At 31.1% G+C, this 457,506-nt stretch overlaps 10 protein-coding genes and 2 long non-coding RNA genes across 25 annotated transcripts; 9 read left to right on the top strand and 3 right to left on the bottom strand.

Moving 5' to 3' along the window:
- The first annotated feature begins 5,184 nt into the window (after window positions 1-5,184).
- Window positions 5,185-95,021, top strand: LOC113515683 (uncharacterized). The gene is made up of 7 exons (XM_026899949.3): window positions 5,185-5,799; window positions 84,251-84,341; window positions 84,994-85,171; window positions 85,534-85,736; window positions 86,989-87,189; window positions 87,680-90,252; window positions 93,107-95,021. Exons 1-7 carry the CDS (start codon window positions 5,511-5,513, stop codon window positions 94,648-94,650), a joined length of 5,079 nt encoding a protein of 1,692 aa, XP_026755750.1. The 5' UTR covers window positions 5,185-5,510; the 3' UTR covers window positions 94,651-95,021.
- A 2,306-nt stretch (window positions 95,022-97,327) lies between these two features.
- LOC113515528 (U1 small nuclear ribonucleoprotein C) lies at window positions 97,328-98,574 on the bottom strand. The gene has a single exon (XM_026899775.3). The coding sequence runs from the start codon at window positions 98,454-98,456 to the stop codon at window positions 97,962-97,964; it is 495 nt and encodes a 164-aa protein (XP_026755576.1). The 5' UTR covers window positions 98,457-98,574; the 3' UTR covers window positions 97,328-97,961.
- Window positions 98,575-99,747: 1,173 nt separating this feature from the next.
- LOC113515598 (CTP synthase) lies at window positions 99,748-115,620 on the top strand. The gene is made up of 10 exons (XM_026899859.3): window positions 99,748-100,094; window positions 100,183-100,353; window positions 101,884-102,101; window positions 102,735-102,899; window positions 103,411-103,532; window positions 105,024-105,278; window positions 105,697-105,989; window positions 107,610-107,838; window positions 108,316-108,404; window positions 109,168-115,620. The coding sequence occupies exons 1-10, from the start codon at window positions 99,920-99,922 to the stop codon at window positions 109,248-109,250; spliced, it is 1,800 nt and encodes a 599-aa protein (XP_026755660.1). The 5' UTR covers window positions 99,748-99,919; the 3' UTR covers window positions 109,251-115,620.
- A 1,882-nt stretch (window positions 115,621-117,502) lies between these two features.
- LOC113515600 (intermembrane lipid transfer protein Vps13) lies at window positions 117,503-172,525 on the top strand. 2 transcript variants are annotated; one of them, XM_052893214.1, is made up of 60 exons: window positions 117,503-117,831; window positions 117,917-118,003; window positions 123,394-123,591; window positions 124,033-124,256; window positions 125,992-126,130; window positions 126,586-126,784; window positions 127,705-127,990; window positions 128,585-128,699; window positions 129,293-129,527; window positions 130,338-130,471; window positions 131,250-131,373; window positions 131,964-132,116; window positions 136,482-136,656; window positions 137,113-137,306; window positions 138,017-138,086; window positions 139,064-139,214; window positions 139,815-140,074; window positions 140,406-140,543; window positions 140,627-140,729; window positions 140,871-141,103; window positions 141,650-141,805; window positions 142,133-142,372; window positions 142,833-143,045; window positions 143,945-144,211; window positions 144,839-145,005; window positions 145,390-145,526; window positions 145,982-146,145; window positions 146,786-146,932; window positions 147,340-147,565; window positions 148,091-148,237; window positions 148,750-148,943; window positions 149,440-149,577; window positions 149,857-150,009; window positions 150,762-150,845; window positions 151,534-151,667; window positions 152,334-152,442; window positions 152,780-152,977; window positions 153,348-153,504; window positions 153,636-153,754; window positions 154,167-154,391; window positions 154,993-155,208; window positions 156,123-156,164; window positions 158,310-158,513; window positions 159,202-159,339; window positions 159,733-159,879; window positions 160,628-160,776; window positions 161,483-161,614; window positions 162,006-162,221; window positions 162,976-163,141; window positions 163,689-163,911; window positions 164,257-164,432; window positions 164,630-164,749; window positions 165,116-165,225; window positions 165,689-165,884; window positions 166,740-166,889; window positions 167,356-167,445; window positions 167,814-167,983; window positions 169,444-169,570; window positions 170,281-170,406; window positions 170,977-172,525. In XM_052893214.1, the coding sequence occupies exons 1-60, from the start codon at window positions 117,732-117,734 to the stop codon at window positions 171,175-171,177; spliced, it is 9,792 nt and encodes a 3,263-aa protein (XP_052749174.1). In that variant the 5' UTR covers window positions 117,503-117,731; the 3' UTR covers window positions 171,178-172,525. The 2 variants fall into 2 exon arrangements, with proteins under 2 accessions (XP_052749174.1, XP_052749175.1); XM_052893215.1 differs by lacking the exon at window positions 156,123-156,164.
- Window positions 172,526-188,958: 16,433 nt separating this feature from the next.
- Window positions 188,959-305,468, top strand: LOC113515664 (short neuropeptide F). The gene is made up of 7 exons (XM_026899923.3): window positions 188,959-189,029; window positions 236,672-236,695; window positions 270,978-271,079; window positions 287,074-287,252; window positions 291,851-291,961; window positions 303,970-304,056; window positions 304,691-305,468. Exons 3-7 carry the CDS (start codon window positions 270,980-270,982, stop codon window positions 304,751-304,753), a joined length of 540 nt encoding a protein of 179 aa, XP_026755724.1. The 5' UTR covers window positions 188,959-189,029; window positions 236,672-236,695; window positions 270,978-270,979; the 3' UTR covers window positions 304,754-305,468.
- LOC128200315 (uncharacterized) lies at window positions 202,240-207,270 on the top strand. The gene is made up of 3 exons (XM_052893380.1): window positions 202,240-202,399; window positions 202,517-203,096; window positions 203,619-207,270. Exons 1-3 carry the CDS (start codon window positions 202,240-202,242, stop codon window positions 207,268-207,270), a joined length of 4,392 nt encoding a protein of 1,463 aa, XP_052749340.1.
- An 11,628-nt stretch (window positions 305,469-317,096) lies between the features above and the next one.
- On the top strand, window positions 317,097-369,114 carry LOC113515380 (uncharacterized). Of its 9 annotated transcripts, none has more exons than XM_031910419.2 (10): window positions 317,097-317,211; window positions 318,429-318,538; window positions 324,849-324,991; window positions 341,324-341,427; window positions 341,863-342,033; window positions 362,338-362,399; window positions 362,625-363,008; window positions 363,786-364,092; window positions 365,366-365,484; window positions 368,186-369,114. In XM_031910419.2, the coding sequence occupies exons 3-10, from the start codon at window positions 324,870-324,872 to the stop codon at window positions 368,303-368,305; spliced, it is 1,389 nt and encodes a 462-aa protein (XP_031766279.1). In that variant the 5' UTR covers window positions 317,097-317,211; window positions 318,429-318,538; window positions 324,849-324,869; the 3' UTR covers window positions 368,306-369,114. The 9 variants fall into 9 exon arrangements, 8 of the variants coding, with proteins under 8 accessions (XP_031766279.1, XP_031766281.1, XP_031766284.1 ...); XM_031910421.2 differs by having other exon boundaries at window positions 317,194-317,211; window positions 318,436-318,538; XR_008252677.1 differs by lacking the exon at window positions 317,097-317,211 and adding an exon at window positions 366,327-366,427.
- On the bottom strand, window positions 368,697-390,902 carry LOC113515702 (probable E3 ubiquitin-protein ligase HERC4). 5 transcript variants are annotated; one of them, XM_052893405.1, is made up of 21 exons: window positions 390,611-390,902; window positions 390,064-390,235; window positions 389,431-389,670; window positions 388,490-388,646; window positions 387,241-387,349; window positions 386,562-386,693; window positions 385,817-385,996; window positions 384,966-384,989; window positions 384,551-384,622; window positions 383,179-383,367; window positions 380,838-381,017; window positions 380,027-380,161; window positions 379,437-379,598; window positions 378,548-378,724; window positions 377,654-377,929; window positions 376,932-377,109; window positions 375,823-376,001; window positions 374,923-375,114; window positions 374,163-374,305; window positions 373,478-373,586; window positions 368,697-372,799 (listed from the first exon to the last, which is right to left on the bottom strand). In XM_052893405.1, exons 1-21 carry the CDS (start codon window positions 390,674-390,676, stop codon window positions 372,647-372,649), a joined length of 3,225 nt encoding a protein of 1,074 aa, XP_052749365.1. In that variant the 5' UTR covers window positions 390,677-390,902; the 3' UTR covers window positions 368,697-372,646. The 5 variants fall into 5 exon arrangements, with proteins under 5 accessions (XP_052749365.1, XP_052749367.1, XP_052749368.1 ...); XM_052893407.1 differs by having other exon boundaries at window positions 377,654-377,881; XM_052893408.1 differs by lacking the exon at window positions 384,551-384,622.
- Window positions 390,903-399,681: 8,779 nt separating this feature from the next.
- LOC128200299 (uncharacterized) lies at window positions 399,682-402,234 on the top strand. Its single transcript, XR_008252663.1, has 2 exons — window positions 399,682-400,231; window positions 400,509-402,234. It is a non-coding gene; the product is annotated as an uncharacterized LOC128200299 (long non-coding RNA).
- Window positions 402,235-407,241: 5,007 nt separating this feature from the next.
- LOC113515601 (zinc finger SWIM domain-containing protein 8 homolog) lies at window positions 407,242-436,157 on the top strand. Its single transcript, XM_052893397.1, has 28 exons — window positions 407,242-407,775; window positions 409,785-410,033; window positions 410,268-410,431; window positions 412,387-412,697; window positions 413,112-413,307; window positions 413,757-413,885; window positions 414,291-414,398; window positions 415,235-415,495; window positions 416,297-416,446; window positions 416,576-416,660; window positions 416,916-417,127; window positions 417,736-417,889; window positions 418,468-418,655; window positions 420,623-420,840; window positions 421,325-421,418; window positions 421,503-421,694; window positions 422,122-422,331; window positions 422,753-422,937; window positions 423,046-423,213; window positions 423,342-423,454; window positions 423,889-423,986; window positions 424,209-424,386; window positions 424,747-424,943; window positions 425,332-425,583; window positions 426,142-426,455; window positions 426,970-427,203; window positions 428,374-428,523; window positions 428,977-436,157. The coding sequence occupies exons 1-28, from the start codon at window positions 407,736-407,738 to the stop codon at window positions 429,041-429,043; spliced, it is 4,917 nt and encodes a 1,638-aa protein (XP_052749357.1). The 5' UTR covers window positions 407,242-407,735; the 3' UTR covers window positions 429,044-436,157.
- On the bottom strand, window positions 422,325-425,466 carry LOC128200319 (uncharacterized). Its single transcript, XR_008252671.1, has 3 exons — window positions 425,330-425,466; window positions 423,068-423,231; window positions 422,325-422,524 (listed from the first exon to the last, which is right to left on the bottom strand). It is a non-coding gene; the product is annotated as an uncharacterized LOC128200319 (long non-coding RNA).
- An 8,657-nt stretch (window positions 436,158-444,814) lies between the features above and the next one.
- Window positions 444,815-457,099, top strand: LOC113515404 (alanine--glyoxylate aminotransferase 2-like). The gene is made up of 10 exons (XM_026899597.3): window positions 444,815-444,964; window positions 445,060-445,137; window positions 445,481-445,599; window positions 446,950-447,184; window positions 448,311-448,404; window positions 448,834-449,048; window positions 451,754-451,973; window positions 454,251-454,495; window positions 455,205-455,379; window positions 456,402-457,099. The coding sequence occupies exons 2-10, from the start codon at window positions 445,076-445,078 to the stop codon at window positions 456,483-456,485; spliced, it is 1,449 nt and encodes a 482-aa protein (XP_026755398.1). The 5' UTR covers window positions 444,815-444,964; window positions 445,060-445,075; the 3' UTR covers window positions 456,486-457,099.
- Window positions 457,100-457,506: the final 407 nt, after the last annotated feature.

Here is a 457,506-nt window from a genome sequence, read left to right as displayed (position 1 = left end):
ATAAGACGTATATTCTTTTGTAAGAAATACAAAATATTTGTTAATAAACTTTTTTAGTTACTTTACTTATATATTGATTCGTCTATAAATAAATATAAATTATTTATTTTATAATTTATAATTGAAAAATTTCTTAGATAGACTTTATTAAAATATGTGTTGAAATGTGTAATCACAAGCCAAATCTTGTATATAGATATAAACTAGATATATTTAATGTTAATGTCTAAATTAAATTAACATAATATTGTAACGCTTTGTGCAAGAATTGTATTTATAGTAAAATATGAAAGCAAATAGTGAGGCCAATTTGTTAGAATAGATAAAGTACAATAATCTTATAATATTGTTTGTAGTGTTGAATTTCTTTATTTGAAGAATCACAAAAGGGGCTTGTTACACTATTAAATATCAGAATTATATATATATAACATAAATTTAGCACACCTTTCTCCCCTAAATACGTAATAGACGTAGGCTACGGATTTTATTTAACGATAATGTAATGGTAAACCCGCCTGCCTATCGGTATAGATGACGCGGCACCAGATAGGGGTTATAGGTAAGGATGAAGTTAGATCATTTAGCCCATCGTGATGAATTTGCCACAAATTTAATGTAATTGTTTCCAGGAGAGACCAAGCAAAATTTGACTTAATTCCATTGCAAAAATTCCCTCTCCCCCCTTCAAGCTATACTATTGACATACATGACACCCTGCTGCATTAGATTCAAATATAGTTGTTCACATTAGTGTACGCATATTGTTTTAATCACCACAACCACAAAGATAATTGCATTTTGTTCTATAAATAAATGCCTGTGACAATCCTTTTACTTACTTTACTAGTAAGCAAATTTGTTATTTTTTATTGATATTGAATTTAATTTGCGTCAGGTTCAATAATATTATTAATCCAATAATTAATTTATTAATAGTATAAGAAGCCCCTAACATTTGGTTCTAAATAAGATAAATATCATTCTAATTACCTGTTTAGGATTCCGTAGCCAAATAAAAAAACGGAACCCTATTACAATTATTTAATTAGATATGCTTATTTGTTTGCAGTGTATAGTCGTCTGCACTGATAAGTATTATTTCTATTATCATGTCGTATATTAATCGTATATATTTATTAATTTATCTAAACAGTATTGTATTAGTTGATAATTTTACTGTGACAAATTACTCGGAGGAGTATTATTTTCATATATCACAGTGTGTGTACACCATTTTTTTTTTAAATCCAAGCTGAATAAGAAAATATAAAAATACTACTGACATATTTATATAAAGACAGATATATATTCTGAACGATCTAATAACAGTGAAAAGTTCACGGCTAGAATATTACATTTATTTAATCTTTCATGCTTCAATATACATCGTGACATTAAAAGCTTAATGCAAAAGAAATAGGATGTGTTAATGCATCTGACATACAAGTGATTACTTCCTGATTTAAACTGAGAACATTATACTATTATCTATTATTATTATTATTACTAATTCCTGATTAAACGGTCCATTCATACATGGGTATATCCAATAACGATATTTAAAAAAATTACGATTTAAATGTGCTTGTAAACAAGTCTATTTAAATAAATATGATTTGAATTCGAAATTTGAATTTGATATCACAGATCAATTTGTTGTAGTTGTCCATAGGTAAAAACATCTAGACAAAGCATTTATTTACTAAGCCGTAGACAAAAACAGCAAAAGTTTATATGAAAATAAATTATTTTTTTAATTAATAACTTTTATCATATAAACTGGTATTATATTTGTAAATTTTGCTATATACATTTACGTGCGTGCCGACATACGTGCGTGTAAGTGTACATACACACGCAAAATTTTAAATTAGAAGGTTTTTAAAAATTATCTGATCTGAGAATCAGTATAATGAAGACGATACTAAGTAGGTATAGTATCATTAAATGTTAAACTTTTAAACTGTGTCAGTGGTATTTAAAATATTTTTATTATATTACCCATAGTTATAATAGTTTTACGATTATCATATAATACAGAATACTGCCATTGGAGTAATATGGTTAGTAAATAAGTGGTAAATTAATATTTGTAGCGTCTCAAGAATAAATATTACTGTTCTTATGGTAGGGTATAAAAAGAAGTGGCTTGTTCTAATCGTTGTATTTATCTATTTTAATGCTCAATCAATATAAATCAATCAATTTCAGTATCAAAATCTACCTTACTTGATATATTAATAAAGTTAAACTTCAAACTTTTCCATAGTTGAATTAATAGAACTATATTATATTAATAGACAATTATGAATTAAACACAGAAAAATAGACAAACGGTTTCTCATGCGTTTATAATATCTCAGGTGTAATAGATCGTTGTTTATTTTAAACGACCATTTATAGATTGATATAATAATTTATGATTTTATAAATTTCAAATGTAAATAGTTAAGATTCTGATGTTTTTGTTCATATCCTTAAACATTGATGATAATTTCTAGATTGTTTGTTACTATTGATAACTATAATAAGTACTATAACAAAATGTAACTTTATTAAAATATCATAAAAACTATAATATCTATGATGCATGCTAATCCACTTCTAATGTCCATTATAAGGAAATTGTTTCAATGTCTGCTTTTATTACTACTAGGTATTATATCAAATAATACGTGATATTTTTAAGGTTATCTGTCCATATTGTAATAATTATCTATAATATTTTTATCATAGAAAAATCTGATATCGTTAGTATACCAACTTGCAATTTAATAATGTTGCTTACAGTAGATATACATATATGTGGTTATTGTATCAGTGTATAAGTACATTAGGAATTCTACAAATATTATTTATTTTGTCAACAAAATCATGTGAAGAAAATGGCTCTTGAGACGACTGCATTTTTTTCTTTAATTCTATTAAAATACATATATGTAATAATAAGAATATAAGAATACCAATACGAACCAAAAATAATTTGATACAAAAGTCATTTGTATGGCTACCCCCGTTACTCGTGTTACAATCGTGAAGCAGCTGTACTTGCATGGCTGTCCTCCAGTTTGAAGGAAGAGATAAGGCAGTGAAATCACAAAGGACGGAGGTTTACCATAGTTCTTAGGAATAATAATGAATGAGAGATACCATGAGTATCACAGTGTATCCTGTGATGCCGTCAACATGTTTACTATTACAAATATTATAAAAAAAGAATAACAATCAATGTTTGATAACCGTCACTTAGGTGCCTATATAAAGTGATAATCGTACTGCGCCTAATGTGTTGCATTCCCAGAGAATAAGGTGATATGTCTCCAAAACAAATTTCGAACATTCACTGCCATATTCCTCCTTTCATACTGAAACATAACAAACGATACAAACACAAGCTGGTTTTTATTAATAGATTTTAATGGAATGATACCCCTGCCTGCGCTAACGGTATACGCTGTCGACGCACCATTGAGGGATGATAGGTGAGAATGAAAAAGCAGTTCAGAATAAAATACACAAATCTAATATAGGACACCACCCGCTAGATGGAACGACGACTTTAAATGTCCCAGAACCGATCTTTCTAGTCATATACATATGATGTTTAGCAGTAAACAATAAACGATAGAAATAACAGGAAAATAAATAAATATGTAACATATCAGTGTACATTATTAAAATTTATAATATTTTTTTCTATTTTATTTCTTCGAGTTTTGTTTTTTTTTTTTTTTGTACGATTAATTAATTCGCATCACATGGCCAAATAAGCATCCAACTAGAAACTAATGCAGTCATCGAAAGAACCAAAATATCTAATTCACGTATGTTTCTTTACATTCATAACAGAATATAAATCTACATCTCATATTAACATATGTAACGTTATATAAATAATTAATAAAATAAACATTTTTAGAAATGTATGTTGCCAATAAATATTATATACTTATGAATGCAAGGCATTGTATTAGATGTGTAATGTAATAGGTATTATTGAAGCGATCTCGCGGATGTTTAAACGCTTTGTTACATGAAATGTAATACATTATTTTTTGGGCTATAAAATTGTTTCATTTTTACCTTCACTAGACGGAATAGCAACAGGATATGTATATATATATATATATATATATATATATATATATATATATATGGTATCGTTACTTATGAACCGATTTTAACGATTATTTTGAGTCGCAAGGGCGTAGAACATACGTACTATTTAGAATGGGGGATAACGTATACTCAGCTTCTATTCTAATTTGAGTGAAATTGAAATACATTTTATATGTAAAAAATAAATATTCTTACTAATATTATAAATCTGAAAATGAGTTTATTTCTTTATCACCTTTGAGTGCCTTTCAGCTTAAGCAATGGTTATAAAATTTAGTACAATGTTATATGAAATAAAAAAAAACATTGCCTACTTATTGTCTCGATCAGTGAACATAGCCCGGTCATACGAACGAAGTCCCGGGAAAAATTAATTAAAATACAAAAAAAAATAGACCAAATCTTGTTAGTCTCCATCTATTATCACACATACTCAATACATCTACTTAATTCAGCAGTGACCACGTTGCTACAGACATCATTTCGGAATCGTACTTCTACAAAAAGCACTAGTAAATTTAATTTATGAAATACAGTACTAGATGGCGCAGTTCCCTAAAATTGCGTCGTTAAATTTAATATTTCCAGCTGCTAACAATATTACAATAAATACAGTAAAATATAAAATTTATGTTTAAACATCTACAACTGCAATAACTTTATTAAATACCTTTCTGATTCATTACCATATTTTAAAACAGTATGAAATAAGATATAAAATAATAAATAAAATATTTAATCATTGTTCACTTTACAAAAAAAAATTGTTTTAACAAAATAATACTGAAAGGATGAAAAAAATACTTTTACGTATTTTTTTTTTACTAATCAAATACATATATTCATTAATCTCTATTACAAATTTAAAACATAGTGAATAAATAATGCCTGATTATATCCACATAGTGTCATAATTACAGTCCTAATTTTTAAGTCGAAACTAATAGTCCTTTTTAATTAAATTTTATAATTCTTCTATCTTAAATTTGGGGTGGTAATGATTTTAAAATACGGCAACACTAACGCTCGTAAGCGGCGTAAGTAAACTCATTCATTCGGCCGGTGACTGTGGCTAGTATTCTTCGTATGTAGGGCTGTGGTCGTAATGGCGGGATTTCGTCAGTACCAAAAGTTTCTTTCAAACTTTTTAACTTGAATACAATTAGCTAAAACTTCTTCAATACCACAAATTTGTATGAAAAACTGCATAATTATCCAAACAAACCGCTTTCATGTGAAAGTTCACCGGTCAGGATGTCGGTTAATTCAAAGCGGCGGTTACCTGACGTTTTTTGTGTTGGTGTGTTGAATGAATGTCGAAATTACGTTTAATTCGCGTCTCGGGGATGAGTGAATAAGTGATACGAAGTGCTTCGGGACGTATCGAAATGCCTTTCGTTCAACGTGTGGTGGAACCGAAGTATTTGTCGCGAACGAGCCTTAGAGGTGAAGACGGGAAGCCGAGGGTCAACGATGAAGAGCTACAAGCTGTGACGAACTGCACACTCAGCAATGCGTTACGCCAACTCGCCTCGCTCGTGCTCTTGGCCGAGGATATATTCAGCGAGTTGACATCGCAGCTGCAGGGAATCACAGAAAGATCGAAAGTAGCGCAAACGAAAATCGAAAAAATTCATGAAATAGTGCAAAATTATGATCCGAAGAAAGTTCCAGTCCGTAAGTAACACTAGATGATATTATAATTACCTACCACAGAGAGAAATTGACTACAGACATTCAAAATTAGGTTCCTACCTCATGATGAAAGAATGGTTAGTAAAATGGGGCCCTATTACTACCAATATGTCTCATCACATCAATACCTGCACATGGCTCCCACCAGAAACCGTCGTAATAAATCCCTGTTAAATTTGTTACCATGAGCCAGCTGACTTATTTGTCATCCCTCACTGGTGTCCTGCCAGCGTAGTCCAAAAGGGCAGACGGGGTTATCACTCCATTTTAATACATTTAAAAAAGACTAGATACTTACCTACCTACGTGGTTAACGTATGTATGTTATTTATGGGCATCTATTTCAAATAAGATTCCTCGAATTCTTTCCTATATGTACCCAGATATCTAAGTACCTTCGGTACAATCAACTAGCAAATTATCCTTAATGATCTTGATGCGCAATAAAATTAATAAAAAATCTTGTCTGCAAATCTACACATCATTAACTTCAAGAAAATTACTTGCCAGGTATGTGCTTAATACCTATGGACTTCCTATAAGTAGGTGGGTGCATAGGTACGCACCTGGATATAGACATAGGTCCATATCCAAAATGTCTAGACAGATACTTCAATTTTTAAATAACAGACTTGTTATCAACTGAAAGTACACAATCTCAAATTTTACTTCAATCAAACCTAAGTTTGTACATTACACATTAGCTTATCTTTGCGATAATAATAAAAGTAATAATATTTTTAGAAACATTCACACATTTTGGCGCCAGTTTTAATATTATTATAATCACGCGTCCCCTAGCTCTATTGACCCCAATATATCCCAAACTTCTCCAGACAATGCAATTATAAAGGCGTGCATGAACAAACAGTACACAGTATGACCGAAGGTCACAGTTTTTACATAGGTAAAATTCGCGGCAAACACTTGAACAAGACTACTGGCAATGTAGTTTATGTAATAGACACTTCTTTATATTTATATTTTTTTTATTTATATGTATAGTATATAATACACAGACAAAAAAGGCGACGCCGCACCATGACTTATATCATCAGAACAATGATTGAGGATACTTGCAAGATTAGATCTATCAGATATTCCGTGTGTGCTCGTAGACAACACATACCAAGGCAGCTCCGCTTCAAGTAAATTAATGCTCATTGAATAAAACGGCCGTTTCGAAACCTCATTACCTCGTCCTCCTTGAATATGCCGCCTATACAAAAACGTTTCAACTTGATGCATTACTGAGCGCTATCTAAAAACCTGTTTGGGCGTTCGAACGGGCCCGCGATGGGAAAAAACTCCCAGATTCCAATGCGGACCATAAAAACGTCCCGAGATAATTTCAAACTCATCTAAAGCCGTATGCTTATGCTCGTTGCTCGCCGATTCCGACCACTCGATACGTGAGATTCATTGAAAACGAAAAAGTGAATTGTATACTATACTATTTACCAGTTTCTATTTGAGATAAAATAAATTCATTCGGTATTCAACAATAGTGATAAACGAATTTAGAATATCTGATCTGCTCTTGAGATTAAACCTACCTACGCAACAAATTGTATATCGACGTAACTACCTACTTTTGATTGAATCTCATTATCAGTGCTCTGCTTGTAAATAGACGCACACAATTGACATTGACACGAAATCTAAGTGCACTGTTAACGATGAGAATACAAAGAGATCGTAACTGCTCACGGAACATTTAAACAAACACACCGCAAGACCAAGTAACTGAGAACGTCGTTGGTTTGTAAACACTGCGATTCATTTGACAACCTTTCACCTGGACGATAAGCGTTAAGTGTTGTCGCAGTGTCATCCCGACCTTTTAAGAAAACATACTTTCCTCATAACAAATGTTCACCATTTATAACCTCTTTAGTATTTACTATAGGAACAAAAGGAGAAATGAAATATTGTTTTGTCTAAAAGCTTATTTTTTGTTAAATGTGAGTGAGCATTTAAAACAAATGTGTTGTCATATCATTAGTCATACAAGCTAGACAGGTGGTAAATGCTGTATGGAGGGCTGAAACTTTAAAAGTATTTTTTTTTTAATATTACCACTGGAATTGACCAGTCATTGCGCAAACCCGGTGGGTCTCTTGTAATTCATCTGAATATCAGTTGCCTATGAAAAATTGGAAAATTATTGAGGAAAAGTCTTTTTTACTATCGTGTTGTGATAGGTTTTCCCCTTTAAATATATTAAAGAGACGTGTATGTTCTTTAAACGGTAAAGCATGGATAGTCTCTTTTCAATGAAATGTACATATATAGTTTACATTACTATAATTTTATGCTTAAACCGTTAAAGAGTAAAACATTAAACAAAGCGTATTGAAGAACACGCCAAGTTTGCACAAATGTTACAGAGTTCGTTAACCGATAATGCTATCAGTTTTCTTTGTAAGTAGGCAACGAGTTCATGTTGCAAGAATTAATTAGGCGCTTGCGAAATCAATCTAGTGGAAATAGGAGTTATCTCAATCACTGTCTGAATAACTGTATACTAATAAATTCCTACAATGCAGTACCTTAACTAATACAAATTAAAAACACTTGAGACAAAGAATTTGGAAGAGATGACATCATCATCTGACTTAATAATAATTGAAAATTATTTCTAAAGAAAAATAAGTGTTGACAAAATTTTTATGGGAAAAAACACAGGCGTAAAATTTATCAATTGTGAAAAGAATTATTGAAATCTATTTTAAATTAGCACAAAAAATCCATTGAATTGAGTGTTTGCTTCTGAAGGTCACTCAAGAACCTCCACAAACATATTAAATTGATCGGCCGCTTTATCAATAACGGCCTCTCAAAAAATCTCGAATTACGACAATAAAGTAATATGGTATTGGACAAGTGCACTTCAGTATTCATATACATGTAAAGTTAACTTTACAAATACGACTTACGTTTCTCTTGGCGGGCGTTTAATTATAGATAGGTAAGTCGACGGCTCATAAATTGCCACTAGATTACTTGTAAAGTCGACATTTTATTACAATACTTTCACATTACATCCTCATAAAAGTTTATCCCTCAATATTTAATGTGTCCTACTCCATAAAACCAAATTAATGTTATGATATTGCTCCAGCGGAGACCTTTAGTAGAATATTGATAGTGTAGGATCTAACCCTGCTGACAATAAATCTCTGTTCTTCCATATTATCCGAATTAAATATCATACCTAGTTCCCGTTGCCCGCATCTCAAATGAGATGACATCTGACTAGTTAACCAATGTACAAGGCTACTACAAATTGTATTTAATGTTGATTTTATTGAATAATGCGTTATACTCGTACATTTACAGAACACCTTTTATAAAGTGTCATTAAAAATTATATCGCATATACCTAAGAATTTAAATTAGTAATATTAAGTTATACACTGATCGCACAAACCTATATAGTAAGTAAAATTGTTTACAATCATTTGAATAATCTACAATTTGTTATCTGTATAGTTTATAACCTTGTAATTATCAAGTATTGACTCACAGAAATACCAATTTGCAACAATTTCATATTCTCATATGAGTTATCCTTATTAATATTTTTATGTACAACAATAACGGGAATCAGGCATAGCTACTGTCAATTTGATGGGAAGTGATTACCTTAGACTATGGACGCTTGCAACGCCATGGGTTTCATGTGTTGCCTCCCCGAAAGAAAATAATAAGCACACAAATTGAGTGATTGACAGATTTTTTCATTGTTAAATTAATCAAAGCCGCCTGAATAAAAATTGATTGAGAACATACCAGGATAGGCATATTCAGCTCATCCATCTTTAATTACATACTCGCATCTACGCAGTCGCAGATTAAAAATAATAATAAAATAAATACTAGGAAACATTTTATGTCCCAGATTAAAAAATGCATATAAACTTAGTTGTGATAATCAGTGTTGTCAAATTATTCATTTAAATCAAAGGTCATTTCGACTACTAGACGTGTTTTATGTGTCCATCTTAATAAGAATCTCAGACGTTGCATATTCAATGAGCCGGACATATCAAATTAGGAACATAAAACGACTGTAATTTTTTTTATTTATAGTAAGTAATTTGTCTTTATTACATTATAGGATAAAATGCAAATGTAAAGATTTGAATTGTATATTGTCTAACTATTCTAGTCAATTGAAATAAGTATTATAGTATATACCTACCTTAGAAGAAAGCTTCTATTTATTCTAATATAATAGTAATAAGCTAAGTATTTGTAAATCTAGGATTTATTAAGATTGTCTACAAAAAAATGAGCGATTGTTATAGATACAAATCTGTAAATATTGATTATATAATAAATTATCAAAATTCGTCCAAAACTGACATCCATATGGAATAATATACACATAAGAAAATACGGGCGCGGCGAGTTTTTTAAAAAACCTCTTTTTAATTTTCTTTAAATTCATCATTTTTAAATCACAATCTACGCTGGAATATATTACTAATACTTATATCCGTACTCTGTCGCAAAAAAACCTATAACATAATACACAATATGAATACAGATAGTAACTGGTCAGCTCCAGTAATTCTAATCCACGGGCACCGGTGTCGCATTTCATCCCCGATAACCTTTCCTCGCAACGGTGTTATTTTGCAGGCTATTGGATGACTGCAGTCGGTTCGCATTAAGCAAGTCTTCGTCGGTAATCTGAACCCCAGCTTAAATCTAACGGCTTTGTACCTAATACTTTATGCCTGAATAAGTTATGAAAAATAATACGAACTGTGATAGTGGTTCTCAGCCAGACTAACATTCATGAACGTGTCGTATTGCTTTGTTGTAGTATTTACTTTTTAATTTTGTTATGTAAATTAGAGAAGTGGTATATACTGGTATTATATTTGCAACCCGTCTTAGCTTCGCACGGTTTTTTTAATTTACATCTACTTAGATAAAAGAATTTTTAAAATAGGTTCAATATTTTTTTTTATTAATTCATTACAGACAAAAACAATAAAATCTTTCCTTTTTTTATATTATTACTTTAGATAAATAATATACTATGGTTAAAATAGATAAGTAATAGTAATTCAAGCAATGGAAAAGTTATCCGATATCGGTAGTAGGTACTTATATATTTTTTAAGTCACTTGAAAACGCTAGTTGCGTTAGGAATTTACTATCGCACTTCACAAAAATAGAAGAGAAGACAAAAACAACACTTAAGTTTATTTTACCCCTCTCGTCCGCCTCATTGTGGGAATATTTAAACCAACAGGGAAGCATTTTTTGTCGAATGCTTCTGAGAAACCTTCCAGGTAGCCGGTATTCTTGTGTCGTTTATGCTTTTGTATTCAATAAATGCATTATTTGCAAATTTTCAACTGACAAGACAGTCGTAAATTAATAATTAGTGATTAAAACATTGTTTATTTGAGTAACTCTTGTAGATATTGTAATCATGCAGGCTACTGACATAAAATAAAAACTTAGTTACATTCCAACTCGTTTCTGCTATCCCCAATATTTTTATATTTACTAGTTTATTAGTTTCTTATATTTATTAGTTTCTTTGTAGAATACAGTAGGTATACTAGACATTTCCTCTATCTTTGCCCACCTAAATCAGTATATAATGTATTTATTTATTTTATAAAGCATCCGATATATTAAGTACCTATTCGTATACCAATTTTCATTCGAATTTATTCAGCCGTTTAAACGTGATTAAATAACAAACATACAGACATATAAACATCCAAGTATCGTTAGAAACTTCCACATCTATAATATTACTAGGATTTGACCTATCGATATAAATCATACAATTTATTTTGGCTTTAGCTTGTATCTTGGATGATCGATAATAACAAGGAGGGAGGGGCAGCTGCATTCGTGACGCCTTAAACCAAACTATTACTTAGAAAGAATACACACAGAAAATATTTTTAAATACTGATTATATCTAATGTCGATACTTTATATCTACCTAAAACATACGACTAACTAATAACTTACCAGAGTAGACACCGAATTTCCATAAATTTGATCTATTCATGGCGTTTGTTAGTCAATTACGCTTAAAAAACTGGAGATATTTGAATTAAATTTAATATTTAAACCATAATAATATCTTAAATTGACAGTATGGAGAATTTTTATTATAATTCACACGGGTGGCAGCTAATTGTATTATAAATGAAGTATGACAATTATCAGAAAGTGATATTGAATATCGAATTGTAATATTTCGCAATTGGTTCCGATTCGTGGAGAAATTATATGGAAAAAGATGTTCAAGAATTTCTCAAATTTTTATATTTACCTATTGCACCAATACCTGTTGGTGCAATAAACGAGTATACCTATATATTGCACATTACAAAAACAATTATGTGAAATAAGTCCTGAGAATTATGTTACAGATGGTTGAAACTAAAACTCTAGATTGTAAAACTCCGCTGTGAGACACGAATCTCGGCTAGGCGGTTAATTTATAGTTCAGGAGTGTAGAACAATAGATCTATTTTAATACTGATTCCTGTCGACTATGCAGTACAGCTGTGACAATGACCTTTAAAAGCCCACGCTAATTATATACACACAACTACTAGCAGGACCGATGCGTATTCCGTCACATAATCTTACTTTGTAATCCTTGTTGATTTTCTTCATTTACACTATTACCCTTTTGTAGTAATTTAATACTATTTTTAGAATAAGATTAATCTTCAACACCTAACACAAATTATTTGAATTATTAACATACGTATTTTCTTCACAGACATTCTGTTTTTTTTAACATAACATTTTTCGGTAAACAATTTATAGCTTTACATTAGTAAAAAGCTACAATTTGTCCACCGAAGTGTATTGCTATTTACAAAAAAGGCTGGATTGAATAGCGAACGATCACATTACCGTGAAGCGGCGCTTATGATGCAATAAGTCAACCGATTCGCCGGCAATAAATTTCTCCAACCCCTCCTGTTGCTGGCATATGCTGCAATCGGTAATCTACTTATCGCTATATTCTTAACAATCGTTATGATGTAAACTCCGCTAGCTACTGCTGCGATTAACTAGGTAGTCGATTAAACATTTCCTGTTTGAACTCACTTCTTTCAACAATCTCTTGCATTGAGGTTACGTGTATGTGAAACCATAAATACCGTTACAGCAAACTTTCGACCAACGAATTTCATGTTTACAATGTAAATTATAAAATGAAGTAAGGCCGCTTTATGTGAGCGTTTGTTATTTTGATTCCCTTTGCCTGTAACCACAGCAACAAATTTGTGTGAATCCCCTCACTCTTCCCCTTCGATGTGAACTATTGACGAGGGTCCGATGTATTCACAAGATTTAGTTCATTCCAACTTAATGTGATATCAATTTAATATGTTTCAGTAATTCCTTTCCTTATAAAAGCGTCACATAATAAGCCACTATAACTCGATTATTGTAGACTCTTTGTACACTAATCGGACTTTGTACGGTGTTTAATTTCATAATCAACATTTCTAACAACTAGCAGTTAATATAAATTGCAGATATTTGCATAATTACTTACGAAAGTGTCTTGCGTCTTCACGGTATATTTCAAAATGAAAGGTTGATTCAGTTACAATAATTCTGTGTAATACAAAGGTATCTTAATTGCAAATATTGAACACATTGTAATCTCATCAATGTCCGTTTGTTTTCAATCAGAATTCACGTGATCACACTCGATGGAATAGCCAGTTTAAAATAAATTTGAGGTTTTACTCTAAATGGGGAAAAAATATTAAATGATAACAAAATATTATAACATAAAAAAACTTAAAGTTTTATATAATAATAAATTATTTTTATAATATGTTTGTCATACTATTATTGTATGTGACTGTAACACTCAAGTCAATATTAGAAGAAGCCCCGTAAAACATGGGGCGTCTCGGCAGCTGATCGGAAGTCCTGCCCTTTGTTGCACCTCTCAACCACACGTTTAGGAAGGAAGGAAGTAGGGGAATTCTAATACCATAGTCTTCTATTCTTTTTATTTGTTAATATACTTTTTGATAATAATCTAATAAAGCATTCCATTGGTGATGCGCAGTGGTTGACAATATTTCGAATCATCATGTTTTATTTGTCCGTTTGGTCACAAATATTGTGTTCCGCTCCATTGTCTCCTTACGAAATATTCGTATTTTTTATCCTGACAATGCGAGGAAAGTACTATTATTCTGAATATTTTGGGCACAATGGTCCGCGCAACGAATAAGCGCGAGCGCAGCGTGTGATCCATTTTACCGTCGCGATCGATTGTTCGAGGCTCACATTGAGGTGGTTATTCAGAAATTCAGCTTTTGTCGGCAACAATACTAATAAAGTATGTACACACCTAGACGATTTTTACCTTTCAAAATTTATTAGCAACTTCCTGTCCCTATGCTCTCCATATGTCTGTTAGATAATTTTTTGCCCGGAAATTTTATGATATTGCAATTAATCATTAGGTATGGATACTTTTTTGTAGATATCGTATTTTTTATTTATAATGAAACATGTTGCAGTCAAAACTCTTAACCAGTCAAAAGTACTATTGTACTTTTGACTGAACTGAAGATTGGTGAAAAGTGGTTTTGACTAAAAATTATTGGTTATTAGTATTTTTTACTGCAAATTTGCGGTTAGGTTAGGTTAGGTTAGATATTCAGAAATATTCATAAATATTCAGAATAATAGTACTTTCCCCGCATTGTCAGGATAAAAAAAACATTACTTTTAACTGTTATTTTAGTCAAAAGTATTATTGACTGATTTTGCTAGCAATAGTACTTTTGACTGGTTAAGAGTTTTGACTGCAACATACATATATAATGGGAAATTAACAAATTCACTATGTTTTGCTTTTTCCAACAATAATGAATATCTTTTAATTAGTATCTATTAATTATTTTAATAACAATAACGTGATTATAGTATAATAAATATTAAGTAGATCAGAAGCAACAATTATGAGTATGAATATACGTATAGTGCGAGATCACGTGGATGGAATTGTTACTTTAATTGCTGTATATAATTTTGCCATCGCATAGAGCACGTGGCAAGATTGCTTTGAGCAAACCGTTATTAGCGCTTTAGTTTTGTGGCTTCTGCAAATAGAGTTTATTACTCACTGCAACTTGCTTGTACGGAAGTAATGGAACATAGTTCGTTTGAACCGACAAAGCTGAATTAATTACCGGAATACGTAATACTCAAGCTCTGGAAATAATTTTATCTGATGGATCACACACTTTCATTTCGTTTATCTAGATAGGTACTGCGTATCGACACTTGTTTGTCGCTTGTTAACTATAATGTATTGCTTCGCACCGTTTTATTAAAAGTAACAGTAGTTATATTGAATGTAATAATAAAGTTAAGTAATTTATTAAAAGATTGAATAAAGGACAGTAGAGGAAGAGAAACATAACAGGTCATAGAAATAGGAAGCCACTGTGGAACATTTAAAACAAAGGTCACGTGTTGTTATGTTATATAAGTTCAAGCTAAAATGAAATTTGTTTAAAATGTAATTAGTAATTTTCTTGTATCTAAGCTTATCTAACAAACAGGGGAGGGGGGGGAAGGTATTGTTAGTACTGGGGTCTAACAGCTCCCAGCTAGCAATATACCCTATCAAGTCGATCTCCACGCAGTTCCCTCTGAAAACCGTCGTGGTTAATTCTTGTGGATTCGTCACGATGGGCTATCTGACATGCTTTCATCCTCACCTATCATCTATCACTGGTGCTCCGCTAGTGTATAATGATAGCGCAAACGGAATCACTATTTTATTTTTACCAAAAATAAAACCTAACAAACAGGCAAATAATATTTTTAAAAAAAGCTGATTTGAAAATATTTTAAATATTTTGATTTTAAAATAGATAAATTAAAATTAAAAAGCTGCGTTAGGGTACTCCTTTTGAGCACATCATAAGTAATTTTCTAAGCATTTCCATGAGATCCACATTAACCTCATTTGGGCTTTTAATCAAGGCGTACTTCACAGTGTTCAAAATTAAATTTTTAATAACAGAAAATAGCGAAAAGCATTTCAGCGTATCTTATTAACATAATTTTTATTGAGAATATAATTACGTTATTTTTTATTGTTTAAAATACAATTAATCACTTAAAAGTTAGTAGGCCACACAGTATTAGTTTATTAGTAAAATTTATTAACTTCATCATCATCATATGTACTATTAACTTTCCATTGTTATATGTAATATAGGCATCCCACTTGGTAGTTGCCACACTTGGTGGGCGAGTGGACAAACAATTAGGCAATTAGGCTTTTGGTGATGTTTTAGAAGAGACTCTGCTGCCCATACCTCGACCTTTAAGTTCCCTTAGTCGCCTGAGTATCGAATTCATAGGAAAGGAAACGGTAACCCATTCTATGTCGGGACCACAAGGCAATTTATTAACTTATATTTAATTCAAATAATAAATAATATATATTTCAAATTACAACTACAATAACAACTGATGAAATTAATAAATAAAAACAATGCAGTAATAACAACACACAATTACAAACAATCTCTCAACGCGCCACATCGAGACAGCGTACCCAAGTACTGGCAACATTACCACTTTGGATCGCTAAACTTATGTTTTGAGCAAAGTAACTACCAGCTCTTGGGTCACCAGTAACCTCGGTTAATTAAATTATAATAGGTATTCATCTGTCTGTTATATACTCAAAAATTACAAGATCGACAATACCGTTCGTTTAAATTCCTGATTACAATCTTCATACCATAGACGAATTCTACCAAAATCGTAATTTGCAATTTAGCGTTTTTGTCATGGAATCACATATACATTCTAATTTTGTAATTACAATACTATCTGTGCATCATTATTATATTCTGTTATATACTATATTATATATACTGTTGTATACTATATTCTAGTAACGATATAACTTACATTTGTAACAAATTTCATTTAAATCAGTTTAGACGTTTAAGCACGATCGAGTAACAAAAGTACATTCACACATCTTTGTAAACTTTCACATTTGTAATATTAAATGCTAGGATAAGATTAGAAAAATTTCGAACTCTTAAAGAATCACAGTTAACTACACAGATCTGATTCATCAAACTGTCTTCAAACTATTTTATTCCTTTTCTACATTTTGTTGCGGAACTACAAAAACACAAATCAAAGTCTCAGAATATCTGAAAGGATTCCCGTGGCTCGAAAGAAAAACAATAACACATTTACACAGTCGCTCATGTCATACCAACAAATGGAACATGTGCATTAAATCTGATGCAATTGAAACTGTTTGTCTTAATGTTCCATTACGAAGTGTACAGATGACATTATTATTCGTGGGAATCGATATAATCGTACAAGGAAACAGGCAGCAGAATATTTTATCGTTGATCTTTATATCATTTGAATCTAGCCAGCCATTACCTGTTTATTCTGTGAAGTTTAGAGACATTTAACGGTCACGTTTGAATATATTTTAGTACGTTTATGTTTTAGTTCCCATTATACGATATTGCTTATTTATTTATATATGTATTATGTATTTCTAAACAGTATTTCTATTAATGTTTTTCGTAAACAAAAATGTTTGTCCCGTTTTCCTAAAACTATATATATATATATAAACAAGAACTAGACTACAGATTGTAACAAAAATAAATATATTTATTTACGTTTTTTAATTTTTTTATTGGTCATATTTAAATTATCTAGAAGATCTCATAGAAACCTAGTAGCAACAAAATCAGGATAAATACAAATGTTTACTTTTCGTTAAACATTTCGTTCGGAGATAAATTTTACCTCTTTTAACTAAGTCAAGAACATAATTGATTATCTTGATAAATATTGTATGAATAAATTCTGTTTCATTGTTAATAAAACCTAACTTATTTGGGTCAAAAGTGTCCCATATGTTAATCCAGGATATGATGTGTATTCTAACTTTTATCTAATTCCATGCAGCACTAAACAAACACTCACTTTCGCATATATAATATTGTTAAAGATTATAGATTCCACAGCTCTTAAGCTTTAACGTAATAATGTTATGTTTGATACAGCCAATTACGGGTTTACAATATTTGTTATTAGGTATCTTGTTCACCTGTTACTTATTACAAGTTCCGTTCCACTCACATTTCCGTTTCCTTATGATCAACATTTCGCAAACCCCTGCTATGTTAACTTTGTGCTCTGTATTTATTTATTTAAACTTTAATGCATAGAGTGGTTATATGTATATTTGTCAGATTTAAACAAATAAATAATGTAATTGTTTGTATTTTAAATAAGTTTCCATTTTCTAAAGTTAACAATTTCTTTTTAACAAAACGAGGCAGTTAACCTCTTCAGTATTCCCTCTTCTGATCTGCATAACCATTATCCATTTTTATTATTTTTAAATAGAGAAATGGGTAGACAGTGCATTCATGAATTAAGGAAACATAAACAAATACTGAAAAATATTTATAATTTTTTTTTTTTACATTCAGCTATAGATATTAGATTATAATAAAAATGTACACTGGCGGACTTATCACTTAAAGGGATTTCTTCCAGTATATATTCATACATTGTAAACTGTTGTTAATACGAAATATTTTTAAACAGCTAAGAAATTTTATATAGTATACTTTTTACCGTATTTCATCTGTACAAATCCGAAAGATGTAGCATGTCTACAATAAACTTAATATAATTAAAAACTATTTATTCATAAAATATGTCGCATTTCTATAGATGTTATTATTATGTGCATGATGTTATAAAAAAGTTATTACGGTACAGTAAGAACTTGGGCAAGGTAAGAATGTTATTGTGGTATAAATTAATATTACAATTTATTTGAGTTGATGTTTGTTTAAAAATAAGTTGTCGAGAATCCAAATATAAGAACTATTTATTATTCATAAACGTAGCTAATAATATTATATTACTACGGATATTGAACCACGTTCACTGATTTCAATTCAATTTAAAATGTATCATTTTATGCAGCGATACAAAATATTCCGTTCGCTTTGCTATACCTACATTTTGACAATACATACTATACAACACGACGTTGCAACCGGAATTCCGCTTCGAATATTCTGCTTGCTAACCGACAAAATTTCACTACACACGTTCTCATCTGTAATATTACCTACACACACACATACCCTCCTCAGTATTAAAATGAACCGAAGAATTCATTTCATTGAAAATGCAATCCGTTGTATTGATAGAATCGGAATCGAGTTATACTAGTTGAACTATAAAACACCAAGCCTCCTTTGTTATTCGATCATTCAATCTTGTATCGTATGAATTTAATCTCAATAGATAAGTCGGGTAAACCACAAATATCCATCAGGGTAGACTGGTCGACACCGTTGGAAGCTCATTAGCTATGCGATAGAATTATATGTCCGCAACTCACGCACCACATATCGCTAAGGTAGACTTGTGGATAAAGCTAATATGGGCAAAACAAGCCTCTCATCCATATTGCAGGCTCTCGTTCGATCAGTTCATTTATATTTCAAACGGACGTTCTTCACGACTATCTATGGGGCTTGGTTTTACTTGTAATTTATGATGTTATACATTACTGATACCTGTCAATTATTCTAAATTATCTGTTACAAATACCGTAACCAAATCACAAGAGTAAAATTTTATATGTATTATCATAATTTTATCAAAGTATTAGTAGAATGCAAAGAATCCTTAGACTATTAAAGACACATTTTCAATTAAACATAATTATTAAATCGTGCATTGTGTTCAATTTAATCCCTCATACAATAATGACATATTATTACTTCGCTGGCAAAATTAGCCATTTTAAAACTAGCTGTTGGATGGATCTTTTAACTATAACATTCATTCAAACTCTTGCTTTATCTATTTACCAGCTTTTTGAGTGCCATATAAAAGGCTGGAAAACTTTTGGATTGTCATCGCCACTATAAAAAAAAATTAGAATGTTTACAAGTCCTCAAACCATTTCTATATGAATACAATAAAGTACAACGAGACTTAACAAGAGCCGATCATCAAATTGAAATTTCCGATCGAACTGTCTACATCGTCTACGTTTTATTATGCGGCGTGACTTGACTGTTTCCTCATGAGGCGAAACAGATAGTCACAGATAGTGTATTTTCGATTATACGTAGTGAATCTATGTCTTTTATTTTCTAATGTAACATCATCCCAAACAATGTAAACTCTGATTATCGATCTCAGAAAATACATTCAACCTATAACCTGTAAAATTATACAATGCGCCTCTTGAAGGTTTATTATTTCTAACAAATGTGAATGATTACCAAAAATTAGTTTAACAATCATGCATGATTTTGATAATAATAAACTAGTATAGACTATTGCTAGAAAATCATGATATAAATAATGAATTAGCTATTGATTTTCTACTAAAATTTAAATAAATAGACAAGTATTCGGAATATCTATTGTCAATTACGACAATTACCGTCAGGTTATGAACTAATTGCATATGCAGTTGCATGGAATAAAAAACCCATGCGATAACCACAGACATGGACGCTATTACAATAAAATCAAAAGCCATAGCATGACTTTGAGTGATTATAGTTTAAAATATTAACTTGGCATTGTCATCACTACATGCAAAGACAAATGCACGATAGATAAAAACGTCCGTTGTAATAGTTGTAACGTCTAGCAAAAAAAGTAAAAATACCGAATCGTAAAGTTATATCCCATGTACAATAATGGCCGCCATTACTGAACCATGATGACATGACACGTGAACATAAAGTTTGTTTTCATAATAATGAAGATTTGTTTCGGAGCTCGCCTGGAAATGTCGCTCGGGACCTGTTAATATCGTTATTTCGTGATATTATTCTACATTTTAGAGTTTCGTACAATTCTTTTATTCTATCAAAGAAGCTTGTTTATCTGTGACATGTCTGTGTTGTCTAAATAAAATATGAGGTTTAAATTATATCCTATAATTTTTTTCAGTACACTAAACATAATTTTCTATTATTATATTATTTCTTGTAATTGTTGATAATAAGTAAGTATAAATAAGTTGATATAATAAGTTTACTATTGTAATCTTTTGGAGAAAACAATAAAGAGTATCTATCTATCTATAGGTATTTGTAGATTCAAATGAACATTGCCTTTAGTATTTTAAAGAGGAAAAAAGGGAATATACATTATATTTTTTTGTACCATACATACGTTTGAATAAACTTTACATTATCGGACATACAATTGGTATGACCGCTGCAAGCCGACTATTATTGCCAGTTACAAAATATGAATATAATAATAAATAATAATAAAGTCTAGAACGACACCAACGGTTGGGATTCCGAGGTAGTGAGCCGGACAAGAATGCAGAAAGCGGTGCTTTTGGATACTGCCCGCATAGTACGCCGGTTTTTCTCTCTGGAGTTCTGAACTGTACCTGTTCAGTGTTTTTGCCGCGGGTTAGTTTGCCATCTCCACTCCTTATGAAAGATTTAAAATTCGTTGAAAAATAATAATAATGTACATAAATAATATGTTAAAAAATATTTTAATACAGTAAACTGCTAAGCAAGGAGCAACCATACAACTAAAGTCAACATAAAAATTTGCATACATAAAGTGGTTACATAGTGTCGACTCAGTGTAGGTACGTCGATATTTACTTAGGTTCGCTTCATTAATTTGTTATGTCAGCATTTTGCAGCAGGCTCATGTAACAGATGATTTATTTGGTGGCGTCGACGTCGTGCAAGCCAGCTCGACTACCGCGGTGAACGAACCCTGTCACTGCGCAACGCTGTACCTATACAGGTTTCGGCTCTGGCAGACGATTGTATACGACGCGAATATTGACCGTTTATGGATGTGAAACTCTCAGCCAGTCCATTCACGAAAACTATGCTGTGTTTGCCCATAACGGGGGCATTCGGTTTTTGTAAGCGTACATTGTTAATGTCAAATTAAATAAGTAAACTAAAGGCAAATTGAAAGGATATGTATTAAAGGACGTAATAATTCTATCATGCGAAGTCATTAAAAACTAAAATCGTCTGACGGTGACAGAGCAAATTGAAAAGGAAAATGCAAGAAAACTAACCTCACTAGTGTATCTCTGTTGAATACATCGCTAGAAAAAGGGAAACAATGCTAATATCATAACAATAATTTCGTTTCCATTTAAAAACTTTATTTAATTATACGTAATAGGTAGTAGATGTAAGCATGAATGAACAAAAAATATAGCACAAGTATAATTTGTTTTGACTATTATTATATAGTCACTTATAAAAACTCGAATTGTACGACCGTGAACTCTAACAGATCGTGTATCCAAAAATAGATATAAAAAAATCGTATGGTTACCATGACGAATAATTTATATCATGGCCATGTGACATTACATATAACTGGAGACGACCAGTCTTATCTTACACTATATAAGTCAATAGGTAAACATTTGAAATACACTGATTTATACCGTTAATCCCTTAACTGCTAGCAGCTGTCGGGTAACAATCGGTGCAGCTTACCGACCAAATTATTAAAAGCCATAAAACGGGTCTGATAGAAGGGTGAGCACCCTATTGTCGACTTACGTGCCTAAAACTTGCAGTGACGCTTTATACAGACAGGCGACGTGATCGATTTTTTGACCGCGTCATACAGGTAACACGAGAAATATAATGCATATGCATATAAATATATCAATACCGTTACATTAATCGGTCACTTTTAAAAATATTTAATAATTAGTCTGCATCTTAATGTCCATCTATACAAATTAGTAATGCAAAGTATTACCTAATAGTAAAATATTTCGCAACACCATTTGTCTTGCTTTTACAATAAATTCAAAACTTCGATCAAATTGCAGGTTACACATGAATTGTATTTAAAAAATTTTTATCCCAAAACTTAACAGTATATTTAAGTATTTTTGTATGATGTTCAGACACGAACCCACATATTAAAATATTCTTTGTTGAAATTTTACACACGTCAAGAACAACTCAGTATTTGTATAACGTGATACAAAATTTGATCATGATTCTCATATTCGAAATTACACTGTAAGACATACATCCCGTAATAATCTAAGTCTTTAGTTTATCTAGGCCAAATCAATAAAATACGTATAATATTCCATTAGAAAATAGTGTGACTTTGAGCTACGGCTGACATAAGAAATGCTGTGTCTGGCGTCCAGTTGCAATTACCGCCACTGGCTTCGAGCAGTTGCATTGTGCTACGACCGTTACTCGCCCACCTGCGACAACTGCAACTCATAACCCAATGCCTACTGAACCGAGAGCGACGCGCGACCGACACGCGCATAAAGGGTTAGATACGTTTGCATAACAATAGCAATGCTTAAACAGTTGTTGACGAATTTAAATTAATTCAAAATCTTATTAATGTTACCGTTATAAGTATGCCAAGATTTCAATAAGTTTAGATAATACTTAATGTTCAATTATATATGCTGAAGAAGTTTTGACAACTGAATATATCATAAAAGCTAGATATGTTACATATGACCAGATGTTCAATTAATTTGAATATTATATTTATCAGTAATTATAAAGAGGCCTGTTAAATGTACTCTTAAATTCTCATCTGTAAGTACTAGAGTAACATTGTAGTAATGGTAACGGTGATCCTGTATCCATAATTACGATACTACCGGCTCCAGCTATAGCCGGTACTGTTCGTGCGGTAACTATGCCGATAAATAACGTAATGCGTCCCCGGAGAGATGTCTACTGCTTGCCATTACAGGGCAAAAGCCTTTCCACCCTCGTTCTACTTTGTCGCGGTTTATAAGGTATTAGTTCCAATCTTTAAAATGTGTACAAAATCGGACAAAATAAACCAAATAGCTTATCATTGCTCAAAGTTCATGAGTCAATTATTATGGAATATTATGGATATGTCAGTTTGATTTTTGTTTTGATAGAACTTGATATGTTCTAGACACGGCTTAACAGTAACCAATAATCCAACTCGTTTAACCATCTTTTTTCATTTATACTACTCTCTATTTTTCTGATATGTAGGTAGGCTACAATCAATTTAGGAAATATCTTTCCTAAATTTTGGGCTATCTCAAAAGTCTTATTTCAGATTTCTGGTTAATATTAATGATTACTATTTTGAAGCTAAATGTAGTGTTTCTTAAATTACATTCTATTAAGAAAGTTCAGTTATTAGTCAGAGAGTGATCAAGTCTGCATCCCTTAGGTGACAACGGGTACTAATGCGTGCGTTCATTAATTTACATTTTAACAAGTTTGAAAGGTTGCACTTAATTAACTTCTTCAAGGACCAATACAACCGTCCTCCGTGTGTTGTGCAACCAACCTGTTTTTCTTGTTCTTGTCTGCAATTCAATACTATCAATACTTCTCTGGAACGAAAGTACACTATTGGTATATGAAAAAAAGTTTGCTGGAAGTCTTAGAGATCTTCAAAATTTGATAAAGTAGTAGTTCTTTAATAGTATTTTCTTGATAAAGATGCACAGGAAATAATTGCTCAACACTCAAAGTATGTTATGAAAAACTAGTAACTATGAAAAACAAACAACTGGGAACACAGCCAACAATAATTATTGATTATTTCATGCTATACGTAAATATTGTCGATAATGCATTGCGTAACATTCATAATTAAATATTTAGAGCGCGCCAATGCATCGATGCGTCGATCATTTATCGAAGTCAAACAACGAGCTAGATAAGGCATATCGATATACCGATTTGTTACCAATGATCGAATTACGACACCGATATTAGATACACTGACACCTAGCCACCGGCCGCGTGGCTGCGTTTGTTTACATTTCAACCTTTGAACATTATCATTATGTAGTCTCGGCTTGCATTTGTCCACATTCCAAGGAGGTGACAAAATTGAACTGCGAGAGATATTGAAACACCATTTTCAATATGAGACTTAATATTTAGATAGCAGTTGATTACATATTTAATTAATCTAGGAATAAAGGCCTGGGTAATAAAATTACGCAATATTATTTGTCTTATGGTAACGCAGTTATTGTATCAGTAAGTATTAGCTTATTTCATACTTGACTAATTAAACGAACGGTAGATGTTTATTGTAATCGAGAAGCATTAAAATCAAGAATCATCTGGAATGGTAATGATGACCTTGAATATAATAACATATTTTGCGATATCCATGACGCTGTTTATATCTATATGTCTTCCAACATGAGTGGTTAACTTAATTGACATTCAAAGTTGTACAGTACAAACATAAAAAAGTTGTATATTACTTAGCTGAACATGTTTCAAATCGGATCCTGTGTTAGGTTATTTTTTTAGTGGCAAAGTATCTTTTACTATGATCATAAATTTTATAACGGAAAAAAGAAAAACTACAAAGTAAACAATAGTTTAGTCACGGTACCTTAGAATAAAAAAACGAAGTTTTTCTCCCGGAATTGCTGTAGTGTTATGACTTATGTGGAAATGATATTTGCTTTCCTTCCTTCCGGATCAAGAAATATTATATTATACCGTACGCCATTTCATATTCTTACCATGACGACGATTTAAGCGACAAAAATTTTATGGTGGATTTTCGTAACCTCATAAGCACGCCGTCGACCTACATATATTTATTTACTTTGCCATTTTATTAACGTCATACTTTACTTAATTTCTTGGAGGAGAGTTACTGGTATGAGCTTGAAATTATGTAACATCTATTTGTAGATCTCTAAGTCATCTGTCTCTAGATTATAGGCTATCTCAACTTATTTGTAAATGCAACAACTAATAACTAGGTATATCTTAGTTTTCGTCGCAACAGTAATAAGGTCGTATTTATAAAACAACCTTATCAAATACAACCTAACTTTTTTTTTCTTTAAATATTTAAGGTACTAATGAATTGATGCATGTAAAAAAATCAAAAGAAATCTTTAATCAGCATGTTGACATTCTATTGTTTCTGCATACCCCCAGTCGTAACGTATAAGTATGTATGTAAATTAAAATATCCGTCATTTTCAATAAAACATGCAAAATGTAAAACATAATTTAAAACAATCGTGAGTCTATTATGAAGAATATTATCATAGCAGTCCGTCATAAACTAATTAAAACAATCCAATCCGATTTATTTGAGTGGACTCGATTCTGAATTTATATTTGACGCTCTGTTGCACCCTATTAGACCTCGTTACGGCACAATTTTGAATGACGTCTTAATTGCTTATAAATGCTTCATCTCAGTGTTCTCTCTCTCTTATTATGATTGAGTGCTAAGAATTATAACAAACAAAAGTAATTATTCGCAAATGATGGATCGTCAAGTGTATTTTTTTTTCTCGTATCAAAATCTAATTATATGTATAAAAGATCGAATCTAAATCTACACACTTTTCTGGTAGATTTTTGAAGGGATATCCCTTAAATAGATAGCATTTTTAGTGAGTTATTAATGTCGTAAATTTACGTTTTGCCCAAAGAAACACGAACCAGGAAACGACAAAAAAATTTGACCCACTCATTTTAACATGATAGCCAGACGCCATACGTACTCAATTTTTTTGTTATTTCAACCTGTTTCTTTAAAGAATATTTAGAGTTTTGCTAATAGAACACAAATTTTTGAGATTGGATGGTAAAGATTTTTATTTCACTCAGTATATTCAAACTTAACAAAATACTGGTTTAAATTGAATATTACAGTATTTATTAAATTTAAGTAATGCTAACAAAAGTTATGTTTGAAAACTGTCGGCTGTATAGGCAAACTTTAGAAACGTTCCGGGAATATTATCGGGGATGACATGGCGCTAAGCCAAAGCCGACTCATTGTGATGTAAATAAGGTTTGATCACATACAATGGAACGTGGGAGTTGGGGAGTGGGCAGGACAGGCCCTCAACTCGTATATAAACAACCACTCCGTATCTTGGTGCGCCACGCGTGGATACTTTTTGTCCAAATACTTTATAAAAGGTGGCAATATTTTGGCAATTTATGGCACAGAGTTGTAAGCTCGTGAGGATAAAACTTTCAGTTTATCCGAAATATTCTTTTCTTTTGCACGTTTCATGTATACTTTATATTTTATATAAGTAAGTACAAACTGTAGCTTGCGACTTTGTCCACATAACTTAAGATGAAAGTATCCTACATGTTGGTTTAAGGTAATACGGTCTATATATATACAATTACATTAAAATGCGTTCAGTTATTTGAACCTGACTATGTAACAAACAATACTTACAAACATAACATTGGTAGATTAAAACAGGATTTATTATCTTGCTTTTTATAATTCGAGTACAAATATACGTATGCTTATTGTGCGGCAAAATTTACTGGTCGACACAGACGTTTTTCATTTAAATGTTCTAAATCTAATGTGTCTATGAAGTCTCTCACTATAAATTGATACTTGTAATTCATTGTATAAAAAATAAAGTACTTTTTTACTTTTCGTCAAATAATTAATCTATTATAATTTATTATTTATTAACTATTAAAAGTTTCATAAGAACACCATATTTCGGGACCAATCGAGACCCTTAGTTAATCATAGACTAAAAAGACCCCGGAACAAATAATCCTACATTAAAATCTATTACAACGACTAACACAATATTTAATTCCAGCGCCATGTATGATCAATCTAATCCTTGTACACTCATCTCTAGCAAGTCACACGTGGGTGTAAGGTTTCGAGCATTCACATAGGCAGCCAGTGAAAGCAAACATTCAACGTTCCACATAATGCTTGTGTAGGGAGCGACACTTGACACCTTGGCCTTCCAGCTGCACTCCAAACGTCCATCTCGTAATCATTGCCTGTTACAAAAACACGTTGACCCGCTGAAATGGCATGGTGTGAGAATAAATTTGTAAAGCTTATAATATTATGTTACACGTATACTAGCTTTTACTAGCGACTTCGTTCTTTCTTGACCTGAATAAAAAATAGCCTAAGATGGAGTAGGCTCCATCCCAATTTAATGCGTGTATACCAAACATAGTGATTGGTTAAGCTGATGAGGTGCTATAAGTTAACTAACAAACAAACACACTTACATATTTATATGTGTTATATTATAATGTAAACGTAAAATGCAAAAAACCCTAGTGTATAAACATTGTCGATTACAAATATAATTATCAAACTCTGCTTATAATAACATAACAAAAGTTATATAAAAGAAAAAACAGGAGAATTGATAACTTTCTTCTTTAACAGTTTATTTAAAATATCTATGAATTAAAAAAAAATTAAGAATTAATTTACGATTACTCAGATAAATTAACATTAATTACATTAAGTCTAAGCGATCCTTATTCTATAAACCATACAATGCGTAATCTTATAAATCATACAATGTGTAAGTCTAAAAATTAATATAAAAAAAAAAATACTATGATCACATTGATTTGTTTAAGACAACAAAAGTTTACTCTTTAACAACACAACACAAGAATATCAATGGCTTGAAAACTCAACAATGCGTAACACATCATGGGCAAGTTCAATAACCGGCAGACCGTTGTCATGATTGACAAATTGACCCCGCACGGACACTATAAAATGGTATTTTACAATGTAAGACATTCATTTACTTAATACTATCAATTTTACATTTTATAAGTAGGTTGAATCTTATCAGAACGCTCCACTGAAACACGTAGCTTGATAAGATTATAGGAATAAGTTGTTTGTTATAAACGTTAACACTAATTCGATTTACAATGTTTGTTGTGTTTTCATGATTCAACAATTTTAAAATATGGGAATTATAATAGTACCAATTACTACAAATAATTGATGGAATAAGTATAATTTGCTCCCCAAAGGAAAACAGCTGCTGAAATCTTTATTAATCGATAAAAGGATTATTTTACTAAATATAATAAAATATATAGAAGCAAGAATATAATAGGAGACTTTTTGGCAAATATAGGTATTTGCGTTAGGATTTTTTATTAATGGTACTCATATCTTGTAATATGGAACTTGTTGCTTCACACGACCTATATTAATATATGTACGGTCAGCATCAAAAGTCGATTGACATATTAAGATTTCTGAAACCCCACTCTGTGGCATACATATGCCATTGTACTTATATGAATTAAAATTAGTTGAACATAATACGAGTATTTGTATTACGATATGCACAAATGGCGCTAACCTTGTTGAACTACTTACACTATACATCGGTATTTATGGCTTTTTGTAATCTATTGCTGTTCATTTACTTGTGCTTCTAACTGTACAGTAAATTGAAGTATGCTCTTAATCACGTAACACGTTTCCAAAAATGTTTTGACGAACGATATCAAACGGATACGCTACTTTATGCATGCCGCGTTATTTTGTAAGATGAAAAATATTAATTAACTATAGCTAGTATCCTATGTTTTTACACCACTATAGTGTATTACAGCACTTAATCACTACGCCATCTCGCTGCAATAATGAACAAGTTTCAGTCTCTCATTTTATGCTTTATAGTTACGCAGCGATAAAGTTATGGCCTCTTAAGTATTTTGGTCCTAAAGCTATATATATATATATATATATATATATATATATATATATATATATATATATATATATATATATATATATATATATATATATATATATATATATCTTTTAAAGACCTCAGTGTATTTATTTAAAAAAAAAAGTTTTGAGTACTAGATACTTTTTTTCAATGGGGTAAATAAATTTATAACTCTTACTAACTAGTACTTTCTGAACTTAGAACTTCTTTTTTAACATGTGCTTTTAAATCGCTTAAAAATTGTGTAGTTCTTTTTTTTATTAAGACCATATTTTTTCTAAACTGAATTGTGCTTAGTTTTGATGTGCAAACGTAAAAGATATATTATAAATAACCATTTATTTTATAGATTAAATAATTAATAACATATTTAAGTATTAATTGGGTATACAAATTTCCGATAATTTATTTTAACGTCGAATGTGAATGTATACTATACGTGTGAGATACGAATTTACAGTTAAGTGCGTAGGCGATCTATGAGGTCGAGCTTTTATGCATTGACGATAGCCGTCTTGAAGACTCCTACGCAGTCGGCGTTATGGTGTTTTACATATAGACTCCATAATGACTGTTACATAAGACTGATCTGATTTTATATTACTTATAAAACTGGAATTCGAATCTACATATAATATCTACATAATAATAACAAAAACATTTTCATCCGCTAAATTAGCGATTTAAATCGTATCAAAACATCCTACCAACTAGATGTTTCGTAAACACATTAGATTGAAAATATTTGGATGTAGAACATACATATAGATTTATTTTTTTCGGCAACAACCGTTTTTTTTTTCTGTTAAAAAAAACAACAGCTTCAAACGTTATAAAATTAATGTGTGACGAACATAGGAATATGTCAAGGTTGCTAAAAGATTTATCAAAATCGATTCAGAATTGTCGATGTTATCGCGTAACATAGCCATAAAAAATTAAGGCGAATTGAGAAGCTATTTCTTTTGAAGGGCGCTTAAAAATAGGCAAGCTTACTTGCAATTATTTTATGCAAAAAGTTATCAGTCTTATTTTATCTACCTACAGTCAGAACTGAATTCTTCGTACACTATCTAAATGAGTGGCAAATAAGTAACTATCATAATTTTATAAAGTGATTTTCGTTCATAATCATGACTGATCTTTATCTCAATTCATATTGTCTCTGAGATGGCAACAATATTTTTTTCCTCCCCAAAAATCTCTGATACCGAATTAAATTTCATATAAATTGTCATAGAGTTGATTACAAAAACAACATTAATAATAATTGTTTAACAATGAAACATATTCTATACAATTATTGTAATTTGAAAGACTGCTTTGAATCACATACCAAGTTGAAAACAATTTTTTATTTTATAATCTAGGGGAAAAAGGGGAAAGAAATTTGAGGAGGAATCTACGTAAAATTCTCAATAAGGCCACGGGTTCCTTAAATAACATAAAGTTCATTATGTAAGAGCGAGTTTTCGCAGATTCCCATGGGAACTGAAATCACCGGGTCTGTATGTACAAAGCTCCGGGAAACGGCTAATTCAGACTTATCATTCCACAACATCCACGCTTAATTCTATAAATAGAATATTAGAAATTTTCATTGTAACTTTATGTAAAAACAATTTGTTGCCCGCGCGTGGCACCCCAGGGTAACAAAAATAGTTTACACGTTAAAGTAATCAAACTTCATGACATTACACGTGCAAGGTGTGAACTGAGGTAACACAAGGTCTCCCTCTCCGCTTTCGTTGTCTTATTTTTAGTCTAAAAACTATAAACTTTAATAATAAATACGTCTTTACTTTCTAATGACTTGTTCTAAACAAAAATAACGTAGGGATGATCGTTATCTTCATGTTTTGTGTTACTCAACAGACCTACCCGAATTCAAAAGGTGAGGGCTTTGTAAATAAAGCGATGTAAACAGTCGTGTATTGTGTAAACACTCGATTGTCATTGATGGAAATTACAGTCAATCTACCATGAAACGTTATTTCTAAGATTGGATATGAAATTTCGTTCGTACGATGAAGCATGGAATTTATACCAAAATGAGGCCTGTAGAAAAAATACGACGTCATAAACAATTCACTGAACGGTTTTAGTATTTAGTGATAAACGATCATTTATCACGCTGTTTTCTGATGATGTGTCGTGAATAACTGATATGTTAGATTCTTTTCAAATATCAAAATAATTTACAATCAACATGTGCATATTTTTCTTAATTCTAATTTTCTTAATTAATTCTTAATTAACAGAAAACACAAAATTTGATTATCTGCGAAACAATTTTAGAAATTAGCATTATATACATAATAACCGAAAGCATGGAAGACACGGTTGGTTTATCTTTATAAAACTTCCAAAGGCCACAATGCGTTACATGTATACGAGATTTCGTTCACTCAGCATTTTCTCTATCTCGAATATTGTTCCTTCGTGACTGCCTAATATTATAACTAATAATTAATACCTTGTACTTTTGATAATTAGAATGTACCAACCCTTCTTTTCCAATAGGTGTCGTAAGAGGCGTTCCTCTTAAAACATTACCAAAAGCCTAACTGCGGTTGCCAACCTGCCTGCCAAGCGTAGCAGCTACTGACAAAACCCCTTACGAAAGTGGCCTTGTTCAGCAGTGGACAGTTAACGGCTGATATGTAGATGATGACTTTCGATAATACTCTTTTCTCTAATCATATTTCCTGCGCATACCTACACGTCTAGGATGATAGAAATTGAATTCACGTTCCTAATAACACCAAAACATTTCAATTTCGAACGTTAGTATTACCAAAGTATTATTTACGGCTTTTGATTTATTGGAAACAATCTGTGTACGCCCACACAATTCCAGATACAAGTATAACCGGTACGAGGTATAAGCAGGCATGATGGTCGCTTGGCTGTCGAATTTTTATTCCGTAGTCTCTCAAGTCCGTTTCGGATATAGAAACCAGATACGGCGGCGCACTATTGAGGATTTCGATCGTTGAGTTAGAGTGACTGGAAATGTTACGCAACACATCTTGACTGTTATTATTCAAGGGCAAGCTGTTGAGACCCTGAACTAGACCTGCTTTTAATGAAAACAGCATTTGCTTATACTATTTTAAAAGTTATGTTATTTCATAACATGATGATAATATTCGTAATTTTCGTTTATGATTCATTGAAAATTGTTTGTAGCACTTAATTATTTATACAAATTCTACCGATTTGATATGTATTTTTTAAACAGTTAATTTTTCCTTCTATTCTGGACTTCAATCGTGGACTTCAATTATAAGTTAGACTCAAACAAATATTAATATCATAATGTTAACAAAAAATGTCTATTATTTGTGCTCTTATATTTAAGTCTTTATAGTATGGAATAAAAAACGTTTAAAATTTCAAAACTGTTAGATGTGCTCAAAATTGAATACTATGAAATTACTATACGGTATACCAATTTTAGTAACTGTATATCTATGAATCAGAATGCTAGAGAAACAGACGCGGCCGGCGCCTGCGGCTCTCACAACAAAACAAACAACGTCCGATTCTATCACTCAGGCGAACTTGAACCTATGGTATGCCATATAAGATTAAGCACTATTGTTATTGCTTAATGTCTTGTCCTGACACGCAATTCTACCAAATAAGAACACTTTCATTTTTAAGTTACTTCAAGTATGGAGCTTCGTTCTTATTGTCCACATTGGGCGGTAGAGTACTATTTAACTCGTTTCTAATTTAAAATTCTGAGGATATGGTTTCACTTAATATGTATTACAAATATTAATCAACTTTTTTATAATCTTGAGCATAGAGTTTCTAGTAGCGTGTAAACTCTAAAGATAATATTCTCAGTAATTTTATGTTAAGTATATTATTTATTCAGCAACATACGTATGATAAATGAACTTATTAAAGGCGGCTTCTTGTAAACGCATGTTTTCACATATAATTATACAGTTGACGTGAAAAGTGATACGCCTTCAAAAGGTTTCAGATCATTCTTAAGCATATACGTGTATATCTGTCTAAGAGAACCACACCGTTTGTACTTTTATGACATCTTGAGTAGCTACTGACTTGTTTGAAAAAACATTAGTAAAATTTTTAATTAGACCAATGTCTCATAGATTGTTAGATGATCGTGTCGTTTTCAAATATGGCTTTTACAAATATAATAGATCGAGATATAAAATGTTTCATTCGCAATATTATCAATCAATTTTAGATGCAAATTGTAAAACTACAAATTATTAATATCATTTTAGTGTTCCTAAGAAGCATTTAAAATTCAAAATTTACAAGAGAATATGAAATCATTATTTGTATTTTCCTTATCATCATTAATTCTTGTTCGGTTCTAGTCTTAAATTCTCCCATTTGTCACACCACTAACATTCTTCATTTATGTGTTCCAACTTTTGTAACTATGAGTTCCTCTTCACCTGAAACTTACAATTTTTTAAGTCACAATGATCTTCTTCTTTTCCCATAACATGACTATCAATACCAAGTCATATCTCTTCTTTTCTTCTTCATTCCTTGTCTTCTCATTACTGGTCTACGTTTAAATTTCCTTATACATATTATTAATGACTGACATGACAAGATATTAAACATAAGAATCGAAAAAAATAATAACAGCATTTAAATACGTTTTATAGTCCGTGCCTTCTGAATCACGCCCTGTGGCATTTAATACATTAAATAACAGGATGTGTTTGTTTTCGGAGCGCCTAATCCCTACAGTATAAGTTGCAAGCTTATACTGCCAGCTAACACATTAGTTAGTATGTATATTGTATGAAGTCAAAATGACAAGTGACTTGCACCCTAATACAAACAGATAGCCGACAGGATAAAATAAAGCCATCCCTTCTTGACGTCTCGAGGTTAATAATAGAAAACAATACAGTCGTCCGACGTTATATAACTTTTCCGCGCCTCTTTTGTTTGCGAACAAAGTCATAATAATGAATTATTAGTATAAAGAAGTTGAGATAAATCGTTCTCTTAGCGGTTGTTTAAGTTAATTTATTAGTTATTCCATAACGAAATGACGCGTTTTATGTGTTGTTAGCGTGAATTGATCACTTCAATGGGATGTTTATACCATAGAGACCCTTTATAGGATACTATTATATAATTAGACTATCGTTTATTATCTTATTATTATACAAATATCGTTTTATTAACCTCTAGTTGAATTGGTGTAACCAAAGATACATTTATGATAGTGAAATTTCTCTCTATATTAAGCATAATTTTTACATTAACTTATAAACTGTACAGGTAAACTAAATCGATTAAAAGACATTCACATTAAAAGTGTGTTGACTACACAAATGTTCTAAATAAAATATAAGGTATTCTATTACAATTAAAAGACTTTTTATCGAACTAAAACTGGCGGTCCTTTTTTTATTAAAACAAAAGTTGCAAACAAGCATACAGCCTGTCTGATGCTAGACGGTCACTGTAGTTTTTGGACGCCTGTAACACTAGGTGTGGCACGTGCTCGTTGCTGATCCTGAAGAAACCTTTATACACCCTATTTGAAAAACCTCGGTTATTTTTGTTTATTTTAAAAATTTTAACTACATAATTAAATCAACATTTAAGTGTGTTAAAAGAAAAAAAAAAAAGGGAAATAATTATTTTATTATGGAATATAAATGTCAGTTAATGGTTATGGTTGGAACCAACAGAGCATGACCCTAAATATAAAATAACTGGCGGGAGTAACTACCCGGAAAATAAACATGCCTCCCTTAAGATTCGGGGGCGTACAGGGATAGCAGATTCGATGCCAGAGGCGAAGTTCCACCGGGATCTGCTATATTGAATTCAAGTTATGATTAGGAAAGTTCATATTCCATTTCACGGGAAAATTTCGTTCATCCTGCACTTAAATGACCCGTAGTTTATGCGTTGCGGCTGTGATTTATATATTGTACTAGCTTTTTCCCGCGACTTCGTCTACGTGACCGGGATAAAAAGCAACCTGTGTTTTTCCATTCCATATAGTACGCATATACCAAATTTTATAGTGATTGGTTACGCCTATAAATTGCTAAGACATAACCAACAAACTCACTTTCATATTTATAATATTTATAAAAATTGCTACCACCAATATTTATTTATGTACCTATTTAATTTTCATGTACCTGATAAAAGTAGTTACTAATGGCAGACCTAAAATATAAAAACAGTACCAACAACTCTACCAATTGAGGCAAATATAGAAGTTTGTTCGCGGTACTTAAAAAGAGAAAATAATTTAAAGATATAAATCAATTTTTAGTAACGCAGATGTACAGAAATAATAAAAATGTGTTTATTAAAAAAGCCACTCAATTGCATGCCAATTTAAACAGTAATTTACTTACACATATGCTACATAATTCTCATGCTCAATAAACGAAAGACCCCTATTTTATGGCTGCTATAAAATACAGCGCAACTGTTAAAAGCACTTTGCCAAAAGCTGAGCAGGCGCTAAGTCTATTGTTCTTTTCTTTCTTATTTCAAACTCTGTTTAAGTCGTAATTAGCAATTTTGCAACTTTGTAAATTTATGTAATTTTCCTAAACTTGATTTTTAATCGTTACAGGGTTAAATATCTTTTACTTAACTTGATAATAAATTATTTTTCTTATTTCTCTATTGTATTGATAAATGGTTTACCTGCTTAAATGACCTTTAGGTATTTTAGGCGAACACCTATAAAACGTATGCGAAAAAAGACAAAAAATAATATGGACAGCAATAGGTGCATCTCAATGAGATAAATGACCATGTGGCTGGCAAGATACGCGGGGTGCATTTTTATTGTTCGCATTATACAAACGAAGCAGATGATAGGTGATCGGGTGTTATTGTATAACGAACATAATATACGTAACAAACGCCTCGCTATCTTTTGTCATATGTTGCATTTTACACAGCTGTTAAAAATATGTATGTTCACTCACGTGCCATGATTTCAAGCGACTGTAATCGAAACTTCAAATTAATGGAACTAAACTAGATAGTGAAATTAATTATGTCAAAACATTTAACTCATTACGAAGCATCAGATAGACATTAATTAAAATACACATAATTTCTCGGACTAAGTAAATTATTAGATGTTAAATAAATTAAAGGGGCTAAAATTGTGGTGTGTTTTTAAATAATGCATTTGTAATGTGCGACGAGGGTCCATAGCAGCGGTTACGGTCAGTTGGTGTCCGGACCCAAAAAATTATCATTCAATGACTTCACTTAGCGTCCATGCTTACCTCACAGTTTCCGTTATGACGGGTCTATAACGAGATCGTGTCGTAAATTATTTTATTATAATTTTTTTTTATTATATGATGATTATAATTTTTTTTCCTCTTTCGTTTTCGTTATTGCCCATAAAAGGCGTACACTTAGTGTCATCACGATAATTTTGCAGAAGCAAAATGAAACTGCGGTCGCAATTAAGCTTGTCTTTTATTTTGGTGACAATTGCTTTGAACACGTGCCGCTCGCTGGCTGTGGTTTAAATAAAAGAAAAATTGTTACGAACGAGTACAGTGCCTAATGATAATGTGCGTTGAGATTAATCCCCCCATTTTAAAATGTAACGACGCGATCGCATCATTGTAATCGCAATATAATGAGTTTAATGTAATTTAAAACATGGGGCGGTGCATTAATGGCTATGGATGTTATCGTGCTTATCAATTTTAATATTGCATTTACCACGTGATATACTCCAGATGTTCCAGCACGTTTACACGTAAATATATGTGAGCTTACATTTTTTTTTATGAAAACAAGCTGTTTCTCGCGGTTTTGCTCGCATAAATCAGTATATAAAGTATGTACTTTTAATAAGTTAAGATATAACCTGCTCATGTACCGAATTTCATTCAAATCTGCTCAGGCGTTTAAACGTGATTGTGTAACAAACACACAAACATTCAAACAACTTTACTTTTCACTTTATACTTAATATTAGTAGGAAGTAACAAAGTAACAGTTACGAAAACAATTTAAAAAGTTTTATTGGTAACAATCGTTTGCTCCGCTTCTTTTATCAGTAAGACGAATTTATTGACTTGTGTTTACTTATTCTTGTCATTTCTACTTCTTATATTTTTATTTAATTCTTTTTAACACTTCATCTTTTACACCTACATTTTGTTCAAGAATTATTTCAATTATATCTAACTATATTATCCTTGTAACCTTTATTAATTATTATATAAATGTATTAATGTTATTATTATTATTGTATTAATGATAGTATTATAAACATAAAACAAGTGTCTATAGCCTTACATTTCAATAAAAATCAATGTCAAGATCAATTTAGTTAGCTTTACAAATTCGCAATCATCTGTCCCCAATATGTAACGGAACATCTGGTACACAATGTGGAGCCCTTAGCTTCGTGACTTAATAGTGTGTGGGCTATTATTATCTATGAACTGCCCTCACATTTAATTAGGCCCTATTCACTTATCGTTGCATTCCAATTTCTATCGGTTTACATTTACACGCTCGGCTGCGCGGGCGCCGACAACATCACAATACTAAATTGATGGATCGTTAGAATCAACTTTATTAATACTGCCTTCTTATCTTAATCTTTCGAGATGAATTCAACTAAAAGTTTCGAGTTTATAAAACTTATTTAAGCTAGGTACTTACACAGAGATGTGTATCGTAAAATTCAAATCTGTTCTTTCGTGACATTTAACATACAACAGAAACGAATAATTTATTTTGAATACAAGTTTACCGTCCATGGGTTTTTAAACTCCAACAATCGTAAATCATATGGAGTATGCTCGCATGGCTTCACAATCGAATTTGTGAGCATTTTTCAATTATCCGTTATTGACCACAATGGCCGATCTTATTGGTCTTTTCGCTGTCGTAAAGAATTTGTACCACGTTCAAACGTCAGTGTTGTATGCCATAATATGCCGAATTCTAAAGGTATAGGACACAATATTGTTATACAATACGTTCTTGAAATCATACCCGCAGCCCTTTCTCTGAAGTGGGTTCACCCTACTAGAGTATTTCGATTGTTGCCGCCTGCACACGGTGGTTGTTACTTTATGCAACAAGAAAAACAATAAAAAAGCTATAAATTAATAAGGAGCCTTTCAGTAAACTTTAAAGATTTTTTTATTTTTATTTAAAGATTTCATATTTCAACTATTTTTATTAATGTCGAATAAAATTATTCAAAATTAAAATTTGTCATTAAAATTAATAAGCCAGTTCAACATAAGGTCAGAACTCTTATAGTGAGATTAAAGTCTGTCTATAGGTCACGGCACAGCATTCACAGACACTCATTTATCTTCGTAATTATTATTATTTTGTCTACCAAACTTGTCCTCCGCCCTCTTATCTAACAAAGCATAATACTCCTACTCCCTTACAAATATCATCCAATAGTATAAATTCTATAAATAAATCTTTTTGCTGTTTTATAGTTCTAAACCGATTTAATTATATTACAACTTGTAACCTTAAAATGAAAAACCTTCCTTAATTTTTTTTTTTATTGAAATAACTTTTACAAATAAGCAGATTAATAAAATTATATTTTCTTTTTTTTTTCAGGTAAGTATCTGCCTGTCATCATCTCATTTCTGTTCTGCATCATCCTGAGGAATTCGAAGTACATATATCTTCCTGGTATTTATTACTCTGGTTACTCTGAAGTCTCAGTAGGACCTTAATCGTCATTTCTGTTTAGATCAGATAAGTGAGAATTATTTAGCCACTTTTATATTTATAACACTACAAATAACAAGCCCAGAATTAAAAAGACTACATAAAGTTTTCCCACTTTGCTCCATATCTATGAAGTTAGATTACGAAAGTGGACCTGACTTTACTAGTCTTTTTTAGAACTTATTACATGATCCACGAAGAAAAGTTTTTAATACTTTCTATCCATTAGTAAAGTCGACAAGATTACGAATTCGTTGGGTTTAATTAAAGTCTATCCGCTGGTCCTTCATTTGTACAGATGGGACTCGACGACCGTATTACGAAACAAATTGCTCTCAGCCGCTTCTCACTGGCCATTTAGTAACGATGTTCTTCCGAAATTACTATTTATGTAGCTATGATGCTTTTTATTAGCAACGCTTTATACTTAGGTACCACTTCTTAGACTATTGTATGCATTTTTCATTGCCTCGATTAATTAATTACATACATTATTTGCGATTCGTTATTCGAGGATATTCTAATCCGTATTATTAACTGAAACATAATCGTATAATTAACTGATGAATTTACGAGTATTACGTAGATAGTTATTGCTACGGCCTTCGTTTACCAATACTTTAGCAATTATCTGAAGTATTTTCTCAATAAAACGTAGTGCACTATCTTGTGAAAAGATTCGGCTAACTTCACCTTTCCTCTGTTTTATCGTAAACTTGGCCGGTCAGAACAATCCGTATAAACAGTGTTACGGTCTTATCTTAAAACCACATCTGTGTTGGTCACGAATGGCGGCCTGACTAAAAGACTCGAAAGTGACGCGTGTTTATCTTATTGTTGAATTAAGTTTCCGAGTAAACACGGCTAGTACACATCCTTCTATTATTATTGTATCGAAAAATATTAGTTTTCGAAAAAAAGAACATCCTGCTATGGTCCCATATGCATTTGAGGTCGGTAAAATATGTTTTTCATCAGCATACTTCTATATTTTCAATCATTTTAGTATTCACTCCTTTTCTGACCATGTCATATTTCACATAGTCTGTTTATCTCTTTTTTAGACCTTTTCTACGTTTATGACCATTCAAATATACTCAATCTATCCTTTTTTTCTCGCCAATATACATCCATCTCAATATTCAAAAAGAAAGAGCAACAATGATCACTATATTTACCTAACATAATTCTATAGACACGACCTTTTATAAAACAGAATCAGGGAAGATCAAATATCAATTTTAATTTAAAACCTTTTTCAGCCATTGTTCGCTATGACCTCGAGATTGCTTTATGCTTTCTTTTAAATTCTTCTATGTCCGGACACGGTAACGGACCTGTAATCAAATTTAATTAAAGAGTTTATATCACAATAGCTAAATGCTACCATTACATCACAATGACTATTGTTATTGACTATCACCTTAGATACTGTGATGTAAGTCTCATTTGTAGTCACAGTGTTTATTAATCAACATGAAAGCCGGTATCAGACGTAATAGCTTGAGGTTATACAGACGAGATCTAAGCGTAAATCCTTGTAAGAGCCCAGCATAACAGTGGCTCAACTCGATAAACAACACATTTCGCTACCGCGATACGTCCGTTCGGACATTTTCTTACGAGCCATAAAGAAGATTTAGCACATTATTTGGTGGGAACTTATCTTACGCCTTCATTAGAATAAATTCTTTATATATCCACGGTAATAGAGGTCATTATGTTGTCTGAGTTGTAGGATATCGGATATAAACACATTCTGCTCTTCAAAAAAAGAGTAAAATCAATTAAATGGTGACAAAATTTATATGAAAGCAGCACGGACGTAAGCTCTATTGATAGTAAAAAGATCTATCAAAATGGGTATATAAATAACTACGTAATGATGTAACAAAAAAAAAATACAGACTTCTGTTTTTTGAAATTTCTTTTTATCGGTATAAAAGTTTTAATTTTAAAAATATGACATACATTTGTTTATTTATTGTTTCCAGTCAGACACGTCCCAATAGCTTTATATGCCTCTAACATTAATGTAATTAATTCATTGTAATAAAAAACACAATTTGTCTAGTCACTATCATTTAATTAACATTTTAATTAATTAATTCGGAAAAGGGTAAAATCATCAATTTGTCCTCTACACCTTGTAATCTTGAATTAAATTGAAAAAAAAAGAAACTCGAATCTTGTAATTTTCATCCGCTATAAAAAATCGCAAGTGGAACCCATAATTATAATTAACAAATTTTTAATCTGTTCTTCGAGATGGATTTTAATAATACTTACTGCACTTTATATGCTATAAAACAAATCCCAAATGGAACTGGTAATGTGATATCCGATATGGCATGACGTAACTGTTTGATTGTCCGTTCCCGGCCCGCTTTTGTCTAACTTAGCAGCTTTTCCGGGTCGCAAAGTGCTCTCAACACGGGATATACCCAGGCGGGATAAACTTGAATCACCAGCACCACTTACAACTTCCTCTTTTAATATTACCACGAATATGTTGCGTAGTTGAACTAAGATTATTCGTTTACAATCATATTTTTCCATAATGCAAATATTTAATCGATTGGCTATTATTCATTATAGTAAAATTTCTGGACAATATTCATTTTATTACAACTGAAGTCGCAATTTTTTAAAGAGCTAATTTTACTTATTGATCGTGTATTCTAAGCTTCTAATCAAATGCAAATTATGTAGAACCCATTTAAATTACAATTGTCGTGGTCCTGTGTCTAATTATACACATTATAGTCAATAGCAGACGTCATAGAAAAGGATTCTCCTTTTAGTCCCTCGCATGGAATTAATGAACGAGTTCCTCCATGATAAAGTACGTAGCTATCCCGCCATTTAATACTCGAAAACCGCCATTTAGATAAATTTTAGCTCTTTGGTGTGAGTAGCCGAGTGATATCTTCTTGTTCGTAGTTAAAATGAATAACATTATGCTTGCATATCTATATGTATGTATAAATAAATTTATAACTAACACTATTAGTGCAAACATGTCCCGCTCTGGTGTCAAGAATTTCTAAATTGCCTTCTTGTAAGGTTTCTGACGTGACGTACTGGATCGAATGTGAATTTGAAAATTTAATGGCTTAAACTGAGATTCGATATTGGATTTCTCAGACCGCAATAAAGATCTGACTGATTGAGCTGTTATTATCCCACTATAAATATATAATTAATTATTATTATCAATGTACAGTAATAATAAAGTATTAATTATTTTTTAATCACGTGAGTAAATTAAGATAATTCATTGAACCACTAGAAAAAAAAGTAATAGAAGATCTGAAATGGTTAAAGGCATTACGAAGCTACACAATCACTGTAATCGATTCAATTTAAAAGCTATGAGACAAATTTACAATAACACTCTTTTACGTTTTGCATAACCCAAAACAAACCTTGGATTCAGCGCTGCAAGTGCTAATAGAAATGCCATTGACCGTAAATAAATATATTCTATGTATTTAAATATGTATTTGTGTCACATTACGTACTTTACTGGCGTCTAGAAAGCTAGGTTAGCATTAATTCCGCATAGTGTACCGTGGTCAACAATGTTTTAAATAAAATAAATGTACCATAATAAGACTATCCTCAAAACCTAGCCATTTCTTTTCAAAGATATTTTCAATTAGGATTCATGATATCGGATTTAAAAAATGCAGAGCAAACGACAGTGTCTAATATATAATAGAAGTCTATTATAACAAACTATGAGATAAAATATTTTGCAGACACGTTTGATTACAAATATTTGAATTTAGAATCCAGAATCGTCTTTAAAGTATATTTTACTTCGCATCAACCTTTTATTGCTTCACAATAAAAATGTTAGTCTTGATCGTCAAACTTTTTTTAATTTAACATTTAATACAGAAATATATTAATAAGTGTTACATATGACAGACTTAGCACCATTGCATTCTCTACCAGACAACCATAGAACAAATACATAATTAAGCAGGCGATGCATTTACGAGTATATTTAAAATTTTGTAATAAATGTCTATAATAGACAGCTCTTTTTAATAGAGCAACATAATGTTGTTCTATTAAAAAAAACATGACCGTATTAAAATGAATATGGAAGTAACATATTTTTTCCTAGAATTAAATCGCTGGAAGCGTAAGTTTTTTATTTATTTAGACTTAATAGTAGACGCTACTAAAACACAAATACATGACTGTGGAAAACAAATGTATAAAAGCGACCTTAACTCTGCAAGAGTTCTCTTCCAACAAATCCAATGTGGAAAGGAGCATCAACGTCATGTTTTCATATAAATTGAGTCATTATCTGTCGCTACCTATACACAAAGACATTAGAATAGTCCTGTGGTAAAGCGAGTTAATAAATCATAAATCCATAAATCTTTGCTTTGTTTTGTCGCAACCGTACAACAAAGAGAAGCTTCTTACATATTTCTCATACATTACATATTTATAGACCGCTACACTAAAATATATATAACCACGAAATCACAAAAGATGTCGATATTTTAACCTATTATGTCGTCTTGCTAAAAAATCAAGCATATTGAGAACATGATACAATAATTCCGCTTAAAAAAATCTAGAAAAAACTAAGCGCTCTCTGACATCGTGTTATTAAACAAAATATAATTATTTTTTATACAAAGAGGTTTTAATTATACGATAGATTTATGAAGAGTGAATAATATGTAAATTTACTATCTCTTTTCACAGGATTATTTTTTAGTAAAACGACGCGATGACGTATGATCAAATATGTAAATATATATATATAACCAAATTATTCAGCAAGAAAAAGAAAGATTTCGTCAAATATATATCGTCGTAATATGTAGTAATAAGTATTTCATGAAAACCCCTGAAATAATATATAATGACATTATCTTATAAAAATATAATTTTTAAATAATATAATTTTATTTAGTACAGAATATTAAATATTAATTTAATGGTAATTAAACGCAAGTCATTACCCGGTGACAGCGACAGTGATACGAGATAAACTGTTGTTAGCCCCGAGGTAAAGACGCCCCATAGAGGCTTGGCAATTCTTGAAGCCGCTCACCGCCGTGACATTTTAAACAATAGAACCATAACTTAGCTAAGTGAAAAGCTAGCGTTGACAAGGGTAACGTCCTGGAGCTATTTACGTACACCATATTATCTACCCTGCACTGAGTCAAACGCAATAACTTTCGTGTGAAACCTACCGGAATACATATAGTTCATTTTATTACAGGTTTTAAGTGTATAAAACGAATGTCGATCAATGAATATCTGTGTCAATATCCTACTAATATGAGATTTAAATATAAATATGTAAAATGTAAATTGGACTCTATTTTCTGCGCTTAGCCTCTCATTTTGAATATTAACATAAATATATACATATATTTTTTTATTTAGGCCCTATTTATTAAAATCTATATCAAAATTTACGGGTCATAAGGACTCCAAACATGTATTAAAAAAAATGTTTTAGATATACGTAATGTTTATATTTAAAAATTAACAACTCAATATTTGCATTTATAAGCTTAGTATTGTATTTTCAAAAAAACCAAAAATAGTGCTTAAAACGTCCACTTGCAAAAATTTCAAAGCAAATAACATATTTTCAAGCAGGAGTCACGTACGGTTTGGTTCTCCACGCAAACCACGAGCATGTTTATTTTGTTAATATAAATAACGCTTTATTAAATTTCATGTTCCATTTAAGGATACAAACGAGGGAAAAGAAAAAAATAACATATTTTCCATTTTCACAGAGGTTACGTACACACGTGTGTTTGACTGCGAATGAAATAGGTATTATAAATATTGAGGTTGCGTCAATGACAGTTGTGCAAATTGCTTAAAATGCTATCATTCATATTTTGTAGTCCAGAGGATTTTATATATGTGTTAGCGGAGTGTTAGCCCGAGACTTTGTATATGAAAAAAATGAGGATTGTTGAAATAATATATTTAATTTTTTTTTTTTTGATGGGTGAAAATGGTATCGTAACCCCGCCTGCGCTAACGGGATACGCTGGCAGAGCACCAGTAAAGGGTGATAGATGAAAATGAAAACAGGCCACTTAGTTCATCATGATGAATTCACCATGGTAGTTTCCAGGAAGAGCCGCGAGGAGGTCGACCTGGTTGGGTATATTGCTGGCAATGGGATTCTCAGTCTCCATTACTAACAATCCCTTTCCCCCCATATATTTAAAATTAAAAAGTAGTGTTTTCTTTTGTTTTCACGTAATTCTAATATATGAGTAGCTTATGTTGAAAAAGGACGAAAGGGTAAAAGTCAACTATAAAATAATTTTGGTTTATACTGTAATTTCATTTCTGCGTTGTATGTAAATAATTAACTGTTCTGTAAAAGAATTAGACTAGAAATTTTCTTTTAATCGTAACTAATTCAAATATGTTTCTGTTTTAATTCAAAAACAAATGTTGTTTCTGTTTAAATGCGAAATTACAAATTTAAACAGAAACAACACAATAGACTATAATCAAAATTACACACACAAATACGCATACTCGCACATGCACGAACGCTCACACGCACTCACATACACCACACGCACGCACACACGCACACGCGTGCACGTACACATTCACTACACGTAAACGTCTTTCATAACGTGACTGTGAGCTAACTTATGATTTAAATTTTTTATTTGTCCATAACTGTTATTTTCTGTTACGAAATGTGACATTCTACGTAGATATCAACAACTCAATTCCACCGTTTCCGGAGAATTGAATTTGCCGTAGTCTTACTCAGAAAAGGGGCACTTCGTAAAAAACAAGATAGCAAGATACAAGAAAAATTTGAACATAATTTACCTAGAAATATTAATTATTATTCAAAGTGAAGTAAGTGTACATATAGATAACAAAGTAATTTTAAATGGATATAGAATAATTTTATCCTACTTTACACTGTTACATCCATATGTAAGTACATACATAAATTACATCAGAATTATATTTTGTATCCCACGTGTGAGCTAAGAGCTCTGGTTTCGCAGTGCTACATACTGAATAAATAATAATAGCACAGAAGTGCATAAACTTAGTGCTACTTTGCTAAATTTAGATATATTGTGCCGCTTAACCGCACGCCTAAGTTTATTACTTCCGTACCTACTTGCTACTTAATTATTATTCATTAGTAAAATTTTATTATAATAATTAAGCGATTCACATTCTCATTACCAAGCGCACAAACAATATATCATGATAATAATACACAATTTGGTAAGCATATTCTATTACTGTTAAACCTTCGCGTTTAGTATCTACATTTCATCTGCAATTTCACGAGATCGAGATACAAAATTGCCTATATCCTTCTCAATTCCAAATACTGTGTAATAAATTTATGATGATTTATATATATATGAATCATCATAAATTTTATATATATATATATATGTATATATATATATATATATATATGTGTATATATATATATATATATATATATATATATATATATATATATATATATATATATATATATATAAATCATCATAAATTTTAATATATGATGACAAATAAAAAAAATCACTCCCATTTATGTGTTAAGTAACGATGATAAATATAAAAGTCCTATATTGTCCTATAAACAATCACAAACATCACGAACACCAACTTTAAAAAATTCTAACTACTATCGCTAATGAAAAAGGCTGTGTCATTACCTAATGTAATTATGGACAATGTTGTAAAAATGAAAATATTATTCGTTATTGTTTGTTTGTAACGTTTTTACAGTCAACTGAACTAATCTGAATTAAATACAGCCGACGAGACGTACGAGCATACCTTTGCTCTTAACAAATAGTTATTATTTACTTGGCTACTGCTAGATTAATACAAGGACAAAGATGTCTGTCTGCAATTAGTTAGGGTTACCAAAAATGTCACCCTGAAAATATCGCAGGTAGGTACAGTACAATAATTATAATAGTTAACATGCCACATATCACATTATGGCAAATTACATAAAATAATAACAGATGAAAAAGAAAACATCAGCGCATATCAATTACATAGTTATTGAAACAGGTACTTTTTAATCTTTCGTAAATAACTTAAAAAAATGCAACTGGTATTAATTTAGAACTTTTGCCAAACAGATCTATACTATTAGATTATTACATGGCAATTACTAATATGTGTAGAAATAGTCTCAATATTACGTTTATTATTATTATTTCCCTAGTATATTCTGGTATGCCTAGCATGCATCCATATCTTTATTACAAATACAGTTCAGAACCAGTTTTATCAGTCGTGCTCTGATGATAATGATTTGATTAGAGAACTCACTTATACGCTCACATTACAGAACTAAACAAGCTTTATCCATATGAATACGACTACGCCATTATTTTTGTTTGATGACAAGGTGGGTGCTTGATATATTGATCATATCTAAATTAGACCAGAAGTTTCATGTAAAGTTGCTAGGCATTCTGATAACATATACAATATTTTAACTACTCAACATATGGCCACTCGATTTTTGTCAAGATTGTAATAAATTTAATATGTGATTATTAATACACAAACAACCCAAACAAAAACGCTGCTTATAATAATTAATTATATAGTAATCGTTATTATTTTAGAACATGCATAAAAATTTATTATCCAAATGTTCGATGAAACTTTTTAGAAATCCGTCTTTCTAATCAATTTACGTAATAATAACAACCCTAGCTTCGCCAAACACATTTAAACAATTTAATAGCATTTAGCGAGTGCGTGACCTCATCTTTCGGTATGCCAACGTATTAAGTATTGATTGTAATAAAGATATGCTGTAACTTAATCTATCATCATCGGAATAATAAATAGGTAGGTACTCCGACGATATCCACCATTTCTCAAGAGACACAGGCACCTCGACGACGACCTTGAAATTATGCTTGTCGGACAACCTTGTCACATAGATGTTACGGTTTTTAGTCACGCTATTCAAAACTTGACAGCTCACCTCTACTGATATAATATATACTTATAAGAAAAACTAATTTGTTTAGAAGTTAATTATAAGGCATTTCTTAGACTAATTGTAAAGCAAACATACCCAAATGTATGTATAATATATTTTGATAGTTTCAAAGTGCTGAAATTTGAAAATTGAGAGATTAAAAAACGCATAGAAAACGGCCAAAAAATCAGAAATAAGTATTATTCCATTAAAATTGAAACTATACTTACAATATAGGTAATAACTTTCTAATAATATCGACAGTCGACAATAGCCCTGGTTATTGTCAAATTCAAGACAAGTTCAAAAATTGTATATTCAGATTAAAACTGAAACAATATTTACAAAAAATATAGGCTCTTTCTTTACTGTCGTTTAGGAATCAACAAAATAATCTTGTTGGCGGTCTCTATTTTTTGTTTGTTTTACACAAGTAAGTTTTTACTGCAGTCAAAATAATTTCATAATCTTGATAAAACACTAAATGAAACTATCAAAAGATGAAAACTGAACAGTTTCAAGATACCGAGATTAAATAAAAACGTTTTTTATTCAAGGTCCAAATAATCTATCTAAATGTTATCACTTATATTATAATTCTAATTTATATAACATTAGGTTCACTTTTTATACCAAATATTATAAATGTGGCCAATAAAAAATAATAAATAACCTTTGTAGCCGAACAACTAAATGTTCTGAAATGTTAATAATACTCGCATAATTTAAAAAAGCAATCAATCTATAAATCAATATAGCTACTTTAAACATGGCACTAGTCTGGAAGCCTTCTCATTTTTACGGTAGATTACCGGCTTAGAAGAGCCCAGTGAGTGCTATAAGCTGCATGATTTCATTACTTTGAGCGAAGAGACTAAGCGTATCCAATTTCTTTGCACGTAATCTTCTCACAACTCATAAAAGTAAATTAGCTAATATTCTAACCGGATTAAAAGTAGGAGCACAATACTCCAACAACGTATTACATACTACAAATAATATTAACAAAATAAGACTTTGTAAATGAAGTCCGCACCTGTAAACGCTATCTGCATTAACCGGCTTGTCATGTTTTATTTCAAGTATGACTAAATTACTTTACGAATTTAAACAGATAAATTAGTATTCGGACGTTAAACTGAAAAATATAGATCCGTATTTATACATTTTATCCAGATAGAAATTAAGAAACATATACCCTGAAATTTTTTTTTAAACATTTTGACATATCTTTAACACCTGAAAATCCAATAGATTGCAATGGAAAGTAAAAAGTATTGTAAACCTGTAGCAAATGTAACAATTATCTATCGCCATTATATTAACTGTCTGTTACTATTATTACATAATCAAGCGTCTGCTTCATGAAACACTAGTTAGAGTTTTATCACTAGTCTCATGATAAACGTTTTACTAATCTATCAATATTAAATACATGGTCTTACAACGCACTCAAAACCTTGAAATTTATTATTTGAATGTGCCTTGCAAAATCAACGCATTTAATTCATACTCGACACTCCCACGCGCTTGACTCACGTTTCTCACAGACAGCTAGCAGACAAACAAATATTATCAAAGATGTTCTAAGTACTTTGAACTAAGAGGGTTCTTACATAATTTATGGGTATAGTCATTACGATCATGGTATTAAAAAAAACTCAAGTCTGTGTATAATTTTTACTTATTCTTTTATTGATCTTGCTTTTACCATCTCATTTTAATATCGTACTCAATAAAGATCAAAGCTATAAAAATTAAGGTACCTTTCCTTTAATTATAGCAAACATTTTACAACCTAAATAAACAAACGTCGTGAATACAACACCAAGATACTGAGGGCGTGGTCTAAATGTAGTCTTCACGAAATATTCAAGAATTTAAATCGTGACTTTAAAAAGGTAAAGTGTAGGATTGTCAGAATATAGTCGGCCCAGATCCCGAGATTGCCATCAATTCGTAGCACTGGGTCGGCCCACTTACTAAATGCCTTTAATTTCCTGCACTAACAATTATCTCCTTGACTTTTGACCGCTTTCTGTATTAACAATGCACTTGCACAACTTCCTGTTTCATTTCTAATAGAAGATACTATATAGCACAATGTTATACTGACTATACTATTACTGATAAAACGACATAATTTTTTTTTTCATATCTCACTCCAAAACCGTATGATAATTTTAAGATGGTCCTTTTTTACTCTTGCTGATGTAACTTGAAGATTCTACTACTATCCTTACTAACATTATAAATGTGAAAGTGTGTTACCTATTAGTGCCTTAGCGGCTTAACCAATCACTATGAAGTTTGGTATACACGTACTATGTGAAAACGAGAAGGTTATACTACTACTATTTGTGAACGTTATTATACTACTAGCTACTTTTTATCCCGGTCAGTAAACATATCCTAGTCACGCGGACGAAGTCACAGATAAAAGCTACTACTAAATAAAGTAGACCAGCGGGTATTTTTCTTCTTACCCGAAAATTTCATAAATGAACTTCGCTGTTGCTTGTTGTGTAGTATTGTTCCAAATCTGCATATTATTGAACTGTTTGAAAATTGTCAGATAAAAGATATTCTATATGTTAATTATATTTATTTTGCAAAGGTCAAGTCCTTTAAAAAATTAACAAACAAATGCACAAACCACCAATGTAGTTTAAATGTCATGTAAATCTACGGTATGATCGCGAGTTATACACCTGAGCCGACAACCATTGTGTCCTAGACCCGTCACCGTCATTGGGCTGACATACACGCAGTGGTCTGGAACTACCGGTTTACATTTGCAGTTGAGAAAACACTGGCTTTATAACGCGCCCATAATATTAGTCTATTACAAGCGAACACATAACTTGGTCAAGTCGAGACATCAGTTTGACATATGCGTAATATTCTCAAACGGACAGATGCAATGTTGAGTACAGCCTCTAGATAAGAACCCTGCTGGGAAATAAATTGTGGAGCATTACTTTACAGATACAGGTTGATGCAAAAGAGCATGTCTCTACAATGAATAACATTCAATAAACCGGATTGAATACTTATTTAGTTCAATTTCGTTTCTACAACTCGGATGTTAATCTTACGGTCTCTGTTTCAAGTGATTGAATTCAATTTGTTACGTTCTCATTATGGAGCCATAGCAATAATGACTAATGAAATAAAATTTATTTTAGCTAAGGAAATCATGCCACGATAAAGTGTATAAAAAATTAGAAATTGCTTGCACAATGTTAGCAATTTTTATCATAAATTTATCAGACAAACGACAATTTTCTGTTTTTAACTTCATATCACTTTAAGTTACTTTATATTTTAAACCTGTAATGTGATCTTTACACTTAATGAGTATACTTAATTTATTGCATCGTTTATTATGTTTAAATGAAGCTAGCTCAAAAAATGCATGCATACTGGTCTTACATCTCTTGTGAAGCTTAAAGATCGCCAAATCCTCTTCTAACGAGCAAATAACATCACAAAATTCATTACTGTGCCCATCAGTTTAAAAGGTAAGACGATAGGATCTAACAGCTTTCGAAATGAGCTCTGCCAAGCTCTCGTTAATTCAATCACGACTACAAATTAACTGCATGGTCGACCGGGTACCATACTGCATAGCTATAACTAAGCAATAAGCACCATACGGAGTTAAAACACGAGATGAGTAACGACCCATGCTCGCATGACCCATTGTCTAAATGGTTGTTATGTTAAATAACGGAACACTATGCAGTGAATCTAAAAACGATGGAAATTGATTTGTTTTTGGTAATTGCTGCATTATCAAATTCCAATCTAAATTTCAGAATGATGTTCACATTCTCTTCTGTTTCTTCAACATAACTATAATCATCATTACTGATCATAGTTTTGTGTAACTCACCTGGAGAGACATCATTCTAGCTTATTTCATCCGTGAAACATTGAATGTTTTAGAACGAATGGTAAAATGTAGCCAATGCAATCTTTGACACAAGAGGTCACACTGTATTTGAATTAAAATTTCCTCATGCACTCCTGAACAGAACTCATAAATAATTTCATTAGCAGAACATATCTAAATACCATGCATGACATTCTTAATATCATAGACATTTCATAAACGAGAAGTCTTTAAATACGTATTTATTGTTTGTTTGTTCGATATCCTGAACTAATTTTGATATTTTAATGGCAGTCTATAGGATTTACTCCCATGTCATTTCAATATTACTCCTGAAGTCATTCATGTCTCTATTTACAAAAATTGTAAATTTTAGTCAGATGAATCGTTAGTTAAATTACCACTTATACTTCTATAAATTATAAAAAAAAAACTTTGTTTGATTTGCAAAATTGTTATACCCACCTGAAAAAAAAAAAACATAATCCGTCCATTTTCATCGCACCGTTGCGCAGCGCACCAGGAACAAAAGGCTTTCATATCGACAATCCTTGACATGGAAAGGCTTTTTTACCGTTCCCGATAAGAAACTGTTAGAGGACGATATAAGCTAAGGATTGACTGCTAGTGCTCTTGAAACTTTGTTCCTTAAAAGCTCTCTTTTGACTCCGTTAGTTTATGGCATGTCGCGAAATTTTACACTAACGCGTAACCTTACTTATCATGTTCGTGTCGCATGCATCTACGGTCTGTGAAAATCATACCTCATAAATTGCAAATATTCCCATGTCTTAAATATTCAAAGAAAGTTTCCTTTTATAAAGTAAGGAATTAAGGTGAATAGTGCTGATTGATGATTCTCCGAATTATAACGGTAAGTTTGAATTGTGAAATGGGATGAAGAAAAAAAATTACCATTGGGGAGATTTAATTTTTGTATTCTAATTTTAATTTTATTAACACAGAGCAATTTCCAATAAAAACTCAATTTAGAAACTTCAGACAAATATTAATCTTTAATTTTTTCAAGAATATTACCTAACGGAAAAATAAGTTGATTTTTTGGGACTTCTTCACAGTTTAAATATAAAGTTCTAATGTTAATATTAGAACTTTATATTTATTTAAATATAAGAAATATATCAATTCAAAAACTTTTATAAAGATGTCACAAATATAAACACAAAATCATTAAAAGAAAATTGCGTTTCCATGAGATTAGAACTAGTTTCCTATAAAATTTACAAACAAACTCAATCAGCGAAGGAAAACAAATATTAATCTAAAATTATAGATCCTAGTAATGACAGGAAATGAGTTGTTTTCCTTGAGGAATGCTTAAAATGTAAATAGCTGGAATTCTAATGCGCAAGCCAGATAATAAAGTCGAGATTTGCATTCATTTTGCAATGCGAACGTGAGAGGAAATTTATCTCGTTTATTCTTTATAAGATTTTCGCGTTAGTTCTGTTTGTGTTCCTTCTTCTTTTTTAAAAATCCATTATTAGTATTATGCTTACTCTCTCTTTACATCTTCCTCTTATTCAGGTCAATTGCAGTCTATGGAATCTATCAACACAATTTAAGGTTGATTCACAAATTAATAATATATTTCGAACATGAGCAACACAGGAGTAAATGAACCATTTTGAAGTAATTTGAAAATCGCGCCCGTTGTCACATAAACGTGGCCACTTCTCGCTTACAATGTAAATGTATCCTTTAATATCAGCATTATAGACAGTGAACCAGTATAATTAAGCGTTAGCCGGCACAAATACAGCGGCGGACCACACAGGCAACGCCCGGTGCCTGAAGCCAGTCGTGAACCATAAGTCTGCTCGGCGACCGCCCGAGCCACAATAAAGACCTCTGCTTGCAATCTCGCTATGAAGCTATAAAGTGATTTTATTCGTTTCTAAACTTTATACCACTCTATTCCCATAGAATGCTTTGTTGTTTCTGAGATTTTGAATGCAATAAAACTGTTATAAACGGGTGACAGCAAAATACGTTATTCTGTGGAAATGTAATAAAACTACAATACTGTAAACACTCAATCTATTAAATTGTCAGTAGAAAAGATGATTCACAATATAAAATCATAAATAGGAAATAATAATAAACTTTTTAGATTGTCATGAATTTCTTTCATGAGTAAGAACCTATAATAACGCATATTAAACAATAATAATTTTGCTTCGTCCCTCAGTTTTATCAGTTGATATAATATGTTTTTATTTCTTCCATTCGTCTCTATATGTATCATTTCATCTTTCACACTTCCCATCTGTTTCTTGCAAGTCTTCCTTTATTTTTATTAATGTAAAATATATATGTATAATGTAAAGTATTTATGAGTAATTTAGGTAATGTGGGTATAATATGTATGTTATTTTTAAAATTACTGTTTTAATTTAATATTGTTCATTACGTTGCACCATCAATTTAATTTTCTGTTATTCCTGTCTATATATAACTGGTAGATAACACCATATGGTGTTAGTACGCCATTTACACTCTCTAGGTGTATCAAAGTTTAATAAATAAATTTACATACGCTTTAAAATATTATCAGATGTACTCATAAATATACCATCCAGTCTGTAAAAAAATATTTTATTATAATATTTCGACCCATATCTTTGAAAAAAAGTTCAATTTTATTAATATTATTACTAGGCCGCTTTGATATACTTGCCCTCGCAGCCTAACCCTGTATAAGAATGACTTTTATTACACCTTATAATCTCATAAGTCACTGTATTATATTGCAGCAATCGTATGAACTACATATAAAATGGTTATTCCTGTTTTATTATTCCACATAAAACTAATATCAGTTTTGTTGGCGACCAATGTTAACGATTAGATTTCAACTGCAGCATTCCTCGTTGCATTGAAAATAAATTATTTAAATTGGCATTGAATATTTCTAAAAGCTATCTAACGAGTTAGTTGTCAAGGTGCACAGTCCGTATCAGTCCTAATCAACCTTCCGTGTTCATGAATAAAAGCACGTCTATACGACATATTTTAGGTATATAACGTGGGTTGCAATCAAGCATAGTGGGAAAGGGATTATTAATAATAAGGCCTAACCTCTCCTATGGTAGTCATATAACTTCTCAAGTCAAACTAAAAACCAACTGCAGGTCACTTCATTCTCACCTATTTATCCCTCATTGGTACTTGTCTAGTGTGTCATCGCAATATAAAAAATACAATCCAGCATTCGAGCCGCCTGCTGTTAAGCATCCATCACAACACATTAACGCTTGCACTAAAAGTAAGTATCACTAGCGGGTCACCATTGTCGCCCCTTATGACGTGAATATCTTGAGTCACAGAACTCAATAATATAAATTCCACTTCTCTCCCTTTAAACTGAAATGACACGCAGCATTACATCTTGACTATATTACTGACATCTTGTATATAATCAATATACACATTACAAAATTGTAACTAGACGATGTCTGCAAATAATCTCCTATTTATAGAACGATTAGTTCATACCAATGTTTTAGCTCTTCCAAAACCACAAATTTTTAGATTTTTTGTCTATTTGTATATTTGTTCCGGCATCATGCAAAAATTATTGCACGGAAAATAAATATTGTCTCCATAGCTGTGTTTTTAAAGGTGGAGCATAAAATCTGCTGTATGGTCCATCTTGATACGCTATGTGGAAATGGTGTATTCACTACTTTCCTACTTTCAATTCATGTGTGCTAAGTCGTTGGAAAAAGCTACTTTAATATAAAGATAAATATTTTACCAATATAGTACTGAAGTTTTAATTCTATCAACCGATTATTTATCAATAACTATGTAATATGTATATAACCGGTCAATACTGAAAGTTCAAGATGGTATTCGAAAGCACTAACTTAAAGCTTATTATGAATTCACAGCAAATTCTTAACACTTCCGTAGGAACTGTTATTTACTTCTCATTTTACTGTTAGAAATATGCAAAGGATCGCGAATTAATTTCTTCAATTACAATATTCAAACTATTTCGCCTCCATTCACTTGAATTCACATCCATCTTGATCTGCGTGGGGATTCACATTCAATCCGTTTTTAGGCATCCCTTTTTAATCGCATTGTGATGAATATGATGTTACTCATAAGAACATTTTTATCATTCTTAATTTTGGGATAAATAGAATTAAATTAAAAATCGTCGTAGACATATGTTTAGTTATTTATATACAAGAGTTTGTAAAAAAATATCTTAATTCTTGCAAATAAATATTCATTCATTCATTCATTCTTAAGAGAACGAAAGAAAGGGAAGAAGAACAACTTAACAAGTTACAGGTAAAAGACAATTATTTATCATGCGGTAGGTATAAGGAATTGACATTGGTCTGAAATAGAACCTATTGGAGCAAATAGACGACTCTGGGTTCAAGGCCTGCCTACTACGATATTTTTTTGTGCAATAATTATTACAACTAATATATATTTCATTTTACATTCTTTACATGTTATTAATGAAAAAGGACAAAACTTTACTTTTTTTTTAAATAAAGTTGATGTATCGTACCATATTTACAAAAAAATAGGGTAATAGCTGATAATATACAAATTTAAATTATATTATATCATTAAACACCAATTCTAATTAAGTAGAGTACTTAATTAGAATTTTTAATACAAGACAAAAAGCTAAGGACTTTTAATGCTCTTAAAATTTGATATCTACCATTATAAATATTTAATACGTTGAAAGAAGATTACTTTGTATAATGATCAATTAGAACTTGGTGGTACACATTTAAGTGTTATAAATCGACGCTTAGAGTAATAAATGTCCAGATATTATTTTGTTGCTGGCTACTTAATTTGTTATTGCGTTCCATAATTATAAATGATGACCGTAACGACCTTAAACAATACAATATAATAATTCTTCCATTATGTGCTTTTAAAATAGTGAGCTTCAAATCAATATTTCCGTATAAATAACAAACAAATGAAAGTCAGGTTTCATTGCACCTCGGCGCAAATAAACGCAAAGCGAATGTTTTATCTTATCATAATGATGTCGTAGTAAAATTTTAATGAGGCGGAGCCCAGGCTTGAACAGTTTAGTCCCGCTAATCGAACCAAAGTATACAGTTACTTTGTGGATACAAAATACAAAGAATAACTTGCGGTAAATATAGAATTTCAGGAAAAATCTTTTTTTTATGATCCCGCAGAAATTTTTAAATAAAAAGAAAACTTTTTTCAAAAGAAGTGATATGAAGTCGGTCTGGTCATCCACTTATTCCAGATGATATGCCTCACAAAAAGATATAGAGATTTTTTTTTAACGGACCTCTTCAGTCATTAAAATTTTACCATTCACCATTGCTGGGAAGTAACAGGCATGTATAGTAGGTGTGCCATTGTGAACATAGTATAGTCAATAATGTCCATAGTTTTGTTTAGATTTATAGCTACTGATTATCACTTTCTATCTAATAGCACATAGTACCTACTATTTAACAAATAAATACAACTGCAAAAACAAACAAATTTGTTTGAATTTCTATAATTTTACAATTGAATAGTAATACAACATAACTAAAGACGTATTTTCTCTTATACAGTCAATGAACTTCTATAATTGTATAATTTTATAACTATTAAAACACATTCAGAATCCTATTAAATGTCTTTCATGTGGATTTGTAAGCTTACTACCATCATAATGTGGTTTCGGTAATACTCTCACTATATCAGTAAAGTATTTATGACCTTTTTATAGTTCTATTTTGGCTGTGTACTTGGCAATTGGTGTAACTCGAGTCAAGTTGAATCGGCTATTGAAGGATTTATAGATCTGAAATTAGTCTCTCCCAAATGTACCGATGTATGTTTTACGCATTTTTTGATGGCGTACATTCTACATTATTTCTTTTCATATCTGTTATATAGAAATGTTACAATACAAAACAAAACTAGGGAAGCACTAAAGATAGAAAAATTAACGAGTTAGAAAAAATAGATTAAAAAACTAGAAAAATGAAAAAGAGACCTTCACGAATTGGAAAGTTTTTTAAAAGTCAAATCCAAATAATAATATTTAATGAATAAGAGACTCATAATCTGCTAAACAATATATACGTCAAAAATCCTGAAGGAAACTAATAACTTTTTTAAGCATCACTTGATTTTCAACACAATTGTATTTTTTTATCATAACGCAATATCTTCTCCAATTGTAAATCGATTGATAATGATAATTATAATTGATATAATTTACTCCGATACTGGTCCCATGTTAATTTCATCTGTATTAATTTCTTAGCAATTTTCTTTTTATGAAACAAAATTTAAAATTGCAAAATATTGAAAAACATCGTGCTGATTGTAGTCTACGAAAAATACTGTGTGAAAAATGCCGTACAGACCAACAACACACCTAGTACTGTTGACTTTAATATTGAGAATCCTGTTACATTCCAGTTATCACTTGGGAGCGCCGTTTTCCAGAGAAATATATCGAGCTTCATTCTCAAGTCCCGATTTGGCGAAACGACTTCTGTTACAGTCTCGTTCCCTGCTGATTTATTTAAACATTATAGATACTTTGAAATACAATCAACATACGTGAAAATACCGTTCGTTTACTAAATAATTCTGTTGTAAACAACAGACATACATATAATACTAATATATAAATGTATTTAAAAATATATGTGCCATAATCATATAGCGTGTAACTGAAAGGCCTTTATACAAGCAAAAATTTAGTGATAGATACATGTAAAAATGAACGATTTTTAGAACACAAGGGATTCTATTTTAGGGATAAAGCAATTAGTATAATCGTAGAAGAAAATTAAAATAACTTTTAAAATTTTCATAAACCGCACGCCCCATGATCGTATCCAAACGTATGTAACCTTTAAGTTTTTCAGAATTAATTTTGTAATTTTTTTTTAGTTTCATCTTTTTACTTTTTTTGGATCATATTTGTAGTATTCTAATAAACTAAAATCGTATTATAAGTAGTATTTAATTAATATTAAGAGGCAAATCTTTGAAAAAATACTAAAATAATTCTTCAATTAATTATGTTTGTTAATTATAAATTCTTAATTAGTATGCCTACATGAGTGTTAATTATACCTTGTCGGTTCAGTCCATGGGGACATTCATGAAATTGGATAAAGTGACATATAGCCAGGATGGTAACACATGGCTACATTTTGTGACATTCCTTCACTGACAAGACACAAATATACAAAATTTACATTGAAAAGGTGAAGGTATATTTTTTTACTTCATATCATTTCTTCACTATTCATAGTCTAATCTCAAAATGACAATTTAATTTATCCCTCATACTGTTTATGAATTAGTCATTCTATTAAATATAGCTTTTGTCCGCAACTGCGTATGCGTGGATTTTGAAAGCAAATAACCACTTCTAGAAGACCGTATCAAGTTAAAACATATACCAGATTTAAAGTTACACTATCAGAAAACGACACAGCTGTGAAAACGACATCCGATTTGGTTAAATTTTTCTACGAACTGCTGGTAGTAACATACAAACCGATTTTTTTTAAATATCATTTTTTCTTAAATATCTTCCATGTACAGACATCGTCTATTATTAATAATTAGAGTATATAATAATAATTAGAGTACAATTTCCTTTTATATTTATAAAAGAGTAGTTAATTTCAGGAGCAATGTTTCTTTTGAATTGCTAATAGAAAACCAAATTTGATCGTGTCTCCAGGAGAAAATTTAAAAATTCATTTGCACAAAGTACCTGAGTATATGCAGTGAACTAGTATGTACCTGACCAAATTAACATGATAACAGCTATATGTAAATGGGTGCCATAAATTTCTATTACATTTCCACTTTAAAGCAGGTTTATAACCGTATATAATAAAACGAAACGGATACGAATGGGAAGCTCAACAGAATCGGTATCAGACCGTAACAGAAATGGGTTAACAACCTTGATTTGTGTATACGCTGAATGACTTCAAATCGATATTGCACAAAATTAGACTACAGAAACCACATAGGTATGAGCAGAACAACTAAACGATAACCAATATTGAAATCCTTGTTTAAAAAAAAGTTAAAATTTTTTTAAAAGGCCGGCAACGTATTGGAGATTACTCTGATGGTGGTGACGCATCCTTTCCCTACCAGTATAGTATAGTATCTGTGCTTTCACATAAAAAAATTGTTTTGATTCGGTCAGAACAAAACAAAAAAACACAATCCTTTTTTGTAGTAATTTTGGTTCACATTTGGCATAACTGTCTTGTATATATATCAAATCCACTTTAAAGTTTAGATTATAATTTCGACCCCATATTGGTGTTATTGTGATATGTACCAACAATTACAGTTATATGCTAGTTTTGTCAAGATTAAAATTTAGTTTTTAAACCTTAAATAACTTATTGCTTTCACAAAATAGACTTATAATATCTTCCTGTGAAATTCCAACGAAAATAAATAAATCTGTTATTTGTTTATGCAATGTGCAGATCTCCCAGTACGATTGTAATTTACCTTGAAAATTAAACATTTTAACTACCTTTTTTTAATTCATACTATACCGTTAACAATCTCCGACATGAATAAATCAATTGCTGTCGATCTCAGCTTTCAGATTGTTTATTTTTATTTTCTTCTTATGAGTTTTTCAGTTGTTTTTCTTTGTATAAATTATATTTACATACTGTTTATCTAATATTATAATGCATTATGTTAATAATACACAATCCGTAAATCTTAAAGGGGCTTTCCTTTTAAGCATTTTTTCTTCTTTCTGGAAATTTGAATTTCATATTGATTTTTATTTTCACATATTAGAACTCATTTGTGTATTAATTACGTTTTATTTGGAATTATTTACAATAAATTTTACAACATTAGTATTCGAGTACTACTTTTGACAGTCGATATAAGATCATAATCGACATTTTATTATTTATATATTAAATAATAAAGTCTGCCAATTTTGTAAGATATTTTACAAGTTAAATGATTATGTTGTTTAATAAATATGCAACTTTATAAATTACCAATTAAAAACATCACATACAAATTTAACATAATTCAAAAGAGTTCATACTTTTCCTTTCAATCAATTATTTCAATAACAATATATCTAAAACTTCTATTTCAAATCTTCTCTTTTTCTAAATGCAGTTTGAGAGGCAAATGTGAGATAAATTTTGTAATGAAAAATAACATAATGTGATATTCTTTCAAATTGTTTTTTTATTATTTATTTATCTTCAGTATGTTAACACAATACGAAAATACTTCAAAAATATATTTATTTATGCGAGTTACATAAATACTTTCTTTTAAAAATTATAAACACACTGACATTGTATCATGAATTATTTTCAAACCTTCGAGTTAACAAAACCGCTAAAGACGATAAAAAATAAGGTATATAAAACATGAAGGTTGTGTTTGAACTTGCGTCAAACAAAGTCCAATGTCGGCACTTCAAAGAGTGTTTAAATCATGTTTAAACAACCTGGTACTGCTAATGGAGGGCGCTGTTCGCGGTTCGTTGTTCCTCCGCCGATTTACTGCCGACTAACGTGCAAAGGAAGATACGGAAATCAAATGAATATAGAACAATGTCTACTGAGCTAAAAATGTGTACAGGAAATTCGGTTTCAAGGGAATCTAAATACCCTGATTGCTCAAGATTTTATAAATAGATACACGTCTTTTTAAGCGACTTCTAACAGAAGAAGGTTCTCGGTCAATTTCAATTTTTTTCTCGCCATTTTATCGCAAATTTTATTTCTGTAATAAATATGATGTGCTGATATCTACCCCAGCGTTACTCCATATTAATTCTGTAACTATTGAATCTAACATTTTTCTTTGTGGAAATAACCTCTTACTATATACCAAATCTGCTTATAAATTTGCGATTTCGCATTCTTAATACAAATACGTTTAACTTAATAAATAAGTTTCATCATCATCACCATATCAGTAGTTCACTGCTGGACATAGACTTCTCCCATAAGGGGAGTTAACCTCAGTTAAGCTTTGTTGATGTTTAAGAAGGACACTGCTGTTCATCCCTCACCATTAAGTTTCTTTTAGTCTTATTGTCATCTCTTAGGAAACCCACGAAAAAGGAAGAGATGTGCAATTTCATACTGGAACAGTACTAGTAAGTTTACTCAAATAAAAATATATGTTTCTTTCTCTCTCTGTTTTTTCCTTTCTAAGATGCCTAAGAAACATGTCATTTATCTGTATCTATAATAGCAGCTGAGACTGCTTCTAGCAAAACATACGAGTGGTCCGATAAAATAAAAAGTGTAAAATTTTTACTTCTATGGGTCAACATTCATTAATAATATTAGTGTTGCGATGCAGACCATCGTTATGCTAAGTATATTTCTTTCAAATGTTTGTTTACATGATTGCCCGAAGTATAATGTTTATAAAGTGCATTCGTATGTTTCACCGTTTCTTTATTTTCTGGTATCGTCTAGATGGTATGATGGATTTTAATAATTGGAGTATGATTAGATTTGCATTGAAAGTATTAATAACAGCTTTTGTCCCTAGACAAAAGGAAATAATGTCTACAAATATTCTACTAACATTATAAAAGTTTGTATATATAACAAATGGGTATTCCTTAAATGAATTTTAGGAAAATTTCGTACATAAATGAACCATGTATCTACTGGAGAAGATAGAATAAAAACACTCTAATTCACACGGCAAAGTTATCCATTTGAAAAAATTGAGAAAAAGCTATCATCTTACATAATGTAAAGGAGCACTAAGAAAGCGTTTTTTGTTATTGTGATCGAAAAATTCCATTTTATTCTGAGCATGTAACGTATCTTTATTTCCAAAATCTTGAACAAAATAATTAAATTTCCTCCTATCTAATCCTTGTTCCATATTTTACATTTTTGGGAAATTGGGACATGATGTATAACAAGATAAGATATAAAGGATAGGACCTTTAAATAATCTGTTGCTCAAATTCCTCAGCAAGTTAGGAAATTATTATTTCGAACCTTCTTAATTAATTTCAGTGAGACTGCTTCTATTCGACATAAAAGCTGGGAAATTCGTGCAGACAAAGTCATAGAAAAAACTTATCGTGGTATAAAATTTTATTCATGTCAGCGACATATCTTTCTTCGTTGGAAACCCATAAAAACCTGTCAACTTGAAATTAACAAATAAAAAGTTATGCTATTTCGTTATTTCGTCTCATAAGATATAACAGTCAAAAGTTTCATGATTATCGCTGTTGTTATGTGTTGTATGCAAAGAAATACTAATTTTTTGGCAGTTTTAAAACATCCGTATTTACTAACTTCAAATATTGTGGATAATTTTTTGAAAAAATATCAAACTTCTCGTTTATTAGATAAATATAGGCTAAGTATAAAATTATACAATTTACTTGTATAACTCGAAAGATCACGAGTCTTGTGAGTATACTATAAATATATTTAGGTGTAGAAATATTCTATAAGCAAGTTTTTTTTCAGTACTTTCTATGAAAAATTCAAGAACTAACCTAACTTTACAACACAAACAATTCATTTGTTAGTATATCGTACCAACATTCCTCTATGTATCTAAATATTCTTACCCTTATGTAGTATAAACCACATAAGAACCAACGAATAATCATAAAAACAGGGAAGAAATAGCTTTACGGTTCGTTTATATCATGGCTGTCTGCACTTTGCTGCCTTCTTTAATTTTGATGAATACTTACAACTTACTTCATTAGTTACCAGAGATATATAATAATTACTGTGTTACTTTCTATACAATGTATGATTCTAAATATGATTATATTAATTATGCAAAAAGTTTTAACAATTTACAGTCAACATTGTAAAATGTCCTTGCAAAAAGAAACAGCTAATTCAATCGTTTGCTTGTTTTATCTTTATTCTTCAACACGCTTTTGTCTTTAATGACATTAAATAAAAATTAATATCGAATACTGACGTTTATAGTCTGTATTAGTTATAGTCCGGTAAAGAAACTCCGTTTCTTATTCTATAAAAAGCTCTGGTACTTCTAACGCATATTATCATAAACTGCTAATTTTTATATAAACCAACAATTTGTTTAAGTGACAACCAGCAATAACTTCTTACATGGTGTTATTATCTTTAATCATGTGATCTATGATTATTATCTTATAAAGATATATATTTAATATTACAAAAAACAGGACGCAATCCCCTTAACTCTTTACATCTACAAAAAATATACCTACAACTTATATATTCGAAGTTATTTAGTATTATCCTCTAAACATCTCCACCCACTTATCTTTATGTTCAATTCCGATTAAACTTATAGCCAATAGGAATGATTTATGTGTGTACTTCCAAACTTTATTGGTCCTTTGAAACTTTGGAGGTTTCTTAAGATACCGTCGTGTTGTGTGATCTAAATGCCATCCTAAAACATTTCATTATATTCATGAAAAGTAAGTGGATAACAAATCTGTCCAGTGTACATTGTACGCGATATAGTTAATTTGTTGTATAATTTGTCGCAAATTTATTCTCTTAACAATGTTTCAGTTTTTATTAAGACTACAAATTTTGTCACATACTTTATTATTTTAGTGATACTACGTACGAGTATTTTCACAATACTTATAATATTATCTTAGTTAATATAAAACCCATTGTTTTGTTCAAATTCCTATTTATTTTTTTAACCTAAAAATCTTAATCAGACCATTTCTTCTATGCTACTTAGAATACTTAACAGATTTATGAAAATTTAAAAGAATAATCACATATTATAGTTCCAACCGTTCTCAGGTGGTAAGATGAGTTTTATTAATATTGCTAACTTTTCAGTGTCCACATAAATAAATGTTTGTGTTTGTAAAAAACAGAACATGGATATTTATAAATTTTATTCATTTAATTCCAAGATAATGAATACAATTACTTGTGTACCTTACTTGATCATGGAGTTACTGATAGCGTTCTGGTCGTAGATGGAGGCAACTATTAATTTGACGTATAGACTTCCTAGAACACGAGAGGTTATTGACTCACCGCACCTCGTGGGATGTTGATGGCTGGCCCGCACCATACAGTTGGATGCAGTGTAGCGTACCATAGTTCCCGGATAGATGTAGAGATACAAAACATATAATTAATGTCATAAATGATCCATTTGAAGTCATACTTTTTAGCAATCCCATACATTGTTATAAATTCTTTTGTAGTTCGTTTCACACAATAAATTACCTAACGTACGCCGTTAAGTACTTGGTCCATTCATACACACAAATATATGTGTTAGTTATTAAATTTTTTTTAACTTCGTTATTACTATAATCACTATTTTGTAGTTTTCTACTAGTACTTCATGGAACTTCGAACCTGAATCAGAAATCATTTAAAAAATCATTTTATGTAGGTATCTGACGACTTCTTTAATGAAAAGTTTGGTTTAACAAATATATGTTTGGATTATTAACAGGTTATTTACTTACTAAAAATATAAACTTTTATTGACTAACTATGCCTGTAGTTATCTACGTGACTGGGATAAAATGTAACCTATGCCCTTTTCAATCCTATAGTATACTGTATATAGGCCAAATTAGAGCTATTAAAATACTAATAAATTATAAAAACAACTCATTGTCACATTTATAATGTTAGTTGGGCCATAATGTTCATATTATTTACTGTAAGTAGATAGAAACATGTACATAGATGTATGTTCTTTCTCAGTTATTTCAACTCGTATTCTTTCTATTGCATTCTATTGACTACAAAGCGATGTTTATTCTCTGATGACGTGAATGCTCCGGAATCAGGACGCGCCATTCAATACCATACCACAAAGCAATGTTGATGGAAACAAAGATATAAAACTTTATCTGTATTTTCATTGAAGTTATAATAGCTATGTAAGGGTATCTGAATTGTTAAAAAATAATAGTCGAATGAAATACGAAATCTGCAATTAATCTGCTGAATTTATGGTGTCGTGTAATATATCTGTTTGATCATTATGTCACTCGTATTTTTGTTATTATTATATAAAAGGGAAGTAATGTGAAACGTACAAATTATCTGCAATATCTTTTGTATTAATTTCGGTTTGAATTATAAAATAATTCTATTAGTCATACCCAAATCAGTAGACAGTATCAATCAATGAGTAACAAACATCCATACCATCTCAATTTATGATTCTCTCTCCTTATAATTTTAGGGAGATAATCAATAGAAGAATTATTTTCTGCAATTAAAATTCGATAAATAGATCCACCATTACACCCAGTTACAATAAACACAACTAATACAGTAGGATAATTTAAAAAGAAATTAGTTCGGTGTGCAAATTACTACCCAATAATAAAACATCAAGTTTAAACTGCGCCCGTTCCATTGTGCCTCAGTGCAGGCTTCTTAAAATTTATAACTTAAGCGTTAACGAGACGCAGATATTATCGCTATTGGCTCCTGGCCAGTAAAACGCCCAATAATAATCCTACAATGCTGATCGTTTCTATTACGATTCCTTATTATATAACTGTTTGACTTTGAACTTCAGTCAAAGCAAATTTCAAGTAAAATATAAAACTATCTAATTAGATAATAAATTTGGGCAAAGTATTACAGATTAAAAATATGCTTAAATTTTACGAGTAATAAATTCTCAATATTAATAATTTACAGTATTATATAACTCTCCAGTTACATAATACTGAAAAGTTAGTAAATAACAAAAATATTATATTGACTAAGAGAAAAGCAAACAATTGAAAATATAATACCTTTTTTTCATTAACTGGGACTTTCATATTTTACTAAATGTTCTTGATAATATTAAAATTTTCAGAATTACAATATTTTTCATATGAAAAATTATATTCAGGAAAGATTTCAATTGTTACTTGGATAGTAACTGACTGAATCAACTGGAGAACTCATAAAGGGAAATACTTTTTAAAATCAAAGCACTGCTGTAATTTTTTATATCAAACTCAATTCAGGAGATATGAAGTAATGTCTATACAAAATTATAGACAAACGATATCCATTTTTAAGTTGTTTAATAAAGAAGATAAAATTATACTCCCAAATTTACGCAAAACTCCACGATCCCTTATAATACCTGTTTTACGTATTTCTTCGTAATTTGTGTTTGGCTAATGTTGTACCATCGTCATTAGAACGTGAAGGCCCAGTCTCGCGCCTCTCAACGCATAATTATAATTCATTGCCTCATTCTTATTATACATTGTTACATCGACATAATAATAATGCAATAAATCTTAATTTGTGTAACTTTGGGAGTGAGTGTGATCGTATGTTTTTTGATAAAATGCCAAGTTTAATGGTTTGTAGGTAATAGAATGTGGAAGTGCATAAGTGAAATCCATTTCACGGGTACTAAGCACCCGCAACGTTGTAAAAAAGCTTTGGTCCATGAAAGGCAGGGAGCCCGTAAACTGAACCCGTGTGTCATTCGAGACTGCTACGGCTTGCCGTATACACAAGCACACATATTGGCATATAAATCAATTTTATCCGTTCTTGTGGATACCGCAACGAATCACATTACATGCGGTCACTGACATCTTCCTGTATTGCATAAATTTGTCAGTGTTACAATATATTTTAGTATGGGGAAAACAGACAGAACTTATTTAGTCAACAACAAATGTTATGAGTACAATAAATTGTCTTCAATCTTATTCAATATTTTTCAGAATCAAAATGTAATGTTTTCGTTTTGTACAAATATACTTTAGCTGTACTAAACCAATCATCAAGCACACTCACACATTAAATTAGCAAACTCACATTTGATAAAAAAAATATGAATAATATTTTGTAATCCTGCTACGGACTTAGGATGAGGTCGCGTTGATGAGGCGATTTGTCGAGCAGCGCTCGTATAAAAACCACAAACTTTCAGAATAAATTGCTCTGGGATCCTCTCTTTTGTTTTGCACAATTTATAGCTGTGACTGTCAAGTTTATGCGGGTTGCAGAATCTATTGAATCCTCTAATGTAATGATAGTAAATCGACATGCTTAGTTCTAACAAAACGTACATATTTTGTATGTTAGAAATGCAACAACTGTAATTATCAGAAGGGGTACTAGCGGTATTTAAGAAAAAACCATGCCATGTAAGTCGATAGGCTCTGTATGACTTGCCTATTCAGGAAGTCCAGTTTACAGAAGTGATTAGTTTTTTTTCGCCACTGCCGAAGGGAGAAGCCGCGATGTACCGGTTACTTCGCTTCCTAGCATGATCCTTAAATGGACTTATACATCATTTAATACACGTAATTTCCTCTGTAAAACTTTTTATCTTACATAGTTGAAATAAGGCAGCGAAATATACTTATTATTGAAACAATTCGCGGTATGAGTGAGTCAATGCTTTTTAATTTTATATTTATATTAGTATCGAGATAATAATATTGTAAATAATTCATGATAATATGTATTTTGTAATTTATTTCTTTTTACAGACATATTGTTGGTTAAAATTTAGTAGTAATCCTTAAATCATGACTCAAGTATTGAAATGTCAATCAATTGGTCTTTCAATGAGTTATCTCATTTATGCCAAAATTTACAGTCCAGTTTTTTTTATACCATGATGGCGGTACAACAAACATATAGCATAGCCTGTATAAACTGTCATTGTAACCTATAGTTGTTACGTGCACATTGCTGACCCTGAAGAAACTTCAATGCACTGTTTTTGAAAAACTTCATAATGTAGTCTCTAGAGAAAACCTCATTCTACAACTTTAACGTTCTCGAAAAGAATCTCCTTTGAAACCACATTGTACACGATCATTTCGATTCTAGAATTATCTTTTGAGGGTGAACAATTAAAAGATAAAAGATGACTGTTGACTACATTTAGAATTTTTACGTATTATAGTATCCGTTATGACTCAATTACAAATGAAGATTTCAAATAAACTATTAATATTAATGAAACTATTAATATTAAAAACTTAACGTATACGATGACTACTTAATGGAAATAATAAATATTGACAATCAGAATGTTAACCAAAACGCATATGTAGCTTACGTATACTTCTATACTTATAATAAATCGGTGGAGAGGTCAATTCTGTACATAAAATATATTTCCAAAATAACTATCAGGAAGTGATTAGTGATCGATACTGATGCCAAAAATACGATCAGTAAAATTTTTATCTGTCTGTCTGTATGTTCGTTATAGAAACATAAACCACTCGACTGATTTTAACAAAACTTGGTACGACTATTCTTCATACTCCTGGGCAGGTTACTTTTCATCAGTGAAGGCTAATGTGTCTGTTACATCAAAACCACTGAACCGTGAGGAAGGACATAGGCTACTTATTTTACGAAAAACGACGGAATCGCGGACGATGTTATGGGCAACAGCTAGTCATACATATATGTATGCATGCACTAGGAAGAATCTGCGAATACAAGTAGATATAGAAATAGAAATTAGAAAGCGTTCTTAACATAATGTGGAATTCAAAGAAAAGAACGGTGTAGAATGAATAAGAAAAAAGGGAACTACGGTAAGTTCAAGCGTATAGAAAGACGTTATTTTAATATTAAAGGAACAAGTGTTATCTACAATTTGAAATTGGAAAGATGCAGGTAAATCCCCTAGTGCATGCTTGACAAGATTCTAAAAGTAATTGAAACAAGGGATGTAACATATAGAGCTCTTTTATGTACAATTCTTGCTACCTAATCCAAAAAGATCCAGACTGAAGAACAATAAATAATAGAATTTCTTAGAATTTGGATTTTTGCTAGTTTTATTAATGCATCTACAATAGCACAAGAGAAGCAATAAGAATTATAGAATTATGGGGAACAATTAAAAAAATCTTTATTGACCATTAACCGCAACCTATCGATCTATTGTAGTTCCGTGCTTATGGTTGGATTAAGTCTTAAAAACCTGTTAAGATGATCATAGCTTTCAGTACATAACTCTTACGATGTTTCTACTGTTCTTAATATTTAAGTAAATATTGTAATATTTCTAATTTTACTAGGTACTAGCTCTTCTTTATTACTCAATTCCATGTTTCTAATTATTACATCAGGGTTGACTGCCAATAACTTATAAAATTGCTTATAAAATTCTTCATAATTTCCGACGTTGCCGTATATTTTATATTTCTCAAATATCGAATGAAATTAAATGGGATGAAGTACTCAGCGTGATATTAAATTTATAATTTTGTAGCAGCAACGATTATATCGTCAGCAACCCTAGTTCAGTTCATCCAAAATTCAGGAGTAAAGCGTCAGCTTGCCCTGTGATTTATTCTTGGAGCGTACTCGAAATTTACACCCCAGGGTGCTTTTCAAAGCAAAAAAAATTACAAACGTTTTACAATGATTACTTCGTGATTGAAAATCTTAGAACCTTGGCTACCTTTATTACATCAAGCAGAATACGGTCGAAAATAAATTTTAAAAAAAGTTTTAATAATCAAAATGAACTAATTTTAATGTTCTAATTTAGCCAAACGAAAGCCAACAATTCTCTTATAATCGTTACAATTAACTATTCAAATTAACTGATTGGATAAAAAATAATTATCTTTGTTAATTTTAAACTGTCATTAATTTTCTTAATTTTTTTTATTAATTTATTTTGCAAGTAATATAAACTTTACATATTCTTATTCTAAAAGAAACACGTATTTCTTCTTTTTAAGATTTGTTCCTTCCGAAAGTAACAATTTCTAATACAATTCTAGTTAGCGTAAAGTAGACATTATCATTGAGGAATCTAAAGCAATTCGCACTGACGGTAATTGGCCTATTTCACGCCTTACTGGTCGTTGCAATTGATTGTGTACGAAACTAGCGGTGTACCTGGACCTATCTTGGCTTTATTGGAAAAGAAATAAATACTTCTGATTTGTAATGCCACCAAGTAATTATTTATCCATCCGTTACTGCTATCCACTCTATCAATGAACCATATAGTTCTTAGCTTCTTGGTTCTAATTCCAAATCAATAATTACACATTAATTATAGATAACTAACATTCATAAAGATTGTGTTTTTTACTACAACAATACTCACGTAAAGTTATCAAAATATTATTACATTGAAATAAATACTCGCCATGAAAGCTAATGATCAAATATAAAACACGATCAGAGGCCGGCAGGGTAATGTGCTGAACGAAGGCCGTTAGCAGTGCCTAGTTGCCTACCGCACAATAAATCCTTTAAACCAGTACAATTGACAAGCAGTAGTACAACCTTACTCTAATACCCTGCGATATATTACATATAGTCACCAAGCTATGTAAGATTTTGGCAATTCCACAGTTATTATTTTATACTCGTAATTTAAGTAACTAAGTACTTCTATTTCAGTATTTGTAAATATTGCTCTTTTGTTTAAATTTATGACAATCTTACGTTGAAAAGCATTTATTATCTCTGCAACTTTGCAATGTATTTTACATTTCAAATGTTATTGTTTTGTAACTACTGTTGTTAGTAGCATTGTACAACAGAAACACACACCAAGAATTTATTGCCCTCACACTTCGTATCCGATAATTAAAACATTTATCAAATATCAGCTATCTGCCTGAGGTGCATTGCACGGGCAACATCAATTTACCCTAGCTACTATTTATAATAGGGAAAGCACCGACGCTAATTAATGCCTTGGGCACAATAATACGTGACTTTTCCGTAATCTCTGCTACATTCAAAGTTATATATTATATCGAACAGAATTTTCCGAAGAACATGGATAGGACTGTGTACCATGGAGCATTAAATCAGTAACTCGTAAAATAAAATATTGTATCAACTATTATCAACAGTTTTATAGAATAACTGTCTTTATATGGAATCCTCGGCGTTTGAATTCAAATCGCATTTTATCTGTTTTTTTGGGGTCTAATATTATCTTAGTGTAAATATTACTATTATAAATTTAAAAAATATTATTATAAGATTGTTTATTGCAACAAAACCAAATTATTATCGAGAAAACATTATTAAGAAATATTTTTACATTCCCTGCCGAAAATTACAAACTTCCAAACCATTACCTTTGCCAAGTTTCACCGGTGGCAGGAAAAATGTTGTTAAGACGTGCCCCATCTGATATTCCACCAACTACGTACTGGGGCGAGCTTGACTAGTGATAGCTACGTGACCTGCTTATGAACATTATGTTTGCAATATTGCTTTTTCAACTTACAACGATTTTGAATCTATATAAGCTAATATTCTTAAAATATGTAGTAAACCTGTTTGCAGCTATTGATAAAAGAAAATGTAACTAACTATAATATTTATAAATCACATTGTCAATAAAAATCAAGAAAAATACATATCACAACCCCTCGAGTCGTTCCCATAAGTTGCACCTTTAAAGCAGCAATAAACTGAAAAGGAATCTTTTATCCGCTAATATTGCGGTTTCTTTTTAGGTATAAAGCTACTGGCTTTATAAATTCCACTTCAGTATCCCATTACATTTTAGTGTTATGGATTCGATACCAGGAGGGCCTGCGACGCAATCGGGAGAAACAGTTGGGTCCGATTTAATGTCTACAGACGTGTCGATACTACTCGCCACTAAATCGTCCCAACAGTAAAAGTGTCACCTTTATAGACGCCTAGTAATTTGTATTGTTAAACAAACATTCATGTGAATTATTTGAACAAATGACTTCTATATTTACATCGTTAATCTATAATAATTCTGTTGTGATTCGAATAATAAATACTTATTCGTATATATTGTTTCAATTTTCAGTTACAAAATACAATAACTTTAAAATTCATAAGTTTTTTTTTTTTTTGATAAAAAACTTATGATATTTACATAACTACTTAAAGTTCATTTAAACCTTTAATTGATATTATATTATTATATAGATTTAGACAACATTATATCTTTGGGAAATAAAACTTATTTTGCTACAAATGATACGAAAAATGAATATTTTTCCCTAAATATTCTGCGACCAATTTTCCAATAACGCTCAGCGTTGTGAGTTTTGATCCTAAACTAAAAGGTCCGCCATTGTGAGCCAAAACATACATTTCAGACTGTGATAACTCTCATATGTCACCCACCATTCTCATATTCATATAGAACCCAACGACCCTTTCCTCTCTCATAATAACGTGTTACAATATGCGGTCAACTTTTTGGTACGTTTAATAATATATTTTTGTCATATTTTTTCCAAGTTAAAATAAAAATAATAGGCAAAATGAAAATTCAACTTAAAAAACTAAGTTGTCTATTTTGATACATGTCAATCTTATATATAAATATCTCCCATGTCACCATATATCTCCCAGGTTATTGGATTAAAATTATTTAGTTCAAATTCGCTACTATTAGTATGTATCTACTATTATGTGACTACCAACAATCGAAGATTGACCATCACTATTATTATTAGAAGTTCCACAACCTTCCATATTAATCATCAATCTCCGACTGCCATTCTGTTCACGCACGTTTTTCGACACGTGCCTTACCTCTAAACGAAAAACATTCGAAGACTCCGAGCGGCGATTTAATAATTTGCTTAAAGATGCCTCATTTAGTTACATAAATGCTTAATCTAATTAAACTTTTTTAATAATTCCAGTGTTTCATATTTTCATTTATTCTCTTAAAATTTGATTTTAATGTATACGACAGCAAATACATCCACATGTTATTAGGCGTATAGTCATTCTATTCACTGATGTTACATATTAACACCAAGGGTTTTAAATTCATTAGTGACGCACCAGTTCTAGTCAATTAAGGCAAGAGAGCATCTTAATTATGTGCTAAAGATGTTTACACGAAACCCTAATCGTACAGGACTTGTGACTAATGTGCCCATATCTAATTTCCAAAAAATCGGGATTATAATATATGTATATTATATTTATAACGATAATATATTTTTTATAGAACCGACATGAGAAGACACACGCTGAAAAAAGGACCAGTTGCTAGAGTGTTACAATTTCCAAAAAAAAAATTTGAACGTGTTCGAGGTTATTATCAAAATATATACAAATATGAGTTCTGATTTTGTGAAAATATCCAACAATTGAACCCTCGCTATCTCTTCTATAAAAAAAAAAAGCTCAATGTAAATCTGTATTAACCTTTTCGCTGTTTTTCTTTCTTCTTTTTGAAAAAAAAAATATGAATTTGTATTATGTTATATCTTTGAGAACATCACCAAAGATGTTTACTGCGAAACGAAATCCAAATATAGGTACTCATTTTGTTAACTATCCCTAAAAACTGTATGTCCTATAAAAATTTAAATCTGAGGCTACACTTATCTTAACAGTCCCATTTTCTTTAGTGTATCTTGCGTAGCAAAACACGTTCATTAATCTACAACCCTGTCTCGCCCTAACGGTCCTACCAGACCTCGAACACTTTCCTTATGGATACTACAGTTTGACCCATAATGTATAAATTTATGCAATGTCCTTATTTGCAAAGGAAGCGTCTCGGAGTAGGTACAGCAGATATCAGCAATTCATGAAGTAGCTCCCCTGTTTATTCCTTTCCTGCTAAAGAAGTGAGTATCTGTTTATTTGGTAGCATTATTTATCGCTGACTCGACGTCGATCAACAACACCTCCGCAGCTTTAAGAAGAAAATGTTCTCAGATTATTGGAATAAATTCGATAGTGTTTTGAATACGATTTGCTGAATAATTGATTTGTTTTAGAAAAGCAGTTCTAATATGACGATTAAAATTTATAATAAATTACTAGCTGACGTTAAAACGCAAAATTTTAAAATAGTTTTTAAAAATAGACTATTCAAATGATCATTAGGAAAATGTTTTATAGCATCAATAAATTCTTGAATTAATGACATTTTATATTATTCAAATTAAAACCAATTATTTAAACAAGAAGAAATGAACTAAATAATATTATAATAATATTATCATTTACTTAAATAGAATTAATTTCAATTGTAAGCTATATTGTATTTTAAATGCCCATCATAGTTTTGGCGGGACATGTAATCACCTGACTATATCTCTGGTTTATTGTTTAAAATTATTTTGTTTAATTTCGGTATAACTATTATACATGCGGTAGCCTACATTTGAAGATTAAAAATAATACCTACTTTAGTGAAACACTTGAAGTAATATATGTAAAATGACTATCAATGTATACCATGAACCCTTGCAAATACATTATTTCATTTCTCTATAGATATCTTTAAGAAAACGAGTAACACGAATAACATCAAATTAATGTTTTAATATCATTAAAAGCATGAGATATATTTGGCTTTGTTTATTAAATGTTTATGAAATATTTTTTTTAATATTAAGTGCTCAATCTAGATGAATATAAAAATGAAAAATATTTTTTAAAACTTGTCATAAGTTTTGAAAATATAATCACTGTATCTGAATAAATTTTAATATTGAGTTACCGATAGATTTATTTCAATATATTGACCGATTAAAATAATTTTATAATTTTTTTTTTATATATTACACGAAATATTTGCCCATTGTAATTTGACTGGTCCTTTTTAACAATAAGATTTAAGTGACGTTTTATTTATTAAAAAGTTAAACTCACTTTACACCATGGAATATTCTTCACAAATACCTTCGAAAACAAATAACTGAACTGTTTGACATACAGCACCGTTTATTAATTGCTGAGGAAGATTTACAATGAGACAAATGAGTTGAAAATACTTTGGACTGTCTGCGTTAGTAGTGATTTCCAGACGAGACTAAAATAATTATACAGCGCCTGAGAATGACTCATGCTTCTTGTTGGACTTGTATTGGTAGATTCGCATATATAGATAGATAGATGCCGCAATTGCTTGCACTTTGCATGCCCATTTTTGGTCCTAAATCAGACTCCATACGTGCCAAATCATCTACAATTTTTAGTGTAGATGTAGTGTGTAGAACAGACCGATGTTTTTATATAATTATGTATTATTGTTAATGATTATTGCATATGACCATTAATACCTACTACTATTTATTCGAGCATAATAATTCACAACTGCTTTTATCAATTATTAATTTTTAACTATGGTAATACATTGTTTATTGTGGGAATGAGTCTCATAAAGAATATAAAAGATATAGTCAAATAGAATGAAATAAAATATTTTAGCTCATATAAAATTCTTCATACTAAATCGCGGACCAAATCTAATACATAAAAGATCATACACGCAGTAAACTCGTACGTGTGGCACAAAAATCTACCGATAACGAATTGCATACGCATGATTTCGCTAAGTCAAGTAATTGGATCTTGTAGGTACACCCGGCAGGCTTCGATGTAATTGAAAAAGTAGAATCCCTTTGGAGCAAAAAAATGTACCGCTTTTCAACAAAGAAGCCTTTCCAGACTATGATGGTATTGGATTTCACAAACTTTTTTTAAGTTGACATTAATTTTATTTTTATACAACTTAGAATGGCAAACAAGCTGATAAGCAAAGTCTTAAAAAGTGCTCAAAGTCTAGGTCTCAAACACTGGTCGTTTACCATCAGATGGGTTGTATGCTTGTTTGACACATTTTTGTGGTATAAAAAAGTGTATAGTGATTGTTACCCGTATCTAGTTAAGAGCGTTCTTTCTTAAGTGAAGCAGGCTTTGTATTTTCAGTTTCAATATTACTGAATCATAATTTAGTAAATAATTTGATAACAAACTAAAATACAAGTCATAGGCATATAGTTCTACTATTATTTTGCTATTACTTTTGCTTTTAATATTTATATCAAAGTCCGAAATTTCAGTGATAGTTTAATGTGAATCTTATTACAATATTAATGTTTTAACTACTAGAACTACTATTAGAACACTATTAAATATTGATTTTTTTTTAAAATGTCAAATAGCACAGACCAATATAATAATAATAATTACCGTACTTTTGTATTAACGTCCTTAAGTATATTTTTAATGACAAGTTCAAATAGAAGATCGTCATGATCTTCTAATTTATCATTTCTTTTGTATAAAAATTAAATTAGAATCGAAGTGTAATAAGAATTATTTCGCTTGTATTGCGAATTATATCATTTTCAACCGACTTAAAAAATAAGGTTGTCAATTCTGTTGTATTTTTTATATTTGTTACCTCTTAACTCCATTAGAAAATTATTTTTCTCCCATAGAAATTTTATCAAAATCGGTTCTGTTATTTAGTTTTTAAATCAAAATAACGGGCTTTGCACAATTGATGTCTGTATTCTAATTATGGAACATAATTTTAATTATTTTATCTCCTATTCTAAATTTTATTAATTATTTTGCAATCAATATATGATACTCTTTTCTACCTATATATGAATAAATAATGAGTCTTACGTCATAGAACATTAACATCACAAATATTTTTGTATATTAATGATTTAGTTCTATCAATTTCTCCTCTTTCATATATAATTCAAAGGAAAAAAAGACACCCAAACCAGTTCGATGTTATTCAGCTCAGGTTCTTCAGTTACGATGCCCTAAAAATGCGTGACCGTTATTAGGCAAGTACCATAAAGACAACTCTCCCCGATAAATCCTTCTTATTTCCGAACTTATAGATGAAGTAACCTCATTTGGCCGGAACTGAAGTCCTTTCAGGATTAGTTCAGTTCTTAGCCGATAAATTGTTACGGCCGATTGCGTGCGAATTACTTACCCCCCTTTGAGTTCATTGGTTCTTAATCTTAAAATAACATATAACAGTCAATGTTCACGTCGAAGTCAGTCTTTCTAGAACTTTTTCCTTTGATAATATAATAAAATTCTGTTTTTGTCAAATACGTTTTACCTAACATACTCGTATCTATATTTTTATGTTTTAAATGTAATAAGTATTTATATTATAAAAATATATTTGTTATTGTACAAGTCAATAACTCTTTAACCGGACATCCTGCGATTTTCGCGTGCAGTATCTACTAGTTCAATTTTACGCATCCCGCGATTTTTGTTTTGATAAATTAATATTGTTTCTCAAAATCTGGCTAGATGGCTAAATACTCGTATTGCTATTTGGTCAAAGCAATATGTTTTATTGTTGTGAAAAAAATACGCGGTCAGAGGGTTAATAAATAAAGTTTCTTGCATGGATTTACTTCTAAAGGAAATTATTACACATATGTATATGTATGTCCGTTTATTTATTTTGCTTAGAAAACTTATTACGTCTAAATGTTTTGAATTTTTTTCTTATTGTAAAAACTAGTTATTCCATATTTATTTATTGACCACTTTTGGACAAAACATCAAATTGCATCACGGTTGTTATTACATTCGAAAATTCAGCCCCGTTTTGTCGTTTTGCTACGGTAACTTAAAAAAAACCGGTCAGGTGCGAATTCAACTCACACGCTTCGACGTGCGAGTCCAATTTATTTACAGAACCCGAGGGCTCTGTACATAAATATATAAATATGACATAAAATTATCTTTATTACATTACTCAAACGAAATGGTCTCGTAACATAACGGAGTTTGTTTTTGAAGGTTATCTGATAATTTCTTAGAAATGAGGGTAATTAAAAACATTGTTTTATTTTTCATGTAATACTCACATTTACGAACTATAATTATTTTAGATCTTTTGTTTTAGAAATCTTAAAGTCGATAGCATTAGTAGTTGCTGAGATGTAACGCTATCACAAACGGACAGACGAACGGACAAAATCGGGTTCTTTTATACCTTTTGTTACGGAACCCTAAAATATGCAATTTAAAAATTACCATTAATAATAATATGTCGAAATTGGCCAGTTATGTCAATATTCGACCTCTTATTTCATTTACTCGTATAAGCCATAAAAACGTTTAAAGAAAAATATTCAATGGTTTCGAGGGCGCAGCATACTTGTCTTTGAAAGCTTCGCCGCCTTATCTCGTGCGTTATTACAGTAATAGCAGAAGAACCAGTTTCACACAAGCACCTTACTTTTACACATTGATAATAGATGGCCCCTGCAACTTTGCAAGACCTTCTCAAAGTCGTGACCTCGTAAGACCTTGCCTTGAGCACACTTCTATGCCAGTATACGTAGTACAATAGACTCACATTTCAAATTTAAAAAGCTGTTTCTTTAACAACGATCGTCATTTTTTTTTTTAATTATTATGTTAAAAAAAACCTTGAAATACCTCTATTTTTTTGAGATATTCTCGTCTGAAATCGCCAAGTACTTACGTTATAGATATTTTCAGTTGCATTATCTGACATAATTACTTACAAAGTTACTCGTATATCAACCACGACTCCAGTTAACGTCTGTGTTATTATAATGCACTTTACGACTGTTTTTTCTCATGCGCGCTTACTTTAGTATTTATGATAAGCTTCATTTATAACTTTACTGTATTATGTTGTCACCGTGTGTGGTAGACATACGCAGAATCATATTTCATATAAATTATTTCACAACATACAAATTGTATATTAAATTTTACCATCTTTAAAATATATATTCTCACGATTAATTAATATTGTTTTGGATGTAAATAGTTGGGCATTTTTACTGTTAATATTACTGTTACTATCATCAATAATACATGCAAACGTAGGTCATTTATATTAGCCTTTTTACGATTGGGTAGGAAGAGTCGGTTGATTGCTAAATACTCAGAACCAACCAGAACTCTTCATCTCTTTTACTATCGGCAGTCTGTTCGTTCTCATCGTAGCTCCCATTAATTTATCGTGTATATAATGTTGTTAGTTCTTCTAATATAATTTAACTAGTTTTTACTTTTAGTAAATAGAGTCTTTCTCAGTGCTGGGACCTATTTTTATGAAAATAAGTCTAGGACTATCCTTTGCGGCATATGCCTCAATGACGTTAGATATATTTTTATTTTTAAGAATACTTCTTTCATCCATACTTTCTAAATGACCCAACCAAAACTACATCATCTTTTCAATCTTTGTCAGTAACTTTTTATTTTATTCTTATCTCGTCTTTTAAATTCTACTTTGCATTTAAAAATAAAATAATCACACCAGCTCAAAGCAATCAAATTAAATTATTAACGATTTTGTTAGCAATAAAAAACAGCGAATGTTTATTCCGTTGACACAAACAATTTCATTCGAATTCGAGTAATCGTAAATACTTGGTGCATAACTATAGGTGCAGGTATATCCCGCCACCCACAGCGCTGCGCGTGCGCAGGTCCCTCAGGGAGCCAAGGCCGGCTCACAATGGGCACCACTTGTGCAATTCTTATTGCGATCCGATACTATTCAATCTCACTATCTGTTTTATATGGAACTAGTTTCCTGAGGACAGTGCCTTCAATACACGTAGGAATTGTGTCCATCCAATGCAGTTCAGCTTCATATTACAAATGTGAAAGTTCGGGAAATTTGATGTTCTTGCTCAATCACACATAAACCACTGACTATATTTAGAGGTAATTGACGCAGAAATAGGTCATGAATTTTATCAAACAGGATAAATTTTTTTTAAACACAGTTTTAGTAAATATGAAGTTAACTATGTTCATTTCTTCTATTCATTACAGAAATGTTATAAATATACCAACTTACATAAACGTTGAGAGATTTCAAGAAATAAAAACATTTCTTTTAAGATTTTTATAGCTGTGTATTCGAAGGCAGCATACTCTGAAATAATTTCGATTAATGAAGACAATAAAATTCTAAATTTGGATATATGTAATTAGTAAAGTAATTAATTTGATTTTACCACGAAGAAATATAATATTATGCAACAAATTCTACAACGAGCGATATTTTACGTGGTGTGTGTATGTGCGTGTGTCACATACGATACTCGATGGATTTACCACAGTTGGCAATTTATGCTTAAGGCGAATCGGGAGTGAAATGGAATGCGCCAAGCTGCCAGCGTCGACCGCATGTAAAACGCATCAAAATAAATGTCCTCTCTACATGCAAACGCAAATACATTTAATATCTTGTACTGTAATCTGCAGACTCTGTTCAGACAATAAAACTAAGCAAATAGACAATTGTAAGTAATATTTTCTAAAAATACATTTATAGACTTTTCAGCTTACATAAAGTTTATATTTTTATTTTTATTGGTCATATTCAAATCAAACTTTATAAATCTTGTTTGCTGTTATAAGTATTATAAAAAAAAAAAAACAGAAAAAAAAAATCTTTTAGTGCTAATTGTTCATAGAAACAGAAGAAAAAGCAGGTCGCACGGCCCTCACATTTTTATGCTTTGACCTAGCTCCTAAAACTAAAAATACCTTATTAATTGTGAAGTCTTCTGTCTAAGAAAAAATGTTGTTAAATAGGTTTATTCAGTTAAACTAATATGTACTCTTAATTAAATTGAGTTCCAAAAAAATCAATAGTAAAAAACCAGTTATTTTGATTTAAAAACTGAACTATAATTTCTATAAAACCAATCTGTAAGTACATCCTTTCAGATAAAATAATTTTCGAAATCGGTTTACAACTAACAGAGTTATGATGTAATAAACATAAAAAAATACAACCGCATTAAGAACCTCCTTTATGCAGTCAATTAAAAATTACTGAATATGACAGAAACGCGACTGTTAAAGTCAGTTAAATTCTGAGGTTAAACATTACCCGTTTTTGACAGTTTATGTCGGCTACATTTATTTTAGTCTAGTTGTGCCTCTCTTCTTCTGTGCTTTCTCTTTTCAAAATACTGTGTACTCGTATAATATGCCTTTTATTGATAAAGCATTTTTAAGGCGCCAAAACGTAATAAAAAAACTCCTTGTCACATTAATAATACTTTATATACAAACCCTATAAATACTTTCTCCTTTCGGGTTCTCAAGGTTGACTTAAAGGAATCCTTTTAAGGGATAAGTTCGTCTGTGTACATTTTTATATAACCTTCTATGAGTGAATGTACAAAAGCGTATAAATAAAAAATAAGTGCTATCCTTGATGTCATTCACATTATCCCTATTTATTAATTCTTGAAGTCTAAGTCGTATTTTACGTTACAGATCATATACGTATATACATTTGAAAACATTATCCTCATTTCATAGTCAGTCAAGCAATAAAATGTAGACAACCTCGTTAATTTGTATTCCCTTTAAGAGATAACATTTTATATACCCCTAACCTTATCACAGGTATGCGCAAGATTTATTGCACGCTCGCTATGTGTCAGAGTTCATGTATCCGAATACCTGTCGAGGCACAGTGTCTTCAGAATGTTAACCCTTTAACCTGTTTAAGTATAAATTCATTGCTTCTGTAATCACTTTTGCTTTATTTACAATTCCAACTATACTAAAGTACCGTCACAATATCTTAAATTTGGCGAAAGGAAACTTTTTTTTATTTTTTATTAAATAGCATCATTATTTAAGATAATGAAAATGAATTTGTTTGTTTGTTGCCTCATAGCGCCGTAACGGCTTAACCAATCACTATGAAATTTGGTGTACATATGGGACGGAGACAGCTATAGGCTATTTTCTATCCTTTTTTCTACTTTAAAAGTTAATACAAAATATAGAACCTGGAGTAGACTTGGCTAATATCAGTAGCGTTTCGATATTTATATATTGGATAAATTAGTTACTCTGATAATTGATGACGAAAAAATTCCATCATCCATTTCGATATTATCCATAGCAGTCAGATATATATTAATTTTACTCAAATTCTTTACTTCCATATTACATACCTAACTGATATTCAATATATCAGATATTGGGTCAATACATAAATATTGTAACTACAATTAACAGGTATTGCTATATATTATTAACAGCTATTTGTCCCGCTGATATGAGAATTCCGAGAGTACTTCGAAAAACAATCTTTGGTATATAAACATTGTAAATGGCGTTTCATCTTAAAATAAAACAAACATGCTCTTTACTAAGTTTACTTATTCAATTTCTATCTCGCATTATAAATCAAAACATATTGTTACTTAGATATTCAAACAGATGAGATGTTGCATTCAGTTTTATGATTAACAGACTTCATTCGTTCCTATTATATTACACTATGGCGCTTTGTAGTCAAACAATACTTCTTGATACTCGTAAATAGCGCCTATTATTTTCCGCATAGAATAATTAGATACTGGAATAGGTTCGGTCACGACACGTTGCGATCGCCGGAATCGAACACCTATTAATCACTGTATTCTGTACTTGTATTGTCTATTATATCATTGGTTCTACAATCGACATCATTTGTTACAAATACTTTAATTGGTCACGTTTTAACGTTGATCTTTACGAACGCAAACTGGCATTAACTATCGCTATTTTTTTTTTACTTACTGCAATAATATTATGCAATAGCTAAAAATACTTAAAGTTTTGTTTAAAAACATTTGTATTAAATATTATATAGTGTATTTTTTGTGGCTTTTACATTATATAATATTTAATAAAAATGTTTTTAAACAAAAGTTTATATTAAAATTATTTTTGTAATGAATTAAATTAATAAATTAATGGATTGTTTGAACTATAAATGAGTTAATGAATGTATAGAAAGCTAAAGTGATCTAAAATCAGAAGATTTGGCATTACATTGTTTTTGTCTATACTAATGGTGCCGTGTGGCACCTTTCCTTTCCCGTGGGTGTTATAAAAGGCGACTAAAGGATCTTAATGGTCAATAAATAGACAGCAGCGTCCCTCTTGAAACATCACCAAAGCCTAACTGCAGTTGCCACGTCACCTGCCAACCATGGCAACTACAAGCAAAATCCCCTTGCGAGAAGGGACTATGCTCAGCAATGGGCAGTTAACAACTGATATGATGCGGGGATACATCTTTATCATTATATCAGCTGTGATGAATTCCAGAAGAATTAACTACGATGGTTTCCAGTGGGAACCGCGTAAAGATCGACCTGATTATATACCCTATCAGGTCGACCAATAGTAGATTTTATATATAATATAGATAGTAGTAGCTAACAATAGGGATGTTATACCCAATTGTTAGTAGTAACTAACAATCCCTTTCTCCCCAGGCACCTATGTTAAATCTGTTAGTTAAGTATTTATTTTTGTTACAGCGGAGGGGAGCCTGTCCGACTTTGCTGTACGCAAAGTCCACTACACGGCGAGCAATCCCCTCAAAAAGGGCCTGTTCACACCCGACACAAGGTAAACATCTACACTAATCTAATTAGCAGAAGAAAGGAATATTTTACGCTTACACACTATAATCTAAAAGCTAGAAAGAACGTATAATTAAACCCATGGTGTAAAATATAAAACTTGCATGTCTACTTTAATAATCTTAAGGTAATTTATAAGATAACTATGTAATATGTAAGAGTTACGGCTAAATATGAGATAGAGCTATCTTCAGTAGTGGATGATAAATAGAATTGTCTACTATATGGATATATGTGATTTCTGTAGTACTCAAAATAATATAGACCTCCTTAGTGTACATTATGGTCATAGAACAACTCTATGATTTATTGATGTACACTTCACAGTTATAATAGCGGCAAACTATATAATACCTTTAACAACTTGATATAAATACAGTATTTTCCAATTTTCAATTGTGTTAAAGTTGCATGGATTACGTTACGATATTATACTATCCATTCGTGAAAACGTAATAAACAGAAGTACTTACCCTGTTTTACTTTTATTATTTTATTAGATACTCGTCGATACTACATTACACTTTATATTATTTACATAGTTATTAAAAGGTTTTCTAACTTTATTTGGTGTTTACGACTTATATGCCTAAAGTAAATTCTTAACTAACTTCATTACTTGATACATTTAATTTCAGGCCCGCAAGTTTGCGCAATCTTTACGAGAAAGCAACCACAGACCGACTCTCCGCCTCCATTCTCGACCAACTCAGAAGAGATTCTCAGTACTCTCCGTATCTGCTATGCACGCCTATTCTCAGTTCCAAACGACGCCGTATTTATCACAAGCTTGACGTTGACATTGAAACACATATCGTAAGTATTTACATATTTTACAGAGATATTGATGTAGAGGATTTTATCTACATTACGTAACTAATGCAATTTTCTAACTTTTCAATTCGTGGAATATTCCGCAAATTCTACGCAATGCTCGGATTTCGACTGTAATCAACCTACGTTTAGTATTTTCTTTCATACACTCAATTTTGTCAGGACTGTTGTACCACAACAATAAATAAGTTCTATCGTAATCCAAATTCCTTCAAATTATGTAACAAACGTCCACAGATTTTTAATTTGTTTTTTTTTTTTTTATTTATATGAGTAGTATTAGACACTATAGAGATTTAATATAATAATATTGTGTATTTAAATATAAAACACAATATTTTCAGCCGACGGTAGTCGAACATCTAAGGAAATGGACATCAAAGGAAGCCATTGGAGACGTGACAGCTTTACCAGATGCTTCCATGAGGATAGCCAACAGCGTGACATTAACTCCAGACGAGTTGTCCGAGTGTGGTTCTGGAGATGAGGAACCTATAGACCACAGGCTGCCCAGCCCCGAGGAACAATTGAGAGTCATCGCCTCCAAGTAAGTAATTTAAATGTGTTCAGACTTATTGAAGCTAGTTCTGCAAAAATCAACAACCTCTTATGGACGTCCCATGTAATATAGCTTTTTCTCCATAACTAGCTCCAATTGTTATAATAGTAGATTTTTTCTCGTAGTCACTATAGTAATCCAGCAAACTTATAAATTCATCACCTCGTATTTGATATCTGACTGAATACTGTAGCCAATTCAATTTCATATACTAAATGCATAATTCTTGGATGGGCTATGTTTGATAAAGAATATTATGATATCACTGCTCATCTCTATATGTACAACAATTATCACTTTTGTCTTTAATGTTTCTAAACAAAATGCTAAAGAAAGAAAGTTTCGTTTAAAAGAATATCATGATTAGACCGATATAAGATTGATGATTAACATGACAGTTTCTCATCATAATTAATAATAATCTAAAAACTCTATTTAGGTACCATTTATGCCTTTCAGAAGATCCTAGCCAAATAAAAGTACGTCTTAGTTATATTTTTTCAAAAAGATCTAAATGTGAATCAAGATGCAGCACTGTTGCTTGAACTGTGTTACAAATATCTTCTATAGATTATTTTCTTTTTTATCCTTGTTTATGGACTTTTATTCTATAAATGTAATAATAAATATAAATATGAACTCATCAAAGTATCAACCTTGTTTGTGGAAAAGGAAACACTACCTAGGTAATATATTTTCAAATAAGTAAGTTAATGATACTACTTATTTGCAATTATTTGGTCATCATATCATATACCGTTATAAAGAAAATCCGGCGACGAGACGTAACGAATCAACTAGACCTATATGTATAAATTATACATTGCTGAACTTTCAAAGAACAGTTGCATGCCATAGGGTAAAAATTGTGACGTTGATTAAATAAATATTTTTACAAGCCACAAGTAAACACCACAGTAAACATTTTAGTAAAACTAAAAAAATATCTATATTTTACATTATACGTATTAAACTATTATACAATTTATCTTTACATATTCCATTATAAATGTAACCAATAGATATAATAGAACTATATTCTAAAATCATTTTTAACCTACCAATATACCAAGATACAAACAATATTCTGATTAAAAAATATCAATTAAAAACAGCTCAATCAAAACTAATTCATATTTGATGTAAAAGAGGCTTTGTTAATAACCTACTCGTATATATGGTGAACGTTATATCAAGTTATACCCTAGAATAAATAAAGCACATATTATTTACCTTACAGATTTCCTCCGGAAGTCGTTGCGATCGACACATCGGGAAAATTTTTCGACAGAATGTGCACTTCACGTAAATCTCTACACATAGAGGTCACCGGAGAAACGGACACTGTGAAGCGAAGGACCCGCACTAGAAAACCTCGGGGTAAAAGACGAAACACGATTTCTGGCACTGATCAGAAAGAGCTTAGAGAGGCTATAGCTGGGTAAGCTTCTAGTCTGCACTGTACACTCACACATTAATTCAGGTTACATTATCTATGAATTTTTCACATTTTTTAACCGAAATAATGTTTTGTTCTTGCATAAAGTAGATAATGTACCTAGTCTCTAAAGCGATTTAATCAATGTAACCGTTCAGCTCAGATCTGTGTGGACAGCTTTAAGAATTCATTAAAATCTGTAGCACATTTATTTTTAACAACTCGTTTATAAAATACTATCTTGTGCTTCTGTGAATACGTTATGTTAACATTGGCTGTCGTTGTTTTCTGGTTTTTATAAAACGTTACAACAACAACCAATTATTTGTGCACTTAAACACTAATAGTGCCATTTGTTCATTAGCTTCATGATTAATTAATTCTTTGAACAACGCCGCTGTTACAAGACTAAACGGCATTGTTTAAAGATTTTTCAAACATAGAAATGCCTTTAGCGTGTGACTAATGCTTTGCTTGGTTTGTTCTATCTTAGCGATACATCAAATGCTGCTGCTACTGAAGAGATCGAGGATATCACAGTCATCAGGTCGAAGTCCAGCGATTTACTCAAGAAAAGTCCTATCGATCCTGTAACTAAAAAAGGACATTTCAATTCCCTAAAACAATGGGGTAAAAATAGGTTAAAAATGATCGGTAGATCACCAAGTGCCAGTAGAGATAGTTTCAAAGATAATTTGAAAGTTGAAAGAAGTAAGGATTCTAAGTCTCCTACAAGACAAGAAGAGAATGAAAAACAAGAAACTGTTACTTTACGTAAAAAACGACCTGGAGATGAAGACCGAAGAACGCATCAAAGGTGTGCTTCATATTCGTCTTCTGAAAAAAGCATAGGTGTTCCAGCCAGTATACCACCTACAGCTACGATTAATAGCACTGTTAAATTGCGAGGGACATCGGTACAAAGGAGGCTAAAGAGATCTGGCATTGGTAAAGAAGAACCTCACTCTTCGAGCGGTAACTGGTCAGCTAGCTCAGAGTCTGGTAGAACAAGCATAGGTTCAGAAATAACAACAACAACGGTGCCTCCAAAAAGCACGACTTCTGCAGCAACTTCTAACAATTCCTTGAACCTCCATCATGGTCCCCCTAGCTCTATCATAAGCCGACGACGATTCATGAATACTTCTGGATCAGGAAGTGTTACTAGTGAAGGTACACTTACACCAGATATTATTCACGATTTGCACGAAGATTTAGAGACAAGTTCCGAATTCTCATGCGACACAGAAGGATATTATACCTCTTTCCATATGGATTCCGGCCTAAAAACTTTAAAGGAAGAAGAAGTATGTCCTAGTACTCCAATGCATACAAGCAATGCTCTTTCTAATTCATCTAATAGTCAGACATTAACAGCAGAAAATGAATATGAATTATTTGGAAAAGGTTCAACGAGTACGACTACTAGTTCTGCAGGTACTGTTTGTACAGCATTAATGGCAGCTGGGAGTGATCGCTCTCTTGTAATAGGTCCAACAGTCCCCGAACGTAAAAGTTCACTAACGAAAATGATCCGGAGTAGAAGTAACAACATTCACAGTGCCAACGCTAGTCTAGATAGGAGTATGAATTCGACATTTTCTAAATCACCTTTCAGTAGTCTGAAATTTAATTCTGTTCAGTCATATCCAGATAAAAAAATATATAATCACTCATCACCCGAAATTAATGAAGTTTCTCATTCAACTATTACTATAACTAGAAATGTCGGAAATCACAGAGAAATAACTGCAGTTGCAGAGGTTCATACTGAAACAGAACTAGAAAGTACTAAAAAAAGCACAGGTACAAGTTCGCCGGACTCTGGTCATAACACTTCTAGTTCACCTATAGAAGATTCCGTTTCAAGCGCACATGGAAAAAATAGTCTTTCAGAACAAGATTATTCAGAATCATCTGATTTAGAAGGAACTGATAGAATAGAAAGAATACGATACAAAACTACAATAAATAGCTCTAGAATTCCATCGCTTTGTGTAATAACTCCTACAAATTCAGATGATGAAAGCGAAGAAAGCAATAAAGATACAGACGCTTCTAGAAAACAAGATAATGAGGAGGTAAACACCACCTTTAAGAAAATTTCTAATAGACCTAAATTGGACTTACCATCTGAAGATAAAATTAAAGAAATAAAGAATTCAAATGAAACAACAAAAACAAATAAAGTTCATACTCAAATTAATCTAAAGTCGTCATTACAACCATTAAATAATTTAATGTGTAAATTAAAAGGTGTTCTTCCCCATAAACTATCAAATAAAAAATCTCCCACTACAAAAGATCCGTGTATTAATGACGATATCTATGACGCTGGTGACTATGTTACCATAGCAGATGTTAGAAATAATAATCAAAAAATGAGCCTTAATAGAAGTGTATATGGTAATAATGACATTGTTAGGAAAAATTTACAAGCGGTTCTATCAGGACGACCGGAGACCGAGTATGTGTCTTTAAACGAACTTCCCAATTGCTTAAGTGGCAGTAAAGATTTCCTAGAGAATACTTTAGAAGAAAAACCTTCACCAGTGATAGAGGAGATACAAAGAAAGGGTGCCAAAGTTACGCTAGACTCTCAAGGGCAAGTTATTTATTCATCAGATACATTAAAAAGACGAAAAGGGGCCCATACAACATTTGAACCAGGCCCGTTCGTTCAAGAAGTTTGCCCAACTACGACCATTGTCCAACGAGAAACAGCTGATGTAGTGAAAGTTACTGATGAGACTGATTTCCCTTATGAACCTCCACTAGCATCTAGCAAACCTACATCACCACAACTAGGAAAAATGATAATTAAAGCACCAATAGAACCAGATGGTCCTGTTACTACAGAATTTGTACCTTTACCACCGCCCAAACCTAGTACAATAATAACAGCAACACCATTTACTGAAATAACAGCATTAACAAGCCAACCATCTGTAAGAAATGATCGTGATTTACCGCGAGTGGTAGAAGCTATTACCAGAACTGGAGCGTATGTAAATATACACGATGCAGAGGGTGTCAGCTTATCACCGACGAAAGACGATTTAGCAGGTAAGAATCATATATCCTCAAAAACTGTCACGAGAAACCTTCTTATTCGATCTGTACAAAATATGGACCAATCTCCCGAAACAAATGAAGATATAACTCCATTTGTACCTAATTTCCAAACACCTATTATGTTACAAAATAGATGTCAACATACTTCATCATTTAACAAGTCAGGCAATAAAGTTGCTGAAGTTTTAAGAATGTTTACAAACAAAATTTATAATGATACAAATACCAGCATCATAAATGAACATGATAATCATAATGACTCTGTTAATAAAACTTTTATCAATAAAGTAAAACGTAGCGATAGTTACAAATTAGCTAATTCACCTTTAATGCCTATAAAAAAGTTACTTAAACTTGAAACATTCAGCAGTCACACTAAAAAAGTTAATTCATTAGAAATGATCCAGGCTGAAATTACAGCTGATTTATTACGAGAACAAATTAATTATCCTCCCACAGTATCTCCTAAATTGACTCACAAAAATGTTATAAAACAAATAGAAAAATGTGAGTGTATGAACAATAACGGTTCTCCTATGAGCGATAAATTTGAAGCAGAATTATCTGCCTTATCATTAAGTCCTTTCGTTACACCATTACCAAACAGGCACTCCGTTGCGTTTATTCCACATATAAAGGACCCGTCTCTTGATACGTTGACAGCTGTTTTGGACTCTGATCCTGAGGATGATGTCATTCTTCGATCGTCACCGTCTTTTCCCCTCACCCCTAGTAAGGTTATTGTACCATTTGACGGTTCTATGCATAAAGCAAGAATTTTGTCCATTACCGAATCTGATTATGGAACAGAAATATGGTAATACACAATCATAGGTAGATAAATATTTTAGTATAAATGTAAGAATGAATTACATTAGAATAAAAATATACCTAATGTGTACCTGTAACAGGTATTAATAATTTATAAATCTAATAAACACTTAACATTGATCTTAACTAGTATTAGAGCGTTCCAAATGTTAAGATATGAAATGGATTTAAATCCGTCCAGTAAGAAATTGTACCTTAACTCGTCTTCCTTTTTATATACACTTCTGTGATAGATTATTGTAGTAATAATTTTAATAACATTAAAAAAATATTAAATTGTGGTTTCATGATTACATTTATTCAATATTTTTATATGAATTATAATATAATTAATGTAATTCTTAATATTGTTTGTAAACTATGAATGCATGGTGGCTTTCTCACCGCAGAAGTGTGCACAGCTTACGAGTGGATCACAATCTTTGTTTGTAAGTGCATGGTGTGTTATTCGTATGTTTACGTGTTTTGTAAATAATATTACCTATTATACATTTATTGTAAATTAACGCACTTTTCATTTAATTTCACTCCTTCAGTTTTCATCCTCACTTCTCATTATGCACAATGCACCTAGCCTTTAGAATAAAATTCTATTCTACGATATAGTTTTGTATCCTTTGTCTATTTCTAATATTTTCTCATTGTCTATATTGTAGAACAGAATTTATATTCTTACAAAAAACCAAAATTTGACCAAATTTCACAGAGAAATGTAAATAAAATTCACATGTCTAATTTCACTTTAGATTCGAAAAAACATAACCATTAAACTAATATAATCTTAATACGACTAATTTTTTATTAACTTGAAGAGAATACTATTTAAATAAAAGCTACTTAATTAGGCATTTAAAATTATGTTGTAAATTCAGTGGTATACAGTTCTTTTATTGCACAAACCTCACATAGCTTTGCACAGTGCAGGAGATCGCTTCGATATGTCGCGACTATGTTAACGTCAACTTCTTCAAAGGTAAAGTTTTGTGTTGCTTTTTATTAAGCATGATATAAGGTTGTGGTTATGTAGATCAATTCATGCTTACTATTGTATATATAATATATCGACTCTTCGAATCAGAGATTTGCTTACATCGGTGCTTCTTAAAAATTATTTGAAATAATTATCTTTCGAATACTGCATGAGATTTAAAAATGGACTGGAATTTTAATCATTATAAATAAACATATTTTTAAATCATATTTTTTAACTCTACATACGTTGTAAAACATACATATTAATTCATAGGATACCAAACTAACAATTTAATTATATAGATATTCACCATAAATACATCGTGGGGGTTTACTATTTTTGAGATGAATAAAATGCCATGCACTTTTGTTATAATGCACTTGTAGTTGCACACAGCTATTAAAATAAATGCGTGTTATATTCAAATACTGTACTTACTAGAGTTTGAAAGCTTATTTAAGTGGAGAAATACGAATATATTGTCGCTTTTGTAATAAATCCTATTATCCGTGCCCATATTTCTCTTGTTGTTATTATAAAGTATGTTAACAATACAAATACCTGCATATATTATAGTTTGATATTTTTCATAATATACTAGATAATTGTGGGATTGGTGCCATATTTGTATGAAATTTAGTTAAGTAAAATTGATACCTTAACAATTTTCGCACGGTGAATATAGTTTTTAAATATATTTTTTAGTATATTATATAATAATATAAACAAGGCAATATTTTTTATTGCTTATATAATCGCAAAAACTATACCCTGCAAATTTTGAAGGTATTTAGCATGTAAAAATGTATTTATAAAGTTACATTGCGTATGTCTGTCAATAAGAAATTTTGTATGCATATTTTTACTGAACAATTCAATCTAAAAGTCTTGTATACGCAGTATATTTGCATAATATTTAAAGTGATATCTCATAGTCATAAACTATAAAATAAAATTAAATGTAAAGAATTGCGAAAGTTGAGTTGTAGAACCTAAATTTATATTTAACAGTAATAATTTTATAAAATATTATAATTTCAGACTATCGACATTCCTGTGCTGACAAACCCTATTTGAATATGCCGCAAAATACACCTCAAGACAAAGTTACTGCAATCAACCTAAACACACTCATCCCGACCCAACACCGATATAATACTGCCCATTTACGTGGAAGACACGGTATAATCAACTATAATAACAATCAATCAAATGTAACAAAGGAACAACTAAAATTCTGGACACTTCCGAAAAGAAGCACCATGGAATTAAATGCTCCGCGTCCAATGACACCAGAACAGAGAAAATCAGTCTTTAATACAACAAAACCAGATACCAGAACTTTAACGCACGGACAACTGGGGATACCACATCCACCAAGTGTGAACGACGAATCTATTAGAATTTCGCCTATTGATCCTCGAACATCAGGCTCTTTCAAATCTTCCACACCATCCAATAAGGAAAATGTCGTTGACCTCGGCGCCAAGTTACTATCACCCGTAAAGTCAACAATGACAAATGAAGAACTTTATGCTGTTATACATAAAAGTAAGAAAAAACTTAATATAAAAGATCATGTAGAAAGATCAGAATCACCAGCTTTGTCTACAGTAAGTTTATCCCCTGTAAATTCAGAAACATCGTTATATACTAAAGGTACTCAACGTCATCCAGAGACAGGTTATTTAGGAGATCCACGAAATAGAATGAGTTGGTCACCAGCTGATAAACAGCAAGTGCTGCTATATCCCAGTTCCGGTTTTTCAAAACCAGAAACAACATCATGCGCTGATAGGTTTGGTCCAGTACCACAAACATCAAGACTTGATTTTAAGAAATTACTTCTACAACACAGTGTTAAACTAAACACTATGCATCCACAAAACAAGGTAAATAAATTGTCTGCAGTTGAACAACTCAAACTTTCAAAAGAAAAAGCTCAAATACCATTAACACCAACTACAAATAGAACTCAAATGAATATACTTGACCTCAGCGGTTCACCGAAGACTTATACTCATAGAAAAGTTATAAAAGCTAATCCCCAGCCCGCATCGCCTGGTAGAACTAGTGCGTTAATAAAGGAACATAAAAATACTCCTAAAATCTTACTTTCACCTAAATCACAGTGGCGATTTTCAAGTCCCCGGTCGGATGTTTTATCTACGCCAATACCAGAAGCGAATAATGAAGACGAAAATTCTAACAGTTCCGGTGAGAAACACGATAGGTCTCCAAACAACCCACCATGTAAAACAGTTCCTATTGTTACAAACCAACACTTCGGAGCGCGAAGAAATCTAATACCAATAAATGAAAATAACTTTGAAACTGAAAACGATTTTTCGGGATCTATTGACCACGGAGTATTTCCTCTTAGCACCGATTTTGCAAAATCTCATAGTCTATCAAGATCGGAAATAATGCAAGCAAAGCGAGCTGAATTCTTCAACACTTCTCCTGATTCGTCACCTCCTAAATTTACATCGTTTAAGATTTCAACGGCTGGTCCGTCTTCACGAAGTAAGGCCTCTCCGGAAAGAGGCAAAATCTCACCGACGACATTGGAAACAGCATTATGATAATTTGTTAAATATGCTGCATTAAAGCGGTGCTCTTTTTTCTTTTTGTGTGTAAATAAGGCGACGGTGTGAATAGAAGCTTTAATCTAGTCTCTTCTAGCTTGAAGTGCCGTTTTTGAGAGCACATACTGCATTTTATAGCTGCCAGTCTTATACTACTTAAATTAATGAGGTTAAGGACATCCAGCTCAAATAAATATTCATTTAAGCTCTGATGGGGCCAATTTTGTTTTATCTAATACTGTACAACTGGTTAAAATAGTAAATAAGTATTTATTGAGTATGTACCTACTATGTAAGTAGTGTTTTAAACTTTTTCAAAGTTTTTAAGTTATTCGGAATACAATTTTAATTAAATGTGTTAAATATTATTGTTTTATTTATTTTAAACGCCTAATCATACTAGAACAGAAGGTATTATTTATGATGAATTGATAACGATTTCTATGTAGGTATGTCTACTTTTTATTTAATGGATGAAAGTGGAATGGTAACCCCCATCGGTGTATACCTATCGGTATAAATCGACAGAACACCAGTGGAAGAGGATAGGTGAGAATGAATGCAGGCCAATTGGCCCCCCACCATGATGAATTCGAAAAGAATTAACCATGATGGTATTCAGAGGGAACCGCGTGGAATTCGACCTGGGAGGGTATATTACTAGTAATGAGGCTATTAGATCTCATTACCAACGATCCCTTTCCCCCAGATATGTCTACTAGATAGTTTTAATTAAAATATCTGTGTAAAATATTGTAAGTATAAAATTATACACTCAGTAATTACGGCACAGGAAAGTATTATTCATATTGAACTACGTAGGTACTTAAAGGACTTAAAACAGATCCTAAAAACTTTTTGCTTTTAAAATGTCATACCTACGTACGTAGTTTACTAGCGTTTCTGTTTACAAAGTGTCACCTGTGAATAAATATATTTACTAATTATATTAAAGCATGTAATATTTACAAAACAATGATTACAAGATTCTACATCACACTGAAGCTGAACCATGAAGTATAGTGGGGACACATCGATGAGCTCCGAAAGTTGTTCAGTAAAGCTCAAAATCTTGACCTTGGTTGTAAATACTGCCGACTTAATTAACGAGAGGACGACACCAACTCTAGGAATATCTCATGTTCTTATATCCCCTATGGCTATATTCACAACCTATCTGTTCCTTGGTATTTTTGTAATTGGTTACATCCGACATCAGCGTGCTTCTTGTTTCCTTCAGTCATACGCACTAATAGTATGTTCTGTACTGCATTCATCACTGTCGATTTCTGTATTCAGAGAACTTAAGGATATAGCAGTGACAAGCAAACATGCTGCTCTTGTTTTGAATGGTGTGCTTCCAATGATTATTTTATTAATAATACTTGCTGACCTCGTAATGACAATGTTTGCAAATCGTGATGATTCATCCGCAGCGCTACCAGGCGCTTCAAGGCAAGCTTCGCATTTAGAACTATCAGCTTCTTGAAACAACGCGTAGAAGGATAAGTTGCATAGGCGTATTTAAGTGGGTCCGGATGACCTGTGCCCATCCCTGAATTGACTGATACCCACCTCGGGATACGAGCGGAGCTTTCAGTTCTTTGAAAAGATATCTAAAAGTACATATTATATGTTTTTAAGAAGCCAGGCAAATAATCTACCCCTGACGAATTATCTTAAATACACCAATGATGAGCAGTAATTTTTTATCAGTATAATAGTTCTCATATTTACAAAAACATTTGTTAGTTTACCATAACGGCAAACGGCTTTAACTATCCCATTAAAAATTAAGGTAGTGAAAAAATATACAATGAATATTATATTAAATGTATATTTTTTTAGTAAATCTAATTTGGACAAAAAAATAATATATATATAATAAATTGCTCTTGACTATTTTTAGAATTTTGTAATGGTGTTAATTGTAATCACTCGTATCAATCACATGTAACTAGCGACCCGCCGCATGGATATGCGAGTACCTAGATCAATTAGGTAACAAATACAGCCCATGATACTCGCTAATAATAGTGGGCTAGAAACATAGGTCAAAGAATTGACAACCGATGAGTAAGAAATTCACTTGATTGACGATCCCATACAAACAAATGCAGTGTAAGACGATTCCCCACTAAATGGAGTGGCAAATACATTTTTGTGAGTTAGTAGATGCAGGTGGCTTTGGTACGTTCCTTGTGACAGTTATAGGGGAGGTCTATGTCTAGCAGATGACATTTAACAACTGATAAAAGAATGATATTGATACAGCTTGTTCTATCAATATACCCTATCTGATCTTCTACTACATTGTCCCTTCTTAAAACCATCATAGTTAATTCCTAATAAATTTGTTATGAGAAATCAACTGATTTAACTTTTCCCATTTGTCACTCAATAATAACCTACCAGTAGCACCAATAGCAAAGGGGATTATTATTTAAATCATTAAAAGAAATAGACATACACTGAGTATTCCAAATTTAGACTAAATAGTGACACATAAGTTTCCATTAGTGCATGCAAGTAACAAAAATGTTCCTAGTAATGTGAACAAAAATTTGTAGATAAGGGAAGCATTTTTTACTTGGTCTTTCGCCACCTCTAATTACTAGGTCTCAGTACAAAAACTCTTTGGAAAAAATAAAGAGGACACAATAAAAGACTGATATAAAATCTGACAAATTATATTCTTAGATTAAATTATTATTATTCTAGATCTTATATAGATGCTACATTACCAAGAACATATACTAAACATAGTAATCTACAGAAATAATTTCAACACAAAAGTATTATGTTCTTTGTAAACTGCTCAAATTTTAAATAATTCTTAAGTTTGAGAAATAATGCTTAAGTTTACTCTGGAATTCAATAATACACCATTGTCTGTATAAAACAAAAATCTGAGGATTTTAACTACATAGATACGAGTATGCATTTGTAAAGTAAAAGAAAGAGAAAACCTTAGCTCAACATCAAGTTTTCTGCACCTTCATTGACAATGACTTATGATAGAATGAAGAGGAATGAACTGAGGTCAAATTGAAATTGTTCTTACAAAAATAAGTTTAGGGTCTGGAACTCTAAACCCTAAACTTCCCTTTTTACACCACCTTTTCACATTTCCACTATTTAACGTAACCACCTTAAAGTGACCTTTTTATTTAATTATACAACAAAACTTAATTCATCTTCATCTTGTTACTATACAATCTTAAATATTCAAGAGTAATGTAGCAAATAATATGAAAAGTCCACTGAATTAACACTATTCAGTCATTTAAAATGTCAAATTACTGTCACTATTTGTTCATGGGGGGTCCATTCATTAACGGAGGTCGCATTTGTCCCATTGGACCCATGGGACCCATTGGTCCCATTAGTGGTCCCATCATGGGAGGTCTCATTCCCATCATAGGCGGCATTGGACCATGTGGACCCATCATCATGGGTGGAGCCATAGGTCCTCCGGGTCCCATCGCTGGCGAAGGTAACATCCCTGGGGGTCCACCCGGCGCCGGTACCGGTGGTCTAGGGCCACCAGGACCCATCACCGATGGATCCCAAGGTGGTGGTATAGTAGCTCCTTTGTTGCCAAATGGATTCTGTGCAATTTTCCCTGCTTTAAAAGCAGCTGTGGTAGCATCAATGAGATGCTGAGCTTGCTCCTCCATCCATTTTTGATAGTAAAACTTCACGTTGTCTTTATGCTTCCTTCCTGTACAATGAGTTTTTCTCACGCTTGGTGAATCGTGAGTTAAATATGTATCACAATAATCACAATAATATTTAGGCATAATGTAAGTTTCACGAATGTTCTAAAGTTATGTTAAAACTCGCCAGATTGAAATTGTCAAAATAATATTAGCGTTAAGATAGTAGTAAGAAGTATAATGTCAATGAATTTCAAACGTCAAATCAAACATAAATGTCAATGTACAGAGTTTTTATAACTTAGTTAGGTAATACCTAAGAACAAGGAATTCCATTAAAAGAATTATAAAATAAAAACTGTAAATTATGTAATAGCCTTCTTTCTTCTTATGCAAATATAATTAGCAAAAAGAGGACGAAAGATACACCATCAGTTTTTTTTTTTGTCAATTCATAGCAGGTTTTCTCCAATAGATTATAATAGAATGGCAATCCCGTCTTCGCTAATGGTACATGCTGGCGGGGCACCAGTTAGAGGTGATAAATAAAGATGAAAGGGCAGGTCAGTTAGCCCATCGTAATAAATACACCTGGAATTTAACAAGTTTCCAGAGGGGACCACGTGGAGGTTTTTTTTAATGGGTGAAAACGGAATGGTAACTCCGCCCGCGCTATCGGTATACACCGACGAGGCACCAGTGGAAGATGATAGATGAAAGTGATACAGGTCAGTTGGCCCACCATGATGAATTCCACAAGATTTAATCATAATGGTTTTCAGGGGGAACTGCGTGGAGGTCAACCTGAGCGGATATATTGCTAGTAATGGGACTGATAGTCCGCATTACTAACAATCCCTTCTCCCCCCAATTCAGAGCAGGTTAGCATATAGAAAATGTTATACGCCGTATAACTCAGAACAAGGAATTACATAGGAGTGATAAAATTTTCAATTCATAGTAGGCTAGTATATAGAAAATGTTATACGACCATATAACTCTACCAAATTTAGATACAACCTGCTCGCATAGTTTCTACATAAACTGTGTCAAATATAGAATCTAATAATGTAAAATTTGTCATTGACAAATAATTGACATATCAAACATTTTCTATACGCTAGCCCACTATGAATAAAAAAAAATAGCAACTGATGGTGTATCTTTTGTCTTCTTTTTACTAATTATATTTACATAAGAAGAAAGGAAGTAATGATTTACAGTTTTTATTTTATCATTCCTTCTATGTAATTCCTTGTTCTTAGTTTTCTATACACTAGCCTGCTATGAATTGGCAAAAATAACAACTGATGTTGTATCTTTCGTCCTCTTTTTATTAATTATATTTACATAAGAAGAAAGGAGACAACCATAATGATTTACAGTCTTTATTTTATTATTTCTTCTATGTAATCTGTCATTTTATCAAAGTCAGCAAATGCTGCGATCGACTTAACACGCGCATCGCGCATTTTTGTAGTTTAGAACGTGTTTTTTGTACTTGGTTATATATTGTGCGTGCTTAGAAAAAAAATAAATTATAACGTCTGTTTTAAATTAATATATTAAATTTATTGTAAGTGGAAAATTCGTTTTCCTTATTTAAAATGCCTGACATGAAATATATATTAGTTACTGGTGGAGTTATAAGCGGTATCGGAAAAGGCGTGATTGCCAGTTCTTTTGGCACGATTTTAAAGAGTTGTGGCATCGATGTGACTTCAATAAAAATTGATCCGTATATAAATATTGACGCTGGTACTTTCTCTCCTTACGAACATGGTAAGATAAATTTATCATTCATTAATATTTTTTAATTGTGTTGGTTATACTACGTGGTGGCGTGATACAGTCTATTTTTATTTTCTAGGTGAAGTTTACGTTTTAGACGACGGAGGCGAAGTCGACCTTGATCTTGGCAATTATGAGCGCTTCCTGGACATCACTCTACATAGAGACAACAATATTACGACGGGCAAAATATATCAGCAAGTTATTGAACGAGAGAGGCGTGGGGACTATCTTGGCAAAACAGTGCAAGGCAAGTACACCATTTATTTGATTTAAAATAGAACTAAATAAATAGATAAATAAGAACATTAATTAATAGAACCCTAAATATTTAGGTTATGAACGCCTTTAAAGGTGTACAAATTTATATTATTTTTCAATGTCGCAATAACTTTATTTTTATGAGTTCATTAGTAAGATGATCAACTTTGGTCATATGTAATTTTTTCGTGCCTTTTAAGTCAAAGCACCCTAAATATTTCTGTGTATTAGAATATTTTTATTCAGGTTACAGTGTCTCGGAAACAAGGCAACATATGAATAAATGTCATATGTTAAAGTTGGTGATTGAAATCTTTTAGTTTTAAACCTGATTAGTTAATAATGTGTCACAATCGATACTTAACTTGCTTTATCCTATCATCCCTCACTGGTGGCTCTCCAGTGCCTACCAATAGCACAGGTGCTCATTATTTCATTTTCACCTTAAAAAAACACATTCACAAGGACAAAATCACTAGCTATGTAGTTGAAACCCATATATTTTACAATTATATTTATATATGTAAAGTAATGATCCACACTAACACACATTATAATTCAGGTACTACATACCTGAATAAATAATGTGGATCAGTAAGAGAAAGTTGATTTGTTACAAGACTTTTTAAGTCTTAAGCTAAATTGAATTAAATCTAGATATGTAATTATTCTATAGTAATACATATTTAATTTATTAATTAGATTTTGATTAGATTTGGAATTCTAGATCATCAAAGTCATGTTGTATGCATTAATACATTATTATTATTTTGTAGTCTATTGACAATGGTTACCAAATTCATCAGGTTCACATAAAAAAGCAACACTTGTACATAAAATGACCTATGGTTTAATATCATAAAGAACATAATGGTATGAAGGTTTATATAATTTAAGAGTTCCAATTCCATTCATACTTTTGCATCCATGTCTTTGTCTAATTTTAAATGGATTTTGTTAATTATTTGATTACATACTTAAGTAATCTTACTTCCATGGTTATGATAAAGATGAATAATTGAAAACTATTAAGAAAATGATTTTAAAAATTTATTCTTTAGAGGAGTTATGGAGAACCAAAATATTAATAGAAGTTATCCAATGATTCAGTACATGTCTCCTTTTTAAAGGGCCAAGTCTTCTCCTTTCCACCCCAGAAATTAATCTTAAATACCTACCTACAGTTGAATTTCAATTATCGAAATATTTGATTATCTACACTTATTCTTCACAGCTTTAATTACAGATTTATAAATGGTATTATGTAATCCATTATTTTTCTAGCTTATAATATTTTTTTTATATCCTCTAAATGAAGTATGTAAAACATAATAGAAAATATTAAAATTTAATTATTGTTTGATTTGTCTTTGAAATTGATTATCCGGATTTTGGATTGTATGGACTTGGATAATGCAGATACTACTGTATATACCTGAGAAATATTTCTCTATGTAACTGACAATAAATTATGTTAATATATCTGTATAGCATTAAATATATTTAAATTCTCTTTCAGTTATTCCTCACATAACAGATTCTATACAGGAGTGGGTGCAGCGAGTTGCTCACATTCCTGTTACACCTGAAAACACCCCCCCTAAGGTGTGCATAGTGGAACTTGGTGGCACTATTGGGGACATAGAGGGCATGTCATTTGTAGAGGCATTCAGACAGTTCCAGTTTAGAGTTAAAAGAGAAAATTTCTGCTGTGCACATGTTTCTTTAGTGCCAATGGTTAGTGATTTTGTTGTGTATCTTATTAATATAATAAAATATTAATTAGACAATGTCTGCACATGGGAGATGTTTGAGAAAAATTTATATAATGGATTTTAATAAAAGCAATAGATACCAAAACAATCTTTTTGGAAATTTTGTCTGTCTCTCTGTAAGTTTGTTTCGATATCATGCAAAAATAACTGCATTCAATTGGATGTATATCTATTTTATCTCGATACACTATTTAGAGGGTTCTACTTCATTGGTTATCTTAATTCTGAAATCAAAGCATAGAAAGTAGTGGGCAAAAAGCTGTTCCTTGAATATTATTATTTATACAACTATTATGATTATGCTAAGTAGGAAAGACTATAGTTGATTATGTCCATGGTTCTGTTATATTTATAGATAATTGCTAACATTTTAACAGCAGGTAGGTCATCAGCTTATTTCCCATTTCAAGTGACATAAAACAAAAGTAGTTATTAGATATCAAAATTATTGTTATTTATAATTAATAATATTCAGCAAACAATACAATCATAATCTTTAATTATTTGGGAAATAATAAAATATACTGCTGATAAATACTTTAGCAGCAATTTGTTTAGGTATTTTTTACTAATGTTATTTATATTATTCTTTTAGCCAAAATCTACAGGTGAACCCAAAACTAAACCGACACAGTCATCGGTCCGCGAGTTACGCGGTTTAGGTTTATCGCCCGATTTAATACTCTGTCGATCTGAGAAACCTATCGATCATACAGTTAAGGAGAAAATATCCAATTTCTGCCATGTGGGCCCTGAACAGGTAGGTTTATTTATAATATATATCTATATATCTTCATGCTATCTTGTTTAGGACTAAGCTAACTGTACTACATATCAAACGCCTCTATTTTTATATCAGAAGCTTATTTCATCACTATACCCTTACTGCGTCAGCATTTATAACTTCTAATTTATACATCTATATAGGAGCCGAATTGTCAGATATTTTATGTATTATTTGTTCTTGAAATTTTACCATTACAAATAATATGATTAAAATATGATCAATGGCTTGCCTTGAATTACATAGTTATAAATACAGTACAATTAGTCAATGAAACATTGTTATGATATTAAATAAGACCAGTATTATGAAAATATATACTGAATTATAATTTAGCTGATAAAAAATAATAATTATACAAATACAACAATATGTTTTATAATTTTTAAATACAACAGACATATTATATATATATAAGTTTAAGTAAGTTTAAGATTGGAAAGGACAGGAGAGTGATGTAATGAGTAACAATATATTTTAATTTCAGGTAATTTGTATACATGATTTGAGTTCGGTGTATCATGTTCCATTGTTAATGGAAAATCAAGGTGTTGTACAATACCTGAATGAAAGGCTTCAGTTGAACATATCTATGCCTCGACCAGGCAGGTGAGTTACTGTTATAACTTTGCTGGTAATAAAGTACAATACTGCCCGTGCGTTTTGCTGGAATAAGGTGATAGTTTGGGTATTACTAGGTGTACTGATTCACGAGAATGAAAAGGCAGGCCAGTTAGCCCATCGTGATGCATTCCACAAGATGTAACCATAATGGTTTCCAGGGGGGACCACGTGGAGGTCGACATGGTTGGGCATATTACTAGTAATGGGGCTGGTAGTCTGCATTATTAACAATCCCTTCCCCCCTCCCCAACACGTGTTATGCTATAAAATACCTAGATTACACAAAGGGAAATTGGATGCGGGTACAAAATTTCCATAGTCTGCGCAGGTCCTATTTCTTGTCCTTGTGATTCTTGTTTCAAGTATTTCTTACACTTACTTATTAAATACATACAGATTAAATATTTAACGTATAAAATCGTTTATCGTGACTGATTTATTAACTATAAATATTTATGCTATAAACTTACAACCAAAAACTACAAAGTCTAGAAAGTTGAAATTTGGAATATAGCTTTCTTGTGTAACGTAAACATCTATTACAAAAAAAATCAACTTAAAGGAGAAATATAATACCACGCGAACGAAGCCGCGGGCAATAGCTAGTCTTAAAGAAATCAGTGTCCGAGAACAGATAATGTGAATTGACAAGTATATTATATTAAAAGGTTTCTTTACAATTTGTAACGCACACAAAGGCCGCTTCTATTGAATTTTATGTACGACAGTCCTTCTATGGCTTGATTTAATAAACATAGCTAATATAATAAAGCTAATATAATAATAAACCACGTTGTAACAGTTCGTACGTGTTATTTTTTATCCACTCATCGCAAATGCTACTAATGCGCTTTATTAAATTATAATTGAAATCCGAAACCAGTAATATGAAACTACACATACATTCTAAGAATGCTAATCAATTTATTCTTTTGTCACTTGCAAATGCCTACTAAATATTCATAATAGGCAAATTTATTGTTATTCAAGTAATGAGTTTAAATTGGACGATAGGTAGGCGTTTTAACAAACATGATTGATGAAGTACTATCTCTCCAATATAGTTGTTTTTGCACTATTATCGATTAGATTTTGACTAGAATTTATATATGTATATATACATATATATTTTTGCTTAGTGACATCATAATTTTATAGTGACATTTTAGTATTTACTTTTTAAGTATATAAAAAATATGGTTGCCATATACATATCATCATTATTTCAGTCATTATCTGTTCACTGCTGGACATAGTTCTATAAGTTGCAATAAGTAATGATCCTGAGCCACCTGCATCCACTGACTCCCTGCAATGCATTTGAGGTCGTCACTTAATCTAGCGGGAGGTCGTCCTACACTGTGTTTGCCCGTACGGAATTGCCACTCAAGAACCTTTTTTCCTTATCGGGAATATACACATACATATGTGTTTTTTCTTCATAATAAAGTTTATTTATTTTTTATTATAAATCAGATTTATGCAAAAATGGAGGAATCTCGCAAAGCGTGTCGATAATTTACGCAAAGAAGTCAACATAGCGTTAGTAGGAAAGTACACAAAACTGGAGGATAGCTACGCCAGTGTAACTAAGGCACTACAACACGCATGTATCGCCTCGGGATGTAAGCTGAATCTCACATATATTGAAGCAGTCAATTTAGAGAAGCAAATGAAAATCGACGACCCAGTTAACTACCATAAGGCATGGCAGGATCTCTGCAAGAGCGAGTAAGAATTGTTATTATTTTCTACCTTTTTACCTTTAATAGGTGACACACCGAAAGAAGGGCAAATTAAAGTACCTTTAATTGACAAGTTTGTATGAATAAATAACAAACAAAGACTTAGAATGACAAACAAACTGACTTTCCACTTAATAACCATATCCTGTAGATATGAACAGCTCTATGAATATATAAATTACTATACTAATCATAATAAAACAGTGATTGGCTTTTTTGTTTTAAAACAATATATATATATATATATATATATATATATATATATATATATATATATATATATATATATATATTGTCCAAGACCACTTTTTTTTTATTTGACTTATTTATTTCTTTATTTTAGTAGTAAAGAAACATGATTTTATTCATTGTAACTTTTGAAACAAATTTTTCGCGCTTTGTAGTGGCGTCATAGTTCCTGGTGGATTTGGTCAAAGAGGAATGGAGGGTAAAATCGAAGCTTGCCAATGGTGCCGTGAAACCCAGAAACCCATGCTTGGAATATGCTTAGGTTTACAAGCTGCTGTAATAGAATTTGCTAGGAATGTACTGGGTCTAAAGGGCGCTAACACAACAGAAGTTAACCCAGAATGTGAAGACAAACTGGTGATAGATATGCCTGAACATCATACCGGCAAACTAGGTGGTACCATGCGGCTGGGTAAAAGGAAAACGTACTTAGAACAAAGTGTTATCAGTAAGTATATGAACATTATGAATTCGTGCGTCTGCTGTAAAGCAATTGTCTTTGCATGGCTATGTTTCACTTTAAAGGGTGGGATACCGTATTGAAATTACAGGATACAGAGTCATAACACCTTGGTTTTTAGAAAGGCGAGACTCTGTTATGTCTATAGGCGACAGTTACTACTTTCCATCACGTGGGCTTTCAGCTTGTTTACTAAGTTGCATAAAAATACAATATCAAATACAAATGTAAAATATTTGAGATATTTTTTTTAGTATAAATAAAACAATCGCAAAACAACCTTCTTGTTAGATTACGTGGAAGTGTATACCATTCACAAGCACAGTATTAATGGTCTTATTCATTATTATAAACAATGTTTGATGATAGGCGACATTTATATTAAGTGGGTTTGTTTAGCTACAGTTCCCAGTAGTTTTTAATGTAATGACGACAAAGCAATGAAAACAATATTATGGATTATAAAATCTCCTTACATTGTTAGAATTTTTCGGTTTATTGTCTATTGTATTGATTATTTTTTACTATTCAACTACTGTTTTTGGTTTTTATTATCGCAATACAAAAGAGCATCGGTTATAATCATGGATAGGGTCATTTAAAAATCGACTTTTCCTTTTTTATTTAGTTCAGTAACAGATTGTACCAAACTTCAGAAAAATTATTACAAAATTTACAAGGCCCAATTTTTGTTCGAGTCAAAGCCTGAACTTTCTTCTTATTGAAAAACCCCAATGACATTAAGATTCCTGGAATTCTAATACTCAATTTGTAGAATTCCAACAAAAAAAAACGATATTTGTATTACTATTTTACAGCAAAAATAGGTAAGATGGTCATACTGTGATATCCACGTTACTTGTAAATTATTGATAAGGTTTTTAATTCCACTATTGAAACTTAGCGCGATGAAAAAATTTGCAAGTAATTGCCGAGGTTTCGATCCGGATTGCATCTTATATTACCTGCAAATATTTTAAGACCCGATAGTGTATTTAAACATATGTGTCAACAACGCTTAAGATTAAAATTGATTACTAAAAAAGTTTCGAGTTAAAAAAAATATACCTGCAATATTTTATTGTAACTTAATCATAACGACTTCGTGTAATTTAGTTGAGGATACTCGACTAGTTTCGTGATCATTTTGGACATTAAATTAACTAATATAATGTGTGTAATAGTAATACACGTAATTGTGTATCTTGAAACAAGTCATGCTCACTATAATGTCCAGATTGGTAGAGGCGTTGTGTGTCGGCCGGGACGTTGGGCTACCTACATATATATGATTGAACACAACGATGGCTGGTTCATCCGTCATATTTGTGAACGGGTATTCCTAGTAAAAACTGGTCTGTTCAAGAATACTATGATTGATAATAATATTTTAACTCGTTCACGTTCTTATTGTAAACTCAACTTCTATTTAAAAAAAAACAACAGCTGAGTTTCTTGTCCGTTCTTCTCAGCCTATATTGAATTCCGAACTAGGTGGCAGATTCATAAAATATGACTATTAAAAAATGCTTATTACAAATATGCGTACTAAAAATATTTTTATTTATTTATGTTACAAAATTAACGATAAATTTTTCTCAAATTTAGCACGATTGTATAACAAAGAAGTAATAGAGGAACGCCACAGACATCGCTACGAAGTGAATCCCGAGTATATAGAGAGGCTCGAAGCGGCTGGACTTCGGTTTGTTGGTAAAGACGAGACCAAGACACGTATGGAGGTCGCAGTGGTTGACTCTCACCCCTACTACGTCGCTGTGCAGTTTCACCCTGAATATTTGTCAAGACCACTCTCACCGAGTCCACCTTTCTTAGGGTTAGTTTGGATTAAATTTGTGTATTTTTAATATTATTGGCATTTATAATAATTATAACCCTTATACATACAAATGTACCTTTTGACGTGCGCACCTTTAGGGTATGTTATCCTAAATAGTGAGCTAAGCCAGTTATAATCTGTGCTTTTTTCCATATGATTTAGGAAAAAAAGGATCTTTAGTCTGTGTCAATAGAACTTCTATTGATACAGACCAAAGATAGAATAAAAATAATTGCCCCAACCATAAGACAATCTGCTGATATACAATAATAAAACAGTAAATTGATTAATTGCTTAAATATTACAATTTGTTATTATTTTCACTTAGTTACCTTTTTATTAAGTTTTATTGAAACGGACTAAATGTCTATATATGTAACTTCTTTACTTACTTTTTTAATATTATTACAGATATGGGTTTAGATTGGATCTCTATTTATTGTAAAAAGTAAATATGTTTATTTATGTTCACAGATTAATATTAGCTTCGCTTGGGAAACTTAAAAGCTACTTATCTAAAGGCTGTCGATTCAGCCCTCGGAACCAGTCCGATGTTAGTTCAGGTCAGTTGCAATTTCTAATCCATTTGAATATACTTTTTTATATGAATTCTAAAAGACCAAAAAAAGTTAAAAGGTACACATAATACAACTCATTTCTCATACCCAGCTGAGTTTGTTAGGTATCTAGGAGTGAGGGCCTGAAAGCAATGCTATTAACGCATTGCTTTCATCTGTTGAGTTATACAATATGAATGATTTTATGAATCGGAGATAATATTGTGTTCCACAAAAAAAAAAAACTTTAATTCTGGAAAAACCATTGATTTGACTTAAAAACTAAATTACTGTACTGATTTTGATAAAATTTCTATGGGACAAATCTGTAAGTACATTTTTTCCGATAAAAATACTAATTTTCCAAATCGGTTTACAACTAACGTTGTTATGAGGTAACAAACATAAAAAAGTAAAAGTAATAGGAGATAAATATAACTTGCCTATAATTGGGCATTTCATTTAGATGCTGATCTAGTCGGCTGGGTCACATCTGAGTGAACTGCTTAAATTAATTTGCTTTTCTTTTTTACTAACATAGTTTGTAAGAAAACTGTTACTAACAAAATGGACCAAATTGTAGTCTGAGTAATAAAGTATATTATAGTATTATTATTATAAAAAATGTAACTGAATTGAGAATCTCCTTTTTCAAATTGGTTAAAAAACATTTGTTGATATGATTCTCTAGGTTCTCCTAATGAAAAGATTAAATTATTTTGATATTTATATGATTTTATTAATGTTAATTATAATGTATCTATTGCAGACGAGGAAGATATACTAACTTTGATAGAAGACAAATCAATTATTGAAAATGGTAAACCAGTGAATGGTGTAAAGAATGATTAGAATAATGAAACTTCTACTTTATATTAAAATTTATATAAATATATTTTTATTGATTATATATATTCGGAGCTGATTATTATTATTATGAATGTGTATGAGATATGTGTAAAAAAAAAACTGATAACGTACATATGTACGTATTTATATAAAAATGCCAAATGTTATGCCTAAAAAAGGATTTTGGTATTGGAATGTTCTTTTGAGCTATATTCTTACGGTTTTTGATGAAATTGGGTAATATATTATTTGGTGAATTTCTAAGGATATGATTTTGCTTAAAATAATATCAGAAATCAGTTTCCGTTTGTAATAGAATGTAAGGATTTGCTGTTTGCTAGATTGTTGAATATTTCTTTGCTATTTGTAAGTTATGTATGGATAGTTCTTGTCTCTCAATAAGTTAAAATAGTCGTGGAATTTTATATTTATTATCTTATCATTTGTATTACATTTCATACAAAGCAAAATCTGTTTTCTTCTCAAGCAATTTACTGCTCCTTTATATTACAATTTTTTTTAATGGTTGAAAATTGAAATAGGAAGGAATTGAAGGGATAACCCTTTTTTGCGCTATCATATATACTGCCTACCGTATAGTCTGCGGTATATACTGGCGGGCCCCAGTAACTGATGATAAGTGAGCATCAAATAGGTCGGATGATCCATCGTGACGAATTCAACAATAATTAACTGTGGTTTCCAGGGGCAACAGTGTGGAAGTCAACTTGATTAGTTATAATCTGTCAGGTCACACTGTTCCTTCTTATTATAACTTCTTGTACCATGTTTCAAATACCATGGGCATCACATAGAATACTGCCGTGTCCATAGCATCCCCCATACGTTGTCATACCCGAGGACAAAGTTATCACGCCTTTGTACCCAGTAATTTCATTGCCCTATCCCACCATTATTTATTAATGTAATGTATTAATGAACAATTCAATTGTAAGACTTACTGCTATATGTAACAAATATCTGTACTTTATAAGTACAGAAAAGTATTTTTAAAATTTTTCTCTTTTATGATGTCTATTGTAGATTGTCTGTAACATTGTGACATTAAAGCATGTATAGATAGGTAGATATAAGTTTTGGCCATCTTGACAATATCGTGTCCCTGTTGTATAGGATATTACGGCGTCACAACTCATAAATTTACGGCTTTAATCTGTTATGCCACGACAACAAATATCAGTCATCTGAGCTAGTTTCAAGTAAAAGTGACGGTTATACCAAATGACTAAAGAATATATTGATGGAGCATCGAGTGTCAAAAACAGATCAAAATTTAGTTAGTCAAATGTCAGTTTGCTTTACTGAATTATTATATTTAATATTTAATAATCTATAAGCGCGCCATTTTTTTCAGTGTTGCAAGTTATTGGATTCAAAAATTCCTAGATTGGTTAATTTTTTAATAGATTTTCCTATATCAGGTTGATATTTCGCGTTGCTGCAAGACCATTTCGATTGCCATTTCGTCCGTGCACGTTTTGTGACACGTGTTTCTCTTCTTCAGGCAAATTATTAGATCGTTACTCGTTAAATAGCCAGTGATATGAACTGATGCAAAATAACACCTAGTTGAGTAGAATATTCACTTGGTCTCTGGATAAATACTTAGTCCCGTCACATGTGTATTAGAACTTTGTAGTAGATACTTCCTAGTCAGTATAATTCAGCATAATACAAATATGTTAATATTTTTATACTTTTATAAGTATAGTCAGCAACAAATGTAAATGACTAAATTGTATAAAGATACTATATGTAGTTCTTATCGTAGAGTTTTCACTTTCATAGACTTTTGTGGCTGACTGTTCAAACAACTCGTAACTCAAAGTTAAGAATGTATTATTATACCTTCGTTTATGGCATATTTTATAGATTTATGGGGTTAATTTTTTTTTTCTGAAAAGCTTCGTAAATTTATATTTTCTTCTAGTGATATTACTTTTGAACATTACGCTGAATGGATTAAACTGGTTTTGTAATAAACATCTTAATTTGATACCTGAAGAGACGATATGTAAGATGAAATCTGCAGATCTTTGGATATCTCTTTCTTATAACTTGAAGATTGCATAGTTGTTAAAATCATTTAAAGCAGGTGTCATAAAATTTTGTTCTGAAACTCCTGTTTTATTGAATCAATTGTAAATACAGTGGATTTCATTTATTACGACCTTGGTTGTAGCGACCATTTATCTATAGCGACGTTAAATCTAAGTCCCTTGAGTTTAAAGCATGTTTTAGTACAAAATTCATGTAACTATAGTGACTTTAGAGCCGCTTTAACGCTAAGTTCGGGTGTGGCGACTATTTTTAATGATTAGATGAATAGATGAATTTCATTTGTAACAAATTCCTAGAACTCCCATGCAGATATTGCGACCGAAGTTGGCCGCCAAAGAGACACCAAGAGGTCTTTCTTTCACAAACATTTCTAACCTTTTGTTTACATCCACAAAGACGGTCAGCAAGTATGGAGACCTTTATTTATTGTTTATAGATATCAGTTCAATTATAAAGTGATATTCTGAGTAGCAACTGAGTTTAGTAAACTTTTGAATAAGTATGACTACCTCGACGCACATTCACTGTTAAAGAAAAGGCGGAAATCATTTCAAAATAAAAAAAACTGTGAAAACTACTGATTTGTGCGAATAAAAAATTATACATCTCTACGTGTCTGTATCTTTTTACCTTTGCCTGTAACGACTTCCGGATATAACGACATGAATAGAGTGGTCTCTTTATCGTCGTTATACCCGAAATCCACTGTATATGTATTATGTTGTTTATATATATATATATATATATATATATATATATATATATATATATATATATATATATATATATATATATATATATATATATGTGTGCAGGTTTATTATTTATGTATTATTATTATATTTTATATATGTAGGTGTACACAATGTTATTGGAATATAGCTATGGAACTTTGTGTTTAATTTTAACTAGGAGTTATTAAGTTTTATCTTTAAGTGCAGAGTTTTTACCCTTGAACATCCTATAGTTTTCTTTCAGTGTCTCAACGGTTGACTGTAAGAGATCCTTCCATGGAATAAGTTCGTTATTGTATATTAAATCTTTTTAATGCGTCCTGTGTAAAATCTGTACAATAAAGATTTTACACACACTAAGGTCGTCTAGCTATTTGTCAATAAAATTTAAATTTTACGTTGTTTATGGTAAAATATATTTTACAATGTCATTGGCAGCGGTAATTTTTCCCACTGTGGGTTCATGGCTTTATCTTCTATTAAATGTATTTTGTTAGTACACAGTTTATTTGCATTGTTGAAATTTAAATCGCAAGTCTTTCATCTTGGATCGATTCTGTTGTATATAATTAGTGATGATTTCTAAAGTTCTCTTAAAAAGTGTACAATTTTTAATTATATATTTTGTGGAATTTATTATTGTACCTATATGCCATTTTTTATTTAATATAATTGCAGAGTTACGCATTAGCTATCAATATTTGATTTTTATATAATAGTTATTTAGAATCTAAGCATATTCTTAAGTATTCAAGGTATTAAGATCCTGGTTAAATATCTAGATCAAATGTCAAGTATTTTTCGCATTTCAAAAGTAGCTTGGTCATTAACATCGTTACGTTATCAACACTTGCCAAGTGCGTAATATTTATGGCAGATGCAAACATTTTGAAACGATTGCAAAGCAAGCAGATATATCTTTTCTCAACTCTATTACATATTCTACGCATACTATGAAAAACTAGTCTAAAAAGTATCATCTATTTAATGTAAGTAATGCTTGTGGAAGTAACTTGAATATGAATTATGACAATTGCCCCATGTAAAATTTATAAATTAAATATGTTCTAACTTTAAAATGTATTAGTCATTAGTGTAAATGTATTCAAAATGATATTTTAAACAATGTTTATTTTCTATACAGAATGAAATTTAATTCATTGGTATTCTTTTAAGTGTTTTTTTAGAGAGTTTTTAAAGAATATCTTTTTTTAAAAAAAAAAATTGGGTTATAAGCATAAAAAACAATTTTTATCTTCCATATTAATTCGACAACTGGGTTCGCCTTGTTAGTATAGGAGGTTCAAAATTATTTACATTCCTTTGATTTTTATTTTATTCTGTATTACTGAGACTGGCAAGCTGACCTTACACCTCTTGCTCAAGTGTTGCCATTTGGCTCTCAATTAAAATAATTTGTAAGTGTATGTAGATAAAAAGTATGCATTTCCATTGACATATAACAAATTGTAATTATAACCTTGAATGTAGTGAAATTGGTAATCCTTATTTAATTAAAAAATATTATTTAAATGTTTACTATATAAACTTTAAATAAAGTTGTTATTGCTTGTTTAGTAAGTAAACCTCAAATTATAATTTACACCATTATTATCTAATAGTAATTGGGTATATGATTATCTAATAAAAACGTATTGTAAAGATTGTTCCAAAAATTTTACTGGCAACATTTGTATATTTTTCAATGTTAATTTAAGAAGTCCTCTTATATTGAAATAAAACGTTATCACAATGGAATTAATATTAAACGTTTAAGGAAATTGTGTATACCTATAGAATCTTTAAGAGAAAACCTTAATAGTTACCAAACTTTTAATGGTATTTTGTCTACCACTTCTTTATTTGTTATTAATGTTTTAGGATAGTAACCAGCCACTTTTTAAATGATAATGATTCAGAAATATTGAAAATTGTATAAATATTTTTTTAAATTTACAAATAATTTATGTGCTGCCAGTAATATAAGGTAATAAACGCTCTTATTTTGCATTTAAACAAATTTAAGTTTAATTTGTCTCCGCAAGGTTTACGGTGCTGGAAGGGTAAGAAAGTAAGGAATTTGAGAATCATAGCAATTTATATTTAAAAGCAGCCCAAAATAGGTTTAAGTATATCTCAGTCTCACATTTATTGTCACTCATGAGGCTTACTTTACTAAATTAAATGTTAGTAATTTTAGTATGATTAGTTATATTAATTTGTTATTATATAAATCTCATTTCAATCTCTTTACAACAACTTTTTTTCGAATAACTTTTTCTATAATTTTGTGTAATGTATACTTGCTGGATATATGTGACTAATATTTAAATCTCAATTTATTTTATTCATCATGATTAGTCAGGATCAAAATTTTAGTTCATCTTCAACATCTATACAATATTTTTATGAAACTCTGTAAACATATTTGAAATAATATTTTCAGTTAATACAAGACTGTTTGCAACTAAAACTCAAATAGTTTGTACAACCATAATTATACAACAGTTTCAATGTGTTTATAATGAGAATTGTTTACAACTATATACAACTATACAAGCACGATACTTATTGGAACTTATTTTTTTTTTTATGCATTCTCGATTATATCTAAATTACACAATGTTGTGATGTTAATATAATAATAATGGTGATTTTATGGCTGTTGTAGTTACAAACAAAGAGTATATATTTTTATTGGCAAAATTTTGTAAAATATAGAGAGTAGTATGTAATCGGTATATGAATTGGAATCATGCAAAAAATTCCGTTTCGAGTACGACTGTATATGACATTCAAAACATTAATTTGTAAATTTAACATCTGATGTGAACACAAATTATAAATCCTGCTTAGAGTTATCGCACACTTATCCACGCGGAACGAATCAAAAACGAGACCAATTCTAATAAGTGTTTTAATTTGATAATTTAGCGAAATACTATTTTAGGGACCATTATAAACTAAATCTATAATAATTTTGACTTAAATGTCTTAGAAAATTAATTCATATTGGTCTTAATAATAAAGATTTCACTGAATAAGATAGAAATTTTATTTTTGTGTTTGAGGTTTCACACGATTTCATACAATTAATTTTAAAATTCTATTCTTTCGGTTCTTCTGGCGTATTCTGCTTGGATAGATGTGCGGCTACTTTTAATATCAAAGATTATGACATTTAAGGTAATGGATGTTTATTATCCTTGCTTAAGTGAGTGAAAATTTTGTACATAGGTAAAATAGATGTCTTAAATCGGCACATAGGAAACTTTATTTACTAAATCACGCGAGCAAAGTCACGAGATACAGCATACATAAATAAATATCTCTATCGCGTCGGTTTATCCTCATTCATCCGGTCAGTAATATTTTAAATAGTGTAGGTATTGTCGATTTATTAAATAATTTACTTGTGTGCATGCTACGTGTCAGAGTTAATTTTCAATATTCGTACAGAAATATTATACCTACTGATTGAGTGTGCATTCCATACACTTTTTTTAAAATGCAGTTGTTATAATTTTTAATAAATGTCTATTCAGTAAAAAAATCTTGATTACTCGTTTTATTTAATGAAACTACGCTAATCTGCTACGTTAATTATTAATACCATCTATTATGTGACTTATATATTTCGTAGGTTTAAGATTATATTCTACAGAAAAGGAACGTCTGAGTATAAAAGTGATAATATAAGATGAGAATTACGAACTCTACCAATTGCAAAAGAATCATCAAAATCAGTTCAAGTTTTGTTAAGATATCGCAGAAAATAGACAAAAAATACAGGTGAATAAAGACCTTTTTTGAAGTCGTTTAGAAAACGAATTATATCTTTGATCTCTGTCATATTAATAAAAAATATCCCCCTTCCCGTATAGTCCTAGCATAGAATATGCCATACCTTCTTTCCCTGTGGGTGTCGTACGAGGCGACTAAGGGATGGGCAACAACGTCCCTCTTAAAACTACTGAAAGCCTAATTGCAGTTACCAACACGCCTGCCAAGCATGACAACAACTGGCAAAATTTCCCTTCTAGGGAAGGCTTATGTTCAGCAGTGAACAGTTAAGAGCTGATATATGATATGATGATAATAGTGATATAAATTATCACCTGAAACGACCTGTGCTATGGAAGTCCATATTAGAATCTGATGATAGAAACGGAGATGAAGTCAGGAAATATTCGAGGTGTTATTTATTACCTTTGACCTTTTCCACAACAAATTTGTCCATGTGGCCGAAATAAAAAGTCAAAGAGTAGTCTATATCTCCTTCTCTTAACTACGTGTATAACAAATTTTATAGTAAATAAATGATTGGTTAAAGTAAAAACTCTTTCATAATTATAATATTAGTAAGGATAGGTAATAATATGGTAAAGTAATAGGAATAATAGGGGGAAAGGGACTGTTAGTAATAAAGATCAATGGCATCATTGCTAGCAAGACCTGTCAGGTCGACCTCCACGCGGTTCCCCCTGAAAACCATTGTGACTAATACTTGTTGCATTCGTCATGATGGGCTAACAGATCTGCTTTCATGCTCATCTATCATCCCTCAATGGTGTCCTGCCAGTGTATACGGATAGTGTAGGCGGGGTTACTATTCCATTGTCATCCAATAAAAAATTCGGTATGATAGGGAAAAATTTTGACACTTCGAGTCGTATCTAACAGGCACAATCTTTATCTATGTTTCGAGTAAAATATATGACATTGACAGTTTTCCGATAATGTTGCCATATCATAAATCTTACCCTTTTTAATTATGTCTATATTATTTCCCAATCATTCAATATAAATAAATAAATATCCCAGTCATGCGAAGACAACGGCGGGTAAAGATTAGTTTTAAATAATCTTATTTGTTTGATATGTCCATTTTTGGATTTATGTAATTAATTGAAGAATACATTATTCATAATATAGTAATAATATATCAGTCGTTACTTATTATAATTAATAATATCTTAATGTTATAAATAACGACTGAAAATCAAAAGTGTTATCCCTAGTATAGTAATTGATGTCGTTGTGTCAGTAGTGATAGTCGGCATTTTGTATTCCTATATTACTAATAATATTGAAAGAATATAAAGACTACGTATGTTTAAAAATAGATTTATGGTACCCAATCCCACTTTATCATTAACTCTAAAACCTTTTGGTTGGACAGATTTCAATGAAATTTGCTACACGAATAGGTTATATCTCATCTTGACAGATAGAATACTTTACATATTGATTTACTCGGCCAAAGCTGCGGTAAACATCTAGTTAATAATATCAATATGTTTTAACTAGATTACTAAACATAAAAATATTAGCTAAGTAAATTGATTTAGTTATCGATTTGTATTTAATAATGTAATGTTTTATTCTTTTTACTTTGTGTTGTTCGGGTAATGGGTAATAAAAGATTTGAGCTGTCAACATTCAGATTTGCGTTGTTGTTCTCCTAGGGAGCTCGTGAAAATAGATTTTGATTTTTAAATGAGTTTAATATAAATTTTATCATTTTTATAAAAATAATTCGCTGTTGTAAAGTGCAGGTCTATAATACCTATATTTAATAAATTACGCAACCATGAGTTACCGCCGCGGACCATGACATGAGTACTTTAATGTAATTTTAATTTATTTGTGAAGAAGTCCTATCGCGATGGTGTTCGAATCGATTGTAGTGGACGTGCTGAACAGGTTCCTGGGGGACTACGTGGAGAACCTGAACAGATCTCAGCTCAAATTAGGAATATGGGGAGGTGAGTCCCCGGCATGATGTCATACCTGCATTATAATTTATGCCTACATTATATACACAAATATTCAATATTGATTGTATTTCAGGTGATGTCGTGTTAGAAAATTTGATATTAAAACAGAATGCTCTAGAAGAACTTAATATACCTGTTCAGACAGTTTATGGCCACTTGGGTGAGTGTTTTATGATAACAATAAATAATAGGTTTACAGCTTAATCAACATAAACAATGATACATTGTGAGGTGACAGGATACTAATAGTTATTTCCAGTTTAAATCTAGATTAAAATGAATTTAAGCACCTTACCATGTTAGGCATTCAAATTTAAATAAAAAAAAAAAAATTCTTTTTATCTGGATTAATGCCAGTAATAATACCAATTTTTTGTTTGCTATTTTTACAGAGCAAACAAGAAAACTAATAATCATTTATTTTATGTATATTAAATTTTGTTTTAGTTAATTTTCCTTAACTAATGCATGTGATATTAGTAAATTATTTTCTATGAGATTTGATTTAGACGTTAAATATTTTTAGGAATAAATAGGTTAATTTTACATTACATTTCACATAACATGATATGAATATTAAAAAAATCTACTTTATTCAACTGTAAAATTAATTGTTTTCCATAAGCTGTAAAAGTGTTCCTAATATTTTTGTGGCATATTTTTGCATTAATAAAGTTTATTTTTATTTATACAACTTATATTTTTACTTCTCAAGGATGAAAAGGAGTGACACAATGTATTTTAGACATGCCCCAACTTTCTTTCACCTGTATTATAAATATACACATAAAACAGCTATACCATTAGGAGAGAACAATAGGTCTTCTATTTAAGGATTTTGGTAGCACATTTGTATGCATAGACAGAAGTCTTGAGGGTGATATAATAAATGTGTTGTTGGAATCAAGATTAGTTGTATGAAACTATACTGTAATTAAAATTATGAATTTAATATTATAACAATAATTAAATATTTACTTATTACTGATAACATAGCTTTCTATGGGTGATCAAATTTTTAAAATCTATTGTGTAGTTTTTGAATTTATCCATTACAAATAAACAATTGATACTTTCTTTTTTATAATATTAACATAAATATGTATGTTTACAGACTTCCTATACACACACCACCTGTAGATTAATGTAAATAATAATGAATAAACTGAAACATAACAGAAAGTTATACATGAAATATTAATTGTATATACTGTTTTCTGTTTTTGATTTTGTGGAGAGGACTTTCTACAAAAATCATCCACATTAGTCACATTAACAGATTTCTTCCTGCTGCCAAACTGGTGTTCTCACTTAGGTGTGTTCTGGTTTAAGGGCTGGGATATAGCATTCAAATTATTGGGCATGGAGATGGATCTTATTTCTACTATACCATACCACTCTTACAAACTAATAATGGTACATAAATCCATCCACAGTACTACATGAGCAGTTGCAGTAACACTTGACAAACAAGCTGAGAACACACTGATTGAAAAGTGAAAACTGTTGCCAATAGATTCATATCTTCATATCTAGCTCTCAGCTTGTTTGTCAAGTTATACAAAAATTCAACAAAGAATTATCAATAGCCTCACAATAGGGGGAGGCCTCTGTTTAGTACTAGACAGAAAATATTTATACACAACCCGGTCATCATAATATTTACAATTTTTTTTTTTAATTTAAATATTAAAGAGTATGTAGTTATTTGGACGTGATTTTCCTGAAACTTGTAGAAACTACTACAATGCCTCTTGAACAATCTCTCTTCTATTCATGTCGCATTTTTACAAAGTAGGCAGTGAGACACAAGTGCCAAATATCTATATCTTGATATATAAGTTGATGAACAACAGGAATGCAAAATGTATGCAATTGTATAGCAATGCTTTTAATTTTTCCGAATATCGTGAAATTCGTGAACGTTCAGGAAAATTATAAAAGCACCTGATATATTTTGCTCTTCTGTTTTGTTTGCCTATATCGTGACGGTCAAAACTTACGATATCGTGTCGTGCTACGGTAAATAATAACAGCTCCCTTTCTTGGCATGGCAACCAGCCGCAGTTACGCAAGGTTACCACTACACCACTTAGCATATATTCAGTATAGACAGCAGAGTAGCATATAATTGTGACACCGTAATAAAGTTCAGAGCGGTGACATCATGCCCTCAAATTAGACTGTTTGATTGTGTTAGTGAGTCAGACGGGATCTGAAGGTCATTAGTTGACCTCCGTTTACACTGCCTATCATGCACCGAATATCTAAAATACCTATATTCTTATCTTACAACTTACCCGTTAAGTATATTTTTGTTTTACTTAATTTTTGAACAGACTTTCAAAAAGATGATGCTAAATTTGGCTGTATTTTTTGTGTTTTTAACGCAATATTTTAATGTATCTTTATTTAATGAAATGGGTTTCAAGACGATCTCATACATATTATATTAAAAAATATTTAATTATTTTGACATTAATTATTAACTAGCTGAGTCAATATTGAGTTCTATTTAATACGGTAATTGACCTATCACGATCATTAATTAAAAAAATTAGATAAATCTCCTTCCGTACTTGTGCGATACGCTTACCAACTTACCAACTGCGCTTGTTTTCGTCTGCCATTAAATTTGGTGCATTGTGACCTAGATTCAGAACTTGTTTCATTTGGGGTAATAGGTATATAATTGTTGCATATCTATTTCAAAATCTAGGTCTTCTTGATATTTTATGTTATTAACCATTAACCCTCTTATTCATAAAAACGTCAACCTCCATAAACCTACTTTAGCCATTGTTTTGCGTTTTCTTTTGTGCTGAATTCTTAGTATAAAAACAGTGAAAAAACACTTCAATAGCTAAAATATGTTTGTATGTTTTATTTTTTATGAAAAAGACTGTTAGTATTTTTCTTATTTATTTATGAGTAATCTAGATTCAATATAGATAGATATCGGTGGTACAATAAATTTTCTAGGTATATTTCCATAGCGTGATGTTTACATAAATATAGACAAAATTATCTAATATATTTAGCGATTGCTCTAAAGTTTAATTCACACGATTGCGCTTAAATATTGTGAAGCAACTAACATGAAGTAAATATTTAAAATAAAAAACAAGTAGCGCTGTGTCGACTCTGAGAGCTCGAAATGTAGGTGACAAATATATATTGTTAATTATAACGTTTGATAATGTTTTTGTTTACGAATGTTAGGTATTTGGTAAATCAACCAACTTCGAAAAGGAGGAGGTTATCAACTTGTTTTGTTTTTGTATGTGTTATATTTGATTCGATAATTAAACCTCTGAATGAACCTATTTTCATGATACACGGAAGTATCTATTTTACGATTGATAAGGCGTATTTCCGCGTTGATATCAATATATATGAAATTATCATATATATCGGTTCTTTTTTTAAATGTTTAAACAATAAAATTAATTTTCGTCCTTATATATTATGACTTTTTAAAATTCCAAAAATGTAATTATTAAAGATATTAAGCGATATAAACACTTGAGTTTCATTTGTAATAAAATTAAAATGACAATTGAAGTAGTACGTAGTATGAGTAGAATAATTAAGTACTAACATAGAATTATTTTCTCCTCATGAGATAAGGTAAATAAAACACCGCATAAAACATGAGTTTATGAGGTCATTACTCTAGATCTGGATGGATTTCAGTCGGTAGTAAAGCAAAGGACGTAATGTCTATATTACGTAAGTACGAGTATCTTTAAGTACCCTGTATACGATTTCCTACATAAATCTGAAGTACTTTACCATGAAAAGTAGTAATAACAGAAATATCTATGTGGAAACTCTATTATGGGGGTCAATTGTAGGTATTGGTTTATTTAAAAATGTTTAATATTTTTTACGAATTTGTTATTAAAAAAGTTTCAATCTGTATCACGGCTTGATTTAATTAGATAAACTGTAAATCTTCACTTTTTAAAGTTGGCTTACTCACGTGCATGTTTTTAAAAATACTATCAATCAATGCCATAGTTCGCATCTCTATATTAAACTGTAACTGTTATGGAAAATATATAGCATATATTTTAAACAACACGTCTAACTTTAAACTATAGGTACATATTTGTTATCGCAAATTTCCTTTTTATTATCATTTACGAATATAAAAGCAGTAAAATGTTCACATACGTGTAAATCCATAAATCGCTAAATAAGGTTAGTAAGTGGGAATGTCACGTATTTTCCTCCTTAGAAAAATTATCCATTGTGTTAATTTAGGACATTATCCATCTGTTTACCAAATTTCATTCAAAATTATGCTAGTAGTAGAAGTAGGATGTGAAGATATTTCGTAAGAAGTAAACATGAAATGGTGACCCCGTTTGCGCTATCGGTATACACTGGCGTGGTACCAGTGAAGAATGATAGGTGAAGATGAAGTAGATGAGTCCGTAGAGAGAGTAGGTTCATCGTGACAAATTTAACGATTATTAACCAAACTTCATTAATACGTCAAAATTAATTCGTTGAGGTCGATCTGATGGGGCATATTGCTAGCAAGGGTGTTCCGACTCCACTACTAACAGTCTTTTTTCCTCCAAGTTATGGAGATTATAATGTATTTTTATCGTACTATATGAAACGTTTGTAAGATTAGTAGTTTTGGTATTCGGTTCTCTCTGTCTACTCCATGGGAATGAAGACATAAGTGATCTCTTGCAATGTATCATTGTTTACTTAACGCTATTCCAATCGTTTATTAATTTTATTCGCTTTATCTATTCGAATTGATTATCACTTAATTTATGACCATACATTACCTTTAAAACACCATTAAGTGACAATGAATCCTCAGTATCAAAGTTCATATTACGAGTACAGTGATTTTTACCATTATGCTGTAAAAATCACTATACTATTTGTAGGTAATGTATTTTTTTGTTATTTCTCAAATTTTTGTTAAGTAATATATACGCATATTTTTTTTATCAAAAATAGACATTAAAAATTAATACCGTCAAATAATAATCTACAATAATACATAATATATTAACACAAAAATATTTTTATTTAAGTAAATTATTTATATTTTATTTGTATGAACTTTGATGGCTTATATTTCTTCAGATTTAGTATCGCTTAATGGTATTTTAATCGGTAATCTATGATTACAAATTAAGCAATAATAAATTCGAATTGATAGAGCGAATAAAATTAATAATGTTTTTTTTGTCTGTGTATTAATGTTAAAAAAAAAAAACTGTTTTAGATAAAAAAATGCCGTTTTTGTTTAATAATTACTAGCGACCCGCCTCGGCTTCGCACGGGTGCACATTACATTAGAAACCTCAAAAATTATTAGTGTTTCTCTACTATATTATGCACGTATTAAATTATAAAAAAACAGCATCAAAATCAGTTGCGTACTTTTAAAGCTAATCTAAGCATACATAGAAACAGACAGACAAGAAGCGACTTTGTTTTATACTATATAGTGACGATAATGCCAAATAAGCAGCTACACGATATAATAAATCTTCACTTTATTTGGTTAAACAGGAAAACTAGTACTGAAAATACCATGGAAAAATCTCTACGGTGCGTCAGTGGAAGCAACTGTGGACCGCCTGTTTCTTATCGTGAATCCCACCGCTGAAGTCAAATATGATCCGGAGAAGGAGGAGAAAATGGCGCTAGCCTCCAAACAGGCTGAACTCGCCAGGGTTGAGGAGGCTAAAAAAAAGGAGGCAGAGAAAGGTTGGTGTTTCCTTATCATGCTACTTACAATTTTTATACTAGTATTGTATTTTTTTTATGGACGACAATGGAATGGTAACTCCGCCTGCGCTTTCAGTATATTCTAGCGGGATCCCGCTATAATATACTGACCGTAACCGTAATTTACTAAAATAAGAATGTTCTACCTGTTAATTGTTTACAAAATCCGTTCAGCCGTTTAAGCATGGTTGTATAACAATATTTTTTTAAAATGTTAGTAGAACTAGTTGACCCTCACGGCTTTGTTCATGTGTATAAGAACAAAAATATCTTTTGTGTTGATCTAGGATTGTGGTCTATCAATGTATTAAAATCAATTAATTTGATTAAACTATATTTGATTTTTAAGCAATTTGACAATGTGTTCCGTACGCGCAAACCGCACTTCTAATTGCTTATAATAATATTAACGTTGCGCAGATCAAAATAAACTCGACGAGACGTTTGTGGAGAAGTTAGTAACACAGATCATCAAGAATGTACAGTTAAAAATAACAGACATACACATACGCTACGAGGATAGCATAACAAACCCAAAGGCGCCGTTCTCCTTCGGTATAACACTGCACAATCTCTCCGTCCATACAACAGATGAAAATTGGAAGCAGGCCGTTATACAAGAAGCTGTGACCAAAATTTTCAAGGTAGGTTTTTTATGACCCACCTAATTGCAAGTGGTAACTGACGCCTAAAGACATAAATAGCACCTAAATCTCACTGAATACAACTGATGCCCATAATACCATTCATACGTTGCCATCTTTGAGGATTAAGGAGTAATGCCTTTCAAATCAAAACACAAATATGCAAGCATAGCTGCTTCATGGCCAATGACTTTAAACTCTCCCTCAATATGATACATACATAATAATAATCACAACAACGTCAATTTAATTACAATCAAGTGGTATATACTTGTGATACAGATTGACACATGAGCTCCCTGCCGAGGTTTTCCCAAGAGACTACAGCAAAAGGGTGGTAAAAAGGCTTCTTCAGGGTTGGCAACGCGCGCTTAATAATACCTCCGGTATTGCAGGCGTTAATAGGCTACGGTAACCGCTTACCATCAGGTGGGCCGTATGCTTGTTTGCCACCTCAGTGGTATAAAAAAAACACAATTACTAGACTTTACAATTTATAATTTTATATTAAAACTTTAAATTCTTTATTTAGTCATTAGTCATTAATAGTACGCGCGGTCATATGAGGGTTTTAACTGCATTATTTTGTTAAATAACAGAGGTTTATCCGTGTTCTAAATATTAACTATATAATATAATTCTTTTTTCTCTTAGCGTTCCAAGCTCTAATAGGTGAAAATCACCTATTAGAGCTTGGAACAGAATATGAATATAATATCCTTTGATTTCTTCTCATAAACATTGCAAGCCTATACTACATAAAATATTATTTATATATTTTATCAACGTTCCACAATTTATTAAGTCAATCTCATTTATCAATTTATTACCTCTCCGTGGATGCTGTCGGTTTAATGTTGTTTATATAATTTTTAGTGTAAAAGTTATCGCAATACTATGTTTAATTAAAATCAATCCCTGATTACCACGCTATATGTGTTCAACTGAACAGAGATTAATGGCATATAAACGTCCTCTACAAACATTATTTCCCAGATAAAGAATTGCAACCACAACGATGGGTATAATTCATATAATGGTTAACCACTATATACCTTTATAATCAGTTACAAAATATAGAAAATTAAAGCACAAGTCTTTGTACGCAACTTAGAATGACAAATAAACTGACGGTCCACTTGATAAGTGGTAACCGTCGCCTATAGACATGGATAGCGCCATGGACATAACATGATTGTTCGATGCATATGCATTACTTAGAAGATTAGTAGATTAATAAAAACTTCACAAACGTTATATAACTATTATTGTTTTCTACTAGTTTTCCATATTAACTTTGCACGGAGTACTAATTAACCTAAATTTTTTACTTATGATTTTTCAAATATTTTCTTTCGTACAAACCTTGTCCTCACAATTATATAATTAAAAAAAATTGCTAAATAGATGCAGTCGTTCGAAAGTGAAGCACTTACATATATTCGGCAGTTGTTTTTTTTTTTCATTTTTTTCATAACATATGTAACGAAATTTTTAATTAGCTCTTGTATTATTGTAATCTATTTCCTTATTATATCGACAGGTTTAGTACTTTTCCTGTTATTTTAATATACCCAAACATATTTTACAAACCTGAAAATTTAGCACTTATACAACAAAATAAAAAACAAACTTACTCTATGCATTACATTAATTAGATTTTTTTTTATATAAGAACCATATGTAAATGAATATTTAATTCATTGATTTGTCATAAATAATTATTTATTTCCAGATCTTGAATTTGGAAGGATTAGCAATATATTGGAATCCTGCAACAGAATTATATTCAAAATGTCCCACACAAGAAATCAAAACCAGATTGGAGAAAGAGATAGCAACAAAAACATCTCAACCTTCATTTTACAAATATGGTAAGATAATTTTTTTTTTAATTTTTTTCTATGACTAATTTATTTTACTGAATAACTAACGGTTTTACGTATCTTTTGAAACGTAACGCAAGTAATTTAAACATATCAACATTCATTCCTGAATATAGGTCTCATAAAATTTCACTAAGTACAGTCTTGAGCCATCTGTATCTATTGACGCTTTGCCATAATTTTTGAGGGTATTAATGTCCATCCATGTTCTTAATGCTTTAATGTTTTTAATTTTATAGACCTTTCCAGGATTACGCCGATAAGTTAGGTCTTAAGAGAGCAGCATCCGTCTAACTCCTTACAATATTTTTGAGAGATTTTTATTGTTAGAATTTAATTTTGGATTTACTGTTTAGTTAAGCTTTGTGCCGACTGAGATACCACTATCCTACTTGTGCACTAATCATTACATATCAATGTACTAATTGCTTGTTTACTTTTAGCGTTGGGTCCAATAAATGCTACAGCAAAACTAAAATTAAATCCGAAACCAGAGGGTGACACTCCTAAATTTAGTATACCAAAGGTGATACTAACATTACATATGGAACAACTCTCAGTCAGTCTCAATAAGGCACAATACAGAGATATGATGTTGCTCGCAGATTCTATGGACAGGATGAGTAAAGGCGCACCCTATAGGTATGTGAAACTACTTGTTAATTGAACAAATTGATTGACTAAAATGACTTAAACTCCGTTATAGTATATTTGCATAGGCCAGCTGAGGTCAAGTAACAATGGATAGATGGAAAATCTTGAATTGCTACCTAAGAATGAACGTTCATTTTGTTAAAGTAGGTCAAATGTATTTGATTTTTGTTTACTGTACTAATGAAATGTTAACTATCGTACGTTTTAACTAAACAAAAGATTTCTGTACCTTGAAACTTTGTCTGTAGACAAAGTTGTTACTTGTTTAAACAGTTGAAGATTGTTCGATTATTTGCAAAGTTAATGCTGTAATAAATATTGAGTACTATATCTATATTGATTTACTTATGGTATTTGTGTTTGTTATATGAATGTAAAAGAAGCATCGATAGTATGTCGGGTTAAGGCCAAATGATTTTTTTAAAGTATCGTCATCTTTCTACCCTTATCCCAATCATTTGGGGTCGGCGTAATATGATTTTATCCATATTACAAAAAGATTTGGTAAAAGAGTATGATTTTTAATAATATTATTCTAAATAAAATTATGTTGGAATATATATTTGATAAAAAAATGAAAGATATTTGCGTAAATCGTATTTATTTAAGATTAGAAATAATTCATATTTAAGTAAACTGTGATCTGTTGCCCCTCAACATTCAGAAATCATAGGAACAGTGAGGTCGCTCCGTCAGGCCTGTAAAGATCTTGGGAAGCTTTGATGCTTCTGGGCGAAGCTTGGTTGGTTGTATTAGCCACGACTGATAACTAGGTTTCAGGGGTACCAAAATGGACCAAATTCAAGTGGGTAAGAGGGAGAGATAATGTGAAGTATTGACCTGTATGATATTGAATTATAAACTACGTTTCTGTATACATACTCCATAAAGTTTAACATCTCTTACAGAAAGTACCGCCCAGACTTAAAACTTTACAAAGGTCACTACAAACAATGGTGGCATTTTGCTTACCAATGTATATTAGAAGAGGAAGTGCGCAGGCGCCGAAGAAATTGGGACTGGACGCACATGTTGAGTCATAGAAATCTATGCAAAAACTACGCATCGGCCTATCAAAGCAAATTGAGCAATAAAGGAAAAGTCAGCACTGATCAGCAAGCCATATTAGATGAAGCTGAGAAGAAACTGGATTTGTTCAACCTCGTCGTCATTAGGCAGAAGATTGAAATGGAGGTAGGTATTTATTAATTTTTAATATTAACCTTTTTATCTATAAAAACTAAAACCTAATAATCCATTTGAACTATAAATGTATTTTATCACTTTCTTTACATACCGTAAGATTTCTTTACATAGTGTATATTAATATATGGGCGATATATATATATTATACATTATTATATTAATATTACCACTACCACTTTTAATGAGGCCTGGATGACCCTCTATATTAAAAGTATTTTGTCTTGTTTACTGTTTTTATTTTTATAATAAAATTAAATAAAAAAAATGTAATTACAATCGCATTGCTTTAAGTCACGGTAGTTTATTTTAAATATTTGAAAAAAGTTATGTAACAATTGTAAGCTTCATTTTTCAGTTCGTATTTTTTTAAATTATTTATATTCAGTATAAAGATCAAGTTCAATCAAACAAGCATAACAAAAACCATAGAGATTTGTCTGGGATGTCCTACATTCTGCTTACTAAAAATGCATGCACTGTTATTATTTGTTTGAATTATTTGTCGCCAAGTTGAGAAAAAAAATTCTACTTTCTCCATTCTCTTCGTTTTTACATGGTATTATGATTTCTTTTTCCCAATAGGTCGAAAGGCTTGGTAAACTTGAAGCAGAAGCTAAGAAATCCCGTGGCTGGTTTGGCGGCTGGTGGTCCAGTGCAAGCTCGAAGGACGATGAGCATGCTGAGGGAACCGCTATAAGTAATTACGATCCTTACGTATTTATTAATGTAATAAAATATGTATTTATGTTGATGGTAGAAAGTATTTATCATTCCTTAGATATAATTTATTATTATTGAGACATGTATTGATATATATTGTATTCAGATGTATTAATAATATTTATTGTAGCTATGATTGGTTAATTTATGATTGGTTTGGAAAATCAGCTGCAATTATGTACATATATGTTATATATGTACATACATAATTATTCTATATGTGATTACTTTCTGCATAGTTGTGTATGAAAATATATAACTGGTTGTTCAATAATTAACTGATTTGCGATTGGTTTATACATAAAGTCGTGTATAAACAATGGAGCTGTATAATAAAGTATATATTTCACGTCCCGTTTCCCGTCTGTTGTATGTGGTATATTGGGCAACACTAGCTCATTGCCAGATAACAAAAAAAAAGTACACGGGTAACGAAATCAACAGTATTTTTTTAAGTACTTATATTGTTTGTATATATATTAATTGGACTATTTCTTTGACTCTAATTAGCCAATTAGAGGTTACACTGGTGAGTGTATAAACTGATTTTTAAATTATTTCTATTAACAGTGAAACAGTTCGAAAAAGCCATGACACCAGACGAGAAAGAGAAGCTGTTCCGTGCCATAGACTACCAGGAGAACACCGCTCCCCTACACTTGCCGGTCGAGTATGTTGCCGTCGTGGGACATTTCCGCCTCGATCGGCTTCAGGTAGCCGTGAACGATGACGTTGAAGTGCTCAAAGCCTGCGTGGACAATGTTGAAGTTGACCTTAACCAAAGACCAAGTGCTAATGCGCTGAGGTATGTTTTTATATGAACATAATCTTTATTTAACTTAAATCCGTGTCACAATGTTTGTTCACGCTAATTGACGAAACCGTTCAACGGGGGGCAGGGGGAGGCGGTAATGGGGACTAGCGGCCACATTGCACCCTATTAGGTCGACCCGTATGGGGTTTCTCCCGTAAACCATCGTGGTTAATGAAATCGTCACTGTGGGCCAACTGACCTGCTTTCATCGTCACCTATTGTCTCTCACTGCTATTATCGCATCGCCGCCGTATACAGATGGCGCATGCGGGGTTACAATTTCGTTCAACCAATTCTAATGAAATATTCTAAATGTATATTGTTTGGTTCAAATTCAGATATATGATAGTTTTCCCGATAAGAAAAAAAAGGATCCAATAGGTAGCAGTAGGGGGTATAACAACAGCTAGTAAAATCATAAATTACAGGAGACAGCTCTCTTGACTGGTCTGGGATCCCAAGATCCAATCTCAGCATACCTCAAAATTGACGTTGGTATTATTGACTGAACAGCAGGAGGACCTGTCCAATAGATGGGATTCTTCGAGGGCAGACCCTTCCCTCCTTGTTCACCTGATGACCATGTTTTAGAGGCGCAATCACAAAATTTTGGCTAAGGCATCAGATTAAGGCCTTGTGTATTAATATTGCTTATTATGCGCGATTGACGCCACCGAATAGGTATTAAGAGCATAGACACAACAGGCCAGTTTGTAGTCACGTGACCTAAACCAGTAATTTTTTAAAACTTTGTAATAAGTCCTCTGATCATTATACATTAATTATTTGTTACAATTACAGGGTGGACGTGCAAATGCAAGCATTTAGCGTGACCGGAGTGAAACAAGATGAATTTATTCCACAACTTGTAACTTCTAAAGAAGTTACGAAGGACGTAAATCTTTTGAATGTCGTCTTTGAGACTAAACCTTTAGGTGAGCATAAGCTTCTTTCTTGATTATTCACAACAAAATATATGTCACGTTTATTTTTAAATTTTATATTATAAAATTTGATTTTTTTATTGGTATCAAAAATGTCTAATAGTACTTCTATTAGACATTTTTATGGGATTAAGTCACATTCTGGTTAACCAGTTCTATTATTTTAAACTTTTACAATTCCTTAGAGTCTATAGCATGGGGTTCTTCAAAAAGGACGTATTAAGGTTTCTTAAGGGTCGGCAACGTGCATATGTCTTGTCTTACAGGCGTCCATAGGCTACGGTAACTCCATTTACCATCAGTCGGGCCGTATCCTTATTTGACACTATAGTAGTATATAAAAATACATTTTATAAACGGTCCATAATATATATGTGACACTTTGTATACCAACTTATGCGGGCAATGTCGCGAGATACAGCCGGTAGTAGATAGATGCCAGAGGGAGATTTTGTGCAAAAGTCGTTTGCTTGGGTACCTCTGTCTCATTCGTGTTTTTACCGAGAAGCAGTTGTTTTTGCGTAGCTGTGTTATGGTTTGAAGGGTGAGATATGGCACTGAATTTACAGGGTACAGAGGAATAACAACTGAGTCCTCAGGAATGGTAACGCATGGGAGGGGGGTGGGGCTATCATGAACGTAACAATATAGTCTGTTATATCCATGGTACTGCTTATATCTATAGGCGACAGTTACCACTTTTCATCAGGCCGTCAGCTTGTTTGCCATTCTAAGTTGCATAAAAAAATCCTTATTTTGTGTTTTTCAGACGGCACTTGCGACCAAAGAGTGAAAGTGTCTGCGCGTCCGCTTCAAATTGTATACGACGCGCAAACGGTGATAGAGATTGTTAACGTATTCAAACCGCCAAGCGAATCTACGGCTTTAACTACGTAAGTAAATCCTACTGTCCCACTAATATGTAGTATGAGCGAGGAACTATGTAAAAATATTGTTTGATTTATTGTGCTTAATCATTCCTAAACAGCTGAATAATTTTATATTAAAAACAATAAATTTTAAATTAGCATACATTAATACTTTCGTCTTTATGGAAGTAATGCCGTGGGTAGTGTTGTATTCAAAGGCATAATTTATGCTAAACCAATACATTGATTGCGTTTAATTGTATATATTTTCGTCTATACATTTCTAATAAATTTTTAATTGTTCTGTATTTATAATATATTTCTTTATTTCTAAAAAGTTTCATATGGATACTAAAGTATGGGGGTTCTTCAAAAAGAATGTATTAATTTTTTTTCTGGGTCGATAACGTGCACGTGACGCCCCTAGTGTTCCAGGTGTCCATACATATAGTGATTGTTTACCACCAGATAGAATATATGCTTGTTTGACACCTTTGTGGTATAATATATATATATATATATATATATATATATATATATATATATATATATATATATATATATATATATATATATATTGTATTATATAAGAATTTTTCTTAATCATTTTCTAGTTTACAAGCTGCTGCCGAGAATAAACTGTCCGATTTGAAAGAGAAATCGGCATTAGGCATGCAGTATGCTGTTCATCATCACACATTTATTGATTTGGATATTGATATTGCTGCATCTTACATCATTGTGCCTCAAACTGGAAAGTACAAAGGGTCAGTATAAAAGTGATAATATTTAATAAGATTATAGATGGAACTTCATAATATTTGTTAATCATGAGATTATATAGTTATTCTCATATATATGTGTACTATGCATAACTACATATTCATTGCCACGGAAATGAGTTAATATGAACAAAACATTTGACGTTTTTCGTGTGATGTAAATTTTTTTTTAATTTTTATGTAACTTAGAATGGCAAATAATCTGACGGCCCACCTGATGGAAAGTGAAAACCGTCGACTATAGACATGAGCAGTACCATGGACATAACAGACTATACTGTTTCGCCCATAATACCCTCCATGCGTTGTCATTCTTGAGGACTCCAGTGTTATTACTCTGTACCCTGTAAATTCAGTGTCATATTCCACGGTAGAAACACAAATGGGACAGAGGTGCCCAAGTAAATGACTTTTGTACAAAGTCATTATCACTTATCTTAAGGGCTTCGGTAGTCGTGAGTTAACGTTGAATGGCCATTTTATGGTCAGTGATCGTAAACCTATTGTTTTATCCGAGAGTTGCTATAAAATTAAAAGTGCCGAATTTCCGATATAATTTTCCGTATATTTTTTACGCCATATTTTACCAGACAATATTTTTTTATTTCTACATTATAGCAAAGACATATTACAGATACTGCCTTAACATACCGCCCGCCATGGACACGCTGACGTGTCCATACCATTGAACTGACTACAAATTCACATAAAAAACCACAAATACATATCTAACTAATACCAACTCCATACATATTCAACCGAATTTAACATAAGACCCAAATTCTTATAACTTAAAAATATGTAATACAAATCTTTTAAAAATATTTTTATTTAGACTTCTACCGATATTTTGGTATCCCACAGTAGATTTCTGTTGTACTTTTTTTTTAAACTACTTTTAGAAATTTTGTACCATTATAGTAGATATAAAATTCTGCGCCATATCTACTTTAATCTACTTTATATTATATCTACTTTAAATTAACCATGTTATTTTTCAGTTTCCGATATCTCTTTATTAATATTTCCGCTATATTACTGTTTTATAATTTTCCTTAGTAAGTTATTTTTATATTATTTTTGTACATGTACATCTACAATTTCTATCACTATACATATGTTTATTAATACATTTTATTTTCCTTTTGTAGCATGTATCGTATTTGAGATTTGTCTCAGAAATATTTTTATGTTCTCTTATACTGTCGTGATAAGGTACGTTTACCCTATATCCTTTATTTTTCTTTTTAGTCCATTTTCCTTTTTCTAAATTCACTTGTTTCGAATATATCTTTTTATCTTTAACTTCATTATACTCTTCTTTATATTTTTCATATTTTTTATTTAATTTTAGTTCGGATCCGTTATATATTTTTTCAGGTTGGTTACCGGTGTTTTTATTATAATATGCTCTAAGTCCTCTAATATGCCTTTCATAGTCGTAAGGTGGATTTATTGCCGAAAACAATTGTTCAAGTGAATCGTCTTCGAACTCCGATTTATTATACGTATTAATACAAGCGTGCATTGCTGTCAAATATGAAGGTTGTGAATTAAATGAATTTGTAACACCCGATATTATCCAACCAAATACAGTTGCTTGAGCTATTAAAGAACCTTGCACACTTTTCCTCAAGCCTTCCTTTATAATCTTACTGTAAACGTTAGCACCTAATAAAATATCCACTTTGTTAGGGATGTAATATTGTGGATCTGCTAAATCTGAGTTGTCTATGTCAACCCACTTCTCAACAGTTGCATGTGTGATTGGAAGAATGGCAGTTATAGATTTCAAAACGTAAGCTGTAACATTTATCTCAAAACTAGAATCGATTATGGACTGTATCTTTAAATGAACCACTGATTTTGATGTAGTATTCCTTTCTCCTCCGACTCCATGTATAATGCTATTTGTCGGAGTACTTTTTAAACTAAGAAGCTGAACCGCAGCTTCAGTTATAAAACAGGCCTCCGAGCCTTGATCTATTAATGCTCTTATGATCCGATGTCTCCCATTTTCCGACTCAGCCTTTACCAGGGCTGTCGTTAATAATGTAGTTTTATCTGATCCTCCTGTCGAAAAGCAAGACAAAATTGGTGTAGAATGACATTCCGTTTGCAATTCCGATTTAGATCCTGTTGATGTCTCTATTTTAGGCGACTTATTATTATAAATCTGTTGATTCGACTCCGACTCATCACCGTTATCGCCAAATTGAGACGTAGGTACCGTGTTTTTCCGTGGATGCAATAAAGAATGATGACGTCCCTTGCAAATACGACATCTAATAGTGTTATTACAATGTTTAGCAATATGATTGGAATATAAACAAATAAAGCATATATTATTTTTCTGAACGAAATCGCGTCGAGCATCAATACCAATAACCGAAAACTTTTTACAGAAACCCATTGTGTGAGAACCGCAACAATATTGACAACTAAATGATATGTTCTTCCGTTCATCAATTATATCAACATTAGCCGTATGACATTTTATTGATTTATTAACCTTAGATTCCAGAAACTCCAATGCCCTAAATCTATTAGTGAGAAATTCCTTAAACTGATCAAATGTTGGTAAACTGTCTGAATGAATACTGTTAGCAATATTAAATTCCCATTGCCTTTTAGTTTCTGGATCTAATTTTAATGAAATAATATGAATAACAATGATGTCCCAATTTGTAACATCAATGCCTAAACTTAACAACGCTTCTAAACATTCAGTAGTTGTGTCGATTATATCTCTAATACCAGCTGCAGATTCGACACTACAATTTCTTTGATTAAGTAACCTTTTAAGAATACTATGTGATAAATATTTTTTATTATTGTACCGTTCCTCTAAAAGTGACCAACATCTATTATAATTAACATCTGCAATTGGTATATGTCGCAATAATTGCTCGGCTTCCCCGGCCAAATATCCCTTCAAATAATGAAGTTTTTGTACATTGTCTAAATTCTCATTAAAATGTACTAATGATAGAAACAAATCTCTAAATGTGGACCATTCTAAGTAATTTCCACTAAAAATTGGAATATTTATACTGGGCAACCGAACCTGAGATGACTTTGTACTACTCTCCGTTACATTTGTTTCTACTTTCTTATCAAATGTATTTAAAATTTGTTTTAATTCACTTTTATATTCTAAATATAGCTCTTCCGTCTTATCATAAACCTCTTCAGTTACATAACCTGAATTATTTAATTTACCTAAGTCACTACAACGCATAAGGTCCCTGTGACCAGAAAAGAATTCAACCCATAATGACTCTACTATCTCGAGTCGTATTTCGATATATTCCTTAGTGAGTCTATCCTTAGGACTCTTTTTAAAATTTGATTTATTTTTATTTATCCTTGAATGTAAATCGTATTGAAATTTAATAATAGAATCCATATTCGTTAATGTTAAAGAAAGTTAGTTCTATTCTAGTAGCAGAACAATAAAAACAAAACATAAAACAATAAAATTTGATAACTACAAACAAAAAGTTCTCATTGTCTAATAATAATTACATTATTATGCAACCTACATAAAATTATGATACGTACAATTTTAAATTTCGAACGCAACGACAACTCTCGGTCAAAGAAAAATCAAACTTTAATTATAATACAACAAAATTCAAATGTTCATGGAATTATTATACCACTAAATTTGAAAGTTCGTAAAATTAATCGATAATTTTAACAAGAAATGTTTATCTTCTTTCCTCAATATGTAAAATCTTCTATGAATTCACTACTTTGATGTTATTCTTCTATGAATTCACTATTATTTAACATTATTTATCCACGTCAAAATATAAAATATTTATAATGTACTCACAAACTGAGCGCACACAACTCACTCCGAAAGCATATTATTAATTTGCCGTAAATTTTATTGATATTCCGTGCACCATCCTGATGACCACTGATGCTCCGTGTCTCCGTGTCGTCAACCTCGAACTGGATACCGCTCGTACGTCAATCCTCCAGGAATTACTACCTGATTTATCTACTGTTACTACGTCGAACCTTGACGCCTTGCAAATGTAGATGATAGACAATGACCGCTGCCAATTATGACGTCGAGAGATAGCTAATATTACCAATAACTATCTGAAAACCTGAAAATTCTTCACTAATCCGATCCGACCCGTAAGGACCAATGTATTTTCCGAGAGTTGCTATAAAATTAAAAATGCCGAATTTCCGATATAATTTTCCGTATATTTTTTACGCCATATTTTACCAGACAATATTTTTTTATTTCTACATTATAGCAAAGACATATTACAGATACTGCCTTAACACCTATTCTCATTTGAAGTTGTATCAAAATATTCTATACAGAGGTGAACCGTGCGTGGCGGTAAAGTTGGGTGCCATCAGCGTGAAGTCAGCCGGCCGCGGGGAGCAGCTCGATGTTCACCGGCTGCATCGCGAGGGGCTCACCGACGACGACATCCTGCGGGAGATCGCGCACCACAGCTACGACAAGATGGCGCTCCGTCTCACCGAGATGCAGGTACATATGATGCAATATATTTTTCGTACGTCTAGTGTGATCCTTTGATTACTCCAAAGACACAAATATCATACATATATGTAATAATCTATATATGGGCAGATTATTTATTTAAACATTTGTAATTTTGTAATTGTAAAATCTTTATTGTACATACATTACATTGGACACATTAAAAATATTTAAATATATTATTAAGATCTTACGACTGTAACCTTTGAGAATCTGATAGAAACCTAGAATGTTCTAGAGTAAAAACTGTACAGTTAAAGATAAAAATATCTAGTTGAAATTAAACATACTGTTCCATAATATATATACACATACATAAATACATTCGCATAAATGCCAATTACTACAACTAGAAACTACTAGTTACTACAAACCAATTACAATTATTGCCTAGTAAAATTATTTTTAAGAATATGCGTGCTAATCTTCTTTTTCATATGTCAGGTTGTAATAGCATCAGCAAATGAGGACTGGCAATCGGCAATAGCTTCAAACGAAGCGACCCCACTGCATTTACTTCAGCCAACCAACTTAGTTATACAAATTCACAAATGTTTAATAACTGACGATCCCCGTTTGCCTAAGATAAAGATTAGAGGAGAACTCGAGAAGATAGCTATTAGTGCATCAGAAGATAGGTAAGCTACTGTTTATATGATTATTATCTTTATGCACGACAAGTTGATTCCCCAGTTTCGCACAGTTTTATTTTAAATACAGTCTATGTAGGTTACTTGCTGATAATTTAGCTTCCTATAGGTGATTCCTTTTAAATCGGTTAAGTATTTATTTGAGTTTATCCATTACAAACAACAAATCAAATATTTGCTCATTATAATATTAATGTAGTTCATTTGATGGCCAGAGTGATACTTTCTATTTTTTTTTTTTATTTATACTTTATTGTACACAATAATAATACATACGTAAATATGACAGTGGGAAGCAAATGTACAAAGACGAGCTCAATCTTGCATAAGATCTCTTTCAGGAAACTCAAAGAGGCAAAAAGCATCAATGTTAGCGGGAAGAGCGGTGTATTTAATTGTTCCAGTAATTTTGTATCATCTGTTACTACGGCCAACTTATTAGTTGGTCTTTTTGAAATATGTAATGAATATTGCAGTGAAGTTACTGGGTATGAATGTATACCATCTTAGCTGTCAGAAATGGCAATATACGAGCACCATCAGATTTTCAATGTATTCTGTAATGTTTATGGTACTATCCACTTGTGTAGGCAATTTCTATCAGCTTCTTTACCATTTCAAATTATAAAAAATCGTTTTAGATATTTTTATTTCCATTATTTTTATTTATAATGATTTTTTTTTTGTATTATTTACAGGTTACTGACGTTATGTGAAATATTAGTAAGCATGCCCCTTCCTAAATCAGAAGAAGCTATGCAACTGAAGGTATGAGAGCTTTTTTTTAATATGCCTGTATTTTAAGTATTTCTTTATAATTTATTTTACGTTTCCTTTTTCCTTTTTTGCGTCAAGATATTTTCCTACAAATGTGCATATATGATGACGGGTCGCATCATACAGACCCATATAGTAATTGAAGAAGGAGGTAGTGGGGTAAAATTTTATAGCTGTTTTAATTTCACTGTACATTTACGTAGCTGTAGTAGCACTAGTATATGGTAATAGATTTATTTTTGTTAAACAAAGGAATTATTAGTTTTAATATTAGATGAAGGTAGATATAAATCAGTACTCAGACTTAAACTCAAACTTCAAATAAAAATCAAAATTAAAGACTAAAGTATGTATCATCAATGCAATAAAGACTAACGCAAGATGGAAAATACGAGTTTAAAATGCTGTATAATATTTAGTTATAATATTTTCGTAAATATTTTTCGTAACGTAATGTAATTTAAATTTATATTTTTTTTTTAAGTATAAATTGTATCATATACTTAAAAAAAAAAAAATTGTAACTGTTGTCATATGTGATCATGCATCTATTTACTACCATCTGTTTTCATGTATGTTTGAGCAATTTAGTGTTTACAGTCTATTATTTAAATAGATCACGCAATTATATGTATTTCACGTAATCTTTTTTTCCTAAGTAAATGGACATTGCCTTCTTAAACTTTGCTCAAGTCGCAACTCAAAATTTGTACTTTTTTTCATCACAAAAAGTAAGCTATTGTCTATGGAATTAATGTTAGTTTACATTGAAGTTGAAATTGCGGTATCTATTTATTCGGTAAGACCAGTATGTATTTTTTGAGAAACTGTCTTAAAATACGTTTTTAGGTGAAACACATGTCGGCACAGATCTGAGTAATGGTTGCATTAAGCAAATGAACACTGCTTTAATAATTATAATATGTGTTGATTTTTTCTAATGCGGACAAAATAATTATGTATTTTAGCCGAGTGAATCAAAAAGTTCCAGTTTGTCGTTGCTAAGGTACTTGGATCCAGTTGAAAAACAGAAAAGAGATACAGCGCGCTCTAACCAGAGGAAGACTGAGGAACATTCTGTTCAGTTGACTGAAGTTGAAGCATTCTTTATTATGAAAGGTACATAAGAATCTTTATGTTATCATACTAACTGTAGCAAATGTCCAAATTTTTTTCTATCATCTGTACTTAATATTTAATGTTAGATTTAGAATCTTAGACTTTTATTTTTAGAAAGTTAAATGTGTGCTAAATCTATTGTAAAACACTTACCAGAGGGAGACGTTGTACAAAAGTCGCTTGGGTACCTCTGTCCCATTCGCGTTTCTACCGTGAAGCAGTTATGTTTGCATGGCTGTGTTTCGGTCTGAAGGGTGGGATATGGCGTGAATTTACAGGGTACAGAGGAATAACATCTGAGTCCTCAGGAATGGCAACGCATGGGGGGTATCATGGGCGAAACAGTATACTCTGTTATGTCCATGGTACTGCTCATGTCTATAGGCGACGGTTACCACTTTCCATCAGGTGGGCCGTCAGTTTGTTTGCCATTCTAAGATGTATAAAAAAATTGTAAAAAATTAATTTGGTGTATTACAAAATATATCTCAGAAATTTAACTAAAATGGTATAAATTCCACCTCAACGATTTTTACTTTTCTATTAATTAGGCATCTAGATTTTCTAATAATGTTTTCATAAATCTCTCCGTTATTACAGAACTAGTACTTAGCGTCAATCGTAAGACAGTAGAAACGTCCAAAGATTACCAAAAGTTCCTAGTATTCTCTCTCTATCTACTGGAAATTAAGGCGACGCAGAAAACGTTCACTTTAGAAGCAGCCGTCCGCCTTGGTGCTGTACATATGCAACATCATAGGCTCGGACAAAAGGTTATAAATATGGTGGAGACTCCTGGAGAAGAAGAATTTGTTGAGAAGAATAAGAATCAGTATTTGTTTGCAGTCACCTATAGTAATGTAAGTACTTTATTAATTTTTTTTTCGCGTGCAAAATTTTGTGCTACAGTATCTAGTAATTTTGCACTTCAAATCGGACCAAAGCATGCATGCTATCTAGCTGTAACAGTGTAAGTTAATAATATTTATCGTTTTAAATTTTTACAAGATTATTAAATGGAATAATTGCTTTGTATAATAATGCAGTACCGCCTTCGTGATTCAGTGCTCATCCTTAAAGTTGATTGGTAGAGAGTGCTACTATAGCATTAAGTTCGCCTTTTGTACCATATTTTTTATTTTGGTTAATAAAGTTGTTTAAATAAAAATAAATAAATATTTTTGATTACAGGTTGACAAAAAGTGTCCAGAATTTAGAAGTCATTACGGATCAGTGGAGCAGATGATCGAATTAGATTTTACTACATTAAGACTACTTCTACATTTGGAAGGTTTGCAGGAAATTCTAGTCATTGTAAATGAGTACCAGGTATTGAAAAATATTTTTCTTAATTAAACTTTATTTGATTATAATAAGGTACATTTTTGTATATCTTTCTTTTTATTTTTCAGACTCGATTACAAGCTATTCAAAGTACTGTAGACAGAACTGCGAATGCGGGCCCATTAGAAACGATTGTCGAAGATGAAGAATTTTCTGCTGCTAAATCGAAAGGTGATTATTTCACCATGACTTAAGTCGATTATTTTAATCGCTTTCAAAAAAGAAGAAGTTCTCAGTTTGAATTAACTTTGTTGTCTTAATGTTTCAATTTCATATTCATATATTTATATCATGCAAAATGTTTATTTATAGCCAATGTTGCAAAACCGTCGCGTCGTAGGCAAGTGGAAAGCATCCAACTGAAAGTGAATGTTAAGATCGGCTCCATCGAGATCGGTTTCTCTACTGACCGACGCCCGCTGTCCACTGTGATGTTAGAGGGCGCCACTGCCGGCCTCGTATTGAAGAGTTCTTATACTCAAGTAGACTGTGCCATCGCGTCCATCAAAGTGGAAGATCTCAACCCTGTAACCATACATAAAGAGGTAAATGAAATTTTATTACTGCAGAATGAGTTTCGAATTATTTTTATTGTTGCACAAATGTTGTGACAACAATTGTGAGTGTCTCAGTGTGATAGCGTATACATTATGCATATGTTCATTCTAAATATCGTAAGATAAAGTAATACTCGTGTAAAAGTATAGTTTTTAAATCGCTTGAACAGGGAGAGCTCTGATTTATTGGATTATTATAGAACGAAATAAATGTAAACTTTTTTATGCAACTTAGAATGTTAACAAGCTGACGGCCTACTTGCTGGAAAAAGGTAACCGTCGCCTATAGACATGAACAGTAACATGGTCTTAACAAAGTATACTGTTTCGCCAGTTATACCCCTTGGCATTGCCATTCCTAAGGATTAACCATCTAGGAATCCCCAAATCGTAGCCGAGTGTTTTTCAACTGAGCTGATAATCTAGTGACGATATATGATCCATATTTAGTGTTAAAACTAGTTCTTTTTATTTGCATTTTTAATATTGACTCCACTATGATGATATCGGATGATTATTCTCAAATATTAACAGATACTGAAAGTGTTGGGCGGCGACGTGATGAACGTTCGTATAGTGATGTACAACTTGGAGCAGCACCCGTCCGTCAGTGACGTCAACATGTCCATCGATGCGCAGATCAACTGTCTGCGTATCATATTCCTCAACTGGTTCGTCACCTCTATGCTGGTATGTATTTATTGTCACTTTATAGGGACGTAAGGGAAATGGAATGACGTAATTTTGCCGCGGGCGCTAGGTTATAGTTTCAGGGGCCAAAATGGGGCTTATAAAGTGGGTGAAGGAGTGGGGAAGGATGCCAGAATAAGATGTTGATGTGATAACTTTTAAATTAAATTCAAAATGTCTCAATTTAGTTTTTGTAAGTAAATAAATAATGGGTGGGTCGCTGAATGATTTTTTCTTTAAATTTAATTTCTTTTCATAAATTATTAAAGAAAATACATATAGATTATAGTTATATAATGAGATACTAATTAATAAATCTATTTGCAGGAATTTTTGAATAATTTCCAAACGGCGCAACAAGCTATCATTGAAGCGTCGTCGCAAGCTGCGGACGCCGCGCGGGCAAATGTAGCCACCGCATACCAAAATTCAACTAAAGTACTGCTCAAAGTACGCCTCGATGCACCTATTATTGTAGTGCCTGAGAACTCGACTAGTTTGAACGCTATGCTAGTTGACTTGGGTCGAATGAATCTCAATAACAAATTTATTGACTTACCTGTTGCTGTAAGTAGTAATAAAATTTTAATATTCTAATTACAATTTGATATATGTTTATTTTATTTTGTTGTGTTGGTAAAACCAATAAAGTTACGGCTCATCAGAACGACTGGTATTTAGTAACTATATTATAAAATTAGGGATAACACAGAAAATACATATAGTGCATTTGATTACGTGCTTATGTACGTATTGAATACGTACAACACAGGGGTTTAATCAATCACTTCTTTACTCATAAAATGCTTAATAATTCTGTGTTAGCTATAAAATTATTTTTCTTTTTAAGTATTCAAAAAAAGAATTTTAATAAAAGTTGTTTTTTTTAATGTAAGGTTTAGTATATTTTCAAAAGATTCACATAGAACGATATATACTGGTGTCAGAGACTCAGATTTTTGTATACCATCTATTTTACATTGATTGCTTATTCTAAGATATATTAATTATTGAATTTAATTACCAGGACGTATCCAACAAAGTTACAGTGGACGAGTTGACTCTCGAACTCGAGGATATGAAGGTGTCTTGCGTGCAACTGAAAGATGATAAGGATATTAGTCAGGAGCGCAAATTGCTTCGACCGACGAGTTTCAAACTTCTGGTCAAACGTAGCCTCTCGTCCTGGTACGAAAGTCTGCCAGATTTAGATGTATCTGGTCGGATGAGGACTATAGCTGTACGTAACAAATCTAAATTAATTAAATACAATAATAATAGTATTTATTGCTAAAGGAATACAATTAATTTTATTACAATTTCATCATTATCTTCCTACCCTTATCCCAATAATTATTTGGGGTCGGCGTAATATGATTTTATTCATATTACAAAAAGATTTGACTTTTAGTTTTACGACCGGCCGCCTGCCTGACGTCAACCCTCTTTGGGAATTATTACAATTATTATTTATTACAATTTTATGTAGAAACTAATTACAATTTTATTATTTTCGATCTTTTTTTTTATACAACTTAGAATGGTAAACAAGTTGACGGCCCACCTGATGGAAAGTGGTAACTGTCGCCTATTCAAAAAAAAAAAACAAAAAAAAAAATAACTGTCGCCTATAGACATGAGCAGTACCATGGACATAACAGAGTATACTGTTTCGCCCATGATACCCCCCATGCGTTGCCATTCCTGAGGACTCAGGTGTTATTCCTCTGTACCCAGTAAATTTACGCCATATCCCACCCTTCAAACCGAAACACAGCCATGCAAACACAACTGCTTCACGGTTAAAACACGAATGGGACAGAGGTACCCAAGCAATCGACTTTTGTACAAAGTCTTCCTCTATTAATAATAATTTATAATTGTAAATTTATTTTATTACACTATATATAGAAAATATACAATATTTACATACATAGTGAGTATATGATTCATATCAACTCTCTGCTTTCTAAACTAGATTAGTTTTTTTTTAGAAACTAAACCATGAACATCCAGAACCAATTTAGAAAAGTTTGTTTTTTAAATTTGCCAGAATGAGAATCGACTCAAGATATCATTTGCAGTTGTGAGTATTTTGTGTTTTACTTATGCCTTATTCATACCTAAATATACTTTTAGATTACCGTAGGACACAGCGATTATAAAAGTATAATGAAAATACTCAACCAAAATCTCCAAGAAGGTCAAAATAAAGTAGAAGAGGCCAAAGCACAGCCTAATGTAACCAAAGCGACGTCGAAGGCAGTTAAAAGTCAGACGAGCAGAACACAGACCAAGTCGACAGTGGCCGTTGTGACGTCTAAGAAGGATAAGCAACCAAGAACTACAATAAAATTCGCTTTTACTATGGACAGTTTTGTTATAGACCTTATGAATACTATTAGCGTAAGTATAATGTATTATGTTTTTATTAATATTTTGTAAAAACTGATTATTTACTTATAATATAAATCTTATTTTTGGTGAAGATTAGAAAAGAGGACGGGTAGATAAACTTAGCGGATATCTCGGTCATATGCTTTACTAATATTATTAATGTGAAATTTGTAAAGATACTTGTGTTGTTTACTTAATTACGATTAAACTATTTAATGGATTTGAACAAACTGTTACATAGTTATAGGGCTATTCAATTAGGATGTAACCTATTATAACCTAACCTAACTTACCTTTACTTACTACTTAGGATACAATAAATACCGATACATGCGGGCAAAGCTACGGGAAACAGTTAATTACATTATAAACGATAAAATATATTTACAAACTTTGTTTTCATCCATAATTTTATACGCGTTACCGGGATTTGTTCTTTGATTGGACTAAAAAATAGCCTATGTCCTTCTCCATTCCATTTCCTTCTGTGTATATACAAATTTCATAGTGATTGGTTGTTGTTAAGACGCTAAGAGGTAACAAACAAACTCGCTTTCACATTTATAATATTAATGTGAAAGAGAGAAAGAAAGATAAAAAAAATTCATACTACTGTGTTTCATGTATTTATTATAGTCGGAAGACACAATGTTTGTAAAAGACGTAGAACTGGCTCGGTTCTGCTTAGCGCTGTTGTCCGTCAAGGGGCGAATGTTCTCTGACAACTCGATGCATACATCGGTGCTGCTCGTAGATTGCACTCTCGACGACACAAGGCCGGGACGAGGTGCTAAGATCACAAGGTAAGGAGGCATGTTTTAATATTGAAATATAGATAAACAAATATATGGAAAATTGCTATCAACAGTACCTATTGCAAACAATAGGTATTGTTAGTTATGTTTATAAAAAATGAAATAGTAATTAGGTTTGCGCTATTAATTTACACTGTCAGGGTACACAGTGTAGTGAAGAATGATAGGAGAGGGTTAAGGCAGTTAGATCATCGTAACAAATTCACCAAAAAATATTGATGATGGTTTCTAGGAGGACCTGCTTAGTAGTTCTTTTTTACTAACAATTCCTTCTCTTCTGATTCATAATGTTCTATCTTCGTGTATGCTCTAAATTCAAATTAAAAAAATAAAATAAAAAAATAATAATATTGTTTGTATAATTTTCTTTAGATATTTAGAACGACGACGTGAACGGGGCGATGCGAAATCAGACCAACAAGCTGATGACAGTGCACTCATGGAAGCCAACGATAAGATTCGAAGCATGATCGACATAACGTACACCATGAAGAATTCTGATATCTTTAGTGAGTTACAATTTATTTTTTAATCTCGTAACAAATTACGTAGATGAGTATAATTATCTAATACATTGAATATATATATATACATATAGACATATTTTTCTAAAAAACAAAATGAAAAAATTGGTGTTTGTTTATGTCATAAAAATTACCATATAGTCTATGATATACTTATGGTAATCTTTGTAACTGGTCAACTGAGTAATAAAATTAAGTAAATTTGTATTGTTTGCTTTAATTTAAGATGTAGGATAATTTATATCCTACTACTCTATATCTCAAGTTATATATGTTAAATAAGAAAAAATGTGTTCGATAGGTGGCGGTAGGGGACAAAATATTTGTTCTATTAGTGTACTCTATTGCATTTAATTATATGTGTGGAAAATGTATGTGTCCTCTCATTTTTTAGTTCAATATGCTTAATTAATTTCTTTTTCTCATTTTGTGACCAACAGTTGACATGAGGATATTCAGCTTCAACTTGATCTTGGCCATGGATTTCCTCAATAAGATAGCAGAGTTCATGACTACCGGGCTCGCGGAGGATGCACCACCCATCAAACCTAAGGAAGACTTGAAACTACTAAAGCCCACCGACAAGTCAGTTGATAGCCTACTCGTAAGTATTGTTATATTTACTGTCTCCATTCGTATAGTAGTGGAATACGGAATTTATCAAAGTTAGATATATTTAAGTGTAAGATTATATTAAGTTGGTTACTGACAGTGAACTCAAGGCGGGCCAGTACTGTATTGGCCTGCTACTGCTGTCTTGTAAACGAGTTTCAATTTAGTGCAGCACCTATTGGATATTATTGGACATAATTCATCCGTTTTTAGATTTATTTATGTAAACTGTATAATAACCTAATCTTTTTTTTACGCGACTGCGCGTAAAAAAGGACGGTATATTATTTTTTACAAAAAACAATCTTTTGTATTAACCCTTTTCACTCCAATGTCGAGTATCACTCGACATTGATTTTGTACCATACCAAAAAGGATTATAAAGATCAGAATTAAGAATTATAATATAGTATCCTGTAATTACTCATAAAATAAAGTTTATAATATAAGAAAAAATCAATTTTATTTACAAAATACGAAAAATCCCTAAAAGTTAAAAAACGCAATTTTACGTGGAGCTGGTGGAATAAAAAGAAAAAAGGCTTGAAGTGGAAAGGGTTAACTTAAAATTGACTTATTGTATCTTATATGTCTTATGATTATTTAATTTATTTTTTTATTAAATTGCATAGAAAAAGAAAACGTCAACAGTAACACCCCCGACGGTGGAACAGCCGCAGAATACATCGATGATGACGGTCAATATCAAGATAGAACAGCCTGACATCATTCTGGTCGAATCACTTGAGCAGAAGACGTGTGATGCACTCGTGCTAAATGTAAGTATGTTTTGATTTTTATTTACACTGATCATTACTAGGAGGGAACGAAGGATTTTCAGTAATGTAGACGCTAGTTATATTGCGATTAAAACCTAGAGTAAAATTTCATATGGGAGTCTCAAAAAGATTAACTTTATCATGTAAACTTCAAATGGATAGCGTGGGAAGAGGATTGTTAGTAGTAGCAGTAGAGTTCTAGCGGCCCTATTGCTAGCAATATACCATTTCAAATCGATCTGTACTATGGCGTAGTCTTTTTAGAAAACACATTGGTGTCCTGTTTGAATTCATCACACTGGGCCAACAAACTTGACTTCATCCTCATTTACCATCACTGTCACTCCGCTAGTATATGCTGATAGTATAGGTGATGTCACTATTTAATTTTTATCTCATAAAAACAGATGGAAGCCCGGTTCAAGCTGCGCAAGACTGCGGAGCGCATGGTGGCGGATGGTGGTATCTCTGGATTGCAGATGGTAGTTCGAACACTAGGCCGCGCGGAGGCTGGGGCTGCACCAAAATATTTATTGTCTCCCGCTACCCTTTCGTTGGCGCTCTCGCAACCTCCGAACAGTGGGATGCACGTGGACTTAGCAGTCTCCGACATAAAGATCACTGTATCGCCCGGTAACTAATACAATTGTGTATATTATAAATATATTATCACTTAATCACATAAATTGCCTGGTTCTCAAGTTATGGCGTTATAAATATTTAATGCCATAAATTTGTAAGTACTAAGCATAATAGGTAGTATTAAAGTAGGGATATACATAGCATTCTTTCCCTTGCAGTTGTGAATTGTTCTTCTAGTTATTTCTTATAACATACAATATAACAACATAAGATTTAACATGTTTGTATAATTATTTAATCTTACTAGAATATGGATAGTCATAGATTCCGAACGGGAATGATACCGCCTCCGAGTAGAAGTATGGCTTCTTTTGGGGCCAGTAGAAGATTCCGATGATTAATAATTTAACATATTATCTAAATTTAACATAATTTAAAATAAAATTAACTATTAATGAGGGGCATTGTTCTTTAAAGAGAGTGATGGTCCAGAAAAGATAGAGACTCTATAATCTAGTATGATGGCATATTTAATTCGGCTCTAAGAATGAACATTCTTCTTTCTCTTTTCATTAGATATGATCGCCCTCTTGAATCGTGTGTTGGCAACTATGACAAGGCGTGAAGAGGACAACACTGAAGAAGATAATAAACCTATATTATACAACAATCTTTGGACCATACAACCGTTTAGACCAAACGCGTATTGGTTCTTAAAAACAGGTTAGTTAAGCGATCTGTTTTTTTTTTATTTAACTTAGAATGCTTAATGTTGTTATAGGACTATTATAATATTCATTTAATTATATACTGAAAGTTAGAAATAAAAAAAAAATATATTTTAACCCTTTGAGTGCCGAAGAGCGCCTTCGTGCTCGTGCGCTTTGTAACTAAAAGTGCCACGAGCGTCATAGCGCTCGTGAAATCAGTCACTGTTTAGCTTGCTGTAAAAAAAATAATATTAAAATTAGATAATTTTTGGAGGAGATACAGTTTTTTCAGAGATAAGGGTAAATGACATCAACACGACAAAGATTTCTTTGGCATTTTTAATCATATATGAGTAAAAATCAATGGCACTAAAAGGGTTAAAATATTTTTCAATTTACGAAGTATTTTCATACTAACTTATGTTATAATATTATGTCTTCTTGGAAAAATTTGTTTATTTTTATTAATATTTCTAATTATTAATGATTTTTCATTATGTTTCGTATTTTTTCCACAATATGTAGAAGAGGCAGAGGAAGCTATTAGTGTAGACTTGACCGAAACCAACGTAACTCCCCCGCCGCCGTCTGGTGAGATTTGCCTACTATCAAGCCCGTCCATTGTCGTCTCCCTCGAGATGGATATTGGCAATGAGACCATACCCGTGCTTGTGATGCAAGCATCATTGAATGGACAGGTCAAGGACTGGAGCTCAGATGTAAGTTAATATTAATCCTTTTATTATTCTATTCAAAATTATAGTGAGCAGTCCGTTTGAACTAAGGTAAACAGAAAAAATATAATTTTAACATTTTTCATTTATCTTCGATTAAAAAAAATGTTCTTATTTATTTATTTTTTCAATTATATCAATTTTTTAGAAGTACTCTATATGTTTTTTTTTTTAATGGATGATAATAGAATGGTATCGGTATACACCGGCGGGGCACCAGTGAAGGATGATAGGTGAGGATGAAGTAGGTTAGTTAGCCCATTGTGACGAATTCAACAAGAATTGTTCACGATGGTTTCCAGGGAGAACCATGTGGAGGTCGACCTAATAAGGTATATTGCTAGCAATGGGGCTGTCAAACTCCATTGCTAACAATGCCTTTCCCCCCTATTCTATAGATTTGATAACATAACAATTAAATGTAAATGTGCTGTTATTGCTTAATTCTAAAAATATTTATTCCCATTTTTCTTATTTACAGTTTTATATGGAGTCAACATGGGCGATGCAGGTTTCTTACTACAATATCGGCCGCGCATTATGGGAGCCGCTTATTGAGCCTGTCGAAGTGCTGAAAGACTATCAATACAAACACGTGCCATGGGAGCTTAAGATGGAGGTCAGCAATACTTAAATTTCTTATAGCTCATTTTCCCAAACTCATTAAGAGCAAACGAAACAGTAAAAGCTCTGTAATGCGTGGTTAGTAAGGTAGGAAAGGGAAAAATATGCTTGCCAATTTCATTGCAGCCTTCTTATATTTCTATAGCATCAAACACGAAGTTGTCCGACTATACTAGTTAAGAGTGATTGTTTTAAAAATAAAAAAATGTCACTCGTCACTCGCACATTTCAATTACACAAGAAGTATAGAGCTTTAAATATTTCATATTTGCAGATTGTAATGCGGCCCCAAGAAAATCAGTTATCAATAGATACTTCAGACGAAGCGGCCAATTTGCAAGCAGTGGCACAAAGACAGGCCAACAAAACTATCACGATATCGAGTAGTGAGCCACTTGAAATTACTATCACCAGAAGTGGTATGGAGGTGAGGACGCATCGTAATGATTTATTCTATTGTCGCTTACACATTACTACAATTAATGTATTATTTTTAATAATGTATTAATTGTAGTAACTACATTCCTAAAGGTTGATTGATAGAGAATGCCTTTAGCATTAAGCGTCCTTTTATATCAGATTTTTATTTTATTAAGCTTAAATCTATGTAAAATAAAATTTCGTTTCGTTACTTGCAATGTTATGGTTTTTTTTTTTATTAATTATAACGGAATGTTGACCCCGCCTCCGCTATCAGTTTACACTGGCGGGGCACTAGTGAGAAATGATAGGTGAAGATGAAGCAGGTCAATAAGCCCACCGTGACAAATTTAACAATAAATCAATCACGATGGATTCCAGGGGGAACCACGAGGAGGTCGACTTCACAGGGTATATTGTTAGCAATGGGGCTATTAATCCCCATTACTAACAATTCCTTCTCCCCCAGCAATGTTATGGTTTGAAAGAGGAAAGGAGTTACTTTATCGTCGTTTAACATAAGATTTTTCCACTCATTCCACAGGACTATCCTTAGTCTTTGACGTGCTCACAGAGTATGTGAATGAATTTTTAGAATAACGAAAAGTTTGTGAACAGTTTTAATCACAATTTAAAATTTTAATAACAACTGTACTGGATAATATCTATAATATATAACAGTTACATACTTTTTGATTGATTATTTTCTTTTTATATTTTGTGTATGTGTATTATAATATTATAAATTTTCATTTACAGATGCTCACACAACTGGGAAATTCATTTGCTGCCGCCGTAGCAGACACTGATACAACAGTACTGTCCAAATCTAAGGTCGATGATGTGAGTTAGATGCTTACATTCTGGAAAAAAGTTGGCTTATTTCATTAATATATGCCCTTAGTGATTAAATATTTTGAATATTTAACCCTTCTTTGCATACTGGTGGAAATTTTCATCATAACATTGAATGTCTAAAACTTATACAAAAGACGAAGTTTACTTTAAGTGGATTGTGTCTGGATAATTTTTTAATGTTCATTGCAGAAAGAAAAAATATAGCCGTCAAATTTATTGTTTTAACCATTTTTCCTTTAATTATGAAACATGAATTATATCACTTTGATTATATAACTTTGATTTCACCAATAAAAAAGTCATGCAAAGAAGGGTTAGTCTTTTTCGAAAATAACACTTGTCACTTCAAAAGAGGAAAATATTAGTTTACTATTATATGTATATAACCCAGTAGTTCATGTGCTAGGCTATTCAGTAATGGTAGCAATGGTTGTTCTCTTAGTTAGCCTCTTACGACGTTCTGGTTATATGGAGTAGGTGAATCGCATTCTTATTCCGTCATTATACAGATACTTATGCATTTAAAAAGAGAACACATAAATAGGAAGATAGTACCTTTCAATTTCTCACTTTATTGTCAGCGGCGAGAAAAAATTATAGTGGGATCTGTTTTGAAAATAAATTTAACATTTAATTTTCTTTCTCAGTCACTAAATATTTATATCGTATTTAGGTTACAACGAAAAAGTACTACGGCGCCCCGTACGTACTCCACAATTGCACCGGACTCACCACAAAGCTAATGCTCCAAGATAACCACGACTTCTCCGTCTTCCATACTGACGAGTATGTCTCCTCAGATTACAGGTACTGTATGAGTCGATTTTGTAATAGTTTATTAAATTAATAGAATAATAAAATACTTTATTACACTGATATAAACATATAAGCGGTCATATCCTAAAATATATTTTATCCGATTTTTGTTTTTAATTGCTATTATAAAGATTTTATGGTCAAATTGGACTGCATCCTTTGGTATTGTTATATGGTTTGTATGAAACGTTTAATGTAATTAATACTGTCCTTGAGGGAAACCAAATTTTTTGCATGTTTTATTAGTAGTATATATAGGCCGTGTGATCCCGGCATAGAATAGGCCACCCCTTCCTTTCCCGTGGGTGTCGTAAGAGACAACTAAGGGACGGCGAGAGATGTGCAGCAGCGTTCCTCTTAAAATATTTCTAAAGCCTAACTGCGGTTGCAAATCTGCCTGCCAAGCATGGCAACTACTGGCGAAACTTCCCAAGGGGGAGGCTTATGTTCGTCAGTGGACGATTAAGGGGTCCTATGATGATATGATATGATGATTAGTAGTATATTAGTATAGTTTGTAAATTTATTTATTCGAAAAGAATGTAATAATCAATTACACAAACTTCATTGTCTATGGTCTTATTCAGATTTATTAGGAAATGTATGTATGTAAGTTTAATAGTGTTCTAACTGTATATGTATGTGTGAGGTACACAGAGAGGTGGTACTAGAGCCGGGCGCTTGCGTCCCGCTACAGTTGCAGCACGGCGGACTCAATATTGTCAAACTAAACGAGCCCCCGCCTCCGCTCAAGCTCAATGTCAAGGTAACCTCACCAAGCAATATGATTACCATTATCACTTCAGCCTATCCATTGTATGTTATTAAACCTATCATATTTCACTTGTATTTGTCGATTCATTGTGGTCTGCAAACCATACCGTTTGGGGTCGGCCTACACTGAGATATTTTTTATTTATTTTTTAAACCAGTTTCCCACTAAAATCACCTTGTCTCTGATTATTGCATCTAACAATATTAATGAGTTTAAATTACTTGAAGTTAATCTGAAATTATTAAGGTTGATTATAAGTGGATACACTGAATAACTATCTGGTTATTAACTTTTTATTTCATTAAGTACCTAATATTTTTTTATACAGATAGTTGAATTGGACGAGGACGTACAAATCCCAGTAGAACGAGCTGACAAGCGTTATTTCCCGCTGGGTCGTAAGCACACTAGCTCCACACTGGAACGGAATGTACCCTCAGTCGCCGCTATCGAACCGCGCGGTCTCATATCGGACGTTGTTATGCAAGATGCAGCGTTGCAGATTTATTTGCGAAGTGTTGTGCAGGTTAGTATTTTTTGATATTGTTGTTGTCATGTTCGAAGTTTCGTGAAGAAAAAGACAAGTAACAGAGTAGTCTAGGTAATTACTTATTTTCCCATTATGTTAGTGTAACGGTTTGCAAGAACAGTTTGTTTGACATTTTTAATAAAAATTATACGAAAACTACCCTATGAAAGATACTCCTGCTGTAACAACTGCTGATAAAATCCCCAAAGGAGGAGGTCTATGTTCAGCACTGGAAATTTAACAGCTGATATGATGATGATGAAGCTTCTCCACGTTAGTCTATAAAAATGCCAACATTTTTTGTGATATAAATTCAATATATGGAATTAAAAAAGTCTATAATCATTTTTTTTTTGTTATTTCCTAGGTGACAAACACGTTATCCGTAAACGTATCAGTGTACTATATGACATTGAGTGGCAATGAAGTCAGATTATTGGGCGACGTGAAACCGGGCGGCATACTGCGGCTGCCATTGCAAGCTGTACATACGCCTACTGGCGAAATATTTTTCTCTGTTGAAGGTATGTTTTAATTAAAATTTTGTACATCCTTAACTAATATTATAAATGTTATTTGTTTATTTAAACAGATTAATTACATTGTAAGTTCAAATTATAATATGGTGTTACATAATGTTTTTTATTAATTGCAGGATTTACAGTATCTGTATCGCCTTTTATATGGCGCGAATTGCAACAAGAAGTTAAGATTGTAAAACTGTTGCAATGTGATTCCAAAGATAAGAATAGCGGTGAAAAATTCTATCTTAAGGTAATCATTCTCATTTAATTGTACATTTAAAAATGTCTGCTATAAGAATTTATACATTTGTATAATATTATAAATGTCAAAGTAGCTTTGTCTTTCTGTTTACTATTTTTAGTAACCAAGTGTCTCAGGATCGACCATTGTCGTACTCATTGTATCTCATTGTCGTACTTGTTTTATATGACTGTATAACTGAATTAATTTTAATGAAATTTATTACGGAAATAACTTAAATAGATTTTACTTAAATAAAAGAAAGACTAATTTTTTCAAATATACCTAAGTACTAAATTCTATGTGGCCAAAGTCACAAATAGAATCAGTTATTAAATATATAACGAAAGCTATCCTGACTTGAGAACTAGATGATTGTATGACTCTTATTATATTGTTTATATTATTATTATTTGTACAGGCACTTGGAACAATGGAGCAAGTATTCTACGAGCACTCCAATAGACACACATTCGCGTCCTCGTGCTACGACATTGTTTTGAAGCCAGCGGTGAAGCTTCAGAATTGCTTGCCAGTCGATATAGTGGTCTCGCAGCTGGGGCTTAAGCGAACGCAAACTTTCAAGCCGGGGGAGATGTTCCACTTGTCCCACCTCGCACCGAATAAAGCGTCCGTTGTTATTATGGTAATGGTTATAGTTATTTAAATCTAATTTAAAACAATTAGAAATAAAAAAAGAATGTTCTAAAAACAAATGTATGTCAACTGCCAGTATTAAAATATTTTTTTAATAAAAACACTAATATCGGAACTTACTACATAGTGAATATGGGAAATGATGTTACAAACTATAAGAATTAAGGTAGTATTTATTGTATTGTAGGTTTGATAACATAGGATAATACTCCTTGTGATTTACCAAAATTTTTAACTATTCACTAAGACAGTTACACTGTTAGACATAATCTATAAACACACTGTCTTGTGAGTTTAGGGTTTTATTTCGAGTTTTTCTTCTATTGGGCTGGTACATTGTACTTTGCCCTTAGTCACATTTTACTATATCCTGGAAATGAAAAGCAATGGTGATACTTATATTCTTACTCTTTCATCACATCCATTAGTATTTAGGAAATTAATTACAGTTTTGCAATGTACACTGTAGCCATGGTATTTGTTTAAAGACGATGGTACAGTTACAATATAAGAAACGCCGTTAACTTGTTTGCCGTTTCAAGACATAAAAAGATAGCTACTGTTACAAATATAAAATAATTGATTTACAGATAGAGAACTATTTAGACAAGTGCTGGGTGTGCACCAAGAACCTACCTGACGCTGAGAGCGAGCTGTCGGTATGGACGTTCGAGTCGCACGACAGCCCCGCCGTCATGACCCTAGAGTTGGGCATGCACAGTGTAGATACAGACGGTACACAGGTGCTGTCGCTCTATTGCCCCTTCTGGATGCTCAACAAGACCGGATTCACGCTCTGCTACAGGGTTAGTATGACTCTCAACTTTACTATTTACTCTCAGAATTCAGAACAAGCCGAGGCTTAATTTTTTTTATTTGCAAATTTAAAACTTTGTCAGTTTTATCATCCTGTTCTCTTTTGTCTAAGCTTTAAGTGTCAATTTATAAAACAACTCTATTTAATCTGTAAATCTGTCAGATTTTAAGGCTTAAAATATATTATAGTCTTTAGGTGTGATAATGTAAAAAAAAATTGTTGGTATACCATAATTTTTTTGCGAGTTCCATAAAATAAAAGGTATTTGATAGGTGTTTCGTTATCTTAAAAGTTTAAAAATGGATTAGAATATGGTTGCCTGGGTGCAGTTAGGCACTTTAGATATTTTTCAAGCATGATTTTACACAATAAACTTTTCGAAACTAGCAACATTATGTGGATATTCATCCAAGGGTAGGATCTTTTCCATTTGTTCTGTATTCTGAGTACTCACTATATAACTATGCTAACTAGTAAATTTATGTGTTAGATTTTTGTTTGTGTGTACTTGTGTGGATGTGTGAGAATCACTTTAGAATTAAAGTCACGTAAATAAAGAGGTTAAGATGAATTTTCTCGAAGTAAGACAATGCCCTGCACTTAGCCAAGCAGTCTACATTCTAATATTAAGTCTATTGAATTGAATGATAGTTGTATTTGAGTTAATCCAAGATTATTCTCACACTCATTGTCTTCACAATAAAATTATAAGAATGCAATTATCTTTCATATATTATATGATAGCTAAAGATTGTAAATTTTGTATTTTTGTTCTATCAATCTAAGTATTTCATGATCAACTTATAATTGTACGTTCAACAGTATCTTGAATTCATTATATTTTGTATTTGTGAACTAAAAACTTTTCAAACACAATTGGCCATAAACATTACATGATTACAGAAATCAAAGAAACCAGAAAAAGACTCCAGCACTCCCAACAAGGTATCTTTGAGATGATTAGCAGATTGTAAATTTCTAGATATATACTTTTTTTTTATTAATTTAAAATCCGCTTCCTTAACAAGCTTCATCTCAAAGCGATAGTTTGATTTTGGTTTCAATTAACTGTATGTATTGAAAGTATTGATATTTTATAGCATGCGCAGTGGGGTCACAACATAATCCTAGTACTGTAGTTTGAGTTTTTAGTTGTGCAGAAAACAGCCACTTTAACTGGCACGTCTATAAGAGACGGCTGTTTTTTTTTTGTATAACTGGCTCCTATGACGGTATGTTATGATATTCGGTAGGTAGAATAATTTTGTCCAATCACTTTTAAAAGATTTAATTTCCAGGTCAGTACAGTCACTTAATGATTTTGTATAAATTAGTTACGAACACGTAATCGGTTTACTTCACATTTTTGTATTAAACTTAGCCCAATAAAGTTCAAATTGAGACGGTATAGTAAAAGTTTATTTGAAATTAGTCGATTGAGATATATCTCCTTCTTGCCTTTCTGATATTACTTAATAGAGTACATCATATATTATGTTATTTTTATACTTCAAAAAAATTGAATAATTTATATATAATATATATTTAAATTTGTTATGTTTTGTCACTTTCTATCAAACTAAGATTTTAGTTAGAAAGAAAGACACAAAATTTTAAATAGACATTTGAGAGTGTTATCATAAGTATATGTAAATTACAGATAAAACTTTCACCTTGCAGTAAATTTATAAGACGCCATACTTCATGTTTGCCGGTGAGTGCAAACGGTATTATGTGGTGGTTGCGCACAAGGGATCTACGGCTTCTAGATTTGTAGCTAATGTCACGTTAGGAGCAACATTCCATTCTGTTTCATGTACAATGATACAATCCGAATATTCTAGAAAATAAGTTTCTTGGACGCTACAATGATGACGATATTTGTACATATTTGTATAATATAATATAAGTATATTTCACAATTCTTGCAATGCTTTCTTTGTGGGTTTATGGGAATAAGATTTTTAAGTGTCACTAAATACTTTTAAAAATCAAAAGTGATGTTTTTATAAGCTAATCTAATTAAGGTAATAGGAATATTTCTCATAATAGTTCTTTAAATTTGATAAGTTAAATATTTGGAAGTAAATTATTTAAAGCTATTGTTCCAATGATAAACAATTATGTAAGAACTGTTTGAATCTTTTCTGCCATAATCTAAATATGATGTTTAGAATGAGACAATAATCTATGTTATAATATTAATATTTTTATATTTATTTCATTCTAGTTCTTAGCACCAAAATTCTGTATATTATACACACTACACTTCTTCAATACGAAATATTTACACTTAAATGGCCGCCGTCGCTGTAGTCTAAACAATAAATAACTGATAAAATGAGATAATATGTATGATAAAAACAAAGGTGGTAACCCTATTGGGCGCCCATTTAGGTGTAAATGAACGTTTAATGTGGGAACGTGGGTTTAATAATGTTTTATTAAACTCATGTTTAATAAAACATTATTAATTAATCGTACTAAATAATTTTGTTAGTGAATTTATTTGTCGGTTCTGTACAAGGGATAAAGTGTGGATTATAATGACCCTACTGTTTATTTCCATTATGTTTGTTTTTATCTTTATATTTGGCATACTAATATAATATCTTAATATGTTGCATGTCATCACATTGCACTTTTTTAAATTATTTGTTTATTATGTAACACAGTAATTCATGATAATCAGAAGAAATTGTCTTTTTTTTTCAATTAAAAATGGGTAGTTATTATCGAAATACATATTTTTTAAGGTTGCTGTCTGAATGCCTTTTTATATTCCTATTTTTGTTTCTTGTGAAATGCTTTTTTATTCTACATAAATATATAAGGAATATTCTATAGTTAGCTATATTTTATTATTGAATAGAGTTATTATCATTACCTGTTCCTTTCATTGATTTCGCAATTCATACAAAAGCACTCTATTTCTGGCACTCGGAAATCTCAATTCTATCATCTAAATCCTAAGGTTTAAACTGCATTAGTTGGCAGGGGTGTCATTATGTTTCTATTTTAAATATCATCTTATACTAAACCAGTACTTCAGAGTGATAAGGATTGTTTAAAATAAAAATTTGATTACAGAACGCAGATGAAACTGGAAACGTAATATTTCATCCAAAAGAATATAAGGAGCCAATATTATTCTCGTTCCGTGCGAAAAACTTCTTTGGCAAAAAGAAGGCTGCAATTCGTGTCGAATTCGGCGAATGGTCCGAGAAGTTTTCCTTGGATGTGCCAGGAAGTTCTGGCGTGGTTATATGTAAACATGAGGGTAGAACTTATCAGGTATGGAGAGCCTTATGATTAAAATATTACATTCTCTATTATGAATGGTAGAATCAGTATATTCGATATAGTTGTGACTTTTTTAAAATGAAAATTGTTTGACTATTGTATGATGTATTTTAAGAAATTGATAACTACAACCAGAGGGAGACTTTGTACAAAAGTCGATTGCTTGGGTACCTCTGTCCCATTCATGTTTCAACCGTGAAGCATCTGTGTTTGCATGGCTGTGTTTCGGTTTGAAGGGGTGAATTTTTAATAAGGCGTGAATTTACTGGGTACAGAGGAATAACACCTCAGTCCTCAGGAATGGCAACGCATGGGAGGTATCATGGGCGAAACAGTATACTCTGTTATGTCCATAGTACTGCTCATGTCTATAGGTGACGGTTACCACTTTCCATGAGGTGGGCAGTCAGCTTGTTTGCCATTCTAAGTAGTATAAAAAAAAAACTATTTAATCCATAATATACATATAAGAAAAACGTAGTGAACAGATATTAATATAAAAATTACGTTGAGTATTAATATAAAAGAAAAAATTTGCTGGTCAAGTTGCCACCAACAAAATTAAAATGTTTTTAATAATTTTTTTATAAAATCAAATTTAGAAATATAGAGTAAGAACATTGTATCATAGTTACTGGATTTTTATCTCCTTGTAATTTAAAAAAAAATATTCACTTAGGTGGCGGTTACAAATCAGTTGACATTCAACAGTTTGACGAAAATGGTGATATTTACACCATACTTCCTTATCATCAATGAAGCACCTTTTGCGATCCAGTACCAAGAGTTACATCGATCTGCCGATCCTTGGCAAGAGGTAAGAGACTGGGGTGTAGGACAGCTTGTTCTTGTTTAGTATTTTTTTCTGTCAGCTATTCTTCGATACTCCGTGTGGAGTGTAAGTTGGATGACAGACACATGAAATTACTTCAAATTTCATCCATTTTGTGTTCAAAGCGCATTCTCCATTTGGTTATAAATTAAATAAGAAATAATAATCTTTCAAAGCTAGAGAGACATTATTTGAGTTTGCTTGATTTATCTTAGCCTACGGCGTCATTTAATATCAGGTAAGACTGTTGTCAAATTTAATAACAATAATCCAAATCTGTACAACTATATGTGATTAGGTAATATAATTTTAAACATATATACCAAGTTTTTTGTGTATTGTTATATCTTTTTTGAGTAATTTTGATTTATTATTTAGGTTGAGCAAAATTCGAGTGCCCCACTGTGGCCAGTAATAGAAAAGGAAGACAAGCTGCTTCGGTTGAGAGTGGCCGGTTCTACAGAACACGCTGCACCGTTCCTGTACACCGAGCAACATAGCGTCTGTCTAAAACTTAATAACGAGGTAATTTTTAATTTCACAAAATGAAGTTTGTGTGGAAAAATATTACGAATGGAAGTGAAAAACATGGATACTAACAAAAACGCTTGACTTGCATTTAATGAGTATTCATACACGCTATCACCTTATATCACAGAAGCTTGTCACAGACAAGGAATTAAACAACCACAAAAATAACTGTTCATTGATGCAGTGTACATAAATCAGTGTACAAATCTGGTAAAAAAAGTATCCAAGAGTTTCTTCAAATGTGCATAGGTAGTGTTTTTGTCACCTTCTATCAGCCGTGATCTTGTACACTCGGGTATGCGTAAAAGCAAATTATAATTATACTATTTTATGTTCATGGCCAAAAGTCACACCAAGGATGATTTGTCGTTTACGTAGGTTGAGTTAGTTGTATTCATACTCTACTGACTGGTTGTGGAGCAGAGTTTTGGCTCGGATATATTTTGTGTGTGATTGGAAATCTCTACCATATGTACCATATATCGATATAATTTTTCGTGTGGTCCCTACATAGAATGGGCCACCTCTTCCTTTCCTGTGGATGTCGTAAGAGGCGAATAAGGGAACTTAATGGTCGAGGGATGAACAGCAGTGTACTTCTATAAAAATCATCACAACCTAGTTGGGGTTGCTAAACCACTTGCCAAACGTGGTAACTATTGGCATGATCCCTCTAATAGAGGTGACCTATGTTCAGTAGTGAACTCTTAAAAGCTGGTATAATGATGATTATTGGTCGTAGTACGGCGGTTTACACGTGGAGGTGCAGCTGAGTGAAGGCGGCACGTACGTGACGGTGCGGCAGTACCGCGACGGCCACGCGCCCGCGCTGCTTGTCAACTTCACCGAGCACCTCATCACCCTCTACGAAAAAGAGAACGTTAACGTCAGGTTAGTGCAGCTTTATTTCGAGTTAGATAGTGACTTCTTGTAATGGATTACTGCTGACTCGCTATTCCCATCATGTAAATTGATTTCGTGTTGATGCATTTATGTCTCTTCAGCAGTATTTTGAAATTTGGCATTGAATATGAACCCTTTATATCTTCTTGATTCCCACATAAACGCAGAAATAAACAGCTGATGCTGCGTTTTTAGGTGACGTAGTAGCCTGGGATAAAGCTGGCTGGAAGAAGATGCATGAATTAGTTGCACCGACAAGAGGAAACTCTTAAATGAAAAGAAAAGAAGTGACGTGTTAAATAATTGAACTAGCAAAAATGTCTTAAAACACTTTTGTCATTTCTGATAACTTTTTTATCAACAGATAGGATTAGAATTTTTGTTCAATAAATAAAACATCAAAGCTAACAAAGCATCAATTCTTATCCTATACTAAAATTATAAAGAGAAATGATTTGATTGTTTGTAATGGATGAATTTAAGAATTACTGAAACGGTTGTATACATTTTTACTATATTATTAGCGAGTAACATAGAAACATATATTATTTTCAAAAATTCTGTCTACTCGTGCGAAGCCGGGCCGGATCACCAGTCCTAAATAAATATAATAAATTATAGTAGAGTATAATAAATTATTGTAGAAAATAAGTAATAAAAATAATTAAAAAAATGACAAAAATTTTTTTTACAGAAAACTACCGTCTATGAACAAGATGTTGTACACGTGGGATAATCCGGCCGGACCTCGAACACTTATATTTGAAGGTCACAAGAAGAAGGAAATAGAAAATGATCTAAGAAAAGACGGAATCGGCGAATTCATGTATGTATTTATCGTATATATTCCTTAATATATAAAAATATATATATATATATATATATATATATATATATATATAAAATGAATTTCCTACAAAAAAAATTGTCTAATGTATCGAACCCCATAACTGTAGGCAGTGAATTTAATTTTCTATACACCCAGGCTCGGCCTTAGTTGACTTGATGTTTAGTACATAATTTTTATCCCCTGAATGAAGTAGTTACTAGCCAGTCCTGTTGTTTAGTCAAAGTACCAACGTCGAGTTTGATGCGTCCTTTTGCTGATACGTGGTTCTTGGCGTATCTTCTAGAGCTCAGAAGATCTAAGTTCGAGACCTAAATACTGATGTGCATTATTTCCAGTTGTAATTATAGTTGTTATTAAATTTGAACAGGATAAACGAGACCACCAAGTTATGGTGGGTGTCGTTCCTGGACGGGCTGCAGCGTGTGGTGCTGTTCACGGACAACGCGCTGCTTGCCAGCGGCGCGCACACCATCGGTGAGGCGGAGTTTGTCGACACGGAGATCGTGCTGTCCATGCAGGGCATGGGCCTCTCGCTCGTCAACGACCCGGAGCTGCTCGAGATATTATACATTAGTATATCCAAGTACGTATCTAACACGCCATTTTGTCGATTTGTCAAGTTTTAAAGGTAGCAATGACGTAGATTGACTATTATAACGTTAAAAATGTGCTAAAAAATGCTTTATATGGATAAATGATTTAGATTTCTTGATCTCTATGCAAACTGTGAAGTATGGATTTTTAAATAATCCTTCAGTGTGTTCATATCGCATCTCGAATTTACTGTCAATTAAATAATTTTCATTTAACGAAGTGAACTAAAACGTTAATGATTGAATAAGTTTCACATAAATGCCCCACTAAAATTTTTATCATCATATCAGCTGTTGCCCATCCTTCTACCATCGATCTCTTACGACTCCTACGGGGGAAAAGGGAATGGCCTATTCTATGCCTGCCATGCCTATAGTTCGTTTTGAAAGTTTTTAAATAATTTTTTACAACTTCATATAAACATCTGGGTATTTTTTTTATTTTGTGTATTGTATTGTGTATATGTAGAAGAGGCAAAATGCTGGGCCACCTTATACGACATGACGATTTTTTTAAGAGCATAATAGAAGGAAAGATAGAGGGCAAAAGAGGAAGAGGAAGACCGAGAATTAACTACATGGGACAGATAAAGGAAACACTAGGCGTCATGTCGTATAGGGAGATAAAGGATATGGCCTGGGATAGAGCTGGCTGGAGGAAGATGCATGAATTAGTTACACCGACAAGAGGAAACTCTTAAATGAAAAAAAAAAAATTGTGTATATTATTGTTTATCATTTTAGTTCTGGTATTATATGGGAGCAGTGCAAAGTAGGTGCTCGTCGATACAAAAAGTTGGAAGGTCCGAAATTGATACAGCTCGAAGAGGCTTATCAACGGTATATAGCGGAAAAAATGGTCAGCGAAGAACCTATAGCGTCACGTGTGCAGTTGGAGGATAAACTTGAGGTAAGTTATATATAAAATTTTATCGATAATAATATATAGCTTAGAATTCTTTACGCGTCTCTCTTAAACCTTTTGGAAGTATTCAATTCAATTTATTTATTGCATTCTACAATATTATTATAAAAGATGTTAGTAGTATAATCCTTGATGTTTTAATTACTTCTATATTCTGGTAGTGAAAAATACAAGGTACAGAGGAATAACATTTGAGTCTTCAGGAATGGCAATGCATGGGCGATATCTTGGGAGAAACAGTATATTTTGTTATGTCCATGGTATTGCTCATGTCTATAGACAACGGTTATCACTTTCCATTAGGTGGGCCGTCAGCATTTTTGCCTTTCTAAGTTAATTAAAAATAAAATATATTAAGGGAGCTTTAATTTAAGAAAAACGACCGATCTGTAGTATAACAATTATAACAAAGTTGTTATTGTACGACGCTTAGGAAATATTCACTTTTAAAGTTGGTCTCTCAGTAAACTTCTTAAAAAATCTCGTAATCAGTTGCACCCTGTCTAAATATTTGAATACCTACCCGGGGTAGGTTGATTTCGAGGAGATGCGTATCCTGAAGCCGTCGCCGCGTCTGCTACGACGCACGCTGCAGCCGGGCCTGTGGGCGTCGTACGGCCTCACGCCGCACTCTCGCCGCCTGCATGCCCGCCTGCACCGGCTGCAGCTCGACCAGCAACTGCCGCTGCCCACGTTCCCCGTCGTGCTTGCGCCTGTACCGCCGCCGCGCTCCATCGCCAACGTCGACCCGAGCGGTTTGTACTATTATCTTGTTAATTTGGAAATAGCTAGCTAATCCTCATACTTCCCTTACAGCTTCAATTTCATTCTTTTGACGTTTAACTGAAAAACAATTCCTCCAATTCAGATTTCGCACTTTGAAAAATATTTTATTTTGCGTTGTTTTTTTTTTCAGTCTAAATATATGGTTCTATGAGATGGCTATACATTATCTGCATATAATATTTTAATACATATTCTCACAGGCCTTCCTTCTTAAAGAAATTTAAAAAAAAAGACAAGTCGTAATTTATAATATAAATCCTATATTTTTATGGACGTTTTTTAATGGGTTATTTTGAATATAAACTCGTTTTCAGGTATGAAACCGTTCATAGAGGTGTCTATAGTGGAACGCATAATGGAACATAGTAAAGTGCGGCAGTACAAGTACTACAAGATGCTTATACAAGAATTCCACGTAAAGGTGGATATGGGGCTCATCAACGCCCTCATGGGAATGTTCCCCCAGCGGCTGCTCACTGAACAGGAAGCTGTAAGTCTCATACATTTTCATTTATTATTATACGAGTACACATTAATTTGTTAATAAAATAAAATTGACAAGAGAATAAAAATTTTAAGTTACATACATATTTTCATACTTTAATTATTTCAAAAAAACATGTATATAATCGTAATAATAAGCAATTACTTTTAAAAAGCGAGTAATATAATACTCTTTTGTTTTAGCTTGATGCCTTCCAATTAGATCTTGAAAAAGCAGGTCAACCATTAGAGGCACTAGCGGCGATGGGCGTTGCTTCTGGTCAAAAGAATTTCTACGACAACTTGCATTTATCACCCCTCAAGGTTTGTTTGTTATTATAGTATAAATAATTGTTTACACTATAAGAAAAGGAATAATAATATAATAATTTTACGTTTATTTTCATAAAATAATTAAGACATTAATTTGAATGTTGAAATTTTACAATGGGAAATACGTTTTTGTTAGTCATTTCTCATCAGTCTACATACTATTTCATCATTATTATATCAGCCGTTGAATGTCCACTGATAAACATAGGCTGCTGTCTATTCTTCGATCATTAAATTCTATTATATTAGACTATTTTATAATAATACTTATTGTATTGTAAAAATCTTTATTGTACATAATTTACATACTTAATTGATATATTAAAAGATTTACAATATTTATATTTAAATTGTTAGGTTCACGTGTCTTTCTCACTCGGCGGCGCGACTCAACTCCCAACGTTCGTGGGTACAGTGTTGCAAAGTATCGGTGTAACGCTGACGGATATGAACGACGTTGTGTTCAAGTAAGTTTATATTTTTTTTATTATAAAATATCTTCTATTGAGTATTTACTTTGTACTATAAGTTACTGATTGGATGATTGTGAAACTAATGTATCTAACAAGAAGAATAAGTAAGTAAGTTTGAGTAGATAATTAGATTATAAAATAACTACTTATAACTTTATTTATACATTGTGATACAGACCCTTAATCTTTGCGAGTGAAATATACATTTATGAGCATAAATTTCCTTTTCAGGATATTTTCTCTATTTTATTGTTATCTGCATCTGTCTTTACTAATTTCCTTGCTAATTATTCTGGTATATAATCTGCAATGAATTAATGAATACTGTATACTAGCGCCTTATATGTAACTATACGTTAAATATTTTAATTCGTATTTTGGATAGATATTATAACTAATAATTATTCATATGTAAGATTTTTATAACTTTCTTTTTTCAATGCAATTTTTTTTTCAGATTGTCTTATTACGAGAGAAATTACGAGTTCTTATCACAAAAAGAGTTGATCGGTCAAGTGCAGAGTCATTACACGGGGCAAGCACTCAAACAGTTGTATGTGCTAGTGTTAGGGCTGGACGTGATCGGTAACCCTTACGGTCTCGTTGTTGGTTTGAAGAAAGGCGTTGAGGACCTGTTCTACGAGCCCTTCCAAGTAAGAATATTTTCAATATCTCTCGTGTTTTGGTTTCATTGTTTACGAGGGATAGAAAGTGTGAAAAACATATTGAAAGGAAAGTGAAAGTGGGAAACATTGTTAACGGTGCACCCCTCTCAATTATGGCAATATATCGATCAAGGCTCATCTTGCCATAATTCAGAGAGTACTGACACCAACACTATGGAAGCGAGCCGTGAGTATGGCAGAAGAAGCATGAAAGTAAGATAATTGTGCTGTAGAGATGAGAACTCTGGGAAGTATTTGTGGTATTATATTAAAAAATAGAGTGAGAAACAGTGTGATTAGAGAGAAGTGTGGACTGAAAGATGATGTAGTGACAAAAATCGAAAAGGGAATGTTGCGTTGGTCTTGCCATTTGAAAACGGTGGATAAAAGAAAAATTACGAAAGAGATTTATTGAGCAAGAATATTATTCTTTGTACTATTTTAATAGTGTATTTAAATCTATTCAATCATTTTATTAAGTGACAAACATCTATACATTATTACGAACTTATTAGTAATATATATATATAATAGGATGTGTGATAGTTTTTTTAAGGGAAAGAAAATAGAATTGTAACCTCGCTTGCGGTATCGGTATACGCTGGCAGGACACGAGTGAGGACAAAGAAGTAAAAGTAGAAGTTCAGTTAGCCCATCGTGATGAATTCAACAATCATTTACCACGATGGCTTGCAAAGGCGACCTGACTATATATATTGCTAGCAATAGAGATTAAAATCCTCATTACTTACAATATTTTTCCCACCAGTTTATAACATTAGTATGATATACATTAGTGTAATGACCGTGTAACTTACCCGGTGCGGTGCTGTGTGTGTATAGGGCGCTATCCAGGGCCCGGGCGAGTTCGCAGAGGGTCTGTTCCTGGGCGTGCGGTCACTGGTCGGGCACACGGTGGGCGGCGCGGCCGGCGCCGTCTCACGCATCACCGGCGCCATGGGACACGGGCTGGCCGCACTCTCGCTCGACAAGGTCACACTCATTATAGTTTTTACCGACTCTATATATCTAGACGTATTTAACTATTAATTATGTGAAAGACAGATACGTTTTTGTCTATTCATAATTTTGTGGAGAGCCTATTTCTGGCGTCACTGGTGGGGCATACGGTAGACGGCAGAGTTGGTACCGTCTCACGCATCACTGGCGCAATGGATCACAAACTTGTAGCGCTCTCGCTTGACAAGATTACGTTGTAAATTTCATATAAATCGACCACATTTTCCCTATGTTTGCTAAAGATGGGGTGGCCCTACGTCGTGCTTAAAGTAAACCGAAACGAAAGGGAGATATCGTTACTGCAAGTAAGCATACGATAATAACTGCCTACCGTTGTAAAAGGATTTTTTGATGTCCCCTATAAATGTTATTTTGTTCTATTGTAATAGAATCTATAAATCTACTATTTTTTTTTTAATAAAATAAACTATTTTTATAGGATTATCAACGTCGTCGACGTGACAATATGAACAAACCACCGGCGAACTTACAAGAAGGCCTCGCACGTAGTGGGAAAGGTCTTGTTATGGTAAGTTTAGAAATTAAAATTAAAAATTAAAAAAATACTAAATTACTAGTTTACTTTAAATTTAATATTATTAGTTTACTTTAAACTTAAAAATCCTTTACAAAATAGTAATTATAAAGTGAATTTAAACGAAAAATACAGAATATAGGTTTAGATTAAAAAAACAATATACAACGTTGTTTGTATATATACAACAAATTAATGCATTTAAAAAGTTTGTGGTACGTTTCTGTAACATCAAATATAACATGAGTGTAAATGTAACAAATTTTCTTGATCTAAATTTACTTTTTAATCTTTGTTCTTGTTTGGAGTTAAATTCAACGAAATCAAATTAATTAAATGTAAATATAAATGAAACCAAACAGGGTGTCGTTGACGGCGTGACGGGGGTATTTACAAAACCGATAGAAGGCGCTCGCGATCAGGGCGTAGAAGGGTTCTTCAAGGGGCTGGGAAAGGGCGCGATGGGGCTAGTTGCCCGTCCTACAGCAGGCGTTGTAGACTTCGCCTCTGGTTCGCTCGATGCTGTTAAGAGGTGACCTTGACACTTTAGGATTTGCATGACTTTTGTATATGGGTGCCGTTGCTTTGCTTTTTATTTGACAAGACTAATTTGCAGCATATAATTTGATTTGATATATAATGTGAATTGCGCTTTATTGTGGAATTGCTTTCTGTTATTGAGTGATTATTTTACAGAGCATAAATGTTTTTTTTTTTTACATTTTTGTTACTAAATTGCATCTCTAATGAATTAAAAAGACAGTTTGTTATATTAAATATATTTACAGGTAGGTGCTTTTGTAAATACAGCGATTATATAAATTAACATATGCATCGTATACATTACTGAAAGTAAATAAACTCACAACCCCTATGAAATTGTACAATTTGATTTGAAAGTGCATTCATAAAAATATGGTAAGTTGGACATACCATTTTAGTAAATTTTGATATTATTAAGTCATGGACCATGAGGAGGGGGGGGGGACAGGATACGGATAACTCCATAATGCTATTCATATCTATAGATGATGGTTACAACTTTCTGTTAGTGGGCTGTTAGTTTGACATTCCAAGTTGTAAAGAAAAGTATAGAATTTCGTAAGAGCAGTAACGCTGGTTGTTCGTAGGGAGTAGTGGATGGTGTGTGTGGTATAGTCGTCCGCCCATTGCAAGGCGCTCATGAGGGCGGCGCGGGGGGATTCGTTAAGGGACTAGGCCAAGGTGCCCTAGGACTACTCGTGAGGCCAGTCGGCGGCGTAGTTGACTTCACTTCTGGATTGCTCACCTCTGTTAGAAGGTTCCAGTAGTGCCATCCTATTATTGGTCAAGTGTAGTGCAGATGTAATTTGAATATAAAATTCTTTTCGATACTAGAATCTATTACAATAGAATAGAAATCATTATTTATATAGATGTATTTATTAAGCTTATTAATTTTTTTTAATAATATAATACTGACATTAGGCTGGGAACGTTGTTACCTATTGTGTAGAATTGCAAGGATATCGAAGAGAAGAAGAAGGCAATTACTCTTTTCAAACCAATTTAACTACAAAATAATACTATATTTGTTTGGGGTTTTGTCCAATACTATTTTTACTACTATTACAACTATAATTAGGAGTATAATTACCTTTATAAATTACTAGTATTTATTTTTAGTCTTTGAAAGTTCTAGTATTTTGCTGCTAGAGAATAGTGTAGCAAATGGCAGCTATGTAAATTAGCTAAACGTTAATACCTAGATAAAAAAAAAAGAAACTTTCTTTAAAAGTAATGTAGTAAATCATTACACTTATTAAACAGTATTTTTATTTTATGTTGTATATGCACTGTAAAATAATGCTTGCTTGTTTTCGTCATGGTTTGATTTATTTTGCTTTATATTAATATTATCAAAGCTTTGTTATATTATATTGTTTAATAAATTATTTCTTATAGATAACTCTTTGATAGTTAGTAACCTTTAACTTGCATTTTACGTAACAGAGCGGCAGATTTCTCTGAGGAAGTGACTAAACGTCGCGCAGCGCGTTACCTACCGGCTGACTCAGGGGTTAGGCCTTATTCGAGGCTTCAGGCTGAAGGATATAAAATACTTTCAGAACTTGAAAAGGTTTGTTTTATATTTCACCCATTAGTGTTGTTTACACGTGATATTAATAAACTATTGGGTAAAAATTACTTAGTAGATTACCAAAACTCAGAGAAAGGTCTACTTGATTAAGTAGATAGATTCACTTATAAAAGGGGCAATTTAATCTTTTAATACATACATAAATACATTCACTATCGTTCTTTTAATAGATGATAATGGAATGGCAGCCTGCCTCATCATATCCTATCATCCCTCATTGATGTTCCGCTTGCGCTAACGGTATACGCTGGCGGGGCACCAGTGAGGGATGATAAGTGAGAATGAAAGGGCAGGTCAGTTAGCCCATCGTGATGAGGAGATGAATGCACCTGGAATTCAGCACGATGGTTATAAATTGAAATATTTTGGCATATAAAATTATAAATAAACTGGGTACAGAAGAATAATACCTGAGTTCTCAGGAATGGCAACGCATGGGGGGTATCGTGGGCGAAACAGTATACTCTGTTATGTCCATGGTACTGCTCATGTTTTTAGGTGACGGTTGCCACTTTCCATCAGGTGGGCCGTCAGCTTGTTTGCCATTCTAAGTTGTATAAAAAAAAATAGTATTGAATTACTTTGACAGGAGTTTGTTAAATACTGCTTAGACAGAGAGTGTTTTAAACTGTATTTGTTGTCTCAGTACAAAAAATATTTGTATTTATTTTGTAATTGTTACTGTACAGGGTAAATTTGTGAGTACGGATAACTACCAGGCGCATGTGTGGGTGATACCAGCTAAAGAGGTGGCCATGTGCACTGATAAACGGCTTCTCTACTTGGAGAAGAATAACGTGTTCGGCGGATGGCAGGTCAGTTTTATTTTTATGCTAACTGTTTATTTAACTTAATAGTGTTTTATACATTTATCTAAAAAAATGGCCAATTCTGTTCGGCCTTAAGAATAATTTAGGAAACCACTACATATATGAGTATCATGCGATTTACGTGAATGTTTGAGAATTGATTCTAATGTATTTTTTGTGCAAGCAACTAATAACTGTTTGTTTGTAACACTTAAGTACAGCAATGTCTTAAATTCAGAGTTTTTAAGAAAAAAAAATTAATATAATGACGTATTTATCCCATAAAAGGGATTACTACCAGTCTATCTTTCATGTTTGATAGAAATTGTAAATTGGTCGGGACAAAAAAAGAGCTAATTAAAAAAAAATCAGAGCTAATTAAAATGATAGGCGTCACGGTTACAACACGAGCATAATATTGATACTGGACAAAATAACATATTTAAATGATACCTAATACAACTAAAAGGACTATATCTCAATGCTTAATACTTCTAATATTTTAAATAATACATTAATCATCACTGTACTGTGCATTTTAAAGTGTATCTAAAAAGTATTACTCCAATTGAACAGATCGTGTGGACATACCTCTGGTCGGAGATTCCCGAAGTGCCAACAGCTGTAAATAAAGGTGTCTACATACCGACTGCCAAAAAGAAGGTGCTAGGAATGTTCCCGAGTTCCGGTTCGGGCAAAATTATATTGCTATACGACGAACAGCAAAAGAAATATTTACTGGCGCAGTGCGAGCGGCTAATGCGTTCGCAGCGTTGACTAGAACAGGTAGAAAGAATTTCCCCCACTGAGTGGTTGGGAGAATTCTTTCTACTTATATTCGATTATCGCACCGCGTTGCTTACTCTCGCCTATCACTTTAACATGCACCATTTGAGCCCGAAAGGTTTCCGCTGAAAACTATTTATGAGAGTGCTGAGAGCAGTGCTTTAATTTGGATAAACTTTTTTTTTTACTCGTGCTTCTTTAAGAGCGTGTGCTTGTTGTGTTCCAGTCTTTCTCGGAAACACCTTTGTTTTTCTATTATACAGTATGAATGTTTAAGTTATTCTCGAAATTAATTAAAGATTGACTCTCTCATAGACACATTTTGAGTCCATATAAATTGCCAACGTATAAGTCAATGAATGTCTAAATCGTTTCATTGTGCTGTATATTTGTGTATCACAGAAACACTATTATGTTAATGTTTATCAGATATTTAGTTTATTTATTGTATTTTGATTGATCTTATAATTTTATACCACCATCTACACAATTGAGATTAAATACGTTAGTTCAAGTTGATTTCAGCTTTTAAATATACCAATATGCATTTATGAGACTCAATGTTCAGTCTTCCGTTACAGTTATGTACTTTATACGATTATGGAATAGTTATTATGAATGTGTGATATCGTTTACTTAATCTACATTTAATTTATATAGAACGATCTTTCTGGCTCCAAATAGATGTGGTATGAATTGTGCTATAAAATAAATAATTATTTATTGGATTACTTTTATATAAACATAAAAAATATACAGTAGAACATATAACTTCTTTTTTTGAAATCGGTTAAAGTTAACTTTTGTAATAACAATTTATTTGAATGTTACTACATAAAGAACTTAATTAAATGTAACGTTGTGTTCTTTTACAGGAACCTAAAAGTACAAAGTTATTAAAATGTTTTTTTTTTTTGTTGTCGTTGCAGTATATGTGACTGTGTGTTTTGTTGTTCATATTGAGAGATTTACTTGTCATAGTTGAGGCGTTCCAATACCAGTGCCTTAAGGTCGATGTATAGAAATATTTGTTTGATAATGTTGCTTGTTCCATATTTGAATATATCGTGAAGTTAATCAGTTTGTATGACAAATATAATCAGTTGAAGTCAGTGCTATTTGCCTATTATGCGACTGCCTTAAGAATCGCATTCAAGTTGTAAAATTTTGTTCATTTTGTACTATTTTTATTTTGTTTCTTATTTTATGTTGATTTACATTTGACGCATACATTTTACTAATTGTCTATAGCACACTTTACTAATTGTTTTTATGGTCTCTTATTATTCAAGCTACTGTACAACAATTTTGTAATAAATATAAGAAAATACTATACAGATTGTTGTCATTTCATTTACATTTTTAACAATAAAAACTAATTTACTGTGATTTATGATTTATTATATGTAACATATAGGTAAGTTCCGTTCACACACGCACTAATCGACTTAAACTACATATGGTACCTTGAATTATGAGATACTAGGACATCATGCGTTATAAAAACTAAACTGGAAAAATATGGTAGACAATTCAAGCACTCAGGTCATAATAAATTGTGAAAAGTTCCTAACCTAAACACATACCCAGAACCTTATTTACGTAAAACTATGTGATTACCATTACCCCTGGAGGTCATGAAAAGATAAGATGTTCAATAAAAGTTAACGTAAATAAATTGTACAATATGTAATAATCATCATATCAGCCTTTAACTGTCCACTGCTGAACATAAACCTTCCCCTTGGGGGGATAGATATAGATTACGTTATATAGAGTACGTTATATTTAGTCTATGGAATACTGTAATATCCAAGGTACCCCTTATGCATTGCTATTCTTGAGGATTAATTGTTGTCTCCTTATCTAATAAATTTTACTATATTCCGACTTTCAAATTGAAACACAGCCTTAAAAGCGTAGCTACTTAGCAGCAAAAATAGGAGTGGGTAAGAGACCCATGCAGATGACTTTGCACAATGACATCTGATAAAATATGGTAGTTAAACGAGTAAGTAGGTATATTATTTGAAGATATTAGGCACACGATTTAATAGCAATGATTAATATGTAAAATTTCACCATAAACCCACTCCTTATGGACGTGTTACAATCAAATGGCGTTATAAAGTGTTTTATATTCGAACAATAAAACAGGCGTTCTGACGACTTACGTCTTTCAATGTAATGACGTCTTCATTATCTATGGACGTTAAAATTTAAGAATCGTTAACTCAATAATCCCTTTAGAACCTATAATGGTGACCTCGACTTTATCCACACATGTTTCTACTGTGTTTACATGGCTGTGTTTTGATTTGAACGGGATATTGCAGTGAAATTACAGAGAACAAAGGCATAACACTTTAGTCCTCAGAAAAGGTAACGAATGAGGGGTACAATGGACGACACAGTCTATTCTATGATGTCTATGTTGTAGTTCATGTCTATCATCAACTTGTTTGCCATTCTGTTGCATAAAAAAAAAGTATTAGGTACAAATAAGATATATTCTGTCATCTGGCCCCGGCATAGAATGGGCCAGCCTTTCCTTTCCCGTGGGTGTCGTAAAAGAAGGCTAAAGGGAGGGACGAGGAAAGAGGGATGGGCAGCAACGTCACCAAAGTGTAACTGCGGTTGTAAACCCGTTTGTTAACTACTGTCTAATTCTTCTAAAAGTGGGAGACCCATGTGCAGCAGTGGACAGTTACTGCTAATATGATTATGATAATGAAGATATAGGCGATGATGAAGACATGTTGCATCGTACGCATCGTAACGAATTCAAAAAGTTGATACAAAATTAAAAATTCAACCACGATGGTTTCTAGAGCTCATTCTAGCGGTAACCAAATAAGCTCTCTACGTTAATATCGACTATCTGATAATATCGGCCTTATAGTTCTACGATTTAATTCTACTTGTAGAATAGAACGGACTGAAAAAAAAAGTTTTACTAGTAGAACAAAACTGACTAAAAACCTAGGTCTATTAATAAGAAAGAAGGGATGAGAAATTAATTTGCATCCGGATTGTTCAAAGATTTAGTTACATTATTTTTTTATTATAAGGTAAGAAACCTCTTTGCATTTTTAAAGTTTACATCTATATAAATTCAGAGAAGAAATAAATACGTTTCATATAAATATTATTCTAGAAAATGGAACTAGATTATGGAATAGTATTTGAAAAAAAAAAACTCGACGGGTAGTTCTTTTACACGAGGAATATAAATATTATAAAAACTGTATTTATAAAGACGGCGCATTGGAAGCACTCCGAGTAAAAACTCGGTTAGTTAGTATAAAGTTATATTTTTCCGTTTCATAATTTTCACATGATATTAGCATAAAATCTTTGAAGCTAACACAAAGTTGTGTATTCGCAAACTAAACATTAGAATCTACGAGCAAACTGTGTAGTTGCGTACACATAACCGTTCTATTGGAAACTAGTTTGCTGGTTCTGAAAGCAGTTTCACATCATCTTAATCCCACGCGAAGCTAACAATCGGACTGTTACTATCCTAAACACATTTAAACAGTGTGCATAATGCTGTTAAGTTTAAGAAGGTTTGTTTAAAAATTACTTAGTTATTGATGTATATATTGAGATGTATCTGCGAAGGTTTCGGACAGGTATTAGGTAGGTAGGTACAGGGAAGTAATAGAATTAAACTCACATCTCTATTACAAAATCAAATTATCTTCAAGCGGATTATTTCTAATATACAAATCTATTGAGTATTTGCTTTGTTGTATTTTGTATTTAATATTTTTATTAAAATTCTGTATAATTAAATTATTTAAAAAAATAAATCTTAAGTGGAATTTCGTATTTATGCAGTTAAGTTGACATGAAACTGTTTTATTACCATGGGTGTAATAGTGTTGCCAATGTTGTGGCCTATACTCATATATGGTTATCACTTTTCATCAGGTTGGTCGTCAGTTTGTTTTTCATTCCACGTGTACATAAAAAGTAACCATGACAAGAACGAGTAGGATACGATTGTTGGAATACTAAGTGATCATTCGAAGAATTATTCAGCAATATACCCAATTAATAACTGAAGAAAACAAAGTTTATTGAAAGTTTGTTTAGGACCACAATTGCAGAGTAGACGTATTGTATATAATGAGAAATTTAAATAATAGCCCCCATCATGTATTTAACAAGTAAACTCAGCGGACAATGTGTTAACGACCAAACTTATTCTACGAGTTACTAAATTACATATGTTATAAATTCATCGTAGAACGTATCGCAGTATATATCGGCCGATCGAGGCCCGACGGAGATTTTTTATTTGACTGTATTTTTTGTGTGTATATTATAATATACTCGTATTTCTTCGCTAGTTCTGAACCTATTTTGTTGGTTTTGTACCCAAAGTCGATTAAAAAGATGTCAATATACAATTAGTATTAAAGGTCAAAATATAATACTTGTAATTTTTTTTAATGCAACTTAGAATGGCAAACAAGCTGACCGCCCACCTAATGGAAAGTGGTAACCGTCGCCTATAGATTGTAATGATTTAAAACAACAACCAAGATTGATAAAATATTAGATGGGTTCTCAATAAATAAATTAACAGATATAGTTATTGTTGAGGTACGTAAATATTAATAAAAGACTCTCCTTTGTTAGTCGTGTTTATTCTTTCTATTATAATCGGAATTACTATATTAATATCATAGGAAAAACTCTCTATCTTCCTTAATTTTATGCAGAATGAAAGAGTATATAACCAAGGGATAAGAGAACGAACTGTCATAGAACAGATTTTTTATTAATTTATTTTTTATTAATATATTTTACGGCTCTGAATGTAACAAATTTTTTATAACACACAGTGTTGCTATCTTGTAAATGTTGTCAGAAATCCGTATTATTGTTATATTAGTTCTCAATTCTCTTAGAGAGAAGTGTGGACTGAAAGACGATGTAGTGACAAAAATTGAAAAAGGAATGTTGCGTTGGTTTGGTCATTTGGAGAGGATGGATGAAAGAAGAATTACGAAAGAGATTTATCGAGCAAGAATGAATGGAGATGTCGGTAGGGGCCGCCCTAGACGGACGTATGTCGACCAAATAGGCGACGTGCTGAAGAAGGGCCAAATTAAAAGTACCCGTAACCGACGAGCGTGTATGACAAGATTGATGAATGTGGAAGAAGCGAAAGAGGTTTGTTTGAATCGAAGCATTTGGCGTTCCATTGTTTCTGCCTACCCTAATGGGAGACAGGCGTGACAGATATGTATGTATGTATGTATGTAGTTCTCAATAATTATTCTTATAAAACCTGTTCTTAATGGTATCCAAAATATTATATTTATCCAAAAAATATATCAAAAACATGAAAATAAGTAATTCCATATCATACAAGTTTAAAATCTTATAGGAGTATTATTGTACAACAGTATAGCATACAGGCTTTTTTCTGGTCAAGCTATTAGCCTTAATTAGCGCAAAAACCATTAACTACACATAAGAACACTGTGAATTACCCAAGGATACACAGTATGACTTCTAAAATTAATTTTGTACTTTGCCTTGTGCACATAGGTAGGCGTTTATTATACTATGCATATTTAATAAACAATTTTGACAATTTATTTAAAAAAAACTGGTAATATACCTAAAACAAAAAAAAAAGTGATATGAAATAATCATACATAAATAAATTGATATAAAAAGTAGTTATTTGTTCAATGAATCATAAAACTCAGCGCAATAAAATAGTTTCTATTCATATGTTTGTTTGTAGTAATCTTAGTTACGTATGTTTATTTACTTACTGTTAATGTTTACCTATCTTTCTATTTACAAAAAATAATTAGTTAATTTTAAACTCGCCTTCTTTACACATATTTTGAAGTCACAATTGGGAGTTAATACAACACAATTACAGGTAACTAACATCTACGTACATAATTTTTATTGAAGACGTTTTAAAGTGATTTGTACCATGTCATTATCAAGGCATTATTTGGTAGCCTGCGTTGTATCTTCGGCCACCCTCACATTTTCCATACTGTTGAAAGCTTATATCTATCTTCTTTATTGAGATTTTTCTGATATTTCCTAAGTTCAATCTCCTTACATAGGTACTAGCTGAGGATAATAAAATAACGACAATAGTGATATTTTGAGGGTAGTCGAAGAAACTGCGCGGCCTGCCAAAAGTGAAAGTGCTAAATCCTACCGTAACCACAACATGGTTTGAACCACGTGTAGTCACAGTAATGTCGGCAATAAAAATCAGGTATGTAAGTACTATTTACGTGTAATCGCGTCGCGTCAAGCCCCGATTATGAATTTAAAAAAGTAAGTATTGTAGTTAGTACCCAACGCACAAGCTTTGTTTAGTTTTGAACTAGATGGCGCTGTGTTGATATTTATATCGCCAGTGGTATTATATTCATTATTATTATCATAATTACCTAGTTGTCACGATGTTCAAATATTATCGTAAACAACAAAACATGTAACTAATGTAATGAATATTGTACTGATGCAATGCATTTGTAATGAGACATGATTGTGATTGCTCTGAGTATTTGTACTATTTCATATTGTAACCACTTTAATTTGAGTGCAATAAATTGATTGTATTAATGAATTTTGGATGTTTTAATAAATTAACATCTATGTCTATAGATATGCGTTACAAAATTTTATTTCTTAACATCTCTACATCAATGGAAATGTTTTTAGGTAAGTATAATGCCTTTCGTGTTACAGGTGTTCGTGGGCGATGGTAGCCGCTTTCCATTAGGTGCTTTCCTAACAATAAAAAAAAAAGTATGGTAAAATAAAAGAAAGAATTCTTATAATGCAAAATTCTCCGTCCATCTGTACGACCGACCGCACACAGATACAGATAGTAGGTACAGAAATTATAATATGGTATTGTAGTTTATAGCTATAGAATTTCTATTACACTACACCTTCGATAAACCATGATAGAATGTTATATTCCTAATGATATACCTCATACTAGGTATTATGCAAAATAAAGAAATAAATTCAATCATTAAGAATTATTATTAAATTTTAATATATCGATAATGACATGTATAATATATGACCACAAAACTTCAGCTTTAAGGAAACTCTACGAAGAATTATTGGCTGTTTGTCAAAAGAAAATTAAAAGAAATATACTTGTGTTAAAAAAAAACAGACAAAATTGAATTAAAACTATAAGAAGAAAAACGGAGGTAAAGACGTGAGAAGACGTGTAAAACAACTAAAATGGCAGTGGGTTGGACATACTTACCGAATGGAAAATACTAGGTGAACACAGACACAAGAATGGTAATGAAAACAAGACAGACCAAAAAGAAGATAAATAGATATTATTTTTACATACAGAGCTGGACTGGATCGGATGAGGAAAGTGTGAGAGAGGGACGTATGGGAAAATTTAGGGGAGGTCTTCACCACAGAGGTATCATCGCTACGGATGTCTAATTTCATTATTTAACTTGTACAAGAATAAGAAAAATAATTTTTAATAAGATATATGTATAATTGCTTATAAAGTGATAGAATAAACGCTTTCTTATTTTTATTTACTTTATTTTTGTCATATATTAGCGTGTTACAGTTAATATAAAACATATTGTAATTACTTGTCTGAGTTTAACTTTATTAAAGGTATTGAGGTATGTACGTAGGTATTTATTATGTAAATCTAAAATACACCACTTAATAACCACCAACAAGTCCGTTTTACTCTTCGCCAATCTCTTGCAAAATAAAAGATAGTTTCAAATATTCGCCCATTCGAAATATAATATTTCCTTAGATATTATTTTCACAGTTAATTTACTTCTCTACCAAAGAGACGTTTCCTTTGGTCGAAGATTGTTTGCACAGAAATTTACTTAATGTAATTAAAATCATTGTTTTAATTAAGAAATTCTGCCCATAGTGAAGGGAAGCTGGAAAAATTAATGTAATTAAACAGAATATTTTATTAGAGGTATGTTTAAGATGATTTAATAACACCTATTTATTTAGTGGAGTCTTCAAGCGTAATCGGATTTCGGTTTTAATGTCAAAAGAGAATAAGTTAGTTCAGGTTAACTTTGTACATTTATTGATTTTACGAGAAACTAACAGTAGCATCACGTGTTCTAAAGTGTCGACCGTGAATCAACAAATGCAATGTTGTAATATTATGTACTTCGTACTGTACAATTGTGGAATAAATTCTTTTCGTATATTCACCATTATCTCTTTAAATTTAATTAACAAGTTGCTATATGGTTGTTTCTTAGAATATTAAATAATTTTCTTTCGAATTTCCTGAACAAATTTATGAAATTGGCACCTACTAAAATGAAAGAGAAGAATATTGCTCGGTATTTATGCGGTATTTGTTTGCCAATATAACGTTTTCCCGTCGTCACGCCTGCTCAATTCGTATTTCGTACCACCGCGTGTTTGTGAGATCTTACTATGAGTTTTTTTACTGGTTCTAATAAAATATTTTCCTGCTTTCATCTTCACCTACCATCTCTCACTAGTGCCCTGCTAGGGTATACTGATTGCGTAGGCAGGGTTACCATTCCATTTTTAGCCATAAAAAAATGTATAGTAAAATAAAAATCGTTAGTGGGGTGTAAAACTGAAAGTTAAACCATGCTGTAGTATATATTAAAACATACAAAGTCGTGAATAAAAAATTCAATAATAACAAAAATTTCGAACATACCAGAGGGAGACTTTGTACATAAGTCGTTTGCTTGGGTACCTCTATACCATTCGTGTTTTTGCAGTAAAGCGGTTGTGTTTGCAATGCTGTATTTCAGTTTAAAGGATGGCATATGGCAATGAAAGTACAAGGTACAGATGCATAACACCTTAGTCCTTAGGAATGGCAACGCATAAGGGTGTTATGAGCGACACTGTATACTTTGTTATGTTCGTAATACTGATCATTCTGTAGGCGACGATTACCACTTTCAATCGTGCGTGCCGTCAGCTTTCTTGCCATTCTAAGTTGAATAAAAAACTTAAAGTAACAAGTTAGTATAAGAGGATTTTTTCAGTTGGAATCCTAAATGTAGCATCATTATTATTTGGATTGCATCCTATTTTTTTACTTTATTACTTAATATCGACTTAACATACTACTTAGTTTTTCAATATTTACAGGTTCAATTCCCGCAGAGTACAAATATTAATCTGTATCCATGTTTTTTATTAGACTGGGTTCTTAAATACCTATTTTTTATATTAATACATTTATAAAAACAAATTAAGTATGTCTCAGTTCTTTAGTTATCTAATATGATATATGTATATGTATGTTTGTAATCTCTGATTAATCCGGTACTAGATGATACTGTGTAATATGTACCTTCACAATAATAGACAGAGAATATGTGTTTGTATAACATTTAAAAATATATCTTATTAGATAATGGAGACTAATATCGTTGTAGCCGTAAAGTAAAATTTAGAGCGCTCAGATAACTCTGTTGGTTTAAATATTCAACGCTTTTGAAGTTCAGCGAAAAACAAAATTCCCTTAAACATCAAAGAATTCGTCAGAGAACTGATTATTCATAGCCATAGCGTCGAACAGACATCGCATTGTACACTAATAAGTACCTATCCGTTTATAATTCGATTTATATTTTATGCATCTTTAGCGTATTAATACTATGAAAGAGTGAAGGAGAGTTTGTAACTTCATAGTGCTTTAACGGTTGCATCATAAAAGACATAGTTATAGATTAAAAAAAAAATCAAAATCGGTTCCAAATAGTGAAGACACTTCGTACACAAAAATATACCCGTAATTAAGAAAATTCATCGTTTTTATTAAAATAATTTGGAAAGGCTCCATGATCATTTTATGAGTTGTAACTATATGTATAATAATATTAGACAGGTATTCTAGGAAACAATGAATTATGTAACTTATTTAAGGTCCTATAACTTCTGTCCCATTCGTGTTTCTACCGTGAAGCAGTTGTGTTTGCATGGCTTTGTTTCGGTTTCAAGGGTGGGATATGGCAATGAATTTACTACTATAGAGGAATAACACCTGAGTCCTCAGGGATGGCAACACAAGGTATTATAGGGGTGGAGGTATTATGGGCGAAACAGTATACTCTGTTATGTGCATGGTATCCCCCCACGTTACCATTCTTGAGGACTTAGATGTTATTCCTCTGTACCCTGTAAATTTACGTCATATCCCACCCTTCAAACCGAAACACAACCATGCAAACACAACTGCTTTACGGTTGAAACACGAATGGGACAGAGGTACCCAAGCAAACGACTTTTGTACAAAGTCTCCTTCTGGTTTCTATTCGAAGCTGCATAAAAAAAAGAAACTTAATTTTAATAAAATTGATAAGATAAAAAATTCGAGATAAAACCAGTCTTTTTGATTTGAGTCTGAGATGCTATTGTTATTACATAATTATGAAAACGATGGTAGTAAGCAGTGGACCTGAAATAAACTTTATTAATTAATAAAAATTAAGTAAGTCGGCCGCAAATATCACAGAAAAACCGGTGTACTTACGAGTACATATGTTATAAAAAAATGGACGTTAAACACATACATGTTTAAAGTCGATTAATGAAATTATCGTGAGTTTTTTATAAGCTTTATATTGTTTTCGAGAATGCCTAGTCATGTACGTAGGATGGTGATGTGCAATGCGAGTAGGGGTATGAATGACCCGGTGACATTTGGCAGCATTTGTAACGCGTCCGTAAACACTCATAATATGGCCACGCCCGGCATTCATGTGCCAATTTACTTTTACCCTGTTATTTCGTCTAGATTTTATATAATATACTAATAATTATCTATTAATAATAATTATTAATCCATTGTAGCAGTCATAAAAATGAAAGAATAAAGATAGAAGTAAAATTTTGACGGGATATTAATAGAAAATTTTAAAAATCACCACTTAATTTTATCTTGGTAACTTAAAATATCAGTCTTTTGGTATAAAACTAAAAGATATTTGTTTCAGCAGAAAATAAAGTTTAAAAATTTTAAAAGTATAAAACACATGCTGCAGAATGAAAAAGTTTAGTTTTTGGTGTTTAAATCGGGGTTGAACGTAGTGTTTCGAACTATTAAAGAGTTTTAAAAAAAATTCACTGTAGTAATTTATAGATGAAAACTGGAGGTCACCTCTGAGTAATAATAAGTGATGAGCATATTTCACTTTTTTACATAGAAAAAGACAAAATGTTTCGGTTATAAAGGTGGGATATTATAGAACAATGCATAAAGTCATGCAAGTTGACGTATGAAGGATATTATGGCCATGATACTGTCCAAGTCTAGGCGATAGTTAAAACTTTCCGTCCGATGGGCAATCAACTTGTTTGGATTAAGTCTCATAAAAATAGTTAGTACATACATTAATAAATTGCAACAACATTATACTCTTATTTAAGGAGCCAAGCTAAGCAGCGGCTCACGTGGCTATCGAATTAAGTTATGTGCTAATAGATACGGTACGGGAGGTGTCGCCGTCGGTACCGGCAGCACGTTGAGGCCAGATCGGGCCGGCCGCGCTTCACTGCGCTTACCCTATTAATAGGAAATACTAGTCATCTTATACAGTCTCATCGATCGGCTCGTGTACCTTGAACGATGACTTACTTATTCATAGGTGATATCTGTTAGCTATATATTAAATTTTAAATTACCTGCTTATAGTAAAACAAATTAATCCGAATAATGACAGTTGACTTGCCTCCTAACATGTTTAATTGTAAAATGCTGAAAGAAATTTTGGTACGTCCAATGTTACGTTCTCCACATCTGCAATAGTTAACAAATGCCTCTGATTACCCCATTACCGACTACAGTCAACAGCATATTTATTAAAAACAAATACAAGGTAAGTTAGGTAAATATTATAATAACGATATAGATATGCAATGATCACGTAGAAGATTAATTTGTTAAATCATCGATTTATCAACTTAATTATTTCTTTTAAATATTTTAATTAGTTAAAATATCTTTAGAACTTATTGTTAAATATATTTAAATCTAACCTTTATTTCAATCACCAACTTGAAACGGATAATAAAATTATATTAATTTCTTAAATTTTATAAATATGTGTAATTAACATTTAGACGATAATAAAGATTAATAAAGATGAATGAAGTGTATACTCGTAATATCAATAATTGAAGAAAATTTGTAAACGTTTTTGATATTACCTTAATCCATAAGTACCTACATCAAAGTAATAAAATGTGTTTATTAATGTTCTTGATTTATTAGGTTGGAACATTACATTAAGATTTTAGGCTACCATGCCGAGATATTTATGGGACATTTATATCACAATGATATATTTCTATAACTCGAAGTACATTTACTTACCTCAAATGTCATACATTCAGCTATATGAGAAAATAAAAAAAATTCATAACATCGACTGGTTGATATGTTTATTTTTTTCTTTAGGTGTATTGAAAGTGTAATGGAATTAATACGACGCATTAAGTATCAGCTCATATTATTTAACAAAGGATTGAATAGATTTTATGGTATGCCATGTGACGTAACAGTATCCATTAAAAGCGGTTTATGAAGGATGTAGGTGGGGTACTGGGTGTTGCCTGTAAATTCTCTCCTGCATAATGCTCTGAGAATATTCATGTTTTAATCTATATATATATATATATTATATTTATTGGTATGACGAGGATGTTAATTGTATAGCCAAATTATTATTATAAGTGATTATTATAGCCTAGGTTTAGACTATATATTTAGAAAATCAGAGTCGTAACTCTCCCGTCGTTAATTCTTGAGACAAACGGACAATTTTTGAGGAAGGATTTATGTATTTGGAATTCTACATGAACAACTCATGGTGAATATGACAATGAGTGGCAATGATAGTCTCATTCTTGAAATTGCAATACTAAAATGTATAGCGTTAGAATTAGGTAGATTCTCATATATAGAGGTTATCTATCTATATATCTCTATAGTCTAACTGTAATGTGATCGGTAACAGTTCTGTAGGTAAAACTCTTGATTGAAGTCTCAGGGTTCCAAGATAGAATCTTAGCTTCAACTCCAAAAGTTTTCAAATACCTGTTTGGGAGATGTGAACACGCACGAAAAGTAATTTGCCAAAATACGTAAGAGGCCGTCGTCGGCTTGATGGGCCAGAAATTGTTGACACCAAATGCCGCCGCACTCAAACGCGTAGTAGTATAAGTGACGTATAATACAAACAATACCTATTTATTTATTTCTTTTTTAGTACATGTATAGTATATATACAAGATGGACTTAAAATTGAGAGCGTAAGTTCTTTATGTTATATTATTTGATTTATGGAACTTGTTTTATATATATTATTTATTATTAAGAAGCTTCTGGAGGCGTAAATATTTTATATTATTTTTTAATTGCATATTAGGTGGAACTCAGTCATCTGTTAAAAGAGATTACACAAGCACAGTCGTGAATTTTTCATAGAAATACCCACATATATTAATTACATTTGTGGGAGATCGAAAATTGATTATTTAAAGAACAACACAGAATTGCTTTTAACATTTTTTTTTTAACACAAACAACAAAAGATTTAATATAAGTATATTAACGTATATTTATAAGATATTGAAAGATTTCAATATTATACAGGGGTTTATTAAGCGTATTATATGTTCAGATATTTCGTGCCAAGACAATTAGAATACCTATTTATCAGCGATATTCTTGTTAAATTTTGTTAATATTAAAAATAAAAATTGGTATTTGGTATTTAATAACATCTACTCCGAAATTAACAATCACTTTACTTGACTTATCTGTAGGCACACACAAGCTAAACATGCACCATGTTAAAAGTAATACTAATCGACTATAAATATAAACAATGTTGAATATTGCTGTAGATATTCAACAAGTTATCATTCATAATGAACATTTTCTTAAAATTGCTATCATTGAGCGTATTAAAAGTCCAAGTATCTCTGATGTCGTATAATGTAATCGGATCTCGGATGAATTTTCACAATTTCTACATAAAGATGCATGGACTATTCAACATGCTTAATATTGTCAATTATTGATAATTTAAAAAAAAATGTTCACAATGTAAATATAAACCAATAAAGTTACAATATAAATCAAAGGATCACCTTTGTGTATTTATATGTATGTATACGTACATGATAATATAGTTTATATGTATATGTATGTAAGATTTTATATAATATATTCATGTTAGTATATTTATATGACTACAATGTGTAGTGTGTCCATTATATAAATTATATAATTTATGTGTGAAAAAATATTTACCCACAGCAATTTTCAATATTTTTCACCGCATAATTAGTTTTCTATTTTTTTTAAGAGTAACTAGGAGAGAATGCTACATAGCATTACATCCGCCTTTTCTACCAAACATTTTTTTTGTAATGTGATCAATAAAGAATTTATTAACAAATGATAATTTGGACTATCAGATATTTTTCCTGTTGGGCTTTGGATATAATAACTTAATTATCATAACTATAAACACATTTCAGTAATGGACAGACATAAATTTTGTATTAAATTAAGCAGTAACTAGTATTGACTGTTAAAATAAACCAAACTGTTCTTAGGTTTAGTGTTAAAAGGTGTAAATTGTCCCATACTCGTTGGGATAAAGATCATTTTCATATTTTGTTATATCTATTTGTAATATAATCTCTATTTTAAAGTATTAAAAATATTATTAACGTAAAATGAAATACTAATTTTAGCTGTACTGTAATCAGATATTGTAATTATTTTGTCGTCACATTAGACGACTGTGATATCGGACACCTACCCACATAAATTGACTTTTAATTACTTTTTATATAAATATTTGCATGACTGTTCAAGTCCTTCTACGAGTGATTGATTAGGGTTCGATGACGCGTGTACGAATGTAAAGGACAACATTGTTTGTTCCCGTTTGTAATATAGGAATAAGTATTGTGCGTCTGTTCTAGATTCTAGGATCCCTATGTCGCTTTAAAAAACATTTTTTTTAAATCACGAATTAAAAATTTCAATCTTCAAATATTCGATATACCTAAAATTTATAAATATACTCGTATATATATGTTCACGTACCGATATGGGACAAGTAAATATACAAATATTTTTTAGAACTAATCATCATTGAAAAATTAATAAATTTAATATTTTCACAAAAGGTTTTAGTAACAGTCAAAATTAAATTTACAGGTTTTATTTCTGAGAATGACTTGTGCCCTAATATTTATAGATTCAATAATTACAAGTAGTAAATATTGATATTGAATTAAAAATAAAAAAACAATCAATCTTACTATTTTAGTAATATAGTAAAATTATAATTAGATGATGATGATGACATTTAAGTTTAAATATAACAAAAGTTCAAATATAACATATTATAAGACCAATAGATGCTAAGGTAAAAATTTTTAGAAATTTTTACTGTCTGTTCATTCCGGCATCACGCAAAAACTTGGATACACCAAATTAAATGCGGTTTTCAAATTGTAAATTTTTTTTATCCGGTGTATGATACGCCATCTAGAAGTAGTCCATTTCATTAGTTTTCCTACTTCTGAAATCCACGCGTACTCTTAAGCGTAAGTTCAAGCGCGTAAGCTTTTGCCCGTTATTTTACGCTTTACTGCGTAAAGTAGCGGGAAAAAGCTAGTAATAGATAAATATGTTCATGACTGTTATCCCTGATAAGATAGAGTCGTAATGATTTTGACTACGCTAGGCTACGACTCTCTTAGTAAGTAGAACAGTACAGTTTGTAGAATATGTATATTACTAAATAAATATAAATCAGTAAAGTGTAATGGAATTTTGTTTATGTACGCGTGTAGGTACATTTTTTGAAATGATATTTTGTCAATGCGCTATTACATTACAATTACAATAAGTAAAGCGCTACCTCCACTGGGAATTAATGTTTTTATTGAAAAGGAACTCCATTATATATTTTTTCCTCTATTTATACGAGATATAACTTATTATTTTATCTGCTTTGTGTGAAATAATAAGATACTGTGAGAAATTTTTGTTTTGTTAAATATAGGATTTCATAAGAAACTGTTTGTTGGGAAATTTTACTTGTGATTCACCATTTTAAACTGAAATATTTTTAACGTAAGATATATGAAAAATGTTATCATATATTGGTATGTGTATTCACAATTGTAATTGGTTTTTTGTTACCCTTTAGTCCTCGATATACTGTATATTATGTAAAAAATGCCGTGTAATGTTTCTCCATATTTCATATTTTTAGGCTATGCATGTAAAATTTTGGCTGTGATTTTTTGGCCTGTTTGATATTTATTTATAATATTATTATTATATCAGCCATTAACTGTCTACTGCTGGACATAAACTACTCTATAAAGAGGGATTTACTAATAATTGCCACGCTTGGCAGATGGGTTGGCAACCGGCATTAGGCTTTGGAGATATTTTAAGAGGGACGCTGCTGCCCATCCCCTGGATCATTTAGTTTCCTTAGTCGCCACTTACGACAGCCACGAGACAGGAAGAGGTAGCCCATTCTAATTATTATTTTTATATTTATTTATTTATTTTTACTATTATAATATTTTTAAATATTTTTGTAAATGTGGTTGACATTATATAATACAAAAATGTTTTAGATTCACTTATTTATAAGCCTTTAAATTGTGCGCAATTTTATAAATCTGAGGGGTCAAGCTTTATTTCATAATTTGGTCAACAGATTTTAATAAAATATATACAACTTTTTAAGTTAGGCATTTTCCCAATAATACCTATTCAAATGTAAAATTTCGTCGAAATCCGTTTAGTCATTTTCTTGCGACGATGTCAAAGAAACAGGCAAAAGTAATTGAGTTCCATTTCTTATTTTTAGTCTTCATATTTAATTTTCGCGAAATAAATAATTTATTTACTTAGAGACCTTTCAATTCTTCTAATTTTATTATAGTGCTAGTTGTATCCTGCGGTTTTGTCCTAGTGTAATTTATTGAAACTTCTTTGTGGCCATAATGTAAATTTAAGTCTGGCCATATATATATATGTCGATATTATTTTTCTACACAGTTTTTGTTTCTATTCAAATGGTTGTCTCGTCTTGTATCTATACGTATTATATATATTGTTGTTCTAAAGAATATTATTTTTTCACTGTGACCCTCTACATAATTCACTAGGACAAAACCGCAGGATTTGAGGACCGACAGGAGAAAGAAACTCAAGATCTTGTGTTCTATCAATAGCCGTACTAAATTTCTTTAAATCGTTTAAGTATATTCAATATCCAGTCGTGAATACGTGAAAAATTTACAAAATTTTTCATATATTACATTAGTTGTTTAGTTGTTTTTGAATCGTAACCTAGTATAAAAACCATAATTATCTACATATAAACTTAACATGGTTATAATTTGTTATGTGTGCCTCATTAAAATTAGTACGAAGTAAGATGACTTTTTCATTAAATACTAATATAACATAACATGTGAGGCATACAATTTCCTGAGAAATTGCTTTTAGGTGTTTTTAGTAACCGTGAGTAAATTTCGTAAAGTTTAAAGTTTACACTGAAAAAACTTGAAGTTCAGTGAAGTTGGCGCAAGTTTCACGGAGGTTGTAGCGCGGGCTGCGTCCCGCCCCGGGGGCGGTGGGCGGAGCGGTCACCTATATAAGCTTTTGCATGCCTGAAACTTTGTTATTGAATGAGATCATATCGGTCAAGTGACACGAAAGCCATTCACTGTTGACGCATTCGCACCGTGCCCGCTGTCAGGTAAGTTGAGATAAAACTTTTGTTGTTCCCACCAAACTGGTGTTTATGTGTTATCTAATATTACTAACGTTTCATATGTATATTAGGGAAAATAAACTTGGAAAAAGTTTTTAATCTATTTATTAAAATATTACTACTTTTATTAAAAAAAAAATCAGTCTGTAATAATGAGCAGTGCTGCAAAAATATAGCTATAATATAGTAATTGAAATTACATACACGTAAATAATTTATCGTTTTTTATTATAACAATTATAATTTATTTTAAACTTATCAAATTTTTACTTATTAACATAAAAAACGACAAAACCACCGTAATTTTTTAGACAAACAACAATTAACAAAGTTATATATAAAATTATTTTTCTTTTGTTGTATCTACTCTTTACCAAAAACTATGAAAAGTTATTCATTAATATTAAAATAATAAATATATTAAACAAATGTCACAAACAAAATCATATCCATAATCTGGACCATAAATGAAGATTTTCTATAAAACAAGAAACTACTCAATTAAGTCATATTTTCGTTTATAATATTCAGAATTAAAATATTCAAAATACACCACACAAATATGATTTTCATTTAATATTATAATGAATTTATTGTTATCATTGCGTACGGTACGGAGCGTACATACTCATAATTTATTAAAAAAAAAATATATATAAATATTTTCATTATTTTAAGGCAGTTAAATGTTTGTGTGGGTTAAAAGGTACCTGCGAGATAAACAACAAAAACAAAGTAAACAGTAAGCCATTTATATTATCCTTCATATGTCTATAAATTATAATATTTTCGTGGTTCATTTTACGTACGATTTCAACGAACATTGCCTTATATTAAATTCCATATTTTTTTTACTAAAAAAATTTCCAATTTTCTAATTTTTTCAAATAATTACTATACCAGTTTAACTGTTTCGGAGTAATGCAGTAGGTAACAAACAGAATTAAATTTTTATTAACATCGGTTTCTATATTAATTATTTTTTTATATGCCATAAAATATAATTATTATAATATCAATGTATTATTTTAAATGAAATAAAACTATATACGTAAAATAAAACTGTACCTAGATGATGTTGTTTAACAAAATAAGGGATTCTTAATAAGAATAATAATGTCCAAATAATGTTTAGAATTTTTATCTATCAGTCGGTTTGTACGTATTGGGATTACGCAAAAAATATTGCACAAAATTTGATGCGGTTTCCACAATTATTCATAAAGATAGAACATAAAATCTGTATCTTTTAATAACTACTTTCAAAAGTAACGAATACGGATTTGCGAACAAAAGGTAGTATTGGATTATGTTTGAATAAGATCCAAATTTATATAATTCAGTAATTTTTTCTAGTCAGCAGTATTTTGTTTAAGTCTATTAAATTATTCCAATAAGGAAGAGATACTCAATTCGTACTGAAAAAATCATGAGAGCGATTAAATAAAATTTGATAATATTATTGTAACTAATTAACAATGAAACAGACTAGTATGTCTTGTAAAAATTCTCTACGCGTACGCTTTTGTTGCGACCGAAAACCTATTTCCGTATTCATGTCACTCCTCTATAATTACAGTACAATTCATCCTATATTAAGTTCATATGAAAATAATTAACATTTTTATAATACGAAATAAGCTAGTATTTTATATTCGTCTCAGTTACTTATTGATTTACTAAAATTTTTATTATAATCTTCTAAATATATTGAATTAAATTAAAAATTTCAAGAAACCCCCGAAACGCCTGAAAAGAACTTCATGAACTGAAGCTAAGAACCATCTTGATTACGTCAGGTCTTACAATACGTTTAGAACTTACAATTTCGCAGACAGACACACTGATACGTCAAACTTATAACATACCTTTTTTACATGTGGGGTTAAAAATTATTTTTTTATATAATAATATCGTATATAATAATAATAATATGTATATATTTGTATATTACCGTTTCACTCCAACATCGTTTTACCGATGAAAATTGGAATGTATATGTATTTTTTCGTGATGAATGTTTTTGCGTATTTTTTTTTTTTTTTGGATTTCTAATAATTTTTAGTAGTTACACTTTGACATATTTAATTCTGAACCGGTACTAATTTCGCCGGCTCAGCTTGTTTATTATAAACATTTGCTCAATAGTAATTGATTATCGGATATGCATAGAATAAAATTATAACTAGGCAATGTGTATGCGTAGGAGATTTTTAAGGAAAATTTATGATGACAAATCTTAATAAGAACATTAGAAGCCAAAACAATAATTTTTAGAATTTATTTCTGTCTATTTGTTCCGGTATCCGTAAAAGTTACTATAATAACTGGATGTAGTTTTTATAATTGTCTTCCTAAAGGTCGAATTTAAAATCTCGTCTGTTTTATTTTGATACGCAATCCAACGTGGTCTATTTAGTAATTTTTTTTTGTTACACGTTTTTTTTTATACCACTGAGGTGGCAAACAAGCTTACGGCCCACCTGATGGTAAGCGGTTACCGTAGCCTATAACCGTCTGCTATACCAGGGGTATTACGCGCACGTTGCCGACCCTGAAGAAATCTCTTTACCCCCCTTTTGTAGAAACCTCTTTACCCCTATGCTGTAGTCTCTTGGGAAAACCTTGGTAGGGAACTCATTCCATAACCTGAGTATTCGTGGGAGAAAACATCTCTGAAATCGTGTTGTACGCATTTTTTTAAAGATGATACGTAATGCGCTCTAAAAAATAAAATAATAAATAAAAAATAATAATAATAAAATAAAAAAAAAATATACCGAATACAGCGACAGGATACAATTTTATACATTTAATTATATTATAAATTAGTTTAAAAGGAATGGACTAATTGAAACAAGAATAAATATGATGCATATGTTTGTTATTGTGCCGAAGTGTAAATGAAAATTATTATCAGAGGCGTCATTTAGCGTTGACGTACAAGTACGTAATAAATAGATAATTAAATGTATCTACATGTCTTTTTTATTGTAATATTATTTATGTAAACTTGTATAATATAATTAAATATTGTTTCATAAAAAAACTGTTCAATTGTGCTAAAACCAGTTATTTTAGTATAAAAATTAAATTAATTAATTAATTAAAAAAAAAATCTTATGGGACTAATCTATAAGTCCTTTCAGATAAAAAAATAATTTTCCAAATCGGTTTACTATTGATGAAGTTATGAGGTAATAAACATAAAAAAATACAACTGGATTGAGACCCTCTTTTTTTATTTCGGTTGAAAATAGACGCTAAATTCATTAGAATTTGTGTCTCATTAAAAAGTTGGAATATGCCTAATTTTCCCGTCTGTACTATCTATAATAATAACATCAATAAACGAACGTGTGTGTAGATACAAAATCTGTAATTAAACTTTTAAATTCTATAATATTGTGTTACTTTGAACTCAAATTTCAATCATTAAACTAAACAACTTTGTTTTAATAACTTTTTGAGAACTTGATATTGTTTCCACAAGTAAAGTTGAGTCTTTTGATGATGCTTAATTTTTTATCACCACCTTATACCTTTTAAAAAGTTAAAAAAAGCGACTCAATAAGATATTAAGTTATTTATTTGTTCAAAGAACTGTAGCCAATAAATATTTATTTTAATAATATTTTATTAATTACATTGTACTATTTTTTTAATGGATGGCACTGAAATGGTAACTCCACTTGAGCTATCGATATACACTGCCAGAGTACCAGTCAGAGATGATAGGTGATAATAAAGTTAGGTCAGTTCGCCCATCGCGACGAATTTGACAATAATTAATCACGATGGTTTCCAGGGGGAACCGCGTGGAGATTGACCTGACAGGCTATATTGTTAGCAATGGAGAGTAAAGTCCCCATTACTAACAATCTTTCTCCCCCATTACATTGCACTATTAGGTATTTATTATAACTTTTAAGAAGTGTTATCACAAATAACATATTATTAAATAAAATTATGATTACTTAAATATCAGTATTATTGGTATTCGGTGATATTCCGCTACCAATTTTTGTCAGGTGGGCTATCAGTTTGTTTGTCGTTCCTAGTATCATTAAAAGAAGTTCTTGTTCCCTTCGACTTCGAGATTTTAAAGAAAAAATTATGGCCAGGAGGCTGATTGTTAAACCTTTTTGTTACACCTCATAGGTATATCGTCACCGAACTGTGAAAAGCTCGTAAGAAACAAAATTTACCCATGTAGTTGAAATTCGCCTGCTTTGTAAAATGTCGTAACAAACAAAATTTATGAAATCCTTTTCTTATTTGTCTGCTGTCCCGTTTCAATCGAAACTCTTTCTTTGTAGGAACTTAATAGAAGATTTATGATTTTTTTAGTGAACATCTTTCTATTTTATCGTTATTTTCTAGGTCAGTTAGCCCATCGTGACAAATTGCACTAGAATTAACCATGATGATTTTCAAGGAGAACCATGTGGAGGTCGACCTGATAGGGTGTATTGCTAGCAATGGGGCAGTTAGCCCTATTACTAACAATCCCTTTTCCCCCGTCAAATAATGATTATTCGCATAAGGAATGGACCGCGTTCGGTTATATGTACATCCGACTTTTAGTTTAAGGTTGTCGCTAATTGAGAGCGGGCCAATTAATGTATTGTATGTTTTTTTCGCACATCATTAATTTAAATCAAGTTTTACTAATAATGAGATTTTCATCTACACAATCTTATTGCATAAAACTTGTTAAAATCCGAACCTGAACTAATAAGTGGAGCTTTGAATTTAAAGATAATCGTCAGCTATCAATATCTGTCCACTGCTGAATATAGGCATTCTCCATAGACTGCCATAACGAACGGTCCTGACCACTTGCATTCACTGACTCCCTGCCATGCATTTGAGGTCGTTACTCCAACTAGTGGAGGGATCCTATACTGTGTTTGCCTATATGGGATCGCTACTCAAGAACCTTTCTTCCTCATCGGTTGTTGGTTCTTCATGCTATGTGACCTATTGCCCTTTAGCTTACTTATTCTTCGGGCTATGTTTGAAAATGTTAAATATATTTATAAAGATAATATATAAAAAATTGATTTTATTACCAAAGCCGCATTACCAGAGAACTACTTAGTAGTCCCAAAGTTAGACCGTGGATCAGATGTTTTCATGAATTGCATACAATAATCATATATTCTATGGAAGGTAAAGGTAAGGAAAACTATGTCACTGCATGAAAAAGAGTCTGTCAAAAGGCATTAAATTAGGGTGACGCTACAGTAGCAGGTGGGTAAATTTGTATACTCAATGTTACTCGCATTTACACTTGAATATACACTTTTGCACATATACATGTGCAAATAAATATGCCACCTATTTATGTGGTATTGACAGTCGTGAATCACGCTGTTTTGTATGAAGTGTCCGGGGTGTGATAATATTTCACTAGATGGTTTTCTTCCCCTCCTGTAAAATTTAATTTCGCATACATGTTTGCGGTTTTCACAATATAGCGATGACATGATTATATACCTAAATAACTATCACCATTATTATGAATATACTTAAACGGTTGTTAATATTCAAATATTTGTTACTCGACTAAACTGATTTATATTAAATTTACCTTATAGATACCCCACTGATATGATTCCTATATAATATCTCTTGCCTTTTTCTTCACTACTACTTTAACAATTCGTCTTCTCATATTACTATTAAAGATTTTTAAAATTAATCTGGATTTTTTCTATAAGACAGTACTTGCAATATTTATTCTACCTTATTTTTACTATATCTAGAATATAAAAGTATCCTATATTACTACATTTATCCTGATTAATCTCAGCTTGCCCCATGGTAGATTTATAGATAACGTACGGTTCCATTAGTAGCAATATATCGCGTCTGGTCGACCTCCATGGCGTCCGCCTGGGTCTTATTATAATTAATTCTTCGGTAGTTAATTCAACATGACAAAATTTGTCATATTGGGTTAGCTAAACTATATCCTCACTGGCACGTCGCCATCGTAAACCGATAGCGTAGACTAGGTTACTATTTTTTTTTTGATGGGTGAAAATGGTATGGTAACCCCGCCTGCGCGATAACATGATAGTTTCCAGGGAGAACCGCGAGGAGGTCGACCTGGTTGGGTATATTGCTAACAATAGGATTCTTAGTCTCCATTACTAACAATCCCTTTCCCCCCACTAGGTTACTATTATCATCTATGAAAAAATGTGTTTACATAGATTAAAATTAAATAAATTATGCCATCCTGAAACCATAGACGTCGTCGGGGGTAGATGTAAACAAAAAGTATTATTATTTATTGTTTGTACAGAGAAAAAATATTACTTACTAACCCAATATTCGCTATAGTTCTAGTTAATTTCCTACGCAAGTCACGATAGATCAGTTGCCTAAATAAATATAAAGCACTTAATAGGTACTAAACGATATTATCGCTGTCGAGTACCCGTCGGTATATCAAGACGAGATTACAGCTCTATGTTCAAGGGCGTGATTTGTTTCTAATAATGTATTGAGCACGTAAAAATATTTACTTATACGGGATCTGTGATATCGCTTTATAGATATACAAAAATCAAATATATTTAGAAACAATTGTTTTATTTTATCCACGGACTATCTATACGTATCTATTATAGTAGTACCCACCGTGTCCGAATGAATAAAGTTTTCACCTCCCTTTTTATAAATTAAAGAAAAATTAAGTATTAAACATACTATTTTATATTATAACTTCGCTAAATAAGTGGTATAATAAAAAATAACGGATGGAAAAATAATTTAACAGCTACTTAATATAACATCTAAATAACATTTTTTTAAACAATTTAGAATGACGAACAAGCTGACTGTCAACCTGATGGCAAGCAGCAACTGCCGCTTATAAACATAAACAGTACCATGGACAAAACAGAGTATACTGTTTCGCCTATGAACCTCCCATGCGTTGCCATTCCTGAGGACTAAGATGTTATGTCTCTGTACCCTGTAAATTCACTGCCATATCCCACCCTTCAAATCGAAACACAGCCTTGCAAACACAGCTGCTTCACAGTAGAAACAAGATTAGGACAGAGGTGCCCAAGCGAATGACTTTTATACAAAGTTTTTCTCTGGTAGTTTATTTATTTAACACATTATTCCACCTATTGGTTACAGGAATTGTTGAAAATTTCAATAAGTGTTGTGTAGTATAAAAGGCAATCTTATTGCATAGTAAGTGCGTATAGACTCATAATTATAATTATCATTTCCATGTCCTCAACCCATATCTATAACTATATTTATAGTAAGTACCTAATTCACTACATACGTTTATATTGCTCACATACCTACCTGAATTACAAATTACATTGTCCCTCACTATACCCGAAGTAAAATGAACGCATTACCTGGAACACAGGCGGTCCTTGGAAAGTAAGCAAAGGTGTGCATCTCCGTACGATGTCGTATCCAGTTACCGACCATTACGCCACTAGCTAAAGAGACGACGGGTCATTATAGCTATTTACAGTAACACAATATCAATATTTAAGTGAAAGGTCATATATCTAATAATTATAATGTGTTTCCAATTATGTCAAAGAAGGAGAACTTACTTAAATGTGAAAGTGGAATTTTTGTTCGTTTGTTACCACTTAGTGTCATTAAGTTTGGTATCAATGAAAATATTTGAAGTGAAGAAGAGCATAGGATATTTTTTACCCTTGTTAAATAACATATTCCGATCACACAGTCAAAGTTACGGTTTAAAACTAGTATTCCATAAATACCTTTTCTTGTATGATAAAAAGAAATTTATAACACCTGTTGTTATGATTGATATATGATTAAAAAATAATGATGCTGATATATTAATAAGCTTAAGTTATTATATTATTACTATATATAATGCATATTATATATAATGTATATCGTAATAATTATTAGTTGTATAAAATGCAAAATACGTATACAGAATTATTATTTTAGAAATCCCCACATTAAAATATAGTACGCACTAGCATATACTTGCGACTTCGTAAAGTGATCGGAAGCGTTAATTAATTGGGATAAAAAATAATGTAGTACTTTTTCATTCGAAACGTTTGTTCCAATTTCATGACAATCGGTTGAGCCGTTAAAACACTAGGAATTAACAAATGAATAAATTTCTTTCACATTAATTTTACTTAATTTTTTTTTTATTTTAATTTAAATTAAGATTAGAGAACCGTAATAGAACAGAAATATATTTAATTTATAGCAATTTAAATTGCTATAAATTAATTTTTATATTGAAAGTAACTAACCGCGCGGATGAACGAATAAACTCCGGAGATTAAATGTAGTTTAAAAGGTACATAATTAAGTACTCCACTAAAGAGCCTCTAATGTAGCTAATTTCTCGTAAACAAATTAAAACGGTATTATTTAAGTGCCAGAGACTTACTTGGACAGTTTTAACTTGTTACACGGCACTTGAAATAAGTTCTATTAATAATTTTATGCAGTATGAACTTAGACATTTTAATAATAAAGGATAATCTATTCGTACTTGGTTATTTATAGGACTCGGATTTTAAGTTGCATATTTTTATTTTACTGAGAGTGCCAAAGAAATTAATAGCTCACTTGGCAATATAATTTTGCTTCGTATAAATAATAGCGTAAAGGTAAATCTTTTAAGTAAATCCGACCTACCTAAGTTAATGTGGGGCCAAGACGGGGGTAAATTTTATCATTTGCAGAAAAAAAAAATATCAGAGCAGTTTGGAAATAAATATAACCGAGACGGTAATATTGTATCACATATTTTATAGATTATTTTATAAATTTTAAAGAATAAGATTTGGAACTATTAAGAAAGTTAAATGTACCTATTCTAAATATTTTTTTATGATACTTAAAATAGCAAATAAGCAGACGGTTCATCTACTTAGGAACTACGTCGTCCATAGATACGAACAGTTCCATAGACATACCATATATGTATACATAGAATATACTATTATGTTCATGGTAGTTTTCATGCGATGCCGCTGCTGAGGACTACAATGTCACGCCTCTATACCTTATTATTTCACAGCCATATTCTACTCTTTAAACCTAAACCCAGCCATGAAAGCACTGCTGCTTACTGGCAGAAACAAAAGTGGATCAGAAGTACTTATGTAAACAACTTTTGCACACATTCTCCCTCTGGTTTATATTTGGAAAAATTATAAGATACTTTCGTGGGAATATCCATCAAATGAAAATAAATTTTATAGCAAAGAGGCAACCTACAAATGCCTCGATATGTAAAACTACCAATTAAAAGTAGTGAAAAATCCATCTTATGTGAATGACGTAATTTCTACTTTCGGCACAAAAGGTTATCGAACGTCTACGAATATGTATCTACATCTTTATACAAAGAAAAGGAAAAATATCTAAGTATCATGAATAGGCAATAATAATGGGATCCGTAACCGTATTGTTACGTTTATCAGTAAAAACTCACATAAGAGCGTATTACCATACTGGATCGACGCGATCACATAAAGAGGTAGTTTTTGTAACTCGCTCTTGGTAGGAGTCGTAGGAGTTATCTTCGAGTTCATTGATCAGAAACGAAATCCCTTTTTCTTTACTCACACATTTTGGGCTTATTTTTACCATATAGTTATATAATACCAGATAAAGATACCAAATAGTTAGTGTTCATACTATGCTTGTATATGAATTCAGACAATGAACAAATTTGTGAATTTTTAAACAGAATAAAAAAAAAACTGAGGAAGTACGAGTCGGACTTACGCGCTGAATAATGTATATTAAAAAAAAAGTTAAAACAAAAATTGTAATGTAACTACATATTAGGATTTTCGGCTTGTTCCCTTTACTGGTGCTGTACAATATTGCTTCTTCAATTTCGTGATTCTAGGTTAACAGAAAGTATCCCTATAGGTTTTGACTCTTTTACAATTGTCAAAATATAATAAGTTTTTTCTATCATAAAATTAAATGGCTAGAGTCCTATATCCCTGTCAATAATGGTCAATTACAGTAAAGGTATTTGTAACTATTCGATTATTATTATTAATTGAATATCTTTTTTTTTGTGATAGATTTTTGAATTACTTAGTTTGTAATAAAACACTATGTAAAGCTATAAAGTTCTAAATGTTAACGTAAACAGTGTCTTAAAATATATAATATTATTTACTAAGTAACTATACTATAGTAATAATATGGTATGATAAGATACGTCAACCTCACTCACCATACTAAGAAAGCATAAACATAAGTATAGTGTAAATTTTCGTTATTACTTTTGTGTATCTCAAACTTTACCTGAACTTTGATATTAATCTTCAAGACAGCACTTAAACTAACTACATTATAGTAATTCATTGTTTGTGTTCACAATAGAAATCGTATAGTAAATAAACAATAATTTTAAATAATATCGAATAGTTGATAGCTACAAACATTTTATTTATTTGAAATTGATACTAAATTGACCTTTAAAACTTTCAAGAAAGATATCGTCACACCCTACTGCTTTACTATCTTGATTTAAAAGGTGTCAGGACTTTGGATCTAGAAGTTTTTCTCTGACCAACATGGTGACGATTGAAATTGTAATGTCGTAAAAAACAAATTACACAATACCAAAGCTATTAACAATCCAAATTAGAGACACTGCAATATTTACATCCTCATTTGTTATATTAAATTTCAGTATATTTATGGATACCTGGGCAAGTTGAATTAAGTTCATCGTAAAGAAAATATACAACAAATTGTATACGAGTGTGCCATCTGCTATTACAATTGTGAGCATATTTATTACTTTCACATTAGAAAATAACAAAAAGTAAGCAGCCGTAAATAAGGCAGCCAATAATTCAATTTCATTTGCTTATATTTAAAATCTTTATATTTATGCCCATGAAAATATATCGTACAGAAGATAACATTAGGCATTAATTGTGACATAACTCACAGGCTGTAGGGATTTTTGGGCTATTACAATACATATTAGCGTATTTGTTGGGTTACGATTGCCATCTATGGCAATAAGTCAAAATGTCAGCCACCTGAGATGGTGTATTGGAAATTATGTATTATTTTATGAACAGATAAGGATTTCTTTTTATTTTTTTGAAACCTAAAATTTATGCAATATTTAATATTGAAGTATCCTCACTACAATATATAAATAACAATAATTAAAGACTGGCTTTTAACCGCGTCTTAGTTTGCGCGACCGGGATTATGCTTACTGACCGGCATAAAAATATTCTTCTCCATCCCATATAGTTACGTGTATACCAAATTTAATAGTAATTGGTTGAACTGTAAAGGCGCTATAAAGTAACAAACAAACACATTTTCACATTTATTATATTAATAAGGATATATAGATAAAAACTTTAATACTAGTTAGTTGATAAGAATTATTTTATTTAATTCCGTTATCATTAGTATATAATTGTATGTATATTCAGTTGTTTCCTTCGTTGATCGATCGTCATAAGAAGAATTAGATTAGATTGTACCTGGCAATAAATTTATGATCAAAAATTGTTGGCAAATGTACGTAATTACATTACACATTTAAGAGGCATTTAATTTTTTGCTCATAAATCTGGACAAAGCAGTAAAAGTACTATACAAGTCCCTATTAAAAACAAAGAGACTCAATTAATACTTTTTCTTTTTAAATATATTTTGAAGGCAGAACATAGGTACTGGGCTTAGTGTCATTTTCAAATTTTACTAGTTGTTCCCTATTGTTGCTAAAATTAAAAGTGAGTTTGTTTGTTTGTTGTTGCTTCTTGGTGCTTTAATAACTCAACTGATCGTATATATTTTATTAAATTAGGTGTTACTTTATGGAAGTTTCTATCACTGGTTAATTGATTAGAAATATTTTTTTATTTAATAGACAGGATTGATTATTATTATCAAATCATACGTTGGTAGTAGCATATAAACTAATGTCAACGAAATTAAACTAAATAATTGTAATCAGATAATCGTCCCGAAATTTGGCGTAAAGGCGTAAAGTAAACTTACAAAGTGTCTATATAATAGCACATTTACAATAAAGGAAGGTACTTTTCATCTCGGTCAAATAATATACATATTTGCGAGCAAATACTATATAATTATATAAAAAAATTCAAAAAATATATATTAGCCAAGTCTTAATCAATGCTTATGTTCACTTTAGATGTAATAATTGCATGGCAACATTCTCGATAATTCATAAAAACATTTATTCTTGTATGTGGCAATTAATAATTTTGATTGGAGGTAGTAAGATAAAAAAAAGTTGTTGGTGTCTGCTCTTAAATACAGAAACAGAACAGTTTTGTCGTTGTCGCTCATAAAGTATTTAATAAGTATAACATTTAATTTCACAATCGTGTGACTAGTTTTTGAATTTAATATTTTTGTTTTATAAAAGAACTACACAACAGATAATTTCTCGTGTCGTTCTTAAATATTTAAAAGGATTTAAGATTGAAACGTCTGTCGGAAGATTCAAGATCGAAACCCTTAGTTCTTATAACATTTACGAGGTAATCTCAGGTAACTTTAGCATGCTTTAGGGAACTGAGTGATCTGAGTATGTTGTAAAAGGAATTTTCGCTAATCAAAGGGTAAGTCATTTGAACTAATTTTGAATCTAGGTAATTTAGTACTGCTTTTAAAACAACTTGTCGTTTTTCGCATTCTCAAATATTTCAAAGAACTTATCGTACATACAGTCCACTTTACATTCTCGTACATTTTGGCCCATCGGCCGGATATCATTGATAGGCGACATAATTGTATTATTAGTAAATTTGATTTGCAAACTATAGTAATATAATATTAAAATAAACTGTTATCTAGTTGAACTAATTAGTATTTTTGCATTCCATTGTGCAGTTTTTATTTTAGTCGAGGGTAGATAACTAATTATTAAAATCATTGATAGTGGAATTAAATTATTAATAAGCACTACATTTTTAGAGAGGCAAAGGTACAATTGCTATACAGCCATACATCGAATATTGATTTCAATATTGATTGAATCTATACTTATCGATTTTGTTGTCGTTGCAAATTATTACGTAAATATATCGTACAATTAGTGAATTAGTGTACGTTTTTTAATAGTTTATTATTTTTAACTTCATTTATTGGCATTAATTTGAATTTTATCGAAATGGCGACCAATGAAAGTCTTAGTTATGATAATGGTGATATAAATCGCATTTCTCGTGATTATGCGGTAATGAGATTGGAAATTATGGAACAATCAGACCTATTGGGATTTTCTGAAGTAGACTTTAAGGATTTGGCAAACGAATTTCATATAGCACAATGTAAGTTGTTATCAACATTGAATCGTCAAGAGCGTTCTAGTGAATTTGAAATTACAGTTAAATTTGATACAAAAATGAAACATATAAAACAAAGATTTTGTGAAATTAATTCCACAGATAAAAAATGTGCTTCTAACTTAAATAATAACAATAGTGAGCCACAGACATCTGTGAAATTACCCAAGATCAGTATTAAACCTTTTGACAGTACCATAGACAATTGGATTTCATTCATACAATTGTTTGACTCTCTAGTTCATAATAGAACGAATATATCGAATGTAGAAAAATTACATTATTTGTTGTCAAGTGTTCAGGGTAAAGCTTATGAATTGATTAAAAATTATCCTGTTACGAATGAAAATTATATGAATGCTTATGAAACTCTTACGAAGTATTATAATAGACAGCGACAAATCGCTACAATTTACTATGAAAAAATGTTATATTGTGAACCCATTAAATTTAAATCAAGTTCCGAACTTGAACGTATTTATCGTACATTTTCAGAAAATTTAGCCATATTAGAAAAATATAAATTGCCAGATAAAAATTTTATGCTATTCTATTTGTTGTGGTCTAAACTTGATAAAGTTACAAAGGAAGCATTCCAACTTGATCAGAATACAGAGGATATTCAGGATTCTATTCCTAAGTTTGAACATTTACAAAAGTTTATTGAGAAGCACTATAAAGCGTTAGAATTAAGTGGTTCATCGTCGATGGTTTCCAAGATAAATCAAAATAATAATAAAGGAAATAATCAATTAAAATTTAAAGCAAAATCATCTCTTTTGGTATCCCATGTAACTTGTATATATTGTACAGGCCAGCACTCTCTTGCTAAATGTGAAAAATTTATAAAACTAAATGTAAAATTTCGTTTTGATTTTGTTAAGGAGAAACGTTTGTGTTTATTGTGTTTTTCGAATAGTCATACAGTAAAACAGTGTCGTGCTACCTATCGTTGTGAATTTTGTAACTATTCTCATCATTCATTGTTGCATTTTGACAAACCCAAGCCTGAAACTTCTGTCACTGAAAATGAAACATTAAGTAGCACTGTCTTGACATCAGTGGCCAAGTTTAGTGATAAAACAGTTTTATTTTCAACAGCTAAGGTTTTAATAAAAGATGGTCACGGTAATTATCAACCAGTTCGTGTACTGCTCGATTGTGCAAGTGCATGTAATTTTATTTCGGAGTCTTGTGTAAACAGGTTACAATTGCCTATAACTAAAACACAGCAGTCTATAAGCGGTATTGGTCATTCTACAGCACAACCACTTGGGTCATCGTTTTGTGAAATTAAACCGATAAACTCTTCATCACCATGTAATTTTAATTTAAAGGCTTTAGTGTTATCGTCGATTTGTGCTCATCAACCAAGCCAGTATATTAATTCTGCAGATTGGTCTCACATAAATAAATTATCACTTGCCGACTCTGACTTCGATCGTCCTGGTCCAATTGATATGCTTTTAAGCGCTGGTGTTTTTGCTTCTGCACTGCTCCCTGGTTTAAGAAAAGGTAAAGTAGGACAACCACGGGCTTTGCGCACTGTATTTGGTTGGATTATTATGGGTGAGTGCAACTCAGCTGATAGTTGTCAAAATCGAAACGCGGATTGTTATTTCGTTACAAATAATTCCCAGTGTAATATTTCGAACTTGTCGTTAGATAATAATATTAAAAGATTTTGGGAGATAGAAAATGTCACATCTTCTTCAAAATTGTCGAAGGAAGATCAGATTTGTGAACAATACTTCGTTAAAAATTCTCATCGTAATCATGAAGGGAGGTTTATTGTACCCTTACCTTTCATTGATCCTAATAATAAACCCATCTTCTCAAATTCGCGGGAGATAGCTATGAGAAGGTTTTTGTCGCTTGAAAATAAATTAAAAAATAATTTTGAATTTCGCCAGCTATATACTTCTTTCATGGAAGACTATGAGACATGTGGTCATCTTAAAGAAGTCAATGTTCCAATCAGTAGTGTCGGCGAATTTTATTATATCCCTCATCATGGTATATTACGGCCTGAATCAGTTACAACTCCACTTCGTGTCGTATTTGATGCCAGTGCAAAAGATGCTAATAATCTGTCCTTAAATGATACTCTTTTGCCTGGTCCTAAGCTTCAATTAAATATCACTGATTTATTATTGCGTTTTCGTTGGCACTCTGTAGTTTTCACAGGTGATATTAAACAAATGTACCGTCAAATAATGGTTTCTGATAAAGATTCGGAATATCAGCGAATTCTGTGGCGATCTTCACCTGATGAACCTATTCGAGACTATAAACTCCTTACAGTCACGTATGGCGTGTCGTCTGCTCCTTATCAAGCGCTGCGTACAATTGCTCAAGTGGCTGAAAACTCGGCAACGGAATTTCCATCGGGATCCGCTGTGTTGAGTCGTGATATTTATGTGGATGATGTGGTATCAGGAGCTGAATCTGTCGAAAAGGCTTTAAGCATAAGATCGGAATTGACTAAAATGTTGTCGTCGAATGGGTTCCATTTACGAAAGTGGACCTCTAATCATAAAGATTTCTTGAATAATATTAAACCATCTGATTTGTACTCAGAGGAATTTAGGAGTTTCGAAGAAGCCTCTGATGTCACACTTAAAATTTTGGGACTTTTGTGGATACCAAGTGTAGACTGCTTTACATTTAAAGTTGCTGAATTCGAAGAGCGGCGACTCACAAAAAGAACAATATTATCGGACATTGCACGAATCTATGATCCTTTAGGTTTTCTTGGTCCTGTTACATTCTACGCTAAGTATCTTATGCAGCTTCTTTGGACTTCGGGCGTTTCTTGGGATAGCGATATACCTGAGGATATTGCCAGGGAATGGTCGAAGTTCAAATCTCAATTATCGTCTTTGTCGTCTATTTCTATCACTCGTCGTATGGTCAACTCTTTTGTGTCTCTACAGTTTCACGGTTTTTGTGATGCTTCAGAGCGTGGATATTGCGCTGTCGTTTATTGTCGGTCTGTCGATGCAAATGGTTGTTGTTCTGTCGAATTTTGCTGTGCAAAAACTAAGGTTGCACCTCTTCGTAAACTGTCGTTACCTCGATTGGAGTTACAAGCTGCTGTTTTACTAGCAGACTTGATAAATTCAGTACTGAGTGCTTTGAAACCACTGCATGATATAAATAACATTTTTGCTTGGTCAGATTCTACTGTTGCTTTGTCGTGGATAAAGTCATGCCCATCTAAATGGCAGACGTTTGTAGCTAATAGAGTAAGTCATATCCAAGACATAGTCTCTCCTGAATGTTGGCATCATGTTAGTACAAATTTTAATCCTGCTGATGGAGGATCACGCGGCATGCATCCAGCTGACTTAGTTAAACATAAATGTTGGTGGAAGGGGCCAGTATGGCTATCTGAACCTGAAGAAAATTGGCCAGAATCATTGTTAATTTTGCCATCTTCTCATGACGTTCAAGCAGAGCAAAAGATTCTTTGTCTTCAAACTTCTTCTAATGTCAACTTTGTCGATCAGTTATTAAATAAATTCTCGTTGCTAATAACTTTGAAACGTGTATTGTCGTTTTGTTTCCGGTTTATTCATAACTCGCGTCGAAGCAGTTCAAATGAAAAAAATGTTGGTCCTTTATTGTCGTCTGAAACGAATAAATCTTTTATGTATTTAATTAAATATGTCCAGCAAACTACCTTTTCGAAGGAAATTGATAATTTGAAAAGAAACCGTTCGAATTTACTTCCTAAAAGCTTACGTAAATTGTCGTTGTTCCTCGATGTTGCGGGACTTTTGAGGGTGGGCGGACGACTGGCTAATGCCAATGTAAATTATAATGTCAAGCACCCCCTTCTCTTACCTCGCGATCATCGCCTAACTCATCTCATAATTGATGATTGTCACAAAAAGTTTATGCATCCTGGTGCACAAACACTTCAGAATATACTGGCGCAAAATTTTTGGATTCTGTCACCTAAGAGAGCGATTCGATCTGTCATAGCAGGTTGTATGAAATGTTTTCGGGCTAAGCCTCAGCCGGCTCCAGCCCCTCTTATGGGCAATCTGCCCGCTTATCGTATCAATCAAATTAAACCTTTTTCAAATGTTGTCGTTGATTACGGCGGTCCTTTTGATATTGCGTTAGGTCGTGGTAGGGGCGTAAAGACCTATAAAGGCTACATTTGCGTTTTTGTGTGCACTGCCACCAAGGCCATTCATCTAGAGCTTGCCTCAGAACTTACAACTGAAGCCTTTTTAGCCGCATTAAAAAGATTTATCGCACGAAGAGGTCGTTGTAGCCATATTATATCGGACCAAGGAAGAAATTTCGTTGGTGCTAGTAACTATCTTGCTTCGATCATGAAAGAGATTTCAGAATCTCAAGAAATAAAATTTTCGTTAAGCCCACCTGGTAGCCCGCATTTTAATGGGTTGGCTGAAGCTGGAATAAAGTCTGTCAAGGCTCATCTGGTTCGGGTTATTGGTCTTCAAAGATTAACCTTTGAAGAATTTTATACAATTTTAACTCAGATAGAATCAATGTTAAATTCTCGTCCTCTGTCGCCACTCAGCTCTGATGCTAACGATTTTTCAGTGTTAACCCCAGGCCATTTCTTGACATTGGAACCTTTGTCGACTATTCCGGAAGAAAATATAACCAATCAAACTATTAGCATCCTTCAGCGATGGAAGCTAGTTAAAAAAATCCATCAGGACTTTTGGCGTAGGTACCAACGTGAATATATACACACGCTTAACCAAAAGGCTAAATGGGATAAAAATTATACTAATATAGCTATCGGTACATTAGTACTAATTGTAAATGAACAATCAATTCATTTACAATTAGTACTAATGATTGAATGATTGATTGAATGACATTGAAGTGTCAACATTGCCTCTCCATTTATTTGTTTATAATAATATTTAAACTTGATAAAACCTAATGGAAAGTAATACATTGGGAATAATATAATGTAAATAATTAGTGACAGTGTTTGTGAGCATATTTGTTGAAGCGAACCCAGAATATTGTGGTAATGTAACAACACTATCAATATTGCCATAGAAAAGATATTGGAGATAATACTTGTTCATACAGCGCACACATAAATAAAAACAACATAAACATATTATATACCCTTTTGATTTTTAAAATAAATATTAAACATAGAAGAAACTAACTCAAAAATTATAATTACAATTACACACAGATAAAAATATAAAATGTGGGTAATTGATACAACATTTTAGATATGAAACGTAGTGGACTACCCTAAATAAAAGTTACATTTAATATTTCTATGAATGATACCGCTAAATTCACGAATTTTGCTAGCTTGAAAGTGGTCCAATGGCTACAGTGTTCACTACTTATTAAATAATCGCTAGTTCGAAACTCAAATACAGTATATTATTTTTGTATATTTAAAGTGATTGCGAAAGTGAGGGCATTGATAAGAAGCTCTAAAAATGTATACCGATGAAGAAATCATTCAAGAAAATTTATTTATAAAATGTTCACTTTGCAAAAGTATGTTAAATTTAATCGATACGAATATTACTACAAAAAAATATTACTTAATGACAAAACAGAATAAAGAAACATGGAAATGTAAAAACTGTTTATCAAATACTCAACATAGTCATGTTAATGCAAAAATAGGACTATCAAAAATGGCTAACATTAGTAAAAATGACAATGTAACTCTACGTAGACCACGATGTAACTCAGAAACTTCTTTATTGGACATATCCCACAGTTTAAATCAAAGCAGCAGTCATTATAATTCTATGTTAATGGATAGTTCCATGAAAAGCTTACCAAGTATGACCTTAGAAAATAATACTGAAATTAATGAACTAAAGGACAAATTGAATACAGTGGAAAGGAACTTAGTCATAGCACACGCTGAAATCGAAAATCTTTTATTGGAAAATAGCGAACTTTCAAAAAAATTACTACAAAATGATATAACGATAAAAGCTTTAAAACATATTAAGTTTAATCCAACAGCGAATATTTGCAGCAACTGCCGTACTTCGAACTCTCTTACTTACTTCAATAATGATAGCAACTTTACTCCGACACGTATAAGTAGGAAAAATATAACAAACAGTACACCAAAAGTAAATAAACTACCTGTAAAACTTAATGAAGCTGCAATTAACATCCACAATGAAAGAGATCAAAGTCAAGACGATAGTGATGCGAAAATAAATAGTAACATATTGAAACAAAGTGAAAGAGATAAAACAGAAGTAAAAACTCAAAATAATTCTTTAACTAAAGACAAACAAAGCTTTTCAAAAAATATACATACTGACAACAACCAAATTCCGCCAATGATTGAAGGTCACAAGGTGCTTATTTTTGCAAATGATGAAGGAAAGGGTGTGTGCAAGATTCTACAGTCATTATTAGGATTAAAATTTAAAGTGACTTCTATTACAATGCCAGGCGCAAAAGTGCATCAACTATTAAATTCATGTTTAAATCATTGCAAATCTTTAACGAAACAAGACTATGTAATTATAATAGGTGGGTCAAATGACAGGAATCCATTTAGTTTAAAATCTAATTTATACTATTATATTAACCAATTGTGTAAAACTAATGTAATTTTAACTGAGACGTTTTGTAACTACTTCTTAGATTTAAAAGAAATTCGTTATATGTATAGATTTATATGTGATCAATTTGACTGGGCAACATTCACTGGATATACATTGGGCACGAGCGGGGAGCAACATTCTGGTAATCGCCTTCTAAATTTGTGTAGAAATATACTAAGAGATATTCTTCATTTAGAATATAAACGCAAATATTTTGAATATTTAAATAGAAAACCAAATGAAATTGTATACAATAAAACGTTAGTCACAATTGGCACTCAGACAGATGACACAGAGTTTTTTCGAGGAAACCAATAATAATAAACTTGTAATTTTTCATCATAATGTTATGGGAATTAAATCAAAAATTAATGACATTGAACTTTATTTAGATACATTGACATCAAATATTGACATATTATGTTTCTCGGAGACTTTTGTTAGTAAAATGAAAAACATATGTAATATTAAAATTGAAAATTATGAACTTGCATCTTACTACACAAGGCGAAATTTGATAAGAGGAGGAGTCTCTATTTATGTAAAAAAATCACTACAATATAATAAAATTGACTGGCTTTCAGATAATTCTATAGAAAAAATATTTGAATGTTGTGGAATAGCCATACCAGAATTAAAAATTTGGGTATTATGTATATATAGGCCTCCAAATAGTAATATAAATAAGTTTATTGACAAATTGGATGAAACATTATATAGAATTTGTCGTAGGGCTAGAAATCTTAATATAAAGCTAATCATTGCTGGAGACTTCAATATTAATATTCTAGAAAATAATAAAAATACGAGGCTTTTCAATGAAACATTAAATAAATATAACATAAAATGTACTATAAAAGAACCTACACGGGTTACATCTCATTCCCAAACTTGTATAGATAATATTATAACCAATACCAAAAATTTTAAATCTAATGTTGTGCATACAGGTTTATCAGACCATGCTGGCCAGATTTTAGAATTGCCCTGCAAACTAAATTATAATAACAAATTTTGGTATGTGTACAAAAGGAAAGTTGATGTTAACCTGAACATATTCTTGAAATATATCTCACAAGTAAACTTTTCTGAGATATACCAAACAAACGACGTTGATCTGGCTTATGGTATTTTTTTAGAACTATTTAAAATGATACATGACTTGTGTATTCCCATAGAAAAAGTGAAAATTTCATTAAAAAAAAAGCCTAATTGGAAAAGTAAAGGATTAATTATATCTAGTAAACGAAAAAGACAACTCTATCTGCAGATACAAAATAATACATCACAACAAACAACAACTCATTACAAGACATATAAAAGATTATTGCGATCATCAATAAGATACTCGAAAAGACTATCTAATCTAAATTATGTAAAGAATAGTACAAACAAAACAAAGGCTATTTGGGGGTTAATAAAACACAATACTGAACAAACTAATGAATTAAGTCAGACGATAAAACAAATAAGGAATGGGAATGAAGTGATAACATGTCCAAATGAAATTGCAAATATATTGAATAATCATTTTATACAACAAAATAATTACTCGATTACATCAAAAAATCGCAAACCCACAAAATATAGTACAGGTAATAGTATTTTCCTAACTCCTACAGATGAACAAGAAATAATGACCATAATAAAAAAGTTAAAAAACAAAAAAAGCTGCGGTGTAGATGGCATATCAATGCAAATAATAAAATCAAGTGCTACCTATATTGTCAAACCTTTAACATATTTAACTAATCTTATGCTTGAAAGTGGATGCTTTCCAAGTAAGTTAAAAGTAAGCCTAATAAAACCACTGTATAAAAAGGGTCCGAAGGACATTGCAGATAACTATAGACCTGTGGCATTACTACCGGGATTTTCGAAAATTTTTGAACGCGTAATATATAATAGAATTATAAAATATTTAGAAAAAAATAAATTACTCAATAATAATCAATTTGGTTTCCGTAAAGATCGCTCTACTGTAATGGCTATTTTAAATATACTTATTAAGACATGTGAGTCTGTTGATCAAAAAAAAAACGTCACTGCTTTATTTTTGGATATGTCTAAAGCTTTTGATTCTGTAGTTCCAGAAATAATTTTAAATCAACTTGATCAACTAGGAATTCGTGGAATAGCTCTTAAACTATTAGAAAGTTATTTGAATGATAGATACCAAGCCACAACATTAATACACTATAATAAAAACTCAAAAACATTGGTAAACGTGGAATCTATCTACAAAAAGACAGAACTGGGAATTCCACAGGGTAGCATATTGGGACCTCTATTGTTCATAATTTACCTCAATGACCTTCCTGAACAGACAGATCATCAATGTGTATTATTTGCAGATGATGTAACGTTATTATTCACAAATAATGGTTCAAGTTTACAAAATTATGAAAATGAGATCAACGCTAATATCGACAATATTACGGACTGGCTATATAATTTAAATTTAAAAATTAATTCTTCGAAAACGAAAATTATGCAAATAAGAAATTATAAAAAAAATAGTTTAAATTTAAATATTAATATTAAAGGCAATAAGGTTTTTGATGTTGAAACAACGGACTTTTTGGGAATATCTGTAGATGCTCACTTAAATTGGAAATCACATATTGATAAAATTAATAGTAAAATTGCCAGTTACTGTTATGCTCTATCGGTCCTGGTTGATGTGTCATCAGTAGATGTGGCTCGTAACGCATACTATGGTAATGTGTACCCGTTACTAACATATGGAATTGTCTTATGGGGTAACTCAGTCAACGTAAACAGTACCTTTCTATTGCAAAAGCGTTGTCTAAGAATCATATACAATAAAAAAAGTGATGAGTCAGTACTACCATTATTTAAAAATAAAGAATATCTTACGTTGACATGCATATATATATTAGAAATCAGCTTATTTGTAGTAAACAACATGCACTTATTTAAAAAGAAATCTGAAGTTCGACTTAGAAATGTACCCATGAGACAATATGATCATTTATATTTGCCGCAAGCTAACTCAATGATATACAATAAAAGTAGTTATATAATGGCTATCAAAATATATAATCATTTGCCAAATAACCTAAAAGAAGTGCCTAATACAAAATTCAAATTATTATTAAAAAAATGGCTACTTGCAAATGCTTTCTATAATATGAATGAATTCTTTGCTCTTTGACATTTTTCTTTTTTTTTACATTGACATTATAAATAATTTAATTAATATATAGGATGATAATTAATATGTTCTAATGGTGACCATGAGTTAGTTTGTGACTGTGGATTGACATGTTTTATTTTATTGACAATTTTATTGACAATTTTAATGTATGACTCTAAAATAATTAATGTTTTGTAATTAATCGTATTGTATGCCCGATGTATGGGTAGGCTGTTTTCCTTTGAGACGTTAATAACATCTTACGAAAAATTGTAACATACAGCTCACAATAAATTTATTCTATTCTATTCTATTCTATTCTATTCAAGCCCCTTAAAATGGACTATGGGTCGTATCATCGCTTTGCATCCCGGACATGATGGTGTCTGTAGGGTTGTAACAGTAAAAACTGTAACCAGTCAATACAAAAGACCAGTTGTTAAAATTTGTCCATTGCCTATATGTTATTAAAATATTTTCGCTAAATTATTTATTCTTAATAGCTGTAATTTCAAATTATATTAGTAAACTTTATTAAGATTCATAATTGTACTTCTTTGTGTATTATTATTATTTATTTTCGTTTAAATACCTTGTATTTAGGTGGGCGGAATGTTCACTTTAGATGTAATAATTGCATGGTAACATTCTCGATAATTCATAAAAACATTTATTCTTGTATGTGGCAATTAATAATTTTGATTGGAGGTAGTAAGATAAAAAAAAGTTGTTGGTGTCTGCTCTTAAATACAGAAACAGAACAGTTTTGTCGTTGTCGCTCATAAAGTATTTAATAAGTATAACATTTAATTTCACAATCGTGTGACTAGTTTTTGAATTTAATATTTTTGTTTTATAAAAGAACTACACAACAGATAATTTCTCGTGTCGTTCTTAAATATTTAAAAGGATTTAAGATTGAAACGTCTGTCGGAAGATTCAAGATCGAAACCCTTAGTTCTTATAACATTTACGAGGTAATCTCAGGTAACTTTAGCATGCTTTAGGGAACTGAGTGATCTGAGTATGTTGTAAAAGGAATTTTCGCTAATCAAAGGGTAAGTCATTTGAACTAATTTTGAATCTAGGTAATTTAGTACTGCTTTTAAAACAACTTGTCGTTTTTCGCATTCTCAAATATTTCAAAGAACTTATCGTACATACAGTCCACTTTACATTCTCGTACAGCTTATATTATAGATTTATAGAATATTTGGTTACCAATTACTCAAATATAATACATTATTTATTAAAATACTTAAATATACATATATATAGTACATTACTTATTCAATAAACATATTTTAAATAAATGCATGAGCTTTTGAGTAAAGAACTCACTTTAAGAATATCAATTCTAGACTTACATAAAATAAAACTGTTTTCTTATTCCATCCTATTTTGTTTTCATATACTAGACAGAGTCTTTATCATAAGTGATTTTATCGACCCGTTTGATACATAATAAGTATATTTTTACATATAACAGGTGACAAACAAAAAGATACTTTAACGTATTTCAGGAAGAGGAGATATAAATATGGAAATCAGTATGTCACACTTCAACGATAAATCGATGACATCCTGTGAAATTGAGTTTTTATATAAAAATATAACTTTTATTCAGTACGTTCATATTATAATATATATGATCTTGGATGGTTAAGTTTTATATTTCCTACTAAGTATCAACCCACATAGGAAATGACTCGCATTAAACAGTGCAAATATATTATCGTGAAACGAATGTTTAATTTCAGTTCTAACGGAGCTTTATGTGTACTTATAAAATTAATGGATATTTTGAACGGGAAAATACGAACATTTTATATCCTTGCGTTTATTTTTATTGGGATTAAAGTCAGGAAAGTTTAAATCCAGATAAGTACGTTAACCTAATTCTGTTTGGATTAAGTACGAGGAATATTTAGATGTTTAAATAATACATTGTCAAATTAATTCATAGGCAATTATCATGTCTAAACATGTTTACATTATATTAATTATCCTATCATTATTAAGTATACAGAGTAATAGAAACAACATGTTTGTCATTCAATTTTGAATAATTATATTATTTGATCAACAATTTTTAAACTCACCTATATATTTTTACTTTTGATTTTTCAAAGATCTATATTTTAAATACGAAGAAAGGCTTTTTATATTTTTAAAGATCTTTGTTATCCTGGTGTTCACATTTCTGTAGCTAAATTTTCTATCAAAATCCTGTCTATGTGTGTCTCTCTCGACTTGACGATCATAATTCTACAATTTATTTTTACCAAATCAAATAATATGACCAGTCTGTTTTGGTATCCTTAAAATTATAATTATTTTAACTATACGAGTTAGTTCTTACTTTTTCACTTGTTAGCAGATCAGTTAATCATTATAAATATCACATATGTAATATTTGAGATGAACGAGATATATGCTTCGTTTTATCTCGATTAGACAAAGTATGCCCCACCGCCAAAGATGTCACAGCGATAGCTAGTTAGCTTTAATAACGTGTTTTCAGCTAATAACTACTATTCGTTAACGGTTGCCCGTTAGTAACTAGAGAAATCGTTGATAATTATGGTATAATGTTGCTGCAACAAACCTAATGACATGTAGCTTGTTATTAATATCAGTCCATGTTGTTGTGTTGTAGCGCTTTCTCTTTAGTTGGTATTTCAACTTTATTAGTCTTCATTCGTTATTATAAATGTTAATGCTAGTTTGTTATGTAACTAAACCAATAATTACGAAACTTGTCATGGACATAATATTTGGGATGAAGAAAAACATAAGCAAATTTTTATTAAACGATAAATCCAATTAATGTACTTAAAACATATGAAATTCATAATGTGACCAGTTTCTCAATTTATGGAACTCTTAACATACTTTTAATATCTTTCTAGTTTTCCAATAATTTACAACCTAAAAATAAGTCAGTGAGATAAATTATCGTTTTTACCCTTTTACCTTTATATTACGTTTTTATATTACCTTATAAATATATACATTTAACAATGTAATACACCCCTAAGATGCTAGCGGCGCTGGCGTAACTTCACTGTAATGGCTAAGCTTATACTTCGAGCGAGGAATGCCACAGCTTTTAAGATTACATATAACTGCTTTTAGATATATCTTATAAAAAAATATACTCACCAGTGGAATTTCAGACGGCTTAGTCAGGGACGTTTACTGGTACAACTCGTCATGTAAAACATTCTTACGTGCAAAATATTTAAAATAATTTGCATTGTGTGTAATATTTTTATTACAGATAATACTAAATCTTTATATGTATTTGAGTACACAATCTGACAATTTTACTTTAAAAATTATGTATCACAAAAAAATTATAAAAAAAATTATTCTAATTAAAAGTTTTTAAAGATGGACTTATCACTTTCATATCTCTCTCACTCTTCTGACTCATATCGAAGCCGACGAATTTAAATAATGTACAATGGCAAATTTTTTATAATATTTTTGTTATAAAAAATTTATACAATTATACAAATCAGATGTGAAAGAAGCTGTCTCAGTTAATATCAACATATCAACTTTGTTTTTGACATAAATATAAAATACAACAATTACATGATAGAAACACACATAGTTAAACATCTATGTTATTTTGTTTGACGTTGGTTGGGGTTTATATAATATAGCCAGTTATTTATCAAAGGTTGTGAAAATGACGTAAGACGATCGTTGGGCAACTGTCAAACACGTGGGCTTTCCTGATTGTATATGTACAGGTACCTTATTTTAATTTAGAAATTCATATTTATTCAATCTCTTAAAATTATTTAGTCGTTTAATTTTTGTTGAAGGTTAGGTAAAACTATATATAATAAACAAATATAAAAAATACGTAGCAAACTTAATTATTATTTATGAATAAAGACAATAAAAATAAAACATAAAAAATAACCGATAAAATTTTTGTGCCAATAAACTACTTAAAAAATAATGTTTATTCCACTTTTTGATAATACTCATATTTTTTCAATTCTTGAAACAATGTAATATAACTTGTAATTACAAATGAAATAATTTTCTTTTATAATTTAATGACGATACTTAGTAATAATATTGAATCTTTTGGTTAAACCCAGAAAGTATAATATTTTATAAATTACCACAATGTTGTAGTTCATTCAAAGACATTGAGTAATTGGATTATTTTTCCAATTTCAACGGATTACGCTGCTTACAGTTGTTTTACACGGAAAATGATTGTTTTTGTTATACACCAGAAAGTATTTCTATTAAAATAAGTATTTCTCGTAAAATAATAGATGGTAGTATTTACTTATTATAAGTAAATATATATTATAATGATTAAAAATATAAATAAAATATAAACAGAAAATGTAGTGAGCGTCGAATATTTTGTCAGTTGTTTTGAATGTCAAATATATTGCAGTCCTTACTAAATTAATTCAAAATTTGTTAAATGATATATAGTGAAATACATATTTAAAACAGAGCATCACAAATTCGTTAAGAAAAATACCCATTTAGGCAATATAATACTTTAAGGAACCTTTTTTAAGCTAGGAGTAAGATTTTGAAGTCAAGATTCAGTTCTTTTATATTTTATAATTTTTTATTAAAAGTATAGTTAAAATTTCATTAGTATCGCCATTTACTTCGTTTTTAGGGAGCAGATAAACATAATAAATATAAAGATTTCCATTTAATTTAGTAATTTAATCATTATATATTTAATAGTATAAAAGAAATAATATTATTTCATAAGTTCTAAATAATTGCTACTCGTACCTACATAATTAGACTTTAATATTCCTTGATTATTAATACATTCGGTATATATTCAGTATATATAATATTTACCATATTCAGGGTTGTGTACTGATTGGACACTAATTGAAAATTCAGTTATGAAATATTCTTTAAATAATTTTAGAAAAAAGTATTCGAAAAAGGTATCACAATTCCTTCTTGGGAATTCAGAATAGTATTGAAACAAACAAAATAGATCTTTGATCTCTTTGAGTCGAAGTTCAAACGGAAGTTGCGCCAAGTTCAAAATGTTTGAATTTTTGAAATGGTCAGTGGACAAAATAGCAAAATAGAATGGCTAAAATATATGATGACTAATTGATTTGAAGATAATATTAACTTAATATATTTTTTCTATATAGGGGGAGGCCCTCGGACGGTTTAGCAAGTAGTTGATACGCTTGGCAGGCGGGTTGGCAACCGGAATTAGACTTTGGTGTGTAATATAATCTCTGTTACTGTAATAATCCGAATTACGGTTAATCGATTTTTTTTTTATATTTACATCAGAGACGTGGTAAATGTAAAAAATAGACAGGATCATTGTAATTCTTAGAGTTAGGATGAATAAATATATAAAAATATATAAAATGAATAATAGTTTTATAATGGAATATATCATTTTGTTACCAACATAATATTATAACATTTTGTAAGCAACGGTTTAAATATCCGACTAAGCCTCTGGTGAGGGGAAAGACTGTTAAAAACCAAATTAAGCCGGTAACAGCGGCGTGCTCGCTCCTTGTCACTCGGCGAAATGTAGAGGCAAGTCGAGTGTTACGTTCGCCACTACGGTAATAGTCCACTAATGCATCTGACTGCCACATCAAGGATTAAAGTCGTAGGCGTATTTATTTTTTACTAACTGGCCGCCCCGGCTTCGCACGGGTGTAACTTTCACTTTTCCGTGCGATTTGTCAAACATTTTCTTTCAAACAAACCCTATCCTGTAAATTATATGTTTTTAGAACATATTACCAATTCTGAGCTGATGTAAATTTATCAGTAAAACTCACAAGGTTAGGTTTATTCCTTTTACATTTTGAAATTTAAACTATTTTCAACCCGTAGCATATTGTACGTGATTGTATCAGTTTAGGCACCAAATCAGTGGAAAAGCAAGCGATATGGAATAATCAAATGTGGTAACCGTCATGATATTGATCAGCGATGGGATTTGTTCCATTGAATTAGCCTCGGTGTGCTATTTCAAAATACTAGATAGGCAGATTTAGGATCAGTAAATATTCATATTCTTAGACTGCTTATTTCAAATGTTATTTCACCTTTAATGAATTTGAATAGTTTTTATGAAAATTTATTGTTATTATTTTTCTTTTTCTTTTTTTAATTATTAGAATATTTTATAATTAATTAAGAATATTTATTTTTAACCTTCCATACTTCCGAAAGGAAAATATTCCCAATTGTTTTATAATTATTTATATATTTTGTGTATATTACACAGTATCTTTGATCATTTTTAACTAATTTTGTTTTATATTTTAGTTTTAAAGATAGAATATCATTGTGTATGCAGTATACGCAGTAGACACAAAGACCAAGGTCTCAGAATTGATGATATATGAGCGGTACTTCAGTGTATTTATTCTATGATATCCGAAAAGTTGCTCATTTCTATAAGCAATGGTTACCACTTTCTATCATGTGGACGAAAATTTGCTATTCTACATTACATACAAAAAGCACTTTTAATTACAAATCCAGAATATACTCCTAAAATGCACCGATATTGCGATATCGGTGCACTGCATACACTCAAATGCGTTTGAGCACATTTAATTACATGAACAATAGATTTGAACGAATTTGGTTTCCAATAAATTAAAACAGACAGGCCACAAACGATTTTCTAATACAACATCACAAAGGTTTAGTTTTAGTTAAACAATAATTATGTTTTTGCAATTGAAGTTCCATTTAAGTGTTTATAATAATTAATTCAATAAACAGGAAACAATAACTATTACGCAGGTACCTTGAATCAAATATCAATATCAATCCAATTTAATGCCAATGACAATTTTATACTGCTCTCATGAAACAACAGTTAGGAATTACGTTATAATTGAAATCGGTTTATAATAGTTTGCATTGGTAAGTTACACTAATATGCATCTATCAGAACAATACGAAATCATTATAGCGCTAGTACTGCAAATCCAGAGTGCGAAACGTCTCAAATTCATTTTCAATTTTTCATTCATTTATCTAATAAAGTAGCAATTTTTAGTCCAACATGTTTTAAAATTTTTGTTTCATGCGCCTTTAAATAATAATAAATGTTTGTACTATATATTTTTAAAGGTTTTTACACCGCATCCTTCCGCACCTTTGACGAAAATATTTGCTAAAATAACAAAAACAACACGTAAAAATGATGAATTGAGAATATTTTGAATTCAGATTATTATTTTTTTTATACAACGAAGGTGGCAAGCAAGTACACAGCCTGATGTTAAACCATAGAATAGTGTAACGTACATAATCTCAGTGTTTAATGGTCATTGTAGTGTATGGACGCTTGCAGACCGGATGTCACGTGCGCGTTGCCAACTCTGGAGAAACAATACACCCTTTATAAAGAATCCTATACTGTAGTCTCCAGGGGAAATCTCCGTGGATAGGTGCTTTAAAAAAGATATATACGACGGAGTCCAACGAAGTACAGACGAACGGGTAACAAAGTAAACAGTTTGCTGCGCTCTCCATCTTCGCGGTTTTCATTTTATGAAATGAAATGGTTGTTTGCTCACCAGTCGGAGTAGCTAGTTACATTTACAATACAGGTAGGATTATGAACCTATAGCAGTTCACGTAAAACGATTTTAACATTTCTCTTTTATCTCAGTCGTATCGTTCAATCACCTAATAGAGTTAGTAACGAAAAATTGTAGCATCATCTGAATAAAGCATAGGTATATATTAGAAATAAAGTACACATTGCTCCACAGAATTGCGACATCAATATTGAAAGAACAAGATGTATGTATATTGAAAACATGTGAATTTAGAACGTGCGTGTTTACCTGTAGATTTTGTTTACAACAAGTAGTTTTATGTTCTGAAAAGAAAAACGGGAGCTTCATTGTCATATAACTAATGTGAGAGTAACATATAACACGAAGTGAATTCTACTGATTGCAGAATTGGCAATGTAATCGTATAACATAGCCATAAAAATTTATAACCATTAAGAACCTGTTTCTTTTTAATTTAAAAATACTACTTACCAGTACCCACCATTTAAAATTCTATTGTGATAAATGTAAAACTTTGGAAAGTATTTGTGAAATTGTAAAAAGTAAAAAGTGAATTTGCAAATAATTTTAGTACTTATATATCATCTTAATACGTACTCAATTGGACTGTATTTTGATTTAGCATTGTTTGCATTGTATTTTTCTATGAACACGTTATCGTCACTTCTGTTAGTTCGAATTTAAAAAAAAAATATTATTTATTAGAAGATATTAAAATAAATTTTGTTCCATTCCATTTTTTCTTACCCGTATAAATAATTTACTTACCTATTGATAAATTACCATGAATTTTCTATGTGGACTTGTAAGAGTACATAATATCTTATTTGCATCAATTTTGAAGAATCTGATATTCATACTTCGGGAGACAGTTACAAGTTAAAATGAAATTTCTTAGAGAGAATTTAATTTGAGACCGAATGTCATTTAGCGAAGCTCGTTACTTGTAAATTAAATGAAACCCATCATGATTTTATTAGGCATTAATAAATCGACATATTTTTTATTTTGCATCTTAGTTATAAATAGATATTGACAGATTGTACCTATTACAGAATATCAATGTATGTATAATCTGTGTCTGTGTGCATTTGACATAGTAAATATTTTTTGTAAGTCTTTTGTCTTTTTATCAAAACTAGCTGACCTGGCTGTGGTTGAAATTCGATCATAACATATATTGTAATAAGTGAATATATTCTAGTTATGTTTGACATTCAGTAAGACTATAGACTAACAATATTAAAGACGAACAATATGACTCTATTCACAATTTCATCACAGACGTTAACAATAAACAAAAGATATATATCCGTGTGTGTATCAAATACATGGTAGTGTGTGTAATTTTTATCTATTGATTTTATGTATTTTTTATACATAACTTTAAAAAAATATTCGCATTCTGCACTCCTTTTTTATATAAACTATAAGTGTGTGCCAAATTTCATACTCCTCCGCGCAACTTCCGTAAAAAGAGTTATAAAGCTTTTGCTTCACATATTAAAACACAGTACTTAAAAAGTAAATAGCTAAAATACTTTTTTAAATAAACACTGTGACATAAAAAAAAAATAAAAAAAGATTTAAAAATAATACGTAACTGAGATACAAAATGAAATACCATAATCACCTTATATTGTGTTTACGAGTATGTTACACAATATTTATTTTTAAAGTCGCTAAAAATAAAGTTTAAATTTCCAAATATAATTTATTACTATAGTTATCGTCGCGTCACTTATGTATACCCCTCCCACCCCCATTGTTTGAAAACAAAGAAGTCCCTTTTATCATTGAGTAATACAATAACATATGTATAAGTATATGTAAGTAATGCTGGCAGGAAATACAAAGGTTACACGTCGTCTGAGATATAAGTCTTGTTAATGAACAAATTCTCTGTTACTCTAGTTGCTCTGTGTTGACACTGGAGGGTAAAGAGTTGTCTTGTCGTCGACCATAAAGGCAGTTTTATGACTGAATTATATCTACTCTATCCTTGTCTGGTCGGTTGTAAAGATATTTTACTATTTCATTGACATGTAACGGTTTATATGCACCAGGATATGCACTTTAAAAGCTTTTACCCACACAATACTATTTTATTTCGCTTTAATAAATACTTTTAACTATATTTTAAATTAAAATAAATGATCTCATAATAATTGCAAAACCGGATAGGAACGTGTAGGACTTGCCTAAATAGGTTCCGTAACCACAATTTACGAGTATTAAAAAAATAAAGTTCTACCAGTTCTCTAGTACCTAGAGTACTTATAAGTTTTGCTTAGTTTGGAACTAGAGGGCGTTGTGTAGGTAACAATTTTATCATCATCATCATTATATCAGCCGTTGACTGGCTACTGCTGAACATAGTCCTCCTCCATTAGGGGGTTTTTGTCAGTAGTCGCCACGCTTGGCAGATTGGCAGATGGGTTGGCAATCACAGAAGATGTTTTAAGAGGGACGCTGCTGTCCATAATTTGACCATTAAGTTCTCTTAGTTGCCTCTTACGACACCCACGGGATAGGAAGGGGTGGCCCATTATATCTTGGAATCAAACGGTATTATTTATTTAGTATTTAACATTTTTTCATATGTATACTTAAAAATAGATGCACCTATTATTTAAGGCATATACTGAAAGTTATGTATGGTAGATATAAAGTTTTTTTCTTGCATTCATTATTCCAGAAACAATCTTGTTTGCGGGCGTTTGTTATATCTCAGTTAAAGAGACGTAGAGCGGGGGCTCGCTAAAATAATTCTCAAAAGTTGGCAAACCAAATTACTACGCTCCACATTTTTCTTGGAGTTTATCTTATTTTTTACTCTTAGTTGTTTGTAACTTGTTTCTTTAATTTATTGGGTTATCCGCCAAAAAGTCGACTGCAAATAAAACAATAAAGTACGTCAAATTATTTAATGGTAAACGGAATGAACTTATCTTTTTCTTCAACACTGGAAATGTATATTTCTATTTATATATAGCTATATAAACAGACTGCTATACTTTCAATTGGTTTGCGCGGCGAGTTTTTAATTTTCTTCTTTCTTTTTTTGTGTAATGCGTGCACAGACACTGTCTAGTTACTACTAGTTTGTTATATTATATGTATAGTGATTACGGTAATTTGTACTAATATATAATATTAGTATAAATTATTATTATTTATACTAATACTATATCTTATACTTTATATATTAGTATAAGAGGAAAAATTTCAATGTTTGTTTTTTATGCAATTTAGAATAGTAAACAAACTGGCGGCGCACCTGATGTTACTGGTGGTAGTTGTTTGTTATTACAAATAAACATACATTTAAAAATAGTTGTACCGATTTTTTTTTACCAATAGTAAACTACACTGTCAGCGAATAACATAGGCTATATGTTATTTTCGAAAATTGTAACTACACGATGCCGGGCCGGATTGCTAGTATACAGTTTAATTATAGTTTCATATTAGTATTTTCATAAATTACGACGCACTTTCTTACTGTTTTTAATGAATAAATCAATCCTTAATAATTATTATCTTAAAATCAACCCTTGATTTTAAGATAATTATTAAAAGTGATTCAGAGTGGGCAAAGTAATCACATAATTTAGATAATTCAAGGAAATTTAGAACTTCCTCCTTTTGAAATGCGCTTAAAATATTGAACTTTTATTAGTAAAGATAGCCTCCACTTGAACTCCAATTTCATTGGCAGACTATAAAGCCTCCGACTGAAGAGGCTTGCGTTCAAATAGTATGAACTGAAAGGATGAGGACGATTGTCCGAGTCAAGTGAACAAGGATTTTGATTCTTTCAGAAGTGACATTTAAAATTTGTTTGCTTTAAAAGCTAAAGTTTTGCGATTAGTAATAATTATATAATACTATTGTAAAGAAAAAGACTATACAGTGTTTAGGTGTTTTAAGGATTGATTATTTTGAATTTTTTTTCTTTTTGGTTTTTTAGTTTGTTTGTTGTTTATACTAACTTTAAGTAGGAGATTTTTTTTATATTTACAATTTGGAATGACAAACGACCCGATGGCATATATACATGTATAGAAAGTGGTATATAAGTACTCACCCATATTTTAATAATACACATATTGATAGCACATATATAAGAAAAAAGTATCTACAGTATGCTGATTGATTTATAATTAATGTACTTTTATCTTTGTTATGGCGATTAAAGGAGGGCGAGGGACGGGCAACAGCGTCCCTTTTAAAACATCTCTAAAAGCTAAACTGCGGTTGCCAACCCGCTTGCCCAGCGTGGCAACTACTGGAAGAATTCCCCTTATGGGGCAGGCTTATGTTCAGCAGTGGACAATTGGCGGCTAAAATAATAATATCTTTGTTATTATTATTTATATTTACATAATTTAAAAATGTTCAATTTGTGATGTGTAATACAAAATGAATATACGTATAATTTTTTTTTATTATTATTTAAAGCATGATTATCATTTCTAGTTAAATGTGTAAATCTGTGTCGTGCGAGTGATCACCAATTGTCATTACGTAGTGAGCCGTCAGTTAGATTTGCGGTGTCTTTCAGCGGTATTGCTGCGGTCGCTGTCATTCCTGTCTATGACATGTCATTCCATTGACAGTGTGTACCGGTCCATAACGTTCTGTTGTTACACTTGGAAATAGGGAACAGCCGCTTCAATTCCTTTTAAGTCTTTGTTATATTTTTGTATTAAAAGTGCACAGAGTTTAAATAAATACACATGAAATTATTAGCCACGGTATATGGTACTAGAGTTGGCAACTGCAGAAATAATATAATTACTGGAATATCAATTAAAAATAATTGTTATTTTTCATTTATTTGACAAGTATGATAAAATAAACGAATAATTAGAATTTGACATAAATGCATGCTTTTTGTCCTGGACACTTGAATAAAGTTGCGTATAGTGTGTAGTAAACAGGATTTTTTACGGTTGAAAACGAAATGGTAATCTCGCTACGCTATCGGTTTACACTGATAAGGGCACTACTGAGAGATGATAGTTGGAAAACTGGTTAGTTGATATTGATAGTCAGGTCATTGATAGTCTTCAAGAAAAAAGCATATATTTCTTTTTATAAGGCCGGCAGCTCATCTGCAATGCCTCTGGTGTTGCGGGTGCTTATGGGCAGCGGTAGTCACTTATTATCAGATGAGCCGCACGCTCGTTAGCACCGTGTTATAAAAAATATATAAAGTATATTATTATTATTATTTCATTATTATTATAAAGTATATACCTGTTATTAATTTATGAATTTTTGCTTATCCATTACAATTATTATTTTGTTAAGATCCATTGACGTGCCTTTGAAGAAATTTTGAGGACTATCGACAGTTAGCAATGTTCAGATCGACATTGATTTTCAAAAGTATTTAAATTTAGTTCTTTGGAATTAATCCTCGGTACCATGACTACGTTTATTAGAAAATCAATGAAGTTATATAATTTATTTGAATATTCAATCGGTGATAGTGCTCTTGTTTATTTTAGATTTCAACGTGATAAATATAGTGATGAATATGGCGAAATAAAAAAAAAAGTTTAGTAGAGTACATTAAAGATTTTATTATAACATTTAAAAGTTGTTGATACATAGTATGTATAAGTTATGAGACTATTGTATAACTCTTGAGATAGTTCTCAAGAGCTATATAATAGTGTCATAGTCAATAAAATTAGCGGGCAACCAAAAGTCTTTTTTTATAAATCTTGTAGGAATAAAAATGGTGCATACAATGTACCTAATGAGCTTTTAAGAACCCGAAACCAGTAACGTATTATAACAAATTGTGGAGTAATACAAGTGTTTAATAAAAATATATAAATTGTCCATACTTATGCTTAATATCTTTACTTCCTTTTTAATATTATAAATGTGAATGTGAGTTTGTTTGTTTGTCACCTATTTATGTTTTAATCAATTACAGTGAAAATTTGATAGACAAGTTTTATATGAGATTGCTATTTTTTTTTTCTTGATCAGTGAACATTTCCCGGTCACACGGATGAAAGCGTGCAAAAGTTAGGTGCTACTAAATATATGTCTATGCTGCACTTCCAGCAGAAGTTAATTGCACGTTTGTTGAAATTGTGAGATAGAAACATAAAAGTAAACAATAACAAAAAGCCCGGAGAACGTTTGTCGACGTCTCATTAGTGACAATGAATATTATATAATCTAGGGCTTCCGAAGCACCAGCGTAACGATTGTCCATAGATGCAACCAAGTAATTAGGGAGAGGGTTATGTTTTAGTGTTAAAATACTAGAATTATTGTTACTGTTATAAGTTAAAAGCGTTTATAACTTTTCTTATAAATGCATAAAGTGTGACAACGTCGCAATTATTTTTCAATTTAAAAATAAATAACATTTTTCATTGTATTTTTTTAACATTTTAATATCTTAGCGAACTAAAACGTTAATTATTATTTTTTCATTTCAAAACCAAAGCAGCAAAACTAATTATGAGCTTAATAATTAGTCTGCAGTATTTATATTTTATTATTCTCGATGGCTTATAATTTTTTCATTCATTCATATCAGCCGTTAACTGACCACTGCTAAAAATAGGTCTCTCTCATAGTTACTGAAAACAAATTTATAGCTACTTTTCAAATCAAATCAAATAATTTATTAAACGAATATTTATACATACATTAGATGAAAATATTTTTTACATGTCTATTATTCCACATTTTACATTATTATAAAATTTATATGAAAATGTTATAATTATTTGTAATAATAAAGATAATTTAATTCTAATGTAGTCAAGTCCAATATTCATCATTATAATAGTCATATAATGTATAATAGCATTTAACTGTCAAATATTTTTTAATTTTTTTCTTAAAGACATATAAATAACTTTATATTCTATTAAGGTACTGCAATGTCTGTTACTGTAACTATATTATTTTAATTGATTAAGTATGGATTTGTGTCCTGATCATAAATAAATCACTAATACTCTGCTTTCAGTGACAGCTTTATAAAATTATTATTACATGATTTATTTTTATAAAGTTGTCTAGATTTAGTTTATTAGCAGAGCGCTTTTAAAACATTCAGTCAGAAATATTGAAAAATATTAAATAATTATTTATTATATTATTATATTATATTAACCAACTAAGTTGGAAGCTTGACAGTTTTCCAATTCACTTCCTTTGCAGCCACAATATATACAAACATTATCACATTTAAATATTGGACAACTCTCTAAATAATTGATTGTCATTCTGCGAAACTTGACAAGTTTACAATTAAATATAATATATCCAAGTCCGGATACTGACTCATGATATTGTTGAGCAAAGTCGGTGCTAGTAGAAGAGGACCCTGTTTTGCTAGCTTTATTTTTCTCAACAGGACATGGAAACAGTTCCTTCAACGTGCTTGAGCATAATTAGAAGGCGCTCAAATGGATATCAATGCCAGGATGCTGTGAATATATTTATAGCCTTTAAATACTTTTAAAATATACCCAATTAAAGTCAATTTTCTCTCACTTCAAGTGAGTTATGTCTTAGCATGCTCAATAAAAATTTACTATGGTATAATAGGTAACATAGTATTTATACTGTTTATGATACAGCCACTTTATAAATTTTCTTTGAATTTTCTCGTTCATAAGTATATATTTTGACTCATGTGGATTCCAGATAATTGCATTACCTTCTAATTTACTGGCCTATATACAATCTATTTGTTGTGATTGTTGCAACACGAATCCTTAATTCCCTACTGAAAGTTAAGCGAAAATTTGGTATCATTGAACACTAAGTTGTTTTTTTCAGTCCAACCTAAAATATTATTAATATCGCTTTATAGGAGCTCACAGTATGAAAACTTAGTAACAGAAAAAAATAATTTTAAGTCATCTGCAAATAATAAACATCACACCCTACCCCCAGCAGGTCAATACTAAATTAAATTATAAATATTAAAAATTCTAACTGCCCTAAATTACTTCTCTGGCTTACACTAGAATACGTATGGTTTGGAATTATGTCCTTTATACTGCATATACTGTCTTCTATCACGAAGGTAGTTGGAAAAAATATTAATAAAGGAGAAAATCCGGCAGCTGAGAACTTGTGGAAAAGCTTATGTCAAAATAAGCTGCATCTACCTGGAATCCAGAGTCCACAGCCTCTGTGACATATGTGACATGCTGAAAGTCGGCTAATATACTTTCGATTTTTTTACTAATACGAATGTGTAAAATTGACTCGAATAATTTAATGAAGGCAAACAGTACAGCCCCTGGTCTAAAATCGTTTGCTTGTGATACACTGTTTCTCTTTGGGATGGGAACCACGCGCGAAATTTTTCACTTTTTCGGGTAAAATTATTTTTTAAGGCACAAATGATATTCTATATACGAATATATAAATACTTTTAATACTTAATTTAACATTTTATAAGACTATTTTATTCATATAATATTTTATAAGAAACTGTAATCTACATATCCCAGTCTCGCCACAGTCGCAGATAAACGCTAGCATTATAATTGTGAAAGCAAATTTGTTTGTTACTTTTTAGCGTCGTAAAAGCTTAATTAATCGCAATTAAATTTTGATATACACATACTATATGAGATAAAGAAGAATATTTTTCCTGGTCACGCGGATGAAGTGAAGTCGAGGGTAAAAGCTGGTACATAATATTTGAATGATAGTAAAGACATTTGGATATTTTTTAATAATTACCTAAAGGAATTTTAGTAAAATTTGATACATAGTACCTACTTATTCTGGTTCCGCATACTGATATTGTTTATTCTGGTTGATGTCACGTAGCACCTAATTAAATAATACGAAGGATGACACAAAAGTAGTACAACCACACTAATGAAAGTTATGAAATCTTAAAAAATATAGCTACCGTAATGTAATTAAAATATTAATTACAAAATTTGTAGGTTATTACACAGTTACACATTTAATACTAGTATACACAGGTGCATTTAATTTCTCATTATTATAGAAAATAAAATGTGCAAAAATAATAAAAAATAAAACAATAATTAATGACGTAAAATACTCTAAACAAAATACCTTCCTAAATAAAATACCCTATTGTCAGCAAGGTTAAATATTTTACAAGAGTGCGTGTGACATGAAGATGTGAGTTGTGACAACGGTCCACTAAAGCGGGAATTTATATTGGCATCATTTTGATACTGGGTGAGTAATTTATTCATTCTTTTGTTGTGATTAACAAGCCTTTACCCCAACGGTAAACGTTACACTTGTTATACCTACATTTCACCTACAAAGCCTTTGTATTGAATTTAACAATATAAAAATTAAACAAAAAACAAAATTGAATCGTCTAAATGTCCATTTTTCATGTTATTTTATTCGTTATTTTTTGTATTTTTGTAATAATGTATTCTATTAATGCTATTAATAATAAATACGAAAATTTGTAACGATGTATGGATGGATGGATGTTTGTTACTCTTTCACGTATGAACTACTGAACAGATTTAAACGAAATTTGGTACACTGGTAGATTATATCCTAACTCAGCATTTAGGATCTTTTTGTACTGATTGGGGCGGACGGAACTGTAGGTTACAGCTAGTGATAAATAAAAATATAAATTTATTTTCTTTATTTGTTTAATTTTATGTACTGTTTATGTACATAAAACGACAGGTCAAGATTACTTATTAATTGTGTTAATAAATTTGTTCTATATAAAAATAAATTATATATTGTCGACTTGTTTGGTTATAATTAAGGGTATTTATAAATTGTCAATCGGCTTTTAATGGTTATAACTCATAAAACCATGTCACACAACACGAATATTTATTTTTTGTTTATCAATCGTTGTGCCTCATGGGATACTTTGATATAGCGTCCCATTGCTCCCATATCTCTGGTATATGGTGTATTAAATAAAAAAATAAAAAATAACAAGGTCTTTTCGAGTATGATGTACACACTTCCCAAATTAAAATCAAAATTTTTGACAGTATGTGTATTAGAATATTCAACATAGTATAAGCGTACATTATTATAAGGATTCATTCCATGTGTGTATGTGTGTGTGTGTGTGTGTGTGTGTGTGTGTGTGTGTGTGTGTTAATTCATATAATATAATAGTTATTTTATTCGTCTTTAAGGTGTCTATGTAATTGTTCAGTAAAAGTTATTTTTTTTAATAGGGCTTCGAATAGACTATAGGGCCACTTCATGGGACATGGTAATCGTTGTAAACAAACGTACGTAAGGTACTCCTACCTTGATTATCGCAAAAAATTATACTATAATGCCAATAGTACTCTTTGTGCGTTACCCGAAAACTAAGTTTTTGAATTCTCAATACTTTCTTTTTTTAGACTGAAAGATGAGCGTCTGGAAAATAGCACCCTTCTGAAGTACAGGCCACATATTTATAGTTTTTATATTATTATTTACCAAATTCTAAATTGACATGCATCTCCATTGTTTCTGTTTAGCTTCCCTTTACGGCCCTAGTCTACTCAGGTCCTTTTGCCAATATACATATTTCCAATTTCCATTTCTGGTTTCCTTTGTCACTCACAATTCTTAATGTTGATTATTTATAATTAGTCAATTATATTATAATACATATATCTGTCTCCCATGGCTTTACTTTACCCACATGAATCAGCGTATAAAATATCCTGTTAGGGTATAACCTACACGTGTACTAAATTTCATTCAAATCTGCTGAATAGTTTTCGTGTGAAAGAGTCGTAAACATCAATCCATTCATCCAATCTCGTTACAAAATATTAATAGGATTAAACTCCAATGGAATTCCATCTACATATAAATATACATGCAGATTTTATTTGATTGTACCTAATAAGTAATTCACGTGATGCGAACAGAATATCTATGCTGTTTTTGTTTCAAAGGGGAAAAATACGGTTAATTTTATCGCTCTCAGCACGTGATCCGAATGAAAATTAGGTTACGTATGCAAATCAATCCTCTCTGTTGCATTATGTGATATACGTACATATGTGATTTTTATTTTATTTTTATAATCTATTGCAAAAGGCCGTGTAATCAGAGGCTCCTTGTTATTTCATTATCCTGAATTGTTCATTATTATGTGACTAAAAAAGTTATGTACGTTTTTGCATTTACAATTGTACTCGTATTGATACTGTTAAAGTATCTATTTGTTAAATACTACTACAAAATTATTTACAATGTTAAAATTATTTGAAAAATTATTAAATATACAATATTTAATATAACTCCGTTTATGTGATTAAATATTGTTCAGTTAGTGTAATAATGTTTATTTATAACTTCATATGCTAAAATTTATGCATTATTATAATAAAATTTATTATTTTAATCATCTTTTGTTTTTAATAACATTGACTTTCTTTTGTTCAGCCATAAACAGATGTCAGACACTCGTTTGTAGTAAGACGTATAAAAATTTATTAACACTTATTTATAGCAAGTTTAACTTTTTTAGTTAAGGCAGATAATGCTTTGTCATTAAGGAATAGGTACTTATTTTAAATTGAGACCATAGAATAAACTTATACCAAAGTGATTGTCCAGCGTGGTAATGGGACGCTATTAAGCCATTGTCCTATAAGTCACGCCAGAAGCCTTCATGTATTACGAAGGCGGCCCAGATATTCTTACATAAGAGGGCAGATACATTAATTGAATGAAAATGTAATACGGCCTGCTTTATCAGTACTATTAAATAAGGTGATACAAGTTTTTTTTTTAATAGGCGATGATAGAATGGTTACACTGCCTGCGCTATCGGTATACTCTAGCGAGTTATTAATGAAAGATGATAGGTGAGAATTAATATAATAACAGGTCAGTTGGTATTATTGTGACCACATTTTAATAAAAAAAAAAATTCTAAATCGGCATACTATTGACGGAATTTAAGGTAACAAACATAAAAAAAAAATTACAATCCAATTGAGGACCTCTTCTTTTGAACGTCGGTTGATAATTATAACAAACATTTCGCCACCAGGATCAAATGAGTGATCAAAAGGCTGTTACTTCCTTGCCCCTTCCGGGAGATCCTCTTGTTACGGCTCATGAATAAAGTCCCTTATTCAAAGGAAATTTCATCTTTTTGTCACTTCAGTACCCACTGCTCTTCTCTGTAAATACGGTTCACCGATTTTATGTAATACAAATAAGCGTATTTGTAATGTATATATATATATATATATATATATATATATATATATATATATATATATATATATATATATATATATATATAACAACTTATTGTCAATTAGAGCAAAGAAAACTCTCGATGTGTCGTATACATTGATAATTTTATATATCCACATATATCTGAATACATACTTATATGTATGTATTATATCTACTTGTAAGTATGTATTACCATCATATGGATCATATGGTCCCGTCATAGAATTCCACTTCTTCCTTTTCCATGAGTGTCGTAAGAGATAACTAAATGAACTTAATGATCGAGATATTGGCAGCAGCTTCCCCCTTAAAACATCACTAAAGCCTAACTGCGATTACTGACTCACCTGCCAATCGTGACAACTACTGACAAAACTCCTCTTATGGTAGGTCGTCAGCTTGTTTGCCATTCTAAGGTTAAAAAAAAACTCAAAGACATTTTATAAATTATTTAATAGACCGAAGGCGCTTACTATTCGTTACCTAAAATTAACGTAAGTGTAGTTCTAGAATAAAGGGTATCCTATATAATTAAGAATTAACATAATTTTAGGACAGAACATGAAGTCCGGTACATCGGGTGTGTGTTTAAATACCCTTAAAAATATTAAATAAAAATACTTGTACTTTATTAGTGATGCGCTTAAATTTAAATTTAGCACATTACATAACATTTCATTTTGTATTTGGATTGTATTAATTGAACGAACAACCAAGAAAGAGTTGTGATAACTTTAAATATAAATACATTATATTAAATTCTATGTTAATATTATAAATACACAAGTAACTGACGTGAATTGATGAAAAGTGAATAACGAAGGGTAAATCAGTACCTCATCTAAAATTCCATATGCTGTTAGACAGCTGTCCGCTAAGTTAAGGATCACGTGTTGGGTTCGTACTCGTATATCAAGATTTAAGCAAGAAATCTGATATTCATCTTAGGTAAGTTATCGAGGAGTTTATAGTAAAATTAAATTGAGTAGATACCGCACGATATTGTTCATTAAAACCCTTTAAATTTAAAGATGTTTCTTATTTTTATTTTTAGTAATCGAGTTGAATTGTCGCGTAATATATTATACGCATTTAACTTTAATATTATAAAAAAAAATGTTCCAACCTAATGTGGCATAACTTGGTATGATAATAGTATTATCTATTGCCGTAATGTGAGTTGGAAATGAATAACGAATATTATTTAGTATAAAAATAAATAAGCAATGGCAATCAAACGATCCGTCACCGTTTTCCAAGAATTCTTGCGACGCCAGGAGTAATAGATGAACGAAATACACAGATTACAATTCATATAATTGTATTTATAGATGCAAAAGCAATTGTATATTTGAATCTTTAATGTTGAAAATGAAAATACCTGGTATTCTTTGAATTGAAAATATACGGTCTTACTGTATTATGGTAATAAATCAGTAATGCAGTTGTATTAAGCCGTTTTTACAGTTCAGTTATTTATACTTGTTGCGTGAGATCTGAAGTAAATAATGTGGCTTTTCTGCCTTAAAATTGTAAATTTTCCATTAATTGTGAAAATTAGCTATAAATCCATTATTTTCTGTTATGCACTGTTGACAGTTTCTCTTTTTAAGTAGGTTTTCTTCTTACAATTAAATATTATTTTTGTTTTATCTTACGGCGACTTAATCGTCATATAATGTGAAATAAACTACTTTTATGCTGGTTTATCAATATTATACTATATTACCAGTAAACGAAATCGCGGGTATCGAAATTAAGCTTAAACCTTAAGCTATTGAGCTAGGTAAAAATTAATGCCGTGTGGTCCCGGCATAAAATGGGCCACTCTTTGCTTTCCCGTGGGTGCCGTAAGAGGCGATCAAGGGAACTTAATGGTACAAGGATGGGCAGCAGCCTTTTGTTTTAAAATATCACTATACTAACTGCTACGGGTAACCCTAACTGCGGTTGCCAACCCGCCTGCCGAGCGTGGTAACTACTGGCAAAACTCCCTTTATAGGGAAGGTCTATGTTTAGTAGTGAACAGGTAACGGCTGATATAATAAATAATAATAATGAAATCTTAACATATCATATAAAAATCTTGTTATAGTAATCAAAGAAAACACAAATTTTACTTAATAAAAACATTTTAAATCAAACGTAGAAATGATAATATTTAGTTTCGCAATAACTTGCGGGATAGAACATATGGTTTAGTCACATCCAAATTCACAAATTTAAAGCAATGTTGTTCTAACAGATTAGGTTAAAATTAAATTAAGATTTGTCACGTTTGATTTACCCAAATTAGTGGACAACCCTTTGGGACTTATATTCGTTTAAAACTTATGAATATTCAGGTAGCGATAGGTTTGAATAAATGTTAGAACAACCGTGACATTGGAGAATTCACTTCAAACATTTAAATACCGGATAAAGTATAGCAAGTCAATTGATTTAGATACGTGACTTCATTGTTTCTTTGCATTTTAAAATACTTTTTAATCGGTGATAGATTAGCTGGTGGATCGTTTGGTTTATGGTCTTAGTTCAAACTAACCATAACAACAATTTTTAACTAACTATATATTTTTTTTTCAAATATAGTCTTATGCTTCGTACTCCGGAATGTGTATAAAGCCATACTTCAGCAAGCTAACGGCAGAGCAGTCATGTACAAATGTAGTAATGTACAAATGATATAACATAAGTAAGTTCTCACACAAAACATATTCACAATTCACAAATCACACATAATTAGTTGTAATGTATATATTCTAAAACATAATATATTTTTTTAATAAAACATACCAAGTAAGTTAGCATACGAATTTACTACTTGTAGTCTTTAAATTAAATGCTATGTAATGGGATGTCCTATATAAACTTAATTAAGTTATATAACTCACACCTCACCTCACAGTCACACCTCACCTCATATTCACAGAATAACTTACACCCTGTAGGAATTAGTATAAACTAGTTTACTTTCTCAATTAACTAAACTAAAATCAAACGAGTGACTCCAATTACGTGCCTTATCATTGCGTTGCATAGATGTTTTAAAACGATTTACAATTAAAACTTTGTTATACCAAAAGACAATCTTAGGTACCCGGGGAAGGTGTTATATCATAAATTACTATATGTAAGTACTAAATAGAAGTTAGACGCTATAAGGAAGATTGGATGGATGTGTGTGGTCGCATAAATTGGTGTTTAACAAGCTCAAGGGACCGGCAAAGTTTATGACTTCTCTTAAGTTTTGTGGTAAAATCTGACTGTAATTAATACTTTTATAATACCTATTTATCTATATAGTATTTTCAAACCCATATACACTACATTCTCACTAAAATTATAAATGTGAAGGTGAATTCGTTATATATACATATAGTGTACATAGAATGGGCTCAATTGCTATATAATTCTCATATTTCCTTTCGCCAGCAATTATAAAACAAGATCTTACATAAAGGGCTATCGTTAATTGCTTTTGAAATATAATATTATAAAATATTAGATACCATGGTAATATGTAATTATACAATTACAACTAGTATTTATTTCTTCTTAGTGGTTCCAATATCTACAGTTTTATTTACTTATTTATTTTTAAAGTATATGTACTAATTTTACCTGCGACTTCGTCTGCACAAACTTTATATATATTGACCAGGATAAAAAAAGCTTATAATCTCCATCCCAGATACTACATATATTTTTATTATTTATGTAAAGAAAGGGCTACATGATAATTTCTTAAGGCACTATAAGGTGACACAAATACTCTCGCACAATTATAATAGTAAATATAATAATTCAGTTAATACAATGAGAATTAAATGAGAAATGAGAAAAAAAAAAAGAAAAAAAAAAAAAAAGTAATTCAATTGAGTTTCTTGCCAGTTCTTCTCAATTGGATCTATATACCAAACTGGACGGTAGGGTAAATATAAAATTATAATGTAAAAATTTGACGTTCATAAGCGGCTAAAATGTCCTACATGAATAAATGATTTTTGAATTTTGAATTGTAAGTAAATTAGTACCTTACTTTGTTCAAATTATTGTAATTTTGCTTTTACTGTTATAATAAAATTATATATATATATATATACGTAGGTATATTAAATTTTCTATTGCCAGCCATAAAGTTTCAAGTCCCCGAACGGTGCTGTGCATCTCTCAGTAAGATTATTATTTCGCCTTCGAACGCTCACGCAATGATAACTTTCGTTTGTTGTTCGTGTACTTCACTGTACTTATTAAAAGTCAGTTTCCTATACAAATTGAGTCAAACAATTGAGGCGTCAATATACATTCAACTCTGTCTGTATTGTTTAAATATGAGAATACTTATTCAATTTCAATTTTGTTTTACAAGAAAAATTATTTCAACCAATTGACGAAATTTTCTTTTTTTATGAATTCCAAAGTTCCTGTGGCACGTGGAGATTGGCGCCCTCCCATATTTCATGGCCGTTTTAATGATATACATGAAGGGTGATAATTTTTATATGGCCCAAACAACGACCAATAGCCAGAATTATCTACAAGTGAGTAAAAACTTTCTGCCTATCTCGTCTTAAAAACATTCCATGAATGTGTTCTTGCAATTAGGCAATTGTTAATTTTCTCTCACTAATTATTTTTTTTTTTGTTACAGATCATCTGCAATAAAAACATAAAGGTATGTGTTTCATGCATATTATTTTCAGTAAGTGTTACGTGTCAGGGGCCCATTATGTAGTAACTGTTGGGCGCGGTGCGATCGCATTATCGTATTCAGACAAAATTAAATCAATGCCCCTTCCCACTCTCGACTGAGCAGAAAAAGGTCAAATTAATGACATAGTTAATTATTCTCCAAGTGGTAGCTAATCGGGTGGTGGAATTACGTGTCCGTTTTAAATTATAATACCAGACTTCATTTAAGAATTATATTCGTACGTTAGAAATTTTTGTGTGGGTTAAAGTTTTATTTGTCATTTTTTTATGCTTTACCAAATGAAATTTATCTAAAATATTTTGGTAATAATTTAAAAGTGTGACAAAAAATTTGTATATACAGAATTTTAACAGTTCAGCTACATTAATAAGATTTTTTCACAATAGGCCAATATATCAATAAGTAAATAATCGATAAAGAAAATGTTTATAGGTAGGATAATAAAATTATATAATAGAAAGGAGTCCTACATACTGGTATGATAATGTTAAATAACAATACACAACAATAACATAAATAGCTAATAGAGACCTTTGTTGATTACTATGACTTTACTTGGTAACATACATATGTCACGCCTATTTCCCATAAGGTAAGCACAAACAATTCGAACAATACAATACCAAATACTACGATTTGTTAAACATTCCTCAATCTATTCATACAAGATAGTCGGTTACGAGTGGGTAGGTAGTTTTAACTAGCCCCTTTTCAGCGCGTCATGTATATATTTTGGTTGACGTACGTACGTCTGCGGAGGCCCTACTGACATTTTCACTCATTCATATCTATTCTTGTACTATGCTTCATTCATGCAACCATTATTGTCACCATTTGTTGTAATTAAAACATTTAGTATATCTATTTATATACTAGCATACAGGTAGAAATTCTAAAATATCTTATTTGGTTTCTATTGCTCTTATTTAAACGGTGTTTTACAGTTGAATTTGAAAGTTGTAATAATAAAATATAAAAAATATTTGATATCGTAATTCATGGATAAACAATAAAACAAATAAAGTACATACTTTTTTTATTAAGACTAATTGAAAATATTTTATTTTTCCAAAATATATTGGGAATTTTTGTCTGTCATTTACAAGATACGAAACCATAGATTAACTAACTATGTTACGTACGAAATCCTAGAAAGAGAATGCCATAGAACTGCTATGAGCGTATGTATTATGTAATAGCAGTGGAATGACGTCATTGAGAAAACGAAAAAAATAAAATATGTATATCACAACAAATGATAGTAAATATAATGCTAAGTACATAAAACCTCACTTTTTTAATCTAGGTTTAAAATTTATAGAGATATCATGGTTTTTAAATAAAATAATTGATCACCTAACTCTATAATTGTAATATTAAATCTTACATACTTTGTGAAATGTTACGTTTTCTTGTAGATTAAAAAAATACAAAAATGTAGTTTGTTTTTAACATATATGTTGAAAGATTAACTATATCTGCAATACTATAATGTAAAATACGAATAATTTTTAAGAATTTTTTTTTCTCTTAAGTAATTTAACAACGCTTTAAACATTTGCAAATTTTAAAATAGTTTTCTGAAAATTGTCAAGACAGAATTGTCATCATAATTAATTAACGGGTATTTAATAAACAATGTTTGTTGTTTTGACTTCATCCGGGACTTCTCATTATTATGTTCATAATATTTTTCAGGCCGAGTACGGTATTTAAACTGTAATCTAAGACCGTAGTGTCGTTTCATATTTCTCTTAGATAACGTTATAAATATAAAAAAAATGTAAATAGAATTATTTGGACGTTATTCTTTTTGACTTAGTTTGAATATATATTGAGATATATTTTAACTGATATTAGCAAAGTCGTGGGTTTATATAAATATGTATTTTTAGTTAAGATCAAATAACAGTATAGATCTGCTTGTAGACTTACTAAAACCTCTCAATTCAAACAGAGATTCTGTAAGACTTTGTTTCCAAATAATCCGATTAAAATCTCCGCGGGACATAATGTAACATAAATAAATACAAATATAAGTAGGGAAAGAATGAATCGTCACGAGTTCTATAAATACAATTCTTGTCCTTACACCATTTAAGTACTTACTTAAGAGACAGATATAAAATTCTGTCTTCTTGCCTCGGTTAAGCTTTAAATGTCCTAAGTAAGAATTCGTTTATTTTCCTTTCGCTACTGAAAGATTTCTTTATTTCTTTTAAAACACTTCATTTAAATATAAGTTGTTGGAACCTAAACACTTTATTACTAACACATAATATAAATGCCAAAGTCTTTTTATTCACTCTGTCCTTTTAGTAATTTATGAAACAATAGCTTTCCTGATGTTGTCGATATCCATGGGTATTTCGCGGATCATTTGTCCCTCTTAACAATAAATTACTGAAGATTTAGTTGAAAAATCTTGAGAAAATTAGTAAGATACCATCCGGGTGCAAACATGCATATACATATCTAAATCTAAACTAATATTATAGAGAGGAAAGATTTGTTTGTTTGTTTGTAAACTAATTCAAAAGCTACTTAATCAATTATAAAATTCTTTTAATTATAGAAAGTAACATTATCAGTGAATAACATACCATAATATCATCATATCGGCCAATTAACTGTCCAATGCTGAACGGTCATGAACAATTTAGTCGACAACCACAGTTAAGCTTTTTATGTTTGTTTTAGTTATACTATACATTGTTTTTAAAAATTTGGATTCGTATATTCGATTAGAAATTATGAAGGATATGTCGTTTAAGAAGTTATAACGTAATATATAGTTATAATGAAGTAAAGTATAATATAATATAAAAATGCCAAAACTAAAGAAGATTTTTGTTATCTTTTATTGCTGCAAATCAAGTACTAGTTTAAAATATCAATTTATTTTTCTATTTACCCATATGAAGTCGGTGCGAGACGCCTGTAAATTATATAAATATATTTTGTTCATAAATCATTATATCTATTAGTGAAAGTTGTATCAAATTCCTAAATTCTTTTCATATTGACAGACGAATGCATAGGGAAACTATATTTTGTATTACGAAGAATAATTTATTTCCAAATCTAAATTATGTTGGTATAATCGTAGTTGTTGTGGGTAGCATGTGCAAGATCTTATCGTCATTGGTCAAGCAAATTGCGTTCCCTAAATAAGGTCCCGTGTTCTCTTCCCTCACAATTGATTAGGAAACTTTTCTAAATTGTCTTCGCTTTGATCTGGCTTATGTCCTCAGAAGTTTATTGTCTATATCAGCCCTTATAGGTAGTTGCAAGAAGTTCCGATTAGCAGACCCTAAAATTTGTACAATAACTAGTACTATCTATTCTGTTAGTTACTTTGCTCTATTGTTAAGTTATTCCTAAGAAAAAAATTGTTTCAATGGTTTATACACAACTAGCTTTTATTCGCGACTTCGTCCACATGATCGGAATATTTCGAGAAATCAGAGAATTTCAGAATAAATAGTAGTTTGTCCTCCTCCATCGCATACAGCGTGTATACCAAATTTCATGATGATTGGTTGAACTAAAAAAGTTAAAACCAACAAACAAATAAACAATTTTTTTTATAATATTAGTGAAAGGAGTAAGGATATAAGGTCATTAAATTTTTTAGTGATGATATAAAATTAGAAAACAAAATAGGTCATTTGTGAATCTGTTGATGCAATGGATTGGTCGCTGTTGGTATAAAGATCTTTCCAACGAAAAGGCTTATAACGTAAATGTCAATAGATTCTCAAATATATATCCTTCCTTTAATGGCGTAAGTGGAGAAAGTATTTATAGGCACATTTCAAACCATTGAAGATGATACATTCTATATATGGTATTTTACATATTTGGGGCTTTGATATGTGCACACCATATATTTATTGCCAAAATGCCAGCTGTGTAACTCGCGGTTTTATTCGAGTGAATGTGAAAATTATATTAAAATATTAAAACAAACGAAGTTTTTTTTTTTAATTAGCGAAGATATCGCGTAACATACACTCAGAAAAAAATTACAGGTCAATTGAAAATTAAGTTCAAATACCCTTTGAGTTTAAAAACTCAGAAAGAATTAGCTAATTGCAATGTACTTGGATAATACTTGTATACCTCTCGGCTTCACAATACACTGTTATAGAAATAACTTTATTAATAAAAAAAAAAAGAAGCAAATAATTATTACTTGTACATACATATCTATCACGCCTGTCTCATATTAGGGTAGGTAGAAACAATGGAACGCCAAATGCTTGGATCAAACAAGCCTTGTATTATTAATAAATCTGAGATTAAACATCAGGAAAATGTTAAGTTAAATAAAAAAGTAAGATATACATAAAGTGCATTTAGTTATTCTTGATAAGTTTTATTAAGAACTGTTGCAATAAACACGATGAATTCGTGCAGCGAACTATATGAGAAAACTTTTGTTTGATCATGAAATAGCTTCGATTTATAACCGAAGCGCGCAGTTAACATTTGTATGGAATGGAATTTGCCCAGTAAACACTACAGAAGTTTTCAACGCATCTCACTTCACAGCTTGGAATAAGAAAATTTGCCAATTTATTTATTTCAAAATAACAACATGCTGAATCCTAATACGATTGGCTGTCTGGAATAAGATTATTTTATTTCGTTTCCACAAACAGCAATTTTAGCGTATCTAAAATTAGTTTTGGAAGATTCGAGAATTCATCGTTTTTTGACCAAATAAGTAGTGTCTGCCAGAGTGAAGCGTTATTTGATCGAAATGTCAAGAACTGTGAAAGATTCGTAAAAATAATTTTAGTTGAAGTTGTAATAAATGTTTTTAATCTTAAAAGAGAATTTTAATTCTGAATCGTGTCTTAACTTGCGTAACAGATTATAATGTCATCTTCGTTGAGTGATTAGTTTTTTATTAGTATTATCATCATCATCCTTACAACTCATCATCGATTCATTGACAGACACATTTTATGATATTGATCCCATATAAGAGGCTTTTGTTCTATGGCGGATAACTACTAGAAGGTTTTTATTCCAAGTATTTGCTCTTTTAGGTATTATGGTGTATCTACTCAATTGCCTCACAACATCAAGATATCTTAATACCAATTGTTATTTTATCAAATGGTCTAGTACTACAAAATCTATCTATAGCTTTTATAAGGTCAAATTGTCTTATAATAGCCATTTTAAAGTGTTTATAGATTAAAATTGTACAGATTGCCAGTTATTAAAATTGTATGTTATAATTATAAATTTACATAGATAGGTATTTATTGCACCAATGAGAGTGAGTTAGTATTTTTTAAATAAACAGGTTCTGCAATGATAGTAGTAAATAGTTCTTTACATAAAGTCTCCTGGTTAAATTATAGTAAGTTTTTTTAAATTAGCTTTATTTGCGACTTCAAGTCATTATTTTTTTATTTCTGCGTGTAAGGCAATTTCCATGTTAATTGAGCTTTTAAGGTAATAAACAAACTTGGATAAGAAGAATATATAATAAAAAATATAAAGTTTTTATTACTATTAAAGTCAGATTTAATTAGTGGTGTATTAGTAGGTATTCAAGACTGTGATTTCATTGATTGGCCGTAGATGTAGCCCCACCAATTTGGTAGAATGGCGCCGTTTTACGAGCAAGTGCGTTTTATTGTCGCAGTCATTATGCTTATTCCAAGCTTTACACCTCCATCCTATTTCCATGATGTTGTATAAAAATACAGAATTTCTTATTCACTTAATTGTAATAGATACCTCCACTTCCCAAATAATCCTAGAATTTTAAATAAAAATGGTCAAGTCAAATTCAAATTTAGGGATCACTCAAATATTTTTTTTGAAAGTTTTTCAACAATCATATGTTATTATTTACTCGACTGCTGATAACAAAAGATTAAAGTTTTTCAAGTGTATATTATTTTGATATATATAATATATCTTGGATATTTGGCAGAATATCTGAACTAAATGGTTTGTTAAATTTTTATTTAATAATTAAATATAAATTGCTCACTTCAATTACAGTTTAAAAAAAACTTATTCATCATCTTTATCATTTCAGCCATTATCCGTCCATTGCTTGACATAAGCCTCCCCAAAGACTGCCATATAGAATAGTCCTGAGTCATCTGCATCCACCGACTCCCTGCAACGCATTTCAGGTCGTCACGTCTAGTGAGGAGTCGTATTTATGACTCCCTACTAGATGTGACGAAATATTTACTTATTCCTACTTATTAAATATAGTGTCCAAATCATTGTTAGTTATTAAGAAGTAAATCCAATCCATTGATACTCATTTGAACAAAATTCATATATTAATAAAAATATACTTATTTTTGTTATATTTTCTTGTTACCTTTACGTAAAAAAATAATATGTAAAACTGTTTTAAAATCTAAATCGACAGCATTGGTAGTTGCTAAGATACAGCGTTGTAACAGACGGATGAACGGACAAAGTTCATCATAAAGGTTCTTTTGTATATTTGTTTATGATACGGAAGCCTAAAAAGGATAAAGTTTTAATATTCAAAGGATGGTTGTTAATAATTATGATAATTAATAATATGAATAAATTTATTTAATACGAAAAGCCACGATTACCCGGAAAAGTTAGGGGGAACTTTTGATAACCTCATTCGTTGCTTAAATATTGTATTTTCTGTATTACCATCTTATCATTAAACCTGCTTATTATAAAAAAATAAAACTTGTAAAAAGATAGGCATCCATACATTTTTAAAGCCTTTGAAACATTAAACTAATTTGTCTACTCTATTAGCTGTATATAATTTCTGAGCGTGATACAATTTATTATAGGCAGTTTTTAAGCGTCACTTCACTAGGTACTTAATTAACTTAGTTAATAAAATTAATGAATGCAAATATCTACTTTGCATAATTACATCATGTCCAGTTGAAGGTTGTTTTTTCTAATTCAGCCAGTGACTTTACGAATATATAATCAATTGGATATTAAAAAAGACAATTTAAAAATAAAACTCGATTATGACATAAAAAGTTTTCTGAACAAGAATATTGTCATGGTATGTACAGTATAGTTAGGTAACATAGTTCCGATAATAATAAAAAAATTCACTTTGTAACACTTTGTAAATAACAACTTTAACAGTTATTTTTTTAAAGTATTTAATAATCAACATAGGATCAACAATGGACTGACTAACATTGAGTGCAATAGAATCGTCGAAATCACAACTTCCACAGGTGACTATGGTAATATTCTAGAACTAAAAAAAATATTAAGTACTAATAGAGAAATAAATACTATATATTTTATCAGACAACCTTTTTATGATTTTTCCCCAAATTAGTAGTTGAATTCCAACAAGTGGACGTGTCAAATAACTACAAAAAACCCAAGTTCTTCTATTTCTAAAGTCAAATATTTTTTTCAAGTTTCGCATGAAATGATTATATCTATTACAGATATTATTTAGATAGTATTTACTTATATGTCTATTTGTAGGTAACTAACTAACTGCGAACGTGTCGTGTGTGATCAACAAAAGTCAACCTTGACTGTCAATGTCGAAACGTTTTCTCTGAACGACATGGAAAATTACATTAAATGAACCCTCATTTCGTACGAACCACTGCCCTAAATCACCGTGAGTAGCGACGGTTGCAAATTTGCAACAACGTTGTTGGTAAGATTATCATTGATAAGACGTTCAGTGCTTTGTATTTAATTATTAATTCATAAAATAGTATTACTCAATTTTATACTTCCGCCTTGTTGACACATAATTTAAATACACTATCATGACTTAATGCGACGCAATTGCAGGTAAATAATACCTACATACCTGATTTTTATTGCCGACGTTTCAACTTAGGTACAAGTTTAAATAATATAGTCTATAAACGTTTAATTAATATATTTTTAAGTAGCTGCCAAGGGAATTAAATTTTAAAGATTATCTGTATATTTCTTACATTTATTACATTTTTAAATATATGACGTCATTGCTAATTTTTATCTAATTTTAGTGTTTACTATCGAGGTTTTACACCCTTATTGGTGTCATATAAAACTCATTGTAATTGAAGTAGTAGATTCTTTTATGAAACATTCTTAAATTATGTAGCATTGTGTTATATACTTACGTGAATTATGGTTATGGTAACCATAATTCACGTATATTATACTACGAAATATACTACGAAAAAAAATCGCACAATAGACCTTTTGGTCTTTCACCAATCTAATCATCACAATGTATTCTGTAAAATCGTGTTCATGAATGTAGGCGATGACCATCATTTTCTATGAAATAAACAATTATATTTCAGATAGTATAAAAAAAGGTAAATTATATGTCTTGCATTGGAAATTTATTTATTATTTATTTATACTGAGGCAACACACCGTAGTCTTCAGGAATGCCAACGAATAAGGGGTATCATGAGCCATACAGTATACTCTGTTATATCAATGGCACTGTTCATATTTTCAGGTAACGGTTACCATTTTCCAGGAGGTGGATGGTAGAATCACCATCAGTTCGTTTACTTTTCTAAGTTGCGTAAAAAAATCCAATATAATTTTTATTATATTTTAGTGACATTTAATCACATTTAATAGCCGGGTAACATAATAAACTAAGTCGGCAAGCGATTAATTTATGTAACAGTCAAGTATATCCTCATTATTCTAAAGGGTATACACATCAACTATGAGTTACAGTAATTTGGTTAGGAAAATTTAATCCAACCCTGGAGCCTGGCCGCAGATTGCGGTCTTTGAAAGCAGCCGAGGTGTAGAAAATCTAGCTTACAAATGTGCCAATGGGATTTTAAGCATCCTATTTCATAATTTAAACCTCATTGTTTAATCCACACTCGCAGTGATTAATTGACTACATAAAACTAATATTTAGTTGGTATTCTTGATTGATAATAGCCTGGTTATTACATTGTAAGAGTATGGCGGTGTAGATGAGTTACTTCCGTCCATTCATTTACATGAGTTTGTTAATTAAATTATGTATACTGTACTACAACACTTATATTGACTATAATACTTTTCGTAAATATTTATTTGTTTAGTTTCGATCAAAATGGTAGTAAATACATATATTTTGTAATAATATTACTACTATTATAAAGGCGAAAGTTTATGAGAACGAATGGATGTTTGTTACTCTTTCATGCAAACACTTGAACGGACACGAATGAAATTTCAGTTGTTTATATCTTAACTGATGGTTTTTAAAACCACCCTTATGGCGGAGGCCTATATTCAGCAGTGGACAGTTAATGGCTGATATGATGGTGATGGTGATTAAAATATTCATCAGCACTCTTTTATGGGAGTTTTCTATCAGTGAAACTAAATATTTTTCCCAAAAAAAAAAACAAGAGGAAACACGGCAAAATTTTTAAAGGCGATCACACCAATCTGACAATTGGACGCACTTTGATTGAGAGCTCAGTTTTTTTGTCGTTTTTCGATCCATGTTTCTTTATAAAAAAATAGACATTTTAAATCATTACATTACATTACACTAGTAGAACAAATATTTGTTTGTTTCATAAACATACTTTTACTGTTGGTTAATAAACCTTGTATAATACATCACATGGACACTATTTATATTATACTACACGATATATTACTCCACCTTATCTGACATATGAAATACAAGTTTTGATTCTCATATAAATTGCACTATATCGGTTGTCAGTTATCAGCAGCGGCATCTCTTTACAGTCTGTTTATATCATATTGTTATATTACGTATGAACATTATGAGTATACTACCTTTTGTATATATATATATATATATATATATATATATATATATAAAACATGTAACATGCGTATGAGAGTGAGATAGATGGGACCAGGGACCTTAATTGGCGAGGGATGGGCAGCAGCAGCTTCTAAAAGCATCACCGCTTGCCAAGCGTAACAACTATTGGCAGAACCCCTCAATAGGGGGAGGTCCATAATCAGCCATGATGGTGATAATATAGTTTATGATAAATGATACCTCTTAGCGATCTGTTGTGATCTGGCGGGAATTGATGATTGAACAAAACAAATACCGACCATTTCTGCATATCCAAGTGTAATTAACGTCTACTTAGATATCGATATCTAAACGTAAAAAAACTTGTTTAGCTCTTTAAATGCGACATTTTAAAACCATTACAAAATTCTTGCAAAAGAATTGTCAAGGAAAATTATAGTATTTACCAAATCTAAATAAAACCCTGAATATCAGTTGAAATAAAATATAATAAATATCTACTATTTTTATAACCTCATTTTCTTTCAACTCCAGAACTGCCCACATGCTCACATTTATATTAGGTACACGTACAGTAGTATAATTGTTTTCCGGTTTCGTCTCTTTCATTGAATTTCCAGCCTACACTGGTACGTTATATTTACTATATCTATTTAGTCATATATCATATCATCATTTATAGTTTGGTTAATGATTATATAACACGAGCTTTGTTTTGTCCATGTGGTAACCATAATTCATTTAGAGTTTTATTTAGATTTGGTAAATACTATAATTTTCCGTGACAATTATTTTATAAGAATTTTGTAATAGTTTTACAATACTGCATTTAAAGAGATAAATAATTTCTAAGTTTTTACATTTAGATATCACACGCCGTGGAGTAACTTATCCTAAGTTGACTTTAATTACGCTTGGAAATGCGGTAATTATTGGTATTTGTTTTGTTCGATCATCAATTCCTGCCTACACTGGTACGTTATATTTACTATATCTGTTTAATCATATATCATATGTATAATAATTTATAGTGTGGTTAATGATTATATAAGCTTTGTTTTGTCCATGTGGTAACCACCATTTATCCCAAGTATACCAGACGACGACTACAGGGGAATAAAGTACAATACACTAGTAAAAGAGTAAGGCAATTCAAAATTAAACGCTTTGATAAATAGTACACGAAGAGTTACAGTAGTGGAATAATAATTAGTTGTTTTGAAATACGTTTCTTTATCACCTTACTAGTGCGATACGACATAAAATTTCTAGTTCAGAAATACGCTGTCGATAGAGATTTTGTTTTTTCACTTTTTACAATTTCCTTTTTGAAAGAGCTTCGTTACACTGTGTTTTCCGCAAAACGTGATTGGAATCGTAGTTAATCCTCGTATTTACGTCCACCTACTTGTTACTAAGAATAACATAAAATAATCTTAAATGATATCAAAATTATCATAAGTAAACTGTTACAAGGAAAGTCTACATGGAACTAAATTTGCAAATTATCATAGTATCTAATTTACATATGAAGTCACATAAATTGGATAGATAAAGCAGTACAAGTATTATAAGTTTACTCAAATCAAATCATCTGTTATAAATTAAGTAGTGTAGCGATCTATTTAGTAAAGAATAATAAAACAGGAGTAAAGGAAGCCTTGAAACACTAATATACTCTAACAGCTAGTCACTAATGTAACTTATATTATTGAACATCTTCATTTTATTAGTACCATATACTATACAAATATTTACTTTTATTATTTACAGCTACAAACAACATTGATGTATTCGAATTTTTATTTTTTAATTTTTTTTCCTTTTGTACTCATAGTTGTCCAACAGGAATCTGAAGTTACGTTTTCTTTTAAAATTTTTTCTCTCTGAATAGCTTTTACTTGAATTTATTAAATCGCTATAATTTGATTTTTTTTCTTCATATAAATTGAAATCACGTGATCGACAAAGATAAAATTAAATTGTAGCTTATACGGACAAAAAAAAAACAATAAATAGATTATAATTCACGATTTTGCCTGTTAAAAATACTTGAACATGTCACACTTAGGGACTCACACTGTCGACGAATATTCATTCAAATGGATATATACTCGTGCAAGTACCTATATAAGCCGTCTAAATATTAAAATCTACGAGATTAGCTTTTGCATTTGTCATATTTGTCTTTTTTTTATTTATTATATTGGTTCATTGATTTCACCAATAAATTTTTAAGTAGATTTTGGTACAAATTGTCCACTAAATACATAAACAATCTACGTAACAAGTAACAAGCCAAGTTCCAATAACCAATTTTTAGCGGGACATGCCGGAATTTGTCAACTAGGAGCCAATTAAAGTTGCAAGTTGAGCTGAGAGAGGCGGTACTGGTGGCCAACAATACATCAGCGATAGCTTTGTTTTAAATATCGCAATAATTTCATGCTTGAGATACTGCACCTCCATTTGAGGGATAGGGGTTAGTAACGGAGACTAGCGTTCCCAGTACTAGCAATGTACCTACTCAGGCCGATTTTCGCGTGTTTCTTCTTAGATAGAAACCATCTTGATTATTTTCTAGTACATTCATCATAACGGACAAAGTAACCTACCTTCGTCTTCACCTGTCTTCACTCGCTGCTACTTCGCCAGCATATATATATATAGGTACCAATAGCATAGGCGGGGTTACCATTCCATCATCATTCATTAAAAATTGCGTTTTCATACTGTTTAAAATTCATGTCAGGAATACGAGCTAAAACAAAAATTTTTAGAATTTACTTCCTCTGTCAGTCAATCTGTATATATGTTCCAGTTTTCATAGTTGTATTCTTGAAAGTCGAATTTAAAATCTAATGTATGTTTTATCTACATCGCCATCCAAAATTGGTCTATTTCATCTGTTTTACTACAATTTGAGAAATTGTTAGGATTGATATCTTCTGGTGAATTTTACAATCATATAACTGGCCACAAACTGAAGTTCTATCACAACAATCTGGTCTTCTATCGTGCTATTCCCAAGGGATTTTTTTCATGTACGACCATGCTTTGGAATCAATTTCCAGCAGCAGTATTTTTGAACTGATACGACATTGTAACCTTAAAGAAAATGGCATATTCCTTTTTAAAAGGCCGGCAGCATATCTGCAATTCCTCAGGTGATGCGGGTGCTTATGGACGGCGGTAGTCACTTACCATCAGGTGAGTAATTTGTTTCCTGTGTTATAAAGAAATTCAAAATCCACGCAATTGGCAAATGCCAGTTAAATATAATTTGCATTCAATGCAAATCATTTGAAATTTACTTCTACCTGTAAATATATATATAACTTAAAAATCCAGATTGTGCAACTTCTATGTTTAGAGTACTTTACAATTTGTTCTAATAGCTATTAGCAAGAGTACGTTATGAATTTAAATGAGTAAAACTAATTTACTTTCATATAATCTACTTTATATGGAATTGGTGTATCACATATAAAATATGTTACCATAATATTATACAATTTTTCCAGAGGTATATATATTTATAAAATGAATAAAATTTTCCGTAGCTGCACGCATGTGAGTTCGCTACCTTCTATACCCTTGAGAATTTCCGAAAATTCCATATTAGTACTCAGTTACATAATATAAAATGCATGTTTTTAGAATTCTATTCAAAATATATAGAATATAATAGAAATAATGTCAATTTAAATATATTTATTTACAAACTCTTTTAAAAATTCAAGAAGAATAATATATTAATAAGATACTTTCTATAGCCGTCTTCATGGGTATTTCTATTCCTTTCGTGTTTTTGTATATAAATGGCTGTAGCCTGGTTTGAAAAATGGGCTATATCAGTGTAATTATAAAATACGTCGACAAAACCTTTAATCTTGAGGAATGGACAATGCATGAAATGCATCACAGTGTATTCTCTGATGTCCATGGTACTGTATATTTCTATAGGATACTATTCCTATTTTCTATACCAACGTATACTGATAGCGTTGTTGGGTTACCATTCCATATCAATCCATTCAAATAAACTATTTTTCAAAATATGGACTATCAACATGTTTTCCAAGCTTGTTTTTTCATTTTTATTGCATAAAAAAATAATATTCAGACAACGAGACTGTACAGCACGTTCTAATTATAGACGAGAGTTCAAGGGGAGAGGTCAGCCACGGTGTTTCGGGTTCATGTATAGAAATTATTTGTCCTTAATTGCCCCTGTGTTACAACGATGCATTAACCGTTTACGCGTTTTTTTAAAAAATATATAAAGCTATCAACAATAATAAATTTCAATAAATGGCATTCAACTTCTATTGCAATAAATGATATTTGGTCATAGTTACAAAAGTCCGACAACTTTTTGTCAATTTTTATTTTGTACTATTTACATATACATTAATTTGTAGCACTTCCACAATAAAAAATAAATAAACTACTAATTAAAAGAAAATTTGTATGCCTAATAAATAGTATGGAAAAAATTATAATTTTTTTTTAAATTTTCCCTTATATTTCACCTGAAATGGTAAAAAAGCTTACCGCCCAGCTAATGAAAAGCGGCAGACACCTAAATACATAAAGCGTCATAGATATCACAGTATATTCCTGAGAAATAAGGTGTTTTATTTTAATGAGTGAAGATAAAATAGTATCCCAGCTAGCGCTATCAGTATACACTGGCGGGACACCAGTGACAGATGATAAGCGAAGATGCAATGACAAATTCATCAATTATTAACTTAGATGGTTTTCAGGGGAAACAACATGTAGGTTGACCTGTTAGGGTATATTGCTGACAATGGGGTTGTTAGACCCCATTATCGGGGATCCCGTTCTCCCCGAAATAAGGTGTTTTTATTTAATGAGTGATAAGGGAATGGTAACTTCGTCTGCGCTAACGGTATACACTGACGAGGCACCAGTGAGGGATATTAGGTGACGATAAAAGCAGGTCAGTTAGTCCATCGTGACTATTAGAATTGACCACGATGGTTTTTGTAAATACAACTGCTTGGCGGTATATGAGTGGGACAGAGATACCCATACAAAGGGTTTTCAAATAAAGCCTCTCTATGGAAAATCATTGAATGTTTAGTATACTGTACCTTTTTTACTTGTATTCACACGAATAAAATCGGGCACAACTAGTAAATAATACCGGAATATTACTTTTCATAAAGTAGTATTTTTTTTAAATACTCTTTCTCATGTCAGAAACCTTTTAAACATTGTAAAATTGTATGACGCAAAGTCTACCATATTTCTTAATGATACAGGAAAATTACGGTAGCTTTTAAGGTTGGGTGAGCCATCTTCATACATGTGAATAACTTAAGAAGTACGTGTACCGGCCTTAATATCCGAAAAATAATGTCTACTGCTCATATTTGTTAATACTTGTTGAAGTAGTTACATCAGACTAAAAAAAATTGGTAATAAGTTACGAAAGTTTACGTAATTTGCATTAAAAATTTGGCTAATGTGACGATTGTTAAACTCCTTAGGTCGTGGTACCTAAACACAGTTAGTTACTTTACATTCTGTAGCTACTTGTAAATAGTTTTCACTATCACAAACTATGTATCTACTAGTTATTGAACGTTAGTAAAAAGTGATCTTACAAAATATTTTTATGTATATATTAATTGATATTTTCATCGGTCTAAAACAATTTTCATTTTTTTGCAATAGAGTGATTCCGTATTGATTCCATAGTAATATTTTTATAATTAAAGTCATATTTTTTCATATTCTTAAACTATATACATTTAAATACATAAGTAATTTTGATTACTGGGGTACTCTTTAATAAATGTATTCGTAAATACGATTGAATCTCTTTTTGCTGAATCAACCATTAATTCACAAACAGATTTTTTTACTACTATTTTAATTTTGTTCATGTCGTTTATATTACTGCATCAGATGCGTATTTTTTTTAATATTTCCGTTATAATTTTAAATATTATTATTAAAAATTAACAAACATGTTAGGGAATAAATATTATAATTAATAAAAAAGTTTTTTTTTATTCTTAAACGACATATTCAACACTGACCAAATTTTGCTCCTTCACGTGACCCGACAAGGTAAATTCATCGACGTGACTGGTATTTATTGATTATCTAGAATAAAAATGTAGCATAATATTTTTCTATCATTATCTACTACGTGTGTATAATAAATAAAATATCCATTTTAACAATTTTTCTAATGCTGACGTACTTAGAATTATCTGCATTGAGAATAAATCGAAATAAAATAAAAAATCAAATGCTTCGTTCTCAGCGCTTTCACAAATAACTGGCAAAATTGATTGGCAACGTTTCGTAGTTAGTTTGGTCGAAAAACTGTTCCGTTGGATTCTTTGTGTTATTTGTTTTTGTCGTGTTTTTTTTTTACTTTAAAGTTTTCAGTATATATTTTGTATCCTTCATCAAATATAAAAACATCGTTTTATTTATGTGTATTTATATATACGTAACGTGAATAAAATCGTAAGAATCCACGTCTAATATCGTTTTAAGATTTCGAATATTTATTAAATTAATCAATATTATTTTTGTGATTTGTTCTATTTTAGAAAAAGGAAGAAAAAGTATTTAGTAAATGTGTTTTCAAATGTAGTAATATAGTGCCTAAATAAATATTCACTTCCAAGGAATTTGATATTACAGCATGTTGTGCTTTCTCACGTGTCTCTAAAAGATACGTTAGGAAAAGATATGGACAGTACAGATAAAAGGAAAAATTATATCAGAGTCATATAATGTCAGTACAATATTTTTATTGTTATATGTGATATAACTGTATACGATACTCAATATAAGTAAGTTCGACTCCTTAACAAAATATAACTGGTGTTTTATGCTTTGTCCTTTTAGTCGCTTCTTATATGATGAAGATTCTTATAAGAAAGAAAAGGTATTTTTGTTTTGGATTTTTTTTCTTTAAAGTATATTATTTTTTATATGCTACTTATTATAGTCCATTAATGAAAATCCCCTTATCTTTAAAATGTATGTTCATTTTAACGATATATATATATATATATATATATATATATATATATATATATATATATATATATAACGTTCTATTCCTGTGAAGAAAACTTTCGAACGATGTCAAAACAATTGTCGGAAACGACAAAGTAAGATCATAAAATTCAATTTTACTAAAAGTTGCTTTTCTATATATAGATAAGATTTTTGAATTTGGAATTTTAGGCATATAATTCGTCTCATTTCGAAGTGGCCGCGAAACAAACAATATGTTGAGCATAGTGCACACCAGTGGCGCGCCGCCTCACGTGGAGTTCCAATTAACCGCACCACAGATCAAAGACGGGCCATGAATTAACCCCTACCAGCCCGCTGTTTACTGTACCTAAATGTTAAAATCATAATCGGTCTCGAAGCTGGATGTGGTACTTTACTTCTATAAATAGATACTAGACACTTCCTGTAATTGTCTGATACTATTGTATATTTTAAACCACAGATGATGTAATAATATTTTGTCCTTTGTGATAGTCAACCTTATAAAATCTATAATAATAATCTTTATACATAATCATGCTATTTTATATTATTATTACAATTAACAGTCGTATCAAGATGGTGCCCTCTGATGTTGAGAGTTAAACAGCCTTTGCTCTGACTTAGAATTGATTTACAACAAAAATACTTTCTACTTCTTGGTATGATTAGACTAATCTAACATCAATGACTTTAAAAAATGGAAAATAGGATTTGCTTGGTTAAATTAAATCAAGTGTCAAGGTCAGGTGACCGTCCTCGAAAATACAAAAAGACAACACCTTTCGACTAATATATGTACCTACTCTTACCTTCGTCATGAAACTGATTAGGTTTGTTGGTACTATCACAAAGGAGTACAAATCTTAGATCAGAACTAGATCATTTAAATCTAGATGTAACGTTCGATAACAAAAATAACGTCTCAATTATACAGTCTGTTAAGTGTTGATTTTTCAGTTAATTAGTCGACCGACATTTTTCAACCGACTTCAAAAAAAGGAGGAAGTACATAAATCCGTAGTGTTTTTTATGTTTGTTACTTCATTGCTTCATCAGTTATAAAGCATATACTTTCATATTAGTCCCATAGCAATTTTATTTAAAATGATTCAATAGTTTAGTTTTTAAATCACAATAACTGGATTTTTAAATCAAAATGATTGATTGTGATTTATAAAACGACGGTTTCTGCGATAAAATTTACGAATTACAAGATTTATACAATTTTAAAGACAATCCATTTGGGAACGTGTTATTTAGCTTTTTCGTCTAAGTATTTGTAAAATCTATTGAATATGTAGACAAGTATGAACATAATTCGCGTGCAGATCGTCAAAATATCCAAATATTTAAAACTGTTGTCTCGATTATTAACCCAATTTAGATACAGACTGTTAATAATATTCGGGCATATTCTAGAAATATCTGATTTTATATTGTTCGCTTTGTAACATTATTTTACATATTATTAGATGGCTAAAGTCAAAGTCTATGTTATAATGACTTTATTGTATAAGTATACGTAAATTTTTGACGAGGTAAATTTCAAATATTCTAATGTCAAAACCGTTATAATATTAAACAATAGTCAGTTAAATCGAAATCATTAGCATCCTTTCATAATTAAGAAACTTTCGAGGAACTTTTAGGTATAAACCTTGAAAGTCGATGTTTAATTCGACTGTCGAATAAATGGGGGTAATTTTTGCAGGACAAGTTGGTATTTATAGATCAGATCATTATTTAAAATAGAAAAAGTTTTATTTTTTCTTAAAATGGTATTACTGTATTCTGTTATTTTAAATGGCATCATTGTATTTATGGCAACTTTCTCTTGCAATAAACCAGTAATGGGAAAGACGTGTCAATTACTTAACCTAAAAAATTTCTTAAGTTCCTTTCACGTGAACGTAAATTGTTTGATGAATGTTTATAAATGAAAATATCTTAATTGAAATGTTAAAGGTTGAATATGACGATAAAAAATAAATATAGTCAGAAAAATTGGAAAATAAATTAAAAATGTTAAAGTAAAGGTATTTGTGACTTGTCTACGTTCACTTATGCTACTACAAATGTAATTTGTACAATTTTATTATTTTAAATAACTAAAAAATACTTCTAAATTAAATACAATTTATTTACAATTTTATGGAGTATATTAATCTAATTTTATAAGTCAAATATAAAATCAACAATGTTACTAACATTCGACACAGAATCTATGTATTAATACGTTAAGCAAAAACTTTGTACCCCTTTTTATCAAAATTGCGCGGACAAAGGAGTATGACATTTTGCACACATATAGTTTATATAGAGAAGGATTCCAGAATGCTAATTTTTTAAAATTATGTACATTAAATCAATAAAAAAAACATCACACACACTACGATGTATTTGACACACACGCATATATACTCTTTTGATTATTGTTAAAGTCTGTGGTCAATTAAGCATAATTATTGTTTATCTTTAATATTATTTGTCTATAGAATGGCAAACAAAACCATAATAAATTCATTTATTACAATATATGGTATGCTCGAATATCGATCACTGGGCGACCACTAGTATCAATTATTGCACAAAATATACTATAACTTGTTACAATTTTAAACACTTTATTATTACTGTGCGCAGATGACATTTTGATCGATCGACAGGAAACAATCCTCGGTGTACATTTAAGTTTCGTCATAGTAAAATAGCTAAATATGCATTTTACACATGTGTTATGCGAGTATTTTTATTTGGCTAACACAAAATTGAAGGAGAGGTGTTAGTAATGGGGACTTTAATATCCATTGCTAGCAATACATTCCGTCAGGTCAGGTTATCATTCCACCATCATCCACAAAGAAGCCGCAGCTTCACAAACTGAAATTAACTTGTAAATATTAAGTTGTTTATCGCTACTGCAGGCCCATAATTCTTTATTTATTATTATATGAATTGGTAGGTATAGGGTATTAATATAAGATTACCTATTTTCCCAAGAATGCTCTGGGGTACGAAGCCCAACGTGATAAAATTACTAGGGGTTCATCAAACTTTCCACATCCAACAAGTGAAGCTTAAAAATAAGATTAAAATCTATTACGCATAACCGATGGTACACCGATTATTAACATTTTTGGGTTTCGCATTGCATAATTTGTGGTTTTTATTAAGAGAAATTTATTCGATAGTGTAGGTGGGTAGGTAAGTAGTTTACCAGAGGGAGACTTTGTACAAAAGTCGTTTGCTTGGGCACCTCTGTCCCATTTGTGTTTCTATCGTGAAGCAGTTGTGTTCGCATGGCTGTGTTTTGGTTTAAAAGGTGAGATATGGCAGTGAATTTATAGGATTTATAGGATATGGGCGAAACAGTATACTCTGTTATGTCCATGGTACTGCTCATATCTATAGGCAACCATTACCACTTTCCATCAACTTGTTTGCCTAAGTTGCATAAAAAAATAGTTAAAATAGAAATAAAAAGATTATAAATTATTTGAATTTTTAGTGTAACTGGATAAAAAAACAATCTAGTGCTATATCATCTCTGAGAAAACGTGATTTCACAAAATAAATACATTTATAAAAATAAACAGAATTAATCAAAACTCGGTAGTATCTTTAAGTATAATATGCTATATTTTTATAGCGTCATATAGTCAGTTTCAAAGGTTTGATCTCTTCGCGGATATAATTGTATAATAATAATGTTTAAGTTACTCGTAGAAACTGCTCACAACGTCATATATATGCGAATAAGATTAGATTCAGATATCTGTTATTACATTTCTGTAGGAATTATTATATTAGCTATTTATTTATTTCTATTTAGAATTTTCACTGCAACTTTTACTTCCTTATTAATATTATAAATGTAAAAAAGAGTTAGTTTTTTTGTTACTTTATAGCACATTAATGTTTAATGTAAAACCAATAACTATAAAATTTGGTATACACGTACCTAGTATATGGGAGAAAGAAGGCTATAAGATTTTTATCCCGGTCAATAAATATATCCCAGTCACGCGAAAGAAGTCGCTGGTAAAAACTAGTAAGTATCTAAAAACATTGCTCTGTAAGTAACCTTTATATACGTACCTATATGTATACATAGATCACTGAGTATAATATATTAAATTTTCTAATATATATTAATATTGTACGTAAATTTATTCAGTTCGAAAAATTAAAAAAAAAAAATGGTAATGTAATAGGTATATATATAAAAGAGAGCTTTTTAATTGGCTTTAATATATTGTTATTTTACTGATAATAGATGTAAAAGTGAGTTTATTTCCAATCGTAAAGAAATTTTGTATATGCTGTTTGGGATAAAGAAATACGTTATCTACTATATACCCCGGGATAAAATAATAATAATTAATTCATTTTTTTACACAAAAGTAGTTACATTACAGGATATGTTGCTTATATATCCCGATTTTGTGTATAATGTTGCAGTTAAAAGTTAATTATAATACAACATATAAAAAGAAAGATTTCTTTTTTGTCTGAATAGATAATATGGCTAAAGTTTGTAAATTAGTTAATAAGATTTATAGCCAGAAAAGGGTCCATGACTTCACGACACAGGGAATCATAGTGTGAAGTCTTGGGAACAAATGTATAATTGTAACATGTGTTTTAGATTTCAATAAATTATTATTATCTTTCTTGTAGTGATTATCGTTTTCATCCATAACAGATTAGGTAGTAAATAGTGTGTAAGGACGTGTATAATTATTGTCGTTTCGGACATGAAGGTCATCCCCGTACAGAGGGGCTCTCAGTTAATAATTTAAATATAGCTCCTAACTAATACCTACCCATCACTTTTGAAATAGATTTTCCTAGTATTTATTTACAACTTTATCTATGAGAATGTTGATTGACCACGATTGACTACCTATGTCCTGCTTTGTTCTAATTACTCTACGTGTATGTCAAATTTTATCACGTTTGGTTAAGCCATCAAAGCATTGAACGTACGAATTTAATTTAACATTTATCTAATAAAAAATTTTGTCCCACAAAGAAAACCGACGTCAATTGTGAAAAACTCGGTTATTTTAATCAATCAGTAAGTAATCCTTTCAGATAAAAAAATCTAAATAGGTTTACAACCAATGGAGTTTTGTGGTAACAAACATAAAAAAATGCAACAGCATTGAGAACCTCCTTTTTTTTGAAGTCCATTGAAAATTGGTAAGGATTTATCAATATTTTGAATTATAGAAAAATATCATAAAAAATATTTATTTTTTTGTGATTTACCAACTCAGTGATTCATTAACAGTATTCATAAAGTTAGATTTTTTCCTGAAAGTGAATAACTTTCAGGAAAAATCTAACTAGAAAGTTTTGTTTCTAAAAAAAACGATTTTAATTATGTTAACATTACTATGGGCTCGCTACGAGAGGAAACTCCGTTGAATATAAAAAGAATTATAAGAATCCGTTTAATTCACCTAAAAGAAATATTATATATAGATATATAGAGGGATCAATTTACAATATACTTCCATGATGTTGCAGCGGGCACGATGCGTTGTATAAATAAGATCCCTCAATTTAAGAAATGTACTTTTCTGAATTAACTCGGTTATGTCTTTTGTTTTGTACTACCAGATGCTTGTTGCCTGGTTTCTGTTATCAGAAACTAGGTAACAAGCATCTGGGCACCTATCAGCACGAGAGAAAACTTTATTGATTAATAAAAACACTTTTAAAATTTCATAAAAAAAGAGCAAAAAAATGAAACCTGAGTTAGGTACCTACGCATTTTATAATCCGTTGGAGGGATTTTTCCACTTACCTAAAGATTCAGAAGAAATTATCTAGCGGAATGAGTTAAAATAAAAATATAATATAAGCATCTAAATATTATAAGTAATAATGTTGTAATATATATATTATCTACATAAATACAATTAACCAACTGTAGTAATATATTTAAAAAATCTACATTCACAATTTGTGCTACAGAATACAAATATACGAGAATATCACAGAGCAACACAATATGTCGCGTCGTACGCAAATGCACAACACAACTGTGCACTAAATGTAACATAAATTTTGTGTTACGAGAGAAACAGTACTAAAATATTAATAATATAATCTTTGTAAAATGAATATTAAATAAAAAGAAAACAATAAATTAATATACATATAGAAACAACATCCTAATATAATTATTATTGACTGTCAATAAAAGGATAAAATTATATATATTTTTATTTCTGATTAAGGCCACTTATATATTTTTTTCTTTAATATCTCCCATGTATAGACATCATCTAGTTACAATTTTATTATATTAATTTTAACATAGAACATTCTCCTAATAATATTCCTAGTAACCTTATTGGAAATTATAATCTGATCTTAGCTAGCAGGGACGACATAAATTTTGATTTATCGTAACAAGGTAGACGACATTCCATATCGAAAAATATAACGATAATCCCGACATAATAAATCGAAAAATAAAAATGTTAAACTTTTACGTGGGTTCTTACCTTATATGCTATCTATATTTGCTCTCTCCTTGCTCTATTTTGAATAACTATTTTAATCCTTACTAATATTATAAACGTGAAAGTGATTTTGTTTGTTACCTTTTAGCACCTTAGCTACCTTAGCTTAATCATTATGAAATTTCGTATATAAATACTGTACGAGATGAAGAAAGGTATAGGCTATTTTTTATTCCGGTCAGTGATCATATCTCGGTCACACAGACGAAGTCACAGGCGAAAGCTAACACATTTATATATATAAAAATTTAAAGTCGTCCATAAATTAACTAAGACAGATTTAGTTTACAATATAAGTTTTAATACATAATTTATATACTTTATTGTACACAAAAATTACATTATTATAATTTACTTTGTATAAAGATGTATCATTTTAGTTTTTCTAACAAATAACCCCAGAAACAACTACAACTATTTCTTGGAAAATTTTAAAAGGAACTTTAATATCTATCGTCTGATATTCTAGGTTAAAAAAGGATGAAACAGCAAAAATTAAACACAAGCTTTAACACTGCTTTGTTGTGTGGATGACAATAGAAATCGCCTTTAAACCCCAAGGACAACTCAAGCTATATAAATAGGGATCCGACAAATTCGGTGTTTTGTTACAGTGAAAATAGTTGTATGAAACTTTCATAATCATTACGTACAATCTCTAAGTATACTTAATATACATAATTAACGAGTTCTACTACGATTATTAATTTACGCTATGTCGTCAAACTGGGTCGAATAGACCCTTAATAAGTTTTATAATCGCTAAATATAGTTTTAACCGACATAAAAAATTCCTAATCCAAAGAGTCGATTCACAATTTGCCTATATATTTTTTATGTGCTATCTACACATACAAAAATATATCTGTCTTTAATATATGAATACTATTTTGTTTTCAGTAGAGTTTAATATTGTATTGGATTATATGGAATTATTATATGGAACTATTTACATCTTTTTTTTTTATAAAAGTCTATAAGATAAAGATATATATAAAATATCTTAAGTGAGTATTACTATCGGTATATAGCAGCAGCAACCCATTTACTCGCATTATAATCAACCAATTTATTTAAGCTTCATGTTGCGTTAAATCTCCGGCCCAAATACTGTTCCATCTGAAAAACATTATAATCTTTTAATTGTAATTGGATAAATGAAAGTTATTTAAAATAATAGTTATTTCAATTATTAGAACAATTTCAATATAAACGAAAAATCTCTTATTTTGTTCACCTATATGTTATAATAAAAACAAAAAAAAGCACGGGTACAAAAATATCACAATGATTCTTAATCAGCACATAACGAAAGCATGACATTAACGAATGAGATCCGCAATAGGATTTTTTTTTCATAATGTCATATAAAAGGAAGTCAGAAGAAGTTATTTTAATAAAGCGTCAGGATCTATTAGGGATACTGTGAAAAGATGTCGGGATAAAGCAGTGATTGATGACGCGACGATTCGATGGTTGGGCTCTACCAGACCGGTTAGCGAATATTGTAAAACTCAGCGGGTGCTCAGGAGTGACCTAGATGCGTATGAACAGTCTGACAAACTTTATTTATATACATATGTTTCGTAAGGCCCCTTTATAAATGCGTCGGTCCTGATGTTTCCATAAATACCACAGACCTTCACAGAGACATACGACAAGTAGGTTCTTTGTATCAAAAAATATATGAAAACTTATCGTGTCACTTTTATATAGTTAGCTACTTTAGTGTTACTAAATGTATTTATTAATAGCAAGACCACTTCATACTTAATTTATTCTAATATCCCTTCTGTTATGCTGATTTTATTAATTCTATAATTTGTATACGACAAGTTTTATGTAAAAACTCAGATTTTGAATTTAACTATTGCAAATTCAGCACGATTTATTGAGTTTGTTTAGGGGGGAAAATAATATTGTAATGCACCTATATGCAGTTGATAGTTATATAGTTATTATGAAATATCGTCTCCCAGATTACGTCTTCAACTGTTAAAATATAAACAAATCCGGTAAGAAAATCGATTGTTCAATATTTCGTTAACCGGACAAGCATACCGAAATAAGCGGACTAGCATGGTAAGCGACAAGCACTTATAATTATTTTAAAAAGTATTGCATAAGGCATCTACGTCGATAGGAAACCGCATTGTCTTTAATTTTAATTACTATAAAAAGGGTAAATTTGTTAATCACTTTCATTTAAGAATTACACATCTTTATAATCTTATCCTTAAAACTTTATAAAATGTATTATGTAAATGGGTAAGTTATTTCAAATTTTCTGATCCCGGTAACTACATGGCCTCTAGACAGTTGATCTCGGAGTTCAATTTCATTATCGTCAATTAAAAGTTGGATAACATTTAGATATTGCAATTGCGAGACGTATAATATTTAAAGTGGTCTCTGTTGGCTCCGGCATATTAATCTATATCTTTGACTAATGATATTTTCTTAGTCGTCAGGAATGGCAACGTATTAGTCTTTATATATGTATAACGGAGTTTTATGAACTTACTATGTTGAATGACAAACATAGTAAGTTCATAAAATTCTCCGTTATACATCTATATAGTGATCGTTGAAAAATGTACATAAGTTTCAAATATCGTACTAGATATTCAGTATTGTTGAAATAATCGCGTATTATGTTGTGGTTCATGACGGTTACTATCTAAGGATCATCTGCTTGTAATTCCAAATAGACTATGATACATAGGACTGAAATTAAAGGAAATATGTTTCATTAAAATATACCCAAAGCCTAACCGCGGTTGTCAACCTTCCTACCAAGCGTAGCAACTATTGACAAAATTCTCCTTATGGGGAAGGCCTGTGTTCAGCCGTGGACAGTTAACGACTGATATAATAAAAAAAAATATTTAAGCATATTTTTTAAAACATTTAACAAAAATATTGAGGTAGTGCAATATAAATCTTTCTAGTATTTCTATAATTAAAACAGGGAGTTAAAATATTAACAATTTCAATAGTAATAATTCGATTTTCAATATTCGATTTAATCAATCATAAAGAGCCTTGGATTCTTTTAGTGGAACAAAATCTTAAATTTTTTGAGAGAATTTTCATTATAGCTTGTTAGCTAGGAACTTGGACATATTCACGTTACATTATAAGTTGAAACGAGATCTATTCGCGATACATAACTAATGAACGTACCTAAGTAAGGTGCTTATACAGGATGACCTGTTCACTTACTCAGAGTAAAGTATCTTCTATCTGTATTGATATTCGTACTAGCAACTTACACTGGTATCTTATATACATTTAATAAGATTTTTACTAAGAGGTTTGTAACAAATAATGATAGTTTTTACTAATATAATAAAATTGTAACTAGACGATGTCATAGATTTGATGGGAAGATGTGTAAGAAAAATAAATATGAAGTAAGATCAATAGATGCCAAAACAATATTTTTTTGAGATCGTGTGTCTGTCTGTTTGTATGTTTATTCTGGAATCACGCTAAAACCACTACATAACATTTTAGGCGGTTTTTAAAATTATATTTTTGAAAGTCCTGAATTACTTAATATCTGGTATATGTCTTATCTTGGTACTCCATCTAGCAATGATCTATTTAATTCATTTTCCTACTTCTGCAATCTACTCGTACGAAATAATGGACAAAAAGCTTATTTTACTTAATATGCTTTATTTGTTTGTGTTACTTTTATCTTTTAACTTGAATATCACATTAGAATTCTAATCTGTTTCGCTTTATCATTTTGAGTGATCATACAATACCTCTGCCCAGTTGACGATAAAATATGTAAAGCTAGCGTGGACCACATATCATCTTTTTATTCTCTAGGGAAATCTTACAGATTGTACCAACCCTTCATTATCTTATAATGTCCATTTAGGTATGGTACAGTTGATAATTAATTTGCCATATAAACTAATATTATAAAGAGAAAGAATTTGATGTTTTTTTCGAAACCTAAAAATTATTTAATTGATTCTAAAAATTCTTGTATCTGTAGAAAGCTTCATTTTTAGTGAGTAATATAGATTGATTTTTACATTAAAAATATTCGTGCGATACCAGGAGAAACTTTCTGTGCCTTATGCGTTTATTTATAAGCAACTGTTTCCCTTGCCCCCTAACTCGTGTAACAATTTCCTTAAAATCCATTCAGTTGGTTAAGCGTATACGAATAACAAATATATATGTATAAATATATAATAGTAGGTAATTTTCATTATTTAAAATAATTTTCAGATTGTCATTATTAACTTCTGACCGCTTTTCAATATTGTAACAATATTCAAGCGGACATATTGAAGAATGAATGGATTGCGAAACCGGTAATTTATGAGTTCATGTATATCTTGTCTTCCTTTACATGCCTTTGTACGTCAATACTCAAATCCATTTGATACAAAGAGTAAAAATATAGAGGTATGAATTCTTTTGACAAATGACAAATGAATCCAGTTCTAAATATATTTACATTATCGAATCATTGATGTATGTGAATCAAACAACCGACTCCAAAAAAAGGAGCAGGTTTTTAATTTGGTTATACTTTTTTATATTTTTTACCTCATAATTAATTAATTTTCCAAATCGATTTACAATTTAAAAGTTATAAACCGTTTTTGGAAATTCCTTTTTATCTAAAAGCATATACTTTCAGATTGGTCTCATAGAAATTTATGATAATCAGTTTGATAGTTTAGTTCTTTAATCAAAATAACTTTTTTTTTTTGCCACAATTGAAGTCGGTTTTCTTTTATGGAACACAATCTTAATAGATTTAACAATATTCTAAAATCTAGAACATTCACCTAGTATATAGAAAATAATTTATCATTATTTTCAAACATAAAGGCTAATAAGGAATAGCGATCAGGATGTTATTCCAGGAATTTTTTTTACCTTAAAAATAGCTTTTCACTTCCTGGATACATTCCGTTCATGTTGTCGATCTTATTTACGATACCTGATCTTTATTTATACAAGCTAATATAGATTCGATATAACTTACAACTTGTCGAGTGTTATTTTTAAACTATCCCATTGGGTTTTTTGTTTATTTTGTTTATGACGTCGATCTGTCGATAGTACTGTTGGTGTATTTCGATCCATTGTTATTACTAGTTCTGTATTCCAGTAAGTATTTAGTAATTTGCCCTTCGTTTCCCGTAGGTGTCGTAAGAGATGACTAAGGGAACTTAATTATCGAAGGATGGGCAGCAGCTTTCGTCTTTAAACGTCACCAAAGCCTAGCTGCGGTTGCCAACCTGCTTGCCAAGCGTTGGAACTACTGACAAAACTCCCAAACAAAAAAAGAGGGGTTTTGTCAGTCTATGTTCACAACCCACACGATTTAGTAATAACTAACATTTGTTAGTTATAGCTTTATATGTTCTGCTTGTATAAAATATTATACGATGGCTGTATTAGGTTTCGCAAAGAAAAAAGATGATTTTTGCTCCATCTGTATAATAAAAAAAAAAGTAATTTATGATTACATCGAATACCTGTCTATATTAATTATAAAGTTCTGTGCGTGTCAACGTACAAAGCGGATAATCTTTTTAAAAAAAATTGCGCGTACTAATGATTATGAAATTTGGTACACTTATAGTTTATACAGAGAAGAATTGTAGAATAATATTTTTTTTAATTATGAATTTAAAATACAATATATAAAATTACACACACTACCATGTATTTGATACACACACGCATATTACACTCTTTTGTTTATTGTTAAAATCTGTGGTCAAATTAAGAATAGATGAATGTTGTTTATAGGTCAAATTTACAATATATACACAGTAGATTAATATTGTTTGCCTTTAATACTATTTTCCTGTAGACTTACTGAATATCAAACAAAACCATAATAAATTCATTTATTACAATATATTTTATGGTCGAATTTCGACTACGGGGCAACCACTAGTAATCATTATTACCCATTTACCTATCTAATATTGGAAATCAGAGAATCGTATTATGCGAAACAAATATATTATATTATTTTCGTAAATTCAATGGCGTGATTATTTTAGATACAATATTGTCATTGATTGGATATTCAATATAGAAAAACGTAACAAAACGTAACAAACGTAAAAAAATTGGATATAGAAAAACATGTTCTTTTCGAATTCTTATTTCGAATGAGGACATATTTTTTGGAGCTACAATAAATAAGATTTATATATATATAAAATTTATGCATTATCGCATCCGTGAGGAGTAGAAACGAATTTGATAAAATATCCGCGATACACGATTTCTGGGGGATGGTAAATTGATCAAGATAACGTGGTCGGAATGAAAAAGCTATCTCCCAAACGAAGCTAGATCTTCTAGGTAGTACGTAATATTAGATATAAATTTTTTTACAGGTACACTAACGATTCGGTATAGTTTCGCTAGGAAAGTTAGTGGAAGAAAGAGTATGTAGGTATTTGAAAAATGTTATTTAATCCGACTTGATTAAGAAATTTATCTATAAGGTAATAAATCATAGAGTGGGTTTAGGTACAACTGAATCTGAGTACATCCTTGCTGGACATACATAGGTATATACATACAGGTTGAAATGGAAATAATTAGTATTCTGGCCGTGAAACTGAGTATTTTCTTAAACAAACATGGGTCGAAGAATTACGAGAAATTTTTGTCTATTATATTTATTTTATTATTAGAATTATACGCCCAGCTATCAAGAACACTGCCTTAAAAGTATGCTAATGGTTTCGACTTCACTCTGTGTAGGCAGGTAAAGAAAATTCGAGAAAACAATTTCTAGAAATAAAAATATATTTTTTTTTTATAATAAGGATAAAAAAAACAATATACAAGTATAAATATTATTACTACAAATATGAAAGTAAGTATGTTTAATTGTTACATCTTAGCCTTAACAGCTTAACCAACCACTATGAAATTTGATATAGTTACTACTCGTATGGCGAAGGACTGAGGCTACTATTTTCCGCTCAGTAAACATATTCTGGCCACGTCGATGATGTTACGGGTAAAAGCTAGAGTAATATTAATAAATCACATAATAAAACTATTAAATTTATAAAACAGAATATACACGTGTTTTTTTTTTTATTTAAAGATAATGGGATATATAAAAGGGTTACTTACTATAGATTATTTTAACATCAGATTATACACGTGTTTTTTTTTTTTTTTATTTAATGATAATGTGATTTCTAAAAGGGTTTCGTGTTCAACAACATCAATCATGGCTCTGTGAGTGTCACAGTTGTCAAAGTATATCTAATATTAAAGATCGATCTTTATAAATAAGAATACCTATGTTGATTTAAAAAGTACCAAAGTCAGATAAGTCAATATTAATTTAATGTTATGATTAATGATCAAATGCGACAGAAACCATATTATGCACTGACAATAACAAGGCTGGCTAATGCACACATCGAGCGGTTTGTTTATATTTATGGAGACGACTTATTTTGTTTTACTTCGAAATCTAATTTAAAGCGACTTCCAAAAAAAGGATATTTATTCTCCTTATATCATTATCAATTCGGAACGGATTTTAATAATAATTTTATTTACTTAGTTAAGATAGATTAAGTTATGATTACATCCACATTGGTCCCATTCTTAATCGACTTTAAAAATTAAGAGTTTCTTAATTCGGTTGTACCTTTTTATGTTTGTTACCTTATAACTCCGTCAGTTATAAACCGATTTGAATTTTTTTTATCTGAAATGATATACTTTTCCATAAAAATGTTATCAAAATCGGTTCAGTTGTTTAGTTTTGAAATCAAAATAACTGGTTTAGCCACAATTTAAATAGTTTTTTGTGTAAGACAATCTTATAATTGTTTGATTGATGCTGCTGTTACATGAAAATCTACATGTTAATGCATAATGACTATTTTTAAATTTAAAAATAAATAAGTATACGTATTTTATATAAATTATATGCAAACATTTCGTCGTTTATCCAGTGTTGTATTCTAGAAATTACTAGTATTATAAATTTCATTTTCCCAAAATTAAAAGTTTATAAATACTTATATCAAAGAGGGTTGACGTCAGGCAGGTGGCCGGTCGTAAAACTAAAAACCAAGTCTTTTTGTAATATGGACAAAATCATATTACGCCGACCCCAAATTATTGGGATAAGGGTAAGAAGATGAAATACTTATATCAAATCAATACTTTAAAAATAGTTATGATACGATTTAATAATAATATTGCTTAAATTAAATATTACTTAAATTTAATATTGCTTAAAATGAAGCATTAAGCTTCATTTTAAGCAATATTAAAATATTATCCAAGAAAAAATATATTTATATTAAGCTTTTCTGTACCATTTACGCAATCTTTATGAAATGCTGAATATATCGTCGAAAGATTGGCGTAAAAGTTACCAAAGAGGCGAGGCTACAAACCCATGTGACATTGTCACTTGTGTGATGATAAGCGTGATTGATGACGTCACAACTGCGGCATATCACGCTGCCTGGCGCGCCGCTACTGCACATTAGCCTACTTGTTGATCGCACGAGCTACGAGGCGCTACGAAATTTGTAGAATCAGCGGCACTGATTATATTATATATGATGTAAGCACTTCCGCGGGTTTCGAGTGATATATCTGTAGGGTTATCTGCGGTCATCAGTAATAAAGCATTAAGTATTAAATATTCTGAAAATTATGCAATTAAAAAGGACATATATTTTGAGAATAAGAAAAATAATGGAATAGTATTTTTACGTGCAATTATTTAAATCTATCTAGTAAACTGTCTAGTTAATATAAATGTAGATAATACCAAGTTTATTTTAAATTACCTGCAACATAATTTTGATTTTTAAATACTACCGAAATCATAAAGAAATTATGATTTTATACCTCAAATTTATATCGTATTATTATTTATGAATATATAGTTACAGTAGAAAATCAGCTGCAGACAGTAATTATAGTTAAACTTTTATATTCCTGATGTAATAAAATTGATAGAGAAATTTAAAATCAAGAGTAAACCAATTTAGTAAAATTTATTAACAAAATACCCCGACTAAGAATAGTAAAACATGTCATGCATAATCTTTATTTTTACACACAATGTTTTGCATAAAACATGACACAACTAAGGCCATTTCATTTTAACAAATATTTGCCTTTGACCTTCACTCAAATACGTATGGAAATTCACATTCACAAAGCCTACACAAATATAAATATTTCAGACCAAGAATCAAATGCTTCACTATCAAAAACAAATTTGTCGCTTCAAATAAAATATTTGGAAAAATATAAGGTCCAATACATAACAATATGGTTGTTTCTTGGAGCTTTATTCTTATATTCGTGCTCACTACTATTATTCGCTTTAATCCGCAGCATTAGCAACGTCTTTTAGCAGAAAAGTATATTAAATCTTAGTTATAGCTTTCTGGTTTGCCCACTCAAATATGGTCAGTCGTTTAACAAAGTTTTATAACTACTTTCTAAACTTTCATTTCTTTTTAAACTTTCACATTTATAATACTAATAGAAAGTTTGTTTATTGCTATACATTTCTATATGAATAAAAATGTTGCTGAGAAAAACCAACTTTACTGTAACACAGGTGCACTTGTTCTAAGGAGGGATTTCTCATATTTACTAACTAAATCAAGTCTAAACAATTTTTATTCATATAGAGTTATTACATTATAAAATAAACGTTTCATAAGTGTCTGTAACAGATGTATATGAATAAAGATGATTAATTGATACAGACTTATGATACGTCATTTTGAAACTAATATATTTACTATAGGTATATTTGATGAATATAGTGAATACGAGTAATATATGTTAAATATAAGTTCTTCGATAATAATATTAATTCGATACACATGTAAAAATATTTGTAATTACTTAAATGTATATATATGTAAAAAAATATAGATTGAAAATGAATTAGCAACCCCCATTTTTTTTATACAACTTAGAATGCCAAACAAGCTGACAGCCCACCTGATGGAAAATGGTAACCGTCGCCTATAGACATGAGTAAAACCATGGACATAACAGAGTATACTGTTTCGCCCATGATACGTTATTCCTCTGTACCCTGTAAATTCACGCCATATCCTACCCTTCAAACCGAAACACAGCCATGCAAACACAACTGCTTCATGGTAGAGACACGAATGGGACAGAGGTACCCAAGCAATTGACTTTTGTACAAAGTCTCCCTCTGGCAAATTAATCCCCATATTTAGCTCTATTGATCTACGCTAGAAATAAACCATCATCATCGTCATGATCAGCCATTAACTATCCACTATTGAACATAGGTCTACCCCTATTGGGGGATTTGCCAGTAGTTACCGCGCTTGGCAGTTTGGCAACCGCAGTTATGGTTTAAGTTTGAAACTAGGTATATTCCTACTTTAATAATACATAATTATTATTATATTGGTGTTATGGTAATTGTAATTGATTTTAGTTGAATTTTAAAAGTATAATTTGAATAGAATAGAATTAGATAGAATTGTTGCAGAAAACATAAAAATGGCTAAATAAAACATTGAAACCTCAATAATATTTTATTTATAGGTTAATTAAAAAATTCGTAGCAATGTTTTTTTTTTTGGTAAACCCATTACGTAACATTTTTAAATATTAAATAATTTTCTAATATAATTTAATATATAAAGTGGAAATACGAGTGGAACCTACTACGTCCATAACTAGGATAAACGTTCCCATGCAAACGATTTGTTACAAAAGCTCTCTCTATTTAAGTTTTTGAACATACAAACTTTATTTTTCCTTGCTATAAAGTCCTCCTTATTTGTTTCAGCCATGTCTCGAAGTTGTGCATTCGTATTGGCCCTCTGCGGATTCGCTGCCATCACAACGTTACCTGTCTCCAAAGCACAAGCTCTGTCTTCTCAATATGATAGTGAGTATAAATGACGTATTTAATTGACATCCTTTACTGACTGTTGTTTGTAATGTATTCATGTATTTTGTTGCCATAAAACCTGATAGTATCAAAACAGAATATCATAATAACACAAGTTTATTCTTCTTTATGTTATGATATATAAACCACCTATATCACCCAATTATGAAAATATTTTTTAACATCACACCTACATTTTGAACTTTTTGTTTGCGACATTAGTAATATCTAAATTCGACGCAAAAATAATATGATACAAAGTGAAAAATTCTGTATAAAACCATTTAACGACTAAGTAAAGAATAAGAGAGAACTAATTTAACAAAGCGATCTGGAACTATTAGCTTATTACATTTAGAATTGTTTGTGAGTACTAAAAGTTTTATTCACCTATATAATTTTCATGTAACTTGAATTCCAATAGTAAGAGTTGAGAGAACTGGCAAATCATTCAAATGTTATAAAATAAATACACTCACGACTTTAATACTGATTGAAATATATTAAACTATAATTTTGACTTGGCTGTATTTTTCTAAGCATTTTCATATACAATTCATATACATGACGTCAAGAAAAGAAGCCAAATAACCTGTTTAGAATTATTTCTCTATAAAACATATAAATGGCTAACGTCTGAATCGATATACTTCAGGATAATTTGTCAGTAGTGATGTATTTACTTCATCGTATTCTCTAATGACTACTATGTATCACTACCGAACAATACATTTATTGAAATACCATCTAAAGATTAATACTATTATTCTTTATATTCTCCTTCAACATGTCAAGCTGTAATTCATGATTCCCTTGACTATATTCTGGTCTAGTTTTTACATTTTGAGGAAGTATTCTTACTTACTCAATTACATAATTATTTAATACAATTCTCTTACAATAAAGTAGATAAGTACTTCTTAAAGTACAGATTAAGACAGACATCCATTCTTAAAATAGCTTTGAGATATGAGAGCTATAAGATCTCCATTTTTCAATACATACATATTATGTACTTATGTAGTGTTAGTAATTTTAAATTGAGAGTTATGAATATAATACATTAGATTTATGAGATTAATATATTTATGACAAGCTAGTTTCTTTATGTATCATAAAACTACTACCAATAAAATAGGAAATATCAAAAAAGGTAATAACATAGTCAGAACAGCCAAACATCATTTCTAAAGTACGGCAGGAATATCCAATATGTATAGATAGATATATAATTTTACTACATTTTTATAGAGAAATAGTAAGTTTATGTGTAGGCTTTAGTTAGATATATCTAGTAGTAAGTATGTTAACATTATTCATTTCTGTAGTATTACGATAATATATATATATATATATATATATATATATATATATATATATATATATATATATATATATATATATATATATATATATATATATATATATATATATATATATATATTATATATATCTTTAGAATAACTTAGAAGTTATTCTAGAGATGAATTTATAAGAATTTATATGTCTATGTCCCTTTTATATATAACCTATAACTCTAAAAGCCTAACTGCGCTCGCCAACTCGCTTGCCAAACAGGGCAACTACTAGCAAAACTCTTAGACTAAATACTTATATCCAGCAGTGGACAATTAATGACTGAAATAATAAAAAATGTCTATAGTACAATATTCAGATACTGTGAGATCTCTTAGTTTGCTCGGAACAGACTTCGTTTTGAGAATAATATAGGCTCTTTTTATCTAACACAGAGGATGTTCCAATCCTAAGCAGGAAAAGTGTCATAAATATTAAAGTTATTTTTTATTATTAGTTTTGTGTCGACAATTAATTTTATGCACTCTTGCAATTTTATGTCTCTTCAAAGATAGCATATCCATCTTCTATGCAAGCCTTAATCATTTTTATTTCTGTTGATTAAGCCTATTAAAGTGTACCTATAATTACACAGTATTACTAGATGACCAGGAAAACATTGTGTTACTCCCTACCACCATCTATCAGATCCTTTTTTTCACATCAGAATTAATACCATCCTATCTCTCAAGTTAGAGCAAAGAATACAGAATTACAAAATTTCATTAAAATCGATTGAACGGTTTAAGAGATCAAAGCAAACACACATCGTGCAATGGGACTTTATTATAGGTACTAAAATTATTCATAAGTGTACACATTATTGCACGTTACTCGACAACCTCCTACTAAATAACTCAGTGACCATAAAAGTCTGCGTTGTTTTTCACTTTTATAGGCATAATATTTTTCACAATTTTTATACTCATACAAAACACGATTATTTCCAGTAATATTTTATCCGGTCTAACAGTTGATACACTCATAAATCCGTTAGTTTCCATTATGTCACGTCAGTTCAAGTGAACTATTGTAAATATAGTAAGTACACACAATTAAATTCGGATATGGGGACTTCCGAGGGACCAGCAATGGAACGTCACCGGATGGCGCATAAACTATGTTTATGTATTCAATGTAATGTGCAGAAGTACATAATAATACTAGTTATATCCCGCGGCGCTGCCGTCGTGAATTAGTTCACAAAGTATTCTAAGTGCTAAGTTAGGCTATAACGTACTTGTGTACCACATTTCATTCAAATCCGTTCAGTAGTTTGTGTGTGCAAAGGTAATAATCGTATTTATTATATTAATAGGATACTCGCATAATTAACAGATATCAATAAAAATACGATGTAACTTTTTACTTTATTTCTTTATAAATAAATTGAAGAAATTAAACGATACTTATTTTCATATCTTTGTTGAAACGGTGGTCGCTGAAAGGCCTCATAGGTCGTATTATATAAATGAACTTTCATAGTTATTAGTAACTAGGATATGGCGTGAATTTACAGGGTACAGAGGAATAATACCTGAGTCCTTAGGAATGGCAACGCATAGAGGGTATCATGGGCGAAACAGTACACTCTGTTATGTCCATGGTACTGCTCATGTCTATAGGCGACGGTTACCACTTTCTATCAGGTGGACCGTCAGCTTGTTTGCCATTCTAAGTTGTATAAAAAAAAAAGCTTAATATAAAAACGATGATGGAGGAAGATGAGATTCCGTCTACGTCATTATACATTTTAAACAACGTCGTTGTAAGAATTTTACTGTATTTTATGAAATCTGTGTATCAAAATAAAAAATAAAATAAAGAAAAAATATGTCTTTATTAAATATCTTAAAAAAGCAGATGATACTCAAATCGCATGTATTTTTGCATGTTATATTATATCTTCATTAATTCTGAACAGATTTATATATTTTTTTGTTTTCACTCTTTTTTAAATAAAGTATACACTCGTGTTGGTCCAATATTTTAAAGGCAAATTCTTAAATTCTTAATTAATATTATTCATTTTTACGTAAAAATAAATAATGTAAATGATTCTGAGAACTTGTAAGTGATTTTAGGATTATTTGTGTTTGTGAAATAGAACACTGTCTTGTAATTAATAGTACTTTACAGTTTTAATGTGCAAAGTATCGTTAATATTCTAAGCCATACCAACAGTAACACGAATCATGTTTATTAATGATGACGAGAATCGTGGCCGAAGGCGTAAAGTAATAAGTTTTGTATTGGCATTCAATACTGTGACAACTTTACTGATGAACGCTAGGTACGTAAAGTTATAAATTTTCTAAAACCAGAGTAAAATATTGGAAATACACTTCGTTTTGCAAACAACATTTTTATCTGATAAAGGTTTTACTGCGTGAAAAATTGTATAAGAAACACTTTTTTCGTCCAATAAATATAATTGTTTGATTTAAGGATTATTCATTCCATTTGTAGATAATAAACTTTATATATCCGCATTTTGTATGTTATATATATATATATATATATATATATATATATATATATATATATATATATATATATATATATATATATATATATATATATATATATAAATAAAAAAATCTACATGTAGTAGGTATCATCATATCAGTCGTTAACTGTCCACTGCTGAACATAAGCCTCCTCATAAGGGGTCGTTTTAGCAACAATTGCCCCACTTGGCAGGTGGATTAGCAACCGCGGTTAAGTTTTGGTTGCTGTTGTTGGACGCTGCTGCCCATCTCTCAACCATTTAATTCTATTAATCACCTGCTACGACAGATATATATAGGCGGTGGTTACCACTTTTCATCCGTCAGCTTGTTTGCCATTCTAAGTTGTATAAAAAAAATAAAAAAAAAAGTCCCACGAGAAAGAAAAGCGTGGCGCATTCTATACCGGTGTACCACACGGCATTATATAGGTATATGTATAAAAATATAGTGGGTATACTAAATAATAATGTATACATATATATCCTTTGGGAATTTACAAATAATAATAAACATCTGACTACATAAGACTTTATCATACAGGTTAAGAACCTAATCGGCAGTGTAAACAATTCACGTAAATCCAAACTATGTGTCGACGTCACGTAGCACATTATTAATGTGTGTTTTATGGAAGGAGGAAAGCCTTGAAATTCAACTTAAATTCCTCAATACAGGATACACTAAAGTAAAGTAAAATTATGAAGAAATATATTAGACACTTGGTTCGTAATTCTTGAATTATCAAAAGCCATAAACACGATACATACTTCTAATACGAGACCATACTTTAAGTACGAGTTAATCTCACGACTTTCTTAGTGAACATTATATGCTGCAATAATTTTATTCTTAATGTTTGTGAATATATAAATAATTTAAGATTTTATTTCACAAAAACATCAACTTCGGTTGTGACATAACCAATTGTTTTTATGTAAAAACTGATTTTGATAAAATTACTGTGACCGGAATATGTTTACTAAGCGGGATAAAAGTACTCTGTATTATGTATACTCATATATATCAAATTTCATAGTGACAGGTTGAGTAATTAAAGGGGCTTTTACATGTAGGTTAGAATGGCATACAAGCTGACGTCCCACCTGATGGTAAGTGGTAACCGTCGCCTATAGACGAGCAGTACCATGGACATAATGGAGAATACTGTTTCATCCATGATACCTACCATGTGTTGCCATTCCTAAGGAATAGAATGTTATATGCCTCTGTACCCTGTAATTTCTCTGCCATATCCCACCCTTTAAACTAAAACATAGTCATGCAAACACAACGACTTCACGGTTGAAATACGAATGGGACGGAGGTACCCATGCAAACAAGTTTTGTACATCTCCTTTTGTTAAAGGCTTATATGTAACAAATAAACTTAATTTCACATTTATTACAAGATTGTGAGGGTGGCTTATGACAATAAAGTGATATTTCAATATTGGAAGATATTTTTGGTGTACTTAATACTAAATGCAAATATTTCGCAGAGCATATTTAAATCTGGTCGATAAGAATACCATCGTATCTCGAATTTAATTCGTTATAATTAAAGTGTTGAAGAAATATTTCAATTAATTAATTAAAGTTGAAATGCTAATAAATAGTGATTCATAAAACAAAACAATTTCGTTCAATTTGATAGATAAAATTGTCTCAGAATAATGGTTTGATTTGCATATTCTATTGTGTGTAAAAGACGATTAAATACCTCAGAAACGAGGCTTTTTCATTTTGTTAATCGTATTGTTAACAGTGGCCGCTAACGAATTACCTAAATTTCCCTTCCTTGCCTTTATTGTGAATAAAAGATAATTTAAGATTTCATTCTAAAATAATAAATTGGCTTCATTCTTGGTAAAATTAGTATGAAATCAAGATACAAGAAAACTTTTCCCGATACAAAAAAAAAAAAGAACGGATGATCGGTCAAATTGAGAAACTTCTCCTTGTCTGTTGAAAATGCTAACGCGAAACGTTACCATGACTACTATTTTTTATTAACTTCAAAATATGTATTTTTACCTAAAACCTAAAAACCCGTATCAATCTTATATTCCTATTTCGAGTTCTTTTTTCTTATATTAGTGTACAGAATTCTCTTAGTGGGATTTTTATATATACTGGGTTTTAAGGTGTTGGCTCTATTCAGTCACTATTTAGATATAGACATATAGATAGATAAATTCACCATTACAAACACATAATTAATGAGTTTATTTATAAAGCGAAACAAAAAATTGTAGGAGTTTTCATGTACCACAATATAAATATATCAATATCTATGTATGACACGGATATATTTTTTAGCGTCTGCTAATTCACACTTTATTTGTCGTGGCTGCAGTTTACTCGGGTACGTTCCTTATAGCTGTCTACGAGGGAGGCCTATGTTCAGCTAGATAAAAAATGAATTATCCATATTTGTTATGAACTGATGAAGTCATGAGGTAAGAAACATAAAAAAATACAACCGAATTAAGAACCTCTTTCTTTTTGAAGTTGATTGAAAATCCCACGTTACGATGTTCGATCGCACTATTCTTCGAAACTATTCGACAGATTTTTGTAAAATTTCGAAATGAGTATGAGCCAGGCCTACAAGGTATAGAATAAACTTTACTACATTATTAATTAATATAATATTTATCTTTTGTATCTATATTCAGTTATTAATTATATAGAGAATAATTATATAGATATTAATAATATAGATTATTATTTTATTTTAGCAAGATATATATTATACCTTATAAATAATTTCTCCTTTCGGATTTTCAAGGTTGACTGGAAGAAATCTCTTCAAGGGATAAGCCCGCCTGTGTACGTTTTTGTTATAACCTGATATTTATATTAAAAGTGACCGTAAAACTGATCGTGTATGTGAATGTATACTGTATAAATATATAAAGAACTTTCTAGTCGTTAAATATATAATTACGTATTATGTAACAAATTCCAGGAACCTTTCAATTGTCCCCATTGTCCAGAATCAATACAATCGATATCGTTAATACATCAATATTTGCGTTGCGCCTAAAAGTAATATTTCTTTAATGAAAAACGTGACTATATAAAACTCACAATGAGGGTTGACGCGACAATGGATTCTAATATCAACTGAACGAACAATGATACCCAAAAATATAGTGACCGACAAATAAACACAAAAGCGCTATTATAACAGCCTGTTTAATTGCTTTGTCGCATCTGATAAAATTAATTAGTCGTTAGATACATTTAATATACTTATATGTATATTTATTTAAACTTTAATGCGTAATTTATATATATTTGATATAAATAACACCGGTTTGTGTTCTCTACCAGTCAACCTCTTTGGCAAACAGAGGAATAAGTAGACGGTGTAATGTAGAATTGAGCAAATATAAACTAATACATCAATACATAATCTGTACAGAAAATCTCTTATGATATGAGATTGTATAAGTTGAAAACATTAGCAACATATTAAAGGACTATTTACTAGTGAAATAGAACATCTATGGAAAGTTTCAAAATTTCTACCCATACTTCTTCTGGAAAAATGTGGAAAATTCTTGATAATCATGATATTTTATACTACCTGTTTGCACCAGCTTCGCATGTTTTTTTAAGTAAATTATAGCCCATTTAACTCGTTGACAATGTAGCTTTCTATAGGTGAAATAAAAGAATTTTTAAAATTTATTAGTTACTTTTCGAGTTTATTCATTACAAATAAACATAAAAAAAGAATTAGTTTAAACTACTTATTATGATAAATAAGCTGACGACCTATTTGTTGGATAGTGGTAATGCCTACTTGCCATGCCTACGTTCAAATCAAAGCGCAAACATGCGAACATAGGTGTTTGGCTACAGAAATATAAGTGAAACAGTTGTATCCAGATCCATGTATCCAGAGACATAGTCTGATAATTTTTATACAAAGTCTCCTTCAAGTGAATTTATTTAGGTGTCAAGTATGCAATAAACGGGTTTTGGTATTAATATCTGTAATATGGTTTAGGTTCAAATGCTTTGCATTGTTAAAATTTACCATTTTTATTCACATATTTAAGAGATGAATTAACTCCTAGTATTTTTGTAACTCATACATATTTCGAGATAGAGTTATTAAAGTAATTGAGATAAAGTATTGAAGTTTATCTATAAAATTTATAAAGAATAATATTAAGAACTGGAAAGGTCATGACATCCATCCAATTCTTAATATTTTTCTGGATTATTTGTAGAGATCCGAAATAGTAGTTTTTATTTGAAAATTTGATGCACCAGTACAGAGTTCCATAAAATAATATTGTTCTTTCTTTCAATGTGTAGAGATGAGAAAATAATTAGGGTTTGGGCCATTTGCCTACTGAACCGTAAAAAATGTTGATTGTATTCTTATTATTATCACGACAATGTTATCTATAAAGAACATATAGGTACCTTGTTTTCTTCATATTATTGCGTCTGAACGATGTTCATTCAGAATTGACGTCAAAAATCGGTACCGACAGACTGACAGGAAAAACAAACTGAATTAATGTGAGTGGCCGAAATAATTACCTATTTTGTTCCCAAAAATATTTACTATAGGAATGTAAAAGTATATAAAAATAGATTTCTGTTTTGACGAAATTTGTATAGCATCAATTTGGGAATCAAATTAAAAACTGTTAAAAAATAATAATTAAAAAGAAATGTTTTTCCCAATTGCAATTTTGCACGGGTGGAAATAGGTAATGAAAGTACATATTCTTGCCTGCTCCTCTAAGCTGAAAAATTCCATTTACATTTTTATTTTTACCTTATATGACAATTGCTTAATAGATTGATCAATATATGATCGTATATAGGTATTTTAATAATACTTATCCCTATTGAATGGAAATTGCCCGCATAATACGTAGATAAAGAAGGGACTTACCGCTGTAACATAACATACAGAACGATGTATGAATTTAAATATCCAATCGCATTTAGTGGTCATAACACCACAATCGATAATAACCAGCGTGTTTAATCGATTATACGTTGCTCACTGACTATCCAAATTCTCTTACCAAATTTCTCAACGACTAACTATTTCGAGATTCCTTATCTCGAGACACAGTTAGTCAATATACTTCAATATGTAATGGTAAACTCTGATATAGTTCTATTTTAATAAATATATTATTAAATGTAATCATTTAATTGAAACAACCAATAAACCTTCACCGATTTAAAAACCTCATACTTCTCGAACTGAAATTAGAAATATATAGATCCAGACCGCACTATTGTGCAATACCAATTTATAATAAATTTTCAGGCCATATTTTTATATTAATTTTAATCAGTATCATCATATCAACCGTTATCTGTCCACTGCCGAACATAGGCCTTCCTCATAAACTACCATAACGAACGGTCCTGAGCATTCATCTACCTATATTAAAGACGAACAAATAAATCAGGCATTCAAAAGTAAATTAAAGGAAATATTGTTGCAAAATGAGTATAAGGTACTCAATTAAAAAATTTATGTGCGATAAAACTTTTAATAAATAGATAAATATTGCCATTATTGTCACATTGTAACTATTGTTTAATGTGAAAAATCACAATACTCTGCCAGGGTCCGTGTATAATTTTATTCACTTATAAGATCTTTAGTGTAATTCACAATATTATACATCTGCAATAAATTATGTAATTAATAAATAATATTATTCGTCATATATAATAAATAATATAATGTTTAACTGGCTGTAGACTGTTGATTTTTATTTTTATTGTTTTCAGATAACATGTTTTTATACAAATATAGGCTCATAGACCTTAAAGTCTAACATACTTACGTTAAAGTATTAAAAATATACAATTTTCTTCACACGTGGCATGCTTTGCTCTCACGAATATTTTAAGAAGTATTCTATATAAGTATACGTTAATTTAAAATTTGGTCTATGTATCAAAATTCTTCCAAATTCGTTCAATTGTTTAATAATAACCTTATCTATGGTATAAAGCTCTGTATAGATATATTAAAAAAAACTATCTGACAATATTAGTATAATAAAATTGATTATAATAAAATTAATTAAATATTATTGAAAAGACACCTTTTTTATAATCTTACTACTTTTGATCTCGTCACTTTGAAAATTGAGTATTCTTAAAACTAGACAGCTAAATTCTATTTCCCTGAGATATTTATTTACGATACAGGAAATCTAATAAATATACGAAAAATATTGAATTTCATACAAATTTACCTAAGGTTTCTACATTTAATACTACAATATAAGAGTAATTTATACAATTGTAATAGAACTAACTATAATTGTAAAATAATTCTAATATCTCAACTCAATATTTTTTATAAGTGCCATACTATCATTATAATCGCCCGATTCTTAAGCCCGAATATTTCGTAATGAGAAACCAGTCAACGAACATCTAGTAGTAGAACTCACAATACCTAAACCCAAGTCAACTCAGAAAAGTTGGTTTCCTAAATTGACCAAACCGGTATTTTCTTTATGCAACTTAGAATGACATACAAAGTGACGGCCCACCTGATGGAAATTGGTAATCGTCGTCTATAGATATGAGCAGTACCATCGTCATAACAGAGTATACTGTTTCACCCATGATATCCTCCATGCGTTGCCATTCCTCAGGTGTTATTCCTCTGTACCCTGTAAATTCACTGCCGGGATATACCCTTCACATTGAAATACAGCCATGAAAACACAACTGTTTCACGGAAACACGAATGGGACAGAGGTGCCCAAGCAAACGACTTTTGTACAAAGTCTCCATCTGGTAAATTAAACCCGGTATCTTAAACAATGTGCCCATCACCTGGCTGTCTATATCTATATATGTATTTATAAGAAGATGCTCTTAATTTTCCGCTTTGATCGTAGAAATATATTGCATGACGATATCGTGGACGGCCTTGCATATAATAAAATAGCAAAATTGCTGTCTTATTATATCGTAATAGTAAAATCGTGCGATATAGCGCCGTGTTACGGAAAATTATAAAAACGTGCATTAGATAGAGCCATCTTTGTGTAAACATCACGTTGACGTCAAGAACAGTCATCTTACGGATGGATGGCGAGGCCCTCGATATTCACCCTCGTACCACTCGTACACCGTCTAATGCTCCACTAATCATCTAATTTTATATCCCGTCGCTTCTTTATATTGCGAACAGGTAAAATATATTTGATCATTCGGTCTATGTAAATATGAAGTCTGATTTATATTATGAAATTAGTTATTACTTCATATAGTTCTTGAATCAAGTTTCCAAAAGTTGGTCTTTTTTAGTCAATTCTACGATACTACGTAAATTCATGACCACATTACATTTGCATTGGAATAGTTTTACATATTGTTGGATCATATATACTGCAATAGAAATAATTGAAAAAATAATTTTATCTTCTTTGCTGGGGAGTCCAAAAGGGATACTTCAAATCTCCAAAATTGATATACTAGTCCAAATGAACTTCATATGAGGGGGTTTCATTTCAACATATTGAAACTAATTTATAATTATTTTAATGTTGCCTGATGGTTTACGATCGGAAATGTGAGAAAAACCACCCCTCCTTATCTTCGAAGTTTTTAAAGCGAAAAATCTGAAATAATTTAGATTTATAATGTTATACGTGATTTTTACAGAAAAAATGAAACGATGTTTTTGAGAAATTATTAAAAAATCTCCAAAAACAAACTTCGTTATTTGGTTCAATTTTTAACAAAAATATGTCTCAAAATAAAAAATTATGAATAGTATCAGTAAACAAATTTTTAGATGTATTTATAAGTATCAGAAATGCAATAAAAGCTATTTTATTTTTATATCTTTATGCGAAACTCGCACCTGATCGGTTTTATATTATCCCGCAATGGGAGCAAATAAGCTTACTTCCAACTGATGGTAAATAATAACTGTAGCCTATGGATATCTGCAACGTCAGGAGAATAACACGCATATCGTTGACCCTTAAGAAACCTCATCTTGAAAATAAAGGAAAACAAAGAAAGCCTTTTTAGAGAAGCGTATGTTATGGTTTAAATTTATTGTATTAAAACCTATGGCAGAAAGCATATTCTACAACTTGTGTGTTCGCAGAGAGAAACAGCTGTGAAAGCGCACAATGCGTGACTATTAATGTTTTATATTGTGTGGGTAAACGCATTGTCAATAGTGAGCACCACGATGACAAAAGATGGCATAATCTCAAACAATTTCTCAGAACACAATCCTTTATACAAGCGGTAAAGGCAAAGTCTCGCCTCAGACTTAGAAGCTCGACACCGCTTGTCATCTCGGGATCGCCAACGTCTTGAAACTAATGTATTCATTAGTTTGCGAGAAACTGAAGTTGACGAAATTAATGCAGATAATCTCATTTAATATTATATATTGTAATAATTATATAATTCGAAAATATTTTTTTATTGGTATTTTTGGTTAATTGGGAATGCATTTGATTAGGTCAAAATATTTGTATGGTTTTTGAAATCCTTTCACCCTTAGAAAGTTACATTATCGGCGAAAAAAATTTGGATATATTTTATTTAAAAAAAATTATATATTTATAAAAAGAATAAAACATTCAGCCAAAATTGTTTCAAGAAACAAAAACGGTTAGCCAATTATTAATTGACGTGTAATTTTTTTAAACAATTAAACATACATCGTTTTTCAGTGTTACAAATAATACTTTGATACCTCCATTTACTAACTGTGATTCGCGATGGGAATTTTCTTACAACAGAATTAAAATGTTTGGCTGATTTTGGCATAGTGTTTGTAGAGTCTCTCTAACTGGATATATAAAATTTAAGTGAGAAACGTAAGTAATATTTAGTGTCCTTAAACATTATACATCTTATTAATATAATAAAATCGTGACTAGACTTACGGTACATAGGAGTTATTTAAGAAAAAATCATATGAGGATTCTTAATACGACTAAAAGCTATAGAAGCCAAAGCACATTATTAGAAATTTTGTCTGAATATTTGTTCTGACATATCAAGTAAAAACTATTGCACCAAATTGAACGTGATTTCACTGATCTTCCTGTAGGTCTAACTTAAAATCTGATGTATGTTTGACCTTGATACGCCATCTAGAAGTGGTTACCCACTTCCAAAGTCCAACATAAGTTCAACGGCGTACGAAATTGTGGGCAAAAGCTAGTCTCTTTATAAAATTATTTTCCTGTCCGATAAATATCAGGGTTGTAAAAAATCTGTTTTAAGGTCTATTGAAATTCACAATAGATCAATCCCTCTATTGAAATCATTTTTAGGAAAAGTTTATTATAGCGAGATTTTTCGCTAGAAAAATTTTATAGACTACTGGTAAAAACGATACTTTTGTTCGTCTTTACCTTACCAAAATAAATAAGCGTCTAGGCAGTACGAAGAATATTTTGAAAGGTGTGTTATCGCACAAGCGGGCATACTCATATTACGTGGATACGTATCTATATAGTATAATTTATTGAAATATGACGATAATTGTTCAATACTTGTATGTCGATAAAAATCAAGTCAACTGAGATGCTGAAATATATCAAAATAATATATGACGAAATTGTTTCTCTTTATTAGGACTACAAAAAAGTTAATATTGGCATTTTATATTATACAGATAGCTTTGTATAACCATTTTCATGTTTAAAAAATATATAAATTATGCGGAGTTAAATTCACTTAATAGTCGAGAGATGGACAGCACCTTTTCTTTCAAAACATCACTAACTGTGATTGCTGCTGTTTGTTAACTAAGCGTGGTACCTGCTTGCTAAGCGTGGTAACCACTGCCAAAACCCCATTTATAGGAGAGACCAATGTTCGACGGTGGTCAGCTAATGGCTGATTTATTAAAATTAATAATGTGAAGTTTGCAAAACTATTTAGACGGAATCAATAATAATATTATTAATTATTGCACATTGAAACCACATTGTTATTACATTGCATCCGTGCGAAATCGAAATGGGCCACTAGTAAATAATAAATAAAATACATATTTTACACAGCATCATCTGTCATCCCAAAATAAGCAGAGCTTGTATTACGAGTAGTAAACAATTTATAAATGATTAAATAATTTTGTGGATACGTACATAATTAGGCGATAAAAACACCTAGACTAATACGAACAAACATACTCGTGGGTACAAATACATCAAAATTTATAACTTTTTAATTATTATAGATGTGTATATGTATGCGTGTGTATGTGTATGTGTGTGTGTGTGTGTGTATATGTATATATGTGTATGTATATGTATATATATGTGTATGAATGTATGTATGTATGTGTATGTATGTATTTTGCATATATAAAAACCGATCATTGTCATCACGCAAATGTGAAAACGATTCATGGCTTAACATAGATATAAATTTGATTATGTATTGACTGTAATTCAGCTGTACGTTTTCCAAAAAATAAATAAATAAAATTAATAAATAAAAAATAAATAAAAATACGAAAGGCGAAGCAGTGTGCCAAATAATAATATTACTTATACCATGATATTAAAAACTGTATTGTAAATTATGTTAAATAAATCTTAAAAATAATATTGTAAAAGTGTCTTATAACTTACCCGCACTGTTTAGAATGAAAAGTAGCTTAAAATTCAGCCATTTAAATAAGAATGATTGAGTAACAAAAACAAAAAAATTCTACTAACTTCTATATAATAATCCTATTTCCTTCTAAGGAAATAAAATTATTCACAAAAACTTCGCTATTGAAACGTTTTGTCCGTTACTTCCGGATTCTTAAATTGAAAGAAAGTTACAAAATACAATAACTGAAGTAAAAATTATAAGTAACATTAAAAATCGATTGAAATGCTCCCCATATAAAATCTGATAGGATTGAAGCGAGTTTGCTTTAAAAAAAAGTCTTATCTGTAATTGATTCATCGTTCACATCATGATGAATTTGTTTTAATTTTTGTTTTAATCAGATATAATTCAGACTACAGGATTCAAAACCATGCTCGAATGTATATAATGAATATGTATTCTCTGCGTGCCCATGTTTTTGTCTATAGGCAATTTTTACCACTGTCCATCATGTGAACCGTTAGCTAATTAAGCTATTTTAAATTTCATAAAAAAATATCTAGATTTACTATTATAAATGAACCATCCATTTATAATAGTAAAAGTGCTAGCATGCTAGTTATGGAATGTTTATTTTGTGAGCAAACTCTGTGTAAGTAGATCTTAATTTATGCCTTGATTTTAATCCACATTATTTCCTACAATCACCCTTAATAATTATGAGATGTAGCAAAAACAGTTGTTATATTATGCGTCATCTAATGTATGAATTAACTATGAACAACTTAAGTTTTATATCGGTGTATTAAAAAGTCTTGGCGTGACAAAAAAAAAACAACATTTGTTAAAATGCCATTGCAATTTTATATTACTGAGATTATAATTGTAATTTTAACATAAAAATTTTACTCTTCGAGTATATCTAAAATACGAAGTCGAAGTAGTGGTACACAAGTAGTAGATGCTAAAATTTACATTACTAACATAGGCTTCAGTTGATTAAAAAGATTAGTTTTACCAATTTGGCTATCTTGTTCTATTTATACATGTTTTAGTCCAAGTACATACCAATACAGTCCCTCTGATAGTCACTTAGCTTATCGATTATAGTATAATTTATCTTTTCATCTCAATATTATGAGTATAGATCTATAGTCGATAGCATTTTCAAAACAAAAAAAATCGTTTAACAATGATTCCATCGATAGTTTAGGTAGTAAAAACTTTTTCTCTTATTCCCTTAGCTCTAAATCAATAAAACTTCGACAATAACTTATATTGCTTGTTATAATATCTAGATGAATATTAAAAACATTTTTATCATCATAGTCCTGATCTTGTCTTATTTTTGGTGGTAGATTTTGTGTTTTTTTGTTTTATTAACCATCGTATTAGGTTTTTCCTACAAATTACTGTATATTAAATAATACATCTATGTATATTAATCTATATAATTTAGATAAATAGATATATTGATCTTGAATCATAGATTTCAATTATTGTTGTTTTTGCAGCGTCAGCAGCGGCGGCGGAAAGTCAAAGCGGCTGGGATGCACTTGGTGGATTATACGCTCTACTAGCACAGCACGACGCTCTCGGCGGACATGCTCTGGCTCGCAAATCAGTGCGGTCGCCTTCACGACGTCTCCGATTTGGCAGACGGTCGGACCCGGATATGCCGCCCCAGGCACCTGTTAGTAGATCAATTTTTTTTTAATTAAACTTAATTGTAATAATATTTGCAGCTTTTGTTGGTAAATTATATTAATATTCTCATACACACACATACACACACACACACCTTATAGACTATCTTCATTTATTTATATAATTATTCATATTTAATGATACTACTATTAAAATTATTTTTTACGCTCTCCAAAAAATGACAGCCCAAAAATTACTACATTCTAATTAGGTAAATACCTCCTTAATAAGTATGTAGAAGGAACAATTTTATTTGAATAATAATTCATGTGGAAACCGCTACGCATATCATGTTGTAGGTATACTTTTAGTACTACAATATTTATTTACTAAAATTCTTTTAACATGTTTTGTAATACATAAAATTATTTAACTGTAACAAATGCTGAATATCGCCATATTATATTATACAAAATACTTTCCACTGTATAATTTGTTTTTATTTTTAATATTTTAGTATTTTGAATAATGTCATAAATTAATAATATCATCATAAGTATAATATACGCAAACGGTGAACACAGAATGTCCTATTTTTTATCAAGTCGCTTAAAAACAGTAAAGTGTACTGAAATTCACTAGACTGAGTGATTCAGTTAAGTTCGGATCAAGGGTACGACGTGATTATATTTATCTCATACTAGCTTTTTGCTGGCTATATCGTACGCGCTGATTCAAAAATACGACAGTGACAGTTCAATTTGGTGCAGTAGTTTTTGCGTGATGCCTGATCAAACATATAGTTAGACAGACAGACAAAATCTCTAAATGTTATCTTTATGGCATCTATTGGTCTTATATTTATTTGTCTTAAATATCTCGCAGAATGTATATATATAAATATCTCTCAGACACCGTCTATTTACAATTTTATTATATTAGAAAGAAAAAAGGAGAATATTGTAATATTCATATTTTAGCCTTGAGGCAAACAAAATTGCTAAAAATTATTATTTTGGCTTGTATTGCTTCTATCAAGACCCCTTTTATTGTTTTTTAAATATCTTCTATATACAAACAGGGTCCAGTTACAATTTATTTCTATTAGGATAAGATATCTACGAGTATCTACTAACATAGCAACAGTTGAATTTCTTGTCAATTTTTCGCGGATAAAATTGCATTCCGAATTCAACGATAAAATCATAGAAAGTTGCTTTTACTTAAGTTTACTCGAATATTTTTTTTTTATTATTATATTTATATTTTTTAGTAAATAATTTGATAATTCACACAAGCATATGCATCGGTCGTTAATCTGCAAGGTCTATGATCAGATAACTTAGTTTTCAAGTATAATAAGGCTAAGAGGTTTTGGTACTGTAACTGTTTCTATATGTTATGTAACTATCTTCTAATCTTATTAAAACTTGAAATTATAAAGTTTCGAGATTTCGTCCCATCCTCGAAATTAATGTTTAACTTTAATAGTTTAATATATGCATAAATTAATTGCAAATACATTAATATGTGTACATACCGAAATGAACTTTCAATATAGGATATATAAGATATTTAATCCATATTTTTCACCAATGCTGTATTGTTATTTAACAAACCACCAATGTTCTACCACTGACCTCTCTCCCACTATAAGAAGAGGATATTAACCTACTATTACTACGCTATGGCCAAACGGCGTGATATAGAGTCTTATTTCGAGATTTATTTCTGTCGTACTAATGTATTGTGTTTTGTTTCCTTAATCATCTTTTACAATCCGAATTTATTATGAAAAGATAGACAGATAAACATTGAGTCGTGAATGACACACGTAAACTGACAACTGGCATTTTAAATCTATAATAATCATAAAATAAATTTATATCCACATTGATTATTGTTCTATTAAATACCGTTCTTCTAGTCACGCCTTAATAGGTACGAGTCAACAAGATTAATTCGTAAAACATAGAGTGATGGGCGCTCTAGTTTCCTTTCCTAACTTGTTTGTTACACTTGGCTTTCTATGAAGCCTATTACACTCAAGAATGAGTAATATAAGAAGGATTTGGTAAAGTTTCCCCTATGTGATTAATACTGTTAATAACTAACTATTACCAGACTTAAGAGGGTATATATTGTAATATATAGATCATATATTGGATGAAGTTTTGAGTATCAAAAAACTTTAAAAAACAAAACGGTTAGTTTACTATTGGCTTGACTTGCTGTTTTTTCATACTGTATAAATAGTTATAAATATAGAATAGTGAAGTAGTTGTGTTTGCATGGCTATGTTTCGGTTTAAGGGGTGGGATATGGCAGTGACTTTACAGGGTACAGAGGTTTCTACACCTGAGTCCTCAGGAATAGCATATAATAAGTAATAATTTATAATAAGTCCCCTGACTCCTGCTAAGATCAAAATAGTATATGTGAAAATAATAAAAGTGCTAATAGTACATAAATAATATGCGCATAAATGCAACCCAAAAAGAACCCAAGGCTTGTCAATATCACACATTGTCATCGTAACGAGATTATTATCCTTTTTCTATATTGGTATACCTACGGATGTGGATAACAAATTCATCTCGACGTACTTTCGCTCGTTTATAAACGGCTGCCAGTAAATCCACGGTCGCTGATGATTACCTGTCACTAAAATATAACGGGACAAATTATTACATAGAACTGTGAATAGTAATGAAACAATAAATAATTTATTTACATTATTACAATCTGAATATTCTATTATATATGATAATACAATTGCTAGACATAGGTATATATACCTCCATATTTCCTGGTTTAAGCGGTTTTGTTATATGTAGTGCAAATAAAAACTTTTCACTCTATTTATATTTGGACTATAGAGAGAACTATGCTCGGAGTTTCTTTGCATGATAGAATCAAAAACGAGGATATCCGCAAAAGAATTAAAGTAAGCGACATAGCCCGAAGGATAAGCAAGCTGAAGTGGCAATCGGCTAGTTATATAGTTTGAAGAACCGACAACCGACGGGGAAGGAAGGTTCTAGAATGGCGACCCGGAATAGGAAAACTTAGTGTAGAACGATCCCCCACTAGATAGAGTGACACATATCTCAAATGCATTGCAAGAAGTCAGTGGATGCAGGCTCAGAACCGTTCCTTATGGCAGTCTATGGGAAGGCTTATGTCCAACAGTGAACGAATAATGACTGAAATGATGATGATGATGACGATGTTGAATCTATATGTATTACCTAATATTAAAAAAAATAACCAATATTATTTCAGGCTGACATCTTTAGGATCTTTTAGTTTAACATACAACAATACGTTCGTGTGGGATGTGACTCAATATCATCATATCAGTCGTTAAGTATTCATTATTGATCATAAACCTCCACCATAAGTGAAGAGAGGTTGTCAATAGTTGCCACGCTTGCCAGGTGGATTGGCAACTGCGATTAGCCTAACTGCGGTTGGTGATGCTTGCAAAGGTTAAGAGGGACGCTGCTGCCCATCCCTTGACCATTTAGTCGCTAGAAGACCTTAGTCGCATCTTACAATATCTACGGGAAAGGAAGGGATGTCTCATTCAACACTGGGATCACACCGCATAACTAATATCTTAATATAATTTCATATAAACGAAGTCATCCCTAAATTGTAATATTTCATATCATTATAATTTCTGCCTGCATCTATTCACTGTTAGACATAGGTCTTCCCCAATGTTTTCTACTTTTTGCATATATTCACTACCGGTCGTTTTCTTAATGTCATCGATCCATATAAATGGAGAGCGTCCGACACTCCGTCGCGTCGTCCGTATACGCAATACGCATTCTAAGATTTTCCTTCCCCACCTGCTATTGCTGCTATCGTCGACAAATATTGTCAGCTCACTGCCATATCTTCTTATATAAATAAAAATCAATTACCATTTGTATGTAAAAGCATCACTTTGAAACGACTGCATCTATTTATCTAATACGAGTACTTTTTTTTGTCGTATTTATAAAAGTCAGAATTACATTTGTGTGTACGAAAATGTTTGAAAAATGTAACGAAAAAATCGGCTTTATTTCTTTATGAAAAAAGTGAGTAAGACAGAAGAGAGTAGGTAGATCTTCACACCCGTGCGAAGTCGGGACGGACAGCTAGTTTTATATATGTATATAAACAAGCTTTTTGCCCGCTTCTTCGTACTTTAGATGGCTTATGAAGATAATTTATACACTAGTTTTTAAGTTAGAGTGAAAACTGCATTCCATTTTATGACAGAGACAAAATTCCTAAAAAAATATGTTTTGGTTTCTATTGCTCTCATTAAGAGCATTCATATAAATTTTTCTTAAATATGTACTCACATCATATATTTACAATTTTATTATATTGGTAAAATAAGATGAGAATTATGTAATATTATAATATTTTCACCTTGAGGTTATACCAACCAAACCGTGGGATGGTCAGACGAATGACGACGTATTTTGTTATACACAAACCCTTAAGGTTAAATATATTTTATACTAAATATAAAATGTATAGAATTCTATACCTGAAGGCTAACCTTCAAGTATACAGTTCTGCGAGACACTACGACTTGCCGCGGGTTATTCTAAAGGTTAACATGGTATGTTGTTTTAGCTTGACGAAATGGACGAGCTGTTGTCTCTCCGCGATGTACGCACGCCAGTACGCCTCCGCTTCGGCCGCCGCTCCGACGAGCGCGCTGTACCCCACATCTTCCCGCAAGAGGTAATTATTTATTCATCGCTTTTCTGCAGCTATAAAATATCCCTTCTGTACAATATAATTTATTAATATTGGTGATGTAACGGCTTGATATACTGCTACACCTACCGATGGTCACGGGTTCGATCTTCGTACAATACAAACACTTGTAATTATTATGAGTGTGTCTCGGTAGGTGTTATAGGTATATTTTATTCATGTATAAAAGAAATATATCTTTATAAAAATTAATTATATATATTTTTTATTGTGTATTTTGTTATTTGTGTAATGTATCTAGTGGTATTTATTATTTTTAAATTTTATAGAACGTAATACTCAATACTCAATTTTCTTTCTAAAATACAATCTCAATCTATCTAAAATTATATATAGATATTTGAAAAGTAGACATTAATGTTAACTATAAAAAAATTCCTGAATAGATAAAGAACATAAAATTAAAAACATAAAATTCATGTCACTGATGGTTTTTAGCAGCAAACTGTAGGAAAGATCGAGAACAATAGAAATAGAAGGTTACAGTACTACAGGACTAAGCGAAATAAAAAAAAAGTATAGGTATAACCTATTATAAGAGAAGAATATTGACTTATTACTACCACTCTTGGTTGGGTCTATCGTTTTGTATACATAATCGCTACTTGAGATATCCACAGGAACAGAAAGGAATGATAACACATTGTATTTTTAGTTCGTCACCGTCATTACTCTTTATTTGTCCGTGAATGTTAAATTTCCTTGAATTCCTGGAAGGTCATGTGAATAGGGAACTTGCCACAAACTCGTGTAACCAGTGTGTGTAAATAATGCAATTCTAATATATTCTATTTAGATGGGCAATGAGTATGCTGAAGATTTTCGTTTTTCCATACAGTACTAGAATCGTAAAATATAAAAAATACTCATACCTACTTGTAAAGATATTTTTGGTAATATGGAAATTTTAGCCGTTTTCTGGTTATTTTCTTTTATTAGTTGATTTAACTTTGTAAAAACTTTTTTATTTTTCTACTAAGCAAAGTAGAAGCGACCCAGGTTTTTATAAAGAGAGAACGAACGAGTGTTAACATTTAAACTTTTGAATATTTAATTACTTTCGTACAAATTTTATTATCTTCTAGCCAGCAACAATAGTTTAATTAATTAATTTGGGAGTCTGAGTACGTATAAGAATAATAAAAATTATTATATACCTATTATTACATTTCATTTATTATAGATTATATATATTACATTTCATTGATTATAACAATAGGTAGTTATTTTCGATGATAAACATATTGATTAATATAATAGACATTAAAGACAAAGTACTTACTACATTTCGTGAAACTAAAAATATTTGGATATACAATATATCAAAGTCATAATAATCTTATTAATATTACAGATGTGAAAATTTGTAATTTGTATTAATGGTGTTGTTGGTATGAAGTTTATAACAGTTCAAAGTATTTGAACGAAATTCGGTGTAAAGTCTATGAATCAAATTTACATTTATTATGTGTATACTATACTTATAATGAACATTCTTCGGGTTTGTCTGTGTAAATAAGAATATGTAACCTAGAGTAAGGTCTACATATTAATATATGTTTATACCTGAAGGTAAAAACTCTTAAAAATAAAAAATAATAATTATTAATACTTCTGTTACTAACGATGAGAAAACTACACACATGTGGAATGTATTATATGAATTAATATTTATTATATGGCATTATTTATATTTAGGTCAGAAAAGCCGTACTTTAGTACAAAAATAATTATGAACCATTGACCTAGAATGAAAAATACGAAATATCTATATCTATATTGAAAATTTTATGACTATGTTTGTCGTTTCCGACAATTGTTTCGACTTCATTCAGAAGTCTTCTTCAGGGGTATTGCGGTGCTTTGCATCGCAGCATTTCGCCTCACACTGTGGGCTGCACCTCGCATTAATATCTAAATATATAGAGAGATATATAGATATGTTAAAAAATGAACATAAGTTTCGAAAGATACAAAACATATATTCATATTTCACTCCATATCTCTTGGAGATTGTTTAGTAAAACTGTGCTATTACAGTTGTTTCTCTGTAAAATAAAAAATAATTTCTGATGCAAAATAAACTGTCCAAACAGATAGTACAGACTGACCGCGATAGAGTTTTCGCTCATAAAATCTTTGGCGTGGCATAAACTCACGTAATAAACATGTGACTAACAAACTTACAATGTGTTTACGAGGATTGTCCAACTTTATGACAAATGATCCAATCTTGTAATTCACTCAGATAATAGGGGCATTCATCTTCAACTTATCTAACGCCATAAAGGACTGTCGTACAGATATCTCGGCTAGGTTCCACTAACAATAACGGAAGTGGTGTTAATCTTTGAAACGAAATCTACATTGGTCATGTTTTTAGCAAATAAGGTAAAGACAATGGCGTTACAGATTATATATAATAGTTATAATAACTGTAAATTGTATATAGAGTATTCAGTGTCAAAAACGAGTCAAAATTTAGTTAGCTAAGTTGACATTTGACTAATTAAATATTTACGTATTTTAATTTAATCCTTTTTTGCAATACGCAATCAAAATAAAACACTTTTTTCAGTGTTGTAAGTAATTAGATTAAAAATTTTCCAGATGAGGTCGATTTCTTTAAATTTAAATTCGTAATTATTTCTTCTAATATAAATATATGTATCTATATATTACTTTCAATTTAATAAACATGTATCTATTAATTATAATGGCGGCCATTATCAATAATACAAAAATGAGTGAGAAAGAGAAAACATAAAATAAGTAAAAATAAGCAGTCAAAATAAGTATCTATCATTACAAATCAATATGCACAATTTATCTTGTTCTTTCAAATCCTTTTTACTTTCCAATTTAAATTGACAATATAAATTTCTGCCACAAATTTAATAACAATTATATAGAAAGAAAAAAAACATTTATTGACAACAATATATATATATATATGTAGAGGGTCACAGTGAAAGATAATATTCTTTAGAACAACAATATATATATAATACGTGTAGATACAAGACAAGACAACCATTTGAATAGAAACAAAAAACGTGTAGAAAAATAATATCAACATATATATGTGGCCAGACTTAAATTTACATTACGGCCACAAAGAAGTTTCAATACGCCCCTTTAAATTTAAGTCTCAGTTAAAAGAAAACAATTATTAACTGATGGGTTTAATTCCCATTTTGTCCACACACGCATAATGTTTAGAAATAGGTAGCGGTTTCGTCAATATATCCGCTACCATCGAATCAGTGGGTACATGTCTCACTTCAATATCACGACTGTCCCTTAACACGGTCCTGATGAAATGATATTTAATATCAATATGCTTACTGCGAGCATGGTATACGGGGTCTTGCGCAAGAAACAGCGCCCCTTGGTTATCGGCGTGTAAAGTTGTGTGTACGTACCTAAGTTGTCCAATTTCGCCTAATAAACTATTAAGATAAACGGCTTCTTTCAGCGCTTCAGACAAACTCACATACTCAGCCTCACATGTCGACTGCGCAACCATCCTTTGTTTTTGTGATTTCCAACAAATACTCGCACCACCTAAAATGAAAACATAACCAGAAAATGAACGCCTATCCAATAAACAGTTACCCCAGTCTGCGTCTGAAAATCCATATAGAGACTTACTTGTCTTCCTATATATTAAACCGAAATTTTGTGTTTTCTTCAAGTAACGAAGAATTCTCTTCGCTGCTTTCCAGTGACACGTTTCAGGGCTATTTGTGAATTGAGCAAGCTTAGCAACGGAATTCGATATATCAGGCCTCGTACCTACGCTCAAGTACATCAAGCAACCAATAATCTCTTTGTACGGCCACTTAGCTTTAAACACTTCATCTTCTTGTTTATATTTTTCTGGCTCTTTACCCATAGCCTTCAAAGAATTTATTTCCATCGGTGTTGAACATGGATTGCAACTTTTCATACCGAATTTCTCTAAAAGGTCGGAAATATATTTTTGTTGTGACAAAACAATGACACTGTCTTTTTGTTTCACGTCAATTCCCAAAACATATCGTGCCAGACCGTGATCTTTTAATTCAAACTCTTTAGACAGTTCTTTCTTAAAATTATTAATGCAATCTATTTGTTCAGATGCGACCAAAATATCGTCCACATACACTAACACAAATAAATTACATTTATTTACCTTTTTAAAATATAAACATGGCTCATTCAAACTTTGTTTCAACCCCATACTTCTTAGTTTTTCATCAAGTCTGATATTCCATTGCCGACCTGCTTGCTTTAGGCCATATAAAGATTTTTTTAACAAACAAGTATCGCATCCAGCATTTAAATTGTTTAACATACACTTAGCTCGTTCTACGACTGTTTGATCTTCGTCATTCTCCACAAGTTTTAACAAACACTCTTTCAATAACTTAGGGACCTCCATGTATATCTCTTCATCCAAGAATCCATTTAAATAAGCTGTATTAATATCTAAATGGTGTATTTCCATATTTAACTCAACTGCTAACGCCGACAGTAATCGAACTGTATCCAATCGCGCAACGGGCGCGAAAGTCTTGTAATAATCAACCCCAAAACGCTGACTAAAGCCTTGTGCAACAAGTCTAGCCTTTTTCTTAGTCGTCTTATCGACATTTAATTTCGTCGTCAATACATATCGACATCCAACTATATTTCTATCTGTTGGTCTTCTTATAATTTCTAACGTATCTTTCTGGACTAAGCTTCTAATTTCTGAAAGTATCGCTTTCTCCCATTCTTCTCGATCCTTGCTTTGAAAAACATCTTCCAAAGTCATTTGTGCCGTCCCCACGAAATCAACAAATTCGTTAACAGGAACTTCCTCTATATCAACATCTGCTTCATTTTGTTGCTGTTGTTGCTGCTCAACTTCGACCATTTTATAAATTTTCTTTGGGCGCCCTACTTGACCAGTTCGCTGTAATTTTGGTCGACCAGAGCTCCGTTTCAGTATTGAACGTCCGGAATCATCACTACTGGTTATCCGATCCGTCTCAGGATTTGGTTCAATAATGGACTGCAACTGGCTATCTTCCTCCTGTGGTTTGTTACCAATACGTTTTTCTATCATTTCTACTTGTATATCTGTCTGTGGCACCTCATTTTCAGGCAAGCATTCTTTACAATCCCTAGAGGTAGAAGGTTGAATTTCAAAATCGATAAATTTTTTACTAGTGTTATCCATCAGCTTCTCTTCCTGCCCTAAAGACCTATTCTCTGAAACTGCGTCTTCATGAAATTTCACGTCCCTTGCAACTACACATTTCTTTTCCTGTGGTAACCATACTCTAAATCCCTTTGATGTTCTTGAATAACCTACAAAAATTCCAGGTATACCACGAGCGGCAAACTTATCCTTATTTTGATCTTTGTTTAAAATGTACACGTTACTTCCAAACTTGCGCATGTAATTAATTTTAATTGGTCTCTCATGCCATTTTTCATAGGGGATGTCTCCCCCTAAACTGCTGGTAGGACAACGATTTCTTATGTAACAAGCTGTGTCGACAGCTTCTGCCCAGAAACCTGTGGATAATCCCGAAGAAAGTAACATACAACGCGCCATTTCAACGATTGTACGATTCATCCTCTCAGCGATCCCGTTCTGCTGAGGGGTACGAGGCACTGTTAATCTCCTCGAAATCCCTTCTTGGTTTAGGAAATCGTCAAATTCCCTGTTACAATATTCGCCACCTCGATCACTTTGTAAATATTTTATTTTACAACCCATAAGATTCTCAACTTTGCTCTTATATAATTTAAAAGCCTCTAGAGCCTTATTTTTTGCACTCAGAAAATATACCTCGCACCAACGTGTACAGTCATCAATAAAAGTAATGAAATACTTTGAGCCTACTTTTGACTGTACTCTCATTGGACCGACTATATCAGTGTATACAATCCTTAATTTCTCGTTGCAAGGTCCTTCAGTAACCGGAAAGGGTAACATGGACATTTTACCTTTCATACATATATCACAATCATGTAAATTTTGTAACTCCTTAACATTTACATTCACACTACATTTATTTAAAAGTTTACATACATCCTTTCCATTTAGATGTCCTAAACGTTCGTGCCATAGATATAACTCATTTCTCTTACTCATTAAGCACGCACTCTCGAATTCACGTAAGTAATATAAATTCCCTTTGCGGTAACAAGTGAATTTAATTTCTCCGCTACTATTAGTGACATATGCAATATTTCGTTTAAATTTAACATCATAACCCATTTCAGTAATTTTTGCTACAGAAATTAAATTACTTCTTAAGTCAGGTACGTACAGAGTATCATGAAATTCTATTTCATTTACAGAGTTACCATTACACGCCGATAAACAAACGGTGCCCTTACCTTTAATGTCTGTGCTCAAGTTAGTGGCTAACTTTAACTTTTCGGTCGCGTCGGTCAGAAATTGAAATTTGCGCGGATTGTTACAGAGATGAGACGTACACCCACTGTCTAATATCCAATCATCTTTCTGCATTATGTTTACAGCATTACATTCATCTGAACCTGAAACATTGGATAACATTAGACTAGAATTCTTAAAATTATCTTCCGCAAAATTTCCCTTATAACCTTCTTTCTTCTTTTTACATTCCGAAGCCTTATGACCAACTCTATGACATTTATAACATCTAAACTTGAAGTCAGGTTTGGTAATAACTTGTTTTCCATACTTTTTACGATTGCAGTACATTACTCCCTCTGCCAGTACACTCGTCATTTGCCTTCTTGACTCATATTCTTCTAAAATTTTAACTTTAAGGTAGTCTGGTTTCGGTAAATCATCTCTCGATTCTACCGCACACCTGAAGTTTTCAAAGCTTGCCGGTAAACTATATAGCAACATTATCGACAGCAGATCCTCGTGTATCGTCACACTCATATCTCCCAGCTTATCTACAGCATCAAAAAATCCATTCAAGTGGTCTTGCAAGTCATCGGCTTCATTCATTTTATGTAATGTGAGTCGTTTTAGTAAGGTTGCCTTTTTTGCTGGACCTTTCGAAGCATATAATGACTCTAATTTCATCCATACTTCGCGTGAAGTTGTGCACCCTTTTACGTGCCGCAGTTCGCTACTGCTCATGGATAAAATTATATCCGAACGTGCTTTTTCATCTTCTGCTTCCCATTTTTCCAATTCTGTTACATCGGTCGGTCTTGGCTTACGACCACTAACATAGGACCAGGCCTCATTCTTTATGAGTAGTGCCTGTGCATGAATCCTCCAACTATCGTAATTCTCACGATTAAGAGGTTCAAATCTTATACTCGAACTCGCCATTGTCTTTTGTAAAAATTACAAACTTACCGAATTATCACTTATTATATATCGTTCTTTACTTAGTCTCACTTATTGTGCAGGCCCATAACCATTGTAGAGGGTCACAGTGAAAGATAATATTCTTTAGAACAACAATATATATATAATACGTGTAGATACAAGACAAGACAACCATTTGAATAGAAACAAAAAACGTGTAGAAAAATAATATCAACATATATATGTGGCCAGACTTAAATTTACATTACGGCCACAAAGAAGTTTCAATAATATATATATATATATATATATATATATATATATATATATATATATATATATATATATATATATATATATATATATATATATATATATATATATATATATATATATATATATTCTGATATCCCGATTTACACATACATGGATAAAGATTAACGAGTCACACACACAGTAACACCTGTTTGGAAGTGTGACTGTCGATCGTAAAAAAAGAGCATACAGATATGTAATAGTATATCCTTACCATTAACTATCAATCAACGTCCCACTAGTGGGAAAGTAGTCACTCTCGCCTTGGGATATAGTTTTGTTTTTAGTCTTCAGAAGACGTATAAAGTCCTAGAACTTATATATTAGACATATATAGCATGAACGTCTATGTTTATTACTATGGTCCATATCATTAAGTGAAAATTATCACCTTCTGTAAGGTGAGGTATCAGTCTATTGTTTGTTCTATGTTACATAACATAATTAAAATATATTTATGGGGGTAGTAGGAGTTCGGTATAACCCATTCGTTTCTCCGTGACAAATGAGTTTCCATGTTAATTTCTTCTGAGAAAAAAATGAAAATGTTTGCTAAACGAGTACCGTAAATAATGCCGTTTACCACAATGATAATACAAAATTCCTGACCCCATTTGGGGTCATAGGCGTGACCATTTTTATTTATTTTTTAAAAAATACTGGATTATAATTTTTCCACCCTAATAAATCTAATCCAGTGTCCAAATCCCCTGTTTGTCGGAATGATAAGTGAGTGACTTTCATCTTCGAGGCCCGAATTCACATAGCAGGACAAATATTTGTACAGGAGAGCAAATATTTATTTCAAACCTGACCGTGGTAATCTAAACCTGGCCATCCATCAGGCTAGGGTAATAAATTATATATTAAAATTACCAATTTCCGATTTGTGTATTTTGACATTACGACTAATTTATTACACTCCACGGTGGTGTTGCCGAGTACGAGATTTGTGATAAGTTCCCATTCGTTATTAAATGCCTGCTGACTGTATGTGGTTGAATAAAATTTATGTTCCACTCTTGTTCATTTCCAAGATGTCGTAAAAGCCTCCTATGGAAATATAGTAAATACTTTTTAAAGCAATTGTGTTAAATTTTATACTGATTCGCCTGGTCAGTGTGCTAACAGTGTCCATCTCGTATTGAGATGGACACTCTTTGATCTTTATAACTATGGTTTGTAACATTGTTAAGATATACATATACGTGATATCGCCGTGTCGCTCCCGGCATAGAATGGGCCACCCCTTTCTTTCCCGTGGGTGTCGAAAGAGGCGACTAAGGGAGCTTATGGTGGAGGGATGTGCAGCAGCGTCCCTCTTAAAATATCTGTTAAAGCTTACTACGTTTGCCAACCTACCTGCCAAGCGTGGCAACTACTGGCAAAACTCCCCTTATGGGACGGTTTATGTTCAGCAGTGGGAAGTTAAGAGCTGAAATAATAATAATAATACGTAATGTACTAAGTTTGAAAAATAATAAATTAAATATTCAGAAGAAATTTAATATATTATGAACTATGATTATTTAGCTCAGAATTTCATATTATTAATATAATATCTTTTAGCATATATTTGGTATTGGGTGGGTAAATATTATCTAGAACTATGTTTAAAAGAACAATCGTTCAAAGTGCCATCACTGATATAGTAGGGTTAAATATTTTAACACATTTTTCAATGCTTAAAAAGCACATAAATATTTTAGTTAAGTGCAGAATTCGTAGTAATTAACGATAATGGTAATATTTTAAATTGACAAGGTTTGCTCTCGTTTTGCTCAATTATTAATTTTGTCTTGCTGTTTTTCGGAGCAAACTCCTAAATTATTATAAAATCTAGCATCTAATTCTGACGTTTTTTTTCGCTATTGAAGGTTATAGTTGAAAGAAAGTAATAACTTCTTTACACACCTATATTTTTATAATCGCCCAACTATATACATAAGCTGAAGAATTAGTTGTATTTTTTTATGATCAATCACTTATCTACTACTTATTTGTAATATGATTATATTAGATAAAATTAACATTTGTACACGCACCATATCATGAAAATAGATTTACTCGTAAAACCAAACTACTTGAGTAGGAGTTCCGTTACTATCTTTTAAAATATGTTACCCCAAAATAGCTTAAACCCTATTGTTATAAAAGGCTAATGTAAACGTAATATAATAAACAAACATTATTAATATGCACTGAACATTTTATTTTCTTTTTTTCTATGTTTATTCAAACAAAATTAAATATATAAAAAGTACATAATTCTACTACAATATTATTAATATGTAAGATGTTTGGATAGTTGATATTTGAATGTTTGTTCAATCATGCTTCAAAATAAATAATAAATAGGTATGAATTAAATATGGAACATATCAATTGAATTATATCATCAATCACACAGATTACTTTCAATCATAATTTACGCGTTCATAGTAGTGAGTTACAGCTAATATAAAATAATAGCCGTTCCATAATATAAAATAAAACCTTCTCCCAAATTTCTACTAGTTTAATATAATTCTCTAATGTTACATCAAATTAATTGATGCTTACGTAAATCTGTTAATAATCAACGTCTCGACCCTAAGGGCCTAACTTTGTTTCACTGCTTTGACTGTTTCTAAACGTGAGAGAAACTGGGGTTACTTAAGTTGGCCTATTGTTATTACTATTATTCAATAGTCTTAACATAATTCGGATTTACAATATGTATATGTATATATGCTTATTATAAAATTGTAACTAACCAATATCATGAAATTATTTTAAAAATACTAATACGATCATATCATAAATTTCGTATATGAATTTACTTACTATTTTCAAATATTGTACCTCGCCGAATCTAATTTAGGTATATTATGAAAAAAAAACCTTTCTTAAAAGACTAATCTATCAACACACGACCCAAAATTTGACAATAAACATTTTGTAAGTTTCTTATACACTACAATTCTTTATTGTTAGCTATACTCACGGGAAATCCTTACGGATACGGAAAAATATAGTCTATTTATAAAACTATATATGATGTTGGGTTGTATGAAGTGATCAGTATTTTATAGGCAATTTCGGAATAACAGATAGAAACATTGCCTTTATTATAAATTTGTATTTAATTTCTATTAAGCTATAATATATTAAAATACATAATAGTAGTAACGACCTGCGTGATGCAGTGATTGACATGTTGCTTTAATAATTAAAGTCCCGAGTTCAATCTTCAGTTGGAACAATTTAGGAAACGAACTTTTCTAAATTGACTCGGGTCTGTATATTCTAGGTTATTCTCCTAAATGTTGGTTGCCTGGTTCCTCGTAATAGAGGCTACCCTAACTTGAGGACCAGGCTATTGGTGTTCAAGTGTATAAGCATTTATTATTATTAGTTTTTAAATATTATCATAAAAAGGTTTTATTTTATGTATGTATATATATCTGAACAAATATATGAGTAAAAGTCACAACAGTTTACTCATGATTAATCAAGTCGTATCTATTTTAATATTTTTATATTGTAGAGACATTTGGGACTTTTTTTTTTTTTGCTTTATAAATGAATATCATCATTCATTTTATAATTTCCTATTTACTAGCTTCGATGAAGACTAAGTGAAAATACAAAGCAAATATAAGTAAATATAAAGTCAAGTTAGTTTTAGTTCTCTTTTACATTTTGTTTCACAATCTTTACCTCTACGTCTTTGAAATATTAATAATATCAGTTTACAATAAAAAAATTCTAATTAATTTTCGATTTCAATATAATTTTTACACGTAATTACTGATTACAGACGTAAATCTGTATTTTAGCCCTCTTGTTCCAAATTTTAAGTTTAACGAACAACAATCCTCAGCGTTATAAATTTTAGTCCAATTATAATAATGTCTCTTAAATTGCATGATATAACACACACCTGTTACACAGTGTACGGTTTATACCGAAGTATTTTTTTAATGTCAATAGCTATACTCATATTGTGGCAGACGCAGAAAATGTCATATATATTTTATGTGGTACTCTTTAATACGCGTGTATTATTTTTTTTTTTTGCTTTATTTAGATTTTTTTTAAGATGCAGAACAACTCGATTACATGTTAATAATACCTAATGTTTATTATTGCTAATATTTTTTCGCGCTAAAATTGAAATGTTTAACGTTTTTTTTTAGCAATAAGAAAATCAGATGGGTAGATACTGCACCTGTTAACGCGTCACATAAAGTTCTGCAAATAAATTAAAATATTTATAAAAAGCCTTAAAGTTTAGTTAGTTTGATTTTTCCTTCATCTTATATATATATTTTTTTATTAATAAAAATTCTTTTAAACTCTTTGCATTTCTCAGGAACAAGACCGCGACGTCCGTGCTCCATCAATGCGTCTGCGATTTGGCCGCCGATCAGACAACAATATGTTTCTAATGCCCTATGAAGTACGTAAGCATTTGAAAATTATTCCAGTCATACACATTTTTTTTAAATATTAGGACGTTTGGGAGTTACCCAATCAAAGTAAATTGCTCAACGTATTTAAATAACATCTGGTACTCCGATTGGCAATATCTCAGTTTAAAACATAGGTGACTTTTATCCTACATCATACAGATAAAGCCAAAAATATGTCTATCATCTATCGACTAAATTTTATGTTTATTTATAGCCATTTAACCCCATAGAAATTTTATTAAAATCGCTTCAGTAGTTTAATCTTTAACTCAAAGTAACTGGTTTTGTCATAATTAAAGCCAGTTTTTTTAGAAACACAATCTTAAATTATAATGTTATTAAATATCATTTATTTTTATTGAAATTAAATTTTAATAAAAATAAATGATCAATAAATACTTAAAGTTATGATAATTAAATATTTAAGTCTGCTAATGTATATTAAATCTTTTAATGTGTCTAATAATAATTATGTACAATAAAGATTTAACAATACAATACAATTTATCTATTCTCATAATGTTAATATTTTTTAATAATATAAATAAATTTTATGTAAATAAGTGGACATAGGCAATAAATTTGTTCATTTTCGTTCTATAAAAAAAATCTATTTTCCAGCCGGCTGTGCCCAAGGAGGTAAAAGCCAACGGGTCGGCGGAGGACGACAGACAACAGTACTAAACTACCTTCGTCGAACATATCCACACGTTACTAATAAATTAACTCTAACATATTCCGCTCCCCGAAACAAATCCCAACACCTACTATTAAGTGCGCATTGCGTTTTACGTGTCAAATAAAAATTAAAATATTATATAAAATTTTAAATGTTATTTCCAATAAGTAAGCTATGTGTACATATATAATAATCAGATAGCATTTATTGTATGTCGTTGAAAGTTTACTCATGGTTTCTATTCAGTCGCTAGAGTTAAACAACGTCTCAATTGTAACTCTTAAACCAACCGTTTGATTCTTAAAAGTTAACTGTGATCGTTCTATAACTAATGTCATTTTACCCACCTCTTATCTGGTTCTAATCAGACTATTTATATTATAGGTACCGATGATATTCTAGTCAATATTATAATTAAGACTGTTTCGAATTTTTTGTTGATCTCTTACTCATAATACCTACATTATATCTTTACCATTTAGATAGCTCAGCGAAGAGTTGTACATTTTATGAGCTGGGCAAATGTAAAACTACTTCGCTTCTATACAACTAAGTTTAAAAATATTGCTATTATGGAAAACAGTATTTGAAATGTTGTAATTCAATGTAAATCATGGCGTAAATATTTATTTACACTAAGTGTAGTGAAACTATGTTTAATTTTGTATAGATATTATATAGAGCAATTGATGAGTTGAAATATAAAACACTGAGAATTGATTGATGTTGTTTGATTGTATTTGTTTGTACCCATTCTGTTACTCTCCCTAATCGCTTACTTGGGTTAAATCTTGAAAGTAAAGTTTATAATAGTTAATATCAAAATCAATTGTTACACTCAATGACGTAGCAATAAACTAAGAAGCACCCTGTGAAATTGTCAAAGCACCCTTTCTTGTAACCCAATAACTTAAATATTTAACCAAGTATTGAGATAGATAGATAGATAGATAGGTGACATTTATTACCATTACTAAGAAATTAAAACAACAAAAAGAAAAAAAAAACAATTAATGTTGCTGGTAATAGGAGCCGCCTCAGCTATTGCTATATATGTACAGCTCCAGCGAGATGTACCTATATAGCGCTGATTTTCAGGCGGCCCCTTAACTTCTTTACCTTTAGCATGCGTGCGGGTCGCTAATACCTATTTCTCGGATGGGAGACTCAACACGCTTACCAACAAATACATAATACATTACAACACATACATAAAACACTACAATAAATACATAAAACATTACAACAAATACACAAAAAATTACAACCAAAACCGAAAAGAATAAACTCTGAATAAATTATCGCACTTCACAATGACAGCATCATAAAAAAAAAATAAAAAAAAGAACGTGAAGCGTCAGTTTCATTTAACCCAATATCCCAGCGTGTTAAAGTTAATCGATATGTAAATAAATTAACAAGACGGCATATATTGCATACGCGTTAGCCATTTTTAAGTTAGGTATATAGTTGAAAAAGTTTAGCTACCACTCATAGCAAATTATTTGCTGTTAAAAACATTAAAAATATAATAAGAAATTACGAAACTAATCTAAGATGTCATATCCTTGTCTATATATATAAATGACCTAACTCAAAATTGGCAAAATGACATCTAATGAAATACTAACCAAGACGCTTGGCCAGCATGATAAGAGGGCTATATAGGAAGAATTCTATAGTGAAAGATAACAGTGCCTAGTATATTAAGATAAAGACAAATAATTTATATTAAAAATAAGTGATGCATACTAAAAATTTTTTTCATAGAATATGTGGCTTCAAGTATATAAATAATTCATACAAAGCTGAATTTAAAAAGATACAAATATTTTATTTATGGTATTAAAATAATAATTTATAAAAGTACTAGTACTATTATTATCATTTTGTTGGACATTAGATTCAGTTTAACTTGCAATTTTCATATTAACTCATTTTATTTTTATCACACACAATTTTTTACAATATCTAATTATTCTTTAATTAACTCATACTTTTAAAAGTAATATTTTATAACGTACATGTATTATTTTTCTTAAAAAAGTAGAACGTTTTAAATTTAATTATTTTTGACCGTTTTTGTACCATTGGGAGACTTCGTACAAAAGTCGTTTGCTTAGATACCTCTGTCCCATTCGTGTTTCTACCGTGAAGTAGTTGTATTTTGCATAGCTGTGCTTCGGTTTGAAGGGTGGGTGTATGGTAGTAAATTTATATAGTACAGAGGTATAATACTTTAGTCCTTAGGGATGGCAACGCATGAGGAGTATCATGCGCGAAATAGGTAAGTGTCTGTTAAGTCTATGATATTGTTCATGTCTGAAGGCAACGGCACTTTCCATCTGCTTGCCGTCCCAGACCGTCTGCTTGTTTGCCATTCAAAGTTGCAGAAAAAAATATGTATGTGTTAACAGGATTCTCTCTGAAAGTTTACCGTGAATGAATTGTTACATTCATAATAATATTTTGCACAAACATTATTCCAAAATATACTTACTTCTTATGTTAATATTTAATAATAGGCACAAGTAAAAAATAAACATCATCTTACACTACTAATATTTAAAAATTTGTAAATATTTTTAGATATTTGTTACTCAATTGCACTTAGACAGCTACTCATACATGAATTTGTTTTACATTTATTACACGAATTTTATAAAACAAATGAGTTGTAAAACTGTATAAAATCCTGTTAAATCTAAACTAATAAATAGGATTTCGAAAAGTCTACAATTATTCTAAAATAGTATCTACATTATTAATTCAACAACGTATATAGTAAATACAGAAATTATAATGATAATTTAATATCACTCACCGTTTAGGAATATTAATCCATACTATTAGATACCAAAGGAAATACGTACCTACAGCAGTCTCAGTGAGGAGATGAAATTCCCTTTAGATGTGTCGACAAAGATGAAATACGGGACGGGTTCGACGTAATTACAATTGTATTAACTATGAATCCCTTAGCGCATCGACGCGGAAATGATGGACATTAGGAGTTTACAAGATTGTCATTACATGTTTTACATGACGTCATATCCTTGTGAGACAGTGAGTTTGTTTGTTTGTCACCTTATAACACTTTAACAGTATCACTATGAAATTTGGTATACACTGGATGAAAGGATACATGTTTTAATTTTTATTTCTGTCTACATTTGACTGATAGATAATACCATATGGTTAACAAATAAATAAATATGCCTACTTTTTATTTCAATCAGTTAACATATCTCGTTCACACGGACGAAATCGTGGGTAAAAGCTAGTATTTAAATAATTTACTGTTTGAGATCGTATGTTTTATTCATACGCGTAAAAGGGAAATATTGATTTTTATAGAATGATAATGGAATGATAACCTCGCCTGCACTATTGATATATACTGGCGGGGCACCAATGAGGGATGGTAAATCAGGATAAAGCAGTTTAGTTAGTCCACTGTGACGAATCTAACAATAAATCAAACACAATGGTTTCCAGGTGGTATATTGCTAGCAATGGGCTACTAATCCGTATTACTAACAACCCTTTTTCTTTTCGGAAAATATTGATTGACCAGGAACATATTGAGACAAAAAACAATACCGTATGTACCTAGAAACCTGATTTAATACGAGGTAGAAGTACTAAGAGGTAGCCAACAGTAGTTAGTAACAATTTATCATTTACCAGAGAAAAACTTTATATAAAAATCGCTTATACAAAAAAAATATTATTTGTGGTTTTCCGTTAGTTTTTTTGCCAGAAGGGTGGGAATTAAACAGGACAAGGAACACCTTAGTCTTCAAGGAAGTCAACGTAAAAGGGGGCAACACAGTATATTTTGTAGTGGGTTACTACATAGTATCAAGTATGCCGTCGACTTCTTTATCACGTATTGTATTCTATAAATAAATTACATAAAAGGCGAGCCGGTATGTGCAAAAAAACAGATACCTAAATATAATATTGCATTGTAAATTCAATAGATAAAAAAGTAGCATAAATAAAATTTAAAATTTTCTTAAAATTTTTAATTAAAAAGATACTAAAGCAGCACGATGTATGTACTGTGACATGCAATTTTATAGTTTTTATTATGACCAGACTAAAATTTAGGCCTAGGATTATCTTTCGTTAGATTTAAAAGCCTGGGTAGGCATGCTAAAGCTAAATGTAAAGAGAATGTTTGTACTCGGCAAAACACCCTCGTCAGCACAGGCCATTCAATTAATCATGCAGGTGTTTTGGGTTGTATGTCAACGATGTTCGCTGTCTGATTCGAAATATCTACTAGATTTTTAATTAATATTGATTGTAGGGCACTTACTGTTATTAGATATTTCATGACGATGTCGGCAGTTAGTATAAGCTTCTATTTTAATTATTTTAATCGTTTCAAAATGTAGAGCTGGCGATTGTCTGTCTCGTCAATAATTAATTGCAATAACATGAGAGGTTTCAGAATTAATTATGGTTAATATTTCTAAAATTGTCTCAATAAAATAATAGAGTTGATACTATAATCAAAGTTCGAATCCATAGGACTAAATAGTGATTAAAATTAATGAAAAACTCTTTATTGTTTCCTTCAAAGAATGACACAGATTTAAAAGATTACAATATATACATACAAGAAAATGAATACTTAACTACATAAACTTAATTACATAAACTCAATTACGTAAAAGCAAGATAAAAAGGCAAAAATGGTTGGCCTTATCGCTAAATAGAGATCTCTTCCAGGCAACCTTAGGATAGAGTGGAATAATTAAAATTAAATCAAGGCATAACAGAATAATAATAAGATCAAAAAAAGAAGTAAAACTAAGTAAGTAAGTATATATATACTTACGCATAATAATAATAAAATACTTATACTTACATAAATAAACACAAATAAATAATAAATATTTTTTTTTTATACAACTTAGAATGGCAATCAAGCTGACGGCCCACCTGATGGAAAGTGGTAACCGTCGCCTATAGACATGAGCAGTACCATGAACATAACAGAGTATACTGTCTCGCCCATGATACCCCCCATGCGTTGCCATTCCTGAGGACTCAGATGTTATTCCTCTGTACCCTGTAAATTCACGCCATATCCCACACTTCAAACCGAAACACAGCCATGCAAACACAACTGTTTCACGGTAGAAACACGATTGAGACAGAGGTACCCAAGGAACAAGTTTTGTACAAGTTTATATGAATAAAATATATAAACTTATACATATTATAGATAACAAATATACTAATATGTATTAGGTACTACGACTGAGATGATTTCCTTAAATAGTAATTTTTTATTTGGCACTTAAAATTCTCTAAATGGAAATAATCTCCCTATTAAACTAATATCTCAAACAGATTTAATAATATGTATATAGTGCCTATTTAAGTGGGTATTCTGTGATATCCATAGTGCTGCTTCTAATAAGGCGTGGATTACCTTAGTTTTTTATTCCAAATTGAAAAAAAAAAAGAAAATTATAAAAGTTAGGAAGACATTTTTAACAAATTGGAATTCTTATTCCAAATTGAAATTTTTAACATTTTTAACATTTGAAATTTTAACATCTGCGGATCTACCTATTGGATCTATATAATGGATCTATTTTACAAAAATGATATTTCATAACAAACTTTATATTAATCGCATTAACATAAGAAATGCTCGGATTATTCAGTTTGATCATATTGTTACAATGTACCATTTTCCGCCATTTACTGAAGAAGGCATATTTAAATGCATTGAATATCACATGACGCGTGCGTTTTCCGATGTTTATGAGCCAATAACATTAAAAGAATATGACAAATTAAAATAAGATGAATACTTAGATCTTGAAGAAAATTTGTTTTTTGCATAATTTTATCCGAATCCAATAGTTTCACAGTTTTATTATGACTTTTGAGATAGTTTAAGTTATATCTAGTGATTGCAATAATCCACATGATTATAACTTGTTATCTGCTTTTCGTTAATCCTCGTGTATAGAACCTTATATTAAATTATAAGCATTACAACAATTTTTAGGAAGTAAAGTAAAAAAAAAAATCCCCAAAGAAATATTGATTGAAAACAATAATAAAAAAAAAAAATGAGAACTGTTTCTCATGGATCATGTCTTTATAAAAGAAACAATTATCTCGGTTCATATTTATTTAAAAAAATGTTCAATTGGTAATTAGTAGAGTATTCTCTTAATGGATGCTAAAAATTTCGTTTTCACTTAGTATATTTAAATATATTTAATAATTCTTCTTTCTCTTAATCGTTTCGTTATTTGAAAGATCGTTCCGTTGCATCGTTGCGAAATGCTTATATGTCAATTGAACTTTATTATGTAATCTATGCCAATAACCCTCTTTAGTATCTTATGCTTTCTAAATAGATTCATCCAGTAATAATTATGAAATTCGTAAATAAGTTGTCTTTAATAACACTGCGACGTCCATAATTACTATTTAAATTTAAAATTGAATGTAAAAACTAGTTTTATCTATTATTTATCTTTTATCTGTCATTTGCCAGAAATTATAAATGTGTAAAACTTAATACAGAATATGTAATAATACAATGTCGAGCATACATACATACATTGTTAGAGTCGAGCTTATTAGGTGATAGGAAGCAACAAACTAAAACTCACTTTTGCATTTATAATATAATATTAGTAGGCTATTATTTATTTTATTTTATTGCAATTTTATAGGAATTATCGATAATCTCGTTCAACTAGTTTAATTAGAAATCTTGTCTTTAACGGGAAAGCGTCAATTGCGTATGCAGCTATCACAGCGGGTTCCGCCTGACTGTCTTGGCCTCTAGGAAACCGGTTGTCACGCTGTCACTAGCAGGACTAGCGATATTCCTTCAGACCGAACCTTTATAAATAAGACGAAAGTTTTTTTATTTACCGTTACATCATTAGTTTATTTTATTTATGTGTGTAACAGGAATTTTATGAACTATTTGTGTCGTTTCTGATAATTATTTCGACTTCATTCGAAAGTTTGATGAAGACTTTCGAATTCATCAAGATGAGTGCAGTACTTACATGGCAGCGTCTCGCTTCAACGAGCTGTAGCGAATTGTGGGCCGCATGATGAACTCGTGATGATATCGGTGATAATAGCAGTACAGAAAGAACAGAAAGAAGTACAGAAAATCAGCGTTTAGACGTTACGTTATAAAATTACTTAGCTGAATGGTGACCATTTTGGACGCATAATTTCTAATTAGGTATAAGTTTATTTTTGTATTTCCTTTTTCTTTAAGTTTATAATCGTTTATGTTGTACTTGTAATTGTTATCGACATACGCCAAATAAATATTTTTATTTCTTTCTTTCTAGATGATATATTTATGTGATAATGATATAGGTAAATACATGATTGGCTTACATCATATACGTAGAACTTAGCGTGCATGAACACTAAATCTCTTTTTCACATTTCGGCAATTTCAGGAATTAGAATAGAATGGAAATAATCCTTATTCGAATAGACTTGAAATCCCTTCATTATTTCCACCTACGTAACAGAATACTTTATACCTAATGACTACTTATTATTTACGGTCTATATTTTTGAGGATTTATTTTTAACTAGTCGTAACCCACCGCTTATCTTGCCTGAATTAGGAAAAATATATTAGAATACTATATCAACCCAGGCTAAATATGAACTATATATATGAATACGAAATTTTATTCAAATTCGTTCAGCCATTTAAGTGTGATTGAGTAACAGACGTCCAGACATATTTTCAAACTTTCGGAGTGAATTTACTATTTTGAATTAACAAGGCACAGAAGAATAACTCCTAAATCTTCAGGAATAGCTATGCATGGAGGGTATCATGGGTGAAATAGTATACTCTGTTATGTCCATGGTACTGCTCATGTCTATAGGCGACGGTTACCACTTTCCATTAAGTGGGTCGTCAGCTTGTTTTCCATTCTGAGTTGCATAAACAAAGACATTTATAATAATGTTCAGTAGAAAGAATAAACGGATATCTGTTTGAAATAAGATTTAAGAAATGCTGCATATTTGACATTAGGAAACTTTACCAATGTGGTTATTTAACTAGAATTATTTTGCCTACATTAATTAATTAAATATTTTATTCTGCACCCAAATTGCGAAAATCGAACGGTTAACATTTAGTTTCGAATAGCAAATAGTTTTCATTAAATAACCATTGATATGGATTTCCACACTTACCTATTTTAGTAAAATGTGTTTTAATGCATAAGCACTTCTTTGTCGTCTAAAATCCTGTTATTATAATAAAATTGTAATTAAACGGTATCGGTACATAATAAATAATTAGAAATATTGTTTAAGAGTAATGAAAGCCAAAGCAATAAATTCTTAATGTTTGTATGTATATTTCTTCCAGCACCACGCATATACTACTGAATCATAATGGATGCAGTTTTCACAGTTGAACTCTTGAAAGTAAAAAAATCTGGAAGAAGATATATGTCGATAAGCCATTAAAAAAAAATGAATGAGTGTATTTGAAATGTTTACTTACTCTCAATATCTACGCATACGAATTTGCGGGCAAAAGCTAGTATGACTTGAGAATTTCATGTTAAAGGGCGACAATGAAACGTGTGAACGATTTTAGCTGCAATGGCCTCTTTCTGTCAGGCGGACCGTAAGTCTTGGTTTTCATGATAGTATTTATTTTAATTTATTATTAACTTATTAAATTATTAATACATATATATATATATATATATATGTATATATATATATATATATATATATATATATATATATATTTGAAGTATATTTAAATATATAAGGATAATAATCTCATGAATAAAAGGTTGGTATACAGGTACCTATATAATAATTATAACAGGTAGGTATGTGTGTTTATTTTGACAGTAACTTTAATTGAAACAATAGAGCAGAGAAATGGGTAGGTATAATCACATTCGGACTCTTCATTCCGTCGGGAATTTTGAAGTGAACTCGCAGTTTCATCTTTCTATTGTTTTAAAGTAATATGCGAGATGTAGAATGCATAAATTCACAGCTAAAGTTCTCATTAAATATATTTCTCCTCTTTAAATGAAATTATAATGTATTTAAAATTTAAATTAAACTACGCAGAGTTTTTATTATACGTATTGGTTGTTATACGTATTTAGTTATTCCAAAATTAAAAATAGATATTAAAGATAATTAATTTATGGAGTACGTGTAGTACAAGCATAGAATAGGCCAGTATTTCCTTTCCCGTAGATGTCGTAAAGGGCGAATACGAGAACTTAATGGTCAAGGGATGGGCAACAGTGTCCCTCTTAAAACATCACCAAAGCCTAAGTGCGGTTGCCAACCCGTCTATCAAGCGTGGCAACACTTCCCAGAGATGAAGGCCTATGTTCAGCAGTGGAAGTTCAATTCATCATCATCACATAAGCCGTTAGCTGGCTTATGTGATGATAAAGAATTTATGGAGACCTGTGTAATACATAAAAAATGCTTGTCTAAAACTTGTGTTGTAACTATTCGGAAAGTAAACTGTTTCAATTAAAATAATTATGCAAATAATCCTAAAATAAACATACGTAATTATATTAAAAAAAATACGCACCGAATATAATTACACTTTTGTTCATTTTTGAACAATCAGGAAATTCCGGAAACATGTACCCAAACATAAACCATTGCACAAAGGCTGGTGGTTGATGTTAAATGTCAGGATTCATTAACAATTATCTTTTAGAAATAACAACTGAAGCGAGAAAATCGTTTCTTGTAGTTTTGTATGTATTTTGGTAGTAATATTTGTATTTATAGTCTTTAAGATTTCATATTAAAAAACAACTAGCAAACATTGGACGACATCTTGCCAAATCCAACATGGATACGTTAACCTCTTGGCACGGAACACAAATTTCAGTAGGTGCCTACTTCAACACAAACAAATAAATGTAGAGATTTTATCTTTTTGCACGACAAAATTAGTGGGCAGGTAAACTATATATAATAATCTTAGATATATAATAATAAATACCTCAATTTTATTTCTTTAAAAAAAATTATAACACGAAAAAAAAAACAATCAATTGCCAAAATTTCAAAGTACTGTAATTTCAATTTAAGAACCTACTGTTTTATAAATATTGTAAAATTATCACTCTCGTTTCAGGAAGTGACGATTTTAAAAAAGAAATACAAGAACTTATTATTGTTATTATTGTTCGCAAATTTTTAGCCAGCTGCAGTGCTTTAAAATGCAATGAACATTTCACATACCTATGCAATTATCCTTGAAACAGATTCGGATAGTATCATGCGTGTTCATCTATTACTCATAGTAAATCAAAATAGAACGATGCACCTGTCACTATGTGCGTGTCACTGATTTCACCAACATATCTATATGATGGTTAAATGAACTTATCTCTACGTAAAGTTCTATTAAAATGATACTTTTTGAAAGACATTAATAATTACCTAATTTAACTTGTTAATTGGAGGTATCTATATTTAAAAAAAAAAAACTGTTCGCATTTTCTGATAGTAAGTACCCAATATTTCCTGTCATATATTCGTATCTACCTAGAATTATGTGGCACAAAAGATTAAATTCCTATATTGATTAATTAGGATATATCTTCGAACACTAATAACAGAGTCATTATTAAGGATGGGAGAATCTCATATGTTGTGAATGTCTGGACGAAACATTTGTATAATATTATGATAGAACTTCACGCAGCTTTGAGCTTAATTTGTTCATTCTCTTAAAAAAACAGATTAAGTAATTATTTCATTTATTATTCAACTTAGAAAGAATATAAATTATGTAAAAAAAAAATAACGCTTTCCATTGTGGCAAACCAGTTTCATAAAAAAGATAAACTACCTACCTACCGATTTTAATAAATTTTCTGTGGGACGAAGCTGTAAATATTTTCTTGCAGATAAAAAAATAATTTCCCAAATCGGTTTAGTATTGACGGAGTTATGAAATAACAAAGATAAAAAAAAATACAATCGAATTGAGAACCTCCATCTTTTTAAAGTCTGTCGATAAAAAAAGAACTAATTATAAAGAAAAACAAGTTGTGTTGCATTTATCAAGTAATTTATTAAATTACTTCTACATTTTCTTCTTTATTTTGTAAAGGTTTTTTACTGTTAAAATATCTAGTGTAAAATGCAATTCGTGTCGTCGTTTTATATTTAGCAATATCTAAAAAACAGCAAATAAATCAAAACTAATTTGTCTTTAAACGCATACGTACATATTTATTTAAATAATTTTATTAAATTAAACGCAATTTAACTATCCGTCGCTCTAAATTAATTTTTAGTTGGTATATCAACAGTTATTTGATGAAACATTAAAGCTATTATTTCATTAACAACATCTAGATAAGGTATGGCGAAAATTTATGTAATTAGAATTTAATATTAACGATACTTATTTCAACTTACTATTTGTAATTTAACAAATATTTTTAGTATTTGTTACTTGGATAAAATATATGAGAATACTTAACATTATTAGACATGTTAATATAAAATCGAATCTCAGATCTCTAAGATAAGGAATATGTAAGTTTAGAGATTTAATTAAAAATATCAAATGGGGTTAATATAATTTCTAAACAGAATACACCTTAAAAAAATTGTGTTGAGTCATCTTTAGAATAATTTTTATAGATAATGTAGTTACGTATAACTCCTCCACCCATTTCTGCATAGAATGATGATAAAAAGTTAATTTTATACCTGTCCCACAGATGAAACTGTACTGCTGGACTGCTGCTAGTTTTCTGTAGTGATACTTCTAGTTTACAATATATTTTTGTTTATATATATATAAGTATGTATATGATATTTTACATAACCATATGTACTTATATAATACTCGTATTTATATCAATATTTAGATAGATTAGATAAGAATTATGTTTAATTTAGTATTATTTAATTTTGTGTTTCCTTCACTTATATTATATTTGTGCAAAGTTTAGTGGCTGTCAAATTACTATTTAAGTGTATAATTATGTATTGTTCTAACTGTTCTAGCCTTAAATAAATAAATAAATAAAATAAATAAATTTAAATCACATGTGATGATATACATATATTGACAAATACGATAATACTCAATAAACACATTTGACAATGACAAATGGGAAACAGAGTTCAACAAACTCGTACTGACCAATTGAAAGTAAAAGTGTAACGGGGAAAACATTCTTATAATTTATTTAACAACTTTTAATCTTGGCGCTGAAAATAGTTCAAACTAAATAAAATTCTGGTATATTCCGCTGTAGAAAGTATGGTTCATTCGTAGTCGGAGAGTCGTAGGTAACAGAGATCTGTTTGTAGAAATTTTTCGTCCCATTTTTAGCTTATTAGTGCCACAAACAAGTTCAAGGACAGCTTGTGAATAGTTTGTTTTTGTTAGGTAAGATTGTTCCTGTTTTATACATTTTAAGTATTATGGTAATAAATAATAATTTAACATTCTTTCTACATATACTTTAATTAATACAGAATTACCAGAGGGAGACTTTGTAAAAGTCGATTGCTTGGGTACCTCTGTCCCATTCGTGTTTCTACCGTGAAGCAGTTGTGTTCGGTACAGGGTACAGAGGAATGACATCTGAGTCCTCAGGAATGGCAACGCATGGGGGGTATCATGGGCGTAACAGTATACTTTGTTATGTCCATGGTACTGCTCATGTCTATAGGCAACAGTTACCACTTTCCATCAAGTGAGCCGTCAGCTTGTTTGCCATTCTAAGTTGTATAAAAAAATAATAAAAATAAATTAATTAATATCTGACACCCTTTAGATTAAAAAAATCACATTACAAACAAAGAGAACCAGTATATAAGAAACAAATTCAGCAAAATTGAGAACTGAAGTTAAAGTTGAATTAAGAATACATAAGTACTTATCGAATTCAGTGTTTTTTAGTTTGTCTTCACAATGAGAAGGGTGCTACGGTTTATCTTAACCTACAAATTTCTCTGGTTTAGACAGCGGATACCTAGTTTTATATTTTAGTTGCTTGAACACTTGATAATATATCACTCTTCTGGCTATTTGTGAATCCAATATTTACTTTTAACATTTTTCTGTCGTTCAGTCTGCAACATTGATGATAAATTAAGAAACGCGATAGCCTATAAACTGGTAAAAATAACTCGACTGGAGCCAACGCCTGTTTAAATTTAATAGTTTTCTTTAAAAGAAGACGTTGGTTTTTACAATTTTTCATTTTTAACTAACTTCTATACTTACCTATTATTTAACTATTCTATGTTATACATTACTATTTTACAAATGCTACTAATGAAAGCATGTGTAAAATAGTAATATGTCACTGTATTGTATACGCGTTTTAATACACACATATATTTCCTTAAAACTAAAATTCTAATTATTATTTCTATTTCAATATACTATTATATAAAATGTTAAAATTAAATATTATGAATCAAACCGTAATATTTCCATTTACGATAAATTCCACGCCATTAACCAATGTATAGAAAACTAAACATTTCCTCGTACACTACTATATGGAGATTCATCTCTGTGTACCAACAGTTTATCACCTTTTGATCGCTGTAAACACCTGTCTGACAGCAACTGAATACCATGATTACTGAAAGCTTACAGGTGAGGCGTCCACAGACGCAGCAGGTTGCGTGGGCGGGCGCCGACGCGCGCTCAGTTAGAGGCAGGCAAGCAAGCCGCTCGCACGAAATTGACGCCGCACAAGGTACAAATACTAAAAACAGACGCTTCATGCATTAACATAGTATTAACGCTTACAGAATGTTCACGTTTTTCGCCACTAATTACCTGGTGGCCTCGACATCGCTAACTTCATGAACAAGGTGTCGTACCAAAATAATTCGCCATGACTTCACGAGCTTGAAATAACTCACGCGTTTCATGTAATATCGCTGCGCCAATCGGATATGCATGCGTATGAGTGTCTGTATGACTCCATTATAGAACTTTCTTTGATGTTATCATACATGTCGATAGTTCAATTCTAAAACATTACAACAACTCATAAATATGATGCATGGACCGTTATATAAGAGTAATTTACTGTTAAACAAATATTAATCAGAATCGCTAACTCCTATGCTATTAAAAATAATATCATATTTTTATGATCAATTTATTTTTAGATAAAATTGTTTGTTTTGATGAAAACAATCGTTTGTTTACTGTTTTGGTACACATTGTCCTTTACCAGAGATAAAGGAAGTACCTATCTATGTAGTTATATCTTTTTTTTATCCGTCCTTGGATGTATACAGCGATGTATGCAGGTTGCAAATTTATGCATAAAACAAGATGCGGTTTAAAAATAACTTTGAAAGTTATTTGTGTACATCGCATAGCAGGGATTACACTGTACTATTATTCTTAACCTTGATGACGGTATTGTTAACCTTGTTTCTCTAAAAACAACTCCATTGGCCTCACAACAGCTCCAAACGTCATTTTTATTGCTTGTCCGGCTGGACTGAAAAATATTTTAAATATTTCGAAACATATTATTAAAACTCAAAGTAGGTGAACAATTAATAAAGAGGAATTTTTATTTTTGTTTTTGACCGACCTACGTTTTCCATCTTAAATTGAAACGTTTTCAATCTTAATTGGAATGCTGTTTCATATAAATTACACTCTATAGGCCACTTATTAGATTAAAAAAATCTCATATATCTCAAATTGAAGCAATCAATGCACATAAACAAAATTTCATTAAAATGATTTAAGTAATTTTAGAGATTAGCGTGAACAAACATTGTGACATGGGATTTTTATATATTAAAATAACAGTGAACTCTACAAATAAATCTAAAAAATGTTATATTTGTTTAAAGTTTCTTAAAATACCCAACACGTTAACTAATTCAGAGGAAACGTATGCATATAAGAAACGCACGCAAATATATGCAAACAATTCCATTTATCAGAAATATATAACACTGAAAATAAGTGCGCAAATATTTATTACGTGTGCGAGCAAGTCTGACGCAAAAATAGACTATATCTCTCGCCGTCTACATCATTTTCAGAAGCATGGACGATAACGTACTGTTTTCTAACGCCCACTTACATTTTACACAAAGTGGACAAATATTATGTTAAATGCAATCACTCGAATAAATAATCGACAAATTAGAATTGCCATAAACACAATTGACAAAAACAAATAAATATAAATAAAAATATACAATACAGTAGTATAATAAATAAATAAATAAATTAATATAATAACAATAAATAAATTAAAAATAAAATACAGATATTTTTTAAAAATTCCTTTTTAGTAACTGACCGAATATACCGACCGAAATGACATGAACATATCATATTATTTGATCTGTAGTTTTAAAACCTATAGCTTTAAAAAAGGATAACAATTGTAGACTTAATTTTGCGAAAGTTATAATATTGGCAATATAAATAAAGAAATATAAATACGAATCTTATTGATGTGATGATTAAAGTGAAAGTGCATTTATTTGTTTGTTATCTTTTAACACTTTAACACCTTAATTAATCTTCATGTGAAATATACATACTATTCGGATACTATCTGGATGAAAAAGGACTATCTTATAAACTATACTTTTTATCTTGGGAAATTAATAGAATTTCGATCACTTAAACGAAGTCTCGGGTAAAAGATAATAAATATTTGAATAATTGATGGCAAGTTATAAACTGAAAAAACGTGTAGGTATATATTATATGAAAGAAGCAAGCTTGTAAAAATCTAATGCACTTATTTTGAAAGCATCGAATAAAGAAAAATGATAATGGATAAAAGCAGATCTGAATATAGCAATGGAATTAATTTTACGAGCTTTTTATATTAATTTCGCTTGTATACTTTTTAAATTCAATAATTATAATACAATTATGTATTTACTGTTATCTAACTAAATGTTAGCGTACTCGTATTTGTACAATGCCAATGACAGTGCAATAAAATTACACCATAGAATTGGTCTGATGATAGAGTCGGAAATAGTCATAAAGTTTGTAATAAAAGAATCATATCCCGTCGGTCGTTTGATTAATGTCTTGATAAAAAATATAGTGTCAAATTGTAAACATCTGCCTTTACGAAGTCGGTTGATAATAAAAAGTTGTCTTTAGGAAGTCGTAACTCGCTCTTCGTGTCTTTCTCTTCAAGTCATTTTATAACGCGAAAAATAAAAATATGTATCGGTATATAATAAATAATTTTAAACTATATCTTCCTATTTACAATACTTTTTTATCATTTAATGCATAGTTAGCAATAAGTTTTCTTACGTTTCAACGCAGAAAACGCAAGGCAAACTTTACGATAGTTTAAAAGATTTTTTCTATTTTTATCTAGCTAGATCTATAGATCTTTTCTATTTTAAATCGCTAAGAAAAAGCACCTTCATGTCATATCTGTATTCTGTTATTTGAAAATAGTACCAGTCTTTTTAGGATACCGCAGCGAAATGTTCAAAACGCTAATAATTCCGTTTTTTTTCTATCTTATGTTTAATTCTCATTATACTTATTTTAGATAAAAATAGATGGTACTAAGTACGCTCCTATTTTGTCTGTCACGGATAAGTTAAGGACTGTGTTCATCACAACTGTAACAGATAACTAACACCTATGACTACTTCAGACCCATATGGGATTAGTGGTTTTTTTCATAATTTGTACCCAAACAGTTATTGTTTAGGTTATATATGTTATCTGTTTTATTTAAGTAAGTAGTTCGTAACACAAAAAAGCTAGAGATGTTGTTTTGGCATTAGTAGAATTGGCTCACGTCAACTAATTCTGGAGTGCGGTTCTCGACATCTTCCGTGTACATTTCGCAATTATTTCACAGTCCACGACCAATGACGAAATACATAAATAAAACTGTATACAAATTGTCCCTAATGCTATTATACAACTATGTTTAACCAATTCAATGCAGATTCAGACGAATTTTGAAAAGGGCTAAATTATGTTCGGGGAGAATTGTATTTTTACCAGATTTAAAATGTCTTAACATTGAAATAAAAAACGAATAAATATATTTTTTTTATTTGTATAAAATTAATTATAAGAATTTTTGAATAGTGATTTCTTAATGAAACTACTACCCAGTTCGGAATACAATTTCAGTTGAGAAGAACGGGCAAGAAACACGGCTATTGCTTCTTTTTATTAAATTAATGTTGTTTACACGAAAAATGTGACTGGATAAAATGGTTATCACAAAATTCATATTGATAAAAAGAAAGAAAAGAAAAAGCTACAATTATTATTGTGTTTGTTTATTATATGATTTTAGCAAAAAAAAAATCCTACATTAGGTTTTATATACAATTTATTTTTCTTTTTCTTCTCTACAATGGCAATTAATCGCAATTTTTAGGACCATTTCTGACAACATCATATAGGTATAAGAAGTCTCAACAATTATTATTTTTCTATAAGTAATATTCAAAGCACATCACAATCACAATAAACAGTTATGCATTATTTATTATTATTATTATTATTATCCCATGGCGTATTTATGTATACTCAAACTACAACTCTTTAATTGAAACTAAATGTTTACCATGTTTTCACTTCCCATTCATATACTTATATTTTATTTCTGTGTATTTATAAAGTAATACAATTATCTCTATTATTCGATGAAATCTATAATGTTAAGTAAACAACTATTATTCAAGTAACTTTTATTTGTTTTAAGAAATTATTACAAAAACTAAATACTTTCATGCTCTATTAATAACCTTGAATGACTGACTTAACAAGACTGACTGACATAGACAAAGCTATCATAGATTAAGTATATAAACCCATTACAAAAGCCAATGAATGAACTTGTTAAAAATAACGTACAAGTAAAATTTTTTTACGTCTATAAATCGATCATATTTAATTTTGATAATATTAAATTGTGACTCGAGAAATAGCTAATTTCAATCCGGAATTTTTTATTCCAATAAAAAAGTAATCCGAAGTAATCTATGGTTCAAGAAAAAAATCATGAATTACGGACTCTATGAGAACACAATTTCTTCCACTTTACTGTAATTACAAAACATTAAATTAATTCATATTTTATTGTGAACACCAATTTTAATTATAAATTTTATTTCTTTAGTTTTCAATTATTAAATATTATATCTCAACAATTTCTATGGAGAAGGGTTCTAAGATATTATTCGCAATTTCCAAAATAGATTATAGCTCATTTTTTTATAAATTACATTTACAATTACATACTGCGTGGGTTCAGATCATTCGATCTGTTGCACTTGAAAGAACTCGTTTAATCATTTAAGTAAATTACTTTCTAAGCATTTATTATTTACTCGACAAGATAAAAAATTCAATTAAATTCACCCTCACATTATAGACCTAAATAGCCGCCGATTTCAGAGGAATTTCATTCGCTAAATACTAAGGTTGTGAGATAAATAGAAATTTTCCTGAAAGAGTATTGCATGCGATTCTTAAAAAAGGCGTTTGAAGTTCGTCCAGATCTACTGTCAGAGCTCAGTACCATTGCTTACACCGTTTACAGACTTACTTAGCCGTAAGCATCTTTCTGCTATAAAAGTTTTTTTTTTTATATTATGTCTCCATCGGGGTTCCAATAATTTCGCCAATGTGAAGGTTGGAAGAGACATTGTAATTTTATTGGTGATGCGATTTATCTTATTATATTGTGTGATACTTAAAAAATGTCAATAGACGGAATTTTATATGTATTAAGAAGCCGTTCTGCTAAGGTTTTTACCGTTACGATCTTTTGATAATTTTTATTATTTTTTTACTATTTATTAATGATTAAATTATTATAATTTTGCTAAGGTCATTATTTTTGTCTATTAAGTGGTTATAAAAGGATGTAAAGTAACTAACCAATTTAAATCCTACTATTACTATCTTAGTGGCTTGGTATAGCATTTTATTTCGATTAAAATAAAAAAATGTATATTCATAAATATGAACATTACAATTCTCACTTATATTAGAACGAACTCTTAAATACATTAACGTCAGCTTCCCTGTCGCCGCGTCTCATATTGAAAACTTATTTGCACAAAGCTACCTGTCTCTTGCACATTATTCGGAGAAAATATGATAGTCGTGTAAGCTGTTGCCGGTGCTAATAAAAACGCAATAAGACGTGCTATCATTCCAACGCGAACATGAATCTTCCGACTGTAATAAAATTATCTCACGAGGGGCATAAAATTTGTCATCCTAATTTTTTCGGGTATGGATAGATAAACTTTTTTTTACTCCTGTGAGGAAGTTAGCAAACTTACATACTCATAGTTCACATATCTTTTATTGTTTTTTCTGTTTCATATTTTTATATGAATAAGTATTCTAAATTAATCGTATTTTACAGAATTAAAAAAATGTTAATTTGCAATAAAATTAACAAAAGGAATATAGTGGAGGTACTTAATTATAATATTTACTACGTAATATAAAATTTATGTATGTATGTAACAGATGACCCGGTGAACTTCGTATCAAGCGTAGTTAGGCTTTTTGGTTTGGCTTTGGCTTTGTTTTTATATTTATATTACTTTTTGTTTTTTTTTCTCAACTAATAATATATATATTATTTATAATAGGTTTGAGATATGCAGGAAACTTTGTACTTTCTCTCGCTTTCTGATCAACGTGTCAAAAGTCGCAAAATACATTACAGTCGCAAATTATCATACAATTCATTATCTTGTCCGTAAATGATCCAGTGATGCGACGTTTTATATAAGTATCTCCATAGATTTTATTTTTGATTTTTTTATATTTCATTTAACCTACCCTCCAAAAATAAGCATAATATTGTTTGGTATACAAATTGGGAATCTGTAATTGGCTAATGTATGGTGTAAATATAATATTTTTAATTATTCTAGATATAAGCTGTTGATTCCATATGTAACATTAAAATAAAATAAAATAAACAATAAATTGTAAGATTTAATTTTGTTGAGTAAGATCCAAGTAAAATCAAATATATGCCTTCATTTCAGCGCTGAACGAACGACTTCAAAATGGCCACTGGCCCGAGGATAGTGCACAAACAGTTTAACTCGCCTATCGGGCTCTACTCCCAGCAGAATATAAAGGAGACCCTCAGCAAACATATGCAGAACCTCGACAATGGCACCGTCGGGTGAGTAACCTTTTAATGAGAATGGTATTTAAAGAATTAACTATACAAAATTCAAATTTTTTGCAGTTAGTGTTTAGATTTTTACAACAAAATAGTGAGGAAATGGATGCAACAAAGGCGCGCTAGCCCGATATCTGTTTAAATAATAGGACAATTTGTTATTTAATTGTCAATTAAAAAACACTGTAATCGTGTGACCTATGGAACTCTCTCGATTAAGACGTATCTAAACATCTGTTCTTTTAAACTCACCAAGCCATTTAACGTTAAAGTGATAATCACTTAACTTTTACCATTTAGACATATAATCTGAACTATAATACGGTTATTAGATGTCGTAGTCGTTATAATTCACCTCTAACTGTCTTATTACAAAAAAAAAAAATAAAAAATAAAAATCACATATTTGTTTACACATCGTTTAACAATATTGTATTAGTTAGTTATAGTGTTTATTTGTACCAAATTTACCAAATAATATACCAAATTTATAAATTATTATAATAAAATATATTACTTTAAACACCTTGTTAACAAATGTTAGATACGCTTTTATATCAAGACTTCTAAACTCAACATGAGTTTTTGACTATGATTAAATATGGATTCAGAATTCCTATATAAAACGTATTATATATTAAAAAAAATCCAGAGGATTGGCAAAAATAACATGAAAGATGGTATTTACTAAAGATTTTAATGTGGGATGGGATTTCCTATCAATAAATAGCTTTTGTGACATCAAAGCAAGTAGTTTAATAGTGATACGCATATTTCTCATATAAATCGAGATACTAACGTCGTCTTTTAATACTCGTTACTGTGATCCGGACATACATACATTCTTATTAACGTACCTACATATACATTAATAGATATCATAAAGATATAATGCTTACTAAGTTCTGATCAAAATGACGAGGGTACTTTTTAATAATTATCATGATAGAGAGACGGGATGACATATATATGTATTTGTGTTATCTTATATCTACAGGCGGGTTTACCATTTCAATATTATTCATTAACAAGCATTACTAGCACTTAAGAAACTTAATAACTTAATTGACTCCAATTTTCAGTAATGTGAATTCATAGTACGTTAATAGTTAATTTTAAAATATACATTACACAATGCAAACAAAATTTTTAGAAGTTGCTATTCTTCTGTATTGTATTATATTTTATCAGCCGTCAACTGTCTACCGCTGGTCATAGGCCTCCCCATATTTTTTTTTGCCACTAGTTTTGCCAATAGTTGCCACACTTAGCAGGCGGGTTGGCAAGCGCTCTTAGGCTTTAGTGATATTTTAAGAGGGACACTGTGTCTCCTTTCTCGACCATTAAATTTCTTTAGTCGCCTGTTACGATACCCACGGGCCAGTAAGGGGTGGCCCATTCTATGCCGGGATCACACGGCGTATACTCAGGCGACGTAATTTTTCTGTATATAGTGTTCTATATATAAACATAATAATGTATATTTTATCTTCGTAACATTTGTGCAAGTGTATTTAAATGATCAGACTATAAAAGCGATAGGTGCCAATAAACGTATCTCCTGACTCACTCTTGACGAAATAATATGAATCAGATCTATTCATCCGCTGAAAATCTATTTTAACCATATTATTCCTATGAGAATGTGATATACATTCTCATGGGAAACATATATATATCGATAGAAATCCGTTAGCCTAAATATAAGCCAGTCATTTAGGCGTCTGCTACCAGCTATATGAATACTTTTTAAATAATGATGAAGTCCCAGAGCCGCAAACATCTATCCATTCTTAAAAAAACGAACATTAACGGCGTTTGAAACCTTTTGGTGTACTACAGCAACATCAGTCTATTTGAAGGTCCTTGGTTTCACCTTGAAACGGGTCTCTTTAAATATCAAGCTGGAGGATTTTAGAATGGTTAGCATGTCCACAATCACAAGGGACCGGGAAATGATGGAATTGACAGTAACGCGAATGCAGTAGGAGTCAATGTACTCCAAAACTTCAATTTACATTTAACATTGACATAAAAAAATTAACTTTAACTATATGATCTATGATACTCCATCAATATCAAGAATATAATTTTAGTCATAACTTAAGCCACAACGTAAAACTTAAAAGCACTAACGTTAATATATTGTAGTATACTGCGTCGTTTATATTATTTATTGCATAATAAGAGATATTAATGGAGAAACGGATATTTAATCCATATCCATATTATACATCCGGTGAACAATAATGCATATCTACTTTCCTTACCGACAAAAGAAAGTGACCCATTACTAACGACTCGTTGATAATGGACCACTTTCTTCCCTCGTTGGTAATGACCGTGACGATTGTCACCTGAACCGTTAAGGCTTCAAATCACTCTCAATTTATTGTTCACAAACATTCAAAATCATATCACCGGAAACGCTTAAAACATACTCGTATTTTTACGCATACGATTAGGTATAGGTGCCAGAGAGAGACTTTGTACAAAAGTCGATTGCTTGGGTACCTCTGTCCCATTCGTATTTCAACTGTGAAGCAGTTATGTTTACATGGCTGTGTTTCGGTTTGAAGGGTGGGATATGGCGTGAATTTACTGGGTACTGAGGAATAACATCTGAGTGCTCAGAAATGGCAACGCATGGGGGTATCATGGCCAAAACAGTATACTCTGTTATGTCCATGATACTGCTCATATCTATAGGCGACGGTTACCACTTTCCATCAGGTGGGCCATCAGCTTGTTTGCCATTCTAAGTTGTATAAATAAAAAAAAAAGGTAGCCAATACTTTAGAGCCCTGGTGAAATATCAGTTATAAGCCTCATTGCTAATAAAATACCCTGTTAGGTCGATGTCCCTAGGATCCCCCTAAGAAACCATCATGCTTAGTTCTTCACAATGGACTGATTAATCTGACTTTATCTTTACCAACCATCACTCTCTAGTACAATGTATACCAATAGCGTAGGCGGAGTTTCCATACCATTTTCATGCACTGAAAATGATCGTAAAACGATCAGTGTTAGTATCCGGAAGTTTTGAATAACAAACAAATTGCTTAAATAATCAATCAAATTAATTACTTCTGAAGAGCTCTGAAGTAGTCACTGACCTGCAGAAAGTCAACCAAAATAAATACTTTACATGAATAAAATCCAAATTTAGATTCTCAAAATCTAATCACCAATCTATTGTTCAAAAGTAGGCGCCCACTTATCGAACCTTGCTGAACTATTTATGTTTTGAACGTAGGATAATAATCCTTACTAATAATGTAAACATATGTTATTTTTTATTTGCTTGTTTATAATGAGTCTAATACTAATCTGATACTAATGATTCGCCCTGACTTCGTACAAGTTGATAATTTTTTTTAATATAATTTATATAATAAAAAAAATTTAACCTATGTTACTCGCTAATAATGCAGCTTTCTATAAGCAAAATAATTTTTAAAATGGTTAAATAGTATTGACTTTATCCATTACAAATAAACAATCAAATGTTTCTCTTTATAATATTAATATAGATTAAAGAAAATATAACACTGACGACATTGACAAAGATCGATAGGATCAATTTAAAAAACTCCTTATTGTTTTTAATCCAATTTAAGTATGAATACGTAAAAGCTTTTAAAAAATTTTTATAAGTAGAAAATAAGTGTTTTTAACTGTTTAGGTATATGACGAAAGTAAAAACAAGCATATAACCTGCTTGATAGCATATCGCAATCTTTGTACAGATGCCAGCAACACCAGAAGTATCTAGGTACCCTAGAAGCAGTAGGCTCTCGTAGATAAATAATTACCTTAACTCTTAGGTCAATATCTTTGCAAGTTTGCAGCTGACCTATTTTACAATTTTTCTATATACTATACATGAAAAGAATATTCAAGAATTCGCTTATACTTTTTAGTGTAAGTCAAGATAGGTAATTTTAAAATATTGCGAATAACATTATTGGCAATTTTAAACATTCTTTTTGTACATTAAACCCATTATTGTATTTATCATGACGGAAGTCATCTTTATTTGCGGTGAAAAATTTACTTGTTTACAAATTATTTTATCTATATACCTACTAATGTCTTGTTTATATAAGCACTTCCTAAAACTGAAACCGTAACTATCAACGAAAAGCGTTTTTATATCGTTCTCATGGGCGATAGGCCAAATAGTCGACACGTGGACTATGAGTAACAACAATGAGTAACAAAATACACTACATTTGCCAGGGTGTTATAATAATTTAATCACTTATTTAATAAGGGTTCAATTTAAAATTAAATTATTCAAAGGGGCACAGTCCGTAAATTAATTAACATACCGAAGTACTTACACGTGCAAGATTGAAAAATAAATTAAAACAGCGACTTCGTATCGTAACAATATTATTATATTATATAACTGACACGAGAGTAAATACTATCTATTGCAAAAACATTTATCAACAAAAAAGAAATGTAAATCAAAATTTTGAGAGCGACTTAGATATTTATATATAGCGATTCAGCTAGCTAGACAGAAAATTTATTTGTACTACAATTCACAAATAGCAACAAATACAGATAGACATGCACAAAAAGAGGGGAAAAAAGTTACAAAATTGCTAAATATTCCAACTCGAAATCTTCATATCATAAGGAATGTAATGCAAGGGAAAAAGAATTGTTAGTATTGAGGACCAGAGGAACCCTATTGCTAGCAATATATCCTGTCAGGTCAGTCTCCTCGCAGTTTCCACTGAAAGCCATAGTAATTTATTTATCATGACTGAACTGACTTGCTTCCTTGCATCCTCACTTATTGTCCCTCACTAGTGCCCTGCTAGTATATACTGATAATGCAACTGAGGTTACCATTCCATTATCATCCAGTAAAACAATGTAACGCGCGAGAGAGACCCTTAGTGTTGGAAGCGTTGCATGTACTACTACTACATCGGTTATTTATCATTAGCTCTTACATATTCCTGCCACATTTGTACGTCAAAGCTTCTTGTTTCAACTGAAATTACTAAATAATTTTAATAAATAAGTATATGAATAAAGCAACCTATATGCATAAGTTATGTTCAATGTAATGCGTCCAAAGATAAACGCCGCGCCGATTTTGAATGCCGTTGACCGATCAATTATGGAGCGTGCTCTGATCGTACTGAGGGGCACTGACATTTACGTGGATGAAATTTAGCATCGCGCCAACATCACCGGCTGCATTCCGCAACGAATGCGCAAACCATCAAAGTAAGACTACAATTTACAGATTCAAATAAGTATTTATGCATTATGGGTATAGGTCTTCGCACGAGGCACAGGAAATAAACTCTCACAGAATACGTTCAAAACAAGCAGTATGTTAGAGCGTACAATCTCTTAAAAAATTATTAATACGAAAGTACATTACAGTATTTAATTTATATAAACCAGGCTCGCGGCATCTTAACAAAAAAAAAATAACTTTTGTATGAAATCGATGATAATAATCTAAAGTAGCTAGGTTTAATATGTCACTCGTCGATAACGGTATTTTGATAATAAAATTAATATTAATTTATTCTGGTATGTAGATATTACTGTAAGATTGCATAGATTCATTTTCCAGTTTTTTCATTACAAGAGCAGCGTTGACTCCTTAATAACGTATAACGATAACTTGATCTGTAATATAAATCTAAGATCATAGTGAAGTCTTGGTTAAACATTTAGAATAAACAAAATTTATCCTCAAATTATTAAAATACAAACATAATACTTGGATTATTATTACACTAAGTTGTTATTTTTTTAAAAGAAATTTAAATATATATATAAGTACATAATGTTAACATAGTAATATTATTCTTCACATTTTTCTGAAATAAAGCTTTTATTAAATTACACTTAAAAGAAACTCGACGGCGCTTATTTTTTTGTTACGTGCTATTTTCGCCAATTCTGAAGAAATTGTGATAATTATATTTGTAATGGATAGGATTTACTTGTGTATCGTCCTTTCGTATCAGATTCCCCTATATATTAATTTTGAAACGATTGAAACTGATTTCTGCGAAACAAAATCTTTAATTATAAGATTAAATATCTAAAATATTTTTATAACAGCCATAATCAATGACGGCTCGTATTTATGATGAATTTACAATATTATATCTAAAGTAAGAAATTCTAAGATATAAAATTTTGCGTTATAATATAAATAAATAATTAGCATAAAATATGACCTTAAGGAACAAAACATAAAAATATTTACAATCAGTAGTTACACAGAGCTGACGCGTAAACACTTGAATAAATATTCTATTGTGTATGAAAATTCTTCTACACGATAGAACATATACAAGTAAGCAAGATAAAAAATTTCCAAAGGCATACTTTATGGCCTCCGAAATATAACTAGTACTATTATCTATACTATGATGTAACTTCAAAAAGTATAGGCATTTATTTACACGTTTTTTATCCTTATATTTATAATATTATATAAATATGAAAGTAAGTTTTAACTGTAATGAAACATGGAGTTATAAGGTTGTATGTTAATATTTTAAAACATAAATAGTTTTTATTACAATATAATCAACCTATCATTTTTGTTGACATGTATTTTTATTGAGAATTCTCGAATAATTTACTCGCATTTACGAAATTTTGAAAATGGAAATGAGTTTGCTTGTTTGATTGATATCTGTTTCCACCTTAACCGTACAACTAATTATCACAAAATTTGGCATGCATGTAGTACGAGGACATTGGTTTTATACTTTTCATCTCAATAAATATATTCCAGACACGCAGATAAAAACATGAATAAAAAATATTTACCTGTATTGTAGACTCCGTACAATTACTAATTACATTACATAAAGTCAAATCAGTTTTAGATTTTACGTTACGCTACAAGTGACGACCTATATGCACTTGACAAATATAAGCCTCTTTTCTTTGACAGTCGGTTAAAAAAAGTATGGGAATTAACTAGAAAAATCCAAAGTTGCTACAATAAGTATTAATAAAAATGTTTCGTGCTGTAGCCTGCGGGTTAGTGATTTATACCGATTTTCCGTCCCTCCGTCTAGCCCTGTCAGCAGCTGACTGGGCCGGGCGGACCAGGGAATTTTAATAATTTCCTTATACGTTATTAAGTATACAGGGTAGAGTCGAAATCGTTAGCATCCTTAGAAGGAAGTGTTTTACCGATGAAACATGGGTAGAAAATAGACAAAAAGTTTTGAGTCCTACATTTGAACATTACGCGTTCAATTATTAAGTTAATATAGAAGAAAATTTTTTTTTGTCATTTTTAGTGTTTCGTATCAAATGGTAGAAAGGAGCCTTGATGGTGCGACTTTGGCCGTCCGTTAGTTCATCTATCACAGGGCTATATCTCAACAACTACTAATGTCGAAATAGTTTTACATACTGTTGGCCTACATATACTACAATGGAAATAATTAAAGAAATACGAATTGAAATATCAATAATAATAACTCTTAGGTATCTGTTTCGTATCAGAAAAGCGGTAAAAGTAATTTTATTCCATATCTATATATGTATGGAACCTTCGGCGTCCGAGTTCAACTTGCACCTGACCTATTTTATTCAAATGTATCGTATTGTAAAATCTTTATTGTACATACTTTACATTGGATACATTAAAAAGATTTAATATACAATGGCAGATCCCATAGAAGGATCTCTTTGAATTGACTGTTAAATCTTTAAGAAGCTGAAAAAAACTATAAAAAAATCTTTATATAGTATTTATGAACTTATGACATTAAAAATAATTCTATTTTTTTAAATAACTTAATGCTCAAATAGGCTATTTTTATATTCTATGTTATTAGTTAGTTTTCAAGCTTTTAATAAATTACATACATATATATATTTCCGTTAAATCATTGATATATTATTAATTGTATATATTATTAACTTATATGAATGACTATTGGAAATATTTTTAATTTCTTATTTTTTTTTTATATAATCCATTATTAATTATAAATATTTTACATGCCAGCCTCTGACGCAAAACGCTTGTACTTCAATGACTCTACCAATGTTATTACCGTGTTTGCCCGTAAATAAATGAATTATTATTATTATTAATTAATTTTTGATTGACGCAACTTTTAATAATAAGTAAAACTAATTTTTAGTATTACGTATCGCTATCGATTTCATTTTCACCCTGTATAGATCGGGCCCTCCCCATATTTAAACATTCTAATAATTTCACAATCCCACTTATTACTTATACAAATATACCTACTATTTAAAACTGATAGAAATATTTAAATTTCCGTACTTAAAGTTCATTTTATACAAACATTTAACCACTTTTTTATCCACTTTTCTCTTGTATGCAAAGGATCAATAGTGTTGGCTTAGGCAGCAACGATAAGTCGGTCAAGAGTCAAAGCTTCTCTCTTTGTAAGAAGTAGATTCATATCAGACAATGTTACTTGGAAACTAACAGTTTATCATTTCAAGAGTTCTTTAGACTGTGATATTGCTTCGATGGTAGAAATATATAGGTAACCCAAGTACATTACCATCTTATTTTTGGCATTAAATTCAGTGAAGAATTTCTTGTGTTTAGGAATATAAGGTAAAATAGTCAACACAGAGTAATATAAAGTATCTTTAATTGTATTAATATGATAAAATCTGGGCATTTATAGTTGGGAACTATTGTTTCTGGGATGCCCACGGGAATGCGACACGTAACTATCCGTTTTAAATTTGTGTCGGTGTTTCATGCTATTTTGATTGATGTCATGATAATTCCACCGGGCCTTTCATTGTTTAATGAAAATGAAAAATAACAGGCAAATGAGGAAGAAGGGGCGCACGTGTTGGCCAGTCGCGACGCAGCGCACCGGCGCTCAACACTGCGCATGCGTTGAATTACGCGGTTTCTATTTTCAAAATCTGACATTTTCTAATTAGCATTCTTGTTTCTGTTTAAATTTAGATTATTTACATTTTTTAATTTTTTTATTAAGTAAACTAATTAAGCATTTTAACCATAATTATATCGTCGTGTTTTCGATCTTAAAATATCAAAAAAGACAAACGAATAACTCACCGGCGAATCAGATTTTGGCATAAAATCTACAGTGACTGTATCATTGAATTAAATATATTAATAGAAAGTGAATTAATACCTACATACTGTATTCAATTTAGAAGTCTCTTATTTTATCTGTGTTTACAACATGTCTAGTGCTGTAGAAATTAATGGGTAAGTTGTTTTAATTACCGCCTTTTATTTATTTATTTATTGTTTATCTTGGTCTAGTAATTTGTTTGCTACTGTGACTCATAAGATAGCTTATAACTATGCTTCATCTTGACCACCAAGCATAGCCAATACAACGAAAAATGTAACATCCGACTGGCTCATTTGGGAATATTAAGTAATAAAATTATTTTATTTAATTACAACTAACACTTTCAAAATTAAGACCTGAAAAAAAATTTTTTCTAATTTTCAAAACGCATTGTGACATGCGACAATTTAAATATTTTAAATGTAACGTTTATCTCGTCATTAATCGACGACATTTATTATTTGATTAGTCCACCTATGATAATATAGAAGAAAAAATAAAGCGAAATAAAAAAAAAATAAAAAACTAAATTAAAGAAATGAATTAAACATTGTAGAGATGGTCTTTATAATATACATGATATTCTATTGTTACTATGTGGATGTTTTTATACAGATGTCATATAGACGTACTTAGTTTTCTATTCCTTTTTTAATAATATAAGTATGGACCTGAAAAATCATCTTTACACCGTATTCATAAAAAATATACCTAATTACCAATAAGTTAAGATAGTAATAAATCTTAATGTAGTTTAAATTTAAGTTTAAAATAAATTTATATTTATATATGTTTATTACATGTAACTATAGAATTTTGATATATAAAAGTTTAAATTGAAAATAATTTTTAATAGAATCCTTATTTTTAACTGTGAGTGTAGTTAGGTAATTATAGATTACGTATGTCAGATGCTGGCTATATCAAATACTTATCCACATAAATGACACTGACATATCTGGTCATGCCAATAAAGGTATTCGAGGTGAGCATACTTCCATAAAAGGCAGCAAAATATGAACGAAAGACACATGAGCGAAATTGTACTATATAACATTACTGGCCAATGGTTACAAATGTATATATTATATTATCGATTTATAAATTTCGCAAAGAATATCAGAATTTTTTAAACATCAAAAATATCGTCTGTGATTACACTACTTATTTGAGTTTAATTGTTGAAGAAATGAAAGTAAAAGTTAATAATAAAATTAATCGTAAAAACTTTCAATTCCTTGGTGCGTATCAGTTCCACATTTAAAAATTTAAAAAGAAATAAGTTGTATTGAGTAATTTATGCAATCAGGAATATATCATTTTTACACCAGGCCCGCGTTTCTTGGACAAAAACACGTTGGTATAGAATCTATGAAATATATTCCTTAAATTTGTAAATTTTACGCTTTTAAGTAGTTAAATTTTTTTGTATAATATCAATCAAAAGTGATAATTTCGTCAAACACGTATTATAAATAATTCTACATCATTATAAATATTCATTTATTGTATTATTAGTTCGAGGTATCATACATAGAATCATTCTACAATTTAGTGTGATGTGATTATTCACTTGCTCTGTGTTCCACACTTGCACAATATTGTTCAAGATGTCCTTTGTTCTGTGTATTTTTATATCATGAGACACTCATGTCATGCAGTTACTATAATAAATGACTGTAGACTTTCCTGGCTGTAGCCTACATAATAAATAAAATAAACAACAGCTGTAGAACTGTAACGAATTTCGATCGTAGGTACATACCGTACGTACATACCTTAGGTACATACGTACGACATCGTGATAAAACGAAATTGTTATACATTTTTTATTACTCTTCTATTTAATAAAATGAAATTTAAAAAATATCTTTTTGTGCAGAATTTGTTCCCTATTAGAATTGTAATTAGACTGTATTCAGATAGACAATTTTTTTTTCTGTCTAATCTATGGTCTGAGCGCATTTGTCTAGTTCTCAAAATTTTCTTTATATAATCTAATCTAATTTATCATTATGTTTAAGGAGAAGTAAGAAGGAAGGATATGTGAGTAAAATCAGCGCTATTGTCTGTTTTTTTAAGACGACTGTCAATAAAGGGAGCGTTATGTTCTTTTTGAGTACGTAAAAATGTTCAAATTTTAGCAAAACTTCTCAAAGAGGATATCCTTATGAAAATTATTAAAGTTATGAACGGTAAAATGATGATGACGTTGAGATTAGATTGCAATAATTAAATTACAACTGTAAGTACAATAATTTTGCTAGATTTTAAATTATATAGATTATGATTCGAGTGTCAAAGACCAGTCAAAATTTAATAAGCTAATTTGACATTTGGTTGACAATTTTTTTTAAATCAAATGCAAATACGTTTATTTAGTTTTGTAAGTAATTTGATTAAAACTTAATAGCTAAAATGGAATTATTTTCGTAACTAAACGTATACGTATTGCTCATAAACTAATATACGTCTATTAATTAAAATGGTGGTTCTTCAATAACAATTCAAAAATAATAACATATTTTACATCTATACTCAAATATAATTCAAAGTAAATAAATATAATTACGAAAAATTATGAGCCATTTAGCTTGTTTTTTCAAATATATTTCTAAGAATTTTGTTTCGTTTATTTTTCAATTTAACCTTACAATATAATTGTGGCATGGCTGTGTTTCGGTTTGAAGGGTGGGATATGGCGTGAATTTACTGGGTACAGAGGAATAACACCTGAGTCCTCAAGAATGGCAACGCACGGGGGGTATCATGGGCGAAACACTATACTCTGTTATGTCCATGGTACTGCTCATGTCTATAGGCGACGGTTACCACTTTCCATCAGGTGGGCCGTCAGCTTGTTTGCCATTCTAAGTTGTATAAAAAAAAAATTCAATTATATACTAAATAATTAATGTACGTTATGGTAATATGAATAGTTCAGGGATAAACCAGTTGACCAGTTCTAATACATGATCAGTACATGATCTAGACTTGTTATTAACCTAAGTTTAATAATGTCTCATGTATTAAGAAATTATTCGGTTCATTCATGAATTTGCTATATAGCTATGATATGTGATAGAGATATTAAAAAAATAACTTCACATGTACACCTACACACTTATTCCTGAAGTCATATGCTATCAACATATTTATGAAGGGGATTAAAATAAATTTCCAAATCGTAAACAGTACATATAACTTTTGGATAACCACGGAAACTGCACCTGAAAACAATTATGATAGTTATAAAATATTAAAACTGTATTTATATATAAACATATCACAAGAATATTTACAAAACTGTATGAAAAAAAAAACTGATTTCTCACACGCCATGCTCTCATACCATGAACGTTTCCCACGAAGTTTCCGTCTTCAATGAACGTTGTTAACGTTTTTACATGAGTTTTGAACGACTTTAGAAATTGATTATTGAGAATAGAAAGAGTTGGGGAAAGTTAAATAATAATAATACAGATCTGATATACGTATAGACTACTTCTATTAATATTATAAATGTCAAACTTTACAGAGGCGCTTGGATGTTTGCAACTTTTTAACCTATTATTTAAGATTCCTATATGCATTTAAAAATATTTTCTTATATGTAATATAAATTAAAATCATTTCAGAAATAAAACTATCTCCTTTTTTCATTTATTTGTTTAAGATATTTTTAGCCCAAAGAAAATTACATAAACAGGCAATAAACCTTGTGGTTGACATCGAGGTTGATGTAATCGTGAAAAAAGCTACTGAATTATTGAATAATGGGTTGATAAAAAAGAATGTATTCAAATATATGCGTAAGAATTTTGTATCGTTTTTATTTTCTATTTAATTTTACAATACAATTTCTTCCATATACTGAGTAACATTATAATAATCCCTATTTCTGCACACAAGGATAAAAGTTGACCTGTTTTTGGCGAAACATCTGTACGGAAACACTTTATTTTTATCGTCTGAGTTTCGTCTTTGCTCTTAACTAATCATCGAATTTGACATACACATAATACTTATTTACAATCGATAATTTTATCTCCATTATATGAACGAAGTCGCGAGTAGAAGCTGGTGGTCTACCATGAAATGAACTCAATTTTGTGTTTTTGTTCCTACCGAAATCAACCCCGTAACTTAACATTTCGTTCATCATAAATCCTATCCTAATAGTCCAGAGGAACGATATTTTAACATTTTTAATAATTTTATACGACATGTATTATGTAATTTTAACATCAAATTTCTGTTTCGTTCGTCCCTGAAATTTCCGAAAGTATTTCATGGTAGGCCCTCTGGTCCTTATTTATAGCATATAGTTGAGAATATTAAATGATATATTGACAAACATTCAGCGACCGTTGTTACAAAAGACATACTCATGTCCTTCATCAACTCACAATTCTATATCGACTGTGAAAAACTCAACGTGAATTGTATCTAAACAATGCCAAGCTCAGAAAACTTGTTACGTAGGTACCTTAACAAGAAATATTACATATCATATACGATAGATTGTGAAATTTGTGTTATAAAGCGTACCGTAAGCGGAACAGAGAAATAATATATGTAAATTGTTCCCATTGAAAGAAGTATGTACGATTCCGTTATTTGAAATTACAATCCACTAGATAAATTTGATTAGTCAGTTTGTCAAGCTACGTCATTGTTGTAGACGAAGCATCTAGTTATATCATTTATCTTAATAATTCTGTGGTATGTTTTAAATAAATAAAAAACATACTAAGTATTAAACAAAATATATCTTTATACTATTTTGGTAACGAGGTTTTTTTAAATATCTTTTGTCTTAGCATTTATTGTCATTGCCAAAACATGGTTTATTTAATTACTTAAAGTGTTATACAATCGATTAGCTTATTAAAATAATATATAATTTCTTGATAATTTTCAAATACATTCAAACTAAATAACTTTGCAGTAGGTCGACTTGTCACTGTCTCTCGGATTTATTTGATTTATTAATGGCGTTTTCCAACACCAGACAGATTTTAATTGACACACAAAGTTTTAGATTCTTATAAGTGCAAACTCACATCATTTGCGGTCCACAAGTAGGGGTAATAAACAATAAAAGTATGTAAATATGTGAATGGAGCAAAGTAAACTTTTTCACTTTCGATTTAAAAATAAAAGTACGCAATTCAGTCACGCGCGGAACAGCAACAATAAAGAACAGAACCCTAAAATCGAAACTAAAATAGCCGGTTGCTCATACATTAACACAGCCAAGATATGAATCATGGTGTAATTAATGATCTTGAATGTATGCACATAGTGAAGACAACGTCAGCAGTGCGTGAAATTGCATGTAGATGTTGGACACCATGACAATTTAATTATAGTAATGACTCCTAATACATTGTACACTTAATTCTCACTTCTCTTCATTTCGTTTTATAAAATTTTAATTATGCCTCAATAATGATAAAATAATTAAAACATTAATATGATTACCTATTATTACCTGAATGACTCTAGAAGTTGTTTTAGATCGGCACCGACAAACAATTAGTACTAAGAGAATGTCACTATTATCAGAGAAATAATTTATATAAAAGTCGTTTACAATAGGTAACTCTGTCACTTGTCATAAAATATGTTTTTCAATTTGAAGAATGATATGTGGCAATTAAATGAGGTGGTATTATGGGGGTCACAGTATATTTTGTAATGTCCATGGTGCTATTTATGTCTATACGCCCATGTTTCTGTCAAGTATTCCGTTAGCATATTTTTCATTCCAGGTTGCTTAAATACGAATAAAAATAATATGAATTACAAATAATATGAAAATACAAGTAACACTTAATATATGATTATCATATTTTAATCTTATCTATTTTCACAAATATAGATAAATCTATAAAAGTGAGTTTTGACTTAGGAACAAGATATGTAGCAAATCTTAGGGTGTGATCTGATTGACACGGCTATGGTAGTACCGTGTATTGAATTTGAATATTCTCAATTCGTAAAGTTTGGAAATAAGTAATAGGCTATTTATAATTTACCGCAAATTATCTAGTCCAATCTAAGCAAAACATTCAGTTGAAAAGTTAGCAGAGGAAGGTAAATTCATGAATGTATAGCAAGCAGATAGTTTTGATTTGATAAGAAAGTTACATTTATCTTTAGTCTCGTATAGTCAATACTTTCCAGTAACTTCATGATATACTCGTATGTATATACGTACGTATTGATTGCACTTACAGTTTGTTTTCTGCGTGTTTCGAACTCATGATTGAGCCGTTGTAATTTAAGTACATTAATGTATAAAAAGTAAGAAACAAAGTCGTATATTTTTTCGATTTCTTCTGTTATACTACGCAAGGGATTTCGATACGTATTTCACTATCATTTAGATATTTTTTATGGAACGTACAATATGAACGAGCCATGCATCTATACAATAAATTACATTTACATTACATACAATTACGAATAGTACTTATTATAATAATGTTAATTTTATTTAAATGACCACCGAAAGTTTGCTATAAATTTATACTAACATATAAAAAAATTATATATATATATATATATATATATATATATATATATATATATATATATATATATATATTTTCTTTTATTTTTTAATGTACAATCTTAAAATTACTAAATCGATTTTTTAAATTCTATAATATAAAGCTACATGATCAACTAATAGCGCAGGCTATATATTATTTTCTATATCTATATATTATTCACTAGTTATATATTAATATAACACTATTATTATTTATATTTACTATACATAAGTACTTATGTAACCATAGACACAATGATAAACATTAAATAATAATAACCGCTAACATATCTACCACAGATTAAAGCTATTCACATTGTCTTTGTCTTGACGATCATGTCATAGGTTAAATCGATAACTTTCTAATGTTATTTAACAATACAACTTCGAATGTACTTAAGGCAACCAATGGCATTCGATTTATTTTTATTGATAAAATCTAAACCGGAAATAAATTACCTGTCAAGTCTACGGTACTTTTTATAATGTAACAATTAATATTACATTGTATTAAATTCAAGATAAATAAAAATTATATTCAAGAACTTTTATTCAGTCTTATTTGTAATAAACCATGAACTTAGATAAACCATAACAACGCAGATATTCTGTAACTCCCATAAACTTATTGTTTTATTGTTACAGAATCGATTTCAACAATCCCGCAACAGACAAGCCGGCTAACCTCGCCAACTCAGCTGTTCTGCGGATGTTAGAGGAAGAGGAACGCAATCGTAGGGGATATCCCAGTAAGTAAAAACATAATAATAATTAAGTACTAAATACTCATAAATGAACTCATAGTCTATTAATTAAAAAAAATGTAAAATAACATTCGTTGGAACAACAACTTGGAATAAAAAAGCTAATCTATAAAATAAATAATTCAAATTGTTTTGGTGATATTTTGTAATTCGTGCCTTATATCTTTGGTATTTGAGTTTTAAATAAATATATAAAATAAACTTAATAGTACCTACTAATGCGTGATGTTGTAGTAAATAAAATAATATACCTACCTATAACATAATCCTTTTATTATAGAAGCCCTTCTTCTCTTATCAACTACCTATCATCTATCTATAACAGTACAGGCAATACGCCGCCCGTGTGCCGAACGCATTTGTTCAGCAATGCAATGAACTGCTTACTAACGCTACTAATATATTGCACTGCTTCGCCAGAGTTAGATCCAAGCCAAGTGCAGGCGATATTGGACACCTTGGTTCACGCTGACCACCGATTTGACAGCTACTGGCCGCCAGACCGTTCGAAGATGAGATCAGCTCGCAGTTGGGACGGCCAGCTCAACATGACCGGCAATATTTATTCAGAGTTCATGAAGGCCACTAAAGGTACCAGCGAAGCCTGGTAGAAAATATTAGAGCGCTTTATGTGTAAAGCTAGATGATATACCTCAAGATGGAGGATCGAGTGTCAAAAAGAGATCAAAAATCAATCGGCTAAACGTCGTTTTTGACTGTCTGAATTTGACGTCAAAACATGGCGTGCAATTTTTCAGTATTGCAAGTTATAAAAAAAATAATTGGGCACTGTTTTTTGTCACGTGATACAAATATTAATATGTTCAATCTATACTACATCTATATATATAATATATTTATAGACGTTAAGTATTTTCTATATAGGTATTGTTGTTATTTTTCAACTGTAAATTGAAAGGTTATTTAAATTTACATTTCTCTCATACACTGAGTAATAATTAAATTATAAATAAAATAACTACACGTTGTGGTATCCCCATTTATGTATATATGAACAAAAACGTTGATCTGTTTTTAACAGAGCATTTGTATTGAGACACTCCATCTAGAGCTATATAATCTAAGTGTAAATCATCGTGCGTAACATATTCATAAACATAGCATATATTATTAGCAAAATAACAATGTATCAATCGCAGATTGTGAGATTAGAAATATTACAGTACCACTTTTATTAAAGTGTGAATGATATCCAACACGTAGAAATAGGCTATTTCGTCATTTACATACATATTATTTATCATGTTTGTGCAAGCTACGCACGTTTTTGCTACTTTATCTCTGTATATATCGTTCGAAGGTTCGGCATCCCTGAGTTATATCCTGAAATTCAATGAAAAGATCTGTTCTATTAACTAAAGTAGATCCCTCAAAGGGACGAGTGTACAATGCGTCCGGAGCTTTGACACACACAGTTCTGTCTTCAAACATGCGTTTGACATTTTATCGCAGGAAAGTTTAATTCTAATCCATCAATTATAGCCTTCATTTGTATTAAAATGCATCTATAATTAACAAATATTATCATATTATTGTACGCAATGTAGGACGACCCCCGGCTAGACGGAGCGACGACCTCATGTGCATTTCAAGGAGTCAGTGGATGCAGGTGGCTCAGCCCCATTCCTTATGACAGTCTATGGGAGAGGTCTATGTTCAGCAGTGGACAGATAATGGCTGAGATGATGATGATGATCATATTGTTTTACGAGTAAATAGTCATTAAGTATAGCTATCCAATCCAGCTTTTATCCGCTGCTGGCCTCTCTCTAGGTCATATTTTACCACAAAGTACAACACCGCATCACTTATGTACATCCACTTATTTCTTACAACACTTTTGAGATCGTCACTCCAAAGCATAGGGGTTAACCCACACTACTCTTGTCAGCACGAGATCGATACTGGAGAATCTTTCTTTGTCCTCAATTACCGGGTACACAAACTATGTGGTTAGCCTATTGTCACGTCAGTTTTCAGATTAATTAATCTATATTAGTCACTTTTATTCTTCTGTAGATATCTATGTTTCGAATTATATCACTCAGTGACACTCCAAACATTATCCTCTCTATAGCTCGTTGAATGACTTGAAGCATCCTTATATTGTTCACTCGATTATTTGCTGTGAGCAAGTAAGAGTAATTATTACTCTTTAAGCAATATCTTCATAGTTTTGGATATTTTCAATAGCATTATTCTCAATGCTAACATGTTATAATTCTGTGTGTAGGTAACACACAGAATTATAGCAAAACACAATACATGAGCTTTAAAATGATTCTTCATTGACACGAGATTAATGAATGAAAACTTTTCTATTTTCGGTTAGAGTGTAACGGCCGCACATTTTAATTTCGTTTGGGAAATGTCTGCTTCGGCTGATCTCTTCTTAGTACAAGAATCCGCCCACTGGTGACAGAGATTGTTCATTAGTGGAAAGAATTTGGCAAGAATTAGAGCCTGTCGTACAAAATGTGGCTGTACCTTGTATTGTTATTCGTAGTACACCACCGACACCGAAGGAATACAAACGAACGACATGCCTGAAACAGTGTTTGTTGGTAAAGTGCTCTCTTAATTTGTTTGTGCTAATTATGTGATTGACGCAAGGTGTACGCGTGAGTAAAATAGAACATCATTAACACGACTTAAGTGTGCTGTCACCGAGACCGTTGCGTAGATATCTTTCTTTAAAGTTAATGTCACACTAAATTGACAACTTTTTTGTTGATGTTATATTCCCTTCCTAACAGCTTCTAATATACGTACTTTATGCTTGAATTATTCCTATTACTCGTACATAAATACTATCAACTTTGAATATATTCTTATATATATTTATATTAGCATAATAACCAATATAACTTCAAATTAATCAGTTCGTGATGGTGTATGCTTATTTACAGTAAGACTACAGGAATACTAAAAGATCGTTAGCTCTATATAGAGCATAATGGAGCATTGCTTGAGACTAGAGAGCATTTTTATGCACTCCCGACCGAATTATTTTATTTTTAATTGATGAAAATAAAATGGAAACACAAAATGCAAGCGGAGCGCTATCGTTTTATGCTAGCGGGGTACTAATGTAGGATAGTATGTACGGAATTGAGGATAAAGTCGGACCAGTTAGCCAGGACTAAATAGGTATCTACTAGGTATTTGAGGTACGTGCAGTAGACACAGTACCTATATTTAGTAGAGATTTTTACAGATTAATAGGTAACAGTGATATCCAATTTCATACTCACAATAATTGAGTAAATGATTACTTAGGAGTACTTAATTGGATATGAAATTGAAAGTAGGTTCTTGAGAACATGGAATTTAATTAATAAATTATTGGATTTTCTTAATAAATACATTTATTATATTGGCTCCTGGTTAAGGAGATCATGAAAATTCTTGAAAATGTTAACATTATACATTTTATTAATTAATAATAAAATGTATAATGTTAACATTAAATATAGATACTTGCAAAATGTGGGCAAGTGAAGTGTTTGGTTTACATCAATAAGTGGTAAATGACAACGACATAAACTATGTATATGTGTATATATATATATATATATATCCCGTTTGAAATTACATCATTCTGTCATTTATTTGCTTTATTTATATTTTATAGAATAAAAAGAAGAAAAATGTTTGAATGCCAACTCGAGGCTATATGTATTTATAAACGACATTATACTTTATTTGTTTGTCACCACCTTAAATTGTTTAAGATTACTATGACATATTACGTTTTAACTTATTCTCTAAGAATATTTTATAAATAAAATAAGAGAGTGTAATAGGACGTATACTACTCATAACTGTATTGTCGAGTACCACAGTTGTTAACGTAGTTATACCTACATTAAACCCTAGCCCAATTTATATTGAACTTATTGGAAACTAACGTTGCAGCTGATATACTTATCGCCGTGTTTTATTAATAATATTTAATATTACAGGGATATCAAATATTAAAATTGAGATACAAATTATGGTATTGATTCAACAATTTTTTTTTTATTTGATTTAATAGACAAAACTTCTCAGCCACAACGGCCAAACTTTCTTTTCATCCTGTAGTTAATTCATTAGAAATCTATTTTTACCTGTAATTCTTATTGCATTTTCACTTAATTCCGGCCTTGATCTGTAGGTGTTTCTCAAAAATAACAAAAAACCGTTCGTGTTTGACGTAACCTGGAACTATTTCTGATGAGTCCGCAGTCGACGCTCGTTACACACTATGAATCAATGCTTAAAATTAAACTCTCGTCGAAAAGATGCAAATGACAAATGAGTATATTTTGATGCTTTTACTCAGATTTTACATTTTTTTTTTCTCTCTTAAAGTCACAACATCGTGAGGATGTCAACGTTTGCTACTGTTGCTTTTGACATTGAAATAGAAGTCCAAAAATTTAATGAGTCACCAGCAGTTGAGGGTAATTAACTATTTCATGTTTTTTTTTTTTTTATTAGTATTTAAAAATAGTTGCCTCTTTTTATAAAATAGCTAGATTTGCCGTCGTTTTCGTATCCGTAGATTATTATAAACTAACAAAATAGACCACCTATAAATGGTGTATCAAGATAAATTATACACAAGATTATAAGTTTGACCATCGGAAACATACTGTGATAACCACTCCAGAAAAAACATAGAGACAAACAGACAAAAATTTTAAAAAATTGTTTTACTTTCTGTTACTTTATTACCATCTGTTATATAATCTTTTTTTAATGTTTCCTATAGATATTATTGTCAAATTGAATTTTATTACATGTGCAATCTTAACAAAATTAGTGTGTCATCGATAAGAAAGTATGATGTTTCGATTAAAAAAGAAATTGGGCTAATCACTATCTAAGCAACGACGAAGAAAACAATCCTAACCAATATTATAAATGTGAATATGAGTTTGTTACCTCTTTGTGTCTTAACGGCTTAACCAATCAGTATGAAATATAGTATTTTCGTAGTATATGGAATGAAGAAAAATAAATTCTACCTTTTATTCTGGTTAGAGAATATATCTCGATCAAGCGAACGAAGTCGCGGGTAAAAGCTAGTAAACTAAATAAGTAGACTGTGCGATGTACCTATATGACTAAGTGCATTAGTATTACAGATGATTAAACCATACTACATAGTATTAGCACTGTCTAAACAACTCCAGCTTTCGCAATTTACGAGGACGTCTCATGGCTCTACTGGGTGATGTAATTGGGACCATGTACCATATAATCCCGGTATGACTGCAAAATTATATATGAACAACGTACTAATAATTTTATAAACAAAATCCTTGAGTATTTGCCCACGTCAAGGTCATTATTAGTACAAGATGCCAAGTACCTTGTGTTGTAAAAGCATATGGTTAATTACCGATTCAAATTAATTTCATCTACTCGTGTTATTTAATAAGATTTACTTTTTATATGTCTCTGTAACATTTTTTCTTTTTTAATTCTCACTCGCAATAAATGACTATTGTGGGATGATATTTATTATCCTTTTCCAAGCCTAAGGTCTTCCTATGTATTATTTACGTAAATTGCTTTTCGTGTCGAACTTTGTAACGAATTGTAATTTAGCATTAATATCTCCAATTTTCATTCATTGATTTTATTTTCTTTATTCGCATTATTCTTGTTTTCAATTTTCTAAATCGCCTCAGGAGTTCGTGTAAGGAGGAGATCTGCGTCACGATCTACAAATTACAATTATGAAAGTTGAGCTTCCATTTTTAAAGAAACAATAAATTATATATTGTTTTCATTAAACAGCACCATTCTGGTTAAATCAGCATTAAAATAAAACCACCCTGACATTGAGCACCTGTTTCGCAGTTGCTAAGTCACAAATAGTTACAAGGGCATTAAAAAAAAAGCTTTAAAGCCCCGTCAAACCATTCAACTTACCACATATCTTTTTTTTCTGAATATATATCAAAATACATACTTTATACTTATTTAGTATAAAAGGACAATATCTCGGTTACAAATATTATGTAAATTACGATTGTCACTAATATTGCAACATGCAACACCTAAATAATTCCCATGAGTGGACTTCTAAACCGACTTCGTGTGCGGTATAACAATTTCCCCCAATCTATCAACACGCAGAGTAATAAGCTAGAAAGAGACCGGCCGTGGTGTCCTAAAAATGTGGGATCTCAAAATATAATATGCGGTAGATATTTGCGCACCTACACACCTGGCTGGCAAGCCAACTAGTCAAACGTTGTCCTGTCCGGCAGTCGGTTGGCGCGTCTTGATCGTCTTCCAAATTAATCGTCTTTCACCGTGAGTCCCCTAAATTTATATTATACTAACTTGTTTACACGGTATGTTTTTAAAATAATTATCATCTCGTACTAAATACGTGATACGTCAAAATTGTATTTCAGTGAGTTTCAACTTTGTGTGTACGTACAATATGGCTCAATTTACGGTTAAAGTGCCCATCAAAATGTAGTTAGCTTGATGGCAGCAGAAGTGCAATTTACGCAACTCAGAAAATATAATATTTCTGAACTAGAAATCAAACAAAAAGCGTTCAATAAATATGAGAAATATCAGTCAACACATTCTTCAGAAATTTTGACTACTAGCAAACTGCCCCGGCTTCGCACGGTTTTATTTTATATAAAATATATAATATATTTTTATATAAATATAGTCTATGTTACTCGCTGTTAATATAAATTTCTATTCGTATAGGTAAAAACATTTTAAAATCGGTTAAATATTTTTTAAAGTTTATCCATTTCAAACATAAAATCAAATCGTTTCTTTTTATCATATTAATTTTAATTTAGATTAAATCACATAAAACATACTCATTTAACATACTACTCAAAAAAATATAAGATACATAAATAAGAGAAAAAGAAAATCAATGTTTTCAATTTCTTGTCTATAAAGTTTCAATGAACATTTATTTATCCACGGTTTAAAAAATATGTATTTATCAAGTTTTAAATTAGATGGATGCCTTTACTTATTTTATTTATAATACAATAAAACGTATTTATGTACGTGAACGTTCTCTTTGAGTTTTGTATTTGTATAAAATATGTATTTACGTATACGTATAAGCAATTAGGGTATCTACTACGCAATGTTTTGATATTGAACGAAAGTTTATAAATGTTAACTTTGAGGTAATTGTGGCTTGTGTACAAAATGTATCTTTTAATGTGTATAATTTATAATTGGTCGTATATTGAATCAAGATACATTCATCGTGGGAGTAAATATACGCTTGACTGATAACTGAAGTATCAAATGCTTATATACTAATTAAATTAATGTAATGTTTATGTTTATAAAAGTAATAAACGTCGCTTAGAAACGTGAACCATGTACATTATAGAACATTATAATTAATTATAATTAATGCTGTGCCGCCCATGGTGTCTCATTCCGCGTTTTTTATCAGGAAATATCATTTCTGACTGTTTCATCTTATTCTCCTGATAGTAAAAACGGTGAAAGTTTAATAACATCCGATTATAATAGTGCATTAAAATAGTAGCAACAAGTGCGCAAATACCCTATATATTCGTGTATATAATATACATTGTATTATTCTAGAACATCTAGAGATATTGTAAGAGTACTTTTCTGTAAGCAATGTTATAAGGTCCTTGTTTTGTTTGTCTATATCGCCATCAAAAGTTTTTTTTTTTTAAAAACAACAATTGAACCCAAGATCTCGACTTTGTGAAGCATGTGATGGTCCCCCCCTTTTGCACCCCTTATAATAATAACCCTCTAAACTAACCTACACATGGAAAACCTACAAAGCCTAAGAAAAGCCTACGAAGGCTTAACCTAATGAAATCTATGAAAATCTAATGAAAACTTACCCTAAAGAATGGCCTAACACCCTCAATATAACCCCATACCTATATTGCCTTATACACCCCAAACACCCTATGAATCATATAAACCCTTACAATAAACACTTAATATTGAACAGATCTTATAGTAGAACACTTGATCATCTCGCCAAATAAATAAATGTGTGATCGTCTAGTAATGTAGGACCCGTTGTGTGTGTAATAACCAAAAGGTTCTTTAATTGGTATATGATAGGAGTTAAATAATGAAGATGATTGATAAATCTTTAAGGATTAAGAATAATTAATGAATTATACTCATAATTCATGTAACTAGGAAGTTATGTTAATTTAATAGTAAATTACAGAATAACTGTAATAATAAAAAAAAATGGGGGAGCGGTCGGGCCCCTCACACGCCCGGACCAGTGGAAGACTTTCCAACTATCTATAACTCTTCCTCCAAAAAGGTAGGGAAGGGTATTACTATTTATTAATGCACTCTGATGGTAATAAGGGAATGAGTATTCTCAGTTCCAAACCAAACATAAGTACATTTACTTCAACATTACAGTGGCTCCACCAGCCCCACGATGCTTCCAGTATAAATTAGTGCTTGCCAGAGGCAAACGGATCGGAACTGAAATCCCAGGATCACTCCGACACGAGAGCTTACTCATGGGCGATGACCCTTTCAGTCCTATATGGCGACATAGAGATCACCCACTAACAGTACGAAACTGTTTCCCAGCGTCACCCTGTTACGAGCTTACTCAATGGGGGTTTCCCTTCGGCTCCACAAGAGATCAGACCAAGAAGCGAGATCACCCAGACACCAGAACCTACTTTGATGGGGCATAACCCTTCGGCCCTATAATGTGACATTAGAGATCACCTGTGAAGACAGTCCGATAGAGATGAAGATTTGTGTGATAGGGGATACCTTCCACACCCTGGAATTGGCCAAGCCATATAATGTTGATAATTGCTATATCATAACATAGCATTGTCAATTTAATATTATTTACTTAATACCAAGAATACTCAAGGTTCAAGTTACATCTGTTGATTAGGCCAGAGCCTAAGAACGAGTAGTCCAACCCATAGGTCGAGAGCTACTAAAAGTAATGAGTGCTATTGAATGAATTATAAGTCCAGTCAATTATATATAATATTATTGTTGATTAACCACATTGTGAATTAACCAATTATTTATTCAGAGAGATATATCTAAAGGAACTATAAGTCCTTTAAAAGACACTGATTAATCACAAGTTAACAACGTCTCGTGAAATAACCAATTGGGTTTTCTATAAGTTTGAGGACACTAAGTCCAACAAGCTATTATTGTGTTGAGAGTAATAGAGATCTTTTGTAATATTTGTAGAGGTTTGATTAATCACATAGTGAAATAATCAGATTAAATAATTATGTAGCTTTATAGAGAGGACTATAAGTCCTAATTGGTTGTTGTCTTCAGTACTGATAAATTACACATTAAAGTGCTAGGTCAAATATTATATATAAGTATATAGGAAGGACAATAAGTCCTATTTGTGTATGTTGTAGTAGTAGATGTATATTGAATAATTATAATGTGAAATATATATATTAAATATATATTTGTATAGAAAGAACAGTAAGTCCCATACAATTATTGTAGCTGTACTACAGTTATACTATATCTACTTCCTTTTAGTGTCTTAGTAAACCTATTTACTAAGAGGATTTCTCAGATAAACAAGTGTTTTAGTGTTTAAATCATCATGATTAAATCCCTAAGAAATTAGGTCTTTAAATAATTATCATATCATTTAAGTGAAATTTCTCATATAAATAATCCCAATATTTCCCCTACAGTTATTATAAAATAACAGAAAATTATATAAATTTTCTATAGACTTAGATATAGAATCATAACGTGTATAATCTCCTTTTGTTTGACATCTGTCACATTAATGACGTATTGAATGACGTATTGATGTATTGAATTGAATTTTGATTATCTATCACAACTGTCAACGTAACAAATACTAGCAAGTTTGTTTATTTGTATTTGTTTAATATAATTAAATATAAAATCATCATATATCAACCGTAATATATAACTAAATTATCAGTGATATAAATAATCAAGGTTTACACCAGTAATAATTAATAGTATCCAGTAATGCTGCACTTTTAAATTCATATTAGTAGCCAAGCTTACTTTCAAATTCAAGAATGAACAGAAGATTAGAAGTTTAACATTCTTATTGCAATTGTACTTGCAATAATATATACATACAGTACTAATTATCAAGAACATTCCTCAAATACATGTGTGGTGAAGATTTTCCCAATATGCTATCTATTTGATTCCTAACCTCTAATGTAAATTTATTAAAGAAGTGAATAATCAGTGTTAGTGTTTGCTTTATTAATATTTAAAGTAATTGTCCTAACTTGATATTAATAGGTTCATATCTCCTTGGATACAGCCCAACATATACAACTAACTCGATAATGAAATTTATAAAATACTAATATTATTTTTTACTACTTGCATATCTCCATTCTATTCCCATAAATATTCAAAATATGTATATTAAATATAAATCCAATAAAGATTCACTAATTTTAACCCTGTCTGAACCTGTCCAGTCAATATAGCATGAACAAACAACACACATACAAACCTTATCGCCATGACAACTTCCTTTCTAAATATGAGTAAAATACATAGCCTCACAAGTGTCATACAGTACCAATTTTATACTGAACCTCATACCTAGTTAAGAGTAAATATAGTCAGAGAATCTTTTAGTACTTTTATTACCATTAGGAATTAAATCCACACCAATAATATCAGCATAATTAAATATTATTAGAAACCAGTAATACATACAGAATTGTTATTATCAGCTTGCTTACTACAATAAAATCAATATTAAAGTTTATAATAAATCAAGACAAAATATCTATTTAAATAATACAGGCTTGTTTACCATAAACACCCCACAGTCACATGAATTTATCTAATAACACAATTAATAATGTATTAAAAGTATTACATTCACATAATATTACATGCAACAGTTAAGCTGTTTCTTTGTACATCTGGTGTAAAACAAATCCCCACATGTAATCATGGATAATCAAATATAGACTAAGAATCATTAATCTGGTCGACCGAGTAATGGTATAAAAACACTTCACCATGAAGCGTTAAGTATGAACAGATATTCCAAACCAACACTGTAATAGTGTAATAAATACAAATATTTCATCATCATCATCGTCTCAACCATCACCAACCCACGACTGAACACAGGCAATTTCCACCGACTGACACAAGGAACGGCCCCACAATACACATAAAACAGTCACTCCAAACAATGGAGGTAGCCCACACCGCACTTGCATTCACAGGGTCGCCACTCAATAACCCCTCTCTCTCATCAATGGCTGTTTCCCCAGCAATGAGACCAGACCATAGTCACTTTAGTCTATTATCCTCAATAAATAAATAAATACTTTATAATAACTAGATATGAAACTGTTAGTATTGTAATAGTTCAATAGTTGATTCAATAAGTATTTTCCAAAACTGGACAATTAGAACATTGAATCAAATTGATGAAGTTCTATCAAACGACCATATAATTGGATTTTGTATATGAGTAGAATAACGTAAGTACGTAAATTATATTGATGTAAACTTTGTTCAAATGTGATTGCATTTAACGATATACGCATTACCTAAAGGTATATGGACTCGACTAAATACGTATTTTAATAGTTGTTGGGAAAAATATTAAGTATAGACTTTGCCTGTGATCACAGTCAAAAATCTAACTACGTAGTAATAAATGGAACAAGCTCACCGGATTCTCCAGTCTTCTATTGATTAATTTCACACACTTAATCCATAGTAATACACTAAGATCTCAAACCCCTTCATCGAACCAGTCCCTCCTAGATCTATATCCTAGTTATTTTTTTTATTTTATTGCGCAGTTCCTTAAAACACGACTCCTGCGCCATTTTTTTTCTTTTTTTTTTTTTTTTTTTTTTATTGCGCAATTCCTAAAAAGCAACTCCCGCGCGCCCGCCGATCTGCCGGCTCTCCTTTTTTTTTTTTTCTCTCTATTCTTTCTCTAATAACGTCATAGATTATGTCACCGAAGGGTAGATATTTCAATAATCAGATTTAGCCTATTATTCGAACTGAACTTTTCTTTAAATTCAATTTAATTATATGTTAACGTATTTTGGTATTTTATATTAAATTGATTATCGAATTTATAAAACTTTAAAGGCTCTCATAAACCTTATTAAACTGTGTTGTATGCATCCTTTTTTACATCTGATGATAAAAGGTAAACTATAATTTAGTTATATATAAAATATAATATATTTTTGTTTAATTTATTAAATTTTCTTGTGACATCCACTACACTTTGGAAACACATCAAAGGAGTTTCCTTTCTGTGTCAATATTTCATACATGGTAACGTCTTCTCTGTACGCTATTGTGAACCTTGACTTTAAAGTTTGTTTATATTAAATAGCTCAGTTTTCGTAGCGGTCACCCATAGGAACCCCTGTTTCTTTTATGTACTTATGGTATTAAACCTATTGTACTATAGGCGAACCGTCACATCCGGCCCCCTAATTATCAAGGAGTTTACCGGATTGATAATTATAACAAGATAAGTTTATTGTTACAATTTTTTTTCCAACCCTAAAAATGTACTTCACATATGTGTATATAATTTAACTTTACAGAGCTTAAGATCATCATTTAAATTTTTCATTGATTCATCGATACTAGCCTAACACTCTGACATTCTTAAGACTCAAAACAATAAAAGTATTAAAAAGATCTTTAAACCCGAAGTTATGTGTTGTTGAATGTTATGTGTATGAATAGCCTTAAAATTTCTACTCAATATATTAATAATTAAGCATAATATTTATTTATGAATAGATTTGTAAATAATTATTTATAATTAATTTGCATACGCTGTAATGATAGAGTGAATCCATTAAATTTTATAATTAAAATTTTTATACTCGTTTATTTATATGTAATAAATTCAATGCATGTAATTACAATGTCATAAACAGCATAAATGAATACAATCCTAAATGTGTGTAAAGGAGTCTATAAAACCTAAATGTATGAAAAGCCTAAGTATGTGAGGAGTCTAAATGTATAAAACCTAAATATGTGAAGAGCTTCAAGTAAAGAACCTAATAGATACGTTATTTGTATCAGTAAATTTAGATAAAGTATCTATTTAAAAGATACGAGTTAAAACATCTAAATGGAAGTTCATAATTAAAAGCTTAAATGTATGAGTATAACATATCAACAAGCGAAAGAGCCTAAGTAAAAAACCTAAAGCGAAATGAAGTGAAATAATTTAAGCATTAAAATGTAATAAATGCAAAAAGGAATCCTAAAATAATTGTCTAAGTGTAAATAAATGATTAGATAAAATCCCAAGTTAATTAAATATTAAAATGAAGATGTTCAAATAAATTTGTTAAAATAAATTTAAACAATACGAATAAAACTTTATGAAGCGTCTAAGTAACCACAAATACATATTTCATCTAAGAAATAACCTAGTGTTCATTGAATAAAAAAAATAATAGTCCCTAACAAAATTCAAATAAATTTAATTTTTATTTATTAATTTTAATCATAGAAGTAAAGCTTATATAAATAATAATTTATCACCACCGGCCCCCCTGTCTGACAAATTTTGCACGGCCCCCCAATTTTAAGACTCCTATAAATATGTTGCATAAAATAATACAAACGGCCCCATAGTTTAAAACTCTTATTATAAGAAATTCCTTTAATATACTTAAATTACCAATGACTATTTCTTAATACTCTCAGAAATAACATGATCAATAAGTTTTATAATAAAATATTATGTAACCACATTAGATAGGTAGATAGACACCCCCATCGCCTCCCCCAAAAGATCACAATAGCAAACCTAACATAAATACAAACAACTACATTAGATACATCAATTAATTTATTTTGTACAATAAATTATTATTTCAAAAGATACAGATGTCTTGTGTTATGTGCAACTACAAAGAACTAAATAACTAAGTGTGCGCAAAATCTAAGTATGTAAAATACTTAGGCATGTAAAGAGTGTACTTGAATAAATAACCTACAAAATCTCCCTCTGATATAAGTATAAGGTTTTTTTTTTTTTTTTTATAAAATGTCTAATTCGAAATAAGTGAATAATCAAATAGAATCTGAAATATAATTGTAAAATGCAATAAATAAATTATGTGAAGAACCCTAAATAATATATTTATAATAGCATCCTAATTAATTGTTGGAATTAAATTTAACAATATGAAAACCTTTAATAAAATTTTCATATTTAGATAATTAAATAAGGTAACTAAAGGCCCTAACTAACCCTAATGGTATTTTATGAAACGTCTAACTCTCAATTTGAAATCCCTATAAAACATTGTATAAGCTATTTAAACATCCTAAATTAAAATTAAATCATAATTATTTAATTTTTTTTTTTATATATAATCAATGTCACTGCATCATAACATTAATTCATCTTAAATTATTTCTTTGATAATAAAATGAAATTAATCAATTTTTTGTATAAGTTATTATAGCATAATTATTGTCTATAAAATTAATATAATGTTAAATTAATAGTTCAGTAAGTATTGAGAATTAATGAAGCAAAAGAATAATAAATGTGTCCTGTAGCATAAAATTAGATCAATGTGAACTGAATATAACCTAGTAAGCTATCCTCACTACTATTGTTATGTACCTATTAGTGTAATACTTAATATTATTTACTCAATTGATATAGAGTAAAATAAAATATAAACCAAATCATGTAAATTTGTTGTATAATTGACTCCAATAGGTAACCACTAAATGAATTTGATAAATTAAATCCTAAGAACATGAGATAACAGTAAAATAGGCTATTTACCTATAGACATAGAAATCATGAAATTAGGTCCAAATCCTAGATCTATGACGGTATAATTATTTAGTCATAATCATCAAAGTTGGTTTTGAGTTATACTATTAGCAGATATTACTGTTTAACTTTATACTCCTTCATATTTTAATAACCAATCCCTGAAGTCACAAGCTCCAATTGTGACCAAGTGTTCTTATTGATCTGATATGTAAATAGCCATGAACCAATTATATCCTGGTCACGGCACCAATTGTGATGGTCCCCCCCTTTTGCACCCCTTATAATAATAACCCTCTAAACTAACCTACACATGGAAAACCTACAAAGCCTAAGAAAAGCCTACGAAGGCTTAACCTAATGAAATCTATGAAAATCTAATGAAAACTTACCCTAAAGAATGGCCTAACACCCTCAATATAACCCCATACCTATATTGCCTTATACACCCCAAACACCCTATGAATCATATAAACCCTTACAATAAACACTTAATATTGAACAGATCTTATAGTAGAACACTTGATCATCTCGCCAAATAAATAAATGTGTGATCGTCTAGTAATGTAGGACCCGTTGTGTGTGTAATAACCAAAAGGTTCTTTAATTGGTATATGATAGGAGTTAAATAATGAAGATGATTGATAAATCTTTAAGGATTAAGAATAATTAATGAATTATACTCATAATTCATGTAACTAGGAAGTTATGTTAATTTAATAGTAAATTACAGAATAACTGTAATAATAAAAAAAAATGGGGGAGCGGTCGGGCCCCTCACACGCCCGGACCAGTGGAAGACTTTCCAACTATCTATAACTCTTCCTCCAAAAAGGTAGGGAAGGGTATTACTATTTATTAATGCACTCTGATGGTAATAAGGGAATGAGTATTCTCAGTTCCAAACCAAACATAAGTACATTTACTTCAACATTACAGTGGCTCCACCAGCCCCACGATGCTTCCAGTATAAATTAGTGCTTGCCAGAGGCAAACGGATCGGAACTGAAATCCCAGGATCACTCCGACACGAGAGCTTACTCATGGGCGATGACCCTTTCAGTCCTATATGGCGACATAGAGATCACCCACTAACAGTACGAAACTGTTTCCCAGCGTCACCCTGTTACGAGCTTACTCAATGGGGTTTCCCTTCGGCTCCACAAGAGATCAGACCAAGAAGCGAGATCACCCAGACACCAGAACCTACTTTGATGGGGCATAACCCTTCGGCCCTATAATGTGACATTAGAGATCACCTGTGAAGACAGTCCGATAGAGATGAAGATTTGTGTGATAGGGGATACCTTCCACACCCTGGAATTGGCCAAGCCATATAATGTTGATAATTGCTATATCATAACATAGCATTGTCAATTTAATATTATTTACTTAATACCAAGAATACTCAAGGTTCAAGTTACATCTGTTGATTAGGCCAGAGCCTAAGAACGAGTAGTCCAACCCATAGGTCGAGAGCTACTAAAAGTAATGAGTGCTATTGAATGAATTATAAGTCCAGTCAATTATATATAATATTATTGTTGATTAACCACATTGTGAATTAACCAATTATTTATTCAGAGAGATATATCTAAAGGAACTATAAGTCCTTTAAAAGACACTGATTAATCACAAGTTAACAACGTCTCGTGAAATAACCAATTGGGTTTTCTATAAGTTTGAGGACACTAAGTCCAACAAGCTATTATTGTGTTGAGAGTAATAGAGATCTTTTGTAATATTTGTAGAGGTTTGATTAATCACATAGTGAAATAATCAGATTAAATAATTATGTAGCTTTATAGAGAGGACTATAAGTCCTAATTGGTTGTTGTCTTCAGTACTGATAAATTACACATTAAAGTGCTAGGTCAAATATTATATATAAGTATATAGGAAGGACAATAAGTCCTATTTGTGTATGTTGTAGTAGTAGATGTATATTGAATAATTATAATGTGAAATATATATATTAAATATATATTTGTATAGAAAGAACAGTAAGTCCCATACAATTATTGTAGCTGTACTACAGTTATACTATATCTACTTCCTTTTAGTGTCTTAGTAAACCTATTTACTAAGAGGATTTCTCAGATAAACAAGTGTTTTAGTGTTTAAATCATCATGATTAAATCCCTAAGAAATTAGGTCTTTAAATAATTATCATATCATTTAAGTGAAATTTCTCATATAAATAATCCCAATATTTCCCCTACAGTTATTATAAAATAACAGAAAATTATATAAATTTTCTATAGACTTAGATATAGAATCATAACGTGTATAATCTCCTTTTGTTTGACATCTGTCACATTAATGACGTATTGAATGACGTATTGATGTATTGAATTGAATTTTGATTATCTATCACAACTGTCAACGTAACAAATACTAGCAAGTTTGTTTATTTGTATTTGTTTAATATAATTAAATATAAAATCATCATATATCAACCGTAATATATAACTAAATTATCAGTGATATAAATAATCAAGGTTTACACCAGTAATAATTAATAGTATCCAGTAATGCTGCACTTTTAAATTCATATTAGTAGCCAAGCTTACTTTCAAATTCAAGAATGAACAGAAGATTAGAAGTTTAACATTCTTATTGCAATTGTACTTGCAATAATATATACATACAGTACTAATTATCAAGAACATTCCTCAAATACATGTGTGGTGAAGATTTTCCCAATATGCTATCTATTTGATTCCTAACCTCTAATGTAAATTTATTAAAGAAGTGAATAATCAGTGTTAGTGTTTGCTTTATTAATATTTAAAGTAATTGTCCTAACTTGATATTAATAGGTTCATATCTCCTTGGATACAGCCCAACATATACAACTAACTCGATAATGAAATTTATAAAATACTAATATTATTTTTTACTACTTGCATATCTCCATTCTATTCCCATAAATATTCAAAATATGTATATTAAATATAAATCCAATAAAGATTCACTAATTTTAACCCTGTCTGAACCTGTCCAGTCAATATAGCATGAACAAACAACACACATACAAACCTTATCGCCATGACAACTTCCTTTCTAAATATGAGTAAAATACATAGCCTCACAAGTGTCATACAGTACCAATTTTATACTGAACCTCATACCTAGTTAAGAGTAAATATAGTCAGAGAATCTTTTAGTACTTTTATTACCATTAGGAATTAAATCCACACCAATAATATCAGCATAATTAAATATTATTAGAAACCAGTAATACATACAGAATTGTTATTATCAGCTTGCTTACTACAATAAAATCAATATTAAAGTTTATAATAAATCAAGACAAAATATCTATTTAAATAATACAGGCTTGTTTACCATAAACACCCCACAGTCACATGAATTTATCTAATAACACAATTAATAATGTATTAAAAGTATTACATTCACATAATATTACATGCAACAGTTAAGCTGTTTCTTTGTACATCTGGTGTAAAACAAATCCCCACATGTAATCATGGATAATCAAATATAGACTAAGAATCATTAATCTGGTCGACCGAGTAATGGTATAAAAACACTTCACCATGAAGCGTTAAGTATGAACAGATATTCCAAACCAACACTGTAATAGTGTAATAAATACAAATATTTCATCATCATCATCGTCTCAACCATCACCAACCCACGACTGAACACAGGCAATTTCCACCGACTGACACAAGGAACGGCCCCACAATACACATAAAACAGTCACTCCAAACAATGGAGGTAGCCCACACCGCACTTGCATTCACAGGGTCGCCACTCAATAACCCCTCTCTCTCATCAATGGCTGTTTCCCCAGCAATGAGACCAGACCATAGTCACTTTAGTCTATTATCCTCAATAAATAAATAAATACTTTATAATAACTAGATATGAAACTGTTAGTATTGTAATAGTTCAATAGTTGATTCAATAAGTATTTTCCAAAACTGGACAATTAGAACATTGAATCAAATTGATGAAGTTCTATCAAACGACCATATAATTGGATTTTGTATATGAGTAGAATAACGTAAGTACGTAAATTATATTGATGTAAACTTTGTTCAAATGTGATTGCATTTAACGATATACGCATTACCTAAAGGTATATGGACTCGACTAAATACGTATTTTAATAGTTGTTGGGAAAAATATTAAGTATAGACTTTGCCTGTGATCACAGTCAAAAATCTAACTACGTAGTAATAAATGGAACAAGCTCACCGGATTCTCCAGTCTTCTATTGATTAATTTCACACACTTAATCCATAGTAATACACTAAGATCTCAAACCCCTTCATCGAACCAGTCCCTCCTAGATCTATATCCTAGTTATTTTTTTATTTTATTGCGCAGTTCCTTAAAACACGACTCCTGCGCCATTTTTTTTTCTCTTTTTTCTTTTTTTTTTTTTTTATTGCGCAATTCCTAAAAAGCAACTCCCGCGCGCCCGCCGATCTGCCGGCTCTCCTTTTTTTTTTTTCTCTCTATTCTTTCTCTAATAACGTCATAGATTATGTCACCGAAGGGTAGATATTTCAATAATCAGATTTAGCCTATTATTCGAACTGAACTTTTCTTTAAATTCAATTTAATTATATGTTAACGTATTTTGGTATTTTATATTAAATTGATTATCGAATTTATAAAACTTTAAAGGCTCTCATAAACCTTATTAAACTGTGTTGTATGCATCCTTTTTTACATCTGATGATAAAAGGTAAACTATAATTTAGTTATATATAAAATATAATATATTTTTGTTTAATTTATTAAATTTTCTTGTGACATCCACTACACTTTGGAAACACATCAAAGGAGTTTCCTTTCTGTGTCAATATTTCATACATGGTAACGTCTTCTCTGTACGCTATTGTGAACCTTGACTTTAAAGTTTGTTTATATTAAATAGCTCAGTTTTCGTAGCGGTCACCCATAGGAACCCCTGTTTCTTTTATGTACTTATGGTATTAAACCTATTGTACTATAGGCGAACCGTCACAAGCAACGTACTTTATCATTCATTTTATTACAAAAATAATAGACACAAGTAATGATACACAAGTATCACTGATTTACTTGTAAAGAATAACTGCTCGGGGCAAAAATTAGAGGGCTTCGCTGAATCGACGCCTCGATTGGATATTATATAAATAACGTTAGTTTACTACTAAGACTTAATCGTAAATCCAAAAATATATCAAAAATATGAATTTGAATCTGTAATTGCGTCTAATAACGCAGATATCATTCATAATTTTTAATAAACTTACAAACATAGTAATAAAGCTAATTAGAAATAAGCCTAAAGGCTTAATGTTAAGATAAGCATGCAAAACTTACAAAGGTTAGAATAGGTATAGGTAAAGGTATTTAAATGGATATAGATTACCATTTAAACTAGTTTACAATCAGTCTGATGTATTTATTTGTTGTCTCTCTAGCTAATTTTTCACAATAACGATTTACTCATAAAATACAGTAGAGTAGAAGAGTACTGCTTTATATAATTAACAACTGCTTTTAATAGTAACAATAGCATTGCAATGTTGTAAATTGAGTTTATAAGTAACGGATGAATATTTTTTCTCCAACATCCTGGCGTTGGTCCAGCGAGTTGGTGGGCCGAACTAATTTAAAGCGAAACATGTCATATAAGTGCTTATATCAATGATAAGAAGACACAAGGTCTCCTGATTTTATCAAAATCAAATAAAAATTACGAAACAAAACATAAAGAAAATATATTTTTATTCTGGTTTGTGTTTCATGTCTGATTTGATGAAATAAGAACTGAAACAATGTTGCGTTAATTACAAGACCAGTATATTCACATTGTAAAAAAAAGATAAGTTAATCAGAGCACTTCTAGAATATATGATTATTCGTAATTACTTGTAGAATTTTAAACTGTCTATCAGATATTTTATAGATTTTAATATTAAGTATCTTGTAGCTCTGCATACGTTGAAACATATTTATACCTACGTACAAAATAATAAACTGTGAAATTGTTTTTGTTTCAGGCCAGAAGAAAGTGGTGTGGCCACCAGTGCCCGAAACGAACGGCTATCATCAGCCACAACAGGTAATTATAAAACGTGTTTCATAAAAATACTTTTATAAAAATGCAAAAGCGATAGGTACTTTCGATGTATATAGAACTCGTTATAAAGGCATATAGACACGCTGCACATAGCAAGCGCTTAAGGTGGTGGAGAATCACAATAATTGCATGCACAATGCTATAAATATTTAGGACTTTACTCCTACACTGCGTTATATATAAGCTATGTATTATAAACCCCAACAGCAGAGTCCTGCGTACTACAACAACGCGCAGCATTCACCCTCCGTGCAACAACAGCCGCAATACCAGCAACCCCAATATTCACCCCAATCCCAAACACAATACCAAAACCAATCCCAGTACCAACCACAACCCCAGTACGAATCCCAAAACCAGTCTCAACCTCAATACCAATCGCCACAATCTCAGTACCAACCGGCATACTGTGAGGGCAAACGACAGGCCGCTACAGGACTGAGTAAACTAATCCCAGTCGGGCCGGGTGTTACCGCAGCCCCAGTATCCCCATCTAACTACCGCCAAGGGCCGTTGTCTCCAAGCGCCGCGCAACCCTACCGCCAGCCAACCAACCGCTGGGGCCCCGTACCAGCTCCTCTTTCTCCTCAGGTACAGGAATCTCCTTCATCGACTCGAAGTTGCAACGTCATCGTCGCTGATAGTTTTTTGTGTTCACGCTTCGCTAACTTTCTGTGTTTGTATAGCAAAATAAATATGTAAATATAAGCGGATACTAATTAATCACCGTACACCGTGAATGGATAGGTAAATTAGAACATAGAAAGCTGATAAACTTATCTGCACAAGCAGAAAAAATATCCAAGGAATGCAGCCAAAATTTTTACAGAATATACAATTTCAACTTCTACTTATCTGAATAGATGGGTGGATAGTTAAACATTGTTATGTTGAACACAGGGTTTCATAAGGGGAGCAAGTACACCACTTCATATTCTCCCACAGACAATCATGCTTGGATCTAACAGCAGCTGTTTCTTGTATAACGCTATTCATTACATAACAAAATAACATTACGCTGCATATTGACTTCTAGCTACATATTTTAGTAAGTAGATATTCATATGTAATTGTTTTGTATTTTTGTGTCTAATTATATTTCGATTATTTTAAAATACCCCGCAGACGAAGGGCTTATTATTCACGAAGAATAAAATTAATAAACCCATATACGTGATACACTGCTGATGTTAATATTTTGACTAAAAAGTATGCTAAGGGTATTTGGGATTAGTTTGCAAAAAACAGCCTCCTCTTATAAACAACCTACAAACATCTCCATTTAATTTGTGCATAATTGGTATCATGTAGTCCCTCGTCTGCACAGGCCCAATGTAATTAGATATTTAATTGCAACTGTATTGGTAGACGCAAGGATCGCAGCCGAATTATCAGCAACAGTACTCGCCACAACCACAGTCACAGTACTCGCCGCAAGCCCAGTCTCAGTACTCGCCGCAAGCCCAGTCTCAGTACTCGCCGCAAGCCCAGTCACAACAGCAATACTCGCCACAGCCCCAATACTCGCCGCAGCAGTATTCTGAGCCCGCGTATCAGCCCCCACAGAAAGTGTACGAGCCCCCGCCGGCGACGATCACTCTTCGCCAGCAGCCACCCATTCACCAGCAACCGCAACCTGTGTATACTAGTCAACCCGCCGCGGCATCTTTCAAAGGTATTCATTTAATGTATTAATATTATATTATGTATACAGAATTCATGGAATCGTCTGTCTATTTATTACATTTTTTAAGTAGGTTGATATAGAATAATTAAAAATAAACATTTATCGGATACGTTAATAAAACATAGTTAATACTATATAAATACATAAGTGAATCGTCTGATAGTAAGCAGACTACCTAAATTCGAATTATCAATTCTACATTTAGATGCAATTAAATTAAAATTAAAATGAGTATTAACTTTTGTTCTTTTATTCTCATAATTGACTTAAGCAGTTACAAAAATAACAAGTACATTAAATAGTGTAAAGCTATAAGGATTTTCTATCACATAACCAAAAAAATTTGGTTTTGAAATCTCCAAGTGCTTTTATTGAGAGTATATTCTAATAACTTCTAAAAAGATATTCTGCCTGCGAAGCAAAAATATCAGAAATGTTATGTAAAGAAACATGGGATAATACCTTCGGTACTCTTACAGCGTTTAAACTTACAATATAAACGAATATAAACTACTTTCAAAACATTAAATATCTTAGTACATATACAAAGTACGCGAAGATTGCAACAATATTGTTTTAAAACTGCCTTTTTATAAGCATTTCGTAATAGGACCTTACAAAAGTGACTCGTGACACATAAAAACTTTCATAACGCAGGTGGCAAGTCGTACAGTTTCTTTATGATCTGAGGAAGAAACGTGAAAGCTTCATAACAAAGAAAACGCGAAATTGATCTGTAAACTACTACTGTATGTAGCTACCTACATAAGGACTATCTAAGTCCTTTCTCCGTTTTCCCACAAAATAAAACTAAAGAATATCAGTATAACTTAAATAATATTCATATCATAAATATAAATGTAAAAATCAATATACTCTATTTTTTAACATTTACCACGTTTCTGATATAAATATATAAAATTTAAGATTTACCGTAATTCGGGCTTTTACAGTAACATAATATATAAACGTTTAGTGCGTGGTGTCCGCACTTGTGGTAAGTAGGTTGTTTGGTTTGGTGAAAGCCCAAAAATTACCTTCTTTTTATAAAAAGCTTTTATTTACATATCAACTCATATTGGTAAATCCTAAGATTAAGTAGTTAAACCTAAGATTAACTAATGTATGGGCTTTTACAGTAATATATATGTAGACTACACGATAAAAATTAAAATTAAAAATTGCGAATATTATTTTACTTTTTATAAAGACGATAGAATTTTATAGAACACTGTTAAAGAACTAAAATGTTATAACTTAGGAGGAGTAAACATGCGGGGAGATCAGAAATGGCCACCGCAATCGGTGAGGGAAGCCGTTGCGGCTGAGAACGAGGCTAGAAGGCTACTTGCCAAAGGCCCTGCCTGCAGACCGCGCAAGGTAAATTTGGAACATTTCCACGAATTTGAATTAATCATAAGATATTTCTAACAGTAAAGATACCCGTAAATATTTTTTTCATTTCAATATATAATATTTTTTTTAATATTAATTCCGAATTAGTGTTGCCACTAAAGTTGAAGCTAAAAATTTAATAATTATAATCAATGTTTGTACTGAAATGCTACAATAGAATTGAATATTTCAGAAAACTAATAAATAATCTACATTACATTTTGTCATGGTAAAATAAATAAATAAAGTAAAAAAAAGCCGTGTAAATAAATATATCATGTATTCTATTTCAACTTTAGTGACGACGTCTGAATTGTATTTCAAATCTTAAGATTTCATTATTATATGCATGCTGTATATAAAAATAATTTTGTTTTACACATTCGCCTATATTGCCCTTGTATATAATATCACAACAGTCCCTCTTGTAAAATATTCCTCAACTAATTATATTTTTTTTTTACGCAGAAGCTTCTAATAATTGTAAACACTATAAATTCACTTTACAAATTAAAAACTATTATTTTTGAAGCGAGTCTAAGTATACTGTAACAAATAAAGTAACTGAAATTATATTTATAGATAAATAAAAAATAAATCTGTCTTTCACATTGTAAGACTACATAAACATTGTAATTGAAAAACAGAGTTATGATGCCAATATAGTACTTATTTCACTGGTTTAAAACAATATCTACTTACATACCATACCTACCGTGACATAAGACTCAAAACATATAAGGTCATAAAAACAAAGAACAAAGAAAACCATTACTAAAATTTATAGAGTAAGCGATATATTTGACGGGAACCATTATCTGTTTTAGCTGCGTCAATACTCGCTTGCTGAATTAATTGCCATGAACGAGGTCTAACGTCGTTCGACCTCAGTACCTACCGTACATAGCTGGACTTTAATACCTCAGTTGTAAGTGTCGCCGGATAGTGTGACTATGTTTTGGTCAAGCCTCTTCTATTAACAGACTTCGGCACGTGTTGGAGGAACTCCGCTATAGTTTAGTTATGTCCACCTAACTCGCGTCTAGTTTAGGCTTCGCAATACTATTCTTGTGTGGTAAGCAACTGTTACTCATATACCAGTGATGATCTCATCGTGCTGGCAGGAAAATCGGTCTCTGCACTTCGCTCGACGTAATTATGTAGTAATTTTAATAGTTCTTATATTAGACAATTGAATAAAGCATAATTTAAAAGACCATTATTATTTCCTAGCTGTATAAAAGTCAGCTAGCTTCCAACCCAAACACTGGGAGGTATTTGATGTTTATCATTCGAAGTGTGGGTGGAGACGAAAATAAGAGATGCGAAGTATCTCGAAATCCGAAATGCAGAGACATTTAGTATGATGCTGCCCTAGTTTACTTTGCGTTTATCTCTCGTTCAGATATAACAGAGAAAATAAACGGACGTAACTAGATGTACCGACGCATCATTTTTTTATGAAATTAAGCTCTCGATTCCCTAATCTTTACTCTAGAAAATACTAAATAAATATTTACACCTTATCTTCTTTAAGCCCTATACCTAAAGAAGATAAGAATCTCCGAAATCCAGTGATTTAATTCGTAAATTTGAACGTTTTCCACTAATAATATCAAAGAATGATATTCGAGATTTACAGTAAAGCATTCAGAACTATTTTTAATCATCTGTGAAAGAAATATGAATATGACTAGACGATAACGGGAAAATAATGTTCCAAAATTGACCAAAATGTGATAAAGACAAACATATTGCTATAGTAAAGATAAACGAGTACACGGTACAGAAGCATTTGGGCTGTTTTAGTGCAGATGACTTTTGGGCGCGAATTAAAATCTTACTATTCTAATTGAACGAGTTAAATATGAGGGTTTTTCATATGTCGTTTTATAGAAAAAGTTGTCCAATATCATGATTTCATTGGGTTTCGGAATGTGTCACTTTTTCCACTACAGACAGATTAGTGAATTGTCAGCTTAGTTGCCTACCGACGTACATCAAATCATTTCATCGACTAAATCGCATATACCTACTCAATGACATCCATATCTTTCTATCTACAAAGCTTTGCGATGTAGACAAGTCTGCATGAATGTAAAACAAAATACGTTTTGTAACGTCCAGAATCCAAATTTACAAACAAATGAGAACATATATGTTGCACCCTACTTATAGAATTCACTGTAAAACAAAATGGCTAGTCGTATTAAAAACAGAACCATTTTTATTATGACGAAGATAAATCAACATTTGTAACTTGACACTGCACTATCCAGTGCAGTTCTTAACTAAATTCTAAACTTTTAAGCCACTGTCAGTCTATGACACTACTTCCACAAGATTTGTTAGTCATATTACTATAAGGCTTAACATCAGCCGCCATATTATATAACATTTATTTTCGTATGAAGATTCTTATTCATAAAAACTAACAAAAAAAAAGACAAAAGTATATGAGACAGTTCATGTTTTTATGAATAAGGTAACCCTCTTATTCATAAACCTTCATATAGACGTTAAAAATTGTAGATACATATAGCAAAAATCACAAAGACAATCCATCTAAACGTTCGATCCGTCGTAATACGAAACGGTTTTTTATTTAATACGACAGCTGATGCATTGCAGAGAATTCTACTATTTGTCTACGACATACACTGACACGACGAATTTTATGTTTCAGGTAAACAAGGATTACACATCCTTCTTCGCTCAACATGCCCTCAACCACAACTACCCTGGCTACCGGGCGCCACCTGGCACGCAACATTACGAAGACCTTTCCGGCCGATCTTCTTACTAACATAAAAACAAATCATTAGACTTACATCACCCGTAGCGAATATAACTAATAATTATTCTTCAATTCTTATCATAATTATTGTTCTGTTGTTTGTACTTAAATGGCTAAAAGTGTCATGAAATGAGGGCAAATCCATTTAGTGACGTCAACAGTAACGGTATTAAAACTTCTTACATCGTATTCATTACAAAATATACCATTACATTAGTAAAACCTTTAAATTGATCTTCAATACCGAATTCTAGGGTAGTTCCTCAAATTAAAGTACTTGTATAGACTTTAGGTATTAAAGTCTTGTTGGCATGTACGAAATTGGATCGGTACTTATTATTAAGTATAATTTATTGTTAACCACTATTTAGCATGTAAGAATTAAATATTTTAAAATAAAAAAATAAAAAAAATCATTAGTGAAAATTAATTATCATATTAATGATATTTCACTTTTGCTATATTTCTCTTACTTATATTTTCTTTTATATTAAACTTTAAATACGATGTAAATGTGCGGCTTTATACATTGCGAACGTATGCGATATAATATTTAATCAGCTTTTCTAATCACAAATGTAAATAACCGTACTTCTATAAAGATGCAGTGATGTTTATACATATAAATTATATAAGAGCTTGACAAAATTAATATTAATACATATATATTAATAAATTATTGCTACCAATTCGGCCATGCTTAAAATTAACTAGTCATGAAGAGATTACACAAATATTTTGTATATAAAATGTTGAAAAGGCTTTTGTTTCGATATTATGTAATTATTATTTTAATGAAATAAATTGTATAAATGCCACCATTAGTTTTATTTTAATTATTCAATGAAAGTTAATAAAGTAAGATTACAAAAATATAAATTATAATTAGACGAAAATATATTATAATCTGTATCTGAAGCTCTCCAAAATTATAAACATTAGATTACAAATTAAAAATGCATTTAAAATTATAAATCTGCATTTCTGTTATACACAACATGTAAAGCTTTCAGATCCTTAAATAAGTAATTCACAATAAAACACAACATTTAATACAAAAATATATTGTTATATTATATAATACATACACGTGCATACCACCCCGAAACAGCCGGGCTGAGGTGCACCCAAAATAATTTAGAAAACGACAACAGTGAACTAGCAAAGCTACAATCGGTTTTATTTATACACGCAACAAAGTATTTTGAGACTATTTGCTAATTATGTAAACAACAAGCTTACCATTCCACTATCACATTTCCGAAATATTATTCTGACATGTAGAATTTAACATATTTTTAACATAAAAACAATTATTGTTTAAAATAACAAACGCTATACTAGAGCCTGTATAGACATAGTCGCAGAGCACAAATTTTGCCCTTTCAGACAATTGCCAGGGGATTATTGTGTTATGAGATGCAATTTTGTTCTATTTTGGGAGACAAACATGTACGAGAATTGTAATTATTGGTCTGCGCAGTGTCTTAGAATTCGATTCATCAAAGTGCCAATATGACACGATTTAATGTGATTACATATAAATTATTCAGAACAATTAATAATTATATGTATATCAAAAATATATATAAATATATGAAACGTGTATCAATAATAAATTATAAATGTACCGTTCTATATAAAACATCAGAACCAATATAAACAAATTAGTTAAACTCTTGAAAATTGGAAAACAAATTTTCAAGAATTTTCGTAAGAAATCGTACAGTACAATATCAAGACTACGAGGTCAGTGCACTATCGATGCAAACATTTTAAGGTAGCGGGCGGCTACGCCTGTTACCCAATTTTAAACATATGTATAATCGCTATTTTTTTTACAAGTCTAATAAAGAATATATATATAATTTATCATAAGTCTACATTCCTAGTGTAAAATGCCAAAAGTAGCTCAATTTTAAAATCAGAAATATTAAAATCACTTAGAGTCTCCATTTATATATACTCTTAAAACCTTTACACAAGTCATTATTCCTTTCAATACACTTAACCCAGAAATAAAAATATACTAGTCTGTAAGTTTCTAAATCCCACAGACTTGATTTATATGATTATATTCCATCTGAAAGAAATCTCACGAACAAAATTATTTTTAATTTAAATTATGTTTGAAAAATTAAGCAAGACAAAAATCAATTAACAGCATCGCCACAATATATGACGTATTGATTGTTTATTTATAATTGATAATGAATTATTAAATCGTGTCATAGAAAAGAGACAATAAATAGGCTAACAAAAATTAGCTTCGACTATAAACAGCAAGATTTTTGAGGCGTAATTTTAATATCACAAAGTAACCATATTATGTACAAAATTGGCTTCGTAACCCATAGACGAACATTCTACAAAATTTATAAAACAAATTATTGTCAGTATTAAAGGAGTCAATCGGCAGTGCCGACGGTACAAATAATAATGGCTGAAATTGTTTAACCTGGAAAGGAATCATAATCATCATATCAGCCATTATCTGTCAGGATAAGGAGATTGAGAAAATTACATGGAAATTCTGTTTATCCATTTAACTGCTTTATTTTGTATCTGTTACTCTAGGCTTAATGAGCTTATGAACCAAATCAATAGTTTTTTAATATTTCTGGCTAATACAAGTAATTTGAAAATATTGTAAACGTTTGTTTTATATTCTGTCTGAATTGTATTTACTTATTATTTATTTATTGTATACTGCATTACACTATTACTGCAGCTGAATAAACGGGGGAAAAAACATGCGAACACAGGTTCACTATTAAATAAATCCGACTGGAGTACTCAAAAGGTTAACTTAATTTCTTTGTTTAGTCCAATGTAGCCAACAATCCGTTAGATCAATATTACCACATAAAATACAGAAAAAGATGAAACTATGAATAAGAAAATGGCAAAAATAATAGCAAAATTGTTATCACTTTCCTATATATACTTTCCTTTTTATATTAAATATCACACAAATTAATAATAAATACGTTTTTACACACACGTGTAGACTAATATAATTTTTGTTCCTCGCAACCAACAAATTGAAAATTATTTGTAGCGATTCGTCTAACATAACTAGCTAATGTGCAGGCTTCGTGTGGCCACCCACTTATGAGTTAACTAAAAAGCCCGTTCCAGAAACACCAAATGTTGAGATTATACAACGCTGTGCTTCAAGCAACGTGCATTATAAATGCAAAATGCATCACATCTAGGTAGGACGCTGAATCTAGAAGCGAAGAGTCAGGAAAAATTCCCTTTAACCATTCACACTCGTTATGTCACAGCTTCCAGTATTCAGCTATTTTTAAATTACTAATAGTATTCCGACATAAATAATATCAATGTCATTCTTATTATAATTAGACACTTGAAATGTTTTTATGTAGTTACGGAATATTTTTATTGAGAATATAATTATAGATTTAAAAAAAAAACAAATAATATATTAATATTTATAATTGAAAAAAATTCAATAATGACGTCCTCTTTAAACCAGTCTTTATACACAGGGACTAGAGCGCCCTCTTTAAAACCCCGTTCGCTTTGAATTTTTTTCATTGATAAATGTTCATATTTTCAATACCATTAATGACAAAATAAAAACACTGTAATGCGAGAATGTTATACTAAGTCTATGATTTGCGATACTTCTTAATTTATCCTTAATAGTATAGTTGGTGTGGTATATTGTCATATTACATAGTCAATGCCGAACAATTAATATCATATAAAAGAGTAAAACTCCGTTTCGCTGAGATTATAAGCAAATATTCTGATAGATTTACCTACCATTGAACTAAATAAGAAACAATTTAGCGATTATTAGATTTATTTTATATCACAATTATTTGAAATCACACATTGTGATCAAATTATCCTAAATGAGCATCAAATTTGAACAGATGAGATGTTCGTTAATGGTCAATCCGTCACAGGCATAATTTCAGTCTTTACATGGGCGGACATATGACCAAAATGCATAGATTTACAAAAAACAAAACCCATACAAAAGTGGTATATAAAAGATTCACCAAATAAAATAAAAAAAAGTTGTTGTATAATAAAGCATGAGTGGAGTAAAATATTACTTATATACATACACTTATGTAAAATATTCATAAATTTGTAAGAACTCTCGTTGTTTCTTTTAAATATAACAACAAATATTACAGGCTGATCAGAAATTAGTACAAATTTAATTATATGCATATTACAGTCGAAAAGGTGCTAATAAAAGTAGCGTCTCTTTTTTTGTAAATCTATACAGAAGTGTAACTGTATTGTTGTCTTATGGTTGACAGTCGGAATACTTTGATAATTTACTTATATAACGCGGTACGTAATTCAGACTAGTGAGAAACCCTGTGTTTGCTGTATTGCTTGCATTAAATGATATTTAAGCCTTTCTTTTGTTTTATACCTAGGCAAGTCTAGTAAGTTAAAACATGTATGGGCTACTGGAAAGTACCTATCGTCTGCTACAGGCTGGATTCGGATCTGAAAAAGCAAATTATAAGAATAAAAGCAACATGATAAAAAATGAAGGTAGATATAACATTTAGAGGCATAATTTATTATTAAAAAATCTATTTATATAAATAATTTCAAAACAATCAAACTTTATCATAAAAAAAATATCTATTATTTCTAATGAATTTCAGACAATTTCCCTATATCACTTTTTTACAAAGTGGCTCACCATATATAAAATAATGTCCTATAAATATAAACAATATCATCATCACAGACTGTAGGTACTAGACAATAATTAATGGACATACTTAAATAGATTTCATTTAATTAAAAAACTTTTGTAAATCTTTTTTTATACAACCTAGAATGGCAAACAAGCTGTCGGCTCACCTGATGGAAAGTGGTAACCGTCGCCTATAGACATGAGCAGTACCATGGACATAACAGAGTATACTGTTTCGCCCATGATACCCCATGCGTTGTTTTGTTAAACGTTTTATTAATTAAGGAAGACATGAATCTTCCTTAAGATGTATAACAAACTAAAGCCATTAATGTATCAGTTTGTTTCTATACTAGTTGTGTTAAGTAGCAGTTTGGATACATGCCTAAAATGACCACTAATAACATAAGAGGTTTCTATAAATATTTTGCAACATATTGCTAAGATTATTCTAATAAATAAAAATATATTAAGCTTACTTTTATATCACGCATCCCCTGTATAGGCACTCGATCACTGCCGGTCAAAAACAGTAGGAACTTTTTCTTGTCTTCAATCGATAGCTCATGGAACACTTCCCAAAACCATCTGTGTGCATAACAGAACATAACATCAATTATGAAGATTACGGAGATTCCACCCGATTTTAATTTATTCATTAACGGAAATTAAATGTCTTATTTCAGAGTTAACAAATCATTATGAAATTTGGTATACACGTACGATATGGGATGGAGAAGGATATAGGTTACTTTTTGTCCTGGTCACGCAGACGAAGTCACGGGTAAAAGCTAGTAATAGTATATATATAAAATTTCATAACAACTGGTTAAGCTGATGAGGTGTCAAAAAGTAACTAACAAACTTATTTTCGCATTTATAATATTAGTCCACCTACTAACAACATTAATTGAAATTTATTTTAATGATACTTAAAAGGACAAACAAGCTGACGGCCCACTTAATGGAAAGTGATAACCGTCGCCCATAGACATTAACAACACCATAGACTACACTGTAATGCTCATTGTACTGCTCTGTGATGAAATTCCAAACCTAAACATACATCCAAAGTTCACTATGGAATATTAGTAACATTATTTTTTTTTTTTTCTAAAATCCATATGTTGTTATTATTATTATTAGGTTTTACAATTCACTCACCTAACTTGTTGGTCGTTAGGAAAATATCCATTCTTGTACTCGCAGTTGTTCTCGAACATATCCCAATCATATTCTTCATTGCCAATCACCACTGACATTAGTTCGTGGGATCTGAACAATTTTATAATGTTGCTACCACATACCTGTAAACATAAATTTGTTTGTGACAAAATCACATTTTTTTATAGTGAGTATAAAAGTTACAAAGTTGAGCTACCAGTGAGGGATAGGAGAAGAAGTCAGTTCACTTGGCCTATCGTGATCATTACACTATAATTTAGCCACGATGGTTTTCATATGGAAGTGGACCTAATAGAATATATATATATATATATATATATATATATATATATATATATATATATATATATATATATATATATATATATATATATATATTCTATGGACCATGGACATAACAGAGTATACTGTTTCGCCCATGATACCCCATGCGATGCCATACCTGAGGACTCAGGTGTTATTCCTTTGTATCATGTAAATTCACTGCCATATCCCACCCTAAGACAGCCATGCAAACACAACTGCTTCACGATAGAAACACGAATGGGACAGAGGTACCGAAGCAATCGACTTTTGTACAAAGTCTCCCTCTGGGATTATTAGTTATGCGGACTGCAAGTTCCATATTACAGTTAGTATATAAGCTGTCAGGTTGACCTCCCCGCTGTCCCCTCTGTAAAACAATCGTGCTTAATTCCAGGTGTATTTATCACTTATAAAAATCATAAATAAAAATTACCTTTTGGAAACCTTGATTGAAGGCTTTGAACTGATTCGAAACGGATTTGTTCAGCAAAAAGTCCACATACAACTCGACATACTCCTCTTTATTCTCATGCGTAACCGGTACGTTCTCACCGTCTTCTTTTAAAAGGTGCACTTCAATCTGGCCAAACACTTCAGTGTTCACAGCAAAACATAAGCTGAATACCTTAAAAATAAATACGCATTCTGAATCACGTAAAGCGACTTCTATAAAGTAAAATACTCTTGCATTGGTCACATAATAATTTTTTTACCTTACGTTATTACGTTAATGTCGAAATACATTAATGTGTAAATACAGATAATATGATGCAATTACAAACAATCTGTCGATAAAATTATCACTACATAGTATAAAACATACTTCCAGCTGTCTATCCCTATGTATGCTTAGATCTTTAAAACTACTCAACAGATTTTGATGCGGTTTTTTTTTTAATAGATAGAGTGATTCCAGAGGAAGGTTTATATTTATATTACATACATAATATAGTAGAGAAACACTGATAATTTTAGAGGTTTCTAATATGATGTCGTAAACATATTTTTTAGCATTTCACCCGTGCGAAGCCGGGGCGGGTCGCTACTACAAGTGTTTAATACTTTAACATTAATAACGACAACTTATTAGGTTTAATTAATGTAAATTAGATTAAATTTGATAATATGGACTAAAACATTACATCGACCCCAAAAATTTATATAATTGAAATAAGGGTAGGAAGATGATGAAACTGAAGGTTGAATTACGTTTAGTGAACAAAAGGAAAATATAATATTAATAATGATCTATATTATTAAAATATATCATCATCACACTTTCAACTTAATTATATTATATGTTTAGAAACGTAAAAAAATCCTAAATACAAACCTCTTCTACATCGTCATCGGGATAGTCCAATAAGTTCTTCAAACTGTTAGCGAGAGTTGGATACAAATCCGTCAAATCATCCAACATGACCGATTCTCCCAATAATTTCTTATATAGCACCAGTGGAAATGGTACGTAGATTATTATAGAATTGTATATAGCTAGGCCGTATATTGCACCTGGTGGAGAAATGATTATGTATTTATTTAACATTATGTTTCGACCCTTTAAGATGTTTTATTTAACGATAAAACAGTGGACTATAAAACTGTTATAATTCTCGTTGTGTGAAGTTTAAATTTGAATAACATAATATAATTTAGAGCTACGCATACAGTGCCGTCGGTAGCGCGACGCGAAGTGGAGACAGAACCAACTTAAGCCGAAACCGCACGACGGATCTCAGTGTTGCAGTTCGATGAAGTTCGAACGATCATTATAATATATTTTTTTTTTATATTTAACATTAAAAAAGTTCACTTGTAAAGTGAACTTTTTTAATGTTAAATTATTTGCTTATCCATCACCTGTTCCATTACTACAATACTTATAGTTACAGTATTGCGATAATTTACAAAGTTTGTGAAGAAGCACTTGTGAACACAGTTAGTTTATAATCACACTATAATATACCACGGTATCACATAAGAAACATTGGGGCCGATTCTGAAACACCCTTTCTCTAAACGTATTTAAAAACAAAAATTTTCATTTGAAATTATCGCAAAATCTTTACTGTAAAAACCAGAATGAACTAATTTTCTAATATATGTCAAAATTATTATAGTTTATAATAACCCATAAAACAGTAACTTCATAAAATTACCAAATTATAATAATAGGTTAAGAAATAAGTTTAGAGAAATCGCATCTTAGAATCGGCCCCAATTTATGTATTCATACTAATTGTAACAGCAAAGTTCCAGTCACGATATCTCTCGAAATGATTCATGATTGATAATATTATTGTTGTCATATACATTTAATTATTAAGTGATTATAGTCGTAAGCTTTCCTCAAAAAATATTTTTTCAGGTCGTCGGAATTTATACGAATCGTGTTCGGCATAATAGTGTGGAACTAGACTTAAATATAAAAATTGTCCTCACCAATTAATTGATACATAACATCGTCTTCAAATGGGTTGTTGGAAAACCAAATCATATTGGTCTCCTCAGATTGTTTGAACATTCCATACACTGGGTCAAATATCTCCTTTAGTAATAACTGAAAGAATTCCTTCTTCACCCCGCCTGCGTCCTCTGCCTCCTCACCCTCGAATGCTATCTGAAACAATGATATTACTCACAACTCCTGTAACTAAATAATTTTTCAAATAATATTTTACTTTTATATTATCATTAAGAATATTTTTAAGTAACATTTTCTTCCACAAAAATATCTAATTCAACTGTAACCAAATTGGTATGGAATGAACAAGAGTGAAAACATACAAATTTGAGTAAATTGAAGAAATTTATTTTATATAATCACTTTCACAAATATTATAGCATATCATTAGTGTTTTTTTTTTTTTTTATTTTTTAAACAGATTTGTTATACTACTAAAATTATGAAACAAGTACAATTATTTCTTTAGAATAAAAAAGTCTACTTTTATTCTAATTCTATTTCTTTATTTAAAATAAAAATAAAATATAAAACATACCATCATCATCATCATCTCAGCTATTATCTGCCCACTGCTGAACATACGCCTCCCCCACAGACTACCATAAGGAACAGTCATAAAGTAGTAATTAATAAATTAAAAAAAAAATCATTTATTAATACACTGTAACAAACCAGTCCATACAAAAATAATACTCACTCTAAGAGGTTTTTTAAGCTGCGAACTATCGTGGCTACCAATTTGTATCATAGTGTCCCGAACTATATGCTCCCTTGACACCGTCAGATTTAGAAATTGGTCCTGTGAATGATACTGATACAGATATGTGGGATCGAACATTAAACGGGAAAGCATCTGAGTGGCTGCCCTGTTTACTGCGAGCTGCATTTGCAAATGTTGATCCACCTTCAACAGCAATGACTTGCACTGAACGTCGAACAGAAATGGGTAATTACACATATGGGGTTGGGATGGCTGAAAAAATAAATGTTAATCTTAAAAAATTATAAATCAAATAAATATGCTTATGAGTGTAATTCTTATATATTACATAATATTATATCTATATTAATTCTTAACAAGTTTTTTCCTATTATGTACTAGTTATATTATTGTTTTTTCTTCTAAGTAATTGACACAACAGCTGGATGCGTCATCTTATTTTATTTTTTTCTTTTTCGATTCATCAGAGGGAGACTTTGTACAAAAATCTTTTACTCGAGTACCTATGTCCCATTAGCGTTTCTATCGTTAAGTAGTTGTGTTTGCATGGCTATGTTTAGGTTTGAAGGGTGAGATAGGGCAGTGAATTTACAAGGTACAGAAGAATAACACCTGAATTTTCAGGATTGGCAACGCATGGAAGGTATTATGGGCGAAACAGTATAATCTGTTTTGTCCTGCTGGTACTGCTCATGTCTATAGACGACTGTTACCACTTTCCATCAGGTGGGCTGTCAGCTTGTTTGCCATTTTAAGTTGAATAAAAAAAATCGATCCATTATTCTTTAGTAAAACTTTTCAGTTTTACTGGAAATGACACCTTTAAAAAAACGGTTTCAAATTTACCTGTATAAAAGAATGTATACTCACATTTTTATCTGTGATCCAATTAATATAATCCGATGCGATATCTACGTAGCTACAGAGGTCCTCGACATAGAAACACTCAGCCGATATTTTAGGTTTCTTTGGATTGGTGAAATTAATTTTATTTAATAATGACAATGTGTCTAGGATTTGAAGAATGCTGTGTGTAAAATATATTTTCTGAAAAGTGCACAGTCTGATAGAGACAAAAAAAATTTAAATAAATAGCGATATATCTGTTAATGAATTATATATATTTCAAATAATAAAAATATTTTATTTCAAATAGTCAATCATTATGAACAAGAACTAATAAATGTGGATATGAAAAATCATAGGCTCAGGATAGTATCTGTGGTCCTAATAGATATGACAATAATAATTAGAACGAGACACCGTTATAAACAAAACACAAAAGTGTGAGCAAGATCAGAAATATTTTTTTATTTGTTTATATTTACCATCTCATAAGCATTGTTTATATCACCCGTTCAAATTAAATAGCTGTCGCTATTATATCGCACCAACGAGGAGGTACATTTTATATTTGTTCATTTGTCCAATGACGTCATTCTATTATTTCATAACGCATACATTTATAGCATTTCTATGGCATTCTCTTTCTACACGAAAAAACTGTAACCTAATAATAATAAACTACTTGACAACTATGTTATATTTTGTCACTGTGGACATAGAATTATTTGTAATAAATTACTATCATCATAATAATGTGGACAGCAGTGAATATATTAAACTGTTGTAACTAATTAACTTTAAACTGTATTCAAAAATTTTATTTAATATCTACATTTCATAATATTTTAATATTTTTTTCAGAAGATAGATGATTCAGGCAGTCAGTTACAAGTCTAAAAAAATCATAATTTACCTTATTGGCTCTCACCGCTGGTTGCATTAACTCATAAACAATAACGCTTTTAAATATGTCCACTAGCATTTCAAAGTATTCGGTAGATTGCGCTTCCCACCATTTTTGCACTATCTTTTGTGGTAATGTTGACAATTTGTTGAACGCCTCAGCAAATGGACCCTATAAAAACATCTACTTGGTGAAATAACAATATATTTCTCAATCATAATCTCTAAGGAATAGTACTATAACTTTTTTCATCCACTTTTAAATAGTAGAAACCAAATTGAAGATGCGAGAGTAAGTTTACGTGCTTATTAGTCTTACGATATTGTCATCAATTAATCGTTAATTTTATTATTATTATTTTTTTTTTTATAAAAGAGAATAATTTCTGAGGAATCATTGTTTTCAGGACCAAGAAACTGATGTGTCTTGCAAATGACTTCAAAATCATCATTATCATCTCAGCCATTATCTATCCAATGCTGAAAGTAGTATCTCAATACACTATCATAAAAGAATGATTTCCATTTTTTACTAATATAATTGTTATTTGTTATTACGTTCTTTTTCATATTTTATAAATTTATGCAATTGTATGTAACCTGTAATTCTGTATGTCGCCGCGGGTTCCTCATTTCGTGGTATAAGGGCAATATAAGAAACATCCTCAGTACTTCTGCATCTGGCGGAGATATCTTCATTTTCTTTATTATATTCTCTGTTAGGTGGGTAAATATCTGCAAGAGTATTATCATAACATCACTTACTAATACAAGAAATATTCTATTACATATAAAGTTGCCGTATTAATTTATTAAGACAATGAAAATCTTTGTTGCAAATTGTCTTAGTAAATAAACATATAAATTTAAACATTCTTAGAATTTCTTTTTATATTCATATTTCTGTCATTTAAAAAATGAAGATTTTACAAATCAGTCAGTCAGGAAGACATATTAAAAATTAACAAATATTGTACTTTTGTATTGTATCTTTGCAGTAAATGCAAATCAATATAGGTATAAAATTCATATACTACGTTCTTGATTAAAACATTCAGAAGTCAATCTAGATAGTCACACACAGTAATATTATAATGTCCATTTACAAAACATTTAACAATACAAAAAAATATTAAAATAATAATAATTAATATGATAACATACTAAACTGTTGCTTGATGGAGCCGAGTTTCGAGAGAAACTGTTTTCTCTTCAACGAATCTGCTTTCGTTAATTATTGCGAAGGACCAGAACTTCTTCGGCAGCTTTTAAGTTAACGCCAGGAACATTTTTTAAAACATTCAGAAGTCAATCTAGATAGTCACACACAGTAATATTATAATGTCCATTTACAAAACATTTAACAATACAAAAAAATATTAAAATAATAATAATTAATATGATAACATACTAGTTGCTTGATGGAGGTGTTTTCGAATCTGCTAATTATTGCGAAGGCTTCTTCGGCAGCTTTTAAGTTAACGCCAGGAACATTTTTGTTGCATCCGAAATGGGCATTATTATCCAGCAGGAATGAACCGTTCACGCACGCCAGCGAACCGAATACAGTCTCCAAATAGGCCATGAGATCCTAGGAAATATACAAAATTAATATTTTCAATCATTTATCAAGAAATATTTTGGATCAGCATGACACCACATGAAAGTAGGGCTATTTGGACTAGAATAGCTTTTAACACATTAGAAATAACATTTGGGAGTAGCATGCATAAATATATGTTTCTTTATACTTGGATAATTTAATTAACAATCTTATTATTACTTCTTTTTTCTAAATTAGTTTTTTTTAATTTTTTAAATTAAAAATATGACCGAAAAAAATACAGTGAGTGTAAAAAGTATTCGTACACCTAGGGTTATAATAAAAAAAATACGAATTTGATAGACTTTCCTCTATTTATTTAATTTAAATCAATACTGTTAAATAGTTTAACATTCCCGCACTTTGTTTATGATAATTTTTGTTTTTTAAAAAAAAAATTATGCAACATAAAAATATTTTTACGTTAACTAAGCAAATAATGACAAACAAAAAGTATTCGTACATTCATTCTTTTTTAAATGAAATTCTGTATAAATCATTTATTCAATCGAATTTTTCATATGCCTACAATGCCAAGGTCATTTTTAATACGTAGGCATAGATATTAGACGTTTTAGTTGCACTCGTGACAAGTATAGACGTGTTTAGTTACAAAAATGGGTCGTAAAGCAAAAGAAACGAGTGAAGAGGAGAGAAAAATAATTATTAATTTGCATAATCAATGCAAATCATTATGTGAAATTGCAAAATTTGTCAATAGACCACGTTCAACCGTACAGACTGTAATTGATCGGTATTCTATTACTAAAACACTAAAAAACAAACCCAGAGGTGGGGCGTCCATCAAAACTCACGCCTCGATTGGATCGGAAAATTTTAAATTGTGTAAAAAAAAATCCAAAAATTAGTGCCCCTCGAGTGTTACAAGAAATTAATAATATCAATGATTGCCATATTTCTGTCAGTACCGTTCGGAACGTATTACGTAGTAACGATTATCATGGAAGAACTGCGCGTAAAAAGTATTGGGTAAATGATATTAATAGAAAAAAAGATTAGAATTCGCAAAAAAATATATTAATGAAAAAAATCATTTTTGGCAAACTGTTATTTACTCAGATGAATCGAAATATAATATTTTCAAATCGGATGGACATCATATGGTATGAAGAAAACCTAATATGGAATATAAGAAAGAAAATTTATGTCCAACGGTAAAACACGGTGGTGGGTCAGTATTTGTATGGGGTTGCATGAGTGCTTTTGGGGTGGGAAAACTTGCATTTATTGATGGAATTAGGAATCACAAAACGTATATTAATATTTTAAAAGAGAATCTTCTCTCTAGTGCAGCTCAAATGGGTTTTAACAATAATTGGATATTTTTACAAGATAATGACCCTAAACATAAAGCATGGAATACTAAAGCATGGATCCTGTTTAACGCTCCAAAATACCTAGAGATTCCTCCTCAATCACCTGATATTAATATTATAGAGCATGGGTGGGATTATCTCGATAATAAAATTGGAAATCGACCAATTTCAAGTAAAGAAACACTAAAAATTGCGCTTCGCGAAGAATGGGCATTGTTACCGTCTTCTTATATTTTCAAACTAGTTGATTCGATGCCGCAGAGACTCCAAGCTATCATCAATGCTAACGGTGGTCCAACAAAGTATTAATATTTTTTTAATATTCATTTACTTACAAATTTTATAAGTGTACGAATACTTTTTGTTTGTCATTATTTGCTTAGTTAACGTAAAAATATTTTTATGTTGTATAATTTTTTTTATTAAAAAACAAAAATTATCATAAACAAAGTGCGGGAATGTTAAAATATTTAATAGTATTGATTTAAATTAGATAAATAAAAGAAAGTCTATCAAATTCGTATTTTTTTTATTACAACCCTAGGTGTACGAATACTTTCTACACTCACTGTAGGTGCATTGACACATTCACTGTCATAACCCGTAACTCTCTGGATTATAAACAATAAAATACCCAATTCTTTATATTTCATTGCCCATTTTTTTAATTTATATTAATTTTGAAGAATTAATCATAAGAATACTAACTTAACGCGGCGTCCACAGTCTTATCATCACCAAATTCTATTAAATGTCAGCTTATTTTCCTTTTCTAATAGTAGAAAATAAAAATAAAAATATATATAACTCACTTGGTTTACAACATCATCATCTTTTACAGTTTCGCAAACATAAAGCTTTGGCAGATTCAGTGTGAGAATCTGTTTGTTGTGTTCTGGCACCCGGAAATCAGCGGACGCTTTGTCACAATTGGTGATTAGGAAACTATGATCACCTCCCGCGAACACTTTCATGGGTCCACTGAATATGTCTGGAGAGAACTGCAAAGAAAATAAATATTTGTCACATAAATAAAAAAAAATTTATAGCTAAAATACGAATTTGAATTTGTTTTAAAACAAACTAGATTAACACATTCAATCTACATAGTTATAATAGTCATTCCAATTCGAGCAAGTACAATATTTTACATACTGCATATTTAAATAATTTTAAAGAGATAAAAGATTAAGAGACTATTAAATCATAATATAACTTATCTGTGGTGTGTGTCAATAATATTTATGATATATAATTCCACCATTAAAATTTTCGGATTTTAATAGTTAAGAATTGATTTAATTTTCGATTTTCGGTAATCAACTTTTAAAAAAGACATCTATAATATTTAAATACAATGTATATGAAACAATTAATCATAAATAGTAGATTAAATCAAATTAACTATCGCTGACACATAACACAGATAGGTATATTTTTATATCAATAGATATTAAAAGATATATTTCTACAATGGCAAAAATAAAAGATACAGCAATGCATTATGTGGATGCAATGGTAATGAACAAAGATATTATGTGAAACGACATATAGCAGGTGTATTTTATAATAACCACAGAGAAATTGGGGTTATTTAAAAAATTATCATAGTAGATTCTGTTAGAACTTGGATCTCCTTTGATAATCCTGGTATATGACGTCACCGCTGTATCGAAACTGGCCAACGCAGGAGTGTGAATATTAAGTATCTTAATTTTTTTAAAATTGTGTACAAAACAAACACCCTGATGTACGCCTGTATGCACTTATGTATGAATGAGTTTATAAAAAAAAAAGTAAATGAATGAACTAAATGAATTCCATACAATAAATATTAAAATAATGAGAATAGTCACAAAATAATTGCGGAATAATGATAAGTTGACAAATCGAAAACAAAATGCAATTGGCAATTCAACACAATTTTTGTATCAAAGAATTACGATTATTACGCAGACTTAATTGTCTATGGTTTTCATTAAATAGTTTGCGCGAACTACTATGATGTTTACTAAACTCGCCAACAAAAATTGGCAATGAACATAGATATTAGAGGACACTTAAATTTATATTTAATTAATATTAATCAACCAGTTTCGACAATGCGAAAACTTTGTAAACTTTAGAATCTAGAAATATTTTTGTAATATAAATATTGTATGTTGAATAGGCAAATGACTCAACATTTCGTTTCGAAGCACCCGCACTGCTGTGCTGACCATTTGTCGTGGGCTCCACCTTCGGTTTCTTCTTCGGCTGAAGAAGGATAGTTTACTATTAATAGTTATCATTTGCATAGGACCTACAGTTACTTAACTGTTCCAAAGTAATATTTATTTGGGCATAAGCTGAATAATTTTGAATGAAACTAATAATACAACTTTATCTATATAATGAAAACTGTTGTCAACTAATTATTTATTTGCTAAATACTATTTGACTAAATGATACAAAGGCCGGGAACTGTGTAACTAAGAAATAAGATCAATATTTAAAGCAAAAATAAAATATATATAAAATAAGATTAAAGAAATAGCAATGAAAAGGAAATGACAGTACACAATAGCTACATAATAGCCATTATATTAATTATATTCACCTTGCTTTGACCTGGATTTTCAGTCTGCACAAAAGCAATAGAAAAATAAGTTAGTTAACGAAGACTTATACATTGTAAACTGATATATATATATATAAATTATAAATTATTTACATAGGAAAAAACAATGTAATAAAAATTGTTCCAAAAATATTAACATCCTCTTCAAATGATTCACTATTGAAGTTCTCCCCATAAAAATGGAGGTGAATATGATAGTGAAGATGTAATGGCACAAGGATGAGTTAATCACAGTGCTGTAATACCTCCTACCTTCATAGGCTCACGCGTCATTACTTACCATCTAAATGATTTTATTTATCATATTGACATTTGTCACGACTACACATTAAATGAACTACATCTATTTTTTGTTTTAATATTAGAGCATGATTACAACAATCACCAGATCGTGACATTATATATAAAACCCTTTGCATTCACAGTTCTAACTCACTTATGTTCTGCCGTAAACAACTATGGCTGTGTTTTGATTTAAATGGTAAGATATGACAGATTACATGAAAATTATTAGATATAGACCTAATGCCTTAGTGTGTATCGTTATTGTCTGGGATTTATTTATTTATAGGTACATTGACAATGTTACATATAGTTCAATACAACACTTAACATGAACATGGTAATATATGCACACAAATTAAATATGTACAGAGCATTAACTATATAATAATTATAATGTGATGTGAAAATATATAATTAATTAAATTATTTGTACTTGACATTGGAAATAGAGGTTTTTTTAGGTATCTATAAACGACAAATATCACTACACACAAAGGATCTCATCAATCCATTTGCCATTTCAGGTCATTTAAAAAAGTACTAACGGGCGAGTCATCACTGGGCACGAAGGACACGGGCGTAGGCACCAAAGCTAAGGTGTGTTTACAACCGAGCTGACCGCGCGCGCCGTAGCCGCAGGCCAGGATGCGTTCTCCCACTCGGCACAGTAGATGGCGCCGCCCACATGCCACTTGCGTCACTGTGCTACCCATCAGCTCCATCACCTGACGCCAACCAAGATTCGATAAAAAATGCACTTAGATGCGCAATTTCAATTACTCAATTTTTTGTTATGGATGATAATAAAATGGTAACCCCGCCTGCGCTATCGGATAACACTGGCGGGGCAACAGGTCAGTTAGCCTATTGTGACGAATTCCACAAGAATTGTTCACGATGGTTTCCAGGAGGAACCACGTGGAGGTCGACCTGATAGAGTATATTGTTAACAATTGGGCGTTTAGACCCCATTATTAACAATTCCCCCTCAATTACTTAATTTAAGACTATATTTGTAACTTACGGAATCAAAAATTTGAAATTTGTAACACTCTTATTAATTGATACTACAGTCAATAGGATAAACAAAAACTGATACTCCATTGCCAACAATAGAACAATTCAACCATGAAATTCTCCCGGAAACTACTGTTATGGTGAGCTACAATGAACTTAGTGAAATCACTTCATCCTCCACTTATATCTGGATTTATCCAAAGTACAAAAAATAATGTTCAATCATTTAACCTTTACTAATTTATTTTAATTTATTTGCTCAGTAAAATATACCTGTCTTGGTACAAGTTCATCTTTTGTAGTTCCATGGCCTGTTTGTCCATATTCCCCAAAGCCACATGTAAATACACCACCGTCCAGTGTAAGAAATACTGTAAAGTCTTCTCCACATGCTATATGACATACCTAGAAAGTAATAATAAATAATAGACTAACAATAACATATTATTGAAAACTATAACATAAACATTGGGGCAAAAACCCTGAAAAGGTATTAGAATTATTATTTATAGTCCAAGTTGATGAGATTATTAGAAACTCAAAACATTTCAGAATTAAACACAAAATTTAAATACATATAAATAGTTTCAAATTCTTATTTAATATTTATGTATCTTCATGCCACAGAATAAATAAGTAAATATGAAATCACACACATTCAATATTTATTAAGAATTTTTTTTTTCTATACACAAAATTGGCAAAACCGTCTAAAAGGGAAGCCTATGTTCAGTAGTGAACAGTTAATGGCTGATATGATGATGTGTCCTTTAATTGTGATTAATAAACACATTTGGTTGGAGTCAAACAATATGTTGCCAGCTGGCATACATCTATCTGTCTATATTACATAGATTATTATTAATAATCTATGCATATATAAAACTTATCTGTCATAGTCATTAACAGTTGCTATAATTTAATAAAAGAATTATTAAATACAATTACATACTTTAACATTCCTTAATGTCTTTAGATGTGATGGATAACATCTGTGTTCTTTATCTTGTAGCCCAAGTTGACCATGAGAATTTTTTCCCCAGCCATAGACAGCACCAGATCTGTTAAATATAAATTAACAGCTATATATTATCTTAAATTAGATTTCTGAAACAGAAATAGGCTCGATATGTCTGCAGGATGAACAACTGTAGATTTTTTTTTTTTTTTTTTTTATTTTATTAAATGATGATAGATGGGCAAAAAAAGTCCTGGAATGGATACCACAAAAAAAAGGAAGAGAGGTCAACCAAACAGATGGTGGGCAGAAATGTCGGTGATGAAAAATGGACAGATTTGAATGAGAACAGCCCAATACAGGGATATGTGAAGAGAAAGGGGAGAGGCCTAGGCCAAAAAGGAAATTAATGTGATTTAAAACTTAAATAAGAACAAAGATTCATGAAATGATAATTATGTTGGACTAGAATAAATGACTATGTTATATATTATCTTTACACCAAGATCCAAAGAACAAAGACAATACCAAATGTCAAAGACAATTGTCTTTATATATCAGACCTCTATGCATGAACAGTATCCATTCAGAAGATGCTTTTCTACTACTTAGTAGAATCCTTCCTCTCTAAATAGATAATAATTTAACAATATTTTTCTTATCAGTAGTGTGGGAGAAAACAATGTTTGTTATATTGTGGTTAAATTTACTGATAATGCAGTTACTGATATCAGGTATGTAACTATGTAAATGTAAGCATACACAAGTTACACTATTTTATTTTAATTATTTTATGATTATGATGAATACATGATGTAACTACAATCTGTGACTAAGACAATACTGTGTGCTAGAAAAACTAAAATTTATTTTATTCAGTTTCCATTCCTGTTTTTATATAAATATTTGAAAATCAAATATGCTGTCATCTTCCTAAAGGTCAAATTCATGACCCTAAGAGGGATATGCCAGATATTTTTATTTACATAAATACTACTAAAACTGGCAAAAAATATAATTAAAGATAGCACATAAAAATATCACATAATTTTCTGTATCATTCATGGTATAGTATCCTATGAAATGAATTATCTATAATATACTACCCTAAGACTCTTGTGTTTGAAACTCTCATGGTCCAAATTTTAGACAAGTTAGATGGTGGCAACACCATCGGAAGAAACATGTTGCACCACCATATTCATACTTTCTATGTGTTTTTATAAACTAAAAAAATACTCACTTAGATAAAACAAATGTGTGATTGCTGCCACATGCTATCAATGCAATCGGTACACCAAGCAGTGATGTGATTTGTTGTGGTTTCATTTCCTTGTTTGTTACATTTCCAAGCCCACATTGCCCATAACTGTTTGCACCCCAAGCATATAGGTCTCCATCTAAACATTAATAATCATGTATTGCTTTTTTCACCATAACATGAAATATTAAATCCACAGATAAATCTTAATATCTAAAAATCCCATATTGCAATGTTTATTTACACTAATTTTAGAAACCACACACCAGATTTTAATAAAATTAGAAATGGTATTATGTGTTAATTGGTTTAATAGATGTTATGTAATCCACTATTTTTATATCTCATATTTTTTTATATCATTTTGTCTAAATGATGTATGTAAACCTAACATATGTACTTACATATGATGTATGTAAAACTAAACATAATAAAAAAAATATTAAAATTTAAGCATTGTTTGATTTGACTTTGAAATAGATTATCCAGATTTTCGATTATATAGAATACTCCTTTTTTGTTTGCTCCACCTTGAGACATAGAATAGTTTTTAATAAAAAGATCTTGTCAAGTATGCTATTTATTGGAATACATGGAACAAATTTAATTTTTATTTCAATAAATACTTGACACTTGACAAAATCTTGAATCCATGTAAAGCTACTCACCTTAGCTTTACATGGATTCAAGATTCACTAACCTAATAATAGGCAGACATTAATCTCAATAAATAGATAAAATATTTCAATCTCATATAGATATATTATCATGATCAACAACCTAAGTATTATAAGATCAAAGTTAATACATGATAGAGGCCATAGAATGCCATATATTTATTAAATTTAACAGTCACATTATGTTACTTCATTATTAAATAATGATATGACCAATAAAACTCTAAAAATTAATAAGATACATACTATTTGTCAATGCCATGGAATGATATGAGCCACATGCAACTTGAACCACATTTTTTGTTGCAAGTTTTTTCACTACACAGGGAACATTGTGTGAAATTGAATCAGTATCCACTACACCAAGTTGACCCATGCTATTGCAACCCCAACTATAGGGGATTCCCCATTCATTGAGTGCCAGAGAATGCTGAAGGCCACATGCTATTGATAAAATTTTATATTCCTTTAATTTTTCCACCAGATCTGAAATACAATTGGAAATATTAATATTTTAGTTCATTTCTATTTCAAGCATAAGAGTAATTTATTAGATTAATGCAATAGTTTACTAATTTCTCTCTATATCAATCTTACAAAAAACTTAGATAAATCTTTAGTTAATGATAGTAAATTGATTAAACAGTGGATGCGATGCAATAAATTATGTCACAGTCTCAATAATTAAAATACTTTAGACCCAAAATAAAATAGATCACTTGTGAGTGTATTTAAGTTACTAATCTTTTTCAAATTATAATTATAATTAATTTATTATATTTATAAATTGTAAACATTACTGAGGAAAATTCTATTTATTTGTAATTTTATTATATTTATTTGTACAATTAAAATAAAAATAATGAAAAAGTAACTTACCTGGCATTCTTCCCTCATTAGAATCAGTGTGACGTCCAAGCTGTCCTGCCTCATTACTTCCACATGAATATAAGTGACCCTGGTTAGTGAGGTACAGAACAAAGAATTCTCCTGCTGCTATACATCTGACATGATGACTCTCACTCCATTTTGATAATGTTGGTTTAATAACCTACGGATTCATTACAAATTCAGTAATATTTTTAAATTTACTTGTCAATGATATAGTAAAACATATAGCAGACAAAGGATGATAAACCCTTTATCATACATGATTTCTTAATGAGTCATAATGAATAAATATTACTTTTTTGTAAAAAAAAAAAATAACAATAGTTTATTTCTACATTAACGCAAAACTAACAAATATTGCAATATTATATATTTATAATATTCTAAATTAATTGTATACGGAGTTATTTTCATATATCATCTATCCATAGTAGACCTTGTTTACTGACACACAATAAAATAATAATAATCAACAGCAACATCTACATACAGAACAGGGATTTATATAAAAATATTCCCATATTATCATACTTACCAAATCAACATTTTCAGAATCATCTAAGCATAATTCGTGATATGTTCCATTACCCCAGCAAAACATTTTATAAAACACTTTTGTCAATGACAATTTCAGTTTAACCTTATACAAAAAAGTAATTAAATTTTGTTATGGAATCAAGTTATATGTTATTAAAAAGAAAATTAAAGGGTCTGAAAATTAGTGACAAAAATTTTAAACTGGAAATATCATTATGAAACGAATAATTACGTTTTTTAAAGTCGAGAACAATCTTTTCTCTTTACTTCTATATGTCATGTCATATAGGGTCATACCACTTCGATTAAAAAATAGTCTGTTTGAAATCTATGTAACCAATCCATTGAATTTGAAAGTGTTACCCTATAAGAAAATTAGGTCTTTTATGATATCTACTGATCTCAAAATTTTAGACAGAGATATATTATAAATTATTTTAGGATACGTGACTATTAATTTCTTTTATTATGTAGTTTCCTGTGGATGGTTACATAGAAATTTTTCATGTTTTATAAATTAAGAAATAATGCTTGTTTTTAAATTACGTAGTCTGTACATTATATTAGTGTCACCAACTTATCTGTGGAAAAAGCGCGGGAAACGTTTAAAAAAGCGGGAGTGTTTTTTGATCTTCTTTAAATTAATTTTATTTTTATTTATATAAGGATTAGTCTTTTTTATATATTGTGTATTAGATTGTATATTTAATTGTATATTTTGTAGTAATAGTGTTTGTTGCTGTAAATATTGGTAAGTAAATTACCTATATTAACATTATGGATCCACCTATAGACCCTGGGGGGACAACCCCCCAGGTGTCTGCAAATATAACTATTCCATTCAATAATAGTTTTGATATATTAGGTGAATCTAGTATGGACACAGATGGTTCTAGCGTTGCAAGTTCTAAACGTAAGCGAGTACGTGGTGAACGTCGCATTTGCAAACATTGCAATAAAAAACGAAGGAGGCACACCAAGGGTCTTGAATCTAAAATTAAAGATAGTGATTGTCAATGTATTGAAGATGAGAATCAAACTCAAGTATCAATACCAGTTGTAAACAATACCGAGTCTGTTAAACCTGCTTCTCCACCCAGTACTTTAAGCAGAACTTTGTACAATGCCGAGGATATAGCACCTTATGTCGTTCATGTACAAAAAAATGAAACACATCCTAATGATAACACTACATTACATCCTATTGCATTTGGTCGCTTTTTACACACTAATAAGATAAATAATATAGTGAATGGTAGCCTCAAAAGAATAGGAAGAAACCGTTTATCGCTTTCTTTCTCAAATTTTGAAAATGCAAATGCATTTTTAAATAATAGTAACTTAGTGACACATAATTTTAAGGCATTTATACCTTCTTTCCATGTAACCCGTATGGGAATTGTGAGGGGTATTCCTAAAGATTGGACAGAAGAGGAAGTAATCCAAAATATATCAGTACCTATAGGTTGTGGGAAAATTCTAAAAACCAGAAGAATAAAGAAAAAGACAATTAATGAAGGACAACCAAGTTTTATTAATACTGAAACCATTGTTATTACTTTTGATGGACAAATATTGCCAAAAAGAGTATTTATGTTTTACACATCATTAACTGTAGATTTGTACATTTACCCTACTATCCAATGCTATAACTGCTGTAGGTTCGGACATGTCAAGATGCAGTGTCGTTCAAATCCTCGGTGTTATAAATGCAGGCAAAATCATACAGGTGATAAATGTGAAGTAGATGAGGAAAATGTTTCTTGTATGTTGTGTAATGGTTCTCATTCAGCAATTAGTAAGAAATGTCCTGAATATGCACGTCAGAAAGCCATTAAAGAAACAATGGCCCATAGTTGTGTTTCTTATGCTGAAGCATCAAAATTTCATCCTCCAACTTCTAAACTATATTCAGATGTATTAACATCATCATCTCCTTCCAATAAATCTCATTTTCAATCTTCTTTCCTTAAAGAGAAATCATCATTACCACATATACAATCATCATATAAAAAAACAGTTACACTTAAACCACGCTCTCCTCAAAAAATACAACAAGGATATGATCGTTCTGCCCATGAAGCCATAGTTAAGGAATATAATATTCCTGCTCCCTCTAATGGTTGTGCATTATCATCAAATAATATTGACAATAATCAATCCATCATTGATATTATTCTCATGCTTATTAAAGTGTTATCGCAATCGAAAATGATACAAACAACTTTACCACCGTCCAACGATGCCATGTACAATGTATTTTCTTAATTATTAACTTCTCACAATGGATTACAAAGTCCAAATAATTCAGTGGAACTGTCGTAGCATAACAAATAAGAAATCAGACTTATTTTATTTGATTAATAAATATAATCCTTTTATAATAGCTCTACAAGAGACTTGGTTAAAGCCAGGATATCCTTTTAGGATTTCAGGCTTTACAAGTCTCCGTGATGATAGAGCTGACGGATATGGCGGTGTTGCCATATTGGTCAAAAACTCCCTTCTTTTTTCTTCTTTTTCGCTTCCTGTATATAGCGGCATTAATGCAGCTGCTATAATTATAAATGGTATCTGTTTTGTTACTTTATATATTCCTGATCCTACATGCCAAATATATTCACAACTAGAACAATTATTTTCAATTTTACCTAAACCTTTTCTCGTAATGGGCGATTTTAATGCTCAGCACCAATCGTGGGGCAGTTCTACTTCTAATTTTTATGGTGGAAAACTCCTGACGATAATTGACACTTACAAATTATGTATTATTAACTCAGATGTACCGACACGTAGAACTGCACCGAATGAAGGGTTTAGTGCTCCTGATATTTCAATATGTTCTTCTGATTTAGCTTCTTCACTGTCGTGGTATCCTCATTCCTCTACCTTCGGAAGCGATCACTTTCCCCTCATTCTTTCTTTTCCAATTTCCATTCCCTCAAGTCGAAAGAGTGGTCCTCGACTTAAATATAATTTATCAAATGTAGACTGGAATATTTACAAACAATATTTAGATAATAAAATATCGGAGTTACCTATTGTTTATCATGGAAATGAACATCAATGTTGTAATGACTTGATAATTAATATGAAGGAGGTTGCTGATTTATTATTTCCTGTTAAAAATAGTGCTTCAGGGAAAATTCCCTCCCCACCTTGGTGGGACAAAGATTGTACGGAAGCAATTAAAAATCGTAAAGAGGCTGAAAAAAATTATAATAATTACATGACATCAGAAACTTTTGAAATTTACACCGCAGTTTCACGTTCTACTCGAAAACTACTGAAAAAAAAGAAATTGGAAGGTTGGAGAAGATTTTGTTCTTCTATCTGTCCAGAAGTTAATTCATCAGTCGTTTGGAATAATATTAAAAGATTCAGATCTGCCTTCAGTGATCATACATCACGTTCTGCACTCGATTTAACTTTAGCGAATAAATTTTTAGATCGCCTTGCTCCTAGTTATGTGCCGGAATGCCTTTACAATATTTCTCTATCCGTCTCTGACGAATTATCCGAACTTGAGTCTCCTTTTACTCTTGTAGAACTTAAAGGTGTTCTAGCTTGTATTAAAGACTCTGCACCGGGAGAAGACGGTATACCGTATTCCTTTTTTAAAAATGCTAGCGATGCGACATTAATTTACTTTTTAAATATAATTAATTCCATAATTATTTCGGGAAATATACCTACTTCATGGAAGTCTCAGATTATTATACCATTTCTAAAGCCTCATAAACCACCTTCTGAACCATCTTCATACCGTCCTGTTGCACTTTCCTCTGTCTTACTAAAGCTAGCTGAACATTTAGTGAAGAACCGTCTAGAATGGTTTTTAGAAAGTAATAACTTACTATCCCCGAACCAGTTTGGTTTTAGGAAAGGTAAGAGCACCTTAGATAATGTGAGCGTTCTTATTTCAGATATTCATATAGCTTTCTCACAAAATTTGTCAATCCTCTCAGTCTTTTTAGATATAAATTCTGCCTATGATAATGTAATAATTTCTATTTTAAAAACTAAATTACAAGCTTTAAATGTACCGGTAATGCTTTCTAATTTCATTATTAATATTTTATCAGAAAGAACAATACATATGGATCTAGATGAAGATACCAAATTATCTAGAACAGTATGGAAAGGCCTTCCACAAGGATCTGTTCTCAGTCCAATTTTATTCAACATATACACATACGATCTAGAATCATTCCTTGATAAATCCGTAAAATTTTACAATATGCTGATGATCTCTTATTATATTTTATTGCGAAGTCCATAGAATCTGCTTCTGCCAAATTATCTGATTCATTAGATATGTTAAAAACGTGGTTAGATGCAAATGGTCTTAATCTTTCTGTAACCAAGAGTAGTGTAGTTTTGTTTTCAAGAATGAGATCACCGCAACAAATTAAGGTGCTTTATGATAACTCATACATTCCTATAAAGACTGAAATTAAATTTTTAGGTATCGTGCTAGATAATAAATTAACAGGTCTGTCCCACTGTAATTATATTTCCACGAAATGTGAGCGTAACCTCAACATTCTTAGGTGCCTTGCTGGAGTTTGGTGGGGAGCACATCCCGTTTCACTAAAACTTGCTTATAATGGTCTTATAAGGAGTGTCATTGATTATGGAACTTTTTTGTTAGCTCCAGGAAGTTCATTTGCTTTTAAGAAATTGGATTTAATTCAATCAAAGGCCTTGAGGATTATCTCTGGAGCAATGAAATCAAGTCCAATCAATGCTTTACAGCTCGAAGTCGGTGATCCACCTTTGGTTTTAAGAAGGCAATATTTATCTGATCGCTTCTTTTTTCGTTGTTTACAATTATCTGATCATCCGCTTATTCAAAAGTTATCTCAACTATATATCTTTATTTCGTCTTCATCTTATTGGAAACATAAAAAACCTCCATGTTTAATACAAAGTTATGAAAAATATAAATCCATAGAATCTCCCACTTTTACATCGTCCTGTTTTCCCATTTATAAATGCTCATATCAATCTTTAGTTTTATCTCCTAATATTAAATATGATTTTGGGTTATCAAAAAATGATTCAGAATTGAATGCCAAATTTATGTTTATAACTGACATTGAATGGAATGAATGGCACTACATCTTTACTGATGCATCAAAACCAGACAATAGCGGTTGTGTAGGTGTGGGTGTGTTTCATTCACAATTTAATATCGTTCAAAAAATTAAACTTCCACCGGAATCTTCAGTTTTTACCGGGGAATGCTATGGTATTTTAAAAGCTGTAGAATATATACTTTTAATGAAATTACATAAGGCAATAGTTTTCACTGACTCTATGAGCTCTTTGCAAGCTCTAGCCAAATATCCGTTTAAATCAAAACCAGTTTATCCCATTATTTGTGACATAAGACAAAGTCTTTATCTTTGCATGTTGAGAAGGTATTCCGTTTCTTTTGCCTGGTTACCAGGACACAGTGGTATTAGCGGCAATGACAAAGCTGACCTTATTGCAAGAGAGGCTGTAACTTGTGGTGATATGTATCCGTATCATAATTACTGTAGTGACCTAGCTTGTCTCCCAAAAATATATTTAAGGTATGCCTGGAAGGAATATTGGGAAAAAACAAGTACAATAAAAGGAAGATTTTATCGCCTTATACAACCCGATATTCCTTTCAAACCATGGTTTTGTAAATTAAAGCTTGGAAAGACCGCAACAACTATTATAACTCGTATGCGTCTAGGTCACGTATGCACACCTTCTCATTTATACAAGCTTGGTATTGTACAAAGTTCGTCGTGTAATTGCGGTGCTGAAGTGGCGGACTTGAATCATATATTCTTCTCATGTTCTAAATTTGACCACACCTCCCTTTTTAATCATCTCCGATCCATCCGTGTTCCATTCCCAACTTCTATTCTTACTCTACTTTCTTCCAATGATCCTATTATCTATAAAATACTATCTTCATATATATATGATAACAATATTAAGATTTAGTTATATTACATGAATACATTTATAGTTGCATCAATTGCTTTTCCTATATATTTATAAGTATATTCTCATATGTACAAGTATATCCTTCATATCCTATAAATATCCTAGACCTAATCCTTATCCTTTCTAAATTCGTTTGTGTTAGGTATTTTTATTACTATTATCGTTTCCCCGTTTTGTTCTTGGCAAAATACCCTAATATCGGGGTGAACGCCACATAAGAAGAAAAAAAAAAAAAAAAAACTTATCTGTGGAAAAAAGCGCGGGAAACGTTTAAAAAAGCGGGAGTGTTTTTTGATCTTCTTTAAATTAATTTTATTTTTAATTATATAAGGATTAGTTTTATTTATATATTGTGTATTAGATTGTATATATAATTGTATATTTTGTAGTAATAGTGTTTGTTGCTGTAAATATTGGTAAGTAAATTACCTATATTAATTAGACATTATGGATCCACCTATAGACCCTGGGGGGACAACCCCCCAGGTGTCTGCAAATATAACTATCCCATTTAATAATAGTTTTGATATATTGGGTGAATCTAGTATGGACACAGATGGTTCTAGCGTTGCAAGTTCTAAACGTAAGCGAGTACGTGGCGAACGTCGCATTTGCAAACATTGCAATAAAAAACGAAGGAGGCACACTAAAGGTCTCGAATCTAAAATTAAAGATAGTGATTGTCAATGTATTGAGGATGAGAATCAAACTCTAGTATCAATACCAGTTGTAAATAATACCGAGTCTGTTAAACCTGCTTCTCCACCCAGTACTTTAAGCAGAACTTTGTACAATGCCGAGGATGTAGCTCCTTATGTCGTTCATGTACAAAAAAATGAAACACATCCTAATGATAACACTACATTACATCCTATTGCATTTGGTCGCTTTTTACACACTAATAAGATAAATAATATAGTGAATGGTAGCCTCAAAAGAATAGGAAGAAACCGTTTATCGCTTTCTTTCTCAAATTTTGAAAATGCAAATGCATTTTTAAATAATAGTCACTTAGAAACACATAATTTTAAGGCATTTATACCTTCTTTCCATGTAACCCGTATGGGAATTGTGAGGGGTATTCCTAAAGATTGGACAGAAGAGGAAGTAATCCAAAATATATCAGTACCTATAGGTTGTGGGAGAATTCTAAAAACCAGAAGAATTAAGAAAAAGACCATTAATGAAGGACAACCAAGTTTTATTAATACTGAAACCATTGTTATTACTTTTGATGGACAAATATTACCAAAAAGAGTATTTATGTCACACATCATTAACTGTAGATTTGTACATTTACCCCACTATCCAATGCTATAACTGCTGTAGGTTCGGACATGTCAAGATGCAGTGTCGTTCAAATCCTCGGTGTTATAAATGCAGGCAAAATCATACAGGTGATAAATGTGAAGTAGATGAGGAAAATGTTTCTTGTATCTTGTGTAATGGTTCTCATTCAGCAATTAGTAAGAAATGTCCTGAATATGCACGTCAGAAAGCCATTAAAGAAACAATGGCCCACAGTTGTGTTTCTTATGCTGAAGCATCAAAATTTCATCCTCCCACTTCTAAACTATATTCAGATGTATTAACATCATCATCTCCGTCCAATAAATCTCATTTTCAATCTTCTTTCCTCAAAGAGAAATCATCATTACCACATATTCAATCATCACATAAAAAAACAGTTACACTTAAACCACGCTCTCCTCAAAAAGCACAACAAGGATATGATCGTTCTGCCCATGAAGCCATAGTTAAGGAATATAATATTCCTGCTCCCTCTAATGGTTGTGCATTATCATCAAATAATATTGACAATAATCAATCCATCTTTGATATTATTCTCATGCTTATTAAAGTGTTATCGCAATCGAAAATGATACAAACAACTTTACCACCGTCCAACGATGCCATTTACAATGTATTTTCTCAATTATTAACTTCTCACAATGGATTACAAAGTCCTAATAATTCAGTGGAACTGTCGTAGCATAACAAACAAGAAATCAGACTTATTTTATTTGATTAATAAATATAATCCTTTTATAATAGCTCTCAAGAGACTTGGTTAAAGCCAGGATATCCTTTTAGGATTTCAGGCTTTACAAGTCTCCGTGATGATAGAGCTGACGGATATGGCGGTGTTGCCATATTGGTCAAAAACTCCCTTCCTTTTTCTTCTTTTTCGCTTCCTGTATATAGCGGCATTAATGCAGCTGCTATAATTATAAATGGTATCTGTTTTGTTACTTTATATATTCCTGATCCTACATGCCAAATATATTCACAACTAGAACAATTATTTTCAATTTTACCTAAACCTTTTCTCGTAATGGGCGATTTTAATGCTCAACACCAATCGTGGGGCAGTTCTACTTCTAATTTTTATGGTGGAAAACTCCTGACGATAATTGACACTTACAACTTATGTATTATTAACTCAGATGTACCAACACGTAGAACTGCACCGAATGAAGGGTTTAGTGCTCCTGACATTTCAATATGTTCTTCTGATTTAGCTTCTTCACTGTCGTGGTATCCTCATTCCTCTACTTTCGGAAGCGATCACTTTCCCCTCATTCTTTCTTTTCCAATTTCCATTCCCTCAAGTCGAAAGAGTGGTCCTCGGCTTAAATATAATTTATCAAATGTAGACTGGAATATTTACAAACAATATTTAGATAATAAAATATCGGAGTTACCTATTGTTTACCATGGAAATGAACATCAATGTTGTAATGACTTGATGATAAATATGAAGGAGGTTGCTGATTTATTATTTCCTGTTAAAAATAGTGCTTCAGGGAAAATTCCCTCGCCACCTTGGTGGGACAAAGATTGTACGGAAGCAATTAAAAATCGTAAAGAGGCTGAAAAAAATTATAATAATTACATGACACCAGAAAATTTTGAAATTTACACCGCAGTTTCACGTTCTACTCGAAAACTACTGAAAAAAAAGAAATTAGAAGGCTGGAGAAGATTTTGTTCTTCTATCTGTCCAGAAGTTAATTCATCAGTCGTTTGGAATAATATTAAAAGATTCAGATCTGCCTTTAGTGATCATACATCACGTTCTGCAATGCTATTCACTAAAAATCTACCGCAACGCTGCGCCCGCCGACGAGCTCTAGGCTGATCAGCCTTGCGAACGACCGTGGCTACAGCGCTGCGGTAATTGGTATTCACTAACGTGTCAAACCTCATCGACGAACTGTAGGCTGTGATAACTCGAGGCTGTGCGCACGGACGAGATAGGGCTTGCAACAAAAACCGTAAAATGAAACCGATAACTGTAGAAATATAATATTTTATTGACAAATGGAATGTTTTATTCAGTTTAGAATGTTATTTAAATAAATATTATATAAAATAAACATAAATTTATACATCAAACATTTGATTTTGTTTTTTAAAGTTAAGATTTGTTTGAATACCCTTGCTTCCATTGCCGTAAAATAAACAAATAACACTTATACGTAGGTACGTAGAGAGTATTATATTCCTTGTACTTAACATTCCAGAGGCGCACTTTTTGTATTTGTTTATTCTCTTTTAAAAATAATTAATAAAATTAACGTAACTTTACCAACGTTTTATAAGTTTGGATGTATCTATCAAATACGTAAGTAAAATGTGCTTTTTATTTACTTGTACTGTTTTTAAGGTTATATTTTTAGTAACTAAAATAAATGCATATCTCGTAACATGCCATGAAATGAGGTCCCTTCGCAAAGTAGTCGGAGATGCTGATGGATTATATAAAGAATCAGACATTGCTTGTGACAGGACATACACGAACAGAAAAAAGGATTAATTATATTTTTGTGGAGTATCTTAAATAAATAACTAATTTATAATTTTAGAATTATGTGTCTAATTGGTCTTATTGTTATTTTTAGGTCCACGCCGTCATTTGACTGACAGTATCCCGATGACACTTATCTCCTTCACAATAGCAGCCTCAACTAGAAAGAGAGTAGTCTCACAAAGATTTGTTGCCACTGAAGAGCACCGAGTAGAGACAGAACAAATTTTGATAGAGAATCAGACAACACTAGTTCATATCTTATAGCTAATGAATGAGATATGACTAAATTAAAGTCAGCCATTGTACGATTTAATTAAAAATTTTTTAAAAAAATTTCAAATAATTTTTATTCAATTAAATTTAAAATATTATAAATGGTAATTCTTTATGATTCTACCATCCATTGTGAAGAAGGGGAGAAACCTCAATTTTGGTTTTTAAAATACTAATAGATTTTACAATAATACATTTCTAAAAATATACACTGCCAAACATAACAAGAGTTATTGGAATTATTAGTTAAATCAAGTTCATTATTGAAAATATAAGATTAAATTATGTCATTTAATAGTCATTAGTAATTTTGAAATATAAGTTTCATCTTATATAATTTTCAAATAAAAACACAATTACAATAAAATTTTATAATTATAAACTTGTTTCAATTTCAAATAAATAATTTTTAATGAATATTTTTTTTAATTTCTTACTCCATACTAGTTATAATATGAATTAATTATAATAATTTTAAATTAAAATATACATTTACAACATAATATAATATTAATTTTAATTCACAGGTAGACAAAAATGTAACAATAAAAAAGTATTTGAAAATAGTTTTAAGATATAAGTACAAAAAGTATAGCTAGCTTATTTTGACTACAAAATTTTCTTTTGTGCTTCTTCATTTTGTATAGATGATGTAACTGCATCATATTATCAGCATATCACAAACAATACAGCAATACACTACTATTATTGTGGCTGTCCAAGGGTTTGTGTCATGCTACTAAATGAGTTTCAAAATCACCTGAAAAAAAACAAGTAATGTTAATTATTTTTAATTAGCCACATAGCCAATCCTGAATTTATGTGTGTCATGTTTTTTAAAACTATGATTTTGAAACAATTTTTTATAATAGTTTCAACCTGAATGCTAAATTTAGTGGTCTAATTTAACAAAAATTAATTGACATGAATTAATAATTTACTACATGTTTAACTAAGTTGGTTTCTTTCTAACATATTAGACATAGTTATTTTTATACAAAACCAGAGGCCACTAAGCTTATGGATCACCTAATGGGAAACGGTTACCATGATCCATGAATATTTGTAACACCAGAAGTATTATTATGCATACTAGAATACTTGTTACACACCATTATTAACTAGCTAGTTGTTCCCTACACAAACATCTGCTGACACAATTAAGCTTGTCTCAATAAAATAAACAAGTGCACACAATCACTGCAAAGTATTCTTTTTCCTGCTTTAAATTTATTTATGTACCTAATACCATCAATTAATAAAATTTAAGTTACAAACCTTTAGCTTTAACAACTCTCTGGAACAGGCATACATGGTGACAATTCTTTTTCTAACATATTGATTAATTCTTCAGAAAGTCGGTAATGATGAATATAATCCACATCACATAAAGTTGTTGATTGTCGGCATTTCTTACAATCATTTTCTATTTTAGCTTCTTTCAACAAATGGGTCATTACACATAAACGGGCAGCAATCGTTTTTAAACACAAATTGATAATTTCAATACAATTAATAATCACAGAATTCAAGAAACAAATAAATATATTAGATGAATACTATGCAAACAGCGTAGAAAACAAAGCTTTTGAGTTTGACATAAGAAATCGAGGCTGTAGGCTAGGCTGTCGGCGAAGGCGAGGCTGATTTTTGTTAGTGAATACCAAATACTATGGCAAAATGTCAAATCGCACAGCCTTGAGTAGTTCCCGTTTATGCCGCTCGTCTTTGAGCTCGTCTTTGGGCGCTAGTGTCGCGTCTTAAGAATTAGTGAATACCATTTCAATATTTCATCGCTGCGTCAAGGCTGATGTCTAGGCTGTTTGCTTAGAGAATAGCACTACTGCACTCGATTTAACTTTAGCGAATAAATTTTTAGATCGTCTTGCTCCTAGTTATGTGCCGGAATGCCTTTACAATATTTCTCTATCCGTCTCTGACGAATTATTCGAACTTGACTCTCCTTTTACTCTAGTAGAACTTAAAGGTGTTCTAGCTTCTATTAAAGACTCTGCACCGGGAGAAGACGGTATACCGTATTCCTTTTTTAAAAATGCTAGCGATGCGACATTAATTTACTTTTTAAATATAATTAATTCCATAATTATTTCGGGAAATATACCTACTTCATGGAAGTCTCAGATTATTATACCATTTCTAAAGCCTCATAAACCACCTTCTGAACCATCTTCATACCGTCCTGTTGCACTTTCCTCTGTCTTACTAAAGCTAGCTGAACATTTAGTGAAAAACCGTCTAGAATGGTTTTTAGAAAGTAATAACTTACTATCCCCGAACCAGTTTGGTTTTAGGAAAGGTAAGAGCACCTTAGATAATGTGAGCATTCTTATTTCAGATATTCATATAGCTTTCTCACAAAATTTGTCAATCCTCTCAGCCTTTTTAGATATAAATTCTGCCTATGATAATGTAATAATTTCTATTTTAAAAACTAAATTACAAGCTCTAAATGTACCGGTAATGCTTTCTAATTTCATTATTAATATTTTATCAGAAAGAACAATATATATGAATTTAGATGAAGATACCAAATTATCTAGAACAGTATGGAAAGGCCTTCCACAAGGATCTGTTCTCAGTCCAATCTTATTTAACATATACACATACGATCTAGAATTATTCCTTGATAAATCCGTCAAAATTTTACAATATGCTGATGATCTTTTATTATATTTTATTGCGAAGTCCATAGAATCTGCTTCTGCCAAATTATCTGATTCATTAGATTTGTTAAAAACGTGGTTAGATGCAAATGGTCTTAATCTTTCTGTAACCAAGAGTAGTGTAGTTTTGTTTTCAAGAATGAGATCACCGCAACAAATTAAGGTGCTTTATGATAACTCATACATTCCTATAAAGACTGAAATTAAATTTTTAGGTATCGTGCTAGATAATAAATTAACAGGTCTGTCCCACTGTAATTATATTTCTACGAAATGTGAGCGTAACCTCAACATTCTTAGGTGCCTTGCTGGAGTTTGGTGGGGAGCACATCCCGTTTCACTAAAACTTGCTTATAATGGTCTTATAAGGAGTGTCATTGATTATGGAACTTTTTTGTTAGCTCCAGGAAGTTCATTTGCTTTTAAGAAATTGGATTTAATTCAATCAAAGGCCTTGAGGATTATCTCTGGAGCAATGAAATCAAGTCCAATCAATGCTTTACAGCTCGAAGTCGGTGATCCACCTTTGGTTTTAAGAAGACAATATCTATCTGATCGCTTCTTTTTTCGTTGTTTACAATTATCTGATCATCCGCTTATTCAAAAGTTATCTCAACTACATATCTTTATTTCGTCTTCATCTTATTGGAAACATAAAAAACCTCCATGTTTAATACAAAGTTATGAAAAATATAAATCCATAGAATCTCCCACTTTTACATCGTCCTGTTTTCCCATTTATAAATGCTCATATCAATCTTTAGTTTTATCTCCTAATATTAAATATGATTTTGGGTTATTAAAAAATGATTCAGAATTGAATGCCAAATTTATGTTTATAACTGACATTGAATGGAATGAATGGCACTACATCTTTACTGATGCATCAAAACCAAACAATAGCGGTTGTGTAGGTGTGGGTGTGTTTCATTCACAATTTAATATCGTTCAAAAAATTAAACTTCCACCGGAGTCTTCAGTTTTTACCGGGGAATGTTATGGTATTTTAAAAGCTGTAGAATATATACTTTTAATGAAATTACATAAGGCAATAGTTTTCACTGACTCTATGAGCTCTTTGCAAGCTCTAGCCAAATATCCGTTTAAATCAAAACCAGTTTATCCCATTATTTGTGACATAAGACAAAGTCTTTATCTTTGCATGTTGAGAGGTTATTCCGTTTCTTTTGCCTGGTTACCAGGACACAGTGGTATTAGCGGCAATGACAAAGCTGACCTTATTGCAAGAGAGGCTGTAACTTGTGGTGATATGTATCCGTATCATAATTACTGTAGTGACCTAGCTTGTCTCCCAAAAATATATTTAAGGTATGCCTGGAAGGAATATTGGGAAAAAACAAGTACAATAAAAGGAAGATTTTATCGCCTTATACAACCCGATATTCCTTTCAAACCATGGTTTTGTAAATTAAAGCTTGGAAAGACCGCAACAACTATTATAACTCGTATGCGTCTAGGTCACGTATGCACACCTTCTCATTTATACAAGCTTGGTATTGTACAAAGTTCGTCGTGTAATTGCGGTGCTGAAGTGGCGGACTTGAATCATATATTCTTCTCATGTTCTAAATTTGACCACACCTCCCTTTTTAATCATCTCCGATCCATCCGTGTTCCATTCCCAACTTCTATTCTTACTCTACTTTCTTCCAATGATCCTATTATCTATAAAATACTATCTTCATATATATATGATAACAATATTAAGATTTAGTTATATTACATGAATACATTTATAGTTGCATCAATTGCTTTTCCTATATATTTATAAGTATATTCTCATATGTACAAGTATATCCTTCATATCCTATAAATATCCTAGACCTAATCCTTATCCTTTCTAAATTCGTTTGTGTTAGGTATTTTTATTACTATTATCGTTTCCCCGTTTTGTTCTTGGCAAAATACCCTAATATCGGGGTGAACGCCACAAAAAAACAAAAAAAAAAAAAAAAAAACTTATCTGTGAACTAATGGGTGTCACCATCGTTGTTTAAGTGTTGCTAATTAATTCCAATGTGCACAAAAGTTGGAAAAGTTGATACATATTAATTTAGTTTATATTTACGATAAATAATAGCACCACATTCATAGGGAAAAAAACTGCTGTGGAACATAGGGATTCTATCTATAATATATAATGTTATGTATCTATCTACTGTGATAGCCTTTTAACAAGGAGGTTAAGGTTTACAAGAAGGTTTCAATCTAAACGATTGAAACCTTCTTGTTAAAAGACCCATTTAGATATTAGTGGTAGGCCTAGTTAGGAGATGTAAGTAAAAGAATAACAAAAAAAAAATTTTTAGGATTTTTTTTTGTAAATAGGTAAAGAAGTACCCACAGAGCAAATAATCACTACCCCATAACAGTACCTAGTAAGAGTATCCTTATTCTATGTTTTAATATGAAGTCACAATCATATCGTATTGTAAGTAGTCCAAGTACTAATCAAAACGCTAATTCATTTATTTATTATTTAATATAATTATAATGGAGTTGTACCCTAACCTGCGCTATAATATATACTGAATATACTGATGTGTCACCAGTGAGGGATGATATATGAGAATGAAGCAGGTTAGTTGGCCCATAGTGACGAATTCAACAATAAATCAATGACAACTTCTATATTGCTAACAATAGGTCTTCTAGTCCCATTACTAATAATAATTTCTTCCTACTACTACTAGTGAGGGATGATAGGTGAAGATGAAAAATCAGGTCAGTTAGCTCATCGTGATTATTTCACCAGGAATTAAACATGATGGATGGTTTTCAGGAATGGAATGAAATTATTATGATTATTATTAATGTGATAGATTTGAATTCATAAAGAAATGAAATTTCAAAAATAACAAAAATTCAGGTATTTATCATAATATTAATTTCAATTTATGGACGTAGAGAACTTTATTTTAAATTAATTAAATACTTTTTTCTACCAATTCTTGTACAAAATATCAAAATTATTACTATAATATTGCTTATAAAGAGATAAACGTTTAAATCGTTAATACATGAAAATGTACAATTTTGTATTTATTTTATTTATGTTATATCTACGTAGAACCTAAGAATAAGGAATTACATAGAAAGAATGATGAAATAAAAACTGTATATTATATGATTGCCTCCTTTTTTCTTATGCAAATATAATTAGTAAAAAGAGGACGAAAGAAACACCATCAGTTGCTATTTTTCTCAATTCATAGCAGGCTAGTGTATAAAAAATGTTTGATATGTAAATTTTTTATCAATGATAAATTTTATATTACTAGATTATATATTCGACACAGTTTATGTAGAAAGTATGCAAGTAGGTTGTATCTGAATTTGCTAGGGTTATACGGCCGTATAACATTTTTTATAAATTAGCCTGCTATGAATTCACATTTTTATCACTCCTATGTAATTTCTTGTTGTTAGGGTAGAACACGTTTAGTTCTAATTATACTAATTGCATATATACATATCTGTCATGTTTGTCTCTTAAAACTATTTTCAATTCATAACGTTAAAATGAACTTATATTGTTTATATTCCCCTAAATCACCTTCAATATTCTGTGGATGAGTGTTTTACTTGTATATCTCAAAGTGAGATACATAAGTAAAATATTATTGCTGATGTTGTTATGTATTTTCTTTTTTGCATTACTAATTTATATACTTACTCTACTAATGTAAGTTTTCTCAAGATTTCGTGCTGTTTGTACTTTATAAAAAATATAAAGATAATATCTAGGTATACAGGTTATTTTTATTCTATGCCGGTGGGTCATAATTCTATTATCTCTGGTTTTAGCCTGTCTATGATTAAATAAAAGAAAGTAAAAATGTCTCTGAATAAAATCTACCAACTCTATGGATAGACGGGACGTTTTTCGGCCATATTTGTTATTGTGCTCAATGGGGATTTATTTAGATCACTTGCTTCATTTCATACAATAGTTTGTGATGTATTTTATTTTCAATCATTCTTTTTCTGAACGTTTATCCTTAATTACATAAAACTTCTTGAAAATATAGTTATGCTAATTTACTGACCGAAGTGACCCCCCCCCCTGTGGTAATTCGCTGAAATTATTCAGCGGATTTTATTGTGGAAATATTTAAGTAAATTAAGCTAAAGTGGCGGGGGCTTCAAATAATAATGGCAAAGGGGGTCGCCAAGCTGCCCCAGTCGACGTGGGGTCTCCCCTTCTCGACTGGGAAGAGGGAGACCACTTTAGCTTTGAAGACTCTGAACGTTTTGAAGAAGATTCTTTGTGTAGTTGGAGCTCCGAGCCTGAAAGTTTGTGTAATAACTGGCGAGGATGGAGACGACCAAATCTTCAAATGTCTTTTGCACCCCGAACTGTTAAGAAGGCCGTTCAAGGTAATTCACTCAGCTGATCCTTTGTTTGAAATCATCGACATGACGAATTTGAATATTTCATGGATTTGGCTTATTTAAAGTTAAAAATATTCCTATTTTATGTCATAATTTGATGACATAACAGCTATACGTTCATATTTTCTTTGAGTGTTGATGTGGTGTACTATAGATAGCGAAATTAGATAGGTACATTATGTTTATAGTGTTGCAGTACAAAGAACAGGTGTTGTGAAGTCATTTACCTTTGTAGTGCACCAAGCAGTTAATAATACCATACATTTAAAATCCCGGCCCTTTCTGATGTTGTCTTTGTTGCTTTGTCTTTATATATAGCATATTGATTTAATTTTTGTGTATCATGTATGAAAGTTAATAATTGTAGTAAACTTTCACAACTTTCACATTTTAGAACAAATTGAAAAATAATTCATAAATGAGAAGTTGTGTTTGAACTCCTTTGCTTTAACAATATAGGTTTACAGATTCTAAAAATAACTTGTTTCTATCTGTATTTACTATGTGTTCTTTATTATAAAAATAAACAGATGTCATATTAAAGCAATGTATTGAAATTTATAGATTCTATACTTGTAAAGACCTCTTTTTTCAATGAGCTAGATAATGGGTAAATTATAGAATGCCACCAACTTTGACATAATTCTCATGGGTCTTTAACATGCATATGTATCTCATACATGTTTATATCATATGCTTGTATAAGTAATATAATATTAAGTATAATATAGTAAAGATCTTTAGTGTTAATAGCTGATTAAGTTTATGAAATAAGTAATTTAGGGGTATGTAAACCATATTTTGTCATTATTGCCTTTCTATTTGAGTCTTCATAGACTTCTTTTATCTAAGTGAAATAATCCATATTATGTAATATTTCCATTTATTAATTTAAATAACTTTTGACTATAGCCTTTTTTATAGAATTTATAATATTCTTGTTGTCAAAATTTACCTATGTTAAATTATTAAGCTAATTTGCTAAAGAGATGAATTAGAAGGATAGAGAGAAAGAGAGAGAGAGAGCGAAAGAAAGAGAGAGATTGAACTTGAAAAGAACAAAGAGTTTAAGAAGTTTCACTTTGAATATTTTACAAGTGTTTGCAAGGAGTATGTATATTAGTATTGTGTATATTATTTATGTATGGATATAATTGTTCTAATTTATGTATGTTTAGCTTCACATTAAATTTTTTTTAATATGCACCTAATCATTCCTTCTATAATCCCTTCTACCCAAAGGTTGCCTGGAGGAGATTGCTCAGCATAAGACCACCTTTTATGCAACACTATACTTATTGAAAATCTTTCAACTATTTCTATAATATTAGTGCAATAAAGTGTTAAATAAATAAAGGATGAGTTGAAGTCATTCAATATTTCACAATGAAATTATACTAATGACATTTAGTTTTAATAAATGAATTATTGACTTCCCTTATGAGTATTTTTCTTACAGTTAAAATATTGATGAGATTTATAATTTTTATTGTGCTATAGGCTTTTTTTTAACAAATTGAATATTATGATAAAAATATAATTATATTTTTAAACTAGTTTAAGTATTTTTGTATATTTCTTGAAATGATGAATAAGCTGACTGCCTATTTGATAGAAATTAGTAATGGAAGCTATTGCCTATTAATATAAACAGCACTAAGGACGTACATAAAATATACAAAATAAATCAGTAAAAATTTTAAAACAGTAAATATTATTCAGAGGGAATTGGGAACAAAATATTGTTTTTTGTCAAATGTAATAATTTAGAATACATCAGCCTAGATTTAGTTATATTTTATATCATTACTGATAATTATACTATATGTGCTGTTTTGTTAAGTCATTTGTCTATAATTTGTAATGTATAAGTCCACAATTGACAAGAATTTGAAACATATTGATAAACATTATTGATCAAGTGATCCTAAGGGATAAATAGATATTTATGTCTCTAAAATTTAGACATATAATTAAAGAAAAGTAATTTTCAGATAAAACTGTGTCCACTCTAAGTGAGCTAGCAGCAAAGTGTGTAGCAAGTCATATACCATTTGAACTTGTGGAACATGTATATCCACCAGTACCAGAGCAATTGCAGTTACAAATTGCATTTTGGAGTTTTCCTGATAGCGAAGATGATATTCGGTTGTATTCTTGCTTGGCTAATGGGTCAGCGGATGAGTTCCAGAGAGGAGAACATCTGTTCCGCGATAGAGCTGTTAAAGATGTACTGCAAATTGGTAAGTTACAAATATGTTCCAGGTAGTTTCCTGATTTGTCAGTATAATTCAATATCCTTTCACTCAATAAACTTGCATTAAACTTGTGGGGTATGTAAAACACTAATGCTCACTTATTTATATTCGAACAATGTCATGCTGCCAATTCAGGTGACAATAATTTTAGTTTTGAATAAATGTTTAAAATCATATTTCAATAATTAAGTCCTTACTAATTTCTGATTAATTTTACAGGCTTCCACTTGTCAGCAACAGTTATCCTTACTATGCCTCGTACTCAGTTCAATGTAGCAGTAACATTTGACCGACAAAGGATATCATCATGCAACTGTACATGCTCATCTATGGCACATTGGTGTTCACATATTGTAGCAGTTTGCCTCTACAGAATACACCTAGTAAGTAATTAATTGTAAATTCTATAAAATATTATTTAATATATTCTAAATGAAGGTGTAGAAACAATACAATATGTCACCATTCCTTTGTATATGTAGTGTATCATAGATAAAATAAAATTATGTACCATTAAAACAATAAATTTGGTGAGTGTATTAATAGTGGAATATTTACAGTGGAATGTTAATGGGCTATGTTAGTGTCTATAAAACAATGTCGCCTGTTGCTTTGTATTTGTTTTATGCTTTAAAACAATGTGATGGATGATAAGTTCAGATAATTTATCTAAGTGAAGGAGAAAATCCATATCCATAACCTTTAAGTTTGTTTGAAACTGTAAAATATATGTCTTTTAATTTATATTTATCACAAAGGTAGCAAGATTCACATAGCTGAGTAATTAAGTTTCACGTCATAAAATAGAAATATGTTAAATGTGTGAACGCTTGTATATATTTCATTGTGAAGTAAGGGGGCAGAGGGGTCGTTCTGTTATTTGACGTAGGCCATGTATTTGCATGTATTTGCTTACTGCAAATTATATTAACTATATTACATATAAATTATATTACATTCGATGAGTAAGGTTGTAATTATAGTTCAATTATATGACTCAGGCAGGAAGGTAACTAATCTTTCCTAACTTTTATAATGATCACACTTCTCTTGCTAAGAATAAAACTGACCTAAATATCAGAGATCTGACAACGGTAGCTTACTGATGTTATCTTGACTATACATCGTTATTTATTACATTATGAATTAGGATTTATTATGTTTTGACATTGTAGTAACATTTTGTTTGTTTTTCTTTTTCTTCAAATCTGCTTATAATGGTGTATCTTTATTTAAAACTAGTGACGCGCCCCAGCTTTCTATGAGTAGATAGGTAGAAAGATACATAAAATACAGCCCATGTTACTTGTTTTCTATAGATGAAAGAATTTTTAATCTTAGTTAAGTATTTTTTGAGTTTACCCATCTGAAAACGAATATCAAATTTTTCTTTTTATAATATTAGTTAAAACAGCAATGGGCGGTTTCTTTAACGTAATTCTTTATTGCCTTTTAACGTAACACATATTCTATATAATATACAAGTATTCATTACTAAGTTTTAATATATACATAAAGTGATATGTATTTTGGTGGAAATGCTGTAGCAAGTTTTAATTCAATAACATGAAATAATAGTGATGTGTCATATATGCATTTGTAACCTTTGTATATGAATAAGAATATGTGATATTTATTAAAAACATTTCAAAAAGAACAGTCTAATGTTACTTAGGTGTGTAGTGTGTTTTGTTATAAAATTTTCCTGAACACATATTTTCCTTATCGCAGCTCTAATTTTTAAATGAATCAGTGTTGGAACGAAATAGGTAGATATTTCCATTTAATAATTCATTAGTTTATTTAGTTATAACTTCTTACTTGGTCCTGAATAAGGGGTTGTTAAAAGCTATTCACATTAATTATTTATAATAATATGTTATTTATTTATCTTTGAATAATACCCTTTAAATCAGTGTCAAATTATATAATTGTATATTGTCTATGACGTTAGCAGTATCATACACCTTGTTTATATCACGACGTTTATGGTACTTATGTGGGGACCCATACATTGTACTATAACCGCGTTGCAAATTTAGAGCATTAAACTGCTACCACTTTTGTTAAAGATTAGAATTCTTGAGAGATCATATTCTGGCTATGGAGATTTTTAAGGGATAACCCCGTTTGCGCTATTGGTATACTCTGACAGAAAACGAGTAAGTGATGATGCATGAGGATATAATCAAGTCATTTGATATATTTCGACAAATTTACTAGGCGTTACTCGCGTAATAACAATCCCTTTCCCTTCCCGAATTGTACGGTTATGTACTTACGCCAGTTACAAGATTACTTAAATTTGTATACACCATTAGACAAATTTGTATTTTAGCCAACACAAGTATGTCTGAGAGCGCCAGTATCAGAATCTCTGCAACGGTTACGAAGAGATCAGCTCCAAAAGTTCGCGCAATACCTCATATGGGAGCTGCCTCGCCAAGTGTTACCAACAGCCCAACGAATATTGGACGAACTATTATCAGCTCAGCCGAATCTTATAAACACGACGTGTGGCGCTCCTGACCCAACCGCAGGTGCCTCGGCCTACGAATACACCTCGTGGTTCCTGGACGAGAAAACTTTGCACAACAATATCAATAAGATTTTAGTCAAGTTCTGTGTTCCAGCCCCTATAGTCTTTAGGTAAGTGTTGTATTGGTACTTCATTATGTTTGGTGAACATATATCAATTTCAGTGTACTGTAGGGCAAGTTGTAATGTAAATAATAAAAATAATGATTAAGATGAAGATGATTTTTTTTTTCTATTTTAGACTAATTCTGGTTCATGTAAATGTCTTTAAAAAACTGGTTACAGTTATTAATCTCCATTAAATTATGTGTTGTCGTTGAATATCAAAAGTATGTTTTATTCATATTGTCTTGAAATAAAATTTTACTACTTTATTCTATACCAATTAATACAGGAGAAGTTAAATAAATTTATATAAAAGTTAGTACTTGGTGTCAGATTGTACTCGTAGGATTTAATATTTTTTTTATTAATTTGATATAATGTTTAATAATAATAACAATTGGGGTATACTTACTATTTTAGTGACGTAAATTACCTAAGCACAAGCGCACCACCGGCGGCAGCGGAGTGGTCATCGCTATTACGACCTTTGCGCGGGAGGGAGCCAGAGGGCATGTGGAATCTACTGTCTATAGTCAGGGAGATGTTCAAACGCAATGACAGAAACGCTATACCACTTCTAGAAATTATTACTGAAGAGGTTATGGCATGTGAACAGGTGAGTAATAATAAGTGCCACTCAAATTATATCGATTGATTATGTTAGGAACCTGAGAACAAATATCTTAGGAAAAAAATACATAGTTGTATATAAAGAACATTGATATATAGATGTGGAAACAGATAAACAGTTATGTAGTTTCTCCATTACTAATATTGTAAATACATGCTTTCTAAACTTGTTTTCTATCAGTAAAACTAAATATTTGTCGGATTGAAACATGTGATCAAAACGACAAAAAAAATTTAGTTGTATCCTAAATTGTCGTGAGTATGAAGATACAAACATTTTGAAATTATTTGACCTATGTTTCTTTGAGACAACTATTTAGTTTCGTCGGTAGAGCACTCGTAAAAGGATGCCAGTGAATGGTTTTATACTTTACTGTAGTATGATATAATAGTGTTTATATCATATTAATATTTTGGTTTTATTTCTCTACACAGATTATAGTGTGGTGGTACAGCACAAAGGCGGCGCTGGTGGCGTGGGGTGGAGGAGGAGGAGGCGGTAAACATGGCGGTGGCGGAGGCAATTCCGCTGCCCAGCATGCTTGTTCGTCGCTATGTGATGAGGTATACATTTCTGAATAAGGCTTTGTTGCCCATAAGTAGGATGTCACAAAAACCTTTAATGATTTGCCTGCTGAGGTTTTCCTTAGACACTGTAGTATGGGGTTCTTTAAAAAGGGTGTATTAAGGTTTCTTAATGATCGGCAACGTGTACATGCCTGATGTTATAGGCGTTCTTAGGCTACAGTAACCTTGTTTACTGTCAGACGGGCCGTATGCTTGTTTACCAATTTGTAGTATAAAAAATAGTATTTTTTTTACACTTAATAGACTTTAATACCCTATACTATCATCATGCAGTGCAAATATAGTATTTCTTAATTAACATACCTTTATTTGCTTACAGTAATTGCAATTATAAATTCGAATTCCGATGACAAATTATATAAACTAATTTTATTTTATCAGGTGGTTGTATTATGGCGGCTCGCTGCATTGAATCCAGCTTTGGCGCCTCATGAACGTGATACACTGCACGAACAATTTGCTCAATGGCACATGAAAGTCCTCGATAAGGTAAGAAATAATTATAAAAGCTGTTTATGACATATTAAGTACTAGTTGTTGCCCGCGGCTTTGCACGCGTGGTGTCGTGTTTCTCCTTTATGTTGAAATTTTCTAAAATCTTTCTTAGTGGATGTTTATATTGTTATACTATTGCATTAGGACATAGATTTATTAACCTATGTTAAAAATTTTTGCTTTCTAGACTTAATAGCGTTGTTGTGTTGATAGTTAGCACAAATTATATTATAAGAATAGATCGATGGTCATAATTTTAGGTTAAAGTAATTGGAATTAATTATGCAGAAAACATTACTTGGGATGTCTATAAGAGATAACTGTTTGACTAGGTCCGTTTGTAATTCTTAATGTGCATTTAATATTCTTAATTTGTATAAAAATCTAACAAATACACACACTATTAAAATATAATCAAACAAAAAAAATACTAAAGTAATGAACTTTGTTAGTCTAGTGTCTCATTTTATTATCCATTACCATGTTTAAAAAAATAAAATTTTTGTAGATGCCTCGCCTATGTCATTTATCACTAATTCATGGTTTAATTTCTAAACTAAGTAATTTTCACTGTGTATGATGGTACTTCAGTCAAACTTTTTAATTATAGTATTGGTTTCATTTTACTTTTTGGAGAAAAAATAATCGTTTATTTAGTAATTTGTCTTTAATGTAGTTATAGCTTGTAAATTGGGAACTTAAGAAATACGAGTATATAACTATGGCAAATGTCTCATTCATAAAATGTGTGTACACATAAAACTTATATCAGAGAACAGTATGTTAAATTTGTTTATTGTTTTACTAATAACAGAACTATTTCATATTAGGTGGCTAAGAATCGTAACAACCATATGGGCAGTTCCTCGCATACGCGACATACTCGCGCGCACTCCCATCCTCCATATATCAATGGCATCAGCGAAAACGAAGTATTTCCGGGATTCCACCCAGCAATGGAAGCATGTTTTCTGGAATGGGACGACTATCAGATACCAGGGGTGACATACACAAAGGATTTGAACCCGTTATATCACAGTCCATTTACTATATTCAGACATGCTGATAAGCAGAGCGAGAGTGTTCATCAGGTTGGTATGACTAGTATCTCACATAGATTATATATGCAACGAGTTATGTAATCAAAAAGAACTACTAAGTGCTAATGTCATCTTCCTACCCTTATCCCAATTATTGTTTGGGGTCGGCGTAATATGTTTTTATCCATATTACAAAAAGATTTGGCTTTTAGTTTTACGACCGGCCACCTGCCTGACGTCAACCCTCTTTGGGAAATACTAAGTGCCAATATACAATATGTAAATACGTATTTATTATAACGATCGAACTAAACGAAATTTCGGGGCCAAACGAAACTAATTTGATGTTAAAATTACATAATACACACTGATTAAAAATATTATTTAATAAATAGACTTTCATGGTAGGATTTATGACGAACGAAATGTTAAACTTCATTTACTGAGCCGATTTTGGTATGAACGAAAACACGAAATTGAATCCGAAAATTCCGAATTTCGTTTTATGGTAGACCCCCAGATCCCATTTATGTTCCAACCATTACCTTCAAGGTATTGTGAATCCACTCATATTGAACTGTCTTTCTTTTGTTTTCTATTTTCGCAGGCAGTTCTACTTTACCAGAAAGTCGTGCCAATCCTCCGTGCAAATACAGTCTATTGAAGTACAGAGTGGGTACCTACCCATTCTGTATCTACGCCGCAACGCATTTATATTCATCCGCACCACCATTTTAAAGTTTTTTAATAATAAAATAATAATAAAAGCGTCATGTCTTAGGTTCCTTAAAAAGTTATAAAAGCAATAGTAAAAATGTCATATAACAATTATTATTACAATTTTTTTTCCAGGTGAATTCCTCCAAAGCCGTTTTAAATAATGAAATGTCTCTCAGCTATAGACTGACAAACCCTGATACATCGATGCAGGGTCATCGCACAATAGTACATAGAAATAGTCGCATTAATGTCGATTTAGCTATTCCCGGACCCTCCGGCCAGGTAAGATGTCTTAGAATATTTTAATGATTATTTTTTTTACTATAACAAATTTTGTAATTGACTTTGATTTAAAGATGATATGAAAAAATTGATTTTGTATTAAAAAATGTATTTATATATTTTTTTTAGCCCTGTGGTTCTGGGGAAGGTCCAAATGAACCTCCACGGGATTCTGGTCCCAGTGACGGTAACCATTCTAGTGTATCGTCGGAAGGTGAGTTTTTGACATAAGTCACCTGTTAATTTATTTGTGAAACCGATTATCCACCTTTTTACTGTGATTAATTTTATGTGGCCATTGCTTCTATGGCTCAGTCTCTATCTCTATAGTTTAGTCAGTCTATATTATAAGATATTTCTAAAAAGCTTCTGTTTACTTTTAGGAGCAATTATAATGTTGTCTATATAAATAGTTTATTATTTATTATGTATTTTAAAAATAAGAATATAATGAGAATATATTATATAGGTTTCTGTGAAAATGAGGAGGAGATCCTTCAGCAAAGCGGCGGAGACACTGACTCGCAAGAATCGAGTTCGCCACCCGTATCATCGGACGACGCTCAACGACGAATATCGAATGACGACTCAGTGTCGGATGATGACTGCAATTTGTACTTTTACGATGCTGCGGCTGCTCGCCGCGCGGTATCAGGAGAAGGCAGTTCTGGGACCGCTGTTGTGAGTGTTCATGATAAATTAGTTGAAGTTATTAGTCGGTATTGGGAAGAGTTGGTGCAACTCATTTGTTAAGGTGGTATCAATGGGCAGGATTCTTTTTTATATAATAGTTCAACATGTATTACACATACAAACATAGACATGAAAGAAATGTGAAGAAAAAAATATTTTGCTGAATTATGTCGCCTCACTAGTTGTTTATGCTATGCTTGAAGGATTGGAGATTATAATCAAGTCTGAAGTACAAAATATATACTTTAGTTTTCAATAGTCCAGAAATTTGGTAATTTAACATTCAATTGGGTAAGTGGTTTCTCCGAAAGATCTGAGCTATGGATCAAAATGCTACTAAATGCTACAATGTCTAATTAAATAAATTTAATGAAACATTATGTATAGATTGTGTGGGCCTGGCTTAATTTGTTTGTTCTCAATAATCAAGTATAATGTTTTATTTGATATTGTTGCCATAAAGGTGACTTTATGTTCTTGTTAAAATTACAAGTTATAGAGGTAAAACACCTCTGTTTTAAATTAATATATAAATATATAATATATAATCATTATAATTGTCAGTGTTACGGTAGTAATTAGTGTTTGTTGTATAGCCGTCAGGGTCTAGCAGTACGGGTGCAGGCGCCGGGTCGAGTGGTACTGCAGACGGCGCTACGCTGGAAGGCTGGGAGTGCGGCTGGGAGGTGTCGTTTGCACGCGCCGAGGGTTTGCAGGCCCACGGGCATGCACGGGAAGCGTGCGCGCTGGGTATGTTGCTCGTATTCGTTATTGTATGTACGTTCGGTATAATAATTATTAGCAAACGGTAGGTTATCAATTTGTTTGATTTTTTTTTTGTGATGACCTTAATTTTCAAATTCTTTCATTTGATGTCTATATTGACAGGATTGACAAAATATACATCATCCGCCATCTTGTTGCGGTGGCTATTTTGAAAGTATTATAGTATCAAGTATTGCATATTGTATTATCATTAGAACCATAGGTAATATAATATTGTGTTGTATGTAAAATTTCAATAAAACCTGTTAGAAGGAATCAGTTTAACTTCAATTTGCAAGACTTGACATAAAGTAAATTAAATTGATTTAATTTGGTTTTATTTTAATTTGTTTAATACTAAAAGTTTGTAGAGATGTTAATATGTTTGTCACTTAATCACGCTTAAACGGCTGAACGGATTTCAATGAAATTTATTACACGGACAGATTATATCCTAGCTTAACACACAGGATGCTTTATATAGTGTTTGACGCATGCATAGTCTCTGGAAACAAGTAATAAATATATAAGGAGCGATGGTATGAGTGTGTGTGCGTGTGCAGGCGCGCGGCTGGCGCGCGAGCTGCTGGCGCGGCCGCCGGCGCTGGGCGCGGGCGCGTGCAGCGCGGCGCCGCACGACCCGCGCCGCGCGCGCCGCCGCCACGCGCCCTCGCCGCGCCTGTGCGCCGCCTCGCACCGCCTCTCCTGCCTCGCCTCCGCCACGCTCGCCAAGTGCGCCTTCCTCTGCACGGTCAGTAGCGCGCGTACGCACCGACACAAGCACACGCACACACGCACACACGTACGGATACATACACGCACGAACACACACACGCATGGACACGCACACGCACGACGGATACACGCGTAAGCACGGACACACGCACACGCACGGAAACATACACGCACGAACACATACATGCATGCACAGTGGACTCACGTACACGCATACGATTGAGGTGAGGGGAAGATTAATTGGTAGTAATTGACTCTAACGGCTAATATACAGATATATTTGACTCCTTGTAACTTCAGTTTTTATTGAAAGCTAGAAATATATAAATACATAATGTTTACATATAAAATGTTTGTGTTACATGATTGGGGTGAGGGGAAGATTAATTGGTAGTTATTGACTCTAGCAGCTATTAATATACAGTACGTTAATTAACTTGCCTTGTAACCCCAGCATAGTATAGGCCTTCCTTTCCTTTCCTGTAGGTGTCATGGGTGGCGACTAAGGGAACTAAGTGGTCGAGGGATTGCCAGCAACACCCTTCTTAAAACATCTGTAAAGCCCAACTGCAATTGCCAACTTGTCTGCCAAGTGTGCCAACTAATGTGTTGGCAAAATATCTTTCTTATAAAGGAGGCCTATGTCCAGCAGTGGACAGTTAAGACAATAATAACCCATTGCTTAAAACTAGTGTTAGTATTCATTGATTTTTTTTTAGGAAAATGTTTCGTTAGTTAACAAACTGTATAATATCCTATCAGGCTGATCTGTACTCATTTCTTTCTGGAAATCATTGTGATTAATTTCTGATCAATATCATCATGATAAATTCGTAACATTTTTTTGTTTTTTCCTGACTGTAATCTTACCTGTCATCACTAACTGATGTCTCACTTGTGATATAAAGAGCGCAGGCTATTATATTATATAAAAACGCAGGCACGGGATACGAAAAGACATACATACATATCTGTCACGCCTGTCTCCCATTAGGGTAGACAGAAACAATGGAATGCCAAATGTTTCGATTCAAACAAACCTCTTTCGCTTCTTCCACATCCATCAATCTTGTCATACACGCTCGCCGGTTACGGGTACTTTTAATTTGGCCCTTCTTCAGCACGTCGCCTATTTGGTCGACATACGTTCGTCTATACGAAAAGACATCGACTCTAAATTTAACTTAATCACACATTAACATTTACACATATACAAAAACACCTTCACTCTTTCTTAACATTTTTATACTACATTCAATTACATAAAATGTCATTGTTATTTCTATACTAATTGCTAATATTATTCTCCTTAACTAAATTAGATAGATAATGTATTTGCATTACTTACAGCACACAAATAACAATACAAACATACACATAATACAGATACACAGTAAAAGAGATAAAGAATCAAAAACAAAAAAAGCAATAAACAAAAAAAAAAAAGCAGAATATATAAAACAACAATTTACTTTTTCATGCGTGTGTCATAGTAACACAAAATGGTCACAACTCAGTTTATTGCTTTGCCCTCAAAAGAGCAAAACACTGATATTCTACTGTGGCTAAGAGTCAGTCGAGAAATTCCTTAATAAAAAGAAATATGAATATAATACATTGTGTGTCCATTACATTTGCCTCCATTTGATATTTTATTCTAAATAAATAACAGATACCATTAGATGAGGGGTAGTCAGAGGTAACTTTATGTCACATTTATAGTTCTAAGAATTAAAAAAAAAATAGATTAATTAATTAAAAAGAATTATTAACTCAGATTTTGATACAATTCAGCTTAAATTTTTATTTTATTACTCTATTAACTTCCATCAAAATCTACATTGATTTTTGACACACGATGCGTGGTCATTTTCACAGGCAGTCTTTTATTATAATTATATGTAAGTAGAGATGCAAGGTGAGATAAAAAAAAAAATATAACAAATATAAACAGTTAAATCATAAAGTAACAAACTTATACAGGTTCTCGCGGAATTCAGCGAGCATCACGAATTAGCGTTCCGAGTAGGTTTGTTTGCACTCGAGATGGCCCGACCGCCCGCCAGTACGAAGGCTTTGGAGGTGAAGTTGAACAATCAGGAGACTGAACTAGTCGCTTTGTTGAAGAAACTGCCGACAGGACCCGAGCAGCTTGCTTTAGCTCGCGAAAAGGCTGAACAACTTCGAGATGGCACCCTGAGGTAAGTATAATCTAGTATATTAGATTTTTATTAACTAAATCATGTACTTAATTTTGTTGAGAGTGATAATCAACATTTTTAATTAAAATTTTAGCTGCAGCGAGGTTTGAAGCTGCATCTCTTCCGCACGCATCAGATACTTTTTATATAAGAAATTGGCTAATTATTATATACTATTATAATTACTTATATATATATATATATATATATATATATATATATATATATATATATATATATATATATATATATATATATATATATATATATATATATATATATATATATATATATATATATATATATATATATATATATATATATATATATATATATATATATATATATATATATATATATATATATATGTAGAGGCCGCACCGAACATTCGAAAATTATATCATATTCATTATTTTAATTTAAAAGGATAATAATAGTATTGTTTTCGACCTTATAATTAATGTATTTAAATTGATTATTATAGGAATCGTGGCCCAGCTCTATTGCCTATTGCATTGGCAAGTTTCTTGTTTGATGTCCTCGTTTTATCGGCAACTGACAAAGAAAATAAACATCCGGTGAGTTCTAACTTTATTTAAAAACAAAAAATGCGCATCATTACATTTATGTCGTCATTACAAACTTATCCATTATGTTGCCAGGCAAGAGTACCCACTGATGAAACCTTGGGTTTCGAAGCAGCTGTAGCTGCTTTAGGGCTTAAGGCAAATGTGTCTGAAGCGGAACATCCATTATTATGTGAGGGCACTAGGCGCCAGCGCGGAGAGTTAGCGCTTACATTGCTCTCTTTCTACAAAGATGATCCTGTTAAATTGGCCAGGATAATGAATAAGGTATGTTATTATCGTCTTCATAATTTCTGTCATTTATAGTTACTGGTAAACTGCCTTGCGGTCGTGCCATATGGTAATCGATGGGCGAGCCCTATTTTCAGCATTGGACAAATGCCAAAAATTGTTTTCAGTTTAAAGTTTTCAGATTGGCATTTCTCTATCATGAAATTACAGAGTCAATGAATCTATTATTCAAATATGATGATCTATGTTATTTTTTTTTATACACTGAGTCTAACAATTGAGAATATGGTTCATTTAATTTCAGCTATATCTGACGTATATCGCGCTACCTTAATATAGTAACAGTCCACAACTTAGCTTCTAAGTAAATTATATCCTTGTAATTTTTAAACTAATTTCGGTTGTTTTTGTTTAATCAAATATTTATTTTTGAACAAAATCTTATAAAACATATTGTTTGCAGCTGTTGGACCGTGAAATCCACCAGCTGACTAAGGGGCCGATGGTGAGCATGTACTACACGAACAACCCGCGCCTCTCCGCGTATAGGCCTGATGCTCCACTGCCGACAGCCTATCCTCAACACCAGCAGCATCCCCAGCATCCGCAACACCCACAGCACCAGCAACATCCGCAGCACCCGGCGCATGCGCAGCTGTGCATGCCACCGCCGGTTAGTTTTATTAAATTTTGTTACGTCTATTTTTCATTTCTTTGTCTATATTTGTAATCTAAACTGACAGGTTGCATATTTGTAACTTTGAAAATAAAATGTCTTGGCAATTCTCTCATCCAGCATGGTAATAATAATGTTCACTTTTTATTGGAAGTGACATGTGGCCAGCAATGCATCAGAGTTGTGTCCTCTGTAAAGAAAATTTCTCATTTGTGTTAATTGGTTATTTTTCTGCTGAAGTTGAATACCAAATTGAATGATAGGAGCAGAAGAAATATCTATTCGAAAATGTTTAAAATTAAGTTTACTTGAATAATAATGATTTTTATTTATTTGCCAAAGGTTCATGGGAGTTATGGTATACTATGAATTGTTATGGTTTATGATGATAATGAGATTGACATTGTGTCTTATATAGCAACCTCAGTGTCCTCTGGTAGCGGATATGGAGCGGTTAGTGGTAGCAGAAAGCAGCAGCGGATCTCCGCCTGCACATCCACATCCGCCGCATCAACAGCATCCGCAACACCCACAGCATCCTCAACACCCTCAGCATACACAACACCCGCAGCATCCACCGCTAGCAAGACCGAAGGATTCTAGGTATAATATCGAACATTATATATTTGACTCCTTGTAACTTCAGTTTTTATTGAAAGCTAGAAATATATGAATACACAATGTTTACTGTATAAAATGTTTATGTTACAGATATAAAGGGAAACGTGTTTACCCGTCCGTACCGAATCAACCATCGGAAGCCTCAGCACATTTTATGTTTGAACTTGCAAAGTCGGTGCTTTTCAAAGCTGGTGGCTCATCTAGTACCAGCCTCTTCACTCAAACTTCTTGCGCCAGAGAACATCATGGCCCTCATAGGTAATATAATCTTAGTTCCTAAAAAAATAAGTGATAAGACTGAAATAATATACAATGAAATAGAAAAAAATTGAAATGAGTATTATAAGTACATATAATATATATTTAATTATTATATTCTTTTTCAGAGGTTTACACATGGCTGCATTTCAGCTAGGTCTATATGCACTGGGCCTTCATAATTGCGTTAGTGCAAACTGGTTAAGTCGCACTTATTCGTCACATGTCAGCTGGATCACAGGTTAGTTGTTATTTAGTTTACCTACATATTTACAATTCATTCCTTTCCACGGTTTGTGAATTATTATGTGAGAAGTGCACCTTTTTAGTAGTGGAACAGTGTTTAGAACTGGTTTTATACACTTGTGATGATAGTGCATAATTGTATATGTTGTCTGTCTGTTTCCTTACGTTTAATCTGTGTTCACATTACAATCTTTCATATCGCGTGATTATAAGCATTATTTTTCATTAAAAGTATCTCCCACTGGAAATGGTTCATAGGATATGTTATAGATCATACACCTATGAAACTGTAATACTTCTAATGGTCCTTTGAGCCGGATTTGAATGTGATAATTTAACTGCATGCCCAGACTATGATCTGAAAGGCTTCTACATATATATTAGTCTAGACAGAATATAAATAATGATGGACATTATTAATTTTTTTAGGACAAGCAATGGACATAGGTGCGCCAGCCATTCTATTTCTTATAGATGCTTGGGAAGGACATCTGACGCCACCAGAAGCAGCTGGTATTGCCGACAAGGTAAAATATATTTTGCAAGCAATTTTCAATTACTTGCATACAAATAATTATAAACATAGCTAGAGTATAACTGGAAAGTTTAATATTGTCGACTTTTGAACATAAGTTTATGTATTCTTTCTTAATAAACAGGGTAGTAAACAAATGGGGTACAACATTATCCTATCCAAATTACATAAATATAATTTATGAAAGTAAACAATTTTGTTTGTATGTGTCCAGGCTTCATCAGGACGTGACGTGGCGACGGTTCGCGCGGCGGCTGAGCTAGCCCTATCAGTGTTACCGCATGCTCATGCACTTAATTATAATGAAATCCAGCGAGCCGTGCTGCAGTGCAAGGAACAGAGTGATGCCATGCTTGAGCGTGCCTGTCTTACCGTAGAGGCTGCCGCTAAAGGTACTGTCTTCCTACACACAAAAATTACTATTTATAATTCTGCTAAGATATAAATAATAAATTCCGAACCTGTTGGGTTCAGAATATTTTAATTTATTGGAAAAAAACCCGGAAGAAACTCAGCAGTGATTGTTTTAATTTTTTTTTGTACAAGATAATCTTATATTTGTATGGGTACAATGACTATTATTTTAATTGTTCACAGAGTTATTTAGGTATATTTTTTCAATCAGTCATAAGCAGTAAACATAGCAGATCAGTCACAAGTAGTTTGTTGTTATACTCGTGAAAGGGTATGACGAAATCTCATATTACTAGCTTATATACATAAATATGTGATAAAGAGGTATATATGTGCAGGTGGCGGCGTGTACCCCGAGGTGCTGTACACAGTGGCGCGGTATTGGCACGAGTTGTACCTGCGGCAGGCCAGCGAGGAAGAACCTCCGGACGAACCGCACTATCGCGCGCCGCCACCCGTTGCGCTACCTGTGCCGTACCCGCTGCCGTATCCCTTCACTTACCATCCATATCCGCCGCATATATATCAGCTACAGGTATGTTTTTTTTTAGGGAAAGGTGTGTAAAAAATGCATAAAGTTGTGCTTGCGTGGCTGTTTCGTTTTAAAGGGTAGGATTTCTTTTTCTTAGTGGATTCTTTAAGGTTTAGATCGTTACCACCAGGAATGCTTCTTCCACTGAATGCTTTTCTGGTTTCACTGTCTTGGGCCATATAGATCGCTGACTGAATATTCTGTCATATAGTATATTCGTTTGTATGATTTATATAAGTTTTCGTATCACTGAGCGTCAATGATACTAATGAATATAGATAGAGTTGTACAAAATATATAGAGCGGTATCTCTTTGAAGTGATATTAATAGTCACGTGTCGACGTTCTTTTACACTATTATGGTTTAAAAGAAGACATTGTGTACATACAGTACGGCGGTGCGCCCGCTCCGCATCCGGGCGCGCAGTACGCGCTGCCGCCGTACTTCGTGCGCGGGCTGGTGGCGCCCGCGCCGCCGCCGCACCCGTCGCTGCCGCCGCACGCGCCGCACGCGCCGCACGCCGCCCACGCGTCGCACGCCGCCCACGCGCCGCACACCACCCACGCGGCCCATGCGCCTCATCCGCAGCCGCACCCGCAACACCCGCAGCACATTGCGCATCCGCCGCCCATCGCTGTCAATGTGAGATTATTTATGTGACGTTGTTATAACTTTGTATTCATTAAGGAAGGCGTGCATACTATTCTGGGAATAGTGTTATAATTTTTAATTTTTTTCCCGAGAAAGTGATACTAAATGCGTCTTGTAAGTTTTTTCGAAAGGCGACATGGCGAAACGCATTTTTTGTATAAAAATGTTGAACAAATTGCGATTTGCGTAAGTCGCAAATGTTGCTGGGTCAACCATGTAGTATCTCGTCTAACTTCCGTTTTTCTCCAACCTATTTACAACTTCAAATGACTCAGATAGCTCCAATGGATCATATTTCAGGCTACAATATCATCTGAAATACTCATAATATACATCAATATTAAGTGTCACAAACATCGTTTAATGAAATACAAAGAATAATATGTAAACTGTTGTGTGTTGTTGAGGTCGTTCATGTTTCTAAAATCTGTAATAAATCTGTTCTTTTTTTTTTTTCTTAATTTGAAGCTTAGTTCATACTACAAATCATTATTAAATTAATTGTGTTAATATTGATATTCGTGTAATTGTTATTGTTATTTTGGGCAGCACCCAGCACCGATTCCACCGCCAATGCCGGCGGCCCACAGCAGCGTGGCCAACGTGAGCCTGCCACCGGGTGTGGCTGCGGTGAGCGCTGTGAGCGCAGTGAGCGCAGTGAGCGCAGTGAGCGCAGTGAGCGCGGCCAGCGTGGCCAACGTCAGCGTCGCCGGCGTCAGTGCGCCCGCGCCCGCCCCGGGCCCGCCGCCGCTGCCGCAGGCGCAGCTGCGGCGACTACTCGCCGCGTACAGGGTCGGCATGCTCGCCTTAGAAACGCAGGCTAGGAGGGTTCACGACGACCGACCGCAGAACAAGTTCGGCAGGTGTGCAATTAAGTTTGTCATTGTATGTGGAGTGCAATGTTGTGTTTAATGTGACCAAAGTATCCCTCTTTTAGCTCACTGATAAATTTTAAGCATCTTAAATTATAACTAATATACGTGCCTATTGAACCTAAATAGTCACTTAGAGTGCGGTTTCAAAGGAGTTTTTTCCTGCAGACGCTCAGGCTATGGAATGAGCTTCCCACTGAGGTTTTGTCTAGAAACTACAGTGTGGGGTTCTTCAAAAAGGGTTTATTAAGGTTTCTTCAAGGTTAGCAACATGCAAGTGACCGTTTACAATCAGACGGGCTGTATGCTTGTTTGCCACCTATATGGTATAAAAAAAAGAACACTATTAAATCTTTTTTCTTCAAATTGATATATTTTGGATGTTTGCAGACCTTTGCCCAACCGAGTTTGATTCTATGATGACTCAGTTGAAATCGATCTATAGTAGGAATTTATTATATTATATAAAAATAACAAGACTCATCATCATTACGAAATATTCCAGGAACCCGCCGTACGGCGAGCACGTGAAGTGGCTACTGCGCATATCGAAGCACCTGGGCGCGCAGTACTTGCACCAGTTCTGCGTGTGCGCGGTGAACTCGGTGGTGTCGCCGTTCGTGCTGTACGAGCTGTGCGTGGAGTCGGCGCACTGGCTGGCGCGCGGCGGCCCGCACCACCTCGTCATGCAGCACCTGCGCGGCACGCTCGCGCCGCTCGTGCAGAAGTGCCAGCAGATGTTAGTTACCATTACTTTTTTTTATGGATGAAAATGGTATGGTAACCCCGCCCGCACTGACGGTATACGCTTGCGGAGCACCAGTGAAGGGTGATAGATGAGAATGAAAACAGGCCAGTTAGCCCATCACGATGAATTCATCAGGAATTAACCATGATAGTTTCCAGGGAGAACCACGAGGAGGTCGATCTGGTTAGGTATATTGCTAGCAATGGGATTCTCAGTCTCGATTACTAACAATCCCTTTCCCCCCAAGTTACCATTACTATTACCGGATCGTCACCTATCGTCCCTCACTGGTGCCCGCCGCCAGCGTATACCGATAGCGCAGGCGGGGTTACTATTTCATTATTATACATTAAAAATATCATACTTACCGCGATGAGGAGGGGGGGGGGGGGGGGAATGGATTGTTAGTAATAAGATTTAACAGCTCCATTACTAACAATACACCCTATCAGGTCGACCTCCACGCAGTTCCCTCTGGAAACCATAGTGGTTAATTATTGTTCAATTGGTGACTGGGCCAATTGACCTGTCTTCATCCTCACCTGTCACCCTTCACTGTTGCCCCGCCAGCGTATACCGATAGCGCAGGTGGAGTTACCATTTCATTATCATTCTTTACAAAAAACCATACTTGTACTATTTGCACTAACCGTAACATGCGATATTTTCCACGTTCTTCACACTTTTATCTACTCTTGTCATATTCTATTCAACTTTCTCCGCGCCTCTTATATTTTTACGCTTTCAACACTTGTCACACTTTTCACACTACCCCAACCTACATGTCTGTGATAAACATATCGGTTAGTTAGTATAGGCAAGGGCGTTATTGCTGAATGATTTATGTCTACGTATTGGCTGGTGGGCGGGATGCACTAGCTCATCATACAATGTAAAGTGCCTGCAGATTTCATTATTCATCTTTTTCATACACTTTACATACTTTTCCATTTTGTATACTCTCTGCTTCTCACGCTCTTCTCATTTTCAAAACTCCACACTTCTCGAGTTACCTGCAATTTAAATTTTTAGCCAGCTAGTTAAATTTTTAAATTCAAACCTAGAAATATGAATTTCATTTAAATGCAGTCATATTTTTAAAAGAACACATGAATTGTAGTCATTATAATTTGCAGCTTAATATATACATACTTTGTTTAGGTACATCCAATGCATACATCAAAAGTTGTACCACTTGACATCGGTGGAGTATGAAGAATTTGTAAGCATCGTCCTATCTGCGCGAACAGCCTTCCAATTGACACCGGAAGGTAACACACAGTTCAAAGAGTGGCTCGCGTCTTTGCGCAGGTAAGTTGCTATATACTTATTATCATGTTTTCTTTCACGGCTCCATTGTAATATATATACTTTGTAATAATTGATACATTTAAGAAATACATTTTTTAATGCATTATATTATTTTTTAACCTTATGAATTCATATCTGGAAGTTCGTAAAATTCTCGTTACATATATGTATTGAGATTATAAATATGATGAATAAGATTATGTAGTATGTATGTATGATGATGACAAAAGAAAAGACTTAAATGGAAAAGTCACTGACCTGTACCAATAACACAATATCATCTTAACATAATAAATTGCTTATTCTTTTGCTTTGTATTTTCTAGCAAATCGGAGAATGTTTCTTTTTTTCATTATAGTAGAAATAAACTACTATGTTAATACATGTTTCAAGCGAGGTACTCGCTACGGTTCATTTACACAGCCAGTGGTCGATAGCAAACATAATTTTCAGGTCAAAATCATGCAAGAAAGATCTATGGACGCAACTGAACGCGGCACTGCAAACGAACGGCAAATGACGTCGGCAGCCGATAGTTTGTATGGTGCGGTGCTCCGCGCGCAAACTGTCACACTACAGGCGATGGCCGCGATACCGGCTCCTATACCATCTACATACTCTCTAACTATATTATAAGTTGTGCTATTTGTAATCTCGGTGTCTGAAGCGGACGTGGGCACGGTCAGCCACAGCCGTCTTTTTTCTTGACAGAAACAGAAGTGTTTCAATAATATAGCAGTTTTGACACTTGTCTCTAGTGCACTATAGTCATTCGATCCGATTATTTGAATGCATTAGAGATAACGATTATGATTTATGACATTAATATAAAAGTGAAAGTCATGCATACGGTGCATAAGATATATTTATATATTTATTGACACTTTTATTACAAATATCACAATTTGCGTATTGAAAATGATGGAAATACCTCTGTTAGTAATAGTTTAACTTGATTAGAGGGTAATCGATCTCAGTAAAAACAAACGAACAGAATATTGATCATTGAAAAATGTTGCTAACTCCTAAACGCGCGTGAGGTTACATCTAGTAAGATTGTTTTTCACATACCAATCCCTATTGTAGAAAGTGTATCAATGTGGAGTTGTTAGGATGTTGGCAAACCATCCATCATCGAAAACTAGATCTCAATTTGTACATATTATATTCGTAATTAATCCATTTCTCATTATCAACCATTCACTTCCTTTTTATCACTAACACGGAGAGGTTACAAGCTCATATTGAAGGTTGTGCTTAAAATAGTCGTGAGATTTGGTTGTAATTGGTACTCTATTATAAGACAGTTAAAGACTATCGCTGCTTGATTAACAAAGGAGTTTAGCAACATTTCACTAATTTGCATTATAAATGACGGAATGACATCTCGACTTAGTTGTATGACATCTTTATTTATTCTTTTTATCTTATAGTGTATTTATTGCACAAAATCTTAGTTTTTCGTCCGCTTTACTACTTGACTGTACTATTGGCTAGTCAGTTTGTGGATCCGTCGGAGACCAGCGGGGCTTCAGATGAGCTCATTTAGTTTTCATATATTAATATTAAGGAATTAGTTTGAATTTTATACCTTTTTTTTTTGTTACTATCGCAATTATTATTATGTTGTTGGTATTATAAAAATTCACGAATAACTGGTTTTATATTTATATATAATTTGCAAGTAATAATTCCAAATATAATATGCTCGGTGGACATTGTGTATTAAATACATCTGTAAAGACATAGCAAAGTGTATGGCCTCTGTAGTGCACTGACTCTGTAGTGGGGGGTCTTCATCTAAATGAAGTTTCAGGTTTGATTCTCGGTTAGCTCAATTTAGTAACGAACTTTTCTAGATAGACTCAGGACTAGGTGTATTTTTATTTTTGTGTTTCCATGTTACATGTTATCTTAGTCGGAGGCCCAGGCACTTGGTGTTGTATTGGCACTTTTTAATAGAAATTGAACACTGATAAAAAAAAAAAAACATTCGTAATCATAATAATAAAAAAAAATGAATGAATATAAATTTTTACCAGATATCAACAATGGACATACTAGTCATTTCCAAACTGTCTTGTTGCCACTGGTTTTAATATTTTGGCATGGCTCTGAATATTGAAATAAAAATCTTTAAACTTTTAGTTTATTATGAAGAAATTTTGAAGAAAAAAATGTATAAGTCACAATTGTCCACCAGATATTATCTGTACGATTAAACCAGTTTTTATTTAGCGAATTATTTTGAAGATCTCTTGTCATAATGTTAATGAGTAAGTGTCTAGAAAATATTGACTTCGCTCATCATGTATTCTCCTTTCATTGTTTAGTATAATTTTTTATTAATTTTCTTTTCTGTATTAGAGCAAAATATCGGTTATATTTACGGGAGAGTGTATTATGCATATTTTAAAGTTTTTGAGTATTTTATGCTAACATATGTTAAGCTTAGTGTTTGGGATGTAATGGTTACGTAAATATGGTTTTATTAAAATAAAAAAATAAAACATGTGTAAACCGACAACTATATTGACATTACTATATCTTAAAATCTATTCGGTATATATAAATATTCATAGACTCTCTTAGGTGTCATTAAAGTTGTCGCTTTATAATTGATTGCAACTTTGGACATGACAATTTTATTGTCTAAAATGAATAAGACGTTTCAAAATTATAACAATAGTCCATATTATATTGAGGATTGGCTTAAGATGTTTCAAGTGACCTAAAATAGCGTCATTAGACTACAGAATATTAGACAGAATGTAGGCGATGACCGTCGATACACTATTTTTGATATTCTCTTGTCGAAATTTGCAGTTTCATGAATGTTTATGTAATACGTCTTGCGGATATAAATGTAGACGTGCGTTCGATTAACTATAGTGACTTTATTTACACGTTTATATAATATTATTATATTGTAATGCAAAGTAGCATCTTGAGAGCCTTCGGAGTATAAATATATAATGTAAAGTACGAGCGCTGGCAACAAATACAAGCATGGTATTAATTTGACATATATATTCTATTTTGCTTTATTATTAGCTATTTCAATATTCTGGTTTTAGTTGGTCATAATACTGAATCGGTATACGTTTTGATCCAACTTTTCCATTATGGCAGTAAAATTACTGGTTACAAAGACAACAATTTAAATCTGAAGAATGGTAATACATCAGTCGTTTCATGAGCCTCATAGTGTATCTTTTGGTGTTCATGGTGATATCCTCATCTATAGGCGACAGTTATCACATCCTACTGGGTGGGCTTTAAGCTTGGTTACAATTTTAAATCTTATAGCAACTATTATGATTGATATCAAATAATTGTTTCTTATAAACCACTAAGTAAGGTATGAATAGATTTGGGAATAGGAATGTGAAGACATATTTAATATTTTAAGTTTGTATTTGCTGAAAATCATTCCAAAGTCAGATAGACTTATATACATTATCTACCTACGTATAATAGTAACTTGTGTACTTTGTGTCCCAGTATACTATTTATTGGAATATATTAAGGATCTCTGTATAATAAAATAATACAAAATATACTAAATAAGATCTTCCAACCATGAAGCAATATTAAAATATCATTTTATAAATGTATTTAATAATGATTGTAAGCTATCTAATTTATATCATATAGCGTTTTTTACAGTATACAACATTATATCGAATACACGGAAAATGCATAAGTATTATATTGCGACGTACTATTTTAACTGACACGTATTTATATTCAGTATAAATAATTAAATTAAGAACGTACATCAAATAATAGCTACCGTATACATAAAATGGAAGTGTCAATCCGACATCGTATATAAAATATGAAATTGCTCAAATTAAATACGGAATGTTGTGTGGAAAGTGTAATACACAGCGGGATGTTATCGTGCCTATTTTATATGTCGTCGGAGCAAAGGAAAACGCATCCGTTTGTGCCTTGACAGCAAATGCAGTTAGAGGTTTGCGTATCCTAGTAACATATTCATAAGTAAACAATCGACAATTCAACTACCTTTTATCATGATAATATATGGTACGAAAGTACATCAACGAATTATTATCGTGAGTATAATAACGTTTAGGGTCGCGACCTTCTGAATATCTAAAAATAGTTATATTTGTACGTACAAAGTTTGTAAGTCTTAAGCGCTGCGTTGGTAGATTTTATGCAATGATATCTGTCGCTATATTATGATATTTTCCACCATACGAGTTTTTTTCTCTCTTAGATTCCGTGTGACATGACTAACCTACTTTTTTGTAGCTTTTCCAGGTATAATTTCCCCATCATACAGCGTGTCGGTATTTATTATATTTATATTTTGATTATAGAATACTTTAAAAGTATTTTATCTAAAGAGTCTTTCAAAACATCTCTTATAATTACGATCACAAATTCTATATACGGGTAAATTATTATTTATAAAAAATAAAACATTATTAGAGATGTGATTGCGTTTTTAATCATGTGCCAAAAGTAATACTATGCCAAAACAGCGTGAAAATATTGATATCAGTAAAGAGAAAATAACAAATAGGAAGATTTTAACGTTCTTATCAATTAACGCTTGTGGTCGCGACCCATCAGATTAGATACGATACAGTTTTGTCGTTCGTGTCACATGTATGTTGCCCAGCTTTCTCTTTTAGTATAATATTCCCTAGACATTAGAATAGGCAAGATTGAATACAGTGTTCATCCTTAATACAAATCTGACATTGGAATGAGGCATTTGTTGCCAGACGAGCGTCCAAGTAGTTTTAGTTCAATATCTTTATAAAATAGATGTTTATGTGCATTCATTAAAGTGTGAATGTTTTCAGCATTCAGTAGATAGTAAATTATTAGAATGCTAGTTAGTATAAATTGAAGTTCGTACAGTTTGGATGGAAGCTAAGCAGTTTTGATTTCGGAATTCTGACTGGACTGATTGGTTTGGTTTCAATAGTATTCCTTGGTAGAGTATTTACGATTGATTGTTTTTGTCTACTACTATTTAGCACAACAGTTTTGCTGTAACCGGCTCGTTAATAATGCACTTTGAGTTCCATAGCGTAATCGTCGCAAAGCAATTCCAGAAATGAGATTAAGCTTTTCTTCATAAAGCTCGTAATCATAATTAAAATTCGAGATAATGTGATTAAAAATGAGTCTTATTTTCTTTTCTATTTTGATAATAACATAAAATTGAACTGAAATGATTTTTCATTAAAATGCGTTATTCGAAATTACTATTTTACTTTTCATTCTTTTACTTTTTCTGTGTTTAGGTATTGGTATGCCCAGTAATTTGACATATAATTTGTTATACAATAATTGTAGATCGATTTACAAGTCTATTTCAAATGATTTAGAATCCATAATGTACTATAACTTATTGCATCGTTTCTTTGCGACGAACGAGCGAAACGTACAGCCGTTACTTCTTCATTAAGAGTACGTAATTCTTCGAAAAATCTTGTAAACTTAAGCACTTGCACTCAGAGATTATATTTAATAGAGTGCATAATTTTTGGGTAATATAATAGTTTCTTAATAACTTGCCGTCCATGGTTACTTTGCATATCTGCATCTACTTACATAATGTTTGTGTTTGCAGCGTTTCCTACTTAGATGACTAAAATTACCAAACATATTTACATTTAGATATTGCAGTATTTAATATTACTGTGCTCGTTGGGCATTATTAACAATTTCTGTTATAGTTTTGTCAGAGAGCATAACACTTCTCCATATGACGAAAGAGTGCTTTGACATTTGTCTGAAAAAACTATTTTTACACTTTAAAGCGTATTTAATAATAAAAAAAAAAAAAGATAAATATATCGTTAGTTTCGTAATATAGAATGTTAGTACGGAGCATATTTTAATTAGACTTTTAATGCATGTTCATAGTTGTAATTTGCCCGTATTCGGCAAGTTTGTGGGCCGTTTAATGAGTGTTGTGGTATTTTGATTTGCAGATTATCGATATCACATATCCGTTTGTATTTGATTTAAAAACTGTACCTATATATAAACATGTTATTCATACAATATATCGGTAATAGTTCAAGAGCATGATGCCTTTTGTTCTACAATACTATTATTGGTAACAGTGAATCAGGTGTACCGAAACACGATGTGGATTGGACATACTAGTGACTGAAGTTTACAAATAAAGTCAAGTATTGCAATATCTCAGTTCTCGTTAAGATTTTTACTGACGGCGTAAAGCCACGAGTGCCTATATCTAATAGAACAACTTATATATCCCTGTACTTTAGATGTGATGAATTTCTTCGTATGTCTTTTCCACACTTGTCTAAATATTTATTAACTATTATATATATAATATGATTAGAGTATATCCCCAAAGAAATGAGCAAATGAAATGTAATTACAACGGGAAAAGATTGTACCGAAATTGACTCTCTTCCATCTTGTAGTAGTCGTTAGGTACATGTAATTTTAGTCATATATTGCAAACAGGAGTTCTTGAACGTCAAGTCAAAACAACTATGACGTTGTTCGTTTAAAATCTGTATATTTTGTCCTGTAATACTCAAGAAAATGCTAAACACTACGTCACATCACAGTCGGTTAGGTATCGAGAGTTACAGTATAGCAAATCTATTTAGTTCTAAATGATGCATAATTGTTTTATACATCACAATTTGTAGTTTAATTACACTTTGTAAGTGTGGTGTCTCCGCCTATTAAAATATGTAACCATTGCAGTGTTGAAATGGCTACCTATTAGTGTACGTAATAAAAATAGAATGGTAATTTTATTATTCATATAGCATACATATTGACTCATTTGCAAAAGGTACAGTGAAGAAGACATTACTGTTTGTTAGCGTATATAAACTTTTTAATATCACAAGTTAAGTTTATGCTCACAGTTGCATTATAGATTTTTTTCGAAGTAATTGAAGTCTATTTAATGAATAAATTTTACAAACAGTTCTATCTTCGCGCCGTTTTTTTTTTTTTTGGTGTACACTGTCCACCAACATCACATTGCAGCATGCAGGATGTAAGACTGACAAGAACACTGAAATAGTCGAATGTGAAGTCTTATTTAAAGATCAGGGTGTCTGAAAACAATATAGTTATTACAAAACCGAATTGTCTGTCACTCTCATATGTACGTCTTAAAATTGTTTCATGACATCCTGCATAAATATAGAAGTGCCCATACATTATATAATATTTATTGATATAGCACTAGACATTTTGCTCCGTTGTCGCAAATGGTTGTAATTATAAAAATATAGTTAATATTAATTAGTAAAATGATAGACTGTTTTGCACGATTTCTGGTTTGAACGTGTCGATCCTAACATGTTGTAGCTTCTCATGCAAACAAACATTGTTATTGAACACTTTGTGATGACAAGTTTCAAGTTCGCATGTCAATCAATAACGTGTGGTACATACGATATTTTTATCTATTTGCAATATACCCACATATGTATAAGATTGTATGTTTCCATTCGAACTCGACATATTTTGACCTCTAGAACATTTTTATTATTACTTTTACGATTACACATATAAGTCTTTTTTGGCAACATATTTGAAGTAACATTATTTAATTATTCAATATACTTATTCTATATTTAAAATGTGTGTTATTTATTAAAGATTTCCTTATACCATCATTTTATCTTCCAAGGTTAGAAACCATTTAATCTATTTAATATTAGTGATTCATCATTTATATTTATAGTCTTTAGCAACCGTTGTCTACATAAGATTTCTTCTGTTATGTTTTTCTTTTATGGAGCAATTGGGGATTTCGATTTTTAAAATGAGTCACAACATATCAGATTTTTTTTATATCTAAGTTAATTTGCCTTTGTTCAATGAGGTTTATGACAGATATACATCAAGCAAGATATATCTATTTCTGGTATAGTTAGTACATCGTATGATAGTTGTATCCAGTCCATTGTCTACTCTTCTTCTATCTTTAACTCAATGTCTCCGTATATTATTACAGATTCAAGTTATGGCCTTCGATAAAAATGGTGATAAAATATATTTGAAGGAACAAAATGAACATACATACATCTTATCTAATTGCTAATGAAGAGATTCTGATTAGTAAATAGGACAGTTACTTGCCTAATACTTTACATACTTGAACTCGAACATACTTATTCTTTTTTAAGATTTTTATATGTCTTATTAAGGCTTCGAACGAAAAAATTACCACTGGTGAGTGCCTACATTCAATAGTAGTTTATTATTTATTGAGTAAATAATCTGTATCTCTTGTTTTCAGACATAACTGTCCTTCATATATTATATTTAAGTACTTATTAACTTCTAAGACGGAAAACATATCAAAGAGAAATTTTGTGTAAAAGTAGGCTGCCCACGCAGCCTCTGCCCATTCGTGTTTCTGCCGTGGAGCTGCTGTGATTGCGTCGCTGTGTTTGGTTTGAAGCGTGAGCATATGGTAGTGAAATTACAGGGAACCAACACTCAATGAGTAGGCATCTCCGTGTATGAAGAAAAAGCAGTTGACATCAGGTCTAATAAGTGACGAAATGGCCTAGGCCTGCTTTTGAGACCGTATCTAATCTACATAATTTTCTAAGGCTAAAGAAGACTCAGCTATTAAAAAAATCGCTATTACTGACTTATGCGTTGTTATTTTTGATAATTATGATTATTTAATTGAGCTGTGTTCTGAAACCAAAAATGTCTTTGTATTACTATCGGGTCATAATAGGTTTTGTATGTAAGTTTGTATAGGCGGTTTTCTTTTTTTTATATATTTTGTTGTAATAATGATTTGACAAATTTCGATGAAATGCGGTGTCATGTGAGACAAGTGGGTATGTCGATCTTGGATTAACATATAGAATTTTTTATCACAGCAATGTGTTCCTGTGGAATATATTTAATTATCATAATTGAAGCACTAGCAAACGGGATCTAGTGATTAACACCAGATGCAGTATGGATATTAATGTAAATCAACAATAGTGTAATCAAAATGTGTTATCTATAATTAAAGTATCTATATTTGTTGTTAACATGTTTATCTAAGTACTATTTCATTACTAGGCTGAGACGATAATGTTTAATAGCGAAGAGGCCGCATGTATCTCACGATACTAAAGCGTGACTTGCACGTGAGTCAAACAAATCAGCGTCAGCGTGTTGCGCATTATTGTTAAACGCTTTATTAAAACCAGTTAGAAGCTGAAACTACAGAATGGGTAGGTAAGTAAATAAAGGTCTACTGAAATAAAGAGAACTCGATATGTAGCTGGATCGATCTGGATCAAGCCGTATTGTTGTAACATTAAAAGTAAATACACGTTTAATTAGATATGTAAATACTCGATATTTTTTTGATGGGTGAAAATGGTATGGTAACCTCGCTTGCGCTAACGTTAAATACTAGTTTATGAATGGATACCATCAGTTTTAGAATAACCAAATAGGAATAACGGATCATTTAATAAATGCAAAATAGGTCCGTACCTAGGTTTATCCTTTTGTTTTCATTTTCTCATGTTATGAGATTTAAATGCCATCTGCGATCTACTTATCTACTTAAATCAGGGCCTCTGAAATTTGCATCATCTGAGGGTCTTTACATAGATAACGACTCGGGTAAAAACGACTCTGTCTATCCATGTATTTTCTATACTTCAAATATTTTGGTAGATAAACATGTAAAATATTAAAAAAGAAGAAAAAAAAAAACACGGTAAGTACAGAATAAACTGTGTTACATGCACGGTTGCCTTAATATACTTAAGTATTATATTACGAGCAATTATGACGAAGACCCAGATATATTTATCGATTGTATGTATATGTCACAATTTCATATAATTAGTTTCTGTTCTGATATTTTACTGACCTACATCTGTGCCTATATTGAATAAATAAGTAATATATGGAATAGTGGATTAATGGAATATATTGCCGTGTGTATCCCAGCATAGAACGGGCCACCCCTTCCTATCCCGATGGGCAGCAAACCTAACTGCGGTTGCCAACCCGTCTGCCAAGCGTGGCAGTTACTGGCAAAACTAGCCTTATGGGGAATGCTTATGTCCAGCAGTGGACAGTTAACGGCTGAAATAATAATGTAATATGATGAAAAGTAGTAATCGTACGTAGCTTATAGACATGAACAGTGCTAGTATAGGATTCTTATAGAGCTTCAAAATCTTTAAAAACCATGCAATATAAATACGATCAAATGATACCTATTGGAAACAAATATCACTCGTGGGTAATTTCGATAGCAAGGGTAATGACGTTGACTTTTTGAACTTGAATGGTTGTGGACCGGACGAAATCTAGTTTGAAGAGGTTTTTATTTACTTTAAAATATAATATGGGCGCCGTATTTAACTCATATTGTAATAGAAATATAAAATTTCAGATAACAAATAGACCGCTAAGTACCTACTAATGCAAAAGGCAAAATAATTTTGTTACTAAGTAGGTGGTAGTAGTATTTGTTAAGATAGTAACGTAGATAATAATATTTAGTAAATTATATATGTATTTAATCGTAAAATCTTATACCTAATATTATACCATATAATATATAGTCAATTACACTACCTATTACATTTGGAAATGCCATTATAAGGACGAGATTTTTTGACTAACGGATAATTTCAAATCAAAATTTTCATACCTCAAGTTGATAATGTTTGGATTTTATCTTGGACTTAAAAAAAAAATAGTGTACACAATTTTTGAATATGATTTTAAAATTCACTCTGTAGTACATTAAAATGTTGAGAATTAAATATAGTATAATATGAAAATATTATTTTCATTAAATTCTGTAATTATTATCATATATAAATATTATTATAGGTAAATTAAAATGATAATTCATTATAGAGCCATATTTACACTTATTACAATTTAGAAATAATGTAGAATCGTGTAATTTCTTTGTTTTGCTCCCTCTTAGATTGCAGAGATGAAGGGGATTTAAGTAATTAAGTAAATGAGTAGGTATTTGTGTAATTTTCCAACGTTACCTAAGTAAATGGATTTAATTAAATAAAAGATTTCACGCGTCACAGTGCAGTATATCTAGCTGCCTACTATCTTCATGTAAAGGGACTCTAACACGGTCAAACAATTTGAATCAAACCTTACCTAGTTTGACGAAATATTTGATGGTCTGAAGGCTTCTAAAATATATCTGCACGGTTTGGAGATTCAATTCATTTGATTTATTTTAATTTTATTATATTAATACTTAACATCAATAAATGTTATGATATTCTTGATGTTGGTTTTTACACATGAGGTTACATTCAAAGAAAGTTATAGAAATCTGAAAAAAATTGACTATTTAAAGATAATAAAATGACGGCTTTTAAGATAAATATATTATAATGGCAAATAAGCTGATGGCCCACCTGATGGAAAATAATTGTCGCAATAGACATGAACAGAACCATTGATAAATATAACAAAAACACTATCAAACAATAATTAAACTCGCTAAATTTTGATAAATCGCTCAAATTAACGCAATAAAAATCTAAATGGTTTGATTCAAACCAGAATTTACGTGTTTCGAACATTTACAGTTTGATCGTCTTTGGGGACTCTTAATGTGAATAAAGATAGGTAGGTAGGTACGTTCAAGTTTATTGATCTTTAATAAATAAAATGATGACATAAATATGGCGAATTTGTATTTGTTTAACGTCACCAAACAAACCTGTGACATTAACGACACTACTGCGATAATTTCTAGCGCCGTTATTTATAGATGGAAAATTCTGTAGGCAGGATTACCGTACAAATAGGTATATGTGTTTGTTTGCGATTGTGTTATTTTACGTTTGACTATTACTTGACACTATCATTTTGCGTATAAACAAAGATGTTCTATTTATAAAATAAGTACTGGCAGCAAATAAGAATTTTTTAATATTTTTTTATTCTTATTTTTTTTTTTGCAATTATATGATTATTTGAGGTCGATGCGGTGTTTTTTTAATAATCCCTAATAAGTAATCTGTGGCTACTTACATTTCTTCAGGCGTGTTGTTGAAATATTAAAGGCAAGTCAGTTAGTCCACAGTTTTCCGTACGGTCTTTGCATAGAATGGGCTACCCTTCATTTTCCATGGATGTCGTAAGAGCTGACTAAGGGATTTTAATGGTCGAGTGATTGACAGCAGTATCGTTCTCAAAATGTCATCAAAGCCTAATTGCGATTGCTAACCCGCTTACTAAGCATGGCAAATACTGGCAAAACCCCTATATGAGGGTAGTCTTTAATGGATGATGATTGAATGGTAACCCCACCTGCGCTAATGATATACGCGGGCGGGGTACCAGTGAGGGATGATAGGTGGGAATGAAAAGGCCAGTTAGCCATTATTATGAATATACCTGGAATATAGCACGATGGATTCCAGGGGAGACCACATTGAGGTTGATCTGACAGGGTATATTGTTAGCAATCAGACTCGTAGTCCACATTATTAATAATACCTTCCCCTTTCTCCTTATGGGGGAGGATTATGTTCAGCAGTGGATATTTATAAGCTGATATGACTAACAATCCTTTTCCCCTCTCGTTGTCTAGTTAGTAACAGGCTGAGTCAGGTTGACTCGAGTGCCGATACGAATGTCTACTGGTACTCAAGAATTCAATATACAGAATTCGGATATACGATATTCGAATACAGGTTTCGAGTACTGTACTATTCGAATACTAGTCTTTTGTGTAACGTTTATTTTGTAATCGATTGAAAAATTACTTAAGACTATTGAAATATTCGAATAGTCAATTCGGGCAAGTATTCCAGTGCTTGTTCGAGTCCTTAGACTCAAATCAAAATTAGATGCTTTTTTAACAAATACCTTAGTACTCAAATAGGATACAAAAAACACTACAGGGTATCCTACAAACTCAAAACTTTGTAATAAAAAATTTAAGATTGTTACAGTCAAGTTATTATAATGTCATATTTACCAGAGGAAGACTTTGTACAGAAGTCGTTTGCTTGGGCACCTTTGACACATTCGTATTTCTACCGTGAAGCAATTATGTTTGCATGGCTGTTTCGGTTTGAAGGGTGGGATATGGCAGTGAATTTACAGGGTACCAACAGAGAAATAACACCTGAGTCCTCAGGAATGGCAACGCAATGGGAGGTGTCATGGGCGAAATAGTAAACTCTGTTATGTCAATGGTACTGCTCATGTCTATAGGCGACGGTTATCACTTTCCATCGGGTGGGCCGTCAGCTTGTTTGCCATTCTAAGTGGCATAAAAAAATGTCGCTAATATTAGTGCCCCGCTCTTGCGATGAATGTGTATACACAATATAGCTAGTGTCTCATAAATGCTAAACATATCTTTATATTAAATATAAATATTCCTTGACGACTCTTATCATTACGTTGACCATACCTTTACATGATATTATCTCAACGGAATAATTATCACTTTAATAATAGATTTAGTTATACACAATCATATAAATTATATAACCTTAAATTAACCCAGAGACAATTTGGTAGGTAAGCAACAATATATACCTATAGAATAAAACTTCATAACAAATATGATATTTTTTAGATACTTTACATTTACTATACGAAGTACATCGTAATCGTTGTACTTCGGTTATACTTTCTTCTGACGGTGCTAATACCTATTCATAGTTAAATATAGCAAATGTTCGTATATTAAAAGATTTTTTTAATATTATATCTTGCCATAAATGTATAATATTTGTTATTATAATTACTTAAAATTTGTATCTTTAATAATATTTATTGTTATTATTAATTGGAAAATGCATGCAACATGATGCACAAACAGAGCCATGCGACCGTGATGCTCTGTATATGACCAAGGGTTTAAAAAGTTTACATTACACAAATTATAATAGGATTTGCTTTGTATATCCTGCCAAATTTAGTAGGCCGTTTGCGCTGAGGGCATTATACTAACAGACTAGTACATTTACATCGGTGGGTTATAAAAAACAAATACTCGTGATGATTCGTTCACAATGACTTTTTTAACTCCCATGCCAACATTACATAATTAATGATTAGCTGTTATTGGCATTTGGCGTTGTTATTGGGTCTATATCTTAACTAATAGCCGCTAACATTAGATTAGGATTTTATTTGTGAAATAATAATAAAAACAAAATGAAAAAAGTTAGGCTGCCTTTATGGTAATCATAGTATCTCGAAAGTCTAAAGTTCAGTGGTTCTATAAATTTGATATGTAAGAGTTGTAAAAAAGAAACTAGAAGACACAACAACTAAAATCTAATGGTATATATAACTGCTACATTTATAAAGTAAAGAATAAGCATGATATCTGACTGCATATTTTGATATAATATGAATATTTGGACATTTTGTTGACCATACTTTTGAGTCAATTTCGCAATTTAATAGGGTTCGCCGACTGTTTTAACTGATAAGGGTTCTTTACTAATTTGATATGGTATCAAGCGGAAATTTATTTTAAAAAATAATATACATATTTGTTACTTGAATATATATTTAGTGCAGTACAATGTCTGACATAAGAGGCGTAACGTTTTGGGGTCAGCTCAGATTAAGTAAGTGGTTCACATATGATTTTGGTTAGCTCAGTATACGGTTGATATTACGAGCGAATTGAGAATTTTCTCCTTTTCCATTGGAAGTCGCGGTTGCAGTCTGCCTCTAGCCTTATAGAAACTATTGGTTATGAAATAAAAGTTGACTCTAATATTTTGAACATACGGTTGAAGTTAGTATAACAATTATACGGAAGTTTGTAGAGGTGTTCGACTACATTCTGAGTTTAGGCCTCATCGTTTTTGTTTGTTTACGCTGATCCTTATTTTTTTAAATTGGCCAAGTTATTTATTATGAACAATATTTATATTTTATATTGTGGTATACTTTGTCTTCCGTACATAGATTAAGGTAATTTTCTCCAGCTGATCCGTCAACTTGTTTGACATTCACATTAGAAAATTTATTTTACCGACTAGCAACACTGCAATCTATTATCATTATAAATGTATTTCTTCTATAAAGTTAAAAATGAGTAATACTAATCGATGGTTACGAATAATATTACAAACACATTATTTTGAAATATTTATTACTTCTATATATAATTTAATTATAATTAAATTGACCTCAGTAATATTAGTAAAATTATTCCTAATTTTAGGCCATTAACTATTTACAAAAATGAAATAAGTAATATTTTTTCCATTAATTTATGACTAATAAAGAAAAAAATTGAACTTGCACAAAACAAAACCGGTTGATGGCACTCATTCCTAGGTTCTAAATCAACTTTAATATAAAACAGATTTTTTTTAAACTCACTAATTTAATCTAGACTTTTAATTGTATTAAAATGTTATAAGACAATTTAGATATTTCGTTTTCTAAATCAAATAAGCCGACATTGAACTCTAGACATCCCTTTAGACAAAGGACGTGAATTTATACGTGCATACATGTGTGTTTACCATAAGAGTAAATATGTCTTTACATAGTGTTATTATCGTATTTATGCAAATATCATGTTTACATGCTTACCTACGCTGATTAAATAATGTCCGTATGTACATAATATGACATTCTACTAAATTTATAATGGTGAAAGTGTGAAGATCTTTAAATATTTGTTATTTACCTACTCATTAGGAATATTTTGTTTTCAGCTATTCCTAGGGGAAAACAATAAAAACACAAATAAGTATATAAATACAAAGGGGAAACTGAAAACAAGTAAAAAACTAGGTGCATTTGAATATATATATATATATATGCACCTACTTTTTATAAAAAATAACCGAATTCAGTTACAAGAAAATAAGTTTTTTAACCCAGAATCTAAGGAAATATCAGTTTACAAAGAGATACGCGCAGAAACGCTATTCCTCAGGTACTCCTTCTTTAAAGTCTTTTAAAAAGAAACTAAAGAGGGAAGAAAAAATAATTATTGGAATACGTTCTATTTTTAAATTTTATATTGAATATTATTTTTGTCTATGTATTTGCCGGTATTTATAATTTCTTTTACCTATATCACGTGTAAGCATAATAAAAATACGATTCATATGTATTGCCCTTAACGCCCATGCATGTGCCGTGTGCCCCATAGCATGTTGTCATCGCCGCCGCGTGGTCGCTGACTTACCGTGATGTATTCTTATCAGCACTGATAACACTATTACGGATGCTTTTGTTTTTATTGGACTTGCGGAGGGCGCGCCTCTGCCCGCCTCTATAAAATAGAGTAACCGCTAACGTAATGCAGCATTCTTTGCTCGTTCTTTGCTTGTGACGCATCACGTCACACGCTTCCTCACAGCATAACACGCCCCCATCGCTATCCATTCACATTGTAGTATTCATTCATTCTATTTATAAGTTGGTAAGCTTCTGTTTGTATTAATGAGTAATTGTACATTGTGTACATATTTTTTTAATTTTTTATTTGTGTCAACTATTTAATTTATTAATTTTCAGATAATAATCAAATACAATGGCTTATTTACAATCGATGCCTAAATCTGAAACTATCAGGCTCCGGGAGAAACATGTCGGGTGAGTGACGTATTTTTAATTTTGGTCGAGATTTTTGATACTGTATTTTTTGTGTATTTAATAAAAAAAGTAAGTAATATTTTGTGCCTTAATGTTGTATTATTAGGATTTTATTATTAATATTTGTTAAAAAAATATTATATGTAATACGATAATCACGACTTCATCCCTGATACAAATACAATAAATTTTTTAGCTTTGCATGCGATTCGATTGATTCAGTATTTTATTAAACCGTAACAAATAGATATGTTTTCGCATTCCGATATTAATATGGGTATGTAAAGATATTTTATTTAAATAATATTTTATATTATTATAAAGGTATTTTTGTTGCTAACAGAGCTGCATGCCAGCTGTTCTTCCGTTCATCCCCCCTGAAAATCGTCAGGGGTGTCGCTCAGTTTATGTATGACGAAACGGGCGAGAGGTATTTGGACTGCATCAATAATGTGGCTCACGGTATGTAAATATTTTATTTGAAGATTTGTAGCTTTAGTAGTAAAATATGGCTTTATCACTCTTGACGCAGATCACTCTTGATCGCTACGAACAACGATTTCCAAATTTTGAAATAATGTCATAATAAAATCTTAATAATTAAAATCACAAACTACCAAAATAAATTAATTTAATTTCAAATAATTTCACGTGATGTTCCGTTCTTTTGTCTTATTTTTCTATATCTTTAAGAGGTTAAAAATGTGGAAAAACTAAGAATATAAAAGAATAAATAATACAAGAAATTAAACCTGTCATAAAAGACTGGTTGAAATAATTTAACATCAATAATACTAATTTATGTTTAATAGCTGACCATTAGACCAGCAAATTAAAAATTTTAATAAATGAATTTAATTTAATTGAAATATATTTCTTATCATAAAAACTAAAAGACAAAATAGCAAAATCAGATCAACTATACAACAAAATTAAAGATCAACTACTTATCTATGTGTGAAGCTAGGGGTTGCTAGTATTAATTAAATAACAAAAACAAAAACAATTTTGAATAACAAAAACAAAATTTAATCAATGAGTACTGAAAGTTCCTAGATAAGTCGAACTCGAAAATGTCCCTTACATTATTTAGATGGTTGTGTACGGCACGAAACCTCTACGTGCATATTATCTTCAAGACGTCCAATGTCCGTGTCCTACTTACTTATATTCAAATAAATGTTAACTAGACGTTCTAGTCTGCCATTAGATATTTAAAGTGTGTAAATAAAAAAAAAATAATTAAATAACACATAAAGTATTTTTAATTTTTTTTATATGACATCAGAATGGCAATTAGGCTGTGTCACTTCATCTGATGAAAACTGAAGGTTCTATCTCTGAAAACTGAAATTTTTTATGTTCAACAGAATTATTTGGATTTACTATGGTATTATGCATGACCTTGCTTGTTTTAGCGTTGCTTAATTAAGATCTACTATATGTATCAATAGCTTTTTATATGTATTGCTTGGGTAGGTACTAATAACAGATATAAGACAAATAAAAGTAATCTTAAGGAGTGGCGATGCTTTAGTGCATTTAGTTGTTCAAGCAACGGTCACTATTTATTGCTAGCTGTATCCCGCGTCTTCGTCCTCGAAAATTTGTATATAAACCATATACTAAATTTTATTCAAATCCGCTCAGAAGTTTTTGCGTGAAAGAGTAACAAACATTCATTCATCCATCGTTACAAACTTTCGCATTTACTATATTAAAAAAAGTAGCCAATCCCTTTATAATTTCTAATAAAATAAAAAAGTTCAATTGTAAAAGCCTAAGAAAATTTAATTTTTGTTTGTCCATTAGTTGGCCACTGTCATCCACATGTCGTGGAAGCTGGCAGAAATCAAATGTCTCTTATATCAACCAACAATCGTTATCTACATGATGAACTGGTCATCCTCGCCGAGAGACTCGTGAAGACATTACCTGAACCACTGTCAGTTTGTTTCTTCGTCAACTCCGGATCGGAGGCCAATGACCTAGCATTAAGATTGGCTAGGATTTACACTAAGAACAAAGATGTTGTAACTTTGGATCAGTAAGTTCCTATTCTTTAACTCTTTATTTCATAAGTTCGGTTTTGGGGCTATTCGGTTGTTAATTGCGTGACAGTACGTTGAGAGGTGAAAGCGTTGGCAAAAAATAATACTTTATGTTATTTTTGTAATTTGTAAACGCGCGTATTTAGGAATGTTTTCCAAAGGACGGCTCACGAAGGGAAATGTCAATCGTTTTGAAATCATATTTACAGTTAAATGAACAAGTAATTTGTGTTATAACAAATATAATTTGATTTACATTTTCTTTCTGAGAACCTCCAAAAAAGTTAGAAAGATGGGTTTTCATATTTATGAATGTTACTATGTTAAATTTTGATACTTATAATAAATAAAAATACTTCAAGTATAATTGAGGTAACATACACAGCTTATTCTTGAGAGTATGCTGCGTATAATGATTTATGTACACCCATCTTGTTTGTAGTAAACATTTCGTTATGCTTTAATTTAAATGGATGTAGATAAGAAGCTATGTCAATAACCTCGCGAAAGCTTGGATAGAAATAAATAAAATTTTAATTAAGTACAATGACGGAATTATTTCGGTTTACAGTTACAAATGGATATTGATAAAATGTTAACATACATTGTTAATATTAGACATAAAATTTACTAATGCTTTGAAGATGTACCATTGTTAATAGTTGTATATTATTGCAAATCTAAGATTTTATACGTATATAATATCATACTATACATCTTTATTGTATAGGTTATAACAATATAAGAACAATATCTTTTTCAATTTATCCAGAACTATGGATAAAATTGAAAAAGATTTTTAGAAGAGTATGGTAGACCTTATCTGCGTCCAAAAATAAGTATGAATAAGTAGATTGAAAATTATAAAATTCCACTTTATAGACAACCCTATTATTTCATATTTTTTCTAATTTTGAATTTCTCTCGCTCTCTTTCTCTCTCTCTGTCTCTCTGAAAATGTTTAATTTTGAAAATGTTCCTAAATATTTAAAAAAATAAAACGCACAGAGTAATATTTAATATGCCAACAAATATTGAGTGAATGGTGTATGCATGTTTCTTGTCGTTACTTCGAGATACTCGAAGTGTTTTTAGGGTGCTACTAGCGCCTGTTTGTTACAGCGCTTATCATGGTCACCTTACGTCTATGATCGATGTCTCTCCCTACAAACTGAACCTACCCGGAGGCCCCGAGAAGCCAGAGTGGGTTCATGTGGTAAGTTAGTCACGTATTCGATGTCTCAACGTGGGTCCGCACCTTAACTTGGTCCCATTATGTTCGTAGGAATAAAAGAACAGATAATTTAATTTTGGCGAACCCATCTTTGCCGCGTTTTATTTCTATTAAATAAGAGTTTCGCTCAACTTATGTAATGGATAAATCAAAACATTTTCCTTGTAAAATATGAGTAAATTTTAAACCATTAGTCGGAAATTCCGCTCCATTTAATCAACTGTTAATTATTTACTATTTTTATGGACTTTTTGACATATTTCAATATTCTATGATCTAGGTCATAAATAAATAGAATGGAACATGGTTGAATAACTTCAAATTAAAAATAGTTAAAAAATTTAATAATCAAAAGAGTATTTTCAATTTTAAAGCATTAGACAATTATCTAATACTATTAACATCACACAGGCGCCAGTTCCTGATGTATACAGAGGAAAATACACATATCCGAATGACTCTCAATCTGAAGGGGAGCTAGCAGAAATGTACGCGGTTGAAGTTGACAAGATATGCAAAGAGATCGTTAAGAAAAATGGCGGCGTATGCGCCTTTATAGCGGAAAGCTTGCAGAGCTGCGGTGGACAAATCATACCTCCTGATGGATACATGAAACGCGTATATGAGTAAGTATCTTATTAATATTATAAATTTGAATTTTTGTATGTCTGTTACTCAATTATGCTTAAATGGCTGAACGGAAATTTAATACACCCGATAGGTTATATCCTAAAATAAAACACAGAATATTTTATACACTGATTCATGGGGCAAAGCGACAAACAGCAATTTTTTTAATAATAATAATGTTAGCTCATTTGTTATCTATAAGGATTACGATTAGTACATTTCCTTTATGCAACTTAGAATGGCAGAGTGTTAACCATCGCCTGTATACTTTAATATAATCATGGATATTGTTTTTTTCTATACCACTGAGGTGGCAAATAAGCATACGGCCCACCTGATGGTAAACGGTTACCGTAGCTTATGAACGCCTGCAATACCAGAGGTATTACGCGTGCGTTGCCGACCCTGAAGAAACCTCTTTACCCCCCTTTTGAAGAACCCCATGCTGTTGTCTCTTGGGAAAACCTCGGCAGGGAGCTCATTCTATAACCATTGTCATTCTTGAGGATTATGGTGTTATCGATTGATTGTATTATGGTTTGTGCTACTACTGAAAAATGAATATTTATAAATTAAAAATTAATGTAAAAAATGTAATAAAAAATATTCATTTGTATAGAAGGATAATCTATATATTTTTATAGTGATTACAATATATTAAATAAGTTTGTTCTAATTTTAAATAACCACTAATTGATATTGATAAATATTTGCTTCTTCACTATCAATCTTACAACTCATTCAAAAGTCACAATTTATGAATACTAAGAATATCTTTGATTTACATTACATGACTACGTGTGAAAAAAAAGCACAAGCTTTATTTTTAATCGAAAGGAACGCGTCCAAATTAATATTCACATGTGTAGATGACGCCATAGATTACGATGTAACTTGCTAATATTAAAAGATAACTACAACTACACAATAATAATGAGAATATTGCGTAGTATATGCTCTTAATTGTTCTAACCATTTTGGTTAGTGACGTGTAAGTTGTATATATAAAGAGACTTTATTTTTGTTTTTCATTAATATGTCTCTAAATTTTAATAACAATGGCAGGACTGTAAAGTTTATATTTTCTGAATGACGGCAATTTATTTAAACAGCATCCGTAACATAAATATATCTAAACTGATGTTTCTATATGTATATCTATGACTTTATAAAGCATTGGGTTGATAATTGCTGAATAATAGATAAAGTTATCAAACCTTAAGTTTCGCAGTATTATAGTATTATATTACTTTGAGAGTTTATAATAAAATCAGTCAGGCGGAAAAGTTTATTATCTACAAAATACATACAAACGACCTAGCTTGTTTTAACCGGTTAAATGTTTCTACTATTTGTGGAAGAATCTTTTGTAGAGATAACGATGTTTAATATCGCTATTTTGTCCCATTTATAAAAGATATCTGTTATCAAATTCTAGCTTATTAAATAATATTAGGTAAATTTATTTTGTAAGTACCCATGCACCGAATATCAATAAAGGCTTACACTATGAATTACTAGATTTTTTTTTATACCACTGAGGTGGCAAAACTCTTGGGAAAACCTCGGCAGCTCATTCTATAATCTGAGTGTTCGTGGGAGGAAACATCTCTGAAACCGCGCAGTACGCGACCATTGAGGCTGTAGGACATGAGTATGAACTCCCTGTCGATGGCGAGCCGTACGATGGTAGAAAGCGGCTGTGGGCATCATATTGAACAATTCCTCTGAGCACAATCCATTGTACAGGCGGTAGAACACGCAGAGTGAAGCAAATTATTATTAGATCATTTGTATTATCTTAGTTAACATTCGAATGACATGAGTTAATAGGTAGGTATACTAGTATATTAGTTTAGGTTATCATTATACTTATTGAGAAATGATGGCTACTAACAGTCATAATTATTAATCCTAATTATATATGTCATCATCATCATTCCAAGTTTATGATATGTCATATATCACAACTGGGAAAAATACCATTCTTAATTATATTTATTTATTATGGTCATTGGATATGATGTACTATTTTTTGTTCTTCTTTCCAAATCGACTCGATTTTTTATATTTTGAATTTATGTTGCCTGTACAATCGTATTATATTAGTTATAAGTTTGTATGAAATGCGTAACATAGCATAAACAGTCGTGTTTGTTAGAAAACTGTGGTGATAATGAGTGATAAATAATCCTACAGGCCTTATTTAACGCACTTATGGAAGATTTTCATTTGTGTCTATAGATTAGCTGGTTACTGATAATATCTGACTCCGAGCTGCATGTTTGTTATGACAGTAATTATCTATCTATCTAAATAAAGCTTAACACAATAATGATTATATTTAAATATTGAAATCTGCTCAATTAAATGATCATCTTGTATTTATATGTCGTCAATTATGCTGTTAAAAGATTTTGGTCATAGAGACAAGAATGTGACATTTTTTAATGAGTTCTAATTGAGTCGATTTAGATTTTTTTTTAATAATGTGTATCTGTTCTATATTTTTAAAAATTAAATGAATAAAAGAAGGAATAGGTTCTCATTTTGAGGATATTTTTATTGTGTGTAACATACACATACATACACACACAGATACACAATATCTTTTGCTATCGGTAGCGTTTAATCCCTTGTTGGATAATTATATATATACATTTATACATTATTATAATTGTCATCTTATATTTATTTCTAGGCATGTTCGAGAGGCGTCAGGTGTTTGTATTGCTGATGAAGTCCAAGTGGGCTTCGGGCGTGTTGGGACCCACATGTGGGCTTTCGAGACCCAAGATGTGGTACCTGACATAGTGACTATAGGCAAACCAATGGGCAACGGTCACCCTGTCGCTGCTGTTATCACAACACCAGAAATCGCAAAGAGTTTTGCTGATACTGGTGTGGAATATTTCAATACGGTAATTTCCTTTAATTGCTTGCAAATAAAATTAACATAGAAGCGTGAATTCGTGAAACAAATAGAACGTGACTTCGTTACCGGGATCCGTGTTAAACAGCAGTATAGCTATAGGAACTATCTATTGTATATGGAAACTGAATAATGGTTTGAAAAAAAATATATGAACACCACTATAATTATAGGTTGAATAGACAGACGAGTTTAGTTTTAAACATAACAATGAGTTATGGAATAATCCCCTGTTCATAAAAAAACCTCTTTTTCTAAACTTTTAGCTAATGGAGTAATTTGTCTCTTTGTAAGTAATTTATTAGTTTACACAAAAATTATGAAACACACTTAATAGTTTTAATGGGATTGTAGGATTTAGTCATTATAAATAAGGTAGTAAACATATTTGAATATAATTTAGCAACTATAAATTTAATTAATGCGCAATCTCATATATAAATTTATATTTTTATTTAGTAAGGTTACTAATATATAAAAAAAAAAATTAGACAGCGTCTGAATATGGGAGATATTTATGAAAAATTTTATATTAATAATAAAACAATAGAAGCAAAACAATATTTTTTAGAAACGTAGTCGGTTTTTCTGTCTGTATTTTTGTTCTGATATTCCGAAAATACTATTTTGCACGAAATTGGACTTGGTTTTAACAGTTATATTCTTGAAGGTCTCACTTAAAAACTACTGTATGATTTATTTTGATACGTCTATTAGAAGAGTTTTTCTACTTTAGAAATTCAGGCGTTCATAAATAAAAGCTTTAAAAACATTAAATATCTAATATAGCTGCGAATTTAGCAATTTTCTTTTTTATTTCAATTTGTAGTTTAAAAAAAAAATCACAACAAATCATTAGGTTTGTAGTAGGTTTTAATTTAATTAAAAAACTTGGAAATTGATTATACAATTCATTTATTATACTTTTATTTGATGAAATCTTAAAATATAACTACGGATAGTCGGGTTTATGGCATGTTGAAAATAAAACTCAAACATGGGTATGAGTACATAGCTATACTTAGGTATCTACAGTTATTCTTTGAATGAGTAAAATATTTAGCTAATTAATTTAACCAGGCAATTAGCTAACTTTGTAATTCCTAATTTAGGTAATTGTTACGACTATCGCACGACTACGCAACGGCCATTGCCATTAACATGTTTGATGGTCATTTGGTATTTTGAAATATCAAAGTAGATATTATATTAAGCTAAAAAGGTCCGCACAATTTACCATGTTATTTTTTTAATTTGTTTTCCTTATATCTTTATAGTTGTTCAATTTTAAACATAAATTTTCTATTTATTAGTTAGAGCACAAATCAACAAAAAGCAAAGTCACGACAAATCGTTATTAAAAACGAAAATAACTAGATATAATGATTTTTATACATATTCCTTGTTATGCATATACCTAGTAAAATATAAATATTACTTATTTTACTAAAATATGACAATTATGCATAAGCACCCATATACAATGTGATTGCAGCTAGATAATACCTACATACTTGATTTTTAATCGCATCGTTAAAAAAGTATGTTTGAAATATGTGTCAAGAACGCCAAAGTAAAATGTAGTATGTATAAGATACTGTTACTTTATTATTGTTTCAATGTTCGTTTACGATAGTCGAAATCGTTAAACCGATTTTAATGAAATTTTGTAATCTTGATAGATAGCATATCTGTTATCCCGATTAGAAAATGAATCCAGTCGTTACCTACTGGGTAGGGGACAAACCAACGTTTATTTATTAATTGACCCAACAGGTCAATTAATCCTACTTAATAAGTTTGTAAAGTTGTTACCTTTTAAAATATGCCCAACTAACTGTGGTTTAACTACAATTGCCAACCCGCCTAACAAGCGTGGTAATCATTAGCTCCCTAATAGGGGGAGGCCTTAGCAGTGGATAATTTTTTTTATGGATGATAATGAAATGGTAACCTAGCCTTCGCTATTGGTGTACACTGGCGGGGCATCAGTGAGGGATGGCAGATGAGAATGAAAAAGCAGATCAATTAGCCCATAGTGGTATGCACCTGGAATTCAACATGATGGTTTCCAGGGGAGGGGGCCACGTGGAGGTCGACCTAACAGGGTATACGAGTATTACTAGCAATAGAACTGCTGGTTCACATTACTAAAAATCCCTTCCACCCCTAGCAGTATGCAAAATTTCACACAAAGGATACTTTATATATTGAGTTGGGAAGACCGCGAGAAATAGCTAATTTAAATATAAATGATTTTTTACAGTACGGCGGTAATCCAGTGTCGTGCGCCATTGCGAACGCAGTCCTTGATGTCATAGAAGAAGAGCGACTGTTGGAACGAGCAACTCGTGTTGGTAGCCATTTGTTGGCCCGCTGCAATGATCTCAAACTTAAGCATAGACTGATCGGCGACGTGCGGGGGAGAGGACTATTTGTCGGTGTAGAACTAGTTACAGACAGGGAGACTAGAACACCAGCCACGGCTGAGGCTAAACATATTATTAACAGGTTTGTTTAACAAGTACATTTTGCTCTGAAAAAATTGGAACTTCAATCATCACAAAACACCAATAATGTTTCGTAGACATCTTGGTTTGTATATATTTGTATTTAAAACGAGGAATCCTGTGTGTCTACATGTAATTTTGCTTCGTAATAAGTAGATTTTTCTTCACAAAAAAAAAAAAAATACGATGGCTTCAATTGTTACACATTAATATGAGACGAATATTGAAGTAAACTCGATTGTGAAAATAATTACTTTTAATTAGTTTATTATTGGTAACGCTATCACCATATAGCTACAAATAAATACTTACAGACGAATTGAGAATCTTCTCCTTTTAAAGTAGCTTAAAATACTATAGATAATAATGTTTACAAGGAGCTTATTGTTTGAGAAACATATTTATTTATTTAAAATTCAATGCACAGTTATTTAAAATAAAGTAAGTGTACATATGGTGGATTTAACACCTAATGGATTACTCCACCAGTTAGCCATGAGGCAAACAGAAAATTCAGTAGGCGGTGCATATCTCTAACAAAAATTCTATCAAAAGATAAAAGAAATTAATAACACAAAAAGTCATGAACCATATAATATAAAGACAAATATAGAAATATAATTCTGTGTTAAAATTACTGTAAAACATCTGTAATTTGTTAGATAACTGATGTTGGCATGATATAAGTAAATTATAAATTTGATCTTCAGGATGCGAGAAGAAAAGATCCTGATTAGCCGCGATGGGCCTGACAGTAATGTGCTGAAGTTTAAACCACCAATGGTGTTTACTACCCAAGATGCTGACCGTCTTGTCGATACATTGGACAGAGTGCTGGCTGAATTGGATGGCAATAGAGCGCCTGTTACGAATCTTAAACTCGAGGTAAGCAAAAATTGTGTTGTAGTGGAAGCAGTTTGGTATGCACTGTCTGACAGCAACTAGTATGTCAAGATTGAATCCTCATTCAAAACGGATTTTTTTTTCTAAAAATCGTTTTTTTAATAATAATAGATACGGTTAAACATATGACATGGTGCCATCTAGTGTAAAATTAAGTAAAGTTAGTACTGTGAATAAATACCCACAATATATTAAATAATTAATAAAACACTTTTTTTTTTAAATATGTAGATACTTATCATATATTGGCAACATTTAGACCAATACAAACAGACATAATCATCAATAGAATTATTTGTATTATGCGGGGACTGAATTCGCGACTATCGTGAGATTTTTTATGCAACTTACAATGGCAAATAAGCTGTTGCCCTACTTGATGGAAAGTGGTAACCGTCTGTAAACAAGAATAACACCATGGACATAACAGAGCATACTGTTTCGTCCATGATACCCCTCTTACGTTACATTCCTGGGGACTAGGGTGTTATGTCTTTGTGCCTTGTAAGTTACTGCCATGTCCCATTATCCAGACCAAAACACAGTCTTGCAAATACAATTGCTTCACGGCAGAAACACAAATGGGACAGACTTATTGTAGGTAGATACTGTAACACTTATAAACACATTAATTTCTTTATAAAAGTAAACAAGTGCGCAAAAATATGTTTTGTATTTTCAATTATATTTACATACCTACAAAAATAAATTCTTGAAGACATAATAAATGAGAAGTTACATACACACATTATTAACATTACAACCATGTCAAAGTTGATATTTAGATGTTTCATAAAGAGCTGAAAATGTATACAACTGCCTAAGTGACTTACGTTAGAGGCTTTTCGATAATTTAGGAAAGTATGGATATTATATTTAATATATGAACAAAGTTAGTAACAAAACACCGCGCTTTTTTATCATTTGGTGGTAGAAGTTGTTTGTATAATTGTTTTCGATATATTGTTTTTCATTGTATAATTTGTTTTTATAATTATTTTCAGGTATTAGTCACGCCTATCAGCAAAGATATGACACAGAGTGATGCAATCGTAAATAAAAATATACAGAGCATCAAGAGTTCATGACTTTACCACACCCAATAAGTATTATCAACACTGTAAATATAGATGTATATATTTTTGTAAATATTGCTCTAATATTAAGATTAAAATATATGTTTAGAATAAAATTCAATACAAATATATTAATAATATATTAAAAACAAAATATGACAATATTTAGTTTATTTTATTGAAATAAATAATTGTTATGTGAAATGTATTGATTATACTTGTAGCTTTTAATAAACTATTGATTTCTGTTAGCATTTTTAGGCTATTTCCTTACTTGATTAAAGTAACGAAATTACGTTAAATGTAAACTTAGTTAAATGCTAATGAACTGTGGTACTTTATTTACAGACTGTACTAACTATTTTGTCTATGGAAGTATATAGAAATTCATAAAAAAATATATTACACTTTAACATTGTATGTAACTAACATCACCTGTTTTTGAGATTAAAAAAACAAAAGTTCCTTTTAATCAATTTATTATTTATTTGTGATAGCAAGTACAAACTTATCTAATACTTATAAGATTTAAGGTTAATTAAGCACAATTAATTGTCAATGTTTTATCAAATGTTCACATTTTATATGTAAACAATTCATTTATAAAATTAAAAACTAATAACCAATTTTCAAATGGTATTATTTTTTGTCAGTAAAACACACAAAAGTCTAGAGATTAAAAAGTGAAAGTTGGTTTTTATTTGTACAATTTTATTATAAAAAAATCAACTAATTAGAACTTACTTACTTGCAAGTACTAATGAATTGTTGTCTTAAAAGATAATAAATTTATGACAATTCATCTGGTACATACGTAAAAAGCAATAAAAAAAAACAAGTAAAAATATTGGTTTTAATAACATTAGTTAGGACTTCTGCTTTAAAAAAATTGTTGCATTAAGGGTCCCTCATAAAGCATTTAGGGATAGGTGATTTATTACGTTTACGTTTTTTGGCCAATTGAGTATTTTTATACTGTTTAGATGCGGGACAATAAGAACACTTGTGATAGTTAGCAGTGTGGGGCCCATTA

This window comes from Galleria mellonella, unplaced genomic scaffold (genome assembly GCF_026898425.1).
Source record: "Galleria mellonella isolate WM207_F2 unplaced genomic scaffold, CSIRO_AGI_GalMel_v1 utg173, whole genome shotgun sequence".
Classification (NCBI taxonomy): Eukaryota; Metazoa; Arthropoda; class Insecta; order Lepidoptera; family Pyralidae; genus Galleria; species Galleria mellonella.
Note: the sequence above shows the minus strand (reverse complement) of the source record. Positions and strands in the feature narration are given on the sequence as shown.

What these genes read in the sequence shown, in the direction of transcription:
- LOC113515404 (XM_026899597.3), top strand. Translation starts at nt 445,076, where the DNA reads ATGGCTTATTTACAATCGATGCCTAAATCTGAAACTATCAGGCTCCGG. An exon ending in GATGTTGTAACTTTGGATCA is followed by an intron (nt 447,185 to 448,310) that starts GTAAGTTCCTAT and finishes TGTTTGTTACAG; the next exon opens with CGCTTATCATGGTCACCTTA. An exon ending in GCTAAACATATTATTAACAG is followed by an intron (nt 454,496 to 455,204) that starts GTTTGTTTAACA and finishes TTTGATCTTCAG; the next exon opens with GATGCGAGAAGAAAAGATCC.
- LOC128200315 (XM_052893380.1), top strand. Translation starts at nt 202,240, where the DNA reads ATGGCGACCAATGAAAGTCTTAGTTATGATAATGGTGATATAAATCGC. An exon ending in CGAATTTCATATAGCACAAT is followed by an intron (nt 202,400 to 202,516) that starts GTAAGTTGTTAT and finishes TTAATTCCACAG; the next exon opens with ATAAAAAATGTGCTTCTAAC. An exon ending in ATTGAGAAGCACTATAAAGC is followed by an intron (nt 203,097 to 203,618) that starts GTTAGAATTAAG and finishes TTGTGTAAACAG; the next exon opens with GTTACAATTGCCTATAACTA.
- LOC113515664 (XM_026899923.3), top strand. Translation starts at nt 270,980, where the DNA reads ATGTCTCGAAGTTGTGCATTCGTATTGGCCCTCTGCGGATTCGCTGCC. An exon ending in CCCACATCTTCCCGCAAGAG is followed by an intron (nt 291,962 to 303,969) that starts GTAATTATTTAT and finishes TGCATTTCTCAG; the next exon opens with GAACAAGACCGCGACGTCCG. An exon ending in TGTTTCTAATGCCCTATGAA is followed by an intron (nt 304,057 to 304,690) that starts GTACGTAAGCAT and finishes TCTATTTTCCAG; the next exon opens with CCGGCTGTGCCCAAGGAGGT.
- LOC113515702 (XM_052893405.1), bottom strand. Translation starts at nt 390,676, where the DNA reads ATGTTTTGCTGGGGTAATGGAACATATCACGAATTATGCTTAGATGAT. An exon ending in TAATGAGGGAAGAATGCCAG is followed by an intron (nt 389,671 to 390,063) that starts GTAAGTTACTTT and finishes ATTGTATTTCAG; the next exon opens with ATCTGGTGGAAAAATTAAAG. An exon ending in AGACATTAAGGAATGTTAAA is followed by an intron (nt 386,694 to 387,240) that starts GTATGTAATTGT and finishes ATTACTTTCTAG; the next exon opens with GTATGTCATATAGCATGTGG.
- LOC113515380 (XM_031910419.2), top strand. Translation starts at nt 324,870, where the DNA reads ATGGCCACTGGCCCGAGGATAGTGCACAAACAGTTTAACTCGCCTATC. An exon ending in CAGCTCCTCTTTCTCCTCAG is followed by an intron (nt 363,009 to 363,785) that starts GTACAGGAATCT and finishes CTGTATTGGTAG; the next exon opens with ACGCAAGGATCGCAGCCGAA. An exon ending in CTGCCTGCAGACCGCGCAAG is followed by an intron (nt 365,485 to 368,185) that starts GTAAATTTGGAA and finishes TTTATGTTTCAG; the next exon opens with GTAAACAAGGATTACACATC.
- LOC113515601 (XM_052893397.1), top strand. Translation starts at nt 407,736, where the DNA reads ATGTCTTTTGCACCCCGAACTGTTAAGAAGGCCGTTCAAG. An exon ending in AGCTGTGCATGCCACCGCCG is followed by an intron (nt 422,332 to 422,752) that starts GTTAGTTTTATT and finishes TGTCTTATATAG; the next exon opens with CAACCTCAGTGTCCTCTGGT. An exon ending in CGCATATATATCAGCTACAG is followed by an intron (nt 424,944 to 425,331) that starts GTATGTTTTTTT and finishes GTGTACATACAG; the next exon opens with TACGGCGGTGCGCCCGCTCC.
- LOC113515600 (XM_052893214.1), top strand. Translation starts at nt 117,732, where the DNA reads ATGGTGTTCGAATCGATTGTAGTGGACGTGCTGAACAGGTTCCTGGGG. An exon ending in GTATTGGTTCTTAAAAACAG is followed by an intron (nt 148,238 to 148,749) that starts GTTAGTTAAGCG and finishes CACAATATGTAG; the next exon opens with AAGAGGCAGAGGAAGCTATT. An exon ending in ACGTGTTCGGCGGATGGCAG is followed by an intron (nt 170,407 to 170,976) that starts GTCAGTTTTATT and finishes CCAATTGAACAG; the next exon opens with ATCGTGTGGACATACCTCTG.
- LOC113515598 (XM_026899859.3), top strand. Translation starts at nt 99,920, where the DNA reads ATGCCTGACATGAAATATATATTAGTTACTGGTGGAGTTATAAGCGGT. An exon ending in CTTAGAACAAAGTGTTATCA is followed by an intron (nt 105,990 to 107,609) that starts GTAAGTATATGA and finishes TCTCAAATTTAG; the next exon opens with CACGATTGTATAACAAAGAA. An exon ending in CCAGTCCGATGTTAGTTCAG is followed by an intron (nt 108,405 to 109,167) that starts GTCAGTTGCAAT and finishes TATCTATTGCAG; the next exon opens with ACGAGGAAGATATACTAACT.
- LOC113515683 (XM_026899949.3), top strand. Translation starts at nt 5,511, where the DNA reads ATGCCTTTCGTTCAACGTGTGGTGGAACCGAAGTATTTGTCGCGAACG. An exon ending in CTGTTCACACCCGACACAAG is followed by an intron (nt 84,342 to 84,993) that starts GTAAACATCTAC and finishes ATTTAATTTCAG; the next exon opens with GCCCGCAAGTTTGCGCAATC. An exon ending in TTGAGAGTCATCGCCTCCAA is followed by an intron (nt 85,737 to 86,988) that starts GTAAGTAATTTA and finishes TTTACCTTACAG; the next exon opens with ATTTCCTCCGGAAGTCGTTG.
- LOC113515528 (XM_026899775.3), bottom strand. Translation starts at nt 98,456, where the DNA reads ATGCCTAAATATTATTGTGATTATTGTGATACATATTTAACTCACGAT.